The sequence below is a fragment of the Aquarana catesbeiana genome, linkage group LG10, assembly GCF_042186555.1.
Source record: "Aquarana catesbeiana isolate 2022-GZ linkage group LG10, ASM4218655v1, whole genome shotgun sequence".
Classification (NCBI taxonomy): domain Eukaryota; kingdom Metazoa; phylum Chordata; class Amphibia; order Anura; family Ranidae; genus Aquarana; species Aquarana catesbeiana.
Window position 1 is genome coordinate 9,697,218 of NC_133333.1, and position 552,467 is coordinate 10,249,684.

General features: G+C 41.7%; 2 protein-coding genes and 3 long non-coding RNA genes across 5 annotated transcripts; 1 reads left to right on the plus strand and 4 right to left on the minus strand.

The window, feature by feature from the left end:
- Nucleotides 1–73,092: 73,092 nt before the first annotated feature.
- LOC141111478 (uncharacterized) lies at nt 73,093–389,048 on the minus strand. Its single transcript, XM_073603770.1, has 17 exons — nt 388,934–389,048; nt 388,588–388,620; nt 377,639–377,683; nt 376,374–376,409; nt 375,146–375,178; nt 372,525–372,557; nt 370,145–370,189; nt 116,510–116,554; nt 115,246–115,281; nt 114,016–114,048; nt 111,395–111,427; nt 109,093–109,137; nt 104,662–104,706; nt 103,403–103,435; nt 100,212–100,245; nt 92,927–92,960; nt 73,093–73,325 (listed from the first exon to the last, which is right to left on the minus strand). Exons 1-17 carry the CDS (start codon nt 389,046–389,048, stop codon nt 73,224–73,226), a joined length of 780 nt encoding a protein of 259 aa, XP_073459871.1. The 3' UTR covers nt 73,093–73,223.
- On the minus strand, nt 310,140–314,029 carry LOC141109783 (uncharacterized). Its single transcript, XR_012236188.1, has 3 exons — nt 313,963–314,029; nt 311,848–311,906; nt 310,140–310,216 (listed from the first exon to the last, which is right to left on the minus strand). It is a non-coding gene; the product is annotated as an uncharacterized lncRNA (long non-coding RNA).
- LOC141110303 (uncharacterized) lies at nt 360,454–365,158 on the plus strand. Its single transcript, XR_012236265.1, has 2 exons — nt 360,454–361,713; nt 364,787–365,158. It is a non-coding gene; the product is annotated as an uncharacterized lncRNA (long non-coding RNA).
- Nucleotides 389,049–500,261: 111,213 nt separating the features above from the next.
- LOC141110304 (uncharacterized) lies at nt 500,262–513,091 on the minus strand. The gene is made up of 5 exons (XR_012236266.1): nt 512,869–513,091; nt 510,091–510,135; nt 505,516–505,587; nt 502,891–502,929; nt 500,262–500,460 (listed from the first exon to the last, which is right to left on the minus strand). It is a non-coding gene; the product is annotated as an uncharacterized lncRNA (long non-coding RNA).
- An 11,125-nt stretch (nt 513,092–524,216) lies between these two features.
- On the minus strand, nt 524,217–548,025 carry TYROBP (transmembrane immune signaling adaptor TYROBP). Its single transcript, XM_073601599.1, has 5 exons — nt 547,652–548,025; nt 538,037–538,057; nt 533,344–533,475; nt 531,120–531,169; nt 524,217–528,108 (listed from the first exon to the last, which is right to left on the minus strand). Exons 1-5 carry the CDS (start codon nt 547,710–547,712, stop codon nt 528,046–528,048), a joined length of 327 nt encoding a protein of 108 aa, XP_073457700.1. The 5' UTR covers nt 547,713–548,025; the 3' UTR covers nt 524,217–528,045.
- Between the last annotated feature and the right edge of the window lie 4,442 nt (nt 548,026–552,467).

Consider the following 552,467-nt stretch of genomic DNA (forward strand, 5'->3'; position numbering starts at 1 on the left):
AGCGGGAGCCTCCCTCCATGCCAGCATGGGTGCAGAGCAGCCCGGAGAAGAAAATGAAGAAGAGAAGAAGAGAAGAAAAGAAGAAGAGAAGAAGATGAAGAGAAGAGCGGGAGCCTCACCCCATGCCATGGGTGCGGAGCGGCCTGAGGAGAAGAAGATAGAAGATGCCGCGGAGGAGATGCTGGATGAGAACGCCGGAGGAAGAACCAGAAGAGCCAGAAGAACCAGAAGAAGATGAAGGAAGATAGAAGAAAGAAGAAGCATTTAAATAAAGGAATTGTCAAAAACTGTCTCTTGTCATTTTTAACATTTTTGACAGTTTTTTAGTGAAATGGTAGGGATAAGTACCCCCTTACCATTTCACACAGGGGGGGCGGGATCTGGGGGTCCCCTTGTTAAAGGGGGCTTTCAGATTCCGATAAGCCCCCCGCCCGCAGACCCCCACAACCACCGGTCAGGGTTGTGGGGATGAGGCCCTTGTCCTCATCAACATGGGGACAAAGTGTTTTGGGGGGCTACCCCAAAGCACCCTCCCAATGTTGAGGGCATGTGGCCTGGTACGGTTCAGGAGGGGGGGCCGCACTCTCGTCCCCCCCTCTTTTCCTGCGGCCTGCCAGGTTGCGTGCTCGGATAAGGGTCTGGTATGGATTGTTGGGGGGAACCCAGGCCGTTTTTTTTTTTTTTTTTGGTGCGGGGTTCCCCTTAATATCCATACCAGACCTGAAGGGCCTGGTATGGAATTTAGGGGGAACCCCACGTCATTTTTTTTTTTTACATTTTGTCCGGGGTTCCCCTTAATATCCATACCAGACCTGAAGGGCCTGGTATGGAATTTAGGGGGACTCCCAATTTTGGTTCGGGGTTCCCCTGTGGGGAATTCCCATGCCGTTTTTATCAATGAACTTCTATGTGTATTGTCGGCAATGCAATAGCCGCGGGTAGTTTTAAATGGGCTTTTTCCTTCAAAATGTCATTTTGCTGTCAGACTGTTCTAAACACGGGAAACATGCGCCCCTTTACAGGCATACTACAGACACCCCCCAGCTACGAAATTTAAAGGGATATTACACTTTTATTGTTTGACTTTAAGCATGATTAAAATCACTGCTCCTGAAAAAACGGACATTTTTAAAACTTTTTTTGCATTGATCCATGTCCCCTGGGGCAGGACCCAGGTCCCCAAACACTTTTTATGACAATAACTTGCATATAAGCCTTTAAAATTAGCACTTTTGATTATTCATGTTCGTGTCCCATAGACTTTAACGGTGTTCGCGTGTTCAAACAAATTTTTTGCCTGTTCGCAAGTTCTGGTGCGAACTGAACAGGGGGGTGTTCGGCTCATCCCTACTTGTTATTATTTCTTGATATTATTATTATTATTATAATTCTGATTCCTTCTACATCATATTTTACGCTCATGTCCCCACTTTAGGGTGTTTATATACACTATATTGTCAAAAGTATTGGGGCTCCTTCCTTTACACGCACATGAACTTTAATGGCATTCCAGTCTTAGTCCGTAGGGTTTAATATTGAGTTGGCCCTCCCTTTGCAGCTATGACAGCTTCAACTCTTCTGGGAAGGCCGTCCACAAGGTTTAGCAGTGTATCTATGGGAATGTTTGACCATTCTTCCAGAAGCACATTTGTGAGGTCAGGCACTGATGTTGGACAAGAAGGCCCGACTCGCAGTCTCCGCTCTAATTCATCCGAAAGGTGATCTATCGGGTTGAGGTCAGGACTCTGTGCAGGCCAGTCAAGTACCTCCACCCTGAACTCGCTCACCCATGTCTTTATGGACCTTGCTTTGTGCACTGGTGTGCAGTCATGTTGGAACAGGAAGGGCCATCCCCAAACTGTTCCCACAAAGTTTTAATTGATACATGTCCCCCAGGGCAGTACCCAGACCCCCATACCCCTTTTATGGCCAATTACTTGCATTTAAGCCTTCAAAATGGGTACTTTTGATTTTTGCTGTTCGGCTCCCATAGACTTCAATGGGGTTCGCCGTTCGGGTTAGAACATTTCCTCTGTTTGGAAGTTCTGCTGCGAACCGAACAGGTAGCTGTTCGGCCCATCACTAGTTACTATGGAAAATTATTATCAGACTCCTCCTAGTTTGCTTCTATGAAAGGAGCCAAAGGGTTTGTTTTGAAATTCCTCCCTTTCCAAGAAGCAAGCCATTGAAAGAGGTTGATGTAATTTTGTATCCATTCTCCTGTACATGTTGACATTTATTAGTATCTGTTCTCCAGATGCCACATTTTACCAACTTAGTTCCATGATTTACTAAACAAGTAACAAGGCGCAATATGCAGATACCTTACAATATAGTACCTAATAGTCCAGGAATGTGGGTGTACAGATGTGTACACTGGTAATATAAAACCGCAGTCTCAGTCAGGGCAGCCACCAAGAAACCAAAAGCGAGTTCCAATAGCTAAAAAAAGACAAGGAATAGGGGCGCCTCTGAGAAATTATCATAAATCTCAGAGGCGCCCCTATTCTATGTCTAGTTCCATGATTTGCACCTTCAGAGACCTTTAATTTGAGTTATGTACATGGATGAATTGTTGTGTCCTTCTGAGAATTAATATCATATAAATGATTTCTGAAGTGGTCTTGTACCAACATAGTGTAGTACATCAACCAGATTCCTGGTTTTCAGTTGGCCAATTGTTTAGTTCCATAGGTCTTATCTGTGTTACAAGATCTAATAATACAGTATCTCACAAAAGTGAGTACACCCCTCAGTCACATTTTTGTAAATATTTTATTCTATCTTTTCATGTGACAACACTGAAGAAATGACACTTGTCTACAATGTAAAGTAGTGAGTGTACAGCTTGTATAACAGTGTAAATTTGCTGTCCCCTCCAAATAACTCAACACACAGCCATTAATGTCTAAACCGCTGGCAACAAAAGTCAGTACACCCCTAAGTGAAAATGTCCAGATTGGGCCCAATTAGCCATTTTCCCTCCCTGGTGTCATGTGACTCGTTAGTGTTACAAGGTCTCAGGTGTCAATGGGGAGCAGGTTTGTTAAATTTTGTGTTATCGCTCTCACTCTCTCATACTGGTCACTGGAAGTTCAACATGGCACCTAATGGCAAAGAACTCTCTGAGGATCTGAAAAAAAGAATTGTTGCTCTACATAAAGATGGCCTAGGCTATAAGAAGATTGCCAAGACCCTAAAACTGAGCTGCAGCACGGTGGCCAAGACCATACAGTGGTTTAACAGGACAGGCTCCACTCAGAACAGGCCTCACCATGGTCAACCAAAGAAGCTGAGAGTGCGTGCTCAGCGTCATATCCAGAGGTTGTCTTCGGGAAATAGACGTATGAGTGCTGCCAGCATTGCTGCAGACGTTGTAGGGGTAGGGGGTCAGCCTGTCAGTGCTCAGACCATACGCCGCACACTGCATCAAATTGGTCTGCATGGCTGTCATCCCAGAAGGAAGCCTCTTCTAAAGATGATGCACAAGAAAGCCGGCAAACAGTTTGCTGAAGACAAGCAGACTAAGGACATGGATTACTGGAACCATGTCCTGTGGTCTGATGAGACCAAGATAAACTTATTTGGTTCAGATGGTGACAAGCGTGTGTCGCGGCAACCAGGTGAGGAGGACAAAGACAAGTGTGTCTTGTCTACAGTCAAGCATGGTGGTGGGAGTGTTATGGTCTGGGGCTGCATGAGTGCTGCTGGCACTGGGGAGCTACAGGTCATTGAGGGAACCATGAATGCAACATGATAACGACCCCAAACACACCTCCAAGACGATCACTGCCTTGCTAAAGAAGCTGAGGGTAAAGGTGATGGACTGGCCAAGCATGTCTCCAGACCTAAACCCTATTGAGCATCTGTGGGGCATCCTCAAACGAAAGGTGGAGGAGCGCAAGGTCTCTAACATCCACCAGCTTTGTGATGTCATCATGGAGGAGGGGAAGAGGACTCCAGTGGCAACCTGTGAAGCTCTGGTGAACTCCATGCCCAAGAGGGTTAAGGCAGTGCTGAAAAATAATGGTGGCCACACAAAATATTGACACTTTGGGCCCAATTTGGACATTTTCACTTAGGGGTGTACTGACTTTTGTTGCCAGCGGTTTAGACATTAATGGCTGTGTGTTGAGTTATTTTGAGGGGACAACAAATTTACACTGTTATACAAGCTGTACACTCACTACTTTACATTGTAGACAAGTGTCATTTCTTCAGTGTTGTCACATGAAAAGATAGAATAAAATATTTACAAAAATGTGAGGGGTGTACTCACTTTTGTGAGATACTGTATGTGAATCGGAAACGTCAACATCTACCTTTATATGTGAGTAATAAATAAACTTTGTGCCTCATAATTAAAATATGGTAATCTAAATGAAAAAGCTGCTAACCCCATTAAAGTGACAATGTGCTTTAAATCAAGTAATTTATAAAAAAGGGAGCGCTGAGTGCAAATATATTAATAATAAAAGAGATAATATATATGTGACAAATACCGTGCTAAATAATTAATAATAATTAATAGGAAAAAAACATTAACTAACATTAAATTGTATACAAACACATAGTGGGAGATATTCAATGCTCTACTTTCCATTGTGTAGGACATGCACATGTGTCAATCATTCCCTAGGGGGAGGAGGCTGCAGGTACAAAATCAGCATAGCACTTCTGGCAGCACCTCCTGCCTACTGGATTCTTTGGACAAATGCAGCTCAATCACTTTGGGATCACAAATTGATTGAGCTGCATTTGTCCAAAGAATCCAGTAGGCAGGAGGTGCTGCCAGAAGTGCTATGCTGATTTTGTCCCTGCAGCCCCCTCCCCCTAGGGAATGATTGCCACATGTGCATGTCCTACACCAGTGTTTCTCAACTCCAGTCCTCAAGGCGCCCCAACAGGTCATGTTTTCAGGCTTTCCATTACTCTGCACAAGTGATTTGATCAGTTTCACTGCCTTAGTAATTACCACAGCTGTTTAATCTGAGGGAAATCCTGAAAACATGACCTGTTGGGGCGCCTTGAGGACTGGAGTTGAAAAACACTGTCCTACACAATGGAAAGTAGACCACCAGGCTTCATGCTGCATACCATGATTACAGCATTTTAAAGGATTTTTATACAGTTATTAGTGAGATCCACCTCAACCCTTGTCAACAAAGCAAGACAACACCTGCTGTGGAATTCTGGAGACTACTACCCACCTGTGTCTCTAAGGGTTGACCTACCTGTGGTGATTATATTGGATAAATACCGACCTCCGAAGATACCGGTGCCTGCTCCAGTTTCCTTGCTGACCATCCCAGGACACTTCGAGCTGTTTCTATCTATGCCTGTTTGATCTGGTGTCGCTGACATCCAGATCCATTTGTTCCAGTAAGAGTATTTATTTCCTTTTGTGATACCTGCTGCCAACATTATACCTGGTGTCCCTGACTGCCCACATGAAGATGTCCACAATTTTACGGACTCCTTGTTTTCATTACCATCACCCCTATTTGTGATTCACACATCACTTTTTTTTTTTTTTGATTGTCTCATCTGTGATTCATCACTCAACGGGACTTGTTTGTTTGCTGTTCACATTTTATATATGTGCATTCACATGTCTCTCATTTATTATTAACTTTTTGTTCACTTAACTGTTTCACAAAGTCTTCATTAGCGCTACATTTTCACTCACCTCTTGTTTATGAATCTTAGTCACATTTGTATGTAGCTGCTCTAGCTCTTCAGATTTTTTCAAAATAGCGCAATTTTATTTTTGACTACAATATATATGAGGTAGGTGTAGTTTTTTTGGTGTCTAATCCACCTTCTCTGGGAAGTGACATCTACTCCCAGCCCGGACTTTCTTCAGAGACACTGCTGGAAACCAGTTCTACAACACTAAGGAGATCTACAATAAGACATACAGACTGATAGGGTAGATGGAATAGCTATTTATTTATCAAACATTTAGTTATGATTATCAAAACATGTATTCTGATTAAGCAGAGATATTTTACAAATGTTTAGTTACAAGATGTATGAGTTAACAGATGTTTTGGTTGTTATCAAATAGACATGTGCACAGCCAAAAAATGTGTTCATTTTCGTTTTAGTTTCATTAGTTTATTATTTTTTTTCGTTTTTCGGGTCATTCGTTATGATCGCGATTCGTAAATTCGTTCATTCGTAAATTCGTAAATGCGTTCATTCGTACATTCGTAAATTCGAACATTCGTTCATTCGTACATTCGTTCATTCGTGCATTCGTACATTTTTACGTTTGTACATTCGTAAATTCGTAAAATTGTACATTTGTAAATTAGAAAATTCAGAAATTTGTAAATTCGAAGTTTGAAAATCCAAAAACCCGAAAATTCAAAATTCTAAAATAGTAACTAACTATTAAATTATAGGTATTGTAATTTCCTTTCAAATTTGACTGTCAGTGAACGTAACAAATACGAATTTATCCGAAGTTACGAATTATCCAAAATGAATGCTGCATCTAAACAAATGGAACAGAACAAATTATTAATAAATAATCATAATAAAACGTTGTTATTATTATTATTGTTATTTATTATTATTAATTCATTACGTTCCATTCCGTTTTTTCGGATCATTCATAACTTCGGATAAATTTGTATGTGTTACGTTCACTAACAGCCACATTTGAAAGGAAATTACAATACCTATAATTTAAAAGTTACTAGTAATTACTAATAGTTAAGTTATTATTAGTTAACTATTATTTCAGATTTCCAAATTTTCGAATTTACAAATTTACGAATTTACTAATTTATTAATGTACGAATGTACATTCGTAAATTGCGAATGTACGAATGTACGAATGCCTGAATTTACGAATGTCCAATTTTATCGAATTTACGAATATTCGGAAAAAATTTGTTAAACGGGTTTTCGTTAATTCGGATATTCCCGAATGAACAAATTTGTCGAAATTCATTAAAAAACGAATTCGGAACGAAACGAATTGCACATGCCTATTATCAAATGCCATTCACACCTTCAGCTGTTAACAGGTCTACCCCTGGCTTTCCCACAGAACTTGGGAAGTGACGTGTATATGTTAAATGACCATTTGCATATCAATGAATATCACCAAAGAGTTGAATGGTACTTCAAAAGAGTCCCATTCAAGGTGTCACCCCTTGTATACAGTATAAAATGTACTCAGGCCCCCAGCTCCAGTCAGAACAATCATATTGAATGTCACCATGTACTTACTGTATTGTTCTCCCTGCCTATGGCTTAAACCATAGGCTTGAATATTAAGTACATCTTTTTGAATGTGGTTCAGCAGTCAAAATGTTATTGGAAACCCCTAAGTTCTGGGATTTCCCTATCAATTGGTCCTTCGAAGCCGGAAATCGATACTTTGCAGATGCCGCTGAGACATGGAACAGGACAACACAAGCTGGAAACTGGCTAAGGTAAGCTAACTTTCTGCTTACTGTGATTTCCCCCTTGTGCTGTACTGATTTGCGTAAGTTGCAGTGGCGTCTCCAGCTTTCATATTTAAGGGGGGCACATGGGGGGACAGGGACAAAAGTAGGGGGGCAACTATAAAATGCATATATATATCTATAGATAGATAGATATATGTATATCTATAGATATATATATATCTATATATATATCTATATATATAGATATATATATATCTATCTATAGATATATATATATATCTATATAGATATAGATATATATAGATATATATCTATATCTATATAGATATATATCTATATATATCTATATAGATATATAAATATATACTGGGGCCCTTTACTACGACCCCACAACGGCCCTTTCACATGTTCCGCAGTGAGCTCCCTTCCTACTGTATTGGGGTCCCCCAGGGTGGCAGAAAACAAGAGATATATGTCACCAGCATACCAAGAAAATATAAGGATCCAAAGCAGTGGGAGAACTATCAGGTTTGCAAAGGTTGTCTTGCCACCGGGCCCTGGTGTTCTGCCACTGTGGGGTTCCCCAGCCTCCTTTTGCTGTCCTGCCCCTGCTATTGACAGAGCTGGTTTGGCATCTCTTGGAATTTACAGGCTGGTTCTCCTGTCCTAAGGAGGGGAGAAATCAGTCTGTTTTTTCAGTAACTGAGAGTCCTGGTGGAGTCCTTCCTGCAACTCGCTCTTCTAACTGCCAATGAGGATGCAGGGGAAGGAGCAGATCGGGTGGCCGTGGTTGTGTGAGTGCTCGCATTATGCAGTGTCAGCAAGCAGAGGGAGGGGGGAGGAATCACCCGCAGGAGCTGACTGGGGAGTCTCTCCTTCTTAGACATTGATTTTTTGTAAAAAAAAAATAAAAAATTTTATGGGGGAGGGGGCACATGGTGGGGCACAGCATAATGTTGGGGGGGTCAGGGCGCCCTCTGGCCCCCCCTAGGGACGCCATTGGTAAGTTGGTGTCATGTAGAAGTACTCTTTCCAAGAACCTTGACTGTTGAATTTTGTTTTTTTTTTTTTACGTTTCTTTTTTACTTTCCATACTATCTGTACTTATTACTGTCCTTGCAAGTGTGCGTTCTGTGAGAATGGCTTGCCCTATTTCAGGGGCAATGTGTGCGTAGTTAGGATTTTTGCAGTTCCTGAAGTCTGGGGTGACCAGCCAGGTCAAAAATCGGGTCTTCGGACTCAAGGGATCATTCATAGGCTGTGGCTGATAAGGTACTATGTGTGGTGAGGCCCTGGTTTATTGCCAAGGGTGACGGCCTGCTTATAAAAACAGCGCCGCTTGAATCCTTAGTACCAGTTTTGAATGAAATTCTGTTTTCCTTTTCTCGTCTGCGTAGTTCTCCATAAAACTACACCATGAGCAGAAGTACTATCTCCCCTATTCTGCACAGTGCCCTATAAACTGATGTGGAAGACTTTAGGGAAGCAGAACTGTCAGATTCTATACTCTAGAATTTTCTCCTAGTGAGATTTTTGTTACTGTACTGCACAATTTGTTGGAATATGTGATGCTGTGTGTGTCCTGCATGAGTGGCTTGTCTAAGGGAGTGCTTTGTACATTCGTGAACTGTTTTAATCTGTCCGTGTGACCCCATTCAGTTTGTGTAACTGAACCCCTATTCAGTTGTGTGCCTGTCATATGTGCTGCCATGTATCTTGCATATAAGTGGACTGTTTCTCTTTAGAAAGGAGTGTGTTTTTACATCTTAACTCCAGAGTTTCCTTTTTTTTTAGCAGCTTCTGTGACTAAATCCCCCCCCTCCCCCATTTAGTTGTGTGCCTGTCAGTCTGTGTGGCTGATTTGTGACAGTTCCTGCCAGGGGCGTTGCTAGGTCTGCAAAAGATCTGGGGCTAGAGCCCATAGCAGTGATGACCAACCTTTTTGCAGGCCTGCGGGGGGGGGGGGGGCACGCCGGTGCTAAGCCATATTTTGCGGGCAATGGCTGGTGTCGACGCTTCAATCATCATGGCACCATGGTTTATATGGTGTCAGGGTGATTGAAGCGCTGGTTAAGCAAGGACCCTGCGGCAAGAGACTCGGGGCTATGGGCCCCAGATTCGGGGCTGTAGCCCCAATAGCCACCCCCTAGCAATGCCCCTGGTTCCTGCTATTACTTAAATTCACTGTGTCTGTGTGATGTGGGGACCTAGGAAAAGATGAATCCTTGAGGAAGTCTCACCACCGTGTGAGATGGGGAATTGTACCACCGAGTACAACCCCAGATTGGGATCTGTGTGATCCCACCAGGAGCTCCTTTGGGCTGTCTGTGTGACCCCATTCAGTTTGTGTAACTGAACCCCTATTAACAGGACTGGCCGAGTCCCTCAAGGAATGGAACCAAAGCACACAGGGGTTTTGTACCACTAGAAGGCTAAAACAAATGACAAAAATGTTGAAAAAAGGAAATGAAAGAAACTTATTGTCCTGTATATGAATTTGAACCTAATAATAACATTGCTAAAATAACTGCAAGCACATTATACCCTACCACCCAGCACACTTATAATGACCTAAGTAGACATATGGATTAGAGCCCATTATAGATGAGTGAATATATATATAAAAAAAAAAAAGAGAGAGAAGGGAAAGTGCAGTTTTATTAGAGAAATATTTTTGTCTACAGGATGTAGTTGGCTAAGTGTGAGAGTTCTGTTTGTTGTATATATGTGTGTGAGATCCATGGATTGTTATGTCATGTTAGTTGTATTAATATGCCCAAAGTGCTGTATCAGCAAAACAGTTGATCCAAACCACGACTTTACCCACATGGAGTTTGCGTGTTCTCCCTGTGCCTGCCTGGGTTTCCTCCGGTTACTCCTACACTCTGGAGAAATGCTGGGAGGTTAATTGGATCCTGTCTAAATTGTCCCTAGTGTATGTATGAATGTGAGTTAGGGACCTTAGGATTGTAAGCTCCTTGAGGGTAGGGACTGATGAATGTGAAAAAATAGTAACACAGTATGAATATGGGTGGCATGATGATTGTGTTTTGTGTTTGTTATGTATGTTTTAAAGTGATGGGACATTGCCACAGGTAACAAGTCAGTGGAATGCTGGTCATTGCAACCTTTAGAAGCAAGAAAAATATTTTGTCTGTAAAGCGTGACCTTAAAAAGACTAAAAATTTTATTTCTGACTTAAAAGAACAATTTGACCTATATAATTTGGGTCTTAAAAAAAAAAAATTTGTACTTAAAATTGTAAAACCGTGTGCAATGTGTAGTCATTTTGCACTGTGGTCAATTTAATATGAAAAAGAAAACATTAAATATTATATTTGCTTTTTCTAAAAGAAAGGTTAGAAAATCGTGAGCTGAAAATCGTTAATTTAAATACTTGCTGGGGTGGCCGATCATGTGGTCATTGGAGCCACACCCAATACATTTAATAAAATTAAATTAGTAAAAAAAAAAAAACCTTTTTCACTAATGATTAAAGTTTAAAAAAGAGAAATGGTGTTTTATAGTTTAAAGGCGCAACGAGCTCCCCCCCCCCCTTTTTTTCTTTGACACGGTTTAAATTGCATGGCTTGTGTGTGTGTGAACAGCTGTATTGTCATGCAATTATTAAATGAGTAGTAAATCAGCGCGTGTATGCAAAAACAAAAGCAGCTGAACACCAGGGTCAAACAATCAAATCCCTCAAATCAAAATATAAATAAAATAGGTGCAGCGCTAAATAAATAAAACCAAAAAAGCTTCCAGGGATATGAAGAGGATGACAATATAAAAAGTCCTTCATACGATAATAAAAGAGCGATAACAATGTCCAAACATTCCTGTGGAGTTCCACCAGACAAGCGTGATATCATGCCAGTATTGTGTGACTGATAGAAGTGCCCTTCACCAAGAACTGAATGGCCTCTCACCTGATGTCCAGGACCCTTAAATTATAGAGGGTCATAAAAGCATTCCCATCAGGGTCATAAAGAGTGATAGTCCAATCCGGTGATAGGGAGCTCCGCCAGGTACCACGTAGCAGGAGGTCAGGATATATCTCATGAGTCATAAAGATAGAAGAGGGAGAAATATAGTGCTCTCCGTTTGCCAAACTTTTATTAAAAGGATTAAAAAGTACACTTACATGACAGGCACTTCACAAGTACCAGGACGATAACATTGCACAACACAGTGTGTTCATCCCCTGAAGAAGTCACGTGATCGGTGATGTCACGCGTAGGGACGGAATAGGCTGTTTCACATTGCTAGACACAGAACGAGTTCGCTGCTTGTAGGAGAGAGGTTTGCTCTGCATTGTTTTTATGTGAGTACATCTACTTAAAGATTTTTAATAAAGCATTACCTGGTTAATACATACTTCACTATCAAGTACCTTTGTCCTTCATATTCCTGTACATACATACCTGAGATGTGGAGGCTGAGCTAGGATCCGTGCTGGTCCAGGACCCCTGATAGGACCATAGCCACTTGTAATCAGCTGCCATTAGGATAACCCAACACAGGCAAGCGTGGCTATAGGGACGCGATGGAGGCTCGGGAACTGGCGTTTTAGCTACAATTCATGCGGTTGACCTAGCACCGCTAGGTAAGGGGCCACTGCTTACATTAGTGTTTTATGCACGAAGAGGACACTGAGTGAATTGCATCCCAGACACCCCACTGTTGTTTTATTGAATACACCAGAACTTGCTTTTGCACCTTCAATGACTTTTACACTGGCACTTTAAGTTTGCTGCACTTACTGGCATGTCATTGGTCATTTGTTTCGCAGGCCAGCACAATATATTTTATATCACTATTATTGGGACATTTATTTATATTATTTATTATCCATATTGCGTTGGATTGATGTGTTTTATTTGCGATATCTCGATCACCTTTAAGCACTGGCACTTTGTACGTTTTGCACCATTTATAAGGATATGTTTTTGATGGTTATTTCTGATTTATTCTATGTATTTTTATTTAGAATAATTCACATGAAGTAGTGTTTATGTCCCTTTGTGCACCAACACATGATTATCTAGATTTATATGTTTTTAGTGTCAACACTTATTTATGCGATTTAACATGCAATTTTTTTTGTTATTTAGTATATACCAATTGAAAAGGATTTTTTATGCACTTTTTTCACATACACATGATGCTGATTATTAAGGCTTGAATGTTTTTAGTGTCAACACTTATTTATGCGATTTATTATGCGATTTTATGTCATTTTATTAATTGACCACAGACAGAGATTTACAGCTTTCTTCTGGTTAGCGCAGCACCTCCCCCCCATACCTCAGTTTGATTTTGGGCTTGAGTTTTTGTTTTCTTTTCTTTTTCCAATTGGGTAGCGCAGGAATATTCTTATTAAATTGCTGCTCTAGTTTAAACACCTATAAAAAAAAAAAAAAAAAAAAAAAGTAATGAATGTATTACAACATGTATGTCAGTGTTACTACATTAAGCGTTAAGAATTACTTGGGTATTATTAACATTATAAATTAGACCTGTCACAGATCGTCAGCTTTTTCGCAGATCTGTCTCCTCTATTCCCAAAGATCAGCAGGTATGCTGGTATTATTATTGTATTGGTATTGGCATTTAGTTCCAATGCTTTAACTTATAGGGTCTGCGGTTGTATCTTGTCCCACAAAATTTGTTTTTAAGACTAGATTAAACCTCCTGTTGTTAATTTAATTAGCTACATGCCCAGCCAGTACTGCCTTTTCAAGCTGAAGCAGATTGTCTTAGGCTTTGAATAATAATGTCCCAAGCAAGTCTGCCTTTGTGTCTCCAAGTGTATTTGTAAACTAGTTTCCTGTTCGGTGACACCATGCAACTTCACTACTCTTATGCCGCGTACACACGGTCGGACTTTTCGTCTACAAAAGTCCGACAGCCTGTCCGACAGACTTCCGGCGGACTTTCGGCGGACTTGCAGCAGACTTTCTAACGAACGGACTTGCCTACACACGACCACACAAAAGTTCGACGGATTCGTACGTGATGACGTACACCGGACTAAAATAAGGAAGTTCATAGCCAGTAGCCAATAGCTGCCCTAGCATGGGTTTTTGTCTGTCGGACTAGCATACAGACGAGCGGATTTCGGGTCCGTCGTAGTTACGACGTAAAGATTTGAAGCATGTTTCAAATCTAAAGTCCGTCGGATTTGAGGCTGAAAAAGTCTGCTGAAAGTCCGGAGAAGCCCACACACGATCGGATTACCAGCCAGCTTTAGTCCGTCGGCGTCCGTTGGACTTTTGTAGACGAAAAGTCCGACCGTGTGTACGCGGCATTAGAGATTCCTGTGTGACTGTTTGCATGGCTACTCATTTCTAACTGTTTATATGTGTCTTTGTGTATCTGTCCCCAATGTCTGTGTGTGTCCAGGCACACACCTGTTAGCTTGAATTTTACTCCCTACTGTTTAGTGATCCCAGCACCTCAGCGCTGCAAGGGATTCTCATTTGTCCATTGGCCCTTAGTTCTAGGTATCTGCATGCTTGGGTGAGTAAGAGGGCCGCAACCGGGGAACTGTCTGCAGCACAAAACCATCTCTACCATCAAGAGCTCTGGAGAAGACAAGGCAGTTCCTTAGACTCTGCGCCTCGGCCCTTTCAAGGGCACTCACCATTGTTGCATGTGCGGACATGCTGCGTTCTCCCCAGATAGTACCATTAGGTATCCTTCCTGCCTTAGAATCATAGTACACATCAACTGTATCTCCTGTGAACCCTGAACCCCAGTACTGCACTATACTCCTGTCATTCTTGTAAATCCTTGTCTATGTTCCTGTAGGATCAATGGTCCAGGTCATACGTGATAGCCCCCCCCCCCCCCCCTTCTGAGAAGCCTATTGTTCATAATAAATGTTTATATAGTCTAGACAGTTTAGTTTAAATGACAGTTGAATAACATTTTATACTAAATGAGAATGGTTTGTCCTTGTATTAACCTCCCTGGCGGTATGATTATTTCGGATTTTCGGTGCTGAAAGCGGTACAATTATTTTGCATGGAAATTTGGCTTTTTATATTGTAGGTCTGTAAATCTTAACAATAACACACTTAAATCTGTCCAAACCAGAGTCTAGTAGATATCCCGGGTATGATAAAGTTTGAAACACAAAAACATAAATTATAATATAATAAATAAAAATAAATAATTAAAAAAAAAAAAAAAAAAAATAGTAATAAAATACATTTCCCCACAATTCACTATCGCTCAATTCTGCAAGTGTTCTAATTTACTATCGCTGTTTTCTAGCTGGTCTAAAGCCACTTTTGACGTAAAGGGACACTTTTTGGTTGCTATGGACAATCTCCAGTTTCCAGGCAGAAAGAACAGTGTATATCATGTAAAACGGCATGCAGGGCATGGGCCAGAGCACTGGGGACAAAAGGGATGTGAAATCATTTCATACAGTACTGTAATCTGTAAGATTACAGTACTGTATGTATTATGATTTTTACTTTTTTTTTAATTTGCCGCCAGGCTCCGCCCCCGTGCGTCGCGCCGCTCGCAGGGAACGGAGCCTGGCACAGAGAGGCTTCGGAGGAGGACGGAGCCCTCGGACACTGCGGGGGACATCGCAGGATCCCGGGGACAAGGTAAGTAAAGCCGCCCCAGGATCCTGCAATGCGATCCCGAGTGTGGCTCGGGGTTACCGCTAATGGTACTGAATTTTAACCCCGAGCCACACTCGGGAATACCGCCAGGGAGGCTACGACATTTTTCTTTTCTTCTAGGTCTTATTGCTAGAACATAGATTAAAAACTCAACGGCTTTATGGGCATTTTTGTTAATGATCAAATGTTGGACTAACAATCTGAGTGACGCCATCCTCAAAAATATCCTCCCTCATTCCTTGACTTTATGACATCCGCGATAAACAGCATTGATGGAAAGGCGTGCTTTCAGAAGCTTTTTAGATGTCTGAAGAACTTTGATACTTATCATGTCAGCTGTCTAAAAAATCACAGCTTTTTAATTTGAACCAAGAGATGGGATTGATCGGGTAAATGGTATAGCTATTTATTTATCAAACATTTAGTTATGATTAAGAAAACATGGATTCTGATTAAACAGCTATACTGGATACAACTATGTTAGTCATATAATATAACAGCTGTTTTTGGTTGTGGTCAAATGCCATTCACACCTTCAGCTGTGGAAAGGTTTATCTCTGATTTCCCACAGGGATTGGGAAGTGACATCTACCGTATATACTCGAGTATAAGTCGAATTTTTCAGCCTTTTTTTGGGCTGAAAGTGTCCCCTTCGACTTATTCTCGAGTCACCGCCGTCTGTCTGCATGATCAGCGTGTCATGCAGGCAGACGGCGGCCGGCCTGTGATGATAGTGTTCAAAGGCTATTCCAGCTTTCAAAAGCCGCGCCTCCTGCTCGTCTGTGATAGGCTGAACAGCTGTCAGTGTACAGCCTATCACGGACATTCTCTCATCCTCGTCCATGGTATGAGAATGAGAGAATGTCTGTGATAAGCAGTCAGCGGTCAGCCTATCACAGACGAGGAGGAGGCGCGGCTTTTGAACTGTGGAATGGCCGCCGAACAGTATCATCACACGCCGGCCGCCGTCTGAGGATGGAGATCACCACAGGGAGGCTGCACAGGACACAGGTAGGCTGCACATGCACACAGGACACATGCACACAGGACATGTACAGGACACAGGACACAGGGACACAGGAACACAGGACACATGTACAGGACACACATGTACAGGACACATGCACATGTACAGGACACATGTACAGGACACACATGTACAGGACACACATGTACAGGACACACATGTACAGGACACATGTACAGGACACACATGTACAGGACACATGTACAGGACACATGTACAGGACACACATGTACAGGACACATGCACATGTACAGGACACAGGACACATGCACAGGATACAGGTAGGCTGCACAGGACACAGGGAGGCATGCAGCTGCAGATGGGCATTGTTGACCCTCTGCATTTCTCACCCTCATCTTATACTCGGGTCAATACGTTTTTCCCAGTTTTTTGTGGTAAATTAGGGCCTCGACTTATACTCGGAACGACTTATACTCGAGTATATACGGTATATGTGAATTGACCATCTGTTTAGCAATGTAAATGACCAACAATTTAATCAGGACTTCAAAGAGACTTACAAGGCAGCCCCCCGACGCTAGGGCAGCTATTGGCTACTGGCTATCAACTTCCTTATTTTAGTCTGGTGTACGTCATCACGTACGAATCCATCGGACTTTGGTGTGATTGTGTGTAGGCAAGTCCGTTCGTTGGGAAAGTCCGTTGAAAGTCCGTCAAAAGTCCGTCGGACAGTCCGGTCGAAAAGTCCGCTCATGTGTACGCGGCATAAGCCTCTGAAATGTAAAATGAACAAAGCATTTCCTTCTATAGTGTGTTCTTGCCTCAATCCAAAGCACCGAGTGTGATAACCGGCTGCTCTGTCATTCCTCTGCTATCTGCATGAGTCACCTCCGACAGTCTATGCTGACACATAGCAAACCCAGGGGATGCCCTCTCCCCCCCAGCACACAGCAGGTGATTGACAGCCACAGCTTTGCATGTTTCCCTATGAGACTGTGTAGAGGTTAGGGGGTTTAATTTCTCTCCACGCAGGTCTCAGGTCACACTCAGGTCCTTGCTCTATGCTGAATGTGTGCGATGTCAGATCTCCACCTCCTGCTTTTTGAAGCTCAGAAATGCTGTGTAAAATATGTGTTTTAGGGGGCTGTGGAGGATAGAGGGGGCTGCAGACAAACAGGTACAACTTATGCAAGAGGATTTGTTACATCTCTGTGTATCGCATAAGGCCAGTCACTGCACTGGGTATAGGGAAGGATTTTCAACCACCTTAATTTTGTCTAAGGTTTTTGGTTGTTAGTTTTTTTTCCATACACCCCTTCTTAATTACAGGTGATCTGCCAATAGGAAGTCAGTATGACCCGGAAAAATTGAATGCAGAGATATTTATATATGGACAGGTATAAAAGAAAAATAAAAGTAAATATTGTGCTAAAGTATTTGGCTTCTGCAAGAATAAAGGTCATAAAAATCAATGTTATCCATTGGCAGGAGACCCAGGACTTTACATGGTATTTGAAACATTTATCATCGATAACTTCTTTATAACGTCTTTATAATGACAATAAACAATTAAAAGATTACATTGTGACACTAATGGCGTCCTCCCAATAGAGGGAGATTGTATTTTTATAGAAAGTATTTTCCACATTTGTTGGGAAGGTCAGCCAGCCCTGTGTGCGTCCTTAAATGAACTCTTTATTGAAGATTGCGTGAGAAAATGACGGCCCCCTGGGTGATTTAAGTGACCGACGCTTGTTTGGGTGGAGTCAGGGCCGGCGCTACCACTAGGCGGACTAGGCAACCGCCTAGGGCGCACTGCCGCCTAGGGCGCTGCCAGGACCGCTGGTTTCCCTACTGAGCTTGTCAGTGCTTCGCTCTTCATAGTCCAGCATGCGGAGGGCTCGCCCGGTGACAGCACACTACCACGGCCGTCGGCCGGCCGCCTAAGCTTTATTCCCACACACACAGAGAGCGGCATGTTTGTGGGCGGTCCGCTCCGCCCCAGTCTGCCTTCACTTCCCTGGCCGTTTGTCACTGTTTACCGAAGGGAGGAGCGAGAGAAGTGTGGAAATCCCTTCCCAATAAAGGGGAGGCCGTCCCGCCCCGGGGCGGGAACACTTGACAGGTGACCATACGGACGCCATCCTCCTGCCTCTACTCGACGCTTACTTGAGACCTGGGACAGCATAACACACAGGTAGCCATTGGCCACGCCCGCCAGCACACAGAACGCCCACCCCTGCTATCGATTGGCTGTGGCACCACAAGCACACGACTCCATGATTGGCTGCTCTGACGGGCTGTTTATTGCTGACAGGATTCCATGCAAGGTGCCTGCCTCAGGTCACTCCTTCTTGTTTTTAAGGGCAGCCCTGAAAAGCTGGCACTAACGGCCAACACAGTGAGTGAAGTTCTTGCACCTGTCACACGGGCCCCCCACCTGCCACACTGCCCCCCCAACCTGTTACACACTGCCCCCCAACCTGTTACACACTGCCCCCCACCTATCACCCCCCACCTGTCACATTGGCCCCCCCACCTGTCATACTGGGCCCCCCCACCTGTTACACACTGCCTTCACCTATAACTCCCCCACCTGTCATATTGGCCCCCCACCTGCCACACTGCCCCCCCACCTGCCACACTGCCCCCCCACTTGTCACACTGCCCCCCAACCTGTTACACACTGCCCCCCACCTATCACCCCCCCACCTGTTACACACTGTACACACTGCCCCCCAACTATCACCCCCCACCTGTTACACATTGTACACACTGCCCCCCACCTATCACCCCCCCACCTGTTACACACTGTACACACTGCCCCCCACCTATCACATTGCCCCCCCCACTTGTCACACTGCTCCCCCCCACCTGTTACACACTGCACACACTGCCCCCTACCTATCACCCCCCACCTGTCACACTCGCCCTCCCACCTGTTACACACTGCCCCCCACCTATCATGCTCTCCCCCACCTATCACACTGCCCCTTCCCCACCTGCCACACTGCTGAATTTGGATGTCTCTTTACTAGACAGGGCTGTCTCTTTGCTGGATTGGGCTGTTTTCTTTTCTTTTTTTTTTTTTTTTGCTGGATTGGGCTGTTTCTTTGACATCTTGTGGCATGAATTTTTGCAAATGAAAAGAAATTTAGCAGTTTCATATTTAGATGTTTTAATATTTTCTACAGTTTTTAAAATGGTAGTTTTAATAATTTTTTTTTTTTTTTGGAGGGGGGGGTGGAGGCGCAAGTAGCTGGTCTTGCCTAGGGTGCAAAATAATCTAGCACCAGCCCTGGGTGGAGTCATCCTTGAAGTAATTGAACACTGCTAAGATTTCCCACTTCAAGCTGAAATAAACTGTATCCCAGCACTGCAAACTAAAAACGATATTTGATTCCTTTTTAATACATAAAGTGAACTCCTCCAACCATCCATGTCTCCATGCTTTATTTTTTGATGAGGATTCACTTTCACCCCCCACACCCCTCCCTAGCATTTCTGGCTGCAGCCATCTTGAATAAGGACAGGTGATCCTTGTTTGCATTTACTTCCTGGAATTCATCTGCTGTTAGCTCAGGCATGCAGACCGAAGGGTGTGCTTAGCTGAAAAAGCCCCCACCTTCCACCATTCAGATGAAAGAAAAAAATGCACATGAAAACTCTTGGGATGTATGACATCATTTTGGCCTAGGCCAGAAACCAGGAAGCAACAGAGGGGGCATTTTGCCAACCCCCCCCCCCCCCCCAAATGAATTATAATAAATCATTTCTCTATATGATTTCCTCTAGAATGTATATAAGAGAGCTCAAGCGCTGACGTGGTAGCAATTTTAATACTATGAGGACCAAATGGTTAATATGAGATGACCAAATAATATAGCTGCAACTAAGTGTGTGTTAAAATCAGTAAATAGTAAGAATGGTCAGTTGTGCTTGTATTATCCTCATATTCCCATAAAAAATGAAGAGTAAAAATATGCTTCTAGTGGTAACATTAAATTCCCATAAGGGTGGTAAAAATAAGAGTGGTAAAATAAAAGGTAAAATTCCACTTCCAATAATAACAGTGAATATTCATAAATAAATGAAATAAAACTAAACTAATCCCACATAAATGTGCTGATAAAAAAACGTAAGGTGGTAAAATAAGAAATAAGATTCCACTTCTAAAAATAACAGTGAATGTTCATTAATAAATGAAGTTCAACTGAACTAATCCCACATAAGTGTGCTAATGGAAATCACACAGTAATGAACCTTGCTGTGTATGCGCTTTAACACAGCTATAAGCCCCTTATAATAAATATATTAGGTGAAATCTAATTAAGTAAAACAAATGAAATCAGAATATATATGTCATGCTTCCATGAGATTTCTCCAAAATTATAAATACAAATGTGTAGAAAATTGTATAGACAAAAATCCTCCTTTGCCTACAAAACCTTCATGTGAAGTGTGGCTAATCATCAAGTGTTATAACATTAAGCCAAAACAGTGTCAATTAACTCGTGACAATGTTGAAACAAAGAAACAAAGTGATGGTGAAAAAAGAATAAAATGTTACTTGTAACTCCTTGCGCTTTTTCTTCAATATTAATCACTTCTCCTCTCAGATTCCGGACATATAGGGAGAAAAAAATTAACAATCCATTGCGCAGAGATTAATGATTCATTGGATAATAAACTTAAGATAGGGTTTTCTCACTCACAGACTCATTCTGGATGGGATCGCTTTTAGATTGATCAGGCTGCAAACAAGAGCTCAGCGCACAGCTCTCCCTTCACCGCCGCCAATTCACACACTGCAGATGCTGGACGTCACAGGCTCCTCCTACATGTTACGTCACTGCCACGTGACTTTTTCAAGGATGCCTGTCCTTTCCATCTGCCGTGTATTTATAGTGTGTGTGTCCTTGTTGCTATAGCAATCATCATTTCAATGATGCGATCTCCCTTGCTTACTCATGATCATTCACACGATCTCCTATGGCTAATTATAATGTTCCCTACGTTAGTAATATTTAATAAACACTTCTTAAATACAAATTTAATATGATCGGAAGCCATATAATCCTAACAAGTTTAAGATATAGCTTCCTAACTAAAACAATATATACTAATCATTAAAACATATTGTCTTTCTAATAGTATATTCATTATAATGTTCAATACTCCCCCTGCTGCTTTTGACATGGAACTTCACCCTTTAAAAGAATATCTTATAAGATCTTGTCAGTTATCGAATCGCATATCTAATCCATATAAAACTTTTGATTATAATTTATCCCCTACCCAGGAGAGTTTTAAAGTTTAGAATATACTTCCAGAATAATTTAAAAAATTAAAAAAAAATTTATGTTAAAAATTATATATATAAAAAATATATATCTAAAATATATAAAAGCTCACATAAAAAAAATCTAAAAAATCCTAAAATACTTTTATTTAAAAATCTGATATAAACCAATTTAGATCAAAATCTATGTTTAGGCCTAGCGGCGTGAGTGTACGCATATTAAAAATCCATCTTGATTCCTGTTTGCTTAGTTCTTTCACCTTATTACTTCCTCTCCAATGTGCATTACATTTTTCAATGGCCCAAAATTTTAGCAGTGTTGGATTTTTTTGATGGTGTGTGGAGAAATGCCTTGAAACGCTGTGTTTAGGGAATCCTTTTATATTTTTTTGAATGTGTTCCCTAATTCTTTTCCATAATGGTCTTTTCGTTCTTCCAATATATTGTAACGAGCACGGGCACTCCAACACATACACAACCCATTCACTTCTACACGTCAGAAAGTCTTTGATCTCATACTGAATATTAGTACTTGTGGCTCTGAAGTTCATGCATTTTTGTCCATTCAGCTTGGTGTTTGTGCATGCATAGCACCGTTTACATGGATAGAACCCTTTTCTTTGGAAGAAAGACAATTTTTGCGATGTTTTTGGGGGGTCAAGAACGTTTTTTGCAATGATGTCTCTCAGCGTTGGTGCCTTCCTATATACAAATTTAGGTTTATCCGGTAATATTTTCCTTAATTGATGGTCCGCTAATAAAAGTGGCCAGTGCTTTTTAAAAATCGTTTCTATTTTACGGTGTTGAATGTTAAAATCCATAATCATAGGGACATGTTGTGACAATATAGGGGGTTCTTTCATTTTGTTCTGGATTAGTTTGTCTCTGTTGATATTTGCAACCTCCCTTATTTTATCTTCAATAAATAACCTATTATATCCTTTCTGGACAAACTTTTCACCAACATTTCCTGCTTGTTCAAAAAAAGTGCTTTTTTCAGTGCAATTCCAAGAAGCTGCGGAGTGGTTCCTCTTCACCCATCCCTAACATAATGCAATCATCTATAAATCATCTGTACATTATTAATTGTGTGGGGGTGTTACTATATATCGCTTGCTCCTCCCATTCAGACATGAATATGTTTGCAACGCTCCCATCCCTATTCCATTTAATTGCCTGTAGTATTCCGAGTTGAACCAAAAATAATTATGTTGCAATCCAAATGCTAAACATCTTAATATAAATTTCTTTTGTTTTGATACTAAGTTTGTGTATTTATTCATAGCCCATTTTGTTGCTGATATGGCATTCTCGTGTCCTATATTGGTATATAATGATGATACATCCGCTGTGACCAGTATATATTTCTGTCCAGGTTGAATCTCAATCTTATTAAGTTCTTGTATCAGATGTTTACTATCTTTTAAATAAGCTGGTGTTTTGGGTACTAATGGTTGCAAGTAATAGTCCACATATTCTCCAAGTCTGGAATTAATGGATTGGATTCCATTAATAATAGGACGTCCGGGGGGTTTTTCTTGATCCTTATGTATTTTGGGTACTGTGTATATTACTGGGACCCTACATGTCTCCGGTACAAGGTATTTTTCCTCCTTCTTGGTAAAATATCTCTCATACTTCCTTTTTTAATTAGTTCCTGTAGTTCTTTTTTGTACTCTCTTGTGGGATTACCCCTTAGTTTTATGTATGTATTGCTGTCATTGAGCTGTCCTTGAAGTTCCTCATTGTAATATTCTTTGGACAAGATTACAATTGCCCCTCCTTTATCCGCCAGTCTTATTACTATTCTTTTGTTTTCTTCCAATTCTTTTATTCCATTTTTAATCACTGTTGGGTTGTTCATTTTTCTTATTTTCATCTTTTCGATTTCCTGCTTAATCATTTTGTTAAAAACATCAATATGTTGATTATTATGCACTTGAGGGTTAAAAAGAGATTTGTTTATCAGTTGGCTATATAAAACTTTTCCTGAGGTTTCTGTAACGTCCCTGTTATTCCTATCAGTAGCCACTGTTTTATTTAACATATACTTTTTGATGTTTAATTTTCTCGTATATTTTTGTATATCCACATATAGATTGAATTTGTTATGGGTGAAGAGGAACCACTCCGCAGCTTCTTGGAAGAATTAAACAACAATGAAAGAAACATAGAATTGAATTATGAAATTAATACCCAATCTGTACAATTTTTAGATCTGGAGATAAAATTAACCCACAATGGAATCACAACAAAAACATTTTTTAAACCTGTAGAAAGAAATAGTTTTATCCCAGTGGACAGCTGTCATTTTGACCCCTGGCTTATAAATATACCAAAAGGACAATTTATCCGCCTAAGGAGGAATTGCACTGAAAAAAACACTTTTTTTGAACAAGCAGGAAAAGTTGGTGAAAAGTTTGTCCAGAAAGGATATAATAGGTTATTTATTGAAGATAAAATAAGGGAGGTTGCAAATATCAACAGAGACGAATTAATCCAGAACAAAATGAAAGAACCCCCTATATTGTCACAACATGTCCCTATGATTATGGATTTTAACATTCAACACCGTAAAATAGAAAAGATTTTTAAAAAGCACTGGCCACTTTTATTAGCGGACCATCAATTAAGGAAAATATTACCGGATAAACCTAAATTTGTATATAGGAAGGCACCAACGCTGAGAGACATCATTGCAAAAAACGTTCTTGACCCCCCAAAAACATTGCAAAAATTGTCTTTCTTCCAAAGAAAAGGGTTCTATCCATGTAAACGGTGCTATGCATGCACAAACACCAAGCTGAATGGACAAAAATGCATGAACTTCAGAGCCACAAGTACCAATATTCAGTATGAGATCAAAGACTTTCTGACGTGTAGAAGTGAAGGGGTTGTGTATGTGTTGGAGTGCCCGTGCTCGTTACAATATATTGGAAGAATGAAAAGACCATTATGGAAAAGAATTAGGGAACACATTCAAAATATTATAAAAGGATTCCCTAAACACAGCGTTTCAAGGCATTTCTCCACACACCATCAAAAAAATCCAACACTGCTAAAATTTTGGGCCATTGAAAAATATAATGCACATTGGAGAGGGAGTAATAAGGTGAAAGAACTAAGCAAACAGGAATCAAGATGGATTTTTAATATGCGTACACTCACGCCGCTAGGCCTAAACATAGATTTTGATCTAAATTGTTTTATATCAGATTTTTAAATAAAAGTATTTTAGGATTTTTTAGATTTTTTTTATGTGAGCTTTTATATATTTTATATATATATTTTTTATATATATCATTTTTAACATAAATTTTTTCAAAATTTTTTTTAATTATTCTGGAAGTATATTCTAAACTTTAAAACTCTCCTGGGTAGGGGATAAATTATAATCAAAAGTTTTATATGGATTAGATATGCGATTCGATAACTGAAAAGATCTTATAAGATATTCTTTTAAAGGGTGAAGTTCCATGTCAAAAGCAGCAGGGGGAGTATTGAACATTATAATGAATATACTATTAGAAAGACAATATGTTTTAATGATTAGTATATATTGTTTTAGTTAGGAAGCTATATCTTAAATTTGCTAGGATTATATGGCTTCCGATCATATTAAATTTGTATTTAAGAAGTGTTTATAAAAGATTACTAAAGTAGGGAACATTATAATTAGCCATAGGAGATCGTGTGAATGATCATGAGTAAGCAAGGGAGATCGCATCATTAAAATGATGATTGCTATAGCAACAAGGACACACACACTATAAATACACGGCAGATGGAAAGGACAGGCATCATTGAAAAAGTCACGTGGCAGTGACGTAACATGTAGGAGGAGCCTGTGACGTCCAGCATCTGCAGTGTGTGAATTGTCGGCGGTGAAGGGAGAGCTGTGCGCTGAGCTCTTGTTTGCAGCCTGATCAATCTAAAAGCGATCCCATCCAGAATGAGTCTGTGAGTGAGAAAACCCTATCTTAAGTTTATTATCCAATGAATCATTAATCTCTGCGCAATGGATTGTTAATTTTTTCTCCTTATATGTCCGGAATCTGAGAGGAGAAGTGATTAATATTGAAGAAAAAGCGCAAGGAGTTACAAGTAACATTTTATTCTTTTTTCACCATCACTTTGTTTCTTTGTTTCAACATTGTCACGAGTTAATTGACACTGTTTTGGCTTAATGTTATAACACTTGATGATTAGCCACACTTCACATGAAGGTTTTGTAGGCAAAGGAGGATTTTTGTCTATACAATTTTCTACACATTTGTATTTATCATTTTGGAGAAATCTCATAGAAGCATGACATATATATTCTGATTTCATTTGTTTTACTTAATTAGATTTCACCTAATATATTTATTATAAGGGGCTTATAGCTGTGTTAAAGCACATACACAGCAAGGTTCATTACTGTGTGTTTTCCATTAGCACACTTATGTGGGATTAGTTCAGTTGAACTTCATTTATTAATGAACATTCACTGTTATTTTTAGAAGTGGAATCTTATTTCTTATTTTACCACCTTACGTTTTTTATCAGCACATTTATGTGGGATTAGTTTAGTTTTATTTCATTTATTTATGAATATTCACTGTTATTATTGGAAGTGGAATTTTACCTTTTATTTTACCACTCTTATTTTTACCACCCTTATGGGAATTTAATGTTACCACTAGAAGCATATTTTTACTCTTCATTTTTTAAGGGAATATGAGGATAATACAAGCGAAACTGACCATTCTTACTATTTCATCTAGAATAATACACTTGAGAAAGGATGTTCTGGGGGGAAACGGGAAGGCAGCATTATTTACTTAATACTCAGTTTTGGCAGACTCCATTGTCCTCTTCTTCTCGGTCCATCACTCCGGGCTGTGGGCGGTTCCCTTGCCACCATCACATTTTAATGTAGGGCTATCAATCCTGCACTGTACATGGAGGAGGCGAGAGTGCAATCAGAGCTGGAAACCTCTAGAGGGACCATGCTGGAGTGAGGAATAAAGTATTACACTGTGTTGGTCTATCTCTAGCCAAAAATAACCCTTGTGAGTGCCTGGAGGGGGGAGGGGGTACTGCAGGAGTAATTTTTTGCTTGTGCCTGGGGTTGGGCTTTAAATATTGCTGTCAGTTTCTCTGTTTCCAAGCTGCATTTCTATTTTTATGGAATTCATATTACTACTACCATTAAACTGTACATGATAGCTTCCCATTGTCCTTAACAACCAGTGATGTCACTGGCCTACCCCTTACTCATTCTGTGGGGGATTCTTGATATCTTGGGGACACTTATCTCAAAGGGTGTCTCCAGACTCCAATAAGTCCCCTTTCACATGAACAGACCGTCTATCCGTTTTTCTTCCATCCGTCAACGGATGACAACACATTCCTATGGGCAAACGGATGACCATCCGTTACCATCCGTTAACCTCCGCTTCCGATTTTGTCCGTTTTATTTTTTTTTTACATACAAGGCTATGTCGAGATTGTGAAAACGGATATTAATTGACGTTAACGGACAATGTCCATCAACGTCCGATCAGTTCACCACTTCCGGACCGCCACACGCCGATATACGTCCTAAGTTTGAAGAGGAATATCGTTGTTATGGCAGCAGCTAGCTGCCATAACCCCGGCATACTCTTTTTTGGCCGGTGGTCCGCTTTCCAATAAGAGTGGTCTCTGCGGTGGATTCGTCGCGAGATCACTTTTATCAGTGGCAGGAAATGGGCCCCCCCTACTCCCGTCATGCTTACCGGAGTCGTCGGCAGTGGCGGAGGCGATCAGATCTTCAACCTTGCTGGGTATGGAGATGAGCGAGGGGAAGATGGCCCCCACCCGTCTCCATAACATAGCAGGGCGAAAGCGACATCAAAACGTCACTTCCACCCATAGCTCTTAAAGGGCCATTTTTTTTAATTCCTTTTTTTAAATGACAAATGTATTTATTTATTTATTTTATTGCATTTTAGTGTAAATATGAGATATGAGGTCTTTTTGAGGTCCTGTCATGCTTTTTTTCTATTACAAGAGATGTTTACATTCCTTGTAATAGGAATAAAAGTGACACATTTTTTTTTGTAAAAATAAAAAATAAAAGGTAAAATAATTAAGAAAAAATAAAAATGTTTTAAACGCGCCCTGTCCCGCCGAGCTCTCGTGCAGAAGCGAACGCATACGTGAGCAGCGCCCGCATATGAATATGGTGTTCAAACCACACATGTGAGGTATCGCCGCAATCGATCGAGCGAGAGCAATAATTCTAGCCCTAGACCTCCTCTGTAACTGAAAGCATGCAACCTGTAGAATTTTTTTAACCGTCGCCTATGGAGATTTTTTAAGGGTAAAAAAGTTTTTCGCCATTCCATGAGCGGGCGCAATTTTGAAGCGTGACATGTTGGGTATCAATTTACTCGGCGTAACATTATCTTTCACAATATAAAAAAAAAAAATTGGGCTAACTTTACTGCTGTCTTATTTTTTTATTAAAAAAAGTGTATATTTTCCAAAAAAAAGTGCGCTTGTAAGACCGCTGCGAAAATACGGTGTGACAGAAAGTATTGCAACAACCGCTGTTGTATTCTCTAGGGTGTTAGAAAAAAAAATGGATGTAAACTGATAAATTAACAGATGTTAACGGAAGCGAAGACGGATGAAAATGGAGATTAACGGAACAGAAGACGGATGAAGACAGATGAAGCAACGGATAAGAACTGATACGTTTTTAACGTGCCTAAATTGATGGTGCCCGTGTGAATAAGGCTTTGGAATACAAAGAAATACTCTGAGATAATGGGAATTTGAAAAAAAAAAAAAGCGGCGGAGAGAATAAATGAAGGAAGATTATAACACATGTTTAAGGAATGTGGGATGGGGAAGGTGAGGGGAGGGGGGATAGGGGAAAATTTGATTTTTATGCATGAGAATTTTAAACAAAGTATTTTATATTTTGTAAAATGTGAAATTTAATAAAATTTTAAAAATATATATTTAAAATCTAAATTAAACAAAAAGATAAATTACCAACACCAAAAGAAAGCTCTATTTTGTGTGAAAATAATTGATAAAAATTTTATTCAGAGTTGCATGACTGCACAATTGTCATTTAAAGTGTGAGAGTGCTGAAAGATGAAAATTGGCCTGGGCAGGAAGGGGGTAAAAGTGCCCTGGTATTGAAGGGGTTAAAGGCCAGCAAAGAAAAATCAGATCCCCTAGCCTGCCAGACAGGGCTTTCATAACCTGGTATAAAATGATAGCATTGATATTTCTTTTTTTTTTTTTTTTTTTACGTATAATTCTTTATTCAATGATTTTTTTCAAATATAACCAAACATATAAAAAAATTACATATAAAGCAATAGACCTATTACAACCAACTTCGCTAAGCATATTATAACAAATAAGCCAACATTGACACAAATTACATTTATAAACTGAAAATAGGAGGTTAATGCAGATTATAAATTAATACCCCACCCTAGTGCGACTTCATTATCAAATCAAATAATAACCTCCAAATTATGTCTAATATGCGACAATTACTACAATTGTTAACCCATATTACATATACCTTAGCTTAACTTAAGAGACATTGATATTTCTAAGTGTAATGTACTGAGAGCAAATTTAAAACACGTTTTTCATTATATAAATTACTCAAAATTTATGTTTATGCTTGACTATTTTCATTACGGGAATATAGTTATGTTTTGTTTCATATCCGATTATGGTTTTTGACATTTTATTTTAGATGAGCTAGTTATTAAAAATTATTTTCATTGTCAGTTTGTTAATTCCATCCTGATTATCCATTCTGTGTTATCAGGTATTTTCTGTCTGTGTTGTTGTTGTTGTTGTTGTTTTTTATTCGTTTATTAGCTCTTTCCCATAAAAAATATTCACTTTCTTAGATCTCCATTCATCTTGATTCTTAATTCAGTAGTTGGTCTAAAAAGAAAAAAAAAACAATAATTCAAGAATATATAATGTTCTGTTAAAATCTTCTATTAAAATATTACATTGATAAATAGTGACAGGTTATTTAAAAGTCATAATGGAAAACAATATCGAACTGATCAATTACTGATCCAAATCTCTGCAATGTGAACCAGGGCTAAGTTTCACATATATTTAAAAATAGATCAATAAATACAAATACATATACATATATATATATATATATATATATATATATATATATATATATATATACAGTATCTCACAAAAGTAAGTACACCCCTCACATTTTTGTAAATCTTTTCTTCTATCTTTTCATGTGACAACACTGAAGAAATGACACTTGTCTACAATGTAAAGTAGTGAGTGTACAGCTTGTATAACAGTGTAAATTTGCTGTCCCCTCCAAATAACTCAACACACAGCCATTAATGTCTAAACCGCTGGCAACAAAAGTGAGTACACCCCCTAAGTGAAAATGTCCAAATTGGGCACAATTAGCCATTTTTCCTCCCCGGTGTCATGTGACTCATTAGTGTTACAAGGTCTCAGGTGTGAATGGGGAGCAGGTGTGTTAAATTTGGTGTTATCGCTCTCACCCTCTCATACTGGTCACTGGAACCTAAAACCAAAAATGTTATATTTTGCATCATTAGATGCGGTGGTTTTACCTTGTTCTTATAGCAAGAAACAGCTTCTTATGACATCATTACCAGGCCCGTAAAATTCTGGCAGGGGCAATTTGTGGAAGCTCATTTTTAATTGACTTTGGCACGCCCCCAGAACTACATTTACCAAGAGCATTTTCTGTACACAATGTGCCGGCAGGATCTTGGAATTCAAGGCAGCAGCAAGGGGAAAGAAATCAATGTATGCATGTGGAGTGGGACAGTGAGCCCTGGGGGGGGTTTATAGTCCAGGGGGCAGGGCTGATGGCACTGGTTTGAAATCTCATTACATTAAAGTCACTCTGTTGTCAGTATAAACAGAAGGTTAGGAGCTCACTTGATATTTGTCAGATCAACCGGTACCTTTCTGTACTTGCAGCATTCTTTAAAGGGATAAACGATGAGAAAATGTGCATTTGTTGCAAAGCTTTAATAAACATGTTGTTTTGTTTGTTTGTGTTTCCCTGATATATGTTTTAAGAAATTAACACATTTTAAAAGTCTTAAAAGGATACAGTGGTATTCAACTTACTGCAAAATGAGTATGACCTCCACGGGTATACAATCCCTCCTGCCGCTTGACAAGACAAGGCGTAAGACCCGTTTCACACTGGGGCGGTTTGCAGGCGCTATTGCGTTAATAATGGCGCCTGCAAACCGACCCGAAACAGCCGCTGCTTTGTCCCTCCAATGTGAAAGCCCCGAGGGCTTTCACACTGGATCGGTGCGCTAGCAGGATGGGAAAAAAAGTCCTGCTGGCAGCATCTTCGGAGCGGTGAAGGAGCGGTGTATACACCGCTCCTTCACCGCTCCTGCCCATTGAAATCAATGGGACAGCGCGGTTATACCACCGGCAAAGCGCCTCTGCAGAGGCGCTTTGCGGTGGTTTTTAACCCTTTCTCGGCCGCTAGCGGGGGGGGTAAAACCGGCCAAACACCGACGGTAAAGCGCCACTTACAATAGCGGCGCTTTACCGCCGACAACGCCCCCGCCCCAGTGTGAAAGGGGCCTAACTGGCAATGTTCCTGCACAAGACAACTTGTTGCTTCTCGTAGTAGCAAGCATCAAACACGCAGTCTTTAAAGCTATCTTCTGGGTCCACCACAGCATGGCAGGCACGGAAAGGTCCATTCATATCTATTAGGATACCACAACCAGATTTGCTGCTGCAGTACTCTGGTTCCAAAGCTGTTATTTTAGAGCAGTCAGGCGTCTTATCTTCAGTGCACCCAGGTGTGGATCGTACTTTTCTTGAACTTTGATCCCTTTGCTCCTCCCATGACTTCCTATTTAAGCCATGCCTTTGCACTTCCTGTTTGCCAGATTATTGTGCTCTCTTCATCTAATATTTCGATCTTGTCACTTCTGCATCATCTTTACTACCAGTCATTACTGACCTTTTTTGTTCACTACACTTCCACTGGTCTCAACCTGCAACCACTTGTTACTGACCTTTGGCTTGTTTACTGACTATGCTTCTGCTGGATTCCTACCTACTATTTTTGCTACTAGACCCTGGCTTGCTCACTTTCTGCTGGGGAGATCCTGGGGACTGCTGCCCGGTACTAACACACAGTAAAACCAATCTCCGCCATCAGGAGCTCTGGTGAATACTAGTTAGTGCTTGGACTCCACACCTTGGGTGAGCCCATGTCATCCGCCAGGGGTGACCTGCTTTTGTACTTATCCAGCTGGTTGGTGGGAGCCTCTCTACAGCTATAGCTACTGGTCTCTGAGCCTGACCCCTGATCATGACGCTATTAGTTTACTTTTTTACATTTTGGAATGTAGTGCCTCAGGATTGTGCATACTTTTAAAGGGAGCCTTGACTGACAAAAGTTGAGAAACACTGTTCTAATCAATATCCACTGATAATATTCTCCTTAAGAAGTGAACATTGTTCATGAAACACTTGGAGAAAAAATGCTGAGTCTATGGATTATGCGAATTACTGTAAAATATCAACTTGTTAAACATACACTATATTACCAAAAGTATTGGGACGCCTGCCTTTACACGCACATGAACTTTAATTGCTTCCCAGTCTTAGTATATAGGGTTCAATATTGAGTTGGCCCACCCTTTGCAGCTATAACTGCTTCAAGTCTTCTGGAAAGGAGGTCTGCAAGGTTTAGGAGTGTGTCTATGGGAATGTTTGATCATTCTTCCAGAAGCACATTTGTAAAGTCAGGCACTGATGAGGAAGAGAAGGCCTGGCCCACGGTAATTCATCCCAAATGTGTTCTATCGGGTTGAGGTCAGGACTCTGTGCAGGAAAGTCAAGTTCCTCCACCCTAAATTCGCTCATCTATGTATTTATGGACCTTGCTTTGTGCACTGGTCCCAATCATGGTGGAGGGGGGATTATGGTGTGGGAGTTGTTTCTCAGGGATTGGGCTTGACTCCTTAGTTCCAGTGAAGGGAACTCTTAAGGCGTCGGCATACCAAGACATTTTGGACAATTTCATGCTCCCAATATTGTGGGAACAGTTTGGGGATGGCCCCTTCCTGTTCCAACATGACTGCGCACCAGTCACACAGCAAGGTCCTTAAAGACATGGAAGAGCAAGTTTGGGGTGGAGGAACTTAACTGGCCTGCACAGAATCCTGACCTAAATCTGGTAGAACACCTTTGGGATGACTGCGAGCCAGGCCTTCTAGTCACATCAGTGCCTGACCTCACAAATGTGCTTCTGGAGAAATGGTCAAATATTCCCATGGAGACATTCCTAAACCTTGTGGACAGCCTTCCCAGAAGAGTTGAAGATGTTAAGCTAGAGCAGTATAAAGTAGAATACTTTTTTTTTTTTAAGCGTTGCTATGTAATTGAATTACCACCCTAAATTTATGGGTTTTTTTTTTAATATGAATGGTATTATGCAATGTAATGCAGCTTATGTGGACCATGACTTCAATGTACCTGAGAAAGTTCTATTAGTCTTGAATTCTTAGAATATATCACATTTGGGGTTGATGGTACTCGATTTGATGGCACATGATATAATTAAAGGCAAGACATATAAAATAATTCAACTTTTTAACATCACGGGAACATGCATAAGCAATATATTTGGTGTAAAGTGAACCTGTAGCCAGATAATGCACATAAATGTATTTGGAGATTCTGAACAAACCCTTTAAAATAATCCCCCCATTATCTCTGTATCTGTATGCCCCGTACGCACTATCGGATTGCTGGCCAACAAAACCGTGGACTTTTGACTGAAGGGTGTTGACACCAACATAGTTGTATCTTTGATCTCAAAAACTACGGGATAATGGTGTTGTGGTAACTTGCCCCAAAAAATAAAAATAAAGCATAATAATATTATTCTTGATATCACTAGAAAAAAAAGCCTTTGAAACTTTGTTTGCAATAACTCCATCAGTATCACCAGCAAAGCAGCTTCATTATTATCCCATGCATTTGGAGATTTCATAATTTGCAGCGTCACAAATGTTAATTCTCCATTACGATCGCTAGTTTACAAGACCAGCCGCTACTGCTTCTGAGCATGCGTGTTTGTACTTTGGACTTTTGTCGGACGGACTTGTGTGCACACGATAGGACAATCCGACAACAAACATTTGTTGGCGGAAAATTTGAGAACCTGCGATCTAACATTTGTTGGCGGAAAGTCCGACAACAATTGTTAGATGGAGCATACACACGGTTGGACTTTCCACCAACAAGCTCACATCCAACATTTCCTGTCGGAAAGTCCGATCGTGTGTACCGGGCATTAGTGGAGAAACTCATTTTCAATTATCACAACACAGGCTACATATATTTTTTCTATAAGAGCAGATTTTTGTTGCCATCTCTCCAATGTAAACAAATAGCAGATGTTTTGCTAGAAAATGACTGAAACCTGATTTTAGAGTATCTGTTGGGATCTCTGAGGATCTTTGAGAATGAACTGCTTTACATTAAAAGAAGCTAGAGAGATTGGAGATGGCCTGATTTTAGGCTCTTGTTAAGCGTATGTAAATCATTTACTTGTCCATAATCTGAAAACAGGTGCACTTTAAGGGGCTGATTTATTAAAAGGCCAGAGCTTAGTAAATGAGGTAAAGCTTCACTTTACAAAGAACACCCAATCACATGCAAGGGAAAAAAAACAGCATTTTTGCTGGCACATGATTGGATGATGGAAGTCAGCAGAGCTTTCCCCCATTTACTAAGTTCTGCAGAAAATGCATTTGCAAAGTGTTCAGTCTATTTGCCTTTAGTAAGTGTCTGGATTTAGGCGCACTTCAGGGTCCTACCAGAGATTCCTCTTCTTGTACCATTGGCGGAAACGAAGGGAGTGAAGAGAACTTTCAAAAGTAAGGAGATAAAGAGATATAAACTATCTAACAGGTTCTAATTGTTTTCTTGCTTTTTCCTTTGGAACTACCAGCGCCCATCCACTGCAAACAACTAAGTATAATTATAAGAGGGAAACCATGTACTATAAGGATATCGTAAAAAACAAGTGAAGAGAGGGCTGACATCACCTTATTTAACTTCCTCTCTTTTTCTTTCTTGACTAAAGACATTTTCTGTTCCAGTTCCTTCTGTGTACAAAGCCAACTTCATAAAGACATGGTGTGACCAGTTTGGTGTAGAGGAACTCAAGTTTCCCGCACAGAGCTCTGACCTCAACCATATTAAACATCTTTGGAATGCCAGGTCCTCTTATCTAACATCAGTGCCTGGCCTAACAAATGTTCTTTTGGCTGAATGGGCATGAAGTCCCAGAAGAACACTCAAAAATCTTGTGGGGGATGTGGGAAGTCGACTTCATGATAATGTCCATAGTTTTGGAATAGGACGTCCAAGAAGCTCATATACCTTAGTCCCCTAGTCATCTTGGAAAAGCAAAGGGAGTAAACTGTCTACTTATATCTTAATACACATCAATTGTACAATTAAAGGAGTAGCGATGTGGTTAAGCTGTAGACCTAAGTGGGGGAAAGATAATCAAATCCATAAAGAGAAAAACTGAAACATCTTCCTACCCTATCCGTGAAGAAGTTGCAGAGAAAACATAAACTTACTATATAACTCCACATAAAGAATTGTATAAAAGGATTAGTATTTAGCCTATAATTGCACAGGCATATGAACACATCTGAGGTTAACTAACTAGATTCATTCCCTGCAGAACCATATATAGAATTGTCCCATGTTGACCAGGTTTTAGAAAATTTCTGCTCCGTGCCCTCTACCACAGCCGTCAGATGTTCCATTCTGCGTATGTCAGCCACAGTAGTGAGCAGCTGTGGGAGAGTTGGAGGTGAGGTAGATAACCATAGCCTAGGGATGACCCGTTTGGCAGCCAATAAAATATAAGGCAACAATCTGTGCAGAGCCCTAGAGACACCAGGGAAAGGGAGACCTAACAAATAGTGCATGGGCGTTAGAGGAACGGGGCCACCAACCAGTGATTCTAGCAAAGTCTGAGCTCGGAGCCAAAATTGGTGAACAGGGGGACATTCCCAAAAAATATGGTAGTGAGAACCTACAGCATTATTACATCTCCAACATTGTTTTGAGATTGATCGATTGCGGGCGTGCAAAATATTCGGGGTCCTATACCAGTGCATCAGGACTTTGTATGCAGTTTCCTTATGGGTCACACATCAAGAAATCCTGGAAGTGTGCTTCCATATGCTCCCCCAGTCCAACAAGGAGATGTCATGCTGCAAGATATGAGACCATTTCCTCATGTAAAGGTGGTGGTTAACCGTCACAGGAACAACCTCATGCAATATTTTATAGATGGTAGAGATCATTTGGGGCTCATAAGGAACTTTAGCGCATAGGGTCTCAAAGTCTGTTGGCTTCTCCAGAGTCAAAGAAGGGGATCTGGAGAAAAAATGTCTAATCTGTAAGTATGAATGTAAGAGTTTTTTGGGAATCTGATGCGTTCTTTGCAAATCAGGAAAAGTCAATAAATGTTGTGTCGCTGGGTTAACAAAGTGACGTAGTGGGAACATTCCTGCCTGGGTCCATTGTAGCATACGTTTATACGAAAAGCTATCTGGGATGTCTGGGTTGAATAGGATATTCAAGAGTGGTGGGCACGAAGAGGACAGGGAGTAACACTCAGAACATCTTTTCCATATAGACAACGTGAAGAGCATTGGAGCCAAGCATAATTTCCGTAATTGGGGCATATGAAGGACGGAAGAGGGCCAGAGCATATAATAAGGGTGGACCGGGGCAGTGACACTCGTTTCTGTCTCTGCCCACCTATTTGGAGCCTTCCGGGAGGTCCAGGAGGCAAGAGCTCTCAGGTGTGAGGCATAATAGTATTTGATGAAGTCTGGGCCTCCTAATCCCCCCCTACTTTTCCGTGCCAGGACCACCGACCCTGCCAACCTGTGGGAGGCATTATTCCTAATAAAACGGAGGCTCCTCCTTTGAAGGGATTTCAGCTGCGTGTGAACAGCCTATTTACATTTATAAATTCAACCCCTAACACCCAAAAAGTTCAGAAAGTCAAATAAAAGTTTGAAAATATATAAACCTTAAACCAACTTTTTCATTTTATTTATTTAACAGATTAGGCATAAATCAAAATCAAGAAACTGACAGAGGCATTTTATTTATTTATTTATTCTTTTTTTTTTTTCTTTCGTTTTTTGAGTCATTCGTTATTTCGAATAAATTCGTAACTTTGGAAAAATTTTAATTTGTTATGTTCCATTTGTTTTGATGCGGTATCCATTACTTTGATAATTCAGAAAAAATCCGAAATTCAAAAATCTGAAATTTAAAAATCCGAAATTCGAAAATTCGTAAATTCGAAAATCTGAAAACAAGAACGAAAATCCAAAAGTTAGAAAGAACAAAAATCTGAAAATCCAAAAATTCGAAAATCGGAAAATTTGACAATCCGAAATAATAACTAATAATAGCTAACTATTAAATTATATGTATTGAAATTTCCTTTCAAATTTGGCTGTTAGTGAACGTAACGAATACAAATTTATCCAAAGCTACGAATTATCCAAAATAATGAAGGCTGTATCTAAACGAATGGAATGTAACAAACTAATAATAATAAATAATAATAAAAATAATACATTTTTTAATTATTATTATTTATTATTATAAATTTGTTATGTTCCATTCGTTTAGATGCAGATAATCATTATTTTGGATAATTCATAATATTGGATAAATTCATATTTGTTATGTTCAGTAACAGCCAAATTTTAAATGGAAATTCCAATACCTATAATTTATTAGTTAGTAATAGTTAGTTAGTTATTATGTTTGGATTTTCGTTCTTTTGAGTTTTCGTATTTTTTTAAATTTTCGAATTATCGAATTTCTGTATTTTTTTATTTTCGTTTTTGGAAAATTAATTTAACGGGTTTTCCTTAATTAGGATATTTCCCAATTAACGAACTTGTTAAATTTAGTCAAAAAAATAATTTTAATCTAAACAAATTGCACATGTCTATACCCTACAAGCTCATATGGGTGTTATGGTAAAGTGTCACCAAACATTTGCCCATTTTCAATATACAGTAAGAACTAATAATGATTAATAATAATAAAAAGTTTTTATTATTATTTAATATTATTAATTTGTTATGTTCCATTTGTTTAGATGTGGATAATTGTTATTTCAGATAATTCATAACTTCGGATAAATTTGTATTTGTTATGTTCACTAACAGCCACATTTGAAAAGGAAGTTCCAATACCTATAATTTAATAGTTAGTAATAGTTATTATTATTAGTTTATTTATTTAGTTATTATTTCAGATTTTCGTTCTTTTGAATTCTCAATTTTTTTTCAAATTTTCAAATTTTTGAATTTCTGATTTTTTGCATTTTCAAATTTTTGAATTTCCGAATTTTTGAATTTTCGTTTTCGGAAAAATTTGTTTAACGGGTTTTCCTTATTTTGAATATGTCCAACTTAACGAATTTGTCGAGTTTCATCGAAACTCTCGCAGCTTTCTCCCGCCTCATTGGTTCAGACAATCACAGTCAGTGAGCTGGTAGCGGGGGGAAGGGCTGAGCCATGCTCTGTGTGTAAATAGAGGCTCGGGAGCAAGCAAGCGCATGTGCCCCCTTAGCGAGTGGCTTGCTATGAGGGCACTCAACAAGGGGGAGGAGCCAGAAGAGTCGGCGGGGGACCCGGAAAAAGAAGGATTGAGCCTGCTCTGTGAAAAAGCATTACACAGACCAGGTAAGCATGCATTAAAAAGGGGATCAACTCCAGAGATAAAACAATAATTCTCCCGCTCTACAAGACTCTGGTCCGGCCTCACCTGAAGTATGCTGTCCAGTTCTGGGCACCAGTCTTCAGGAAGGATGTACTGGAAATGGAGTGAGTACAAAGAAGGACAACAAAGCTAATAAAGGGTCTGGAGGATATTAGTTATGAGGAAAGGTTGTGAGTGCTGAACTTATTCTCTCTGGAGAAGAGACGCTTGACAGGTGACCCCACAATAGGGATAAAACTTTTCCGTGAAAGAGAATTTAATAAGACACTCACTAAAACTAGAAGAAAAGCGGTTTAACCTTAAACTACGTAGAGGGATCTTTACTGTAAGAGTGGCAAGGATGTGGAATATATATTAGATAATATTAGATAAACCCCAGAACGACCGCAACATACAGGGATATAAAATATAATACTGATATATAATCACACACATAGGTTGGACTTGATTGACTTGTGTCTTTTTGCAACCTCGCCTACTATGTTAACTATGTAAGTATAACATGTTTGTTATTTTAATTTAAAAATCCATGTCTTTATGAACATTGCTTTTGTACACTGGTGCGCAGTCATGTTGGAACAGGAAGGGGCCGTCCCCAAACTGTTCCCACAAAGTTGGGAGCATGAAATTGTTCAAAATGTCTTAGTATGCTGACGTCTTAAGAGTTCCTTTCACTGGAACTAAGGGGCCAAACCCAACCCCTGAAAAACAACCCCACACTATAATCCCCCCTCCACCAAATGATTTGGACCAGTGCACAAAGCAAGGTCCATAAAGACATGGATGAGCAAGTTTGGGATGGAGAAACTTGACTGGCCTGCACAGAGTCCTGATCTCAACCCGATAGAACACCTTTGGGATGAATTAGAGCAGGGGATGCCCAACCAGTGGCCCGGGGGCCATATGTGGCCCACTGAGCCCTCTGATGTGGCTTGCAACCTTCTGCTCAGGAATGGCGAATTGGCAAGCCAAGAACGCGGGCGGTTTCCTGTCCCACCATCCCAGAGCATTAGATTTGTGAATTAAGCCGGTGGTAGAGGAAGCAAGTGGCTGCAGAGCCACATAAGATCCAACTCCTGTCACAGGCAGAGTGATACCAAATGCTCTCTCCCAGGGACAGCAACATCCGGCAATACCTGAATGAAAGATTGTTATTAAAGGTAAGTTTATTACTAAAATGACAGTGTATATATGGTTTTATATGTTCTGCAGTGGTTACTGGGCTGCTTTCAAACTGATCCACAGGTGCAGCGCAGAACACCTGTGGGTTACCTGCCCTGAGCCATAGACTTCTATTATTACCTGCACTGAGCCATAGACTTCTATTATTACCTGCGGGTTACCTGCACTGAGCCATAGACTTCTATTATTACCTACACTGAGCCATAGACTTATATTATTACCTGCGGGTTCAGCCTCCAGCAGCACTGAATGTGCGTTCAGAAAGAACGCTGGATGCAGGACAGGCCAATAGCTCAATTGCATATTGTGCAAGCTCTGGCCAGTGATCCATCCTTAAGACCCAGTAACCCAGTGGATTTTCGGTTGGAAAGGTATCCAAGTCTGATCTTGCCCCTAGGTATTCCTGCACCATGTAAATCAGACGCTGGCGATGGTTGCTGGAACCGATCATACCTTGGGGCTGCGGACTAAAGAATTGTCTGAACGCATCGGTCAGACGGCCACCTTCTCCACCGCTCCTTCTGTGACTGACCGAAGCCTCAGCAACACGTTGTCCAGGAGGACCAGGAAATTGTAACCTCCCAGGCTCTGTAAAGGCATTACACAAACCTTTCTGCAAGGCCTCCCGAAGATGTTTCATCCTCTGCCATGCAGCGAAGGTTTGCTGAGGCATTCGATCCGGAGTCCTCTGGGTCACTAAGGATGACATGATCCACAGCCACCTCCTCCCAGCCAGGTACAAGTCCATGGGTTTCTGGGGACTGAAAATGATCCCTTGAAGACTGCTGCTGATGCTGAGTGCTAGGCTCCACCTCCATGCTGACACAATCCTCATCCTCCTCCTCTTTCTGTGTAATTGGTGGGCCCGCAGGAATACTGTCTGGATAAAGGGGGCCTTGAGAGGTAAGAAAGTCCTCCTCTTCCTCCCTCTGTTCTGCCTCAAGTGCCCTGTCCATTATTCCACGAAGTGTGTGCTCCAACAGGAGGACAAGAGGGACAGTATCACTGATGCATGCACTGTCACTGCTCACCATCCTCATGGCCTCCTCAAATGGTGACAGGACAGTGCATGCATCCTTGATCAGTAGCCACTGGCATGGCGAAAAAAAGCCAAGCTTCCCTGACCCTGTCCTGGTGCCATACTCACACAGGTACTCATTGATTGAAAAAGTACACCAGGAATGGCCTGCAGTCAGATATAGGCTTGGCTAGACTAGAATGCAGTGGATATATATATGCATGAGACTATATATATATTTTATGCACTGCAGATCACTGAATCACCTAACTGCCTGCCTGCCTGAAAGTGTATTTGAAAACAAACACCAGGAATGGCCTGCAGTCAGATATAGGCTTGGCTAGACTACAATGCAGTGGATATATATATGCATGAGACTATATATATATTTAATGCACTGCAGATCACTGAATCACCTGCCTGCCTGCCTGCCTGAAAGTGTATATGAAAACGTACACCAGGAATGGCCTGCAGTCAGATATAGGCTTGGCTAGACTGGAATACAGTGGATATATATATATGTAGGAGACTGTATACATATTTAATGCACTGCAGATAACTGAATCACTTGCCTGCCTGAAAGTGTATTTGAAAACGTACACCAGGAATGGCCTGCAGTCAGATATAGGCTTGGCTAGACTTGAATCCAGTGGATATATATATGTAGGAGACTGTATATATATTTTATGCACTGAAAAATACAAAATAAATAAAGTGCGCTAATTATATGAAAATACACACATAGATGTGAATACATGTGGGTAGTAGTAAAAACCACAATCTACTGAGAGCAAGTAAATGACTCCATGAGTGGTAAAAATATATAAGTGCAAAACATAAAAACTCAAATAAAAAGAAGAAACAAAAAATGTGTACATGTGAAATACAATGATATTAATAGCGTGAAAATCTGAAAATCAAACAAACTCAGTCCATGGGTTCAAATATAAAAAGTTCATCAGTGAAAAAAAATCTTTTCATTACATGGTCCCTGCAGAGGGCAAAAATCTGCATGCCTGATAGACCCTGCCAAGGAGGGGGTCCAACACGGAGGGTAAGAGTCCACCTTTATCACTTTCTCACTTATTGGAGTCACCGCCAGTGGATTTGCACCATCCTGCACATCTCTCTCCTTTGTCAATCCACTCATAGGGGGATTAGTTGCTGCTGAGCTGTATAGTGGATGGAAGCTTTTTTTCACTGATGAACTTTTTATATTTGAACCCATGGACTGAGTTTGTTTGATTTTCAGATTTTCACGCTATTAATATCATTGTATTTCACATGTACACATTTTTTGTTTCTTCTTTTTATTTGAGTTTTTATGTTTAGCACTTATATATTTTTACCACTCATGGAGTCATTTACTTGCTCTCAGTAGATTGTGGTTTTTACTACTACCCACATGTATTCACATCTATGTGTGTATTTTCATATAATTAGCGCACTTTATTTATTTTTTATTTTTCATGGTATACACAGATATTGGTGTATTTTGTGTGCAGCTTTTACCGTTGACCTTTTTTGCTCTGCAGCGCAGTTTTTCTTTTTATTTTTGAATTTTATTTTATGCACTGCAGATCACTGAATCACCTGCCTGCCTACCTGCCTGAAAGTATATTTGAAAAAGTACACCAGGAATGGCCTGCAGTCAGATATAGGCTTGGCTAGACTGGAATGCAGTGGATACATATATATGTAGGAGACCGTATATATATTTAATGTACTGCAGATCACTGAATCACCTGCCTGCCTGCCTGAAAGTGTATTTGAAAACGAACTCCAGGAATGGCCTGCAGTCAGATATAGGCTTGGCTAGACTAGAATGCAGTGGATATATATATAGGAGACTGTATATATATATATATATATATATATATATATATATATATATATATATATATATATATATATATATATATATATATTTAAAGGGGTTGTAAAGGTAAAAGTTTTTTCACCTTAATGCATATAAACAACTTTTGACAATACCGCCGCCCCCAGCCCCCCCGTTTTACTTACCTGACACCTCGAATCTCCGCTGCTCGCTCCCGTCTTCTCTTTTGCAGCTCAGCCTGGTCGCTGATTGGCTACAAGGGATGGATTGAACTAACCACCATGCGAGGCAGCTCGCATTAAGGTGGTTAGTTCTTGTGGGGAGGAGCTGAAACAGCCGCCGAGGGACCCCAGAAGAGCAGGTTCGGGGCCACTCTGTGCAGAACGAGCTGCACAGTGAAGGTAAGTATGACATGTTTGTTATTTAAAAAAAAAAAAAATGTACCTTTACAACCCCTTTAATGCACTGCAGATCACTGAATCACCTGCCTGCCTGCCTGAAAGTGTATACGAAAACGTACACCAGGAATGGCCTGTAGTCAGATATAGGCTTGGCTAGACTGGAATACAGTGGATATATATATGTAGGAGACTGTATACATATTTAATGCACTGCAGATAACTGAATTACTTGCCTGCCTGCCTGCCTGAAAGTGTATTTGAAAACGTACACCAGGAATGGCCTGCAGTCAGATATAGGCTTGGCTAGACTTGAATCCAGTCGATATATATGTAGGAGACTGTATATATATTTTATGCACTGCAGATCACTGAATCACATGCCTGCCTACCTGCCTGAAAGTATATTTGAAAACGTACACCAGGAATGGCCTGCAGTCAGATATAGGCCTGGCTGGACTGGAATGCAGTGGATACATGTATATGTAGGAGACCGTATATATATATATTTAATGTACTGCAGATCACTGAATCACCTGCCTGCCTGTCTGAAAGTGTATTTGAAAACGTACACCAGGAATGGCCTGCAGTCAGATATAGGCTTGGCTAGACTAGAATGCAGAGGATATATATATATGTAGGAGACTATATATATATTTAATGCACTGCAGATCACTGAATCACCTGCCTGCCTGCCTGAAAGTGTATTTGAAAATATACACCAGGAATGGCCTGCAGTCAGATATAGGCTTGGCTAGACTGGAATGCAGTGGATATGTATATGTAGGAGACTGTATATATATTTTATGCCCTGCAGCCCACTGAATCACCTGCCTGCCTGACAATATATTAGAAAAAGTACACCAGGAACAGCCTGCAGTCAGATCTAGCTACACTGGATACAGTGGATGTGTGTATATATATATATATATATATATATATATATATATATATATATATATATATATATATATATATTATATATTGTATATAGAAATATTTCTGGCACCCCCATGTGGGCGTGGTCATCTTACCAACTCCTCCCCTTTACAAATGTTTCTCTGGCAACGACTCAAACACAGAGATGCTCCCCTTAGAAGTCTTCGTTACCTTGGGATCCTCCCATGATCTCTTAACAATAAAGAAAATACAGAAAGAGAGTACACTAATGAGACCTGGAGGGGAGTCTCCTGATACACACACAGAGGGCTGTCTGTTAGAAAGAGCCCCTAGACATAATACGGTCAAAGACTGTAGACATGATACAAGAGATGGTCAGAGACTGCAGACATAATACAGGAGCTGGTCAGAGACTGCAGACATGATACAAGAGACGGTCAGAGACTGCAGACATAATATAGGAGAAGGTCAGAGACTGTAGACATGATACAAGAGACAGTCAGAGACTGTAGACATGATACAGGAGATGGTGAGAGACTGCAGACATAATACAGGAGATGGTCAGAGACTGCAGACATGATACAAGAGACGGTCAGAGACTGCAGACATAATATAGGAGAAGGTCAGAGACCTTAGACATGATACAAGAGACGGTCAGAGACTGCAGACATAATATAGGAGAAGGTCAGAGACTGTAGACATGATACAAGAGACAGTCAGAGACTGTAGACATGATACAGGAGATGGTCAGAGACTGCAGACATGATACAAGAGACGGTCAGAGACTGCAGACATAATATAGGAGAAGGTCAGAGACCTTAGACATGATACAAGAGACAGTCAGAGACTGTAGACATGATACAGGAGATGGTCAGAGACTGCAGACATAATACAGGAGATGGTCAGAGACTGCAGACAAGATACAAGAGATGGTCAGAGACAGCAATCATAGTACAGGAGATGGTCAGAGACTGCAGACATAATACAGGAGATGGTCAGAGACTGCAGAAATGGTACAGGAGATGGTCAGAGACTGCAGACATGGTACAGGAGATGGTCAGATACTGCAGACATAATATAGGAGATGGTCAGAGACTGCAGTTCCTATGGACGTTAGTAGATAATGGCCGATCGGCCCTCTCACCTGACCCAGCGATACAGCAATGGTTCCTCTGATCAGGAGTCAGCTCACTCAGAATTGCCCGTGGCGACTCCGCTGGGTAGCACCCAGATCTGTATTCCTGCAATGACTCCATTCCTTTCTCCGCCAGGGATGATGCTAGGCTGTGTGGCTTTCCCTCTGGTGGCGCAGGGCAGCGGGGTTCTCTCTCTGATGGTGTTCTCTCAGAACTGCCCTCTCCCTCTGGAGTCCTGGGTGTACTTTCCTGGGTGTAGACCCCCAGTACAAACCACCCCCCCTCCATTAGTACAGACCCCCACCAGGACAAACCCCTCTCCATTACTACAGGCCCCCCCGGGACAAACCCTTCTCCATTACTACAAACCCAACGGACAAACCCCCCCTCCATTAGTACAGACCCCCCCTCCATTAGTACAGACCCCCGAGGACAACCCCCCCTCCATTAGTACAGACCCCCCAGGACAACCCCCCTACATTAGTACAGACCCCCCCAGGACAACCCCTCTACATTAGTACAGACCCCCCCAGGACAAAGCCCCCCTCCATTAGTACAGACCCCCAGGACAAACCCCCTCCATTAGTACAGCCCCCCCAGGACTAAGCCCCCCTCCATTAGTACAAACCCCCAGGACAAACCCCCTCCATTAGTACAAACCCCCAGGACAAACCCCCTCCATTAGTACAGACCCCCAGGACAAACCGCCCGCCCTCCATTAGTACAGACCCTCCCAGGACAAACCCCCCTCCATTAGTACAGACCCCCCAGGACAACCCCCCCTTCATTAGTACAGACCCCCAGGACAAACCGCCCCCCTCTCCATTAGTACAGACCCCCCCAGGACAAATCCCCTCCATTAGTACAGACCCCCAGGACAAACTGTCCCCCCCTCTCCATTAGTACAGACCCCCCCAGGACAAACCCCCCCTCCATTAGTAAAGACCCCCCAGGACAACTCCCCTTCATTAGTACAGACCCCCTTAGGACAGACCCCCCCTCCATTAGTACAGGCCCCCCAGGACAAAGCTCCCCTCCATTAGTACAGACCCCCCAGGACAAACCCCCTCTATTAGTACAGACCACCCTAGGACAAACCCCCCTCCATTAGTACAGACCCCCCTCCATTAGTACAGACCCCCCTAGGACAAAGCCCCCCTCCATTAGTAAAGACCCCCCAGGACAACCCCCCTCCATTAGTACAGACCCCCAGGACAAACCGCCCACCCTCCATTAGTACAGACCCCCAGGACAACCCCCCTCCATTAATACAGACCCCCCCAGGGAACCCCCGCTCCATTAGTACAGACCCCCCAGGACAAAGCCTCCCCTCCATTAGTACAAACCCCCCAGGACAAACCCCCTCCATTAGTACAAACCCCCCTCCATTAGTACGGACCCCCAAGACAAACCCCCCTCCATTAGTACAAACCCCCCTCCATTAATACAGACCCCCCCAGGACAACCCCCCTCCATTAGTACAGACCCCCCCAGGACAACCCCCCTCCATTAGTACAGACCCCCCAGGACAAACCCCTCCTCCATTAGTACAGACCCCCCAGGACAACCCCCCCTCCATTAGTACAGACCCCCCAAGACAAACCCTCCCTCCATTAGTACAGACCCCCCCAGGACAACCCCTCCATTAGTACAGACCCCCCAGGACAAACCGCCCCCCCTCCTCTCCATTAGTACACCCCCCAGGAAACCCCCCTCCAATAGTACAGACCCCCTTAGGACAGACCCCACTCTATTAGTAGAGACCCCCCTCCATTAGCGTACATAAAAACACCCGGGTGGCAGCTGGAGAAGAGAGGACAGTGCGCAGCCGCGCCGACCGAGTGGAGAGCAGATGGAGACAGGCTTGGGTGGAACAGAAAGACAGAGGAGGAGAACACGTCAGGCACGGACCACCCCCCAGCGATGTTACACAGAGACCAGCCGCTCCGATCTCCGGCGCTGCTCTCCTTCTCTGACAGGAGGAGGGAGGGGGGAACGGGCTGCCGCTTGAGCCTCGAAAACTACAGCGGCGGCTGTGACCTGCAGAGGGAGCCACCTCTGGACACAGAGAGGAGGAGGAGGAGGAGGGAGGGGAGCACTCTGGCGCTTCGGCGCCCCCACCTCTCTGGCACCCGGGTGCACTGCACCCCGTGCACCCTGTCTGGGATTGGCCCTGCGAGACTGTTTATATATATTAAATGCACTGCAGCTAGCAAAATAACCTGCCTGAAGTATATTAGAAACAGTACAGCAGGAATGGACTGCAGTGAGATCTAGCTAAACTGGATACAGTGGATATATATATATATATACGAGACTGACTGTATATACATATATTAAATACACTGCAGCTAACTGAATCGCCTGCCTGCTCAATCTAAATGAAATGACACTCTGTCTCAGTCAACGCCAGCAACACACTACACAGGGCCGATGTGCAGGCAGCCTTATATAGTGTGGGGCGTGGACTTAATCCCCTGAGCCATAATTGGCCAAAGGCACCCTGCCTTTGGCCAATTATGGCTCTCTTTGCTGACGGTGCTGTGATTGGCCAAAGCATGCTGGTCATAGTGCATGCTTGGCCAATCATCAGACAGCAATGCACTGCGATGTCGCAGTGCATTATGGGGCGTGACGCACCGCTCCAATTTGGCGTGAACGCCCCATAAGGTTCGTATTTCGACGAACGTTACTTCGTATTTTGACCCGAACATAAAGCTCATCCCTAGTCCTGTTCTTACCTGCACTGAGCCATGGACTTCTGGTATTACCTGCGGGCTACATGCACTGAGCCATAGACTCCGGTTAATACCTGCGGGTAACCTGCACTGAGCCAGAGACTTCTGTTATTACCTGCGGGTTACCTGCACTGAGCCATAGACTTCTATTATTACCTGCGGGTTACCTGCACTGAGCCATAGACTTCTGTTCTTAACTGCAGGTTACCTCCACTGAGCCATAGACTTCTATTATTAACTGGGGGTTACCTGCACTGAGCCATAGACTTCTGTTATTACCTGCACTGAGCCATAGACTTCTGTTATTACCTGCACTGAGCCATAGACTTCTGTTAGTACCTACTCTGAGCCGGAGACTTCTGTTATTACCTGCGGGTTTAGTGCCATTTCAAAACATGCACCATACCTGCAGGATATAATAGAAGTCTATGGCTCAGTGCAGGTAACCCGTAGGAAAGCCACAGATGCTCTGAGCTGCACCCTTGGTGTATGTAAACCACAGCGCATCAGTGTGAAAGCAGTCTTAGGCCCCCTTGACACGATCGGCCTGACCCAATCGGATCCCCCCTTCCCCTCTATGGAACCACAGATGTATATGGATTTGTGTCTGTTTACATCCACATACCTCCAATCTGATCTGCTAAAAAAAACAGAAAGGGATCCTTCCCCTCCCATCTAGGCAGATCGGATCGGAGGGCCCACAGGGTAAAGTGGGCTGTGTCCATGTCTGCTCTGCATATGCAAAGCTCCACTAATTGTGGCCCGCAACCGGTTACCAAGTCATTTAATTGGCCCTCACTCTTCAAATGGTTGAGCACCCCTGAATTAGAGTGGAGACTGCAAGCCAGGCCTTCTTCTCCCACCTCAGTGCTTGACCTCACAAATGTGCTTCTGAAAGAATGGTCAAACATTCCCATAGACTAGTGTTTCTCAACTCCAGTCCTCAAGGCGCCCCAACAGTTCATGTTTTCAGGCTTACTATATTTTGCACAGGTGATTTGATCAGTTTCACTGCCTTAGTAATTACCACAGCCATTTTATCTGAGGGTAATCCTGAAAACATGACCTGTTGGGGCGCCTTGAGGACTGGAGTTAAGAAACACTGCCATAGACACTCCTAAACTTGTGGACAGCCTTCCCAGAAGAGTTGAAGCTGTTATAGCTGCAAAGGGTCAGCCAATTCAATATTGAACCCTACGGGCTAAGACTGGGATGCCATTAAAATGTATGTGTGTAAAGGCGGGCGTCCCAATACTTTTGGGAATATAGTGTATGCATTCCATCTGCGTAGTTCACCGTTTGCCCGGAGTTCAATTTTAAATAAAACAAATTCACATCCAAATAGTAAAGCTTAAAATAGTCAAACTTACCATCTGCGCATATACCAACAGATCCATAGGTGATAGTTTCAGTTGTTAAGGCTCCATAAGACAGCAGCAAGAAGGGTGAAGAGGCAGTGAAAAGAGGTTCTTGTTGGATAGGACTCACTTGCTCTGTTGTCCAAGAACAATATGCTTACCCAGGTTACATCTGTAAGTTTGGCATTGTTGAAAAGTATTTGTGGAGCGTCAGGGGTGATTGCAATGAGCCCCGCAAAATTTAGGAAAGCATTACTAGGTGGTTGTCTGTAGGAGTAGCAGTATTTGTTAACTGGTGGAACTGCCAAAAAACATAGCCAACCTCCTTTACCAAGCCTCTTCCATAGAAGAACACTCCTATTCCTGCACTGGCAGTGATATTAATGGGGTTCTGAGGTCCGATGACAATCTTCAAAATTTCTCCAGCAGCAACAGTCAATTGTTTTTTCTTTAATTCAGGTCGGAGTAGTACTGAACGGTTGTTCTCTGCGAAGCTACAACAAAAGCTGCGTCGTACTCAGTTTTTGGAGCAGATGTGACAATAAAGTCTTTATCAACCGCTTGCCGACCGCTGCACACAGATGTACATCGGCAGAATGGCACAGGCAGGCAAATGGGCGTACCCGTACGTCCCTTTAAATTTGCCACCTATCGGGCGCGCACGCACCCGCCACACGCCGTGGGAGCGTGCCCACGGGTCCCGGGAACTCGATGTTCGGCGGTGGCCCGTGATTGCGGTGTGGAGAGGTAGAATGGGGAGATGCCTATGTAGACAAGGCATTTCCCCGTTCTGCCTTGGGAAATTACAGAGATCACCGCTCCCTGTGATCGGGAGCAGTGATCGCTGTCATGTGAGTTGAAGACCACCCCCCTACAGTTAGAATCACTCCCTAGGACACACTTAACCCCTTGATCGCCCCCTAGTGTTTAATCCCTTCCCTGCCAGTGTCATTTACACAGTAATCAGTGCATTTTTTTAGCACTGATTGCTGTATAAATGACAATGGTCCCAAAAAAATCGCAGATCACCGCCATTACTAATAAAAAAAAAAATAATAATAAAATTACCATAAATCTTTCCCCTATTTTGTAGACGCTATAACTTTATAATCAATAATCAATATATAATCAATATACGCTTATTGCAATTTCTTTTACCAAAAATATGTAGAAGAATATGTATCCGGCTAAACTGAGGAAAAAAAATAGTTTTTTTAATATATTTTTGGGGGATATTTATTATAGCAAAAAGTAAAAAATATTGCTTTTTTATCAAAATTGTAGCTCTTTTTTTGTTTAAAGCGCAAAAAAAAAAATTGCAGAGGTGATCGAATACCACCAAAAGTAAGCTCTATTTGTGGGAAAAAAAGGACAACAATTTTGTTTGGGTACAACGTCGCACGACCGTGCAATTGTCAGCTAAAGCGACGCAGTGCCGTATTGCAAAAAATGCTCTGGTCAGGAAGGGAGTAAAATCTTCCAGGGCTGAAATGGCTAGACATGTGCACTGACAAAAAAGTTGTTGGTTTTCATTTCATTCGTTTTTATTGCTTTTTTCGGAAATTCTGAAAATTGAAAATTCAGAAATATGGATTTTAGATTTCCGAATTTGGAATTTTCAGATTTCCGAATTGTCAAATTTTCGAATATCGAATTTCTGAATTTTCAAATTTTCGTATTTCCAAACTTCTGAATTTTCAAATTTCCGAATTTCGAATTACTGTATTTTCAAATTACAGAGTTTTCAAATTTCTGAATTTCAAATTTCCGAATTTTTCAAATTTCCGAATTTTGAATCTCCTAATTTCCAAATTGTGGAATTTTCGAATTTCCAAATTTCCAAATTTCGAATTTCTGAATTTCCGAATCTCTAATTTTCCGAAATTACGAATTTCGAATTTCTGAATTTCCGAATTTCGAATTTCGAATTTCTGAATTTCCAAATTTCGTATTTCAAATTTCCAAATTTGTGAATTTTCTAAATCCGAATTTATGAATTTACGGAATTCGGAAATTCAAAAATTTGAAAATCAAAAGTCTGAAAAAAAGAAAGAAAATCAGTAACTTTCAAAATAATAACTAACTATTAAATTATAGGTATTGGAATTTCCTTTCAAATTTGGCTGTTTGTGAATGTAACTAATTCAAATTTATCCGAAGTTATGAATTATCCAAAATAGCGAATGCTGCGTCTAAACAAATGGAATGGGACAAATTAATAATAAATAATAATAATAAAAAGGTTTTATTATTATTATTGTTATTTATTATTATTAGATCGTTACGTTCCATTCATTTAGATAAGGCATTCGTTATTTCAGATAATTTGTAACTGCAGATGAATTTGTTCTCTTTACATTCACAAACAGACAAATTTGAAAGGAATTTCCAATACCTATAATTTAATATTTATTATTAGTTAGTTATTATTTCAGATTTTCTGGTTTTCGAATTATCAGATTTTCATTCTTTTGAATTATCAGATTTTCATTCTTTTGAATCATCAGATTTTCATTCTTTAGAATTATCAGATTTTCATTCTTATTCTTGGATTTTCAAATTTCCAAATTTTTGAATTTTCAAATTTATGAAATTTAGAATATTGAATTTCCTAATTTCGAATTTTCAAATTTCCGAACTTCTGAATTTTCGAATTTTCGAATTTCTGAAATGTTCCAATTTCCAAAATGTTCCAATTTCTGAAAATTCTAATTTCCGTATTTCCGAAATATCGAATTTTCAAAAATTCGGAAATTTGAAAATTTAGAAATTCGAAATTTGGAAATTTGAAATTTCTGAATTTTAAAATTCCTGAAATTTCAAATTTTCCAATTTCTAAAATTCTGAAATTTCTGAAATTTCCAATTTCTAAAATTATGAAATTTCCAAAATTTTGAATTCTCCAAAATTCGGGAATTTGAAAATTCGGAAATTTGAAATTTCGGAAATTGAAGAATTCAATAATTTGGAAATTTCGGAATTTGTCAAAATTCATTAAAAAACACATACGGAACGAAACGCATTACACATGTCTATTCTTTACCCCAGCTACTAACCGGTCTCAGATGCTCATAGGCAAAGGTACATTTGACCCCTACACATGAGCTACCACTCACCACGGCAACAGGTTTCTGAGATACAATCCTGGTACCTGAGAGATCCTCTGTACTTTGTATTTGGGTAGCAGTGTAAGAGGATAAGGCAACAGTGAGAAACTTTTGTGGCCCATACATCACACCTTTGTAATAGATGGTTTCCTTTAGGTAGATAACCACATTGGTGGACTCCTCTGTACTTATCACTGCAAACACAGATTTTACACCTTCTAATCCTGCCCATCCAGCTATCTCTATACCTAATGCTGATGACCTTGCACCCACCCCTACCCCTTCCCCTATTTTTCCTGAAGGAGTCACTATGTAGTACTCCAAGCCAAGCTCATTCAAAGGATACACAATGCTAGTATCGGCTCTCAGCCCATTTTTTATTATGGACATAACGGAAATATCTTTGTCAGAGTTGATAAGGATCACATTCTTGGAGATACCCACTCCTGACAGCTCCACGTCTGAAGGAAGGGTCATTGTATAGCTGGTTGAATCTTTCTCAGTTTGGACGCTCTGATATAAGACATCGTTTATCGAGACAGACACAGTTGTCGATGGACTGTATGTGTTGATAAAAAGCTCAAAGGATCGCGTGTCTGGTAGGCTAATGTTATCATTCTGCAAGAAAACGGTAACAAAGGTTCTGCCCAAAGAACCAGCACTGCAGCGCCCTAAAATAGAACACAAAATATTATTTTACACATTATGAGACTTAAATGAATAACGCCTAACTTCAGCCCAAATTTGTATTAATTTATTTCAGGTACAGTAAAACCTTGGATTGCGAGTATAATTTGTTCCGGGAAACATGCTTGTAATCCAAAGCACTTGTATATCAAAACAAATTTCCCCATAAGAAATAATGGAAACTCAAATGATTCGTTCCACAACCATTTATTCATAGGTCCTTCAGTTTATAGTCCATATAAAAAGATTATAGCGATGTGACCAGGTAAAATGTCCATCCACAAATGGAAGCCTCCACAAGGGGATTAGAAGCAAAATCCAGCAGAAGCTCCAGAGTATAAAAGAGAAGAGAGGCTCCTCTAAGTGTAGCAATATGATTACATTTAATGAAGGTACAACATTTAGCAACTCACATGGTTGATGATTAACCACTTCAATACCGGGCACTTTCCCCCCTTCCTGCCCAGCTTTCAGCACAGTCGCACTTTGAATGACAATTGCGCGGTCATGCAACACTGTATCCATATGACATTTTTATCATTTTCTTCCCACAAATAGCTGATCGCGTGGTAAGGAGCCTCCATCAGAGGCTTGTTATCCTGAAAGACGTCATATGATGTCCAGTCAGGATAACAGAACCACCGTCCGGCTGTCATTCTGCTATAGGCCGGGCGGGAAGTGTTTAAAAGAGGCACATGGCACAGGCCACCGGGGTAAAGCTGTCCCTGCACCACTCTCACCGCCGTCAGCCTGCAATCGTGACTGGGAAGACTACCCTGCAGTAGAGCGATCTGAAAGTGAGGCTTGAGGAGCTCAGTGTGGAAGGGACGACGTCGATGGCGGTGAGGAGGATGGTCTATGTAGAAAGCTTTAGCATGGATGGCTTCATACTTACATGTGTCTGTTTTCTTCATCAACCATGCGATTTGCTAAATGTTCTACCTTCATTAAGTGTAACCAAATCGCTACACTTAGAGGCGCCTCTCTTCTCTTTTATACTCGGTTGTGACATGACGCTACTTGTATATCAAGACATAATGTATTAAAAAATGTTGCTTGTCTTGCAAAACACTCTGAAACCAAGTTACTCTCAAACCAAGGTTTTACTGTACTTATATAGCATCATCAATTTAATTGTAATTCATTTTTATTAACCCTTTAATGCATGAATTATAAAAATCACAGTCAGCATTTTTTTTTTGCCTTTTTATTACTCCTCGGGCATAAAAAGGAAAAAATTAACTTAATTTTTTTTTGTCAATTTTTTTTCCAAGGTGTTATGCACTTTGGACATTAGGCAATGGTGTGCATAGCCTATTGCATTAAGATGTGCAGCTTAGTGTCAGTTAGACATGTGCAATTTGTTTAGTTACAAATTCATCTTCGGACGAAACTCGGCATATAGACTCTTTTGACGAATGCATGCAAATTTTGAGAAAGAACAAAAATCCGAAAGAACGAAAAACGATTCAACCTACGAGTTTAAGGAATCGATTACATTTGGATAATTTTGTTTTTTGTATTCTCTATTATAATTAAATGATTAACTATTAATATAGTTTTTATTATTATTATTATTAGTATGCATTATTATAAACTATTAAATTATAGGTATTGGAATGTCCTTTTAAATCTGGCTATAGTAACTGTTAGTGAACATAACGAATATGAATGCATCCGAAATAACGAATTATCTGCAGTAACAAATGCATCAAAACGAATGGAACAGAACGAATACAAATGCATCCAAAGTTACAAATAATCCAAAGTAATGAATGCCGATCATAATGAATTATCCGATAAATTAAAATTTTAAAAAATGAATGAAACAAAAATGAAAATAAACTATTTTCTTTCGGTAGTGCACATGTCTAGTATCAGTAGGGCAGTGGACGGTGTCAGTAGTTTTTTTGTTTTTATAATTTTTTTTTATTATTTTTTACATTTTTTTTTTGTAATTATTTTTTACAATATTATTATTTGTTTACAATTTTTTTAGGAGCCCCATTGGTGGGTTTTTGTGAAATATCAAGGGTCTAAACACTTTTGAGACAGAGAAAGGGACTGAGAACAAAGCTTCCCCAGTCTTTTTCTCTGCAGCCTCAGCTACCCTGGGCAGTGAATGAATGGAAGGTGCTCTGTGCTGAGCGGCTTCCTGTTCATTCACAAACTGAAGCATAGTAAACATAGTTTGCTCTGCTTCAGTTAAGACTGAACACAAGAGAGATGGGTACAGATCGCTCACTGCGTTCATTCAGAAAAGGACGGGGCCAGTAAGTTAAATATTTACCACCCCCCCTGCTCTCCATCCTGAAACATCCCCCGCAGCAGCTGGCGGGAGAGGAGGGAAGCTGGCAGCACTGCAGGGGGGAGAGAGGGGGTGTCAGGAAGTAGGGGGAATCTGCACCGTAACGGACTGATTAGGCTGTGCCCAGGCACACCTGGCACACCCTGTGCGCATGCCTATGCTCCTAGGGGCATCTGGCTTTTTTTTTGCTTCTAAACACCCCTGCATGTTATCCTATGTGTCCATGCACACATAAGCACATTTAGAGGAGTTTAGAGGAAAAAAAAAAAAACACTGCCAGCACATCCTGGAGCAGCTGCTTTTTGGCAGAAAAAATAGAGAGAGAGGAACCTCATCAGGCTATGAGGGATAAATGAGAGCAAAGCACACAAAAAAGAGAAGGGATAAGGAAAGAGAAGGAGAGAGAAAGTGTTCCCCGTATTGGCAGAAAAGGTTAGAGGAGTCAAATCATATTTCGCTGTGTGATTTCGGAGGGTACAGGTGAGCTTATCATTAACCATAGTCCAGACAAACTTGCGTTTGACGTATTTGAGCGGCACCACCAGGGTCGTATTTCGGCCTTGGGGGGCCCCTTATACACAGGGTTGGTCTAAATTCTCAATGAGAGTCACGTATTTATAAAATGCATGACACAACGTCATTCTGAGGTCACACATGCACACACACACTGTGATCAAGTCTGTCTGCCGAAACGCGTTAGCTCTTTTTAACTCACTATCATGCAGCAATAAAAATGTTCATATGGATTTTGGAGTTGCCGCCTCTACCTTTGGCTGATGCCCCCACACACAAGCAGTAATATCGCTCTATGTGTAGTTTGCTTAAGCCGTCAAAATTAGTTTTTGAAAAAAGCTACAGTATACCAGTCCAGAGTTTTACAGATGATGGCTGGCAAAATATTGCTTCCCAAGACATATTTAATTAAAAAAGTCATGCCCCGTACACACGGTCGGATTTTCCGACGGAAAAAGTGCGATCGGATTGTGTTGTCGGAAATTCCGACTGTGTGTGGGCTCCATCGGATTTTTTCCATCGAAATTTCCGACACACAAAGTTTGAGAGCAGGCTATAAAATTTTCCGACAACAAAATCCGGTCGGTTAAATTCCAATCATGTGTACACAAATCCGACGCACAAAGTGCCACGCATGCTCAGAATAAATTAAGAGACAAAAGCTATTGGCTACTGCCCCGTTTATGGTCCCGACGTACGTGTTTTACGTCACCGCGTTCAGAACGATCCGATTTTCCGACAACTTTGTGCGACCGTGTGTATGTAAGACAAGTTTGAGCCAACATCCGTCTGAAAAAATCCATAGATTTTGTTGTCGGAATGTCTGATCGTGTGTACAGGGCATACGTTTTTTATTGTACATTTTATATTATTTTTTTTATATATATATATATAATTTTTTAATATTGTTTTATATATATTTTTTGTGTGTAGAGTGGGGCTGGGGCAATTTTCCATTTTGCCCACTTATAAATTTGGCCCTGGGTACCATGGGCTGCTTCCAATATTTTACAATCATTATCCTAGATGGTAAAGTCATATAGAGGGTTAACCATTTATGCCAAGCTGGGGTTTCCAAAATTAGCAAAGTCCTTTCTTGTATAAGAGAGGTATGGACTCCAGAGAGAGAGATATCATCTGTACAAATCATTGGTAAGATCTCATCTGGAATATGCAGTTCAGTTTTGGGCTCCAGTTCTCAAAAAGAATATCAAGGAACTGAGGAAAGTGCAGAGAAAGGAAACCAAACTAATAAGAGGCATGGAGGAGCTCAGCTATGAGGAAATTAGAGGAACTGCATTTATAGGATTGGGTATATGGGATTGTATGATATTTTTTATTTTATTTATTTATTTTTTATGGTTTAACTGGATGGACTTGTGTCTTTTTTCAACCTGACTAACTATGTAACTATGTAGAGGCAAGTTAGTTAGTGACATGCAGGCAGTTTAATATATATATATATATATATATATATATATATATATATATATATATATATATATATGTATATATATATATATATATATATATATGTATATATATATATATATATATATATATATATATATATCCACTTCAATACCGGGCACTTATACACCTTCCTGCCCAGACCAATTTTCAGCTTTCAGCGCTGTCGCCGTTTGAATGACAATTGCGCAGTCATACAACACTGTACCCAAACTAAATTTTTATCATTTTGTTCCCACAAATAGAGCTTTCTTTTGGTGGTATTTGATCACCTCTGCGGTTTTTATTTTTTGCTAAACAAATAAAAAAAGGCCGAAAATTTTGAAAAAAATAACTTTTTTGCTTTTGTTTCTGTTAAATTTTTTTTTTAAAGAAGTAAGTTTTCTCTTTCACTGATGGGCACTGATAAGGCGGCACTGACAGGTACTGATAAGGCGGCACCGATGAGGTGGCACCAATGCACGGGCACTGACGGGCACTGACGATGGGCACTGATATGCAGCACTGTGGGGCACTGGTAGGCGGCACTGATGGCTGGCACTGATATGCAGCACTGATGGGCATTGATAGGTGGCACTGATGGTCACTCATGGGTGGCACTGGGTGGCACTGGTGGCCACTGATGGGCACTGATAGGCGACACTGATGGGCACTGAAAGGCTGCAAAGATGGGTTCTTATGGGTGGCACTGATGGGCACTGATAGGTGGCACTGCTGGGCCCTGAGGGGCACTGATAGGCGGCACTGATGGGCACTGATACGTGGCACTGCTGGGCACTGATATGTGGCACTGATAAGCAGCACTGATAGGCATCCCTGGTGGCACTGGCAGTGGTAGGCATTGTGAGTGGACATTGATTGGCAGCTGCCTGGGCACAGATTGGTATTTCCCTGGGGGTCTAGGGGGCATACCTGGTGGTCCAGTGTGGATGTCTTCCCTGGTGGTCCTGGGCGACTTCCCTGGTGGTCCTGGGCGGCTTCCCTGGTGGTCCTGGGTAGGATCCGAGGGGGGGGCTGTGCTGATAATTAATCAGCACAGACCCCCCTGTCAGGAGAGCAGCTGATCGGCTCTCCTCTACTCGTGTCTGTCAGACGCGAGTGAGGAAAAGCCGATCACCGGCTCTTCCTATTTACATCGTGATCAGCCATGATTGGACACGGCCGATCATGTGGTAAAGAGTGATCAGCCGTGTTTAGAGACTCTTTACCTAGATCGGTGTTGCGGGGTGTCAGACTGAAGCCCTGCAACAACGATTGCCGCGATGCGCACCCCCGGGGGCACGCAGCGGCTCATTATCCTGCGGACGTCATATGACGCCCAGTCAGGATATTGAAACCACTTTGCCGCCGTCATTCTGCTATATGGCGGGCAGCAAGTGGATATATATATATATTCGTGTTCATGTGTTCCTACAAATTTTTTTGCCTGTTCGCAGTGTTCTGGTGCAAACCGAACCGGGGTTGTTCAGCTCATCCCTATTCTCAACCTAACCAAATGTAAGTTATATTTATTTTATCTTTAGGAATAGTCTTTTTTTGCACATGTAGTGCCCTCTATTTGTAAGTAGGTGCTTTATTGTGTTTTTTTTGATAGTGTAGGATATAGAGACAGGTACATTTAGCCAAGCCTGTGTTCTTTACTAGGCCTGGATGTTAATTCAGGGTTGGAAGTGTCAGAATAGAGGGGGGTGTGGCCGCCTACACTTGGGCTCATAGATACCTTCTCTGCTTAACAGTGGATTCTGCTGGAAAGAGAGGATGGGCTGAGACCTGAGTGGCAGGAAACCCATGTGAGAGGACTGACCAATGGTTCATTTCTATGGTCAGGGGGGGTCTCTCATAAAAGGGGGTCACATGCTCTGGGAGCAGATTCAGTTCGGGATTCAGAGTCCATAAGTTAGGTCCAGAGGCCCGGGAGTTCAAAGATCCCGGAGCCTTGGAGCCGGAGGAGATTCCAGGGGGCCAAGAGCCTAGGCCCTGGAGAAGAAGACAGAATGTAGTCGTTGAGGAACTACCAGACGTTCCCATGCGGGGGATGTACCGGTCGGAGCAGGAGGAAGTAGGAGCAAAGCTGCGGAGCAGGAGGAAGTAGGAGCAAAGCGGAGGAAGCTGAACTGGGTGATCGACTTTCTGTGAGTAGAACAAGGATTAGTCAGAGTGATTCTTATCTGTCTAACTTGAGAGTGCTGTATCATATAGAGGAATGTAACCAGGAAAGGATCGCTGTAAGGGGATTGAGTAACAAAGCTACGGCTATAAATTAACGCCCCACAAAGAACAGGGTAAAAGGGGCATCTGATATACCTCACTGAATAGCCCCCACAGATTTATTCGCAAATAAAGAAATATAAATCTGGAATTTTGACTGTTTGGTGTCATGTGATTGCATGGGGGGATCAGCAGCCCCCATGGGGGTACCGCAACACACATAAACACTGTGCAATTACTAAATGTAAGGGTTCTCCCGGTGGATATATTGGAACCTTTTTTCTTTTGCCACAACACTCTAAGGACCACCAACCCACATACATGGTGCCTTTATGAGATGTTCTTTCACTAGCTGTCCCTCATAAAATTCAGTAAAATGTGCTGAGGTCCCATTGGAGAGATTTCCCATCACTTGAGCATGCGTGGCACTTTGTGTGTCGGATTCGTGTACTCACGATCGGAATTTCCGACAACGGATTTTATTGTCGGAAAATTGTATATCCTGCTCTCAAACTTTGTGTGTCGGAAATTCCGATGGAAAATGTGTGATGGAGCCCACACACGGTCGGAGCATTCAGTAAAATTTGTTTATATTGTAATTCGGGTATTCGGATACATCCGAATCTCAGAATAACAAAAAAATTTGTCCAATTCATGGATTCATGGAACACCTGTGAATTCCATTGCCGGGAAACACGGCCCTCACACAGGGCATGTATGCATGCTCCCTAAATGAATTTGGCCTTAAAATCAGGGACTTACAGAGGCTGGAGTCCAGAAGTGCCTTCTCACAGCCGGTTCTTCTTACCGCTGTGGGTCCCCAGCACTGCCATCTTGGATACGGCAGCCTGAAGAACCTCAAGCAGCTCCCCACTGAACATGTGTCAGCTCACACGGTGCTCTTTGAATGGTCCTGCTGTCTTCTGGGATATGTGACATGTACCAAGAGGCTGTGGAAGAGGGTGGGGCAAGGGACATCACCCTTGCCTATACGATGATTGTGGAAGTGGGAGCGGGTATAGATAAACCTTCCCCCCCCCAAAAAAGCCCCTGTAACTCAGTTACAAGTTGAGGAAAGAGAGCGAACCAGCGGGCTTCACGTTTTGAGTGAAGTTCCACTGTCCCAGAGGTCACATGATCGGAAAGCTCCCGATCGCAAGTAGAGATCAGGAGTTTTCCATTAGCCGCCGGCAACTGTGCCAGAAGTGCGCAGGGCGCGTCCTCACAGCACAGCATCCTTTACATTCTGACACACACACAGTATCTCACTAAAGTGAGTACACCCCTCACATTTTTGTAAATATGTTATTCTACCTTTTCATGTGAAAACACTGAAACACTCACTACTTTACATTGTTGCAAAGTGTCATTTCTTCAGTGTTGTCACATGAAAAGATAGAAGAAAAGATTTACAAAAATGTGAGGGGTGTACTTACTTTTGAGAGATACTGGAAATGTGGTCACTCAACATTAGGGATGAGCCGAACACCCCCCGGTTCGGTTCGCAGCAGAATATGCGAACAGGCAAAAAATGTGTGCGAACACGCAAACACCATTAAAGTCTATGTGACAAGAACGTGAGTCAAAAGTGCTCTTTTTAAAAGCTTATATGCAAGTTATTGCCATAAAAAGTATATGGGGACCCGAGTACTGCACCAGGGGACATGTATCAATGCAAAAAAATGTTTTATAAACGTCCGTTTTTTCAGGAGCAGTGATTTTAATAATGCTTAAAGTGAAACAATAACAATTAAATATTCCTTTAAATATTGTGCCTGGGGGGTCTCCTTAGTCTGCCTGTAAAGTAGCGCATCTTTCCCATGTTTATAACTACCGCAGCAAAATTACATTTCTAAAGGAAAAAATGTAATTTAAAACTGCTTGTCGGTGTAATGTAATGTCGGATCCCGGCAATATAGATAAAAGTCATTGAAGAAAATGGCATGAGTCCCCCCCCAGTTCATTACCAGGCTCTTTGGGTCTGGTATAAATTTTAAGGGGAACCCTGCACCAAAATGTAAAAAAAACAGGCGTGGGGGTCCCCTCCAAAATCTATACCAGACCCTTATGTGAGCATGCAGCCTGGCAGGCTGCAGGAAAAGGGGGGGTGAGAGAGTGCCCCCCCTCCTGAACCATACCAGGCCACATGCCCTCAACATGAGGAGGGTGCTTTGGGGACGAGGGCCTCTTCCCCACAACCCTTGCCCGGTGGTTGTGTGGGTCTGCAGGCGGGGGGCATATCGGAATCTGGAAGCTACCTTTAACAAGGGGGCCCCCAGATCCCCCCTATGTGAATGGGTACCCCTTACTCATTAACCAAAAAAAGTGTCAAAAAGTAAAAATGACTGGAGACAGTTTTGGACAATTCCTTTAATAAAAAAAAAAAGTGCCCCGTGATGTTCATTCATCTTCAATCACAGCGCCCGAAGGTCCAGAGAAAGAAAAATGGAAAAACTCCGCCTCCACGGGAGGCGTCACCCCGACTGCCTTGTTTTTTGCTTTGACAGCTGTTATATAGGCAAGGGCGGGGCCCCCCGGTGATGTAAATGGGTGGCCCCGCCCCTTCTGACGTCATGTGATGCCATGTGATGTCAGAGGGGGGTGGGGTCACCCGTTTAAGTCACCGGGTGGCCCCGCCCACAGCTATATAACAGCTGTCATCACGAAAAGGCTGCAGTCGGTAGGGACCGTCTCCGGCGGCTAGTGACAATCTGGAACGAAGCCATAAGCGGCTTCGTTCCATCCTCCTAATTGTAAACACGGAAGCAACGTCATGACGTCACTTCCCGTTTACTCGGCTGCCAATGGCGCCAGTTTAAAAAAAATATACAGTATTCAGAATTGCCGAAAACAGCGATCTGAACACTTTGAAGTGCAAAGGAGGGATCGGGGGTCTATTAGATCTCTCCATAAAGAGGACTTGTCGCCACCTATTACTGTCACAAGGGATGTTTACATTCCTTGTGACAGCAATAAAAGTGATCAATTTTTTTTTTTAATCACAATTTAAAAATCTAAAAATAAATAAAATAAATAAGAAAAAAAAATTTTTTAAAGCGCCCCCGTCCCTGCGAGCTCGCGCAGCAAAGAAAACGCATACGGAAGTCGCTCCCGCATATGTAAACGGTGTTCAAATCATACATGTGAGGTATCGCCGCAATCATCAGAGCGAGAGCAGTAATTCTAGCACTAGACCTCTTCTGTAACTCTAACCTGGTAACCGTAAAAAAATTTAAAGCGTCACCTATGGAGATTTTTAGGTACCGTAGTTTGTCGCCATTCCACGAGTGCGTGCAATTATAAAGCGTGACATGTTTGGTATCTGTTTACTCAGCGTAACATCATCTTTCACATTATACAAAAAATTGGGCTAACTTTACTGTTTGGTTTTTTAAAAATTCATGAAAGTGTCCCATTTATAGAATAGAATAAACAAATAGAGAGAATAGAATACAATAAAAAAAACTATAGAATAGAATAGAACAGAAAGAATATAACCATTTCCCAAAATTCAAATAGAATCAATTTGAATTTGAATAATCAAAGGCTGGACACTGATAAGAACAGATACTAGACTTGATCTTAGGCAGGCCATACAGGTTGAATTTCGAAAAAATTTTCTTTCGAAAATCTTATCTAAGAATTTTCGTTCGTATTTTGCACTATTAGTGGGCTGCAGCAACAGCCGATTTCCGTGCGGCCATCGAATTTGTTAAATAAATTTGCTAGGAGTCTTCATATAAAGAAGTATATGTTGAGTAAACCAGGAGAAAACCCAGTAAGGAACAACATTGTGGAGAGTGAAATTAAACACAGTGATCTGAGGAATAAATCACTATTCAATCCCACGCTTGGAACTGATGGAAATATAGAAGTGTTTCGGAAAATGGTCTTGAAAGACCTGCAGGACTTAAAGATCAGGAGAATCAATGACCCCGTGGATATCAAGAGGGGGTATCCAAAAATTGGAAGAGAGGCGAGAGATTGTAGTGAGACAAGCCGATAAAGGAGGAGCAATAGTGATCCAATCGAAAAAGGACTACCAGGAAGAATTAAAAAGACAATTAAGTGATACTACTACTTACCAAAAATTGCCTGGTAATCCAATAGTACGGTATAAAGATGATTTGGCCTACTTGGTAGAAAGAGGAAAATCAAAAGGCCTACTAAATAAGAAGGAGGCTAAGTATTTATAACTACGTGCATGTCGTACCCCAGTAATATAAACCCTCCCTAAGATTCATAAAAATAAAGATAAACCTCCTGGAAGACCAATAGTAAATGGAATTAATTCGGTAGGAGCAATAATCGGGGAGTATATAGACTGGTTCTTGCAACCACTAGTGAGAAAGACAGAATCCTATCTAAGAGATACAAAACATCTGCTTCAGTTGCTAGATACCGTTACAATTGGAGATATACCAGTATATCTCGCAACTGCGGACGTAGAATCGCTATATACTATAATCAACCATGAAGAGGCAATACAAGCAACCAGATGGGCCCTTAAAAAATTCAGTGGTTTGAAAGCAGTGCAAAGAAAGTTTTTACTGGACTGTCTGAGATATAGCCTGGATCGCAATTACTTCTGGTATGAGAACGACTTCTTTAAAGAGATCTGCGGAATAGTAGGCATGTGCAATTCGTTTCGTTCCGAATTAGTTTTTTAATGAATATCGACAAATTCGTTAATTCGGGAATATCCGAATTAACGAAAACTTGTTTAACTAATTTTTTCCGAATATTCGTAAATTCGATAAAATTGGACATTCGTAAATTCGGGCATTCGTACATTCGTACATTAGTAAATTAGTGAATTCGTAAATTTGTCATTTCGAAAATCTGAAATAATAGTTAACTAATAATAACTTAACTATTAGTAATTACTAGTAACTTTTAAATTATAGGTATTGTAATTTCCTTTAAAATGTGGCTGTTAGTGAACGTAACATACAAATTTATCCAAAGTTATGAATGATCTGAAAAAATGGAATGGAACGTAATGAATTAATAATAATAAATAATAATAATAACAACGTTTTATTATTATTATTTGTTATTAATTTGTTCCGTTCCATTTGTTTAGATGCGGCATTCGTTTTGGATAATTCGTAACTTTGGATAAATTCGTATTTGTTACGTTCACTGACAGTCAAATTTGAAAGGAAATTACAATACCTATAATTTAATAGTTAGTTACTATTTCAGATTTTTGAATTTTCGGGTTTTTGGATTTTCAAACTTCTAATTTACAAATGTACGATTTTACGAATTTACGAATGTACGAATTTACAAATGAACAAATGTAAAAATGTTCGAATTTACGAATGTACGAACGAACGCATTTACGAATTTAAGAATGAACGAATTTACGAATCGCGATCATAACGAATGACCCGAAAAACGAAAAAAAAAAAAAAACGAAATGAAACGAAAACGAAAAAGAAACAAATTTTTTGGCTGTGCACATGTCTACGGAATAGCAATGGGTGCCAAATATGCACCCAGTGTAGCCAATCTCTACATGGCTGAGTGGGAGGAGGAAGCCGTATATAAGAATAAACCTCAGCAACTTCTTTTATTTAAGAGATTTATTGATGACATCATCGTTATCTGGGCTGGTGACAGGGAAAGTTTGATGGACTTTGGTTTTAATTTGAATACAAATAACAAGAATATTAGTTTATCATGGGAGATTAATGATGAAAAAATTCAATTTTTAGATTTAGAAATTTTAAAAGAAGATGGAAGACTTATCACACAAACATTTTTTAAACAAGTAGATAGGAAAGGCTACCTGCCAATAGACAGTTGTCACCATGCCCCCTGGCTGCATAACATACCGAAGGGCCAGTTTAATAGGTTAAAGAGAAACTGCACCAAGCAAGAAGTGTTTTTAAAACAAGCGGAATTTATTGGGCAGAGATTTATCAAGAAGGGATATTGCTCTGATTTTATAAAGGAGAGAATCAAAGATGTAGAAGCCGTGGACAGAAGAAAACTAATAGAGGACTCAAATAGAGATACTGACCCTGCGAACTGTGTTCCATTGGTGATGGACTATAGCATACAACACAAACAAATAGAGAAAATCTTTAGAAAATATTGGAATATTGTGAAAGCAGATAGACAGCTTGGGACGCTACTACCAGAGAAACCAAAATTTACATATCGAAGAGCACCTAGATTAAGGGACCTGGTTGCGAAGAATGTACTAGATCCTCCCCCTCAGAGAGGTTTTTCTTTCTTTGATGGAAAGGGGTTCTATCCCTGTAAGACATGTTATACATGCAGACACACCGACGAGATAAAAAAGAAGTGCAATTTTAAATCGACGGTCACTAAGAAAGAGTATCAGATTAAAGAATTTATATTGTGTCGAACGGAGGGGGTAGTGTACCTTTTGGAATGTCCATGTCAGATCCAGTACGTAGGACGAACAAAAAGGGAACTATGGAAGAGACTCAGAGAACATACTCAAAATATTAAGAATGGTTATCCGAAACATAGTTTGTCTAAACATTATGACCAATACCATAATAGAGGCCCCTCCTCGTTGAAAGTATGGGGAATCGAGAAATACAAACCACACTGGAGGGGTGACAATAAAGTGATTAAATTGAGTCAGTCAGAATCTTGCTGGATTCACGAGCTCTGTACTTTGACGCCTTGGGGTCATAATGTTGAGTTTGACCTTAATTGCTTTATTTCCAATTATTAGACTTGCCTTTACCTTGTTTATTTTGTTTTGTGGGCTAAAGAGCTACCATGAGGCTATGCCAGCAGTATTATTTTGAGGCTTTAATTTTTGTGGATCTTTTTAGTTCCTAATGGACAAATTATTTTAAGAGACCTAAAGGCCATCTTATTTGTTTTTAGTTAATGAGCCATCTAAATATTTGAGAGGTGAATTTTATCCTTATGTAAATACGGTGATGATTCATCAGAAGGTGCCCTATATCCCTTTCTCTTAGTCTCTCCATTTTATATTTAAATTTATATATCTCTCCATTTTACTGTATTTTTAATTTATTATTTTATTTTTATGGGGAAATGATGCAGGTCTCCACGTTTTAGGGGCATGATGTCTGGCTTTTAATTACCTATGTCAGGGATATGCAATTAGCGGACCTCCAGCTGTTGCAGAACTACAAGTCCCATGAGGCATAGTAAAACTCTGACAACCACAAGCATGACACCCAGAGGCAGAGGCATGATGGGACTTGTAGTTTTGCAACAGCTGGAGGTCCGCTAATTGTAGATCCCTGCCTATGTTATGGTCATGACATTATTATGTTTTGATATTTACGTGATTTTTTCACACCTTAAATGAATCGGGATTATGCTTATAATTATTTAGATAATTAAAACATTTTAGTGTTGTTATTTAATGTGATTTACCCTCTACTTGTAGGAGGTTTTATTTTTATGTGTTTTTTTATGCTAGTCTCTGGATTGCAATATTACAATTGCCCAGTAGATGGTGTTTTTATCCCCTTTGTGCTAACCTTTATATTTGTCTATAGATTATATATGCTCTGAAGGTTATTAGCGATATGGAATAATTTTTAATATCTGGAGGCCAGTTATTTGTTATATTTAAATGTATGGGACTCACTATTAAATCCAATGTATAGGAGAGATTCCTTTTTCGTTAACGCTCGTTGGTCGAGGGGTTGCTATGGCTACCCCCCTGCCTTAAGAGCGATCCACCTTCGCCTGTCTCTGTACCCTTTGAGAAAGTGACGTGACAGTCACGCAACGCGTCAGGGAAGAGAGAGGCGGAACATTCGGCTGCAGCTTGTCTCTCCGATCACGGCCGGGATCGGTGAGCTGAGAGCAGCCTGGTTGTTTTCTGTGTTACCTAGTTTTCTATGTAAGTGGATATTATATTTAAATAAACCTTGTAATTATTTGATACACTATGGAGCCCTTTCTTTCCTATTGAGCTGAATCTGAAAATATGACTCTGGAGACCCCTGTTATCAAGGAGATCAGGAAGTCGGTGGTTCATCTGATATTTGCTGATTAGGCTGTAATCGTTCAGCCGGGAGGTGAGAGGCTGGGGGAACCGCTATCCTCACACATTATATATCTACACTAAACACTTTTGGAAGAACTCTGTTTGGCACGTTTTTTCTCAACTATTTCTGTCACAATGGAGATTTTATCTTCTATGGGACTCCTTTGAGACTGCCTTTATGAACAATCTTTCTTCACAGTATCGTTTATTCACACTCTGTGTCATATGTTGCAATATATGGATTAATATTTTTTTCACTTGATACTCTTAGTAATCTAGTAGTTTCCGTATGTTGGTGTCACACTGGTGGCATTATTTCTATTCATTTTCATTTATAGGTCCATTTACATTTCTTGGATTAGTATTATATTAATTTAATTCCTACTGCACTGACTACACTTTGCTAATTCCACTGGTTACCTCTATGTTCATAATACATTCATTAATTTAGTTTAAAAAACAGCAAGAAGCGCCAATCTAAGTGCAGTATCATGAAACTTTAATGAGATAATTATAAACGGACAAACAGCCAAATGGCTACTCACAAAGATGAAATAGGTTAAGGCAAGGACAAGTAATGGGTCCAGGGACGTCCTCCTCAGATGTGGGCAAAGTGCATGGTGCAGGTTCTCCTGGAAGTGCTGTCCACGTTAGGATGTGCAAGTAGTCACCGGGGTCATCGCTGGGTGCTGGGCTGCAAAACGATGGAGGTGTCCGCAAAGACAACCAGCGTCTAAGCGGACATGGAGAGCCAGAGCCGTCGCAGTAGACAGGAACCGGAAGACAAGCGTGGAACGCAAGGCACTTAGTCCAGGAACCAACAAAGCGGAAGTGACGTATGGACGTGTTGGATGACGCGTTTCAATGCTTCCGCATTTTCTTCAGATCCGATAGGCTAATACAACAGGTGTCCTTTTATGGGAGCTATGGAGTCAGTAACTAGGCACCAGCTAAAAACAAAACACGATATACTAAATACAATAACAATGAGATGAAGAAAATGAGTTCAAAAACACCAGAAAAATGTGAAAGTGAGATATAAAAAAAGGGTAGAAAGAAAAGAAAAGAAAAAGAAAAAGAAAAACGGAAAAGGATGAATAAATAAAATAAAATAAGGAAAATTCAAAAATAAATAAAATTCAAAAAAATATATTAAAAATATACAAAAATATATAAAAAAATATATATGAAATAAAATATAAAGTAAAAATAATAAATAATAAATAATGAAAATTTTTTATAATTTTCTTATATATTCATTATTTATTATTTATTATTTTTACTTTATATTTTAGTTCATATATTTTTTTTATATATTTTTGTATATTTTTAATATATTTTTTTGAATTTTATTTATTTTTGAATTTTCCTTATTTTATTTTATTTATTCATCCTTTTCCGTTTTTCTTTTTCTTTTTCTTTTCTTTTCTTTCTACCCTTTTTTTATATCTCACTTTCACATTTTTCTGGTGTTTTTGAACTCATTTTCTTCATCTCATTGTTATTGTATTTAGTATATCGTGTTTTGTTTTTAGCTGGTGCCTAGTTACTGACTCCATAGCTCCCATAAAAGGACACCTGTTGTATTAGCCTATCGGATCTGAAGAAAATGCGGAAGCATTGAAACGCGTCATCCAACACGTCCATACGTCACTTCCGCTTTGTTGGTTCCTGGACTAAGTGCCTTGTGTTCCACGCTTGTCTTCCGGTTCCTGTCTACTGCGACGGCTCTGGCTCTCCATGTCCGCTTAGACGCTGGTTGTCTTTGCGGACACCTCCATTGTTTTGCAGCCCAGCACCCAGCGATGACCCCGGTGACTACTTGCACATCCTAATGTGGACAGCACTTCCAGGAGAACCTGCACCATGCACTTTGCCCACATCTGAGGAGGACGTCCCTGGACCCATTACTTGTCCTTGCCTTAACCTATTTCATCTTTGTGAGTAGCCATTTGGCTGTTTGTCCGTTTATAATTATCTCATTAAAGTTTCATGATACTGCACTTAGATTGGCACTTCTTGCTGTTTTTTACATTGTTTTTTCAGAGTTGCCTGCTTCCACTCTCAAGTGAGCTGCCGCTGGTGCTTTTTATCAGATCTTTAATTTCAGTGACTTTTTTTATATATATATATATATATATACATACAATTTTTCTATATATATATAATTTTATTGACTATCACACCCTGGATGTTTTTTCACATTTACTTTGGACTCTTTATATGCATGTTTGTATGTTCTAGCGCCATTTATCCTTTTTTGTATTAATTTAGTTTATTTGTTTGATTGTTGCACAATTATCATATTTGCTTTCACTCCGTTTTTAGGGAAACGTTTTAATGTGGATTTATTTGAGTGGCGGCTTTTGAAGATCTTCCTAAGCTGTGCATCTATCATTTACCTATTTTTTCAGTGAACCTTTTTCAGGCACATGTTATGGGTTATTAAGAAACTGATACTAATTGTTCACATTTTGTTTAATCACTTAGGATTTGTTTTTGCTTTAGTTATTTCATTTTTTGATGCAATACTGGCTGTCTGTGACCTCCTATTGCACAAAACAGTGGAAGATCAAGTATTTAGATATTATTAATACCGGGGGATCTGGCTTCGCTACCTTTTGGTATGGTTGATGGCTATACATATGCATTATCAGTAGGCACCGCATTTTTTCTTTTATTGGGAACTGATAGCTGCACCCATTGGTATATTTTATTTTGATGCACGTTTTCGCTATTATGATTTAGTTCTAGATTATTATATGTGCTGCACTGTTTGAATCTTTGCACTTGATCTAGTTTTAGCAATTGCTTTTTTTGAATAATTTATTTGTCACATTATCAGTAGAGCTGTTTCAGATTACCTTAATTAGCATATATGTTTTGTTTGTTTTTTTCATCCTTTAGATGTTATTTGACACTTGGGACTTGTGTTTTAGAGTTTTGCTACACTTTTAATTGGTGATTGAATACGTTGCTGAATTTTGCTACATTTGTATCACTTATCTTCACTACTATGTTCCCTTGCCCTTTCCATCATATTGAATAGAAAGGTTCCTCCCTTATCCTTTTTATATATATAGGGGTCTAATGTCCTTTTTAAAAAATCATTTTTGATGCAACATTGTTTTTATGACCTCTGGTTGCACATTTTATTGGAATATTAATTGCCTTATTTTTAACTACATCTAGGGTTAATTTTGGATCTCCCTACTATGGTGGGAGTTGCACTTATATAGCGTTCTAGTGGTTCTACGTCTAGTTCATTTATATTGATTCATTGATGCATCATTGGTCTTGTCTGTGACCTTTGCTTGCACAATATTGGTGGAAGATTAATTGGATAGACTGTGTTTATACCTGGAGCTTCAATTACTGGACCTTCTTGGTAAGGCGAGAGTTGCATATATGTAGCACCTAGTTTAGCGCCACTATTCATTATTTAATCATCCCATCGAATTTGAGTAATGTTGGACACGTTGGAAATTTTTTGAAAAACAAACAATTTTCTAATCAATGATGGGAGAATTGTGTGAGAAATGTAATTGAAAAAAAAATGTGCATGTGCATTCAGCTGTTGCGGCTGTTTTGTTTTTTTTTTTTCTGCTCGTCAGGCGGCGTGAGATGGATCTACATCGCGGGACATTTTAATTTTAATTTTTTTTAATAAAGGACTTGTCCCAAAGTGTCTCTTGTCTTTTTTACAATTTTTGACACTTTTGTGAAATGGTAGGGAAACAATGTACCCGTTACCAATTCACACAGGAGGGGGGCGCTCTCTTGCCCCCCCTCTTTTCCTGCGACCTGCCAAGTTGCGTGCTGGGATAAGGGTCTGGTATGGATTTTGGGGGGGACCCCCTATGCCATTTTTTTTTTAAATTATGGCGCGGGGTTTCCCTTAAAATCCATACCAGACCTGAAGGATCTGGGGTCCCCCTTGTTAAAGGGGGCTTCCAGATTCTGATAAGCCCCCCGCCCGCAGACCCCCACAACCACAGGGCAAGGGTTGTGGGGATGAGGCCCTTGTCCCCGTCAACATGGGGATGAGGTGCTTTGAGGTCAGACTCCAAAGCACCCTCCCCATGTTGAGAGCATGTGGCCTGGTACGGTTTAGTAGGGGGGGCACTCTTTCGTCCCCCCTCTTTTTCTGCGGCCTGCCAGGTTGCGTGCTCAGATAAGGGTCTGGTATCGATTTTGGGGGGATCCCTACGCCATTTTTTTTATTTGGTGCAGGGTTCTCCTTAATATCCATACTAGACCTGAAGGGCCTGGTATGAATTTTGGGGGTGGGACCCCACACCATTTTTTTGTTTAATTTTGACACGGTTCCCCTTAAAATCTATACCAGATCCATACCTGATCTTGGGGGGGACCCACACCGTTTTTTTTTTTTATTTTGGCTCTGGAGTTTCCCTTTAGATGTATGCCAGACCCAAAGGGCCTGGTATGGATTTTGGGAGAGACCCCACGCCATTTTTTTTTCTTAATTTTGTCATAGGGTTCCCCTTAACTACTTCACTACACTGTATTATATATTCTCTACACTACACTTTATTATATACTGTACACTGCACTGTATTTTATATTCTACACACTATAAATTTGAATACATAAGAAAAGAATAGATAAGAAAAGAATAGCATAGACTATAACAGAATAGAATATAAAAGAAGTAAAAAATAAAACACTATAATTGGATAGAATAGAAAGAATATAACCATTTCCCAAAATTCAAATGGAATTAATTTGAATAGAATAGAAAATAATAGATTAGAATGGGAAGGTTATATTTCATTTTATTGTGTTGGTTTTTTTTTCTATAATATTATGTTATTTTCTTTTCTATTTTACTCTATTAATTTCTATTCTATTCAAATTCAAATTAATTCTATTTGAATTTTGGAAAATAGTTATATTAATTCTATTTTATTCTTTTGTTTGTTTCAAATAGAATAAATTTGAATTTGAATAAATAAGAAAAGAATAGAATAGAAAATAGAATAGAATAGACTATAACAGAATAGAATAGAAAAGAAGTAAAAATAGAATAGAATAGAATAGAAAGAATATAACCATTTCCCAAAATTCAAATAGAATCAATTTTAATAGAAAAGAATAGATTGCAATAGGAAGATGGTTATATTCATTCTATTCTATTCTATTCTATTCTGTTGTTTTTTTCTATACTATTATGTTATTTTCTATTCTTTTCTTTTCTATTTTATTCAAATTAGAATTGATTCTATTTGAATTTTGGAAAATGGTTATATTACATCTATTCTATTCTATTCTATTCTATTCTATTCTATTCTATTCTATTCTATTGTTTAATTCTATTCTTTTCTATCTTATTAATTTCAGAAGATGGTTATAATCTTTCTATTTAATTCTATTTTTTTTAAATTATATTCATTTCTATTCTATTCTATTCCATTCCATTCTGTTCTTTAATTTTCTGTCCTATTTTGTTCTGTTTTACTCTATTATATTTTATTCTTTTCCATCCTATTATATATGTTTTTCTATTCGTATCCTTTATTTTCTATCCTATGTTATTCTCTTTGGAAACTTGGAAAACTATTTGAATTAGAAAACTATTTGATTTTGAAAACGATTTGAGTTCAAAAAATTTTTCGAATCGACTTGAATACGAATAAAAGAAATAAATTCCGAAAACGAACTTAACGCATTAAACAAATGTAACTAATAAAATTTATGTAAATAATGGATCGAAAGGAAACAAAACAATTTTTTTTTTCATTCTGCACATTTCTAGGACCGACCTCACTGCTAAAGTCTGCAATAGGATTAAGAAGCCAGGCTGTGACACCGCCTACCATCCCCCGCCTGTAGTTCTACAATGAAATGAGGTTTTCCTGCAGATTTGTGGACATTCCCTGTTATTTTTTAATATGGATGAATGATTATTATAAAAGCTCAAAAACATGTATGATAGTTTACATTTAGACAATGATGATAACACTTTCAGATTCAAGCATTGTGTTTATTTTCATTAGTTAAGTGGTTTGGGTTGTTGAGAAACACATTTGAGAGATAATTCCACCCGTGTGCTTCAGATTTTTCTTGTAGAAATGATGAGAAGTCATCACAAATTTATTCCTTTATATTCCTTGAATTTATTTGCAGCAAAAGTAAAAATCTCTTTAATTTTCCTCTTATATTTCCCTTCAATTTCCATGGACAGAGATCCATTGCCTGTGGTTACGAATTGGACAATACAGTAAATATTATTTTTTTTCTATACAAATCTATATAAATTCATTTTAAAAGTCCCTTTACAGAAATAATTCCTTCAAAAATCATAACATATGGCATAGCATATCGTTACCACACTAACACGCCTTATATGCGAAACAGTCAATCATAGTGATCTCATAGGTTTGTTTGAAGAAAAAAAAAATCAAAAAGCACCCACAGAGGATTCAGCGGTAATGTAATATACAGACTGTAAAAAAAAAAAACTAAATTACTGAAAAACAAATTGTAAGCTGTTAATGCTGAGCTGCAGGCAGATATAAAATACATATATTATTGCAACTCTGTATGCATTACTTTTTTATTTTTTATAAATATATTATATTGTATATTATATAATACTATTATATTATAAAATATTTTAAATCTATTATTATTGTTATTATTATTATTATTAGTTATGGTTTATGTTTTTGGCAAGCAATTTAAGTATATTATATATTATATATATATATATCTGATATTTTTTTTGTACCTCCTATGCATTACTTTTTTATTTTTTAGAAATATTTTATATTGTATACTATATAATATACTTATAGTGAGGATCAGGAATTTACTACATTATAACCACTAGGTGGAGCATATGATTTCAGAAAGCAATCCTTATTTACTGTGATCATCAGCGCCATCTAGTGGTATTTTCATGATTCACTCTATTCTTAAAAACAATCAAGAAAAAAAGTATGCATTACTTTTTTATTTTTTATAAATATTTTATATTGTATATTATATAATACTATTATATTTTAGAATATTTTAAATCTATTATTATTGTTATTATTATTATTATTATTAGTTATGGTTTATGTTTTTGGCAAGCAATTTAAGTATCTGATTTTTTTTTTTTGTACCTCCTATGCATGACTTTTTTATTTTTTAGAAATATTTTATATTGTATATTATATACTATACTCATAGTGAGGATCAGGAATTTACTACATTATAACCACTAGGTGGAGCATATGATATCAGAAAGCAATTCTTATTTACTCTAATCATCAGCGCCATCTAGTGGTATTTTCATGATTCACTCTATTCTTGAAAAACAAACAATATCCATCCTGGGGAGAAATGAGCCTGGTAATATTTGATTTTGCCTACGTTCGCACAGAACAAACGTAGATGCAGCGCCATCTAGTGGCCATGATACAGTATTTACCCGAAATTTCTAAAAAAGTTCACATTATGGCCCCCTAGTTGGAGCTGATGATCATAGGAAATACACATAATAACCTCCCTGGCAGTATGATTATGAGATTTTTGAATGTCAAAGCGGTACAATTGTTTTGCATAGAAATGTGTTTTTTTTATATTGTAGGCCTGTATTTCTTAGGAATAACTCACTTAAAACTGTCCAAACAAGAGTCTAGTAGACGTCCCGGGTATGATAAAGTTTGAAACACAAAATCATAAATTATAAAGTAATAAATAACTATAAATAATTATAAAAAATAATAACATGTCAATTTTAAAATATGTGTGTTTGCAGACTATGGTTGGGTTCCTCCCCTTGCTAAGTGGTGTTCCCTATAATTAAGTGCAATAAATGTAGCGCTAAAACAAAAAATAGTGACAGTGCAAACACAAATGATGAACAATCTAATAGTCATCAAATAAGAAATGAATACTAAAGTCCAACATAGTGAAGTAAATAAATATGAGTTCCCTCAGTCCGATTGTTTGTGACATTAGTAGCGCACCTGAATATAGTTACCAAATAAATATGTGAAACAAAGAATGTTATGTGAGTGTTATGTGAGTTGGAGGCTTGAGTTGGAGGCTTGGTTCGATTCTACCTGTGTTTTTTTCCCATACGTTTTTCCTCGATGTCAGTTAGAGGTTTATATATTAAGAATCCATAGTAAAGCTTGGTTCTGATAAGCTCCTCCCTCAGTTTCGGTTTCCTTCTGTTTTATGACTAATATATGAAGCAAGGTGGCTGTACGTTGGCTCTTTGCACCAAATTACGTCAGTTGTGATGAAACACATAGGGCGGAGCCAATGTATGTGACGTCATCACGCACCAGATTCCTGGAATTGGTTTGTGCCCATCCTGGGCTGTTACTGTGTTTACATATGGACATATGCGGATGTTGTTTGTGAGTATATTGACTTTTACGGATTTACACTATGTGGTCTGCTGGTTCTTTTTCCATCATTATGGCCATGAAAATTACCCTGGAGTGATTAATATTGGAGTGCATAGACCCCCAGGCTGTTGTGGAGCTACATGCCTTTCTGCAATACAGGCGCATTTTGACTTCTTGGAAATTGGAAGTCGATTCCGTCTGGTAAGCGTATTTTGAATGGATGGTGAAGGTGCACAGAAGTGTCCATTCTACTTTTCAATGCGGGCTTATGTGGGTGGATGCTTTACTCTTTTTAGAAGTGCCTCATTTGCACTTACACTATATTACCAAAAGTATTGGGACACCTGCCTTTACACACACATGAACTTTAATGGCATCCCAGTCTTAGTACATAGGGTTCAATATTGAGTTGGCCCACCCTTTGCGGCTATAACAGCTTCAACTCTTCTGGGAAGGCTATCTACAAGGTTTAGGAGTGTGTCTATGGGAATGTTTGACCATTCTTCCAGAAGAGCATTTGTGAGGTCAGGCACTGATGTTGGACGAGAAGACCGGGCTCGCAGTCTCCACCCTAATTCATCCCAAAGGTGTTCTATCGGGTTGAGATAAGGACACTTTGCAAGCCAGTCAAGTTCCTCCACCTCAAATCCGTGCTCATCCATGTCTTTATGGACCTTGCTTTGTGCACTGGTGTGCAGTCATGTTGGAACAGGAAGGGGCCGTCCCAAAACTGTTCCCACAAAATTGGGAGCATGAAATTGTCCAAAATGTCTTGGTATGCTGACACCTTAAGAGCTCCCTTCACTGGAACTAAGGGGCCAAGCCCAACCCCTGAAAGACAACCCCACACCATAATCCCCCCTCCACCAAATGATTTGGACCAGTGCCCAAAGTAAGGTCCATAAAGAGGAGGATGAGCGAGTTTGGGGTGGAGGAACTTGACTGGCCTCAACCCGATAGAACACCTTTGGGATGAACTAGAGGGGAGACAGCTAGCCAGGCCTTCTTGTCTAACATCAGTGCCTGACCTCACAAATGCTCTTCTGGAAGAATGGTCAAACATTCCCATAGGAACACTAAACCTTGTGGACGGCCTTCCCAGAAGAATTGAAGCCGCAAAGGGTGGGCCAACTGTTATAGCTGCAAAGGGTGGGCCAACTCAATATTGAACCCTACGGACTAGGACTGGGATGCCATTAAAGTTCATTTGTGTGTAAAGGGAGGCGTCCCAATACTTCTGGTAATATAGTGTATATCTACTTAGATTGAGCTATTACATTTGGACTCCATCGATTGAACACTTCACAATTTTTTTTCAGTTTTTCGCTTTTATGTGTTTGATTTATGTTTCTCATATTTGGCTATTTAGTGCTGCATTTAGGGGTGTACATACAGTGATCATCATTGTGACCCAGCCCTAGGCTCTAGGAGGCATGTGTGTCCCCCCTGTACTCCTGGATAGGAGAGCGGTGGCATGTAGAGGAACGAATCCCTCCATGCAGCCGCTGAAGGCCACTTCTCCTCCTCTCCCTCCTGCAGACATTCAGCAGCTGCAGGAGGGAAATGGAGGGCATTGGTTCCTCCACTTGCCCCCCCATAGCGCTGCTAGGTTTCCCCTCCTGCTTTCTGCTGGCTGTCAGAATGGAGAATGGGGAAGGGGGCGGTAAATGTGTCATTTGCTGGCCCTTTCCTTGTCTTAATGAATACAGTCAGTAATCGATGCCAATCATTGACTCAGTTTTTTTTTTTCTGTAGCTGAGGCATAGTAAACTATGCTTACTATGCCTCAGTTTATGAATGAATCTGAAGAGCTGTACAGAGCTATTCCTGTTCATTCACTCTGTGCAGCTGAGGCTGCAGAGAAAGGGACAGATGAATCAAAAGTGAGACATCAGGGGTCTGTTTAGACCCCTATATATTTCACCAAACCCCCCCAATCGGGGTCCTAAGAATATACATAAAAAATAACACTGAAAAAAATGAATTGGTAAAAAACAAAATTTAAAAAAAATTTAAAAAATAACATAAATGAAACCAGTGGCGGGACTACCGGGGTTCTCTGACTAAATATCCTGTTTTCCTGATTTATAGTATTTATGCATGCAGTAACCATAACTATCTCCCGAAGAAGCTCACTGTAGCGAAACACGTCGAGTGAATTGAAACAACTACATGCTATCTGATGTTCTTTTATTAAATTGTAGAATCTTAAAATATAAACCAATGCATTTTTATATTTTTATTTAAAAAATTCTTGTGTGTGGTACCTTAAAAATCCCAATTTCTCCTATATTGTTTGTTTATTTTTTTAATTTCAAAGAGGTGTGGTGCCTGTGGCTCCCAGGCACTCAGAATTCTTTTAATATTGCCAGGAAGGTTCTAGTTATGCCTCTGGCTGCACTTTTTTTATATTCCATTTCATCTTGTGTATTAAATTAAAGAAATATAATTTCATAAAAAATGTAAAGGGTCAGGACAAAAAAAGAAAAAAAAAAAAGATTTGCACCTCTAATTGACCTTTTCTTTGTATCAGAATCTGCTGTTTATTCAGTAAAATACATTTAAAACATACTTAAAAAAATAAAAAAAACATAAAAATACATTTAAAAATAAAAATAAAAAAATAATAAAAAATACATAAAAAAATAAATAAAAATAAATAATAAAACATACATGATATAAATTAGAGTTTCTCTTTCATCACTTACCTTAATCCTCCAAGGATTTTTGCTAAATGAAAGAAATAGGAATATGTATAATTTCATTTCATTTTTAAAGGCCAGGAACACATAAAAAGCCAAACAGATTATGGAGGAGGGAGTGATAGGAGGCAGGGAGATCAGATTATAGAGGAGGGAGTGATAGGAGGCAGGGAGATCAGATTGTGGAGGAGGAAGTGATAGGAGGCAGGGAGATCAGATTATGGAGGAGGGAGTGATAGGAGGCAGGGGGATCAGATTTGTTGATAAACTGTGTACTGTATTTTTTCATGTAAATCCAATAGAATTTCTTATGCTCCTGAAGAAGCGTACCTCTGTAAGCGCAACGTGTCGAGCAAATAAAAGAATATTTATACCCGGATTCACACCCTGACCCACAATGCCTGCCTACCTCCATCTCTAACTGGAACATTATTACAGGAATTTCGATTTCCGCCTTTTCAGATACACTACTATATCTATGTATCGTACTAAGTGGTGTCAAAGGTTATGTGTGGGGTATACAATACCAATCTCATGAAAAAATTTTTATATGTATTTATTTGAATTAATTGTCTTTACCTTATGAATTTTGTATCCAATAAACCAATCTTATTATTTTTAGACAGTCTACCTGTGTGCCTTTAAAGTCCACTCTTTTAGTTTTTAGTTTTCATATGCTGGGTAGGAAGGTGTTTAAGTAGCGCAGCACTGAATAGCAAAAAATGGCCTGGTCATGAAGGGAGTAAAACTTTGTGGCTGTCCACGGGCGTCGCCCCCCACCCAGCAGTCACAAAAATAAATAAATTAATAAAAAAACATTTTTTTTTAAAAGGCCCCTTTGAAAAAAAAATTGAAAAAAAATGTTCTTTAAGTGCGCTGTGTTCGGGCGCCGGACACAGTGCACTATGGGAAGCGCCTCATCAATGCAATCACGAGATTGCAGACAAGACGCCTCATTTGCAGGCTTTTGACCTGCTTTGTGGCACATTCCAAAACACCGAACAGCTTTGTTCTTCTAGTTAACTGGTCACTTCCGGTTCCCATATGCTAGTGGTGAACCGGAAGTGACACAGGCAGCTCTGCTCAAGCCGTGCGTTCCACGGAGCTGCCTGTGTCACTTCCGGTTCACCACTAGCATATGGGAACCGGAAGTGACCAGTTAACTAGAAGAACAAAGCTGTAGGTAAGTATGAGACTCAGTGAGGCTGCATTTAATGGGGCACAGTGGCTGCATAAGATGGGCACAGTAGCTGTAATTGATGGGGCACAGTGGCAGAATTTGATGGCACAGTGGGAGCATTTGATATGGCACAGTGGCTACGTTTGATGGGCACAGTGGCTGCGTTTGATGTGCACAGTGGCTGCTTTTGATGGGCACAGTGGCTGCGTTTGATGGCACAGTGGCTGCGTTTGATGGGCACAGTGGCTGCTTTTGATGGGCACAGTGGCTGTGTTTGATGGGCACAGTGGCTGCGTTTGATGGTACAGTGAGGCTGCAATTGATGGGGGGTTTTTTTCAGAGTTTTTCAGTTTGTTTGCGCCCCCCCAAAAAATTTTGAGCACCAGCCGCCACTGGTCAAGTGGATAATACAGGGTGTCATAGATCCATAAACTGTTTTCAATAATACATCATATACTTATACATTATATAAACTAGAGCTTCTCTTTCATCACTTACATAAAGCCTCCTCAATATCATCAAAGACCGACATTAAATGAAAGAAATAGGAATATGTATAATTTCATAACAATCATTGGTAAGGTCCAGGAATTCATAAAAAAACTAAACTAATTACATCTATAACTGACCTTTTCTCGGTATCATTCTCCATTGTTTATTCAGTAGACTATGATGTCATTGATAGCAGAATTGTCTGAATTTGTAAACATTTTGCAATAATGATTTGCCAAAATTTTCAGCCATTTCCACCGTTCTCCCACCATCTCCAACACTGGCGGAGACATTGTCTCAGTTTCACACTCTGAGCTTTTCTCTCTTTTCCCGCAGGTACACCGCCTGTAACATGCAATGCTTTTTGCCTGGCTGCTCTTCCACTCAAAGTGCCAACAACCGTTCCTGGCATGAACACCCCGTGGGAGTGAAGACCTGGATATTTCCACCGTCTGTTGCCCACATCTGAACACCATTTGTGATATCAAGTGATTAAAGGAGAAGTATGGCCAAAGCTATTTTATCTATACTTCTATGGATCATTGGACTGCACTTTGTTCTGCACTCCTGTGACCTGTTTTCTGGTGTCTCTCACCTTCCTCTTGGCAATACCCCACAGATTCTCTATAGGGTTTAGGTCAGGGGAGTTTGCTGGCCAATCGAGCACAGTGATCCCATGATCATGTGACCAGGTATTGGTAGTTTTGGCAGTGTGGGAGGTGCCAAGTCGTGTTTGAAAATTAAATCAGCATCTCCATGAAGCTGGTCAGCAGAGGGAAGAATGAAGAGCTCCAGAATCTTCCGGCAGAGAGCTGCGCTGACTTTGGACTTGATAAAACACAGTGGACCAACACCAGCAGATGACAATTTAGTCAGCAAATCATCGCTGACTGGAATATTTTGCATTTCATTTGGAAATCAGGGTCCCAGAGTCTGGAGGAAGAGTGGAGAGACACAGGATCCAAGTTGCATGAGTTCCTTTGTAAAGTTTCCACAGTCAGTGATGATTTGGGGAGCCGTGTCATCTGCTGGTGTTGGTCCCCACTGTGTATTATCAAGTCCAAAGTCAGCGAAGCCATAATTCATGCAAAATGATGCAATTAACAGTTAAAGTAGCGCAGTGCTGAATAGCAAACAATGGCCTAGTCATGGAGGGGATAAACCTTCCAGAGGTGGATAATACCGGATGTCATAGATCCATAAGCTGTATTCAGTACATGATATACTTATAGATAGATAGATAGATAGATAGATAGATAGATAGATAGATAGATAGATAGATAGATAGATAGATAGATAGATAGATAGATAGATAGATAGATAGATAGATAGATAGATAGATACAGTATCTCACAAAAGTGAGTACACACCTCACATTTTTGTAAATCTTTTCTTCTATCTTTTCATGTGACAACACTGAAGAAATGACACTTGTCTACAATGTAAAGTAGTGAGTGTACAGCTTGTATAACAGTGTGTAATGGAAATTTGTAAGTTCTGTATATAATTGTATTGTATTTTGTATGTATTGCACATTGCCCTCACTGTGCACACGGCACTAATAATGTTTTCAGTAAATGTTTACATTCTTTCAAGTCCTGATTAGAATTGGCCTGCCTATGTAACGCCCCTTGTTACCATAAATGTACAATTGTAATATTAATGTGATACCTACGTAATCATGTGCATAAAAACCTTCAATTGCGTCATAATAAAGCAGAACAGTAATTTGGAAAGATGCTGAGCGTATCTTTTGTGTCTGTTCCCTACTGCAGTAGTTATTATTAATTTGGAACCACTAATCAATATGAGGATAGGAGTTGCCTATCATCAATTTAACCGGGTCAGGATGGCGAGCTTTGCCTTAGGAGGGGATTCCAGGTGACCCTGAGTATCCGAAACGAGGAGCTTGAGACGATCCGGGAATTTCTGATAATCAGCCGGCTGAGGTAAGCCTTTTGCTTACATTTGAGTTATCAGACTTCCTTGATCGGTAAGGCATTTTCAGGACAAAGGGCACCTATTTTACTCCCCTTAATCGAACTGTATTGATTGGTGGTTATATGTTATGTTGTCCCTGTCTATTGTCCATTGGAGTGTTATAGATAAGAAAGGGAAGAATAGTGCTGTTCACAGGTATATGTAGTAAATCTGCTAGATAAAGTAGTTTAGAGGCAAGAGGGTATAGGCACAAGTAGAGAAGAGAGAAGACTGGCCAGTCATTATGGGCATTGAATTAAGTAAGGGAATGAAGGGTAAGAGACCCTCAAAAATGCCCAGCGCAAGAGGAGCGCTATATATGAACCAAAGGTGCGGTTCCGCCTATACTGAGCCCCTAGATTAATGGTTAAAGTGGACAGGGATCCACATTGGGTAACTGGGTTACCAAAGTCCACAGGGACTAAGAATCATGCAGAGTAAACAGCTAGAGAAACAGCTATCTATGTGAGCATGATGGATCAAGGGTGACATTAGAACTAGACAGAAAGGGACATTTTCATGTAAGTTGTGGGATGAATTTGGGGTCAGGCACTACAACTAGTAAAAGTCAGAGACAGAGAAATGAGAGGTAAAACAGAATACTTTATATGTTGTCAGAGAGGGAAGATGGGATGAGCACTGTGGCTCCCCATCTGATCATAGAATCATAGAAGCTAGATATAAAAGTTATTTAAACAAAATAAGGAAAGTAGAATTTAGACAGGAAAATATTAATGAGAGTTTAAAGAAAGTGAGAGAATGATATGCATGTGTTGTGCACAAATGGGAAAAATGTAAGCGATTTTAGAGAGATATTGGTGTGTGTGCGAATGCTGGGACCTTTAGTTCTATTGCTTGTGTGTGTCATGTACGCAGATGTGACCCCCTCCTTTGTGCTCTCCTGAAAGAAATGTGGCTGGGATGAGAGGTTAGTGATAAGCTGGAAGGACATCATGCCAATTCCAGTTTTTTAGACAAAACATTTATAACAAAATGTGCCGGGTTAACGAATCTAATGGTAAACAATGTGATCACAATTATTTTGAATCTGTTTTCCAAACATGGTAAAATGAAGGTTACATTTAACCGTGTATTACACAAACTGAATATCCTTTGATAGTGGAAACAGTGCATTTAAAAAAGGGAAATTAAGTAAAATTAAGTAGTAATGAGTATTAATTTCTAATATGAGTTTAACAATTTTATTAATAATATAGATATATTGAAACTGGTTTAGACAACCTTTGGTTGGAAATGAAATCCAGGTTATTGGGGAAATTTGTAATGAATGAGATTAGTTTAGATTAAGATAACAATTTTGTAATTTTACATTTATACAATAAGCCCTTATTGAGAGAAAAAAAGATTAAGATGAGGTTGTTATTTTGAATAAAGCTGCCATAATATTTAACAAAGCCAAGATGGATGGAATACATAAGAAGTTCTTCTATAAAAATGATATTGTAAGGTTTTTGATAATAACTTGATGTGCGGTCCATGATGTGAGAGTAATATTAAAAAAAATGTAAATATAACAGACCCATCACATCAAGTCCACACACCCTGTTAGGATAGATGCCACCTGCAGCCAGTCTTTTTATAGTTTTTGATGCTTTCTGGTCCATCATACAGATTGTTGGTCCTTTTGTTTTTATTTATTTTTATTTTTGAAATCCAAAGCAGAATGTGTGGATTGTGAAATGATGTGCCCCTTTTTCTTGTAAGTACAGTGGTATAAGCAGAAGAATATTTTGGATTTATGGGCATCTCTCCATGACCGCAGGGTATTGTTATCATTTATTATAATATTGCCAGGAAGAAGTTGTCTTTTGAAACATGAGACTGGAGTTCTTACACAAACAGTGTGATAGAACACAAGACATTGTAATATATTTATGCAAGCTGGACCCAGTAATAAATGGTTCACCCCGATATATCAGAGCTGTAGCTCTTATGCAAAGGTGCTATTAGACAAAGTTAGATATTGTTTTGGTCAATGGTCCGACATTCTGTGCAGCAAATTTACAGCTAACTAAATGTTTGTCTAATGAAAGGTTTAAAATATGAGTTTGTTTATGTACAAATCTAACAATGAAAAATGCGTACATTTATTCAAAAGAAAGGAAAAGACGCATGTGTTAAATTGATGGTGTAGGAATCAGCTGCTGTGAGCCCAGTGCAGGACACACTCCCTGAAGACCCAGATATTACATTTTTTGTAGATTTGAGTATGCAGTTTATCACCCAGAAGGATACTCTGTATTCAAAGTCATTGGATCCTTTTTTCCCCAGCTCAAGAAGCAGAGCTCCATGTTTTAGCAAAGCCTGTGAGCTATAAAAAGAGTGTATATTTATATAGATAGTCGAGATATAGAGAGCTTTTGGTTCCATTTGAAGGGCCAGAAGTTTGTTTTTACTTCGGCAGGTAAACCAACCAAGCATGCCAAGTTAATTTGATCGGCTGTTTTCAGCCTTCCAGCTTCTTGCTGAGGTAGCCATATTAACTTTCACACATGGAAGCAGACCAGGTGACTAAGGATGCTGCATTTACAGCCCCGGACACTTGATGGGTCTGTGCAACTCACAGATTCCACCCTAGTTCTGGCCCAGTATAGCTGGGATTAATAATTCAACTTTAAGGACCCCAGAACGAGAAGAACAAGTGGTCCACAGGGGGCAACTTCTTATGAAACAGGACTTTGGAAAAGGTGATCATTTATGTCTGCCAGCCACCATTTTCCCTCCAGCTTGACACATGGACCGTGTCATCAGTCACAAGACGTTATGGCTGCCTTAGTAAATGAGCATGGGATTGAGCCAGGGTTCACCACAGTTGTTTTTATAACATACAACTTCTTGTTTTACCTGTTACCAAAGGTGTTACCAAATGCTCAACATCCCTTCCAGAGATTACAAAAAAGATATATCCAGATGTCCAAGTTAGGATCTTACAAGTATGCATTTTGTCTGTATGGACATGTTTTTGGATGTCAAGTGGCAAATGCTACTGCAAAGGCCACAGTAAAAAGTGTTATCAGAAGTAGTTTGTAAATATAGAGTGCAGAAACTACAGAGAGTAACAGAGGAAATCATTTTTATAGGAGAGTCCTTAATAGAAGTTTTGAGGTTTTATTTTTACACCCCTTACTGTCTACAATGTAGCGGACAAAGTAAAGTAAGAAACTAGAAAACTTTTGCCTGAATGTTTTCTTAAATTTTATCAGGCCTCTAAGGGGGATATTGGACTCTCTCCCTATGGGATTTGGTTTGGGAGTGTGTTACTCACTTGCTTATATTTTGTCTCAGCAGCTGAAGTCCTCCATTCGGATCTCACGGAGAATGTTGATGATCTTTTAAGGTTTTTTACAAACTCATTTATGTGTTTTCTCCCCAATTCCAGATCCTAAAAGTTTGGAAGGATCTAAAACTAAAGCCAGGTGACTTTTGGATTGTTAAGAGACATTTATATATAAGGAAATGTTTGGAGACTCAATACAGCATCTATTTCATGTACAGTTTTTGCAAAACTTGAAGGAAAAGTCAACTGGATCCACACCAGACACTGCAAAAATGACTAAATTAAAAAAATCTCTGTGTTTGATTTGTTTCCCTCTTGTGATCACAGTCTAGGGTACTTTTTGATTCAATTACTTTAATTGTAAGGGATATATATATTTGAAAAATAGTTTAGCCATGTTGAAGTCATATTTGTCTTTTGTATGTCTTCCATTATATGTAGAATTGTCTGTGTTTACATATGCTGATAAGTCAGCATGTCCACAATTCAGCTAGAAGGCCATTCTGGCCACAGGAGTGTACAGCCAGTACTCTGTAAATAGGGATGAGCCGAACACCCCCCTGTTCGGTTCGCACCAGAACATGCGAACAGGAAAAAAGTTCGTTCGAACATGCGAACACAGTTAAAGTCTATGGGACACGAACATGAATAATCAAAAGTGCTAATTTTAAAGGCTTATATGCAAGTTATTGTCATAAAAAGTGTTTGGGGACCTGGGTCCTGCCCCAGGGGACATGGATCAATGCAAAAAAAAGTTTTAAAAACGGCCGTTTTTTCAGGAGCAGTGATTTTAATAATGCTTAAAGTCAAACAATAAAAGTGTAATATCCCTTTAAATTTCGTACCTGGGGGGTGTCTATAGTATGCCTGTAAAGGGGCGCATGTTTCCTGTGTTTAGAACAGTCTGACAGCAAAATGACATTTTGAAGGAAAAAACTCATTTAAAACTACCCACGGCTATTGCATTGCCGACAATACACATAGAAGTTCATTGATAAAAACGGCATGGGAATTCCCCAAAGGGGAACCCCGAACCAAAATTAAAAAAAAAATATGACGTGGGAGTCCTCCTAAATTCCATACCAGGCCCTTCAGGTCTGGTATGGATATTAAGGGGAACCCAGGCCAAAATTAAAAAAAAAAAATGACGTGGGGTTCCCCCTAAATTCCATACCAGACCCTTCAGGTCTGGTATGGATTTTAAGGGGAACCCCGCGCCAAAAAAAAAAAAAAAAACGTGTGGGGTCCCCCCAAAAATCCATACCAGACCCTTATCCGAGCACGCAACCTGGCAGGCCGCAGGAAAAGAGGGGGGGGTGAGAGTGCGGCCCCCCCTCCCTCCTGAACCGTACCAGGCCACATGCCCTCAACATTGGGAGGGTGCTTTGGGGTAGCCCCCCAAAACACCTTGTCCCCATGTTGATGAGGACAAGGGCCTCATCCCCACAACCCTGGCCGGTGGTTGTGGGGGTCTGCGGGCGGGGGGCTTATCGGAATCTGGAAGCCCCCTTTAACAAGGTGACCCCCAGATCCCGGCCCCCCCCTGTGTGAAATGGTAAGAGGGTACATAAGTACCCCTACCATTTCACAAAAAAAGTGTCAAAAATGTTAAAAATGACAAGAGACAGTTTTTGACAATTCCTTTATTTAAATGCTTCTTCTTTCTTCTATCTTCCTTCATCTTCTGGTTCTTCTGGTTCTTCTGGCTCTTCTGGTTCTTCCTCCGGCGTTCTCGTCCAGCATCTCCTCCGCGGCGTCTTCTATCTTCTTCTCCTCGGGCCGCTCCGCACCCATGGCATGGGGGGAGGCTCCCGCTCTTCTCTTCTTCTTTTCTTCTCTTCTTCTCTTCTTCATTTTCTTCTCCGGGCCGCTCCGCAATCCATGCTGGCATGGAGGGAGGCTCCCGCTGTGTGACGGCGCTCCTCGTCTGACAGTTCTTAAATAACGGGGGGGGGCGGGGCCACCCGGTGACCCCGCCCCCCTCTGACGCACGGTGACTTGACGGGACTTCCCTGTGACGTCACGGGGAATGCCACAGGGAAGTCCCGTCAAGTCACCGTGCGTCAGAGGGGGGCGGGGTCACCGGGTGGCCCCGCCCCCCGTTATTTAAGAACTGTCAGACGAGGAGCGCCGTCACACAGCGGGAGCCTCCCTCCATGCCAGCATGGATTGCGGAGCGGCCCGGAGAAGAAAATGAAGAAGAGAAGAAGAGAAGAAAAGAAGAAGAGAAGAGCGGGAGCCTCCCCCCCATGCCATGGGTGCGGAGCGGCCCGAGGAGAAGAAGATAGAAGACGCCACGGAGGAGATGCTGGACGAGAACGCCGGAGGAAGAACCAGAAGAGCCAGAAGAACCAGAAGATGAAGGAAGATAGAAGAAAGAAGAAGCATTTAAATAAAGGAATTGTCAAAAACTGTCTCTTGTCATTTTTAACATTTTTGACACTTTTTTCGTGAAATGGTACCCTTACCATTTCACACGGGGGGGGGCCGGGATCTGGGGGTCACCTTGTTAAAGGGGGCTTCCAGATTCCGATAAGCCCCCCGCCCGCAGACCCCCACAACCACCGGCCAGGGTTGTGGGGATGAGGCCCTTGTCCTCATCAACATGGGGACAAGGTGTTTTGGGGGGCTACCCCAAAGCACCCTCCCAATGTTGAGGGCATGTGGCCTGGTATGGTTCAGGAGGGAGGGGGGGCCGCACTCTCGTCCCCCCCTCTTTTCCTGCGGCCTGCCAGGTTGCGTGCTCGGATAAGGGTCTGGTATAGATTTTTGGGGGGACCCCACGCCGTTTTTTTTTTTTTTTTTGGCGCGGGGTTCCCCTTAAAATCCATACCAGACCTGAAGGGTCTGGTATGGAATTTAGGGGGAACCCCACGTCATTTTTTTTTTAAAATTTTGGCCGGGGTTCCCCTTAATATCCATATCAGACTGAAGGGCCTGGTATGGAATTTAGGGGGACTCCCACGTCATTTATTTTTTTTAATTTTGGTTCGGGGTTCCCCTTTGGGGAATTCCCATGCCGTTTTTATCAATGAACTTCTATGTGTATTGTCGGCAATGCAATAGCCGCGGGTAGTTTTAAATGAGTTTTTTCCTTCAAAATGTCATTTTGCTGTCAGACTGTTCTAAACACAGGAAACATGCGCCCCTTTACAGGCACACTATAGACACCCCCCAGGTACGAAATTTAAAGGGATATTACACTTTTATTGATTGACTTTAAGCATTATTAAAATCACTGCTCCTGAAAAAACGGCCGTTTTTAAAACTTTTTTTTGCATTGATCCATGTCCCCTGGGGCAGGACCCAGGTCCCCAAACACTTTTTATGACAATAACTTGCATATTAGCCTTTAAAATTAGCACTTTTGATTTCTCCCATAGACTTTTAAAGGGTGTTCCCCGGCATTCGAATTTGCCGCGAACACCCCAAATTGTTCGCTGTTCGGTGAACTTGCATGAGTTCGATTCGAACTCGAAGCTCATCCCTATCTGTAAATATGTCTTATCAATCATTTGTTTTTCACAATAAAAAGTCATTTTGTAATGAAAAAGTTGCTCAGCTATTATTTTCTCCACAATGGAGTTTTTTGCCTCTTTGGCCAGGACTACCTCCACCTAAGCGTGTGGAGGTTCCAGGTTAAAGGTGATAGCAGGTATGGTTAGTGATCAAAATATTGATCAAAAGAGGGGAGACTGTAATGGAAATTTGTAAGTTCTGTATATAATTGTATTGTATTTTGTATGTATTGCACATTGCCCTCACTGTGCACACGGCACTAATAATGTTTTCAGTAAATGTTTACATTCTTTCAAGTCCTGATTAGAATTGGCCTGCCTATGTAACGCCCCTTGTTACCATAAATGTACAATTGTAATATTAATGTGATACCTACGTAATCATGTGCATAAAAACCTTCAATTGCGTCATAATAAAGCAGAACAGTAATTTGGAAAGATGCTGAGCGTATCTTTTGTGTCTGTTCCCTACTGCAGTAGTTATTATTAATTTGGAACCACTAATCAATATGAGGATAGGAGTTGCCTATCATCAATTTAACCGGGTCAAGTGTAAATTTGTTGTCCCCTCAAAATAACTCAACACACAGCCATTAATGTCTAAACCGCTGGCAACAAAAGTGAGTACAACCCTAAGTGAAAATGTCCAAGTTGGGCCCAATTAGCCCTTTTCCCTCCCCGGTGTCATGTGACTCATTAGTGTTACAAGGTCTCAGGTGTGAATGGGGAGCAGGTGTGCTAAATTTGGTGTTATCGCTCTCACTCTCTCATACTGGTCACTGGAAGTTCAACATGGCACCTCAAGAACTCTGAGGATCTGAAATAAAGAATTGTTGCTCTACATAAAGATGTCCTAGGCTATAAGAAGATTGCCAAGACCCTGAAACTGACCTGCAGCACGGTGGCCAAGACCATACAGCGATTTAACAGGACAGGATCCAATCAGAACAGGCCTCGTCATGGTCCACCAAAGAAGTTAAGGTCACATGCTCAGCGTCATATCCAGAGGTTGTCTTTGGGAATTAGACGTATGAGTGCTGCCAGCATTGCTGCAGTGGTTGTAGGGGTGGGGGGGGTCAGCCTGTCAGTGCTCAGACCATACGCCGCACACTGCATCAAATTGGTTTGCATGGCTGTCATCCCAGAAGGAAGCCTCTTCTAAAGACGATACACAAGAAAGTCCACAAACAGTTTGCTGCAGACAAGCAGACTAAGGACATGGATTACTGGAACCATGTCCTGTGGTCTGATGAGACCAAGATAAACTTATTTGGTTCAGATGGTGACAAGCGTGTGTGGCGGCAACCAGGTGAGGAATACAAAGACAAGTGTGTCTTGTCTACAGTCAAGCATGGTGGTGGGAGTGTCATGGTCTGGGGCTGCATGAGTGCTGCCGGCACTGGGAAGCTACGGTTCATTGACGACATCACAGTGGATCACATCACGGTGGATGTTAGAGACCTTGCGCTCCTCCATCTTCTGTTTGAGGATGTCCCACAGATGCTCAATAGGGTTTAGGTCTGGAGACATGCTTGGCCAGTCGATTAACTTTACCCTCAGCTTCTTTAGCAAGGCAGTGGTTGTCTTGGAGGTGTGTTTGGGGTCACATGACCATCCATGTCCTTAGTCTGCTTGTCTTCAGCAAACTGCGGGCTTTCTTGTGCATCATCTTTAGAAGAGGCTTCCTTCTGGGACGACAGCCATGCAGACCAATGTGATTCAGTGTGCGGCGTATGGTCTGAGCACTGACAGGCTGACCCCCCCACCCCTTCAACCTCTGCAGCAATGCTGGCAGCACTCATACGTCTATTTCCAAAAGACAACCTCTGGATATGACGCTGAGCACGTGACCTCAACTTCTTTGGTGGACCATGGTGAGGCCTGTTCTGCGTGGAACCTGTCCTGTTATAACGCTGTATGGTCTTGACCACCGTGCTGCATCTCAGTTAAAGGGTCTTGGCAATCTTATTATAGCCTAGGCCATCTTTATGTAGAGCAACAATTCTTTTTTTCAGATCATCAGAGAGTTCTTTGCCATGAGGTGCCATGTTGAACTTCCAGTGACCAGTATGAGAGAGTGAGAGCGATAACACCAAATTTAACACACCTGCTCCCCATTCACACATGAGACTCTAATGAGTCACATGACCCCAGAGAGGGAAAATGGCTAATTGGGCCCAATGTGGACATTTTTACTCACTTTTGTTGCCAGCGTTTTAGACATTAATGGCTGTGTGTTGAGTTATTTTGAGGGGACAAGCAAATTTACACTGTTATACAAGCTGTACACTCACTACTTTACATTACACTACTATATATATATATATATATATATATATATATCTATACACACAGGTCCAGGGGCGCCACCCCCCCTATCCATGCGTCCAGCCCACTAATCTACATGCAGGGTGCCAGATGCAGGGATTTCCATGGTTTTTTTTAAGCACTATTAGAGCCTAAGGCTCTAATTGGCTTAAAAAAGGGTGTGCTTGGGGCACAGAGCACTGCGCCATGAGCCCACCCAGTTGTGTGACATTAGCGCATTAATATTGGCTTTTGTCTTCCTGATTCTCCTCCTGACCAATCAGGAAGCACTTCCTGAGACCCGATTGGCCAGAGAGTCTTAAAACTCCCAGCCAATCAGGTCTCAGTCAGGACCCACTTCCTGTTCGGCCTGGAGGAGAAGCAATGGCCCCGGAGCGAGGAGCTGCAGCCCAGATCCATGTCTGCCTGATCTGCCTCCTTCCTAAGGTAAGGTGGCCCCTAATTGCTGCCGCATTCATGTCCTGCCCGTCTCCCACATGCAGGGGGGGGATGGCTGCATTCCCGCCTGTCTCTTGGGGGGGGCTGGCATTGGTTTGCCACCCCCCCAAAACATTGAGCTCCAGCCGCCACTGCACAGGTCTGCTGTTAGAAATCACAGGACCCTCTTCAGCACACCTGACAGCCCCTCCCCACCCAAAAAAAAAGCAGAATTATATTTTCGCTAAAAATACTCTAAAGTCATTATTAGAAGACAAATACAACATAACTTACAAAAATTTCTGCTAAATCTAAAAGATAAAACCACATTGACTTAAGCAGTTGCCGGTGGCTCGTAGAAGGGCAATCCCATACCTCTATGTTAGCTAGTTGACATGCGCAGCTCATGCCACCTGGGCATGTAGAGACACATTCCCATCACCTGCTGTGTCCACCAAGTAATCACATGGTGTCTGGCTACCTGTACAATGTGATTAGCTGTAGCCAATCATAGACAGCTAAAACAATCTCCTATATACTGATCTGTACTGTATAAAGCAATAACAGCGTACAAAAAAAAAAATCCCTGATCACCACCCAGAGTAATATAATGTCACTATGGTGACACTGCGCTACTCTGATGTAAAAAAATAAAAAGGAAAAAAATGTTTACAAATTGAATAAAAAAAATATATATTTTATATATATATATATATATATATATATTTTTTTTTTTTACATACTGTCACTAGTTAGTGTCCCTGATCACCGCCTCACCAGGTTTAAGATGAAGCTGTACTGCACTGGTGACAGTATGTAAAAAAAAAAAATAAAATACTGTGATTTTTTTTTTTTTTATTTCATTTCTTAATTTTCAAAAAAAATGTGACAAAAAAAAAAAAATTACAATTTCAAAAAACTTGCCATGCCTCTTATTAAATACCTCAGACTGTCTACTTGACAAAAAGGAGTCATTTGGGGGGTATTTGTACTTTTCTGGCATTTTAGGGCCTCAAAAAAATAATAATAATATCAGCGGTTAATACATCAGGAATGTTCAATTTTAAATATATACACCGTAATTTGTAGAAGCTATCACTTTCACACAAACCAATTATTATACACTTATTGGGATTATTTTTTTTACCAGAGATATGTAGTAGAATACATTGTGGCCTAAATTTATGAAGAACTTTGATTTTATTGGATATGTTTTATAACAGAAAGTAGAAAATATTTTTTTTTTTTCAGAATTATAAAAAATAAAAAAACCCAGAGGTGATCAAATACCACCAGAAGAAAGCTCTATTTGTGTGAAAAAAAAATAATAATATAAATGTCATTTGGGTACAGTGTTGCATGACTGAGCAATTGCCAGTTAAAGTAGCGCAGTGCTGAATAGAAATAAATGGCCTGGTCATAAAAGGGGGTAAAAGCTCCTGAAGCTCAAGGCGGTTCAAGACCCATAAGCTGTATTCAATACATAATATACTCATACGGGATATAAACTAGAGCTCCCTTTTCATCACTTACCTGAAAGCTTGTATATAATAGCGAAGGATTTCGTCTAAATGAAAGAAATAACAATATGTATAACTTAAAAAATCGTGAAAAATATATTTTTTTAAGGTCCAGGAACACATAGAAAGCAAAACTAGTTGCAGCTATAAGTGACCTTTTCTCTGTATCATTCTCCATTGATTATTCAGTAGAATATGACATCATTGGTGGCAGAATTGTCTCAGTTTGCTAAGATTTTGTAATAATGATTTGCCATTATTTTCGGCCATTTCCACCGTTCTCCCACCATCTCTGACACTGGTGGAGACATTGTCTCACTTCCACCCTCTGAGCTTTTCTCTCTTTTTCCTGCAGGTACATGTGGGAGGCTTTTTGCCTGGCTGCTCTTCCACACAAAGTGCCAACAGCCATTCCTGGCATGAACATCCCGTGGGAGTGAAGACCTGGATATTTCCACCATCTGTTGCCCACATCTGAACACCAGCGGCGGTGCGTCCATAGAGGACGCAGGAGCGCCGCCCCCTCTCTCCTGCACCCGTCAATCTTCAATAGATTAGATTCATGCATTGCATGAATCTATCTATTGTCGCCGCTGCCGCCTCCTATTCAGATTGCCTGACCCCTTGTTGGGCTCCGGGCATCTGAATTACAGCGGCGGGGGTGTTTTGGAAGTGCCTGATTAGAGCCGTCGGCTCTAATAGGCTTCCAAATTGGTAAACAGCGGGCTCACTGCTGTGCGTTTGCTGCTTACGTAGTGCTGTGTTAGGGAATCAAATAAACCGCTTCCCTAACACTGACCTGCCTCTCAGCCAATCAGGTGCACCGGGTCTGGTTACCTGTCACCTGATTGGCTGAAGCGGCAGGCGCTGTGATTGGACGCCAATCATAGCAGAAGAGGACGGGAGAAGACATCGAGGACTCGGAGGGAGTGTGGAGGACAGCACTGACCCGAGACAGGTAAGTGCCAGGCAGGGGGGCACACTGGCAGCAATTGATGGGGCAAACTGGTGGCAATTGATGGGGCAAACTGGCAGCAATTGATGGGGCACACTGGCAGCAATTGATAGTTACAGTAGCTGCGTTTGATTGCACAGTGGCAGCAATTTATGGGTGCAGTGGCTGCGTTTGATAGGCACAGTGGCTGCGCTTGATTACACATTGGCAGCGTTTAATAGGCACAGTGGTGGCAATTTATGGGTACAGTGGCTTCGTTTGATGGGCACAGTGAGGATGCAATTGATTTTTTTTTTCAGTTTCTTTGCGCCCCCCTAAAAATTTTGAGCACCAGCCGCCACTGCTGAACACCATTTGTGATATCAAGTGATTAAAGGAGAAGTATGGCCAAAGCTATTTTATCTATACTTCTATGGATCATTGGACTGCACTTTGTTCTGCACTCCTGTGACCTGTTTTCTGGTGTCTCTCACCTTCCTCTTGGCAATACCCCACAGATTCTCATGAAGAGCTCTAGAATTTCCTAGTAGAGGACTGCGCTGACTTTGGACTTAAAAACACAGAGGACCAACACCAGCAGATGACACGGCTCCCCAAATCATCACTGACTGGAATATTTTGCATTTTGTTTGGAAACGAAGGTCCCAGAGTCTGGAGGAAGAGTGGAGAAGCACAGAATCCAAGTTGCATGAGGTCCAGTGTGAAGTTTCAACAGTCAGCGATGATTTGGGGAGTCGTGTCATCTGCTGGTGTTGGTCCTCTGTGTTTTATCAAGTCCAAAGTCAGCGCAGCCCTCTACCAGGAAATTCTAGAGCACCTCATGCTTCCCTCTGCTGACCAGCTTTATGGAGATGCTGATTTCATTTTCCAGCAGGTCTTGGCACCTCCCACACCGCCAAAACTACCAATACCTGGTCACATGATCATAGTATCACTGTGCTCGATTGGTCAGCAAACTCACCTGACCTAAATCCCATAGAGAATCTGTGGGGTATTGTCAAGAGGAAGATGAGAGACACCAGACCCAACAATGCAGACGAGCTGAAGGCCGCTATCAAAGCAACCTGGACTTCCATCACACCACAGCAGTGCCACAGGCTGATCTCCTCCATGCCACACCGCATTGATGCCGTAATTCACGCAAAAGGAGCCCCGACCAAGTATTGAGTGCATCCTATACTGTACATGGACAGACTTCTCACTAATGCCGTGTACACACGAGCGGACTTTTCGACCAGACTGGTCCGACGGACTTTCCGACGGACTTCCGATGGACTTTTGAACAAACGGACTTGCCTATACACGATCACACCAAAGTCTGACGGATTCGTACGTGATGACATACGACCGGACTAAAATAAGGAAGTTGATAGCCAGTAGCCAATAGCTGCCCTAGCATGGGTTTTCATCTGTTGGACTAGCATACAGACGAGCAGAATTTTCGACCGGATTCGAGTCCGTCGGAAAGATTTGTAGCATGTTTCAAATCTAAAGTCCGTCAGATTTTCAACTGGAAAAGTCCGCTGAAGGTCCGATGAAGACCACACACGATCGGATTGTCCGCCGGACTTGGTCCGTCGGACCAGTCCGGTTGAAAAGTCTGTGTACGTGGCATAAGACAACATTTCTGTATTAAAAATCTTTGTTTTTTTTTTTTTTAATTGGTCTTATGTAATATTCTAATTTTCTGAGATAATGAATTTTGGGTTTTGAGATCGGCCGTCAGTACATTAGGACTGATCAATTCTCAAATATATATCCCATAGTTTGTAGACGCTATAACTTTCACACAAACCAATTAATATACACTTATTGGGATTTTATTTTTTTTTAGCAAAGATATGTAGTAGAATACTTTTTGGCCTACATTTATATAAAAAAAAAAAAAAAAAAAAAAAAACTTTGATTTTTTTGGATATGTTTTTATGATAGAAAGTAAAAAATATTATTTTTTTTCAAAATCTTCACATTTTTTGTTTATATAATATATAGATTAAAAAAAATCCCAGGCGTGACCAAATACCACCAAAAAAGCTTTATTTGTGTGTTTTTGTGCTTTTTGCCTGGCTGCTCTTCCACTCAAAGTGCCAACAACCGTTCCTGGCATGAACACCCCGTGGGAGTGAAGACCTGGATATTTCCACCGTCTGTTGCCCACATCTGAACACCGTTTGTGATATCAAGTGATTAAAGGAGAAGTATGGCCAAAGCTATTTTATCTATACTTCTATGGATCATTGGACTGTACTTTGTTCTGCACTCCTGTGACCTGTTTTCTGGTGTCTCTCACCTTCCTCTTGGCAATACCCCACAGATTCTCTATAGGGTTTAGGTCAGGGGAGTTTGCTGGCCAATCGAGCACAGTGATCCCATGATCATGTGACCAGGTATTGGTAGTTTTGGCAGTGTGGGAGCTGCCAAGTCGTGTTTGAAAATTAAATCAGCATCTCCATGAAGCTGGTCAGCAGAGGGAAGCATGAAGAGCTCCAGAATCTTCCGGCAGAGAGCTGCGCTGACTTTGGACTTGATAAAACACAGTGGACCAACACCAGCAGATGACAATTTAGTCAGCAAATCATCGCTGACTGGAATATTTTGCATTTCATTTGGAAATCAGGGTCCTAGAGTCTGGAGGAAGAGTGGAGAGACACAGGATCCAAGTTGCATGAGTTCCTTTGTAAAGTTTCCACAGTCAGTGATGATTTGGGGAGCCATGTCATCTGCTGGTGTTGGTCCCCACTGTGTATTATCAAGTCCAAAGTCAGCGCAGCCATAATTCATGCGAAATGATGCAATTAACAGTTAAAGTAGCGCAGTGCTGAATAGCAAACAATGGCCTAGTCATGGAGGGGATAAACCTTCCAGAGGTGGCTAATACCGGATGTCATAGATCCATAAGCTGTATTCAGTACATGATATACTTATATATATATAGATAGATAGATAGATAGATAGATAGATAGATAGATAGATAGATAGATAGATAGATACAGTATCTCACAAAAGTGAGTACACACCTCACATTTTTGTAAATATTTTCTTCTATCTTTTCATGTGACAACACTGAAGAAATGACACTTGTCTACAATGTAAAGTAGTGAGTGTACAGCTTGTATAACAGTGTAAATTTGCTGTCCCCTCAAAATAACTCAACACACAGCCATTAATGTCTAAACCGCTGGCAACAAAAGTGAGTACAACCCTAAGTGAAAATGTCCAAGTTGGGCCCAATTAGCCCTTTTCCCTCCCCGGTGTCATGTGACTCATTAGTGTTACAAGGTCTCAGGTGTGAATGGGGAGCAGGTGTGTTAAATTTGGTGTTATCGCTCTCACTCTCTCATACTGGTCACTGGAAGTTCAACATGGCACCTCAAGAACTATCTGAGGATCTGAAATAAAGAATTGTTGCTCTACATAAAGATGTCCTAGGCTATAAGAAGATTGCCAAGACCCTGAAACTGACCTGCAGCACGGTGGCCAAGACCATACAGCGATTTAACAGGACAGGATCCAATCAGAACAGGCCTCGTCATGGTCCACCAAAGAAGTTAAGGTCACATGCTCAGCGTCATATCCAGAGGTTGTCTTTGGGAATTAGACGTATGAGTGCTGCCAGCATTGCTGCAGTGGTTGTAGGGGTGGGGGGGGGGTCAGCCTGTCAGTGCTCAGACCATACGCCGCACACTGCATCAAATTGGTCTGCATGGCTGTCGTCCCAGAAGGAAGCCTCTTCTAAAGACGATACACAAGAAAGTCCACAAACAGTTTGCTGCAGACAAGCAGACTAAGGACATGGATTACTGGAACCATGTCCTGTGGTCTGATGAGACCAAGATAAACTTATTTGGTTCAGATGGTGACAAGCGTGTGTGGCGGCAACCAGGTGAGGAATACAAAGACAAGTGTGTCTTGTCTACAGTCAAGCATGGTGGTGGGAGTGTCATGGTCTGGGGCTGCATGAGTGCTGCCGGCACTGGGAAGCTACGGTTCATTGACGACATCACAGTGGATCACATCACGGTGGATGTTAGAGACCTTGCGCTCCTCCATCTTCTGTTTGAGGATGCCCCACAGATGCTCAATAGGGTTTAGGTCTGGAGACATGCTTGGCCAGTCCATTAACTTTACCCTCAGCTTCTTTAGCAAGGCAGTGGTTGTCTTGGAGGTGTGTTTGGGGTCACATGACCATCCATGTCCTTAGTCTGCTTGTCTTCAGCAAACTGCGGGCTTTCTTGTGCATCATCTTTAGAAGAGGCTTCCTTCTGGGACGACAGCCATGCAGACCAATGTGATTCAGTGTGCGGCGTATGGTCTGAGCACTGACAGGCTGACCCCCCCACCCCTTCAACCTCTGCAGCAATGCTGGCAGCACTCATACGTCTATTTCCAAAAGACAATCTCTGGATTTGATGCTGAGCACGTGACCTCAACTTCTTTGGTGGACCATGGTGAGGCCTGTTCTGCGTGGAACCTGTCCTGTTATAACGCTGTATGGTCTTGACCACCGTGCTGCATCTCAGTTAAAGGGTCTTGGCAATCTTATTAGAGCCTAAGGCTCTAATTGGCTTAAAAAAGGGTGTGCTTGGGGCACAGAGCACTGCGCCATGAGCCCACCCAGTTGTGTGACATTAGCGCATTAATATTGGCTTTTGTCTTCCTGATTCTCCTCCTGACCAATCAGGAAGCACTTCCTGAGACCCGATTGGCCAGAGAGTCTTAAAACTCCCAGCCAATCAGGTCTCAGTCAGGACCCACTTCCTGTTCGGCCTGGAGGAGAAGCAATGGCCCCGGAGCGAGGAGCTGCAGCCCAGATCCATGTCTACCTGATCTGCCTCCTTCCTAAGGTAAGGTGGCCCCTAATTGCTGCCGCATTCATGTCCTGCCCGTCTCCCACATGCAGGGGGGGGATGGCTGCATTCCCGCCTGTCTCTTGGGGGGGGCTGGCATTGGTTTGCCACCCCCCCAAAACATTGAGCTCCAGCCGCCACTGCACAGGTCTGCTGTTAGAAATCACAGGACCCTCTTCAGCACACCTGACAGCCCCTCCCCACCCAAAAAAAAAGCAGAATTATATTTTCGCTAAAAATACTCTAAAGTCATTATTAGAAGACAAATACAACATAACTTACAAAAATTTCTGCTAAATCTAAAAGATAAAACCACATTGACTTAAGCAGTTGCCGGTGGCTCGTAGAAGGGCAATCCCATACCTCTATGTTAGCTAGTTGACATGCGCAGCTCATGCCACCTGGGCATGTAGAGACACATTCCCATCACCTGCTGTGTCCACCAAGTAATCACATGGTGTCTGGCTACCTGTACAATGTGATTAGCTGTAGCCAATCATAGACAGCTAAAACAATCTCCTATATACTGATCTGTACTGTATAAAGCAATAACAGCGTACAAAAAAAAAAATCCCTGATCACCACCCAGAGTAATATAATGTCACTATGGTGACACTGCGCTACTCTGATGTAAAAAAATAAAAAGGAAAAAAATGTTTACAAATTGAATAAAAAATATATATATATTTTTTTTTTTTTACATACTGTCACTAGTTAGTGTCCCTGATCACCGCCTCACCAGGTTTAAGATGAAGCTGTACTGCACTGGTGACAGTATGTAAAAAAAAAAAAAAATACTGTGATTTTTTTTTTTTTTTATTTCATTTCTTAATTTTCAAAAAAAATGTGACAAAAAAAAAAAAATTACAATTTCAAAAAACTTGCCATGCCTCTTATTAAATACCTCAGACTGTCTACTTGACAAAAAGGAGTCATTTGGGGGGTATTTGTACTTTTCTGGCATTTTAGGGCCTCAAAAGAATAATAATAATATCAGCGGTTAATACATCAGGAATGTTCAATTTTAAATATATACACCGTAATTTGTAGAAGCTATCACTTTCACACAAACCAATTACTATACACTTATTGGGATTATTTTTTTTACCAGAGATATGTAGTAGAATACATTGTGGCCTAAATTTATGAAGAACTTTGATTTTATTGGATATGTTTTATAACAGAAAGTAGAAAATATTTTTTTTTTTTTTCAGAATTATAAAAAATAAAAAAACCCAGAGGTGATCAAATACCACCAGAAGAAAGCTCTATTTGTGTGAAAAAAAAATAATAATATAAATGTGATTTGGGTACAGTGTTGCATTACTGAGAAATTGCCAGTTAAAGTAGCACAGTGCTGAATAGAAATAAATGGCCTGGTCATAAAAGGGGGTAAAAGCTCCTGGAGCTCAAGGCGGTTCAAGACCCATAAGCTGTATTCAATACATAATATACTCATACGGGATATAAACTAGAGCTCCCTTTTCATCACTTACCTTAAAGCTTGTATATAATTGCGAAAGATTTCGTCTAAATGAAAGAAATAACAATATGTATAACTTAAAAAATCGTGAAAAATATATTTTTTTAAGGACCAGGAACACATAGAAAGCAAAACTAGTTGCAGCTATAAATGACCTTTTCTTGGTATCATCCTCCATTGATTATTCAGTAGAATATGACATCATTGGTGGCAGAATTGTCTCAGTTTGCTAAGATTTTGTAATAATGATTTGCCATTATTTTCAGCCATTTCCACCGTTCTCCCACCATCTCCGACACTGGTGGAGACATTGTCTCAGTTCCACCCTCTGAGCTTTTCTCTCTTTTTCCTGCAGGTACATGCTGGAGGCTTTTTGCCTGGCTGCTCTTCCACACAAAGTGCCAACAGCCATTCCTGGCATGAACACCCCGTGGGAGTGAAGACCTGGATATTTCCACCATCTGTTGCCCACATCTGAACACCAGCGGCGGTGCGTCCATAGAGGACGCAGGAGTGCCGCCCCCCTCTCTCCTGCACCCGTCAATCTTCAATAGATTAGATTCATGCATTGCATGAATCTATCTATTGTCGCCGCTGCCGCCTCCTATTCAGATTGCCTGACCCCTTGTTGGGCTCCGGGCATCTGAATTACAGCGGCGGGGGTGTTTTGGAAGTGCCTGATTAGAGCCGTCGGCTCTAATAGGCTTCCAAATTGGTAAACAGCGGGCTCACTGCTGTGCGTTTGCTGCTTACGTAGTGCTGTGTTAGGGAATCAAATAAACCGCTTCCCTAACACTGACCTGCCTCTCAGCCAATCAGGTGCACCGGGTCTGGTTACCTGTCACCTGACTGGCTGAAGCGACAGGCGCTGTGATTGGACGCCAATCATAGCAGAAGAGGACGGGAGAAGACATCGAGGACTCGGAGGGAGTGTGGAGGACAGCACTGACCCGAGACAGGTAAGTGCCAGGCAGGGGGGCACACTGGCAGCAATTGATGGGGCAAACTGGTGGCAATTGATGGGGCAAACTGGCAGCAATTGATGGGGCAAACTGGCAGCAATTGATGGTTACAGTAGCTGCGTTTGATTGCACAGTGTCTGCGCTTGATAGGCACAGTGGCAGCGTTTAATAGGCACAGTGGTGGCAATTTATGGGTACAGTGGCTTCGTTTGATGGCACAGTGGCGGCAATTGATGGGCACAGTAGCTGCATTTGATGGGCACAGTGAGGATGCAATTGATTTTTTTTTTCAGTTTCTTTGCACCCCCCTAAAAATTTTGAGCACCAGCCACCACTGCTGAACACCATTTATGATATCAAGTGATTAAAGGAGAAGTATGGCCAAAGCTATTTTATCTATACTTCTATGGATCATTGGACTGCACTTTGTTCTGCACTCCTGTGACCTGTTTTCTGGTGTCTCTCACCTTCCTCTTGGCAATACCCCACAGATTCTCATGAAGAGCTCTAGAATTTCCTAGTAGAGGACTGCGCTGACTTTGGACTTAAAAACACAGAGGACCAACACCAGCAGATGACGCGGCTCCCCAAATCATCACTGACTGGAATATTTTGCATTTTGTTTGGAAACGAAGGTCCCAGAGTCTGGAGGAAGAGTGGAGAAGCACAGAATCCAAGTTGGATGAGGTCCAGTGTGAAGTTTCCACAGTCGGTGATGATTTGGGGAGTCGTGTCATCTGCTGGTGTTGGTCCTCTGTGTTTTATCAAGTCCAAAGTCAGCGCAGCCCTCTACCAGGAAATTCTAGAGCACCTCATGCTTCCTTCTGCTGACCAGCTTTATGGAGATGCTGATTTCATTTTCCAGCAGGTCTTGGCACCTCCCACACTGCCAAAACTACCAATACCTGGTCACATGATCATAGTATCACTGTGCTCGATTGGTCAGCAAACTCACCTGACCTAAATCCCATAGAGAATCTGTGAGGTATTGTCAAGAGGAAGATGAGAGACACCAGACCCAACAATGCAGACGAGCTGAAGGCCGCTATCAAAGCAACCTGGACTTCCATCACACCACAGCAGTGCCACAGGCTGATCTCCTCCATGCCACACCGCATTGATGCCGTAATTCACGCAAAAGGAGCCCCGACCAAGTATTGAGTGCATCCTATACTGTACATGGACAGACTTCTCACTAATGCCACGTACACACGAGCGGACTTTTCGACCAGACTGGTCCGACGGACTTTCCGACGGACTTCCGATGGACTTTTGAACAAACGGACTTGCCTATACACGATCACACCAAAGTCTGACGGATTCGTACGTGATGACATACGATTTGACTAAAATAAGGAAGTTGATAGCCAGTAGCCAATAGCTGCCCTAGCATGGGTTTTCGTCTGTTGGACTAGCATACAGACGAGCAGATTTTTCGACCGGATTCGAGTCTGTCGGAAAGATTTGTAGCATGTTTCAAATCTAAAGTCCGTCAGATTTTCAACTGGAAAAGTCCGCTGAAGGTCAGATGAAGACCACACACGATCGGATTGTCCGCCGGACTTGGTCCGTCGGACCAGTCCGGTTGAAAAGTTTGCTCGTGTGTACGTGGCATAAGACAACTTTTCTGTATTAAAAATCTTTGTTTTTTTTTTTTTTTTATTGGTCTTATGTAATATTCAAATTTTCTGAGATAATGAATTTTGGGTTTTGAGATCGGCCGTCAGTACATTAGGACTGATCAATTCTCAAATATATATCCCATAGTTTGTAGACGCTATAACTTTCACACAAACCAATTAATATACACTTATTGGGATTTTATTTTTTTTTACCAAAGATATGTAGTAGAATACTTTTTGGCCTACATTTATAAAAAAAAAAAAAAAACTTTGATTTTTTTGGATATGTTTTTATGATAGAAAGTAAAAAATATTATTTTTTTTCAAAATCTTCAAATTTTTTGTTTATATAATATATAGATTAAAAAAAATCCCAGGGGTGACCAAATACCACCAAAAAAAGCTTTATTTGTGTAAAAAAATCATATAAATTTCATTTGGTTATAGTGTTGCATGCAGTTACCAGTTAAAGTAGTGCAGTGCTGAATAGCAAACAATGGCCTGGTCATGGAGGGGATAAACCTTCCAGAGGTGGATAATACCGGATGTCATAGATCCATACGCTGTATTCAGTACATGATATACTTATACAGGACTAGAGCTTCCCTTTCATCACTTACCTAAAAACTTCGCAGCATTATCAAAGAATGATTCTAAATGAAAGAAATAGGAATATGTATAATTTCATGAAAATCATTTTTAAGGGCCAGGAACACATAAAAAACAAAACTAGTTGCAGCTATAAGTGACCTTTTCTTGGTATCATTCTCCATTGATTATTCAGTAGAATATGACATCATTGGTGGCAGAATTGTCTCAAGTTGCTAAGATTTTGTAATAATGATTTGCAATTATTTTCAGCCATTTCCACTGTTCTCCCACCATCTACGACACTGGTGGAGACATTGTCTCACTTCCACACTCTCTTTCCCCGCAGGTACATCTTCTGCAACATGCAATGCTTTTCTGCCTGGCTGCTCTTCCACTCAAAGTGCCAACAACCGTTCCTGGCATGAACACCCCGTGGGAGTGAAGACCTGGATATTTCCACCGTCTTCTGCCCACATCTGATCACCACTTGTGATGTCGGGTGAATAAAGGAGAAGTACGGGGAAAGCTCCTTTGGCTGCACTTCTCCTATGGATCACAGGAGAGCACTTCGTTCTGCACTTCTGTGACTTGTTTTACCTGACGTCATTCAAAAACCTGGGAGGTCTGAGCTGGCCGGGAATTTAGCACGAAACGCGTCACCTTTTAACGTTCCTGTCAGTTTAATGTCTCAATAAAGATACCAAGGAGTGCAGAAATATTCCAGATATGTGAATGTTACTGAATCTCACAGACGAGCTGTGCAGCCCCCTGGGTTCGGGTCACTCACCTGGAGAGTCATTATTTTGGTCTAATCCTTGTTGTGAATCACTTTAAAGCTACTAATGATAGGAAATGGCTTTTTGGGTATCCCTAACCATCTCTCCCTCAAATGCTCATAAATAAAACCAAAGCAAAAGTAATCTACTTCTAACTACTACAAGCGATGGTCTTATTCTGAGGACAAATATGTCTGGGAGCTTTATTACAGTATAGGGGGTCACATAACCCTAGGGCTATTAGAATCCCATATACAGTATGTGCCCTTTAAAACATTTTTTTTATTTTAAATAATTTAAAAAAATAGATAATCAAAAGCTATCAGCTCTGCTTATCTGGGGGGAGAACAATAAAGATTAACCTACAAAGTGTATGTTCACCTAGGCGGGTATGGGGGTAATATTGACTGGATTCATTGAACAGCCAGATCAGAAACTCTCCCCGTATTTCGTGCCTATCTTAGCAATTAATCACAGTGATTATGCTTTATTTCTTATATTTTCACACTCACCTCTGACTCCTGTTACTGGGCGCCCATTGGCATGGCCTACTGCACCTAAGAAAAAACAGAAACATAGAGCAAATATATATATACTGTGTGTATAAATATAAATATAAATATATATATATATATATATATATATATATATATATATATATATATATATACAGTATCTCACAAAAGTGAGTACACCCCTCACATTTTTGTAAATCTTTTCTTCTATCTTTTCATGTGACAACACTGAAGAAATTACATTTTGCTACAATGTAAAGTAGTGAGTGTACAGCTTGTATAACAGTGTAAATTTGCTGTCCCCTCAAAATAACTCAACACACAGCCATTAATGTCTAAACCGCTGGCAACAAAAGTCAGTACACCCCTAAGTGAAAATGTCCAAGTTGGGCCCAATTAGCCCTTTTCCCTCCCCGGTGTCATGTGACTCGTTAGTGTTACAAGGTCTCAGGTGTGAATGGGGAGCAGCTGTGTTAAATTTGGTGTTATCGCTCTCACTCTCTCATACTGGTCACTGGAGGTTCAACATGGCACCTCAAGAACTCTCTGAGGATCTGAAAAAAAGAATTGTTGCTCTACATAAAGATGGCCTAGGCTATAAGAAGATTGTCAAGACCCTGAAACTGAGCTGCAGCACGGTGGCCAAGACCATACAGCGGTATAACAGGACAGGTTCCATTCAGAACAAGCCTCACCATGGTCCACCAAAGAAGTTGAGGTCACGTGCTCAGCGTCATATCCAGAGGTTGTCTTTGGGAAATAGACATATGAGTGCTGCCAGCATTGCTGCAGAGGTTGAAGGGGTGGGGGGTCAGCCTGTCAGTGCTCAGACCATACGCCGCACACTGCATCAAATTGATCAGCATGGCTGTCGTCCCAGAAGGAAGCCTCTTCTAAAGATGATGCACAAGAAAGCCTGCAAACAGTTTGCTGAAGACAAGCAGACTAAGGACATGGATTACTGGAACCATGTCCTGTGGTCTGATGAGACCAAGATAAACTGATTTGGCTCAGATGGTGACAAGCGTGTGTGGCGGCACCCAGGTGAGGAGGACAAAGACAAGTGTGTCTTGTCTACAGTCAAGCATGGTGGTGGGAGTGTCATGGTCTGGGGCTGCATGGGTGCTGGCGGAACTGGGGAGCTACAGTTCATTGACGACATCATGGAGCTGGTGGATGTTAGAGACCTTGCGCTCCTCCACCTTCTGTTTGAGGATGCCCCACTGATGCTCAATAGGGTTTAGGTCTGGAGACATGCTTGGCCAGTCCATCACCTTTACCTTCAGCTTCTTTAGCAAGGCAGTGGTCATCAAGACCTGCTGCTTTCAAGCTCTCTCATCTCCTCCTCCCATGCTCGTCTCCAGGATTTCTCAAGAGCCTCTCCCATCCTCTGGAACTCGCTACCTCCATCTATCCGGCTATCCCCTACTCTTGCTACCTTCAGGCGATCCCTGAAAACTCATCTCTTCAGGAAATCCTATCACGTCTCCAACTAATCTCCTACCACTTCCAACAGCTCATTCCCCTCAATTACAACCTTTTGTACCACCTGCCCCACCCTATTAGATTGTAAGCTCTTCTGAGCAGGGCCCTCTTAATCCTCTTGTATTTTATTGTATTATAACTGTATTGTCTCCCTTTTATATTGTAAAGCGCTGCGTAAACTGTTGGTGATATATAAATCCTGTATAATAATAATAATAATCTTGGAGGTGTGTTTGGGGTCACATGACCACCCATGTCCTTAGTCTGCTTGTCTAAAGCAAACTGCGCGCTTTCTTGTGCATTTTCTTTAGAAGAGGCTTCCTTTTGGCACGACAGCCATGCAGACCAATTTGATGCAGTGTGTGGCGTATGGTCTGAGTACTGACAGGCTGACCCCCCACCCCTACAACCTCTGCAGCAATGCTGGCAGCACTGATACGTCTATTTCCCAAAGACAACCTCTGGATATGATGCTGAGCACATGCACTCAACTTCTTTGGTGGACCATGGCGAGGCCTGTTCTGAGTGGAACCTGTCCTGTTATACCGCTGTATGGTCTTGGCCAGCGTGCTGCATCTCAGTTTCAGGGTCTTGGCAGTTTTCCTATAGCCTAGGCCATCTTTATGTAGAGCGACAATTTTTTTTTTCAGATCCTCAGAGAGTTCTTTGCCATGAGGTGCCATGTTGAACTTCCAGTGACCAGTATGAGAGAGTGAGAGCGATAACACCAAATTTAACACACCTGCTCCCCATTCGCACCTGAGACACTAATGAGTCACATGACCCCAGAGAGGGAAAATGGCTAATTGGGCCCAATGTGGACATTTTGACTCACTTTTGTTGTCAGCGGTTTAGACATTAATGGCTGTGTGTTGAGTTATTTTGAGGGGACATCAAATTTACACTGTTATACAAGCTGTACACTCACTACTTTACATTACACTACTATATATATATATATATATATATATATATATATATATATTTATATATACACACACACACAGGTCCAGGAGCACCACCCCCCCATCCATGCGTCCAGCCCACTAATCTACATGCAGGGTGCCAGATGCAGGGATTTCCATGGGTTTTTTTTAAGCAATATTAGAGCCTGAGGTTCTAATTGGCTTAAAAAAGGGTGTGCTTGGGGCACAGAGCACTGCACCATGAGCCCACCCAGTTGTGTGACATTAGTGTATTAATATTGGCTATTGTCTTCCTGATTCTCCTCCTGACCAATCAGGAAGCAGTTCCTGAGACCCGATTGGCCAGGGAGTCTTAAAACTCCCGGCCAATCAGGTCTTAGTCAGGACCCACTTCCTGTTCAGCCTGGAGGAGAAGCAATGGCCCCGGAGCGAGGAGCTGCAGCCCGGATCCATGTCTGCCTGATCTGCCTCCTTCCTAAGGTAAGGTGGCCTCTGATCGCTGCCACATTCACATCCTGCCCGTCTCCTGTATTGAGTATTGAGTGCATCCTATACTGTACATGAACAGACTTTTCACTAATGCCACGTACACACGAGCGGACTTTTCGACCAGACTGGTCCGACGGACTTTCCGATGGACTTTCGACAGACTTTTGACGGACTTCCGATGGACTTTTGAACAAACAGACTTGCCTATACACGATCACACCAAAGTCTGATGGATTCGTACGTGATGACATATGACCAGACTAAAATAAGGAAGTTGATAGCCAGTAGCCAATAGCTGCCCTAGCATGGGTTTCATCTGTCGGACTAGCATACAGACAAGCTGATTTTTCGACCGGATTCGAGTCCATTGGAAAGATTTGAAGCATATTTCAAATCTAAACTCCGTCAGATTTTCAACTGGAAAAGTCCGCTGAAGGTCAGATGAAGCCCACACACGATCGGATTGTCCGCCGGACTCGGTCGGTCGGGCCAGTCCGGTCGAAAAGTCCGCTCATGTGTACGCGACATAAGACAACATTTCTGTATTAAAAATCTTTTTTTTTTTTTTTTTAATTGGTCTTATGTAATATTCATATGTAACATACAATGATTTCTGCCTGGCTGCTCTTCCGAATTGCCAACAACAGTTCCTGGCATGAACACCCCGTGGGAGTGAAGACCTGGATATTTCCACCGTCGGCTGCCCACTTCTAATCACCACTTGTGATGTCGGGTGAATAAAGGAGAAGTACGGGGAAAGCTCCTCTGGCTGTACTTCTCCTATGGATCACAGGAGAGCACTTCGTTCAGCACTTCTGTGACTTGTTTTACCTGACGTCATTCAAAAACCTGGGCGGTCTGAGCTGGCCGGGAATTTGGCACGAAACGCGTCACCTTTTAACGTTCCTGTCAGTTTAATGTCTCAATAAAGATACCAAGGAGTGCAGAAATATTCCGGATTTGTGAATGTTACTGAATCTCACAGACGAGCTGTGCAGCCCCCTGGGTTCAGTTCACTCACCTGGAGAGTCATTATTTTGGTCTAATCCTTGTTGTGAACCACTTTAAAGCTACTAATGATAGGAAATGACTTTTTGGGTATCCCTAACCCTCTCTTCCTCAAATGCTCATAAATAAAACAAAAGCAAAAGTAATCTACTTCTAACTACTACAAGCGATGGTCTTATTCTGAGGACAAATATGTCTGGGAGCTTTATTACAGTATAGGGGGGTCACATAACCCTAGGGCTATTAGAATCACATATACAGTATGCGCACTTTAAAAATATTTTTTTCTATATTAAATCATTTTTAAAAAAATTAGATAATGAAAAGCTATCAGCTCTGCTTATCTTGGGGGAGAACAATAAAAATTAACCTACAAAGTGTATGTTCACCTAGGCGGGTATCGGGGTAATATTGACTGAATTCATTGAACAGCCAGATCAGAGACTCTCCTTGTATTTCATGCCTATCTTAGCAATTCATCACAGTGATTATGCTTTATTTATTATATTTTCATACTCACCGATGGCTTCTGTTACTGGGCGCCCATTGGCATGACCTTTTGCACCTAAGAAAAAACAAAAACATAGAGCAAATATATATATATACTGTATACCAATACTAATATATACTATATATATATATATATATATATATATATATATATATATATATATGTATATATATATATATATATATATATATATATATATATATATATACACACACACACAGGTCCAGGGGCACCACCCTCCCTATCCATGCGTCCAGCCCACTAATATACATGCAGGGTGCCAGATGCAGGGATTTCCATGTTTTTTTTTTAAGCACTATTAGAGCCTGAGGCTCGAATTGGCTTAAAAAAGGGTGTGCTTGGGGCACAGAGCACTGCGCCATGTCTTCCTGATTCTCCTCCCGGCCAATCAGGAAGCAATTCCTTAGACCTGATTGGCCAGGGAGTCTTAAAACTCCCGGCCAATCAGGTCTCAGTCAGGACCCACTTCCTGTTGGGCCTGGAGGAGAAGCAATGGCCCCGGAGCGAGGAGCTGCAGCCCGGATCCATGTCTGCCTGATCTGCCTCCTTCCTAAGGTAAGGAGGCCTCTGATCGCTGCCACATTCACATCCTGCCCGTCTCCTGCATGCAGGGGGGGGTCACATTCCCGCCTGTCTCCTGGGGGGGGTTGGCATTGGTTTGCCACCCCCCCAAAATATTGAGCACCAGCCGCCACTGCACAGGTCTGCTGTTAGAAATCACAGGAACCTATTCAGCACACCTGACAGCCCCTCCCCACCCAAAAAAAAAGCAGAATTATATTTTCGCTAAAAATACTCTAAAGTAATTATTAGAAGACAAATACAACATAACTTACAAAAATTTCTGCTAAATCTAAAAGATAAAACCACATTGAATTAACCACTTGCTGGCGGCTCGTAGAAGGGCAATCCCATACCTCTATGTTATCTAGTTGACATGCGCAGCACCTGCCACCTGGGCATGTAGAGACACATTCCCATCACCTGCTGTGTCCACCAAGCAATCACATGGTCTCTGGCTACCTGTACAATGTGATTAGCTGTAGCCAATCATAGACAGCTAAAACAATCTCCTATATCAGTGATTCTCAACCAGGGTTCCTCCAGAGGTTGCCAGGGGTTCCTTCAACATTGGCCAATTTCTGCTTCTCAGATAAGTTCCCACGGATGCTATTGATCTTTTTAACTATCTGTAAAGAGGTAATTCTTCCCAATGAGTGTAAGGACCGTTCTTCCCACTGACCATCACACTAATGTACCATGAGTTGTAGATTTCTAATTTTTAGCAGGGGTTCCCTGAGACCGCAGAACTATTTCAAGGGTTCCTCTGTGTTGAAAAGGTTGAGAAAGGCTGGTCTTTATACTGATCTGCACTGTATAAAGCAATAACAGCGTAAAAAAAATCCCTGATCACCCCCCAGAGTAATATAATGTCACTATGGTGACACTGAGCTGCTCTGATGACAGTATGTAAAAAAAAAAAAAAAAAAATTAAAAAGGAAAAAAATGTTTACAAATTGAATATAAAGTATTTATTTATTTATTTATTTTTTACATACTGTCACTAGTTAGTGTCCCTGATCACCGCCACACTAGGTTTAAGATGAAGCTGTACTGCACTGGTGACAGTATGTAAAAAAAAATATATATACTGTGATTTTTTCTTTTATTTCATTTCTTAATTTTCAAAAAAATTGTGACAAAAAAAAAATTACAATTTCAAAAAACTTGCCATGCCTCTTATTAAATACCTCAGACTGTCTACTTGATAAAAAGGGGTAATTTGGGGGGTATTTGTACTTTCCTGGCATTTTAAGGCCCTCAAAAAAATAAGATCAGCGGTTAATACATGAGGATTGATCAATTTTAAATATATACACCGTAATTTGTAGAAGCTATCACTTTCACACAAACCAATTATTATACACTTATTGGGATTATTTTTTCTTTTTTACCAGAGATATGTAGTAGAATACATTGTGGCCTAAATTTATGAAGAACTTTGATCTTATTGGATATGTTTTATAACAGAAAGTAGAAAATGAGGTGAGGTGATAAAATACCACCAGAAGAAAGCTCTATTTGTGTGAAAAAAAAATAATAATTTAAATGTGATTTGGGTAAGGGGTTGCATGACTGAGCAATTGCCATTCAAAGTAGCGCAGTGCTGAATAGAAATAAATGGGGTAAAAGCTCCTGGAGCTCAAGGCGGTTCAAGACCCATAAGCTGTATTCAATACATAATATGCTCATACAGGATATAAACTAGAGCTCCCTTTTCATCACTTACCTGAAAGCTTGTCAGAATCGCAAATGATTTTGTCTAAATGAAAGAAATAACAATATGTATAACTTAAAAAATTGTGAAAATTATATTTTTTTAAGGGCCAGGAACACATAGAAAGCAAAACTAGTTGCAGCTATAAGTGACCTTTTCTTGGTATCATTCTCCATTGATTATTCAGTAGAATATGACATCATTGGTGGCAGAATTGTCTCAGTTTGCTAAGATTTTGTAATAATGATTTGCCATTATTTTCAAACATTTCCACCGTTCTCCCACCATCTCTGACACTGGTGGAGACATTGTCTCAGTTCCACCCTCTGAGCTTTTCTCTCTTTTTCCCCCAGGTACATGCTGGAGGCTTTTTCCACCATCTGTTGGCCACATCTGATCACCAGTGGCGGTGCGTCCATAGAGGGCGCAGGAGTGCCGCCCCCCTCTCTCCTGCACCCCTCAATCTTCAATTGATGGGCACAGTGGCTGCGTTTGATGGGCACAGTGAGGCTGCAATTGATTTTTTTTTTTTTTTTTTCAGTTTGTTTGCGCCCCCCTAAAAATTTTGAGCACCAGCCGCCACTGCTGAACACCATTTGTGATATCAAGTGATTAAAGGAGAAGTATGGCCAAAGCTATTTTATCTATACTTCTATGGATCATTGGACTGCACTTTGTTCTGCACTCCTGTGACCTGTTTTCTGGTGTCTCTCACCTTCCTCTTGGCAATACCCCACAGATTCTCTATGGGGTTTAGGTCAGGGGAGTTTGCTGGCCAATCGAGCACAGTGATACCATGATCATGTGACTAGGTATTAGTAGTTTTGGTAGTGTGGGAGGTGCCAAGTCCTGCTGGAAAATTAAATCAGCATCTCCATAAAGCTGGTCAGCAGAGGGAAGCGTGAAGAGCTCTAGAATTTCCTAGTAGAGGACTGCGCTGACTTTGGACTTAAGAACACAGAGGACCAACACCAGCAGATGACATGACTCCCCAAATCATCACTGACTAGAATATTTTGCATTTCATTTGGAAACGAAGGTCCCAGAGTCTGGAGGAAGAGTGGAGAAGCACAGAATCCAAGTTGCATGAGGTCCAGTGTGAAGTTTCCACAGTCGGTGATGATTTGGGGAGTCGTGTCATCTGCTGGTGTTGGTCCTCTGTGTTTTATCAAGTCCAAAGTCAGTGCAGCCCTCTACCAGGAGATTCTAGAGCTCTTCATGCTTCCCTCTGCTGACCAGCTTTATGGAGATGCTGATTTCATTTTCCAGTAGGTCTTGGCACCTCCCACACTGCCAAAACTACCCATACCTGGTCACATGATCATGGTATCACTGTGCTCGATTGGTCAGCAAACTCACCTGACCTAAATCCCATAGAGAATCTGTGGGGTATTGTCAAGATGAAGATGAGAGACACCAGACCCAACAATGCAGACGAGCTGAAGGCCGCTATCAAAGCAACCTGGACTTCTATAACACCTCAGCAGTGCCACAGGCTGATCTCCTCCATGCCACGCCGCATTGATGCCGTAATTTATGCAAAAGGAGCCCCGACCAAGTATTGAGTGCATCCTATACTGTACATGGACAGACTTTTCACTAATGCCGCGTACACACGAGCGAACTTTTCGACCAGACTGATCTGACGGACTTTCCGACGGACTTCCGATGGACTTTTGAATAAACGGACTTGCCTGCACATGATCACACCAAAGTCCGATGGATTCGTACGTGATGACATACGACCGGACTAAAATAAGGAAGTTGATAGCCAGTAGCCAATAGCTGCCCTAGCATGGGTTTTCGTCTGTCGGACTAGCATACAGATGAGCGGATTTTTCGACCGGATTCGAGTCCGTCGGAAAGATTTGTAGCATGTTTCAAATCTAAACTCCGTCAGATTTTCAACTGGAAAAGTCCGCTGAAGGTCCGACGAAGACCACACACGATTGGATTGTCCGTCGGACCAGTCCGGTCGAAAAGTCAGCTCGTGTGTACGCGGCATAAGACAACATTTCTGTATTAAAAATCTTTTTTTTTTTTTTTTTAATTGGTCTTATGCAATATTCTAATTTTCTGACATAATGAATTTTGGCTTTTGAGATCGGCCGTCAGTACATTAGGACTGATCAATTCTCAAATATATAGCCCATAGTTTGTAGACGCTATAACTTTCACACAAACCAATTAATATACACTTATTGGGATTTTTTTTTTTACCAAAGACATGTAGTAGAATACTTTTTGCCCTACATTTATAAAAAAAAAAAAAAAAAAAAAACTTTGATTTTTTTTATATGTTTTTATAATAGAAAGTAAAAAATATTATTTTTTTTCAAAATCTTCAAATTTTTTTGTTTATATAATATATAGATTAAAAAAATTCCAGTTATGACCAAATACCACCAAAAAAAAGCTTTATTTGTGTAAAAAAATCATATAAATTTCATTTGGTTATAGTGTTGCATGCAATTACCAGGTAAAGTAGTCCAGTGCTGAATAGCAAACAATGGCCTGGTCATGGAGGGGATAAACCTTCCAGAGGTGGATAATATCGGATGTCATAGATCCATAAGCTGTATTCAGTACATTATATACTTATACAGGACTAGAGCTTCCCTTTCATCACTTACCTGAAATCTCCTCAGCATTATCAAAGATTGATTCTAAATGAAAGAAATAGGAATATGTATAATTTCATGAAAATCATTTTTAAAGGCCAGGAACACATAAAAAACAAAACTAGTTGCAGCTATAAATGACCTTTTCTTGGTATCATTCTCCATTGATTACTCAGTAGAATATTACATCATTGGTGGCAGAATTGTCTCAGTTTGCTAAGATTTTGTAATAATGATTTTCCATCATTTTCAGCCATTTCCACCGTTCTCCCACCATCTCCGACACTGGAGGAGACATTGTCTCAGTTCCACCCTCTGAGCCTTTCTCTCTTTTTCCCCACTGGCACATGCAATGCTTTTTGCCTGGCTGCTCTTCCACACAAAGTGCCAACAGCCATTCCTGGCATGAACACCCCGTGGGAGTGAAGACCTGGATATTTCCACCATCTGTTGCCCACATCTGATTACCACTTCTGATATCAAATGATTAAAGGAGAAGTATGGCCAAAGCTATTTTATCTATACTTCTTCTATGGATCATTGGATTGCACTTTGTTCTGCACTCCTGTGATCTGTTTTCTGGTGTCTCTCACCTTCCTCTTGGCAATACCCCACAGATTCTCTATGGGGTTTAGGTCAGGCGAGTTTGCTGGCCAATGGAGCACAGTGATACCATGATCATGTGACCAGGTATGGGTAGTTTGGCAGTGTGGGAGGTGCCAAGTCCTGCTGGAAAATTAAATCAGCATCTCCATAAAGCTGGTCAGCAGAGGGAAGCATGAAGAGCTCTAGAATCTCCAGGTAGAGGGCTGCGCTGACTTTGGACTTGATAAAACACAGAGGACCAACACCAACAGATGAAACGACTCCCCAAATCATCGCTGGAAAATTTTGCATTTCATTTGGAAACTAATCTGGAGGAGGAGTGGAGAGGCAAAGGATCCAAGTTGCATGAGGTCCAGTGTGAAGTTTCCACAGTCAGTGATGATTTGGGGAGCCGTGTCTTCTGCTGTTGTTGGTCCTCTGTGTATTATCAAGTCCAAAGTCAGCCGCAGCCGGAATTCATGCAAAAGGATGCAATTGCCAATTGAAGTAGCGCAGTGCTGAATAGCAAACAATGGCCTAGTCATGGAGGGGATAAAACCTTCCAGAGGTGGATAATATCTGATGTCATAGATCTATATGCTGTATTCAGTACATGATATACTTATACAGGACTAGAGCTTCCCTTTCATCACTTACCTGATATCTCCGCAGCATCATCATCAAAGATTGATTCTAAATGAAAGAAATAGAAATATGTATAATTGCATGAAAATCATTTTTAAGGGCCAGGAACACATAAAAAACAAAACTAGTTGCAGCTATAAGTGACCTTTTCTTGGTATCATCCTCCATTGATTATTCAGTAGAATATGACATCATTGGTGGCAGAATTGTCTCAGTTTGCTAAGATTTTACAATAATGATTTTCCATCATTTTCAGCATTTCCATCGTTCTCCCACCATCTCCAACACTGGTGGAGACATTGTCTCAGTTCCACCCTCTGAGCTTTTCTCTCTTTTATCGCAGGTACACCGCCTGTAACATACAATGCTTTCTGCCTGGCTGCTCTTCCAAATTGCCAACAACCGTTCCTGACATGAACACCCCATGGGAGTGAAGACCTGGATATTTCCACCGTCTTCTGCCCACATCTGATCACCACTTGTGATGTCGGGTGAATAAAGGAGAAGTACGGGGAAAGCTCCTCTGGCTGTACTTCTCCTATGGATCACAGGAGAGCACTTCGTTCTGCACTTCTGTGACTTGTTTTCAGCTGACGTCATTCAAAAACCTGGGAGGTCTGAGCTGGCTGTGAATTTAGCACGAAACGCGTCATCTTTTAACGTTCCTGTCAGTTTAATGCGTCAATAAAGATCCCAAGGAGTGCAGAAATATTCCGGATTTGTGAATGTTACTGAATCTCACAGACGAGCTGTGCAGCCCCCTGGGTTCGGGTCACTCACCTGGAGCGTCATTATTTTGGTCTAATCCTTGTTGTGAACCACTTTAAAGCTACTGATGATAGGAAATGGCTTTTTGGGTATCCCTAACCCTCTCTCCCTCAAATACTCATAAATAAAACCAAAGTAAAAGTAATCTACTTCTAACTACTACAAGCGATGGTCTTATTCTGAGGACAAATATGTCTGGGAGCTTTATTACAGTATAGGGGGTCACATAACCCTAGGGCTATTAGAATCACATATACAGTATGAGCACTTTAAAAATATTTTGTTTCTATATTAAATAATTTTTTTTAAAAAGTAGATAATCAAAAGCTTATGTGGGGGGAGAACAATAAAGATTAACCTACAAAGTGTATGTTCACCTAGGCGGGTATGGGGGTAATATGGACTGGATTCATTCAACAGCCAGATCAGAGACTCTCCCCGTATTTCATGCCTATCATAGCCATTCATCACAGTGATTATGCTTTATTCCTTATAGTTTCACACTCACCATTGGCTTCTGTTACTGGGCGCCCATTGGCATGACCTTTTGCACCTAAGAAAAAACAAAAACAAAGAGCAAATATATATATATATATATATATATATATATATATATATATATATATATATATATATATATATATATATAAAATGTGTGTATAAATATATAGATATAGATAGATATATCTATATCTATCTATCGATCGATCAATCGATATATATATATATATATATATATATATATATATATATATATATATATACAGTATCTCACACAAGTAAGTACACCCCTCACATTTGTGTAAATCTTTTCTTCTATCTTTTCATGTGACAACACTGAAGAAATGACACTTGTCTACAATGTAAAGTAGTGAGTGTACAGCTTGTATAACAGTGTAAATTTGCTGTCCCCTCAAAATAACTCAACACACAGCCATTAATGTCTAAACCGCTGGCAACAAAAGTCAGTACACCCCTAAGTGAAAATGTCCAAATTGGGCCCAATTAGCCATTTTCCCTCTCCCCGGTGTCATGTGACTCTTTAGTGTTACAAGGTCTCAGGTGTGAATGGGGAGCAGGTGTGTTAAATTTGGTGTTATCGCTCTCACTCTCTCATACTGGTCACTGGAGGTTCAACATGGCACCTCAAGAACTATCTGAGGATCTGAAAAAAAGAATTGTTGCTTTACATAAAGATGGCCTAGGCTATAAGAAGATTACGTATGTATTGGTATTCCGCGCTTAGGACGGGCTTGTAACCGAACTGCAGCCCCCCAGATAAAGAAAGCACCTAGGTGCGATCCAAATGCTATAAACCCTGAGAAAATAGGGGATTGGCGCTGTTCACTGGTGAAAAAAATAAATTAAACTATAAACAGACTCTTAACACAAGGGGAACATTACACCACAATTCTGGGTGAATGAAAAGTGAAACACAGTAAAATAGTATGTGTAAATAAATGTACTTGCTAAAAATACCAAAGTATGTGCAAACTGCCCAAAGTGAAGTTATATAAAATAATGGATAAAGCTCCAAACAATAATATAAGTGAATGATCAATCAGGTGTATAAAAAAATAAAATTTCACAAGATCCAAGGATAATAATCATTGAAAGGTATAAGTGAATTATGCCCCAAAAAAACACAAACACAGTGTTGCCCACTCCAGAGTGGTGTATATACTAGTAAAGTGAGATTGGATGGTGTTCAAAAAATAAAAAATAATAAAACAAAAAAAAAAAAAGGACAATTTACATATGGCGTGCATAAAAGTGTAGTGTTAAGGATAAAAATTAATAAATGAAAAAATATAAAATTAATAAATGAAAAAAATGAAAAAGTCCATGCATGCAAAAAATTCCAGAAAATGCCAAAAAATGCTGTATATACTAAAATGCTATAAATATTTAAAAAAGTCCAGTGTGCATAAAAAGTTCTTGTGCAACAAGCTAGTGTATATCTATTGGGACGGACTTACCTGGAACCATTTGAAGATACACTAGCTTGTTGCACAAGAACTTCACACTGGACCTCATGCAACTTGTATTCTGTGCTTCTCCACTCTTCCTCCACTCTTCCTCCAGACTCTGGGACCTTCGTTTCCAAATGAAATGCAAAATATTCTAGTCAGTGATGATTTGGGGAGCCGTGTCATCTGCTGGTGTTGGTCCTCTGTGTTTTTAAGTCCAAAGTCAGTGCAGTCCTCTACTAGAAAATTCTAGAGCACTTCATGCTTCCCTCTGCTGACCAGCTTTATGGGGATGCTGATTTAATTTTCCAGCAGGACTTGGCACCTCCCACACTACCAATACCTGGTCACATGATCATGGTATCACTGTGCTCCATTGGCCAGCAAACTCGCCTGACCTAATCCCCATAGAGAATCTGTGGGGTATTGCCAAGAGGAAGGTGAGAGACACCAGAAAACAGGTCACAGGAGTGCAGAACAAAGTGCAGTCCAATGATCCATAGAAGTATAGATAAAATAGCTTTGGCCATACTTCTCCTTTAATCACTTGATATCACAAATGGTGTTCAGCAGTGGCGGCTGGTGCTCAAAATTTTTAGGGGGGGCGCAAACAAACTGAAAAAAAAAAACCATCAATTGCAGCCTCACTTTGCCATCAAACGAAGCCACTGTACCCATAAATTGCCACCGCTGTGCCTATTAAACGCTGCCACTGTGTAATCAAGCGCAGCCACTGTGCCATCAAACGCAGCTACTGTAACCATCAATTGCTGCCAGTGTGCCCCATCAATTGCCACCAGTTTGCCCCATCAATTGCTGCCAGTGTGCCTCCCCGCCTGGCACTTACCTGTCTCGGGTCAGCGCTGTCCTCCACGCTAACTCCGAGTCCTCGATGTCTTCTCCCGTCCTCTTCTACTATGATTGGACGCCTGGCATCCAATCACAGCGCCTGTCACTTCAGCCAATCAGGTGACAGGTAACCAGACCCGGTGCACCTGATTGGCTGAGAGGCAGGTCAGTGTTAGGGAATCAAATAAATCGATTCCCTAACACAGCACTACGTAAGCAGCAAACGCACAGCAGTGAGTCCGCTGTTTACCAATTTGGAAGCCTATTAGAGCCGACGGCTCTAGATTAGTGGGCTGGACGCATGGATAGGGGGGGTGGCGCCCCTGGACCTGTGTGTGTGTATATGTATATGTATATATATATATATATATATATATATATATTAGTGTAATGTAAAGTAGTGAGTGTACAGCTTGTATAACAGTGTAAATTTGATGTCCCCTCAAAATAACTCAACACACAGCCATTAATGTCTAAACCGCTGGCAACAAAAGTGAGTAAAAATGTCCACATTGGGCCCAATTAGCCATTTTCCCTCTCTGGGGTCATGTGACTCATTAGTGTCTCAGGTGTGAATGGGGAGCAGGTGTGTTAAATTTGGTATTATCGCTTTCACTCTCTCATACTGGTCACTAGAAGTTCAACATGGCACTTCATGGCAAAGAACTGAAAAAAAGAATTGTTGCTCTACATAAAGATGGCCTAGGCTATAAGAAGATTGTCAAGACCCTGAAACTGAGCTGCAGCACGGTGGCCAAGACCATACAGCGGTATAACAGGACAGGTTCCATTCAGAACAGGCCTCACCATGGTCCACCAAAGAAGTTGAGGTCACGTGCTCAGCGTCATATCCAGAGGTTGTCTTTGGGAAATAGACATATGAGTGCTGCCAGCATTGCTGCAGAGGTTGAAGGGGTGGGGGGTCAGCCTGTCAGTGCTCAGACCATACGCCGCACACTGCATCAAATTGGTCAGCATGGCTGTCGTCCCAGAAGGAAGCCTCTTCTAAAGATGATGCACAAGAAAGCCTGCAAACAGTTTGCTGAAGACAAGAGTGAGAGAGTGAGAGTGAGAGTGAGAGTTCTTTGCCATGAGGTGCCATGTTGAACTTCCAGTGACCAGTATGAGAGAGTGAGAGCGATAACACCAAATTTAACACACCTGCTCCTCATTCGCACCTGAGACACTAATGAGTCACATGACCCCAGAGAGGGAAAATGGCTAATTGGGCCCAATGTGGACATTTTGACTCACTTTTGTTGTCAGCGGTTTAGACATTAATGGCTGTGTGTTGAGTTATTTTGAGGGGACAGCAAATTTACACTGTTATACAAGCTGTACACTCACTACTTTACATTACACTACTATATATATATATATATATATATATATATATATATATATATATATATATATATATATATATATATATATTTATATATACACACACACACAGGTCCAGGAGCGCCACCCCCCCATCCATGCGTCCAGCCCACTAATCTACATGCAGGGTGCCAGATGCAGGGATTTCCATGGGTTTTTTTTAAGCAATATTAGAGCCTGAGGTTCTAATTGGCTTAAAAAAGGGTGTGCTTGGGGCACAGAGCACTGCGCCATGAGCCCACCCAGTTGTGTGACATTAGTGTATTAATATTGGCTATTGTCTTCCTGATTCTCCTCCTGACCAATCAGGAAGCAGTTCCTGAGACCCGATTGGCCAGGTCTTAGTCAGGACCCACTTCCTGTTCAGCCTGGAGGAGAAGCAATGGCCCTGGAGCGAGGAGCTGCAGCCCGGATCCATATCTGCCTGATCTGCCTCCTTCCTAAGGTAAGGAGGCCTCTGATCGCTGCCACATTCACATCCTGCCCGTCTCCTGTATTGAGTATTGAGTGCATCCTATACTGTACATGGACAGACTTTTCACTAATGCCACGTACACACGAGCGGACTTTTCGACCAGACTGGTCCGACGGACTTTCCGATGGACTTTCGACAGACTTTTGACGGACTTCCGATGGACTTTTGAACAAACAGACTTGCCTATACACGATCACACCAAAGTCTGACGGATTCGTACGTGATGACATACGACCAGACTAAAATAAGGAAGTTGATAGCCAGTAGCCAATAGCTGCCCTAGCATGGGTTTTCATCTGTCGGACTAGCATACAGACGAGCTGATTTTTCGACCGGATTCGAGTCCATTGGAAAGATTTGAAGCATATTTCAAATCTAAACTCCGTCAGATTTTCAACTGGAAAAGTCCGCTGAAGGTCAGATGAAGCCCACACACGATCGGATTGTCCGCCGGACTCGGTCGGTCGGACCAGTCCGGTCGAAAAGTCCGCTCGTGTGTACGCGACATAAGACAACATTTCTGTATTAAAAATCTTTTTTTTTTTTTTTTTTTTTTTTTTTTTAATTGGTCTTATGTAATATTCATATGTAACATGCAATGCTTTCTGCCTGGCTGCTCTTCCGAATTGCCAACAACAGTTCCTGGCATGAACACCCCGTGGGAGTGAAGACCTGGATATTTCCACCGTCGGCTGCCCACTTCTAATCACCACTTGTGATGTCGGGTGAATAAAGGAGAAGTACAGGGAAAGCTCCTCTGGCTGTACTTCTATGGATCACAGGAGAGCACTTCGTTCAGCACTTCTGTGACTTGTTTTACCTCACGTCATTCAAAAACCTGGGCGGTCTGAGCTGGCCGGGAATTTGGCACGAAACGCGTTACCTTTTAACGTTCCTGTCAGTTTAATGTCTCAATAAAGATACCAAGGAGTGCAGAAATATTCCGGATTTGTGAATGTTACTGAATCTCACAGACGAGCTGTGCAGCCCCCTGGGTTCAGTTCACTCACCTGGAGCGTCATTATTTTGGTCTAATCCTTGTTACATAGTTACATAGTAGGTGAGGTTGAAAAAAGACACAAGTCCATCAAGTCCAACCTATGTGTGTGATTATGTGTCAGTATTACATTACATATCCCTGTATATTGCGGTCATTCAGGTGATTATCTAATAGTTTCTTGAAGCTATCAATGCTCCCCGCTGAGACCACCGCCTGTGGAAGGGAATTCCACATCCTTACCGCTCTTACAGTAAAGAACCCTCTACGTAGTTTAAGGTTAAACCTCTTTTCTTCTAATTGTAATGAGTGGCCACGAGTCTTATTAAACTCTCTTCTGCGAAAAAGTTTTATCCCTATTGTGGGGTGACCAGTACAGTATTTGTAAATTGAAATCATATCCCCTCTCAAGCGTCTCTTCTCCAGAGAGAATAAGTTCAGTGCTTGCAACCTTTCCTCATAACTAAGATCCTCCAGACCCTTTATTAGCTTTGTTGCCCTTCTTTGTACTCGCTCCATTTCCAGTACGTCCCTCCTGAGGACTGGTGCCCAGAACTGGACAGCATACTCCAGGTGCGGCCGGACCAGAGTCTTGTAGAGCGGGAGAATTATCGTTTTATCTCTGCAGTTGATCCCCCTTTTAATGCCAATATTCTGTTTGCTTTATTAGCAGCAGCTTGGCATTGCATGCTATTGCTGAGCCTATCATCCACTAGGACCCCCAGGTCCTTTTCCATCCTAGATTCCCCCAGAGGTTCCCCCCCCCCAGTGTATAGATCGCTTTCATATTTTTGCCACCCAAATGCATTATTTTACATTTTTCTACATTGAACCTCATTTGCCATGTAGTCGCCCACCCCATTAATTTGTTCAGGTCTTTTTGCAAGATTTCCACATCCTGCAGAGAAGTTATTGCCCTGCTTAGCTTAGTATCGTCTGCAAATACAGAGATTGAACTGTTTATCCCATCCTCCAGATCGTTTATGAACAAATTAAATAGGATTGGTCCCAGAACAGAACCCTGGGGAACCCCACTACCCACCCCTGACCATTCTGAGTACTCCCCATTTATCACCACCCTCTGAACACGCCCTTGTAGCCAGTTTTCAATCCATGTACTCACCCTATGGTCCATGCCAACGCACCTTATTTTGTACAGTAAACGTTTATGGGGAACTGTGTCAAATGCTTTTGCAAAATCCAGATACACCACGTCTACGGGCCTTCCTTTATCTAGATGGCAACTCACCTCCTCATAGAAGGTTAATAGATTGGTTTGGCAAGAACGATTCTTCATGAATCCATGCTGATTACTGCTAATGAAACCGTTCTTATTACTAAAATCTTGTATATAGTCCCTTATCATCCCCTCCAAGAGTTTACATACTATTGATGTTAGGCTAACTGGTCTGTAATTCCCAGGGATGTTTTTTGGGCCCTTTTTAAATATTGGTGCTACATTGGCTTTTCTCCAATCAGCTGGTACCATTCCAGTCAATAGACTGTCTGTAAATATTAGGAACAACGGTCTGGCAATCACCTGACTGAGTTCCCTAAGTACTCTCGGATGCAAGCCATCTGGTCCCGGTGATTTATTAACGTTAAGTTTCTCAAGTCTAATTTTAATTCCGTCCTCTGTTAACCATGTAGGTGCTTCCTGTGATGTGTCATGAGGATAAACACTGCAGTTTTGGTTACTAAAGCCCCCCGATTCACTTGTGAAGACTGAGGAGAAGAATAAATTCAATACCTTTGCCATCTCCCCATCCTTTGTAACCAGATGTCCTTCCTCATTCTTTATGGGGCCAATATGGTCTGTCCTCCCTTTTTTACTGTTTACATACTTAAAGAATTTCTTGGGATTTCTTTTGCTCTCCTCCGCTATGTTTCTTTCATGTTCTATCTTAGCCATCCTAATTGTACCCTTACATTTCTTATTGCATTCTTTATAAATTCTGAATGCTGAGGATGATCCCTCAACCTTGTATTTTTTGAAGGCCTTCTCCTTTGCTTTTATATGCATTTTTACATTGGAGTTAAGCCATCCAGGATGTTTGTTCGCTCTTTTAAATTTATTACCCAATGGGATACATTGGCTAATGCCCTTATTTAATATGCTCTTAAAGCAAACCCATCTCTCCTCCGTATTCTTTGTTCCTAATATTTTATCCCAATTTATGCCTTTTAGCAAGGTTTGTAGTTTAGGGAAGTTGGCTCTTTTGAAATTCAGTGTCTTTGTGTTCCCCTCATGTTTCCTATTTGTGTGATTTATACTGAAACTAATTGACCTGTGATCGCTGTTACCTAAATTGCCCCGTATTACCACATCTGTTATCAGGTCTGTATTTTTGGTAATCAGTAGATCTAGTAATGTTTTGTTTCTAGTTGGTGCGTCTACCATCTGACCCATAAAATTGTCCTGCAAGACACTAAGGAACTGGCGAGCCTTAAATGAATGCGCGGTTCCCTCCGCCCAGTCTATGTCTGGATAATTAAAATCCCCCATTATGATAACACTTCCCATCCTTGCTGCTAATCCAATTTGTGATAGGAGATCCGTCTCCACTTCCTCCCTCAGGTTTGGGGGCCTATAGCATACTCCCAGTATTATTTTCCCCTTAACTTCATCCCTTTGGAGCTCTACCCATAAAGATTCCACCTCCTCCCTAGCCCCCTCAGTGATGTCATTGTTGTGGACCACTTTAAAGCTACTAATGATAGGAAATGGCTTTTTGGGTATCCCTAACCCTCTCTTCCTCAAATGCTCATAAATAAAACCAAAGCAAAAGTAATCTACTTCTAACTACTACAAGCGATGGTCTTATTCTGAGGACAAATATGTCTGGGAGCTTTATTACAGTATAGGGGGTCACATAACCCTAGGGCTATTAGAATCACATATACAGTATGTGCACTTTAAAAATATTTTTTTCTATATTAAATCATTTTTAAAAAAATTAGATAATGAAAAGCTATCAGCTCTGCTTATCTTGGGGGAGAACAATAAAGATTAACCTACAAAGTGTATGTTCACCTAGGCGGGTATCGGGGTAATATTGACTGAATTCATTGAACAGCCAGATCAGACACTCTCCCCGTATTTCATGCCTATCTTAGCAATTCATCACAGTGATTATGCTTTATTTATTATATTTTCATACTCACCGATGGCTTCTGTTACTGGGCGCCCATTGGCATGACCTTTTGCACCTAAGAAAAAACAAAAACATAGAGCAAATATATATATACTGTATACCAATACTAATATATACTATATATATATATATATATATATATATATATATATACACACACACACACACACAGGTCCAGGGGCGCCACCCTCCCTATCCATGCGTCCAGCCCACTAATATACATGCAGGGTGCCAGATGCAGGGATTTCCATGTTTTTTTTTAAGCACTATTAGAGCCTGAGGCTCGAATTGGCTTAAAAAAGGGTGTGCTTGGGGTGCAGAGCACTGCGCCATGAGCCCACCCAGTTGTGTGACATTAGCGTATTAATATTGGCTATTGTCTTCCTGATTCTCCTCCCGGCCAATCAGGAAGCAATTCCTTAGACCTGATTGGTCAGGGAGTCTTAAAACTCCCGGCCAATCAGGTCTCAGTCAGGACCCACTTCCTGTTGGGCCTGGAGGAGAAGCAATGGCCCCGGAGCGAGGAGCTGCAGCCCGGATCCATGTCTGCCTGATCTGCCTCCTTCCTAAGGTAAGGAGGCCTCTGATCGCTGCCACATTCACATCCTGCCCGTCTCCTGCATGCAGGGGGGGTCACATTCCCGCCTGTCTCCTGGGGGGGGGTTGGCATTGGTTTGCCACCCCCCCAAAATATTGAGCACCAGCCGCCACTGCACAGGTCTGCTGTTAGAAATCACAGGAACCTATTCAGCACCTCCCCACCCAAAAAAAAAGCAGAATTATATTTTCGCTAAAAATACTCTAAAGTAATTATTAGAAGACAAATACAACATAACTTACAAAAATTTCTGCTAAATCTAAAAGATAAAACCACATTGAATTAACCACTTGCTGGCGGCTCATAGAAGGGCAATCCCATACCTCTATGTTAGCTAGTTGACATGCGCAGCACGTGCCACCTGGGCATGTAGAGACACACTCCCATGACCTGCTGTGTCCACCAAGCAATCACATGGTCTCTGGCTACCTGTACAATAGGGATGAGCCGAACACCCCCCTGTTCGGTTCGCACCAGAACATGCGAACAGGAAAAAAGTTCGTTCGAACATGCGAACACCGTTAAAGTCTATGGGACACGAACATGAATAATCAAAAGTGCTAATTTTAAAGGCTTATATGAAAGTTATTGTCATAAAAAGTGTTTGGGGACCTGGGTCCTGCCCCAGGGGACATGGATCAATGCAAAAAAAAGTTTTAAAAACGGCCGTTTTTTCAGGAGCAGTGATTTTAATAATGCTTAAAGTCAAACAATAAAAGTGTAATATCCCTTTAAATTTCGTACCTGGGGGGTGTCTATAGTATGCCTGTAAAGGGGCGCATGTTTCCTGTGTTTAGAACAGTCTGACAGCAAAATGACATTTTGAAGGAAAAAACTCATTTAAAACTACCCGCGGCTATTGCATTGCCGACAATACACATAGAAGTTCATTGATAAAAACGGCATGGGAATTCCCCAAAGGGGAACCCCGAACCAAAATTTAAAAAAAAAAATTACGTGGGAGTCCTCCTAAATTCCATACCAGGCCCTTCAGGTCTGGTATGGATTTTAAGGGGAACCCCGCGCCAAAAAAAAAAACGGCGTGGGGTCCCCCCAAAAATCCATACCAGACCCTTATCCGAGCACACAACCTGGCAGGCCGCAGGAAAAGAGGGGGGGACGAGAGTGCGGCCCCCCCTCCCTCCTGAACCGTACCAGGCCACATGCCCTCAACATTGGGAGGGTGCTTTGGGGTAGCCCCCCAAAACACCTTGTCCCCATGTTGATGAGGACAAGGGCCTCATCCCCACAACCCTGGCCGGTGGTTGTGGGGGTCTGCGGGTGGGGGGCTTATCGGAATCTGGAAGCCCCCTTTAACAAGGTGACCCCCAGATCCCGGCCCCCCCCCTGTGTGAAATGGTAAGGGGGTACATAAGTACCCCTACCATTTCACGAAGAAAGTGTCAAAAATGTTAAAAATGACAAGAGACAGTTTTTGACAATTCCTTTATTTAAATGCTTCTTCTTTCTTCTATCTTCCTTCATCTTCTGGTTCTTCTGGTTCTTCTGGCTCTTCTGGTTCTTCCTCCGGCGTTCTCGTCCAGCATCTCCTCCGCGGCGTCTTCTGTCTTCTTCTCCTCGGGCCGCTCCGCACCCATGGCATGGGGGGGAGGCTCCCGCTCTTCTCTTCTTCTTTTCTTCTCTTCTTCTCTTCTTCTCTTCTTCATTTTCTTCTCCGGGCCGCTCCGCAATCCATGCTGGCATGGAGGGAGGCTCCCGCTGTGTGACGGCGCTCCTCGTCTGACAGTTCTTAAATAACGGGGGGGCGGGGCCACCCGGTGACCCCGCCCCCCTCTGACGCACGGTGACTTGACGGGACTTCCCTGTGGCATTCCCCGTGACGTCACAGGGAAGTCCCGTCAAGTCACCGTGCGTCAGAGGGGGGCGGGGTCACCGGGTGGCCCCGCCCCCCGTTATTTAAGAACTGTCAGACGAGGAGTGCCGTCACACAGCGGGAGCCTCCCTCCATGCCAGCATGGATTGCGGAGCGGCCCGGAGAAGAAAAGAAGAAGAGAAGAAGAGAAGAAAAGAAGAAGAGAAGAGCGGGAGCCTCCCCCCCATGCCATGGGTGCGGAGCGGCCCGAGGAGAAGAAGATAGAAGACGCCGCAGAGGAGATGCTGGACGAGAACGCCGGAGGAAGAACCAGAAGAGCCAGAAGAACCAGAAGAACCAGAAGATGAAGGAAGATAGAAGAAAGAAGAAGCATTTAAATAAAGGAATTGTCAAAAACTGTCTCTTGTCATTTTTAACATTTTTGACACTTTTTTCATGAAATGGTAGGGGTACTTATGTACCCCCTTACCATTTCACACAGGGGGGGGGGCCGGGATCTGGGGGTCACCTTGTTAAAGGGGGCTTCCAGATTCCGATAAGCCCCCCGCCCGCAGACCCCCACAACCACCGGCCTGGGTTGTGGGGATGAGGCCCTTGTCCTCATCAACATGGGGACAAGGTGTTTTGGGGGGCTACCCCAAAGCACCCTCCCAATGTTGAGGGCATGTGGCCTGGTACGGTTCAGGAGGGAGGGGGGGCCGCACTCTCATCCCCCCCTCTTTTCCTGCGGCCTGCCAGGTTGCGTGCTCGGATAAGGGTCTGGTATGGATTTTTGGGGGGATCCCACGCCTTTTTTTTTTTTTTTTTGGCGCGGGGTTCCCCTTAAAATCCATACCAGACCTGAAGGGTCTGGTATGGAATTTAGGGGGAACCCCACGTCATTTTTTTTTTTAAATTTTGGCCGGGGTTCCCCTTACTATCCATACCAGACCTGAAGGGCCTGGTATGGAATTTAGGGGGACTCCCACGTCATTTTTTTTTTTAAATTTTGGTTCGGGGTTCCCCTTTGGGGAATTCCCATGCCGTTTTTATCAATGAACTTCTATGTGTATTGTCGGCAATGCAATAGCCGCGGGTAGTTTTTAATGAGCTTTTTCCTTCAAAATGTCATTTTGCTGTCAGACTGTTCTAAACACAGGAAACATGCGCCCCTTTACAGGCACACTATAGACACCCCCCAGGTACGAAATTTAAAGGGATATTACACTTTTATTGATTGACTTTAAGCATTATTAAAATCACTGCTCCTGAAAAAACGGCCGTTTTTAAAACTTTTTTTTGCATTGATCCATGTCCCCTGGGGCAGGACCCAGGTCCCCAAACACTTTTTATGACAATAACTTGCATATTAGCCTTTAAAATTAGCACTTTTGATTTCTCCCATAGACTTTTAAAGGGTGTTCCGCGGCATTCGAATTTGCCGCGAACACCCCAAATTGTTCGCTGTTCGGTGAACTTGCGAACAGCCAATGTTCGAGTCGAACATGAGTTCGACTCGAACTCGAAGCTCATCCCTACTGTACAATGTGATTAGCTGTAGCCAATCATAAACAGCTAAAACTATTGCCTATATCAGTGATTCTCAACCAGGGTTCCTCCAGAGGTTGCCAGGAGTTCCTTCAACATTGGCCAATTTCTGCCTCTCAGATAAGTTCCCACTGACACTATTGATCTTTTTAACTATCTGTAAGGAGGTAATTCTTCCCAGTGAGTGTAAGGACCGTTCTTCCCACTGACCATCACACTAATGTATCATGAGTTGTAGATTTCTAATTTTTAGCAGAGGTTCCCTGAGACCGCAGAACTATTTCAAGGGTTCCTCTGTGTTGAAAAGGTTGAGAAAGGCTGGTCTTTATACTGATCTGCACTGTATAAAGCAATAACAGTGTAAAAAAATCTCTGATCACCCCCCAGAGTAATATAATGTCACTATGGTGCCACTGAGCTACTCTGATGACAGTATGTAAAAAAAAAAAAAAAAGGAAAAAAATTTTTACAAATTGAATATAAAGTATTTATTTATTTATTTATTTTTTACATACTGTCACTAGTTAGTGTCCCTGATCACCGCCACACCAGGTTTAAGATGAAGCTGTACTGCACTGGTGACAGTATGTAAAAAAAAAAAAAAAATACTGTGCATTTTTTTTTATTTAATTTCTTAATTTTCAAAAAAATTGTGACAAAAAAAAATTACAATTTCAAAAAACTTGCCATGCCTCTTATTAAATACCTCAGACTGTCTACTTGACAAAAAGGGGTCATTTGGGGGGTATTTGTACTTTTCTGGCATTTTAAGGCCCTCAAAAAAATAATATCAGCGGTTAATACATCAGAAATGTTCAATTTTAAATATATACACCGTAATTTGTAGAAGCTATCACTTTCACACAAACCAATTATTATACACTTATTGGGATTTTTTTTTTACCAAAAATATGTAGTAAAATACACTGTGGCCTAAATTTATGAAGAACTTTGATTTTATTGGATATGTTTTATAACAGAAAGTAGAAAATATTCGGGTTTTTTTTTCAGAATTATAAAAAATTAAAAACCCAGAGGTGATCAAATACCACCAGAAGAAAGCTCTATTTGTGTGAAAAAAAAAAATAATAATATAAATGTCATTTGGGTACAGTGTTGCATTACTGAGCAATTGCCAGTTAAAGTAACGCAGTGCTGAATAGAAATAAATGGCCTGGTCATAAAAGGGGGTAAAAGCTCCTGGAGCTCAAGGCGGTTCAAGACCCATAAGCTGTATTCAATACATAATATACTCATACAGGATATAAACTAGAGCTCCCTTTTCATCACTTACCTGAAAGCTTGTCAGAATTGCGAATGATTTTGTCTAAATGAAAGAAATAACAATATGTATAACTTAAAAAATCCTGAAAAATATATTTTTTTAAGGGCCAGGAACACATAGAAAGCAAAACTAGTTGCAGCTATAAGTGACCTTTTCTTGGTATCATCCTCCATTGATTATTCAGTAGAATATTACATCATTGGTGGCAGAATTGTCTCAGTTTGCTAAGATTTTGTAATAATGATTTGCCATTATTTTCGGCCTTTTCCACCGTTCTCCCACCATCTCCGACACTGGTGGAGACATTGTCTCAGTTACACCCTCTGAGCTTTTCTCTCTTTTTCCTGCAGGTACATGCTGGAGGCTTTTTGCCTGGCTGCTCTTCCACACAAAGTGCCAACAGCCATTCCTGGCATGAACACCCCGTGGGAGTGAAGACCTGGATATTTCCACCGTCTGTTGGCCACATCTGAACACCAGTGCCGGTGCGTCCATAGAGGGCGCAGGAGCGCCGCCCCCTCTCTCCTGCACCCGTCAATCTTCAATTGATGGGCACAGTGGCTGCGTTTGATGGGCACAGTGAGGCTGCAATTGATGGGTTTTTTTTTGCAGTTTGTTTGCACCCCCTAAAAATTTTGAGCACCAGCCGCCACTGCTGAACACCATTTGTGATATCAAGTGATTAACCACTTGACGACCGCCGCACGACTATCTACGTCCACAGAGCGGCACGGGCAGGCAAAAGGACATACATATACGTCCTTGCCTTCCCGCGGGTGGGGGGTTCGATCGGACCCCCCGGTACCAGCGGCGGTCGCCTTTGGTCTGGCAGCGATCAGAGATGAGGGGGAGGCCATCCGATCGTGGCCCCCCCTCGCGATCGCTCCCAGCCAATGAGATTCTTCCCCTGCCTCTGTGTAGTACACACAGAGGCAGGGGATGTGATGTCATCTCTCCTCGGCTCGACAGTATCCACTCCGGCGCCGAGGAGAGAAGACTGAAATGTGAGTGCACCAAACACACACACAAAGTAGAACATGCCAGGCACACATTACACCCCCAATCACCCCCCGATCACCCCTCCCCCCCCCTGTCACATTGACACCAAGCTGTTTTTTTTTTTTTATTACTGCATGGTGTCAGTTTGTGACAGTTAGTGTGTTAGGGCAGTGAGTGTTAGCCCCCTTTAGGTCTAGGGTACCCCCCTAACCCCCCCTAATAAAGTTTTAACCCCTTGATCACCCCCTGTCGCCAGTGTCACTAAGCGATCATTTTTCTGATCGCTGTATTAGTGTCACTGGTGACGATAGTTAGGGAAGTAAATATTTAGGTTCGCCGTCAGCGTTTTATAGCGACAGGGACCCCCATATACTACCTAATAAATGTTTTAACCCCTTAATTGCCCCCTAGTTAACCCTTTCACCACTGATCACCGTATAACTGTTACGGGTGACGCTGGTTAGTTTGTTTATTCTTTATAGTGTCAGGGCACCCGCCGTTTATTACTGAATAAAGGTTTAGCCCCCTGATCGCCCGGCGGTGATATGCGTCGCCCCAGGCAGCGTCAGATTAGCGCCAGTACCGCTAACACCCACGCACGCAGCATACGCCTCCCTTAGTGGTATAGTATCTGAACTGATCAATATCTGATCCGATCAGATCTATACTAGCGTCCCCAGCAGTTTAGGGTTCCCAAAAACGCAGTGTTAGCGGGATCAGCCCAGATACCTGCTAGCACATGCATTTTGCCCCTCCGCCCGGCCCAGCCCACCCAAGTGCAGTATTGATCGATCACTGTCACTTACAAAACACTAAACACATAACTGCAGCGTTCGCAGAGTCAGGCCTGATCCCTGCGATCGCTAACAGTTTTTTTGGTAGCGTTTTGGTGAACTGGCAAGCACCAGCCCCAGGCAGCGCCAGGTTAGCGCCAGTACCGCTAACACCCACGCACGCAGCATACACCTCCCTTAGTGGTATAGTATCTGCACGGATCAATATCTGATCCAATCAGATCTATACTAGCGTCCCCAGCAGTTTAGGGTTCCCAAAAACGCAGTGTTAGCAGGATCAGCCCAGATACCTGCTAGCACCTGCGTTTTGCCCCTCCGCCCGGCCCAGCCCACCCAAGTGCAGTATCGATCGATCACTGTCACTTACAAAACACTAAACGCATAACTGCAGCGTTCGCAGAGTCAGGCCTGATCCCTGCGATAACAAAACATGTGGATGTGAGCGCTATATTCAATATGGTCAAACAGCAGTGATAGGTCTACTTGTGAACAGTAGATGGGGTGATTGGGTGCTGTATAACTTACAATATGAAATGACAATCTGAAATGGTAAATATAAACGGTGTTTTAAACAACAGCAACTGTAGGATGTTGCAGTCCAATAAAAACTGAATTAAAATCCAATAAAAGCAATTGTAGAAGGCAGCCCTGTTGTTAAAGAAGAAGCAATCCTCTGGGAACTGTAGGAGTAGAAGAACAACAATGGCGCCACTCTAAGTGCAGTATTAAAACAAATTTAATGAGTCATAAAAACAGGTACTCACAAAAGTACAAGTATTCAGGCATGTAAGTGCTGGGCAGGAAATGCCAGGTGTCCCAGGGGTTTGTTCCGGTCACGTCCTCAGATGTTGTTCCGCTCGGAGACGAGATGTGCTGCTGTATGGGCGGCAGATCCGGCTGCTGGAACGCACTGCAGTGACGTGTAGATCTGTGGGAACGAAGGCACTTCCGGGTCTAGGCAGGGGTGACGAATAGGCGACGCGTTTGCGGAGCTGCGCTCCTTCCTCAGGCCTAACGTGACCTGTGATTGGTCAATAGTGTTATAGTCTAACAAGGGCTGGGATTGGAGGAAAGATCTGTCAATCACTGTTAGGCATAGGCTGTGTGCTGGACGCTGTGTGCTGGTATGTCAGCGTCTAAAGCTGTGTCGAATCTTAGTGCAAGACAGCGGTATGTGTTTGCAAGGGAAGAAAAGATGTTGTTATTAATTGAGATCATATAGTCTTTAAGAAAACAAGGGGGAAGAAGAGAGAGGGTTTTTTTAAATTAAACCACAAAGAAGGAAAACGGATGGGCATATGTAGGTAAATAGATGTGTAGCTGGAGTTACTGTTGTTAGATGAACTCCCTATTGTGACAATGTTGTACATTGAGAATTATGCATACCTAATGAAATGGGGAATGGGAAATTTAAAAAGCTCAATAAACTATGGTACACCAGGATAATATTAAAAAATGATTATGGTAATAGAATGATGGTGATGGATTGATAATTAGATAAATTGTAAGAATTGTGTTGTTAAAAAATTATGTTGTTAAAAAATTATATATATGTATATATATGTTGTAAAAAAACCGTAAATAAATAAAAAATTAATAGAAAAATTAAAAAATATGTTGGAGAAATATATATAAGAAAAGGAATATTATATATATATATAAAAAGAATATAATATATATAAAAAAGGAGAAATATTATATATATAAGAAAAAAAAAAAAAAAAAAAAAAAAAAAAAAAAAAAAGGGGGGGGTTAGAGGACAGACTTCATGTTGGGAGTTGGAGCATCCCGGTGGGGCTTGGGGGACTAGGAGAGCAGTCAGATGAGACTGCTTGTCTCTATTTCCTCGTTGAGTCCTCCAGGGGTCAAAGTGTCCAAAGTGAATATCCAGTATGTTTCCCTCTGACAGAGGCGTTTAAAACGCTCTGCCGGTGGGAACGTACTGGGAACTGACTCAATGATCCAAACCTTGAGACCAGATGAAGAATGGTTGTGTTTGCGTAGGAAGTGGAGGGGAACACTGTGATGGTCATCTCCTGCCTCTACTAGGCGGCGGTGCTCACCAAACCTCTTTCTCAGCGTGCGTATAGTGCGGCCTACGTAGTGTAACCCACAAGGACATGTCAAGCAATAGATGACGAATTCTGTGGAACAGTTATAAAAGTTACTGATCTGATAAGTCTGTCCCTTGATGGTGAATTCTTTCTGGCCGTGATGGACATGGCTGCATGTGAGGCATAGTTTTTTACGGCATTGGTACATTCCAATGAGGGGGACGAGACAGAGAGATGTTGTCTTGGGATTTTGTTGACTTTTATATTTGCTGGGTGCTACCAGATTTTTGATGTTTCTGCTCTTTCGATAGGTGAATTTGGGTTTGGGAGTGATGGTGGATTTTAAATGTGGGTCCTGTAAAAGGATCGACCAATGTTTGGTGAGTATGCGTTCCATGGCTTTGTGTTTGGAGTGAAATTGGGTTACAAATCTCACCGGCTGTGTTGCAGATTGGGTGGTTTTGCTGGTGGATGTGGGGGGTTCTGACAGATAAAGATCAAAGGCTTCGTTTATGAGTTTTGGTGGGAAAGCCTTGTCTGAGAATTTTTGTTTTAAGTGGGACCCTTCCGTGATGTAGTCAGATTGTCTGGTACAGTTTCTGCGTAACCTGCAGAACTGGCTCTTGGGAATGTTGGCAATCCATCTTGGGTGGTGGCAACTCTGATGGTGCAAGAAGGAGTTGCCTGCTGTCGGCTTGTTATAGTTTTTGGCCAGAATTTTGCCTTTATCATGAAAAAGTAGGAGGTCTAAATAGACCTCCTACTTTTTCATGATAAAGGCAAAATTCTGGCCAAAAACTATAACAAGCCGACAGCAGGCAACTCCTTCTTGCACCATCAGAGTTGCCACCACCCAAGATGGATTGCCAACATTCCCAAGAGCCAGTTCTGCAGGTTACGCAGAAACTGTACCAGACAATCTGACTACATCACGGAAGGGTCCCACTTAAAACAAAAATTCTCAGACAAGGCTTTCCCACCAAAACTCATAAACGAAGCCTTTGATCTTTATCTGTCAGAACCCCCCACATCCACCAGCAAAACCACCCAATCTGCAACACAGCCGGTGAGATTTGTAACCCAATTTCACTCCAAACACAAAGCCATGGAACGCATACTCACCAAACATTGGTCGATCCTTTTACAGGACCCACATTTAAAATCCACCATCACTCCCAAACCCAAATTCACCTATCGAAAGAGCAGAAACATCAAAAATCTGGTAGCACCCAGCAAATATAAAAGTCAACAAAATCCCAAGACAACATCTCTCTGTCTCGTCCCCCTCATTGGAATGTACCAATGCCGTAAAAAACTATGCCTCACATGCAGCCATGTCCATCACGGCCAGAAAGAATTCACCATCAAGGGACAGACTTATCAGATCAGTAACTTTTATAACTGTTCCACAGAATTCGTCATCTATTGCTTGACATGTCCTTGTGGGTTACACTACGTAGGCCGCACTATACGCACGTTGAGAAAGAGGTTTGGTGAGCACCGCCGCCTAGTAGAGGCAGGAGATGACCATCACAGTGTTCCCCTCCACTTCCTACGCAAACACAACCATTCTTCATCTGGTCTCAAGGTTTGGATCATTGAGTCAGTTCCCAGTACGTTCCCACCGGCAGAGCGTTTTAAACGCCTCTGTCAGAGGGAAACATACTGGATATTCACTTTGGACACTTTGACCCCTGGAGGACTCAACGAGGAAATAGAGACAAGCAGTCTCATCTGACTGCTCTCCTAGTCCCCCAAGCCCCACCGGGATGCTCCAACTCCCAACATGAAGTCTGTCCTCTAACCCCCCCCCTTTTTTTTTTTTTTTTTTTTTTTTTTTTTCTTATATATATAATATTTCTCCTTTTTTATATATATTATATTCTTTTTATATATATATATAATATTCCTTTTCTTATATATATTTCTCCAACATATTTTTTAATTTTTCTATTAATTTTTTATTTATTTACGGTTTTTTTACAACATATATATACATATATATAATTTTTTAACAACATAATTTTTTAACAACACAATTCTTACAATTTATCTAATTATCAATCCATCACCATCATTCTATTACCATAATCATTTTTTAATATTATCCTGGTGTACCATAGTTTATTGAGCTTTTTAAATTTCCCATTCCCCATTTCATTAGGTATGCATAATTCTCAATGTACAACATTGTCACAATAGGGAGTTCATCTAACAACAGTAACTCCAGCTACACATCTATTTACCTACATATGCCCATCCGTTTTCCTTCTTTGTGGTTTAATTTAAAAAAACCCTCTCTCTTCTTCCCCCTTGTTTTCTTAAAGACTATATGATCTCAATTAATAACAACATCTTTTCTTCCCTTGCAAACACATACCGCTGTCTTGCACTAAGATTCGACACAGCTTTAGACGCTGACATACCAGCACACAGCGTCCAGCACACAGCCTATGCCTAACAGTGATTGACAGATCTTTCCTCCAATCCCAGCCCTTGTTAGACTATAACACTATTGACCAATCACAGGTCACGTTAGGCCTGAGGAAGGAGCGCAGCTCCGCAAACGCGTCGCCTATTCGTCACCCCTGCCTAGACCCGGAAGTGCCTTCGTTCCCACAGATCTACACGTCACTGCAGTGCGTTCCAGCAGCCGGATCTGCCGCCCATACAGCAGCACATCTCGTCTCCGAGCGGAACAACATCTGAGGACGTGACCGGAACAAACCCCTGGGACACCTGGCATTTCCTGCCCAGCACTTACATGCCTGAATACTTGTACTTTTGTGAGTACCTGTTTTTATGACTCATTAAATTTGTTTTAATACTGCACTTAGAGTGGCGCCATTGTTGTTCTTCTACTCCTACTGATCCCTGCGATCGCTAACAGTTTTTTTGGTAGTGTTTTGGTGAACTGGCAAGCACCAGCGGCCTAGTACACCCCGGTCGTAGTCAAACCAGCACTGCAGTAACACTTGGTGACTTGGCGAGTCCCATAAGTGCAGTTCAAGCTGGTGAGGTGGCAAGCACAAGTAGTGTCCCGCTGCCACCAAGAAGAAGACAAACAGGCCTGTCGTGCCCATAATGCCCTTCCTGCTGCATTCGCCAATCCTAATTGGGAACCCACCACTTCTGCAGCACCCGTACTTCCCCCATTCACATCCCCAACCAAATTCAGTCGGCTGCATGAGAGGCATTTTCTTTATGTCCTCTCGAGTACCCCTACCCAACGAACCCCCCCAAAAAAGATGTCGTGTCTGCAGCAAGCGCGGATATAGGCGTGACACCCGCTATTATTGTCCCTCCTGTCCTGACAATCCTGGTCTTTGCATTGGTGAATGTTTTGAACGCTACCATTTGAGTATTAGCGTAGGGTACAGCATTGCACAGACTAGGCACACTTTCACAGGGTCTCCCAAGATGCCATCGCATTTTGAGAGACCCGAACCTGGAACCGGTTACCGTTATAAAAGTTACAGCTACAAAAACAGTGTAAAAAAAAAAACACAAAAAAAAATGTAACATAAAAAAAAAATAGTTGTCGTTTTATTGTTCTCTCTCTCTCTATTCTCTCTATTGTTCTGCTCTTTTTTACTGTATTCTATTCTGCAATGTTTTATTGTTATTATGTTTTATCATGTTTGCTTTTCAGGTATGCAATTTTTTATACTTTACTGCTTACTGTGTTTTATTGTGAACCATTTTTTTGTCTTCAGGTACGCCATTCACGAATTTGAGTGGTTATACCAGAATGATGCCTGCAGGTTTAGGTATCATCTTGGTATCATTCTTTTCAGCCAGCGGTCGGCTTTCATGTAAAAGCAATCCTAGTGGCTAATTAGCCTCTAGACTGCTTTTACAAGCAGTGGGAGGGAATGACCCCCCCCCACCGTCTTCGGTGTTTTTCTCTGGCTCTCCTGTCTCAACAGGGAACCTGAGAATGCAGCCGGTGATTCAGCCAGCTGACCATAGAGCTGATCAGAGACCAGAGTGGCTCCAAACATCTCTATGGCCTAAGAAACCGGAAGCTACGAGCATTTTATGACTTAGATTTCGCCGGATGTAAACAGCGCCATTGGGAAATTGGGAAAGCATTTTATCACACCGATCTTGGTGTGGTCAGATGCTTTGAGGGCAGAGGAGAGATCTAAGGTCTAATAGACCCCAATTTTTACAAAAAAGAGTACCTGTCACTACCTATTGCTATCATAGGGGATATTTACATTCCCTGAGATAACAATAAAAATGATTTAAAAAAAATGAAAGGAACAGTTTAAAAATAAGAAAATAAGATAAAAAAAAAAATAATAAAGAAAAAAAAAAAAAAAGCACCCCTGTCCCCCCCTGCTCTCGCGCTAAGACGAACGCAAGCGTCGGTCTGGCGTCAAATGTAAACAGCAATTGCACCATGCATGTGAGGTATCACCGTGAAGGTCAGATCGAGGGCAGTAAGTTTAGCAGTAGACCTCCTCTGTAAATCTAAAGTGGTAACCTGTAAAGGCTTTTAAAGGCTTTTAAAAATGTATTTATTTTGTTGCCACTGCACGTTTGTGCGCAATTTTAAAGCATGTCATGTTTGGTATCCATGTACTCGGCCTAAGATCATCTTTTTTATTTCATCAAACATTTGGGCAATATAGTGTGTTTTAGTGCATTAAAATTGAAAAAAGTGTGTTTTTTCCCCAAATGATGCGTTTGAAAAATCGCTGCGCAAATACTGTGTGAAAAAAAAATGAAACACCCACCATTTTAATCTGTAGGGCATTTGCTTTAAAAAAATATATAATGTTTGGGGGTTCAAAGTAATTTTCTTGCAAAAAAAAATAATTTTTTCATGTAAACAAAAAGTGTCAGAAGGGGCTTTGTCTTCAAGTGGTTAGAAGAGTGGGTGATGTGTGACATAAGCTTCTAAATGTTGTGCATAAAATGCCAGGACAGTTCAAAACCCCCCCAAATGACCCCATTTTGGAAAGTAGACACCTCACGCTATTTGCTGAGAGGCATGTCGAGTCCATGGAATATTTTATATTGTGACACAAGTTGCGGGAAAGAGACAATTTTTATTTTATTTTTTTGCACATAGTTGTCACTAAATGATATATTGCTCAAACATGCCATAGGAATATGTGAAATTACACCCCAAAATGCATTCTGTTGCTTCTCCTGAGTACGGGGATACCACATGTGTGAGACTTTTTGGGAACCTAGCCGCGTACGGGACCCCAAAAACCAAGCACCGCCTTCAGGCTTTCTAAGTGCGTAAATTTTTTATTTAACTCTTCACTGCCTATCACAGTTTCGGAGGCCATGGAATGCCCAGGTGGCATGAACACCCCCCCCCCCAAATGACCCCATTTTGGAAAGTAGACACCCCAAGCTATTTGCTGAGAGGTATAGTGAGTATTTTGCAGACCCCACTTTTTGTCACAAAGTTTTTAAAATTGAAAAAAGAAAAAAAAAAGTTTTTTTCTTGCCTTTCTTCATTTTCAAAAACAAATGAGAGCTGCAAAATACTCACCATGCCTCTCAGCAAATAGCTTGGGGTGTCTACTTTCCAAAATGGGGTCATTTGGGGGGGTTTTGTGCCATCTGGGCATTCCATGGCCTCCGAAACTGTGATAGGCAGTGAAGAGTGAAATCAAAAATTTACACCCTTAGAAATCCTGAAGGCGGTGATTGGTTTTCGGGGCCCCGTACGCGGCTAGGCTCCCAAAAAGTCCCACAAATGTGGTATCCCCGTACTCAGGAGAAGCAGCTAAACGTATTTTGGGGTGCAATTCCACATATGTCCCTGGCCTGTGTGAGCAATATATCATTTAGTGACAACTTTGTGCAAAAAAAAAAAAATTGTCACTTTCCCGCAACTTGTGTCAAAATATAAAATATTCCATGGACTCAACATGCCTCAAAGCAAATAGCTTGGGGTGTCTACTTTCCAAAATGGGGTCATTTGGGGGGGGTTTGTGCCATCTGGGCATTTTATGGCCTTCAAAACTGTAATAGGTAGTGAGGAGTAAAATCAAAAATTTACGCCCTTAGAAATCCTGAAGGCAGTGATTGGTTTTCGGGGCCCCATACGCGGCTAGGCTTCCAAAAAGTCCCACACATGTGCTATCCCCATACTCAGGAGAAGCAGCTGAATATATTTTGGGGTGCAATTCCACATATGCCCATGGCCTGTGTGAGCAATATATCATTTAGTGACAACTTTTTGTATTTTTTTTTTTTTGTCATTATTCAATCACTTGGGACAAAAAAAATTAACATTCAATGGGCTCAACATGCCTCTCAGCAATTTCCTTGGGGTGTCTACTTTCCAAAATTGGGTCATTTGGGAGGGTTTTGTACCGCCCTGCCATTTTAGCACCTCAAGAAATGACATAGGCAGTCATAAACTAAAAGCTGTGTAAATTCCAGAAAATGTACCCTAGTTTGTAGACGCTATAACTTTTGCGCAAACCAATAAATATACGCTTATTGACATTTTTTTTACTAAAGACATGTGGCTGAATACATTTTGGCCTAAATGTATGACTAAAATTGAATTTATTGGATTTTTTTTATAACAAAAAGTAGAAAATATCATTTTTTTTCAAAATTTTCGGTCTTTTTCCGTTTATAGCGCAAAAAATAAAAATGGCAGAGGTGATCAAATACCATAAAAAGAAAGCTCTATTTGTGGGAAGAAAAGGACGCAAATTTCGTTTGGGTACAGCATTGCATGACCGCGCAATTAGCAGTTAAAGCGACGCAGTGCCAAATTGGAAAAAGTCCTCTGGTCCTTATGCAGCATAATGGTCCGGGGCTGAATTGGTTAACTAAACGACTTTATGTAAATAACGAGACGAATCAACAATTTTTTTCATTCTTCACATGTCTAATTCAGGAGATGTCCTGTGTATTATAACATTTCTTTGTTCGGAGTGAGTCTGAATCATCTGAATGCTCATCGATCTCTCTGGTTCTGCTCACAATTTCAACTACTGCAATCACAGCCTATAACAAAGTAACTTTTACCTCCACAATTTTTTTTTCGATCTCATATACTTACGCTTTATAGTGCTGAGTTTTTCCACCAGCCCAGCTAATTTACTGCTCCGGTTATCTTCATGGCAAAGAAAAAGAGAAGTTATTACCCAGAATGTAGAATAAATAGTACATGTATGTAGTAAAATAAAAAATCCAACAATGTGTTCCTACACTTGGATAGGAGAAAGGTTTTGTTGTTACTTGCCGGAGGTAAATCAAACTTACATTTGCCTTCATGATAGAAAGAAAGATCCATCTTCACATAGAATGTAGATTACATCATAAATTGATCTCGCATATCTATAAGTTATATTGGTTGATGAGATGATACTTGAAAGTCCAAATGGAACCAACCCAATGCCGGAGATAATCAGGAACTGGATCACCTGCTGGTGGCACTGTGGACTAGACCCGGACTAGAAGGTTGTAGTTCCAGTGTCCACCAGTGGGTGTCTCTCAGCAGCCAGCAGATTCCAGCAATAAGTCTTCACCTGATGCTGGCTGCTAGGAGGATATTTAGTCCTTCCTCTACTATTCCCTCTTGCTTCAGTGTTCTGCCTGATAGCCAGATAAAATCTTGCTGATTTATCCTATGTCTAGGTCCTGTTCCCGCCCTGTACCCTGCTACCTCATATCTGCACCCCTTGTTCCTGATCCCAGTCCTTGTTTCCCCTTCCTGACTTTCCTTTTTTTCACAATAAAGTTTATTTTATAAAGATGAAAAAGGAATATAGAATACAAAGAAAGTGGGTATTGAAAATACCCAAGGTATAAAATTCTTTAACATGGGATAAAAATGTTTCATCAAGCGTATCAAACTGTCATCAAAAATATGTTACAATTTGCAGATATAAAGGCATAGGATAAGTAAGTAAATAAAATGGCATATGGGAAAAAAAAAAAAAAAGAGGCAATAGAATTTTAGCATTTATGAGGTTCTTTTCTATTATGCCGCGTACACACGACCAGACTTTATGGCATACTTGGTTCGGCGAACCGGAGTCCGTCGGACAGTTTGATGGACCTGGAAATTAAACATGTTTCAAATCTTTTTGACGGGCTCGAGTCTGGTCGAAAAGTTCGCTCATCTGTATGCTAGTCCGACGGACAAAAAACGACGCTAGGGCAGCTATTGGCTACTGGCTATGAACTTCCTTGTTTTAGTCCGGTCGTACCTCATCACGTACGAATCCGTCGGACTTTGGTTGATCGTGTGTAGGCAAATCCGTTCATCCAGAAAGTCCGTCGTAAAGTCTGTTGAAAAGTCCGCAGGACAAAGTATGCCATAAAGTCCGCCCGTGTGTACGCGGCATTACAGATTATTCATCTGAGGATGCGAGTATTTATGTTTATAATACAGGTTACAAAGGTATAAAGTGGTCACAGATGTTCTTATTAAAGATTGCATATATTGGAGCATGAACGAGAGGAGGATTTTAATTGCACAAGGACAAAAGCTCTAAGAAGTATTATCCATTTGTTAATTCTTTAAAGGTCCCTGAAAGGGAAAAAGTAAGCCAGGATCTCCATCTGAGGTGGAACTGGGTTGAATCTTCCCTCTTTATAGCTATTGTTTCTTCCATATCGTGTATTGACTTAACTTTCAGTAGCCATTCCTTGATTGGAATTTTTTTTTTTTTCATAAAGGATTTGTCAAAAACTGTCTCTTGTGTTTTTTTGGGTTTTTTTATTTATACATGTCCCTCAGGGCAGTTCCCAGACCCCCATTCCACTTTTATGGCCAATTACTTCCATATAAGCCTTCAAAATGGGCACTTTTGATTTTTCCTCTTAGGCTCCCATAGACTTCAATGGGGTCCGCTGTTTGGGTTAGAATATGTTCAGGAGTTCTGCTGTGAACCGAACAGGGGGGTGTTCTGTTCATCCCTGGGGGATAACATTGGCTGGGTTCATTTGACAGCCAGATCAGAAACTCTCGCCGTATGTTATGTTTAGCAATGCATAATAGTGATTGTGCTTAATGTAATATATTCCATACTCACTTTTGTCTGCCGTTATTGGGTTCCCATTGGCATGTTGTATTGCGTCTAAGTAAAAAAAAAAGTAAAAAATAAATATACTGTATATTTTGGGGGTCAGTTTTTTATTTTATTTTTTAGATCTGATATTTTGTTTTTGTTTTTAAACTGATGTTTTATATCTTTTTTTTAAAGATTTCTTTTTCTGAAACCTTCAACTAGAGGAGGAGTCATTGATCTGCTCCATTTACTTGACATAGATAGAAGAGTCAGGTATCATTAGTTTGGGGGGGGGCTTTGCCCGTTTTCCTATTTTTTTATTTTTGTTTTGTGGTGTTCTCACATAAGCTGGGTACACACAGACAGTTTTTTTTACCTTCAATGTTTAAGGCATACCCCAAGCATTTTGTTTAACCACTTCAATACCGGGCACTTATACACCTTCCTGCCCGGACCAATTTTCAGCTTTCAGCGCTATCACATTTTGAATGACAAGTCCGCGGTCATGCGATGCTGTACCCAAACAAAATTTGTCATTTTTTTCACAAATTGAGCTTTCTTTTTGTGGTGTTTGATCACCACTGGGGTTTTTATTCTTTGCGGTACAAATAAAAGGGACAGTTTTGTCTCGGTGGCTGTTTTGAAAGTTGTTTCCATCTATGACTAGATCTGAACCGATGGGTTCAAGTTATTTATTCCCCATCTACTCTAATTTATCTACACCATTATATTTTGAGTAGAATCTATCTCTGCCCCAATTACCAGAGAGCAGAACTCGCCAGATCTGGAGGACTCATTTGGGTCTTTGTAAACGTTGACAGTCTGTGGATCTATAGTTTGTCGTAGGAACGTGTTTTTATTCATTATTTTGTCCTGCGTGGTGTAGCAAAAATTTCTGATAGGGTCAATCAGCACCTATCCAATTTTGTCCTGAGGAAGCAATTTAATGTGAAACACGTTGACTATACAAACTTGGAGGAGTTCATGGATCCCATTCCTTTATACACATATATATTTACAATGGATTGCCTTACAACCTACTGACATAATCCATGCCTCCTTGTTTGATATTTGGGTATCTGTTGACCTTGTCCAGTTGAGGGTGCTGTTGTATGTTGTATTTCTGCTTTTGTAATTTTTGCATTTTTGTAATAAAGACATTTATATTTTTTATATCCTTTCTGCCTCATGTTGTGCCCACAAAGTCCCCCTTTTCTTTGAGAAAGTTTTTACTGTCTCAATCCTTCCTATACAATTTTGGATGTTGGCATGGTGAGGGTCCTCCCTTTCGAAGAAATTAATTAGAAATCCTGGTATGAAAATGAAAAAAAACTCTAGTTTTCACTTTGAATCTCAGATTTTCTGAGGTTGGAAACAGTAGATACATGGTTTAGGCATTGACCTGGAAAGTTCCTACTGGACCACTTTGTGAGGATGTGGTGAATGAGTGATGAGGTCAAGTGCAACTTCTCTTGGAAAGTGAACAGCCTATTTTTCTTTAGTCAGTCACCCCCCGGTATTTTCTCCCAGCATTGATCAGACCCCCTCCCAGGGCTCTAGTTTCTTCTGTAGTAATCCAAATCATATTTTTAGATGAATTGTCTCTTATATAATTGGTCATAGAGCAGTCATGGAATGGCAGATTTGGCATTTTTCAGAAGGGTTGGTCTGTCTGAGAGGGCATGTGATCCGTTATGATCACCAATTGGGATGTTTGTTAAATGTTTACATTTTAAAGCCAATGGACATTCTAAGCCTGAACTCCATAGCAATGTATGAGCCGGCATTTGCAAAAAGTAAAAAGTATAACTTGTCAGATTCGCCACTTTGGTCCTACAAGCAGGTTTGTCCCGGCATAATTACCTTTCCCAACCTGCCATTTCCTAGAGTATGACAGCAATTGTAGGACAGACTGTTATATACACAGCCAGCAGAAAATGCTGGAATTTTATAAATGAGTAGCAAAATAAAATTAGTAAAGTAATAAATATATAAAATTAAGATAAATAATGTTACAGTATAACTCACCCCAGAGCAACAGAGAGCACATCAAAAACATAGGATACCAAGTACCGCGCATTGCTGATCAAAAATAACAAAGATAATATTCTGTCACACAAAAAAAAAAGAAATGTATTATTTGTAACCAGGTAAAATCAGAGGTGTTCTCTTAGTTTTATGTTAGGTTATTATATTTTCTCTGGTGTTTGAAAAGAGAAATACAACTCAATCAATTGTCTGTTCTTTTTTACATTTGTATGTGTTCTTTTTGTTTTTTTCTTTTATGAAAAAATAAATCAGCAGAAATAATATAACTTTTACATTAGGTTATTATATTTTCTCTGGTGTTTGAAAAGAGAAATGCGACTTTTAAAAAATTCCTGTTCATTTTTTAAAATATGTATGTGTTCTTTCATTTTTTTTTTTTAATGTATGTTTTTTATATCATAATATCGATAGAAAGATAGACATAGATATAATATTTTTAATCAAACAATCTACAGAAATCATACAAACTTTACATTAGGTTATTATATTTTCTCTGGTGTTTGAAAAGAGAAAAGAGAAATACAACTAATTTCCTAAATGTAAATGCGTTCTTTATTATTTTGTATTTATATTTTTATATCATATATACTTTTACATACATATATATATATATATATATATATATATATATATATATATATATATATATGTGTGTGTTTTCAGATTGTTTTTGTTTTTTTATTAAAAAAGTCAACAGAAATAACATAACTTTCACATTTAGGTTATTACATTTTCTCTGGTGTTTGAAAAGAGATACAGCTTTCAAAATGTCTGTTCTTTTTTCACATGCGTATGTGTTCTTTATTATTATTATTTATTTTTATGTTTAGCTATCAATTTTTTTTTTTTTTCAATTATTTTTATTTGCATTTTTTTTACTTATTTTTTATCAAAAAAAAACCCAAACATAATATTATTTGAAATTATTTCATTCAGTTGTTATCTCAATGTAGGTTGTTTGTATTTATAGACAAATTTGGAGTTTGGAAAAAATGTAGAATTGAATGTTTTAGAACTTAAACATCTTACTGAGAAGGATATCTCAACAAAAATAATATAAACACAAGCCATAATGAATATATACCTGTGTGTGTATATATATAATTTTTTTTTCTTTTAAATCAAATAAATAATAAGAAATAAGAAGGATATTATAAATATTTTGTTACAAACTATCTACCATTGTGTTACGAAAGCATTGTTCAATTTTTCAGTTTGAGTTACAGAGAAATCATTGTTATAAAAGTAGAGAAAAATTCTGAATGAAACATACCTTGTTCTTTATCAGTGATGCCGTCTACTACCTTGTTCTGTATCAGTGATGCCGTCTACCCTTCCACTTGTAATATACAGTTTATATATGAGGTAGGTGTATTTTGTTGGTGTCCAGACCACCTTCTCTGGGAGGTGACATCTACTCCCAGCCTGGACTTTCTTCAGAGACACTGGTGGAAACCAATTCTACGACACCAAGGAGATCTACAATAAGACATACAGACACAAAGTTTTGTGTTAATATATATTGTTGTACTGTCCCTTTAAATCCACATCAATATAAATACAATAATACACGAATACACGAATCACTGAAAATCACCAATTGTGAATATAAAATAAAATTCAGAATAAACAAATCAACAAAAAGTCTTCTCACACCACACGTGAATAATAAAAAGGAGAAAAGTCCATCCAAAAGAATATATTCAAGTTGTGGCCCCCCCCAGTGAGTTCCCCCACCATGCCACATACAGCATCTTACCAAATAATAAGACCCCAAATTATAGGAGGTCTATAAACACTTTGAGGGGCACGGATCTTGTTGCTGTAAATAGGAGCACTATGACAACAGCTGGTAATTCCCGGGAGAAGTGATATCACCCATAGGCTTCTATGGCCAATCCATTGTTGGTGCTCCCTCTTCTCCCCTGCAGCCGCCGCTGAATGACACAGGAGAGCGGGATCACATGAGGTAAGTATACAGATCTTTCTTATAGACGTTAGTCAGCATAGGGGTTAGGATCGGGGGAGGGGACATTTTTAAGAGTAGATTGGTTTTGCCTGAAATTTCACTTTAAGGCTCCACATTCTTAATTTTCTTCCAGCAAAGAAATAACACAATTCTAATGAAATGATTATTATGTTGGAGTCCTTAGAGAAATATTATTTAGAGCTCTCTGATGCCTACAAGAATACAGAGAGTAAAGTTTAGCACTGGCGGTAATCCCGGGTCACTTATTAATTGGAAACATCCATCATAACCATCTGACTTTGTAATGAGATTAAACAAAAGTAAGGGTCATGCACAAATAATGAGAACTTCTCAATGAAGTTAGTGAAATTGGCTTTCTTATCAATAAAATACAATGGTTTAGATTTGCAGCCTATCAGTGCAGCCAATCAGTTACCATCAGTGCAGCCAATCAGTGACCATCAGTGCAGCCAATCAGTGACCATCAGTGCAGACTATCAGTGCCCAACAGTGAGGAAACAAATTACTTATTTGCAAAATTTTATAACAGAAACTAAGAAAATCATTTTTTTTAAATCTTCGATCTTTATCGTTTTTTATCGTTATCGTCTTTATTATTGTGATATATCAATAATGAAGTCAGTATGGCCTAGAAAATTTTATTTTAGAGATATTTAAATGATGGGCGGCTATAAAAGCAAAAGTAAATACCGTGCTAAGTGTTTGGGTTCTGCAAGAATAAAGATCATAAAATGCAATGCTACCCTTTGGCAGGAGACCCAGGACTTTATATGTTCTTTGAAATGTTTATCATCTGTAACTGTCTATATAATGACAATGAACAATTAAAAGATTACATTGTGACACGAATGACATTCTCTCAATAGAGGAAGATTGTTTTTTTATAGGGAGTATTTTGCACATATGTTAGGATGGTCAGTCAGCCTTTTGTATGTCCCTTAATTAACTCTTTATTGAAGAAAATGATGGCCCCTGGGTGATTTAAGTGACCGACGCTTGTTTGGAAGGAGTCATCCTTGAAGTAATTGAACACTGTTGGGATTTCCTACTTTAAGCTGAACTAAACTGTATCTGAGCACCGCAAACTGAAATTATATTTGGTTCATATTTAATATTTAAAGTGAACTTCCCCCTTAATCCATGTCTCCGGGCTTTATTTTGATGAGAAATCACTCTGAAAAGCATCCCCCCTGGCATTTCTAGCAGCGGCCATCTTGAGTAAGGGCAAATAATTCATATAGTATTTACTTCCTGGAATCCATCTGACCTTAGTTAAGGCATGCGGACAGGAGGGCGTGCTTAGCTGAGAAAGACCTTCCCCCCTTCAGATGAAAGGAATAAATGTCCATAAAAACTCTTTGGAGGTATGATATAATGTTGGCCTAGGCCAGAAACCAGGAAACAACAGAAGGGGCATTTTGCATTTTGCCAATTGACCACCCACGCCCCCCCCCCCCCCCAATGAATTACCCCAAACATCAAAGTTATTTCTATATTTCTTCTGAGATAATAAGCTTGAGAAAGGCTGGTCTAGGGGGAAATAGGAAGGCTGCATTACTCACCTTACACTCCGCTCTTCGATGTCCTCCCTTTCTCCAATCATTGCTCTGGACTGCACTGTACATGGAGGAGGCAGGAGTGTGACCACAACTGGAAAATCCTGAAGCGAAGAAAAAGGTAAGTATTACACCTTGTTCATCTACCCCTAGCAAAAAACAAGCATTTAACAAGCATTTTAAAAAATCTGCCCTCGCAGTGAACCCCCACACACCCCCTCACTGCAGGGGCAGCTTTTTTTTTCAAGTATTTTATTAAGATATTACAATCTATAAGTCATATTACACTTAACAGGTATACCTCGTACACACGATCGGATTTTCCGACAACAAATGTTGGATGTGAGCTCGTTGGCGGAAAGTCCGACGGTGTGTATGCTCCATCGAACATTTGTTGGCGGACTTTCTGCCAACACATGTTGGCTAGCATGCTCTCAAATTTTCCTCCAACAAATGTTTGTTGCCGGATTTTCCGATCGTGTGTACACAAGTCCATCGGACAAAAGTCCAAAGTACAAACACACATGCTCGGAATGACGCATCACTATTGAACTTCCTTTTTATCAGCCACCGTACGTCTTGTAAGTCACTGCGTTCGTAATTGTTGGCCAACATTTGTGTGACTGTGTGTATGCAAGACATGTTGGAGCCAACATCCTTAGGACAAAAATCCACAGTTTTGTTGTCGGAAAGTCCGATAGTGTGTACAGGGCATTAGATACAGAAAAACATAACAAAGAGATTGAAAGGAAATGGCAGCAACAAATAGTTTTTATGAAGAGCAATAGCAATGTATTGAACACAATAAGGGGGTGAAGTAATTCGTACAATAAATATCACAGATATGGATTCCCTCTATTTATTGCATATATATATTAACTTGTATATTCCCATAGTTAGCCAGTCTATTAAAACTCTGATGCACAATGATATAAGGTTAGCTATGAAACCAAGCACACTGCTTAATAAAACAACGTCTTATTTATTTCCCAAGAAAATAGGAAAACGCTAACATGAAAATACTAAAGAAAATTATACAGAATATATGACAAAAGAACATCAAAGATATTTATCACAATGCTTTCCTCGAGAAATTGTTTTGTCAGCTGGGCTCGGATGGCAAAAGAGAGCACTGGCAAGAGTTCGTGAGAACCTGCTTTCACCTCCTGCTCCTCAAAATTATGTTCCTCCCAGGCCTGCCTCCCTTCAGCATCATAGGATGTCCACTTGACTCCTATCAGGGCCGCCTCCTTTGTCAGATCATCTGCCTTGTTGTTGCCCACGGTAACCTCCTCTCCACCTCTTTGGTGAGCTTTCACCTTAATGATAGCCACTCTCTGAGGCTCCACACTCGCTCTTTCCCATATATCTCTTAGCACCGCACTATGTACCAAGCCTTTCCCAGAGGCATCACTGAAGCCCCTTGACTGCCACAAAGGCATGTATTCGGTCAAAGACCCTGTTACATAGGTGCTGTTGCTAACCTGAACACCTCCTCCTGTGTTCTGGTCCGATGTACCTCCCCACAGTCATGCTGCTCCCCCTCATACTGCATCAATTGTGGGAGAGTGTAGGTGGCATTGTGGGTCACGGTAAGGTTTCTGAGTGTTAAATCCACTAGCCATCTGGCTACCCTTTGGGAAGATACTCCACTGATGGTACATTCCAAAAGCATTTTAATCTGTGAATGGGGTGTCTGCAGAATGATTTTGCCAAATCCCACAACATGCTCTGTGGCAAGAACCGCCCAGTGCACTGCCAAAAGGTTTCTGACACATTCATCGAATCCCCTCTCTACTGTGCTTAGTACCCTGGACCAGTATCCATTTGCCCTGCCTCTCCTGCAACAACACTGCTGTTATTGCTACCGCAGAGGCATACACTTGTAGTGCAAAGGGCAAATCGGCATTCGGATTGCTCAAGGCCGGGGCCTGCATCAGACTCACCTTTAGCTTGGTGAAAGCTTGCTCATGCTCTCCCAACCAGTCTTAAGGGTCTGTTTTCCTTCTTGTCTCCTTTGAGAAAATCATGCAGGGGTCTTGCCTTTACCGCAAAGCCTTCAATGAAGTCCCTGCAGAAACCAACCGTCCCCAGGAATTGTCTCAGCGCAGTCTTAGTGCTTGGTCTTGGTAATTTCCTGATAGTTTCACATTTGTTTGGGTCTGGAGTCCTTCCCCCCTGTGAAACTATCACACCCAAGAAACATACTGAATCCTTCATCAATTGTGCCTTTTTGGGGTTTAATTTCAGACCTGCCTTCTCAATTAGTGTCAGGAGCTCCTCCAACAGAGCATACTGTAAGGATATTCTTTTGTCTCAGTTTGAAGCAAGATGTCGTCCACATACTGAATGCATACTGTTTCCCCTGAAATGTAAAGGCCAGTTTGTGTTGGCTATCCTCATGCATGGGAATTGAAAAATAGCCATTTGATATGTCAATTGATGAGTACACCTTTGCTGAAGGTTTCAGTGTTTTCATCATGTCTGGCATCTTATCAACTATATTGGTAATAGATGGGGTCCATCTGTTTAGTGCACAGAAATCTACGGTGGTCCTCCATCCCCCCTCCTTCTTTACTGGCCAGGGGGCTGCATTCGTTTTAGATTGGCACTCTTTGATTACATTTTGTGCCAACAAATTCCTCACTGTGCTCTCTATGTATGGGATAGATTTGGGCGGAATTTTGTACTGATGTTGAGGTGGCCGATCAGGGCTCTCAATTTTAACAATCACGTTTGAAACTCTACCACATTGCGCTTTAGACATTGCCCACACTTTGCTATGTTGCCACAAGATTTTAACCAATATTTGGTCCTCTGTTTTCAGCAGTGCCTGTGGGTCAAGGATTCATTTGTTTTAACTGGTGTAACCTCACAGCTGTCCATGACCACGTGTAACTTGCCTTTGTATCTAGACCCTTTCCACAGTACCCAATTACATAGATCAAGAATCAGTCCATGCAGTGGCGGAAGTATAGGGGTCGCTGAGGTCGCCATGGCGACTGGGCCCCATGCTGCAGGGGGCCCTTGAGGGCCCCCCTGTTTATCTGGATAGGAGGAGCGGCTGAGATCGATCTCCCCATTGTTAGCCGACCTGTAATCGGCACTGTGCGGGGAGCTTGTCACACTGTTCTAAAGTGAAAGCAGTGTGTGCTGTGCTCTTTGTCTCCCCCTACAGTGCAGTACCCGGCAGGAAGAGGTAAGGTAAAGCACTGCCGATTTTAAAAAGGCTTTCTGTAAGTGTGTGTTCATGTATGTTCATATGTGTGTTCATGTATGTTTATGTATGTTCATATGTGTGTTCATGTATGTTTATATGTGTGTTCATGTATGTTCATATGTGTGTTCATGTATGTTTATGTATGTTCATATGTGTGTTCATGTATGTTTATATGTGTGTTCATGTATGTGTTTATATGTGTGTTCATGTATGTGTTTATATGTGTGTTCATGTATGTGTTTATATGTGTGTTCATGTATGTGTTTGCATGTGTTTATGTGTGTATTTATATATGTATATGTGTTTGTGTGTGTATATACAGTATATGTGTGTGTATATTATGTGTGTGTTTATCTATGTGTGTGTGTGTTTAGATGCAGTGGCGGCCCGTGCATTAAGGGCGCACGGGCGCCGCCCCCTCTCTCCAGCCGCCCCTCTATCACCAATAGATAGATTCATGCATTGCATGAATCTATCAATGGCCGCCGCTGCCACCCCCTATTCAGGCACCCAGCCCCTTTTTGGGCGCAGGGAATCTGAATTACAGCGGCGGGGGGTGTTTTTGAAGCACCGGATTAGAGCCATAGGCTCTAATAGGCATCAAAAAAGGTGACCTCACAGGCCACTCAGCTGTGTTAGAAAAGCGAATGACTATTCACTTTCCTAACACTAAACTGCCTCTCCACCAATCAGGTGCTCGGGTCTGTTACCTGTCACCTGATTGGCTGAAACGTCAGGCGCCGCTATTGGATGCCTATCAGGAGGAGAGGACAGGAGATGTGGACAGCAGGAGACGCATGGAGGACCTCACTCGTCGCAGTCACCCGCTGCCCCACCAAGAAAGGGTAAGTGCCGATGAGCGGTCGGGGGTCACACTGGGGGCATTCAAGGGCACACTGGCAGCATTTAATGGGCACACTGGCAGCATTTGATGGGCACACTGGCTGCGTTTGATGGGCACACTGGTTGCGTTTGATGGGCACAGTGGCGGCATTTGGCACAGTGGCTGCGTTTGATGGAACACTGGCAGCATTTAATGGGCACAGTGGCAGCGTTTGATGGGCACACTGGCAGCGTTTGATGGGTACACTGGCAGCATTTAATGGGCACAGTGGCAGCGTTTGATGGGCACACTGGCAGCGTTTGATGGGTACACTGGCAGCGTTTGATGGGCATAGTGGCAGCGTTTGGCACAGTGGCTGCGTTTGATGGGCACACTGGCAGCATTTAAGTGGCACAGTGGCAGCATTTTATGGGCACAGTGGCAGCAACTGATGGCACAGTGGCTGCATTTGATGGCACACTGGCAGCATTTTAGTGGCACAGTGGCAGCGTTTGATGGGCACACTGGCAGCGTTTGATGGGCACAGTGGCAGCGTTTGATGGGCACACTGGCAGCGTTTGATGGGCACAGTGGCAGCGTTTGATGGGCACAGTGGCTGCATTTAAGTGGCACAGTGGCAGCATTTGATGGGCACAGTGGCAGCATTTGATGGGCACAGTGGTAGCGTTTGATGGGCACACTGGCAGCGTTTGATGGGCACAGTGGCTGCGTTTGATGGGCACAGTGGCTGTGTTTGTTGGGCACAGTGGCTGCGTTTGATGGGCACAGTGGCTGCGTTTGATGGGCACAGTGGCAGCGTTTGGCACAGTGGCTGCGTTTGATGGCACACTGGCAGCATTTAAGTGGCACAGTGGCTGCAATTGATGGGCACAGTGGCTGCAATTGATAGGCACAGTGGCTGCATTTGATGATTTTTTTTCAAAAAATGTTTGCGCCCCCAAAAAAATTTTGCGCACCAGCCGCCACTGTTTAGATGTATGTATGCACATTTTATGTATGCACGTTTAATCCTGACACCCTATATGTGTACAATCAGGACTGATTTTTTTTTTCTTGCTCGTTCAATGTACCAACAACAAAATGCTATTCCTCTGAAAAGCGATCCATGCTCAGATCACTTTTCAGAGCCATTTGACAGCCGGTAAAGCGCTGTCCAGGGGTCAGGGGGGCCCTTCATGATTTCTTGCATCGGGGCCCTGAAGGTTTTAGTTACGCCACTGAGTCCATGTGTCCCCATGACATCTGAGCCCAAAATAGTGCCCTCGTGTGTTGGGGAAAGAAACAAACTGTGTTCTACACATAACCTCTTTAGTTCTATGGGTACAGGTATTGACTGCTCAGAAGGTACTAGTTGTCCTCCGAATCCTCTAAGGAAAATGTATCTCCCTGTAGGATCCTTTTGAAGTTCAATATTCATTACGCTGACAGCTGCTACCATATACAAAAGTATATTTGTGCGATGGCCCCCTACCGCTCCTTGGATACATGGTCTGCCGCCTTTGTCCCTCTCCAGATGACATACCAGGAACAACACCGGGGCCTGCCACCCCCATTGTTTATAATAAGGCTTGGTTGAGGGTGGGATTTTATATTCCTCCTAATTTTCAATAAATCCTTTTCCTATCCTCTCTAACTCCCTCAAAAGAGGACCATATATTGTAGCATCAGGTGCCTTGCTCGGCTCCGTTGCCACCTTATCTGATCCAGGTTTTTGCTGTTCTTTCTTGCCAAGAAATGAGATGCCAAGGCTTCTTATCACCCGTGCTCCTCCTAGGCAATTTACAGTCCTTCATTAAATGACCTGTATTTCCATATATGTAACACCTGCCTGCAAATCTCACTCTACCTTCGCTTTTAACTATCTCCGAAAATCTTTTTGTGGGGCCTATTGTTTTGATCTGTCTCCCGAACCCATTCCCTTAATGTGTTTATAAAGGTCTGGTATGAGGTGGCATTCTTCAGTGCAATTCTGGTATGGTAATCAATACATGTGTACTTATTAGCCATAGAACACAGAAAGCTACTGTCATCAGGAGACATATCAGAACAATTGTATGTGATTTATAAATGGAGAATATTCACTGCAAAGGAGTATTGGATCTATTCCCCTCTTAAATTTTGTATTCTCTAGGGAGTCTGAACTCCTAGTATCTCTTCCTTTCATTATGCGCTGCATTTCCCTCATTCTATCTGCCGAGTTTCCCCAATTTGAGTTTAACTCGGGAGATAGCCCTCTATGACTCCCGACTGGTGGTTGCAGTTTTTCACACAGTTGCAATGCAACCCATGCATGGAGGAGTGAGCATGCATCCCTATTGTTTACAATGTACTGTGTCACCACAGCTTCCAGCCTGTTCGAGAGACTAATGGGTGAAGAACTTGTGTATAAGGTCCCCAAAATCAGATTTGTGCAATCTTGTATGGAGAGTGTTGTGGATAGGGTGCTACCCTCCTTTTTTATGATTCCTAATGATTGGCCAGCCCTTTCTGACGCAGGAGTAAAGAGAGAAGAACTCTGATTTGGGAATTCTTCAGGATTGTCAGCCGAATATACTGATTGCTGTTCGATCAGCATCCTGTCTCCCTGCTCCTGTGTCACAAAGTAATGTGTATCCTTGTTAGCACAACAATGGCTGTGCACGTTCTCCATTGCCCGTGCTTTCAAATATAGAATGGCTAGATGTTTTTGGGCTAGCTGAGTTTTACATTCTTGTAACTCTCTCTTAAGTATTTCTATCGCAGTTTCATTCCCAGCCTCTCTCTGTCTTAAAGATGCGATACATTGTTCCCTCAACATATATGCTTCCTCCAACTCATCCAATCCCTGCTCCAATGAACCATTCTCAGTCACCAGTTGTTCAATCTCATTCCTCAGTTCATCACACTCATAAACATTTGTATCTGCATTCGTAGCTATAGCTGAAATACCTTTACTCACATCTTCGATCTTTCCTATTAATTCCGTTCTATCTTTATACCACTCTAATTCTTTTTTTTTCAGCAACGTCTTTCATCATCAACAACATGCATACAACGTTGGCCATTCTCTCTTTCCTACCTTTTTTTTAAGACTTTTTATGTTTTGCCCCATCATTATGAATATAACATTGTTTCAAAAGGTCATTGAATTAGTGTGTTAAAGCATTCTCTCTCACAGTATCAAATTTAACACAGGCATGTTTTGTAATAAAATCTTCAATGACTTCCATTGATATGCTAACTAGTCTACACTGAGGGTGCTCAACCAGTCTATACAACAGTTGCTTACACAGACACACCACACAGATATAAGCTGTTTAAAAGCTAACTTTTACCTGTAGTTCTCCAGTCACACAAGGCAGAGCACACTAATCAATGCTCTTCCACACCAGGAGACATGCACACTCTTAATCAATGCCTTACTATCTCCTTATTACCACTGATTTTTAGCCCCCTAAGATCACAGGCCACATTGAACTTCTACTGGAACAGAGAGCACTCTCACGTGTGGAAATTAATAAATAAAAAAAATTATATTCTCCCACTTTCTCCTCAAAGATGTGTGATTTATCCTGTCAATCTGCAGGCTACATCAAATAACCAGGGGTGATAAGCCCCTCCCTCACCAGCCCTTTTGACCAGCTACACAGGCCTAATGCACACTAACAATACAATAAACGTTAACACATATACATATATACCAGCCAAAAATCTCACCAGATTTTGCGCGTCCGCTCACTGATGAAATATTTCATAGAGCTTTCAGGACCACTCACGCAGGGCTTCAGAATTCACAAACCAGCACAAATCTTGTCCACCGTAGAGAAGGATTTCAGTTCTAGGTGTAGTTGATTCCTTAGCTTATAGGGACTCAAGACAAAAATACATTAGGGTTTGGATTCTGTGAATACATAAATTCCAGTCCCATCTGGGGTGCCAAATAAAGTAATGGATACAATAAATATTATTCGAGGGTGGTTACGGATTTCCTCTATTTATTGCATATATGTATTAACTTGTCTATTCCCAAAGTTAGCTAGTCTATTAAAACTCTAATAAGCACAACGATATAAGGTTAGCTATGAAACCAAGCACACTGCTTAATAAAACAACGTCTTATTTATTTCCCAAGAAAATAGTAAAAAGCTAACATGAAAATACTAAAGAAAATTATACAGAGTATATGACAAAAAACATCAAAGATACTTATCACAATACTTTCCTCGAGATATTGTTTCGTCAGGTGGGCTCAGATGGCAAAAGAGAGAGCTCTCTCACTCTTTCAGCCCTTTATACTTCAATCATACACCATCCAGACCCAACCCCATTGCCATCCCATCTAGACTTTTGACAAATCACGGTATTTATGGGGCAGTTCTCCTCAATGTATTATATTACTGTCCATCCTGCTGTATTGGCCTCTAGGGGCAGCATTGTCCATGCCTATGTAACCTGGTCAATCTTCAATGCCTTTGATCTTTTTGATCTTCTGTAGCAGGACATTCATCAATCATCTTGTCAGCTATGGTCCCTTTCAAGTTTGCTTGTATAGCGTTATAACAACAGATGGTCCGGAACCAAGCATTGTTCAGCCTTGATGGAGGCCTGATCTCTTCTTTCCGATATGCTACAAAGATTTGATGTGCAACCTGTTACATTCCAGACCACCCCTAAGAAAGCAAAGGCTTGGTTGTATCAACCAGAAAGAAACTCCAAAAATATGATATTAAATCATGTTGCCTTCCAACAGGGGACCATGCCCCGATCTGCAGGTCTAAGCTGTAAAAGGTTTAGTAGGACAGGCCCCATAATGTGGGGAGGGTAAGTAACAAAGTTGGTATCTTGCAGGGAATACCAACAGATAACTTTGGTAAAAGGATGGCATAGGATGATCTACGAGTATCAGAAGAGGGTGGTGGGTGTAGGGTATGAAAAGCTCCATCAGGGATCCACAGAGGATCTAAGGAGGAGTCTTGAATAGGGGCAGTTTTTTGCTTGTGCCTGATGTTGGGCTTTAAATATTACTGTCACTCGGTTTCAAAGCTACATTTCTATTTTTATTGAATTAGTATTACTGCTAGTATTGTACTGTACATGATTTTTTCCCATTGTCAATAGTTATTAGGGATGCCAGTATGTGCAGACACCTAACCAAACACTGTCCTTACCACAGTCCTTACCAAACAGTAATGTCACTGGCCGATCCCTTATTCATTATTTAGGGATTCTGGATATCTGGGGGACCAATATGTCAAAGGGTATTTCCAGATTCCAATAAGTCCCCCCCCACAACCACTGGGCCAGGGTTATGGAGAAGAGACCCTTGTCCTCATCAATATATGCCCCATGTTGACAACATGAGGGAGGCCTGTTGTGGTTTCCGGAGAAAGTGCTAGGTTGAGTGCTTGGATTAGAGGTGTGGTATGAAGTTGAAGCGCCATGACTTTTTTTTTGCTCAGGGTACCTCCTTATTATTTATGCCAGATTTTAGGGGTCTACTATAGATTTTCGGAGGGACCCCAAGTCATAATTTTTTTTTAATGCAGGGCTTCCCAACCCATATGCGTTCCAAAGGGTCTATTACTGATTTTGGGGGGAACGCTATGTCATTTTCTTTGTAATTTTTTTACATGGTGCCCCCAATATCCATACCATTCCAGATTTGAAAGGTATGGTAATGACTTTGGAGGAAACCCCATGCCTTCTTTTTAAATGCAAAGGCAAAAAGGGACGTTCAAGAAAACAGAGTGTTAATCCTCTTTTCTTTTCAAATCTCCTTTTTTGTAAATTATGCAATGAGACCCCTTTCAAAAAAAAAATATATACATGCCACATCTTGATCCTCTTTGATGATGGTCTGGTATGTATCCATCTAGTTCAACCAATAAAAAAAAATCATACAATCCTATATACACAATCTTATACCCACAGTTGGTTTAGAAGAAAGCAAAAAACCCCAATAAAGCATGAACCAATTTGCTCCAGCAGGGGAAAAATTCCTTCCTGATCCCTCAAGAGGCGATCGGATATTCCCTGATTTAACCTTATCTATAAATGTTAGTATCCAGTTATATTATGTACATTTAGCAAAAAATCCAGGCCTTTTTTAAAGCATCCTACTGAGCTGGCCAGAACCACCTCTGGAGGGAGTCTATTCCACATTTTCACAGCTCTTACTGTGAAGAAACCTTTCCATATTTGGAGATTAAATCTCTTTTTCTTTGAATGTAAAGAGTGCCCCCTTGTCCTCTGTGATGACCTTAAAGTGAATATCTCAACACACCAAGTTCACTATATGGACCCCTTATGTATTCTACATGGAGATCATATCCCCCCTTATGTATTTATACATGGAGATCATATCCCCCCTTATGTATTTCTACATGGTGATCATATCCCTCTTATGTATTCCTACATGGTGATCATATCCCCCCTTATGTATTTCTACATGGTGATCATATCCCCGCTTATGTATTTATACATGGAGATCATATCCCCCCTTATGTATTTATACATGGAGATCATATCCCCCCTTATATATTTATACATGGAGATCATAACCCCCCTTATGTATTTCTACATGGTGATCATATCTCCCTTATGTATTTATACATGGTGATCATATCCTCCTTTTGTATTCTTACATGGAGATCATATCCCCTTTATGTATTTATATATATGGTAATCATATCCTCCTTATGTATTTCTACATGGAGATCATATTCCCCCTTATGTATTTATATATGGTGATCATATCCCTCTTATGTATTTCTACAAGGTGATCATATCCCCCCTTATTTATTTATACATAGAGGTCATATCCCCCCTTATGTATTTATACATGGAGATCATGTAAGACTAGAATGGTACTTTTAATCCCAGACCCAATATCATTTATAAATACATTAAAAGGTAAGGGTTGCTGAAAGTACGGGAAAAAATTCAAGAATTTAGGGTTAAGTCACACTTCTATAAGTGTATAATTTCAGAAGTAGACTTTTAAAACTGGCTTCAGTATTCTTTTGGAAATTTTATAGAAAGGCAACTCCTATTCTCATATTGATCAGTGGTTCCAAATTAAAAACAAACTACTGCAGTATAGAACTAACATTGAATTTTATAGATAGGTCACTCCTATCCTCATATTGATTAGTGGTTCCAAATTAATAATAACTACTGCAGTAGGGAACAGACACAAAAGATACACTCTGCATATTTACAAATAACTGTTCTGTTTTATTATGATGCAATTGAAGGATTTTTATACACATGATTACGTAGGTATCACATTAATATTACAATTGCACTTTTATGGTAACAAGGGGCGTAACATATGTAGGCTAATTCTAATCGGGACTCAAAAGAATGCAAACATGTAATGAAAACATTATTAGCGCCGTGTACACAGTGAGTGCCGTGTGCAATACTTAATGGAATACAATTGTATACATAACTTACAATTTCCTTTACAATCTCTTTTGATCAATATTTTGATCACTAACCATACCTGCTATTACCTTTAACCTGGAACCTCCACACGCTTAAGTGGAGGTAGTCCTGGCCAAAGAGGCAAAACTCCCTTGTGGAGAATATAATAGCTGAGCTGCTTTTTCATTACAAAATGACTTTTTCATTGTGAAAAACAAACGATTGATGAGACGTATTTACAGAGTATTGGCTGTACACTCCTGTGGCAGAATGGCCGTCTAGCTTAAATTGTTGGCATTCTGCCTTTTCGGCATATGTAAACACAGACAATTCTACCTAGAATGGAAGACGTACAAAAGAGAAATATGACTTCAACATGGCTGAACTACTTTTCAAATCACTAAAGCATTTGACTAAATAGTACCCTAAACTATGATTGAGGGAAACAAATCAAACACAGAGATTTCTTTAATTTTTGCAGTGTCTGGTGTGGATCCAGGTGACTTTTCCTTCAAGTTTTGCAAAACTGTACATGAAATAGACTCTGTATTGAGTCTCCAAACATTTCGTATATATATATATATATATATATATATATATATATATATATATATATATATATATATATATATGTATAAATGTCTGTACAAGTCACCTGGCTTTAGTTTTAGATCCTTCCAAACTGTTAGGATCTGGAATTGGGGAGATAACACATACATTTGTTTGTCAATAACCTTAAAAAAATCAGCAACATTCTCTGTGAGATCCGAATGGAGGACTTCAGCTGCTGAGACAAAATATAAGTGAGTAACACACTCTCAAACTAAATCCCATAGGGAGCAAGCCCAAAATCCCCTTAGGGGGTGATAAAATATAAGAAAACATTCAGGCAAAAGTTTTTTAGTTTCTTACTCTACTTTTTACGCTACACTGTAGACAGTAGGGGGTGCAAAAATAAAACCTCCAAACTTCTAGTAAGGACTCCCCTATAAAGATTATTTCCTTTGTTACTCTGTAGATTCTGCACTCTGTACTTACAAACTACTTCTGATAACACTTTTTACTGTGGCTTTTGCAGTAGCATAGGAGCTCTGCTTCTGGGTGATAAACTGCATACTCAGTATGGGTATTGCCATCCTCAGTATAAAACCGGGATCAAATCTACAAAAAATGTAATATCTGGGTCTTCAGGGAGTGTGTCTTGCATTGGGCTCACAACATCTGATTCCTACGTCATCAATGTAACACATGTGGTCTTTCTTTGTCTCTAGCCTCCTCCAGAAGAGGCAATAAGGTGGCTGGACTCCAATGTACGCATTTTTCATTGTTAGATTTGTACATAAACAATAATACAAATTCATATTTTGAACCTTTCATTAGACAAACATTTAGTTAGCTGTATATTTGCTGTGCAAAACGTGGGACCATCAAGAATTAAACATTTGACCAAAATAATGTCTGTAACTTTGTCTAATAGCCCCTTTTCGTAAAGCTACAGCTCTGATATATCGGGGTGAACCCTTCATTACTGGGTCCAGCTTGCATAAATATATTACAATGGCTTGTTTTCTAGACATGGGCATTTTGTTACGTTCCGAATCGAAATTCGGACAAGCTTTTCATTATTTGGAAATTCGTATGCATCTGACAATAGAACAGAATAGAAATATATATATATATATATATATATATATATATATATATATATATATATATATATAATATATACATATATATATATATATATATATATATATATATATATATATATATATATACCTTCTGAAATTTGAATTTGGTATAAGAATAGAAAAGATTACAATAGAATAGATATATATAATATATATATATATATATATATATATATATAAAACATCTTCCGAGATTCGAATATCATATAGAATGAAATCGAATTTGAATAGAAAATAATAGAAAAGAATAGCATAAAAAAACAATAAAACAGAACAGAAAAAAGTATTATATATATATAGATAATGTGATAAAATTCAGCGCTGACTAATATAACAATATAAATGCAAGCAGGCACTAAGGTCAACTCAAAAAATACCTCAAAGACATGTATATAAATAGAAAGTGCTGCGCAAATAAAGTTCATAGACAACTAATAAAATTGTAGTGTGGTAGCAGTATAGAAGAGCAGGAACCACCGGTGACAATAAATATCTGAATGGTGACTTTATCCCTCCACCGCTCTTAGATGGCCCCTCACCTCAGATATTCGACCTGAAACAGGTCACACCGCTTATAGGATTGAATGGATAAATCTGTAAGATACTCCTTCACTTCCTTCAGCTCACAATGCTCAGTCATTAGATGTGGTGGCTGCATTCATTTTTATTTCTTCATTACTTCATTTTCAGGAAGTATAGAAAACACCTGCTGATCCTGCCAATAATGCAGTGTCTTTGTCACTTCCTGTGAGCTGAGTGCCTCGAAAAAATGTCTTCCTCTGAGAGCTCGAATATTCGAATATTCGAATATTCGAAAATTTTTAAATTCGTACATTAATAAATTCATACATTTGCACATTCGTAAATTTGTACATTCGTAAATTCGTACATTCTTAAATTCGCACATTCGTAAATTTGTAAATTCGGAAATTCGTACAGTCGTACATTCGTAAATTTGGAAATTCGGATTTTCGGAAATCTAAAAAAATAATTAACTAAAAATAACTTAACTATTACTAACTATTAAATTATAGGTATTGTAATATCCTTTCAAATTTTGCTGTTAGTGAATGTGACACATACAAATTTATCTGAAGTTCCGAATTATCCGAAATAACGAATGCCGTATCCAAACAAATGGAACGTAATGAATTAATAATAATAAATAACAATAATAATAATAATAAATCTTTTTATTATTATTATTTATTAGCAATTTATTCCGTTCCATTTGTTTAGATGCAGCATTCATTATTTCGGATAATTCAAACCTTCGGATAAATTCGTATTCATTACATTCACTAACAGCCAAATTTGAAAGGAAATTACAATACCTATAATTTAATAGTTATTTACTATTTCAGATTTTCTAATTTTCAGGTTTTTGAATTTCCGAATTTCCAAATTTTCTAATTTACGAATGTACGAATTTACAAATATATGAATTTTCTAATTTACGAATTTACGAATGTACAAATTTACACATTTACGAAAGTACGAATGTGCAAATGTATGAATTTATGAATGTACAAATTTACTAATTGCGATCATAACGAATGGCCCGAAAAACGGAAAAAAAAAACAAATGAAACGAAAACGAACACATTTTTTGGCAGTGCACATGTCTATTTCACAATCCACACATTCTGCTTTAGATTTCAAAAAAAAATTAAATAAAAACAAAAGGACCAACAATCTGTATATGACAGAACAGAAAGCTCTCGGCCAGACCAAAAACTATACAACTGACTGCAGGTGGCATCTATCCTAACAGGGTGTGTGGACTTGATTTGATGGGTCTGTTATATGTACATTTTATTTATTATTACTCTCACATCATGGACCGCACATCAAGTTATTATCAGACCTTTAGATTTCATTTTTGTAGAAAAACTTCTTATGTATCCCATCCATCTTGGCTTTGTTAAATATTATGGCATCTGTATTCCAATTAAAAACTTCATCTTAATCTTTTTTTTTCTCAATAAGGGATTATTGTTAAATGTAAAATTTAAAAAATTGTTATCCTAAGTTAAACTACAAATTTCCCCAATAACCTGGATTTAATTTCCAACCAAAGGTTGTCTAAACCAGCTACAATATATCTGCTAATATCTTGTTCAACTTATTTCAGAAATTAATACTCAAGTGATAATCTCAATATCACATCCTAATTCTAATATGCTGTAAAAAAGTATGTGTCCCCTTTCTGATTTTTTATTTTTTTACATATTTGTCACACTTAAATGACTCAGATCATAACAGTAACAAATTTTATTATTACACAAAGACAACCCCAGTAGATACAAAATGCAGTTTTTAAATGATGGTTTCATTTAATAAGGCAAAAATGCTGTCCAAACCTGCCTGGCTTTATGCGAAAAAATAATTGCCCCTAAACCTAATAACTGGTTGTGCCACCCTTGACAGCAACAACTGCAATCAAGCGTTTGTGATAACTGGCAATGAGTCTTTCACATCGCTGTGGAGCAACCTTGGCCCACTCTTCATTGCAGAATTGTTTTAATTCAGCCACGTTGGAGGGTTTTCCAGCATGAATGGCCTGTGTAAGGTCATAATACGACATCTCAAGTGGATTTAAGTCCGGGCTTTGACTAGGCTACTCCAAAACCTAAATCTTGCTTTGTTTGAACCATTTGGAGGTGGACTTGCTGTTGTGTTTCGGATCATTGTCCTGCTGCATAACCCAAGTGCACTTGAGCTTGACGTCACAAACTGATGGCTGGACAGTCTCCTTTAGGATTTTCTGGTAGAGCTCAGAATTCATGGTTCCATCAATTAGTGTAAGTCCTCCAGGTCCTGAAGCTGCAAAGACCCAAAGACCCAGCCCCAGACCATCATGCTACCACCATCATGTCTTACTGTTGGTATGATGTTCTTGTTATGAAATGCTGTATTCGTTTTATGCCAGATATAATGGGACGCACACCTTCCAAAAAGTTACATTTTTGTCTCATCAGTCCACAGAGTATTTGCCTAACAGTCTTGGAGATAATTAAGATTTTTTCGGTGAATGTGAGATGAGCCTTTGTGTTCTTTTTGGTCAGTAGTGGCTTTGGCCTTGGAACTCCCCATGGATGCCATTTTTGCCCAGTTTCTTTCTTATTGTTGAATCATGAACACTGATCTTACCTGAGCCAAGTGAGGCCTGCAGTTCTTTAGATTTTGTTCTGGGTTCTTTTATGACCTCCTGGATGAGTCGTCGTCATGCTCTTGGAGTAATTTTTGTAGGCCGACCACTCCTGGGAAGGTTCAACACTGTTTCAAGTTTTCTCCATTTGTAGATAATGGCTCTCCCTGTGGTTCACTGGAGTTCCAAAGCCTTAGAAATGGCTCTAAAACCCTTCATAGACCGATACATGTACATTACTTTGTTTCTAGTCTGTTTTTGATTTTTTTTTAGATTGTGGCATGATGTGTGGCTTTTTGTGATCTGTTAGCATGCTTCACTTTATCAGACAGCTTCTATATATGTGATTTCTTGATTCAACAGGTCTGACAGTAATCAGGCCTGGGTGTGGCAAGTGAAATTTAACCACTTGCTGACCACTGCACACCAATATACGTCGGCACAATGGCAGCGGTGGGCAAATGGACGTACCTGTATGTCCCCTGTTACGCCCACCACGTACAACGCGACCGTGCCCACAGCGATCGTGTCACAGAGCCTCAGAACGGGGAAGTGCCTATGTAAACAAGGCATTTCCCCGTTCTGGCTTGTATCATGACAGAGATCACTGTTCCCTGTCATCGGGAGTGGTGATCGCTGTCATGTGAAGCCCCTCCCCCCACAGTTAGAATCACTCCCTAGGACACACTTAACGCCTTCATCGCCCCCTGGTGATGCACGTACAGGCAGATTAACGTACCTGTATGTTGCCCTTTAAGGAGCGGTTTGCGGGCGCGCGCGCCTGCCGTGACCTCTGTAAATGCGATCGCGGGTCCCGTGGACTCGACGTCCGCGGGAATACCCATGATCATCTCACAGAGAGGAAGAACAGGGAAATGCTGATGTAAACAGCATTGTTCCACAAGGTAAACTAGGGACATTAAGCTTGTTTTTTGGGAGCTTAATGTGGCTTAATGTACAATAAAGACCTTAAATGTTAACCAATTTCCCCCAAACTTCACACAATAGAAGACTCTATCCATGCCAACATATTCTGAAAATGTAAGCTCATTTGGTTAATCACACCAAAAGTTATTCACATTAAGCTTTATTTTACAATGTTAAAACATTTAATGTGAAAATGGCTTAAAGTGGAGTTCCACCCATTTTACACACTTCCTCACTCTGTTATCCCCTGTAAAAATCCTTTTCGCAATGGAAATTTTTTTTTAAAGGAAATACCTTAATTATCTTTTTTTCTCCTGCATTTCCGGTAGTCCCCGCCGAGGCAATTATGTCACTAGGCGATTTGCAAGGGCCCCTGGGATAGCCGCGTCATGTATCCCAGGAGTCCTAGTGAATCGCCTAGTGACGAAACCCCACGATGATTGACCTAACGTCTGCCGACGCCGCTATGGCAACATGTCGGGACTCAAGAGGAAGGAGCGCCGTGCGGTGGCATTACTGCACAGGCGCGAGATGTGGAGGTGCATGCTGCACCGATTCCCAGAAATGGATAAAAGAGGGCTTTAGATGCTCATAGTGGAGATGGACACTGCCAGCTTCTGAGATCCAGATCTTTTTATTTATGTTTGAATAGAAAAAAGTGAGTACTAGAATACCTCTAAAGATTGCATATAAAGTGGATCAAGTTGAAGTGGAGTCTTAAAAAAAAAATGAGCTGGGGTCTGGAACTCTGCTTTAATGTAGCTTAATTTAGTTTAACGTGTAATAAAGAGCCTAAACCTCAATCAATTGCCCTGAAACTTTTCACAGAGTAAGATCTCAACTTCCCAAACCTATCCTATAAGTTATATGCGATTCAGTGTTCCACAAGGCAAACTAGGGACATTAAGCTTGTTTTTTGGGGAGCTTAATGTATAAAAAAGACATTAAATATTAACCAATTTCCCCCCAAACTTCATACAATAGAAGAGACTATCCATGCCAACATACTCAGAACATTTAAGCTCATTTGTTAAATCACACCAAAAGTTATTCACATTAAGCTATATTTTACAATCCCAAAACATGTGGCTTAATGTACCATAATGTGCCTAAATTTTCATAAATTGCCTTGAAACTTTGCATAACCATAAAGTCTTCAACTTCCCAAACCTATCCTAGGAGAGTCATGGATTTTGGTCTCCCACAAAGAAAATGAAGGTGTTAAGCTTGTTTTTTTGGGGGGAGCTTAATGGGGCTTAACTTACAATAAAGTGCCTAAACCTTAATCAATTGCCTTGAAACTTTGCACAACCCAAGCCTTCAGCTTCCCCAAACCTATCCTAGATGTTTCATGGATTTTTGTTTTCCACAAAACAAGTGAGTGACATTAAGCTTGTGAAGCCCCTACCACCTTTTGTGTAGTGGCTGCAGCGTGGGACAGCCAATGGGGGATTATTATGCGTGTGTGTGGCTCACCTGCCATTCACTAGGGGTTTCTTGGCCAGTGATGCATGCTGGGGAAGTGCATATATACCTAGGAGAATTGCCATATGCTCAGTCTTCATACAGCCTACATCCAGGCTTGTCCTGGAGATGGGAATACTCAAGTATGGCAAAGGTTTGACTAGGACTCAAGCCTAGAAGAGACCTCGCATGCTGATTGAGGAGGAGAACCAGAGACGCTGGATGGCTACTGGAGGTATCTGTTACTGGAAAGGACCTAAGGAGCAAGTCTGGTGTTCCTCCTACTGAAGATCTTATGTCTTTTCCCTATTCAGCTGTTTCTCTAATACCCAGTGCCAGCCTGTGCTCCTATTGATTCTGCACTGTGGAATACTGAAAGGAACTGGTGAGTCTGGAGTTATGTTCTAATCTAGTTTTGCCATGGATGTTCTCAGCCCTATGCCTTCTGTCAATTATTGAGTTCTCCAATAAAGCATTTAAAAATGTAATTAAAATGACTGGCACCAAACCTTTCTTTGATCGCACAGCCCTTCACTGGTCTAGGATCTGCCCGAGATCAAAATGTCAGTCTTCCCTACCTCTGGGTGTCCATGCTATGCCTCTGGGGGTCAGGGGGTGCTCTACTTTTTTTTTGGATGTTATCCAATTTCACCAAAAAACCCACAATGGAAGACTGTATCTATGTCAGCAAATTCTAAAAATCTCAGATTGTTTGGTAAAACAGACCAAATTTAAAGGTTATTAACTTTTAACAATTTTATTATAGTCCTGAAACATTTAATTGGAATAGCTTAAAGGGTAGGTTCACCTATACAGAAAATCTGTAAGGTAAACTTACACTGGACCCCCTCCTCATCCCCCTCACCCACACGAGTTCCCCCAAGGGAGAGCGGCTCTCCTACGGGTCACTCGAGAAGAGGAGGAGCCAGGAGCAATGCTGAGGGACCCCAGAAGAGGAGGATCGGTGCTACTCTGTGCAAAACCAAGTGCACAGAGGAGGTAAGTATGAAATGTTTGTTTAAAAAAAGAAAATGAAACTTTACATATCCTTTAAGCTAAATGTCACTCATTTCCATTGGAAAACCAAAATCCATATTCAGGATAGGGTTGGGAAGATAAAAACTTTGGTTGTGCAAAGTCTCAATGCTATTGATTAACCACTTCAGCCCCGGAAGTATTTGCCCCCTTAATGAATAATAAATATCCCAAAAAATGTAAAAAAAAAAAAATCTTCATTAGTTTAGGCCAATATATATTCTTCTACATATTTTTGGAAAAAGACAATAGCAATAAGCATATATTGATTGGTTTGTGCAAAAGTTATAGTGTCTACAAAATAGGCAATAGATTTATGGTATTTTTTTTAATTATTATACTGCAGTAATCAGTGCATTTTTATAGCACTGATCACTGTAAAAATGAGAATGGTCCCAAAGATGTGTCAAAAGTGTCTAATGAGTCCACCATAATGTCGCAGTCTGGATAATAATCGCAGATCATCGCCATTACTAGTAAAAAAAAATAATAATCAAAATGCCATAATTCTATCCCCTATTTTGTAGACGCTTTAACTTTTGCGCAAACCAATCAATATACGCTTACTGCGATTTTTTTTTACCAAAAATATGTAGAAGAATACATATTGGCTTAAACTTTGGAAAAAAATAGTTTTTTTTATATATATTTTTGGGGGATATTTATTATACCTAAAAGTAAAAAATATTGCTTTTTTTTCAAAATTGTCGCGCTTTTTTTTGTTTATAGCACAAAAAATAAAAACCGCAGAGGTGATCAAATACCCCCAAAAGAAAGCTCTATTTGTGGGAAAAAAGGATGCAAATTTTGTTTGGGTACAGCGTCGCACGACCACGCAATTGTCAGTTAGTGACGCAGTGCCAAATTGTAAAAAGTGCTCTGGACAGGAAGGGGGTAAAATCTTCTGGGCTTGAAGCGGTTAAAGGGATTTTAAAGTCAAAAGATTTATTTATCTTAATGCATTTTATGCATTAAGATAAAAAAGCCTTTTATGTGCAGCAGCCCCCCTAACACTACCCTGAGTCCCATCTAGATCCAGCGCTGACATTGCAAGACCCTGACAATAGACATGTGCGCCATCAATAAATTTGTTTGGTTTTGTTTCATTCCGTTTTGTATTAGAATTAATTCTTATTTCATAATTTGTGTCCGAAATTCAATTCGGATTCGTACGAAATACGAATTTTCGTTAGGTTCGTTAACTTTACGTAACAATAACGAATGTTCATTATGATAAATATATCATTATGAGGGGCTCCCGCCATCGCTGTGCTGTGCTGACTTCCTGGGTTTTTAACTTTTAGGTTCGTTAACTTTTCATAACAATAACGAATGTTCTTTATTGTTGTAACGGAATTTGGATCTGAAGTTCGTAAACAAAATTTCGTATTTTGTCTGAAATTCGTAAGCATAAAAATTCGTATTTCGGATCCTCACGAATGTATGAATTTTCGGAAATTCTTACGAATTTCCGATTCGTACGAAACTAATTACACATGTCTACCTGACAATCACAGGCATGACTCCTAGAGGCAGAGGCATGATGGGATTTGTAATTTCACCACAGCTGGAGTGCCGAGCTTGCCTAACCCCTGACTTAAGATAACAACATATTACATGCATTTTTTTTTAAGGATAAACAAGGCTTTCTTTTTGTGAATATTGTCCTGCAACAATAATTATTTTTTGCAATCCTTGGACAATTAAATGTAATAAAACTAAACAAAAGGCATTTTTTTCTTTCTTTCAGTATTTATATGTAAAAAGGTGTCAAAAATATTAATAAGCAAAGCAAACAAAAAACAGAAAAAAAAGTTTAACTATTAGTTAATAAAATAAAAAATCACCAGGAAAATTACAATTGAATAGAGAAGGAGAATATAGAGTCAATCAGTGCTGATTAGAGAAAACTAAAGGGTTAATAAGGAGTTCAACAGAGGAACATTTAATTAGAAAAAAAACTTTTTTTTTTTACTTGTCAAGGTTGCTTTAACTCTCTTCACCTGCAAATCGAAGTTCATCCCTTTAATCTGTGAATGCAAAACACAGAAAGTTACAATTGATACAACGTTTCAATGTAACTTTCTGTGATGTGGTTGTTGATAAACCTTGCCAGCCTGCTTCTTTTTTTTTTGACAGCTCCTGCTGAATTGTTGGGTACTGAGACAGAGAAGGGTCCAGCAGCAGAGCATAAGGACTGGTTGTACGAGACATGACCTGTGTACACTGATGACATGTTTTTGGGCGTTTCTAGTGAGCCCAAAATCTGCAACTGGTTAAGGATTGTAAAAAAAATGGTTAAATAACTTTTGGGGTGATTTACCAAACGATCTGGAATTCTTGGATAGGTTTGGGAAGTTGAGAACTTAGGCCGTGCAAAGTTTCAAGAGAATTGATTGAGGTAATGTAAATTATGGTACGTTAAGCTATTGCCATTAAATGTTTTAGCATTGTAAAATATAGCTTATTGTGAATAACTTTTGGTGCGATTTACAAAATGAGATGAAATTTTCAGAATATGTTGACATTGGTAGAGTCTTCTATTGTGTGAAGTTTGGGGGAACATGTGGTTAACATTTAAGGTCTTTTTTGTACGTTAAGCCACATTAAGCTCCCAAAAAACAAGCTTAATGTCCCTAGTTTGCTTTCTGGAACACCGAATCGCATGAAACTTCTTGGATAGGTTTGGGAAGTTGAGATCTTAGGCTGTGCAAAGTTTCAGGGCAATTGATTGAGGTTTAGGCACTTTATTACACGTTAAGCTACATTAAGCCATTTTCACATTAAATGTTTTAGCATTGTATAATATAGCTTAATGTAAATAACTTTTGGTGTGATTTACCAAATGAGCTGAAATTTTCAGAATATGTTGGCATGGATATAGTCTTTTATTGTGTCAAGTTTGGGGGAAAATTGGTTAACTTTTAAGGTCTTTTTTGTACGTTAAGCCACATTAAGCTCTCAAAAAAACAAGATTAATGTCCATAGTTTGCCTTGTGGTACACCGAATCGCATGAAACTTCTTGGATAGGTTTTGGGAAGTTGAGAACTTAGGCTGTGCAAAGTTTCAAGACAAGAGGTTAAGGCACATTATGGTACGTTAAGCTCTTTACATTAAACATTTTAGCATTGTAAAATATAGCTTAATGTGAATAACTTTTGGTGTGATTTACTAAATGATCTGAAATTTTCAGAATATGTTTGCATGGATAGAGTCTTCTATTGTTTGAAGTTTGGGGGAAATTGGTTAACATTTGAGGTCTTTTTTGTATGTTAAGCCACATTAAGCTCCCCAAAAAACAAGTTTAATATCCATAGTTTGCCTTGTGGAACACCAAATTGCATGAAACTTCTTGGATAGGTTTGGGAAGTTGAGACCTTAGGCTGTGCAAAGTTTCAGGGCAATTGATTGAGGCTTAGGCACTTTATTACACGTTTAGCTACATTAAGCCATTTTCACTTTAAATGTTTTGGTAAATCTTGGTCTTGTCCCAATATTCAGAGTTTCTGGCAAAGTGTGGTTGTTGATCTTAATGCATTTTCAGATTTATAAGTCCCTTTGGAGCCTGTCTTTCTCCTGTTGGGTAATAGCCTGGAGGCTTTGTTTCACCAGCAATGCTTTCTCCTCTATGTGGCATTTTGGAAAATTATTCTGGTTAAATGGACCAGGACCAACAGTGGAAAACTACAGTGAACCAAGTGTTTCCATGATACAAACTGACAATTATACTAACTGTCTCAAAGAATTTCAGAAAATCTGGGGTCCTTGGGTGGAAGATAGAGGGCTATCTTTGTGAGTGCCATTTTGGTGCTCTCCTATACACATTGGTTGATGCATGCAATATGAGGACATCTTTATCTGATTTCTGTTTTTCGACTCAGGCCTTTGTCCACAAATGTATGGTTTCCCCTCTTGTTTTCCCTCTCTTACCACCCACTTCCTCTTCTCTGCGTTCTCCTCTTTCCCATCAACCCCCCCTTTTTATTCTCTCCTTTGATTATTCCTCTTCCATGCAGCTCATGGGAACTCTCTAGGAAGTTGCAAATAAAGATAAATAATGGGGTGATGGTGCTCCCTATATGAGGTTATGATGAGCATGAACACATATAATGGGGGAAATGGTGAAGTGGGAAGCCAACCTGCTGACCCACCAGTGGGGATGCCCCACCTAACTAGAGATTATATATATAAAAATCTATATTACTCAAATACAAGTAGGTGTAAAAATTAGAAATAAAAATAAAAAATAAAAAAGTGTAGTGTAAATAGTAAATCCCAAATAAATTAGACTCTGTGTATATTAAATGTACCAATAATGATAGCACATACATGTGACATACAGTACCTCTCTAAAGTGTTGAGTAGGATGTGAAAACCAAAATAGGTTATAGTGATAACCCTAGGTAACCTAGTGGTATAACTTCATATGCCTAGGTAACCCAAAAACGGCAACCAGCAATATTAATAATGCCCATAGATCAACATATATGACAAGCTTAAATGACCCGTTGGTGGACCATAAACTGTGGCTAAGTCAAAGAGTCCATGGACATTATAGGCAAACAAAAAATCATAAAGTGTTCATATAGCAGTTATAGCAGTTATATAGACTGCTATATGAACACTTTATGTTTTTTAGGTTACCTAGGGTTATCACTATAACCTATTTTGGTTTTCACATCCTACTCATCACTTTAGAGAGGTACTGTATGTCACATTTATGTGCTATCATTAATGGTACATTTAATATACACAGAGTCTAATTTATTTGGGATTTACTATTTACACTACACTTTTTTATTTTTTATTTTTATTTTTATTTCTAATTTTTACACCTACTTGTATTGGGGTAATATAGATTTATATATATATATAATCTCTAGTTAGGTGGGGCATCCCCACCGGTGGGTCAGCAGGTTGGCTTCCCACTTCACCATTTCCCCCATTATATGTGCTCATCATAACCTCATATAGGGAGTCTCTTACTACTTACTATAAAAGACTGCCACTCCTCTGAAAAGCTGGCTGCTATATACTATCTGTGGTACTGATCTATATACTATCTGTGGTGCTGATCTATATACTATCTGTGGTGCTGATCTATATACTATCTGTGGTGCTGATCTATATACTATCTATGGTGCTGGGTGCTATATACTATCTGTGGTGCTGGCTACTGTATACTATCTGTGGTGCTGATCTATATACTATCTGTGGTGCTGGCTACTGTATACTATTTGTGGTGCTGATCTATATACTATCTGTGGTGCTGGGTGCTATATACTATCTGTGGTGCTGGGTGCTATATACTATCTGTGGTGCTGGGTGCTATATACTATCTGTGGTGCTGGGTGCTATATGCCCCGTACACACGGTCGGACTTTGTTCGGACATTCCGACAACAAAATCCTAGGATTTTTTCCGATGGATGTTGGCTCAAACTTATCTTGCATACACACGGTCACACAAAGTTGTCGGAAAAATCCGATTGTTCTGAACGCGGTGACGTAAAACATGTACGTCGGGACTATAAACGGGGCAGTGGCCAATAGCTTTCATCTCTTTATTTATTCTGAGCATGCGTGGCACTTTGTGCGTCGGATTTGTATACACACGATCGGAATTTCCGAAAACGGATTTTGTTGTCGGAAAATTTTATATCCTGCTCTCAAACTTTGTGTGTCGGAAAATCAAATGGAAAATGTGTGATGGAGCCTACACATGGTCGGAATTTCCGATAACAAGGTCCTATCACACATTTTCCATCGGAAAATCCGACCGTGTGTACGGGGCATTATACTATCTATTTCAGAGGAAAAAGCCGCGCATCATGAAACCCTTTACAATATGACATCTACTCATATGTATTAAATATTCCTAATGGGTAAGGGATAAATAAACTTCCAATCCATATGTCAATTTGATCACTCACATGATATGGTCAAAAAGAATGTCCCTGAGAGAGTTCATATCAACAAGGATTCACTAAAAAAATATATATTTTAGTGATTCCTTGTTGATATGAACTCTCTCAGGGACATTCTTTTTGATCATACCATATAGATGATTTTATATGCATTTATTTACAATATTCCGATACCTGTGGTTTAGTATTGTTGGAATTAGATCTACTAATTGACATGTGGATTGGAAGTTTATTTGTCCCTTACCCATTAGGGATATTTAATACATATGAGTAGATGTCATATTGTAAAGGGTTTCATGATGCGTGGCTTTTTCCTCTGAATTATATGTATTGTGTGTATCTCACATGTAAGCTGCAGCTGGACCTGTTGGTTTTTATATATATTTTACATTCCAGACAGTGCTGTATTCCCATTTGCAACATTACTATATACTATCTGTGGTGCTGGCTGCTATATACTATCTGTGGTGCTGGCTGCTATATACTATCGGTGGTGTTGGCTGCTATATACTATCTGCGGTGCTGATCTGTATACTATCTGCGATGCTGATCTACATACCGTACAGTATCTGTGATGCTGAGCTCTGTATACTCTGTCCTGTAATTCTGAGCTGTATACTCCTGACTATATGCGTGGAAGCAAGTTCAATGCAGAGGACGGAGTGGGTGGATTATATAAGGGGTGGGGCTTATGAGAAGTGGGAGGGGTCAAAAAGGAAGGGCGGGGTCTGGCGCCCCCCCATCCTAAAACTTCACCAGCCGCCACTGGTACGTTCACACTTGTGAATTTACCCTACCATGAATAATACTCTGAATCTGAGATGCGAGAACTCCAGTGTGTGTTCTGGCAATACGCAGTTGGAGGAACACCCATTGAAAGCAATGGGAGGCTGCCTTCCCCTGCAGCTAATCAAGGCCACTCACATTTGATCACTCATGCAGTGATCACCAGCGAGTGATCGGCCCTGGACATAGACTGCTTCCAGTGGGCCTAACTCCCTCAGCTAATTTCTGGGAACCCCTGTTGAGGTTTTCGCATCTAATCGTAGTACCCTAAGAGTAATTTTACAGAGATTTGAAAGAGTATTCACACCCCTTGAAATTTTCCACATTTTGTCATGTTACAAACAAAAACGTAAATGTATTTTACTGTTATTTTATGTGATAGACCAACACAAAGTGGCACATAATTGTGAAGTGGAAGGAAAATGATAAATGGTTTTCAATTTTTTTTACAAATAAATATATGTGAAAAATGTGGGGGGCATTTGTATTCACTTAGGGGTGTACTCACTTTTGTTGCCAGCGGTTTAGACATTAATGGCTGTGTGTTGAGTTATTTTGAGGGGACAGCAAATTTACACTGTTATACAAGCTGTATACTCACTACTTTACATTGTAGACAAGTGTCATTTCTTCAGTGTTGTCACATGAAAAGATAGAAGAAAATATTTAAAGAAATGTGAGGGGTGTACTCACTTTTGCGAGATACTGCATATATCTCCATCCACAATTATATTCCACTTATTATTAGGGGTTAATTAACCCCTTGAGTTTTACCTAAATGTGTATATATACCGCATGCATAATTTTGTATGTATGTATATTTGTGGTTTTATTCAACAATTCTATGCTGTTTTTTTTTTTGTTTTTTTTTTTACACACTGTTGGGTGTCGTTTTTCTTTGTGATTTTTTTGACTGATTTTATGTCTCTTTTTCATTAAGTTCTTTTGGCTATACTATTTTTATTCTTTTTTCCTTTTTTTGGTAGAGTTAAAAGAGAACTTTTTTTCTTTGTTACCATTTATATGTTTTATATATGTATGTTCCATATATATTTATGTTTTCAGATCAATGTCTATGGGCGGTCCAAGGTTCCATCATGGTCTGTTTTATTGTTAGTTCTCAGCTATACATTTTTTGTTTGGTTCATTTGATGCTATGCTATTGCTTTTTAACATAATCCAAACAACACAGCTGAGACCTAGAAGTGGTTCCGCTGACATTACCTACACCTGTGTTCGCATAGGGAGAGGTCCTGTTTAGGGAAAGTCAGTGGAACATTTCAGGGTAAGTAAGCACAATGTAACTGTGTGAAAAGCGTCTACCTTCCACTTGCTGTTTTGTGGTGTCTGTCTTTTAAATTTTATGAGAAGAACAAAAAAGGACTTTCGGTACTCCGGTGTGCAGCCATTCTTTTTCTTGGACATGTTGCATGGAAGGCGAGCCGAGGCTTGCATCCGTTGGAAGACTCCTTATTACTTCCATTGATCTCACCAGGATCCACTCACCTGGAGCGGAGTCTCTCTTGTCTCTTTCACCTGTACAATGTGATTAGCTGTAGCCAATCACAGATCTCTCACATGGATGCACTAAGCAGGCTAGACACTGAGCCACGAGGAAGTAGAAAAGAACAATCAAAAGTCCTGGGTAACCAGGTAACTTTATAAAGATGGAAAAGGATATAAAAAGATACCCAAAGCCTTGAATATACCCGTCAGTACTGTTTAATCCCTTATTAAGAAATGAAAAATTCGGGGCTCTTTTGATACCAAGCCAAGGTCAGGTAGAACAAGAAAGATTGCAGCCACAACTGGCAGAAGAATTGCTCAGAATACAAAGAAAACCCCACAGGTAACCTCAGGAGAAATACAGGCTGCTCTCCAAAAAGATGTTGTGGTTGTTTTTAAGGAGCACAATTCATCGATAAGTTAATACAAAAAATAGGGGTGAGTGGCGCTACCTTTTTGGGGGTATCTAGTGTAAAAAATAGTGCTAAACGTGTGATTAAGAGCAGAACCACTCTAAAGATGATCCATACTCAAAGAAATAATTTGAAAATACTAAATAAACTATAGAATAAATGTGTCCCCACCTATTTGTGAAAAAGGGGGGATCTGATCTCCAGAACTCCCCTTTAAGAATATATATAGCAAGCCAGTTGGTTGATCATACGTGAACTAATATGAAAAATGTATTTAATACCCTCCATCCATCCAAGGACCTATTAGGTAATCAAGAGAGGAGTATCAAATAGTGAATCAACACACCAAATAAAAAATAATTTGTGATACCATAAAACATAAAAAATCCTTACACACTTAAAAGTCCGATCCCACATGTGAGGGAAAAAATGTATATTATGAATAAATATTCCAGTGAAAAAAACTTTAACAGTCCCAGCGTAACATTAATAAGTGTTCCAGCAGAGAAATGTATCTCTAGTGTATTCCAACAGTGTTCCAACAGTATTCTTTATAATTTGTGACTTTTGTGCAGATGTTCAGCTATCATCCAGTGATTTGCGGTGCTCCCTCTCAAGGATCCCCACTCACCAGCTCCCTATACCCCCGCAGGGGTAATAGGCATGTAGTATTGCACTCTGGTATGGTATCATCCAGTGACTTGCGGTGCTCCCCCTCAAGGATCCCCACTCACCAGCTCCCTATACCCCCGCAGGGGTAATAGGCATGTAGTATTGCACTCTGGTATGGTATATCATCCAGTGACTTGCGGTGCTCCCCCTCAAGGATCCCCACTCACCAGCTCCCTATACCCCCGCAGGGGTAATAGGCATGTAGTATTGCACTCTGGTATGGTATGTCATCCAGTGACTTGAGGTGCTCCCCCTCAAGGATCCCCACTCACCAGCTCCCTATACCCCCGCAGGGGTAATAGGCATGTAGTATTGCACTCTGGTATGGTATATCATCCAGTGACTTGCGGTGCTCCCCCTCAAGGATCCCCACTCACCAGCTCCCTATACCCCCGCAGAGGTAATAGGCATGTAGTATTGCACTCTGGTATGGTATATCATCCAGTGACTTGCGGTGCTCCCCCTCAAGGATCCCCACTCACCAGCTCCCTATACCCCCGCAGAGGTAATAGGCATGTAGTATTGCACTCTGGTATGGTATATCATCCAGTGACTTGCGGTGCTCCCCCTCAAGGATCCCCACTCACCAGCTCCCTATACCCCCGCAGGGGTAATAGGCATGTAGTATTGCACTCTGGTATGGTATATCATCCAGTGACTTGCGGTGCTCCCCCTCAAGGATCCCCACTCACCAGCTCCCTATACCCCCGCAGGGGTAATAGGCATGTAGTATTGCACTCTGGTATGGTATGTCATCCAGTGACTTGAGGTGCTCCCCCTCAAGGATCCCCACTCACCAGCTCCCTATACCCCCGCAGGGGTAATAGGCATGTAGTATTGCACTCTGGTATGGTATATCATCCAGTGACTTGCGGTGCTCCCCCTCAAGGATCCCCACTCACCAGCTCCCTATACCCCCGCAGAGGTAATAGGCATGTAGTATTGCACTCTGGTATGGTATATCATCCAGTGACTTGCGGTGCTCCCCCTCAAGGATCCCCACTCACCAGCTCCCTATACCCCCGCAGAGGTAATAGGCATGTAGTATTGCACTCTGGTATGGTATATCATCCAGTGACTTGCGGTGCTCCCCCTCAAGGATCCCCACTCACCAGCTCCCTATACCCCCGCAGGGGTAATAGGCATGTAGTATTGCACTCTGGTATGGTATAAAAATCATCCAGTGACTTGCGGTGCTCCCCCTCAAGGATCCCCACTCACCAGCTCCCTATACCCCCGCAGGGGTAATAGGCATGTAGTATTGCACTCTGGTATGGTATAAAAATCAAAAATAAAAATCATTCATCGATACTTGAACGAGGCATGTCAAGGTGTTATTGGGCATATTGTAACCCTTTTTTTTGTGGAACTTGTGCAGTAAAGGCTTCTTTCTGGCAACTTGACCATGTAGCTCTTTTTTGTTCAAGTATCATCGTATTGTGCTCCTTAAAAACAACCACACCATCTTTTTCCAGAGCAGCCTTATTTCTCCTGAGGTTACCTGGGGGGTTTTCTTTGTATCCCGAACAGTTCCTGTGGCAGTTGTGGCTGAAATCTTTGTTGATCTACCTGACCTTGGCTTGGTATCAAGAGATCCCCAAATTTTCAAATTCTTGGTAAATGATTGAACAGTACTGACTGGCATATTCAAGGCTTTTGATATCTTTTTATATCCTTTTCCATCTTTGTAAGTTAAATTGATCAAAGAAATCAAAAATAGCAGTGCAAATCTATAGAAATTCCACAATTGCATACGAAATTCTGAAATGTAATGAAGATGGAATCCTTATAATCAGTGCATATACCAACACCTCCCTACAAATACTATACCACTACTTCATATACATATTGAGTCTAAAATGAACACGTGTTCTATATAAAATATAAAGTGCAAATCAAACATATAAATATGTATGTGTCACCACAATTTTCCGTGCAACCGCATTCTAGGTTCCCTTACACAAAAAATGTTATCTTGTAGTAATATCTACATATCATAAATAGGGATGGGCCGAACAGACCCCTGTTCGGTTCGCACCAGAACTTTCGAACACTGCGAAAGTTCAGCCATGAATAACAAACCCCATTAAAGTCAAAAATCAAAAGTGCCCATTTTGAAGGCTTATATGCCATTAATTGGGAATACATTGGTTATAGGGGTCTGGGTCCTGCCCTGGGGGACATGTATTAATTAAAAAAAAGTTTGTGAAAAACGTCATTTTTAAATGAGAAATGATTTTTTGATTTTTAAAGTGAAAGCATAAAAATGAAAAATTCCTTCCAATGTAGTGCCTGGGGGGGTCCCCTTAGTCTACCTGTAAAGTGGCAGATCTGTACCCTGTCTAGAATCTACTGCAGCAAAAATTGCATTTATAAAGCCAACAAAATTACATTTTCCCCACAAGCTGCCTTTATTTTGCTCAGCAACAGCTGAAGAGCCAGTGTGTATGATGAGACCACAATGTAGTGCACTGGGAACAAGATTAGAGATTTTTTGGATACATTCTGGTGTCACTTTGACTTTGGATAGAAGTAACGGGTGCGTAAAAATTGGTCTTTGGGTGTCGGTGACGCCTTCCCACCGTAACCCTATAGAGGTACTCTTGATGAAATCAATAATTGGCCTTGCTGTAAAAAATTGCAATGATTATCACCTGTCAAACAGGTGCAGAAAAATTGGTCTTTGGGTGTTAATTGTGCCCATGAAACCTATACCAAAAACATTCTTCTAGATGAAGTGATTGAACACCCTCAAAGCCAGGCAGCCTCGAAGTCCTGCAGAGATTCCACATCCCAAAAGGACTTAATCAGCTACATCGGCATCAGGGGCTTCATAGCTGGTAATTCAGGACCGATTCATTTTTATAAAAGCCAACTGGTCCACGGAGTCTGTGGACAGACGCGTTCTATGATCAGTAATGAAACTTCTTGCAGCACTGAATGCCGTTCTGAAAGCACGCTGGATGCAGGGCAGCCCAACAACTTAATAGCATACTGGGCAAGTTCTGGCCAGTGTACTATTGTCATGACCCAGTAAGTCAGTGGATCGTCAGCTGAAAGGCTTTCCATCTCTGTTTTGGCCCCAATGTAATCCTCCACCATGTGATGCAGATGCTGCCGATGGGATGTGGAATCTGACAGCCCTGGGCGGTGAAGACTAAAAAAATTCCGAAATGCCTCACTTAGGTGGATGCCTTCTCCAGTGCTCCTCTCCTTTCCAACAGAAGACTCAAAACGATGTTTTCCACCACACTGTAACCTATTGGAGTCAGGAAAAATGTTCAATAAAATCCTCTTTAATGTGTCCTCAAGAGATTTTATCTTCTGCACTCTCTGCAAGGAAGGGATGAGTTCTGAGACCTTCCCCTTACAACGGTGGTCAAGGAGGGTTGCCAACCAGTAATCATCCTTCTCCTTTATGCCACTTATCCTTGGGTCCTTTCACAGGCTTTGAAGCATGAGGTTGCCCATGCACCTCAAATTTGCAGAGGCTTGAGAAGCAGACTCCTCTGGCTCACTCAGGATGACAGCATCTGGAACTTCCTCCTCCCAGCCATGTACTACTCCCAAGGGTCCAGGGGTTGGATACGCATCGCTTACAGATTGACGCATGTCTTCCTCTTCTATGAAGCCTATGAAAGTGCCAGAATCCTCCTCCTCATCCTTCTCCCCTCTCTCCTCCTGTGTGTTCTGTGACAAAGGAATGATGGTGTCTGGATAAAGTGGACCTTGAGAGGAAAGGAAGCCCTCCTCTTCCTCCTGCTGCTCTGCCTCCAGTGCCCTGTCCATAATGCCATGCAGAGTCTGCTCCAGCAGGAACACAACAGGGATTGTGTCACTGATGCATGCACTGTCACTGCTCACCATTTTTGTGGCCTCCTCAAATGGTGACAATACAGTGCATGCATCCTTAATGATCATCCACTGGCGTGGGAAAAAAAGCAGAGGCAGCCTGAGCCTATTGTCGTACCGTACTGGCACAGGTACTTGTTGACGGCCCTCTGCTGCATGTATAGCCGCTGCAGCATTCCCAAAGTCACAAATCAGGCGATTTACAGGCAAGTGGAATTCTCTCTGAATTTCAGCCAACAGAGCACTGGCTGTGTATGACCGCTTGAAAGGGCAATGGACTCTTCTGGCCTGTTTTAGTACATCTTGCAAACCTGGGTACGTACTTAGGAAACGCTGCACCACCAAATTGATGACATGTGCCAGGCATGGCACATGTGCCAACTTTCCCTGTCTAAGGGTAGACAGGAGGTTTGAGCCATTATTGGACACCACCATTCCTGGCTCCAGCTGGCGTGGTGTGAACCACCCCTGGGCCTGTCCCTGCAGAGCTGCAAGAATCTCTGCTCTGGTGTGGTTCCTGTTCCCAAAACACACCAGCTGAAACACTGCATGGCACCTTTTAGACTGACTATGGGAATAGCCCTTTGAATGCTTAGAGGGTACCTGATGTTCATAGGAGAATTCTGCAGAGGAGGGCATGGAGGTGCCAGTGGAGGAGGAGGAGGGGGTAGAGCTCACAGGTCTGGCTTCATCACCACCAGCTGTATGGAGATGTGGGGGCACAACAAGCTGCAGAACCAAGCCCTGTCCTGCATCTTTTTGAGTTGCAAGCAGCGTTATGCAGTTTGCTGTGAACAAAATGAATCGTCCCTGCCCATGCTTGCTCGACCACGTGTCAGCAGTAAGGTGGATTTTACAGCTGACTGCCTTGTCCAACGATGCAGAACATTCCCTTCCACGTGATGGTAGAGAGATGGAATGGCCTTACATGAATAGTAGTAGTGACTTGGAACCTGCCATTGTGGTACAGCACATTGTGCAAATTCACGGAATGGGGCAGAATCCACCGGGCTGAAAGGCAGAAGTTGGTGAGCCAACAGCTTTGACATGCTGGCATTCAGACACTGGGCATGTGGGTGGCAGGGACTGTATTTTTTTCTGCTCCAGCAGATGGGGCAGAGACATTTTCCAGGTACAGTCTACAGCTGGTGGTGTGCTGTTGGCAGATGTGCTGCTAGGGCCTGGGACACCCTGTGCTATACCATCATCCCTGTCAGTGGAGGCTGCTGAAAGGTAATGACTCAGTATCGCAGGGGCAGACTGAAGTGGGTAAGGAGGAGAAGGGACAGATTTGTGCCCCTTTTGTGTGGCTTTTAGGTGCTCTTGCCAACGGGCTGAGTGGTTGGATGTTAAATGCCTTGTTAGGCATGTGGTACCCAAATGGTTGGTGTTTTGCTATGTTTGATGTGCCTGAGACACAGTTTGCAGATAGTAATAGTGCGATCTGCTGCAGATGTGTTGAAAGGCCCAGACAGCTGAGCTTTGCGGAGTGGGTCGGGAGATAACAGCTGCAGAATGTGATGGAATAGGGTGGCTGCTCTCTACTCTTTCTTGATGTCGGCCTCCTTGGGATTGTGCCGCCTCACCTTCAGTTTCCTCCTCTGCTCTATCTGGTACACAAGTCGCATCAGTGACCTCATCATCATCATCTCCATCTCTTCCATCTTCATCATCACCACTGGAGACAACTTGGCAATGCGCTGCCGCTTGGGGAACATGAATGCCAATTTGTCTACCAGTGTTACTCCCTCTCTCTAGGCTCATGTTCCTGTCATCCTCAACCTCAGAACCAACATCTCAATCCAGTAATGGCTGGGCATCGTCAAGGGGCAAGTGGCTGACGCTGTGGTCAAATAACTCAGCTGACTTATCAATGACTGATGTTGGGGCTATGGCAAGGAAGAGATGTGGACAAGGAGGCAGGTTTATCCACTCTGGCAACTGCAGGGGACTGCACACTAGACATGTGCAGGATGAAAAAAATTGTTTAGTATAGTTTTGTTTTGATTCGTTATTTAACTAAAATTGTTTAGTTAAATTCGTTGCATTCATTACATTCATTTTCGGGATTCATTTAGTTTTGTATTCAAATTCGAAAAATTCGACCGAAATTCCGAAATTCGAATTTCATACAGACTGAAATCAAATTTGAATAGAAAAGATTAGAATAGAATAGAAAATAATAGAACAGTATAGCATACAAAAGCAATAGAACAGAATAGAATAAAATATAATATAGTATATAATATATATACTATATTTTATTCTATTATGTTCTATTATTTTTCTAGTCTATTCTTTTCTATTCTTTTCTATTCTAATCTTTTCTATTCAACAATATATTCTATTCTATTCTATTAAACAATATATATATATTCTGTTTTGAATAGAAAAGATTAGAATAGAAAATAATAGAAAAGAATAGAACAGAATAGAATAAAATATAGTATATATATATATATATATATATATATATATATTATATTTTATTCTATTCTGTTCTATTGTTTTTTCTATGCTATTCTTTTCCATTCAATTCTAAACTTTTCTACTCAAATTTGAATTTATTCTATACGAAATTCGAATTTCGGAAGATGGCGTCTGAAATTTGAATTTCGTGTAGAATGAATTCGAATTTGAATAGAAAAGTTTAGAATAGAAAATAATAGAAAAGCATAGACTAGAAAAACAATAGAACAGAATAAAATACAATATATATATTATATTTTATTCTATTCTGTTCTATTGTTTTTCTAGTCTATTCTTTTCTACTCTATTCTAATCTTTTCTATTCAAATTCAAATACATTTTATACAAAATTCGAAAGTTCCAGTTTCGGAATATGGTTATATATGGAATAGAATGAAATAGAACTCTAATAGAAAAGACTCTCTCTCTCTCTCTCTCTCTCTCTCTCTCTCTCTCTCTCTCTCTCTCTATATATATATATATATATATATATATATATATATATATATATATATATATACAGTATAACCATCTTCCGAAACTGGAATTTGGTACAGAATGAATTTGAATAGAAAAGATTAGAATAGAATATATTATATTTTTTCTATTCTGTTCTATTGTTTTTCCATGCTATTCTTGTCTATTATTTTCTATTCTATTCGAATCTTTTCTATTCAAATTCGAATTCATTCTGTACCAAATTTCAATTTCAGAAGATGGTTCCAATACATATATTATATTTTTTCTGTTCTATTTTTTTTTCTATTCTAGTCTTTTCTATTAGAATTCAATTTCATTCTATTTCTATATAACCATTTTCCGAAATTCTAATTTCGTATAGAATGAATTTGCATTCAAATAGAAAAGATTAGAATAAATTAGAAAATAATAGAGAATAATAGCATAGAAAAACAATAGACCAGCATAGAAAACATATATATATATATATATATATATATATATATATATATATATATATATATATATATATATATATATATATATATACAGTATAACCATCTTCCGAAACTGGAATTTGGTACAGAATGAATTTGAATAGAAAAGATTAGAATAGAATATATTATATTTTTTCTATTCTGTTCTATTGTTTTTCCATGCTATTCTTGTCTATTATTTTCTATTCTATTCGAATCTTTTCTATTCAAATTCGAATTCATTCTGTACCAAATTTCAATTTCAGAAGATGGTTCCAATACATATATTATATTTTTTCTGTTCTATTTTTTTTTCTATTCTAGTCTTTTCTATTAGAATTCAATTTCATTCTATTTCTATATAACCATTTTCCGAAATTCTAATTTCGTATAGAATGAATTTGCATTCAAATAGAAAAGATTAGAATAAATTAGAAAATAATAGAGAATAATAGCATAGAAAAACAATAGACCAGCATAGAAAACATATATATATATTTAAATAGAAAAGATTAGAATAGAAAAACAATAGAACAGACAAAATATAATATATATTTACACATCTTCTGAAATTTGAATTTCGTATAAAATGAATTTGAATTTGAATAGAAAATATTAGAACAGTATAGAAAAGAATAGACTAGAAAAACAATAGTACAGAATAGAATAAAATATAGTATATATATTATATTTTATTCTATTCTGTTCTTTTGTTTTTCTAGTCTATTCTTTTCTATTATTTTCTATTCTAATCTTTTCTATTCAAATTCATTCTATGCAAAATTGGAATTTCAGAAGCCATCTTCCGAAATTCGAATTTCGCATAGAATGAATTCAAATTCGTATAAGTTTAGAATAGAAAAGAATAGCATAGAAAAACAATAGAACAAAATAGAAAAATATTTTATTCCCTTCTATTGTTTTTCTAGTCTATTGTTTTCTATTATTTTCTATTCTAATCTTTTCTATTCAAATTTGAATTCATTCTATACGAAATTCGAACTTCAGAAGCCATGTTCCGAAATTCGAATTTCGGATAGAATGAATTTGAATTTGAATAGAAAAGACTTATAGAATAGAAAATAATAGAAAAGAAAAGCATAGAAAAACAATAGAACAGAATAATATAAAATGATAGATAGATAGATAGATAGACCTCCTCTGCATGCTGTGGCTGGATAGCATGGGCAAACTCACTAAAAAGAGGAAATGATGCCCTGCCTGAGGACTGACCACCACGTCCATCTTTGCCTGTGGACACATTTGTTGCTGACCCCCTTACAGTGCAAAGGGAACATCTGCCTATCCTTGTTGTCCTCCCAGACATTATTGTGAGGGAGGGGGTGGTGCTTATAAGCAAATGTAAAGAAGAAGTTGAAATCTGTATGTAGATGCATTTTAATCAATGTAAAGAGGTGTTTGGTCTACTTTAATTTGAGTACTCGCACTACACAGACACACTTCATGGGTTCACTATAATATACTGCAAAAATATGCGCCAAATGTACAGTGATGCACAGAACTATATGGCGTTAAACTGGCAGTAATGCACACAGAAGTAAATGCAGTTAATATGGCAGTAACACACAAAAAGACAGGCTACAGGTTAAACAAATCGTTGGAAAATTCTGGCTTCTCCTATCTGCTGATCCTACAATTAGGAAATATGTAAAAGATTACCCTGAAATTACTTATAGACAAGCACCATCCTTGAAAGATCGCCTTGTCCACTGTCATTTTGATATTTCTATCCCAGTCGAGATTAAAAATTTGGGTACGTTTTCATGTGATATTTGCTCATTTATATTTAATAGCACCGAGTTTATGTTTCCTGATGGTCATACTCACTCTGTTAAATACAGAGTTACTTGTCAAACACCAGGGGTAGTCTACCTGGCCAAATGTTCATGTGGGGGTTTTATATCGAGAAAACAAAACGTCCATTTTTCAAACGTATCAGAGATCATATTGAACCTACCAGTATTTTGAAATCTAAGATGGAAACAGCCATCAGTAGGCATGTAGGAATTTACCATGACTTTAACGCCAATATGATAAAATTCATGGCCTTGGAGCACATTCCATTGCATGTAAGAGGGGACAGTGTAGACAAAACACTGCTGCAACTTGAGGCCCGTTGGATTTATACCTTGAAGGCTACTGAATTCCCTGGCTTCAATGAGAAATTGAGTTTTAAGCCATTTCTATGATGACCTATTTTCTCATCCCTCTCCACTTACCCACATTTGGGGTGCCATAGTCTAGGAAAGGTTTTTTCTTTCCCCTTTCCCCCTCCCCCCTTTTTTTCCCTTTATATCATGTTATTTATATTTTTGTATTATTATTTTTTTCTTAATTCCTAATAATCCGCATTGATATCAAACTATGTGAAGGAGCCGAAAACCTTATTGACAATTGAACATAATATAAAGTTTGTGTTGATTAGAAATCCCAGCAGGCTTCCCGGAGTTCCAATATCAAAGTTCTAAGCCGAATAAATTGGGACGATCAAACACTCAACACCAACCCTCCATGTTAATCAATGGTCCAATGTGAACATATCCTGGAAATGGAGGCGGGGCAGCTGGCTTAGACGCCACACAATCACAAATGCTTTGATTTCCAAAATTTTATCTCTTTGATAATAACACAACATTTTTCTTTATATATGTGATGTTATGTTATTTACTCCTTTTTGTTACCTTTTTTGTTAATATATAATAAATGGTGTCTTTATTGTTATTTTTCTTTATTCCCACTTTTGTTGTATTTTATTTATTATTTTGAATGTATACTCTTTTGCCATGCCTGCTCCTTTATTTGTGGACTATCGATATGTGGTCACCAGCCCAAAATACTTGGCTGGGGTCCCTGCCGTGTCAGGTTTTGTCCCTGTCTAACGGGTGATGTCCTGCCTTCCCTGGGAATTGGGGTGCAGTCATATGGATGCCCAGGGCACTGAGGGGTGATTCCCCAATCGGTGCCCATCTCCCGCCTCTGTCCTGCGCGTATGGTCTCACCCCGTAGAGATTTGCCAAATTGGTATTTTCTCTTCCCTTCACTTCTTTCCAGCTTGGTATTGGGCTTATCTCTCCTCCTCCATCTGCCCCTCTGCCTTGGAGCGTGGCGTTGGCGGTGCTGTCCAACAGGCGTGGTGCCTGTTTGGTTTTCCTTCCTCGCGTCTTTGCCCTTGGTCACGCCCCCTCGCCTTCCGCCACTGGGCATTGTGGTTGCTGTAGTATGGGAGATTAGGAGGGGACTACCGCGCATGTGCATAGGCGCCATCATGTCCGCATCTGGTCAGCGACGTCACACGCCGACCAGATGGTAGGCGCACTTAAGCCGGCTTCTCGGGCCACACCAACACCAGAGACAAAGGGCAACTGTCTCACTGTTTCTCTTTGCTGCAGGTAATACTGCCTTACATACTGTACCTCTACCCTAATGAGTTATTTAGTATTTTCCCATTGATGTGGGGTACTGTTCCTTGGGCAGAGGTTCGTTCTTTGATTGCAAGAAAGCGTAATTGACCACGCTAACATTTGAGGATCTATTTCCTCTGGTAAGGAGATTTGCCTAGATCACAGGGATGTCGTGTGTATCTATTTGTCACACTGATGTGTCCATCTTCTGACATCTTTATTATATGGACTTTTTATTAACTTATTTTTATACAATCAAGTGCTGAATATTATCTGAATATATGTTTTAATTTAAAATCAACAAATTGATGCTGGCTCCTGATTTATCTTTTATATGTGCCCAAGCATGGATATTCTGCTAGTGTAATAACTGCACTATTACCTGCCCAATGGAAACGTCTTTATATGCATGGTTGCTTATTATTAAGGATCAAAAACAAGCATTCCAGCTTACTTATAGACAATGATGATAACAATATTTTAAGCATTGCATTTATTTTCATTAGTTAAGTGGTTCGTGTTGATCAGAAATAAATTTTTTTAGATTAAAATGGTGAACAGAAAGGCTATGGCGGTACCTCATCCTAGATAGAATTTACAAAGACAAAGAACCAACATGACGGATTATCATGGTACCATTGAGGAATTCATACAAATAATACTTTATAATAAATTTATTTTACGAAATTAAATACATAGAAAACATTGTAAAATCAGTAGGATGTTCTCTTGAGGTTCAACATTGGTAGTTACAGTACATGTCAAAAAGATGGTTGACGCGTTTCACAAAATAGCTTCCTCAAAACCAATTACTTATTGACTCGTAACAAGAGAACATGCCATAAACCCAGATTGGTTGAACCTTAAGATCAGAAACGGTGTGCTCCAAAAGAAAATGGGCAGAGTGGATGATGTCCAAAGAATGCAGGATTTGGACCAGTATATACCTATATACAGTATATACCTATGAACTCTTAACCTATATTAACAAAGCAGCGGTCACCTGAGCAGTGTGCTTTCTGGAGTGGGGATATATGAATGTGGTGCTATATATGTGGCTGGACTCTCTTCATCTGCCTTTTTGCAATTTATTTTGAAATATTGACATCTTAGCCCATGAACTTCTAGGTCTCTGTGTAGTAGCCCCCATTTCCTTAATATTGGGTTATTTATGGGCTACTGACAAGTTGCATACAGGTGCCCTTACTGTACTACTAGGAATTGCTACATTATATACAAGAGAATAGTCCATTGCTGACCGCTGCTTTATTAGCATAGGTTAAGAGTTCATAGGTATATACTGTATATAGGTATATACTGGTCCAAATCCTGCATTCTTTGGACATCATCCACTCTGCCCATTTTCTTTTGGAGCACACTGCTTCTGACCTAAAGGTTCAACCAATCTGAGTTCATGCCATGTTCTCTGGTTACGTGTCTAAAGGTAATTGGTTCTGAGGAAGCTATTTTATGAAACGCGTCAGCCATCTTTTTTTGACATGTACTGTAACTACCAATGTTGAACCTCAAGTGAACATCCTACTGATTTTACAATGTTTTCTATGTATTTCATTTTGTAAAATAAATTTATTATAAAGTATTATTTGTATGAATTCCTCAATGGTACCGTGATAATCCGTCATGTTGGTTCTTTGTTTTTCAGAAATACATTTGAGATTCCATCAATGTGATTCCGATGTTTTCAAAGACTAAAAGAAACAATGAGATCTCATCACAGACATAGGCAAAAAACAATCTTGCCCCCCCTCTTTATTTTTTTCCAAGCAATCTGCAGCGGTAGCAAAAATTTCTTTAGCTTCACTTTGGCGCTGGAATTTCCTCGGGCGGAGTTGCACCCGCTGCAATTGAGAAATGTAAAAACAATAACTTTTTACTTTTTGTTTTTGTTTTTTTCTTAAGAACAAGTTTTTCTAAATTAATTTCTAAGCCTATATACACATTATATATATATATATATATATATATATATATATATATATATATATATATATATATATATATATATACACACGCACGCATATTTAAATATTATATACCGTGTGCCATAAAACACATGCCTTATATATCAACTGTTTAATAATACATACATAGTGAAAAAAACTAAATAAATAATAATGGTAATAATAATTATTATTATTATTATTATTTAATCAGAAGTAATAAACAAACTGTAAAATATTGAAAAAAAAATGTAAGTCGAATTCCAGGCAGGTATAAAAGATATACATTACTGCAGCTTTGTATTCATTTATTATTTTTAATTTATATTATATATTATATGAAAACATTATATTGCAATAAATAAAAGTAATAGTTAATGTATTAAATAATATATAAGAGAGAAGGGTCGGCAACTTCAAAGTCCTTATTGCTAAAATTTATTGGCTACATATGAGCATTAAAAAGCAAACAACTGATGCGTTTCGGCATGAGCTATGAGTTGCCGGCTTTTCTCTCTTATATATTGTATTTAGTGTGAGAAGACAGACTGAGCCTTGGCAAATATGCTGCAGACAGCACACTAGGATTGTATTGCTTCTGTTGAGAGCGATGCATCTTTCTTCTTTCCTCACAGATATTAAATAATATTGTTATAAAATAATATAAAATAATAATAAGTAGTAGTAGTAATAGTAGTAGTGTTGTTATTTTATTATTATTGTTATTATTATTATTATTATTATTATTATTATTTCATATTTTTAATGTAAGCAGTTTAAGTATACACATTTTTCTATGTATCAGCCCCTTGCAGGCTCTGTATAGCACAGCACAGCACAGCTTAGTAGAGGTAAAACATAAAAGCAGCACAAGGAGCCAATCATTTCTGCTGTATGCTGATTGGAGGAACAAGCAGAGTGACAAAAAACTCATCAGTCTACTGCTTCTCCTTTAAAACATACTCACAGACATGGATAGTAGTAGCAAATATTACTATCATGCCCTGGGACTGTGACGTCATAAGGGACGGGGTCACCGGGTGAAATCACCCGGTGACCACGCCCCATCCCTATATAAGTCGTTGCGCTAGCGCGCACATGGCATTACAGTGGGAGAGAGCATCGTGTCAACATCGGAAGAAGAGAAGAGGGAAGAAGAGAAGAGGGAAGAAGACGGCGGAGAAGACCGGGCCACCGCTAGCAAAAGAGCAGGCAAAAGAGCAGAAGATAGCGGAGGAGCACGGAGAAGAAGCCGGAGAGCACTGAGAAGAAGGAAGAGACCGCGGAGAAGAAGAAAGAGACCCCTGAAGTCGGAAGAAGACCCCCGGAGCTGCCTAATAAATTGCTTTAAAAACCTGTCTAGTGTGTTTTTGTTTTGACACTTTTTTTCCTAGGTGAATGGGTAGGGGTATGATGTACGCCATACTCGTTCACAAAGGGTGGGGGGCCAGGATCTGGAGGCTTATTGTTATTCCGATAAGCCCCCCGCCCGCAGACCCCGACAACCATTGGCCAGGGTTGTCGGGAAGAGGCCCTTGTCCTCATCAACATGGGGACAAGGTGCTTTGGGGTGGGAGGCGCAGGGCTCTCCCCTGCCCCAAAGCACCCACTCCCCCATGTTGAGGGCATGCGGCCTGGTACGGTTTAGGAGGAGGGGCGCCTGCTCGTCCCCACCCCCTTTCCTGACCGGCCATGCTGCGTGCTCGGATAAGAGTCTGGTATGGATTTGGGGGGCCCCCACGCCGTTTTTTCGGTGTAGGGGGTGCCCCTTAAAATCCATACCAGACCAAAGGGCCTGGTATGCTCTTGGAGGGGAGACCCATGCTGGTTTTTTATTTAAAATTTGGCGTGTAGTTTCCTCTCAAGATTCATACCAAACACAGTGCCTGGTATTGGCGGGGAACCAAGTTGGATCCCCGTTCATTGAAAGTTGGATGTATGTCGGCTTCAAGTCACAGGGCAAAGTCGGATCCAAAGTAGGATGGCTGTCGTGTCGCACCAGTGTGAACCTGGTCTTAAAAGAAACAATGAGATGTCATCACAGATTTAAGCCAAAAACAATCTTGCCCCTCCTCTTTATTTTTCTCTAAGCAATATGCAGCGGCAGCAAAAATTTCTTCAGCTTCACTTTGAAACTGGAATTGAGAAATGTAAAATCAATAACTTCTTACTATTTTTTGTTTTTTTCCTAAGAACAAGTCTTTCTAAATTAATTTCTTGAGTATATATATATATATATACTCAAGAAATTGAGTATATAGTATGAGTATATATATATATATATATATATATATATATATATATGTGAGTATATTTATATATATATATATATATATATATATATGTATTATATATTATATGTATATATATACACACACACACACTTAAAATATTATATACCATGTGCCATAACACATTGCCTTATATATCAACTGTTTAATGATGAATACATAGTGAAAAAACTAAATAAATAATAATGATAATAACAATTATTATTATTATTTAATCATAAGTAATAAACAAATTGTAAAAAGACAGAAATATTGAAAAAAAAAAAACGTAAAAAAAAAAAAATGTAAACTGAATTCTAGGCAGATATAAAAGATATACATTACTGAAGCTTTGTATTGATTTATTATTTTTAATTTATATTATATATTATACAAAAACATTATATTGCAATAAATAAAAGTAATAGTTAATGAATTAAATAATATATAAATAATATAGATATAAAAGATATACATTACTGCAGCTTTGTATTAATTCATTATTTTTATTATTGTATTAGTCTTCATGGTTTATGAGCCACAATCCAAGAGGTAAATCAAAAGGTGTGGCGATTGGTACACACTTCTCCATCCCAGTCTCTGATGTGCAGGAACTGATTGACCCCGAGGGTAGACACTTGTTTGTTAAATGTAACATTTTTGAACAGCTATTTACACTAGCTAATATATATGTGCCAAATCAAGGACAAGCTACTATGTTGACTTTGCTTTTAGGGAAACCTATAGACTTTCAGGAGGGAGTCCTATTATTGGGAGGTGATCTAAATTTAACTTTGGACCTTGCCATGGACACTTCAACGGGTAACCCACATATCGCCTATGTTCGTCTAAATAGGTTGAAGCGGATGCTCCACTCTTCCCAACTAGTAGATGCGTGGAGTATTTTACACCCTCAGGATAAAGACTATACGTGCCACTCTGTGACCCATAATACGTTTAGTAGGATAGATTATTTTTTGGTCTCCCATCGCCTTTTGGACTGGGAACAGCGGTCCAAGATAGGTTTACAAAAGTGGTCAGATCCCTTTCCATTATACTTCTCGGAGAAGGTTCCTAACACTACAAAACCTAAATTTTCATGGAGACTAAACGAGAATCTTTTAAATGACCCTCTGACAGTGGGGGCCACAGTAGAGACAATCTCAACTTTTCTCAATGACAACAGCTCTGCCCATAAAGTGGGAGGCTTTAAAGTGTGTGCTGAGGGGAATATTAATTTCACATGGTACGAGATTGAGGAGAGAAAAGGCATCTACTATGGCTTCCCTGTTGGAAGAGATTCATGAGCTAGAATTGAAGCATAAACAAAATTTAGAGGCCTTTACCTTTCAATCTCTTCAACAGAAGAGATCGGAACTTTACTTATTACTTGATCAAGCCTTCGTGAAACATAAGGAATGCTCTTTACAAATATGGAAATAAGTGTAGTAAAGCTCTTGCACGCTCAATTTCTAAGAAACAGTCCAGATGTTACATGACTACGGTGCGTTGTCCTCAGCGGGGCCTTGTATGTGCTACTGAACAAATAGCTGCTACTTTTCATAACTACTATTCTTCATTATATAATTTAAAGGATTCTAGCGTATCAACATTAAATAGATTTAGTTATCCCCAACTTTGTGAATATATCCAAAGCACCGGCCTACCCAGTGTGTCGGAGGAGAAGGCAAAGAGTCTTCTGACTCCTTTTTCACTGGCAGAATTCATCTAGGCTATCAAATTATTATTATTATTATTTTTATTATTAAACAGGATTTATATAGCGTCAACAGTTTACGCAGCGCTTTACAATATAAAAAGGAGACAATACAGTTATAATACAATAAAATACAAGAGGATTAAGAGGGCCCTGCTCAGAAGAGCTTACAAGCCAATAGGGTGGGGCAGGTGGTACAAAAGGTTGTAACTGTGGGGAAGTCCGGGACCCAGTGGATTTCCAGGTATATTCTATAAGCATTATTTGGAGATAATCTTAATCCAGTACTGTGCAATCTTTATAATGAAATTAAGTCAGATTGTCCATTTACTAAACAGACACAGGAGGCACATATCATGCTTATAGCAAAATTAGAAAAGAATCCTACTCCTATAGGCCCATTTCTTTGATAAATGTGGACCTAAAAATTTATGCTAAACTACTGGATATGCGTCTACAAACTGTGATACCCTCATTAATAGGGCTAGATCAGGTGGGATTTGTACCAAATGTACCAAATAGGGAAGCCTGGGATAATATCCTAAAGACAAGCCTCTTGATGCACTATGCCCGGAGATCAAAGAGTCCGCTCTGTCTGTCTCTCTGTCCGTCTGTCTATCTTTAGATGTGGGAAAAGGTCTTTGATTGCCTAGATTGGAAGTTGATGGTAGCATCATTGGAACAAATAAGTCTTCCAGGAGAATTTATACAGAAAATAATGGCCTTATATACTGCTCCATTAGCAAGAATAAAGGTTATTGGGACATTATCATCGTCTGTTAAAATTTCTAATGGGACATGCCAGGGTTGTCCGCTATCACCATATCTGTATATTCTGGCCATGGAACACCCGGTGGTCACTCTACGGTCAAATCCCTCAATTCAGGGGGTTCAGGTGGGCAATAATTCATATAAACTTAGTATTTTTGCAGATTACTTACTTATAATTGTATCCAATCCAAGAATGGCTTTTCCGAATATTCTCTATGAACTGCAACAATTTGGTTTATATACAGTGCCTTACAAAAATATTCACCCCCTTGGCTTTTTACCTATTTTGTTACATTACAGCCTTTAGTTCAATGTTTTTTTATCTGAATTATATGTTATTGATCAGAACACAATAGTCTAATGCCCCGTACACAAGGTTGGACATTGATCGGACATTTCGACAACAAAATCCATGGATTTTTTCCAAAGGATGTTGGCTCAAACTTGTCTTGCATACACATGGTCACACAAAGTTGTCAGAAAATCCGATCGTTCTGAACGCGGTGATGTAAAACACGTACGTTGGGACTATAAACGGGGCAATAGCCAACAGCTTTCGTCTCTTAATTTATTCTGAGCATGCGTGGCACTTTGTCCGTCGGATTTGTCTACACACAATCGGAATTTAAAGGATCGGATTTTGTTGTGGGAAAATTTTATAGCATGCTCTCAAACTTTGTGTGTCGGAAAATCCGATGGAAAATGTCCGCTGGAGCCCACGCACGGTCGGAATTTCCGACAACAAGCTCAGATCGCACATTTTGCGTCGGATGGTCCGACCATGTGTACGGGGCATTAGTTGGTGAAGTAAAATTAGAAAAATATATACATAAAACAATTTTCAGAACTAAAAAATTGATAATTGGCCCACTAACCAAACACTGCCATGAAGACCAAGGAACTCTCCAAACAAGTAAGGGACAATGTTGTTGAGAAGTACAAGTCAGGGTTAGGTTATAAAAAAATATCCAAATCTTTGATGATCCCTAGGAGCACCATCAAATCTATCATAACCAAATGGAAAGAACATGGCACAACAGCAAACCTGCCAAAAGACGGCCGCACACCAAAACTCACGGACCGGGCAAGGAGGGCAATAATCAGAGAGGCAGCACAGAGACCTAAGGTAACCCCGGAGGAGCTGCAGAGTTCCACAGCAGAGACTGGAGCATCTGTACATAGGACGACAATAAGCCACATGCTCCATAGAGTTGGGCTTTATGGCAGAGTGGCCAGAAGAAAGCCATTACTTTCAGCAAAAAACAAAATGGCACGTTTTGAGATTACGAAAAGGCATGTTGGAGACTCCCAAAATGTATGTACTGTGCACACCACCAGAAGTGTAGTAGCAACTGCACTTTGGCTGCACTGTATTGTGTACTGTGTACAGCACCAGAAAAGTAGTAGCAACTGCACTACGGCTGCACTGTATTGTGTACACCACCAGAAAAGTAGTAGCAACTGCACTATGGCTGCACTGTATTTTGTACTGTGTACACCACCAGAAGTGTAGTAGCAACTGCACTATGGCTGCACAGTATTATGTACTGTGTACACTACCAGAAGTGTAGTAGCAACTCCACAACGGCTGTACTGTATTGTGTACTGTGTACACCACCAGAAGTGTAGTAGCAACTGCACTATGGCTGCACTGTATTGTGTACACTAGGGATGAGCTTTATGTTGGGGTCGAATGTGAGTTCGACTCGAACATTGGCTGTTCGCCCATTCGCCGAATAGCGAACAATTTGTGGTGTTCGCGGCAAATTCGAAAACCACAGAACACCCTTTAAAAATCTATGGGAGAAATAAAAAGTGCTAATTTTAAAGGTTAATATGCATGGTATTGTCATAAATAGTGTTTGGGGACCCGGGTCCTGCCCCAGGGGATATGTATCAATGCAAAAAAAGTTTTAAAAATGGCGGGAGCAGTGATCTTAATAATGCTTAAAGTGAAACAATAAAAGTGAAATATTCCTTTAAATTTCGTACCTGGGGGGGTGTCTATAGTATGCCTGTAAAGTAGCGTATGTTTCCCATGTTTAGAACAGTCCCTGCACAAAATGACATTTCTAAAGGAAAAAAAGTCATTTAAAACTACTCACGGCTATAATGAATTGTCGGGTCTCGTCAATACAGATAAAAGTTATTGAAAAAAAACGGCATGGGATTCCCCCACAGTCCATTACCAGGCCCTTTGGGTCTGGTATGAATATTTAGGGGAACCCCAAACCAAAATTTAAAAAAAAAATTGCGTGGGGGTCCCCCCAAATTCCATACCAGGTCCTTTAGATCTGGTATGGATTTTAAGGGGAACCCCGCGCCAAAATTAACAAAAAAAATGGCGAGGGGGTCCCCCCAAAAATCCATAACAGACCCTTATCTGAGCACGCAACCTGGCAGGCTGCAGGAAAAGAGGGGGGATGAGAGAGCCCCCCTGCCTGAACCGTACTAGGCCACATGCCCTCAACATGGGGAGGGTGCTTTGGGGTAGCCCCCCAAAGCACCTTGTCCCCATGTTGATGGGGACAAGGGCCTCATCCTCACATCCCTTGCCCGGTGGTTGTGGGGGTCTGCAGGCGGGGGCTTATCGGAATCTGGAAGCCCCCTTTAACAAGGGGACCCCCAGATCCCGGCCTCCCCCCTGTGTGAAATGGTAACGGGGTACAAGTGTACCCCTACCATTTCAGAAAAAAAGTGTCAAAATGGTAAAAATGACATGATACGGCTTGGGGGCAAGTCCTTTATTATAAAATTAAAAAAAACTGTCCCACGAAGTCTTCTTCTTCTCTTGCTCCGCTGAAAAAAAAAAAGCCGCACCGACCCGACTCCATGGGAGGCACTCGCCGTATGACGCGTCCTCGCAGGTGACAGTTCTTTTATAACTAAGGGCGGGGCCACAGAGTGACGTCCCCGGGTGACCCCGCCCCCCTCTGACGCACAGGGACATCTCTATGGCTTCCCCGTAGCGTCAGAGGGGGGTGAAATGGGTGGCCCCACCCCCCTCTGACGCTACGGGGAAGCCATAGGGATGTCCCCGTGCGTCAGAGGGGGCGGGGTCACCTGGCGATGTAACCGCCCTCAGTTATAAAAGAGCTGTCACCTAAGAGGACCGTCATTACGGCGGGTGCCTCCCATGTAGGCGGGCCGGTCTCGTTTTTCTTTTTGGTCCGTCAGCAGAGCAAGAGAAGAAGACTACATGGGACAGTTTTATTTTTTTATTTTTTAATAAAGGACTTGTCCCCAAGCCATGTCATGTCATTTTTAACATTTTCACACTTTTTTTCTGAAATGGTAGGGGTACATTTGTACCCCGTTACCATTTCACACAGGGGGGGAGGCCGGGATCTGGGGGTTCTTGTTAAAGGGGCTTCATACATCATACAGTGATCTAGCAGTGCATTATGGGGCAGTCCGCGGTGCTCGAATTTGCCGCGAACGTCCCATAATGTTCGTTCTTCGGCGAACAGGCAAACATGTGATGTTCGAGTCGAACTTATGTTCAACCCGAACATCAAGCTCATCTCTATTCAGGAGACGTCCTGTGTATTATAACATTTCTTTGTTCGGAGTGAGTCTGAATCATCTGAATGCTCATCGATCTCTCTGGTTCTGCTCACAATTTCATCTACTGCAATCACAGCTTATAACAAAGTAACTTTTACATCCACAATTGGGTCATATTTTCAATCACATATACTTACTTTGCTGTTTGAAGACATATGCCAGCAGACTATTTGAGAATCAGACGGGCTGACTTCATGGCAAAGAAAAAGAGAAGTTATTAGTAATTACCCAGAATGCAGAATAAATAGCACTTGTATGTAGTAAAATAACAAATCTAACAATTTGTTCCTACACTTTGTAATGTAAAGGGGTTCAGAGGTGCGGGGGATGTGTAATGTAAAAGGGTCCGGAGGTGCAGGGGCTGTGTACTAGACATGTGCGGTTCATTGTTCTGAAATGAAATTCGGACGGATTTTCGTTTTTCCAAAATTCGGATGTATCCGAATTTCCGAATTACAATAGTACCAAGTTGAAACGAATCCGAAAAAAACGAAAAACAAATTCGGACGAAATTCGAATTTGAATAGTTTTCGAATTCCCAAAGAGAATAAAATAGAATATAAAATAAAGGAAAAAAATAGAAAAATTAGAATAGAAAAAAAAACAATAGAATAGACCATAATAGAATAGAAAAGAAAAGAAAAGAATAATAATAAAAAAACAATAGAATAGAATATAAAGAATATAACAGCTTCCAAAGTTCAAATTTCAAATAGAATAAATTTGAATAGAAAAGAATAGAATAGAATAGAAAATAAAATAACAGAATAGAAAAAGAAAAGAATAGAATACTTAGAAAAGGAATACAGTTAAAAAAAACAATAGAATAGAACATAAAGAATATATCCATTTACCAAAATTCAAATAGAATCAATTTGAATTTGAATAGAATAGAAAATAATAGATTAGAATAGGAAGATGGTTAAATTCATTCTATTCTATTGTGTTTTTTCTATACTATTGTTTTTTTTTCTATTCTATTCTACTATATTCTTTTCTATTCTATTCAAATTCGAATTGATTGTATTAGAATTTTGGAAAATGGTTACATTATTTCCATTCTATTCTATTGTTTTTTTAATTATATTCTTTTCTATTCTATTTGAATTTCAGAAGATAATCTATTTAAATCGATTTTTTTTTATTCTATTCTATTCCTTTCTATTACATTCTATTCTCTTCTTTTCCTATCCTATTTTTTTCTGTTTTACTCTATTATATTATATTCTTTTATTTTCTGTTATATTCTTTTCTATTCTATTCTATTTTTTCTATTCTATTCGTTATTTTCTATTCTGTTTTATTCTCTCATTCGAAAATTTTCATCAATTCCAATATGAATAAACTAAATTATGTCCGAAAACTAATTAAACAAATTTAACTAAACGACTTTATGTAAATAACGAGACGAATCAACAATTTTTTTCATTCTGCACATGTCTAATTCAGCAGATGTCCTTTGTATTATAACATTTCTGTCTGAATCATCTGAATCATCTGAATGCTCATCGATCTCTCTGGTTCTGCTCACAATTTCAACTACTGCAATCACAGCTTATAACAAAGTAACTTTTACCTCCACAATTTTTTTTTTTTCGATCTCATATACTTACGCTTTATAGTGCTGAGTTTTTCCAGCATCCTATCTAATTTACTACTCCGGTTATCTTCATGGCAAAGAAAAAGAGAAGTTATTACCCAGAATGTAGAATAAATAGTACATGTATGTAGTAAAATAACAAATCCAACAATGTGTTCATACACTTGGATAGGAGAAAGGTTTTGTTGTTACTCGCCAGAGATAAATCAAACTTACAATTGCCTTCATGATAGAGAGAAAGATCCATCTTCACATAGAATGTAGATTACATCATAAATTGATCTCGCATATCCATAAGTTATATTGGTTGAGGAGATGATACTCGAAAGTCCAAATGGAACCAACCCAATGCCAGAGATAATCAGGAACTGGATCACCTGCTGGTGGCACCGTGGTTCCCGGACTAGAAGGTTGTAGTTCCAGTGTCCACCAGTGGGTGTCTCTCAGCAGCCAGCAGATTCCAGCAATTAGTCTTCACCTGATGCTGGCTGCTAGGAGGATATTTAGTCCTTCCTCTACTATTCCCTCTTGCTTCAGTGTTCTGCCTGATAGCCTGATAAAATCTTGCTGATTTATCCTATGTCTAGGTCCTGTTCCTGCCCTGTACCCTGCTACCTCATATCTGCACCCCTTGTTCCTGATCCCAGTCCTTGTTTCCCCTTCCTGACTTTCCTTATTTTTTTCACAATAAAGTTTATTGTATAAAGATGAAAAAGGAATATAGAATACAAAGAAAGTGGGTATTGAAAATACCCAAGGTATAAAATTCTTTAACATGGGATAAAAATGTTACATCAAGCGTATCAAACTGTCATCAAATATATGTTACAATTCGCAGAAATAAAGGCATACCTGTAGGATGAATAAGTAAATAAAATGGCATATGGGAAAAAAAAAAAAGAGGCAATAGAATTTTAGCATTTATGAGTTTCTTTTCTGTTATGCCGCGTACACACACGACAGGACTTTATGGCATACTTGGTCCGGGGAACCGGAGTCCGTCGGACAGTTTGATGGACCTAGAAATTAAACATGTTTCAAATCTTTTTGACGGACTCGAGTCTGGTCGAAAAGTCTGCTCGTCTGTATGCTAGTCCGACAGACAAAAACCGATGCTAGGGAAGCTATTGGCTACTGGCTATCAACTTCCTTGTTTTAGTCCGGTCGTACGTCATCACGTACGGATCCGTCAGACTTTGGTTGATCGTGTGTGGGCAAGTCCGTTCATCCGGAAAGTCCGTCGTAAAGTCCGTTGAAAAGTCCGCAGGACAAAGTATGCCGTAAAGTCCGCCCGTGTGTACGCGGCATTACAGATTATTCATCTGAGGATGCGAGCATTTATGTTTATAATACAGGTTACAAAGGTATAAAGTGGTCACAGATGTTCTTATTAAAGATTGCATATTGGAGCATGAACGAGAGGAGGATTTTAATTGCACAAGGACAAAAGCTCTAATGCCGCGTACACACGGTCGGACTTTCCGGCATACTTGGTCCGGCGGACCAGAGTGTGCCGGACAATCCGCCCGTGTGTGGGCGGCGGCGGACTTTTCCGGCGGACTTCTTCCCAAAAGCCCGCCGGACCTAGATTTCAAACATGTTTGAAATCTTTCCGTCGGACTCAGTTTCGGGCGGAAAGTCCGCTCGTGTGTGTGCTGGTCCGACGGAAAGCCCGCTCGTGTGTAGGCTGGTCCGACAGACCAAATACGACACGAGGGGATGGTATTGCATCTCGCGCTCGCTGCAATAGGAAAAACAAATCTTCCTATTGCGGCGAGCGCGGGGCATACCAGGCCCTTAGGTCTGGTATGGATTATAAAGGGGAACCCCGCTACGCCGAAAAAACGGCGTGGGGTCCCCCTAAAATCCATACCAGACCCCGATCCGAGCATGCAGCCTGGCCGGTCAGGAAAGGGGGTGGGGACGAGCGAGCGCCCCCCCCCCTCCTGAACCGTACCAGGCCGCATGCCCTCAACATGGGGGGTGGGTGCTTTGGGGGAGGGGGGCGCCCTGCGCCCCCCCCCCCCAAAGCACCTTGTCCCCATGTTGATGAGGACAAGGGCCTCTTCCCGACAACCCTGGCCGTTGGTTGTCGGGGTCTGCGGGCGGGGGCTTATCGGAATCTGGGAGCCCCCTTTAATAAGGGGGCCCCCAGATCCCGGCCCCCCACCCTATGTAAATGAGTATGGGGTACATGGTACCCCTACCCATTTACCTAGGAAAAAAGTGTAAGTAATAAAACACACTACACAGGTTTTTAAAATATTTTATTAAACAGCTCCGGGGGGGGATCTTCCTCCGGCTTCGGGGGTCTTCTTCCGGCTTCGGGGGTCCCTCCGCTTCATCTTCTCCCGGCGTCCGGTTGGTTCTTCTCCGCTCTCCGGCCTCTTCTCCCGGTGTCGCAGGTCTTCGGCCGGCCCCTCCGCTCTCTTCATGTAGCTCTATTGCGAGCGGAGGTCCGGACTTCTTGGCTTCTTGGCTTCTTGGCTTCTTGGCTTGGCTTCTCTTCTCTTCCCCCAGATGTTGACACGACGCTCTCTCCGGCTGGACTGGTCTCTGAGGGCTGCGTTGTGACTTATATAGGCGGAGACCCCGCCCCCATATGATGTCACAGTCCCTGGGCATGCTGGGACTGTGACGTTTTAGGGGGCGTGGTCGGGGGGCGTGGTCGACCACGCCCCTAAAACGTCACAGTCCCAGCATGCCCAGGGACTGTGACATCATATGGGGGCGGGGTCTCCGCCTATATAAGTCACAACGCAGCCCTCAGAAACCAGTCCAGCCGGAGAGAGCGTCGTGTCAACATCTGGGGGAAGAGAAGAGAAGCCAAGCCAAGAAGCCAAGAAGCCAAGAAGCCAAGAAGTCCGGACCTCCGCTCGCAATAGAGCTACATGAAGAGAGCGGAGGGGCCGGCCGAAGACCTGCGACACCGGGAGAAGAGGCCGGAGAGCGGAGAAGAACCAACCGGACGCCGGGAGAAGATGAAGCGGAGGGACCCCCGAAGCCGGAAGAAGACCCCCGAAGCCGGAGGAAGATCCCCCCCCGGAGCTGTTTAATAAAATATTTTAAAAACCTGTGTAGTGTGTTTTATTACTTACACTTTTTTCCTAGGTAAATGGGTAGGGGTACCATGTACCCCATACTCATTTACATAGGGTGGGGGGCCGGGATCTGGGGGCCCCCTTATTAAAGGGGGCTCCCAGATTCCGATAAGCCCCCGCCCGCAGACCCCGACAACCAACGGCCAGGGTTGTCGGGAAGAGGCCCTTGTCCTCATCAACATGGGGACAAGGTGCTTTGGGGGGGGGGGCGCAGGGCGCCCCCCTCCCCAAAGCACCCACCCCCCATGTTGAGGGCATGCGGCCTGGTACGGTTCAGGAGGGGGGGGGGCGCTCGCTCGTCCCCACCCCCTTTCCTGACCGGCCAGGCTGCGTGCTCGGATCGGGGTCTGGTATGGATTTTAGGGGGACCCCACGCCGTTTTTTCGGCGTAGCGGGGTTCCCCTTTATAATCCATACCAGACCTAAGGGCCTGGTATGCCCCGCGACGGGGCTCGCAAGGTGTCAATCTAGCCGATAAAAGCGGCAAGATTGACATCCTTTTCTAGTCCCGTCGCACCTGAGTCACGTTCAAAATGAACGGACTTGTCCGTGTGTGGGCAAGTCCGTTCATTCTGAAAGTCCGCCGGAACTCCGGCGAAAGTCCGTCGGAAAGACGGGCGGACTTAGCCCGCCGGAAAATCCCGGCGTGTGTGGGCAAGTCCGTTCGTTTTAAAGTCCGGCGCACCTGGCGGACAAAGTCCGTCGGAAAGTGTGCCGGACCAAGTAGGATAGAAAGTCCGCTCGTGTGTACGCGGCATAAGAAGTATTATCCATTTGTTAATTCTTTAAAGGTCTCTGAAAGGGAAAAAGTAAGCCAGGATCTCCATCTGAGGCGGAACTGGGTTGAATCTTCCCTCTTTATAGCTATTGTTTCTTCCATATCGTGTATTGACTTGACTTTCAGTAGCCATTCCTTGATTGAAATTTTTTTATTTTTTTTTTCATAAAGGATTTGTCAAAAACTATCTTTTGTGTTTTTTTGTTTTTTTTAATTTATACATGTCCCCCAGGGCTGTACCCAGACCCCCATTCCACTTTTATGGCCAATTACTTCCATATAAGCCTTCAAAATGGGCACTTTTGATTTTTCCTCTTAGGCTCCTATAGACTTCAATGGGGTCCGCTGTTCGGGTTAGAATATGTTCAGGAGTTCTGCTGCGAACCGAACAGGGGGGTGTTCTGTTCATCCCTGGTGAATAACATTGGCTGGGTTCATTTGACAGCCAGATCAGAATCTCTTGCCGTATGTTATGTTTAGCAATGCATAATATTGATTGTGCTTAATGTAATATATTCCATACTCACTTGTGTCTGCCGTTACTGGGTTCTCATTGGCATGTTGTATTGCGTCTAAGTGAAAAAAAAAGTAAAAAATAAATATACTGTATATTTTGCGGGTCAGTTTTTTATTTTATTTTCTAGATCTGATATTTTGTTTGTTTTTAAACTGATGTTTTATATCTTTTTTTTTTTTTAAAGATTTCTCTTTCTGAAACCTTCAACTATAGGAGGAGTCATTGATCTGCTCCATTTACTTGACATAGATTGAAGAGTCAGGTATCATTAGTTTGGGGGGGGGGGCTTTGCCCTTTTCCTATTTTTTTTATACATTTTTTTGGGTGTTCTCACATAAGCTGGGTACACACAGACAGTTTTTTTTTTACCGTCAATGCTTAAGGCATACCCCAAGCATTTTGTTTAACCACTTCAATACCGGTCACTTATACACCTTCCTGCCCAGACCAATTTTCAGCTTTCAGCGCTATCACATTTTGAATGACAATTCCGCGGTCATGCGACGCTGTAACCAAACAAAATTTTTGTCATTTTTTTCACGAATAGAGCTTTCTTTTTGTGGTGTTTGATCACCACTGGGGTTTTTATTTTTTGCGGTACAAATAAAAGGGACAGTTTTGTCTCAGTGGCTTTTGTGAAAGTTGTTTCCATCTATGACTAGATCTGAACCGATGGGTTCAAGTCATTTATTCCCCATCTACTCTAATTTATCTACACCATTATATTTTGAGTAGAATCTATCTCTGCCCCAGTTACCAGAGAGCAGAACTCGCCAGATCTGGAGGCCCCATTTGGGTCTTTGTAAACGTTGTGGATCTCTAGTTTGTCGTAGGAACGTGTTTTTATTCATTATTTCGTCCTGCATGGTGTAGCAAAAATTTCTGATATTCAGGGTCAATCAACACCTATCCAATTTTGTCCTGAGGAAGCAATTTAATGTGAAACACGTTGACTATACAAGCTTGGAGGAGTTCATGGATCCCATTCCTTTATACATGTATATATTTACAATGGATTGCCTTACAACCTACTGACATAATCCATGCCTCCTTGTTTGATATTTGGGTATCTGTTGACCTTGTCCAGTTGAGGGTGCTGTTGTATGTTGTATTTCTGCTTTTGTAATTTTTGCATTTTTGTAATAAAGACATTTATAATTTTTCTATCCTTTCTGCCTCATGTTGTGCCCACAAAGTCCCCTTTTTCTTTGAGAAAGTTTTTATTGTCTTAATCCTTCCTATACAATTTTGGATGTTGGCATTATGAGGGTCCTCCCTTTCGAAGAAATTAATTAGAAGTCCTGGTATGAAAATGAAAAAAAAACTCTAGTTTTCACTTTGAATCTCAGATTTTCTGAGGTTGGAAACAGCAGAGACATGGTTTAGGCATTGACCTGGAAAGTTCCTACTGGACCTCTTTGTGAGGATGTGGTGAATGAGTGATGAGGTCAAGTGCAACTTCTCTTACAAAGTAAACAGCCTATTTTCCTTTAGTCAGTCACCCCCCCGGGTATTTTCTCCCAGCATTGATCAGACTCCCTCCCAGGGCTCTAGTTTCTTCTGTAATCCAAATCATATTTTTAGATGAATTGTCTCTTATATAATTGGTCATAGAGCAGTCATGGAATGGCAGATTTGGCATTTTCAGAAGGGTTGGTCTGTCTGAGAGGACATGTGATCCGGTATGATCACCAATTGGGATGTTTGTTAAATGTTTACATTTTAAAGCCATTGGACATTCTAAGCCTGAACTCCATAGCAATATATGAGCCGGCATTTGCAAAAAGTAAAAAGTATAACTTGTCAGAATTGCCACTTTGGTCCTACAAGCAGGTTTGTCCCGACATAATTACCTTTCCCAACCTGCTATTTTCTGGAGTATGACAGCTCTTTTAGGAAAGACTCTTATATACACAGCCAGCAGAAAATGCTGGAATTATATAAATCAGTAGTAAAATAAAATTAGTAAAGTAATAAATATATAGAATTAAGATGAATAATGTTACAGTATAACTCACCCCAGAGCAACAGAGAGCACATCAAAAACATAGGATACCAAGTACCGCGCATTGCTGATCAAAAATAACAAAGATAATATTCTGTCACACAAAAAAAAAAGAAATGCATTATGATTATTTGTAACCAGCTAAAATCAGAGGTGTTCTCTTAGTTTTATGTTAGGTTATTATATTTTCTCTGGTGTTTGAAAAGAGAAATACAACTCAATCAATTGTCTGTTCTTTTTTACATGTGTATGTGTTCTTTTTTTTTTTCTTTTATCAAAAAATAAATCAGCAGAAATAATATAACTTTTAAATTAGGATATTACATTTTGAAAAGAGATACAGCTTTTAAAATGTCTGTTCTTTTTTCACATGCGTATGTGTTCTTTATTATGATTATTTATTTTTATGTTTAGCTATCAAATATTTTTTATTTTTTCTTGTACAAAGGTTTTTATTGGACAAATAAGTCAACATATCAGTACAAAGAGACAATGAAAGACACATTTTGTGTACATGTTCCAGAAAATGGTAAGCTGACATTTATAATGATCTAGAAAATTGGAGTCTGTGACAGGACAACAAATTACATTTGGCTGGCCCTCGGGGTACCAGGGTCTGCCACAATACAAATATAATGGTAGCAATAAATGTAATGTATATAATACCAACTGAAAATAAAAAGATGAATGTAGAGAATGACTCAATAATGCGGAAATAAACAAAAAAGTGACAAGTATTCATAAGATAATTCACAATATGTGTCTGAGCCCGGCAGGACAAGGCCTGTGGGCTATAAGGGCTCAAGAAGGAGGGAGTAAAAAGAGAGAAATTACAGAAGATAGAACCCGAGAGAGAACAAAATAAAAGTATAGGATATAGAAAGTGGGGAAGTATCAGAAAAGTGAGAAAGAAAAAGAAAAAGAAAGGAGGGAAACGGGTAGTCCACGGGGTGGGGAGGATGGAGTCATACTAAAGGGAGAGTAAAGTCGAATCAAACCGGGAGGGGTGGGAATATGTTACCCATGGTTGCCAAACTTGAAGAAATTTATCATGAGTGTCTGATGCCACTGCCGTCAGTTTTCCATTAACCATAATGTCATTTATGCGATTTTTAAGTGCCTCGAAGCTGAGAGCCGGGGATTTCCAGGCCTTTGCTATGGTTAATTTAGTTGCAGTAAAAATATGGGATGCCAATTGGCGTTCTGGTCTTAGCAGCTCCATGATCGGTTTCCCCAAGATCGCTTCAAAAGGATCTCTTTTTATATTGGTATGGAAGAGGTTGCGAAGCAATGCATAGACTCTGACCCATAATCTACAGACCCTGGGGCACTGCCACCAAATGTGTGCCATTGTACCCTCCCGGGAACACCCGCAAAAGCATAAGGGGGAGTATGTTGGGATGAAACTGGCCAATCTGGCTGGAGTGTAATACCATCTGTACAGTACCTTGTAAGCATTTTCCAAAAAAGTACGTTTTTGGAACATTTGGACAGTGTGATAGTCATGACCTGCCAGTTCTCTGGGTCCAATCTCTTCCCCAATTCCACCTCCCACTGAAGAGGTGGTAAGGTTGCAGGGGTGGTCTTTTGGAGCGTATTATAGCTGCATATATTAAGGAAATCAAGCCCGAGAACTGGGGTCGTGATCTACAAAGACTTTTGAAGGGAGTTAACATGTAGGGAGTGGATTGAGATTTTATGAGGGTATGGAGGAAATGGGAAATTTGTACATAGCTGTAGTGCTCCCTAAGGGGGATATTGTGGGAGGAGCGCAAGGCTGCAAATGGGATTATCCTAGTAGGAGTAAGCATGGAGTGGACATCAATAAAATCATTCTCAATCCACCACGAAAATTGCAATATATTATCGCGGCCTGGAGGAAATAGTGGACATTGAAAAAGGCGCAACAAGGGAAGGAGTCCCATAAGCGAAGAGAGTGGGCCAGGTATGGGCCGATAGTGGCAATATTTTTTATTTTTTCAATTATTTTTATTTACAATTTAATTTTTTTGACTTATTTTTTTTATCAAACCCCCCCCAAAAAAAACAAACATAATATTATTTAAAAATATTTCATTTAGTTGTTATCTCAATGTAGGTTGTTTGTATTTATAGACAAATTTGGAGTTTGGAAAAAATGTAGAATTGAAAGTTTTAGAAATTAAACATCTTACTGAGAAGGATATCTCAACAAAAATAATATAAACAAGAGCAATAATGAATATATACATGTATATACAGTGGGGACGGAAAGTATTCAGACCCCCTTAAATTTTTCACTCTTTGTTTTATTGCAGCCATTTGCTAAAATCATTTAAGTTAATTTTTTCCTCATTATTGTACACACAGCACCCCATATTGTACACACAGCACCCCATAGTGTACACACAGCACCCCATATTGACAGAAAAACACAGAATTGTTGACATTTTTGTTGACATTATATTTAACTCAGGTGCTGTCCATTTCTTCTGATCATCCTTGAGATGGTTCTACACCTTTATTTGAGTCCAGCTGTGTTTGATTCTACTGATTGGACTTGATTAGGAAAGCCACACACCTGTCTATATAAGACCTTACAGTTCACAGTGCATGACAGAGCAAATGAGAATCATGAGGTCAAAGGAACTGCCTGAAGAGCTCAGAGACAGAATTGTGGCAAGGCACAGATCTGGCCAAGGTTACAAAAAAAAATTTCTGCTGCACTTAAGGTTCCTAAGAGCACAGTGGCCTCCATAGTCCCTAAATTGAAGACGCTTGGGACAACCAGAACTCTTCCTAGAGCTGGCCGTCCGGCCAAACTGAGCTATCGGGGGAGAAGAGCCTTGGTGAGAGAGATAAAGAAGAACCCAAAGATCACTGTGGCTGAGCTCCAGAGATGCAGTTGGGAGATGGGAGAAAGTTGTATAAAGTCAACCATCACTGCAGCCTTCCAACAGTCGGGGCTTTATGGCAGAGTAGGCCGACGGAAGCCTCTCCTCAGTGCAAGACACATGAAAGCCCGCATGGAGTTTGCTAAAAAACACCTGAAGGACTCCAAGATGGTGAGAAATAAGATTCTCTGATCTGATGAGACCAAGATAGAACTTTTTGGCTTTAATTCTAAGCGGTATGTGTGGAGAAAACCAGGCACTGCTCATCACCTGTCCAATACAGTCCCAACAGTGAAGCATGGTGGTGGCAGTATCATGCTGTGGGGGTGTTTTTCAGTTGCAGGGACAGGACGACTGGTTGCAATCGAGGGAAAGATGAATGCGGCCAAGTACAGGGATATCCTGGACAAAAACCTTCTCCAGAGTGCTCAGGACCTCAAACTGGGCTGAAGGTTTACCTTCCAACAAGACAATGACCCTAAGCACACAGCTAAAATAACGAAGGAGTGGCTTCACAACAACTCCGTGACTGTTCTTGAATGGCCCAGCCAGAGCCCTGACTTAAACCCAATTCAGCATCTCTGAAGAGACCTAAAAATGGCCGTCCACCAACGTTTACCATCCAACCCGACAGAACTGGAGAGGATCTGCAAGGAGGAATGGCAGAGGATCCCCAAATCCAGGTGTGAAAAACTTGTTGCATCTTTCCCAAAAAGACTCATGGCTGTATTAGATCAAAAGGAGCTTCTACTAAATACTGAGCAAAGGGTCTGAATACTTAGGACCATGTGATATTTCAGTTTTTCTTTTTTAATAAATCTGCAAAAATGTCAACAATTCTGTGTTTTTCTGTCAATATGGGGTGCTGTGTGTACAATATGGGGGGCTGTGTGTACATTAATGAGGAAAAAAAATGAACTTAAATGATTTTAGAAAATGGCTGCAATATTACAAAGAGTGAAAAATTTAAGGGGTCTGAATACTTTCCGTCCCCACTGTTTATATATATAATTTTATATATATATATATATATATATATATATATATATATATATATATATATATATATATATATATATATATTGGGGGTCAATTTTAATAAAAACATTTTTAATGATTTTAAACTGATATTTTATATCTGCATTTTTACTATACTTACACATTCTTGGTTTTACAAACATGATAAAGGAATCGCACTGTGGGTTTTTATAAAAGCACGCTTTCTTCAGATACTGAAACCTTCAGTATATTGAGGAGGAGTCACTGATCTGTTTCATTTACTTATCATTTCGGATTGACGGGTCTGGTATAAATTTTTGGGAGGACCTCAGGCCAATTTTTTTGTTTGTTTACTATTTTTTTTTTTATGGAGTTCTTGCTTATAATCCATACCAGACTCTCTCTTAGGATAAGGGTCTGGTATAGATAAAAAGAATCTCTGATTCGTTTGATTGCAAATAGAGTAAAGGGGCTGGGAAAAGTCATTTAGCAGCCTGGGACCCTGATGTAAGGGGAGGCTCTTTGGGGACCCTGATGTAAGGGGGAGGCTCTCTGGGGACCTTGATGTAAGAGGAGGCTCTCTAGGGACCGTTATATAAGGGGGTGACTCTGTGGAGACCCTGATGTAAGTGGAGGCTCTCTGGGGACCCTGATGTAAGGGGGAGGCTCTCTGGGGACCCTGATGTAAGGGGGCTCTCTGGGGACCCTGATGTAAGAGGAGTCTCTCTGGGGACCCTGATTTAAGGGTGGCTCTCTGGGGACCCTGAAGTAAGGGAGAGGCTTTCTGGGGAACCTGATGTAAGGGGGGCTCTCTGGGGACCCTGAAGTAGGGGAGAGGCTCTCTGGGGACCCTGATTTAAGTGGGGCTCTCTGGGGACCCTGAAGTAAGGGGGAGGCTCTCTGGGGACCCTGATGTAAGTGGGACTTTCTGGGGACCCTGATGTAAGGGGGGCTCTCTGGGGACCCTGATGTAAGGGGGAGGCTCTCTGGGGACCTTGATGTAAGAGGAGGCTCTTTAGGAACCGTGATGTAAGGGGGGCTCTCTGGGGACCATGATGTAAGAGAAAACTCTCTAGGGATCCTTATGTAAGGGGGTGACTCTGTGAGACCCTGATGTAAGTGGAGGTTCTCTGGGGACCCTGATGTAAGGGGGGAGACTCTCTGGGGACCTTGATTTAAGGGGGCTCTCTGAGGACCCTGATGTAGGAGGAGGCTCTCTTGGGGATTCTGATGTAAGGGGGGGCTCTCTGGGGACCCTGATGTAAGAGGAGGCTCTCTGGGGACCCTGATGTAAGGGGGGCTCTCTGGGGACCCTGATTTAAGAGGGGCTCTCTGGGGACCCTGAAGTAAGGGAGAAGCTCTCTGGGGACCCTGATGTAAGCGGGACTTCTGGGGACCCTGATGTAAGGGGGGCTCTCTGAGGACCCTGATGTAAAGTAGGGAGGCTCTTTGGGAACCCTGATGTAAAGTAGGGGCTCTCTGGGGACCCCGATATAAGGGTGGGCTCTCTGGGGACCCTGATCTAAGGGGGGTTCCCTGGGACCCGATGTAACAGAAGGCTCTCTGGGGACCCTAATGTAAGGGGGGGCTCTCTGGGGTACCCCTATGTATGGGGGGGCTCTCTGGGGACCCTAATGTAAGGGGGGTTCTCTGGGGACCGTGAATTAAGAGGGAGGCTCTCTGGGGACCCTGATGTAAGGGGGAGGCTCTCTGGGGACACTGATGTAAGGGGGGCTCTCTGGGACCCTGATGTGGGGGCGGCTCTCTGGGACCCTGATGTAAGGGAGGCTCTCTGGGCACCCTGATGTAAGGGGGGCTCTCCTGGGGACCCTGATGTAAGGGGGGGTCTCTGGGGACCCTGATGTAAGGGGGAGGCTCTCTCGGGAACCCTGATGTAAGGGGGAAGCTTTCTGGGGACCCCGAGGTAATGAGGTGGGTTCTGGGGACCTAAAGTAAGGGGGTAGCCACGGGTGCTGTTCCTTCCAAGACCCATGCCTTGAACAGCGGCTCCAATGCTTGCGAACCCAGGAAGAAACGCTTGGGAAAATGTCAGCTGTGTCAGCGGTGTGTGGGCTCCCACTGAAACAGCTTCGTTCTAAGGTAAGTATTATATAATGACCTAGTATGTGGTGCATGCTAGCTCATTATGCCTTTGTTTTGCAGGTTTTTTTTTTTCTTTTTTGCAGAGTTTACAACCTCTTTAACCACTTGCCGACCACTGTGGCAGGTTGACTCGGCTGCGCGAATCGCTGTAGGTATACACGGATTTCTGTGCATGCATGTGCACGTGACGATTGGCCAGTGTGAGAGCCAATCAGCGGTTCGGCCGCCTGCGAATGCTCCCCGCAGAGGCAGAACGGTGATCTGCCAAAGTAGACAAGGCAGATCTCTGTTCTGTCAGGGGATGACGGGGGAGGGGATATTTCTGCTATGCAGGAACATGGATCTGTGTTGTCCCAGCAGCCCTTCCCCCCATACAAATAGTAAACACACTGAGGGAACACATTTAACCCTTTGATTGCCCTTGATGTTAACCCCTTCCCTGCCAGTGCCATTAGTACAATGTCAGTGCATATGTTTAGCACTGATCACTGTAATAATGTCACTGGTTCCCAAAAAAGTGTAAAAAATGTCAGTTAGGTGTCTGATCTGCCGCAATGTAGCAGTCCCACTAAAAATCGCAGATCACCGCCATTACTAGTAAAAATAATTAAAAAGCCATGAATCTATCCCCTAGTTTGTAGGCACTATAACTTTTGGGCAAAGCAATCATTATACGCGTATTGTTTTTTTTTTTTTTACCAAAAATATGTAGCAGAATACAAATTGACCTAAAATGATGAAGAAATTAAATCTTTTACATTTTTTTTTTTTATTGGGTATGTCTTATAGCAGAAAATAAAAAATATTTTTTTTTTTTTTTTCAAAATTGTCGGTCTGCTTTTGTTTATAGTGCAAAAAATAAAAACCACAGAGGTGATCAAATACCACCAAAAGAAAGCTCCATTTGTGGGGAAAAAAGGATACCAATTTTATTTGGGTACATCGTCGCACGACCGCGCAATTGTCAGTTCAATTAAAGCAGTGCCGTATTGCAAAAAATGGCCTGGTCATTAAGGGGGTAAATCCTTCCAGGGGGTGAAGTGGTTAAATGGTGTTTTTTTTCTGTTGTATAAATATATTTATTATATGGAAATATCACTTTTGTGAGTGTACATCGAAACATTCGCAGGCAGGCTTAAGCCACACCCCAAGCACGTTATTTGAAGGATTTCTGTGTTTTTATTGTCTTTAAATCATCACTAAAAGAGCTTCTCATCACTGAATGATATTCTGTTATTTATTTTTTTGCATTGGTACATATCCCTCAGGGCAGTACACAGCTCTCCATGACCTTTATTTGATTTTGGGTCGGTTTCCAAGACATTAGAAAAAAGTTGGCGGGGAAATGTTTGCTTTCTTTGTAATTGCTGTAGGGCATTGCATGCTGTACAATCACACCTCTTCACAAGAAGGTTTATGGAACCCCTCAAGCACCTTATTTAAAGGAATTGAACATTTTATAATGTAGGATTGTAGTTCGGTAATTAGCACCCTTAGCTTGCAATGGCTAAAGGGTCTACCATGACCATGTCTGCACTACTTTAGTATGTTCCCCCCCCCCCCCCGTGTTCATGTGGCTAATTCCAGAGGCTCTAATCCCCCCCCCCAACTCAGCCCAAAACATAATTTTAGAATAGTTGGCTTTGGTACAATTGGTCATAGAGTAGTCATTGTCTGGAAGATCTGACATTTTTCAGAAGGGTTGGTCTGTCTGCGAGTGGATGTGATCCCTTATGACAATGGGGTGTCTGTTAAATGTTTAAAACTTTAAAACCATTGGACATTCTAAGCCTGAACTCCATAGCAGTATGAGACGGCATCTGCAAAAAGTAAAAAGTATCATTTGTTCAGAATTGGAACTTGGGTCATATAAGCAGGTTTGTCCCAGTATACTTACCTTTCCCATATAAGCAGGTTTGTCCCGGTATACTTACCTTTCCCATATAAGCAGGTTTGTCCCGGTATACTTACCTTTCTCATATAAGCAGGTTTGTCCCGGTATACTTACCTTTCCCATATAAGCAGGTTTGTCCCGGTATACTTACCTTTCTCATATAAGCAGGTTTGTCCCGGTATACTTACCTTTCCCATATAAGCAGGTTTGTCCCGGTATACTTACCTTTCCCATATAAGCAGGTTTGTCCCGGTATACTTACCTTTCCCATATAAGCAGGTTTGTCCCAGTATACTTACCTTTCCCATATAAGCAGGTTTGTCCCAGTATACTTACCTTTCTCATATAAGCAGGTTTGTCCCGGTATACTTACCTTTCCCATATAAGCAGGTTTGTCCCAGTATACTTACCTTTCCCATATAAGCAGGTTTGTCCCAGTATACTTACCTTTCCCATATAAGCAGGTTTGTCCCGGTATACTTACCTTTCTCATATAAGCAGGTTTGTCCCGGTATACTTACCTTTCCCATATAAGCAGGTTTGTCCCAGTATACTTACCTTTCCCATATAAGCAGGTTTGTCCCAGTATACTTACCTTTCCCATATAAGCAGGTTTGTCCCGGTATACTTACCTTTCTCATATAAGCAGGTTTGTCCCGGTATACTTACCTTTCCCATATAAGCAGGTTTGTCCCGGTATACTTACCTTTCTCATATAAGCAGGTTTGTCCCGGTATACTTACCTTTCCCATATAAGCAGGTTTGTCCCGGTATACTTACCTTTCCCATATAAGCAGGTTTGTCCCGGTATACTTACCTTTCTCATATAAGCAGGTTTGTCCCGGTATACTTACCTTTCTCATATAAGCAGGTTTGTCCTGGTATACTTACCTTTCCCATATAAGCAGGTTTGTCCCGGTATACTTACCTTTCCCATATAAGCAGGTTTGTCCCGGTATACTTACCTTTCCCATATAAGCAGGCTTGTCCCGGTATACTTACCTTTCCCATATAAGCAGGTTTGTCCCAGTATACTTACCTTTCCCATATAAGCAGGTTTGTCCCGGTATACTTACCTTTCCCATATAAGCAGGTTTGTCCCGGTATACTTACCTTTCCCATATAAGCAGGTTTGTCCCGGTATACTTACCTTTCCCATATAAGCAGGTTTGTCCCGGTATACTTACCAATGGACATACAATCAAATAAGCCACTTTCTCAATCACCCTCCCAAGAAAACTGCTTATTCCAGACATCTCACACCCTTTGAAGAAATATGTTCCAGGACGGAACCGCAAAGACACGTAATCTCAGAAATTTACGCACTTCTTTTCTCTGAACACACTCCCAAATCCAATATAGCCACTCGTAGCTGGGAGAGAGACTTAGCATTAGACCTGTCAGACCAGGAATGGGAAAACATATATTCCTTCATTCATAAAGGCTCAATTAACGTGTCAACACAAGAAAACAATTTCAAGATCTTCTCTAAATGGTACAAAACTCCGACGAAACTACATAAAATCTCCCCCTCCATCCCTTCCACTTGCTGGAGATGCTCAGAAGGAGAAGGCTCAATGATCCACATATGGTGGTCTTGTCCACTCATCCAACCGTATTGGAAGGAAGTCCAACGTATTATAACTAAAATTACCACCTACCAGATTGCACTTACTCCTGCCCAAATGCTCCTACACCACTCATCAATCCCAAAAAAAGACTATCACCGTTCTCTTGCCCTACATATGATTAACGCAGCAAAACAGTGCATCCCGACACTCTGGAAATCCTCCAAGCCCCCTACTATAGCTGAATGGTTCAAACGAATCAATAGAATAGCCGAAATGGAGGAACTGATTCACCAAGCCAGGGATACGCCCTCCAAATTCAGGTATGTTTGGTCATGCTGGCAACATTTCCAAACGACAACCGAATATACAGATCTGTTGTCCTGAGATCATACTCAGGCAGCTGACTCCTTTTCGGAGGAGGACTCATTATAGTCCGTCCTACTCTCCTACCCTACTTTTTCCCCTTCCACCTTATATCTCAACTTACCCTACAACCACCACCTTCCTTATTCCGATCCTATATAGTGATAACAATGACTTCTTTATGACCTCATGCCCTAAACATACCATCCCTAGATGTCTACCAACTCCAAACCTTTGATCATCTCCCCCCTTTTTCTCTCCATACAGACAGTCTTTACTTCCTGATTAACTAAGAGTAGGATTGCTAGTGGTCCGATGACCGCAACCCTACCACACACCATCATAACCAGAAACAATATACAATATAAAGTAGAACTACATTTGTAGAGACGTCCAGGACCTCTAACAAATCTGGACATGGGAGTCCTAGTTCGAAGGTTTAGTTCTGATTTATGACCATTTACGGTTATATGTTATCTCTTATTTCATGCCTCTGTTCATTGTTAGACAGGTCAATTACGGCATATAGTGTTGAATAGCTACCCATTGTACTATGTATATTACAACACATTGTTATACGATTTCTTCTGTATTGCCAATAGGCAACGACATTGTAAAATATGACTTTTACTGACAATAAAAATCTATTCTGGAAAAAAAAAAAAAAAAAGAATAGAAAAGAAAAGAAAAGAATAATAATAAAAAAACAATAGAATAGAATATAAAGAATATAACATCTTCCAAAGTTCAAATTTCAAATAGAATAAATTTGAATAGAAAAGAATAGAATAGAATAGAAAATAAAATAAAATAACAGAATAGAAAAAGAAAAGAATAGAATACTTAGAAAAGGAATACAGTTAAAAAAACAATAGAATAGAACATAAAGAATATATCCATTTACCAAAATTCAAATAGAATCAATTTGAATTTGAATAGAATAGAAAATAATAGATTAGAATAGGAAGATGGTTAAATTCATTCTATTCTATTGTGTTTTTTCTATACTATTGTTTTTTTTTCTATTCTATTCTACTATATTCTTTTCTATTCTATTCAAATTCGAATTGATTGTATTAGAATTTTGGAAAATGGTTACATTATTTCCATTCTATTCTATTCTATTGTTTTTTTAATTATATTCTTTTCTATTCTATTTGAATTTCAGAAGATAATCTATTTAAATCGATTTTTTTTATTCTATTCTATTCCTTTCTATTACATTCTATTCTCTTCTTTTCCTATCCTATTTTTTTCTGTTTTACTCTATTATATTATATTCTTTTATTTTCTGTTATATTCTTTTCTATTCTATTCTATTTTTTCTATTCTATTCGTTATTTTCTATTCTGTTTTATTCTCTCATTCGAAAATTTTCATCAATTCCAATATGAATAAACTAAATTATGTCCGAAAACTAATTAAACAAATTTAACTAAACGACTTTATGTAAATAACGAGACGAATCAACAATTTTTTTCATTCTGCACATGTCTAATTCAGCAGATGTCCTTTGTATTATAACATTTCTGTCTGAATCATCTGAATGCTCATCGATCTCTCTGGTTCTGCTCACAATTTCAACTACTGCAATCACAGCTTATAACAAAGTAACTTTTACCTCCACAATTTTTTTTTTTGATCTCATATACTTACGCTTTATAGTGCTGAGTTTTTCCAGCATCCTATCTAATTTACTACTCCGGTTATCTTCATGGCAAAGAAAAAGAGAAGTTATTACCCAGAATGTAGAATAAATAGTACATGTATGTAGTAAAATAACAAATCCAACAATGTGTTCATACACTTGGATAGGAGAAAGGTTTTGTTGTTACTCGCCAGAGATAAATCAAACTTACAATTGCCTTAATGATAGAGAGAAAGATCCATCTTCACATAGAATGTAGATTACATCATAAATTGATCTCGCATATCCATAGGTTATATTGGTTGAGGAGATGATACTTGAAAGTCCAAATGGAACCAACCCAATGCCGGAGATAATCAAGAACTGGATCACCTGCTGGTGGCACCGTGGTTCCCGGACTAGACGGTTGTAGTTCCAGTGTCCACCAGTGGGTGTCTCTCAGCAGCCAGCAGATTCCAGCAATTAGTCTTCACCTGATGCTGGCTGCTAGGAGGATATTTAGTCCTTCCTCTACTATTCCCTCTTGCTTCAGTGTTCTGCCTGATAGCCTGATAAAATCTTGCTGATTTATCCTATGTCTAGGTCCTGTTCCTGCCCTGTACCCTGCTACCTCATATCTGCACCCCTTGTTCCTGATCCCAGTCCTTGTTTCCCCTTCCTGACTTTCCTTATTTTTTTCACAATAAAGTTTATTGTATAAAGATGAAAAAGGAATATAGAATACAAAGAAAGTGGGTATTGAAAATACCCAAGGTATAAAATTCTTTAACATGGGATAAAAATTTTACATCAAGCGTATCAAACTGTCATCAAATATATGTTACAATTCGCAGAAATAAAGGCATACCTGTAGGATGAATAAGTAAATAAAATGGCATATGGGAAAAAAAAAAGAGGCAATAGAATTTTAGCATTTATGAGTTTCTTTTCTGTTATGCCGCGTACACACACGACAGGACTTTATGGCATACTTGGTCCGGGGAACCGGAGTCCGTCGGACATTTTGATGGACCTAGAAATTAAACATGTTTCAAATCTTTTTGACGGACTCGAGTCTGGTCGAAAAGTCCGCTCGTCTGTATGCTAGTCCGACAGACAAAAACCGATGCTAGGGAAGCTATTGGCTACCGGCTATCAACTTCCTTGTTTTAGTCCGGTCGTACGTCATCACGTACGAATCCGTCAGACTTTGGTTGATCGTGTGTGGGCAAGTCCGTTCATCCGGAAAGTCCGTCGTAAAGTCCGTTGAAAAGTCCGCAGGACAAAGTATGCCGTAAAGTCCGCCCGTGTGTACGCGGCATTACAGATTATTCATCTGAGGATGCGAGCATTTATGTTTATAATACAGGTTACAAAGGTATAAAGTGGTCACAGATGTTCTTATTAAAGATTGCATATATTGGAGCATGAACGAGAGGAGGATTTTAATTGCACAAGGACAAAAGCTCTAAGAAGTATTATCCATTTGTTAATTCTTTAAAGGTCTCTGAAAGGGAAAAAGTAAGCCAGGATCTCCATCTGAGGTGGAACTGGGTTGAATCTTCCCTCTTTATAGCTATTGTTTCTTCCATATCGTGTATTGACTTAACTTTCAGTAGCCATTCCTTGATTGAAATTTTTTTATTTTTTTTTTCATAAAGGATTTGTCAAAAACTATCTTTTGTGTTTTTTTGTTTTTTTTAATTTATACATGTCCCCCAGGGCAGTACCCAGACCCCCATTCCACTTTTATGGCCAATTACTTCCATATAAGCTTTCAAAATGGGCACTTTTGATTTTTCCTCTTAGGCTCCTATAGACTTCAATGGGGTCCGCTGTTCGGGTTAGAATATGTTCAGGAGTTCTGCTGCGAACCGAACAGGGGGGTGTTCTGTTCATCCCTGGTGGATAACATTGGCTGGGTTCATTTGACAGCCAGATCAGAATCTCTTGCCGTATGTTATGTTTAGCAATGCATAATATTGATTGTGCTTAATGTAATATATTCCATACTCACTTGTGTCTGCCGTTACTGGGTTCTCATTGGCATGTTGTATTGCGTCTAAGTGAAAAAAAAAGTAAAAAATAAATATACTGTATATTTTGCGGGTCAGTTTTTTATTTTATTTTCTAGATCTGATATTTTGTTTGTTTTTAAACTGATGTTTTATATCTTTTTTTTTTTTTTTTAAAGATTTCTCTTTCTGAAACCTTCAACTATAGGAGGAGTCACTGATCTGCTCCATTTACTTGACATAGATTGAAGAGTCAGGTATCATTAGTTTGGGGGGGGGGGGGGGGGCTTTGCCCTTTTCCTATTTTTTTTATAAATTTTTTTGGGTGTTCTCACATAAGCTGGGTACACACAGACAGTTTTTTTTTACCGTCAATGTTTAAGGCATACCCCAAGCATTTTGTTTAACCACTTCAATACCGGTCACTTATACACCTTCCTGCCCAGACCAATTTTCAGCTTTCAGCGCTATCACATTTTGAATGACAATTCCGCGGTCATGCAACGCTGTAACCAAACAAAATTTTTGTCATTTTTTTTCACGAATAGAGCTTTCTTTTTGTGGTGTTTGATCACCACTGGGGTTTTTAATTTTTGCGGTACAAATAAAAGGGACAGTTTTGTCTCAGTGGCTTTTGTGAAAGTTGTTTCCATCTATGACTAGATCTGAACCGATGGGTTCAAGTCATTTATTCCCCATCTACTCTAATTTATCTACACCATTATATTTTGAGTAGAATCTATCTCTGTCCCAGTTACCAGAGAGCAGAACTCGCCAGATCTGGAGGCCCCATTTGGGTCTTTGTAAACGTTGTGGATCTCTAGTTTGTCGTAGGAACATGTTTTTATTCATTATTTCGTCCTGCGTGGTGTAGCAAAAATTTCTGATATTCAGGGTCAATCAACACCTATCCAATTTTGTCCTGAGGAAGCAATTTAATGTGAAACACGTTGACTATACAAGCTTGGAGGAGTTCATGGATCCCATTCCTTTATACATGTATATATTTACAATGGATTGCCTTACAACCTACTGACATAATCCATGCCTCCTTGTTTGATATTTGGGTATCTGTTGACCTTGTCCAGTTGAGGGTGCTGTTGTATGTTGTATTTCTGCTTTTGTAATTTTTGCATTTTTGTAATAAAGACATTTATAATTTTTCTATCCTTTCTGCCTCATGTTGTGCCCACAAAGTCCCCTTTTTCTTTGAGAAAGTTTTTATTGTCTTAATCCTTCCTATACAATTTTGGATGTTGGCATGGTGAGGGTCCTCCCTTTCGAAGAAATTAATTAGAAGTCCTGGTATGAAAATGAAAAAAAAAACTCTAGTTTTCACTTTGAATCTCAGATTTTCTGAGGTTGGAAACAGCAGAGACATGGTTTAGGCATTGACCTGGAAAGTTCCTACTGGACCTCTTTGTGAGGATGTGGTGAATGAGTGATGAGGTCAAGTGCAACTTCTCTTACAAAGTAAACAGCCTATTTTCCTTTAGTCAGTCACCCCCCCGGGTATTTTCTCCCAGCATTGATCAGACCCCCTCCCAGGGCTCTAGTTTCTTCTGTAATCCAAATCATATTTTTAGATGAATTGTCTCTTATATAATTGGTCATAGAGCAGTCATGGAATGGCAGATTTGGCATTTTTCAGAAGGTTTGGTCTGTCTGAGAGGGCATGTGATCCGGTATGATCACCAATTGAGATGTTTGTTAAATGTTTACATTTTAAAGCCATTGGACATTCTAAGCCTGAACTCCATAGCAATATATGAGCCGGCATTTGCAAAAAGTAAAAAGTATAACTTGTCAGAATTGCCACTTTGGTCCTACAAGCAGGTTTGTCCCGGCATAATTACCTTTCCCAACCTGCTATTTTCTGGAGTATGACAGCTCTTTTAGGAAAGACTCTTATATACACAGCCAGCAGAAAATGCTGGAATTATATAAATCAGTAGTAAAATAAAATTAGTAAAGTAATAAATATATAGAATTAAGATGAATAATGTTACAGTATAACTCACCCCAGAGCAACAGAGAGCACATCAAAAACATAGGATACCAAGTACCGCGCATTGCTGATCAAAAATAACAAAGATAATATTCTGTCACACAAAAAAAAAAGAAATGCATTATGATTATTTGTAATCAGCTAAAATCAGAGGTGTTCTCTTAGTTTTATGTTAGGTTATTATATTTTCTCTGGTGTTTGAAAAGAGAAATACAACTCAATCAATTGTCTGTTCTTTTTTACATGTGTATGTGTTCTTTTTTTTTTTTCTTTTATCAAAAAGTAAATCAGCAGAAATAATATAACTTTTAAATTAGGATATTACATTTTGAAAAGAGATACAGCTTTTAAAATGTCTGTTCTTTTTTCACATGCGTATGTGTTCTTTATTATGATTATTTATTTTTATGTTTAGCTATCAAATATTTTTTATTTTTTCTTGTACAAAGGTTTTTATTGGACAAATAAGTCAACATATCAGTACAAAGAGACAATGAAAGACACATTTTGTGTACATGTTCCAGAAAATGGTAAGCTGACATTTATAATGATCTAGAAAATTGGAGTCTGTGACAGGACATCAAATTACATTTGGCTGGTCCTCGGGGTACCAGGGTCTGCCACAAAACAAATATAATGGTAGCAATAAATGTAATGTATATAATACCAACTGAAAATAAAAAGATGAATGTAGAGAATGACTCAATAATGCGGAAATAAACAAAAAAGTGACAAGTATTCATAAGATAATTCACAATATGTGTCTGAGCCCGGCAGGACAAGGCCTGTGGGCTATAAGGGCTCAAGAAGGAGGGAGTAAAAAGAGAGAAATTACAGAAGATAGAACCCGAGAGAGAACAAAATAAAAGTATAGGATATAGAAAGTGGGGAAGTATCAGAAAAGTGAGAAAGAAAAAGAAAAAGAAAGGGGGGAAACGGGTAGTCCACGGGGTGGGGAGGATGGAGTCATACTAAAGGGAGAGTAAAGTCGAATCAAACCGGGAGGGGTGGGAATATGTTACCCATGGTTGCCAAACTTGAAGAAATTTATCATGATTGTCTGATGCCACTGCCGTCAGTTTTTCTTTAACCATAATGTAATTTATGCGATTTTTAAGTGCCTCGAAGCTGAGAGCCGGGGATTTCCAGGCCTTTGCTATGGTTAATTTAGTTGCAGTAAAAATATGGGATGCCAATTGGCGTTCTGGTCTTAGCAGCTCCATGATCGGTTTCCCCAAGATCGCTTCAAAAGGATCTCTTTTTATATTGGTATGGAAGAGGTTGCGAAGCAATGCATAGACTCTGACCCATAATCTACAGACCCACCAAATGTGTGCCATTGTACCCTCCCGGGAACACCCGCGAAAGCATAAGGGGGAGTATGTTGGGATGAAACTGGCCAATCTGGCTGGAGTGTAATACCATCTGTACAGTACCTTGTAAGCATTTTCCAAAAAAGTACGTTTTTGGAACATTTGGACAGTGTGATAGTCATGACCTGCCAGTCCTCTGGGTCCAATCTCTTTCCCAATTCCACCTCCCACTGAAGGTGGTAAGGTTGCAGGGGTGGTCTTTTGGAGCGTATTATAGCTGCATATATTAAGGAAATCAAGCCCGATCTACAAAGACTTTTGAAGGGAGTTAACATGTAGGGAGTGGATTGAGATTTTATGAGGGTATGGAGGAAATGGGAAATTTGTACATAGCTGTAGTGCTCCCTAAGGGGGATATTGTGGGAGGAGCGCAAGGCTGCAAATGGGATTATCTTAGTAGGAGTAAGCATGGAGTGGACATCAATAAAATCATTCTCAATCCACCACGAAAATTGCAATATATTATCGCGGCCTGGAGGAAATAGTGGACATTAAAAAAGGCGCAACAAGGGAAGGAGTCCCATAAGCGAAGAGAGTGGGCCAGGTATGGGCCGATAGTGGTAATATTTTTTATTTTTTCAATTATTTTTATTTACATTTTAATTTTTTTGACATATTTTTTTTATCAAACCCCCCCCCCTAAAAAAAAAAAACAAACATAATATTATTTAAAAATATTTCATTTAGTTGTTATCTCAATGTAGGTTGTTTGTATTTATAGACAAATTTGGAGTTTGGAAAAAATGTAGAATTGAAAGTTTTAGAAAGTAAACATCTTACTGAGAAGGATATCTCAACAAAAATAATATAAACAAGAGCAATAATGAATATATACATGTATATACAGTGGGGACGGAAAGTATTCAGACCCCCTTAAATTTTTCACTCTTTGTTTTATTGCAGCCATTTGCTAAAATCATTTAAGTTAATTTTTTCCTCATTAATGTACACACAGCACCCCATATTGTACACACAGCACCCCATATTGTACACACAGCCCCCCATATTGTACACACAGCACCCCATATTGACAGAAAAACACAGAATTGTTGACATTTTTGTAGATTTATTAAAAAAGAAAAACTGAAATATCACATGGTCCTAAGTATTCAGACCCTTTGCTGTGACACTCATATATTTAACTCAGATGCTGTCCATTTCTTCTGATCATCCTTGAGATGGTTCTACACCTTCATTTGAGTCCAGCTGTGTTTGATTATACTGATTGGACTTGATTAGGAAAGCCACACACCTGTCTATATAAGACCTTACAGTTCACAGTGCATGACAGAGCAAATGAGAATCATGAGGTCAAATGAACTGCCTGAAGAGCTCAGAGACAAAATTGTGGCAAGGCACAGATCTGGCCAAGGTTACAAAAAAAAAATTCTGCTGCACTTAAGGTTCCTAAGAGCACAGTGGCCTCCATAGTCCCTAAATGGAAGATGCTTGGGACAACCAGAACCCTTCCTAGAGCTGGCCATCCGGCCAAACTGAGCTATCGGGGGAGAAGAGCCTTGGTGAGAGAGGTAAGGAAGAACCCAAAGATCACTGTGGCTGAGCTCCAGAGATGCAGTCGGGAGATGGGAGAAAGTTGTAGAAAGTCAACCATCACTGCAGCCCTCCACCAGTCGGGGCTTTATGGCAGAGTGGCCCGACGGAAGCCTCTCCTCAGTGCAAGAAACATGAAAGCCCGCATGGAGTTTGCTAAAAAACACCTGAAGGACTCCAAGATGGTGAAAAATAAGATTCTCTGATCTGATGAGACCAAGATAGAACTTTTTGGCTTTAATTCTAAGCGGTATGTGTGGAGAAAACCAGGCACTGCTCATCACCTGTCCAATACAGTCCCAACAGTGAAGCATGGTGGTGGCAGCATCATGCTGTGGGGGTGTTTTTCAGTTGCAGGGACAGGACGACTGGTTGCAATCGAGGGAAAGATGAATGCGGCCAAGTACAGGGATATCCCGGATGAAAACCTTCTCCAGAGTGCTCAGGACCTCAGACTGGGCTGAAGGTTTACCTTCCAACAAGACAATGACCCTAAGCACACAGCTAAAATAACGAAGGAGTGGCTTCACAACAACTCCGTGACTGTTCTTGAATGGCCCAGCCAGAGCCCTGACTTAAACCCAATTGAGCATCTCTGGAGAGACTTAAAAATGGCCGTCCACCAACGTTTACCATCCAACCTGACAGAACTGGAGAGGATCTGCAAGGAGGAATGGCAGAGGATCCCCAAATCCAGGTGTGAAAAACTTGTTGCATCTTTCCCAAAAAGACTCATGGCCGTATTAGATCAAAAGGAGCTTCTACTAAATACTGAGCAAAGGGTCTGAATACTTAGGACCATGTGATATTTCAGTTTTTCTTTTTTAATAAATCTGCAAATATGTCAACAATTCTGTGTTTTTCTGTCAATATGGGGTGCTGTGTGTACAATATGGGGTGCTGTGTGTACATTAATGAGAAAAAAAATGAACTTAAATGATTTTAGAAAATGGCTGCAATATTACAAAGAGTGAAAAATTGAAGGGGTCTGAATACTTTCCGTCCCCACTGTTTATATATATATATATATATATATATATATATATATATATATATATATATATATATATATATATATATATATATATATATTGGGGGTCAATTTTAATAAAAACATTTTTAATGATTTTAAACTGATATTTTATATCTGCATTTTTACTATACTTACACATTCTTGGTTTTACAAACATGATAATGGAATCTCAGAGCACTGTGGGTTTTTATAAAAGCACGTTTTCTTCAGATACTGAAACCTTCAGTATATTGAGGAGGAGTCACTGATCTGTTTCATTTACTTATCATTTCGGATTGACGGGTCTGGTATAAATTTTTGGGAGGACCTCAGGCCAATTTTTTTGTTTGTTTACTATTTTTTTTTTATGGAGTTCTTGCTTATAATCCTGTTATATTCTTAATATCTAAATTTTAATTGGCTTTATTGAAAAGAATATGCATTTTCCATATGTGTTTGAATGACAGGACTTTGAACTAGTGATACCCAAATGGCCATTCATTGACTGAAAATGCAGGTCAAGACCCTGTCAGAATTTGATGGATTTTAGTAAATATATGTATGGGTCTTCCTATGTAACCGATACTTTGTTTGATTTATGCGTTTATGTTTTAAGAGGTCTGCTGAAAGCCTCTCACATATATCTGGTTTCATGTTTAAAAGGTTTGGTTCAGTTAAAAACAGATGTTGCTCTTTGCTAGCCCCCGCTCTTAGACGGACAAAAGGGGAGTGTATGGGAGGGATTTGTGTTTGGGCGCGAATTTGAAAGACTGAGTTCATATAGACACAAGGAATCCAGTCTTCGGGCTCACTCTCTACACACACGGCACTCTTTTTACACACATCTTCCTCCCAAGACAAACAGCTTTCTTTCCAAGCTACCTATTCAAGCCAGGACACAAGAGGTTAATCGGCCATTTTTAATAGGCCATGACAAAAGGGAAGCACATGTCTAAAGACTTTCAGATCTTTGAAACAAATGAACTATATTTGAACATTTTTTGCATATATGAAACAACACTAATTCTGAATATGAATGTACTATTTTTGTAAGTATTTTCCAAGTTTATGTGTGTACAATAAAACACACGGTTTTGATTTAAGCTGACTCAAGCAGAAATAATTCCAAAATTCGTCTCACGAGAATCATCATTATTGAAGGCTTTTTATACAATATTAAGCCATATATTTCATTGGCGGACGCCAGCCAGTTTCAATCGTCAGAAGTTTTTTGCCACTTTTCCGTTCTTCAGAGGGGAAAGTGAGGAACAGAGAAAACTTTGCAAATATTGAAAGAACCTAGAATCGCTTGATGTTTTTGATGATTGTGTGAAGACCAGAGGATTTTGGATACAGAAGTCTTGACAGACGGTTTAATTAGAGTCCAGCGGAAAACGGAAAAGTTTTATATTCGGTGAGTACCAAAATATGGAATTTATAAATGTGTTAGCTGAAGAAAGTAAGTTAGAATTTGAAGGTTTAGCCAGCTATATTTCAGACACTAAGTTATGGCAATCAATGTATAATCAACGCCTACAGGCAAATAAAGAAATTGAGAAGAATAGATTTTCATTAGCTAAATCTAAGAAGAAATTAAGCAATGTGTTGAAATTAGTTACAGTCTTCAATGCAATGGTTTTTGATATGCCAGGAAAACAAAGGCAAAGTGTAACAGAAATTGCACAAACACAGGAGAATTTACATATTGAGCAATTAATGATTGAAAAAGATGCATTAGAACATAAAATGAATGCATTATTGGAATCAGTTAAAGAAAAAGAAAGTTGTATTGCTTTTTTAACTCAGAAAGAAATTGAACAAGACAATGTTATAAGTTTGCTTAAAACGCAATTATTGCAAGCTCAGTCTTCTGCACATGCTCAGTGTTTAGCTTATGAACACGTGACAAAGTCAGAGGCGAGGGATAATGATGCTGATTCTGGATTTGACTCAGTGGGGTCATTTGAGGAGGTTAATATTTCCTCAGACAATGAAAGTGTGAAGTCTGTTGATTTGAATATTAGTAATATTCAACAGAAATGTAAATTTTCATCGCCATATACTCAAAGAAAGGTATATGCAAAAAAACCAACTCTTAAATGTTTAGTTTGCAAAAGAGAGGGTCACATAGCTAGGTTTTGTGTGATGGCTAATAATAACGATATACAAAAGAGGTTGTATTATCCGAAAACGATGCCAAGGCGCTATGAAGTGTATTCTGTGCGCTGGTGTAGTAATTTGAGGTATAGAGGCCATAATAATCAAACTAATTTCCCTTTTAAGACCCAAATGCAAAGATTGCAAACTGCAAATAGTCCATTAAGACAGGAAAGGTATCACTATGTATCATATAACACTGTGAAAAACAATGTTAGCAGTCCTTAAATGAACTGCATGGATGGTAAGGATTTTCTGGTTATTGTTTCTTTGCTATGGATAATGAGGTTATGATTTGAGGTTCAGAGATTTGGTTTTTATTTATTATTTTTAGAATTTTCAAGGATAATCCTTTGGATTATTAATTTTTTATTAATTTTTCCCAGTTATGATTATTATGATTTTAATTTTTCATGTTTTGTCCAGATGGAACATTGAGAGGTTTAGTTCATCTGATAATGGGGTAATTAACAGCTTTGTACTCAATTAGCAAAGGATGCAGATTTGTATGGAGAATTAGTGATTTTAACCTGAATATGGTCAAAATTATGTTGTGGAAAAAACAAATATAAGATTTTCCTTCGTTTTCAGAGGTTTAAAAGATTAATCGATTTTTTGAGTCCTCATCGGGTGATATTATATCTATATTTTGTTAATGATAACTGGATCTAATATCATGACTTAGATGGATTTTCTATATTTTAATGTACCACAACACCTACAGGTGGAATTCACTAAATTTAACTATGACAGTTTAGTTCACTTTGGTAAGCAAAAATTGCTTGAAATTCTTAAAGAGAAATTCTATTGGGACAAAATTGAAGAGACAGTAGACAGAGTAATTAAATCTTGTCTAATCTGTGTACTAAGATATTTTAATTACTGACAGGATATGGATTAATCATGTTTTTCTAGTTTGAGGTATACTAGCAAATCTCAGTAATGACAGAGGATTCCATTTTATAGGTAAAATCATGCAGGTAATGTGTAAAATCTTGGGAATAGGACAGAGATTTCATGTATCATATCATTCACAGTTTGCAGGTACAGTTTTTTCAGTTACAGAGTATTCTTCATTTGATTTAATGACAGGAAGAATTATTTTGTCACTTGTGTTTCACAATGAACTATTGTTGGCAGTAGACAGCAAGGATTGTTATTGTGTCTCTGAAGTGTATTATACTGCAATGCTTGTGATTTGAGAAGGGATATTAGGATGTTATTTAAAGGTATTGAATGTCATTCAGAAAAAGATATTTCTTTTTGGTATTTTGTGCTCCTTTTGCACAACAGTGTTTTGGTTATAGATGATACAGGACAATTTGAACAGAATGGTGTTAAATGCAGTTACTTGTATGAAAAATGGTCCTTCCACACATTTTTAAGTTTGAGTTAAAAGATCATAATTTCCTTATTTTACAATATTCCTTGATTAGGAGATTATTAAAAGACAATTTGTATATATACTGATATGTAGTATTTGTTTTAGAAGTTTAAAGAAACTTGTATTGTATAAGTTAAATGGTTACTCACAGAGCACATAGCCCCATCCTTAGGAATTTGAGAGTGAAATGACACCATCCTTTTTAAAAAGGAGGGGGGGACTACTCATTGAGAGTCTGCATCTGTGGGACTACAAGACAAAAAAGAACCTTTCTGAATAAGAAAGGAGGGGGTTTGTTTTTTAGGAGTAGAATGCCAGTAACAGAGTTTTTTGGCAGACATTCACTCCAGTATACACAAGACACATATACAGCATGAAAACTGTTGTTACATTCACACACACACATATCTGATTCTTGTAACATTTTGTTATTTTATTATTAAAACCAAAATTATCTTTTATTCAAGATAAATGGTTTATCAAGATTGATGAATAAGAATGGAAAGATTTATTTAAATCAAAAATTAGATGTTAGCATAAGTTTATACAGAAAGAAAAATGGTGATTAAAGATTTGCCATGTGTAAGGTCACACCCAGAGATGGTGAGATACACGTCACAGGCGGAACTAAAGGTTCAGGAGAAGTGGACCATGGCAAAGTAATTGGGAAGGTCCATTTGACATCTTGGATGTTCAAGGGACAATGGTGTTAGTTCAAGGATTTCTCAATTTAGTGAAAAAGCATGTATAAATAAAAATGTAGGTATAACAAATGTAATATTCTGAGATAAATGATGCTGCTTTTATTTTTCCTAGGAATGAATTATATTTCATTAACCTGGAGGAATCATGGATTCCAAAAAAGGAAGAAAGATGACTGATCAACAAAAGAAAGTGTTAAAGAGGGAAGATTTATCATCATCACAGGATTCATCTTTTCCCTAGTGACAATTTTATCTGTGGTAAAATATATCACAAACTGTTCCAGCTATGCAGAGGTTAACAGGATTGAAGAATTACACAACAAAGTCATTACATTATTCAGAGACAAAAGAGATCTAGACACGGATATCAATATAGATGATAAAAGTGATAAAGACATTGATATCAATATAGAGGACAAGAGTGATAAAGATATTGATCTTAATACAAATAACAGAATATAATTCTAGATATGTTGATATTATTACAGCTGAAGAATTGTATGGATATGTATTTGTAGGACAGGGATATGATTGCTGTATGGAATTATATTTAATTCATAGCAATAATATCGAAGTCAACGTTAAAATAGAATCCAAAACAAATTGTTAAAATGCTGGGATCTTATAGGTTAAACAACAGAACCCGGAATTTTTGAATGTAATATATTGGGAAGGAGTTTTTGGTCAGTATTTGTAAAAGGTAACAATCTTTGAACATTTTTGAAGATAATGATAGTTTGCATTTGATATGTAAAACAAAAATATATGTACCTCAAGAATCATTGGTAACTTGGAAAAGGAACGATGAATTTTTGGGAAGTTTTCTTCACAGTTCTACTATGATAATTCATAAAGGAATTTATGGTAGTGTGAATTGGATCAATAATACATTTGTTTATCAACAAATGAGAGTATCTTTGAATGATACTGGTATATATGAATGTTGCATATCAATAGTAAACTATCCAATGAAATGTGCAAAGGCAAGTGTTGTTGTAAGGTCTCCTAGGAAAATTCCATGTGTTGGTAAGAAAAGTGTCTCAGCAAATCCATTTCAGATTAACCATTTCCAATCCAGAACTCTTTTGAGAGAGGGAAATTTTGTCATTATATTGTGGAACTTTAATGTTTCAGAATGGAAAATTTCTACAAGGTTTCCACAATGTCAAGGACATTTGGTTAATATGGAATTGGGTATTGAAAGATGGTTTGGAATTAATAATATTAATCATAACAGAAATAAGCGTGATATTGTTGAAGGTATTTTAGGAGGGATTGGCACAATTGGGAGTATTACTAATAGTATGGATATTAATACTTTAAAGTCTGATCTTGAGACAGCTGGTTTAGTGGGTAGTAACGGGATTAAAATACAGAGAAATTTAAATGAAATTTTAGAAAATATGGTTATTAAAACAGCTAATATAATGGGTCCATCTATTTTACATCTTCAAAATATTACTCTTGATTTAATGTTAAGTGAACAACATTCTCATATTGCCAGAGCATGTTTAGAAATCCAAACTGAATATTCCACTAATTTTAAAATAATTGCTCAAGCATTTCAGAGTGGAATAACCCCTCTTGGCATTTTACAGAATTTACCCAGAGAATATGTATATGCTATAAATCATACAGATTTATGGGTAAATAAATGGATAGGATGTAAACAGGATGTTTGTTATAGTTCTTCTATGATTCCAATAGCAGGACAAGAACAAATTTTGGTTCCAATCACTGTCCTGGGATTACTCGTCAGCAATACACAATTATTGTATTATAAATTACAGTATACAGATTTTGCATTTAACAATGAAAATTCTGAATTAGAACAATTCGATTTGTCATCATGTTTACAATTTCAGTCTAAAGTTATCTGTTTACCTAATCAAGATAAAAGTATTTTTCATTCTTGTTATCATAATCATACATTATGTTCAGCAAGAATAGAAAAAGTTGAAACAATTTCTGAATTAATTACTCGTGTAGATAAAAAGAAGGTTTGTTTCCAGATCATGTCAGATACAGAAAGGGTTAAAACTTTTTTCTCTTCTTGTACAAATACAGAAAACCTAAATCAAGGCTTGTATTGTATAGAAGGAGACATTGTAGCAATAAGTATTAATGGATTTAGAACAAATTTAACAAATGTGCTTATGAAAAATATAAGTGCTCTTCCCACACAATATAATATATCTCAGATAGATGAATTTCCTTGGGAAGAATGGGCAAATGTAATTCATAAGGATAAAGGTTTATTGATAGCTTTGGCTAAGGAACTTCAGAATGCAGAAATATTATTTAAACATGAACAAGGTAATTTGCAAGAGATATCTCATCAATGGTCAGAATTTTCAGGAAGTAATTGGTGGAAAAAAATTCAGTAATAGTGTATCAATTTGGGGAAAAACTTCAATAACCTCAGCAGCAGGAAATATTTTATCACATCCTATAGTTATTCTTTTTATTATTATTATGTTATTCATTATATTCCAGTTATGTTTGATGTTTAGAATGAAAAAATTATATTATCGAATTAGAAATGAAATCAAGAAAGGAGATGATTTATTGCAAAATAAGCTTAAGAGAAAGATGGGTTTTGGTATTGCAAACTCGGTTGGTGATGGAAATACATTTGGAGTTATTGGATCAAAGTCAGTATGAATGGGACATGGATGCTATGAATGAATTTAAACTTTGGAAATATGATTGTTATTCATATTTCAGAGGGGAATGTTATATTCTTAATATCTAAATTTTAATTGGCTTTATTGAAAAGAATATGCATTTTCCATATGTGTTTGAATGACAGGACTTTGAGCTAGTGATACCCAAATGGCCATTCATTGACTGAAAATGCAGGTCAAGACCCTGTCAGAATTTGATGGATTTTGTAAATATATGTATGGGTCTTCCTATCTAACCGATACTTTGTTTGATTTATGCGTTTATGTTTTAAGAGGTCTGCTGAAAGCCTCTCACATATATCTGGTTTCATGTTTAAAAGGTTTGGTTCAGTTAAAAACAGATGTTGCTCTTTGCTAGCCCCCGCTCTTAGACGGACAAAAGGGGAGTGTATGGGAGGGATTTGTGTTTGGGCGCGAATTTGAAAGACTGAGTTCATATAGACACAAGGAATCCAGTCTTCGGGCTCACTCTCTACACACACGGCACTCTTTTTACACACATCTTCCTCCCAAGACAAACAGCTTTCTTTCCAAGCTACCTATTCAAGCCAGGACACAAGAGGTTAATCGGCCATTTTTAATAGGCCATGACAAAAGGGAAGCACATGTCTAAAGACTTTCAGATCTTTGAAACAAATGAACTATATTTGAACATTTTTTGCATGTATGAAACAACACTAATTCTGAATATGAATGTACTATTTTTGTAAGTATTTTCCAAGTTTATGTGTGTACAATAAAACACACGGTTTTGATTTAAGCTGACTCAAGCAGAAATAATTCCAAAATTCGTCCCACGAGAATCATCATTATTGAAGGCTTTTTATACAATATTAAGCCATATATTTCAAATCCATACCAGACTCTCTCTTAGGATAAGGGTCTAGTATAGATAAAAAGAATCTCTGGGGACCCTGATGTAAAAGGGAGGCTCTCTGGGGACCTTGATGTAAGAGGAGGCTCTCTAGGGACCGTTATGTAAGGGGGTCTCTCTGGGGACCCTGATGTAAGAGAAAGCTCTCTAGGGATCCTTACGTAAGGGGGTGACTCTGTGGAGACCCTGATGTAAGTGGAGGCTCTCTGGGGACCCTGATGTAAGGGGGAGGCTCTCTGGGGACCCTGATGTAAGGGGGCTCTCTGGGGATCCTGATGTAAGAGGAGGCTCTCTGGGGACCCTGATGTAAGGGGGGGCTCTCTGGGGACCCTGATGTAAGAGGAGTCTCTCTGGGGACCCTGATTTAAGGGTGGCTCTCTGGGGACCCTGAAGTAAGGGAGAGGCTCTCTGGGGAACCTGATGTAAGGGGGGCTCTCTGGGGACCCTGAAGTAAGGTAGAGGCTCTCTGGGGACCCTGATTTAAGTGGGGCTCTCTGGGGACCCTGAAGTAAGGGGGAGGCTCTCTGGGGACCCTGATGTAAGCGGGACTTTCTGGGGACCCTGATGTAAGGGGGGCTCTCTGGGGACCCTAAGGGGGAGGCCCTCTGGGGACCTTGATGTAAGAGGAGGCTCTTTAGGAACCGTGATGTAAGGGGGGCTATCTGGGGACCCTGATGTAAGAGAAAACTCTCTAGGGATCCTTATGTAAGGGGGTGACTCTGTGGAGACCCTGATGTAAGTGGAGGTTCTCTGGGGACCCTGATGTAAGGGGGAGACTCTTTGGGGATTCTGATGTAAGGGGGGGGCTCTCTGGGGACCCTGATGTAAGAGGAGGCTCTCTGGGGACCCTGATGTAAGGGGGGCTCTCTGGGGACCCTGATTTAAGAGGGGGCTCTCTGGGGACCCTGAAGTAAGGGAGAAGCTCTCTGGGGACCCTGATGTAAGTGGGACTTTCTGGGGACCTTGATGTAAGGGGGGCTCTCTGAGGACCCTGATGTAAGTAGGGGCTCTCTGGGGACCCCGATATAAGGGTGGGCTCTCTGGGGACCCTGATCTAAGGGGGGTTCCCTGGGACCCGATGTAAGAGAAGGCTCTCTGGGGACCCTAATGTAAGGGGGGCTCTCTGGGGACCCCTATGTATGGGGGGCTCTCTGGGGACCCTGATGTAAGGGGGGTTCTCTGGGGACCGTAAATTAAGAGGGAGGCTCTCTGGGGACCATGATGTAAGGGGGAGGCTCTCTGGGGACACTGATGTAAGGGGGGCTCTCTGGGACCCTGATGTGGGGGGGCTCTCTGGGGACCCTGATGTAAGGGGAGGCTCTCTGGGCACCCTGATGTAAGGGGGGCTCTCTGGGGACCCTGATGTAAGGGGGGCTCTCTGGGGACCCTGATGTAAGGGGGAGGCTCTCTGGGGACCCTGATGTAAGGGGGAAGCTTTCTGGGGACCCTGATGTAATGAGGTGGGCTCTGGGGACCCTAATGTAAGGGGGTAGCCACGGGTGCTGTTCCTTCCAAGACCCATGCCTTGAACAGCGGCTCACATGCTTGCGAACCCGGAAGAAACGCTTGGGAAAATGTCAGCCATGTCAGCGGTGTGTGGGCTCCACTGAAACAGCTTAGGTAAGTATTATATAATGACCTAGTATGTGGTGCATACTAGCTCATTATGCCTTTGTTTTGCAGGGTTTTTTTTTTTCTTTTTTGCAGAGTTTACAACCTCTTTAACCACTTGCCGACCACTGTGGCAGCTTGACTCGGCTGCGCGAATCGCTGTAGGTATACACGGATTTCTGTGCATGCATGTGCATGTGACGATTGGCCAGTGTGAGAGCCAATCAGCGGGTTCGGCCGCCTGCGAATGCTCCCCGCAGAGGCAGAACGGTGATCTGCCAAAGTAGACAAGGCAGATCTCTGTTCTGTCAGGGGATGACGGGGGAGAGGATATTTCTGCTATGCAGGAACATGGATCTGTGTTGTCCCAGGCAGCCCTTCCCCCCATACAGTTAGTAAACACACTGAGGGAACACATTTAACCCTTTGATTGCCCTTGATGTTAACCCCTTCCCTGCCAGTGCCATTAGTACAATGTCAGTGCATATGTTTAGCACTGATCACTGTAATAATGTCACTGGTTCCCAAAAAAGTGTAAAAAATGTCAGTTAGGTGTCCGATCTGCCGCAATGTAGCAGTCCCACTAAAAATCGCAGATCACCGCCATTACTAGTAAAAATAATTAAAAAGCCATGAATCTATTCTCTAGTTTGTAGGCACTATAACTTTTGGGCAAAGCAATCATTATACGCGTATTGGTTTTTTTTTACCAAAAATATGTAGCAGAATACAAATTGACCTAAAATGATGAAGAAATTAAATCTTTTACATTTTTTTTTTTTATTGGGAATGTCTTATAGCAGAAAAATAAAAAATATATATTTTTTTTTTTTTTCAAAATTGTCGGTCTGCAAAAAATAAAAACCACAGAGGTGATCAAATACCACCAAAAGAAAGCTCCATTTGTGGGGAAAAAAGGATACCAATTTTATTTGGGTACATCGTCGCACGACCGCGCAATTGTCAGTTCAATTAAAGCAGTGCCGTATTGCAAAAAATGGCCTGGTCATTAAGGGGGTAAATCCTTCCAGGGGGTGAAGTGGTTAAATGGTGTTTTTTTTCTGTTGTATAAATATATTTATTATATGGAAATATCACTTTTGTGAGTGTACATCGAAACATTCGCAGGCAGGCTTAAGCCACACCCCAAGCACGTTATTTGAAGGATTTCTGTGTTTTTATTGTCTTTAAATCATCACTAAAAGAGCTTCTCATCACTGAATGATATTCTGTTATTTATTTTTTTGCATTGGTACATAATATCCCTCAGGGCAGTACACAGCTCTCCATGACCTTTATTTGATTTTGGGTCGGTCTCCATGACATTAAAAAAAAGTTGGCGGGGAAATGTTTGCTTTCTTTGTAATTGCTGTAGGGCATTGCATGCTGTACAATCACACCTCTTCACAAGAAGGTTTATGGAACCCCTCAAGCACCTTATTTAAAGGAATTGAACATTTTATAATGTAGGATTGTAGTTCGGTAATTAGCACCCTTAGCTTGCAATGGCTAAAGGGTCTATCATGACCATGTCTGCACTGCTTTAGTATGTTCCCCCCCCCCCGTGTTCATGTGGCTAATTCCAGAGGCTCTAATCCCCCCCCCCCCCAACTCAGCCCAAAACATAATTTTAGAATAGTTGGCTTTGGTACAATTGGTCATAGAGTAGTCATTGTCTGGAAGATCTGACATTTTTCAGAAGGGTTGGTCTGTCTGCGAGTGGATGTGATCCGGTATGACAATGGGGTGTCTGTTAAATGTTTAAAACTTTAAAACCATTGGACATTCTAAGCCTGAACTTCATAGCAGTATGAGACGGCATCTGCAAAAAGTAAAAAGTATCATTTGTTCAGAATTGGAACTTGGGTCATATAAGCAGGTTTGTCCCGGTATACTTACCTTTCCCATATAAGCAGGCTTGTCCCGGTATACTTACCTTTCCCATATAAGCAGGCTTGTCCCGGTATACTTACCTTTCCCATATAAGCAGGTTTGTCCCGGTATACTTACCTTTCCCATATAAGCAGGCTTGTCCCAGTATACTTACCTTTCCCATATAAGCAGGTTTGTCCCGGTATACTTACCTTTCCCATATAAGCAGGTTTGTCCCGGTATACTTACCTTTCCCATATAAGCAGGCTTGTCCCAGTATACTTACCTTTCCCATATAAGCAGGTTTGTCCCGGTATACTTACCTTTCCCATATAAGCAGGTTTGTCCCGGTATACTTACCTTTCCCATATAAGCAGGTTTGTCCCGGTATACTTACCTTTCCCATATAAGCAGGTTTGTCCCGGTATACTTACCTTTCCCAACCTGCCATTTCCTAAAGTATGAGAGTTCTTTTAGGACAGACTGTTATATACACAGCTAGCAGAAAATGCTGGAATTTTATAAATGAGTTATAAAATAAAATGACTTAAAGCGTAACTCCACTTTTGTTGAGGAAAAAAACATCTATCTACATTGCAGGGATTATAACAACCTTTGTTGCCCTACCTTTTGTTATTATGAAGAAATCCCTGTTTGTCTGTCTGTGCCTCTGTGCGGAGTGGGTCTAATGGGAGTGGTTTCATAATTATCAGTCAGCTGTGCAGCTGCAGAGCACTAATGAGGAAATCTGCTGGGCTTGCATCCCTTTAGACGTGTTCCTATTGGGAGTATCTCACCAAAAATGACATTACAGGGGATGCCTGAAATCTGACTTGTATCTTAGTGCAGACTTCTGGGAAAATTGATGAGCCAATCGCACAAGCAGGGAGTGGTCAGTACACATTCTGTGTACAGAACAACTCCATATAACCATATTGCATTTTCATAAAATTACAGCGGCTGCAGTTTGAAAAGGAAAGGTCATTTTTAATAACATTCAATTATAATATGATTTGTGTCACAATTTTACGCGCTGTAATATTTTTTCTTTGATTGCTATTTCTTTTTCCCCACGAAAGTGGAGTTACCCTTTAAGTATTACATACAGTGGCGGCTACAGCTATTTCATTTTTTACAGCTATAAGTATAATACTGTACAGTAGTGGAAAGCAGATGGAGAAAATTGGAAGAAAGAAAGTAAATTAAATACAGTGGCGGCTTACCCCATCTAGGTTCGCGGGCAGCGCTTTCTCCGGGCGGCGGCTTCAGCCCGCGTCTCCCCCTCTTCGGCTTCAGTGGCTTCCCCTGCGTCTCCTCCCTCCTCCTCCTTGGTGGCCAGTAGAATCGCTTCTCCTCTCGGCCAATCAGGTGATGGGTCTCAGGACCCGCTTCCTGATTGGCCGGGAGGAGAATAAGGAAGACAATAGCGAATATTAATTTGCCATTGTCCCACAACTGGCCTCAGGCTCTAAATCACATGCTTCTGAAAAAAAATAACACCATTGGAATCCATCCGTCTGGCACCCTGCATGTAGATTAGGGGGCCGGGCGCATGGATTAGGGGGGCGCCGCCCCCTGCACCCCGTATAGACGGGCAGCTACTGATTTATATATAAAAATGAAGATAATTAATGTTGCAGAATAACTCACCCCAGAGCAACAGAGCGCACATCCAAACCACAGGATACCAAGAAGTACCGCGCATTGCTGATCTACAATAACAAAGATAATATTCTGTCACCAAACAAAGGAGCTTATCATGAATATTTGTAACCAGGTGAAATCAGAAGTGTTCTCTAACTTTACATTAGGTTATTATATTTTCTCTGGTGTTTAAAAAGAGAAATACAATTCGGAAACAAATCTCTGTTTTGTTTTTTTAACATGCGTATGTGTTTATATATATACATACACACTATAATGCCAAAAGTATTGGGACGCCTGCCTTTACACACACATGAACTTTAATGACATCTCCCACTTCCGGGCATAGATAGCCGCAGTACCTGCAGATATCTACGCCATGTCCGTCCCCTCCTCCGTCCCCCCCCCCCCCCGCTGTCTTCTGGGAGACACACGGGTCCCGCAAGGCTTCACTTCCTGATTCCCTTGCTGAAGATGGCGGCGCCTCCACCCGGGAGCCGAGGGACAGATCAGCTTCAGGTGCCGACATTGCGGGCGCCCTGGACAGGTGAGTGTCCTTATTTTAAAAGCCAGCAGCTGCAGTATTTGTAGCTGCTGACTTAAAAAAAAATAAAAAAATTGGCGGAACTCCGCTTTAAGTTGTTATTTCGATGCAGCGTGTTTTTATTTCTAAATTTGGAGTTTAAAAGTTTAGAAATTACACATCTTACTGAGAAGGTCAACAAAAATACAAAAGAACAATGATCTATCTACAGTATCTATCTATCTATCTATCTATCTATCTATCTATCTATCTATCTATCTATCTATCTTATTCTATTCTATCTTATTCTATTCTATTTTATTCTATCTTATTCTATTCTATTCTATCCTATTCTATCTTATTCTATTCTATTCTATCTTATTTTATTCTATTCTATCTTATTCTATTCTATTCTTATTCTATTCTATTCTTATTCTATTCTTATTCTATTCTATTCTTATTCTATCTTATTCTATTCTATCTTATTCTATTCTATCTTATTCTATTCTATTCTTATTCTATCTTATTCTATTCTATTCTTATTCTATCTTATTCTATTCTATCCTATTCTTGTGTTACTAATGAATTGTTCAGTTTAAAGCGGGGGTCCACCTATCTATCGTTTTTTTTTTTTGGAGTTCATTCACAAACTTTTCTTCTCATGATTATCTACTCACATGTTCTGTGTAATAAGTCCGCCTGTGTCCGATTTTGTTGTAAAGAATAATTTATAAAATTCACTGAAGGCGGTTTCCATCTTCATTGTGGGCATTTGAAGCCCACAAGCATGTATTTCCTGGATGCGGTGAATGTTGTGCTCCCAGCATTCACCGAGATGTTGTGATGACGCTGTTGCACAATGCATGCTGGGAAGCCTGAGACTAGCTCCCAGGGGACTGTGGGAGGTCTGGGAGAGGCTAGAAACACGCCTACTCCCACGGGAGGAAAACCAGGAAGTGCTAAGAAGATTAGAAAAAAAAAGGTAATTACGGCGATTTAAATTTTTTTACACAGCATGTCAGCATCTAGGCAAGGAAGAGAATGCATAGAGATAATGTTCAAAATTTGGGTGGAACCCCGCTTTAAGTTGTAGAGAGCTTTGTCATGAAAGCAGAGAGAAATGAGAAAAGACTTACCTTGTTCTGTATCAGTGATGCCGTCTACTCTTCCTCTTGTAAATACAGTTTATATATGAGGTAGGTGTATTTTTTTGGTGTCTAATCCACCTTCTCTGGGAGGTGACATCTACTCCCAGCCCGGACTTTCTTCAGAGACACTGGAAACCAATTCTACGACACTAAGGCGCTCCAGAATAAGACTAAGAGATACAGAACTTTTTGAGCTTAGATTTATTGTATGATATAGATTTGCTGTTTATGGAATTACATGTTTTTTAATACTTCTTTTGGTCTCATCGTTGTCAAACATTCATTGAAGAGAAGTGACAAACGATCAGGGCCGTGCACCCCCACACAGGTCCCATTGGGAACAGCGGCTGTGTCCATACATCTGCTGACTCTCAATTGACTTGCATGGGAGAGATTCATGGAGCACCTGTCCCCCCCCCGTGTCGATAAGGCCTTAAAATCAGGGACTTACCAAGGCTGCCTTCCCACAAATGGTTCTTCTTATTTCTGTGGATCTCCAGCACATCCATCTTGGATACAGAAGCCAGGTGTGACTTCCTGAGGAACCTCAACCAGCTCCTCACTGCACATGTGTGAGCTCATGTGGTGCTCTGTGAATGGTCCTGCTACCTTCTGGGACATGTGACGTGTACCAGGAGGCTGTGGAAGGGGGCTGGGCAAGGCACATAATCCTTGTCTATATGATGATTGAGAAAATGGGAGCGGGTATAGACAAAAATCGGTACTCGCTCCCCTCACCCCCAAAAAAACCCCACTGTAATGCCCCATACACACGGTCGGACTTTGTTCGGACATTCCGACAACAAAATCCTAGGATTTTTTCCGACGGATGTTGGCTCAAACTTGTCTTGCATACACACGGTCACACAAAGTTGTCGGAAAATCCGATCGTTTTAAACGCGGTGACGTAAAACACGTACGTGGGGACTATAAACGGGGCAGTGGCCAATAGCTTTCATCTGTTTATTTATTCTGAGCATGCGTGGCACTTTGTCCGTCGGATTTGTGTACACACGATCGGAATTTCCGAGAACGGATTTTGTTGTCGGAAAATTTTATATCCTGCTCTCAAACTTTGTGTGTCGGAAAATCCGATGGAAAGTGTGTGATGGAGCCCACACACGGTCGGAATTTCCGACAACAAGGTCCTATTACACATTTTCCGTCGGAAAATCCGACCGTGTGTACGGGGCATAACTCAGTTACATGCTGGGGAAAAGAGAGTGAACCAGTAGGAGTCACGTTTTGAGTAAAGTTCCACTTTAGCAAAATAAAACTGTATATTTTCATTGAGGTCGTCTGTTCAGGTCATTTGAAGTTTCGCTTATTATTTTCTAAATTGCTTACTATCGTACAAACATCAATACATTGACCGCCGCCGCCTCCCGGCCCTTTAAGAGGTTCCTGATTCCGTGTGCTGGGGCAGGGTTCCTGATCATGTGAACGCCATGATTTGCTGTCACAGCGGTCACATGATCAGAAAGCTCCTGATTGCAGAGGGACGCACAGGAATTGCTCAGGAAAGCGAACCATGTCCCTGTGCGATTCTGGCATGAACCCGTCCACGGGAAAACGTGGGCTCCACTTTTTCATTTTTCTCAGGCAAGGAAATAACCAAAATGTCAATAAATATTATGTAGAGATCTCTGACGTCTACAAGAATACAAAAGGTAAAGTTTAGCACTGGCGGTAATCCAGGGTTACATAATAATTTGAAACATCCGTCATAATTAACTGACTTTGTAATGATAGTAAATAAAAGTAAAAGTTACATGAGTCCTACACAAATAATGACTTCTTTCCAGTTATTCTCTATCCAGTACATAATTACACAGCCGGTAAGACCCCTTTCACACTGGAGCGGTTTTCAGGCGGTATTGCGCTAAAAATACCGTCTGAAAACCGCCCCTAAACAGCCTCCGCTGTTTGTTCAGTGTGAAAGCCCGAGGGCTTTCACACTGAAGCGGTGCGCTCGCAGGACGGTAAAAAAAAACGCTCCTGCCCATTGAAATCAATGGGACAGCGCGGCTATACCGCGGTAATACCGCGGCTATAGCCGCGCTGTACGAGCGGATTTAACCCTTTTTCGGCCCCCAGCGGGGGTTAAAACCGAACCGCTAGCGGCCAAATACCGCTGCAAGAACGACGGTACAGCAGCGCTAAAAATAGCGCTGTTGTACCGCCGACGCCCCCACCGCCCCAGTGTGAAAGGAGTCATCGGTTGAAAAAAGACAATAGTCCATCCAGTTCAACCTGTGTAGGTGCATGTATCAGTGTCTAGAATTATTTCCCATATCCCTGTATGTTGTGTCCTTTAAGATGTACATCTAAGAGTCTTTTAAAAAATATCTCCCCCCAGTCACCACCAGTTGTTGGAGAGAGTTCCACATCCTTATTGCCCTAACAGTGAAGAACCCCCTACGCAGTTTAAGGTTAAACCGCTTCTCCTCCAGTCTCATTGTGTGGCCCCATGTCCTCTTACACTCCCTAGGACTCAGGGCTTTTTTTCAGCTGGAACTTGGTGGAACTGAGTTCCACCACCTCTGGCTCAGACCCTCTGCTCTCTGCTCCCCACCATCACTTGTAAACACAGAAGAAGTTTACAAGTGACAGCTCGTCTCCCAAAGACTCCCACAGATCTGATCTCCTGAGCAGCTCTCACTAAGTGCAGGATGGGGAAAAGGGAGATGCAGGTGTTCAGGGTGAAGTGTGGATGCCAACACCCCCACTGGATGATCTCCCTGCAAGTGAGAAAGACGGGCGAACTACAGTGTGAGCCAGCTGGGTGCTTCAGCTTAACACAGAGCCAGCTGGGTGCTTCAGCTTAACACAGCATCAAAAGTTGGACATGTGGAAGGCGGTGGAGCCTTTAAGGAGAGGGGAGAATAAGGCAGTGTGGGGGGGGGGTTTGGAAGGCAGAGGTTTAGAGCTGAAGAGGGGTGAAAGTGAGATGTGGAGGAGGAATGCAGAGATAAGCAGCTGTGGAAGAAGGCTCAGCTCTGAACCCTTGTTGTAAGTGTAACCTTTATGAGCTTTTTAATAAGTCTATACAGTTTTACACTATGAGACTTTTTCTTTCCTTATCTATATGGTTTCCTGAAATTTGGAGTTCCTTTACATTGTTATGGATATAAAGATCTGGTATCAATACACTTGAGATTTCCAAGCCAGTTAATAAGCTGAACGCCCATGAAAGCAAAACAATTCCTTGGTCTTTGAATCACCTGAGTTCAAGTCTGTAAGTTGCATGAAAGCAAGTGGGTGGTATCCAGACAGGCGAATATACTCCTACAGAGAGTTTGATCTCTGTAATAGGGGTCCACCATTTCTGGTAAGAGGCCACCTTTTACCTTAATGAGACATCATATCTTCAAACATATGTGATTGTTTTCAAGCGGAACATATCAGACATCTTGCAATGCTCAGTGATTGAAAGCATAGGACACATATGCAGGAGATTGCATGCACCCTGTCTCTGCTGAGACACACCCATAAGACTCCTGTAGTCATTGTTAATTGGTTGTTTTTACATCTTTATTTGGACATTTCCTGTGTTGACATTCACTTCCTGTGTTATATCCTTATTTGATCATATCATGTGAGGTCACATCCTGTGCTACATCCTTATTTGGTCATATCCTGTGAGGTCACATCCTGTGCTACATCCTTATTTGGTCATATCCTGTGAGGTCACATCCTGTGCTACATCCTTATTTGATCATATCCTGTGAGGTCACATCCTGTGCTACATCCTTATTTGGTCATATCCTGTGAGGTCACATCCTGTGTAGGAGGCGATGGGCTGTCGGAGCCAGGACCTGCTCTTTGTAATTTCTTTTGTTGTCTTTGAATAAAAGAACCAGTCAACTGCTCGGCGTCAGGGATGCTGATGGAGCTGAGAACGTAAGCTATGGTGATGTATGTTTACTGGGGAACAGGGGAGACATGGGTTATTTAGAGATGCATTATACCATTATTATGGAAGGGCACGTGTTAGCGCAGGTGAGATTGATTATGTATAGCATACAGCCAATCTCTCCATGACAGAGGCAATCTTTTTGGGGTCACTCCCGCTGTGATAATGCACAGCGGGAGCCAATCAGCGGGTACCATGGACTTGATGTCCACCGGCACCCGCTGATCATTTGTTACACAGGGAGAACAGCAGTCTATGTAAACAAGGTAGATCGTCGTTCTGTCAGTAGGGAAGGCATTAACCCTGTGTTCCTGCAAAGCAGGGACAAGGATCCATGTCTTCCCCTAGTAAAAGCACCTCCCCCACAGTAAGAAAACACCATCTAGGCACACATTTAACCCTTTGATTGCCCCTGATGTTAACCCCCTTCCCAGCCAGTGTAATTAGTACAGTGACAGTGCATATTTATTTAGCCATGATCACTGTATTGTTGTCCCTGGTCCCCAAAAATGTGTCAAAAGTGTCAGTTAGTGTCCAATTTGAATGCCACAATATCGCAGTCCTGATCCCCGCTATTACTTGTAAAAAGAAAAATAAATAATAATTCCATAAATATACGCCGTAATTTGTAGGCACTATAACTTTTGTGCAAACCAATCAATTTACGATTATTGGGATTTTTTTTTTTTTTTTTTACCAAAAACATGTAGCAGAATACATATTGGCCTAAATTGATGAAGAAATTAGAATTTTTACGTTTTTTTATTGGATATGTTTTATAGCAGAAAGTAAAAAAGATTGTTGTTTTTTTTTTGTTTGTTTTTTTTTTTTTTTTTTTTTTAATTGTCGGTCGACTTTATTTTGTTTATAGAGCAAAAAATAAAAACTGATAAAAGTTCCACCAAAAGAAAGTTCTATTTTGTGGGGGGGGGGGGACATCAATTTTATTTGTGTACAGCATCGCACGACCGCGCACTTGTCAGTTAAAGTAACGCAGTGCAGTATCGCAAAATATGGCCTGGTCAGGAAGGGGGGGGGGATTTGTGCATTTTCAGCTCTCCATGCCCTTTATATGAGTTTCGGTTAGAGGGCACGTGCGCGCCGCTGGACATGCGTCATCGTGTTCACGAGCGACAGCATGGGGATTTGTGTGCGTGTAAACACACAATTCCCTGTGCTGTCAGAAGAGAGGAGACGTGTCGTTTGTTCCTAGTAAGTAGGAACAGTGATATGTCTCCTCTCCTACTCAGTCCTATCCCCATACAGTTAGAGCACACTGGGGGAACACACATTTAACCCCTTGATCGCCCCCCTAGTGTTAACTCCTTCCCTACCAGTGACATTTACACAGTAATCAGTGTATTTTTATAGCACTGATCACTTTATAAATGCCAATGGTCCCAAAAATGTGTCAAAAGTGTCCGATCTGTCTGCCGCAATGTCGCAATACTGCTAAAAATAGCCTATCACCACCATTACTAGTAACAACAAAAAAATAGTTAGACATCAAAGAAATTCTGGACAGCAGCACTACAAGGAGTGCTTAGTCCTTGTAGTGCGAAACGCGTAAGCTTTGTTCCATTTTGCTGTGACCTGTATTTTGGATGACACCTTGTTGAATAATGGCAAATATTTTTGGAGCGCGGCTGTCCAGAATTTCTTTGATGTCTAATGCCGCGTACACACGAGCGGACTTTCTGGCAGACTTGGTGCGGCGGACCGGACTCCGTCGGACAACTCGACCGTGTGTGGGCTCCAGCGGACTTTTTTTTCCCCAAAAGTCAGACGGACCTAGAAATAAAACGTTTCAAATATGTAGAAGAATATATATGGGCCAAAACCGAGGAAGAAATTTGTTTTTTAAAACCATTTTTGGGGATATTTATTATAGCAAAAAGTAAAAAAAAAATATATATATATTTTATTTATTTTTATTTTTCAAAATTGACGCTCTTTTTTTTGTTTATAGCGCAAAAAATAAAAACCGCAGAGGTGATCAAATACCACCAAAAGAAAGCTCTATTTGTGGGGGGGGGAAAGGATGCAAATTTTGTTTGTGTGCAGCATTACATGACCGCGCAATTACCAGTTAAAGGGATGCAGTGCCAAATTGTGAAAATTCCTCTGGTCAGGAAGGGGGGGTAAAACCTTCCGGGGGCTGAAGTGGTTAAAATAACTGTTCCTCGCCTAACTTTTTTTTTTTTTCATAATGTAGGATTGAAGTTCAGTGGTTAGCACCCTTAGCTTGCAATGGCTAAAGTTCCTACCATGACTATGTTGTCTACACCGCGTTCGTATGTTTGCCCCGTGTTGATGTGGAGCTCTACTGAGACTCTTCTGGTTTCTTCTTGCAATCCAAAACATCATTTTAGAATAATTGGCTCCTGCACAGTTGATCATAACGCAGTCATGTGGTCTGGCAGATCTGGCATTTGCCAGAAGGGTTGGACTGTCTGCGAACAAACAGAGAACGCGTGAACTAGCATGATCACCAATGGCTTGTTTTGTTAACTGTTTGGCTCCGTGCACACTAGCGGTTTTTTATTAGCATTTTTTTTTTCTGCTCCTAGAAGCTAAATAGTGTTATCCTATGTGTCCATGCACACTACTTTAGGCTATTAGCATTTTTTTTGAGCTTCAGCTTTGAGTTTTTTGGAGCGTTTTTTTTCCAGCAGAAAAAAATTCTAAGGCTCGGTTCACAGTGGAACCGGCCGCAGATCGCACAGGAACGTTGCGCGTCCCTGTTCTCCATTTCAGGGCAGAATCAGGGCCGAATCTATGCCTGAATTCGGCCCTGAAACGGAGCCAAAGACGCACACCACTGCGCTCCGCAGCCGCAACAGAGATATGTGAACCGGCTCCATGGTTCCCATGGGAATTGGATGTGGGTTTCTCCTAAAGGCTATTAAAATGCTACTAACAGCTTTTTGTCTGTTTTTTTTTTGTGTGTTGATCCTCCTCTTCTCGGGTCCCTCTTTGCTGCTCCTGTCCTCTCCCTCTTGTCGAGTGCCCCCACAGCAAGCAGCTTGCTATGGGGGACACCAGAGCCGAGCTGCAGCTCCGTGTGTCCATGCAGACACAGTTTCCTTTTGGCCCCGCCCCCTCTCTCTCCTGATTCGGCTAACTGACTTCGATTGACAGCCGCAGGAGCCAATGGCGCCGCTGCTGTGTCTCGGCCAATCAGGAGAAAGAGTCCCAGATGGCCAAGGGACTTGTGGACATCGCTGGACAGATATGGGGCGGACTGACCGTTCGGCCATTCGGACGCCGACCGAGGGCCAGCGGCCAGTAGGGGGCCCTAAGAAGCTCCTAAGAGATGCTCGTCGGATCTAGGGGTATGCTGCTGGCTGTGCTGCGGCGGAGCCTTTCTGCCGCTGTGGGGGGGGCCAAGACACAGCATCTCCCCCTGCACCTCAGGCTTTCAGTTGGGATGCAGTGGGGGGAGTAGAAGGTGGCAATCGGCAGCTCTATGGTGCTTGTGGCATCTACCTGGGGCTTGTATTTCTCCTCCAGAGTGTATACAGTGTAGAGGGGAGGGGCCTCTGACCCGGGCAGCTACAAGTTTCACTCTTCAGTGTACAAGTGAGTTGCTCTGCTTGTACACTGTTGCCCAGGTCAGAGGCCCCTCCCCTCTCCACTGTACAGAATCAGGAAGAGAACTACAAGCCCCAGTGAGATCCCGCGGTCCACAGGCACCATAAAGCTGCCGATCACCACCTCCCCCTGTGCTGGGGGTTGGAGGTGCACAGCCAGGTACAGGGGAACCTCTGGGGGGTTAAGTCTGGGAACCCTGATGTATGGGGGGGCTCTCTGGGGACCCTGATGTATGGGGGGCTCTCTGGGGGCTTTGATGTATGGGGGGCTCTCTGGGGACCCTGATGTATGGGGGGCTCTCTGGGGACCCTGATGTATGGGGGGCTCTCTGGGGACCCTGATGTAATGAGGGGGGCTCTCTGGGGACCCTGATGTGTGTGGGGGGGCTCTCTGGGGACACTGATGTATGGGGGGGCTCTATGGGGACCCAGATCTATGGGGGGCTCTCTGGGACCCTGATGTACGGGGGACTCTCTGGGGATCCTGATGTATGGGGGGCTCTTTGGGACCCTGATGTATGGGGGGGCTCTCTGGGAACCCTGTTGTATGGGGAGGCTCTCTGGGGACCCAGATCTATGGGGGGCTCTCTGGGGACCCTGATGTATGGGGGGCTCTCTGGGGACCCAGATCTATGGGGGGCTTTCTAGGACCCTGATGTATGGGGGGCTCTCTGGGGACCCTGATGTATGGGGGGCTCTCTGGGGACCATGATGTATGGGGGGGCTCTCTGGGGACCTAGATCTATGGGGGGCTCTCTGGGACCCTGATGTATGGGGGGCTCTCTGGGGACCCTGATGTATGGGGGCTCTCTGGAGACCTTGATGTAAAGGGGGCTCTCTGGGGACCCTGATGTAAGGGGGGGCTCTCTGGGGACCCTGATGTAAGAGGAGGTTCTCTGGGGACCCTGATGTAAGGGGAGGCTCTGTGGGGACCCTGATGTAAGGGGAGGCTCCTGGGGACCCTGATGTAAGTGGGGAGGCTCTCTGGGGACTTGTTTACATCAGCAGACCACCGTTCTGCCTCTGTTGGAAATGATCATCGGGGCCCGGCGGACATTGGGTCCTCCGGACCCACTGATTAGAACCCGGCTGACAGCTGATGACTCATTGGTTGTCAAGGACACGGTGGCTGCCCTCTCCTTAACAACCAAGTTACACAACCAGGCTGTTTACTGCTTGCCATTCCTTAAATTATTATTTTACAGAATTTATATAGTGCCAACAGTTTACGCAGCACTTTACAATATAAAAGGGAGACAATACAGTTACAATACAATAAAATGGAAGTGGTAAAAGATTAGTTGGAGGTGTGAAAGGCTTCCCTGAAGAGATGGGTTTTCAAGGACTGCGTGAAAGCAGCTAGAGTAGGAGATAGCTGGACAGGTTGAGGTAGAGAGTTCCAGAGCATGGGAGAGGCTGTGGAGAAATCCTGGAGACGAGCATGGGAGGAGAAGACAAGGGAGATTGAGACTAGGAGGTCTTGAGAGGAGCGGAAAAGATGGTTTGGGTGATATTTGAAGACAAGATTGGTGATGTATCTCAGGGCAGAGTTGTGAATGGCTTTGTATGTTGTGGTTAGTATTTTGAATTTAGTTCGCTGGAGGATCGGGAGCCAGTGTGGAGATTGGCAGAAAGGGGTGGCAGTTACTGAACGGTTGGTAAGGTGGATAAGTCTGGCAGCAGCATTGATGACGTACTGAAATATTGCATTCCGGGATCACTACTGATTTACCGCATGCACTTTTTTTTTTTTCGTGAATTGATTTTCACCCCTGTTTTATGTAGTATTTACTGAGCATTTTTGCTTTATATGGTAAATACCAATGTATACAAATGTCAATTTACATTTTCAGGATCGCATGTGGTATTTGGGAAAAAACTTAAATACCGCATGTGATCTGGTTCTGTGAATGGAGCCCAAAGTACATTGGTCATACACAAGTAATGATAACTTCTCAATGAAGGACGCCTCCATGTCTCTCTGTTTAGGATTGTTTTTAGTGAAATTGGCTTTCTTATCAAGAAAAATATATCATTGTTTAGATTTGCTGTGATCGGGATGATTGGAAATTCTAACCCAAATTCTGTCATCAGAACCAGCTGGCCCATATAATTAATGGCCACTTCAGGAACCAAGAGCCCCAATCATGGCAGGTGAGGTGACAGGCCAGGAATTAAAATCAGGTCTATATCCAAAGTATTCTGAAAGATGAACTCTGTATTAGTCCTTTAAAAAGGTATTCAAACAATTCTCTCCTCCACCTGTCACGTCGCCGCTTTTTTGGGTCACCCAATTTTCATATCTGGGACTCGTTGTAACATCCAATTTTACCCAGTTTTTGGCTAATAAGCTTCAACCAGTATTAACTCAATTTACTCAAAAATGTGGGATTTGGAAAAATCTGTCCTTGGCTCTGGTGGGCTGGGTTAATTTGATAAAGATGACCTTTTTAACTAAATTCCTGTATGTGTTTTGTAATACTCCGGTCTTGATGCCTAAGGTCCCTTGCCCCACTGCTTCTTCTATTTGTCTGGCTTTGATGGGGCCCCAAGTGCACCGGGAGCCCCTGAGCAGTGCTCAGACGGCCCTGGTTATGACATCACATTATTTAACATAGCTTCCTATTAACTTTTGACAACTTGAAGGTGCAATAACACCTCCCTAACCTGATGTTTTTTAGATACCTTCAATTGCAGCACACGGTAGCAGCACATTTTCCTACTGCCTTCACTGTTGCATCTCCCTCTGTTGAGTGCTTCCTTACTTGTAAAAATGTGGATAGGATAATCTCCTCTCTTTACCTGTAGATCTCAGAGAAAGAGACGACCAAAGTCACTCAGTTAAGTCACACGTGGCAGGGCCATCTGCCTGATCTTACCGATGAGGACTAGGGGGAGGATTTGCAACAATACATACCTTTGACGATATTAGCTAGAGATAGGTTTACCCAGTTGAAATTTCTTTGTTGTGTTTATTATACCCCTCAGCGTCTGACTCTCCTCTACCCTGCGGCTGATAAATACAGTCTAAATAAGAAGTGGGCATTTTCCCACACATGGTTTGGTCTTGTCCCAATATTCAGAATTTCTGGCAAGGTGTGGTTATTGATCTTTAGAATTACCAGTCTCTTTGGAGCTTGTTTTTCTCCTGTTTGACGTGGGTGATAGACTGGAAGCTTTGTTTCATCAGCAATGCTTCCTCTATTTGGCATTCTGGAAACCTATTCTGGTTAAATGGAACAGGTCTAATAGTATGGTGATTCAAGTGCTTCCATTATACAAACTGATTATTATACTAACTGTCTCAATAAATTGCAGAAAATCTGGGGTCCTTGGGTGGAAGCTAGAGGGCTATCCTTGTGAGTACCATTTGCATTTGAATGCTCTCCTCTACACATTGGTTGATGCATGCAATATGGGGGAATTTTTATCTGATTTCTATTATTGGACCCAGGCCTTTATCCACAAATGTATGGTTTACCTTCTTGTTTGCTTTTTCCTCCTTACCATCATACCCCTTTTTCTCTCTCCTCTTTATTTCTCTTCCATGCAGCTTATGGGAACTCTCTAGGTAGTTGACATCATGCTGAAGTACACCATATTACCAAAAGTATTGGGGCGCCTGCCTTTACACGCACATGAACTTTAATGGCATTCCAGTCTTAGTCCGTAGGGTTCAATATTGAGTTGGCCCACCCTTTGCAGCTATAACAGCTTTAAAACTTTTGGGAAGGCTGTCTACAAGGTTTAGGAGTGTTTCAGTGGGAATGTTTGACCAGTCTTCCAGAAGCGCATTTGTGAGGTCAGGCACTGATGTGGACCAGAAGGCCTGGCTCACAGTCTCTGCTCTAGTTCTTCCCAAAGGTGTTCTATCAGGTTGAGGTCAGGACTCTGTGAAGGCTAGTCAAGTTCACTTGACTTCCACTTTACACTTCAAACTCGCTCATTCATGTCTTTTATGGACTTTGCCCTGTGCACTGGTCCAAAACATTTGGTGGAGGGGGGATTATGGCATGGAGTTGTTTCAGCATACCAAGACATTTTGAACAATTTCATGCTCCCAACTTTGTGAGAACAGTCTGGGGATCGCCCCTTCCTGACTGCGCACCAGTGCACAAAGCAAGGTCCATAAAGACATGGATGAGCGAGTTTGGGGTGGAGGAACTTGACTGGCCTGCACAGAGTCCTAACCTCAACCTGATAGAACACCTTTGAGATAAATAAGAGTGGAGACTGCGAGCCAGGCCTTCTTGTCCAACATCAGTGTCTGACCTCACAAAGACACTTCTGGAAGAATGGTCAAACATTCCCATAGACACACTCCTTAACCTTGTGGACGGCCTTCCCAGAAGAGTTGAAGCTGTTATAGCTGCAAAGGGTGGGCCAACTCAATATTGAACCCTACAGACTAAGACTGGGATGCCATTAAAGTTCATGTGCTTGTAAAGGTAGGCGTCCCAATGCTTTTGATAATATAGTGTAGTAGAAGTAACCTGCTAGAAGCTGGAGACAGCCGGGCTCTGCTTCATATAAAGATCAACACAATTTAACCCCTTCCCACCGACCGTACGCGGATGTGCATACTCGGCTTTCGGGGGTTATACCGGGATGATGCCCGCAGCTGCAGGCATCATCCCGGTACTGTTGTTTAGAGCCGGCGATTGGCTATCCATATATAACAACCGATGCAGCTAAAAGCCGCTCGGCTGTTATACCGGGGGAGCGGGAGGGGACATCCCCCCCCCGCCGCCTCCCGCCGCTCTTACCGGGCCTCCTGGTCGATCCGGAGGCTCGGTGACCAATCCAATGCCTCTGGCGGCTGGGGGCGGGCTGGAATGAAGCTGTGGGTGGCTTCGTTCCAGCCTTCAAATTGTAAACGCGGAAGCGACGTCATGACGTCACTTCCCGTTTACTCGGCTGCCAATGGCGCCGAATTTAAAAAAATATACAGTATTCAGAATCGCCGTTTTCAGCGATCTGAATACTTTGAAGTGTAAAGGAGGTATGGGGGGTCTTTTAGACCCCCGATCTCTCCATAAAGAGTACCTATTACTGTCACAAGGGATGTTTACATTCCTTGTGACAGCAATAAAAGTCATCAAAACATTTTTTTTTTAAACACAATTTTAAAATAAATAAAATAAATAAGAAAAAAAAAAATTTTAAAGCGCCCCCGTCCCCGCGAGCTCGCGCAGCAAAGAAAACGCATACGGAAGTTGTGCACGCATATGTAAACGGTGTTCAAATCACACATGTGAGGTATCGCCGCGATCGTCAGAGTAAGAGCAATAATTCTAGCACTAGACCTTCTCTGTAACTCTAACCTGATAACCGTAAAAAAAATTTAAAGCATTGCATATGGAAATTCTTAGGTACCGTAGTTTCTCGCCATTCCACGAGTGCGTGCAATTATAAAGCATGACATGTTTGGTATCTATTTACTCGGCGTAACATCATCTTTCACATTATACAAAAAAATTGGGGTAACATTACTGTTTGGATTTTTTAAAATTAATGAAAGTGTCCCTTTTCTAAAAATTTGCGTTTAAAACACTGCTGCACAAAAATACCGTGTGATATAAAATATTGCAACAATCTCCATTTTATTCTCTAGATTCTCTGCTAAAAAAATATACATAATGTTTGGGGGTTCTAAGTAATTTTCTAGCAAAAAATACGGATTTTAACTTGTAAACACCAAATTTCAAAAATAGGCTTAGTCATGAAAGGGTTAATTCTCAAAATTCAAAATGGTAACTGTGTGCAGTGTCACCAGAGACAAGGAAAACTTCTAGAACTTTATTTAGGGTACATTCACACTTGCGAATTTACCCTACCATGAATAATAATCTGAATCTGAGATGCGAGAACTCCGGTGTGTGTTCCGGCAATAAGCAGTTGGAGGAACACCCATTGAAAGCAATCGGAGTCTGCTGTCCCCTGTAGCTAATCAAGGCCACTCACATTTGATCACTCATGCAGAGATCACCAACAAGTGATCGGCCCTGGACATAGACTGCTTCCAGTGGGCCTAACTCCCTCAGCTAATTTCTGGGAACCCCTGTTGAGGTTTTCGCATCTAATCGTAGGACCCTAAGAGTAATTTTACAGAGATTTGAAAGAGTATTCACACCTCTTGAAATTTTCCAAATTGTGTCATGTTACAACCAAAAACGTAAATGTATTTTATTGATATTTTAGGTGATAGACCAACACAAAGTGGCACATAATTGTGAAGTTGAATTAAAATGATAAATGTTTTTTTACAACTAAATATGTGAAAAGTGTGGAGGGCATTTGTATTCAGCCCCCTTTACTCTGATACGCCTAACTAAAATATAGTGGAACCAAATGCCTTCAAAAGTCACCTAATTAGTAAATAGAGTCTTATGCCTTGTACACATGGTCGGATTTTCCGACGGAAAATGTTCGATGGGAGCCTTTTGTCGGAAATTCTGAGCGTGTGTAGGCTCCATCGGACAGTTTCCATCGGAATTTCCGTCGCACAAAATTTGAGATCTGGTTCTCAAATTTTCCGACAACAAACACGTTCGCGTAATTTCCGATCTTGTATAGAAAATTCTGTTTCGCAAAGTGCCACGCATGCTCAGAATAAATTACGAGACAAAAGCGCTCGGTCTGGTAAAACTACCGTTCGTAATGGAGATAGCACATTCGTCAAGCTGCAATTTTTTAAATAGTTTAATGCAGCGCATTCTCTTCTTCTTTATAATGCTAGAAGAATGAAGTTGTTTTGCTGCTCACATTCACAGAGAGTTCTCACAAACTGATTTATTTATTATTTCTCATGATCTCCTGAACATAATTTTTTTGTTTCGTCAGATCTCCAGAATAATTTTTTGTTTTTGTTTTTATAGTGATATTTTATTGGGGGGGGGGGTTAATGAAGATCTCCTGTTTTATTTTTATTTTTTTTTAGTGATCTCCCTAATATTTTTTATCATTTTGTGTGTCAAGTTACCACAACACCATTATTATCTTGTATTTTTTAATCTCAAGGAGGTTGTTTGGTGTTGGTGTCCCTTGTTAATTTGACATTGTACCTACCTACTCACAAATAAACTGTCCTTTTTGAAGTTAAACACATAGGCAAGTATTTCTTAAAAAAAAAAATATCCATTTATTATGGGTCAAAACAAAATAAAAAGAGGAAGGCAACGCTGGAGAAACTGCTGAAATTGGTGAAGCCTTTGCACCCCAGGGCACACATCAATTATTTGCCAGCCAAAATTGGTGGCCTGAGGAGTCCATATATTAGTGAGCACAATCTGGTCCAGGACTACAAGAGATCAGGAACAGCAGCAGATAACATCTATGTCCCCAGGCTGTGGTCATACCACAGCCTGCATCTTTTGCCAGACCAGACTGAACCGAGGCCATCACTTTCTTGTCTTTCTTACACGCTTCCTTCCAGGCTGTGGCTGTGGTGTTGGAGGTGTGGCAGGAAGTGGAGGAGGATGGTCGTTGATTTCCTCACACATGATGCGTTGGCCCTCCTCCATGTCCTGCATTTTGCAGGCTGCCAAAAGGCCTCTTGAGGATTGAGGGGGGTTCTGAGGGGAGCATTAGCCTCCCTAATCAGCCTGAGCGCTGCCTCCTTCACATTACTCCCCTTCCTGGCCCTTCTTTGTGGAAGGCGGAGGGGAGGGACCTGAGATTGTGTCAGGCTACTGGGCCCTGCCACCTCCTGGCTACCACTAACCCCTGCAACCCCCTGGCTGCCACTAACCCCTGCCTCCTCCTCGCTGCCACATTCCGCAGCCTCCTCCTGCCTGTCACATTCCACAGCCTCCTCCTGGCTTTCCTGTGTAACAAAAAGGGACATAGTTTTAGTATTTTGTTCATCAACCACACACAATTTTCAGCTCATAGCTGTTGCAAATTGAATGTTAACAAAAGGCTACCATTCTGAGCCCAGCATTTTTTATTCTTGTCTCAGACCTTTTTTGGCTACTACTGTCTATTGATATGTAAAACACTATTAAATCAGCAATTAGTGATCAATAATAAAACCTATTTCACATCATTTATTTTACGACAAGAAATATGTTGAACAATGCTGTACATGGCTCAAGCTGGGCTCCTCCACTTCGTCCTGGGTGGAAGGCCCAGGGTGGGCGTCGGAAGCCTCAGCTGGGGTGGAAGGAAGCGTGTAAGGCAGAGTGGAAGGAAGGGTTGAGAGGGATTCCCTGACTTCAGTCTGGTCTGCCAGAAAATGAAGTCTGTCATAGTACCACAGCCTGGGGACATAAATGTCATCTGCTGCTGCTCCTGATCTCATGGAATCCTGGACCTTAGTACACTCACGATTATATGTGCTCCTCAGGCCACTAATTTTTTTCTTTTAAATAGTTGATGTCTGCCGTGGGGACCTGCGGCTTCATCAACTCCAGCAGTTTCTCCAGCGCTGCCTGCCTCTTTATTATGTTATTGTAATGCGGGTGTTGGACCTGCCACAGACAGGCCAGCTCCCTATACTTATCTATGAATATTGGGAGGAAGCTGTGGTTTTTGAACCCATCTATTTTCTCTGCAAGACACAACACAAGACAAACCCTAATGTCAGGTGAAACTCTCCTAATCTTGACCCAATATAGGTCTCAATCTAGAAGCAGTATAGGCCACTGATGCACCAAGTTAAAATTGTACCTTCGTTATAACGATCAGCGCTTCCAATACTCTGTCCTCCGCTCACAGATCATACGTAAGACGCACGCGTTATGCTTTATATACACTGCGCATGTGTGAAACTCCTCCCGCCCCTGAGGTTCGTTCTAGTGTATTCCCGCCCCTTCTCTTTTGGCGCAGTGGGTAGAGAACAGCGGAGACACAGAAGGTGCATGCAGAGGAGAGCAGCAATGAGGAAATCCTGGAGCCACAAACGTCCCGATCCCGGAGGAGATTGAAGGCCTCAAATATGGCCTTTGTAGAGATGGTGGAGATGGTGGACATCTTGAAGAGGACCGACTATGATGGGAAGTATGGACCTTACCTAAACCCAAGTGAGAAAGGCCAAAATCATGACTAAAGTTGTGAAAAGTCTGCAGAAGAATTTTGGGGTACGGCGATCCAAGGATCAACTGAGGAAACGATGGTCAGACCTCAAATTGAGGGAGCACGATCAGTACAGAAAGATCCGGAAACTGTTTCTAAAAAGTAAGTATGTGTCATGTGTTTCTATTATTATTATTACTTGCATGCTGCTCCATGTGCTTTTCTTTACTGTTGTACAGTTTAAAATGGCAACTTTCATGTTCATGGGCACAGTAATCGTTCGTAGGAAACATAGTTTGTTCGCCCACTAATACAATGTTTTTGGCAGATGCAGGTTAACTACATTTGGTCATGCCTATTTGTATTCAAAGAAGTTTATGACATTGTTGTCTAGATGGGTTTGTAACTAGAATGAAATGCAAACTTGATTCAGGGTAAGAAGAGGACACTCAGCAGCTGTTTACACATCTGGACGCAGGAGCACTAGTGTGGGACAACAGAAAAAACTTTTTAGGGTGTCCCACACAGGTTCTCCAGTGGATACTAGGGGTGTCTTCATGTGTGAAACTTGTACAAAAAAGTTAAGTACTGCAGCATTAGAAAGGAACTAAAAATTTCTTCAGCTTGGAATTCTGCCAAAACAAGACAATTGTACAACACTTCCAAGCAATGTTTCATATTCCTATTTCTGCTCTCAAATATCTGTGTGCTAAGTATACCTTTTTTTAATTCACATAGGGGAGAAAAGATTCAGGACATCTGAGGGCACCAGGGGCCCCCCACTTCCTAAAGAAGGGGGGGTCACCAAAACACAAGCAGAGGATGAGGAGGGAGATGTTTATGAAGTGGGCGAAATTGTCACCACAATAGGTGAGTGTCTGAGACCACAGCTTTAGGTAATAGATGGATGCCTGCATATTTATAATACATGGTGTGTTTTTTTTCTTTTAGGTGATGTGGATGTTGTGGAAGAAGAATCTCATTTCACAAGTGAAAGTGCCCAGATCCTCATCGGGGAGATAATGGGTGCAATCGTGATTTAGAAAATATAAAGGAAAACATCAATGATGTTCAAAAAAAAAAAAAATGAATAACATCATTGATGTTTTAGACAGAATATAAAAAAACAACAAGCTTGTACCATTTTATTGTGTATTTTTGAATTTTAAAAAAAGTTTTAAAGTATTTTTAAAGTCAAATTTTGAAGATGCACACAGTGTGTGAACATGTGCTATCTGTCATCACGGGATATCAATGTACGCGTTTTGTGGGTGCAACCCCTTCCTCCCAACTCAATTAGGTGAGAGGAAGGTGTTGCACCCACAAAACACGTTTATTGATCCCCCATGATGGGAGCTAGTACAGTTGACATTAGGCATGGGATCAGGAGGGAAATCCCCAATTTGAATCCCAATTTGTGTGCATCTTCAAAATTTGGCTTTTACAGGGGTGACATCACCCCATCTAATGAAGGCAACATCAACACAGTTTTGACATAATAATGTCTCATATTGTCTTCAATTTATCAAAGTTGAACTTTGTAAGTTCCTGAGTTGTGTATGTTATGTTTTGAAACATGCCTGTTTAACCATAAAAAGGCTATTTCTAATGTGACAAAAAATGTTAAACACCAAAGATGTTGGCTTGTTCTAAAACCCTTTTCTAAACGCACATGTGAATGTGCTTTGAGTAAAATGTTTTCTGCTCAACAATGTGTGGTTTCTTCTTTCAATGCTCAATTTTTGGAGTAAGTTGGTATTTACAGTGAAAATGGGGGTTATTTACTAAAGGCAAATCCACTTTGCACTACAAGTGCACTTTCAGTGCAGTTTCAAGTGCACTTTTGCAGTGCACTTGTATTGCAAATTGGATTTTCCTTCAGTAAATAACACCCACAGTGGTTTATAAATTGCCACAATCAGCCCATTTTCGTGAATCCACAAATCTCAGTCATGGTGCTGAAAATGATGAATATTTTTAGCATTAATGCATTACAGACATTGACAACAAAAACAAGGAGTGTGTAGCAGACCCACAACATAATATTTAGCTGAAGAAGAGATTGTCACCTCATGTATCAAATAAATTACGTTTGCACTATTGAAGAAAAAGGCCAAAAAAAAGCCCATTGGATAACCTAGATGACAGCTAAAAGAAACCCTAGCAGTAAATCAAATGAAATGTTATTTCTGTTTCAAAAAGATATTTATTAAAAAAATGTCTCAGACATTTGGTGGCATATCAATGGCCCCCCTACCCACAAAGTACTCTAGATACTTTTGGCGAACTTCACGGCCGCTTTAGGGGGGGGTAAGCCAGGATGGCCAGCTTCAAGAGCCGTCAGTGTTGAATCTGGTAAGAATCCGGCCTCAGGCCCAACTGAAGCCACATAGTTTGCTGCATTTTTGCGCAAAAAGTTATGTAAAATGCAGCAGGCAAGAATTATGTTAAGTTTATATTCTGCCATGTTAATTGCAGTGAGGAATAGGCAGAACCGGTTGGCCATTATCCCACCACTCTTCTGGCTCTGGCCAGCCGGAAATTAAAAACTCTCTGTTCCGGGGTGAGTGTCCTCATCGGGAACGACCGCATCAGGTGTTCACCCAGACCAAATGCTTCATCAGCAACAAGCACAAACGGGAGTCCTTCCATGTTCTCTTCTGGAGGTGGCAATCCCAAGCCACCACTCTGGAGACACCTGTGGAACTCGGTCTGGGCGATGACTCCACCATCCGACATCCAGCCATTCTTCCCCGCAGCCACATAGAGGAACTCATATGTCGCCGACACCACCGCCAATATCACAATACTATTAAACCCCTTATAATTGTAATAGTATGACCCCGAGTTGGGGGGTGGGACTTGTTTCCCATCAATTGCCCCTCCACAGTTGGGAAAGTCCCAACGATCAGCAAAGTGGGATGCCACAGTCTGCCATTCCTGTGGCATTGAAGGAAACTGTGGAGTCAAACCAGAAAAAAAAATGAGTCATTTTGCACATAAACATTGCAAGCAGATTAGACAACAGATATTCTTGGCAAACATCAGTATAACATTTATTTGAAGGAGTATTTAAAGCATGGGTCTCAAACTGGCGGCCCTCCAGCTGTTGTGAAACTACAAGTCCCATGAGACATTGAAAGGCTGACAGTTACAAGCATGACTCCCACAGGAAGAGGCATGATGGGCATGTATGGGTTGGGCAAACTCAGCAGATAGAGTATTGATTTCGGTTGACTTAGCGGTTGGGAGGAGGGAGGGTTCCAAATGATTTTGGGACCTAAATAAAAAGTCTCTGGCTCTCTGCATGAATTTCAGCACACAAATAAAATTTTTACACATTTTAGGGGGTGTTCAGGGTAAAGCACTACTATGGAGATGACAAAATACATTGTTAAGTGACTAGGCTAGGTGTGTATGGGCCCAGGATAGCATGCTGGGGGGGGGGGGGGGGGTTTGTGAAGGCAAATATGCATGAAGGACAAAAAAGGAACATTAAAAACTTCCAGCATGCATGAGGACAAAGAGGACATTCACAGCATATTACAGTCATGGTAATTAGGGAATGATGAAAGAAATACAATACATTAGCAAACATTAAATACATAGAATGTGATGTTAAAGAAGAAATCTTACCCTAATATAGTCCTTCTGCAGGACCTGAATGATGACAGAACAGGTCTCTGGAATAATGATTCCCAGAGCCTAGGGGGAGATGCCTGTCGAGAACTTCAAGTCCTGCAGACTTCTCCCTGCCACCAAGTACCACAACGTGGCGACTAGCCTCTGCTGGGGAGTGATGGCTTGCTGCATGCAGGTGTCCTGTTTCATAATATAAGGGGACAGCAAGGCCAACAAATGGTGAAAAACGGGGTCCATCATCCAGAGATAATTTCTGAAATCATCAGGATTATTCTCCCGGATCTCCCGCAACAAAGGCATATGAGAGAATTGGTCACGCTGGAGCAACCAATTCTTGGTCCATGAACTCCTCCCCACCCTGTTCATGGACTGGGCTTGGGTCAAAGTAAGAACCCCAACACCAAGCCCCTGCACAGCATGAACTCTACGAGGAGTACGTTCCCGCAACATGGCTTCAAAACGGTCGGCTGGTCAGAATGAACTAACAGAAAGCACTGAAAAACAGCAAGGCCTGAGAAGAGCGAGCTGAAAATCAGAAACGAGCGAACAAGAACGCAGTGATAATCAAATGCCTACTATAATAATACGCACTTAACAAACAAATGCAAACTGACTACATGCACTGAAGAACAGATAGGAACCCACAAGCATAAACTGAAGAGCAGTAACGATCGGAAAAGCACAAGTCTGAAAATCACTAATGGTCTCTCACCAAACTTCTACTAACATGAGATAAACACGAGATGAGCAGAAGGAGCCCAAAGGGTGGCGCACTGGCTATTGAACTTCCCTTTTCTAGTCGACTCGTACATCGACGCGTTCTTGACGTTCGGAATTTCCAACCAACTTTGTGTGACCGTGTGTATGTAAGACAAGTTTGAGCCAACATCCGTCGGAAAAAAAACATGGATTTTGTTTTTGGAATGTCCAATCGTGTGTACGAGGCATAAGAGTGTAATTTAATCTCAGTAAAAATTCAGCTGTTCTGTGAAACCCTCAGAGGTTTGTTAGAGAACCTTAGTGAACAAACAACATCATGAAGGCCAAGGAACACATCAGACAGGTCAGGGATAAAGTTGTGAAGAGGTTTAAGGCTGGGTTCACACCGATGCGAATTGGGTGCGGATTTCTCCACATCCAATTCGCATGACAGGAGAATGACAGGAGAATGTGGCCGACTCCCTGTGGAGTGTCTGCAGTGTGAACCCAGCCTTAAACAGGGATAGGTTTAAAAAAAAATTCCAAGCTTTGAAAATCTCAAAGAGCACTGTTCAATCCATCATCTACATGTATTTTTTCTATATGATTCGGGGATGGAGACATACAAACTCTGCAGTAGTTGTTGTCTCAAATAAAGTCCCAAAAATTTTATGTAATGATTAGCATAGCATCAAATGAATCAAACAAACAAAAAAAAGTATAGCTGAGAACTAACAATAAAACAGACCAAGATGGAACCTTGGACCGCCCATAGACATTGAACTGAAAACATAAACATATATTAAATATACATATATAAAACATATTAATGGTAACAAAAAAAAAAAGTTTTCTTTTAACTCTATCCAAAAAAGGAAAAAAGAAAAAAAAAATAGTATAACCAAAAGAACTTCATGAAAAAGAGATAAAATCAGTCAAAAATCACAAAAGGATTGTGATCCTATTGGATGCCTAACGGTTTGGTGGAAGAGGAGACACGGCGGAGGAAGCCTGAGGAGCCGAGCGGACACAGGAGCCGCAGCCGCCACTTCCAGCCACTACAGAAGAGGAGGAGAGCCCCGTCACCCGGTATGTGCCGCCGAACCGGCCACGGAGAGGGGTGTTAGTGAAGTGACAGCCGGGGGATGCGCCTGGCTGCATTTGATGCTGCATATACTGGGCACAAGTGGCTGCATATACTGGGCACAAGTGGCTGCATATACTGGGCACAAGTGGCTGCATATGACAGGCACAAGTGGCTGCATATGATGGGCACAATTGGCTGCATATGATGGGCACAATTGGTTGCATTTGATGGGGAACAAGTGGCTGAATATGATGGGCACAATGGCTGCATAGGATGGGCACAATGGCTGCATAGGATGGGCACAATGGCGGCATTTGATGGGCACAGTGAGGCTGCAATTGATTGGGGGGTTCAGTATTTTTCAGTTTGCGCCCCCCCAAAAAAAATTTAAGCACCAGCCTCCCCTGGATGACACCAAACTGTGCAGTGGAATAAGGTCCTTACAGGATATCTCCAATTTACAAGCCAACCTCAATGCACAGTTTAATTGGACGACTATGTGGCAGATGAGGTTTATTGTTGATAAATGTAAAGTTATGCACTCGAGGGCTATGAATATGCATCATACATACTAGGAGGAGTAAAACTGGGGGAATCAATGGTGGAGAAGGATCTGGGTGGTTTGGTAGATCATAAGCTCAATAATAACATGCCATGCCAAGCTGTGATTTAAAAAGAAAGCAAAGTCCTTTCTTGTATAAGAGAGGTATGGGCTCCAGAGAGAGAGATATCAACTGTACAAATCATTAGTAAGAGCTCATCTGGAATATGGAGTTCAGTTTTGGGCTCCAGTTCTCAAAAAGGATACCAGGGACCTGGAGAAAATGGGCAACCAAACTGAGGCATGGAGGAGCTCAGCTATGAGAAAAGATTGGAGGAACTGATTCTATTCCCTCTTGAGAAGAGGAGATTAAGGGGGGATATGATCAACATGTACAAATACTTAAGGGGGATATGATCATAATTTAGAAATAAATAAGAGGGATATGATCACCATGTATAAATACATAAGGGGGATATGATCACCATGTAGAAGTACATAAGGGGTCCATATAGTGAACTTGGTGTTACTGTAAGCTATTCACTTTAAGGTCATCACAGAGGACAAGGGGGCACTCTTTACATTCAAATGAAAAGAGATTTAATCTCCAAATACGGAAAGGTTTCTTCACAGTAAGAGCTGTGAAAATGTGGAATAGACTCCCTCCAGAGGTGGTTCTGGCCAGCTTAGTAGATTGCTTTAAAAGAGGCCTGGATTGCTAAATGTACATAATATAACTGGATACTAACATTTATAGATAAGGTTAAATCAGGGAATATCCGATTGCCTCTTGGGGGATCAGTAAGGATTTTTTCCCCTGCTGGAGCAAATTGGTTCATGCTTTCTTGGGGTTTTTTTTTTTGCTTTCCTCTGAATCAACTGTGGGTATAGGATTGTGTATATAGGATTGTATGATTTTTTTATTAGTTGAACTAGATGGATAGATACCAGACCTTCATCAAAGAGGATGAAAATGTGGCATGTATATATATATATATTTTTTTTGAAAGGGGTCTCATTGCATAATTTACAAAAAAGGAGACTTGAAAAGAAAAGGGGAATAACACTCTTCTGTTTTCTTCTATGTCCCTTTTTTTTACATTTAAAAAAGATGACATGGGGTTTCCTCCAACGTTATTACCATACCTTTCAGATCTGGAATGGTATGGATATTGGGGGCACCATGTAAAAATGAATACAAAGAAAATGACATAGAGTTCCCCCCAAAAATCAGTAACAGACCCTTTGGAATGCATATGGGTTGGGAAGCCCTGCATTAAAAAAATATATATATATATGACTTGGGGTCCCTCCCAAAATCTTTAGTAGACCCTTAAAATCTGGTATAAATAATAAGGAGGTACCCTGAACAAAAAAAAAAGACATGGCCCTTTCAACTTCATACCAGATCTCTAATCCAAGCACTCAACCTGGCATTTTCTCCGGAAACCACAACAGGCCTCCCTCATGTTGTCAACATGGGGCATATATTGATGAGGACAAGGGTCTCTTCTCCATAACCCTGGCCCAGTGGTTGTGGGGGGGGGACTTATTGGAATCTTGAAATACCCTTTGACATATTGGTCCCCCAGATATCCAGAACCCCCCAAATAATGAATAAGGGATCGGCCAGTGACATCACTGTTTGGTAAGGACTTTGTTAAGGTCAGTGTTTGGTTAGGTGTCTGCACATACTGGCATCCTTAATAACCATTGACAATGGGAAAAAAACTCATGTACAGTACAATACTAGTGGTAATACTAATTCAATAGAAATAGAAATGTAGCTTTGAAACAGAGTGACAGTAATATTTAAAGCCCAACATCAGGCAAAAGCAAAAAAAAACTGCCCCTGTTCAAGATTCCTCCTTAGATCCTCGGTGGATCCCTGATGGAGCTTTTCATACCCTACACCCACCACCCTCTTCTGGTACTCCTAGATCATCCTATGACATCCTTTTACCAAAGTTATCTGTTAGTATTCCCTGCAAGATACCAACTTTGTTACTTACCCTCCCCGCATTGTGGGGGCTGCCCTACTAAACCTTTTACATCTTAAACCTGCAGATCGAGGCATGGTCCCCTTTTGTTTCCAATACATTGGTATTGCTCTTTATAACAAACCATTTGTTGTTGACACTTGCTTTGAATCTCTTTGTTATGTTTTTCTGTATCTACCTGTCAAGTGTAGTATAACTTATACATTGTAATACTTTAATAAAATACTTGGAAAGGGCATTGTGTGTGTGGGGGTTCACTGCAGGGGCAGCTTTTTTTTTATATGCTTGTTAAATGCTTGTGTTTGGCTAGGGGTAGATGAACAAGGTGTAATACTTACCTTTTTCTTCTCTCCAGGATTTTGGAGCTGGTGAGTGGGGACCCAAGAGGGGGAGCCCCAAAAAGTCACCTGGGTTTGTCCTGTGTTTACAGTCACCAAGCACTTAAGAATCACTAAAGACTTGGTTCTGATTGACTTCTTGATGTATTTTCTGGACTTAGCACTTGTGATTTAATTCATTTTTTTGGGCTCGTTTTTTATCATTTATTATTTTCTACACACATTTGGGACTGGCCTTTTCTTATCTTTAATTTTTATTTTTATTCGTATTGTAATACCTTCATCTATGTTATTGGAGTATCACGTTTTCTGAATGGCTTTTTTATTATTATATTTGTATTATTATATCTTTTTATAATACCACGGTCTATATTAACCAGTTATTATAGTGAGGTTTTGCACTATTGGTATATGCACATTTAATATTCACATTGGAGGCACACTTCACCTAACAAGCGATCTGGCTCTGTTGCCTTTCAATATATAGGTAGCGCCATTTTACCCTTATTTTGTACCTATTATCATTCTAGTCCCCTATTGGGGATCTAGCAGGGTAGGCTGCACACCTTTTTTCCTTTGGCCTAAGCGCGGATTCTTTATTTTATCTTCCAGGAAGTAAATGCTACATGAATTATTTGCCCTTACTCAAGATGGCCACTGCTAGAAATGCTGGGGGGGGGGGGTGATTTTCAGAGCTATTTCTCATCAAAATAAAGCCCGGAGACATGGATTGATGTGGGGGGGTTCACTTTAAATATTAAATATGAATCAAATATCATTTCAGATACAGTTTAGTTCAGCTTGAAGTAGGAAATCTCAACAGTCTTCAAATACTTCAAGGCTGACTCCTTCCAAACAAGCGTCTGTCACTTAAATCACCCAGGGGCCATCATTTTCTCACGCAATCTTCAATAAAAGAGTTAATTAAGGGACATACAAAAGGCTGACTGACCATCCTAATGTAGCAATAACTCTCGGTGGAGCTGCTGGTTTAAGCGGGTCTGTTACCTTCACTCTCCTTCCCTCTGTTTCACCAGCACCGGGTCTAGGGGTTCCGTTGAGTTTACCTCTGGACGACACACGCACCAACACTGGAGTACGTTTTCAATGCTTTATTACACACTTGACTTAGGAAATAGCAGGAAAGAGGCGGAAAGGAAACTGCAGAAGAAACTCAAATATCTTCTTGTACGGTTCTTTTAACAAATGTTTGGGTAGAATTCAGATATTGTATGGAATGCGCTCCCCTCGTGGGACCCACTCTTTGCTCGTCTGGATAGTCCTCTCTCACTGGCCTAGCAGCCAGTACGCAGCACGAATCAAAGTTTCTGTCACAGACTTGCTTGGGAACAAAATCCGTACGACCCTCTGCCACAGGATGTATCAGATTTTCTGTAATGAATGTCAGTCACGGTGCCTGAACCTTTAAGCCAACCTGGCAACACTATGCTGTATAGTTACTTTCGGATACGTCCTCCAACCGCGTCACCAGGCCCCTCTGTAGACCAGCATCCCTCCAAGACAGGTCCTCCCCTGGGATCTCCTCGGTTGTCCAGCTTCGTCACACAGGACCGACAGCTCAGGACCATTCCTCGGCCGCGGTGGTAGGCCCCAGACAAGCCTCTGGACCCACCCCTGCGCCGTAGTATCGTGGGCCTCCGGAACGGAGGACCACGAGGTAGCTCCTTAACGCATACCTGTCGGCCAGGAGGGCCAGCAGGTGGCTGTAAAACAAACCCCAAAAAATGGCGTCTGTCCCATAAATACCCTCGCCCAGAATGCAACTCGGAGGACCACCTCCACCGAGTTGTCTCCGGGACAGAAGAGCATCCATACGCTTCAACACGTTGCCTTTCCAACACTAACCAGTGATAACAGCGACACCCACTGGTCAGTATGGAAACACACACAACGTCAGCCAAGCTGGAACAGAGGCAAACTTAACCTTCCTAACGAACAAGTTACTAAATTTACCTAACATGCGGTAGATTGCAAATCTACCAGCGCTACGTTAACATATGTGGAAAATACTCCCTATAAAAATACAATCTTCCTCTATCGAGAGAATGTCATTCGTGTCACAATGTAATCTTTTAATTGCTCATTGTCATTATATAGACAGTTACCGATGATAAAAGTTTCAAAGAACATATAAAGTCCTGGGTCTCCTGCCAATGGGTAGCATTGCATTTTATGATCTTTTTTCTTGCAGAACCCAAACACTTAGCACGGTATTTACTTTTGCTTTTATAGCCGCCCATTTAAATATCTCTAAAATACATTTTTCTGGGCCATACTGACTTCATTATTGATATATCACAATAATAAAGACGATAACGATAAAAACTATAAAGATCGTAAATTTATAAAAAAAAAAACATTTTTCTTAGTTTCTGTTATAAAATGTTGCAAAATAAGTATTTTTTTTCCTCACTGTTGGTCACTGATTGGCTGCACTGATGGTCACTGATTGGCTGCACTGATAGGCTCTTGATAAGAAAGCCAATTTCACTAACTTCATTGAGAAGTTCTCATTACTTGTGCATGACCCTTACTTTTATTTACTCACATTATAAAGTCTGATGAATATGATGGATGTTTTCAATTAATTAGTGACCCGGGATTACCACCAGTGCTAAACTTTACTCTCTGTATTCTTGTAGGCATCAGAGAGCTCTAAATAATATTTATCTAAGGGCTCCAACACAATAATCATTTTATCAGAATTTGATTATTTCTTTGCTGGAAGAAAATTAAGAATGTGGAGCCTTAAATTAAAATTCCAAGCAACACCAATCTATTCTTAAAAATGTCCCCTCCCCCGATCCTAAACCCTATGCTGACTAACCTCTATAAGAAAGATCTGTATACTTACCTCATGTGATCCCGCTCTCCTGTGTCATTCAGTGGCGGCTGCAGCAGGGAAGAGGGAGCGCCAACAATGGATTGACCATAGAAGCCTATGGGTGATATCACTTCTCCCCGGCATTACCAGCTGTTGTCATAGTGCTCCTATTTATAGCAACAAGATTCGTGCCCCTCAAAGTGTTTATAGACCTCCTATAATTAGGGGTCTTATTATTTGGTAAGAGGCTGTATGTGGCATGGTGGGGGAACTCACTGGGGGGGGGGTCTCAAGTTGGATATATTCTTTTGGATGGACTTTTCTCCTTTTTATTATTCACATGTGGTGAAAAAGACTTTATGTTGTTTTGTTTATTCTGAATTTTATTTTATATTCACAATTGGTGATTTTCGGTGATTCGTGTATTCGTGTATTATTGTATTTATATTGATGTGGATTTAAAGGGACAGTGCAACAATATTTATTAACACAAAACCTTGTGCCTGTATGTCTTATTATAGATCTCCTTGGTGTCATAGAACTGGTTCCCAGTGTCTCTGAAGAAAGTCCGGCATGGGAGTAGATGTCACCTCCCAGAGAAGGTGGTCTGGACACCAACAAAATACACCTACCTCATATATAAACTGTATATTACAAGTGGAAGGGTAGACGGCATCACTGATACAGAACAAGGTATGTCTTCATTCAGAATTTTTCTCTATTTTTATAACTATGATTTCTCTGTAATTCAAACTGAAAAACCAAACAATGTTTTTGTAACAGAACGGTAGATAGTTTGTAACAAAATATTTATAATATCATTCTTATTACTTATTTGATTAAAAAAAAAATTACACATATATATATATATATATATATATATATATATATATATATATATATATATATATATATATATATATATATACACACACACACACCCACACAGGTATATATTCATTCTTGCTCTTGTTTATATTATTTTTGTTGAGATATCCTTCTCAGTAAGATGTTTAATTTCTAAAGCTTTCAATTCTTTTTTCCAAACTCCAAATTTGTCTATAATTACAAACAACCTACACTGAGATAACAACTGAATGAAATATTTTTAAATAATATTATGTTTGTTTTTTGTGTTTTTTTTATAAAAAAATAAAAATAAAAAAATGTAAATAAAAGTAATTGAAAAAAAAATGATAGCTAAACATAAAAAAAAAAAAAAAAATAATAATCATAATAAAGAACACATATGCATGTGAAAAAAGAACAGAAATTTTCAAAGCTGTATCTCTCTTCAAACACCAGAGAAAAATGTAATAATCCAATGTAAAAGTTATATTATTTCTGCTGATTTAAAAAAAAAAAAAAAAGAACACATACACATGTAAAAAAGAACAGACAATTGATTGAGTTGTATTTCCCTTTTCAAACACCAGAGAAAATATAATAACCTAACGTAGAACTAAGAGAACAATTTTAGCTGGTTACAAATAATCATAATACATTTCTTTTTTTTTGTGTGACAGAATATTATCTTTGTTATTCTTGATCAGCAATGCGCGGTACTTGGTATCCTATGTTTTTGATGTGCTCTCTGTTGCTCTGGGGTGAGTTATACTGCAACATTATTTATCTTAATTTTAGATATTTATTACTTTACTAATTTTATTTTACTACTCATGTATATAATTCCAGCATTTTCTGCTGGCTGTGTATATAACAGTCTATCCTACAATTGCTGTCATACTCTAAGAAATGGCAGGTTGGGAAAGGTAAGTATGCCAGGGCAAGCCTGCTTGTAGGACCAAAGTGGCAATTCTGACAAGTTATACTTTTTACTTTTTGCAAATGCCGGCTCATACATTGCTATGGAGTTCAGGCTTAGAATGGCCATTGGCTTTAAAATTTAAACATTTAACAAACATCCCAATTGGTGATCATAACGGATCACATGCCTTCTCAGACAGACCAACCCTTCTGAAAAATGCCAAATCTGCCATTCCATGACTGCTCTATGACCAATTATATAAGAGACAATTCATCTAAAAATATGATTTGGATTACAGAAGAAACTAGAGCCCTGGGAGGGGGTCTGATCAATGCTGGGAGAAAATACTGAGGGGTGACTGACTAAAGGAAAATAGGCTGTTCACTTTGCAAGAGAAGGAAAACAAAGGAAAAAAAAAATAAAATAAAAAAAAAGGAAGAGGAAACCAACCAATAAGGAAATCCTGACAGCTTTTAAAACATCCCAATTGTGATTAGAAAAAAAGGAAGGGGGTGTGGGTAAAAGGGTGGGCAGGATATTGGCAATAGAATCATAGAAGATGTATATAAAAATATAATTTTATTGGATAAATGTATACAAAATAGAACAGAATATACAATAAACATCTAAAATCGTGAAATTGAATTGCATGTACAATAGAAATCAGCAGCTAATTGGATGTTGAGAGCACACAACATTACTAGACTGGAAGTCGATTGAATATGGTGGTCACAACAAGTCCCAACATGTTTCGGAAACAGTAAAATAGGTGGGAGGGTGGGAGTGGCTGGGATAAATTCCCTAGAAGGTTAAACCCCTGTTGCAGAAGGCCAGCAAATAAAAAAAAGGGGAGATTTTGGTGAGACACCTCCCAACAAAATAGGAAATATCCCAATGGTTGGTTAGTCTGGTGACATATTAGTCAAGTAGGTAATAAAAGAAGGGAAGCCAAGTATTTTAGATGTATTTCCTACCTTAGACAACTGTTTTATAGCCAAGTGTCTGCAATTGCATGGATACCAAGGCTGTGCAACAGGTAATTGACTGCAACATGCCAGGTATAAATAGGTGGGAGTTTTCTTGTGAAAAAAAAAAAAATAGGTGGGAGGGTGGGAGTGGCTGGGATAAATTCCCTAGAAGGTTAAACACCTGTTGCAGAAGGCTAGCAAAAAAAAAAAAAAAAGGGGAGATTTTGGTGTGAATGGAGACGTCTCCCAACAAAATAGGAAATATCCCAACGGTTGGTTGGTCTGGTTACATATTAGTCAAGTAGGTAATAAAAGAAGGGAAGCCAAATATTTTAGATGTATTTCCTACCTTGGACAGCCATTTAATAGTGTCTGCAATTGCATGGATACCAAGTCTGTGCAGCAAGTGATTGCAACATGCCAGGTGGGGGGGGGGGGGGGAGTGGCACCCCGCAATCAAAACAGCTGCCTTTGTGATCTGCATGCGGGTGCCAATGTATTGTTTATGGCACCCCAAAAGCAGATTGCAAACACAGTGCGTTTGCGGACACCAAGTCGCATGGTACTGCAGCGCCATGTGGTTTGGTGCAGTGCATTTAAAAAAAAAACTTTTTGCACCGTTTAGGGCATTTTTCAGGACAGGAGAAAAGCCAAGTATTTTAGATATATTTCCTACCTTAGACAACCGTTTAATAGCCAAGTGTCTGCAATTGCATGGATACCAAGGCTGTGCAGCAAGTAATTGACTGCAACATGCCAGGTATAAATAGGTAGGAGGGTGGGAGTGGCTGGGATGAATTTCCTATAAGGTTAAATACCTGATGCAGAAGGCCGGCAGATGAACCGAGCGAGCCTGGGAGTAGCGCGCACGGAAAATCCGCCAGCCAATGGTCGAACAACGAGTGTCCGAGGTGGGCAGTCCCTTGGCCAGAGCAGCACCCGGCGTCACCGCGTAGAAAACACGGTGACGCCAGGCGTCGACAAGTCCGTCGGCACAGGAAGAGGGCGGCAACTGCTGCCAAGGTGCGCATATGCAGGGTGCTCCGGCAGATGCGCAAGGCGCTGCAGCCCAATGGGAAACGGCCTCCAGACTGATAAAGCAAAAAGCTGGAGGCCCCCGTGTGCCTGGGTACGCCGATAAGCCACAGACAGCTGGGATGCATCAATATTAAACACAACAGCCAAACCTATGCTAACAATAAACAAATGTGGAAATATGCTTAAGGTAATAATTTATACCAAATGCAGCATCGGTTAAAAAAGTAAGCAATGAAGCTGGAGGCTGAGCATGAGGTTCATCTTTACATCTGAGTAGCGTTCAAGCTGAGAATACTGTAAGAAAAAAAAAAAAAACATTCATAAAGATATGGGTGAATGCAAAGAAACCATAAAAATGCAAATATCAAATAGTACACAGAATAAATTGTAAGCATCATGATATGAAATGCAGGGACCTAAACCGGCCAATCCTGCCATATAAAACATAATAGACACATTTGAACAGGAGCAAGTCAGAAGGAGAATTTATAGCAAAGAGAGGACAGAGGGGGGCATAGATCTAGAGATCTTTATCAAATCCTCCAGTCGCATATCCTGGCCGGAAGGGTGTAAGATTGAAGGCCTCATTCAGGCCAGGTGGTTGGGTGGCATTGAGGTTACATATCCATCTTAGCTCATGCTGCAAAAGATATTTATTGAGGTCTCCCCCTTGGGGGCTAGGGTGCAAACGGTCCAAAACTACAACTGAGATTTTTGGACAGTTGCCATTGTGTGTCTGCGCAACGTGTCTACCTAATGGTGACTCGGGGTTACTGGTTTGCATTGCCTTAATGTGTCGGTACAATCTTTGCTATAGCTTTTGAATAGTTTTCCCTACATAAAAACAGTTGCAACTGCAGAGTATAAGGTAGACTACCCCTGCAGTTTGACCATTTGAGTAATGTTTGGGAAGAAACCACGTACCATTAGGTAAATATGTGATCTTTGCAGGATTCATGTACTTACAATAAGTACAGGATCCACATGGGAAGGTTCCCATTGTTTTACAGGGGTCACCTCGATTGGAGCCTCGAAATTCGCTTCTTATGCCCTGTACACACGGTCGGATTTTCCGACGGAAAAAGTGCGATCGGATTGTGTTGTCGGAAATTCCGATCATGTGTGGGCTCCATCGGACTTTTTCCGCCGGAATTTCCGACACACAAAATTTGAGAGCAGGATATCAAATTTTCCAAAATTTTCCAACAAAATCCGATCGGTTAAATTCCGATCATGTGCACAAAGTGCCACGCATGCTCAGAATAAATTAAGAGACGAAAGCTTTTTGCTACTGCCCCGTTTTATAGTCCCGACGTACGTGTTTTACGTCACCGCGTTCAGAACAATCAGATTTTCCGACAACTTTGTGCGACCGTGTGTATGCAGGACAAGTTTGAGCCAACATCCGTCGGAAAAAATCCTAGGATTTTGTTGTCGGAATGTCCGATCAATGTCCGATCGTGTGTACAGGGCATAACAAGACAGTCACCAATAGGGATGAGCCGAACACCCCCGGTTCAGTTTGCAGCAGAGCTTTCAAACAGGCAAAAAATGTGTGCGAACACGCGAACACCGTTAAAGTCTATGGGACACAAACAAGAATAATCAAAAGTGCTCGTGTTAAAGGCTTATATGCAAGTTATTGTCATAAAAAGTGTTTGGGGACCTGGGTCCTGCCCCAGGGGACATGTATCAATGCAAAAAGAATTTTTAAAAACGTTTTTTCGGGAGCAGTGATTTTAATAATGCTTAAAGTGAAACAATAAAAGTGTAATATTCCTTTAAATTTCGTACCTGGGGGGTGTCTATAGTATGCCTGTAAAGGGGTGCATGTTTCCCATGCTTAGAACAGTCTGACAGCAAAATGACATTTCAAAGGAAAAAAAGTCATTCCCACAGGGGAACCCTGACCCAAAATGAAAAAAAAAAATGCATAGGGGCCCTTCAGGTCTGGTATGGATTTTAAGGGGAATCCCATGCCAAAATTAAAAAAAAATGGTGTGGGGTCCCCTCAAAAATCCGTACCAGACCCTTATCCGAGCACGCAACCTGGCAGGCCGCAGGAAAAGAGGGGGGGACGAGAGAGTGCCCCCCCTCCTGAACCGTACCAGGCCACATGCCCTCAACATTGGGAGGGTGCTTTGAGGTAGCCCCCCCAAAGCACCTTGTCCCCATGTTGATGGGGAGAAGGGCCTCATCCCCACAACCCTTGGCCATTTCACAAAAAAAGTGTCAAAAAGTTTAAAAAACACAAGAGACGGTTTTTGACAAGTCCTTTATTAATTTCTTCTTCTTTTGGCTTCTTCTTCCATCCTCTTTCTTCTTGTGTTCTTTCGATGTTCTTCTTCTTCCTCCATCTTCTTCTTCATCTTCTTCTTCTCCATCTTCTTCTTCTTCCGCTCTTCTCGTCCCGCATCTTCATCCAGGCTTCTTCTCTTCTCCGTCCGCACGATCCGCCTCAGTGGGAGTCTTCAGCTGTGTGACACTTGGCTTCTTCTGACATTTCTTATATAAGGGAGGGTGGGGCCACCCGGTGACCCCCCCTCCTCTGACACACGGGGAATTCACGGGACTTCCCTGTGGCTTCCCCGTGTGACCCCGCCCCCCTCTGACAACAAGAAGAAATTCTCTTGTGTTTTTTAAACTTTTTGACACTTTTTTTGTGAAATGGTAGGGGTACATTTGTACCCCATTACCAATTCACATGGGGGGGCCAGGATCTGGGGGTCCCCTTGTTAAAGGGGGCTTCCAAATTCCGATAAGCCCCCCGCCCGCAGACCCCCACAACCACTGGCCAAGATTTGTGGGGATGAGGCCCTTCTCCCCATCAACATGGGGACAAGGTGTTTTGGGGGGCTGCCTCAAAGCACCCTCCCAATGTTGAGGGCATGTGGCCTGGTACGGTTTAGGAGGGGGGGCGCTCTCTCTCGTCCCCCCTCTTTTACTGTGGCCTGCCAGGTTGCGTGCTCAGATAAGGGTCTATGGATTTTTGGGGGACCCACACCATTTTTTTTTAAATTTTGGTGCGGGTCTGGTATGGATTTTGAGGGGGACCCCCACGCCATTTTCTTTTTAAAGTTTGGCGTGGGGTTCCCCTTAATATCCATATCAGACCTGAAGGGCCTGGTATGGAATTTAGGGGGACCCCCATGCCATTTTTTTTTTTTAATTTTGGTTCGGGGGTTCCCCTGTGGGGAAATCCCATGCCGTTTTTATCAATGAACTTTTATGTGAATTGCCGGACCGACAATTCATTATAGCCGCGAGTAGTTTTAAATGACTTTTTTTCCTTTGAAATGTCATTTTGCTGTCAGACTGTTCTAAACACGGGAAGCATGCACCCCTTTACAGGCATACTATAGAAACCCCCCAGATACGAAATTTAAAGGAATATTACACTTTTAATGTTTCACTTTAGGCATTATTAAAATCACTGCTCCTGAAAAAAACAGCCCTTTTTAAAAATTCTTTTTGCATTGATACATGTCGCCTGGGGCAGGACCCACTTTTTATGACAATAACTTGCATGTAAGCCTTTAAAATAAGCACTTTTGATCTCTCCCATAGACTTTTAAAGGGTGTTCCGCGGCTTTAGAATTTGGCGCGAACACCCCAAATTGTTCACTGTTCGGCAACTGGCGAACAGCCGATGTTCGAGTCGAACTTAAATTCGACTCGAACTCGAAGCTCATCCCTAGTCACCAACCGATTTGGCCTGTCTGTAGGTGATTGTGGGGACTGGGGGTACAAAGGGTCTTACTTTAGGATTTGTTAGAAGATGCCAGTATTTTTTACATATATTTAGTATTTTAACACGATCATTAGAATAAGTAGTAATGATTCTGTGGCCCTCGCTGGAGACCTGTTTTCTCCTAGGGGCCAATAGATCATGTCTAGCTGGCAGCTGTTCAATTAAATGCCTTTTTGAGGCACCTGTGACTGTGCCCCTGTTCAAGTAAGCATCTCTTGTGGTTGTTGGCTTCATGTTTGAAGTCCTCTGGGCTAGAGCAATTCAGTTTGAGCCGTAAGTATTGGCCGTAGGGGATGGAATTAACAAGGGGTCTGAGATGAAAGCTGGATCAATGTAAGATCGTGTTGCCTGAAGTAGACTTCCTAAAAAGTCTACAGGACAACATATTGGTATTATTTTTGAATATCTTGACATCCAGGAAAGTAATCCTTGAAGTGTTGTGGCACATCATGAATTTAAGGTTGAATTCATTCACGTTCAGTGCCAACAAAAATTCGTCCAGCAGATATTGGGGTCCGTCCCAAACGACGAAGATGTCATCTATGTACCTGTGCCACATAATAATGTGGCACAGGTACACAGAGAGACCATCGTCACCGAAGACAGCCCGTTCCCATTCCCCCAGGTACAGGTTAGCATATCCAGGGACACAGCAAGTGCCCACAGCTACTCCCTGTACCTGGAGGAAAAAGTGACCATCAAACAGAAAAATATTGTGGTTTAGTATGAAGTACAATGACATCAATATGAAGTCATTGAATGAGGCTTCAAGATGGCTTGTTTGGAATAGCACCCTGCGGATGCAGGAAAGCACTTTTGAATGTGGGATTGAGCTGTAGATGGCTTCTACATCAATGCTTGCAAGGATGCATGTTTCAGAGACTTGTATACCCTCAATAATTTGGAGAAGATGGACGGTATCACGGATGTATGATGGTATTGTCAAAACAAATGGTCTGATATGTTTGTCTATTAATTGAGAGAGATTTTCGGTGATGGCACAGAGAGTATCAGTCTGCTCGGGGGGTTTGAAGCATTTTTGTGCCCCTTGGGCAGTGCATAGAAGGTTGGTACTCTAGGGTATGGGATTCGAATAAAATCCCAAGTTTTTTTGGAGATAACTTTGTTTTCATACGCAGCATCTACAAATGAGTAAAATTGTTTGTTTAATGCATCCACAATGTGAGACCCAACAGGGCGATACCGCTCTCGGTTGGTTAAGATGTTAGTATACATTTGACTATAGTGCTTGTTGTCCATAAGTCCCCTGTCACTGGACTTAATCGTAATCGCATGGTTGTTGGACAAATTCTGTAAGGCTATCTTTTCATTTTTGGTAAGATTGCCTAAATGTACCGTGTGGGCTCCAAAGATTTAATTTCCTGGCAGGCCATTTTCAAGAAAGTGGCCACACCATGATTCGAGCTGGGAGCAGGATAAAGAGAAGAGGTTTTTTTTAAAGAGGATTTGGTAGATGGTGGCTCCTTAGGGGATTCTCATTGGGGTACAGAAGAGATTCTAAATCGATTGTATCGATTAGGTCTAATGGTTCGTTTTCCTCTAATAGAGAGTTAAGGTTGTCTAAGGCCTGTCGCTCACTGAATGTACGGCAGCCTTCAGTTCCTGAGCTCTCCTTTTCAAACATACTCTTAAGTAGAACTTTTCGTGTAAACAAATGTAAGCCCTTAATGACTGAATTTATCTAATGTGTTGTTAGGACAGAAGAAAAGACCTTTTGAAAGGACTGACGTTTCATCTGGAGTGAGGATATGTGAGGAAAGATTGATAAGGTTAAGTTGTGACAGGGAAGGTTGGGGGGTCAGGATGGTGTTGGTGTCTGAAGGACAGAGGGGTTTCCCTGATTCTTGGGAAAAAATATAAGAGGAATTTTGGGTGTTGTAGAGGTGGACAAAGGAGTGGCCTCGGCCACTGCACCATCAGAGGTTGACGGCATCGCGGTTCCTGGAGCCGCCGTGGGTGGGGAACGTGTTCGACGTTTGTGGGGTCATTGTTTTTTTGGTGGTAGTCATGGAAGGAGAGTCACCCTCATGGTGTCTTTTACTAGTGTGTTTAGGTTGTTTAGAGGAGACATGGGAAGTATTGGATGGCATAGAGGATGTGTCAGAGTAATCTGACTGTTCGGGATAATGTGTGGCATTACGTTGGAAACCTCTACCAGCAGTTTTCTGGGACCACTTGTAAGCTCTTCCCTCTTGAAACGCTTGTCTATCCCTTAAATATTTGTATTTTTTTTTAGCCAAAATAGGCTTATTGAAAAGCTCTATATGGGTTTTGAGTTTGTTGTTTAATTCCTGAAAAGAGTAATGGGTCTGTAGAGGTTTAATTTGTGAGTAAATTGAATCAATATTATTATTTTCTCAATTAGACGTCTCTGATACTCCTCCTTTAGGAGTTTCATCATCCCCTTAGAGCAGGATTTGAGGTTATCCTCCCATGCTGTTTTAATATATATATTTGGACACGAAGTCCTAGAGGATTCAAATCATCCTTCAGATACTCTTCAAATGTTTTGATATGCCAGAAGGCAAGTGATTATTTCTCAATCCATTTGGTAAGGGTTGAGAATAGGAAGCTTAATTCGGAGTCACGGGATTCCTTCTGACCATATTCTTTTTCTTTTTGGAGGTTGGTCATGAATTCATTCCAAGATTGACTTACAATTCCACCATAATGAAAAAGAAAAAAATGCTGCCAATAACTTAAGCTCAAAGGTGGTTTCTCAAAAAGGGGGACTTACAAGGTATCTACTACCCAAAATTAATGGAAAAAAAAAGAGAAGTTGCACTTGACCTCATTACACATTCACCACATCTTCACAAAGAGGTCCAGTAGGAACTTTCCAGGTAAATGCCTAAACCATGTTTCTGCTGTTTCCAACCTCAGAATATCTGAGATTTAAAGTGAAAACTAGAGGTTTTTTTCATTTTCATACCAGGATTTCTAATTAATTTCTTCGAAAGGGAGGACCCTCATCATGCCAACATCCAAAATTGTCTAGGAAGGATTAAGACAGTAAAAACTTTCTCAAAGAAAAAAGGGACTTTTTGGGCACAACATGAGGCAGAACGGATATAAAAAATATAAATGTCTTTGTTACAAAAATACAAAAATTACAAAAGAAGAAATACAACATACAACAGCACCCTCAACTGGACAAGGTCAACAGATACCCAAATATAAAACAAGGAGGCATGGAATATGTCAGTAGGTTGTAAGACAATCCATTGTAAATATATACATGTGTAAAGCAAGGGGATCCATGAACTCCTCCAAGCTTGTATAGTTAACGCGTTTCACATTAAATTGCTTCCTCAGGACAAAATTGGATAGGTGCTGATTGACCCTGAACATCAGATATTGGGCTACACCATGCAGGACGAAAAAATAAATAAAAACATGTTCCACGACAAACTAGAGATCCACAGACTGTCAACGTTTACAAAGACCCAAATGGGTCCTCCAGATCTGGCAAGTTCCTCTCTCTGGTAACTAGGGCAGCGATAGATTCTACTCAAAATATAATGATGTAGATAAATTAGAGTAGAAGGGGAATAAATGACTTGAATCTATCGGTTCAGATCTAGTCATAGATGGAAACAACTTTCAAAAAAGCCACCGAGACAAAACTGTCCCTTTCACACACCCTCTGGATATAGTTTGCTAAATCCCAGATAGAGCCTGGTCTCTATTATGTCTATGAATCCCCCACTTGGAGGCTCATTAGTGGAGCCAACACAACATCCGAGAGGGTGGAGGCACCTCTAGTCCCACTAATACAGGTTTCCCTGTCAGCTGTTGGCCTAAACAGGAAAAGTCGTGTACCGGCTTTTCTTCTACTCGCACTCATAGGTGCAAATAAATGAGAGACAATTGACTGCTCTCTGGGCGGGGGGATCTGCGCTGATAATCAGTACATTTTTTCCCAAATTTTCTGTCTTATTTGTACCGCAAAAAATAAAAACCCCAGTGGTGACCAAACACCGCCAAAAGAAAGCTCTATTTGTGAAAAAAAGATAAAAATTTTGTTTGGATACAGCGTTGCATGACCGCGGAATTGTCATTCAAAATGTGATAGCGCTGAAAGCTGAAAATTGGTCTGGGCAGGAAGGTGTATAAGTGCCCGGTATTGAAGTGGTTAAACAACATGCTTGGGGTATGCCTTAAACACTGAAGGTAAAAAAATTGTCTGTGTGTACCCAGCTTATGTGAGAACACCACAAAAAAATAAATAAAAAAATAGAAAAATGGGCTGAGCCCCCATCCCCCCCCCCAAACAAATTATACCTGACGCTTCAATCTATGTCAAGTAAATGGAACAGATCAATGACTCCTCCTCTAGTTGAAGGTTTCAAAGTGTCAAAAAGAGAAGTCTTTAAAAAATAGATAGAAAACATCAGTTTAAAAACAAAATCTAAAAAATAAAATAAAAAACTGACCCGCAAAAAATACAGTATATTTATTTATTTATTTATTTATTATTACTTAGACGCAATACAACATGCCAATGGGCGCCCAGCAAAGGAAGACAATGGTGAGTATTTAATATATTACATTAAGCACAATCACTATTACGCATTGCTAAAACAGACCTAACATACGACGAGAGTTTCTGATCTGGCTGTCAAATGAACCCAGCTAATGTTATCCACCAGTGATGAACACCCCCTGTTCAGTTCGCAGCAGATCTCCTGAACAGGGGAAATATTACAACCCAAACAGTGAACCCCATTGAAGTCTATGGGAGCCGAAGAGGAAAAATCAAAAGTGCCCATTTTGAAGGCTTATATGCAAGCAATTGGCCATAAAAGGGGCATGGGGGTCTGGGTACTGCCCTGGGGGACATGTACCAATTAAAAAAAAAAAAAACACAAGAGACAGTTTTTGACAAATCCTTTATGAAAAAATAAAAAAATTAAAAAAGTGTCCCTAGATGTAATCCATCGTCAATCATGACGCCCACTGAAACAGAAAAAATAGAGACAAATTGAAAATGCTTCTGCTTCCTGGGAGGCTACATCACTCGGTGACCCCGCCCCCTTCTGACGTCACATGATGTCACGTGATGTCAGAAGGGGGCTGGGCATAATTTTGACTTAACTGGGTGGCCTCGCCCCTTGCCTATATAAGAGCTGTCAAAGCGAAGAGAGCCATACGGAGGGTAGCCTCCCAGGGTCTATCGGGCGGCATGATTGATTACATCAAGGGACACTTTTTTCTTTTTTAATTTTAAAGGATTTGTCAAAAACTGTCTCTTGTGGTTTTTACTCTTTGACAATTTTTTGGTGAATTTTCTGGTGAAAGGGTATGGGTACGATGTACCCATGCCCAATCACATGGGGGGGGATCTGGGGGCTCCCTTGCTAAAGGGTGCTTACAGATCCCGATAAGCCCCCCCACCGGCAGACCCCGACAACCACAGCCCAGGGTTGTCAGGAAGAGGCCCTTGTCCCCATCAACATGGAGACAAGATGCTTAAGGCAGAGCCCCCTGCCCCAAAGCACCCACCCCCCATGCTGAGGGCATGTGGCCTGGTATGGTTAAAGAGGGGGGGCACTCGCTCATCCCCTCCCCTCCCCTTCCCTGACCTGCTGGACTCCATGCCCAGATAAGGGTCTGATATGGATTTTGGGGGGACCCCACGCCGTTTTTTTTTATTTTGGCGTGACATTTTTTTTCTCTTTTTTTTTTTTACTGGCACTTTATTTTTTTTATTCAGCTGTCAGAGGGGAAACCCATTGACAGCTGATGACTCACTGGTTGTTAAGGACGCGGTGGCCGGCTTCCCAGCCCCATTCCTTAATAACCAGCTGACACAACGCCCTGATTGGGCAAAGCTTTGCCCAATCGGGACACAGAATGCACTGTACAGCGCTCAGTGCATTACGGGGTGTTCGTCGGGGCAAACACACTGCAAATTCGGGTGTTGAGTGAACGGCCGAACAGGCAAATGTTCGGCCTGAACTCATGCTCGGGCCAAACCGTTCACCCCATCCCTATTACCTGCATTGCACCTGTGCACCCAGCAGCAGGAATGACCAGATCCATGTAGCTGCACTTAGGAAACTGAAATAAGACTGACTGGACACAGCGAGAGCCAATTAGGGGGTCTGGCAGACCCGATGTCTTTCGGAACCCACCAATCATTCCCGACAGCGGCAGAACGGCGGTCTGCCTATGTAAACAAGGCAGATCACCGTTCTATGACATGGGAAGACAGAGATCCTGTGCATCAGCTAAGCAGAAACACGGATCTGTCTTCCCATAGTAGATCACCCATGATCACCCGTGATGTTAACCCCTTCCCTGCCAGTGTCATTAGTACAGTAACAGTGCACATTTTTTAGCACTGATCACTGTATTGATGTCAGTGGTCCCCAAAAAAATAAAATAAAAAACTGACCCGCAAAATATACAGTATATTTTTTTTTTTGCTCTCTTTTTTTTTTTTTTTTTTTTTTTTTACGTAGACGCAATACAACATGCCAATGGGCGCCCAGCAACGGCAGAAACTGGTGAGTATGGAATATATTACATTAAGCACAATCACTATTATGCATTGCTAAAACAGATATAACATACGGCGAGAGTTTCTGATCTGACTGTCAAATGAACCCAGCCAATGTTATCCACCAGGGATGAACACCCCCCTGTTCGGTTCACAGCAGAACTCCTGAACATATTCTAACCCAAACAGTGAACCCCACTGAAGTCTATTTTGAAGGCTTATATGCAAGTAATTGGCCATAAAAGGGGAATGGGGGTCTGGGTACTGCTCTGGGGGACATATATCAATAAAAATTAAAAATAAAACACAAGAGACAGTTTTTGACAAATTCTTTATGAAAAAAAAAGTGTCCCTTGATGTAATCCATCGTCAATCATGACGCCCACTGAACCCGAAAAATAGAGACAAATTGAAAACGCTTCTGCATCCTGCGAGGCTACGTCACTCGGTGACCCCACCCCCTTTTGACATCACATGATGTCAAGTGATGTCAGAATGGGGCTGGGCATAATTTTTACGTAACTGGGTGGCCCCACCCCTTGCCTATCTAAGAGCTGTCAAAGCGAAGAGAGCGCATACAGAGGGTAGCCTCCCAGGGTCCATCGGGCATCGTGATCGATTACATCAAGGGACACTTTTTTCTTTTTAAATTTTTATTAAAGGATTTGTCAAAAACTAACTCTTGTGGTGTTTACTTTTTGACAATTTTTTGGTGAATTTTCTGGTGAAAGGGTCACATGGGGGGCGGTCTCTGGGGGCTCCCTTGTTAAAGGGGGCTTACAGATGCCGATAAGCCCCACCACCGGCAGACCCCAACAACCACAGCCAGGGTTTTCAGGAAGAGGCCCTTGTCCCCATCAACATGGAAACAAGGTGCTTAAGGGTGGGGGCACAGAGCCACTGATGTTAACCCCTTCCCTTCCAGTGTCATTAGTACAGTAATTCCCTGTACACATGATAGGATTTTCCAACAACAAAATCCATGGATTTTTTCCGACAGATGTTGGCTCAAACTTGTCTTGCATACACACAAATCTAGTCGGAAATTCCAAAGAATCCAAAGAATGCGGTGACGTACAACACGTACGACGAGCCGAGAAAAATTAGGTTTAATAGCCAGTGCGGCTCTTCTGCTTGATCCTGAGCATGCGTGGAACTTACGACAACGGATTTTGCTGTCAGAAAATTTGAGATCCAGATCTCAAATTTTGTGTGATGGAAAATGTCCAATGGAGCCTACACACGGTCGGAATTTACGACAAGCTCCCATCAAACATTTTCCGTCAAAAAATCAGACCGTATGTACGGGGCATAACAGTGCATATTTTTTAGCACTGATCACTGTATTGATGCCACTGGTCCCCAAAAAGTATCACTAAGACCCCTTTCACACTGAGACGCTTTTCGGGTGCATTCACGCTAAAAAGAAGCACCTGAAAATCTCACGCAAACCTATTTTTCTTTAAAAGTTAGAATAGGCAGGGTCCAGAGGAGAGGGTCTTGCGTAGGGGGAGGATTCTACATCATTCCAAGCAGATTAGGAGAAGAGACAACTTCCCACCCTCTCGCCCTGGTGTTAGGAGTTAGCACACTAGACAGGTAGTGGGCGTATTGGTGTCTCTAACGTTGAGTGATTTTGTTTTGTTTTTGATGTTTTGCTTTTTCAAAAAAAAAAGAAAAGAAAAAACACATTGGATATGGGTATAATTTACTGACTGGTGTATATTGCTCAATTTTGTCACAGCAGTCGGAGGTTCAAGGGGTCTTTGGGGGGTCAGTGGGGAATTACATGGTTACACAATTAGTGGGGCCAATCTAAGGTATGGCGCTTACACTTGGTTAGCGGTGGTTCTCCCAGGAGCTAGGTCCCCTGGGGGAGGGGAATATGGAAAAAATAAAATAAAAAACTGACCCGCAAAAAATACAGTATATTTATTTATTTATTTATTTTTTTTTTATTACTTAGACGCAATACAACATGCCAATGGGCGCCCAGCAAAGGAAGACAATGGTGAGTATTTAATATATTACATTAAGCACAATCACTATTACGCATTGCTAAAACAGACCTAACATACGACGAGAGTTTCTGATCTGGCTGTCAAATGAACCCAGCTAATGTTATCCACCAGTAATGAACACCCCCTGTTCAGTTCGCAGCAGATCTCCTGAACAGGGGAAATATTATAACCCGAACAGTGAACCCCATTGAAGTCTATGGGAGCCGAAGAGGAAAAATCAAAAGTGCCCATTTTGAAGGCTTATATGCAAGTAATTGGCCATAAAAGGGGCATGGGGGTCTGGGTACTGCCCTGGGGGACATGTACCAATTGAAAAAAAAAAAAAAAAACACAAGAGACAGTTTTTGACAAATCCTTTATGAAAAAATAAAAAAATTAAAAAAGTGTCCCTAGATGTAATCCATCGTCAATCATGACGCCCACTGAAACAGAAAAATAGAGACAAATTGAAAATGCTTCTGCTTCCTGGGAGGCTACATCACTCGGTGACCCCGCCCCCTTCTGACGTCACATGATGTCACGTGATGTCAGAAGGGGGCTGGGCATAATTTTGACTTAACTGGGTGGCCTCGCCCCTTGCCTATATAAGAGCTGTCAAAGCGAAGAGAGTGCATACGGAGGGTAGCCTCCCAGGGTCTATCGGGCGGCATGATTGATTACATCAAGGGACACTTTTTTCTTTTTTAATTTTAAAGGATTTGTCAAAAACTGTCTCTTGTGGTTTTTACTCTTTGACAATTTTTTGGTGAATTTTCTGGTGAAAGGGTATGGGTACGATGTACCCATGCCCAATCACATGGGGGGGATCTGGGGGCTCCCTTGCTAAAGGGTGCTTACAGATCCTGATAAGCACCCCCACCGGCAGACCCCGACAACCACAGCCCAGGGTTGTCAGGAAGAGGCCCTTGTCCCCATCAACATGGAGACAAGATGCTTAAGGGTAGAGGGGGGCAGAGCCCCCTGCCCCAAAGCACCCACCCCCCATGCTGAGGGCATGTGGCCTGGTATGGTTAAAGAGGGGGGGCACTCGCTCATCCCCTCCCCTCCCCTTCCCTGACCTGCTGGACTCCATGCCCAGATAAGGGTCTGATATGGATTTTGGGGGGACCCCACGCCGGTTTTTTTTATTTTGGCGTGACATTTTTTTTCTCTTTTTTTTTACTGGCACTTTATTTTTTTTATTCAGCTGTCAGAGGGGAAACCCATTGACAGCTGACAGCTGATGACTCATTGGTTGTTAAGGACGCGGTGGCCGGCTTCCCAGCCCCATTCCTTAATAACCAGCTGACACAACGCCCTGATTGGGCAAAGCTTTGCCCAATCGGGACACAGAACGCACTGTACAGCGCTTAGTGCATTACAGGGTGTTCGTCGGGGCGAACACACTGCAAATTCAGGTGTTGGGTGAACGGCCGAACAGGCAAATGTTCGGCCTGAACTCATGCTCGGGCCAAACCGTTCACCCATCCCTATTACCTGCATTGCACCTGTGCACCCAGCAGCAGGAATGACCAGATCCATGTAGCTGCACTTAGGAAACTGAAATAAGACTGACTGGACACAGCGAGAGCCAATTAGGGGGTCTGGCAGACCCGATGTCTTTCGGAACCCACCAATCATTCCCGACAGCGGCAGAACAGCGGTCTGCCTATGTAAACAAGGCAGATCACCATTCTATGACATGGGAAGACAGAGATCCTGTGCATCAGCTAAGCAGAAACACGGATCTGTCTTCCCATAGTAGATCACCCATGATCACCCGTGATGTTAACCCCTTCCCTGCCAGTGTCATTAGTACAGTAACAGTGCACATTTTTTAGCACTGATCACTGTATTGATGTCAGTGGTCCCCAAAAAAATAAAATAAAAAACTGACCCGCAAAATATACAGTATATTTTTTTTTTGCTCTCTTTTTTTTTTTTTTTTTTTTTTTACGTAGACGCAATACAACATGCCAATGGGCGCCCAGCAACGGCAGAAACTAGTGAGTATGGAATATATTACATTAAGCACAATCACTATTATGCATTGCTAAAACAGATATAACATACGGCGAGAGTTTCTGATCTGACTGTCAAATGAACCCAGCCAATGTTATCCACCTGGGATGAACACCCCCCTGTTCGGTTCACAGCAGAACTCCTGAACATATTCTAACCCAAACAGTGAACCCCACTGAAGTCTATTTTGAAGGCTTATATGCAAGTAATTGGCCATAAAAGGGGAATGGGGGTCTGGGTACTGCTCTGGGGGACATATATCAATAAAAATTAAAAATAAAACACAAGAGACAGTTTTTGACAAATTCTTTATGAAAAAAAAAAGTGTCCCTTGATGTAATCCATCATCAATCATGACGCCCACTGAACCCGAAAAATAGAGACAAATTGAAAACGCTTCTGCATCCTGGGAGGCTACGTCACTCGGTGACCCCGCCCCCTTTTGACGTCACATGATGTCAAGTGATGTCAGAATGGGGCTGGGCATAATTTTTACGTAACTGGGTGGCCCCACCCCTTGCCTATCTAAGAGCTGTCAAAGCGAAGAGAGCGCATACAGAGGGTAGCCTCCCAGGGTCCGTCGGGCGTCGTGATTGATTACATCAAGGGACACTTTTTTTCTTTTTAAATTTTTATTAAAGGATTTGTCAAAAACTGTCTCTTGTGGTGTTTACTTTTTGACAATTTTTTGGTGAATTTTCTGGTGAAAGGGTCACATGGGGGGCGGTCTCTGGGGGCTCCCTTGTTAAAGGGGGCTTACAGATGCCGATAAGCCCCCCCACCAGCAGACCCCGACAACCACAGCCGGGGTTTTCAGGAAGAGGCCCTTGTCCCCATCAACATGGACACAAGGTGCTTAAGGGTGGGGGCACAGAGCCACTGATGTTAACCCCTTCCCTTCCAGTGTCATTAGTAAAGTAATTCCCTGTACACACGATAGGATTTTCCAACAACAAAATCCATGGATTTTTTCCGACAGATGTTGGCTCAAACTTGTCTTGCATACACACAAATCTAGTCGGAAATTCCAAAGAATCCAAAGAATGCGGTGACGTACAACACGTACGACGAGCCGAGAAAAATTAGGTTTAATAGCCAGTGCGGCTCTTCTGCTTGATCCTGAGCATGCGTGGAACTTACGACAACGGATTTTGCTGTCAGAAAATTTGAGATCCAGATCTCAAATTTTGTGTGATGGAAATTCCGATGGAAAATGTCCAATGGAGCCTACACATGGTCGGAATTTACGACAAGCTCCCATCAAACATTTTCCGTCAAAAAATCAGACCGTATGTACGGGGCATAACAGTGCATATTTTTTAGCACTGATCACTGTATTGATGCCACTGGTCCCCAAAAAGTATCACTAAGACCCCTTTCACACTGAGACGCTTTTCGGGTGCATTCACGCTAAAAAGAAGCACCTGAAAATCTCACGCAAACCTATTTTTCTTTAAAAGTTAGAATAGGCAGGGTCCAGAGGAGAGGGTCTTGCGTAGGGGGAGGATTCTACATCATTCCAAGAAGATTAGGAGAAGAGACAACTTGCCACCCTCTCGCCCTGGTGTTAAGAGTTAGCACACTAGACAGGTAGTGGGCGTATTGGTGTCTCTAACGTTGAGTGATTTTGTTTTGTTTTTGATGTTTTGCTTTTTCAAAAAAAAAAAGAAAAGAAAAAACACATTGGATATGGGTATAATTTACTGACTGGTGTATATTGCTCAATTTTGTCACAGCAGTCGGAGGTTCAAGGGGTCTTTGGGGGGTCAGTGGGGAATTACATGGTTACAGGATTAGTGGGGCCCATCTAAGGTATGGCGCTTACACTTGGTTAGCGGTGGTTCTCCCAGGAGCTAGGTCCCCTGGGGGAGGGGAATATGGAAGTATGTGTGATGTCAGAGTGTCCTCGAGCCAGTTGGGGCACAGCTGAGGACATAGACCATTCCAGTTATAAATTGTGCCTTAAAAGACACCCAAATACCTCTTGTTGTTGGGCATTACTTTGTTAAAAACTGGCACTTATGGTTGTGTTTTACATGTTTTACGTGATGTTATTTTATTCTTTGGTTAATAAAAATTGGGCTGCTGTGGCCATATAAAACCCATGTCACGCAGTCTGTGTCTTTAATGTAATGTTAAGGACCAAGGTTGACGAATCCTTTAGTCAAGCATATATAAAAAACTGGGTTGTCCTTTTCAAGACAGAAAAGAACCAGAGGACCAAATAAGCGACACAGCATACAATGTGTAGGAAAATAGAAAATTATTTGAATTTATTGAATAAAGATCACTATGAAACTCCTCAATGAGAGATCAAAAATAAAGATACTGAAAAACTTGACAAATAACCAGAGGTGCCAGCATCAAGTCATCTCTGGGTGTGGCTACAGACAGCATGGGACATAGACAAAACACACAACAATGAAAAACAAATGAACATGAAGCCAAGAATCTATATATGGATGTGCATGCCATGACAATACCGTATAAAGTGAAACACAAATATGATCAATAAGGCATGGGCATCCATATAGGGGTCCATGGAAGGCTCGAGCCCACAGTATGAATGGGAAAGGAAGGGAAAAGGGAGGGGAGGGAAAGGAAGGGGAGGGAAAACAATTGACTGTGCCTCGAGAGGAAACTGACTAAGATAAAGGGGAACCCCAATAAAGTCAATATCTGCTGGTGGTGGGGAAAACAACGTGGATGACATCATCAGCGGGACTTGACACCTCCCTTCCATCACGCCCCGGAAGTCAACCCACGGTGAACATCAGCATGAGAGGCTGGGGGAACCCGAACCCGATAACTGCTATTTCATGCGGAGATTGTTCATAACTGGATGAGAAGCACGCACCAGATAAACGCCTGTACCGTACATTACACAGTGATTTCAAGCACAATGGAGGACCATTTTCATATTTGTGTTTCACTTTATATGGTATTGTCGTGGCATGCACATCCATATATAGATTCTTGGCGTATGCTGTGTCGCTTATTTGGTCCTCTGGTTCTTTTCTGTCTTGAAAAGGACAACCCAGTTTTTTTATATACACTCAGAGTCAGGCAGCCGCAGCAGGCTCAGCCTAGGCTCAGGCTCTCAGGCAGCACTCTGATCTGTCAGTGCGGCTCCACGGCCGCAGGCACCCACCCCGCACTGTAGAGGCCAACCCACTAGCCCAGCAGCAAGCAGCAGTGCTTGGCACCGCCAGCCCACCGCTGCTGTGCCTGTGCTGAAGTGAAGAACACTGCCAATTGGCACCCCCTCCCCTCGGCCTGTGCCCCTGGTGGGCGCCGGTCTTGCCAACCGCTTGGTACGTCCCTGGTTACAACATGTCTAACTAGCAACCTAACTAACCAAGTGACAGAAAACCTAACTACCAAACTAACTATAATACAATACATACATACAAAAGGGAAGCATGAATTAATGGGATAAACTAGAAGTGTAAGGAAAGTCAGGAAGGGGAAACAAGGACTGGGATCAGGAACAAGGGGTGCAGATATGAGGTAGCAGGGTACAGGGCAGGAACAGAACCTAGACACATGATAAATCAGCAAGATTTTATCTGGCTAGCAGGCAGAACACTGAAGCAAGAGGGAATAGTAGAGGAGGGACTAAATACCCTCCTAGCAGCCAGCATCAGGTGAAGACTAATTGCTGGGATCTGCTGGCTGCTGAAACTGGTGGACACCGGAACTACAATCTTCTAGTCTGGGAACCGCAGTGCCACCAGCAGGTGATCCAGTTCCTGATTATCTGTCAGGAAAGGCTCCACCTGCTGATGGCACTGTCGGACATCTGGCTTGCAGTACTGATGTCCACCAGCGGGTGTCTCTTGGCATCTGGAACTGTCAGGGGAGCTTTCACCTGCTGGTGGCACTCTGTTCCTTTGGCCGTAGTACTGGCGTCCACCAGCGGGTGGTTCCCAGCAGTGTGGAGCTGACATCATCTCCTGCGATCAGGCGTCCACTGAGCCTGATTGAAGGAGATGTGTATAAATACCCAGCAACACACACACACACAGTGGCCTTGGTATCTTCCTTGCGCCCTGACCTGCATCTCTGAGCCCTCTACCTGATCCTGTCTCTGTACCTGAACCCTGTACAGACATCCCAACCTGCAGAAACTCTAAAAAGACCCCTGACATCTCCCCTTTGAGACAGACAAAGGGACTGAGGACACATTCCCCAGTCCCTTTCTCAGCACTAAAGATGAATGGACAGGAGACAGAGGCTCCTGTTCATTCATAAACTGAGCACACAGTTTACTCTCCTCATTTATCACAGGACACAGGAGACTGTGTCCATTAACTAGTTCCCACCGCAGCCGGCGGGAGAGGAGAGGAGGGGAGCCGGCTGCGGGGCACAAGGGGGGCCAGAGGAGAACAAGGGGATGCGGAGAAGGACATGGAGGGGGCCTGAGGAGAATGGGGGCAGAGAAGGACATGGAAGGGGTCGGAGGAGAACGGGGGCAGAGAAGGACATGGAGGGGGCTGGAGGAGAATGGGGGCAGAGAAGGACATGGAGCGGGCTGGGGGAGGAGCACACAGAGCAGCTGGGGATGATCGGTGCGGCGGGAGGGACAGCTGTGATCACCGATCTCCCTGTATAGCTTTTTAGCTCACAGCCACGGGAGGGATAGGAGAAGCGTCTGTCAGCTAAAAATCTATACAAAGGAGATTGGTGATCACAGCTGATCCCCGCCACACCCGATCATTCCCAGGAGATCAGGAGGTGCTTGCGGGTGTGCAGGAGCAGCCGCAGAGATGTCTACCTGTGCCCTGTACTTGAACCTGTCCCTCCTGTGACCCTGTTACCTTTACCCTTGCCCTGCAGCCTTATCCATCCACCCTCTCCCAGTCCTGTTTGTTCCCTGTCCCCATCTGCTGATCTCCCGTTGATGATCCAGGCCTGGCTACGTTTATGATTCTGGTATTCCCCATTATTATATTTACCTGTCTGATTATTGTTATTTGTGGGTCTCTGTCTATGAACTGATTTATTGTGCACTGTGTGATATTGGAGGTGGTTGTATTTATATCTTTTCACTTATCTTAAATAAATCATAATATTTTCACCTTACATCCGTTTGGTTTCCTCTGTTGCTGTCCACACAGTTCTGGTCACACCTGATTCGTGACAGTATACCAAGGCCTGCCCTGACCAGAAGTGGCTACACAGAGAAACTCAGTTCTGTTTGCTTTGCTGACATGAATTCTGATACAATTGTTTATTACGCTCTGTTGGCATCAGAGAATGGTGAATATTGCCATCAGGCATTGAAAGACTGGACCAGTGACCAGCTGCTAGAGAGTATTCGTTTACTTCAAATGTGTGCTGAGCTGGCCCTGTCCTGTGTTCCAAAGGGGCGTGATGATTTTTCTCCCCCTTTCAGTGTTGATGAGGTGGAGTCTCTAGTGTGGCTTTTAGAGGATGATTCTGCATACTTGTTTAAGCACTATTCAGCTTGTCCTCAACGATTACTAATAGAATGTATGAGCTCAGTACAGACCCTTATTAGACAAGAAGTATGTGAATCGTTTTTTATCCAACCAGTGCTCCAAGCATGGTCCGATATATTGCAATCAGCCTCAGCCAGCTCACAACAAACCATTTCTGCTACCAGACACCTGCCTGCCCAAATGTCTTTTCCCCATCACCCATGGCAACCTCAGTCTCAGCCCAGTACACTTTGCTTCCCACCAAATGCCAATACCCTGCTTGCTTCTACTCCTTGCACCTATCCTGCCTTTAATCCACCTGCCTCTTCTCTGCTGCCCATAACAACCCCACAAAAACTTCCCCTAGCCACTGTTCCCTCTTCCTTGCCATATTCCAGCCGTCCTCTCCAGTCTGCTTCACCCCTTACCTACAGTCCTGCAGTCACCTACAGAACTTCAGTTGCCAAGCCAAAGAAGAAACTGAAGTTTTTTCCAACTCATACAATCCTGCCAGTAACCCAACCTGCCTCCACACCAACCAATATGCTCCATCCTTCCGTCCCAGCCTGATGTTTTGGTGCCTGTGTCCCGGGTTGAAGTCCCGGTGCCCATGTCCTGGCCTGAACTTCCGGTGCCTGTTTCCTGGCCTGAAGTTCTGTTACCAAGTCTGCTGTACCGGTGCTCATTGCTCAGCCTGTGGGGCTGGTGCCCATTGCTCATCCTGTGGGGCCGGGGCCCGCTACCCAGTCTGCTGAACCGGTGTTCGTCACCCGGCCTGTTAAGCCAGTACCAGTCATGTGACTTTCTGAGCCGGCATCCATCACCTAGCTTGCTGAAGCGGTGCCTGTTACCCAGCCTACTGGGCCGGTGCCCGTTACCCAGCTTGTTGGGCCGGTGCCCGTTACCCAGCCTGCTGATATGGTGCTCGCTGCCCAGCCAGATAACCTGGAGCCTGCTACCCAGTCAGACGTCCCAGAACCTGTTGCCCAGTCAGATTACCTGGAGCCCGCTGCCCAGCCAGATGACCTGGAGCCTGCTGCCCAGCCAGATGACTCGGAGCCTGCTGCCCAGCCAGATAACCCAAAGCCTGCTGACCAGCTAGACGAACCGGAGCCTGCTGCCCAGCCTGATGTGCCTCTGTCCGCTGTCCAGCCTGATGTGCCTCTGTCCGCTGTCCAGCCTGATGTGCCTCTGTCCGCTGTCCAGCCTGATGTGCCTCTGTCTGCTGTCCAACCTGGTGTGCCTCTGTCTGCTGCCCAGCCTGATGTGCCTGCTGCTCAGCCTGATGTGCTTACTGCCCAGCTTGATGTGTCTGTGCCTGCTGCCCAGCTTGATGTGCCTGCTGCCCAGCTTGATGTGCCTGCTGCCCAGCTTGATTTGCCCAGCTTTATGTGCCCATGCCTGCTGCCCAGCTTGATGTGCCTGTGCCTGCTACTCAGCTTGATGTTCCTGTGCCCGCTGCCAAGATTGACATGTCTATGCCTGCTGCCCAGCTTGATGTGCCCGCTGCCCAGCCTGATGTGTCTGTGCCCGTTGCCCAGCTCGATGTGCCCGCTGCCCAGCTCGATGTGCCCGCTGCCCAGTTTGATGTGCCACTGCTCACTGCCCAGCCTGATGTGTCTGTGCCCGTTGCCCAGCTCGATGTGCCTCCTGCCCAGCTTGAGGTGCCTCTGCCCATTGCCTGGTTTAAAACCATGGACCTTTTACATGCCCATCTTGGTGTGACTCTGCCCGGATTGATGCTTTGGACTTTTCTCTTGCCCAGTTTAATATGCCTCTGCCCACTGCCTAGCTTGATGCCATGGTCTTGTCCCAGCAGCAGCTAGTTGGAGCGTCTGGAGGCCGCTCCTTGGGGAGGGGGTACTGTCAGGAAAGGCTCCACCTGCTGGTGGCGCTGTCGGACATCTAGCTTGCAGTACTAATGTCCACCAGCGGGTGTCTCCTGGCAGTCTGGAACTGTCAGGGGAGATTTCACCTGCTGATGGCACTATCTGTTCCTCTAGCTGCAGTACTGGTGTCCACCAGCGGGTGGTTCCCGGCAGTGTGGAGCCGACATCATCTCCTGCGATCAGGCGACACCTGAGCCTGATTGCAGGAGATGTGTATAAATACCTGGCAACACACACACACAGTGGCCTTAGTATGTTCCTTGCGCCCTGACCTGTACCTGTAAGCCCTGATCCTGTCTCTGTACCTGAACCTTTCCCTCCTGTGTTCCTGTTACCTTTGCCCTGCAGCCTTATCCATCCATCCTTTCCCTGTCCTGTTTGCTCCCTATCCTCATCTGCTGATCTCCCGTTGATGATCCAGGCCTGGCTACGTTTATGATTCCGGTATTCCCCATTATTATATTTACCTGTCTGATTATTGTTATTTGTGGGTCTCTGTCTGTGAACTGGTTTCTTGTGCACTGTGTGATATTGAAGGTGGTTGCATTTATATATTTTCACTTATCTTAAAAAAAATCATAATATTTTCACCCTACATGGGTTTGGTTTCCTCTGTTGCTGCCCACACAGTTCTGGTCACACCTGATTCGTGACATTATCTCCGGCATTGGGTTGGTTCCATTTTAAGTATCATCTCATCAACCAATATAACTTATGGATATGCGAGATCAATTTTTGATGTAATCTACATTCTATGTAAAGATGGATCTTTCTCTCTATCATGAAGGCAATTGTAAGTTTGATTTACCTCTGGCGAGTAACAACAAAACCTTTCTCCTATCCGCGTGTATGAGCACATTGTTGGATTTGTTATTTTACTACATACATGTACTATTTATTCTACATTCTGGATAATAACTTCTCTTTTTCTTTGCCATGAAGGTAACCGGAGTGATATTATTGCTAAGGTGTTGAAAGAATTCGAATTTTTAAAGGTTAAGTATATGAGATTGGAAAAAAAAAATTGTGGATGTAAAAGTTACTTTGTTATAAGCTGTGATTGCAGTAGTTGAAATTGTGAGCAGAACCAGAGAGATCGATGAGCATTCAGATGATTCAGACTCACTCCCAACAAAGAAATGTTATAATACACAGGACTTCTCCTGAATTAGACATGTGCAGAACGAAAAAAAAAAAAAATTGTTGTTTCGTTTCGTTATTTACATAAAGTCGTTTAGATAAATTTGTTTAATAAGCGTTCGGAATTAGTTTTCGTTTATTCGTATTCGAATCGATTCAAATAGTTTTCCAATTTCCAATGGGAATAAAACAGAATAGAAAATAACGAATATAATAGAAAAAATAGAATAGAATAGAAAAGAATATAACAGAAAATAAAAGAATTTAATACGATAGAGTAAAACAGAACAAAATAGGATAGAAAATAAAAGAAGAGAATAGAATTGAATAGAAAGGAATAGAATAAAAACAGAATAGATTTAAATAGATTATCTTCTGAAATTCAAATAGAATAGAAAAGAATAGAATTTAAAAAAAAACAATAGAATATAATATAATGGAAATAATATAACCATTTTCCAAAATTCAAAACAAATCAATTTGAATTTGAATATAATAGAAAAGAGTACAGTAGAATAGAATAGAAAAAAACACAATAGTATAGAAAAAAATAGAATAGAATGACTATAACCATCTTCCTATTCTAATCTATTATTTTCTATTCTATTCAAATTCAAATTCATTCGTTTTGAATTTTGTGAAATGGTTATATTCTTTCTGTTCTATTCTATTCTATTGTTTTTTTTTTTATTCTTTTTCTATTTGTTTGTTCTATTCTATTCCTTTCTATTCAAATTTATTCTATTTGAAATTCAAATTTTGGAAGATGTTATATTTTTTTCTATTCTATTCAGTTTTTTTCTATACTATTCTGTTATTTTCTATTCTTTTCTAATATATTCTTTCCTATTCTATTCAAATTCGAATTGATTCTATTTGATTTTTGGGAACTGGTTATATTCTTTATATTCTATTCTATTGTTTTTTTTTATTATTCTTTTCTATTCTATTATGGTCTATTCTATTGTTTTTTTTTTTTTTTCTATTCTTGGCTAAGATCAAGTGTAGTATCTGTTCTTATCAGTGTCCAGCTTTTCATTATTTCATTTTTTTAAAATTATTTAATATAAAAAGAAAGTAATAAAAATAAACAGATTTTAAAGTGTACATATATGTGACTCTAATAGCCCTAGGGTTATGTGAGATGACCCCTATTCTAATGACTTTAGTAAAGCTCCCAGGCACATCAATTATCTGAATAAATACTTAGAAGCAGATTTCCTTTTTAATTAGTTGGTTGGAACACACAAGACAATCATAGAAGAAATCCGGTATCTTCATAAAATTAGCATAGAAGTTGAGAAAGGTAAGAAAATAATGAAAAGATAATTCCTGGTGTTATACAATGAACCAGATGTATGGGAGGTATTGAAATTTGGGGATTATTTTGGGGAGACACCTTGCAATGAGTTTCTTTAGAAGTAGGAAGAATGAAGCCAGGTGGTTGAGAACAAACATATAAAGGTAGAAAATTCAGATTTTGAAGTTTCCGATTTGTTGGGGATTCACACATTATTAAATTTTGCAGATAAGACCTATGGAACTAAACAATCGGTCAACTGAAAAAAAGGACATCTGGTAGATGTACTACAATATGTTGGTACAAGCCGGGGCGTACCTAGAGCATGTGGCCTATATCTGGCACCCCCCAAACTTTAAAACGTAAAAGCACTCCACTGTACACCCTGCATACCTCTGAACCCCCAATAAATAATTGTCGCTTCTGTGTACCCCCTCTCCACAACTGCACCTCTGGACCCCTGCACATTACACATCCCCCTCTGCAGCTCTGGACCCCTGCACATTACACAAACCCTGCACCTCTGGACCCCTTTACATTACACAGTCCCCTGCACCTCTGGGTCCCTTTACATTACACAACCCCTTGCACCTCTGGACCCCTTTACATTACACAACCCCCTGCACCTCTGGACCCCTTTATATTGCACAGGCCCCCCCGCATCTCTGGACTACTTTATATTACACAGTCCCCTTTACATTACACAGCCCCCTTTACGTCATACAGTCCCTGCATCTCTGGACCCCTTTACATTACACAGCCCCCTTTACAGTACACAGCCCCCTGCACCTCCAGACCCCTTTACATTACACATGCCCTGCATCGCTGAACCCCTTTACATTACACAGCCCCCCCCCCACAGCTCTGGACCCCTGCACATTACACAGATCCCCTCGCAGCTCTGGATGTCTGCACATTACACAGCCCCCCACAGTTTTGGACACTGCATGTTACATAGCCTCCCACAGCTCTGGACCCCTTCACATTGCACAGCCCCCCCTACATCTCTGGACCCCTTTACATTACACCGCCCCCTTTACAGTACACAGTCCCCGCACCTCTGAACACCTTTACATTACACATCCCCTGCCCCTCTGAACTCCTTTACATTACAAAGTGTATGAACACATTGTTGGATTTGTTATTTTACTAAATACATGTACTCTTTATTCTGCATTCTGGGTAATAACTTCTCTTTTTCTTTGCCATGAAGTTTGCCTGCTTGACTCGGTCTGATGGCAGATGCCTTCATTAAACAGAGTAAGTATATGTGATTGAAAATATGACCCAATTGTGGAGGTAAAAGTTACTTTGTTATAAGCTGTGATTGCAGTAGATGACATTGTGAGCAGAACCAGAGAGATCGATGAGCATTCAGATGATTCAGACTCACTCCCAACAAAGAAATGTTATAATACACAGGACGTCTCCTGAATAGGGATGAGCTTGATGTTCAAATTAGAGCGTCGTGGAATGCCCCATAATGCACTGCGAGAACGCAGTGCATTGCTGTATGATGATTGGCCAAAGCATGTACCTGACCTGCATGCTTTGGCCAATCCCAGCACCCTCTGCTAAGAGAGCTGCAATTGGCCAAAGGCAGGATGCCTTTGGCCAATAATGGCTCAGGGGGACTAAGTCCATGCCCCACACTATATAAGGCTGCCTACACAGCGGCCCTGTGTAGTGTTGTTGGTGTGGATGGAGAGATAGCTTGATTTAGATGAGGGAGTCTCCAAACCCCGGCCCTCGGGTGTGATTTGTCCGGCCCGCAGCTTACCCAGGCTCTGCCAACACATCACTACCAATTTGCTGGCTGTTGCTTTTAAAAGCAGCTGCTGTTATCTTCAGTGTGTCTGGCGGGTCCTGGATAAAAAGCCGCTCCCCCCACACCCTCCCGTGCTGCCAGGGATTGGCTGCTGTGCTGTGCAGTGGATTGACTGCTAGGATGTGACGTCATCAGCGTGGCACCTCCCAACTTCCCACCCGCTGTTTACATTGGAATTCCTTCCACCATACAGTATGAGTGTGAGTTAGGGACCTTAGATTGTAAGCTCCTTGAGGGTACGGACTGATGCGAATGTAAAATGTATATTTAAAGCGCTGTGTAAATTGACAGCGCTATATAAGTATCTGAAATAATAATAATAATACAGCCTGCGTGTGTAGCAGTGGGGCAGGAGTTGGGAGGTGCAGGAGAGCTGAAGTTGGCTCAAACAGTGACAAGAGGCAAATGGGCATAAATCTGCAGACATAAATATACAGGAGACTCTGCTGGGGACACTGATGGGGTAAAACTCTGCTGGGGACACTGATGGGGGGGGGGAACTCTACTGTAGACACTGATGGGGGGGAAACTCTGCTGGGGCCACTGATGGGGAAAACTCTGCTGGGGACACTGATGATGGAAAAAACTGTGCTGAGGACACTGATGGTGGGGAAAAGTCTGGTGGGGACACGGATGATGGGGAAAACTCTGCCGGGAACACTGATAATGGGAATGATGATTCATTCATTTGGACATAACTGATTTTTTTCGGCCCCCGAATACTTGTAAAATCTACAATGTGGCCCTCGCGTTGAAAAGTTTGGCGACCCCTGATTTAGATTAAGCAGGCAGGTTATTAGGTTATTCAGTTAGTGACAGTGTATTTGATATATACAATATATATATATATATCAAATACACTGCCACTAACTGAATAACCTAATAACCTGCCTGCTTAATCTAAATCAGGGGTCGCCAAACTTTTCAACGCGAGAGCCACATTATAGATTTTACAAGTATTCGGAGGCCGAAAAAAATCAGTATATATATAGTCAGTCTAGTGTGTGTGTGTATGTATATGTATATATATATATATATATATATATATATATATATATATATATATATATATATACTCTGCATCCAGTGTACCCTATATCTATATTGCATTCCGTGGTGTACTATTTCTAATATACTTCTGGTGGTGTACACAGTACACAATACAGTGCAGCCATAGTGCAGTTTCTACTACTTTTCTGGTGGTGTACACATTACACAATACAGTGCAGCCGTAGTACAGTTGCTACTACACTTCTGGTGGTGTACACAGTACACAATACAGTGTAGTGTGGTGTTGCAAAACAAACTATACTGTACATCATGTCCAGAAGGCCACCAAGCAGAGGCAGACGCTCACAGGCCACTTAAAGAGGACAAGCAGGCTCTGTGTCTACAGTCAACAGTGCTGGTCATGGACACGGTGCATCCTCTGCAGGAGGCTGTGGGGCACGCTTGTCCTTTTTTTCTGCTGCTGGCCATGTTATTGAGCCAGAATATGCAGAAGAGTTGGTGGAGTGAATAACAAAGCAATCCTCATCCTCCTCATCCTCTTTCACCCAGGCTCAGGGTAGTTTGTCTTCCAATGCAGCTGCCAAAGCGGCCTATTCCACCGGCTCCTTGTCCACAGTCACTCCTTCCGTAGCCCCACCATCATGCACGGAGGAGTCCCCCAAACTATTCGAACACAGTGTTGGGTACATGCTGCTGGAGGATGTGCATCAATCTGAAGGCTCCGATGCTGGTTTCCAGGTTGAGGAAGGGAGTAACGTGAGCCTAGGGAGAGTGGGTGCCCAAGAAGGCCAAGAAACTGGCAGTCATGTTCCTCCAGCTGCAGCATACTGCCAAGAATGCTCCAGTGACAAGGAGGGAGGGGATGATGAGGTCACTGACTCTACTTGGGTGCCTGATAGAAGAGAGGAGGAGGAGGAGGCACAACTCCAATGAGGCAGGATGTCCTATAGGGGGCAGCTTAAGGGCAGCCACCCTATTGCATCAAACCACAGAGCTCCGCAGGTGCAGTGCGCTGCTGACTCGCCGCTGATTTTGAAAAGTTCCTTGGGGTGGGTCTTTTTTGACACATGTGCAGCAGATCGTACCATTGCTGTTTGTCTGAAGCAGATCAAGCGTGGCCAGAACAGCAGCCACTTGGGCACCACATGCATGACCAAACCTCCCATGCAGTCCATTGGCAACAGCACTTGAAATACCCACATCAAAGAAAAAGGTGGACTTCTCCTTGCTCCTTATCTGGGATCTCCAACCCCACTATACCTCCAGTCCTCTCAAAAACTTTCACTGAGAGGAATGAAGGTATAGCAATAGGTGTCCCAAGTACTTGCAGCCAATTTGCTATCAGTACACCACCATCTGATTTTAGCAGGCAAATATCCCTACCCCAGTTGCTAAACTGTAAAAAGAAACTCGGTCCCAGCCATCCACATGCTCAATGTCTGAATGCTAGCTTGGCCAAATTTCTAGCACTGCAACTACTGCCTTTTCAGCTGGTAGACTTTGCCCCCTTTCGTGAATTTGTGGAATGTGCTGTACCTCAGTGGCAGGTTCCAAAATGCCATTTCTTTTCAAGGAAGGCCATTTCATCTCTCTACCGGCATGTGGAAGCCAATGTTTTGGCCTCATTGGACAGGGCGGCCAGCAGTAAGGTATATATTACCGCTGACTCATGGTCTAGCAGGCATGGGCAGGAACGTTACCTTTCCTTTATGGCATACTGGGTAACTCTGTTGGCAGCTAGGAAAGATGCAGAATAGGGTTCAGTATTGTTGGAGCCTGTTCTGCCACCATGTTTCCAAAATGCTAGTGGTGATTCTGCCACAGCTCTCTCCTCCACCCTCTCCTCTTCTTCTCCCTCTATGGCCTCTTCTGCAGATTTGTCCTCTGAACCAGCAGTGCTCCGTAAGCGTTCAAGGGGCTATGCAAGCATTCAGGCAAAAAGATGCCACGTGGTGCTTGAGTTGGTCTGCTTTGGGGACAGGAGCCACACTAGGGCAGAAAATTTTGTCAGCTCTGCAGGGGCAGGCTCAGAGGTGGTTGATACCATGCCAGCTTCAGCCAGGAATGGTTGTATTGCACCAACCTTCTCTCCGCCCTACGACAGGGACACTTGACCCATCTTCCATGTTTGGCACATGTTCTGAATTTGGTGGTGCAGCAGTTCTTGAGCAGGTACCCAACCTGCCCATCAACTGCCTCATTTGTGACATACCCACAAGGTGGAACTCAACATTGACAATGAAGCAGCGGCTGCACACACAGTAGAGGGGCATCAATGAGTACTTGTGTGAGTATGGCACCAGGACAGGGTCAGGGGAGCTTGGCTTCTTTTCACCACACCAGTGGCTACTGATCAAGGATGCATGCACTGTCCTGTCAGCATTTGAGGAGGCCACGAGGATGGTGAGCAGCGATAATGCATGCATCAGTGATACTGTCTCTCTTGTCTTCATGTTGGAGCACACGCTTTGTGGAATAATGGACAGGGCACTTGAGGCAGAACAGCGGGAGGAAGAGGAGGACTTCCTTACCTCTCAAGGCCCCATTTAGCCAAACACACAGGAAGAAGAGGAGGAGGATTGTGTCAGCATGGATGTGGAGGATAACACTCAGCAGCAGTGTTAAAGATATGGTTTTCAGTCCCCAGAAACCCAAGGAGTTGTACGTGGCTGGGAGAAGGTTGTTACAGATCATGTGATCCTTAGTGACCCAGAGGACTCAGAATCAAATGCCTCTGCAAACTTACTCTGCATGGCCTCCCTGATTCTGCAAAGCCTGCGAAAGGACTCTAGGATTCGTGGTATCAAGGAGAGGGATCATTACTGGCTTGCAACCCTTTTTGATCCACGTTACAAGTGTAAGGTTGCAGAACTCATCCTGCCTTCGCAGAGGGAGCATAGGATGAAACATCACACCAACAGGGATGAGCCAAACACCCTCCGGTTCGGTTCGCAGCAGAACATGCGAACATGCAAAAAATTTGGCAGAACACACGAACACCATTAAAGTCTACTGGACACGAACATGAATAATCAAAAGTGCTAATTTTAAAGGCTTATATGCAATTTATTGTCATAAAAAGTGTTTGGGGACCTGGGTCCTTCCCCAGGGGACATGTATCAATGCAAATTTTTTTTTTTAAAACAGCCGTTTTTCGGCAGCAGTGATATTTTTAATGCTTAAAGTGAAACAATAAAAATGAAATATTCCTTTAAATATCATGCCTGGGGGGTGTCTATAGTATGCCTGCAAAGTGACGCATTTTTCCCATGATTAGAACAGTACTGCAGCAAAATGACATTTCTAAAGGAAAAATTGTCATTCAAAACTGATCGCGGCTGCAATGAATTGTTGGATCTCGGCAATATGGATAAAACTCATTGAAAAAAAGAGCATGGGTTCCCCGAACCAAAATTTAAAAAATAAATTGTGTGGGGGTCCCCCTAAAATCCATACCAGGCCCTTCAGGTCTGATATGAAAATTAAGGGGAACCCTGCACCAAAATTTAAAAAAATGGCATGGGGTCCCCCCAAAATCCATACCAGACCCTTACCCAAGCATGCAACCTGGCAGGCTGCAGGAAAAGAGGGGGGCAAGAGAGCGCCCCCCCTCCTGAACCATACCAGTCCACATGCCCTCAACATGGGGAGGGTGCTTTGGGGTCTGACCGAACAGGCAAACAGGTGAACACCCAATGTTCGAGTTGAACTTACGTTTGACTCGAACATTGGGCTCATCCATTTTCAGGAGGCCTTGAAAAAAGGTTTGTGCAATGCATTTCCAGACCCTGGGAGGTTAAAATTTCCTGGTGCTGGACAACGTGTTGCTAAGGTTTCGTTCAGTCAGAGGAAGAGCGGTGGAGAAGGTGGCCGGCTCACCGATGCCTTTAGACAATTTTTCAGCGCCAAGGTCTGAGCGGTTCAAGCAACCATCGCCAGCGTCTGCATTACATGGTGCAAGAATATCTAGGGGCAAGAGCAGACTTGGACACCTTTCCAACTGAGCATCCACTGCGTTAGTGGGTCTTGAGTGGGGATGAGGTTCGAGTTTGAGTCGAACTCATGTTTGACTCAAACATCGGCTGTTCTCCAGTTCAGCGATTTGGGGTGTCTGTTCACCGAATAGCGAACAATTTGGGGTGTTCATGGCAAATTCGAAAGCCACGGAACACCCTTTAAAAGTCTATTGGAGAAATCAAAAGTGCTAATTTTAAAGGCTTATATGCATGGTATTGTCATAAAAAGTGTTTGGGGACCTGGGTCCTGTCCCAGGGGACATGGATCAATGCAAAAAAAGTTTTAAAAACGGACGTTTTTTCAGGAGCAGTGATTTTAATAATGCTTAAAGTGAAACAATAAAAGTGTAATATTCCTTTAAATTTCATACCTGGGGGGTGTCTATAGTATGCCTGTAAAGGTGCGCATGTTTCCTGTGTTTAGAACAGTCTGACAGCAAAATGACATTTCAAAGGAAAAAACGTTATTTAAAACTACTCGTGGCTATTAATGAATTGTCGGTCCGACAATACACATAAGAGTTCATTGATTAAAACGGCATGGGAATTCCCCACAGGGGAACCCCGAACCAAAATTTTTTTTAAAAATGGCGTGGGGGTCCCCTTAAATTCCATACCAGGCCCTTCAGGTCTGGTATGGATATTAAGGGGAACCCTGCACCAAGATTTTTTTAAAAATGGCGTGGGGGCCCCCTAAATTCCATACCAGGCCCTTCAGGTCTGGTATGGATTTTAAGGGGAACCCCGCACCAAAATTTTTTTTAAAAATGGCGTGGGGTCCCCCCAAAAATCCATACCAGACCCTTATCCGAGCACGCATCCTGGCAGGCCCCAGGAAAAGAGGGGGGGATGAGAGAGCGCCCCCCTCCTGAACCGTACCAGGCCACATGCGCTCAACATTGGGAGGGTGCTATGGGGTTGATGGGGACACGGGCCTCATCCCCATGACTCTTGGCCGGTGGTTGTGGGGGTCTGCGGGCGGGGGGGCTTATCGTAATCTGGAAGCCCCCTTTAACAAGGGGACCCCCAGATCCCGGCCCCCCTGTGTGAAATGGTAAGGGGGTACAAAAGTACCCCTACCATTTCACAAAAAAAGTGTCAAAAATGTTAAAAATGACAAGAGACAGTTTTTGACAATTCCTTTATTTAAAGTCTTCTTTTTCCATCTTCTTTTTTCTATCTTCTTTCTTTTAACTTCCTTCGGTTTCTTCCTCCATCTTCTTCTTCCTCTGGTTCTTCCTCTGATCCTCACTTCTTGCTCCGGTGTTCTCATCCGGCATCTTCCTCCGTGGCGTCTTCTTCCCTTCTTCGTTCTCGGGCCGCTCCGCATCCATGATGGGAGGCTCCCGCTGTGTGACGCTTTTCATCTTCTGACACTTCTTAAATAACAGAGACTTGACGGGAACTTCCCTATGGGTTTCGCCGTGACGTCAGAGGGGGCGGGGTCACCCGTTACGTAATCAGCTTCAGGGCGCCACTCTATAGCCTGAATAGCCGCCTTATCTCGCTCATTTTGGCTATTATAGAGTGGCGCCCTGAAGCGCCATGACATTGTGAGTACCCAGTGTGGGTTTTTATTAGGGTTGTCCCGATACTGATACTAGTATACTTGTACTCGCACAAATGCTCCCGATGCCTAAGCCGATACCTTGGGAGAGACGCGGAGTCTGCGGGCGGAGCGGAGGGTGGAGTCAGCGGGCGGAGCGGAGGGCGGAGTCAGCGATCAGAGGGCGGAGCAGAGAGCTGAGCAGAGAGCTGAGCGGAGAGCGAGTCCACCGCGTCCTCAAGCAGAGAGTGCAGGACTCGGCGACTGGAGCCGTCACATCGGTAATGGAAGTGACGCTCCATGCTGCCGCTACAACGTTGTCAGTGCTTAAAAATCCTGACGCCCATCTTGGTACACCCTGCCAGCAGTGGACATCTTGTTACACCCAGCCCATATAGTTCACGCTGAACTATATGGGCTGGGTGTAACAAGATGTCCGCTGCTGCTTTATTGAGGCCGAGTGCAAGGTGTACCAAAATGGGCGTCACAGAGGCAGCATAGAAAAGTAAATCGTCTCATGCCCATAAGTGCCAGCCATCAATCAGTGACATCTGTTAGTGCCCATCCAGCCAGTGCCACTGCCAGCCATCAGTCAGTACCAGCCATCAGTGTGTGCCACCTATCAATGCGTGCCACATATCAGTGCCCATCAGTGCGTGCCACCTATCAGTGCTCATCAGTGCCACCTATTAGTGCTTATCAGTCAGCGTCATCTATCAGTGCCAGCCATCAGTGTGTGCCACCTATCAGTGCCCATTAGTGTGTGCCACCTATCAGTGCCCATTAGTGCGTGCCACCTATCAGTGCGTACCACCTATCAGTGCCCATCAGTCAGTACCACCTTTCAGTGCCACTGCCCAGCCAAGAGTGTGTGCCACCTATCAGTGCTCATCAGTGCTGCATAATCAGTGCCACCTATCAGTGCTTATTGGTGCTGCATAATCAGTGCCACCTATTAGTGCACTGCTTATAAGTGCCATCTATCAGTGCACCTCAGTCAGTGCCATCCATCAATGCGTGCCACATATCAGTGCCCATTAGTGTGTGCCACCTGTCAGTGCCACCTATCAGTACTCATCCATCAGTGTGTGCCACCTATTAGTGCTCATCAGTGCTGCATAATGAGTGCCACCTATCAGTGCTCATCACTCAGTGGTATCTATCAGTGCCACCCATCAGTGCCCATCCATCAGTGCATGCCACCTATCAGTGCCCAGCCATCAGTGTGTGCCACCTATCAGTGCTCATCAGTGCTGCATAATCAGTGCCACCTACCAGTGCATATCACTCAGTGCCATCTATCAGTGCCAGCCAGTCAGTGCCACCCATAAGTGCCCCTCCATCAGTGCATGCCACTTATCAGTGCTGCTTAATCAGTGCTCATCAGTGCTGCATATCAGTGCCACTTAATCCTATCAGTGCCCAACAGTGCTGCACATTAGGGCCGCCTTATCAGTGCAGCCTATCAGTGCCACCTCAGTGCAGCCTATCAGTGCAGCCTCATTAGCACACATCAGTGAAGGAGAAAAAGTACTTATTTACAAAATACAAAAAAAAAACCTGTCACATGACATTAAAAAAAGTATCGGTAATCGGTATCGGCGAGTACTTGAAAAAAAAGTATCGGTACTTGTACTCGGTCCTAAAAAAGTGGTATCAGAACAACCCTAGTTTTTATTGCGGTTTTAATAAATGTTTTTATATACGGCACCATGAAGTCCTTTCTCTGTTAATAAACCGAGGTAAAAGTGGCACCCCTTTGATGTACAGAGGCACAAGAGAAACCAACCCAGGATCCTGATTTACTCTGAACCCTTTTGTGGTTCCAAGGCGTGTTTTGACCAAGCCTAACAGCAAGGTGACACGCCCTAAGGTGAGCAGCTACCACCTAGGGGGGAGCACCTGTGTGTGGTTACAATACTTCACCTTTTGCATTCATTGAATCGCATGGATGATTTTTTGAGCACTTATGGACTTTTCGTTTGAATATCGCACAAAACACTGCAGCACTTAATCGCATGGATGAATTTTTGAACGTTTATTGATTGTTATTTGAATATTGCACTAGCACTTTATTTTTGAGTATTTTTTTATGTCCAGCCATATATACTCACTGTGATGCATATATAATATCGCACAAAACTTTGCAGCACTTAATCGCATGGATGAATTTTTGAACGTATATTGATGTTATTTGAATATTGCACTAGCACATTGTAGCACTTTATCTTTGAGTATACGGTATGTCCAGCTATATATACTCACTGTGATGCATGTATAATATTAATCATACATTGTTGTATAATATATTTTTTTTGGATGCCATATGTAACATTTTAAGTGTATGCACATCATCACTTTATTTGAAATATTGCATGGATTGCACTTTTATGTTATATATCACACACATTTACATTTTTGATAGCGCAGCGTATTTATATATTTTCCTTTGAATCTTGCATGATATATGAGACATGTGTAACAGTAGCAGCTGATTATCAAAAAGAGTATTTGTTTTGAGTTTTTTATTTTGTCTAGAAATCAGTGGAGGCTCATAGGATTACATATTATTATAAATAAAAACGAATTTTAACCACATGCCTACTGAGCACTTTTACCCCCCCTTCCTGCCCTGGCCAATTTTCAGCGTTGAATTACATAATTTTTTCACACAGATGGAGATTTTTTTTAGATTTTTTTTGCTGGTGTTTAATATTTATATCTTGCTGGAATTAAGCTTACATTTTTTTTGTTTTTTAAAGACATGATGTCTTTTTAAAGTTTGTTTATTACTTACGGATTAATAATAATAAAAATAATCATGATTATTATTATACAGGATTTATAAAGCAACAGTTTGTGCAGTGCTTTACAACATGAGGGCAGACAGTATAGTTACAATACAGGAGGAATTAGATAATAATAATTATTATTATTGTTATTATTATTATTGTTAGTAGTAGTAGTAGTAGTCGTATTTACATTATTATTATTATTTAAAATAATAGGATTATTTATTAACTAATTATTACTTTTATTTATTGTAACACAATGGTATTATATAATATAAAAATAATAATTAAAGAATACAAGGCCACGGTAATGTATATCTGCCTGGAATTTAGCTTTCATTGTTATTGTCTTTTTATTTTATTTTTCAATACAATTATCTTTTTAAAGTTTGTTTATTACTTATGGTATAATTAAAATGTATTATTATTATTCTTAATTCATTATGTATTTATCATTAAAGAGTTGTTTCACAAATAAGGCATGTGTGTTTTGCCATATGGCAGTGGCGGCCTGTCCATATGGGGTGCAGGGGCGCGGCCTCCCTAATTCATGCGCCCGGCCCCTAATCTACATGGTTTAATGTTCTTTTTTGGAGCACATGATTAGAGCTGGAGGCTCTAATTGGCTTCAACAAAAGGTGGGCTCCGGGCACAGAGCTCTGTGCCCTGAGCCCATCCAGTTATGTGGCAATAGCAAATTAATATTCGCTAATGTCATCCTGATTCTTCTCCCAGGCCAATCAGGAAAAGGGTCCTGGGAACCGATTGGCCAGGGAGTCTTAGGACTCACTTCCTGTTCGGCTGGGAGGAGAAGCAATGGCCCCGGAGCGAGGAGCAGCAGCCCTACCCCGGATCCTCCTCATCTGCCCCCTAAGGTAAGGATGCCTCTGATCGCCGCCTTCCCGTCTGTCTCCCACAGGGGTGGGGTGGGGTGATCGCCGCCTTCCTATCTGTCTCCTGCAGGGGGGGTAGCATTGTTTTTCTGCCACCCCCCCCCCCCCAAAAAAAAATATTGAGCACCAGCTGCCACTGCCATATCGTATGACTTTGGAATAAATGTATATATATATATATAGGCTTTAAAAATAAAGGGGCTTTAAATATATAAAGGCGTGTTCTTAAGGAAAAAAAAAGCAAAACAAAAAAATACGTTATTAATTTCTCAGCTACAGGATATGAAGGGATCTCTGCCCAAGGAACAAAGTGAGGTTAAAGAGATTTTCGCTGCAAAATACCTAAAGGTGCAAATAAAGGTGGAGGGGCAAGATTATTTTTGGCTTAAATCTGCGGTGACTCCATAGAAGAAATTCGACTTTGAAAACATCGGAAGAACATTGGTGGAATTATCTCTCAAATGTATTTCTGATCAACGCGAACCACTCTACTAATGAAAATAAACGCAATGCTTAAAATCTGAAAATGTTATCATCATTGTCTACAAGTAAACTAAAAAACTTGTTTTTGATCCTTAATAATAAGCATTCATGCATATAGATAGATACATTCAGAAAGTGAGAATGGAGAGATAAATAGATTAGGGCTGTTACTGATTAAAATTTTCGTGTTCGATTAATCAATTTTTTTTTAATGGACTAATTTCGATTAATTATAACGCACATACAGATCCAACTACTTTTAGCTGATGTCATGCGTAGCTCCTCCCCCGTACGCGTTACGTTCAATCAGAACTTCCTCAGAACTTCCTCAGCGGGGCGGGGCTACCTACAGTCTATTTAAATAGCACCGTTGTGCATCAGGGGGGACCGGTGCAGAGCCAGAGACATCCATCACCTGCTGAGACAGAAAAGTGTCAGCTCTTTGGAAAAAAAGTGCCCTCATCATAAATGTTTCTTGATTGCTGGATAACCAATCAATGTCAGTTCAGCGTCAAACTGACTTAAAGCCAGAAAAGCCCTCAGATATGTTGAGTTTCATAGACAAGTCCAGGATTTACATAGATGTTTATCTGAATACTTTGATCAGTGAGATCAATCAAATCGTTAGGATCTGTCTTCCTCAATTTATGATTTCAGGGACATCAACGTCACCAGACTCCTCCCCCCTTCCCTTCGTTAGCAGACAGAGGCACTTGGGGAAGGGGGGAGGCGTCCGGTGACGTCGATGTCCGTGACGTCACCGGATCTCCGACAGAACTCCCTGAAGACCCGGAAATTGGCGAAGAGGTGCGTACTGATCAAAAAAATAACGATTAATCGAGGAATTAATCGTTAATTTCCCCAGCCCTAAAATAGATAGGATAGATAGATAGAATAGAACATTGTATAGGGGAGGAGGGGTGAGAAAGAAGCTTCCGTTGGGCAGGTAATACTACAGTTATCACATCCTGCAATACCACTAGCTGCCACTGTAGGGAGCCTGACTTAGAAATGAGTTGTCTGGAGTAACAAAGCCAGATACGAATCTTGCATACAATCTGGAGACTGGGCCGCAGGGCAGTATTCCAACATGATAACGACCCCAAACACACCTCCAAGACAACCACTGACTTGCTAAAGAAGCTTAGGGTAAAGGTGATGGACTGGCCAAGCATGTCTCCAGATCTATACCCTATTGATCATCTGTGGGGCATCCTCAAATGGAAGGTGGAGGAGCGCAAGGTCTCTAACATCCACCAGCTCCATGATATCATCATGGAGGAGGGGAAGAGGACTCCAGTGACAACCTGTGAAGCTCTGGTGACCTCCATGCCCAAGAGAGTTAAGGCAGTGCTGGAAAATAATGGTGGCCACACAAAATATGGACACTTTGGGCCCAATTTGGACATTTTCACTTAGGGGTGTACTCACTTTTGTTGCCAGCGGTTTAGACATTAATGGCTGTGTGTTGTCACATGAAAAGATAGAATAAAAATATTTACAAAAATGTGAGGGGTGTACTTACTTTTGTGAGATACTGTATTTTCACACTCACCCTTGCCTTCCTTTACTGGGCGTCCATATGCATGGCCCATTGCACCTAAGAAAAAAAGAAAAAAGAGCAGATAAATATATATATATATATATATATATATATATATTACACATTATATTACCAAAAGTATTGGGACACCTGCCTTTACGAGCACATGCACTTTAATGGCATCCCAGTCTTAGTCCGTGGGGTTCAATATTGAGTTGGCCCACCCTTTGCAGCTATAACAGCTTCAACTCTTCTAGGAAGGCTGCCCACAAGGTTTAGGAGGGTGTCCATGGGAATGTTTGACCGTTCTTCCAGAAGCCCATTTGTGAGGTCAGGCACTGATGTTGGACAAGAAGGCCTGGCTCGCAGTCTCCACTCTAATTCATCCTAAAAGTATTCTATCGGGTTGAGGTCAGGACTCTGTGCAGGCCAGTCAAGTTCCTCCACCCCAAACTCGCTCCTCCATGTCTTTATGGACCTTGTTTTGTGCACTGGTCCAAATCATTTGGTGGAGGGGGGATTATGGTGTGGGGGTTATTTTTCATGGGTTGGGCTTGGCCCCATACCAGACCTTCACTTAGGATAAGGGTCTTGTATAAATAAAAGGAATCCGTGATTAGTTTGAATGCAAACAGGACGGGAAAAGTCATTTAGCAGCCAACAGTTTCAATCGTATTTTTTCCTTTGTAAAAAAATCACTTTTGTCAGTGTACATTGAACATGTGCGCCACTTTACAGGCAGGTTTAGGGCGTACCCCAAGCATGTCATTTAAAGAAATTCTGTATTTTTATTGGTGTCCTTAAGTCATCATTAAGAGCTGCTCATCACTGAATGATATTCTGTTATTTTCTTGCATTGGTACATAATATCCCTCAGGGCAGTACACAGCTCTCCGTGCCCTTTGTTTGATTTTGGGTCGGTCTCCATGCCGTCAAAGAAAGTTGGCACGGAAATGTTTGCTTTCTTTGTAATTGCTGTAGTACATTGTATACTGTACATACACACCACTTCTCTGGCAGGTTCAAAGAATCCACAAGCATTTTATTTAACCACTTCCTGCCCAGCCTATAGCAGAATGACGGCCGGGAAGTGGTTCAGTTATCCTGACTGAGCGTCATATGACATCCAGTAGGATAACAAGCCAGCGCAGCGGGGCGATCGGTGGTGTGGTGTGCCAGTCTGACACACCGCAGCTCCGATCTAGGTAAAGAGCCCCTGACGGAGGCTCTTTACCACGTGATCAGCCGTGTCCAATCACATCTGATCACAGTGTAAACAGGAAAAGCCCTCTATCGGCTTTTCCTCTATCGCATCTGACAGACGCAAGTAGAGAAGAGCCGATCGACTGCTCTCCTGACAGGGGGGCATGCGCTGATTGATTATCTGTGCAGCCCCCCCAGGATTCCCACCGAGGACCACCATGAATGCCACCCAGGACCACCAGGGATGCCCATCAATGACCACCAGTGATGTCAATCAATGCCCATATGTCCCGGTATACTTACCTTTCCAAACCTGCCATTTCCTAGAGTATGACAGCTCTGTTAGGGCAGACTGTTATATACACAGCCAGCAGAAAATGCTGGAATTATATAAATGAGTATAAAAAAAAATAGTTAAGTAATAAATATAAAAGAAAATATATTAGGATAAGATATAAGATAATTAATTTTGCAGAATAACTCACCCCAGAGCAACAGAGCGCACATCCAAACCATAGGATACCAAGTACCGCGCATTGCTGATCTACAATAACAAAGATAATATTCTGTCACAAAAAAGAAACTTATTATGAATATTTGTACCAAGTAAGATCAGAGGTGTTCTCTAATATTAACATTATATTCTCTCTGGTGTTTGAAGAGAGAAATACAACTTGGAATCAAATGTCTGTTCTCTTTTTACATGTGTATGTGCTCCTTATTATATATATATATAACCCCCTACCCACCTCCCAGTACCGACCCTTTTAGAGGATACAGAACCAAGTATCATTTTTGGTGCTAAGTAGGTTGTATGCAATTTTTTTTCATGAAATGCGGCAAAATAGGCCTCCTGAAGCCAACAACCAAAGTACCCCCAGCAACAATAGATCCCTCCAAAAAAAAAAAAATAGATCCCCTCCCAGCAAAAATGAATCTCTCTAGCAACAATAGATCCCGCCCAGCAACTATAGTCGCCCCCCCCCCAGGCAACAATGGACACCGGCCAAATAAATGCCCCCCTAGTAACAATAGACCCCCACCAGCAACAATAGATATCTCAGTAGCCAACATCAATAGACTCTCCAGCACACCCCAGCACCCCTTGGCATTTTATACATTCAATGCTGGAGGTGTGTTCCCCCATGTTCCTGCTGAAAAAAACGATATATATATATATATAATTTCTTTTGATTTTTCATTTAATAAAAATAATAATAATAACCCTAACCCTATATATATATATAATTTTTTATTATTACTATTTTTTTTTATCAAACGAAAAATCAACAGAAATAATGACATTTTGCATTTAAAAATATTTCAAAATCTGGGGTTCCTGTATTAAGTACCTCATGAAGCTTCATGAGATACCCAGGACCCATGTCTGCGATGGGATGGATTGCACTTTCACCCTTATGCCCCGTACACACGGTCGGACATTGATCGGACATTCCGACAACAAAATCCATGGATTTTTTCCGACGGATGTTGGCTCAAACTTGTCTTGCATACACACGGTCACACAAAGTTGCCGGAAAATCCGATCGTTCTGAACGCGGTGACGTAAAACACGTACGTCGGGACTATAAACGGGGCAGTGGCCAATAGCTTTCATCTCTTAATTTATTCTGAGCATGCGTGGCACTTTGTGCGTCGGATTTGTGTACACACGATCGGAATTTCCGACAACGGATTTTGTTGTCGGAAAATTTTATAGCCTGCTCTCAAACTTTGTGTGTCGGAAATTCCGATGGAAAATGTGTGATGGAGCCCACACGCGGTCAGAACTTCCGACAACAAGGTCCTATCACACATTTTCCGTCGGAAAATCCGACCGTGTGTACGGGGCATTACTCTTTCTTTCTTAATTACTTACGTTTTTCCCCTATTTCTTCTCTTCTATCAGGTCCTTTGCCCCTTAGGCACGAAAGCACACAGAATATATTATTTATTTATATTCTATGTTATATATATATATGGGAAAGGGGAGCGTTTTAAATCAAAAAAGATATAAACAAGTACATGTACCATCATCCCAAATATCTTATACAAGAGCAGGAGGCATGAGGTAGGGAGAGGTCGCAGGTAGCTGCCACTGTCGGCCAATATCTCAATACCGCATGCACTAAAGGCAATAACCCCTAAAGAGGGGGGGAAAAAACGGGGGGACTATTCCGGTACCAGGTGTAATCAATATTAATAATAAGAGGTAATAGCGACAAAAACAATGATAAAGTATAAAAATTCCATTTTAATAGAAAACATGATTAAAAGATTGTAACAATGTCACATACAGTTGCAATTGGAAACGGGAGCAATAAATACAACCACTTAGATTACAACTTGTAGTGAGGTAGACACAAATAGAGCTTGGATTCTCGACCGGTTTCGCGGTTTTACCGCTTCCTCAGGAGAGCAATATCTGTGGTACAACATACAGCATACAGTACAACATACAGCATGTGGTACAACATACAGTAATTGTAGTAAATATCATACAGAGATTATACAAAAACATAAACATAAAAAGGCAGCAAAAACATTAAATGATACATTGCACAATATATACAATATAGATAGAAAAAGGATGGGCTCACCCGTTCTATGGTTGCCTGTGGGTACGCATGGCCCCAAGTGATTCCCCCCGCGGCGAACACAGGGGATGACTAAACAGACCCTGGATAGATAAATTGTGTAATGAGGTAGAGTAAATCAAAAAAATGAGGGATCAATCAAGGGGAAGAGTAGGGTGGGGGGGTGCCAGTTATATGTCTCTAAAATCAAACAGTGTGCAAGAAAGGAGAAGGCCACGGGGGGTGTGAGGATAGGGAAGTGGGGGGGAGGGAAAGGGGAGAAAGGGGAGGGAAAAAGGGGAAAGGAGGGGAAGGGAGGGAGAAGGGGAAGAGGGGAGAGGGAAGGGGGGGGAGGAAAGAGGGGGGAGGGGAGGGCGGAAAAAGGGGGGGGTTTTTAGGGGAAGGGAAAACCGGGAAAGGGGGAGGAAGAGGGAAAAAGGGGGGGGGAAGGGGGGGGTGGGGGGGGAAAGGGGAGGGGAGGGGAAGAGGGGAAGGAGGGAAGGGGAAGAGGGGGAGGGGAACGGTGAGGTGGGTGAAAGGAAACCCCACTGGTGAAGTGTGTGGGAGGAAGGTAAAGAGGAGTTGCACACATGGATATGAAACTGGCACTCACCCCTAAAGTGCGTAGAAATGCGCATGGACTTGAATGAGGACCAAATGCAGATGATCGTATAGTGGATGAAATGAGGCCACTGGTTGCTGTTGGGCAGTGAGCAGGATCCCCCCCAAGTAAGCTGGAGTGCTTGATATGCACTCAAAGGAGTTGCAATGACAGCTGTAATAGACATGGTAATAAGGTCATGTGGAGATTGACTCACCGGTCAGTGAAGCCAACTAGCTAAAGTTCACGTCACAGATATATAACATAGAATATAAATTAAAAAATTAAACAAAAAAATCAACAGATGATATCATTGAAAAATTTTCATTATGGCGTTCTTCCAATATAGGATGTTTCTATTTCTGAATACATTTAAAGTTTGCCAGAAATTTGTCATTTAAAATTTTAGAATTTACACATCTTACTGAGAGAGTCATCTCAACAAAAATAATAAAAACAAGAACAAAGATCTCTCTTTATATATATATATATTCCAAGAAAAATAGGAATATTTTGTTACAAACTATCTACTCTTGGTGTTATTAATGAATTGTTCAGTTTAAGCTGTAGAGAGCATCGTCATGAAGACAAATTTCAAAAGACCTACCTTGTTCTGTATCAGAGATGCCGTCTACCCTTCCTCTTGTAATATACAGTTTATATATGAGGATATGATGTAGGTGTATTTTTTGGTCTCTAACCCGCCTTCTCTGGGAGGTGACATCTACTCCCAGTCCGGACTTTCTTCAGAGACACTGGAAACCAGTTCTACAATCTTGCCAGTTCTAATATAAGACATACAGGCAGAGAAAGTTTTGGGCTTATATTTATTGTATGATATAGATTTACTGTTTATGGAATTAAATTGTTTAATCCTTCTTTTGGTCCCATCATAGTCATACAATCATTGAAGAGAAGTGACAAATGATCAGGGCTAAGCAAGCGGTGTCCGTACGTCTGCTGACTCCCAATTGACTTGCATGGTACCACCCATACGAGGTAGACATGACGAAAAAAAATTGTTTTGTTTTGTTTTGATTTGTTAGTCTAGTTATTTTGTTTAGTTAAATCCGGTAGATTCTTTCAATTCGTATTCGGAACTCGTATTCAGAATCCATATTTGGAACTTTCAAATTTTCTTTGAATTTACCGATTTTTTTCGTTTCGAAACGTTCAAAGCGAAAAATGTTCAAATCGGTCAAAACGAAAATGTTATATTGTTTTCGATTCATTATCTGGCAAAGTGAACAAACAAAAGAAAAATCTTCATCAAACGATTGCAATGACTCTTTAAATCACCATTGGCTTAACAAAAACAGCATTATTTCGAAATGGTACTCTAATAACACACACAGTCTTTGATTTCGGAAACACGTGCAGTTAGAATTCGACTGGAGTTCAGTGTAAAATTCGATTCAAATTTCAGTACGAATTTCTGAAAATTCGGACGAATTTCGTTACGTTATTCGGAGCATTCAGTAAAATTTGTTTATATTGTAATTCGGGTATTCGGATACATCCGAATCTCAGAATAACTAAAAATATGTCCAATTCATGGATTCATGGAACACCTGTGAATTCCCATGCCGGGAAACACGGCCCTCACACAGGGCATGGATGCATGCTCCCTAAATGAATTTGGCCTTAAAATCAGGGACTTACAGAGGCTGGAGTCCAGAAGTGCCTTCCCACAACCGGTTCTTCTTACCGCTGTGGGTCCCCAGCACTGCCATCTTGGATACGGGAGCCTGATGAACCTCAAGCAGCTCCCCACTGAACATGTGTCAGCTCACACGGTGCTCTCTGAATGGTCCTGCTGTCTTCTGGGACATGTGACGTGTACCAGGAGGCTGTGGAAGAGGGTGGGGCAAGGGACATCACCCTTGCCTATACGATGATTGTGGAAGTGGGAGCAGGTATAGATAAACCCCCCCCCCAAAAAAAACCCTATAACTCAGTTACAAGTTGAGGAAAGAGAGCAAACCAGCGGGCTTCACGTTTTGAGTGAAGTTCCACTGTCCCAGAGGTCACATGATCGGAAAGCTCCCGATCGCAAGTAGAGATCAGGAGTTTTCCATTAGCCGCCGGCAACTGTGCTGGAAGTGCGCAGGGCGCGTCCTCACTGCACAGCATTCTTTACATTCTGACACACAAACAGTATCTCACAAAAGTGAGTACACCCCTCACATTTTTTTTAATATTTTATTCTACCTTTTCATGTGAAAACACTGAAACACTCACTACTTTACATTGTAGCAAAGTGTCATTTCTTCAGTGTTGTCACATGAAAAGATAGAAGAAAAGATTTACAAAAATGTGAGGGGTGTACTCACTTTTGAGAGATACTGGAAATGTGGTCACTCAACATTAGGAATGAGCCGAACACCCCCCCGGTTCGGTTCGCAGCAGAATATGCGAACATATTGATGACGTTTTTTTAGGACGAAACGCGTCGGGCAGGACCCCATTGTCGCCACTTTGTCACAGCGCTGTATTGTTCTTTGGACTTATACGTGAGTGTATTTCCTTAAATCTTTTATTAAATTTTTTTACTCGGATTTACACTATGTGGCCCTTTTTTTCTTTCTTCCCCATTAATATCATTATCTATACCCAATGAATGTTGGTTTGAGGGATCCATCCACGGAACACCTCATCCCCTCCCCCCTGGGATCTACAGAACCATCCATATTCTTGGAACTCCGCACACCTTCCAGGACCCGGACACCAGTTGGAGGAATCCAGCAATCTGCGACACCACAGACATCTACAGCCTCCTACCACCCAAGCCTTATCTGACCCAATTCGGCGTATGCCCTGTCGGGTCCACCACATCTGGTAAGCCTCTCTTTCTCTCTGTGGTAGTGAGCTGATCTGCTGTTTTGGGATACTGGATTTATTCTTTTTTTTTTATCTAAGGACTAAACATTGTTATTTATTGTTTGACCATAAACACCCATAACGGGACTTCCCATCTATGTATGGGTCTTTCTATTGGTGATTCCCTTTACTGTATACCTACCCATCTAGGGTTATGTATGATAAGGTTTAGCGCTACACTTTTTGTTGTCTTTTGCATATACACTTTGTTGGTTGTGTTAGCTGCTTTTTCTCCTTTATGAGCAGCGCAGGATTATTTAGCATATATTGTCTGCAGGCGGGGGGCATATCGGAATCTGGAAGCCACCTTTAACAAGGGGGCCCCCAGATCCCCCCCTATGTGAATGGGTATCGGGTACATTGTACCCCTTACTCATTAACCAAAAAAAGTGTCAAAAAAGTAAAAATGACTGGAGACAGTTTTGGACAATTCCTTTAATAAAAAAAAAGTGCCCCGTGATGTTCATTCATCTTCAATCACAGCGCCCGAAGGTCCAGAGAAAGAAAAATGGAAGAACTCCGCCTCCACGGGAGGCGTCACCGCGACTGCCGTGTTTTTTGCTTTGACAGCTGTTATATAGGCAAGGGCGGGGCCCCCCGGTGATGTAAATGGGTGGCCCCGCCCCTTCTGACGTCATGTGACGTCATGTGATGTCAGAGGGGGTGGGGTCACCCGTTTAAGTCACCGGGTGGCCCCGCCCACAGCTATATAACAGCTGTCATCACGAAAAGGCTGCAGTCGGTGGGGACCATCTCCGGCGGCTAGTGACAGTCTGGAATGAAGCCGTAAGCGGCTTCGTTCCATCCTCCTAATTGTAAACACGGAACGTCATGACGTCACTTCCCGTTTACTCGGCTGCCAATGGCGCCAGTTTAAAAAAAAAATATACAGTATTCAGAATTGCCGAAAACAGCGATCTGAACACTTTGAAGTGCAAAGGAGGGATCGGGGGTCTATTAGATCTCTCCATAAAGAGGACCTGTGGCCACCTATTACTGTCACAAGGGATGTTTACATTCCTTGTGACAGCATTAAAAGTGATCAATTTTTTTTTAATCACAATTTAAAAATCTAAAAATAAACAAAATAAATAAGAAAATTTTTTTTTTTAAAGCGCCCCCGTCCCTGCGAGCTCGCGCAGCAAAGAAAACGCATACGGAAGTCGCTCCCGCATATGTAAACGGTGTTCAAATCATACATGTGAGGTATCGCCGCAATCATCAGAGCAAGAGCAATAATTCTAGCACTAGAACTCTTCTGTAACTCTAACCTGGTAACCGTAAAAAAATTTAAAGCCTCACCTATGGAGATTTTTAGGTACCGTAGTTTGTCGCCATTCCACGAGTACGTGCAATTATAAAGCGTGACATGTTTGGTATCTGTTTACTCAGCGTATCATCATCCTTCACATTATACAAAAAATTGGGCTAACTTTACTGTTTGGAGAATAGAATAAACAAATAGAGAGAATAGAATACAATAAAAAAAACTATAGAATAGAATAGAACAGAAAGAATATAACCATTTCCCAAAATTCAAATAGAATCAATTTGAATTTGAATAATCAAAGGCTGGACACTGATAAGAACAGATACTAGACTTGATCTTAGGCAGGCCATACACAGGTTGAATTTCGAAAAAAATTTCTTTCGAAAATCTTATCTAAGAATTTTCGTTCGTATTTTGCACTATTAGTGGGCTGCAGCAACAGCCGATTTCCGTGCGGCCATCAAATTTGTTAAATAAATTTGCTAGGAGTCTTCATATAAAGAAGTATATGTTGAGTAAACCAGGAGAAAACCCAGTAAGGAACAACATTGTGGAGAGTGAAATTAAACACAGTGATCTGAGGAATAAATCACTATTCAATCCCACGCTTGGAACTGCTGGAAATATAGAAGTGTTTCGGAAAATGGTCTTGAAAGACCTGCAGGACTTAAAGATCAGGAGAATCAATGACCCCGTGGATATCAAGAGGGGTATCCAAAAATTGGAAGAGAGGCGAGAGATTGTAGTGAGACAAGCCGATAAAGGAGGAGCAATAGTGATCCAATCGAAAAAGGACTACCAGGAAGAATTAAAAAGACAATTAAGTGATACTACTACTTACCAAAAATTTGCCTGGTAATCCAATAGTACGGTACAAAGATGATTTGGCCTACTTGGTAGAAAGAGGAAAATCAAAAGGCCTACTAAATAAGAAGGAGGCTAAGTATTTACAACTACGTGCATGCCGTACCACAGCAATATAAACCCTCCCTAAGATTCATAAAAATAAAGATAAACCTCCTGGAAGACCAATAGTAAATGGAATTAATTCGGTAGGAGCAATAATCGGGGAGTATATAGACTGGTTCTTGCAACCACTAGTGAGAAAGACAGAATCCTATCTAAGAGATACAAAACATCTGCTTCAGTTGCTAGATACCGTTACAATTGGAGATATACCAGTATATCTCGCAACTGTGGACGTAGCATCGCTATATACTATAATCAACCATGAAGAGGCAATACAAGCAACCAGATGGGCCCTTAAAAAATTCAGTGGTTTGAAAGCAGTGCAAAGAAAGTTTTTACTGGACTGTCTGAGATATAGCCTGGATCACAATTACTTCTGGTATGAGAACGACTTCTTTAAACAGATCTGCGGAATAGTAGGCATGTGCAATTCGTTTCGTTCCAAATTAGTTTTTTAACGAATATCGTCAAATTCGTTAATTCGGGAATATCCGAATTAACGAAAACTTGTTTAACTAATTTTTTCCGAATATTCGTAAATTCGATAAAATTGGACATTCGTAAATTCGGGCATTCGTACATTCGTACATTAGTAAATTAGTGAATTCGTAAATTTGTAATTTCGAAAATCTGAAATAATAGTTAACTAATAATAACTTAACTATTAGTAATTACTAGTAACTTTTAAATTATAGGTATTGTAATTTCCTTTAAAATTTGGCTGTTAGTGAACCTAACACATACAAATTTATCCAAAGTTATGAATGATCTGAAAAAATGGAATGGAACGTAATGAATTAATAATAATAAATAATAATAATAACAACGTTTTATTATTATTATTTGTTATTAATTTGTTCCGTTCCATTTGTTTAGATGCGGCATTCGTTTTGGATAATTCGTAACTTTGGATAAATTCGTATTTGTTACGTTCACTGACAGTCAAATTTGAAAGGAAATTACAATACCTATAATTTAATAGTTAGTTACTATTTCAGATTTTTGAATTTTCGGGTTTTTGGATTTTCAAACTTCTAATTTACAAATGTACGATTTTACGAATTTACGACTGTAAGAATTTACAAATGAACAAATGTAAAAATGTTCGAATTTACGAATGTACGAACGAACGCATTTACGAATTTAAGAATGAACGAATTTACGAATCGCGATCATAACGAATGACCCGAAAAACGAAAAAAAAAAAAACGAATGAAACGAAAACGAAAAAGAAACAAATTTTTTGGCTGTGCACATGTCTACGGAATAGCAATGGGTGCCAAATATGCACCCAGTGTAGCCAATCTCTACATGGCTGAGTGGGAGGAGGAAGCCGTATATAAGAATAAACCTCAGCAACTTCTTTTATTTAAGAGATTTATTGATGACATCATCGTTATCTGGGCTGGTGACAGGGAAAGTTTGATGGACTTTGGTTTTAATTTGAATACAAATAACAAGAATATTAGTTTATCATGGGAGATTAATGATGAAAAAATTACATTTTTAGATTTAGAAATTTTAAAAGAAGATGGAAGACTTATCACACAAACATTTTTTAAACAAGTAGATAGGAATAGCTACCTGCCAATAGACAGTTGTCACCATGCCCCCTGGCTGCATAACATACCGAAGGGCCAGTTTTATAGGTTAAAGAGAAACTGCACCAAGCAAGAAGTGTTTTTAAAACAAGCGGAATTTATTGGGCAGAGATTTATCAAGAAGGGATATTGCTCTGATTTTATAAAGGAGCGAATCAAAGATGTAGAAGCTGTGGACAGAAGAAAACTAATAGAGGACTCAAATAGAGATACTGACCCTGCGAACTGTGTTCCATTGGTGATGGACTATAGCATACAACACAAACAAATAGAGAAAATCTTTAGAAAATATTGGAATATTGTGAAAGCAGATAGACAGCTTGGGACGCTACTACCAGAGAAACCAAAATTGACATATCGAAGAGCACCTAGATTAAGGGACCTGGTTGCGAAGAATGTACTAGATCCTCCCCCTCAGAGAGGTTTTTCTTTCTTTGATGGAAAGGGGTTCTATCCCTGTAAGACATGTTATACATGCAGACACACCGACGAGATAAAAAAGTGCAAATTTTAAATCGACGGTCACTAAGAAAGAGTATCAGATTAAAGAATTTATATCGTGTCGAACGGAGGGGGTAGTGTACCTTTTGGAATGTCCGTGTCAGATCCAGTACGTAGGACGAACAAAAAGGGAACTATGGAAGAGACTCAGAGAACATACTCAAAATATAAGGAACGGTTATCCGAAACATAGTTTGTCTAAACATTATGACCAATACCATAATAGAGGCCCCTCCTCGTTGAAAGTATGGGGAATCGAGAAATACAAACCACACTGGAGGGGTGACAATAAAGTGATTAAATTGAGTCAGTCAGAATCTCGCTGGATTCACGAGCTCTGTACTTTGACGCCTTGGGGTCATAATGTTGAGTTTGACCTTAATTGCTTTATTTCCAATTATTAGACTTGCCTTTACCTTGTTTATTTTGTTTTGTGGGCTAAAGAGCTACCATGAGGCTATGCCAGCAGTATTATTTTGAGGCTTTAATTTTTGTGGATCTTTTTAGTTCCTAATGGACAAATTATTTTAAGAGACCTAAAGGCCATCTTATTTGTTTTTAGTTAATGAGCCATCTAAATATTTGAGAGGTGAATTTTATCCTTATGTAAATACGGTGATGATTCATCAGAAGGTGCCCTATATCCCTTTCTCTTAGTCTCTCCATTTTATATTTAAATTTATATATCTCTCCATTTTACTGTATTTTTAATTTATTATTTTAATTTTATGGGGAAATGATGCAGGTCTCCACGTTTTAGGGGCATGATGTCTGGCTTTTAATTACCTATGTTATGGTCATGACATTAATATGTTTTGATATTTACGTGATTTTTTCACACCTTAAATGAATCAGGATTATGCTTATAATTATTTAGATAATTAAAAAATTTTAGTGTTGTTATTTAATGTGATTTACCCTCTACTTGTAGGAGGCTTTATTTTTATGTGTTTTTTTATGCTAGTCTCTGGATTGCAATATTATAATTGCCCAGTAGATGGTGTTTTTATCCCCTTTGTGATAACCTTTATATTTGTCTATAGATTATATATGCTCTGAAGGTTATTAGCGATATGGAATAATTTTTAATATCTGGAGGCCAGTTATTTGTTATATTTAAATGTATGGGACTCACTATTAAATCCAATGTATAGGAGAGATTCCTTTTTCGTTAACGCTCGTTGGTCGAGGGGTTGCTATGGCTACCCCCCTGCCTTAAGAGCGATCCACCTTCGCCTGTCTCTGTACCCTTTGAGAAAGTGACGTGACAGTCACGCAACGCGTCAGGGAAGAGAGAGGCGGAACATTCGGCTGCAGCTTGTCTCTCCGATCACGGCCGGGATCGGTGAGCTGAGAGCAGCCTGGTTGTTTTCTGTGTTACCTAGTTTTCTATGTAAGTGGATATTATATTTAACCCTTTCATGACTAAGCCTATTTTTGAAATTTGGTGTTTACAAGTTAAAATCCGTATTTTTTGCTAGAAAATTACTTAGAGCCCCCAAACATTATATATATTTTTTTAGCAGAGAATCTAGAGAATAAAATGGCGATTGTTGCAATATTTTTTATCACACGGTATTTGTGCAGCGGTGTTTTAAACGCAAATTTTTGGAAAAGGGACGCTTTCATGAATTTTAAAAAATCCAAACAGTAAAGTTACCCCAATTTTTTTGTATAATGTGAAAGATGATGTTACGCCGAGTAAATAGATACCAAACATGTCACCCTTTATAATTGCACGCACTCGTGGAATGGCGACAAACTTCGGTACCTATGAATTTCCATAGGCGACGCTTTAAAAATTTTTTACGGTTACCAGGTTTGAGTTACAGAGGAGGTCTAGGGCTAGAATTATTGCTCTCGCTCTGACTATAGTGGCGATACCTCACATGTGTGATTTGAACACTGTTTACATATGCGCGTGCGACTTCCGTATGCGTTTTCTTCGCTGCGCGAGCTCGCGGGGACAGGGGCACTTTAAAAAAAATTTTTTTTTTTTTATTTATTTTATTTATTTTTTTTACTTTATAAATTGTGTTTTAAATTTTTTTTTTTTTTTTTACTTTTATTGCTGTCACAAGGAATGTAAACATCCCTTGTGACAGTAATAGGTGGTGACAGGTACTCTTTATGGAGGGATCGGGGGTCTAAAAGACCCCCGATCCCTCCTTTACACTTCAAAGTATTCAGATCGCCGAAAACGGCGATTCTGAATACTGTTTACTTTTTTAAATTCGGCGCCATTGGCAGCCGAGTAAACGGGAAGTGACGTCATGACGTCGCTTCCGCGTTTACATTGAGAAGGATGGAACGAAGCCGCCCACAGCTTTGTTCCAGCCTGCCCCCAGACGCCGAAGGTACCCGATTGGACACTGGGCCTCCCGATCGCATGGGAGGCCCGGTAACAGCGGTGGGAGGCGGCAGGAGGGGGGGGATGTCCCCTCCCGCTCCTCCGGTATAACAACCGAGCGGCTTTTAGCCACATCGGTTGTTATACACGGGTAGCCGATCGCCCGCTGTAAACAACGGTACCGGGATGATGCCTGCAGCTGCAGGCATCATCCCGGTATAACCCTGGAAAGCCGAGTACGCATATGTGCGTACGGTCGGCGGGAAGGGGTTTTAAATAAACCTTGTAATTATCTGATACACTATGGAGCCCTTTCTTTCCTTTTGAGCTGAACCTGAAAATATGACTCTGGAGACCCCTGTTATCAAGGAGATCGGGAAGTCGGTGGTTCATCTGATATTTGCTGATTAGGCTGTAATCGTTCAGCCGGGAGGTGAGAGGCTGGGGGAACTCTGTTTGGCGTGTTTTTTCTCAACTATTTCTGTCACAATGGAGATTTTATCTTCTGTGGGACTCCTTTGAGACTGCCTTTATGAACAATCTTTCTTCACAGTATCGTTTATTCACACTCTGTGTCATATGTTGCAATATATGGATTAATATTTTTTTCACTTGATACTCTTAGTAATCTAGTAGTTTCCATCTGTGGGTGTCACACTGGTGGCATTATTTCTATTCATTTTCATTTATAGGTCCATTTACATTTCTTGGATTAGTATTATATTAATTTAATTCCTACTGCACTGACTACACTTTGCTAATTCCACTGGTTACCTCTATGTTCATAATACATTCATTAATTTAGTTTATTTGTTTGATTGTTGCACATTTATCATATTTGCTTTCACTACGTTTTTAGGGAAATGTTTTAATGTGGATTTATTTGAGTGGCGGCTTTTGAAGATCTTCCTAAGCTGTGCATCTATCATTTACCTATTTTTTCAGTGAACCTTTTTCAGGCACATGTTATGGGTTATTAAGAAACTGATATTAATTGTTCACATTTTGTTTAATCACTTAGGATTTGTTTTTGCTTTAGTTATTTCATCTTTTGATGCAATACTGGCTGTCTGTGACCTCCTATTGCACAAAACAGTGGAAGATCAAGTATTTAGACATTATTAATACCGGGGGATCTGGCTTCGCTACCTTTTGGTATGGTTGATGGCTATACATATGCATTATCAGTAAGCACCGCATTTTTTCTTTTATTGGGAACTGATAGCTGCACCCATTGGTATATTTTACTTTGATGCACGTTTTCGCTATTATGATTTAGTTCTAGATTATTATATGTGCTGCACTGTTTGAATCTATGCACTTGATCTAGTTTTAGCAATTGCTTTTTTTGAATAATTTATTTGTCACATTATCAGTAGAGCTGTTTCAGATTACCTTAATTAGCATATATGTTTTGTTTGTTTTTTTCATCCTTTAGATGTTATTTGACACTTGGGACTTGTGTTTTAGAGTTTTGCTACACTTTTAATTGGTGATTGAATACGTTGCTGAATTTTGCTACATTTGTATCACTTATCTTCACTACTATGTTCCCTTGCCCTTTCCATCATATTGAATAGAAAGGTTCCTCCCTTATCCTTTTTATATATATAGGGGTCTAATGTCCTTTTTAAAAAAATCATTTTTGATGCAACATTGTTTTTATGACCTCTGGTTGCACATTTTATTGGAATATTAATTGCCTTATTTTTAACTACATCTAGGGTTAATTTTGGATCTCCCTACTATGGTGGGAGTTGCACTTATATAGCGTTCTAGTGGTTCTACGTCTAGTTCATTTATATTGATTCATTGATGCATCATTGGTCTTGTCTGTGACCTTTGCTTGCACAATATTGGTGGAAGATTAATTGAATAGACTGTGTTTATACCTGGAGCTTCAATTACTGGACCTTCTTGGTAAGGCGAGAGTTGCATATATGTAGCACCTAGTTTAGCGCCACTATTCATTATTTAATCATCCCATCGAATTTGAGTAATGTTGGACACGTTGGAAATTTTTTGAAAAACAAACGATTTTCTAATCAACGATGGGAGAATTGTGCGAGAAATGTAATCGAAAAAAAAATGTTCATGTGCATTCAGCTGTTGCGGCTTTTTTTTTTTTTTTCTGCTCGTCAGGCAGTGTGAGATGGATCTACATCGCGGGACATTTTAATTTTAATTTTTTTTAATAAAGGACTTGTCCCAAAGTGTCTCTTGTCTTTTTTACTATTTTTGACACTTTTGTGAAATGGTAGGGAAACAATGTACCCGTTACCAATTCACACAGGAGGGGGGTCGTTCTCTTGCCCCCCCTCTTTTCCTGCGACCTGCCAAGTTGCGTGCTGGGATAAGGGTCTGGTATGGATTTTGGGGGGGACCCCCTATGCCATTTTTTTTTTTTAAATTATGGCGCGGGGTTTCCCTTAAAATCCATACCAGACCTGAAGGATCTGGGGGCCCCCTTGTTAAAGGGGGCTTCCAGATTCTGATAAGCCCCCCGCCCGCAGACCCCCACAACCACAGGGCAAGGGTTGTGGGGATGAGGCCCTTGTCCCCGTCAACATGGGGATGAAGTGTTTTTGGGTCAGAATCCAAAGCACCCTCCCCATGTTGAGAGCATGTGGCCTGGTACGGTTTAGTAGGGGGGGCACTCTTTCGTCCCCCCTCTTTTCCTGTGGCCTGCCAGGTTGCGTGCTCAGATAAGGGTCTGGTATCGATTTTGGGGAGATCCCTATGCCATTTTTTTTTATTTGGTGCAGGGTTCTCCATAATATCCATACTAGACCTGAAAGGCCTGGTATGAATTTTGGGGGTGGGACCCCACGCCATTTTTTTGTTTAATTTTGACATGGTTCCCCTTAAAATCTATACCAGATCCATACCTGATCTTGGGGGGGACCCCACAAAGTTTTTTTTATTTTGGCTCTGGAGTTTCCCTTTAGATGTATGCCAGACCCAAAGGGCCTGGTATGGATTTTGGGAGAGACCCCACGCCATTTTTTTTCTTAATTCTGTCATAGGGTTCCCCTTAACCACTTCAGTACACTGTATTATATATTCTCTACACTACACTGTATTATATACTGTACACTGCACTGTATTTTATATTCTACACACTATAAATTTGAATACATAAGAAAAGAATAGATAAGAAAAGAATAGATAAGAAAAGAATAGCATAGACTATAATAGAATAGAATATAAAAGAAGTAAAAAATAAAACACTATAATTGGATAGAATAGAAAGAATATAACCATTTCCCAAAATTCAAATGAAATTAATTTGAATAGAATAGAAAATAATAGATTAGAATGGGAAGGTTATATTTCATTTTATTGTGTTGTTTTTTTTTCTATAATATTATGTTATTTTATTTTCTATTCTACTCTATTAATTTCTATTCTATTCAAATTCAAATTAATTCTATTTGAATTTTGGAAAATAGTTATATTAATTCTATTTTATTCTTTTGTTTGTTTCAAATAGAATGAATTTGAATAAATAAGAAAAGAATAGTATAGATAAGAATAGAATAGAAAATAGAATAGAATAGACTATAACAGAATAGAATAGAAAAGAAGTAAAAATAGAATAGAATAGAAAGAATATAACCATTTCCCAAAATTCAAATAGAATCAATTTTAATAGAAAAGAATAGATTGCAATAGGAAGATGGTTATATTCATTCTATTCTATTCTGTTGTTTTTTTTCTATACTATTATGTTATTTTCTATTCTTTTCTTTTCTATTTTATTCAAATTAGAATTGATTCTATTTGAATTTTGGAAAATGGTTATATTACATCTATTCTATTCTATTCTATTGTTTGTTTAATTCTATTCTTTTCTATCTTATTAATTTCAGAAGATGGTTATAATCTTTCTATTTAATTCTATTTTTTTTAAATTACATTCATTTCTATTCTATTCTATTCCATTCCATTCTGTTCTTTAATTTTCTGTATTATTTTGTTCTGTTTTACTCTATTATATTTTATTCTTTTATATCCTGTTATATTCTTTTCCATCCTATTATATATGTTTTTCTATTCTTATCCTTTATTTTCTATCCTATTTTATTCTCTTTGGAAACTTGTAAAACTATTTGAATTAGAAAACTATTTGATTTTGAAAACGATTTGAGTTCAAAAACTTTTTCGAATCGACTTGAATACGAATAAATGAAATAAATTCCGAAAACGAACGTAACGGATTAAACAAATGTAACTAATAAAATTTATGTAAATAATGGATCGAAAAGGAAACAAAACAATTTTTTTTTTATTCTGCACCTTTCTAGGACCGACCTCACTGCTAAAGTCTGCAATAGGATTAAGAAGCCAGGCTGTGACACCACCTACCATCCCCCGCCTATAGTTCTACAATGAAATGAGGTTTTCCTGCAGATTCGGGGACATTCCCTGTTATTTTCTAATGTGGATGAATGATTATTATAAAAGCTCAAAAACATGTATGATAGTTTACATTTAGACAATGATGAGGACACTTTCAGATTCAAGCATTGTGTTTATTTTCATTAGTGAAGTGGTTTGGGTTGTTCAGAAAGACATTTGAGAGATAATTCCACCCGTGTGCTTTAGATTTTTCTTGTAGAAATGATGAGAAGTCATCACAGATTTATTCCTTTATATTCCCTGAATTTATTTGCAGCAAAAGTAAAAATCTCTTTAATTTTCCTCTTATATTTCCCTTCGATTTCCATGGACAGAGATCCATTGCCTGTGGTTACGAATTGGACAATACAGTAAATATTATTTTTTTCTATACAAATCTATATAAATTCATTTTAAAAGTCCCTTTACAGAATTAATTCCTTCAAAAGTCACAACATATGGCATAGCATATCGTTACCACACTAACACGCCTTATATGCGAAACAGTCAATCATAGTGATCTCATAGGTTTGTTTGAAGAAAAAAAAAAAATCAAAAAGCACCCACAGAGGATGCAGCGGTAATGTAATATACAGACTGTAAAAAAAACCCCTAAATTTCTGAAAAACAAATTGTAAGCTGTTAATGCTGAGCTGCAGGCAGATATAAAATACATATATTATTGCAATTATGCTCTGTATGCATTACTTTTTTATTTTTTATAAATATTTTATATTGTATATTATATAATACTATTATATTATAAAATATTTTTAATCTCTTATTATTGTTATTATTATTATTATTATTATTATTATTATTATTATTATTATTATTATTATTTTTACTATTATTATTATTATTAGTTATGGTTTATGTTTTTGGCAAGCGATTTAAGTATCTGATTTTTTTTTTGTACCTCCTATGCATTACTTTTTTATTTTTTAGAAATATTTTATATTGTATATTATATAATACTATTATATTATAGAATATTTTAAATCTATTATTATTGTTATTATTATTATTATTATTATTATTATTATTAGTTATGGTTTATGTTTTTGGCAAGCAATTTAAGTATCTGATTTTTTTTTTTGTACCTCCTATGCATTACTTTTTTATTTTTTAGAAATATTTAATATTGTATATTATATAATATACTCATAGTGAGGATCAGGAATTTACTACATTATAACCACTAGGTGGAGCATATGATTCAAGAAAGCAATTCTTATTTACTGTGATCATCAACGCCATCTAGTGGTATGTTTATGATTCACTCTATTCTTAAAAACAATCAATATCCATCCTGGGGAGAAATGAGCCTGGTAATATTTGATTTTGCCGACATTTGCACAGAACAAATGTAGATGCAGCGCCATCTAGTGGTCATGATACAGTATTTACCCAAAATTTCTGAAAAAGATCACATTATGGCCCCCTAGTTGGAGCTGATGATCATAGGAAATAAACATAATAACCTCCCTGGCAGTATGATTATGAGATTTTTGAATGTCAAAGCGGTACAATTGTTTTGCATAGAAATGTGTTGTTTTATATGGTAGGCCTGTATTTCTTAGGAATAACTCACTTAAAACTGTCCAAATAAGAGTCTAGTAGACATCCCGGGTATGATAAAGTTTGAAATACAAAATCATAAATTATAAAGTAATAAATAACTATAAATAATTATAAAAAATAATAACATGTCAATTTTAAAATATGTGTGTTTGCAGACTATGGTTGGGTTCCTCCCCTTGCTAAGTGGTGTTCCCTATAATTAAGTGCAATAAATGTAGCGCTAAAACAAATAAATACAGTGACAGTGCAAACACAAATGATGAACAATCTAATAGTCATTAAATAAGAAATGAATACTAAAGTCCAACATAGTGAAGTAAATAAATATGAGTTCCCTCAGTACGATGGTTTGTGACATTAGTAGCGCACCTGAATATAGTTACCAAATAAATATGTGAAACAAAGAATGTTATGTGAGTGTTATGTGAGTTGGAGGCTTGGTTCGATTCCTCCTGGTTTTTTTCCCATACGTTTTTCCTCGATGTCAGTTAGAGGTTTATACAGAGCTGTGTCTTGGCCTAGGCCGACAAGGCCGAGGCCTAGGGCGGCACTTTGCGGGGGGGCGGCGGCTTCTTGCCACCCCCCGCACGAAACCCCCCCCACCCGTACTCCTCAAGTCCCGCACATATACAGCCTACCGCGGCCGGCTCCCGCACATATACAGCCTACCGCGGCCGGCTCCCGCACATATACAGCCTCCCATCCCGCAGCTTGCCTTGCTATGTCATGTGCAGTTGTGCACTTGCCGGGCGTGTACTTGGCGGGGGGAGGGAGCGACTGCCGCCCCCATACACCGGACCGTGAGTGACCGTCAGTGTCACTGGCTGGCCAATACCTGTGGTGCACAATGCACTGCCACTTACTGGTAGCCTAAATCACAGAGGGCGAGGCGGAGCCTAATGCTCTGCCTTCCCACCTCCGCGCGGCATTACACGTTCTCGGGAGACGGACGGGGCTCTCTGTAACCACTGCCAGAGAGCCCAGAGGAGGAGGAGCGAGAGAGAGGAGGACAGCGGCGGGAACGGCTCAGGTAAGGACGAGTGAATTATCCCCGGCCCAGGTCCTGGATATATATAAAAGAATTGAGTGTGTGTCAGGAGTCAAATTTATCTTGTATACCCAGTCAGCTTTAGTAATGCAGGCAGTCACTATGCCCATCAATTGCCACCATTGTGCCATCAAACGCAGCACTGTGTTCATCAATGGCCACCATTGTGCCATCAAACACAGCACTGTGCCCATCAATTGCCACCACTGTGCTAACAAACGCAGCCACTGTGTGCCTATCAATTGCCACCACTGTGCCATCAAATGCAGCACCGTGCCCATCAATTGCCACCACTGTGCCATCAAACGCAGCACTGTGCCCATCAATTGCCACCACTGTGCCATCAAACGCAGCACTGTGCCCATCAATTGCCACCACTGTGCCATCAAACGCAGCACTGTGCCCATCAATTGCCACCACTGTGCCATCACTGTGCCATCAAACGCAGCACTATGCCCATCAATTGCCACCACTGTGCCATCAAACGCAGCACTGTGCCCATCAATTGCCACCACTGTGCTATCAAATGCAGCACTGTGCTCATCAATTGCCACCACTGTGCCATCAAATGCAGCACTGTGCCCATCAATTGCCACCACTGTACCATCAAATGCAGCACTGTGCCCATCAATTGCCACCACTGTGCCATCAAACGCAGCACTGTGCCCATCAATTGCCACCACTGTGCCATCAAACGCAGCACTGTGCCCATCAATTGCCACCACTGTGCCATCAAACGCAGCACTGTGCCCATCAATTGCCACCACTGTGCCATCACTGTGCCATCAAACGCAGCACTATGCCCATCAATTGCCACCACTGTGCCATCAAACGCAGCACTGTGCCCATCAATTGCCACCACTGTGCTATCAAATGCAGCACTGTGCTCATCAATTGCCACCACTGTGCCATCAAACGCAGCACTGTGCCCATCAATTGCCACCACTGTACCATCAAATGCAGCACTGTGCCCATCAATTGCCACCACTGTGCCATCAAACGCAGCACTGTGCCCATCAATTGCCACCACTGTGCCATCACTGTGCCATCAAACGCAGCACTATGCCCATCAATTGCCACCACTGTGCCATCAAACGCAGCACTGTGCCCATCAATTGCCACCACTGTGCCATCAAATGCAGCACTGTGCCCATCAATTGCCACCACTGTGCCATCAAACGTAGCACTGTGCCCATCAATTGCCACCACTGTGCCATCAAACGCAGCACTGTGCCCATCAATTGCCACCACTGAGCCATCAAACGCAGCACTGTGCCCATCAATTGCCACCACTGTGCCATCAAACACAGCCACTGTGCCTATCAATTGCCACCACTGTGCCATCACTGTGCCATCAAACGCAGCACTATGCCCATCAATTGCCACCACTGTGCCATCAAACGCAGCACTGTGCCCATCAATTGCCACCACTGTGCCATCAAATGCAGCACTGTGCCCATCAATTGCCACCACTGTGCCATCAAACGCCGCACTGTGCCCATCAATTGCCACCACTGTGCCATCAAACGCCGCACTGTGCCCATCAATTGCCACCACTGTGCCATCAAACGCAGCACTGTTCCCATCAATTGCCACCACTGAGCCATCAAACGCAGCACTGTGCCCATCAATTGCCACCACTGTGCCATCAAACGCAGCCACTATGTGCCTATCAATTGCCACCACTGTGCCATCAAACGCAGCCACTGTGCCTATCAATTGCCACCACTGTGCTAACAATATATTGATAGTAGCTATATGGTACCACCCATGTCTGTGTTTCTTTTTATATGTAGATGAGAGCTATGCAGGTATCTTGCCTGGAAAAAAGGAGCGATCCTGTCACCATTAGTGGCTTGCTGTGTAGTTGGGCCTTAACAGCCATGAATGATGGGAGAAAAAGGCTAAGCGGAGCAGAGTACAGAAAAAATGCAAAAATTAGGCGTGACAAACAAACCTAGGAGATTAAACAGACAGGAAAAATTGATCTATTTTTCACAAAACCTGTGACCCCTTCTAGTACTGAGCAGGGTGAGGAGGTGGAGGAAGAGGTAACTGATGATGTAGTAGCTGCATGCAGTTTTGATACTTCAGAAGCAACCAGCAGTATTATCAGTGAAACTGAGGCTTATGAATGTGGTGCAGAACGACCTTCAAGTTCAAAAGAATTTGATGATCCTGTTGTACTATTAGGCGTGAGCTCTGACCCTGCTGAATGGGTTCTAAATGATTCGAGATCATGTGGCTAAACATGGAATAGTACAAAATGAGAATCTGGACTTCACACAGTCTAGAAGGCTCTATGCTGACAAAGCTCGGGTGCTAACTAAACACCTGTTTAAAAAAAAAACAATTTTAATGGAGAGAAACAACAAAGGAGCTATTTGGTTTACTCCCAAAGCAAAGGAGTAGTGTTTTGTGCTCCATGCCGCTTGTTTGGTGGCAAATCTCAGTTGGCAGAGAGTGGTTTCAATGACTGGAAAAATGGCACAGCACGATTAAATGAACATGAGCATTCAGCTGAACACAAATCCTGCGTGCTCGCTTTAAAATCAAGAACATGTATATCGGGGAGAATTGATGAGAGACTTACAAAACAGCTCTCTGATGAAATCCAATATTGGAGAAATGTTTTAAAAAGGGTTGTTGCTGCCGTTAAGGCACTTGGCATTCGAGGGCTTGCTTTCAGAGGCAAAGATGACCGTTTTGGTTCCACACACAGCGGAAACTATATGATGATGTTTGAATTCCTTTCAGAATTCGACCCATTTATAGCCGAACATGTTACCCGTTATGGCAATGCAGGAAAAGGAGTCACATCCTATCTCTCATTTGCTACATGTGAGCAGTTCATTCAGCTAATGGCTGATAATGTTACAAAGCAGATAGTTCAAGAGGCAAAGGCTGCAAAGTATTTTTCTATCAGTATCGATTCAACACCTGATAGCTCCCACACGGATCAGCTGGCCTTCATCTTAAGGTCAGTGGCGTCTCCAGCTTTCAAATTTAGGGGGGGCACATGGGGGGACAGGGACAAAAGTAGGGGGGCAACTATAAAATGCATATATATATATATATATATATATATATATATATATATATATATATATCCGGGGGCCCTTTACTACGACCCCACAACGGGCCCTTTCACATGTTCTGCAGTGAGCTCCCTTCCTACTGTATTGGGGTCCCCCAGGGTGGCAGAAAACAAGAGATATATGTCACCAGCATATCAAGAAAATATAAGGATCCAAAGCAGTGGGAGAACTATCAGGGTTGCAAAGGTTGTCTTGCCTCCGGGCCCTGGTGTTCTGCCACTGTGGGGTTCCCCAGCCCCCTCTTGCTGTCCTGCCCCTGCTATTGACAGCTCTGGTCTGGCATCTCTTGGAATTTACAGGCTGGTCCTCCTGTCCTAAGGACGGGAGAAATCAGTCTGTTTTTTCAGTAACTGAAAGTCCTGGTGGAGTCCTTCCTGCAACTCGCTGGCTCGAGCAGATCAGGCGGCCATGGTTGTGTGAACACTCGCATTATGCAGTGTCAGCGAGCAGGGGAGGGGGGAGGAATCACCCGCAGGAGCTGACTGGGGGCTCTCTCCCTCTTAGACATTGATTTTTTTGTAAAAAAAAAAAAATTTTTTTTTTTTTGGGGGGGGGGGCACATGGTGGGGCACAGCATAATGTTGGGGGGGGCAGGGCCCCCTCTGGCCCCCCCTAGGGTCGACATTGCTTAAGGTATGTCAAGGAAGATGGTTTACCCATTGAGCGCTTTCTACGTTTCATTTCAAATCCTGGACATAAATCGGAACAACTGGCTGACATGGTCCTTGCCACTCTTAAGTCATATGGCCTTGATATTGCCAACTGTCGTGATCAGTCATATGACAACGCAAGCAATATGTCGGGTCATTATACAGGCTTGCAAGCCAGAATTCTTGAAAGAAACCCACTTGCTGTGTACATTCCATGCTCTGCACACTCTTTAAACCTAGTAGGAAAGCATGCTGCTGAAAGTTGCAAAGAAGCCTGTGCATTCTTTTGTCTCCTACAGTACCTTTATACCTTTTTTACTTCTTCTACTCACAGATGGGAGATTTTACAAGAGCACTTGTCATCTGTGCCTAACACTCTAGCTTTAAAGAGACTATCTGACACACGGTGGTCAGCCAGAGAAGATGCCTGTCGGAGCTTAAATCGGAACTGGACTCAAGTAATCCAAGCTTTAACAACAATTAAGGAAAATACAGCAGAGTCACCAGGAACGTGCAAGGAAGCAGAAGGTCTACTGAATAAGCTGCAACGTCTGGAGACTGCACCTATGAGTGGTTTGTGGGGTATGGTTTGGTGCAGTTAGCAAAAAAATCCAAAGTATTGCTATAGATGTTGGAATTGTGGTGGAGCTATATGAGTCACTGATCCAATTTGTTTGAGACACCAGAGAAATATTCCTTACTTACGAAGCTACAGCAATAGAAAAATCAAGTGTGAAGAATTACGAGATTAAAAGGAAAGGTATTCAAGCGAGGAAAAGCTCAGCAACTTCCGGCAAGACGCAAGAAGAGGAAGCTCAAGAAAAGTTCCGGATCAACACCTTTTATGTCATTTGTGACAACTTGGTTGCTGAACTTGAGAGAAGAAAAACTGCATACGACTCTTTCTTTGGAAAGTTTAAATTTATTACGGACCTCACAAAAATTGAGCCATCAGCAATATTAAAAAATGCTACAGAGCTTTGTACTTCCTACAGCAAAGACTTGGAACAGGAGTGCTTTTTTGATGAGTGCCTCCACTTTCGTTCCTATCTCCTAAGTTCTGCTGTAGAACATACCTCTGTTCTAGATATGTCCCAAGTGATAAGAGAGAGAGAATTGCAAAGTATTTATCCAAATGTGGACATTGCTCTCAGAATGTTTTTATGCACAGCAGCAACTAACTGCTCAGCTGAGCGTTCTTTCTCAACTTTGAAACGTGTAAAGAACTACTTGCGATCCAGAATGGGAGAGGAAAGATTGAACTCACTGGCTGTGTTGGCAATTGAGTGAGAACTCACAAAATCTTTGGACTACGATGAGCTTATCAACAGCTTTGCCACACAGAGAGTTCGGCGAAAGCCACTTTAGTTTGATTTTGGCATCCTCTGATTCAACAATTTGCACTTATTTCAGTTTAAAATAGTTCTATATTAGTTTAAAGTTACATAAGTTATTAAAAACATCATCATGCCAGTTTCATGATGGATTGATTGCAATTTGCACTTATTTCAGTTTATATCTATATTTTAGGTTAATTAAAGTTATCTAAGTTATTAAAAACATCATCATCTCAGTTTCATGATGGAGTGATTGATGCAAGTATGGAGTGAATGGTGTGTTTTTTTGTGCTAATACAGAGAGGAAGAGGTGGAGCTCTAAAAAGAAAAGGTGGAGCCTGAAGAGGAAGGGGTGTGGTTTACAGATGGCAGGGCGTGTCTTAAATAGGAAGGGGTGTGGCCTTGACAGGAAGGGTGGGTCGTATTTAAATTAGGGGTGCATGAGTTTAGTCAAGCCTAGGGCAGCACAAAACCTAAATACACCTCTGGGTTCATATATTAAGAATCCATAGTAAAGCTTGGTTCTGATAAGCTCCTCCCTCAGTTCCGGTTTCCTTCTGTTTTATGACTGATATATGAAGCAAGGTGGCTGTACGTTGGCTCTTTGCACAAATTACGTCAGTTGTGATGAAACACATAGGGCGGAGCCAATGTATGTGACGTCATCACGCACCTGATTCCTGGAATTGGTTTGTGCCCATCCTGGGCTGTTACTGTGTTTACATATGGGCATATAAGAAAGTTGTTTGTGAGTGTATTGACTTTTACGGATTTACACTATGTGGTCTCCTGGTTCTTTTTCTATCATTATGGCCATGAAAATGACCCTGGAGTGATTAATATTGGAGTGCATAGACCCCCAGCCTGTTGTGGAGCTACATGCCTTTCTGCGATACAGGTGCATTTTGGAACTTGGAAGTCGATCCCATCTGGTAAGCGTAATTTTGAGTGGATGGTGAAGGTGCACAGAAGTGTCCATTCTACTTTTCAATGCTGGCTTTTGTGGGTGGAGCTTTACACTTTTTAGAAGTGCCTCATTTGCACTTACACTATATTACCAAAAGTATTGGGACACCTGCCTTTACACACATGAACTTTAATGGCATCCCAGTCTTAGTACATAGGGTTCAATATTGTGTTGACCCAACCTTTGCAGCTATAACAGCTTCAACTCTTCTGGGAAGGCTGTCTACAAGGTTTAGGAATGTGTCTATGGGAATGTTTGACCATTCTTCCAGAAGAGCATTTGTGAGGTCAGGCACTGATGTTGGACGAGAAGACCGGGCTCGCAGTCTCCGCCCTAATTCATCCCAAAGGTGTTCTATCGGGTTGAGATAAGGACACTTTGCAAGCCAGTCAAGTTCCTCCACCTCAAACTCGCTCATCCATGTCTTTATGGGCCTTGCTTTGTGCACTGGTGTGCAGTCATGTTGGGACAGGAAGGGGCCGTCCCCAAACTGTTCTCACAAAGTTGGGAGCATGAAATTGTCCAAAATGTCTTGGTATGCTGACGTCTTAAGAGTTCCCTTCATTGGAATTAAGGGGCCAAGCCCAACCCCTGAAAGACAACTCCACACCATAATCCCCCCTCCACCAAATGATTTGGACCAGTGCACAAAGTAAGGTCCATAAAGACGAGGATGAGCGAGTTTGGGGTGGAGGAACTTGACTGGCCTCAACCCAATAGAACACCTTTGGGATGAATTAGAGGGGAGACAGCTAGCCAGGCCTTCTTGTCTAACATCAGTGCCTGACCTCACAAATGCTCTTCTGGAAGAATGGTCAAACATTCCCATAGACACACTCCTAAACCTTGTGGACGGCCTTCCCAGAAGAGTTGAAGCTGTTATAGCTGCAAAGGGTGGGCCAACTCAATATTGAACCCTACGGACTAGGACTGGGATGCCATTAGAGTTCATTTGTGTGTAAAGGGAGGCGTCCCAATACTTCTGGTAATATAGTGTATATCTACTTAGATTGAGCTATTACATTTGGACTCCATCGATTGAACACTTCACAATTTTTTTTCAGTTTTTCGCTTTTATGTGTTTGATTTATGTTTCTCATATTTGGCTATTAGTGCTGCACTCAGGGGTGTACATACAGTGGTCATCATTGTGACCCAGCCCTAGGCTCTAGGAGGCCTGTGTGTACCCCCTGTACTCCTGGATATGAGGCTGGTGGCATGTAGAGGAACGAATCCCTCCATGCAGCCGCTGAAGGCCACTTCTCCTCCTCTCCCTCCTGCAGACATTCAGCAGCTGCAGGAGGGAAATGGAGGGCATTGGTTCCTCCACTTGCCCCCCCCCCCCCCATAGCGCTGCTAGGTTTCCCCTCCTGCTTCCTGCTGGCTGTCAGAATGGAGAATGGGGAAGGGGGCGGTAAATGTGTCATTTGCTGGCCCCTTCCTTGTCTTAATGAATACAGTCAGTGATCGATGCCAATCATTGACTCAGTTTTTTTTTTTCTGTAGCTGAGGCATAGTAAACTATGCTTACTATGCCTCAGTTTATGAATGAATCTGAAGAGCTGTACAGAGCTATTCCTGTTCATTCACTCTGTGCAGCTGAGGCTGAAGAGAAAGGGACAGATGAATCAAAAGTGAGACATCAGGGGTCTGTTTAGACCCCTATATATTTCACCAAAGCCCCCCAATCGGGGTCCTAAAAATATACATAAAAAATAACACTGAAAAAAATGAATTGGTAAAAAAAAAATTAAAAAACAAAACAAAAAAAATAACATAAATGAAACCAGTGGTGGGACTACCGGGGTTCTCTGACTAAATATCCTGTTTTCCTGATTTATAGTATTTATGCATGCAGTAACCATAACTATCTCCCGAAGAAGCTCATTGTAGCGAAACACGTTGAGTGAATTGAAACAACTACATGCTATCTGATGTTCTTTTATTAAATTGTAGAATCTTAAAATATAAACCAATGCATTTTTATATTTTTATTAAAAAAATTCTTGTGTGTGGTACCTTAAAAATCCCAATTTCTCCTATATTGTTTGTTTATTTTTTTAATTTCAAAGAGGAGTGGTGCCTGTGGCTCCCAGGCACTCAGAAATCTTTTAATATTGCCAGGAAGGTTCTAGTTATGCCTCTGGCTGCACTTTTTTTATATTCCATTTCATCTTGTGTATTAAATTAAAGAAATATAATTTCATAAAAAATGTAAAGGGTCAGGACAAAAAAAGAAAAAAAAAAAGATTTGCACCTCTAATTGACCTTTTCTTTGTATCAGAATCTGCTGTTTATTCAGTAAAATACACGACTTACATATAAAACATACTTAAAACAATAAAAAAACATAAAAATACATTTAAAAATAAAAATAAAAAAATAATAAAAAATACATAAAAAAATAAATAAAAATAAATAATAAAACATACATGATATGAATTAGAGCTTCTCTTTCATCACTTACCTAAATCCTACAAGGATTTTTGCTAAATGAAAGAAATAGGAATATGTATAATTTCATTTCATTTTTAAAGGCCAGGAACACATAAAAAGCCAAACAGATTATGGAGGAGGGAGTGATAGGAGGCAAGGAGATCAGATTATAGAGGAGGGAGTGATAGGAGGCAGGGAGATCAGATTATTGAGGAGGGAGTGATAGGAGGCAAGGAGATCAGATTATGGAGGAGGGAGTGATAGGAGGCAGGAAGATCAGATTATTGAGGAGGGAGTGATAGGAGGCAGGGAGTTCAGATTTGTTGATAAACTGTGTACTGTATTTTTTCATGTATATCCAATAGAATTTCTTATGCTCCTGAAGAAGCGTACCTCGCTAAGCGCAACGTGTCGAGCAAATAAAAGAATATTTATACCCGGATTCACATCCTGACCCACAATGCCTGCCTACCTGCATCTCTAGCTGGAACATTATTACAGGAATTTCGATTTCCGCCTTTTCGGATACACTACTATATCTATGTATCGTACTAAGTGGTGTCAAAGGTTATGTGTGGGGTATACAATACCAATCTCATGAAAAAATTTTTATATGTATTTATTTGAATTAATTGTCTTTACCTTATGAATTTTGTATCCAATAAACCAATCTTATTATTTTTAGACAGTCTACCTGTGTGCCTTTAAAGTCCACTCTTTTAGTTTTTAGTTTTCATATGCTGGGTAGGAAGGTGTTTAAGTAGCGCAGCACTGAATAGCAAAAAATGGCCTGGTCATGAAGGGAGTAAAACTTTGTGGCTGTCCACGGGCGTCGCCCCCCACCCAGCAGTCACAAAAATAAATACATTAATAAAAAAACATTTTTTTTTCAAAAGGCCCCTTTGAAAAAAAAATTGAATAAAATGTTCTTTAAGTGCGCTGTGTTCGGGCGCCGGACACAGTGCACTATGGGAAGTGCCTCGTCAATGCAATCACGAGATTGCAGACAAGGCACCTCATTTGCAGGCTTTTGACCTGCTTTGTGGCGCATTCCAAAACGCAGAACAGCTTTGTTCTTCCAGTTAACTGGTCACTTCTGGTTTCCATATGCTAGTGGTGAACCGGAAGTGACACAGGCAGCTCCGTGGAACGCACGGCTTGAGCGGAGCTGCCTGTAAGGTAGGTAAGTATGAGACTCAGTGAGGCTGCATTTGATGTGGCACAGTGGCTGCATAAGATGGGCACAGTAGCTGTAATTGATGGGGCACAGTGGCAGCATTTGATGGCACAGTGGGAGCATTTGATATGGCACAGTGGCTGCTTTTGATGGGCACAGTGGCTGCGTTTGATGGCACAGTGGCGACAATTCATGGGCACAGTGGCTGCTTTGATGGGCACAGCGGCTGCATTTCATGGGCACAGTGGCTGCGTTTGATGGGCACAGTGGCTGCTTTTGATGGCACAGTGGCTGCTTTTGATGGTACAGTGAGGCTGCAATTGATGGGGTTTTTTTTTTCAGAATTTTTCAGTTTGTTTGCGCCCCCCCCAAAAAATTTTGAGCACCAGCTGCCACTGGTCAAGTGGATAATACAGGGTGTCATAGATCCATAAACTGTTTTCAATAATACATCATATACTTATACATTATATAAACTAGAGCTTCTCTTTCATCACTTACATAAAGCCTCCTCAATATCATCAAAGACCGGGGAGGATGGGCGTGAGTGTGTGAGTGAGTGAAGTACTCCTCCCCCCCCTCTCATGTTCCCGGGCTAAGAGCACGAGAAATCATCCGGCTGTCAGATGGAATACAGAGACGCTGAGAGACACTGAGACATAGAGTGAGAGAGAGAGAGAGCCTGTCTGTCTGCATATCTGCTGAAATACTTGGCTTCAGTCAAGCTGAACACTGGGAGGATACACACCACAGCTCTCTGGCAGGCAAACACACACCGGAGCTCTCAGGAGAAACGGACGGGCGGCCAAAAGTGAAAGGAGAGTGAGGTGAGAGGTGATTGGCGGCTCCTCCTGATCCCTTCATGAACATCCCTTCTATCTACACATACCATTTACAAATATCACTCCATCGCTGTGTTACTGGCCGGCTGGGTCACTGTTTCTACACACCACAGCTCCCATTGTGTCACTGTATTAAACCCCTTCAATCTAATTATATTACTCCACCGCTGTGTGACTGGCTGGCTGGATCACTGCCTCATTACAACACAACTCCTACTGTGTCAGAGTACGAAATTATATCAAGTTAAACCATATTATAAACTTTACTATTCCACCGCTGTGTTACTGGCAGGCTGGATCACTGCCTCATTATACCACAGCTCCCACTGTGTCACTGTACGCAACTTTAACTATACCATTAACTATACCATTTCACCGCTGTGTTACTGGCTGGCTGGGTCACTGCCACATTACATCACAGTCCCCACTGTGTCAGTGTATGAAATTATTTTTAATTTAACTACACCATTCCACCACTGTGTTATTGGCTGGCTGGATCACTGCTTCATTACATCACAGTTCCCACGGTGCCACTGTACAAAATCCCTTCTATTTAATTACACCATTCCACTGCTGTGTTACTGGCCAGTCGGGTCACCGCTTTATTATACCACAGCTCCCACTGTGTTATTGTACAAGGATGACAACTCGCAGACAAGTAGCCGCGCAGCCAGCAGCAGGGAGAGGAAGGAAATCAATGGACGGCATTAAGGCTTTCATGTCCCCCCGCAAACCTGAGCCAACTGGACGGCTGGATATTAAAAAACGGAGCCACCATAACTGACGGTGTGGAGAAAACAGAGTGTGAGTCTGGGATAAAGCGGGCGGATGTACAGCCGAAAGGGGACAGTATCGTCGTGAACGGTAAGAGACCTCCTACAGCGGGAAGAGGGAGGAGGACCCCGGAGCAGAGCCCTCCCGGTAGTGGTGGTGGGTGCCCCCAGGTAAAAGGAGCTAAAAATATAGGCCAGCTAGTTCCTGGTAATGGACATTTAGAAACGGCTATACAAAGTATATCAACGGGAAGCCGGGGTACAGTGACACAGGGGGAGGATAATAGACAGACTCAAGAAGAGTCCAAGACCATAGATATGGAGAGGATGAGAGCAAGAGAAGGAGAGGACCCAACCCCCAACATGGACCGAAGTAATAGTCAGGAATACCCAAGTATAAAAGGTGGGGGAGAGGGAAGATGTGGGTCACCGCAGAGACATGTCATGGACTGTGACCAGGAGAGCCTCCAAAACGGTGAAGGGAACCCACAAGGATGGACTGGACAAAGTGTAGACCCAGAAAGGGATATCTGGGGCCTGTTGAAGGCCCTCCCCACTAAAAGTGATATTCAGCAATTAATAAATGCAGTTGAACAATCTTGTATGCAAGCAGTAGCAAGCGTAAAAGAGGACGTCAGGGACCTGGGATACAGAGTAGAGGGGATGGAAAAAGAACAAGAAGTCATTATACAAGCTGTGACCGAAACTCAAGAATCCATGAAAAAATATGAAGAAACTTTAAATGCATACAGGGACCAGCTGGATGAATATGAGAATAGGGATAAACGCCAAAATATACGTATAAAGGGACTGAAAGAGTCAATCACAGCGACAGAACTAGCCCCAGTGGCACAAAAAATGTTTGGACAGATTTTAGGAGATCAAGCCCCTAATGTTATAGAAATAGACCGGATACACCGGGCCTACTCCAAGAGCACAAAAACTGACGTACCCAGAGATGTAATATGTAAAGTGCACAAATATGCAGTGAAGGAGAGTATAATGAAGATGGCACGTGGTAACCCTAGGATTACATTTGAAGGTTCAAACATAGCTCTGTATCCAGATATATCGAAAAGGACTCTCTTTAAACGTGGGGCGGTTCGCCCATTGCTGGAAATTTTACGGAAGGCGGAGATCAAGTATAGGTGGGGGTTCCCTTTCAGTCTAACAGCTTCCAGGAATGGAAGAACCGCAACACTGCGAACGAAGGACGATCTAAAAGTATTTGTGGAAAAATTAGATCTCCCGATGGTGGACTTTGTGGACTGGAGAATAAGTTGTCTAGGGCCCCCCCTACAACGAGCAGAGAAATGGGAAGAAGTACCAGCAAAGGTTAATAGGGGAATAGCCCAGAGAAGGACATAAAGGACATTTTTTTTTTTTTTTTTTGTCCTTCCCACTCAGGAGGGGTTTAATAGAGTAATGCTGGGGAGAGGGGGGGGATTGGAAGGGAAGGTGTAGTGGGGAATGTGTACCTTAGGTAGGTCAATAGGCCAGCCCCAATGGAAGGGGAGAATAATCCTGCGGAAGGCAGGGAAGGGTGGTGGCAGGCGCACAGGAGGTGTGGGTGTGCGCAAGCTAAATACCTGATTTTTAGAAATACCCCTAATGGAAGGTTTGTGGTATGGGAGGACAGGATGTAAGTATGTAAGGTATATATTTATGATATACAAGTGGTATATTTTTTGTATTTTTTGGGTTTTTTGTCTGGAAGTAATGAATGACGGGGAGGGGGGGGGGGTTGGCAGAGGAGAAGATAGAGAACAAGGGCAAGGGGCTGGGTGTTCTAAAAATGAAATAAAATGACAGCCATTTTGAAAATTTTGTCATATAATGTGAGGGGTTTGAATTCACCAATTAAAAGAGGGCGCTTATGGGTTGAGCTGCAACATTGGGGAGCTGATGTTGTTTTCCTGCAGGAGACCCATTTCAAGAGCAGCTCAATTCCAAGCTTACCCCAGAATGTACTGAATCAATGGTATCATGCAGTATCCCCAATAGCGAGGGCAAGAGGGGTCACAATTGCGTTCAAAAAATTGTGCCCATGGACTACGGAGACCCTGCAAAGTGACCCAGAAGGTCAGTACTTGTTTGTAAAGGGTACGCTACAGGGGAGACGATATACCTTTGCTTCAATATATTCGCCCAATGTTGGGACAGCTAACTTTCTGGTTAAAGTATTTAGAAAACTGGAAGAATTTAAGGAAGGGTGTGTAGTGGTAGGAGGAGATTTTAATATGGTGTTAGAGCCGAGTATAGATACCTCTACGGGTAGAACTGCTGTGTCTTTTAAAGCCATAAAGCGGGTTAAACAAATCTTACGCTCTCAACACCTAGTGGATACTTGGAGAGCTTTACATCCAGGTATCAGGGATTATAGCTATTACTCTAAAATACACGATATGTATTCACGGCTAGACCTCTTTTTGGTGGATCAATTCTACTTGGGGAATGTCAGCACAAGTACAATTGAACCAATAACTATGTCTGACCATGCCCCAATGATTTTGACCCTTCAACCAACTCAAATGACTCGGGCGGAACGAACTTGGCGTCTGAACGAGTCATTGTTGGATAAAGAAGACATAGTGGAGAAATTAAGGGTTAGGATAAAGGAGTATTTCGAAATAAATAAAACAGAAGGTGTCTCAGATCAAGTGGTGTGGGAAGCACACAAAGCGGTTGTGAGGGGGGACTTAATTGCCATCGACACATATATGAAAAAGGAAAGCAAAAGGGAAATGGACGAATTATTAGAGAAGATCAGAACCCTAGAGATAAAGCATAAGGAAAATCTCGATCCAGTGGATGGTAGACGTCTGGAGAGTGTACGGGCAGAGCTTGCGCAATATTTAGAATATAAAGCGAAGAACAAAATTAGGTTTTTCGCAAATAGAGCATATGAACAAGGAAATAAATGCGGTAAGCTACTGGCAAAACAACTTAAAAAACAACAGGACTCCAGACACGTGCACAGCTTACTAGTTCAGGGTAGGAAAATAATAGACACAAAGGCGATAGCAAAAGAATTTAGTAAATTTTATGAGGTACTATATAACATCTCCAAAACAGAACCATCTGAAGAAGGGGAAAGCGAGGAACAAAGGAGAGATAAGATCAAGGATTACATTGAGAACGCAGACATGCCCATACTAAATAGAGAAACCTCCGAGATTATGGAACGCCCAATCACGGTGGAAGAGTTGAGCAGAGTGATAGCAGCCCTACCCCCAGGGAAAAGCCCGGGCCCGGATGGGCTGACAAACATATATTACAAGAAATTTCTCCCAATTTTGGTAAGGCCACTTTGTGATTATTTCAACTCTATGGGTGCTGGAAATCCACTCTCCTCAGAAGCATCACTGGCGTACATAACGGTTTTGCCAAAAGAGGGAAAAGATCCCCAGGTATGTGCCAATTACAGGCCAATCTCTCTGCTGAACTCAGACACCAAGATACTGGCAAAAATTCTGGCCCTGAGACTACAGGAAGATGTAGGAGATTTAGTGCACCCAGATCAAGCAGGGTTTGTAAAGGGGCGAGAAGCAAGAGATAACACCACCCGCGCACTCCATATACTGCATTGGATGCAACATGGCCCAGGTGAAGCCCCAGGAATCACTCTGTCGATGGATGCGGAGAAAGCCTTCGACAGAGTGAACTGGGGCTTTATGAGAGAAGTACTGGGGAGGATAGGACTGGGGGAGAGAATGCTGGGATGGATTATGGCACTATACACAAAACCAAGAGCAAGAATTAAGGTAAATGGGACAGTATCTGAATGCTTTAACATACAAAACGGTACCAGGCAGGGGTGCCCACTGTCCCCATTGATATTTGCAATAGTAATGGAACCCTTTTTGCGTAGAATCAGAAAGAATAAGGAGATAGTGGGGACACATATAGGCCATACGGAACATAAAGTAGCAGCATATGCGGACGATTTATTATTTTTTATGTCCACTCCCCAGACATCTATAGCCGATTGATGGTAGAAGTACAGAAATTTGGAAGGGTGTCTGGCTTTAAGATTAATTTCGAGAAATCAGTCATCCTTCCCAGTCATGTCCCAGCGGAGATGGAGAGAACACTGAAGGAGAAATACCCATTTATATGGAACAGGGAGTCGCTGACATACCTGGGGGTACAGATAAGCGCAGACTATGAACTATTGTTGGAGCATAATTATGGCTCATTAGTGAAAGAAATAACAGAAGAATTAAAGAAATGGAAGGGGAAATACTTGACCTGGTTCGGAAGAATCAGTGCCATAAAAATGAGTATACTGCCCAGAATAGTTTATGTGCTGTGTACAGTGCCAATCAGGTTGCCGGCGAGTCTCCTTAAACAAATGCGTCGGCTATTAATAGCCTTTGTATGGAACGATAAAAGGCCTAGATTGGCGTACGACATTTTAAGAAGGAGTAGAGCGGAGGGTGGCCTAGGACTCCCGGATATAACATCCTATTATAAGGCCATGGCGCTAGTTAGAATAATAGACTGGTGCCATGACCTAGATAGAAAACCATGGGTACAGGCAGAAATGATGATGGCGGGGAGAAACCTGGCAGGAGCACCATGGATCCAAGGGTCACTGAGAGGGCTGTCACAATGGACATCACCAATAACCCTGAATACATTAGAAGTATGGGATAGAATGAATAAAGAGGGTAGGTATGCCCCACAGACCTCCCCTCTGACTCCTCTGGAGGGATTTCCGTGGTTCCTCCCGGGGGAGAAGACGGGAAGTCTGGGGGCGTGGGAACAAGATGGGAATATTAGATGCGGTAAGTTTGCCCCAAGTGGAGTTTTAATACCACTGACAGAGATGATCTTGAAATTTGGGGAGACAAGAATGGCAGAATGGAAATACCGTCAAATGACGAGTTTCCTTAAGAAAATAAAACCGTTAAGATCCATAAATACACTTACCGCATTTGAGAGGAAGTGTGCACAGACATCAGAAGATGGGCATACATTATCCTGGACATACAGAATGATCCTAGGAGAACAAGAAAAGAAACCCCCATACTTCATGAAAGAATGGGAGAGGGAGCTAGGCCAAGTGTGGACAGATAAACAAATAAATAAAATGATATCGTTAACATTTATTACCTCCATAAGTACAAAGGTGGAAGAAATGGCATATAAATTCCTAGCGAGATGGTATAGGACACCAGTTAAAATGGCACAAATCTCTTCAGAAGCTAATGACAAATGCTGGAGGGGCTGTGGACAGAGGGGAACTTTTCTTCATCTACGGTGGACATGCCCAATAATTAAGCGTTTTTGGGAATTAGTAGCCCCCTGGATTAAGAAAATGATGACAGACCACATGGAGTTTGGGCCCATACAATATTTATTTCATGGAATGACTGGACCTATCAAAAAATATAGAGAAAGTATAACCCCACATTTGTTAAATGCAGCGAAAAAACTAATTCCGAAGTACTGGAGACAGGACAGGATCCCGTCAGTCATAGAGTGGAGAAACGAGGTTAATATAATAAAGGAAGCAGAGAGATGGGTTCATGTGGTTAAAAACCAAAGAAAGAAATTTGAAACGACATGGGCAAACTGGGAACAATGCGCTGAGGAGATAATAGAAGAGGGAAATACAGATGGGTAGGAGGAAGGAATGGTATAGTCATTTAGAATAGAGACATAAGAAGAATGGCCCTGAAGGGTAGATGTAAATAGTCATATAACTTCTCTAATGCTAATCAAAGAGGGAGGGGGGTAAGATAATGTATGGGTAAAGGTATATGTGGTCTTTGTTTTTTTTTGTTTTTTTTGTTTTTTTACTATTCCCCTCTTGTTCCAGTTTTGACAAACATTGGTGGTGGAGGGGGGAAGGAGATAGGCACACGATTAATAACAAATATGAATTATAGGGAAATTCCTTTTTTTATTTATTTATTTTTTTTTTTTTCACATCTTCATAATTCATAATTTTATTTTTTTTTAACACTTTATAAACATAAGCACGATAAATACGGTGGGGTGGGTACCATTTTATTATTTTTTTTTTTTCCCCTCGCATATGTAAATGTCGGCCGCCGGGACAGGGGGGAAAATGGTGGTAGGTGATGTAGGATGTAATGTGTAGTATGTTTCTATTGTTTGAACAAAGGAGTATAGAATGTTGTATAAATGGTGTATATATAAATGAAATAAACAATAAAAATTTTTGATTATTAATAATATCATCAAAGACCGACACTAAATGAAAGAAATAGGAATATGTATAATTTCATAACAATCATTGGTAAGGTCCAGGAATTCATAAAAAAACTAAACTAATTACATCTATAACTGACCTTTTCTCTGTATCATTCTCCATTGTTTATTCAGTAGACTATGATGTCATTGATAGCAGAATTGTCTGAATTTGTAAACATTTTGCAATAATGATTTGCCAAAATTTTCAGCCATTTCCACCGTTCTCCCACCATCTCCAACACTGGCGGAGACATTGTCTCAGTTTCACACTCTGAGCTTTTCTCTCTTTTCCCCTAGGTACACCGCCTGTAACATGCAATGCTTTTTGCCTGGCTGCTCTTCCACTCAAAGTGCCAACAACCGTTCCTGGCATGAACACCCCGTGGGAGTGAAGACCTTGATATTTCCACCGTCTGTTGCCCACATCTGAACACCGTTTGTGATATCAAGTGATTAAAGGAGAAGTATGGCCAAAGCTATTTTATCTATACTTCTATGGATCATTGGACTGCACTTTGTTCTGCACTCCTGTGACCTGTTTTCTGGTGTCTCTCATCTTCCTCTTGGCAATACCCCACAGATTCTCTATAGGGTTTAGGTCAGGGGAGTTTACTGGCCAATCGATCACAGTGATCCCATGATCATGTGACCAGGTATTGGTAGTTTTGGCAGTGTGGGAGGTGCCAAGTCGTGTTTGAAAATTAAATCAGTATCTCCATGAAGCTGGTCAGCAGAGGGAAGCATGAAGAGCTCCAGAATCTCCCGGCAGAGAGCTGCGCTGACTTTGGACTTGATAAAACACAGAGGACCAACACCAGCAGATGACAATTTAGTCAGCAAATCATCCCTGACTGGAATATTTTGCATTTCATTTGGAAATCAGGGTCCCAAAGTCTGGAGGAAGAGTAGAGAGACACAGGATCCAAGTTGCATGAGTTCCTTTGTAAAGTTTCCGCAGTCAGTGATGATTTGGGGAGTCGTGTCATCTGCTGGTGTTGGTCCTCTGTGTATTATCAAGTCCAAAGTCAGCGCAGCCATAATTCATGCAAAATGATGCAATTAACAGTTAAAGTAGCGCAGTGCTGAATAGCAAACAATGGCCTAGTCATGGAGGGGATAAACCTTCCAGAGGTGAATAATACCGGATGTCATAGATCCATAAGCTGTATTCAGTACATGATATACTTATATATAGATAGATAGATAGATAGATAGATAGATAGATAGATAGATAGATAGATAGATAGATAGATAGATAGATAGATAGATAGATAGATACAGTATCTCACAAAAGTGAGTACACACCTCACATTTTTGTAAATATTTTCTTCTATCTTTTCATGTGACAACACTGAAGAAATGACACTTGTCTACAATGTAAAGTAGTGAGTGTACAGCTTGTATAACAGTGTAAATTTGTTGTCCCCTCAAAATAACTCAACACACAGCCATTAATGTCTAAACCGCTGGCAACAAAAGTGAGTACACCCCTAAGTGAAAATGTCCAAGTTGGGCCCAATTAGCCCTTTTCCCTCCCCGGTGTCATGTGACTCATTAGTGTTACAAGGTCTCAGGTGTGAATGGGGAGCAGGTGTGTTAAATTTGGTGTTATCGCTCTCACTCTCTCATACTGGTCACTGGAAGTTCAACATGGCACCTCAAGAACTATCTGAGGATCTGAAATAAAGAATTGTTGCTCTACATAAAGATGTCCTAGGCTATAAGAAGATTGCCAAGACCCTGAAACTGACCTGCAGCACGGTGGCCAAGACCATACAGCGATTTAACAAGACAGGATCCAATCAGAACAGGCCTCGTCATGGTCCACCAAAGAAGTTAAGGTCACATGCTCAGCGTCATATCCAGAGGTTGTCTTTGGGAATTAGACGTATAAGTGCTGCCAGCATTGCTGCAGAGGTTGTAGGGGTGGGGGGGTCAGCCTGTCAGTGCTCAGACCATACGCCGCACACTGCATCAAATTGGTCTGCATGGCTGTCGTCCCAGAAGGAAGCCTCTTCTAAAGACGATACACAAGAAAGTCCACAAACAGTTTGCTGCAGACAAGCAGACTAAGGACATGGATTACTGGAACCATGTCCTGTGGTCTGATGAGACCAAGATAAACTTATTTGGTTCAGATGGTGACAAGCGTGTGTGGCGGCAACCAGGTGAGGAGTACAAAGACAAGTGTGTCTTGTCTACAGTCAAGCATGGTGGTGGGAGTGTCATGGTCTGGGGCTGCATGAGTGCTGCCGGCACTGGGAAGCTACGGTTCATTGACGACATCACAGTGGATCACATCACGGTGGATGTTAGAGACCTTGCGCTCCACCATCTTCTGTTTGAGGATGCCCCACAGATGCTCAATAGGGTTTAGGTCTGGAGACATGCTTGGCCAGTCCATTAACTTTACCCTCAGCTTCTTTAGCAAGGCAGTGGTTGTCTTGGAGGTGTGTTTGGGGTCACATGACCATCCATGTCCTTAGTCTGCTTGTCTTCAGCAAACTGCGGGCTTTCTTGTGCATCATCTTTAGAAGAGGCTTCCTTCTGGGATGACAGCCATGCAGACCAATGTGATTCAGTGTGCGGTGTATGGTCTGAGCACTGACAGGCTGACCCCCCCACCCCTTCAACCTCTGCAGCAATGCTGGCAGCACTCATACGTCTATTTCCCAAAGACAACCTCTGGATATGACGCTGAGCACATGCACTCAACTTCTTTGGTGGACCATGGTGAGGCCTGTTCTGAGTGGAACCTGTCCTGTTATAACGCTGTATGGTCTTGACTACCGTGCTGCATCTCAGTTAAAGGGTCTTGGCAGTTTTCTTATAGCCTAGGCCATCTTTATGTAGAGCAACAATTCTTTTTTTCAGATCATCAGAGAGTTCTTTGCCATGAGGTACTATGTTGAACTTCCAGTGACCAGTATGAGAGAGTGAGAGCGATAACACCAAATTTAACACACCTGCTCCCCATTCACACATGAGACTCTAATGAGTCACATGACCCCAGAGAGGGAAAATGGCTAATTGGGCCCAATGTGGACATTTTTACTCACTTTTGTTGCCAGTGGTTTAGACATTAATGGCTGTGTGTTGAGTTATTTTGAGGGGACAGCAAATTTACACTGTTATACAAGCTGTACACTCACTACTTTACATTACACTAATATATATATATATATATATATATATATATATATATATATATATATATATATATATATATCTATACACACAGGTCCAGGGGCGCCACCCCCCCATCCATACGTCCAGCCCACTAATCTACATGCAGGGTGCCAGATGCAGGGATTTCCATGGTTTTTTTTTGCACTATTAGAGCCTAAGGCTCTAATTGGCTTAAAAAAGGGTGTGCTTGTGGCACAGAGCACTGCGCCATGAGCCCACCCAGTTGTGTGACATTAGCGCATTAATATTGGCTATTGTCTTCCTGATTCTCCTCCTGACCAATCAGAAAGCACTTCCTGAGACCCGATTGGCCAGGGAGTCTTAAAACTCCCGGCCAATCAGGTCTCAGTCAGGACCCACTTCCTGTTCGGCCTGGAGGAGAAGCAATGGCCCCGGAGCGAGGAGCTGCAGCCGGATCCATGTCTGCCTGATCTGCCTCCTTCCTAAGGTAAGGTGGCCCCTAATTGCTGCCGCATTCATGTCCTGCCCGTCTCTCACATGCGGGGGGGGATGGCTGCATTCCTGCCTGTCTCTTGGGGGGGCTGGCATTGGTTTGCCACTCCCCCAAAACATTGAACTCCAGCCGCCACTGCACAGGTCTGCTGTTAGAAATCACAGGACCCTCTTCAGCACACCTGACAGCCCCTCCCCACCCAAAAAAAAAGCAGAATTATATTTTCGCTAAAAATACTAAAATTAGTCATTATTAGAAGACAAATACAACATAACTTACAAAAATTTCTGCTAAATCTAAAAGATAAAACCACATTGACTTAAGCAGTTGCCGGTGGCTCGTAGAAGGGCAATCCCATACCTCTATGTTAGCTAGTTGACATGCGCAGCACGTGCCACCTGGGCATGTAGAGACACACTCCCATGACCTGCTGTGTCCACCAAGTAATCACATGGTCTCTGGCTACCTGTACAATGTGATTAGCTGTAGCCAATCATAGACAGCTAAAACAATCTCCTATATACTGATCTGTACTGTATAAAGCAATAACAGCGTACAAAAAAAAAAATCCCTGATCACCACCCAGAGTATTATAATATCACTATGGTGACACTGCGCTACTCTGATGTAAAAAAATAAAAAGGAAAAAAATGTTTACAAATTGAATAAAAAATATATATATATTTTTTTTTTTTTTTTTACATACTGTCACTAGTTAGTGTCCCTGATCACCGCCTCACCAGGTTTAAGATGAAGCTGTACTGCACTGGTGACAGTATGTAAAAAAAAAAAAAAATACTGTGATTTTTTTTTTTTTTTTTATTTCATTTCTTAATTTTCAAAAAAAAGTGACAAAAAAAAAAAAATTACAATTTCAAAAAACTTGCCATGCCTCTTATTAAATACCTCAGACTGTCTACTTGACAAAAAGGAGTCATTTGGGGGGTATTTGTACTTTCCTGGCATTTTAGGGCCTCAAAAGAATAATAATAATATCAGCGGTTAATACATCAGGAATGTTCAATTTTAAATATATACACCGTAATTTGTAGAAGCTATCACTTTCACACAAACCAATTATTATACACTTATTGGGATTATTATTTTTACCAGAGATATGTAGTAGAATACATTGTGGCCTAAATTTATGAAGAACTTTGATTTTATTGGATATGTTTTATAACAGAAAGTAGAAAATATTTTTTTTTTTTTCAGAATTATAAAAAATAAAAAAACCCAGAGGTGATCAAATACCACCAGAAGAAAGCTCTATTTGTGTGAAAAAAAAATAATAATATAAATGTGATTTGGGTACAGTGTTGCATTACTGAGAAATTGCCAGTTAAAGTAGCGCAGTGCTGAATAGAAATAAATGGCCTGGTCATAAAAGGGGGTAAAAGCTCCTGGAGCTCAAGGCGGTTCAAGACCCATAAGCTGTATTCAATACATAATATACTCATACAGGATATAAACTAGAGCTCCCTTTTCATCACTTACCTTAAAGCTTGTATATAATTGCGAAAGATTTCGTCTAAATGAAAGAAATAACAATATGTATAACTTAAAAAATCGTGAAAAATATATTTTTTTAAGGTCCAGGAACACATAGAAAACAAAACTAGTTGCAGCTATAAGTGACCTTTTCTTGGTATCATCCTCCATTGATTATTCAGTAGAATATGACATCATTGGTGGCAGAATTGTCTCAGTTTGCTAAGATTTTGTAATAATGATTTGCCATTATTTTCGGCCATTTCCACCGTTCTCCCACCATCTCCGACACTGGTGGAGACATTGTCTCAGTTACACCCTCTGAGCTTTTCTCTCTTTTTCCTGCAGGTACATGCGGGAGGCTTTTTGCCTGGCTGCTCTTCCACACAAAGTGCCAACAGCCATTCCTGGCATGAACACCCCGTGGGAGTGAAGACCTGGATATTTCCACCATCTGTTGCCCACATCTGAACACCAGCGGCGGTGCGTCCATAGAGGACGCAGGAGTGCCGCTCCCCTTTCTCCTGCACCCGTCAATCTTCAATAGATTAGATTCATGCATTGCATGAATCTATCTATTGTCGCCGCTGCCGCCTCCTATTCAGATTGCCTGACCCCTTGTTGGGCTCCGGGCATCTGAATTACAGCGGCGGGGGTGTTTTGGAAGTGCCTGATTAGAGCCGTCGGCTCTAATAGGCTTCCAAATTGGTAAACAGCGGGCTCACTGCTGTGCGTTTGCTGCTTACGTAGTGCTGTGTTAGGGAATCAAATAAACCGCTTCCCTAACACTGACCTGCCTCTCAGCCAATCAGGTGCACCGGGTCTGGTTACCTGTCACCTGATTGGCTGAAGCGGCAGGCGCTGTGATTGGACGCCAATCATAGCAGAAGAGGACGGGAGAAGACATCGAGGACTCGGAGGGAGTGTGGAGGACAGCACTGACCCGAGACAGGTAAGTGCCAGGCAGGGGGGCACACTGGCAGCAATTGATGGGGCAAACTGGTGGCAATTGATGGGGCAAACTGGCAGCAATTGATGGGGCACACTGGCAGCAATTGATAGTTACAGTAGCTGTGTTTGATTGCACAGTGGCAGCAATTTATGGGTGCAGTGGCTGCGTTTGATGGCACAGTGTGTGCGCTTGATAGGCACAGTGGCTGCGCTTGATTACACATTGGCAGCGTTTAATAGGCACAGTGGTGGCAATTTATGGGTACAGTGGCTTCGTTTGATGGCACAGTGGCGGCAATTGATGGGCACAGTAGCTGCATTTGATGGGCACAGTGAGGATGCAATTGATTTTTTTTTTCAGTTTCTTTGCGCCCCCCTAAAAATTTTGAGCACCAGCCGCCGCTGCTGAACACCATTTGTGATATCAAGTGATTAAAGGAGAAGTATGGCCAAAGCTATTTTATCTATACTTCTATGGATCATTGGACTGCACTTTGTTCTGCACTCCTGTGACCTGTTTTCTGGTGTCTCTCACCTTCCTCTTGGCAATACCCCACAGATTCTCATGAAGAGCTCTAGAATTTCCTAGTAGAGGACTGCGCTGACTTTGGACTTAAAAACACAGAGGACCAACACCAGCAGATGACACGGCTCCCCAAATCATCACTGACTGGAATATTTTGCATTTTGTTTGGAAACGAAGGTCCCAGAGTCTGGAGGAAGAGTGGAGAAGCACAGAATCCAAGTTGCATGAGGTCCAGTGTGAAGTTTCCACAGTCAGTGATGATTTGGGGAGTCGTGTCATCTGCTGGTGTTGGTCCTCTGTGTTTTATCAAGTCCAAAGTCAGCGCAGCCCTCAACCAGGAAATTCTAGAGCACCTCATGCTTCCCTCTGCTGACCAGCTTTATGGAGATGCTGATTTCATTTTCCAGCAGGTCTTGGCACCTCCCACACCGCCAAAACTACCAATACCTGGTCACATGATCATAGTATCACTGTGCTCGATTGGTCAGCAAACTCACCTGACCTAAATCCCATAGAGAATCTGTGGGGTATTGTCAAGAGGAAGATGAGAGACACCAGACCCAACAATGCAGACGAGCTGAAGGCCGCTATCAAAGCAACCTGGACTTCCATCACACCACAGCAGTGCCACAGGCTGATCTCCTCCATGCCACACCGCATTGATGCCGTAATTCACGCAAAAGGAGCCCCGACCAAGTATTGAGTGCATCCTATACTGTACATGGACAGACTTCTCACTAATGCCGTGTACACACGAGCGGACTTTTCGACCAGACTGGTCCGACGGACTTTCCGACGGACTTCCGATGGACTTTTGAACAAACGGACTTGCCTATACACGATCACACCAAAGTCTGACGGATTCGTACGTGATGACATACGACCGGACTAAAATAAGGAAGTTGATAGCCAGTAGCCAATAGCTGCCCTAGCGTGGGTTTTCATCTGTTGGACTAGCATACAGACGAGCAGAATTTTCGACCGGATTCGAGTCCGTCGGAAAGATTTGTAGCATGTTTCAAATCTAAAGTCCGTCAGATTTTCAACTGGAAAAGTCCGCTGAAGGTCCGATGAAGACCACACACGATCGGATTGTCCGCCGGACTTGGTCCGTCGGACCAGTCCGGTTGAAAAGTCTGTGTACGTGGCATAAGACAACATTTCTGTATTAAAAATCTTTGTTTTTTTTTTTTTTAATTGGTCTTATGTAATATTCAAATTTTCTGAGATAATGAATTTTGGGTTTTGAGATCGGCCGTCAGTACATTAGGACTGATCAATTCTCAAATATATATCCCATAGTTTGTAGACGCTATAACTTTCACACAAACCAATTAATATACACTTATTGGGATTTTATTTTTTTTTACCAAAGATATGTAGTAGAATACTTTTTGGCCTACATTTATATAAAAAAAAAAAAAAAAAAAAAAAACTTTGATTTTTTTGGATATGTTTTTATGATAGAAAGTAAAAAATATTATTTTTTTTCAAAATCTTCACATTTTTTGTTTATATAATATATAGATTAAAAAAAATCCCAGGCGTGACCAAATACCACCAAAAAAGCTTTATTTGTGTGTTTTTGTGCTTTTTGCCTGGCTGCTCTTCCACTCAAAGTGCCAACAACCGTTCCTGGCATGAACACCCCGTGGGAGTGAAGACCTGGATATTTCCACCCTCTGTTGCCCACATCTGAACACCGTTTGTGATATCAAGTGATTAAAGGAGAAGTATGGCCAAAGCTATTTTATCTATACTTCTATGGATCATTGGACTGCACTTTGTTCTGCACTCCTGTGACCTGTTTTCTGGTGTCTCTCACCTTCCTCTTGGCAATACCCCACAGATTCTCTATAGGGTTTAGGTCAGGGGAGTTTGCTGGCCAATCGAGCACAGTGATCCCATGATCATGTGACCAGGTATTGGTAGTTTTGGCAATGTGGGAGGTGCCAAGTCGTGTTTGAAAATTAAATCAGCATCTCCATGAAGCTGGTCAGCAGAGGGAAGCATGAAGAGCTCCAGAATCTTCCGGCAGAGAGCTGCGCTGACTTTGGACTTGATAAAACACAGTGGACCAACACCAGCAGATGACAATTTAGTCAGCAAATCATCGCTGACTGGAATATTTTGCATTTCATTTGGAAATCAGGGTCCTAGAGTCTGGAGGAAGAGTGGAGAGACACAGGATCCAAGTTGCATGAGTTCCTTTGTAAAGTTTCCACAGTCAGTGATGATTTGGGGAGCCGTGTCATCTGCTGGTGTTGGTCCCCACTGTGTATTATCAAGTCCAAAGTCAGCGCAGCCATAATTCATGCAAAATGATGCAATTAACAGTTAAAGTAGCGCAGTGCTGAATAGCAAACAATGGCCTAGTCATGGAGGGGATAAACCTTCCAGAGGTGGATAATACCGGATGTCATAGATCCATAAGCTGTATTCAGTACATGATATACTTATATATAGATAGATAGATAGATAGATAGATAGATAGATAGATAGATAGATAGATAGATAGATAGATAGATAGATAGATAGATAGATAGATACAGTATCTCACAAAAGTGAGTACACACCTCACATTTTTGTAAATATTTTCTTCTATCTTTTCATGTGACAACACTGAAGAAATGACACTTGTCTACAATGTAAAGTAGTGAGTGTACAGCTTGTATAACAGTGTAAATTTGCTGTCCCCTCAAAATAACTCAACACACAGCCATTAATGTCTAAACCGCTGGCAACAAAAGTGAGTACAACCCTAAGTGAAAATGTCCAAGTTGGGCCCAATTAGCCCTTTTCCCTCCCCGGTGTCATGTGACTCATTAGTGTTACAAGGTCTCAGGTGTGAATGGGGAGCAGGTGTGTTAAATTTGGTGTTATCGCTCTCACTCTCTCATACTGGTCACTGGAAGTTCAACATGGCACCTCAAGAACTATCTGAGGATCTGAAATAAAGAATTGTTGCTCAACATAAAGATGTCCTAGGCTATAAGAAGATTGCCAAGACCCTGAAACTGACCTGCAGCATGGTGGCCAAGACCATACAGCGATTTAACAGGACAGGATCCAATCAGAACAGGCCTCGTCATGGTCCACCAAAGAAGTTAAGGTCACATGCTCAGCGTCATATCCAGAGGTTGTCTTTGGGAATTAGACGTATGAGTGCTGCCAGCATTGCTGCAGTGGTTGTAGGGGTGGGGGGGGGGGTCAGCCTGTCAGTGCTCAGACCATACGCCGCACACTGCATCAAATTGGTCTGCATGGCTGTCGTCCCAGAAGGAAGCCTCTTCTAAAGACGATACACAAGAAAGTCCACAAACAGTTTGCTGCAGACAAGCAGACTAAGGACATGGATTACTGGAACCATGTCCTGTGGTCTGATGAGACCAAGATAAACTTATTTGGTTCAGATGGTGACAAGCGTGTGTGGCGGCAACCAGGTGAGGAATACAAAGACAAGTGTGTCTTGTCTACAGTCAAGCATGGTGGTGGGAGTGTCATGGTCTGGGGCTGCATGAGTGCTGCCGGCACTGGGAAGCTACGGTTCATTGACGACATCACAGTGGATCACATCACGGTGGATGTTAGAGACCTTGCGCTCCTCCATCTTCTGTTTGAGGATGCCCCACAGATGCTCAATAGGGTTTAGGTCTGGAGACATGCTTGGCCAGTCCATTAACTTTACCCTCAGCTTCTTTAGCAAGGCAGTGGTTGTCTTGGAGGTGTGTTTGGGGTCACATGACCATCCATGTCCTTAGTCTGCTTGTCTTCAGCAAACTGCGGGCTTTCTTGTGCATCATCTTTAGAAGAGGCTTCCTTCTGGGACGACAGCCATGCAGACCAATGTGATTCAGTGTGCGGCGTATGGTCTGAGCACTGACAGGCTGACCCCCCCACCCCTTCAACCTCTGCAGCAGTGCTGGCAGCGCTCATACGTCTATTTCCCAAAGACAATCTCTGGATTTGATGCTGAGCATGTGACCTCAACTTCTTTGGTGGACCATGGTGAGGCCTGTTCTGCGTGGAACCTGTCCTGTTATAACGCTGTATGGTCTTGACCACCGTGCTGCATCTCAGTTAAAGGGTCTTGGCAATCTTATTAGAGCCTAAGGCTCTAATTGGCTTAAAAAAGGGTGTGCTTGGGGCACAGAGCACTGCGCCATGAGCCCACCCAGTTGTGTGACATTAGCGCATTAATATTGGCTTTTGTCTTCCTGATTCTCCTCCTGACCAATCAGGAAGCACTTCCTGAGACCCGATTGGCCAGAGAGTCTTAAAACTCCCAGCCAATCAGGTCTCAGTCAGGACCCACTTCCTGTTCGGCCTGGAGGAGAAGCAATGGCCCCGGAGCGAGGAGCTGCAGCCCAGATCCATGTCTGCCTGATCTGCCTCCTTCCTAAGGTAAGGTGGCCCCTAATTGCTGCCGCATTCATGTCCTGCCCGTCTCCCACATGCGGGGGGGGGGGGGTGGCTGCATTCCCGCCTGTCTCTTGGGGGGGCTGGCATTGGTTTGCCACTCCCCCAAAACATTGAGCTCCAGCCGCCACTGCACAGGTCTGCTGTTAGAAATCACAGGACCCTCTTCAGCACACCTGACAGCCCCTCCCCACCCAAAAAAAAAGCAGAATTATATTTTCGCTAAAAATACTCTAAAGTCATTATTAGAAGACAAATACAACATAACTTACAAAAATTTCTGCTAAATCTAAAAGATAAAACCACATTGACTTAAGCAGTTGCCGGTGGCTCGTAGAAGGGCAATCCCATACCTCTATGTTAGCTAGTTGACATGCGCAGCACGTGCCACCTGGGCATGTAGAGACACATTCCCATCACCTGCTGTGTCCACCAAGTAATCACATGGTCTCTGGCTACCTGTACAATGTGATTAGCTGTAGCCAATCATAGACAGCTAAAACAATCTCCTATATACTGATCTGTACTGTATAAAGCAATAACAGCGTACAAAAAAAAAATCCCTGATCACCACCCAGAGTATTATAATATCACTATGGTGACACTGCGCTACTCTGATGTAAAAAAATAAAAAGGAAAAAAATGTTTACAAATTGAATAAAAAATATATATATATTTTATATATATATATATATATATATATATATATATATATATATATATATATATATATATATATATTTTTTTTTTTTTTTTTTTTTACATACTGTCACTAGTTAGTGTCCCTGATCACCGCCTCACCAGGTTTAAGATGAAGCTGTACTGCACTGGTGACAGTATGTAAAAAAAAAAAAAAATACTGTGATTTTTTTTTTTTTTTTTATTTCATTTCTTAATTTTCAAAAAAAATGTGACAAAAAAAAAAAATTACAATTTCAAAAAACTTGCCATGCCTCTTATTAAATACCTCAGACTGTCTACTTGACAAAAAGGAGTCATTTGGGGGGTATTTGTACTTTCCTGGCATTTTAGGGCCTCAAAAGAATAATAATAATATCAGCGGTTAATACATCAGGAATGTTCAATTTTAAATATATACACCGTAATTTGTAGAAGCTATCACTTTCACACAAACCAATTATTATACACTTATTGGGATTATTTTTTTTACCAGAGATATGTAGTAGAATACATTGTGGCCTAAATTTATGAAGAACTTTGATTTTATTGGATATGTTTTATAACAGAAAGTAGAAAATATTTTTTTTTTTTTCAGAATTATAAAAAATAAAAAAACCCAGAGGTGATCAAATACCACCAGAAGAAAGCTCTATTTGTGTGAAAAAAAAATAATAATATAAATGTGATTTGGGTACAGTGTTGCATTACTGAGAAATTGCCAGTTAAAGTAGCGCAGTGCTGAATAGAAATAAATGGCCTGGTCATAAAAGGGGGTAAAAGCTCCTGGAGCTCAAGGCGGTTCAAGACCCATAAGCTGTATTCAATACATAATATACTCATACAGGATATAAACTAGAGCTCCCTTTTCATCACTTACCTTAAAGCTTGTATATAATTGCGAAAGATTTCGTCTAAATGAAAGAAATAACAATATGTATAACTTAAAAAATCGTGAAAAATATATTTTTTTAAGGTCCAGGAACACATAGAAAGCAAAACTAGTTGCAGCTATAAGTGACCTTTTCTTGGTATCATCCTCCATTGATTATTCAGTAGAATATTACATCATTGGTGGCAGCATTGTCTCAGTTTGCTAAGATTTTGTAATAATGATTTGCCATTATTTTCGGCCATTTCCACCGTTCTCCCACCATCTCTGACACTGGAGGAGACATTGTCTCAGTTACACCCTCTGAGCTTTTCTCTCTTTTTCCTGCAGGTACATGCTGGAGGCTTTTTGCCTGGCTGCTCTTCCACACAAAGTGCCAACAGCCATTCCTGGCATGAACACCCCGTGGGAGTGAAGACCTGGATATTTCCACCGTCTGTTGGCCACATCTGAACACCAGTGCCGGTGCGTCCATAGAGGGCGCAGGAGCGCCGCCCCCCTCTCTCCTGCACCCGTCAATCTTCAATAGATTAGATTCATGCATTGCATGAATCTATCTATTGTCGCCGCTGCCGCCTCCTATTCAGATTGCCTGACCCCTTGTTGGGCTCCGGGCATCTGAATTACAGCGGCGGGGGTGTTTTGGAAGTGCCTGATTAGAGCCGTCGGCTCTAATAGGCTTCCAAATTGGTAAACAGCGGGCTCACTGCTGTGCGTTTGCTGCTTACGTAGTGCTGTGTTAGGGAATCAAATAAACCGCTTCCCTAACACTGACCTGCCTCTCAGCCAATCAGGTGCACCAGGTCTGGTTACCTGTCACCTGATTGGCTGAAGCGACAGGCACTGTGATTGGACGCCAATCATAGCAGAAGAGGACGGGAGAAGACATCGAGGACTCGGAGGGAGTGTGGAGGACAGCACTGACCCGAGACAGGTAAGTGACAGGCAGGGGGGCACACTGGCAGCAATTGATGGGGCAAACTGGTGGCAATTGATGGGGCACACTGGCAGCAATTGATGGTTACAGTAGCTGCGTTTGATTGCACAGTGGCAGCAATTTATGGGTGCAGTGGCTGCGTTTGATGGCACAGTGTCTGCGCTTGATAGGCACAGTGGCTGCGCTTGATTACACATTGGCAGCGTTTAATAGGCACAGTGGTGGCAATTTATGGGTACAGTGGCTTCGTTTGATGGCACAGTGGCGGCAATTGATGGGCACAGTAGCTGCATTTGATGGGCACAGTGAGGATGCAATTGATTTTTTTTTTCAGTTTCTTTGCGCCCCCCTAAAAATTTTGAGCACCAGCCGCCGCTGCTGAACACCATTTGTGATATCAAGTGATTAAAGGAGAAGTATGGCCAAAGCTATTTTATCTATACTTCTATGGATCATTGGACTGCACTTTGTTCTGCACTCCTGTGACCTGTTTTCTGGTGTCTCTCATCTTCCTCTTGGCAATACCCCACAGATTCTCATGAAGAGCTCTAGAATTTCCTAGTAGAGGACTGCGCTGACTTTGGACTTAAAAACACAGAGGACCAACACCAGCAGATGACACGGCTCCCCAAATCATCACTGACTGGAATATTTTGCATTTTGTTTGGAAACGAAGGTCCCAGAGTCTGGAGGAAGAGTGGAGAAGCACAGAATCCAAGTTGGATGAGGTCCAGTGTGAAGTTTCCACAGTCGGTGATGATTTGGGGAGTCGTGTCATCTGCTGGTGTTGGTCCTCTGTGTTTTATCAAGTCCAAAGTCAGCGCAGCCCTCTACCAGGAAATTCTAGAGCACCTCATGCTTCCTTCTGCTGACCAGCTTTATGGAGATGCTGATTTCATTTTCCAGCAGGTCTTGGCACCTCCCACACTGCCAAAACTACCAATACCTGGTCACATGATCATAGTATCACTGTGCTCGATTGGTCAGCAAACTCACCTGACCTAAATCCCATAGAGAATCTGTGAGGTATTGTCAAGAGGAAGATGAGAGACACCAGACCCAACAATGCAGACGAGCTGAAGGCCGCTATCAAAGCAACCTGGACTTCCATCACACCACAGCAGTGCCACAGGCTGATCTCCTCCATGCCACACCGCATTGATGCTGTAATTCACGCAAAAGGAGCCCCGACCAAGTATTGAGTGCATCCTATACTGTACATGGACAGACTTCTCACTAATGCCGTGTACACACGAGCGGACTTTTCGACCAGACTGGTCCGACGGACTTTCCGACGGACTTCCGATGGACTTTTGAACAAACGGACTTGCCTATACACGATCACACCAAAGTCTGACGGATTCGTACGTGATGACATACGATTTGACTAAAATAAGGAAGTTGATAGCCAGTAGCCAATAGCTGCCCTAGCGTGGGTTTTCGTCTGTTGGACTAGCATACAGACGAGCAGATTTTTCGACCGGATTCGAGTCTGTCGGAAAGATTTGTAGCATGTTTCAAATCTAAAGTCCGTCAGATTTTCAACTGGAAAAGTCCGCTGAAGGTCCGATGAAGACCACACACGATCGGATTGTCCGCCGGACTTGGTCCGTCGGACCAGTCCGGTTGAAAAGTTTGCTCGTGTGTACGTGGCATAAGACAACTTTTCTGTATTAAAAATCTTTGTTTTTTTTTTTTTTTTATTGGTCTTATGTAATATTCAAATTTTCTGAGATAATGAATTTTGGGTTTTGAGATCGTCCGTCAGTACATTAGGACTGATCAATTCTCAAATATATATCCCATAGTTTGTAGACGCTATAACTTTCACACAAACCAATTAATATACACTTATTGGGATTTTATTTTTTTTTACCAAAGATATGTAGTAGAATACTTTTTGGCCTACATTTATAAAAAAAAAAAAAAAAACTTTGATTTTTTTGGATATGTTTTTATGATAGAAAGTAAAAAATATTATTTTTTTTCAAAATCTTCAAATTTTTTGTTTATATAATATATAGATTAAAAAAAATCCCAGGGGTGACCAAATACCACCAAAAAAAGCTTTATTTGTGTAAAAAAATCATATAAATTTCATTTGGTTATAGTGTTGCATGCAGTTACCAGTTAAAGTAGTGCAGTGCTGAATAGCAAACAATGGCCTGGTCATGGAGGGGATAAACCTTCCAGAGGTGGATAATACCGGATGTCATAGATCCATACGCTGTATTCAGTACATGATATACTTATACAGGACTAGAGCTTCCCTTTCATCACTTACCTAAAAACTTCGCAGCATTATCAAAGAATGATTCTAAATGAAAGAAATAGGAATATGTATAATTTCATGAAAATCATTTTTAAGGGCCAGGAACACATAAAAAACAAAACTAGTTGCAGCTATAAGTGACCTTTTCTTGGTATCATTCTCCATTGATTATTCAGTAGAATATGACATCATTGGTGGCAGAATTGTCTCAAGTTGCTAAGATTTTGTAATAATGATTTGCAATTATTTTCAGCCATTTCCACTGTTCTCCCACCATCTACGACACTGGTGGAGACATTGTCTCACTTCCACACTCTCTTTCCCCGCAGGTACATCTTCTGCAACATGCAATGCTTTTCTGCCTGGCTGCTCTTCCACTCAAAGTGCCAACAACAGTTCCTGGCATGAACACCCCGTGGGAGTGAAGACCTGGATATTTCCACCATCTGTTGCCTACATCTGATCACCACTTGTGATGTCGGGTGAATAAAGGAGAAGTACGGGGAAAGCTCCTTTGGCTGCACTTCTCCTATGGATCACAGGAGAGCACTTCGTTCTGCACTTCTGTGACTTGTTTTACCTGACGTCATTCAAAAACCTGGGAGGTCTGAGCTGGCCGGGAATTTAGCACGAAACGCGTCACCTTTTAACGTTCCTGTCAGTTTAATGTCTCAATAAAGATACCAAGGAGTGCAGAAATATTCCAGATATGTGAATGTTACTGAATCTCACAGACGAGCTGTGCAGCCCCCTGGGTTCGGGTCACTCACCTGGAGAGTCATTATTTTGGTCTAATCTTTGTTGTGAATCACTTTAAAGCTACTAATGATAGGAAATGGCTTTTTGGGTATCCCTAACCATCTCTCCCTCAAATGCTCATAAATAAAACCAAAGCAAAAGTAATCTACTTCTAACTACTACAAGCGATGGTCTTATTCTGAGGACAAATATGTCTGGGAGCTTTATTACAGTATAGGGGGTCACATAACCCTAGGGCTATTAGAATCCCATATACAGTATGTGCACTTTAAAACATTTTTTTTATTTTAAATAATTAAAAAAAAATAGATAATCAAAAGCTATCAGCTCTGCTTATCTGGGGGGAGAACAATAAAGATTAACCTACAAAGTGTATGTTCACCTAGGCGGGTATGGGGGTAATATTGACTGGATTCATTGAACAGCCAGATCAGAAACTCTCCCCGTATTTCATGCCTATCTTAGCAATTAATCACAGTGATTATGCTTTATTTCTTATATTTTCACACTCACCTCTGACTCCTGTTACTGGGCGCCCATTGGCATGGCCTACTGCACCTAAGAAAAAACAGAAACATAGAGCAAATATATATATACTGTGTGTATAAATATAAATATAAATATATATATATATATATATATATATATACAGTATCTCACAAAAGTGAGTACACCCCTCACATTTTTGTAAATCTTTTCTTCTATCTTTTCATGTGACAACACTGAAGAAATTACATTTTGCTACAATGTAAAGTAGTGAGTGTACAGCTTGTATAACAGTGTAAATTTGCTGTCCCCTCAAAATAACTCAACACACAGCCATTAATGTCTAAACCGCTGGCAACAAAAGTCAGTACACCCCTAAGTGAAAATGTCCAAGTTGGGCCCAATTAGCCCTTTTCCCTCCCCGGTGTCATGTGACTCGTTAGTGTTACAAGGTCTCAGGTGTGAATGGGGAGCAGCTGTGTTAAATTTGGTGTTATCGCTCTCACTCTCTCATACTGGTCACTGGAGGTTCAACATGGCACCTCAAGAACTCTCTGAGGATCTGAAAAAAAGAATTGTTGCTCTACATAAAGATGGCCTAGGCTATAAGAAGATTGTCAAGACCCTGAAACTGAGCTGCAGCACGGTGGCCAAGACCATACAGCGGTATAACAGGACAGGTTCCATTCAGAACAGGCCTCACCATGGTCCACCAAAGAAGTTGAGGTCACGTGCTCAGCGTCATATCCAGAGGTTGTCTTTGGGAAATAGACATATGAGTGCTGCCAGCATTGCTGCAGAGGTTGAAGGGGTGGGGGGTCAGCCTGTCAGTGCTCAGACCATACGCCGCACACTGCATCAAATTGATCAGCATGGCTGTCGTCCCAGAAGGAAGCCTCTTCTAAAGATGATGCACAAGAAAGCCTGCAAACAGTTTGCTGAAGACAAGCAGACTAAGGACATGGATTACTGGAACCATGTCCTGTGGTCTGATGAGACCAAGATAAACTGATTTGGCTCAGATGGTGACAAGCGTGTGTGGCGGCACCCAGGTGAGGAGGACAAAGACAAGTGTGTCTTGTCTACAGTCAAGCATGGTGGTGGGAGTGTCATGGTCTGGGGCTGCATGGGTGCTGGCGGAACTGGGGAGCTACAGTTCATTGACGACATCATGGAGCTGGTGGATGTTAGAGACCTTGCGCTCCTCCACCTTCTGTTTGAGGATGCCCCACTGATGCTCAATAGGGTTTAGGTCTGGAGACATGCTTGGCCAGTCCATCACCTTTACCTTCAGCTTCTTTAGCAAGGCAGTGGTCATCAAGACCTGCTGCTTTCAAGCTCTCTCATCTCCTCCTCCCATGCTCGTCTCCAGGATTTCTCAAGAGCCTCTCCCATCCTCTGGAACTCGCTACCTCCATCTATCCGGCTATCCCCTACTCTTGCTACCTTCAGGCGATCCCTGAAAACTCATCTCTTCAGGAAATCCTATCACGTCTCCAACTAATCTCCTACCACTTCCAACAGCTCATTCCCCTCAATTACAACCTTTTGTACCACCTGCCCCACCCTATTAGATTGTAAGCTCTTCTGAGCAGGGCCCTCTTAATCCTCTTGTATTTTATTGTATTATAACTGTATTGTCTCCCTTTTATATTGTAAAGCGCTGCGTAAACTGTTGGTGATATATAAATCCTGTATAATAATAATAATAATCTTGGAGGTGTGTTTGGGGTCACATGACCACCCATGTCCTTAGTCTGCTTGTCTAAAGCAAACTGCGCGCTTTCTTGTGCATTTTCTTTAGAAGAGGCTTCCTTTTGGCACGACAGCCATGCAGACCAATTTGATGCAGTGTGTGGCGTATGGTCTGAGTACTGACAGGCTGACCCCCCACCCCTACAACCTCTGCAGCAATGCTGGCAGCACTGATACGTCTATTTCCCAAAGACAACCTCTGGATATGATGCTGAGCACATGCACTCAACTTCTTTGGTGGACCATGGCGAGGCCTGTTCTGAGTGGAACCTGTCCTGTTATACCGCTGTATGGTCTTGGCCAGCGTGCTGCATCTCAGTTTCAGGGTCTTGGCAGTTTTCCTATAGCCTAGGCCATCTTTATGTAGAGCGACAATTTTTTTTTTCAGATCCTCAGAGAGTTCTTTGCCATGAGGTGCCATGTTGAACTTCCAGTGACCAGTATGAGAGAGTGAGAGCGATAACACCAAATTTAACACACCTGCTCCCCATTCGCACCTGAGACACTAATGAGTCACATGACCCCAGAGAGGGAAAATGGCTAATTGGGCCCAATGTGGACATTTTGACTCACTTTTGTTGTCAGCGGTTTAGACATTAATGGCTGTGTGTTGAGTTATTTTGAGGGGACATCAAATTTACACTGTTATACAAGCTGTACACTCACTACTTTACATTACACTACTATATATATATATATATATATATATATATATATATATATATATATTTATATATACACACACACACAGGTCCAGGAGCGCCACCCCCCCATCCATGCGTCCAGCCCACTAATCTACATGCAGGGTGCCAGATGCAGGGATTTCCATGGGTTTTTTTTAAGCAATATTAGAGCCTGAGGTTCTATTTGGCTTAAAAAAGGGTGTGCTTGGGGCACAGAGCACTGCGCCATGAGCCCACCCAGTTGTGTGACATTAGTGTATTAATATTGGCTATTGTCTTCCTGATTCTCCTCCTGACCAATCAGGAAGCAGTTCCTGAGACCCGATTGGCCAGGGAGTCTTAAAACTCCCGGCCAATCAGGTCTTAGTCAGGACCCACTTCCTGTTCAGCCTGGAGGAGAAGCAATGGCCCCGGAGCGAGGAGCTGCAGCCCGGATCCATGTCTGCCTGATCTGCCTCCTTCCTAAGGTAAGGTGGCCTCTGATCGCTGCCACATTCACATCCTGCCCGTCTCCTGTATTGAGTATTGAGTGCATCCTATACTGTACATGAACAGACTTTTCACTAATGCCGCGTACACACGAGCGGACTTTTCGACCAGACTGGTCCGACGGACTTTCCGATGGACTTTCGACAGACTTTTGACGGACTTCCGATGGACTTTTGAACAAACAGACTTGCCTATACACGATCACACCAAAGTCTGATGGATTCGTACGTGATGACATACGACCAGACTAAAATAAGGAAGTTGATAGCCAGTAGCCAATAGCTGCCCTAGCATGGGTTTCATCTGTCGGACTAGCATACAGACAAGCTGATTTTTCGACCGGATTCGAGTCCATTGGAAAGATTTGAAGCATATTTCAAATCTAAACTCCGTCAGATTTTCAACTGGAAAAGTCCGCTGAAGGTCAGATGAAGCCCACACACGATCGGATTGTCCGCCGGACTCGGTCGGTCGGACCAGTCCGGTCGAAAAGTCCGCTCATGTGTACGCGACATAAGACAACATTTCTGTATTAAAAATCTTTTTTTTTTTTTTTTTAATTGGTCTTATGTAATATTCATATGTAACATACAATGATTTCTGCCTGGCTGCTCTTCCGAATTGCCAACAACAGTTCCTGGCATGAACACCCCGTGGGAGTGAAGACCTGGATATTTCCACCGTCGGCTGCCCACTTCTAATCACCACTTGTGATGTCGGGTGAATAAAGGAGAAGTACGGGGAAAGCTCTTCTGGCTGCACTTCTCCTATGGATCACAGGAGAGCACTTCGTTCAGCACTTCTGTGACTTGTTTTACCTGACGTCATTCAAAAACCTGGGCGGTCTGAGCTGGCCGGGAATTTGGCACGAAACGCGTTACCTTTTAACGTTCCTGTCAGTTTAATGTCTCAATAAAGATACCAAGGAGTGCAGAAATATTCCGGATTTGTGAATGTTACTGAATCTCACAGACGAGCTGTGCAGCCCCCTGGGTTCAGTTCACTCACCTGGAGCGTCATTATTTTGGTCTAATCCTTGTTGTGAACCACTTTAAAGCTACTAATGATAGGAAATGACTTTTTGGGTATCCCTAACCCTCTCTTCCTCAAATGCTCATAAATAAAACAAAAGCAAAAGTAATCTACTTCTAACTACTACAAGCGATGGTCTTATTCTGAGGACAAATATGTCTGGGAGCTTTATTACAGTATAGGGGGGTCACATAACCCTAGGGCTATTAGAATCACATATACAGTATGCGCACTTTAAAAATATTTTTTTCTATATTAAATCATTTTTAAAAAAATTAGATAATGAAAAGCTATCAGCTCTGCTTATCTTGGGGGAGAACAATAAAAATTAACCTACAAAGTGTATGTTCACCTAGGCGGGTATCGGGGTAATATTGACTGAATTCATTGAACAGCCAGATCAGAGACTCTCCTTGTATTTCATGCCTATCTTAGCAATTCATCACAGTGATTATGCTTTATTTATTATATTTTCATACTCACCGATGGCTTCTGTTACTGGGCGCCCATTGGCATGACCTTTTGCACCTAAGAAAAAACAAAAACATAGAGCAAATATATATACTGTATACCAATACTAATATATACTATATATATATATATATATATATATATATATATATATATATATATATATATATATATATATATATATATATATGTATATATATATATATATATATATATATATATGTATATATATATATATATATATGTATATATATATATATATATATATATATATATATATATATATATACACACACACACAGGTCCAGGGGCACCACCCTCCCTATCCATGCGTCCAGCCCACTAATATACATGCAGGGTGCCAGATGCAGGGATTTCCATGTTTTTTTTTTAAGCACTATTAGAGCCTGAGGCTCGAATTGGCTTAAAAAAGGGTGTGCTTGGGGCACAGAGCACTGCGCCATGTCTTCCTGATTCTCCTCCCGGCCAATCAGGAAGCAATTCCTTAGACCTGATTGGCCAGGGAGTCTTAAAACTCCCGGCCAATCAGGTCTCAGTCAGGACCCACTTCCTGTTGGGCCTGGAGGAGAAGCAATGGCCCCGGAGCGAGGAGCTGCAGCCCGGATCCATGTCTGCCTGATCTGCCTCCTTCCTAAGGTAAGGAGGCCTCTGATCGCTGCCACATTCACATCCTGCCCGTCTCCTGCATGCAGGGGGGGGTCACATTCCCGCCTGTCTCCTGGGGGGGGTTGGCATTGGTTTGCCACCCCCCCAAAATATTGAGCACCAGCCGCCACTGCACAGGTCTGCTGTTAGAAATCACAGGACCCTCTTCAGCACACCTGACAGCCCCTCCCCACCCAAAAAAAAAGCAGAATTATATTTTCGCTAAAAATACTCTAAAGTAATTATTAGAAGACAAATACAACATAACTTACAAAAATTTCTGCTAAATCTAAAAGATAAAACCACATTGAATTAACCACTTGCTGGCGGCTCGTAGAAGGGCAATCCCATACGTCTATGTTAGCTAGTTGACATGCGCAGATCGTGCCACCTGGGCATGTAGAGACACACTCCCATCACCTGCTGTGTCCACCAAGCAATCACATGGTCTCTGGCTACCTGTACAATGTGATTAGCTGTAGCCAATCATAGACAGCTAAAACAATCTCCTATATCAGTGATTCTCAACCAGGGTTCCTCCAGAGGTTGCCAGGGGTTCCTTCAACATTGGCCAATTTCTGCTTCTCAGATAAGTTCCCACTGACACTATTGATCTTTTTAACTATCTGTAAAGAGGTAATTCTTCCCAATGAGTGTAAGGACCGTTCTTCCCACTGACCATCACACTAAGGTATCATGAGTTGTAGATTTCTAATTTTTAGCAGGGGTTCCCTGAGACCGCAGAACTATTTCAAGGGTTCCTCTGTGTTGAAAAGGTTGAGAAAGGCTGGTCTTTATACTGATCTGCACTGTATAAAGCAATAACAGCGTAAAAAAAATCCCTGATCACTCCCCAGAGTAATATAATGTCACTATGGTGACACTGAGCTGCTCTGATGACAGTATGTAAAAAAAAAAAAAAAAAAATTAAAAAGGAAAAAAATGTTTACAAATTGAATATAAAGTATTTATTTATTTATTTATTTTTTACATACTGTCACTATTTAGTGTCCCTGATCACCGCCACACCAGGTTTAAGATGAAGCTGTACTGCACTGGTGACAGTATGTAAAAAAAAATATATATACTGTGATTTTTTCTTTTATTTCATTTCTTAATTTTCAAAAAAATTGTGACAAAAAAAAAATTACAATTTCAAAAAACTTGCCATGCCTCTTATTAAATACCTCAGACTGTCTACTTGATAAAAAGGGGTAATTTGGGGGGTATTTGTACTTTCCTGGCATTTTAAGGCCCTCAAAAAAATAAGATCAGCGGTTAATACATGAGGATTGATCAATTTTAAATATATACACCGTAATTTGTAGAAGCTATCACTTTCACACAAACCAATTATTATACACTTATTGGGATTATTTTTTCTTTTTTACCAGAGATATGTAGTAGAATACATTGTGGCCTAAATTTATGAAGAACTTTGATCTTATTGGATATGTTTTATAACAGAAAGTAGAAAATGAGGTGAGGTGATAAAATACCACCAGAAGAAAGCTCTATTTGTGTGAAAAAAAAATAATAATTTAAATGTGATTTGGGTAAGGGGTTGCATGACTGAGCAATTGCCATTCAAAGTAGCGCAGTGCTGAATAGAAATAAATGGGGTAAAAGCTCCTGGAGCTCAAGGCGGTTCAAGACCCATAAGCTGTATTCAATACATAATATGCTCATACAGGATATAAACTAGAGCTCCCTTTTCATCACTTACCTGAAAGCTTGTCAGAATCGCAAATGATTTTGTCTAAATGAAAGAAATAACAATATGTATAACTTAAAAAATTGTGAAAATTATATTTTTTTAAGGGCCAGGAACACATAGAAAGCAAAACTAGTTGCAGCTATAAGTGACCTTTTCTTGGTATCATTCTCCATTGATTATTCAGTAGAATATGACATCATTGGTGGCAGAATTGTCTCAGTTTGCTAAGATTTTGTAATAATGATTTGCCATTATTTTCAAACATTTCCACCGTTCTCCCACCATCTCTGACACTGGTGGAGACATTGTCTCAGTTCCACCCTCTGAGCTTTTCTCTCTTTTTCCCCCAGGTACATGCTGGAGGCTTTTTCCACCATCTGTTGGCCACATCTGATCACCAGTGGCGGTGCGTCCATAGAGGGCGCAGGAGTGCCGCCCCCCTCTCTCCTGCACCCCTCAATCTTCAATTGATGGGCACAGTGGCTGCGTTTGATGGGCACAGTGAGGCTGCAATTGATTTTTTTTTTTTTTTTTTCAGTTTGTTTGCGCCCCCCTAAAAATTTTGAGCACCAGCCGCCACTGCTGAACACCATTTGTGATATCAAGTGATTAAAGGAGAAGTATGGCCAAAGCTATTTTATCTATACTTCTATGGATCATTGGACTGCACTTTGTTCTGCACTCCTGTGACCTGTTTTCTGGTGTCTCTCATCTTCCTCTTGGCAATACCCCACAGATTCTCTATGGGGTTTAGGTCAGGGGAGTTTGCTGGCCAATCGAGCACAGTGATACCATGATCATGTGACTAGGTATTAGTAGTTTTGGTAGTGTGGGAGGTGCCAAGTCCTGCTGGAAAATTAAATCAGCATCTCCATAAAGCTGGTCAGCAGAGGGAAGCGTGAAGAGCTCTAGAATTTCCTAGTAGAGGACTGCGCTGACTTTGGACTTAAGAACACAGAGGACCAACACCAGCAGATGACATGACTCCCCAAATCATCACTGACTAGAATATTTTGCATTTCATTTGGAAACGAAGGTCCCAGAGTCTGGAGGAAGAGTGGAGAAGCACAGAATCCAAGTTGCATGAGGTCCAGTGTGAAGTTTCCACAGTCGGTGATGATTTGGGGAGTCGTGTCATCTGCTGGTGTTGGTCCTCTGTGTTTTATCAAGTCCAAAGTCAGTGCAGCCCTCTACCAGGAGATTCTAGAGCTCTTCATGCTTCCCTCTGCTGACCAGCTTTATGGAGATGCTGATTTCATTTTCCAGTAGGTCTTGGCACCTCCCACACTGCCAAAACTACCCATACCTGGTCACATGATCATGGTATCACTGTGCTCGATTGGTCAGCAAACTCACCTGACCTAAATCCCATAGAGAATCTGTGGGGTATTGTCAAGATGAAGATGAGAGACACCAGACCCAACAATGCAGACGAGCTGAAGGCCGCTATCAAAGCAACCTGGACTTCTATAACACCTCAGCAGTGCCACAGGCTGATCTCCTCCATGCCACGCCGCATTGATGCCGTAATTTATGCAAAAGGAGCCCCGACCAAGTATTGAGTGCATCCTATACTGTACATGGACAGACTTCTCACTAATGCCGCGTACACACGAGCGAACTTTTCGACCAGACTGATCTGACGGACTTTCCGACGGACTTCCGATGGACTTTTGAATAAACGGACTTGCCTGCACATGATCACACCAAAGTCCGATGGATTCGTACGTGATGACGTACGACCGGACTAAAATAAGGAAGTTGATAGCCAGTAGCCAATAGCTGCCCTAGCATGGGTTTTCGTCTGTCGGACTAGCATACAGATGAGCGGATTTTTCGACCGGATTCGAGTCCGTCGGAAAGATTTGTAGCATGTTTCAAATCTAAACTCCGTCAGATTTTCAACTGGAAAAGTCCGCTGAAGGTCCGACGAAGACCACACACGATTGGATTGTCCGTCGGACCAGTCCGGTCGAAAAGTCAGCTCGTGTGTACGCGGCATAAGACAACATTTCTGTATTAAAAATCTTTTTTTTTTTTTTTTTAATTGGTCTTATGCAATATTCTAATTTTCTGACATAATGAATTTTGGCTTTTGAGATCGGCCGTCAGTACATTAGGACTGATCAATTCTCAAATATATAGCCCATAGTTTGTAGACGCTATAACTTTCACACAAACCAATTAATATACACTTATTGGGATTTTTTTTTTTACCAAAGACATGTAGTAGAATACTTTTTGCCCTACATTTATAAAAAAAAAAAAAAAAAAAAAACTTTGATTTTTTTTATATGTTTTTATAATAGAAAGTAAAAAATATTATTTTTTTTCAAAATCTTCAAATTTTTTTGTTTATATAATATATAGATTAAAAAAATTCCAGTTATGACCAAATACCACCAAAAAAAAGCTTTATTTGTGTAAAAAAATCATATAAATTTCATTTGGTTATAGTGTTGCATGCAATTACCAGGTAAAGTAGTCCAGTGCTGAATAGCAAACAATGGCCTGGTCATGGAGGGGATAAACCTTCCAGAGGTGGATAATATCGGATGTCATAGATCCATAAGCTGTATTCAGTACATGATATACTTATACAGGACTAGAGCTTCCCTTTCATCACTTACCTGAAATCTCCTCAGCATTATCAAAGATTGATTCTAAATGAAAGAAATAGGAATATGTATAATTTCATGAAAATCATTTTTAAAGGCCAGGAACACATAAAAAACAAAACTAGTTGCATCTATAAGTGACCTTTTCTTGGTATCATCCTCCATTGATTATTCAGTAGAATATTACATCATTGGTGGCAGAATTGTCTCAGTTTGCTAAGATTTTGTAATAATGATTTTCCATTATTTTCAGCCATTTCCACCGTTCTCCCACCATCTCCGACACTGGAGGAGACATTGTCTCAGTTCCACCCTCTGAGCCTTTCTCTCTTTTTCCCCACTGGCACATGCAATGCTTTTTGCCTGGCTGCTCTTCCACACAAAGTGCCAACAGCCATTCCTGGCATGAACACCCCGTGGGAGTGAAGACCTGGATATTTCCACCATCTGTTGCCCACATCTGATTACCACTTCTGATATCAAATGATTAAAGGAGAAGTATGACCAAAGCTATTTTATCTATACTTCTATGGATCATTGGACTGCACTTTGTTCTGCACTCCTGTGACCTGTTTTCTGGTGTCTCTCACCTTCCTCTTGGCAATACCCCACAGATTCTCTATAGGGTTTAGGTCAGGCGAGTTTGCTGGCCAATGGAGCACAGTGATACCATGATCATGTGACCAGGTATTGGTAGTTTTGGCAGTGTGGGAGGTGCCAAGTCCTGCTGGAAAATTAAATCAGCATCTCCATAAAGCTGGTCAGCAGAGGGAAGCATGAAGAGCTCTAGAATCTCCAGGTAGAGGGCTGCGCTGACTTTGGACTTGATAAAACACAGAGGACCAACACCAACAGATGAAACGACTCCCCAAATCATCGCTGGAAAATTTTGCATTTCATTTGGAAACTAATCTGGAGGAGGAGTGGAGAGGCAAAGGATCCAAGTTGCATGAGGTCCAGTGTGAAGTTTCCACAGTCAGTGATGATTTGGGGAGCCATGTCTTCTGCTGTTGTTGGTCCTCTGTGTATTATCAAGTCCAAAGTCAGCCGCAGCCGGAATTCATGCAAAAGGATGCAATTGCCAATTGAAGTAGCGCAGTGCTGAATAGCAAACAATGGCCTAGTCATGGAGGGGATAAAACCTTCCAGAGGTGGATAATACCGGATGTCATAGATCCATATGCTGTATTCAGTACATGATATACTTATACAGGACTAGAGCTTCCCTTTCATCACTTACCTGATATCTCCGCAGCATCATCATCAAAGATTGATTCTAAATGAAAGAAATAGAAATATGTATAATTGCATGAAAATCATTTTTAAGGGCCAGGAACACATAAAAAACAAAACTAGTTGCAGCTATAAGTGACCTTTTCTTGGTATCATTCTCCATTAATTATTCAGTAGAATATTACATCATTGGTGGCAGAATTGTCTCAGTTTGCTAAGATTTTACAATAATGATTTTCCATCATTTTCAGCCATTTCCACCGTTCTCCCACCATCTCCAACACTGGTGGAGACATTGTCTCAGTTCCACCCTCTGAGCTTTTCTCTCTTTTATCGCAGGTACACCGCCTGTAACATACAATGCTTTCTGCCTGGCTGCTCTTCCAAATTGCCAACAACCGTTCCTGACATGAACACCCCATGGGAGTGAAGACCTGGATATTTCCACCGTCTGTTGCCTACATCTGATCACCACTTGTGATGTCTGGTGAATAAAGGAGAAGTACGGGGAAAGCTCCTCTGGCTGTACTTCTCCTATGGATCACAGGAGAGCACTTCGTTCTGCACTTCTGTGACTTGTTTTCAGCTGACGTCATTCAAAAACCTGGGAGGTCTGAGCTGGCTGTGAATTTAGCACGAAACGCGTCATCTTTTAACGTTCCTGTCAGTTTAATGTGTCAATAAAGATCCCAAGGAGTGCAGAAATATTCCGGATTTGTGAATGTTACTGAATCTCACAGACGAGCTGTGCAGCCCCCTGGGTTCGGGTCACTCACCTGGAGCGTCATTATTTTGGTCTAATCCTTGTTGTGAACCACTTTAAAGCTACTAATGATAGGAAATGGCTTTTTGGGTATCCCTAACCCTCTCTCCCTCAAATACTCATAAATAAAACCAAAGTAAAAGTAATCTACTTCTAACTACTACAAGCGATGGTCTTATTCTGAGGACAAATATGTCTGGGAGCTTTATTACAGTATAGGGGGTCACATAACCCTAGGGCTATTAGAATCCCATATACAGTATGTGCCCTTTAAAAATATTTTGTTTCTATATTAAATAATTTTTTTTAAAAAGTAGATAATCAAAAGCTTATGTGGGGGGAGAACAATAAAGATTAACCTACAAAGTGTATGTTCACCTAGGCGGGTATGGGGGTAATATGGACTGGATTCATTCAACAGCCAGATCAGAGACTCTCCCCGTATTTCATGCCTATCATAGCAATTCATCACAGTGATTATGCTTTATTCCTTATAGTTTCACACTCACCATTGGCTTCTGTTACTGGGCGCCCATTGGCATGACCTTTTGCACCTAAGAAAAAACAAAAACAAAGAGCAAATATATATATATATATATATATATATATATATATATATATATATATATATATATATATATATATATATAAAATGTGTGTATAAATATATAGATATAGATAGATATATCTATATCTATCTATCGATCGATCAATCGATATATATATATATATATATATATATATATACAGTATCTCACACAAGTAAGTACACCCCTCACATTTGTGTAAATCTTTTCTTCTATCTTTTCATGTGACAACACTGAAGAAATGACACTTGTCTACAATGTAAAGTAGTGAGTGTACAGCTTGTATAACAGTGTAAATTTGCTGTCCCCTCAAAATAACTCAACACAGCCATTAATGTCTAAACCGCTGGCAACAAAAGTCAGTACACCCCTAAGTGAAAATGTCCAAATTGGGCCCAATTAGCCATTTTCCCTCTCCCCGGTGTCATGTGACTCTTTAGTGTTACAAGGTCTCAGGTGTGAATAGGAAGCAGGTGTGTTAAATTTGGTGTTATCGCTCTCACTCTCTCATACTGGTCACTGGAGGTTCAACATGGCACCTCAAGAACTATCTGAGGATCTGAAAAAAAGAATTGTTGCTTTACATAAAGATGGCCTAGGCTATAAGAAGATTACGTATGTATTGGTATTCCGCGCTTAGGACGGGCTTGTAACCGAACTGCAGCCCCCCAGATAAAGAAAGCACCTAGGTGCGATCCAAATGCTATAAACCCTGAGAAAATAGGGGATTGGCGCTGTTCACTGGTGAAAAAAATAAATTAAACTATAAACAGACTCTTAACACAAGGGGAACATTACACCACAATTCTGGGTGAATGAAAAGTGAAACACAGTAAAATAGTATGTGTAAATAAATGTACTTGCTAAAAATACCAAAGTATGTGCAAACTGCCCAAAGTGAAGTTATATAAAATAATGGATAAAGCTCCAAACAATAATATAAGTGAATGATCAATCAGGTGTATAAAAAAATAAAATTTCACAAGATCCAAGGATAATAATCATTGAAAGGTATAAGTGAATTATGCCCCAAAAAAACACAAACACAGTGTTGCCCACTCCAGAGTGGTGTATATACTAGTAAAGTGAGATTGGATGGTGTTCAAAATAATAAAACCAAAAAAAAAAAAGGACAATTTACATATGGTGTGCATAAAAGTGTGGTGTTAAGGATAAAAATTAATAAATGAAAAAATATAAAATTAATAAATGAAAAAAATGAAAAAGTCCATGCATGCAAAAAATTCCAGAAAATGCCAAAAAATGCTGTATATATTAAAATGCTATAAATATTAAAAAAAGTCCAGTGTGCATAAAAAGTTCTTGTGCAACAAGCTAGTGTATATCTATTGGGACGGACTTACCTGGAACCATTTGAAGATACACTAGCTTGTTGCACAAGAACTTTTTATGCACACTGGACTTTTTTTAATATTTATAGCATTTTAATATATACAGCATTTTTTGGCATTTTCTGGAATTTTTTGCATGCATGGACTTTTTCATTTTTTTCATTTATTAATTTTATATTTTTTCATTTATTAATTTTTATCCTTAACACCACACTTTTATGCATGCCATATGTAAATTGTCTTTTTTTGTTTTTTTTTGTTTTATTATTTTTTATTTTTTGAACACCATCCAATCTCACTTTACTAGTATATACACCACTCTGGAGTGGGCAACACTGTGTTTGTGTTTTTTTGGGGCATAATTCACTTATACCTTTCAATGATTATTATCCTTGGATCTTGTGAAATTTTATTTTTTTATACACCTGATTGATCATTCACTTATATTATTGTTTGGAGCTTTATCCATTATTTTATATAACTTCACTTTGGCAGTTTGCACATTCTTTGGTATTTTTAGCAAGTACATTTATTTACACATACTATTTTACTGTGTTTCACTTTTCATTCACCCAGAATTGTGGTGTAATGTTCCCCTTGTGTTAAGAGTCTGTTTATAGTTTAATTTATTTTTTTCACCAGTGAACGGCGCCAGTCCCCTATTTTCTCAGGGTTTATAGCTATAAGAAGATTGCCAAGACCCTGAAACTGAGCTGCAGCACGGTGGCCAAGACCATACAGACCATATTAGATTGTAAGCTCTTCTGAGCAGGGCCCTCTTAATCCTCTTGTATTTTATTGTATTATAACTGTATTGTCTCCCTTTTATATTGTAAAGCCCTGCGTAAACTGTTGGTGATATATAAATCCTGTATAATAATAATAATAATCTTGGAGGTGTGTTTGGGGTCACATGACCATCCATGTCCTTAGTCTGCTTGTCTAAAGCAAACTGCGCGCCCTTCTTGTGCATCATCTTTAGAAGAGGCTTCCTTTTGGCACGACAGCCATGGAGGCCAATTTGATGCAGTGTGCGGCGTATGGTCTGAGCACTGACAGGCTGACCCCCCACCCCTACAACCTCTGCAGCAATGCTGGCAGCACTCCTACGTCTATTTCCCAAAGACAACCTCTGGATATGACGCTGAGCACGTGACCTCAACTTCTTTGGTGGACCATGGCGAGGTCTGTTCTGAGTGGAACCTGTCCTGTTATACCACTGTATGGTCTTGGCCACCGTGCTGTAGCTCTGTTTTAGGGTCTTGGCAATCTTCTTATAGCCTAGGCCATCTTTATGTAGAGCAACAATTCTTTTTTTCAGTTCTTTGCCATGAGGTGCCATGTTGAACTTCCAGTGACCAGTATGAGAGAGTGAGAGCGATAACACCAAATTTAACACACCTGCTCCCCATTCGCACCTGAGACACTAATGAGTCACATGACCCCAGAGAAGGAAAATGGCTAATTGGGCCCAATGTGGACATTTTTACTCACTTTTGTTGCCAGCGGTTTAGACATTAATGGCTGTGTGTTGAGTTATTTTGAGGGGACAGCAAATTTACACTGTTATACAAGCTGTGCACTCACTACTTTACATTACACTAATATATGTATATATATATATATATACATACATATACATATACACACACACAGGTCCAGGGGCGCCACCCCCCCTATCCATGCATCCAGCCCACTAATCTAGAGCCGTCGGCTCTAATAGGCTTCCAAATTGGTAAACAGCGGGCTCACTGCTGTGCGTTTGCTGCTTACGTAGTGCTGTGTTAGGGAATCGATTTATTTGATTCCCTAACACTGACCTGCCTCTCAGCCAATCAGGTGCACCGGGTCTGGTTACCTGTCACCTGATTGGCTGAAGCGACAGGCGCTGTGATTGGACGCCAGGCGTCCAATCATAGCAGAAGAGGATGGGAGAAGACATCGAGGACTCGGAGGGAGCGTGGAGGACAGCGCTGACCCGAGACAGGTAAGTGCCACGCGGGGGGGCACACTGGCAGCAATTGATGGTTACAGTAGCTGCATTTGATGGCACAGTGGCTGCGCTTGATTACACAGTGGCAGCGTTTAATAGGCACAGCGGTGGCAATTTATGGGTACAGTGGCTTCGTTTGATGGCAAAGTGGCTGCGTTTGATGGGCACAGTGAGGCTGCAATTGATGGGGTTTTTTTTTCAGTTTGTTTGCGCCCCCCATAAAAATTTTGAGCACCAGCCGCCGCTGCTGAACACCATTTGTGATATCAAGTGATTAAAGGAGAAGTATGGCCAAAGCTATTTTATCTATACTTCTATGGATCATTGGACTGCACTTTGTTCTGCACTCCTGTGACCTGTTTTCTGGTGACTCTCACCTTCCTCTTGGCAATACCCCACAGATTCTCTATGGGGTTTAGGTCAGGTGAGTTTGCTGGCCAATGGAGCACAGTGATACCATGATCATACGACCAGGTATTGGTAGTATTGGTAGTGTGGGAGGTGCCAAGTCCTGCTGGAAAATTAAATCAGCATCCCCATAAAGCTGGTCAGCAGAGGGAAGCATGAAGAGCTCTAGAATTTCCTAGTAGAGGACTGCACTGACTTTGGACTTAAAAACACAGAGGACCAACACCAGCAGATGACACGGCTCCCCAAATCATCACTGACTAGAATATTTTGCATTTCATTTGGAAACGAAGGTCCCAGAGTCTCTAGGAAGAGTGGAGGAAGAGTAGAGAAGCACAGAATACAAGTTGCATGAGGTCCAGTGTGAAGTTTCCACAGTCGGTGATGATTTGGGGAGTCGTGTCATCTGCTGGTGTTGGTCCTCTGTGTTTTATCAAGTCCAAAGTCAGCGCAGTCCTCTACCAGGAAATTCTAGAGCACCTCATGCTTCCCTCTGCTGACCAGCTTTATGGAGATGCTGATTTCATTTTCCAGTAGGTCTTGGCATCTGCCCACACTGCCAAAACTACCAATACCTGGTCACATGATCATAGTATCACTGTGCTCGATTGGTCAGCAAACTCACCTGACCTAAATCCCATAGAGAATCTGTGGGGTATTGTCAAGAGGAAGATGAGAGACACCAGACCCAACAATGCAGACGAGCTGAAGGCCGCTATCAAAGCAACCTGGACTTCTATAACACCTCAGCAGTGCCACAGGCTGATCCCCTCCATGCCACACCGCATTGATGCCGTAATTCATGCAAAAGATGCCCGACCAAATATTGAGTGTATCCTATACTGTACATGGACAGACTTTTCACTAATGCCGCGTACACACGAGCAGACTTTTCGACCAGACTGGTCCGACGGACTTTCCGACGGACTTTCGACAGACTTTTGACAGACTTCCGATGGACTTTTGAACAAACGGACTTGCCTGCACACGATCACACCAAAGTCTGACGGATTCGTACGTGATGACATACGACCGGACTAAAATAAGGAAGTTGATAGCCAGTAGCCAATAGCTGCCCTAGCGTGGGTTTTCGTCCGTTGGAATAGCATACAGAAGAGCGGATTTTTCGACCGGATTCGAGTCCGTCGGAAAGATTTGAAGCATGTTTCAAATGTAAACTCCGTCAGATTTTCAACTGGAAAAGTCCGCTGAAGGTCCAATGAAGACCACACACGATCGGATTGTCCGGTCGAAAAGTCAGCTCGTGTGTACGCGGCATAAGACAACATTTCTGTATTAAAAATCTTTGTTTTTTTTTTTTTTTTTAATTGGTCTTATGTAATATTCTAATTTTCTGACATAATGAATTTTGGGTTTTGAGATCGGCCGTCAGTACGTTAGGACTGATCAATTCTCAAATATATATACCATAATTTGTAGACGCTATAACTTTCACACAAACCAATTAATATACACTTATTGGGATTTTTTTTTTTTTTTACCAGAGATATGTAGTAGAATACTTTTTGGCCTACATTTATAAAAAAAAAAAAACTTAGTTTTTTTTTGGATATGTTTTTATAATAGAAAGTAAAAAATATTATTTTTTTTCAAAATCTTCAAATTTTTTGTTTATATAATATATACATTAAAAAAAAATCCCAGTGGTGACCAAATACCACCAAAACAAAAGCTGTATTTGTGTAAAAAAATCATATAAATTTTATTTGGTTATAGTGTTGCATGCTATTACCAGTTAAAGTAGCGCAGTGCTGAATAGCAAACAATGGCCTGGTCATGGAGGGGATAAACCTTCCAGAGGTGGATAATACCGGATGTCATAGATCCATAAGCTGTATTCAGTACATGATATACTTATACAGGACTAGAGCTTCCCTTTCATCACTTACCTGAAATCTCCTCAGCATTATCAAAGATTGATTCTAAATGAAAGAAATAGGAATATGTATAATTTCATGAAAATCATTTTAAAGGCCAGGAACACATAAAAAACAAAACTAGTTGCATCTATAAGTGACCTTTTCTTGGTATCATTCTCCATTGATTATTCAGTAGAATATTACATCATTGGTGGCAGAATTGTCTCAGTTTGCTAAGATTTTGTAATAATGATTTTCCATCATTTTCAGCCATTTCCACCGTTCTCCCACCATCTCCGACACTGGTGGAGACATTGTCTCAGTTACACCCTATGAGCTTTTCTCTCTTTTTCCCCACTGGTACATGCAATGCTTTTTGCCTGGCTGCTCTTCCACACAAAGTGCCAACATCCATTCCTGGCATGAACACCCCGTGGGAGTGAAGACCTGGATATTTCCACCGTCTGTTGCCCACATCTGAACACCATTTATGATATCAAATGATTAAAGGAGAAGTATGGCCAAAGCTATTTTATCTATACTTCTATGGATCATTGGACTGCACTTTGTTCTGCACTCCTGTGACCTGTTTTCTGGTGTCTCTCATCTTCCTCTTGGCAATACCCCACAGATTCTCTATGGGGTTTAGGTCAGGGGAGTTTGCTGGCCAATTGAGCACAGTGATACCATGATCATGTGACCAGGTATTGGTAGTTTGGCAGTGTGGGAGGTGCCAAGACCTGCTGGAAAATGAAATCAGCATCTCCATAAAGCCGGTCAGCAGAGGGAAGCATGAAGAGCTCTAGAATCTCCAGGTAGAGGGCTGCGCTGACTTTGGACTTGATAAAACACAGAGGACCAACACCAGCAGATGACACGACTCCCCAAATCATCACTGACTTCAATATTTTGCATTTAATTTGGAAATGAAGGTCCCAGAGTCTGGAGGAGGAGTGGAGAGACACAGGATCCAAGTTGCATGAGGTCCAGTGTGAAGTTTACGCAGTCGGTGATGATTTGGGGAGCCGTGTCATCTGCTGTTGTTGGTCCCCACTGTGTATTATCAAGTCCAAAGTCAGCGCAGCCGTAATTCATGCAAAAGGATGCAATTACCAGTTAAAGTAGTGCAGTGGTGAATAGCAAATAATGGCCTGATCATGGAGGGGATAAAACCTTCCAGAGGTGGATAATACCGGATGTCATAGATCCATAAGCTGTATTCAGTACATGATATACTTATACAGGACTAGAGCTTCCCTTTCATCACTTACCTATAACCTCTGCAGCATCACCAAAGAATGTTTCTAAATGAAAGAAATAGGAATATGTATAATTTCATGAAAATCATTTTTAAAGGCCAGGAACACATAAAAAACAAAACTAGTTGTGGCTATAAGTGACCTTTTCTTGGTATCATTCTCCATTGATTATTCAGTAGAATATTACATCATTGGGAGCAGAATTGTCTCAAGTTGCTAAGATTTTGCAATAATGATTTTCCATCATTTTCAGCCATTTCCACCGTTCTCCCACCATCTCCGATACTGGTGGAGACATTGTCTCACTTCCACACTCTCTTTTCCCGCAGGTACATCTTCTGCAACATGCAATGCTTTTTGCCTGGCTGCTCTTCCACACAAAGTGCCAACAGCCGTTCCTGGCATGAACACCCCATGGGAGTGAAGACCTGGATATTTCCACCGTCTTCTGCCCACATCTGATCACCACTTGTGATGTCGGGTGAATAAAGGAGAAGTACGGGGAAAGCTCCTCTGGCTGTACTTCTCCTATGGATCACAGGAGAGCACTTCGTTCTGCACTTCTGTGACTTGTTTTCAGCTGACGTCATTCAAAAACCTGGGAGGTCTGAGCTGGCCGGGAATTTGGCACGAAACGCGTCACCTTTTAACGTTCCTGTCAGTTTAATGTCTCAATAAAGATCCCAAGGAGTGCAGAAATATCCCGGATTTGTGAATGTTACTGAATCTCACAGACGAGCTGTGCAGCCCCCTGGGTTCGGGTCACTCACCTGGAGAGTCATTATTTTAGTCTAATCCTTGTTGTGAACCACTTTAAAGCTACTAATGATAGGAAATGACTTTTTGGGTATCCCTAACCCTCTCTCCCTCAAATGCTCATAAATAAAACCAAAGCAAAAGTAATCTACTTCTAACTACTACAAGCGATGGTCTTATTCTGAGGACAAATATGTCTGGGAGCTTTATTATAGTATAGGGGGGGCACATAACCCTAGGGCTATTAGATTCACATATACAGTATGAGCACTTTAAAAATATTTTTTTTCTATATTAAATAATTTTAAAAAAATTAGATAATCAAAAACTATCAGCTCTGCTTATCTGGGGGGTGAACAATAAAGATTAACCTACAAAGTGTATGTTCACCTAGGCAGATATCAGGGTAATATGGACTGGATTCATTGAACAGCCAGATCAGAGACTCTCCCCGTATTTCATGCCTATCTTAGCAATTCATCACAGTGATTATGCTTTATTTCTTATATTTTCACACTCACCGTTGTCTTCTGTTACTGGGCGCTCAATGGCATGACCTTTTGCACCTAAGAAAAAACAAAAACATAGAGCAAATATATATATATATACTGTATACTAATACTAATATATACTGTATATATATACAGTATATATATATATATATATATATATATATACGGCACAGTGGTGTAGTGGGTAGCACTCTCACCTAGCAGTAAGAAGGGTCACTGGTTCGAATCCCAACCACGACACTACCTGCTTGGAGTTTGCATGTTCTCCCTGTGCCTGCGTGGGTTTCCTCCGGGTACTCCGGTTTCCTCCCACACTCCAAAGACATGCTGGTAGGTTAATTGGATCCTGTCTAAATTGTCCCTAGTATGTATGAATGTGACTTAGGGACCTTAGATTGTAAGCTCCTTGAGGGTAGGGACTGATGTGAATGTACAATGTATATGTAAAGCGCTGCGTGAATTGACGGCGATATATAAGTACCTGAAATAAATAAATATATATATATATACACACACACAGGTCCAGGGACACCACCCCCCCTATCCATGCGTCCAGCCCACTAATCTACATGCAGGGTGCCAGATGCAGGGATTTCCATGTTTTTTTTAAGCACTATTAGAGCCTGAGGCTCTAATTGGCTTAAAAAAGGGTGTGCTTGGGGCGCAGAGCACTGCGCCATGAACCCACCCAGTTGTGTGACATTAGTGTATTAATATTGGCTATTGTCTTCCTGATTCTCCTCCCGGCCAATCAGGAAGCAGTTCCTGAGACCCGATTGGCCAGGGAGTCTTAAAACTCCCGGCCAATCAGGTCTCAGTCAGGACCCACTTCCTGTTCGGCCTGGAGGAGAAGCAATGGCCCCGGAGCGAGGAGCTACAGCCCGGATCCATGTCTGCCTGATCTGCCTCCTTCCTAAGGTAAGGAGGCCTCTGATCGCTGCCACATTCACGTCCTGCCCGTCTCCTGCATGCGGGGGGGGGTGGCCACATTCCCGCCTGTCTCCTGGGGGGGTGTTGGCATTGGTGTGCCACCCCCCCCCCCCAAAATATTGAGCACCAGCCGCCACTGCACAGGTCTGCTGTTAGAAATCACAGGACCCTATTCAGCACACCTGACAGCCCCTCCCCACCCAAAAAAAAGCAGAATTATATCTTCGCTAAAAATACTCTAAATTCATTATTAGAAGACAAATACAACATAACTTATAACATTTCTGCGAAATCAAAAGATAAAACCACATTGACTTAAGCACTTGCCGGCGGCTCGTAGAAGGGCAATCCCATACCTCTATGTTAGCTAGTTGACATGCGCAGCACGTGCCACCTGGGCATGTAGAGACACATTCCCATCACCTGCTGTGTCCACCAAGCAATCACATGGTGTCTGGCTACCTGTACAATGTGATTAGCTGTAGCCAATCATAGACAGCTAAAACTATTGCCTATATCAGTGATTCTCAACCAGGGTTCCTCCAGAGGTTGCCAGGGGTTCCTTCAACATTGGCCAATTTCTGCCTCTCAGATAAGTTCCCGCTGACGCTATTGATCTTTTTAACTATCTGTAAGGAGGTAATTCTTCCCAATGAGTGTAAGGACCGTTCTTCCCACTGACCATCACACTAATGTACCATGAGTTGTAGGTTTCTAATTTTTAGCAGAGGTTCCCTGAGACCGCAGAACTATTTCAAGAGTTCCTCTGTGTTAAAAAGGTTGAGAAAGGCTGGTCTATATACTGATCTGCACTGTATAAAGCAATAACAGCGTAAAAAAAATCCCTGATCACCCCCCAGAATAATATAATGTCACTATGCTGACACTGAGCTGCTCTGATGACAGTATGTAAAAAAAAAAAAATTAAAAAGGAAAAAATATTTACAAATTGAATATAAATTATTTATTTATTTATTTATTTATTTATTTATTTATTTATTTATTTATTTATTACATACTGTCACTATTTCGTGTCCCTGATCACCGCCACACCAGGTTTAAGATGAAGCTGCACTGGTGACAGTATGTAAAAAAAAAAAAAAACTGAAAATGTTTTTTTTATTTCATTTCTTAACTTTCAAAACAATTGTGACAAAAAAAAAATTACAATTTCAAAAAAACTTGCCATGCCTCTTACTAAATACCTCAGACTGTCTACTTGACAAAAAGGGGTCATTTGGGGGGTATTTGTACTTTCCTGGCATTTTAAGGCCCTCAAAAAAATCAGATCAGTGGTTAATACATCAGGAATGTTCAATTTTAAATATATACACCGTAATTTGTAGAAGCTATCACTTTCACACAAACCAATTACTATACACTTATTGGGATTATTTTTTTTTTTTACCAGAGATATGTAGTAGAATACATTGTGGCCTAAATTGATGAAGAACTTTGATTTTTATTGGATATGTTTTATAACAGAAAGTAGGAAATATTTGTTTTTGTTTTTTCAGAATTATAAAAAATAAAAAAACCCAGAGGTGATCAAATACCACCAGAAGAAAGCTCTATTTGTGTGAAAAAAATAATAATATAAATATCATTTGGGTACAGTGTTGCATGACTGAGCAATTGCCAGTTAAAGTAGCGCAGTGCTGAATAGAAATAAATGGGGTAAAAGCTGCTGGAGCTCAAGGCGGTTCAAGACCCATAAGCTGTATTCAATACATAATATACTCATATGGGATATAAACTAGAGCTTCCTTTTCATCACTTACCTGAAAGCTTGTCAGAATCGCGAACAATTTTGTCTAAATGAAAGAAATAACAATATGTATAACTTAAAAAATCGTGAAAAATATATTTTTTTTAAGGGCCAGGAACACATAGAAAGCAAAACTAGTTGCAGCTATAAGTGACCTTTTCTTGGTATCATTCTCCATTGATTATTCAGTAGAATATTACATCATTGGTGGCAGAATTGTCTCAGTTTTCTAAGATTTTGCAATAATGATTTGCCATTATTTTCAGCCATTTCCACCGTTCTCCCACCATCTCCGACACTGGTGGAGACATTGTCTCAGTTCCACCCTCTGAGCTTTTCTCTCTTTTTGGCGCAGGTACATGTGGGAGGCTTTTTGCCTGGCTGCTCTTCCACACAAAGTGCCAACAGCCATTCCTGGCATGAACACCCCGTGGGAGTGAAGACCTGGATATTTCCACCGTCTGCTGCCCACATCTGAACACCATTTGTGATATCAAGTGATTAAAGGAGAAGTATGGCCAAAGCTATTTTATCTATACTTCTCCTATGGATCATTGGACTGCACTTTGTTCTGCACTCCAGTGACCTGTTTTGTGGTGTCTCTCATCTTCCTCTTGGCAATACCCCACAGATTCTCTATGGGGTTTAGGTCAGGGGAGTTTGCTGGCCAATCCAGCACAGTGATACCATGATCATGTGACCAGGTATCGGTAGTTTTGGCATAGTGGGAGGTGCCAAGTCCCACTGGAAAATGAAATCAGCATCTCCATAAAGCTGGTCAGCAGAGGGAAGAATGAAGAGCTCTAGAATCTCCTGGTAGAGCTGCGCTGACTTGACTTGATAAAACACAGAGGACCAACACCAGCAGATGACATGGCTCCCCAAATCATCACCGACTGGAATATTTTGCATTTCGTTTGGAAATGAAAGTCCGGGAGTCTGGAGGAGAAGTGGAGAGGCACAGGATCCAAGTTGCATAAGGGCCAATGTGAAGTTTCCACAGTCAGTGATGATTTGGGGAGTCGTGTCATCTGCTGGTGTTGGTCCTCTGTGTTTTATCAAGTCCAAAGTCAGCGCAGCCCTCTACCAGGAGATTCTAGAGTTCTTCATGCTTCCCTCTGCTGACCCGGTTTATGGAGATGCTGATTTCATTTTCCAGCAGGACTTGGCACCTGTCCACACTGCCAAAACTACCAATACCTGGTCACATGATCATGGTATCACTGCGCTCGATAGATCAGCAAACTCACCTGACCTAAACCCCATAGAGGATTTGTCAAGAGGAAGATGAGAGACACCAGACCCAACAATGCAGAGGAGGTGAAGGCCGCTATCAAAGCAACCTGGGATTCCATCACACCACAGCAGTGCCACAGGCTGATCTCCTCCATGCCACGTCACATTGATGCCATAATTCATGCAAAAGGAGCCCCGACCAAGTATTGAGCGCATACTATACTGTACATGGACAGACTTCTCACTAAGACAACATTTCTGTATTCAAAATCCTTTTTTTTTCTATTGGTCTTATGTAATATTCTAATTTTCTGAGATAATGAATTTTGGGTTTTGAGATCGTCCGTCAGTACGTTAGGACTGATCATTTCTCAAATATATATCCCATAGTTTGTAGACGCTATAACTTCCACACAAACCAATTAATATACACTTATTGGGATTTTTTTTTTTTTTACCAAAGACATGTAGTAGAATACTTTTTGGCCTACATTTATTAAAAAAAAAAGAAAAAAACACGTTGATTTTATTGGATATGTTTTTATAATAGAAAGTAAAACATATTATTTTTTTTCAAAATCTTCAATATAGTATTGCATGCAATTACCAGTTAAAGTAGTCCAGTGCTGAATAGCAAACAATGGCCTGGTCATGGAGAGGATAAAACCGTCCAGAGGTGGATAATACTGGATGTCATAGATCCATAAGCTGTATTCAGTACATGATATACTTATACAGGACTAAGAGCTTCCCTTTCATCACTTACCTAAAAGCTCTGCAGCATTATAAAGGAATGATTCTAAATGAAAGAAATAGGAATATGTATAATTTCATGAAAATCATTTTTAAGGTCCAGGAACACATAAAAAACAAAACTAGTTGCAGCTCTAAGTGACCTTTTCTTGGTATCATTCTCCATTGATTATTCAGTAGAATATGACATCATTGGTGGCAGAATTGTCTCAGTTGTCTCAGTAAGATTTTGTAATGATTTTCCATAATTTTCAGCCATTTCCACCGTTCTCCCACCATCTCCAACACTGGTGGAGACATTGTCTCAGTTCCACCCTCTGAGCTTTTCTCTCTTTTATCGCAGGTACACCGCCTGTAACATACAATGATTTCTGCCTGGCTGCTCTTTTGAATTGCCAACAACAGTTCCTGGCATGAACACCCCGTGGGAGTGAAGACCTGGATATTTCCACCGTCTTCTGCCCACATCTGATCACCACTTGTGATGTCGGGTGAATAAAGGAGAAGTACGAGGAAAGCTCCTTTGGCTGCACTTCTTCTATGGATCACAGGAGAGCACTTCGTTCTGCACTTCTGTGACTTGTTTTCAGCTGACGTCATTCAAAAACCTGGGAGGTCTGAGCTGGCCGGGAATTTAGCACGAAACGCGTCACCTTTTAACGTTCCTGTCAGTTTAATGCGTCAATAAAGATACCAAGGAGTGCAGAAATATCCCGGATTTGTGAATGTTACTGAATCTCACAGACGAGCTGTGCAGCCCCCTGGGTTCGGGTCACTCACCTGGAGAGTCATTATTTTGGTCTAATCCTTGTTGTGAACCACTTTAAAGCTACTGATGATAGGAAATGACTTTTTGGGTATCCCTAACCCTCTCTCCCTCAAATACTCATAAATAAAACCAAATCAAAAGTAATCTACTTCTAACTACTACAAGCGATGGTCTTATTCTGAGGACAAATATTCCTGGGAGCTTTATTATAGTATAGGGGGTCACATAACCCTAGGGCTATTAGATTCACTTATACAGTGTGTGCACTTTCAAAATATTTTTTTCAATATTGCATAACTTTAAAAAAATCAGCTCTGCTTATCTTGCGGGAGAACAATAAAGATTAACCAACAAAGTGTATGTTCACCTAGGCGGGTATGGGGGTAATATTGACTGGATTAATTCAACAGCCAGATCAGAGACTCTCACCATATTTCATGCCTACCTTAGCAATTTATCACAGTGATTATGCTTTATTTCTTAAATTTTCACACTCACCTCTGACTCCTCTTACTGGGCGCCCATTGGCATGGCCTACTGCACCTAAGAAAAAAAAACAAACACAAAGAGCAAATAAATAAATATATATATATATATATATATATAAATATACATATATATATATTTATATATATATATATATATATATATATATATTTTGTGTATATATATATATATACGGTATATATATATATATAATATATATACACATATATATATATATATATATATATATATATATATACATATATTTATATATATTTATTTATATACAGTATCTCACAAAGTGAGTACACCCCTCACACATTTTTGTAAATCTTTTCTTCTATCTTTTCATGTGACAACACTGAAGAAATTACACTTTGCTACAATGTAAAGTAGTGAGTGTACAGCTTGTATAACAGTGTAAATTTGCTGTTCTCTCAAAATAACTCAACACACAGCCATTAATGTCTAAACCGCTGGCAACAAAAGTGAGTACACCCCTAAGTGAAAATGTCCAAATTGGGCCCAATTAGCCATTTTTCCTCCCCGATGTCATGTGACCCGTTAGTGTTAGAAGGTCTCAGGTGTGAGTAGGGAGCAGATGTGTTAAATTTGGTGTATCGCTCTCACTCTCTCATACTGGTCACTGGAAGTTCAACATGGTACCTCATGGCAAAGAACTTTCTGAGGATCTGAAAAAAAGAATTGTTGCTCTACATAAAGATGGCCTAGGCTATAAGAAGATTGCCAAGACCCTGAAACTGATCTGCAGCACAGTGGCCAAGACCATACAGCGGTATAACAGGACAGGTTCCACGCAGAACAGGCCTCACCATGGTCCACCAAAGAAGTTGAGGTCACGTGCTCAGCGTCATATCCAGAGGTTGTCTTTGGGAATTAGACGTATGAGTGCTGCCAGCATTGCTGCAGAGGTTGTAGGGGTGGGGGGGTCAGCCTGTGGTCTGATGAGACCAAGATAAACTTATTTTGTTCAGATGATGACAAGCATGTGTGGGGGCAACCAGGTGAGGAGGACAAAGACAAGTGTGTCTTGCCCACAGTCAAGCATGGTGGTGGGAGTGTCATGGTCTGGGGCTGCATGAGTGCTGCCAGCACTGGGGAGCTACGGTTCATTGACGACATCACAGAGCCGGTGGATGTTAGAGACCTTGCGCTCCTCCATCTTCTGTTTGAGGATGCCCCACAGATGCTCAATAGGGTTTAGGTCTGGAGACATGCTTGGCCAGTCCATCACCTTTACCCTCAGCTTCTTTAGCAAGGCAGTGGTTGTCTTGGAGGTGTGTTTGGGGTCACATGACCAATCTATGTCCTTAGTCTGCTTGTCTTCAGCAAACTGTCTTCACTTCCTTCTGGGACGACAGCCATGCAGACCAATTTGATGCAGTGTGCGGTGTATGGTCTGAGCACTGACAGGCTGACCCCCCCACCCCTACAACCTCTGCAGCAATGCTGGCAGCACCCATATGTCTATTTCCCAAAGACAACCTCTGGATATGACACTGAGCACGTGACCTCAACTTCTTTGGTTGACCATGGCGAGGCCTGTTCTGAGTGGAATCCGTCCTGTTATACCGCTGTATGGTCTTGTCCACCGTGCTGCATCCCAGTTTCAGGGTCTTGGCAATCTTCTTATAGCCTAGGCCATCTTTATGTAGAGCAACAATTCTTTTTTTCAGATCCTCAGAGAGTTCTTTGCCATGAGGTGCCATGTTGAACTTCCAGTGACCAGTATGAGAGAGTGAGAGTGATAACACCAAATTTAACACACCTGCTCCCCATTCACACCTGAGACACCAATGAGTCACCTGACCCCAGAGAGGAAAAATGGCTAATTGGGCCCAATGTGAACATTTTTACTCACTTTTGTTGCCAGCGGTTTAGACATTAATGGCTGTGTGTTGAGTTATTTTGAGGGACAGCAAATTTACACTGTTATACAAGCTGTACACTCACTACTTTACATTACACTACTATATATATATATATATATATATATATATTGTGAGGGGTTAGCTCGGCAGCGGGTGTGTGTGACCCCCTGGATGGGTTCACCACACAAAAACAGGCACAGCAGACAGCTTGGTAGGTGAAACAAAAAACAAAGGTGCGGTTTATTCAGACTAGATGCATTGAAAAAATAACAGAAAAACAAAAAGAAACATGAAAAGAAATCCTGGTCAGCTTGACCGCTTACTACACACGTAGATTCCCTAACTAACAACTGGGTGCAGCCTTGTGCTGCCCCAGACCCTATCTCTCTTTGAGAAGTTTTGCCACACAGGCGTTAACTCACCGCAAAGCTCAGATACCACACTCCCCAGTCTACACAATCACAGAACTGGTTCCAGGATGGAGCATCTCCCTAAGCCTGCTGGGGTGTTTTCTATAGGTCTTAATGAGCCCACTTACTTCAGCTGGGCTCATTAACTCTTCCCCTGCAGGACTCCCAGCACTCCCCCTAGTGGTATAAGTCAGCATAAAGCCTGAATCTAGGGCATACATATTTTCCATCCTGGATGCAACCAGGTGTTTTTACCTGCCTGCTGTCACATACCCCCCCCTCTTGTTTCAACCTTGGGGTTGGAACACACGCAGTCAGGCACGCATGTACTCGAGACAAAGCATCCACATTCCCCATTTTAACGCCAGGGCGATGCTTTACTGTAAAGTTGAATTCCTGTAGGGCCAGGAACCACCTATTTATCCTTCTATTGGTCTCCTTGTTTTGAGCCATCCACTTTAAAGGAGCGTGATCAGTTACCAGGTCAAAGTGCCTACCTAATAGATAGTACCGAAGGGAATCTAGAGCCCACTTCACAGCTAAACACTCCTTCTCAATTGTGGCGTAATTTACCTCATGGGACTTCAATTTCCTGCTGAGGTAAATGACTGGGTGCTCTTCCCCGTTCCAGACCTGGGACAACACTGCTCCCAACCCAACGTCTGATGCATCAGTTTGTACAACAAAGTCCTTAGAGAAGTCTGGGGAGTACAACACTGGCTGGCTACATAAGGCGGTTTTTAATGACTGGAATGCTGCTTCAGCCTCTGGGGACCATTTGACCATGACAGACTCTTTCCCTTTTGTCAGGTTGGTGAGGGGCACAGCCTGAGAAGCAAAATGGGGGATGAATCGCCGATAATAGCCAGCGATTCCCAGAAAGGCTCGTACCTGTTTCTTACTGTTGGGACGTGGCCAACTCTGTATGGCCTCAACTTTATTGACTTGAGGCTTTATCACTCCCCTCCCAATAGTGTACCCCAGATATTTGGCCTCCTCCTGTCCAATGGTGCACTTCTTTGGATTGGCTGTAAACCCAGCTTCCCGTATGGAGTCTAAGACTGCTTGCACTTTTGGCAGATGTGAGACCCAATCTGTGCTATGGATAATCACATCATCCAGGTAAGCTGCAGCATACTTCTGATGGGGCCTCAGAATTTTGTCCATTTTCCGCTGGAATGTTGCAGGTGCATTCTGTAACCCAAACGGCATTCTCTTGTATTGGAACGCCCCATCTGGGGTTACAAACGCCGTTTTCTCCTTGGCCGACTCGGCCAGGGGAATTTGCCAATACCCTTTGGTGAGATCGAGAGTTGTCATGTATCGGGCTGTTCCCAGCCGGTCGATCAACTCATCTATACGCGGCATGGGGTAGGTGTCAAATTTTGTAACTTTATTCAATTGTCGAAAATCGTTACAAAACCGCCAGCTCCCATCTGGTTTGGGCACTAGTACGATAGGACTGGACCAGTCACTCTGGGACTCCTCTATCACACCCAATTCCAGCATCCTTTGAACCTCCCCACGTATTGCCTCCCGTCGGGCTTCTGGTATTCTATAAGGTTTTAGTTTTACCCTTTCTCCTGGCGGGGTAATAATATCATGCTCTACGCCAGAGGTTTCTCCCGGTAGCTCAGAGAAAATCTCTTTGTTGCGAAGTACAAACTCTTTAACCTCCTGTTTTTGGGGTTTCGATAAGGAGACTGCGATTCCAACCTCAGGAACAAAGCAATCAGACTGGACCGGTGACAAAGTCTCTGCGACTAGGGATTCCCTATCCCTCCAGGCTTTCAGCAGATTGACGTGATATACCTGTTCCGGCTTTCGCCTTCCTGGCTGTCTAACCCTATAGTTCACCTCACTCACTTTTTCGAGAACTTCGTATGGACCTTGCCATTTGGCCATGAATTTGCTTTCAACCGTAGGGACTAGCACCAATACCTTATCCCCTGGGGAAAAAGTACGGGTCTTGGCCCCACGGTTGTACACTCTCTGCTGTGCTAACTGCGATTGGGCCAAATGTTCCTTTACGATTGGCATTACCTGTGCAATTCTATCTTGCATCAGGGCGACATGCTCAATCACACTCCTGTGGGGAGAACTCTCATTTTCCCAAGTTTCCTTGGCGATATCCAGCAGTCCTCTTGGGTGTCTCCCATAGAGTAACTCGAAGGGTGAGAAACCCGTAGAGGATTGGGGTACCTCCCTAATGGCAAACATCAAATAGGGTATTAGACAGTCCCAATTCTTTCCATCTCTATCCACCACCTTCTTTAACATTTGTTTTAGGGTTTTGTTGAATCTTTCAACCAACCCATCTGTTTGGGGGTGATACACAGACGTACGTAATTGTGTCACTTTGAACAACTTGCATAGTTCTTTCATAACTCGGGACATAAAAGGTGTACCTTGGTCCGTAAGCAGTTCCTTACAAATACCCACACGGCTAAAAACAAGTGATAGTTCTTTGGCTATGGTTTTGGCCGAGGTATTTCGAAGAGGAATCGCTTCCGGATAACGGGTGGCATAGTCCATTATAACCAAAATGTACTGATGCCCCCTAGCGGACTTCATTATCGGACCTACCAAATCCATTGCGATCCTCTCAAAGGGGATCTCAATGATAGGAAGAGGTACCAGCGGGTTACGGAAATGTGGCATAGGTGCCGATTTCTGACACACAGGGCAGGAGGAACAATAATTTTCGGTTTCCTTCATGACCCCAGGCCAATAGAATCTCTGCAATACTCTCTCTCTGGTTTTCTCTGTCCCCAGATGACCTCCAAGAATGTGCCCATGGGCCAATTCCAACACCAACTTCCTGTAAGGTTTGGGCACCACAAGTTGCTCAACGGTTTCTTCTGCCCTTTGAGCCACTCGATACAGTAGGTCCCTTTCCACAGTGAAGTACGGGTAAGTGCAAGTTTTTTCTGGGTTCACTAACTCGCCATCTATTTTCACCACATTCTCCCGTGCCTTTATTAGGGTGGGGTCTTTTAACTGTTCTGTGGCAAAATTTTCCCTGTGAACCTCAAGATCTGAAAATTCCACAGACGGCATGTTTTCATCTGAGGATGTTGGCTCCTCCCCATTTTCTCGAGTTTCCCCTGCCAATACCGACAAGGGAAATTCTGGAGAGTCCTCACCACTCTCAGAGGAATTCTGGTCATCATCTTTCTGGTCTATAGGGGCACCAGTGGGGGGCTCAGGACAATCCCAGAGTTCCCAGAACACTGGAAAATCCCTTCCCACAATGGCATCATGTGGTAAGTGAGACACTAACCCCACCTGATGAGAGAGGTTACCTTTGTGGGTCTCAAAAAACACTGAAGTTACAGGATACTCTCGGGTGTCCCCATGCACACAAATAACAGCCACCTTGTTATTCCCAGAGACCACTGTAGTAACTAATTCAGCCTTTATCAATGTCACCAGGCTACCTGAATCCAGCAACACATCCACATTTCTACCATTAATACACATTTTACATAAATGTTTCTCAGGTCCCCGAATGGCAGTACAAGCGACTGTCGCAAACATCGACTGACGTCTGTCCCTTATAAAGTCACATTGCATAGGTTCATCCACAACTGGGCAATTAGCTGAAATATGTCCCTCTTGCCGGCAGCGGTAGCAAATAATCTTTTTCGCTGCCTCTTGCGGCCTGGGCTTCCCGGGCTGCTCCCGCCAGACATTAGGTTGAACCCCCACCTTCTCACTCTCTCCACCCTCACCCCTTGGAGTCATCTTACCCGCCACTGGGGATGGTCTGGTCTTAGGGTGGAAAGTCCGTGAGTCCCTGGAAGAGGTGGTCAGGTTCTCTGTAGCCAAGTACCTCTCAACCAGATCCACAAGCTTATCTGCAGTTTCTGGGTCTCCATGGCTTACCCACTTTTGGATGGAAGTAGGAAGAGCTCTCAGAAAACGATCCATAACAACACGTTCCACAATGTTTGGTGCGGTCAAAGTCTCTGGCTGCAGCCACCTCCTGCTCAGGTGAATGAGATCATACATTTGAGACCTGGGGGGTTTTCCAAGCCGGAAAGTCCAGTTATGTACACGCTGAGCCCGGACGGCCAGGGTGACACCCAGCCGTGCCAATATTTCTGTTTTTAGCACCACATAGTCTTTTGCTTGGTCCGGCTCTAGGTCATAATAGGCTTTCTGCGATTCCCCTGTTAACAGAGGGGCCACAAGTCCAGCCCACTGCTCCTTAGGCCACTTTTCCCTTTCAGCAGTCCTTTCAAATGTGGTCAAAAACACCTCCGGATCATCCTCTCCAGTCATTTTTGTCAGTAAACGGCTCACACCAAAGGATGCAGTATTAGTGGAACCACTTGCCTCACTGGTCTGCGGCCGTTGCTGCATTAATGTCTCGATTTGTTGTTGGAGTCTCTGCTCTTGCTTTTGTAACAGCTCTATGAAGCGGGCCTCAGATTGCTGCTGGGCTTGTTGCTGAGCGTCCAGACTCTGCAGTTGAGCTTTCTGCTGAGCTTCCAGACTCTGCTGCAAAGTTGCATTTGTCCGCTGCTGATTTGCATTTGCTAGAGCCAGCTGTCTCAGTATCTCCTCCATGCTGGCCTTAAAAAAAAAAAACTGCCCGCATTCTCCACCAACTGTGAGGGGTTAGCTCGGCAGCGGGTGTGTGTGACCCCCTGGATGGGTTCACCACACAAAAACAGGCACAGCAGACAGCTTGGTAGGTGAAACAAAAAACAAAGGTGCGGTTTATTCAGACTAGATGCATTGAAAAAATAACAGAAAAACAAAAAGAAACATGAAAAGAAATCCTGGTCAGCTTGACCGCTTACTACACACGTAGATTCCCTAACTAACAACTGGGTGCAGCCTTGTGCTGCCCCAGACCCTATCTCTCTTTGAGAAGTTTTGCCACACAGGCGTTAACTCACCGCAAAGCTCAGATACCACACTCCCCAGTCTACACAATCACAGAACTGGTTCCAGGATGGAGCATCTCCCTAAGCCTGCTGGGGTGTTTTCTATAGGTCTTAATGAGCCCACTTACTTCAGCTGGGCTCATTAACTCTTCCCCTGCAGGACTCCCAGCACTCCCCCTAGTGGTATAAGTCAGCATAAAGCCTGAATCTAGGGCATACATATTTTCCATCCTGGATGCAACCAGGTGTTTTTACCTGCCTGCTGTCACAATATATATATATATATATATATATATATATATATATACACACACACACACACAGGTCCAGGGACACCACCCCCCCCTATCCATGCGTCCAGCCCACTAATCTACATGCAGGGTGCCAGATGCAGGCATTTCCATGTTTTTTATGTTTTTTTTTTAAGCACTATTAGAGCCTGAGGTTCTAATTGGCTTAAAAAAGGGTGTGCTTGGGGTGCAGAGCACTGCGCCTTGAGCCCACCCAGTTGTGTGACATTAGCGTATTAATATTGGCTATTGTCTTCCTGATTCTCCTCCCGGCCAATCAGGAAGCAGTTCCTTAGACCCGATTGGCAAGGGAGTCTTAAAACTCCCGGCCAATCAGGTCTCAGTCAGGACCCACTTCCTGTTCGGCCTGGAGGAGAAGCAATGGCCCCGGAGCGAGGAGCTGCAGCCCGGATCCATGTCTGCCTGATTTGCCTCCTTCCTAAGGTAAGGAGGCCTCTGATCGCTGCCACAATCACATCCTGCCCATCTCCTGCATGCAGGGGGGGTCACATTCCCGCCTGTCTCCTGGGGGGGGGGTTGGCATTGGTTTGCCAACCCCCCAAAATATTGAGCACCAGCCGCCACTGCACAGGTCTGCTGTTAGAAATCACAGGACCCTCTTCAGCACACCTGACAGCCCCTCCCCACCCAAAAAAAAAGCAGAATTATATTTTTGCTAAAAATACTCTAAAGTCATTATTAGAAGACAAATACAACATAACTTATAACATTTCTGCTAAATCAAAAGATAAAACCACATTGACTTAAGCACTTGCCGGCGGCTCGTAGAAGGGCAATCCCATACCTCTATGTTAGCTAGTTGACATGCGCAGCACCTGCCACCTGGGCATGTAGAGACACATTCCCATCACCTGCTGTGTCCACCAAGTAATCACATGGTGTCTGGCTACCTGTACAATGTGATTAGCTGTAGCCAATCATAGACAGCTAAAACTATTGCCTATATCAGTGATTCTCAACCAGGGTTCCTCCAGAGGTTGCCAGGGGTTCCTTCAACATTGGCCAATTTCTGCCTCTCAGATAAGTTCCCACTGACGCTATTGATCTTTTTAACTATCTGTAAGGAGGTAATTCTTCCCAATGAGTGTAAGGACCGTTCTTCCCACTGACCATCACACTAATGTACCATGAGTTGTAGGTTTCTAATTTTTAGCAGAGGTTCCCTGAGACCGCAGAACTATTTCAGGGGTTCCTCTGTGTTAAAAAGGTTGAGAAAGGCTGGTCTATATACTGATCTGCACTGTATAAAGCAATAACAGCGTAAAAAAAAATCCCTGATCACCCCCCAGAATAGTATAATGTCATTATGGTGACACTGAGCTACTCTGATGACAGTATGTAAAAAAAAAAATTAAAAAGGAAAAAAATATTTACAAATTGAATATAAAGTATTTATTTATTTATTTATTTATTTATTTTTTACATACTGTCACTAGTTAGTGTCCCTGATCACCGCCACACCAGGTTTAAGATGAAGCTGCACTGGTGACAGTATGTAAAAAAAAAAATGTTTTTTTTATTTCATTTCTTAACTTTCAAAACAATTGTGACAAAAAAAAAATTACAATTTCAAAAAAAATTCCATGCCTCTTACTAAATACCTCAGACTGTCTACTTGACCAAAAGGGGTCATTTGGGGGGTATTTGTACTTTTCTGGCATTTTAAGGCCCTCAAAAAAATAAGATCAGCGGTTAATACATCAGGATTGATCAATTTTAAATATATACACCGTAATTTGTAGAAGCTATCACTTTCACACAAACCAATTACTATACACTTATTGGGATTATTTTTTTTTTTTTTACCAGAGATATGTAGTAGAATACATTGTGGCCTAAATTGATGAAGAACTTTGATTTTTATTGGATATGTTTTATAACAGAAAGTAGAAAATATTTGTTTTTGTTTTTTCAGAATTATAAAAAATAAAAAAACCCAGAGGTGATCAAATACCACCAGAAGAAAGCTCTATTTGTGTGAAAAAAATAATAATATAAATGTCATTTGGGTACAGTGTTGGATGACTGAGCAATTGCCAGTTAAAGTAGCGCAGTGCTGAATAGAAATAAATGGGGTAAAAGCTGCTGGAGCTCAAGGCGGTTCAAGACCCATAAGCTGTATTCAATACATAATATACTCATACGGGATATAAACTAGAGCTTCCTTTTCATCACTTACCTGAAAGCTTGTCAGAATCGCGAACAATTTGGTCTAAATGAAAGAAATAACAAGTGACCTTTTCTTGGTATCATCCTCCATTGATTATTCAGTAGAATATTACATCATTGGTGGCAGAATTGTCTCAGGTTGCTAAGATTTTGTAATAATGATTTGCCATTATTTTCAGCCATTTCCACCGTTCTCCCACCATCTCCGACACTGGTGGAGACATTGTCTCAGTTCCACCCTCTGAGCTTTTCTCTCTTTTTGGCGCAGGTACATGTGGGAGGCTTTTTGCCTGGCTGCTCTTCCACACAAAGTGCCAACAGCCATTCCTGGCATGAACACCCCGTGGGAGTGAAGACCTGGATATTTCCACCGTCTGCTGCCCACATGTGAACACCATTTGTGATATCAAGTGATTAAAGGAGAAGTATGACCAAAGCTATTTTATCTATACTTCTCCTATGGATCACAGGAATGCACTTTGTTCTGCACTCCAGTGACCTGTTTTCTGGTGTCTCTCATCTTCCTCTTGGCAATACACCACAGATCCTCTATGGGGTTTAGGTCAGGGGAGTTTTCTGGTCAATCCAGCACAGTGATACCATGATCAGGTGACCAGGTATTGGTAGTTTTGGCATAGTGGGAGGTGCCAAGTCCCACTGGAAAATGAAATCAACATCTCCATAAAGCTGGTCAGCAGAGGGAAGAATGAAGAGCTCTAGAATCTCCTGGTAGAGCTGCGTTGACTTGACTTGATAAAACACAGAGGACCAACACCAGCAGATGACATGACTCCCCAAATCATCACTGACTGGAATATTTTGCATTTCATTTGGAAATGAAAGTCCCAGAGTCTGGAGGAGAAGTGGAGAGGCACAGGATCCAAGTTGCATAAGGGCAATGTGAAGTTTCCACAGTCAGTGATGATTTGGGGAGCCATGTCATCTGCTGGTGTTGGTCCTCTGTGTTTTATCAAGTCCAAAGTCAGTGCAGCCCTCTACCTGGAGATTCTAGAGCTCTTCATGCTTCCCTCTGCTGACCAGCTTTATGGAGATGCTGATTTCATTTTCCAGCAGGACTTGGCACCTGCCCACACGGCCAAAACTACTAATACCTGGTCACATGATCATGGTATCACTGCGCTCGATAGATCAGCAAACTCACCTGACCTAAACCCCATAGAGGATCTGTCAAGAGGAAGATGAGAGACACCAGACCCAACAATGCAGAGGAGGTGAAGGCCGCTATCAAAGCAACCTGGGATTCCATCACACCACAGCAGTGCCACAGGCTGATCTCCTCCATGCCACGTCACATTGATGCCATAATTCATGCAAAAGGAGCCCCGACCAAGTATTGAGCGCATACTATACTGTACATGGACATACTTTTCATTAAGACAACATTTCTGTATTCAAAATCCTTTTTTTTTCTATTGGTCTTATGTAATATTCTAATTTTCTGAGATAATGAATTTTGGGTTTTGAGATCGTCCGTCAGTACATTAGGACTGGTCAATTCTCAAATATATATCCCATAGTTTGTAGACGCTATAACTTCCACACAAACCAATTAATATACACTTATTGGGATTTTTTTTTTTTTTACCAAAGATATGTAGTAGAATACTTTTTGGCCTACATTTATTAAAAAAAAAAGAAAAAAACACGTTGATTTTATTGGATATGTTTTTATAATAGAAAGTAAAACATATTATTTTTTTTCAAAATCTTCAATATAGTGTTGCATGCAATTACCAGTTAAAGTAGTGCAGTGCTGAATAGCAAACAATGGCCTGGTCATGGAGGGGATAAAACCGTCCAGAGGTGGATAATACCGGATGTCATAGATCCATAAGCTGTATTCAGTACATGATATACTTATACAGGACTAAGAGCTTCCCTTTCATCACTTACCTAAAAGCTCTGCAGCATTATAAAGGAATGATTCTAAATGAAAGAAATAGGAATATGTATAATTTCATGAAAATCATTTTCAAAGGCCAGAAACACATAAAAAACAAAACTAGTTGCAGCTCTAAGTGACCTTTTCTTGGTATCATTCTCCATTGATTATTCAGTAGAATATTACATCATTGGTGGCAGAATTGTCTCAGTTGTCTCAGTAAGATTTTGTAATAATGATTTGCCATAAGTTTCAGCCATTTCCACCGTTCTCCCACCATCTCCAACACTGGTGGAGACATTGTCTCAGTTCCACCCTCTGAGCTTTTCTCTCTTTTTCCCCTAGGTACACCACCTGTAACATGCAATGCTTTTTGCCTGGCTGCTCTTCCACACAAAGTGCCAACAGCCGTTCCTGGCATGAACACCCCGTGGGAGTGAAGACCTGGATATTTCCACCGTCTGCTGCCCACATCTGATCACCACAAGTGATTAAAGGAGACGTATGGCCAAAGCTATTGTATCTATACTTCTATGGAGCATTGGATTGCACTTTGTTCTGCACTCCAGTGACCTGTTTTCTGGTGTCTCTCATCTTCCTCTTGGCAATACCCCACAGATTCTCTATGGGATTTAGGTCAGGGGAGTTTGCTTGCCAATCGAGCACAGTGACGCCATGATCATGTGACCAGGTATTGGTAGTTTTGGCAGTGTGGGAGGTGCCAAGTCATGCTAGAAAATGAAATCAGCATCTCTGTAAAGCTGGTCAGCAGAGGGAAGCATGAAGAGCTCTAGAATCTCCTGGTAGAGGGCTGCACTGACTTTGGACTTGATAAAACACAGAGGACCAACACCAGCAGATGACACGGCTCCCCAAATCATCACTGACTTCAATATTTTGCATTTCATTTGGAAATCAAGGTCCCAGAGTCTGGAGGAGGAGTGGAGAGGCACAGGATCCAAGTTGCATGAGGTCCAGTGTGAAGTTTCCACAGTCAGTGATGATTCGGGGAGTCGTGTCATCTGCTGGTGTTGGTCCTCACTGTGTATTATCAAGTCCAAAGTCAGCCGCAGCCGTAATTCATGCAAAATGATGCAATTACCAGTTAAAGTAGCGCAGTGCTGAATAGCAAACAATGGTCTGGTCATGGAGGGGATAAAACCTTCCAGAGGTGGATAATACCGGATGTCATAGATCCATAAGCTGTATTCAGTACATGATATACTTATACAGGACTAGAGCTTCCCTTTCATCACTTACCTGAAATCTCCGCAGCATAATCAAAGAATGTTTCTAAATGAAAGAAATAAGAATATGTATGATTTCATGAAAATCATATTTAAAGGCCAGGAACACATAAAAAACAAAACTAGTTGCAGCTCTAAGTGACCTTTTCTCTGTATCATTCTCCATTGATTATTCAGTAGAATATTACATCATTGGTGGCAGAATTGTCTCAGTTTGCTAAGATTTTACAATAATGATTTTCCATAATTTTCAACCATTTCCACTGTTCTCCCACCATCTCCAACACTGGCGGAGACATTGTCTCAGTTCCACCCTCTGAGCTTTTCTCTCTTTTATCGCAGGTACACCGCCCGTAACATGCAATGCTTTCTGCCTGGCTGCTCTTTTGAATTGCCAACAACCGTTCCTGGCATGAACACCCCGTGGGAGTGAAGACCTGGATATTTCCACCTTCTGCTGCCCACATCTGATCACCACTTGTGATGTCGGGTGAATAAAGGAGAAGTACGGGGAAAGCTCCTCTGGCTGTACTTCTCCTATGGATCACAGGAGAGCACTTCGTTCTGCACTTCTGTGACTTGTTTTCAGCTGACGTCATTCAAAAACCTGGGAGGTCTGAGCTGGCAGGGAATTTGGCACGAAACGCGTCACCTTTTAACGTTCCTGTCAGTTTAATGTGTCAATGAAGATCCCAAGGAGTGCAGAAATATCCCGGATTTGTGAATGTTACTGAATCTCACAGACGAGCTGTGCAGCCCCCTGGGTTCAGTTCACTCACCTGGAGAGTCATTATTTTGGTCTAATTGTTGTTGTGAATCACTTTAAAACTACTAATGATAGGAAATGACTTTTTGGGTATCCCTAATCCTCTCTCCCTCAAATGATCATAAATAAAATCAAAGCAAAAGTAATCTACTTCTAACTACTACAAGCGATGGTCTTATTCTGAGGACAAATATGTCTGGGAGCTTTATTACAGTATAGGGGGTCACATAACCCTAGGGCTATTAGAATCACATATACAGTATGTGCCCTTTAAAAATATTTTTTTCTATATTAAATAATAAAAAAAAAAAAATAGATAATCAAAAGCTATCAGCTCTGCTTATCTTGGGGGAGAACAATAAAGATTAACCTACAAAGTGTATGTTCACCTAGGCAGGTCTCAGGGTAATATGGACTGGATTCATTCAACGGCCAGATCAGAGACTCTCCCCGTATTTCATGCCGATCTAAGCAATTCATCACAGTGATTATGCTTTATTCCTTATATTTTCACACTCACAATTGTCTTCTGTTACTGGGCGCCCATTGGCATGACCTTTTGCACCTAAGAAAAAGCACTGTGTGTATAAATATATATCTATTAAGATATATAGATAGATAGATAGATAGATAGATAGATAGATAGATAGATAGATAGATAGATAGATAGATAGATAGATAGATAGATAGATAGATAGATAGATAGATAGATAGATAGAGATATATATATATATATACAGTATATATAGTATATACACACCCCTCACATTTTTGTAAATCTTTTCTTCTATCTTTTCATGTGACAACACTGAAGAAATGACACTTTGCTACAATGTAAAGTAGTGAGTGTACAGCTTGTATAACAGTGTAAATTTGCTGTCCCCTCAAAATAACTCAACACACAGCCATTAATGTCTAAACCGCTGGCAACAAAAGTCAGTACACCCCTAAGTGAAAAATGTCCAAATTGGGCCCAATTAGCCATTTTCCCTCCCCGGTGTCATGTGACTCGTTAGTGTTACAAGATCTCAGGTGTGAATGGGGAGCAGGTGTGTTAAATTTGATGTTATCGCTCTCACTCTCTCATACTGGTCACTGGAAGTTCAACGTGGCACCTCATGGCAAAGAACTTTCTGAGCATCTGAAAAAAAAAAATTGTTGCTCTACATAAAGATGGCCTAGACTATAAGAAGTTTGCCAAGACCCTGAAACTGAGCTGCAGCATGGTGGCCAAGACCATACAGCGGTATAACAGGACAGGTTCCACTCAGAACAGGCCTCGCCATGGTCCACCAAAGAAGTTGAGGTCACATGCTCAGCATCATATCCAGAGGTTGTCTTTGGGAAATAGACATATGAGTGCTGCCAGCATTGCTGCAGAGGTTGTAGGGGGGGGGGGGTCAGCCTGTCAGTGCTCAGACCATACGCCGCACACTGCATCAAATTGGTCTGCATGGCTGTCATCCCAGAAGGAAGCCTCTTCTAAAGATGATGCACAAGAAAGCCCAGCAAACAGTTTGGTGAAGACAAGCAGACTAAGGATATGGATTACTGGAACCATGTCCTGTGGTCTGATGAGACCAAGATAAATTTATTTGGTTCAGATGGTGACAAGCGTGTGTCGCGGTAACCAGGTGGGGAGTACAAAGACAAGTGTGTCTTGTCTACAGTTAAGCATGGTGGTGGGAGTGTCATGGTCTGGGGCTGCATGAGTGCTGCTGGCACTGGGGGAGCTACAGATCATTGAGGGAACCATGAATGTCAACATGTACTGTGACATACTGAAGCAGAGCATGATCCCCTCCCTTCAGAGACTGGGCCGCAGGGCAGTATTCCAACATGATAACGACCCCAAACACACCTCCAAGACCACCACTGCCTTGCTAAAGAAGCTAAGGGTAAAGGTGATGAACTGGCTAAGCATGTCTCCAGACCTAAACCATATTGAGCATCTGGGAGGCATCCTCAAATGGAAGGTTTAGGAGCGCAAACTTTTTAACATCCACCAATCCACCAGCTCCGTGATGTCGTCATGGAGGAGGGGAAGAGGACTCCAGTGACAACCTGTGAAGCTCTGGTGAACTCCATGCCCAAGAGGGTTAAGGCAGTGCTGGAAAATAATGGTGGCCACACAAAATATTGACACTTTGGGCCCAATTTGGACATTTTCACTTAGGGGTGTACTCACTTTTGCTGCCAGTGGTTTAGACATTAATGGCTGTGTGTTGAGTTATTTTGAGGGGACAGCAAATTTACACTGTTATACAAGCTGTACACTCACTACTTTACATTGTAGCAAACGGGTTTTTGTTAATTCGGATGTTTCTGAATCAACGAATGTTGTCAAAATTTGTTAAAAAACGAATTTGGAACTAAACGATTTGCATGAGTCTGAATACACATAGCATGTCCCGATGTGTGATAAGGTAATGTGTGCGGTAAGATGCACTTTACAGCTATACAACCATATTAATGGTCTCCTAATTGTAAGATTCGGTCACCATTTTCAATTCAAATGCAATTCAAAATTATTTATAAAAATCAATGTAACAGTAGTCTATCTATAATAAAGGATGTCATAGATCCATGAGATGTATTCTATACATTATACACTAATAAACACTATAAACTAGAGCTTTCCTTTCATCCTATTTATCATTGTTGGAAATGTCTCCTTGAGTATTAAATGAAAGAAATAGAATTTCATAAAAAAATTTAAAGGCCAATAAAACATAAAAAAACAATTTTCTTTGTATTAGTATCTGTTGTTTATTTGGTAAAATACTTATACAAGATATAAACCTATACAGGATATAAACTAGAGCATCACTTACCTAAATGCTTCTCAGCATTGTCAAAGAATAATTCTAAATTAAAGAAATAGGAATATGTATAATTTTAAAAAATTACGGTCTAGGAATACAAAAGAACAAAACTAGTTGCAGCTATAAGTGACCTTTTCTTGGTATCATTCTCCATTGATTATTGGTTGTTTATTCAGTAGAATATGACATCATTGGGAGCAGAATTGTCTCAATTTGCTAAGACTTTGCAATAATGTTTTGCCATTATTTTCAACAAACTGAAAATAAAAGTCATGTGGGTGAAAAATAAGGATCCTTATAATACCAGATTGTGGAGGAGGGGGAGGGAAGGTGTAACGAAATGTCTCACACTCCGCTTGAGTGCTTTCGTCATATACCACTTCCTCCCAGTCTGAATATAGCTATCAGATATTCCAACCGCTCACAAGCACAAAACAAGACAATACTTGTTTAGTTGCTGAACATGGACTGTTTATTAGAACCAAAATAAAAGTCTTATATACAGTGGAAGAGGAGGTCCTGCCTCCTGCTCATATTACTCTAACAATACACCTGTAACCAGAAACAGAATTAACATGAGCTAATTAACTACCGTATATACTCGAGTATAAGTCGAATTTTTCAGCACATTTTTTTTGTGCTGAAAGTGCCCCCCTCGACTTATACTCGAGTCAAGCACTTCTCTGAAGCAAAAAATTTCATTTTCCGAACCAACTTTGGGGCCCCGTGCTAGGAACCCCAAATTTGGTGTGCAAACCCAGTGGAACTGGTACCACAACATATCCAAAGCTGGGGCTCCTAGCACCAAGTGGCCCCGAGATACTGGGCCCCAAAATCGGTTAGGAAAATGTCATTCTCTGCTGCAGAAAAGTGCTTGACATTTTCGGAACCGATATTTAGGGCCCTGTATCTCGGGGCCACGTGGTGCTAGAAACCCCAAATTTGGTGTGCAAACCCAATGGACCTGGTACCATAACATATCTAAAGCTGGAGTTCCTAGCACCAAGTGACCCCGAGATACGGGGCCCCAAAATCGGTTCGGAAAATGTCATTCTCTGCTGCAGAAAAGTGCTTGACATTTTCTGAACCGATTTTTGGGGCCCTGTATCTCGGGGCCACTTGGTGCTAGAAACCCCAGCTTGGATATTTTATGGTGCTAGTTCCACTGGGTTTGCACACCAAATTTGGGGTTCTTAGAACTAAGTGGCCCCAAGATACGGGGCCCCAAAGTCGGTCAACTGTGTCCATCTGCAGCAATATATATGACCAAAAAAACTGCGCTAGCAATAGAAAAAAATAAAATAAAATAAAAACGTGTCAAACCAAATACATTGTAAAAATAGAGTGAATGAAACAAAATGTTATATGAAAGAAAAAGTAGGATAGGATATAAACCTAACACACCACACTATGCGCAAAATAAAGGCGTGCACTAATGCATTGGCAAAATAAATAACTCATAATAGCATATAGAAAGTGCACATAATATACATGTGCAACTGTGAAGTGATAAGGGTGAGCTTATCACTGCACTAAAACCAAAAAATAAATATAAATGTATGTGCTCTCCTAGTTTCACAGACACCAATATGGATAACACTGATGAGGTCTTCTAAGAAAATGCAGCGTGAATTGAAAAACCAAAAAAGTCACCAGTAGCAGAGGTTGCAAACTAAAAGTATTAGGTTGGATGGAAAACTTCCATAGCAGAAACAATTAGCAGACTCCCAGCCAACCAATCCGTGTATTGTACAGGGCAAGCGGTAAGCTGATGTTGGAAACGCCCAGAAGAAACCTTTGGAGGACCACAGAGACTCGCGTTCCGCACAAAAAAGGAAAGAAAGAAAAGGTATATGGTGTAAAACCTTACGGTACCAAGGGTCACCTGCGCATATATGCGCTACTCACGGGACCGCGATGCAAAGCAGGCAATCATATGCTAGGTCGGTTCGCCGCTAGCCAGCGTGCGTTCCACCCGCTCCAGGAAGTGATGTCACTGGTCACTGGTTCCTAGTTTAGCGTAGGCAGGATGTTGCGTCGACGCGTTTCGCCCCTCCCCCAGGGCGTTATCAAAGACTCAACATCCTGCTCATGCAAAAATTATTTATATTGTTACACTCGGTGAGTGACAGTCATTAGCGGCCAATGGGTGAATTAACTCCCATTACTTCCTTTATCATCATATCCTGTTGCAATCAAAACTTTAATCAGCAGTTGGAGACACAAACATTTCAAATGGCAAATGTATATACTTGTGTTTAACAGACTGACAGGTTAAATGCTCATCGTCTTAAACAAAGGCAAAATATGTATTACAACAGGGTTTTTGGACGAATACAAATTCTATACAATGTGTGTTGACTATCTGATTTCCTAGTTATATTTAACAATAAAAATTCATTCTTTAATATAAAAAACATCAGATATATAAAAATAAAAATTGAAAATAAAATAAAATAAAATAAAAATATTAAAAATATAGATGTATGTGAGGGAATCCTACACATACAAATGGATCCATAATTCATCATATATTTTTTTATATTACTTAAAAACATGACACTATACCTTGCTAATTATTGACAATATTGCACCAAAAAGAAAATATTTATATCACGTGATCATGCGTAGTAAGGTATGGAAATAGCCCAACAAATATTAAAAATTGATAACGGTAATGGTGGACAAGAAAGAAACAAGTGGGAAAAAAATAATAAAATATAGTAAAATGTCAAAATCTAATAGGATGACATAAGAAAATATAATTAAAATATAATAAAAATCACCAACTGGAAAGAAAACAATTTAAGTCCAACTCAATGTTCAAACCCAGGGGATTCAACGTACGCAATCTATGTATCCACTGGGTTTCATTTTGTGAAATGTTTTGCCTAAGGTTAGAACCTCGCCAGTGTTCCTCAACCCTATCAATCCCACAAAAAGTGAGTAGACTAGGGTCCTGGTTGTGAAATATCCTGAAATGGTTGGAGAGGCCATGGAACTTATATCCCTTTTTTATCCTATTCACATGTTCTTTGAGTCTTATGCCCAATTGTCTGGTGGTTCTTCCTACGTACTGAAGATTACAAGGACAGGACAAAAATAGGAACAAATCGATTTGGTATATCTTTTTCTGAATCTTTCAGTTATCAACAAATCAATTTTTTAGATTTGACATTATTTGGAGAGGGGAACAAAATATCTACTCGTACCTTCTTTAAAGATGTAGATCGAAATGGCTACATCCCCCTGGCAAGCTGCCATCATCCAAGATGGCTAGGGGGTATTCCAAAAAGTCAGCTACTCAGGATCAGGAGAAACTGTAGCAATTTGAGTGACTACAACTTGCAAGCCAACATCATTCTGAAAAGATTTTCAGAAAAGGGCTATAGTTTGGAGAAATTAGAATAGATAAAACAAATGGTTGGGGAAATGGATAGTAGCGATCTGTTCAAAACAAAAGAGAAAAGGGAACAGGAAAATTTTAGTTTGTCCTTTTCTACAGGCTTCAACAGACAGTATCGTGACCTGGAGAAAATTGTCAGGAGGCATTGGCCCCTTCTGCTTCAGGACAATGACCTCAAGAAGGTGTTACCTAAACAACCCAAATTCATTTACACCAAGCCACCCACTTTAAGACTTCAGCTGGCCCACAATGTCATAGACCCCCCTAGAAAGGTATGTACCTTTCTAGATAGTGTTGGGTTTTATAGCTGTGGCAGGTGTGTAATGTGTAGGACATCTAAATTCCGAAAACGGAAAACCACCCACTTCAGTTCCTTGGCAGACGGTAGATCCTATGAAATTAATAAATTCATAACTTGCAGCACCACACATGTCACCTATCTTTTGTCCTGTCCTTGTAATCTTCAGTACGTAGGAAGAACCACCAGACAATTGGGCATAAGACTCAAAGAACATGTGAATAGGATAAAAAAGGGATATAAGTTCCATGGCCTCTCTAACCATTTCAGGATATTTCACAACCAGGACCCTAGTCTACTCACTTTTTGTGGGATTGATAGGGTTGAGGAACACTGGCGAGGTTCTAACCTTAGGCAAAACATTTCACAAAATGAAACCCAGTGGATACATAGATTGCGTACGTTGAATCCCCTGGGTTTGAACATTGAGTTGGACTTTGATTGTTTTCTTTCCAATTGGTGATTTTTATTATATTTTAATTATATTTTCTTATCTCATCCTATTAGATTTTGACATTTTACTATATTTTATTATTTTTTTCCCACTTGTTTCTTACTTGTCCACCATTACCGTTATCAATTTTTAATATTTGTTGGGCTATTTCCATACCTTACTACCCATGATCACGTGATATAAATATTTTCTTTTTGGTGCAATATTGTCAATAATTAGCAAGGTATAGTGTCATGTTTTTAAGTAATATAAAAAAATATATGATGAATTATGGATCCATTTGTATGTGTAGGATTCCCTCACATACATCTATATTTTTAATATTTTTATTTTATTTTATTTTATTTTCAATTTTTATTTTTATATATCTGATGTTTTTTATATTAAAGAATGAATTTTTATTGTTAAATATAACTAGGAAATCAGATAGTCAACACACATTGTATAGAATTTGTATTCGTCCAAAAACCCTGTTGTAATACATATTTTGCCTTTGTTTAAGACGATGAGCATTTAACCTGTCAGTCTGTTAAACACAAGTATATACATTTGCCATTTGAAATGTTTGTGTCTCCAACTGCTGATTAAAGTTTTGATTGCAACAGGATATGATGATAAAGGAAGTAATGGGAGTTAATTCACCCATTGGCCGCTAATGGCTGTCACTCACCGAGCGTAACAATATAAATAATTTTTGCATGAGCAGGATGTTGAGTCTTTGATAACGCCCTGGGGGAGGGGCGAAACGCGTCGACGCAACATCCTGCCTACGCTAAACTAGGAACCAGTGACCAGTGACATCACTTCCTGGAGCAGGTGGAACGCACGCTGGCTAGCGGCGAACCGACCTAGCATCTGATTGCCTGCTTTGCATCGCGGTCCCGTGAGTAGCGCATATATGCGCAGGTGACCCTTGGTACCGTAAGGTTTTACACCATATACCTTTTCTTTCTTTCCTTTTTTGTGCGGAACGCGAGTCTCTGTGGTCCTCCAAAGGTTTCTTCCGGGCATTTCCAACATCAGCTTACCGCTTGCCCTGTACAATACACGGATTGGTTGGCTGGGAGTCTGCTAATTGTTTCTGCTATGGAAGTTTTCCATCCAACCTAATACTTTTAGTTTGCAACCTCTGCTACTGGTGACTTTTTTGGTTTTTCAATTCACGCAGCATTTTCTTAGAAGACCTCATCAGTGTTATCCATATTGGTGTCTGTGAAACTAGGAGAGCACATACATTTATATTTATTTTTTGGTTTTAGTGCAGTGATAAGCTCACCCTTATCACTTCACAGTTGCACATGTATATTATGTGCACTTTCTATATGCTATTATGAGTTATTTATTTTGCCAATGCATTAGTGCACGCCTTTATTTTGCGCATAGTGTGGTGTGTTAGGTTTATATCCTATCCTACTTTTTCTTTCATATAACATTTTGTTTCATTCACCCTATTTTTACAATGTATTTGGTTTGACATGTTTTTATTTTATTTTATTTTTTTCTATTGCTAGCGCAGTTTTTTTGGTCATATATATCACTAAAAGTCTAGCACTTTTTGTTTCTGCTGCTGCAACAGGCTAGTCCGATCAATACCATATTACTCACTAATTGCGAGCGCTGGTTTTTATGTATATACATCTGCAGCAATGTCATTTCGGGACCCTTTGTGTTCAGAGACCCCAAATTTTGGCAGCAGCTAGGGGGGCATCTAGGAATCCTTAACTACCGAGTTTGAAGTTTGGGGGACCTATGGCTGCAAATGGGCATTGTTGACCCTCTTTTCCACTTACAGTAGCTGTGCATTTCTCACCCTCGTCTTATACTCGGTCACTAAGTTTTTCCCATTTTTTTGTGGTAAATTAGGGCCTCAACTTATACTTGGATCGACTTATACTCCAGTATATACGGTAATCCCTTAAAGCAGCCGATGTGACTCCGTGCCCTCCTAAACATTGTTATGATTAATCAGGATTACACTACAGGTTTCACTACTGGGTAATATTCACTGGATTCATTCAACAGTCGGATCAGAAACTCTCACCATATTTCATGTCTACTTTAGCAATTCATCACAGTGATTGTTCTTTATTTCATATATTTTCACACTCACCTTTGTCTTTTGTTATTGGGTGCCCATATGCATGGGTCATTGCACCTAAGAAAAAAAAAAAGCAAATAAATAAACATATATACACAGTTTCCTCTCTAATTCATCCCACAGGTGTTCTATCGGGTTGAGGTCAGGACTCTGTGCAGGTCCAGTCAAGTTCCTCCACCTCAAACTCACTCATCCATGTCTTTATGGACCTTGCTTTGAGCACTGGTCCAAACCATTTGGTGGAGGGGGGCTTATGATGTGGGGTTGTTTTTCAGGGGTTGGACTTGACCCCTTAGTTCCAGTGAAGGGAACTCTTAAGGCGTCAGCATACCAAGACATTTTGGACAATTTCATGCTCCCAACTTTGTGGGAACAGTTTGGGGATGACCCCTTCCTATTCCAACATGACTGCGCACCAGTGCACAAAGCAAGGTCCATAAAGACATGGATGAGCGAGTTTGGGGTGTTCCTCAACTTGACTGGCCTGCACAGAGTCCTGACCCGATAGAACATTTTTGAGATGAATTAGAGCGGAGACTGCGAGCCAGGCCTTCTAATCCAACATCAGTGCCTGATCTCACAAATGCTCTTCTGGAAGAATGGTCAAACATTCCCATAGACACACTCCTAAACCTTGTGGACGGCCTTCCCAGAAGAGTTGAAGCTGTTATAGCTGCAAAGGGTGGAGCCAACTCAATATTGAACCCTACGGACTAAGACTGGGATGTCATTAAATTTCATGTGCGTGTAAAGGCAGGCGTCCCAATACTTTTGGTAATATAGTGTATATATATATATATATATATATATATATATATATATATATATATATAATTATATACATTTATACAGAAAGATACCATAATATTCTTAAATTGCGGGTGGTCCGCTTAAAGATAAAAGTGGTCTCCACGGTGGATTTTTTTAATTTGTTATTATTATTAATGCATTTAAGTGTAAATGTGCGATCTGAGGTCTTTTTGACCCCCCAGATCTCACATTAACCTCCCCGGCGGTAATCCCGAGTGTGGCTCGGGGTTAAATTTCAGTACCATTAGCGGTAACCCCGAGCCACACTCAGGATCGCATTGCAGGATCCTGGTCCAGGTTACCCCAGGATCCTGCGCTGTCCCCCCCCCCCCCGCTGTGTCTGCGGGGTGGAGCGTCGCGACGGGTCACTTTTATTCCTATTACAAGGAATGTAAACATCCCTTGTAATAGAAAAAAGCATGACAGGTCCTCTTAAATGTGAGATCTGGGGTCAAAAAGTCCTCAGATCTCATATTTGGACTTAGATGAAAAAAAAAAAAAAAAAAAATTTGTCATTTGAAAAAATGACATTGAAAAAATGTGCCTTTAAGAGTTTTGATGTCGCTTCCGCCCTGCAGTGTCATGGAGACGGGTGGGGGCCATCTTCCCCTCACTCATCTCCATGTCAGCCCAGGGGACAGAAGTGATCACCTCTGCCGCTGTCGACGGCTCTGGTAAGTGGTGTAGGGCACCGGATCGCGGCGGGAGGGGGGGGCCTCTCCCGCCACCGATAAAAGTGATCTTGCGGCGAATCCGCCGCAGAGACCACTTTTATCTTGTAGCTAGCTGCTGCCATAACAACGATATCCGTCCCCAAAAAAGGGTCGTATATGTACATGCGGCGGTCGGCAAATGGTTAAGTGCGTTATTCCTAAGAATTACAGGCCTACAATATAAAACGCCAAATTTCTATGCACCGCTTTGAGATGCAAAAATCATACCGCCAGGGTGGCTACAGAGGTCCTGTCATGTTTTTTTTCTATTACAAGGGATGTTTACATTCCTTGTAATAGGAATAAAAGTGATCCAAAATTTTTCTTTTTAAAGGGACAGTGTAAAAATAAAAAATAAAAAAGTAAAATAAATAAGAAAAAAAATATAAAGCTCCGCCCGTCCCGCCGAGCTTGCGCACAGAAGCAAATGCATGCGTAAGTTGTGCCCACATAAGTAAACGGTGTTCAAACCGCACATGTGAGGCATCGCCGCGATCGTTAGAGCGAGAGCAATAATTACAGCACTAGGCCTCCTCTGTAACTCAAAAACGGTAACCTGTAGAAATTTTTAAACGTCGCCTATGGAGATTTTTAAGTGTCATAGTTTGTCGTCATTCCTCGAGTGGGCGCAAATTTTGAAGCATGACATTTTGGGTATCAATTTACTCTGCGTAACATTATCTTTCACAATATAAAAAAAAATTGGGCTAACTTTACTGTTGTCTTGTTTTTTAATTTTAAAAAAAGTGTATTTTTTTCCCCAAAAGTATTGCAACAGCTGCCATTTTATTCTCCAGGGTGTCTGTAAAAAATATATATAATGATTGTGGGTTCTAAGTTATTTTCTAGCAAAATCAAAATGATTTTAACTTGCAAACAACAAGTTTGAAAAATAGGTCTGGTCCTTAAGTGGTTAAAGGAATTGTTTATTTTACTTGGTGTCCTTAAATCACTATTAAGAGCTGCTCATCACTGTTATTCTTTTATTTATTTTTTTGCATTGGTACATATCCCTCAGGGCAGTACCCAGCTCTCCATGCCCTTGTTTGACTTTGGGTAGGTCTCCGTGACATTAAAGAAAGTTGGTGGGGAAATGTTTGCTTTCCTTGTAAATGCTGTAGTACATTGTATATTGTGCAGTCACGCCACTTCTCTGGCAGGTTCAAAGAACCCACAGAAACGTTATGTAAAGTGATTGAACATTTTTTAATGCTTCACTTTATGCCTTTCTTAAAATAACTGCTCCTCGTCAAACTTTTTTCCAGTTTCCAGCTCCCTAATACCCTTTATTTTCCAAATCTCTTGCCCATTAGCCTTAAATATGAAGAATATTGGTTTTCCAGATTATTTTTCTATTGACTTCATAATTTGTAGATTTTCGGGTATGTTCACTGAACCTAGATGGAGGAACACAAAACCCATTCACTGTATTCAATTGCATTCACCGATACAGAACCATCATTTACTCAACTTACGCAGATGAGACTTTGCAACAAGAGAAATAACGGGCTTCAGAGGATCCACCTTAACAGTTTAGTCATATAGAGAAGATTTTGCTCTATAATGTAGGATTCTAGTTCAGTAGTTATCACCCTTAGATTACGATGACTAAAGGGGCTACTATGACCATTTGTCTGCACTGTGTTAGTATTTTCTCCATCTGTTGACTTAGCTCCCCTAAGGCTCTAATCCCCCTCCCCACAGTCCAAAATATAATTTTAGAAGAATTGGCTCTGGTACAGTTGGTCATAGAGCAGTCATGGAATGGCAGATCTGACATTTTTGAGAAGGGTTGGTCTGTCTCATGGAATGGCAGATCTGGCATTTTTGAGAAGGGTTGGTCTGTCTCATGGAATGGCAGATCTGGCAATTTTGAGAAGGGTTGGTCTGTCTCATGGAATGGCAGATCTGGCATTTTTGAGAAGGGTTGGTCTGCCTCATGGAATGGCAGATCTGGCATTTTTGAGAAGGATTGGTCTGTCTCATGGCATGGCAGATCTGGCATTTTTGAGAAGGGTTGGTCTGTCTCATGGAATGGCAGATCTGGCAATTTTGAGAAGGGTTGGTCTGTCTCATGGAATGGCAGATCTGGCAATTTTGAGAAGGGTTGGTTTGTCTCATGGAATGGCAGATCTGGCATTTTTGAGAAGGGTTGGTCTGTCTCATGGCATGGCAGATCTGGCATTTTGGGAAGGGTTGGTCTGTCTCATGGAATGGCAGATCTGGCATTTTTGAGAAGGATTGGTCTGTCTCATGGCATGGCAGATCTGGCATTTTTGAGAAGGGTTGGTCTGTCTCATGGAATGGCAGATCTGGCAATTTTGAGAATGGTTGGTCTGTCTCATGGAATGGCAGATCTGGCATTTTTGAAAAGGGTTGGTCTGTCTCATGGAATGGCAGATCTGGCATTTTTGAGAAGGTTTGGTTTGTCTCGTGGAATGGCAGATCTGGCATTTTTGAGAAGGGTTGGTCTGTCTCATGGCATAGCAGATCTGGCATTTTTGAGAAGGGTTGGTCTGTCTCATGGAATGGCAGATCTGGCATTTTTTAGAAGGATTGGTCTGTCTCATGGAATGGCAGATCTGGCATTTTTAGAAGGGTTAGTCTGTCTCATGGAATGGCAGATCTGGCAATTTTGAGAAGGGTTGGTCTGTCTCATCGAATGGCAGATCTGGCATTTTTGAGAAGGGTTGGTCTGTCTCATGGAATGGCAGATCTGGCATTTTTAAGAAGGGTTGGTCTGTTTCATGGAATGGCAGATCTGGCAATTTTGAGAAGGGTTGGTGTGTCTCATGGAATGGCAGATCTGGCAATTTTGAGAAGGTTTGGTCTGTCTCATGAAATGGCAGATCTGGCATTTTTGAGAAGGGTTGGTCTGTCTCATGGAATGGCAGATCTGGCATTTTTGAGAAGGGTTGGTCTGTCTCGTGGAATGGCAGATCTTGCAATTTTGAGAATGGTTGGTCTGTCTCATGGAATGGCAGATCTGGCATTTTTGAGAAGGGTTGGTCTGTCTCATGGAATGGCAGATCTGGCATTTTTGAGAAGGGTTAGTTTGTCTCATGGAATGGCAGATCTGGCATTTTTGAGAAGGGTTGGTCTGTCTCATAGAATGGCAGATCTGGCATTTTTTAGAAGGATTGGTCTGTCTCATGGAATGGCAGATCTGGCATTTTTAAGAAGGGTTGGTCTGTCTCATGGAATGTGCAGATCTGGCATTTTTGAGAAGCGTTGGTCTGTCTCATGGAATGGCAGATCTGGCATTTTTAAGAAGGGTTGGTCTGTTTCATGGAATGGCAGATCTGGCATTTTTAAGAATGGTTGGTCTGTCTCATGGAATGGCAGATCTGGCATTTTTGAGAAGCGTTGGTCTGTCTCATGGAATGGCAGATCTGGCATTTTTAAGAAGGGTTGGTCTGTTTCATGGAATGGCAGATCTGGCATTTTTAAGAAGGGTTGGTCTGTCTCATGGAATGTGCAGATCTGGCATTTTTGAGAAGCGTTGGTCTGTCTCATGGAATGGCAGATCTGGCATTTTTGAGAAGCGTTGGTCTGTCTCATGGAATGGCAGATCTGGCATTTTTAAGAATGGTTGGTCTGTCTCATGGAATGGCAGATCTAGCATTTTTGAGAAGCGTTGGTCTGTCTCATGGAATGGCAGATCTGGCATTTTTAAGAAGGGTTGGTCTGTTTCATGGAATGGCAGATCTGGCAATTTTGAGAAGGGTTGGTGTGTCTCATGGAATGGCAGATCTGGCAATTTTGAGAAGGTTTGGTCTGTCTCATGAAATGGCAGATCTGGCATTTTTGAGAAGGGTTGGTCTGTCTCATGGAATGTCAGATCTGGCATTTTTGAGAAGGGTTGGTCTGTCTCGTGGAATGGCAGATCTTGCAATTTTGAGAATGGTTGGTCTGTCTCATGGAATGGCAGATCTGGCATTTTTGAGAAGGGTTGGTCTGTCTCATGGAATGGCAGATCTGGCATTTTTGAGAAGGGTTAGTTTGTCTCATGGAATGGCAGATCTGGCATTTTTGAGAAGGGTTGGTCTGTCTCATAGAATGGCAGATCTGGCATTTTTTAGAAGGATTGGTCTGTCTCATGGAATGGCAGATCTGGCATTTTTAAGAAGGGTTGGTCTGTCTCATGGAATGTGCAGATCTGGCATTTTTGAGAAGGGTTGGTCTGTCTCATGGAATGGCAGATCTGGCAATTTTGAGAAGGGTTGGTCTGTCTCATGGAATGGCAGATCTGGCAATTTTGAGAAGGGTTGGTCTGTCTCATGGAATGGCAGATCTGGCAAATTTGAGAAGGGTTGGTCTGTCTCATGGAATGGCAGATCTGGCAATTTTGAGAAGGGTTGGTCTGTCTCATGGAATGGCAGATCTGGCATTTTTGAGAAGGATTAGTTTGTCTCATGGAATGGCAGATCTGGCATTTTTTAGAAGGGTTGGTCTGTCTCATGGCATAGCAGATCTGGCATTTTTGAGAAGGGTTGGTCTGTCTCATAGAATGGCAGATCTGGCATTTTTTAGAAGGATTGGTCTGTCTCATGGAATGGCAGATCTGGCATTTTTAAGAAGGGTTGGTCTGTCTCATGGAATGGCAGATCTGGCATTTTTGAGAAGGGTTGGTCTGTCTCATGGAATGGCAGATCTGGCAATTTTGAGAAGGGTTGGTCTGTCTCATGGAATGGCAGATCTGGCAATTTTGAGAAGGGTTGGTCTGTCTCATGGAATGGCAGATCTGGCAAATTTGAGAAGGGTTGGTCTGTCTCATGGAATGGCAGATCTGGCAATTTTGAGAAGGGTTGGTCTGTCTCATGGCATGGCAGATCTGGCATTTTTGAGAAGGGTTGGTCTGTCTCATGGCATGGCAGATCTGGCATTTTTGAGAAGGGTTGGTCTGTCTCATGGAATGGCAGATCTGGCATTTTTGAGAAGGATTGGTCTGTCTCATGGAATGGCAGATCTGGCATTTTTGAGAAGGATTGGTCTGTCTCATGGAATGGCAGATCTGGCAATTTTGAGAATGGTTGGTCTGTCTCATGGAATGGCAGATCTGGCAATTTTGAGAAGGGTTGGTTTGTCTCATGGAATGGCAGATCTGGCATTTTTGAGAAGGGTTGGTCTGTCTCATGGCATGGCAGATCTGGCATTTTGGGAAGGGTTGGTCTGTCTCATGGAATGGCAGATCTGGCATTTTTGAGAAGGATTGGTCTGTCTCAAGGCATGGCAGATCTGGCATTTTTGAGAAGGGTTGGTCTGTCTCATGGAATGGCAGATCTGGCAATTTTGAGAATGGTTGGTCTGTCTCATGGAATGGCAGATCTGGCATTTTTGAAAAGGGTTGGTCTGTCTCATGGAATGGCAGATCTGGCATTTTTGAGAAGGTTTGGTTTGTCTCGTGGAATGGCAGATCTGGCATTTTTGAGAAGGGTTGGTCTGTCTCATGGCATAGCAGATCTGGCATTTTTGAGAAGGGTTGGTCTGTCTCATGGAATGGCAGATCTGGCATTTTTTAGAAGGATTGGTCTGTCTCATGGAATGGCAGATCTGGCATTTTTAGAAGGGTTAGTCTGTCTCATGGAATGGCAGATCTGGCAATTTTGAGAAGGGTTGGTCTGTCTCATCGAATGGCAGATCTGGCATTTTTGAGAAGGGTTGGTCTGTCTCATGGAATGGCAGATCTGGCATTTTTAAGAAGGGTTGGTCTGTTTCATGGAATGGCAGATCTGGCAATTTTGAGAAGGGTTGGTGTGTCTCATGGAATGGCAGATCTGGCAATTTTGAGAAGGTTTGGTCTGTCTCATGAAATGGCAGATCTGGCATTTTTGAGAAGGGTTGGTCTGTCTCATGGAATGGCAGATCTGGCATTTTTGAGAAGGGTTGGTCTGTCTCGTGGAATGGCAGATCTTGCAATTTTGAGAATGGTTGGTCTGTCTCATGGAATGGCAGATCTGGCATTTTTGAGAAGGGTTGGTCTGTCTCATGGAATGGCAGATCTGGCATTTTTGAGAAGGGTTAGTTTGTCTCATGGAATGGCAGATCTGGCATTTTTGAGAAGGGTTGGTCTGTCTCATAGAATGGCAGATCTGGCATTTTTTAGAAGGATTGGTCTGTCTCATGGAATGGCAGATCTGGCATTTTTAAGAAGGGTTGGTCTGTCTCATGGAATGTGCAGATCTGGCATTTTTGAGAAGCGTTGGTCTGTCTCATGGAATGGCAGATCTGGCATTTTTAAGAAGGGTTGGTCTGTTTCATGGAATGGCAGATCTGGCATTTTTAAGAATGGTTGGTCTGTCTCATGGAATGGCAGATCTGGCATTTTTGAGAAGCGTTGGTCTGTCTCATGGAATGGCAGATCTGGCATTTTTAAGAAGGGTTGGTCTGTTTCATGGAATGGCAGATCTGGCATTTTTAAGAAGGGTTGGTCTGTCTCATGGAATGTGCAGATCTGGCATTTTTGAGAAGCGTTGGTCTGTCTCATGGAATGGCAGATCTGGCATTTTTGAGAAGCGTTGGTCTGTCTCATGGAATGGCAGATCTGGCATTTTTAAGAATGGTTGGTCTGTCTCATGGAATGGCAGATCTAGCATTTTTGAGAAGCGTTGGTCTGTCTCATGGAATGGCAGATCTGGCATTTTTAAGAAGGGTTGGTCTGTTTCATGGAATGGCAGATCTGGCAATTTTGAGAAGGGTTGGTGTGTCTCATGGAATGGCAGATCTGGCAATTTTGAGAAGGTTTGGTCTGTCTCATGAAATGGCAGATCTGGCATTTTTGAGAAGGGTTGGTCTGTCTCATGGAATGGCAGATCTGGCATTTTTGAGAAGGGTTGGTCTGTCTCGTGGAATGGCAGATCTTGCAATTTTGAGAATGGTTGGTCTGTCTCATGGAATGGCAGATCTGGCATTTTTGAGAAGGGTTGGTCTGTCTCATGGAATGGCAGATCTGGCATTTTTGAGAAGGGTTAGTTTGTCTCATGGAATGGCAGATCTGGCATTTTTGAGAAGGGTTGGTCTGTCTCATAGAATGGCAGATCTGGCATTTTTTAGAAGGATTGGTCTGTCTCATGGAATGGCAGATCTGGCATTTTTAAGAAGGGTTGGTCTGTCTCATGGAATGTGCAGATCTGGCATTTTTGAGAAGGGTTGGTCTGTCTCATGGAATGGCAGATCTGGCAATTTTGAGAAGGGTTGGTCTGTCTCATGGAATGGCAGATCTGGCAATTTTGAGAAGGGTTGGTCTGTCTCATGGAATGGCAGATCTGGCAAATTTGAGAAGGGTTGGTCTGTCTCATGGAATGGCAGATCTGGCAATTTTGAGAAGGGTTGGTCTGTCTCATGGAATGGCAGATCTGGCATTTTTGAGAAGGATTAGTTTGTCTCATGGAATGGCAGATCTGGCATTTTTTAGAAGGGTTGGTCTGTCTCATGGCATAGCAGATCTGGCATTTTTGAGAAGGGTTGGTCTGTCTCATAGAATGGCAGATCTGGCATTTTTTAGAAGGATTGGTCTGTCTCATGGAATGGCAGATCTGGCATTTTTAAGAAGGGTTGGTCTGTCTCATGGAATGGCAGATCTGGCATTTTTGAGAAGGGTTGGTCTGTCTCATGGAATGGCAGATCTGGCAATTTTGAGAAGGGTTGGTCTGTCTCATGGAATGGCAGATCTGGCAATTTTGAGAAGGGTTGGTCTGTCTCATGGAATGGCAGATCTGGCAAATTTGAGAAGGGTTGGTCTGTCTCATGGAATGGCAGATCTGGCAATTTTGAGAAGGGTTGGTCTGTCTCATGGCATGGCAGATCTGGCATTTTTGAGAAGGGTTGGTCTGTCTCATGGCATGGCAGATCTGGCATTTTTGAGAAGGGTTGGTCTGTCTCATGGAATGGCAGATCTGGCATTTTTGAGAAGGATTGGTCTGTCTCATGGAATGGCAGATCTGGCATTTTTGAGAAGGATTGGTCTGTCTCATGGAATGGCAGATCTGGCAATTTTGAGAATGGTTGGTCTGTCTCATGGAATGGCAGATCTGGCATTTTTGAGAAGGGTTGGTCTGTCTCATGGAATGGCAGATCTGGCATTTTTGAGAAGGGTTGGTCTGTCTTATGGAATGGCAGATCTGGCATTTTTAGAAGAGTTGGTCTGTCTCATGGAATGGCAGATCTGGCAATTTTGAGAAGGGTTGGTCTGTCTCATCGAATAGCAGATCTGGCATTTTTGAGAAGGGTTGGTCTGTCTCATGGAATGGCAGATCTAGCATTTTTGAGAAGGGTTGGTCTGTCTCATGGAATGGCAGATCTGGCATTTTTAAGAAGGGTTGGTCTGTTTCATGGAATGACAGATCTGGCATTTTTTAGAAGGGTTGGTCTGTCTCATGGAATGGCATATCTTGCATTTTTGAGAAGGGTTGGTCTGTCTCATGGAATGGCAGATCTGGCAATTTTGAGAAGGGTTGGTCTGTCTCATGGAATGGCAGATCTGGCATTTTTGAGAAGGGTTGGTCTGTCTCATGGCATGGCAGATCAGGCATTTTTGAGAAGGGTTGGTCTGTCTCATGGAATGGCAGATCTGGCATTTTTGAAAAGGATTGGTCTGTCTCATGGAATGGCAGATCTGGCATTTTTGGGAAGGGTTGGTCTGTCTCGTGGAATGACAGATCTTGCAATTTTGAGAATGGTTGGTCTGTCTCATGGAATGGCAGATCTGGCATTTTTGAGAAGGGTTGGTCTGTCTCATGGAATGGCAGATCTGGCATTTTTGATAAGGGTTGGTCTGTCTCATGGAATGGCAGATCTGGCAATTTTGAGAGGGGTTGGTCTGTCTCATGGAATGGCAGATCTGGCATTTTTGATAAGGGTTGGTCTGTCTCATGGAATGGCAGATCTGGCAATTTTGAGAATGGTTGGTCTGTCTCATGGAATGGCAAATCTGGCATTTTTGAGAAGGGTTGGTCTGTCTCATGGAATGGCAGATCTGGCATTTTTGAGAAGGGTTGGTTTGTCTCGTGGAATGGCAGATCTGGCATTTTTGAGAAGGGTTGGTCTGTCTCATGGCATAGCAGATCTGGCATTTTTGAGAAGGGTTGGTCTGTCTCATGGAATGGCAGATCTGGCATTTTTTAGAAGGATTGGTCTGTCTCATGGAATGGCAGATCTGGCATTTTTAGAAGGGTTGGTCTGTCTCATGGAATGGCAGATCTGGCAATTTTGAGAAGGGTTGGTCTGTCTCATCGAATGGCAGATCTGGCATTTTTGAGAAGGGTTTGTCTGTCTCATGGAATGGCAGATCTAGCATTTTTGAGAAGGGTTGTTCTGTCTCATGGAATGGCAGATCTGGCATTTTTAAGAAGGGTTGGTCTGTTTCATGGAATGGCAGATCTGGCATTTTTGAGAAGGGTTGGTCTGTCTCATGGAATGGCATATCTGGCATTTTTGAGAAGGGTTGTTCTGTCTCATGCAATGGCAGATCTTGCAATTTTGAGAAGGGTTGGTCTGTCTCATGGAATGGCAGATCTGGCATTTTTGAGAAGGGTTGGTCTGTCTCATGGCATGGCAGATCTGGCATTTTTGAGAAGGGTTGGTCTGTCTCATGGAATGGCAGATCTGGCATTTTTGAGAAGGATTGGTCTGTCTCATGGAATGGCAGATCTGGCATTTTTGAGAAGGGTTGGTCTGTCTCGTGGAATGACAGATCTTGCAATTTTGAGAATGGTTGGTCTGTCTCATGGAATGGCAGATCTGGCATTTTTGAGACGGGTTGGTCTGTCTCATGGAATGGCAGATCTGGCATTTTTGAGAAGGGTTGGTTTGTCTCATGGAATGGCAGATCTGGCATTTTTTAGAAGGGTTGGTCTGTCTCATGGCATAGTAGATCTGGCATTTTTGAGAAGGGTTGGTCTGTCTCATGGAATGGCAGATCTGGCATTTTTTAGAAGGATTGGTCTGTCTCATGGAATGGCAGATCTGGCATTTTTGAGAAGGGTTGGTCTGTCTCATGGAATGGCAGATCTGGCAATTTTGAGAAGGGTTGGTCTGTCTCATGGAATGGCAGATCTGGCAATTTTGAGAAGGGTTGGTCTGTCTCATGGAATGGCAGATCTGGCAATTTTGAGAAGGGTTGGTCTGTCTCATGGAATGGCAGAGAGTGCATGTGATCCCAGAATGATCACCAATGGGTTGTTTAGTTAAATGGTTAGATTTTAAACCCATTGGGCATTCTAAGATTGAACTCCACAGCAATATGAGCCAGTACATAAAAAGTATCTCTTGATCAGAATTGGCATTTTGGTCTTTGAAGCAAGTTTGTCCCGTATACTTACCTTTCCCAACCTGCCATTTCCTAGAGTATAAGAGCTCTGTTGGGACAGTAATATGCACAGCCAACAGAAAATGCTAGAATGATATATTTAAGTATTAAATACAAATGAGTTAAGTAATAAATATAAAAGATAATATATTAGGATAAGATATAAGATAATTACTGTTGCAGTATAACTCACCCCCGAGCAACAGAGCGCACATCCAAACCAAAGGATACCAAGTACCGCGCATTGCTGATCTACAATAACAAAGATATTATTCTGTTACACAAAAAAGAATAAACTTATTATGAATATTTGTACCATGTAAGATCAAAGATGTTCTCTAACTTTCACATTAGGTTATTATATTTTCTCTGGTGTTTGAGCAGAGAAATAAAACTTGGAATTGAATGTCTGTTCTCTTTTTACATGTGTATGTGTTCCTTGTTTTATATATATATATATATATATATATATATATATATATATATATATATATATATATATATATATATATATATATATATAGACCATTGTTCTTGTTTTATTATTTTGGTTGAGATGACCTTCTCAGTAAAGATGTGTAAATTCTAAAATTTTAAATTTCCAAATTTAAAAATTTCTTGTAAACTCCAAATTTATTTAGAAATAGAGCCACCATCCTATATTGAAAGAACACACCATGATTAAATATATATATATGGTTCTTTCAATATAGGATGGCTCTATTTCTAAAGAAATTTGGAAGAAATTTGGAAATTTTAAATTTTAGAATTTACACATCTTTACTGAGAAGGTCATCTCAACCAAAAATAATAAAAACAAGAACAATGATCTATATATATATATTATACATATACAACTTATCTACTCTGGGTGTTATTAATGAATTGTTCAGTTTAAGCTATAGAGAGCATCGTCATGAAGACAAATTTCAAAAGACCTACCTTGTTCTGTATCAATGATGCCGTCTACCCTTCCTCTTGTAATATACAGTTTATATATGAGGTAGGTGTATTTTGTTGGTCTCTAACCCACCTTCTCTGGGAGGTGACATCTACTCCCAGCCCGGACTTTCTTCAGAGACACTGGAAACCAGTTCTACAATCTTGCCAGTTCTAATATAAGACATACAGGCAGAGAAAGTTTTGGGCTTATATTTATTGTATTATATAGATTTGCCGTTTATGGAATTAAATGTTGTTTAATCCTTCTTTTGGTCCCATCATAGTCATACATTCATTGAAGAGAAGTGACAAATGTTCAGGGCGGAGCAACCGGTGTCTGTACATCTGCTGACTCCCAAATGACTTGAATGGGACTACCCATATGAGGATTCATGGAGCACCTGTGAATCCCCGTGCAGGTAAACACGGCCCTCACATGGGGCATGGATGCAGGCTCCTTGAGTGAACGAGGCCTTAATATCAGATACTTACAGAGGCTGGAGTCCAGAACTGCCTTCCTACAGCCGGTTCTTCTTACCGCTGTGGGTCCCCAGCACTGCCATCTTGGATACAGGAGCCCACTGTGGCTTCCCGAGGAACCTCAACCATCTCTCCACTGAACATGTGTGAGCTTAAGTGGTGCTCTGTGAATGGTCCTGCTGCCTTCTGGGACATGTGACATGTACCAGGAGGCTGTGGAAGAGGGCAGGGTGAGGGAAATCATCCTTACCTATACAATGATGTGGAAGGGGGAGTGGGTATAGATAAAAATCGGTACTCGCCCCCCCTCCCCCAAAACAAAACACTGTAACATTTCTCACTATTTTCTGTCTTAATATTTCCCATTACTTTCTGTAATAACATTTTCTATTGTTTCCTGGGCTGACATTTTCCATTACTTCATGTCTTGAATTTTGCAATTACTTCCTGTCCTGACATTTCCCATTATATCCTGTCCTGACATTTCCCACTACTCCCTATCCTGACATTTCCTACTACTTCCTGTCCTGACATTGCCAATTACTTCCTGTCCTGACATTTTCCATTGCTACCTGTATTGACACTTCCCACTACTTCCGGTCTTGAAATTTCCAATCACTTCCTGTCCTGACATTTCCCATTATATCCTGTCCTGACATTTCCCACTACTCCCTATCCTGACATTTCCCCCTATTTCCTGTGATAACATCTCCCACTACTTCCTGCCCTGACATTTCCAATTACTTCCTGTCCTGACATTGTCCATTGCTTCCTGTCCTGATACTTCCTGTCCTGACTTTCCCACTACTCCCTATTTTGATATTTTGTACTACTTCCCGTTCTGACAAGGGAAATGTCCCCTTAGCTCCCCTCATCATCAAACAGCTCTGAAATATACTAAATCCTGGGACCAAATGTACATCTTGGGGTTTGGTTGCATTTGCACAATCAAGATGTCATGTTTACCCAAACCACTCTACCCCTTTTGCAAGCTATCTATCCCAATCCTTTCTTCAGTCCCGCTAAAAAAAGGGCAACTTCCTTATTGTAGACCTCTACGATAACTAATTCCTCCCTATACCATTCCCCCCTATTGCTCCACCAAAAGGTAGGAAGTTAATAGAATCACTTGCCCTAAAGAATGGGACAACGCTTTAGAAATGTACAGGCTTTTGAGAACTCCCATATAAAATTCACCCCAGTGCAGATATTGACATGTATATCTACCTACTCCCTAAGATGCATATGAGGGTGGCCACATGAGGGTTATTTTGACACACATATGATGAGCTTGCTCCAAGTTCTGACATTATTGCATTAGCGCAAGTGTTTCCATACTTTCCAAACAAAGGGCCAGTTTACTGTCCTTCAGACTTTAAGGACCATACTGTTACGAGTGGGAATAGATAACTCCCCAGCATAAGAAGCGTGGACAATGCCTCAGAAAAGGTAGTCAGTTGGAACAAAAACATTACATAGTACCCGTACTCAATATGAGGAGAAATACTGCCCTATTATAGGTATAAGTAGAATGAATGGTGCCCATTGTTGGTTTCAGCAGAAGGAATAGTGCCCCATTGTTGGTGTCAATGGAAGGAGTGGTGTCCCATCAATGGTGTCAGTGGGAGGAATAGTGCCCCATTGTTGGTGGCAGTGGAAGAAATAATGTCTTGTTGCTGGTATTATTGGGAGGAATTAGTGCCTCACTGTTGGTGTCAGTAAAAAGAAACGCTCCTCATGGTTGGTGTCAGTGGGAGAAATGGCGCCTCTTATCAGTGAGAGGAACAGTGTCCCAAGGGATAAAGACAAGAAATGTGTTTGCATCTGGGCCATGAGCCACAGTTTGGAGACCACTAGCGTTTACACCACATAAGTGTCAACCTTCTGAAAAAGCAATGGAAGGCCTCTCCTCAAACCTATCAATGAAATTCCCATCAATAACAGGACACCGATAACCCATGTTTTAATATCTACAAAGAAAACAATTGCCCATGCTTGAAAGTTTTCCGCTTTCAATTTTCTTGAGGTTAAAAGTTGAACACAAGGTATTCTTATTAATGAGTAACTGCAATATTGAACAATAACCATGACAAATTCCTATTAATATGGCAAGCATGATTCAACTACACTCAACCTTTGCAATGCATTATATACCTATTCTGATTATAATCCCAATAATCCCACCGTTCACTTCCTAGGATCCCCCTCCTCTACATCTTCTGCATCTCCTCCTCTCAATGAACCTCCCCTGCTCTTTGGACCTCCTCTTTTTGCCATTCTGTAACTTCTATTGATCCATCTCCATTTTTAATCTCCTATCTGCTTAATTATCTGTATATTGCTATTATTCTCTTTCCGTTACATTTTGCTGATGTTCAGAGTACTGATGTTCATTGCTTCCAAGCATGCGTCGAATTGTTTCCGAGCATGCGTAGCAATTTTGCGCGTCGGATCCGATAGGAACTTTTTCCGTCGGAAAAATGGAGAGCCTGCTCTCAATCTTTTGCTGGCGGAAATTCCGCCATCAAAAGTCCGATGGAGCATACACACGGTCGGAATTTCCGACCAAAAGCTCACATCGGACTTTTGCTGGCGGAATTTCCGATCGTGTGTACGGGACATAACACTTAATAGCTCAATGTTGGACTCCAGAGGCAGGAAGTATGGTAGACGGTCCTCACTGCTAAATTCTGCAATAGGATTAAGAAGCCAGGAGGTGACCGCACCTACCATCCCCCGCCTATAACTGATATCTCTTTTGGGTGAAATGGTCCTTTAAGTTCTACAATGAAATGAGGTTTTCCTGCAGATTCATGGACATCCCCTGTTATTTTTTTAAATATGGATGAATGCTTATTACTAAGGCTCAAAAACAAGTATGATATTTTACATTTAGACCACGATGAGGACACTTTCATATTCAAGCATTGGGTTTATTTTGATTAGTGAAGTGGTTTGGGTTGTTCAGAAATACATTTGACAGATAAATCCACCCGTGTGCTTCAGATGTTTCTTCTAGAAATTATGAGAAGTCACCACAGATTTATTCCTTTATATTCCTTGAATTTATTTGCAGCAAAAGTTAAAAAATTTGTTTTCATTTCCCTCCGATATTTCGCTTCAAATTCCATGGGCAGATATTCATTGCCTGTAGTTGAGAATTGGAAAATACAGTCAATGTAAAAAAATTTTTTTTTCAAAACAAACCTATAAAAAATAATTTTAACAGTCTATATACAGTATATATACCTTCGAAAGTAATATCATATGGCATAGCATAAGGTTTACCACACATGTAATCCCATGAGTTTAAAGGATACAAAATAAGGTAGTACTGAGTATTACCAGGGAGGTGGACTTTTTAGGCTAAGAAACAGTGAAGAAGATATAGCAGTATAAAAACTAATAAATTTATTGAAAAATACAATATCTAAAAAACAATGACAATTGTAACATATAGCATCTATGATTATTGTGCAGAGAACCCTTGCATGTCTACGCGTTTCACCGTTAGGCTTCCTCAGGACACGGCCAAGGTTCACAGATGAGACAGAGAAGGGAATATGTCTCTCTATCTTAAATTGGAATGCAAAATCATGCAAGTCACGGTAGCATGAGAAAGTTCAATCAGCAGTAAGAAAGTATATTAGATATAGCTAAATATCTCAGCAGGGGCATGTAAACAATATTCCTAATTAAGGGAGCAGCCATTAGAGGGAGGAGGGCCAACACCGGATGCACCACTTAGATCCTGGATTTAGTATCAGCAATGCTGAAGGCTCAATACAATCCCATCGCTGCATATTCAGGATACAAATAATCCAGCCTGCCCCTGGGAGACAGCAATACACTGCACACCACATGAGTTTAAAAAATTAAATCAAAAAGCACCCACAGAGGTTTCAGCAGAAAAGTAATATACAGACTGTAAAAAAAAAATACTGAAAAGAAAAGTGTTAGCTTTTAAAGCTGAGCTATAGACATATATAAAAGACATAGATTATTGCAACTCTGTATTCATTACTTTTTTAATTTTTATAAATGTTTTATATTATATAAGACTATTATATAAAAACATTTATAAAAAAAATATATAATTAGTTATTTTTATGTATTTAAGTTTTTTGGCAAGCAGTTTAATATCTCTTTTTTATCTCTTATGTGTAATGTCTTGTTACAAAACTTAAAAAAATTTTTTTTTTTTTTTTTTTAATTACTCGAAATGTATGTTTAGTGTTAGTATTTTTAAAATGGTTGGATTTTGCTTCAAATAAACTCATGTTTGCTGGCGTTTTGAGCTGAGCTAGTTACTAAAAATTGTATTCATTGTCAGATTATTTAATCCATCCTGATTATCCATTCTGCAGGATCAGGTATTCTCAGTCGGGGGGGTTCTTTGTTATTTCTTGTATTTATTTTTTTTTTTTTTCAAAAAGTTTTTATTTGAATTTTCAGAGAATACAAAAAAAAAATATACAGTATAGTGTACAGTATGTAATTGTGACATATACGGAAGTAACAAAATAAAAGGGTTACTTAATTGTAAACTAAATTTTTAAGACGTGGGAGGGTTTCCGGTATATATACCCATGTAGGGTGGCTGCTTGGAGCGTGTGTACCTGTACATAGCATTTCAATGAATGATAACAGTTAGTGGGTACCTGGATACCTGGATGGATCTGTTTGAAAACCCTGAGTACATATTATAATTGAACTTGAAAAATAATAAAGAAAATACGAAAACTGGGGGGGGGGGGGGGGGAGGGGGGGTGGGTTGGTTGGTTGAGTGTGGGGGGGGGGGGAGCCCTGGAAAGAGTAAGAGAGTTGTTATGGTAAGTTGTAAGGCCATGCAGAATTATCCAGTAATCCCATTTACATTTGCATTGGCAAAGGGTCGGTTGGTGCCAGGGATAGGAGTGTGGCATCGGTTGTGGTCTTGAGATGGCAGCGGATGGGAGGGATCGTAGTAGGAAAAGGAGGACGAGGAGATGTTTGCTATTTCCGCTTGTGAGAGAGATGATCGCATGAAGGCGAGCCATTTGAAGTAGAAATGTTCTGAAGATTTTTTGTGCTTGAAGTCCGTGTTTAGGCGGTCCTTGTATAGAAGATGCATGAGGTCCCGTTTGACTTGAGAGATATTGGGGCTTATTGGTGTAATCCAGTTTTTCAAAATGGTTCTCCTTGCGATTAATAGGCAAGTCAAGGACCACCCTTTATGTGATGTGATTTCTTTCGGGTTTTTTGGGGAGCCGTCCCTGGTGGTGGCGGTTTTGGACCAGGGTAGTAGAATTGGGTCCCAGTGGCCGAAGATAAGAAGCAAAGGATCCTTGGGTAGTTTGATTAGGGTCACTTCAAATATGTAGGCAAGAACTTGGTCCCAGAAGGCGGAAATGTAGGAGCAGTGCCAGAAACGATGAGCTAGGGATGGTTTCTGATGGTTGCAATGTGGGCAAAGAGCTTTGTTTTTGACAGTTTTCGAGGTTGAGAAAGGCATGTATGCTCTGTGGGCTATTTTCAGTTGTGTTTCTCTCCATATTTCATTGGGTGTTAGCTTTTGTACAGCGTTGAGCCCTTGGATGATTTTTTCTACTAGGTTTGGATCGGGGAAGTCTTTGTTCCAGTTTTTGATTGAGGATGAAGAGAGAGGTGGAGAGGACTTGTTGAGGAGTGGTTTGTATATGTCTGAGATTTTGTAAGCATTGCTCATTATCATTAGATCCGTGACGTTTGGTTGGAACCTTTTTTCGTTGTGATTGCACGCCTCCTTTAGGAAGCTGATACATTGCCCATAGTGGAAGATATGTGTGGAGGGTAGAGTGAAGGATTCAGCGATATCAGCAAAGGGTAATGGTTGACCCGTCTGGGTGTTGCAGAGGAGGGAGAATTTCGTTAAACCTTTTTGTTCCCATGTTTTGAAAGATTTATGTTCTAAGCTCGGCGGGAATGCTGGATTTCCTTGGATCGGGAGGTGAATTGACACAAAAGGGGATAGCTTGAGGATCTTTCGTGTTTCTCTCCAGGCTATTGCTGTATCTCTTAATAGGAGATTATGTTGGTGGGGATGGGGGACCGACTTCCATCTGCAGTGTAGGAGGGCTACTAGTGAGTAGGGATGGGCCATGGCAGATTCCAGAGAGAAGTTTGAGTAACGAGAGGACTGGGTTATCCAGTCTAGACTTGTTCTTAGCAAACATGCAAGGTTATACATTCTAACATGAGGGAGACTAATGCCCCCTTCGCGTCTGGGAAGATAAAATTTTTTAAGAGCAATGCGTGGTCTTTTGTTTTGCCATAGAAATTTAGATATAGCGTTGTTAAGGGAGGTCACATCTTTATGGTGGAGGAGTAATGGGATGGTTTGCATTGGGTAGAGTAATCTTGCAAAACTGACCATTTTCACTAAATGACATCTTCCCAAAAGCGAAAGGGGCAGATCCATCCAGGTATTTAGTTCCTGAGTTATTTTTGACAATAAAGGAGGGTAATTGAGGTGGTATAGTGAAGAAGGGAGTTTTCCTATTTTTATTCCTAAGTAGGTGATGTGAGATTTAGCAACAGGGAAGATTGATTGCTGGGTCCATTTTGGTGTGGAGTGAGTGCCGATGGGAAGAATTTCGCTTTTGCTGTAATTGATACGGAGGCCCGAGCATAAGCGAAATTCATCGAATACGTTTTTTATGGTTAGCATATCTGATGTAGGGTTGGCTGAAAATATAAGGACGTCATCTGCAAAAAGTGAGGTGTGTAGGTTATGTGGGCCTATCTTTAAGCCATGTAGTGGGGCTACTGTCGTAAGATATCTGGAGAGTGGTTCTAGTGCTATATTGAAGAGGAGTGGCGATAGGGGGCAGCCCTGGCGAGTGCCCTTATGGAGGTGAATTTCTTCTGATAGCAGGCCTGCTGCCACTAACCTTGCTGTCGGAGCTGTGTACATGGCAGTAATTAGATGTTTGAAGGGGCCAGTGAATCCTATTGCCGTCATTGTCATGGATAACCAATCGAAACTGACGTTATCGAAAGCTTTTTCCGCGTCTAGCGTGATAATGGCATGATCGGTGTTCGGGTAATGCATTGCATGTTCTAGGGCCAGCATGACTTTGCGGATGTTAAGGGTGGCCGTACGTCCTTTAATAAAACCTGACTGGGCGGGGTGGATAAGGGAGGGCATAATATCTGCTAGTCTAGTGGCAACGATTTTTGAGAGGATTTTCACATCTAGGTTAAGAAGTGATATGGGTCTGTATGAACCCGGTTCTAGGGGGTCTTTACCCTTTTTTGCCAGTAGTTTTATGATGGCTTGGTTCCCCGAATGTAGGTATGCACCCCCTGCCCATATATGTTGATATACTTGGAGGAGAGTAGGTTCTAGTAGGGGTTGTAGGGTTTTGAAGAATTCGCTGGTGAATCCATCTGGGCCTGGGGCTTTGGACATGGTTAAGTTGCGAATGGTTGTCGATATTTCAGGGATGGTGATAGGTGCGTTTAAGGTTTCTAATTGTGTTGGGGATAGTTTGGGTAAGGTTATTTTATCTAGAAAAGCGTGCGCAGTAGGTTTGTCTATGGGGTCTGGGGCATAAAGAGTGGAGTAGAATTTTTGCATGACTTTGTTAATCGAAAGTGGAGTGGCGTGTAGGGCGCCTGATTTGTCACGTAGGGACGTGATGTGAGTGGGGCGATATGGACCTTTGCATAATCTAGATAGGAGTTTTCCTGCTTTGTTTCCAAATTTATGGAATGTGGCATCTAAATGGGCCTTCTTGGTGTTTTCTAAGGTGTTTACCCAAGTGTCAAAATCCCTCTTCGCTGTCTGCCATTCAGAGCGTGTTGTTGGGGAGTCATTAATGTACATTTCTCGTTGTGCTTGGTGTAAGCGTGAGCTGGCCTCTTTGTATTTAGTTAGGGTGTTACGTTTAAAAGAGGTTGCATACGATATGATACGGCCCCTTAAGAAAGCTTTACCAGCGTCCCAGAATAGGTTGGGGTTGTGTATGTGTGGGGCGTTATTGGAGGAATATTCAGCCCATGCGTCAGAGATGTAGTTTTGGAAGTCAGTGTTGTTGTGTAGATAAGATGGGAACCGCCATAAGTTGGGGTGTGAGGGTAGGTCTAGATTGTCCAGTGTCACCTCAATAGGGGCATGGTCTGAGATAGTTATGTCGTGGATGGTGGAGTTCTGGAGGTAGGGGAGAATGTTGTCAGAGCCAAAGAGGTAGTCTATCCTGGTGAATGTTTTGTGAGGGTTGGAGTAGAAAGTGAACTCCCTGTCAGTTGGGTGGGAAAGGCGCCAAAGATCTTGGAAATGTGTGGATTCCATGGTGCTGGCCAGGAGGGAAGGGGGTGGTGGGTTAGTGCCCTGTTTTGGACGTTTTTGTGAAGATCTGTCGTCTATCTGATGGATGATGTCATTGAAGTCTCCTCCGATTAGATGAGGGAGATGTGGGTTATTTAGTATCCAACTGGATAATTCAGTGTAAAATTGTCTGCCTGGGTTGTTGGGTGCATATACATTAGTTATGAGTAGTTCTTTGGAGCCTATTTTGATGTGGACCGTGATCAGACGCCCCTGAGCGTCGTTTTTCACAGACAGGACTGTGCACGGGAGGTTCTTGTGTATGAGCAGGAGAACGCCAGCTTTGCGTCCTGCTGCCTCTGAGCCTAGCACAGTGCCTACCCATAGTTTCTGCATGCGATGAAAATCTGAAGCTGGTAGGTGGGATTCTTGTATTAGTGCTATATCAGTTTTGAGACGTTTGAGATGCCTTAGGATTTTCATTCTCTTTTGGGGGGATCTTAGACCCTTTACATTCCATGAAGTTATTTTCATATCAGGGGGGTCGAAAGGGGGTATGTGCTGTTAAGTATGGTTTACTATTGTGAGGTAGGTATGATAGAATGCCAGTTGTGTCCAGGGGCTTGATGTTGTTGTATGGGAGGGATAGAAAAAAGGAGGTGGATTTGAGTTGGCTAGGGCCGTGTGGGAGAGAGGGGAGATGGGGAGAGGGGTTAATCTGTAGGAGAGTCAACATAGGGGAGAGTATCACCAATAAAACAAATGAACATGGAAACTTCGCTTTTTTCCGCATGGAGTCACTGTGAGGGTCAACTCCCATTTCGGGACGGTAATGATAAAGCCCCAGAGAGCCCTTGGCCGTGAGATAGATGTTTATGTGGACACCAAGGGGTCGCATACATGGGGGAGGGGGAGAGGGGAGTGGTTGTCCGCACACAGTGAAGCCAGGAGGATGTAGAGAAAAACACTTAAAAATTGTAACTTGCTAGGATGAATCCTAAAAGGAGAAAAACATTTAAAATGGAAGAACAAACATATGTCTAAGAGACATTATACATTACGTGTTGGTGAGGAACAAAGGATATGTGGAACCTGTGGGGGGACAGAAAATTTACTGTCCAAAAAAGAAGATGGTGGAAACCAGGTGAAGGTAGGTTTCTGGTTTCTGTTCAGCGGTGGGTGTAGCGGTGCTGGTCCGGAACCGAGGGTCTGAATCGCTTGGGGGAGTCTTTGCGCGGGCTGCGTTGATCCAGGGAGCGGTTGATTGAAGTGCCTTTCGACGGGGTGTGTTGTTGGGCGTTGGGGAGCAAAGACCGCATGTAGGCTTCTGCTTCTGAGGGTTCCTGGAAAGATAGCTGGTCCCCGTTGGGTGTCTTGAGGCGTAGGATAGCCGGGAATGCCAGAGTAAATTTGATCTGTTGTTTAAAGAGTTCAGAGCATATCTGTTGGAAGGCCTTGCGCTTTTTTGAGACTTCGATGGAGTAGTCAGCAAAAATCAGGACCCTCACCCCGTCGATTTGAAGCGAGCGGGATTGTCGGAATTTTTGAAGAATTAGAGCCTTGTCAGAGTAGTTCAGATATTTGGCTATGATGGGCCGGGGGTTCTTGCGTTCTTCACTATATGACCCCATCCTGTGGGCGCGTTCCACCGTGCAAGGGCCTGTTAGGCCTAGCGCCTCAGGTATGCGTTGGGAGCAAAAGTCTATTAGGGCAGATGCTTGGAGAGATTCGGGAATCCCCACGAATCGCAGGTTGCTCCTTCTGGACCTATTCTCCAAATCGTCGAGTTTTTGGATAATGTATTGGTTGGTTTTGTCTTGTGCTTGTTCCGTGGCTTGAGCTTGATACAACTCTTCCTCTATGCTTGATTGGCGATGTTCTAGCTCGTTTAGCCTTGTGTTGTGTTCTCCTAGCTGGGCCTTTATCTGTTTCATCCCCGCATTAACAGCCTTTTCTACCGAGGCAGATATCATAGGGGACAGAAGTGCTGCCACTGCCTGTGCAATGCGTTCAGTTTTGTGGTCCCCGGCGAGCTGTGGGGATGTAGCTGGCATGGAGAAGGCTTGTGGAGAGGGTACTTGAGGAGAGGAGGCCTGAGAATGTGGCTGGGCAGGGGATGCCTGTAGGGATGTGTGTGGAGCTGTGCTTCCACTTACTTCCATCTCCGCCGTGTGCTGATGCTGCTGCTGCGCGCCTGTGTAGACTTCCGTGCAGGCCGAAGCCGGGGCCTCGATTTGCGGCAGGGCCGGCGGCGCCGTCAGGGCCGTGTTGGAGCGGGAGCCGCGGACCTCCACGAATCGGTCCATAGAGCGGGTACAGGTGCCCGAGGTGGTTGAGGGGGGTTTCTGGCTTCTGGGCCGGTTTTGTAGGCTGGTTTGGGCGTCCTCAGAGCGGGAGCTGATAAAGGGTGCAGCTACTCCATGCGGCGCCGGAACCGGAAGTGATTTCTTGTATTTAGTTCATCAGCTTCCACAGAAAACGTACTCAATTTCTCCGTTGTGCATCCATCTTTTTTCTAAATTCTATTCTAAAAACAGAAAAAGAAAAGAAAAATATTTTTTTTTTGTCAAAATGCTAAGATGATAAATATCAGTATTATAAAACAAAAAAAAAAAAAAGAATAAATATCAGCAGGTTATTTGAAAGTCGAAATAGAAAAAAAATGAAAACTGAACCTTTAACTGAGCAATTATTCATAAAAAACATTCTATTATACATTCATATTCCGATGTAATAATAAACGATCGGTCCTTCTGATTTGGTCACTGGAGGAGATTGATAAGCCCTTATTCTTTTGTCTGAAGCTGTCCTTAAAGTGATTGTAAACCTCAGACATAAAATATAAACAAAGCGTATCCTTCTATAGTGTATACTTGTCTCAATCCAGAGCACTAAGTGCCATTCCTGTGCTGCCTCCTTCCTCTGATATCAGCGGGAGCCACTTCTGACAAAGTTTCCTGACACCAAGAGATAAATGGTGACAGGGGAGGGCGCTCCAACTGATTGACAGCCTCGGCTATTTTCCTGTGTGCTGTGTCAAGGGGGGTGGGGGGGTTTCCTTTTCCTCCAATCAACTCTCAGAGCTCTCCTCACTGAGTGCAGAGTGTTACTCCAGCTCTACATCTTCTTTTTTTTCTAAATTCTCAGACAAGCTTTAAAAACTTTGCAATTTGAAGGGATGTCGAGGAGAGAAGAATGCAGATAAACAGGTAAAACTTATGTAGGAGGTTTTGTTTCTTCTCTGTGTATCATCTGTGTATGTCCGGTCACTCCACTTGGGATATGGAAGGGTTTGCAACCACCTTAAAGCCTACTAGACATGTGCAATTTGTTTAGTTCTGAATTCTTTTTTTAACAAATTTTCGACAAATTCGTTAATTCCGAAATGTCCAGGTTTTCGAATTTTCGAATTTCTGAATTTCTGAAATTTTCGAAATTTCAGAGATTCGAAATTCAGGAATTAGAAATTAAGAACGAAAATTCAAAAGAACGGAAACCCAAACATTCCAAAACCAGAAAATCTGAAATAATAACTGACTAATAATAACTTAACTATTACTAACTATTAAATTATAGGTATTGGAATTTCCTTTCCGCTTTGGCTGTTAGTTTACGTAAAGAATACAAATTTATCCAAAGTTACGAATCATGCAAAATAACGAATGCCGCATCTAAGCGAATGAAACGTAACAAATGAATAATAATAAATAATAATAATAATAAAAACTTTTTTTAATTATTATTATTTATTATTAATTTGTTCCATTCCATTTGTTTAAATGAGGCATTCGTTATTTTGGATAATTCGTAACTTCAGATACATTTGTATTCGTTATGCTCACTAATTCACTTATTTCGGGTTTTAGGGTTAGGGTTAGGGGTTAGGGTCAGGGTTAGAGTACACAGAATTCCCCCACCTCCTAGCATTTTCCAATACACAGAGCTCCCTCCAACGCCGAGCCGCCAATACACAACCTCTCCCCACATCCTAGTCCCCCAATACACAGAGCCCCCCAACCTCCTAGCACTCCCCAATACATAGTGCTCCCCCCACCTCCTAGCACCACCAATACATAGTGCTCACCTCATCTCCTAGCACCCCCCCAATACACAGTGCTAACCCACCTCCTAGCACCCCCCAATACACAGTGCTAACCCACCTCCTAGCACCCCCCAATGCACAGTGCTCCCCCCACCTCCAAGCCCCCAATTACACAGACCTCCTTCCTCCTCCAGTGGCTGCCCAGTACAGAACTACTGCAGAGTGTTCCATGCCTTGCCTCCTGGCAGCTGCTCCTCTTGAACTGAGGGGGCGCTGTCACTTGATGCTCGCTGTGTCATATGTAGACACAGAATTGGCTCAAGTGACAGCGGCCAGTGGGGAGCATTCGTTATGATCGCAATTCGTAAATTCGAAAATTCATAATTTCATAAATTCGTAAATTCGAAAATTTAGAAAAATCGTAAATTTGTCAATTCGAAAATAGGAAAGAAAATCAGAGAATTCAAAAGAACGAAAATCCAAAAATTTGAAAGAATACAGTAACTAACTATTAAATTAAAGGTATTGGTATTTTTTTTTTTTTTTTTGGGGGGGGGGGGGTTAAGATAAAGATATATTGACACTTTGTGATAAATATAAATATGTTATGAAGGCTGTTTTAATGGATATGTCAGTTTAATAAAAAATGTAATAATAAAAAAAAAAAATTAAAGGTATTGGAATTTCCTTTCAAATCTGTCTGTTACTGAACGTAACAAACACAAAGTTATCCGAAGTTATGAATTATCCGAAATAAAGAATGCCGCATCTAAACAAATGAAACAGAACAAATTAATAATAAATAATAATAATAATTTGTATTATTATTATTGTTATTTATTATTATTAATTCATTACGTTCCATTCGTTTAGAAACGGCGTTCGTTATTTCGGATAATTCGTAACTTTGGATAAATTTGTATTCGTTGCGCCCTCTAACAATCAAATTTGAAAGGATATTCCAATAACTATAATTAAATAGTTAGTTATTATTTCAGATTTTCTAATTTTCGGGTTTTCAAATTTCAAATTTCTGAATTCTCGAATTTACGAATGTACGAATTTTTTAATTTACGAATTTTCGAATATTCGAATTTACGGATATTCAGGAAAATTCGTTAAACGGGTTTTCGTTAATTCGGATGTTTCCGAATCAACAAATTTGTCAAAAATGTGTTAAAAAACGAATTCATAACGAAACGAATTTCACGTGTCCTAAATGCACATAGCATGTCCTAATGTGTGATAAGGTAATGTGTGCGGTAACATGCACTTTACAGCTATACAACCATATTAATGGGCTCCAACTTGTAAGATTCGGTCACCATTTTCAATTCAAATGCAATTCAAAATTATTTATTAAAAAAAAAAAAAGGTAACAGTCCATCTATAATTTTTTTTTTTTACAAGAAATATAGTAGTCCATCTATAATACAGGAGGTCATAGATCCATAAGCTGTATTCTATACATTATATACTAATAAACACTATAAACTAGATCTTCCCTTTCGTCTCTTACTTTCATCCTACTTACCATTGTTGGAAATGTCTCCTGGAGTATTAAATGAAAGAAATAGAATTTCATTCAAAAATGTAAAGGCCAAGAAAACATAAAAAACAAGTTTCTTTGTATTAGTATCTGTTGTTTATTTGGTAAAATACTTATACAGAATATAATCTAGAGCTTCCCTTTCATCACTTACCTAAACGCTTCTCAGCATTGTCAAAGAATAATTCTAAATGAAAGAAATTGAAATATGTAAAATTGCAAAAAAAATTAATAATTTTTACGGTCTAGGAAAACATAAAAACAAAACTAGTTGCAGCTATAAGTGACCTTTTCTTGGTATCATCCTCCATTGTTTATTCAGTAGAGTATGACATCATTGAGAGCAGAATTGCTCAATTTGCCAAGACTTTGCAATAATGATTTGCCATTATTTTCAACAAAGGGGGGGGGGGGGTACGTTATTCTGTTGTAATATTATCTTGTTTTGACTTTATACATCGAATCATATTCAGGAGACGTCCTGTGTATTATAACATTTCTTTGTTCGGAGAGAGTCTGAATCACCTGAATGCTCATCGATCTCCCTGGTTCTGGTCACAATTTCATCTAACGCAATCACAGAGAAGCCGTATCGCAAAAAATGGCCTGGCCATTAAGGGGGTAAATACTTCCAGGGGGTGAAGTGTTAAATGGAATTTTTTTCTGTTGTAAATATCACTTTTGTGAGTGTACATCGAACATTCACAGGCAGGTTTAAGCCACACCCCAAGGTTATTTAAAGGATTTCTGTATTTTTATTGGTGCCCTTAAATCATTACTAAAAGAGCTGCTCATCACTGAATGATATTCTGTTATTTATTTATTTTTTCTGCATTGGTACATAATATCCCCCAGGGCAGTACCCAGCTCTCCATGACCTTTATTTGATTTTGGGTCGGTCTCCATGACATTAAAAAAAGGTTGGCGGGGAAACGTTTGCTTTCTTTGTAATTGCTGTAGGGCATTGCATGCTGTACAATCACACCTCTTCACAAGAAGGTTTATGGAACCCCCTCAAGTATGGTATTTAAAGGAACTGAACATTTTATAATGTAGGATTGTAGTTCGGTAATTAGCACCCTTAGCTTGCACTGGCTAAAGGGTCTACCATGACCATGTCTGCACTGCTTTAGTATGTTCCCCCCCCGTGTTCATGTGGCTAATTCCAGAGGCTCTAATCCCCTCCCCCCCCCCAACTCAGCCCAAAACATAATTTTAGAATAGTTGGCTTTGGTACAATTGGTCATAGAGTAGTCATTTGTCTGGAAGATCTGTCATTTTTCAGAAGGGTTGGTCTGTCTGAGAGTGGATGTGATCCGTTATGATCACCAATGGGTTGTCTGTTAAATGTTTAAACTTTAAATCATTGGACATTCTAAGCCTGAACTCCATAGCAATATGAGCCGACATCTGCAAAAAAGTAAAAAGTATCATTTGTTCAGAATTGGGACTTGGGCCATATAAGCAGGTTTGTCCCGGTATACTTACCTTTCCCATATAAGCAGGTTTGTCCCGGTATACTTACCTTTCCCATATAAGCAGGTTTGTCCCGGTATACTTACCTTTCCCATATAAGCAGGCTTGTCCCGGTATACTTAACTTTCCCATATAAGCAGGTTTGTCCCAGTATACTTACCTTTCCCATATAAGCAGGTTTGTCCCGGTATACTTACCTTTCCCATATAAGCAGGCTTGTCCTAGTATACTTACCTTTCCCATATAAGCAGGCTTGTCCCGGTATACTTACCTTTCCCATATAAGCAGGCTTGTCCTAGTATACTTACCTTTCCCATATAAGCAGGCTTGTCCCGGTATACTTACCTTTCCCATATAAGCAGGCTTGTCCTAGTATACTTACCTTTCCCATATAAGCAGGCTTGTCCCGGTATACTTACCTTTCCCATATAAGCAGGCTTGTCCCGGTATACTTACCTTTCCCATATAAGCAGGCTTGTCCCGGTATACTTACCTTTCCCATATAAGCAGGCTTGTCCCGGTATACTTACCTTTCCCATATAAGCAGGCTTGTCCCGGTATACTTACCTTTCCCATATAAGCAGGCTTGTCCCGGTATACTTACCTTTCCCATATAAGCAGGCTTGTCCCGGTATACTTACCTTTCCCATATAAGCAGGTTTGTCCTTATCCCTTTCATGACTAAGCCTATTTCTGACATTTGGTGTTTACAAGTTAAAATCCTTATTTTTTGATAGAAAATTACTTAGAGCCCCCAAACATTATATATATATTTTTTAGCAGAGAATCTAGAAAATAAAATGGCGATTGTTACAATATTTTATATCACGCGGTATTTGTGCAGCGGTGTATTTTAAAAGCAACTTTTCGGGAAAAGGGACACTTTCATGAATTTAAAAAAAAACAAACAGTAAAGGTAGCCCAATTTTTTTGTATAATGTGAAAGATGATGTTATGCCGAGTAAATTGATACCAAATATGTCACGCTTTATAATTGCACGCACTCGTGGAATGGCGACAAACTACGGTACCTAAAAATCTCCTTTAATATTTTTTTTACGGTTACCAGGTTAGAGTTACAGAAGAGATCTAGTGCTAGAATTATTGCTCTCGCTCTGACGATCGCGGCGATACCTCACATGTGTGATTTGAACATCGTTTACATATGCGAGCGTGACTTCCGTATGCGTTTTCTTTGCTGCGCGAGCTCGCGGGGACGGGGGCACTTTAATTTTTTTTTTCTCTTATTTATTTAATTTATTTTTATATTAATAAATTGTGTTTTTTTTTTTAAGTGTTTTTGATCATTTTTATTGCTGTCACAAGGAATGCAAACATCCCTTGTGACAGTAATAGGTGGTGACAGGTACTCTTTATGGAGGGATCGGGGGTCTAAAAGACCCCCGAACCCACATTTGCACTTCAAAGTATTCAGATCGCCGTTTTCGGCGATTCTGAATACTGTATATTTTTTTTAAACTGACGCCATTGGCAGCCTAGTAAACGGGAGGTGACGTTGTGACTTGCTTCCGTGTTTACAATTAAGAGGCTGGAACGAAGCCGTGAGCCGCCGGAGGCGACAGATTGGTGATTGGGCCTCCCAATGGAAAGGGAAAGAGCAGCTTTTAGCCGCATCGGTTGTTATACCTGGAAAGCCGATCGCCGGCTCTAAAAAACTGTACCGGGATGATGCCTGCAGCCGCGGGCATCTTCCCGGTATAACCCCCGAAAGCCGAGTACGCACATCTGCGTACGCTCGGTGGGAAGCGGTTAAACTTACCTTTCCCATATAAGCAGCCTTGTCCCAGTATACTTACCTTTCCCAACCAATTCAAGCTAATGGGGTGTGCAGATCCGCATTTGGACAGGGTTGTGGGGGGCGCCGGGGACAATCGGACCGGTTCGGAGCCGTTTGGAAATACTGGGAAGCACACGGAAATACTCAAATCCAGAGTGTTTCTGAGCCTTTCCGAGGGTTTCCGAGTTCAGCCGAGCTGTCCCCGAGTATTTCCAAGGCCCTCCGGCGCCCTCCCCCCACCCCTGGCCACATGCAGTATTGCATGCAAAAGAAGTCAATGCGGAACAAATTATCTTTGTTTCCGTTGACTTCTATGGGGAAACTCGCTTTGATATGCGAGTGCTTTGGATTGCAAGCATTCTCCTGGAACAGATTATGCTCGTAATCCAAGGTTCCACTGTATATCTTTTATAACAGAAAGTAGAACATATAAAAAATACAAACCCCAGTAGTGATCAAATACCACCAAAAGAAAGTTCTGTTTGTGTGAAAAAAAAAGTTAGATCAATTTAATTTGGGTACAGCGTTGGGTACAGCGTTGGGTACAGCGTTGCATTATCGTGCAATTGCCAGTTAAAGTAGCGCAGTGCTGAATAACAAAAAATTTTCTGGTCATGAAGGGGGGGGGTAAAACCTTCCGGAGGTCAAGTGGATAATACAGAGTGTCATAGAATACAAGTTTACCCGAAGTTACCAATTATCCGAAATAACGAATGCCGCATCTAAAAAAAATTGGACGTAACAAATTACTAGTAAATAATATTAAAAACTTTTTATTATTATTATTATTTATTATTAATTTGCTCCATTCCATTTATTTAGATGCAGCATTCGTTATTTCAGATAATTTGTCAGTTAATTTAATAGTTAGATATTATTAGTTAGTTATTCTTTCAAATTTTTGGATTTTATTTTCGAATTTTCAAATTTTCAAATTTTCAAATTTACGAATTTATGAATTGTGATCATAACGAATGACCTGAAAAAAAACAATAATAATAATAAAAACTTTTTATTATTATTGTTATTATTATTTATATTTAATTTGTTCCATTCCATTCATTTAGATGTGGCATTCGTTCGGATAATTTGATAGTTAATTTAATAGTTAGTTATGATTAGTTAGTTAGTTATTCTTTCAAATTTTTGGATTTTATTTCTTATTTTCAGATTTTTGAATTTTCGAATTTTCGAATTTACGAATTCACGAATTTACGAATTTACGAATTGCGATTTTGTTTTCGAATTTTCGATTTTTCAAATTCTCAAATTGTCAAATTTACGAATTTACGAGTGTACCAATTTATGAATTGTGATCATAACGAATGACCTGAAAAAAACCAATAATAATAATAAAAACTTTTTATTATTATTATTATTATTTATTATTAATTTGTTCCGTTCCATTCATTTAGATGTGGCATTCGTTATTTCGGATAATTTGATAGTTAATTTAATAGTTAGTTATGATTAGTTAGTTAGTTAGTTATTCTTTCAAATTTTTGGATTTTATTTTTTATTTTCAGATTTTCAAATTTTCGAATTTTCAAATTTACGAATTTATGAATTTACGAATTCACGAATTTACGAATTTACGAATTGCGATCATAATGAATGACCCGAAAAAATAAAACAAATAAAACTAAAACGAACACATTTTTCGGCATTGCACATGTCTATTATGTACACTTTTAAAATATTTTTTTCTTATATTGCAAAATTAAAAAAAAATAATCAGATAATCAAAAGCTATCAGCTCTGCTTATCTTAGGAGAGAACAATAAAGATTAGCCCACAAAGTGTATGTTCACCTAGGCCGGTATCAGGGTAACATTGACTGGATTCATTCAACAGTCAGATCAGATGTCCCCTCCCGTATTTCAGGTCTACCTTAGCATCACAGTGATTGTTTTTTATTTAAAGTATAACTAAAGGCAAAGTGTTTTTCAAGTTTTGAATAGAGTGGAGAAGGATCAGAACCCCTGTCAGGTTTTTATTGCTGTCTGTGCCCCCCCATTAGAGGGACTCACCCTCTCTATTTGTCCTGTTTACCATTATCATTGAAAGTGAACTTAAAATAAAATCCCAAATTTTGGATTGTCCCCAGAAAAGTAATAGAGGGAAAATCTTCCAATGGGGACACTAGTTCTGGTGACCTGGGGGTTTCCCAAGAAACTCCCTTAATTTGCACAGACTTCCTCTCACTTCCTGTTTGGCTATGGGACAGGAAGTGAAGGGAAAACTCTGCAACGGGACACAGATAGCGGGAAAATAAACCTGAGTTTTGCCTATAGTTCTACTTTAACAACTTGCCGACCGGCTCAGGCCTATATATGTCGGCAGAATGGCTCTACTGGGCGAGACCCCGTATGGGTACGTTGTACCCTTTAAGAGCCACCAGGGGGTGCACGGTGGGAGACCCGATGCGCGTTACCAGTGGGCGCAATTGCTGCTGCCTACCGGCAAAAGCAGGCATGAGCGCCAGCATGGTTATTTGTGTGTGTAAACACACAAATCCCTGTTCTGTCAGGGGAGAGAAGACATATTACTAAGTAGGAACAGCGATATGTCTCCTCCCCCTAGTCAGTCACATCCCCATACAGTTAGAAACACTAACTAGGGAACACAGTTAACCCCTTCATCGCCCCCTAGTGTTAACCCCTTCCCTGCCAGTGACATTTACACAGTAATCAGTGTATTTTTACCCCATTCCTGCTCTGGTCAGGAAGGGGGTAAAATCTTCCGGGGCTGAAGCGGTTAATATACAATATTTTCACACTCACTGTTGACTTCTCTTACTGGGCTTCCATTGGCATGGCCTATTGCACCTAAGAAAAAAAAAAAATGAAGAGCAAATAAATATATATATCTATCTATTGGGGGTCAATTTTTATTTTTATAAAAGCGCTTTTCTTTTAGATACTGAAACCTTCAGTATATTGAGGAGGAGTCACTGATCTGTTTCATTTACATATCGTTTCGGATTGACGGGTCTCATATAAATTTTTGGGAGGACCTCAGGCCAATTTTTTTGTTTCTTTACTATTTTTTTTATGGAGTCCTTGCTTACAATCCATACCAGACCCTCTCTTAGGATAAGGGTCTGGTATAGATAAAAGGAATCCCTGATTAGTTTGATTGCAAATAGAGTAATGGGGCCTGGAAAAGTCATTTAGCAGCCTGCAGTTTAAAGAGGAAATAACCTTCCTCTGCTGACATGTACCTATAGATAACCCCAGTGGCGTTGCTAGAGGGTGGTTTCTGGGGATATAGCCCCAAATCTGGGGTCCATAGCCCCGAGTATCTGCAGGGGTCACCAACCATCAGGCCGTGGCCTCTCTACAGCTGGGCTGCGAGTGCGGCGGGCCGCATGACAGAGCCGGAGAGCGGGCGGACCGCATGACAGAGCCAGAGTGTAGAACAGGAGAGCCGGAGAGTGGGCTGGCCGCATGACAGAGCCGGAGTGCAGAACGGGAGAGCCAGGGAGCCAGCTGGCGGGAAGAACGGGAGATCTAGCCAGCCGGCAGGCAAGAGAGTAGACTGATGACATCATCTCTCACCGCCCACCCTGCATCACTACTGTTTCGCCCTCACTGTTCAGCTGCAGCAGGAGCAGAGAGATTACAGCATCTCTCACTGCCCGTCCTCTCTCTGGGGACCCTGATGTAATGAGGGGGGCTCTCAGAGGGCCCTGATGTAAGTAGGGAGGCTCTCTGGGGACCCTGATGTAAGGGGGGCTCTCTGGGGACCCTGATTTAAGGGGGGCTCTCTGGGGACCCTGATTTAAGGGGGGCTCTCTGGGGACCCTGAAGTAAGGGTGAGGCTCTCTGTGGACCCTGATGTAAGGGGGGCTCTCTGGGGACCCCGATGTAAGGGGGGAATCTCTTGGGACCCTGAGTAAAGGGGGCTCTCTGGGGATCCTGATGTAAGATGGGGCTCTCTGGGGACCCCGATGTAAGTAGGGAGGAACTTTGGGGTCCCTGATGTAAGTAGAGGCTCTCTGGGGACCCTGATGTAAGGGGGGCTCTCTGGGGACCCTGATTTAAGAGGAGATTCTCTGGGGACCCTGATGTAAGGGGGTCTCTCTGGGGACCCTGATTTAAAAAGGAGGCTCTCTGGGAACCTTGATGTAAGAGGAGGCTTTTTGGAGACCCTGCTGTAAGAGGGGGCTCTCTGGGGACCCTGCTGTAAGGGGGTCTCTCTGGGGACCCTGATGTAAGGGGGAGGCTCTCTGGGGACCCTGATATAAGAGGAAGGCTCTCTGGGGACCCTGATGTAAGGGGGGCTCTCTGGGGACCCTGATTTAAGAGGAGATTCTCTGGGGACCCTGATGTAAGGGGGTCTCTCTGGGGACCCTGATTTAAAAAGGAGGCTCTCTGGGAACCTTGATGTAAGAGGAGGCTTTTTGGGGACCCTGCTGTAAGAGGGGGCTCTCTGGGGACTCTGCTGTAAGGGGGTCTCTCTGGGGACCCTGATGTAAGGGGGAGGCTCTCTGGGGACCCTGATATAAGAGGAAGGCTCTCTGGGGACCCTGATGTAAGGGGGGCTCTCTGGGGACCCTGATTTAAGAGGAGATTCTCTGGGGACCCTGATGTAAGGGGGTCTCTCTGGGGACCCTGATTTAAAAAGGAGGCTCTCTGGGAACCTTGATGTAAGAGGAGGCTTTTTGGGGACCCTGCTGTAAGAGGGGGCTCTCTGGGGACCCTGCTGTAAGGGGGTCTCTCTGGGGACCCTGATGTAAGGGGGAGGCTCTCTGGGGACCCTGATATAAGAGGAAGGCTCTCTGGGGACCCTGATGTAAGGGGGCTCTCTGGGGACCCTGATATAAGAGGAAGGCTCTCTGGGGACCCTGATGTAAGGGGGAGGCTCTCTGGGGACCCTGATGTAAGTGGGGAGCTCTCTTGGGACCCTGATGTAAGTAGGGAGGCTCTTTGGGGACCCTGATGTAAGTAGGGAGGCTCTCTGGGGACCCTGATGTAGGAGGGGCTCTCTGGGGACCCTGATGTAAGGGGGAAGCTATCTGGGGACCCTGATGTATGGGGGGCTCTCTGGGGACCCTGATGTAAGGGGGAGGCTCTCTTGGGACCCTGATGTAAGGGGGAGGCTCTCTGGGGACCCTGATGTAAAGAGGTGGGCTCTGGGCACCCTGATGTAAGGAGGGCAGCAAAGGGTGCTGTTCCTTCCAAGTCTGATGCCGTGAGCGGCAGCTCCCATGCGCATGCTCCTGCGAACCCGGAAGAAACGCTCAGGAAAATGTCAGCCATGTCAGCGGTGTGTGGGCTCCGCTGGAACAGCTTCATTATAAGGTAAGTATTATATAATGAGCTAGTATGTGATGCATGCTAGCTCATTATGCCTTTGTCTTTCAGGGTTTTATTTTTCTTTTTTGCAGAGTTTACAACCTCTTTAACCATTTGCTGACCAGCCGCCACTGTCATACTGTGGTAGGTTGGCTCGGCTGCGCGAATCGCCGTAGGTGTATGTCGGCTCGTACACGGCTTTCTGTGGCATGCATGCCCACGTGACGATTGGCCAGCAGGGGAGCCAATCAATGGGTCCAGGCGGACTCGATGTCCACCGGCTGCCTGCGATCGTTCCCCGTAGAGACAGAATGGGAATCTTCCAAAATAGACAAGGCAGATCTCCGTTCTGTCAGGGGATGACACAGAGATCCTGACTTTCTGCAATGCAGGAACATGGATCTGTGTTGTCCCAGGCAGCCCTTCCCCCATACAGTTAGTAAGCACACTGAGGGAACACATTTAACCCTTTGATCGCCCTTGATGTTAATCCCTTCTCTGCCATTAGTACAATGCCAGTGCATATTTTTAGCACTGATCACTGTAATAATGTCACTGGTTCCCAAAAAAGTGTCAAAAATGTCAGTTAGGTGTCCGATCTGTCCGCCCGAATGTTGCAGACCTGCTAAAAATTGCAGATCGCCACCATTTCTAGTAAAGAAAATTAAAAAGCCATGAATCTATCCTCCCCTAGTTTGTAGGCGCTATAAATTTTTTGCAAACCAACCAATATATCAAATATAATCAATATACGCTTATTGGGCTTTGTTTTTTCTTAGCAGAATACAAATTGACCTAAAATGATGAAGAAATTAGATTTTTTAAATTTTTTTTTATTGGGTATGTCTTATAGAAGAAAATAAAAAATATTCAAATTTTTTTGTTTCAAAGTTGTCGATCTTCTTTTGTTTATAGCGCAAAAAATAAAAACCGCAGAGGTGATCAAATACCACCAGAAGAAAACTCTATTTGTGAGAAAAAGAGGACAATAATCTTATTTGGGTACATCGAAGCACGACCGCGCAATTGTCAGTTAAAGTAAAGCAGTGCCGTATCGCAAAAAAAGGCCTGGTCGGTGGTTAAATGGGATTTTTTTCTGTTGTAAATATCACTTTTGTTAGTTTACATCGAACATGTGCGCCACTTCACAGGCAGGTTTAAGCCACACCCCAAGCACCTTATTTAAAGGATTTCTGTATTTTTATTGGTGTCTTTAAATCATCACTAAAAGAGCTGCTCATCACTGAATGATATTCTGTTATTTATTTTTGCATTGGTACATAATATCCCTCAGGGCAGTACCCAGCTCTCCATGCCCTTTATTTGATTTTGGGTCGGTCTCCATGACATTAAAAGAAGTTGGCGGGGAAATGTTTGCTTTCTTTGTAATTGCTGTAGGGCATTGCATGCTGTACAAATCACGCCTCTTCACAAGAAGGTTTATGGAACCCCCTCAAGCACGTTATTTAACCACCTCAATACCGGGCATTTTCACCCCCTTCCTGCCCAGGCCATTTTTCAGCTTTCAGCATTGCCACACTTTGAATAACAATTAAACGGTCATACAACACTGCACTCAGATGAAATTGTTATCATTTTTTCCCCACAAATAGAGCTTTCTTTTGGTGGTATCTGATCGCCTCTGCGGTTTTTATTTTTTGCGCTATAAACAAAAGAAGAGGGACAAGTTTGAAAAAAAAAAATACAATATTTTTTACTTTTTGCTATAATAAATATCCAATTTTTTTTTCTTTAAAACTAATTTTTTCCTCAGTTTAGGCTGATGTGTGTTCTTCTACATATTTTTGATAAAAAAAAATCGCAATAAGCATATATTGATTGACTTGCGCAAAAGTTATAGCATCTACAAAATAGGGGATAGATTTATAGCATTTTTATTTATTTATTTTTTTTTTACTATGGCGGCGATCTGCAATTTTTATCGTGACTGCGATAATGCGGCGGACATATCGGACACTTTTGACACATTTTTGGGGCCATTGACAATTATGCAGCGATCCATGCTATAAAAATGCATTGATTACTGTATATATGTGACTGGCAGGGAAGGGGTTAACACTAAGGGGTGATCAAGGGGTTAATTATGTTCCTAGGGAGTGTTTCTAACTGTAGGGGGAGGGGACTCACAAGGGGAGGAGACCGATCGGTATTCCTCTGTACTGGGAACACACCATCGGTCTCCTCTCACCTGACAGGACGTGGATCTGTGTGTTTACACACGCAGGTCCACGGTCCTGCTGTGTTACCGGGCAATCGCAGGTGCCTGGCGGACATTGCGGCGGCCGGGCATGTGCACCGGGTGCCTAGTGACACATCGGGTGCGCGCGATTGCCGTCGGCTTTGCTTTCCAGGCCCCCGGTGGGCCGGGAAAGCGAGGGCATCATATGAGAAAAAAAATATTGAGAAAAAAAAAAATATTGAGGAAAAAAAAAACATTCCCCTCTGGGTGATCTATGTACATTGCAGGGATTATAACAACCTTTGTTGCCCTACCTTTTGTTATTATGTAGAAATCCCTGTTTGTCTGTCTGTGCCTCTGTGCTGAGTGGTTCTAATGGGAGGGGTTTCATAATTATCAGTCAGCTGTGCAGCTGCAGAGCACTAATGAGGAAATCTGCTGGGCTTGCATCCCTTTAGACGTGTTCCTATTGGGAGTATCTCACCAAAAATGACATTGCAGGGGATGCCTGAAATCTGACTTGTATCTTAGTGCAGACTTCTGGGAAAATTGATAAGCCAATCGCACAAGTAGGGAGTAGTCAGTACACATTCTGTGTACAGAACACCTCCATGTAGCCATATTGCATTTTCATAAAATTACAGCGGCTGCAGTTTGAAAAGGAAAGGTCATTTTTAATAACATTCAATTATAATATGATTTGTGTCACAATTGTACGCGCTGTAATATTTTTTCTCTGTTTGCTATTTCTTTTCCCCATGAAAGTGGAGTTACTCTTTAAGTATTAGATACGGTGGCGGCTTACCCCATCTAGGTCGCGGGTAAGCGGCTTCAGCCTGCATCTCCCCCTCTGCGGCTTCAGCGGCTTCCCCTGCGTCTCCTCCTTCTTCCTCCTTGGCGGCCAGTAGAATAGCTTCTCCTCTTGGCCAATCAGGTGACGGGTCTCAGGACCCGCTTCCTGATTGGCCGGGAGGAGACTCAGGAAGACAATAGCGAATATTAAGGATGAGCCGAACACCCCCCAGTGTTTTGACACTTTTTTTGTGAAATGTACCCCGTTACCAATTCACATAGGGGGGGCCAGGATCTGGAGGTCCCCTTGTTAAAGGGGGCTTCCAGATTCCGATAAGCCCTCCGCCTGCATACCCCCACAACCACCGAGCAAGGGTAGTGGTGATGAGGCCCTAGTCCCCATCAACATGGGGACAAGGTGCTTTGGGGTCAGACCCCAAAGCACCCTCACCATGTTGAGGGCATGGGGCCTGGTACGGTTCAGGAGGGGGGGCGCTCTCTCGTCACCCCTCTTTTTCTGTGGCCTGCCAGGTTGCTGCTCGGATAAGGGTTTGGTATGGATTTTGGGGGGGACCCCTACACCATTTTTTTTATTTGGCGCAGGGCTCCCCTTAATTTCCATACCAGACCTGAAGGGCCTAGTATTGATGTTGGGGGGACTCCCACGCAATTTCTTTTTACATTTTTGGTTCGGGGGGGACCCATGCCCCTTTTTTCAATGAGTTTTATCCATATTGCCGAGACCCGACAATTCATTACAGCCAAGATCAGTTTTAAATGACAATTATTCCTTTAGAAATGTCATTTTGCTGTGGTATTGTTCTAAACACGGGAAACATGCGCCACTTTACAGGCATATTAAGGAGACCCCCCAGGCATGATATTTAAAGGAATATTTCATTTTTATTGTTTCACTTTAGGCATTAAAAAAATCACTGCTCCCGAAAAAACGGCCGTTTAAAAAAAAAAAAAATTCCATTGATCCATGTCCCCTGGGGCAGGACCCGGGTCCCCAAACACTTTTTTATGACAATAACTTGCATATAAGCCTTTTAAAATGAGCACTTTTGATTTTTCATGTTAGTGTCCCATAGACTTTAGCGGGGTTCCGGCGGCTTTTGAATTTGCCCCGTGCACTGCATATTGTTTGGTGTTCGCCGAACATCTGAACAACCAAAGTTCGGCCCGAACTTATGCTCGGGGCGAACCGTTCGCCCATCTCTAGCGAATATTAATTCGCCACTGTCCCACAACTGGGTGGGCTGCACCCCGAGCCCATGAAAGACAAAGACAGAACATTCCATAGCTCAACTCACCAACCAGTCTACCAACCGACCAAATTATGAAGCCCACCCTTTTATGAAGCCAATTAGAGCCTGGATTAGGGGGGCGCCGCCACTGCACCCCGTATGGGCGGGCCGCCACTGATTTATATATAAAAATAAAGATAATTAATGTTGCAGAATAACTCACCCCAGAGCAACAGAGCGCACATCCAAAACATAGGATACCAAGTAATGTGCATTGCTGATCTACAATAACAAAGATAATATTCTGTCACCAAACAAAGGAGCTTATCATGAATATTTGTAACCAGGTAAAATCAGAAGTGTTCTCTAACTTTACATTAGGTTATTATATTTTCTCTGGTGTTTGAAAAGAGAAATACAATTCGGAAACAAATCTTTGTTTTGATTTTTTTAACATGCGTATGTTTTTATATATACAGGGGGTCCCCGAGTTACAAACAAGTTAGGGACTGTAGGTTTGTTCTTAAGTTGAATCTGTTTGTAAGTCGGAACAGGTACATTTTTTAAGTGTAGCTCCAGCCAAAAAAAATATTTTGAAACTTTTTGGATAGCATAGGGAAGGGTTATCACTCCTGTAACATTTGTTTTGCTGTGTGTGCCCCTGTTCAGAAGATTTCACCTCACTTTCTGTCCCAATGACAATTGGATTTTGAAAAATTTGGGTTGTTGTGGAAACAAGCCTTGGGGATAAAGCATCAGTGGAGGTACATTTTCCCCATAATAGCTCTTACAGGAGTCAATTTCCCTTCCTAGGGGTAGATTTCCTCTCACTTCCTGTTGTCTCCCTCTGTTTGTAAGTAGGAGTCGTTTGTAAGTCGGATGTTTGTAACTAGGGGACCCCCTGTACTGTATACACACACACACTATATTGGCAAAAGTATTGGGACGCCTGCCTTTACACGTACCTGCACTTTAATGGCATCCCAGTCTAAAGCCTCGTACACACGGCACAATTGTTGGCCAACCGAGCGTCTGATTTTTGTCAAAAGGGTGTGTGCCGGGATCTTGTCTTGCATGCTAACGGTACACAATTGTCATGCAACAAACACAAACTTAGTGACGTGCTACGAGGAATTTCAGCTCTTGAGCGCTACCCTTTGGGCCCCTTCTGGTAATGTCGTGTTTGGTGAGCAATGATTCTGAGCATGCGTTTGTACTTTCGACTTTTGTGTGACAGATTTGTGTGCTGACCATATGAAAATCTGACGTCAAACCATTGTCCGCCGAAAATTCACTAGCCTGCCATTCAACATTTGTTGGCCGAAAGTTGGACATCAATTGTCAAAAGGGGCCTACGAACGGTAAGATTTTAGGACAACAGTCTGCCAACAGACAATCCCCTGCCAACAATCGTACTGTGTGTATGAGGCTTTAGTCCGTAGGGTTGAATATTGAGTTGGCCCACCCTTTGCAACTATAACAGCTTCAACTCTTCTGGGAAGGCCGTCCACAAGGTTTAGGAGGGTGTCTATGGGAATGTTTGACCATTCTTCCAGGATGGCGCATTTGTGAGGTCAGGCAATGATGTTGGATGAGAAGGCCTGGCTCTGGGAAGGCTTTACACTCACTACTTTACATTGTAGCAAAGTGTCATTTCTTCAGTGTTGTCACATGAAAAGATAGAAGAAAATATGTACAAAAATGTGAGGGGTGTACTTACTTTTGTGAGATACTGGATATATATATATATATATATATATATATATATATATATCCTATATTTACGCCCTTTTGAGAAAAATTAGACGCTCGGTTGGCCAACAATCATGCCGTGTGTACGGGGCTTTGGATTGGGATGCCATTAAAGTTCAGGTGCGTGTAAGGGCAGGCATGCCAATACTTTTGGCAATATAGTGTGTGTGTGTGCGTATATACAGTATATATAAACAAATACGCATGTTAAAAAAAACAAAACAGAGATTTGTTTCTGAATTGTAGTTCTTTTTTCAAACACCAGAGAAAATATAATTTTGCATTTAAAACTGTTTAAAATTCTGGGATCCCTGGATTAAATACCACACGAAGCCTCATAAGATACCCAGGACTCATGTCTGGGATAGGATGGGTTGCCCATTCACCCTAATGCCCCGTACACACAGTTGGATTTTCCGACGGAAAATATGTGATAGGACCTTGTTGTCGGAAATTTCGACCGTGTGTGGGCTCCATTACACATTTTCCATCGGATTTTCCGACACACAAAGTTTGAGAGCAGGATATAAAATTTTCCGACAACAAAATCCGTTGTCGGAAATTCCGATCGTGTGTACACAAATCCGACGCACAAAGTGCCACGCATGCTCAGAATAAATTAAGAGGCGAAAGCTATTGGCCACTGCCCCGTTTATAGTCCTGATGTACGTGTTTTACGTCATCGCGTTCAGAACGATCGGATTTTCCGACAACTTTGTGTGACCGTGTGTATGCAAGACAAGTTTGAGCCAACATCCGTCGGAAAAAATCCGATGGATTTTGTTGTCGGAATGTCCGATCCATGTCCGATCGTGAGTACGGGGCATTACTCTTTCTTTCCTAATTTCTTATTTTTCCCCTTTTCTTCTCCTCAGGCCCTCTGCCCCTTAGGTATGATAGCACACAGAATATATTTATTTATAACTCTCTATCATATATATTTTTATATATGTATGTATTTATTTAGTCTTATTTATTTATATTTTTAGTCAAACAAAATAATCAAAAGAAATAATATCATTTAAAAATATTTCATTAAAGTGGTGTTCTGGCCGAAATTATACTTTTTAAATAAAAATACCCCTATAATACACAAGCTTAATGTATTCTAGTAAAGTTAATCTGTAAACTAAGGTCTGTTTTGTTAGTTTATAGCAATACTTTGTTATTTTATAAACTTACAGCAGGCCGTGGCCATCTTAAGTGTGGGCATCTGAAGCCAGACTGTATTCCTTCCTGGATCTCATCCTTGCAGATCTTGCACATGCTCAGTGCAGCACAAGCAGTGTAATAGGATTCAGGTCAGGTTTCCATAGCAACGGCAGTGTCAGAGGAAGTTGCCGCCCCTTCCCAGAAGGCATTGCAAACAGGAAATGATGCGATGGGCCGGGGCCAGGGAGGAGGAAATGACAAATGAATACAGCAGATATACAGTAAGTGCTGAGAAAAAAAATAAAAATATATCAAATTCGTTTACAGTGCACAGTTTAGTGAGGGATGCTGAAGAGTTGTGAAAGTGGGTGGAACTCCACTTTAAGTTGTTATTTCCATGCAGGATGTTTGTATTTCTAAATTTGGAATTTAAAAGTTTAGAAATTACACATCTTACTGAGACGGTCATCTCAATAAAAATACTTAAAATAAGAACAATGATATCTATCTATCTATCTATCTATCTATCTATCTATCTATCTATCTATCTATCTATCTATCTATCTATCTATCTATCTATCTATCTATCTATCTATCTATCTATCTATCTATCTATCTATCCTATTCTATCCTATTCTATCTTATTCTGTTGTATTCTTATGTTACTAATGAATTGTTCAGTGTAAGTTGTAGAGAGCATTGTCATGAAAGTAGAGAGAAATGAGAAAATTTGTCATGAAGACAAATTTCAAAAGACCTACCTTGTTCTGTATCAGTGATGCCGTCTACCCTTCCTCTTATGAGTTTATATATGAGATAGGTGTATTTTGTTGGATGTCTAACCCGCCTTCTCTAGGAGGTGACATCTACTCCCAGCCTGGACTTTCTTCAGAGACACTGGAAACCAGTTCTACGACACTAATGCCGCGTACACACGATCGGAATTCTCATCGGAAAAAGATATGACGGCGTTTCCGACGGGATTCCGCTCAAGCTTGGCCTTGCATACACACGGTCACACAAAAGTTCGCTGAACTTTCGACCGTCCGATTGTGTGTACGCGGCATAAGGAGCTCCAGAATAAGAGATACAGAACTTTTTTGAGCTTAGATTTATTGTATGATATAGATTTGCTGTTTATGGAATTACATGTTTTTAATACTTCTTTTGGTCTCATCGTTGTCAAACATTCATTGAAGAGAAGTGACAAACGATCAGGGCCGTGCACCCCCACACAGGTCCCATTGGGAACAGCGGCTGTTTCCATACATCTCCTGACTCCCAATTGACTTGCATGGGAGGGATTCATGGAGCACCTGTCCTCCTCCCGTGCCGGTAAACATGGCTCTCACACGGGGCATGGATGCATGTTACCTGAGTGAAGGAGGCCTTAAAATCAGGGACTTACTGAGGCTGCCTTCCCATAAATGGTTCTTCTTACTTCTGTGGATCTCCAGCACCGCCATCTTGGATACAGAAGCCAGGTGTGGCTTCCTGAGGAACCTCAACCAGCTCCTCACTGCACATGTGTGAGCTCATGTAGTGCTCTGTGAATGGTCCTGCTACCTTCTGGGACATGTGACGTGTACCAGGAGGCTGCGGAAGGGGGCTGGGCAAGGCACATCATCCTTGCCTATATGATGATTGAGAAAGTGGGATCGGGTATAGACAAAAATCGGTACTCGCTCCCCCCTCCAAAAAAACCCCACTGTAACTCAGATACAGGCTGGAGAAAGAGAGTGAACCAGGCATCACGTTTTGAGTGAAGTTCCACTTTAGCAAAATAAAACTCTATATTTTCATTGAGGTCGTCTATTCAGGTCATGCGAAGCTTTGCTTATTATTTTCTAAATTGCCTACTATTATACAAACATCAATACATTGACCCCTTAACGCCTCCCGGCCCTTTAATAGGTTCCCGATTCTGGGAGGTGGGGCAGGGTTCCTGATCATGTGAACGTCACGATTGGCTGTCACAGCGGTCACATGATCAGAAAGCTCCCGATTGCAGAGGGAGGCACAGGAATTGCTCAGGAAAGCGAACCATGTTCCTGTGCGATTCTGGCGGGAACCCGTCCTAAGGCTCCACTTTTTCCTTTTCTTCAGGCAAAGGAATAACCAAAATCTGAAATAATTATTATGTTAGCAAATTTCAATAAACATTATGTAGAGATCTCTGATGTCTTCAAGAATACGGAGAGTAAAAAGTAGCACTGGAGGTAATCCCGGGTCACATAATAATTGGAAGCATCCACCATAATTAACTGACTTTGTAGTGAGAGTAAATAAAAGTAAAGGTTACATGAGTCCTACACAAATCATGACTTCTTCCCAGTGAAGCTTCCATGTCTGTCTGTTAGGACTGTTTTTAGTGAGATTGACATTCCTATCAGGAACAACCGTATTGTTATTATTCTCTTTCCCTTACATACAGGGGCGGACTGACAACTCATGGGGCCCCCGGGCAATAGGCACGACTGCGCAAATGTCAGTTAAAATAACGCAGTTCCGTATTGCAAAAAAAATGGCCTGGTCATAAAGGGGGTTAACCACTTCAATACCGGGCACTTAGACACCTTCCTGCCCAGGCCAATTTTCAGCTTTCAGCACTGTCGCAATTTGAATGACAATTGCGCGGTCATACAACACTGTACCCAAACTAATTTTTTATCATTTTGTTCCCAAAAATAGAGCTTTCTTTTTATATTTGATCACCTCTGCGGTTTTTCTTTTTGCGCAACAAATAAAAAAAGACCGAAACTTTTGAATAAAAACAAGTTTTTCTTTGTTTCTGGTAAAATTTTTTGTAAATAAGTACGTTTTCTTCTTCAATGACGGGCACTGATATGGCTGCACCAATGGGCACTGATAAGGCGGCACTGATAGGCACCGATGAGGTGGCACCAATGAGGTGGCACTGATGGGCACTGATGATGGGCACTGATAGGTGGCACTAATGAGCACTGATAGGTGGCACTGATGGGCACTTATAGGTGGCAGTGGTATGCAGTGCTGATGGGCACTCATAGGTGAGAGCCCCCCATTCATTAGGGTCCCCAGAGAGCCCCCCCATACATCATGGTCCCCAGAGAGCCCCCCCATACATCAGGGTCCCCAGAGAGCCCCCGACCCCCCCTTACATCAGGGTCCCCAGAGAGCCCCCCATACATCAGGGTCCCCAGAGATCCCCCCATACATCAGGGTCCCCAGAGAGCACCCCCATACAGCAGGGTCCCCAGAGGGCCCCCCTTACATCAGGGTCCCAAGAGAGCCTCCCCTTACATCAGGGTCCCCAGAGAGCCCCCCCATACATCAGGGTTCCCGGAGAGCCCCCCATACATAAGGGTCCCCATAAGTACGTTTTCTTCTTCAATGACGGGCACTGATATGGCTGCACCAATGGGCACTGATAAGGCGGCACTGATAGGCACCGATGAGGTGGCACCAATGAGTTGGCACTGATAGGTGGCACTGATGGGCACTGATGATGGGCACTGATAGGCGGCACTAATGAGCACTGATAGGTGGCACTGATGGGCACTTATAGGTGGCAGTGGTATGCAGTGCTGATGGGCACTCATAGGTGAGAGCCCCCCATTCATTAGGGTCCCCAGAGAGCCCCCCCATACATCATGGTCCCCGGAGAGCCCCCCATACATAAGGGTCCCCAGAGAGCCCCCCATACATCAGGGTCCCCAGAGAACCCCCCATAAATCAGGGTCCCAGAGAGCCCCCCCATAGATCTGGGTCCCCAGAGAGCCCCCCATTCATTAGGGTCCCCAGAGGGCCCCCCCATACATCAGAGTCCCCAGAGAGCCCCCCATACATCAGGGTCCCCAGAGAGCCCCCCCATACATCAGGGTTCCCAGACTTAAACCCCCCCAACTTGTAGCTGCCCGGGTCAGAGGCCCCTCCCCTCTCCACTGTATACACTCTGGAGGAGAAATACAAGCCCCAGGGAGATACCGCGAGCACCATAGAGCTGCTGATCACCGCCTCCCCCCACTGCATCCAAAACTGAAAGCCAGAGGTGCAGGGGGAGATGCTGTGTCTTGGCCCCCCTCCCACAGTGGTAGAACGGTAGGGCCCAGTCGCAAGTGTGACTGCAGCGACCCTGAAAGTTCCACCGCAGCTTGACTGCCAGCAGCATACCCCAAGATCCGACGAGCACCTCTTAGGAGCTTCTCACGGGCCCCCTACTGTACGCGGGCCCTCAGTCGGCGTCCGAATGCCCGAATGGTCAGACTGCCCCTGGTTACATAGTTACATAGTCAATAAGGCCGAAAAAAAACATTAGTCCATCCAGTTCAACCTGTGTAGGTGCATGTATCAGTGTTTATATTTATTTCCCATATCCCTGTATGCTGTATCCTTTAAGATGTACAACTTAAGCCTCGTACACATGATCAGACTTTCCACAGACAAAACCTCTGACTTTTGTCCAAAGGCATGTGCCTGGATTTTGTCTTGCATACAAGTGGCAAGGAATTGTCGGCCAACAAACACGAACGTAGTGACGTACTACGTGGTTTTTCAGCTCTTTAGCGCCAGCCTTTGGGCTCCTTCTGCTAATTTCATCTTAGTAGAAGTTTGGTGAGTGTTGATTCGCGCTTTTCATTTCGTGCTTTTCAGCTCGTTTCTGAACGGCCGTTCGTCAACCAGACATGTTGCGGAATCGGAGGAGATAACCTGTTATTTATTATTGGCCTTAGAGTTATTGCTTTGTCCCAAGTCCCAGGAACAGGAGAAGGGGAGTTCTTGGACCAAAAATTGGATTTCTTTGTTAATTGTGACCAATAGGGATGAGCTTCGTGTTCGAGTCGAACCCATGTTCGACTCGAACATCGGCTGTTCGATCGTTCGCCGAATTGCGAACGTTATGGGCCGTTCGCGCTAAATTCGTGTGGCGCGTCACGGCCCATAATTCACTGCGGCATCGCAGTGCATTGCTGGCTGATGATTGGCCAAGCATGCACTATGACCCGCATGCTTGGCCAATCACAGCGCCGTCAGTAGAGAGAGCTGTAATTGGCCAAAGCCAGGGTGGCTTTGGCCAATTATGGCTCAGGGGATTTAGTACACACCCCACACTATATAAGGCCGCCTGCACGGCGGCCCTGTGTAGTGTGTGTTCCGGTGTGCTGAGAGATAGAGAGAGAGAGAGACAGTGTCATTTGATTTGAGTTAGATAGATTAGGCAGAACAGTCAGTCAGTTAGCTGCACTTACAGTGTATTGTGTATATATATGCATCCCAGGTGTTGCATATATATATATACACTGTATTCAGTTTAGCTAGATCCGTTCCTGTTATCTTCTATCTAGACTATTTACATTTAATGCAGTGCGTCCTGCTCACAGTGTTCAGCTAGATCCGTTCCTGCTATTTACATTTAGTGCAGTCAGTGCGTCCTGCTCACAGTGTTCAGCTAGATCCGTTCCTGTTATCTTCTAGACTATTTACATTTAGTGCAGTGCGTCCTGCTCACAGTGTTCAGCTAGATCCGTTCCTGTTATCTTCCTACTGACAGGCAGGCTTGTCTGGTTACAGTATATAAAGCTACCTGAAGAAAATTACATGCTTTCCAATCCTTGTTCCACAAAAAAACCCAAATTTTCAAAAAACATTTTTCATTGGGACAAAAAAGTGAGGTGAAATCTTCTGAAGAGGAGGAAAGACAGCAAAACAAATGTCACAGGGGTGATAACCCTTCCCTATGTTTTCCAAAAAGCTTAGAAAAGATTTTTTGGCTGGAGCTAAACACGTTAAAAATGTTCAAAATTACAAACAGATTCTACTTAACAACAAACCTACAGTCCCTGTCTTGTTTGCACCGCCTGTATACTGCTGTTCAGAGTATATAGGGCCTGGTGGCCCCACACCTTTCCTTATTTTAATTTGGGTGCGGGGTTCCCCTTAATATCCATACAAGACCCAAAGGGCCTGGTAATGGACTGGGGGGTACCCATGCCGTTTGTCTCACTGATTTTCGTCCATATTGCCATGACCCGACATGACATTAAACCCGCAAGCAGTTTTAAATGAGATTTTTTCCTTTAAAAATGACATTTGGTGCAGGGACTGTTCTAAACACGGGAAACACGCGTCACTTTACAGGCATACTATAGACACCCCCCAGGTACGATATTTAAAGGAATATTTCACTTTTTTTTTTTTACTTTAAGCATCATTAAAATCACTGCTCCCGAAAAAACGGCCGTTTTTAAAAGTTTTTTTTGCATTGATACATGTCCCCTGGGGTAGGACCCGGGTCCCCAAACCCTTTTTAGGACAATACCATGCAAATTAGCCTTTAAAATGAGCACTTTTGATTTCGAACGTTCGAGTCCCATAGACGTCAATGGGGTTCTAACGTTCGTGCGAACTTTCGGTCCGTTCGCGGGTTCTGGTGCGAACCGAACCGGGGGGTGTTCGGCTCATCCCTAGTGACCAATTAGGTCATATGCCTTTGCTGCGGGAGCTCCAGCAGAATAATCCGGATGATTTTCGGAATTATCTCTGGATGACGGACCCCTGCTTTCACCAACTCTTGGCATTGCTGACCCCCTATATTAAGAAGCATGGCACATGCATGAGGCTTTTATTTTATTTTTTGGTTGAATAATAATGATTTCATTTGTTATATTTTCTACATTTTTGGATGCATAGAATGCGCTTTTTGGTTAAGTTCTATTGGCAGATAGTCAAAAGGAAATCAAGGACACAAAAATTCAAAACAAACAACAGATTGCAAAAGATAGTAGGATAAACCCCCAAAAATTCCTCAAATATATTAATAGTAAAAGAGTCAGGTCTGAGCATGTAGGCCATTTACAAAATAATCTAGAGTGGGTGACTGGGGACAAAGAGAAGGCAAACTTATTAAATACTTTCTTCAGCTCTGTGTATACAAAGGAGCATGGGGGAGCTCATGTCCATAATGGGGGTGGTAGTGACAAAGCCCCAAATGATCCACAATGACTCAAAAGGGATTTTTGGGGACTCGTTAATGAAGGGAATGGTACCACTGGATTGGCGTAGGGCCAACGTGGTGACCATATTTAAAAAGGGATCAAAGTCTTTACCAAGAAATTATAGACCTGTTAGTTTAACTTCTATAGTCAGGAAGATACTGGAGAGTTTAATAAAAGACCACATAGACGAGTTCTTGTTGGAAAAAAATATTTTAAACAACAGACAACATGGATTCATGAAAGAGAGAAGTTGCCAAACAAACCTGATTTCTTTTTATGAGGAGGTAAGTAAAACCTTGGACAGAGGGGTGGCTGTGGACGTGGTGTACTTGGACAGAAGGGTGGCTGTAGACGTGGTGTACTTGGACAGAGGGGTGGCGGTGGATGTGGTATACTTGGACTTTGCAAAAGCATTTGACATAGTTCCCCACACACGGCTCATGCGTAAGGTAAAGTCTACAGGCTTGGAAAGATCAATTTATAAATGGATAGAAAATTGGCTAAAAGACCGAATTCAGAGAGTAGTAGTTAATGATTCTTACTCTGAATGGTCTAAGGTTATCAGTGGTGTACCCCAAGGTTCAGTGCTGGGACCCCTACTTTTGAATATCTTTATAAATGATATTGGGTCTGGGATTAAAAGTAAAATTTCTGTCTTTGCAGATGACACCCAGCTATGCAGTGGAATAACAAGCCAACCTCAATGCACTAATGGCAACTGGGCAACTAAGTGGCAAATGAGGTTTAATATTGATAAATTTAAAGTTATGCACTATGGGGCTATGAATATGCATCATACATACTAGGGGGAGTACAACTGGGGGAATCCATAGTGGAGAAGGATCTGGGGGTTTTGGTAGATCATAAGATCAATAATAGCATGCAATGCCAAGCTGCGGTTTCCAAAGCGAGCAAAGTCCTTTCTTGTATTAAGAGAGGTATGGACTCCAGAGAGAGAGATATCATTTTGCCCCCCTATACAAATCATTAGTAAGACCTCATCTGGAATATGCAGTTCAGTTTTGGGCACTAGTTCTCAAAAAGGATTTGGTCAGAACTTGGTGCAGGACAGTAAAGTTCCTCCACCCCAAACCTCGCTTATCCATGTCTTTATGGACCTTGCTTTGTGCACTGGTGCGCAGTCATGTTGGAACAGGAAGGGGCCATCCCCAAACTGGGGCCATGTCCAAAATGTCTTGGTATGCTGATGCCTTAAGAATTCCCTTCACTGGAACTAAGGGGCCAAGCCCAACCCCTGAAAATAACCCCCACACCATAATCCACCCTCCACCAAATGATTTGAACCAGTGCACAAAGCAAGGTCCATAAAGACATGGATGAGCGAGTTTGGGGTGGAGGAACTTGACTGGTCTGCACAGAGTCTTGACCTCAACTCGATAGAACACCTTTGGGATGAATTATAGTGGAGACTGTGAGCCAGGCCTTCTTGTCCAACATCAGTGCCTGACCTCACAAATGCGCTTCTGGAACAATGGTCAAACATTCCCATAGACACACTCCTAAACCTTGTGGATGGCCTTCCCAGAAGAGTTGAAGCAGTTATAGCTGCAAAGGGTGGGCCAACTCAATATTGAACCCTACGGACTAAGACTGGGATGCAATTGAAGTTCATGTGCGTGTAAAGGCAAACGTCCCAATACTTTTGACAATATAGTGTTTTTCCTTCTTGGATTTTCACTCCACCAATTATTTTTTTCTGCCACATATTAAATCAAATATTCTAAAAAAAAAGTGGAAGGAAGGAGGGCAGTTCAATGTTCTTCCAGGATCAAAGACAGTCATTGTAAATAAACACCTTCTGTTAATCCATTAACTCTTGTTCTGTGAGCGGTAGAAGATCGATACCGGAGTGAGCTCCATGATAACCATGTCATTCCATTGTCTGCTAAAAACCTGGGATTCCCAACCTGTGGGTCACCTGAAACAAAAGAAGAATAGTCAGCTTCTGCAAAGAAATGATATACCCTCTATCATCCTTCAAAGTCATAATTCTTTAGTGTTTGGCATCAGGGTACACACAACCACAATTTCAAATATAAAGTTGATTTCCGATAATCTAAAATATTTTTACAGCCAAGTCCAACCTTGCCTAGCAGCACTCCCTGAGGCAAATTCAGATTATCTAGCCAGTCAGGATTACTTTGCACAGAGTTGTTCAGCCTTCCATTGAATACACTCACAGGGGAGCAGAGTAAGTGGATGACATCATCAAAATGCCGCTGCTCATTCATTATCCATCCACAGGCTGAGAGAGGAGGCAACTAAGGAATTTATTTTGGCATAGTCATGTAACAGAAAGTAATGTTACTGGCTGCAGAACTCTTTTTCTTTCACAAGATGGCACTAGCAAGTGTTCTTTATTTTACTTGAGACTTAGTTTAGGCTGCGGCACTCTGGGCGATGTAGTTTGGAGAAGAGTCTGAGCCACGGTCAACACTGGGAAACCAACTACAATACCCAATGATACCTAGGAGCAGGAGGAGTCTGATAAAAGGGAAAGCCCTGGAAAGAGCAGAGCCAGTCGGGGAACGCTTCAACCGAAGAGGGGATGAGAGAAGTGCTGTGCTGTACTGTGCCGAACTGTACTTTGCTGGATGCTGCTGTATCCTGAACCAGGTGGTTGGACTTAACTGGGCTTGCTGTGCTACATAGTTAGTCAGGTTGAAAAAAGACACAAGTCCATCTATTTCAACCAATAAAAGGGGAAAAAAATAAAACAATCCCATATACACAACCCTTCACCCACAGCTGATCCAGAGGAAGGTGAAAAACCCCATCAAAGCACAATCCAATTTGCTCCAGCAGGGGAAAAAAAATCCTTCCTGATCCCCTAAGAGCCAATCGGATATTCCCTAGATTGACTATCAGCGATTGGCTGCTCCGGTGTGTCCACTCTGAAACTCCAGCCTGTGATCCAGACTACCACTGCCTTGGTCAGCAGGGGAATTACAGGAGTGAACCGCCAAGGTACTCACCATCTTACGTGCCATCATTAATGGTCAACTACAAGAAAGGGTGCCCCCCATCAGTTCATTCAACCAACTGCCACAGGAGAATTACAGGAAGATAGAGAGTAATGAGCAGGTCATAGACCCACTGCTAAGCTGAATCATTGTTGACACTGTCAGTTCTCATTTTCAAGACGATAACTTCCACTCCAAGACTCCATCAGTGGTAATCACATAATATTGTGGTTACAACTTCAGTCAAAAGATTCTTGTATTTGTTTTGGATAGCTTGAGAAAGAGTTAGAACGTCTTTATTATTATTATTATTGGGTTGTTTTTTTTTTGATTGTGCTAAGGACAATCCCCCCTTCCTTTCTCAACAATCACACAGAAGTGAGGAAAAACAAGAGTAAAAAAGTGAAGGGAGGCTCTAACCCTTCGCACAATTTTGTGCAGAAAACTGCATTTTTACATCCATGGTTGTCTTGTATGTTCCAAATGGTTATGTCCTTTCTGTTTCCCTAATGAATCCTAACACATCCTTTAAAAGTGCACAAACAGCAAGGATTGTATTGCAGCAGAGACATACTATGGGGTAGATTTACTAAAATTTTGCGAGTGCGAAATTTTGTGCAGCTGTGCATAGAAACCAATTAGCTTTCAGGTTTTATTGTCAAAGCTTAATTGAACAAGCTCAAGTTAGAAGCCGATTGGCTCCCATGCACAGTTTTACCAGATTCTGAGTGCTCCAGGTTAGGTAAGTCTCCTCCTATGCATCCTCTGAAATAAAGGCTTTTTAACTTCCTCATATCCTGGTGATGACCATGTGGTGGAAATGCTTTGGGCGGAGGCTAGGCTTGTGTTGTCATTTTGGTTTCTTCATACTGTGATTTTCCCATTTTCCTCAAGTGAGTGGATTACTGCAATCATTTTTTTATGATTTTAAAATGTGCTACTCTATAAGTTTGTCCTATTTTCTGTCCTTACCTCATATGAATAGAGCCATAGCAGACCTGAGTGTCTGTTGGAGATATTATGGCTGGCTCACCATGATGCACATTTAATCTATATAAATTGCCGTCTTTCCATCTGTCTGGAGCCATATCAAACCAGAATTGCCATTGGGGATATTGTGGCCATATCACAGCAAAGCACAACTGATCTCTGTTTATTGAGATCTCTCTATTAGAGATGGGCCGAACACCCCACGGTTCGGTTCGCCCCAGAACTCTCGAACATCGCAAAAGTTTGAACCCGAACCGCAAACCCTATTAACCACTTTTACCCCCTTCCTGACCAGAGCACTTTTTACAATTCGGCACTACGTCGCTTTAACTGCTAAATCATGCAATGCCCAAACTAAATTTGCGTCCTTTTTTTCCCACAAAAAGAGCTTTCTTTTGATGGTATTTGATTGCCTCTGCGATTTTTATTTCTTGCGATATAAACGGAAAAAGACCGAAAATTTTGAAAAAAAATTATATTTTCTACTTTTTGTTATAAGAAAAATCCAATAAACTCAATTTTAGTCATACATTTAGGCCAAAATGTATTCAGCCACATGTCTTTGGTTAAAAAAAAAATGTCAATAAGCGTATATTTATTGGTTTGCGCAAAAGTTATAGTGTCTACAAACTAGGGTACATTTTCTGGAATTTACACAGCTTTTAGTTTATGACTGCCTATGTCATTTCTTGAGGTGCTTAAAATGGCAGGGCAGTACAAAACCCCCCCAAATGACCCAATTTTGGAAAGTAGACATGAGACATGAGAGGCATGTTGAGCCCATTGAATATTTAATTTTTTCGTCCCAAGTGATTAAATAATGACAAAAAAAAATTTACAAAAAGTTGTCACTAAATGATATATTGCTCACACATACCATGGTTATATGTGGAATTGCACCCCAAAATACATTTAGCTGCTTCTCCTGACTACGGGAATACCACACATGTGGGACTTTTTGGGAGCCTAGCCGCGTACGGGGCCCCTAAAACCAATCACCGTCTTCAGGATTTCTAAGGGCGTAAATTTTTGATTTCACTCCTCACTACCTATCACAGTTTTGAAGGCCATAAAATGCAAATATGGCACAAACCCCCCCCCAAATGACCCCATTTTGGAAAGTAGACACTCAAAGCTATTTGCTGAGAGGCATGTTGAGTCCATGGAATATTTTATATTTTGCCACAAGTTGTGGGAAAATTACAAACTTTTTTTTTTTTTTGTACAAAGTTGTCACTAAATGATATATTGCTCAAACATGCCATGGGCATATGTGGAATTACACCTCAAAATACATCCTACTGCTTTTTCTGAGTACGGGGATACCACATGTGTGGGACTTTTTGGGAGCCTAGCCGCGTACGGGACCCCGAAACCAAGCACCGCCTTCAGGATTTCTAAGGGCGTAAATTTTTGATTTCACATCTCACTACCTATCACAGTTTTGAAGGCCATAAAATGCCCAGATGGCACAACCCCCCCCAAATGACCCCATTTTGGAAAGTAGACACCCCAAGCTATTTGCTGAGAGGCATGTTGAATCCATGGAATATTTTATATTTTGCCACAAGTTGCAGGAAAATGACAAATTTTTTTTTTTTTTTTTGCACAAAGTTGGCACTAAATGATATATTGATCACACATGCCATGGGCATATGTGGAATTACACCTCAAAATACATCCTACTGCTTTTTTTGAGTACGGGGATACCACATGTGTGGGACTTTTTGGGAGCCTAGCCGCGTACGGGACCCCGAAACCAAGCACCGCCTTCAGGATTTCTAAGGGCGTAAATTTTTGATTTCACATCTCACTACCTATCACAGTTTTGAAGGCCATAAAATGCCCAGATGGCACAACCCCCCCCCCAAATGACCCCATTTTGGAAAGTAGACACCCCAAGCTATTTGCTGAGAGGCATGTTGAATCCATGGAATATTTTATATTTTGCCACAAGTTGCAGGAAAATGACAAATTTTTTTTTTTTTTTTTTGCACAAAGTTGGCACTAAATGATATATTGATCACACATGCCATGGGCATATGTGGAATTGCACCCCAAAATACATTCTGCTGATTCTCTTGAGTAAGGGAATCCCACATGATAATACAGGGTGTCATAGATCCATAAGCTGTATTCTATACATGATATACTTATACATGCTACAAAGTTTCCCTTTCATCATTTACATATAATATCCGCAGCATCGACAAAGGCTGATTCTAAATAAAAGAAATAAAATAATTTTTAAGGGCCAGGAACACAAAAAATAAAACTAGTTGCAGCTATAAGTGACCTTTTCTTGGTATCATTCTCCATTGATTATTCAGTAGAATATTACATCATTGGTGGCAGAATTGTCTCAAGTTGCTATGATTTTGCAATAATGATTTGCCATTATTTTCAGCCATTTCCACCGTTCTCCCACCATCTCCGACACTGGTGGAGACATTGTCTCACTTCCACACTCTCTTTTCCCGCAGGTACATCTTCTGTAACATGCAATGCTTTTTGCCTGGCTGCTCTTCCACACAAAGTGCCAACAACCGTTCCTGGCATGAACACCCCGTGGGTGTGAAGACCTGGAAATTTCCACTGTCTGCTGCCCACATCTGAACACCTCTTGTGATTAAAGGAGAAGTATGGCCAAAGCTATTTTGTCTGTACTTCTCTTATGGATCAAAGGACTGCACTTTGTTCTGCACACAAATTAACGAAAACTCGTTTAACAATTTTTTTCTGAATATTCGTATATGCGAATATTCGGAAAATTCAAAAAATTTGTAAAATCATAAATTTCGAAAATTCGGAAACCGGAAAATTCGGAAATTCAGAAATTTAAAAAAATTTGAAAATCCTAAATCCCGAAAATTTGAATATCTGAAATAATAACTAACTAATAATAACTTAACTATTACTAACTAAATTTACTACTACTATATTAAATTATAAGTATTGGAGCCAGGTATTTGGCTGTTAGTGAACGTAATGAATACGAATTTATCCGAAGTTAAGAGTTATCCGAAATAACGAGTGCCGTATCTAAACAAATGGAACGTAACAAATTACTAGCAATAAATATCAATAATAATAATAAAAACGTTGTATTATTATTTATTACTCATTTTTTCCGTTCTATTCACTTAGATGCAGCATTCGTTATTTTCAGATAATTTGTTAGTTAATTTAACAGTTAGTTATTATTAGTTAGTTAGTTAGTCTTTCAAATTGTTGGATTTTCTTTCTTATTTTTTAGGTTTTCGAATTTTCGAATTCACAAATTTATGAATTGCGATCATAACGAATGACCCCAAAAAATAAAAACAAATTCAACTACAACAAACACATTTTTCGGCAGTACACATGTCTATTATGTACACTTTTATTTTTTTCTTATATTACATAATTAAAAAAAAATAATCAGATAATCAAAAGCTATCAGCCTTGCTTATCTTGGGAGAGAACAATAAAGATGAACCCACAAAGATTATGTTCACCTAGGCCGGTATCAGGGTAACAAAAAACACAGTCACTTCCAGCGCTAATAGGTCTTCCAAGGTGTGCAGTAACAGGTGTCAGATAAAATGGTGGTGTGAAAGGTATACATGGTATCCAGCCTAGCTCTGAGGAAGGAGGTGCGCCCCCGAAACGCGTTAGCTGTACCCCGTGTTCTGTGCACGTTCATGCATTGTTTTTATGGCTTTTTGTCAGTTGCATTTTGTGAGTACCCACTTTTATATAAAACATTTTTATTATTCAATTATCTTTGGTAATGCACTAAGTGTGTGCGCCTTCCATTTCTGTTTTTCTTGCGGGATCAGGGTAACATTGACTGGATTCATTCAACAGCCAGATCAGATCTCCTCCCATATTTCAGGGCTACCTTAGCATAACTAAACTTTTTTTTGAAGTTTTGGATAAACTGGATAAGGATTATAACCCCTGTCAGGTTTTTATTACTGTCTGTGCCCCCCATTAGAGGGACTCACCCTCTCTATTTGTCCTGTTTACCATTATCATTGAAAGTGAAGATAAAAGAAAATCCCAAATTTTGAGTTGTCCCCAGAAAAGTAATAGAGGGGAAATCTTCCAATGGGGACACTAGTTCTGGTGACCTGGGGGTTTCCCAAGAAACTCCCTTAATTTGCACAGACTTAGTCTCACTTCCTGTTTGGCTATGGGACAGGAAATGAAGGAAAAACTCTGCAATGGGACACAGATAGCAAAAAAAAAAAAAAAAATCTGACTGGGGTTCTAACCCTCCCTTGCTCTATCCAAAATGAAAAAAAAAGTTTTGCCTATCTACTTTAATATACTGTATTTGCACACTCACCTCTGTCTTCTCTTACTGGGCGTCCATTGGCATGGCCTATTGCACCTAAGAAAAAAAAAAAAAAAAAACGAAGAGCAAATATATATATATATATATATATATATATATATATATATATATTTATATATACAGGTAGCGGAAAATAAAAATATTCTTTTGTTTAAAGCGCAAAAGTTAAAAACCGCAGAGGTAATCAAATACAAAAGTGCAAAAAAGTATCATTTGTTCAGAATTGGAACTTGGGTCATATAAGCAGGTTTGTCCCGGTATACTTACCTTTCCCATATAAGCAGGTTTGTCCCGGTATACTTACCTTTCCCAACCTGCCATTTCCTAGGGTATGAGAGTTCTTTTAGGACAGACTGTTATATACACAGCTAGCAGAAAATGCTGGAATTTTATAAATGAGTTGTAAAATAAAATGACTTAAAGCGTAACTCCACTTTTGTTGAGAAAAAAAAACATCTATCTACATTGTAGGGATTATAACAACCTTTGTTGCCCTACCATTTGTTATTATGAAGAAATCTGTCAGAGAACTTACACAGCAAGCACCCGTCTCCGTGCAGCAGCTGCCAATCCTCATGCTGCTAATACCAATGTGCATGCACGGAACCGTAGCCAGAGACAAATGAGATCCAGGGTGGGCATGCACAATGGCACCTCTATGCGCACGCGCTAACGCGCACCCGCGAGTGCCAAAACGCTAATGTGCTAACGCGCATGCGCCAATGTGCTAAGGTGCTAATGTGCTAATGCGCATGCGCGCACGCACGTACGCTGGCGCGAATCCTGGCACACAGCACCCTATATAAACAGAGAGTCTGCCTAGCATCAGTGCTGGATCGTCTTCAGCTTGTTCCTGTGTTCCTGTTGTTACTCTGCCTGATTGACCTTGTTCCTGAAAACCCGGCTATCTTCTGACCATTCTCTTGGATCTCCCCTGCCTGCTGAACCTGCCTCTACCTGCAATACCGACCTTGGCTTGAACGTATGATTACGGCTCTGCCTCTTGATTCTGTACCCCGCTGCCCGTCTGTTGCCAACCTCTACCTGTATCTGACTACGGTTTTGCTTTCTGATTTGGTACCCCGCTGCCAGCCTGTTGCCGACTCCTGCCTGTTCCTGATTCTGCAGTTGATCCTGATCTGGCTCCCGCTGAACAAGTCTGGTGATCAGTTTCCACATCTCCTTAGCAGAGGTTCCTGTATTTCCAAGTTCCAGCCTCCTGCCTGCAGGCACCTGCACCCTTTCGTTGCCCTCGCACTCTCTGTACCCACCACCAGAGGTGCTTGGACCGGAACCGTGCAAGAGGCCACCCTCATCATTTCGGGCTCTGCTGTAAGGTACGTGACAAAATCCCTGTTTGTCTGTCTGTGCCTCTGTGCTCAGTGGGTCTAATGGGAGTGGTTTCATAATTATCAGTCAGCTGTGCAGCTGCAGAGCACTAATGAGGAAATCTGCTGGGCTTGCATCCCTTTAGACGTGTTCCTATTGGGAGCTTCTCACCAAAAATGACATTGCAGGGGATGCCTGAAATCTGACTTGTATCTTAGTGCAGACTTCTGGGAAAAATGATAAGCCAATCGCACAAGCAGGGAGTGGTCAGTACACATTCTGTGTACAGAACACCTCCATATAACCATATTGCATTTTCATAAAATTACAGCGGCTGCAGTTTGAAAAGGAAAGGTCATTTTTAATAACATTCAATTATAATATGATTTGTGTCACAATTGTACGCGCTGTAATATTTTTTCTTTGTTTGCTATTTCTTTTCCCCACGAAAGTGGAGTTACCCTTTAAGTATTACATACAGTGGCGGCTACAGCTATTTCGTTTTTTACAGCTATAAGTATAATACTGTAAAGTAGTGGAAAGCAGATGGAGAAAATTGGAAGAAAGAAAGTAAATTAAATACAGTGGCGGCTTACCCCATCTAGGTTCGCGGGCAGCGCTTTCTCCAGGCAGCGTCTTCAGCCTGCGTCTCCCCCTCTTGGGCTTCAGTGGCTTCCCCTGCGTCTCCTCCCTCCTCCTCCTTGGTGGCCAGTAGAATCGCTTCTCTTCTCGGCCAATCAGGTGATGGGTCTCAGGACCCGCTTCCTGATTGGCCGGGAGGAGAATAAGGAAGACAATAGCGAATATTAATTTGCCATTGTCCCACAACTGGCTCAGGCACTAAATCACATGCTTCTGAAAAAAAATAACACCATTGGAATCCATCCGTCTGGCACCCTGCATGTAGATTAGGGGGCCGGGCACATGGATTAGGGGGGCGGTGCCCCTGCACCCCGTATGGACGGGCAGCCACTGATTTATATATAAAAATTAAGATAATTAATGTTGCAGAATAACTCACCCCAAAGCAACAGAGCGCACATCCAGACCACAGGATACCAAGAAGTACCGCACATTGCTGATCTACAATAACAAAGATAATATTCTGTCACCAAACAAAGGAGCTTATCATGAATATTTGTAACCAGGTAAAATCAGAAGTGTTCTCTAACTTTAACATTAGGTTATTATATTTTCTCTGGTGTTTAAAAAGAGAAATACAATTGGGAAAACAAATTTCTGTTTTGTTTTTTTAACATGCGTATGTGTTTATATATACAGTGGGGACAGAAAAAAATTTTTCACTCTTTGTTATATTGCAACCATTTGCTAAAATCATTTAAGTTCATTTTGTTCCTCATTAATGTACACACAGCACCCCATATTGTACACACAGCACCTCATATTGTACACACAACCCCCCATATTGTACACACAGCACCTCATATTGTACACACAGCCCCCCATATTGTACACACAGCTCCCCATATTGTACACACAGCCCCCCACATTGTACACACAGCCCCCCATATTGTACACACAGCACCCCATATTGTACACACAGCACCCCATATTGTACACACAGCACCCCATATTGTACACACAGCACCTCATATTGTACACACAGCCCCCCATATTGTACACACAGCACCTCATATTGTACACACAGCCCCCCATATTGTACACACAGCACCCCACATTGTACACACAGCCCCCCATATTGTACACACAGCACCCCATATTGTACACACAGCACCCCATATTGTACACACAGCACCCCATATTGTACACACAGCCCCCCATATTGTACACACAGCACCCCATATTGACAGAAAAACACAGAATTGTTGACATTTTTGCAGATTTATTAAAAAAGAAAAACTGAAATATCACATGGTCCTAAGTATTCAGACCCTTTGCTCAGTATTTAGTAGAAGCCCCTTTTGATCTAATACAGCCATGAGTCTTTTTGGGAAAGATGCAACAAGTTTTTCACACCTGGATTTGGGGATCCTCTGCCATTCCTCCTTGCAGATCCTCTCCAGTTCTGTCAGGGGGGATGGTAAACGTTGGTGGACGGCCATTTTTAGGTCTCTCCAGAGATGCTCAATTGGGTTTAAGTCGGGGCTCTGGCTGGGCCATTCAAGAACAGTCACGGAAGTTGTTGTGAAGCCACTCCTTCGTTATTTTAGCTGTGTGCTTAGGGACATTGTCTTGTTGGAAGGTAAGCCTTCGGCCCAGTCTGAGGTCCTGAGCACTCTGGAGAAGGTTTTTGTCCAGGATATCCCTGTACTTGGCCGCATTCATTTTTCCCTCGATTGCAACCAGTCGTCCTGTCCCTGCAGCTGAAAAACACCCCCACAGCATGATGCTGCCACCACCATGCTTCACTGTTGGGACTGTATTGGACAGGTGATGAGCAGTGCCTGGTTTTCTCCACACATACCGCTTAGAATTAAGGCCAAAAAGTATTATAAAGTATTGGCAAACAAAAAATCTACAGAAATAATGACCTTTTGCATTTAAAACTGTTTCAAATTCTGAGATCCCTGGATTCAATACCACATGAAGCCTCATAAGATACCCGGGACTCATGTCTGGGATAGGATGGGTTGCACTTTTACCCTTATGCCGCGTACACACGGTTGGACTTTTTGACCGGACTCGTCCGACTGACGCCGACGGACCAAATCCGGCGGACAATCCGATCGTGTGTGGGCTTCACCGGACCTTCAGCGGACTTTTCAAGTCGCAAATCTGACGGACTTTACATTTGGAACATGCTTCAAATCTTTACATCGTAACTCCGCCAGACCCAGAAATCCGCTCGTCTGTATGCTAGTCCGACGGACAAAAACCGACGCTGGGGCAGCTATTGGCTACTGGCTATCAACTTCCTTATTTTAGTCCGGTGTACATCATCACGTACAAATCCGTCTGACTTTTGTGTGATCGTGCGTAGGCAAGTCCGGCCGTTAGAAAGTCTGTTGAAAGTCCGCCAAGAGTCTGTCGAAAGTCTGTCCGTCGGGCTGTCGGACTTTTGTAGCTGAAAAGTCCGACCGTGTGTACGCGGCATTACTCTGTCTTTCTTAAATACTTATTTTTTCCCCTTTTCTTCTCTACTATCAGGCCCTCTGCCCCCTAGGTATGATAGCACACAGAATGTATTTATTTATAATTCTCTATCATATATATTTTTATATATGTATGTATTTATTTAGTTGTATTTATTTATATTTTTAGTCAAACAAAATAATCAAAAGAAATAATAATATATAATAATATATAATATTTCATCATTTAGCGGAGTTCCACCCAAAAATGGAACATCCGCTTTTCGGAATCCCCCCCCCCTCCGGAGTCACATTTGGCACCTTTCAGGGGGGAGGGGGGAGCAGATACCTGTCTAATCCAGGTATTTTCTCCCACTTCCGGGCATAGAGAGACGCAGTATCCGCAGATATCTACGCCATGTCCATCCCCTCCTCCGTCCCCCACCCCCTGCTGTCCTCTGGGAGACACACGGGTCCCGCAAGGCTTCACTTCCTGATTCCCTTACCGAAGATGGCGACGCCTCCACCCGGGAGCCAAAGGACAGATCAGCTTCGGGTGCCGACATCGAGTGCGCCCTGGACAGGTAAGTGTCCTTATTTTAAAAGTCAGCAGCTGCAGTATTTGTAGCTGCTGACTTAAAAAAATAAAAAATTTGGCGGAACTCCGCTTTAAGTTGTTATTTCGATGCAGCATGTTTGTATTTCTACATTTGGAGTTTAAAAGTTTAGAAATTACACATCTTACTGAGAAGGTCATCTCAACTAAAATACAAAAAAAAACAATGATCTATCTATCTATCTATCTATCTATCTATCTATCTATCTATCTATCTATCTATCTATCTATCTATCTATCTATCTATCTCTATATCTTATTCTTATCCTATTCTATTTTATCTTATCTTATCCTATTCTATTTTATCTTATCTTATTCTATTTTATTCTATTTTATCGTATCTTATTCTATTTTATTCTATTTTATCTTATCTTATTCTATTTTATTCTATTTTATTCTTGTGTTACTAATGAATTGTTCAGTTTAAGTTGTAGAGAGCATTGTCATGAAAGTAGAGAGAAATGAGAAAAGACCTACCTTGTTCTGTATCAGTGATGCCGTCTACCCTTCCTCTTGTAATATACAGTTTATATATGAGGTAGGTGTATTTTTTTGGTGTCTAAACCGCCTTCTCTGGGAGGTGACATCTACTCCCAGCCTGGATTTTTTTCAGAGACACTGGAAACCAGTTCTACGACACTAAGGAGCTCCAGAATAAGACAAAGAGATACATAACTTTTTTGAGCTTAGATTTATTGTATGATATAGATTTGCTGTTTATGGAATTACATGTCTTTTAATACTTCTTTTGGTCTCATCGTTGTCAAACATTCATTGAAAAGAAGTGACAAACGATCAGGGCCGTGCACCCCCACACAGGTTTATTGGGAACAGCGGCTGTGTTCATGCATCTCCTGACTCCCAATTGACTTGCATGGGAGGGATTCGTGGAGCACCTGTGCACCACCACGCCGGAAAACATGGGCATGGATGCATGTTACCTGAGTGAAGGAGGCCTTAAAATCAGGGACTTACTGAGGCTGCCTTTCCACAAACAGTTCTTCTTACTGCTGTGGATCTCCAGCACCGCCATCTTGGATACAGAAGTCAGGTGTGGCTTCTTGAGGAACCTCAACCAGCTCCTCACTGCACATGTGTGAGCTCATTTGGTGCTCTGTGAATGGTCCTGCTACCTTCTGGGACATGTGACGTGTACCAGGAGGCTGTGGAAGGGGGCTGGGCAAGCCCCATCATCCTTGCCTATATGATGATTGAGAAAGTGGGAGAGGGTATAGACAAAAATCGGTACTCGCTCCCCTCCCCCCCAAAAAAACCCTGTAACTCAGTTACATGCTGGGGAAAAGAGAGTGAACCAGCAGGCGTCACGTTTTGAGTGAAGTTCCACTTTAGCAAAATAAAACTCTATATTTTCATTGAGGTCATCTATTCAGGTCATTTGAAGTTTTGCTTATTATTTTCTAAATTGCTTACTATCTTACAAACATTGATACATTGACCCCTTAACGCCGGCGCCTCCCGGCCCTTTAAGAGGTTACTGATTTTGGGAGGTGGGGCAGGGTTCCTGATCATGTGAATGCCATGATTGGCTGTCACAGTGGTCACATGATCAGGAAGCTCCCGATTGCAGAGGGACGCGCAGGAATTGCTCAGGAAAGCGAACCACGTTCCTGTGCGATTCTGGCGGGAACCCGTCCTAAGACTCCACTTTTTCCTTTTCTTCAGGCAAAGAAATAACCAAAATGTCAATAAATATTATGTAGAGATCTCTGATGTCTACAAAAATACAAAGAGTAAAGTTTAGCACTGGCGGTAATCCCGGGTTACATAATAATTTGAAACATTCATCATAATTAACTGACTTTGTAATGAGAGTAAATAAAAGTAAAAGTTACATGAGTCCTACACAAATAATGACTTCTTCCCAGTTATTCTCTATTCATTACATAGTTACATAGCCGGTAAGGCCGAAAAAAGACAATAGTCCATCCAGTTCAACCTGTGTAGGTGCATCTATCAGTGTCTAGAATTATTTCCCATATCCCTGTATGTTGTGTCCTTTAAGATGTACATCTAAGAGTCTTTTAAAAAAATATCCATACTCCCCCCAGTCACCACCAGTTGTGGGAGAGAGTTCCACATCCTCATTGCCCTAACAGTGAAGAACCCTGTACGCAGTTTAAGGTTAAACCGCTTCTCCTCCAGTCTCATTGTGTGGCCCCGTGTCCTCTTACACTCCGTAGGACTGAATAGTGTATTTCCTATGCTGGGATCCCCATTGAGATATTTGTAGATGGCTATCATGTCCCCTCTCAAGCGTCTCATCTCCAGCGAGAATACATTTAGTGTTTGCAGCCGTTCCTCGTAATTGAGGTCCTCCAGTCCCCTTATTAGTTTTGTTGCCCTTCTTTGAACTTTCTCCAGCTCCAGCACATCCCTTCGGAGGACTGGTGACCAGAACTGGACGGAAAACTCCAGATGAGGCCTAATCATAGTTTTATAAAGTGGCAGAATTATAGTTTTGTCCCTACAGTATATCCCTTTTTTTATGCATGCGAATATTCTGCTGGCTTTGGTAGCTGCAGCTTGGCCCTTCATGCTGTTGCTCAATCTGTCATCTATTAGCACCCCTAGATCCTTCTCCATCCTTAATTCTTCCAGTTGTTCTCCACCTAGTGAATATTTTTCATTTATGTTTTTTTGATCCAAAGTTACATCACGTTGATGTTCACAGCACTGATTATCGCAAGCCTGTGAGGTCACATCCTGTGCTACATCCTTATTTGATCATATCCTGTGAGGTCACATCCTGTGCTACATCCTTATTTGATCATATCCTGTGAGGTCACATCCTGTGCTACATCTTTATTTGGTCATATCCTGTGAGGTCACATTCTGTGCTACATCCTTATTTGGTCATATCCTGTGAGGTCACATCCTGTGCTACATCTTTATTTGGTCATATCCTGTGAGGTCACATCCTGTGCTACATCCTTATTTGCTCATATCCTGTGAGGTCACACCCTGTGCTACATCCTTATTTGGTCATATCCTGTGAGGTCACACCCTGTACTACATCCTTATTTGGTCACATCCTGTGAGGTCACACCCTGTGCCAAATCCTTATTTGATCATATCCTGTGAGGTCACATCCTGTGCTACATCCTTATTAGGTCATATCCTGTGAGGTCACATCCTGTGCTACATCCTTATTTGGTCATGTCCTCTGAGGTCACATCCTGTGCTACATCCTTATTTGGTCATGTCCTGTGAGGTCACCTCCTGTGCTACATCCTTATTTGGTCATGTCCTGCGAGGTCACATCCTGTGCTACATCCTTATTTGGTCATATCCTGTGAGGTCACATCCTGTGTTACATTCTTATTTCGTCATATCCTGTGAGGTCACATTCTGTGCTCCACCCTTATTTGGTCATATCCTGTGAGGTCACAACCTGTGCTACATCCTTATTTGGTCATATCCTGTGAGGTCACACCCTGTGCTACATCCTTATTTGGTCACATCCTGTGAGGTCACACCCTGTGCTACATCCTTATTTGATCATATCCTGTGAGGTCACATCCTGTGCTACATCCTTATTTGGTCATATCCTGTGAGGTCACATCCTCTGCTACATCCTTATTTGGTCATGTCCTGTGAGGTCACATCCTGTGCTACATCCTTATTTGGTCATATCCTGTGAGGTCACATCCTGCGCTACATCCTTATTTGGTCATATCCTGTGAGGTCACGTCCTGTGCTACATCCTTATTTGGTCATATCATGTGAGGTCACATCCTGTGCTACATCCTTATTTGGTCATGTCCTGTGAGGTCACCTCCTGTGCTACATCCTTATTTGGTCATGTCCTGCGAGGTCACATCCTGTGCTACATCCTTATTTGGTCATATCCTGTAAGGTCACATCCTGTGTTACATTCTTATTTCGTCATATCCTGTGAGGTCACATTCTGTGCTCCACCCTTATTTGGTCATATCCTGTGAGGTCACAACCTGTGCTACATCCTTATTTGGTCATATCCTGTGAGGTCACACCCTGTGCTACATCCTTATTTGGTCACATCCTGTGAGGTCACACCCTGTGCTACATCCTTATTTGATCATATCCTGTGAGGTCTCATCCTGTGCTACATCCTTGTCATGGGCATGGCCAGAGCGGAGGCTGTTGGAGAGGACGGTGTGCAAGCCTGTTGCCCACCGATTATGGGCCCTAGCATTTGAGGTGAATGAGAAATCCAGTCTGAACTGTATTAATCGGACTCAGTCATGTATATATTGTATGGGGACTCCTTACTGTATATTTGTGTCCCTGAAGAGGGAGGGGGGATTCCTCCAGCAGCCCCCTGCTGATAAGACTGATTCATTCTGCTGGGACACATCCTGTGAGGAGATGCTGGTGTTATCAACATGTGTTTATGTTAATTGAGAGAGCTGATCACATTAGCCACCAGCCCTGGCTAATAGACGAATGGTCTAGGCTGAGGAGGGGGGAGATTGTTGTTTGTATTGTTAATTGTATTAATGTGTGAAGCTCGGTGCCCACAAGACTGTCATCTGGTCTGGGTACATTTTGTAGTAAATTAGGTCATGTTAATTAGGTTAGCTTTGAGTCATCCCTGCTGTATAAAGGTCTGTGAGATCTCAAAATAAAGGTAGTTCTGATGTACTCCAAGACTGGTGTTGTCTAGTTCTTGGGGTTCCTATGGCCAGATCCATTGGACTCGTGTTCCAGAATTTAGGAAGCGGTATATGACGGAAGCACTCAAGCGGAGTGTGGGGCGTTCCGTGACAATCCTTATTTGGTCATATCCTGTGAGGTCACATCCTGTGCTACATCCTTATTTGGTCATGTCCTGTGAGGTCACATCCTGTGCTACATCATTATTTGGTCATATCCTGTGAGGTCACATCCTGCGCTACATCCTTATTTGGTCATATCCTGTGAGGTCACGTCCTGTGCTACATCCTTATTTGGTCATATCATGTGAGGTCACATCCTGTGCTACATCCTTATTTGGTCATATCCTGTGAGGTCACATCCTGTGCTACATCTTTATTTGGTCATATCCTGTGAGGTCACATTCTGTGCTACATCCTTATTTGGTCATATCCTGTGAGGTCACATCCTGTGCTACATCTTTATTTGGTCATATCCTGTGAGGTCACATCCTGTGCTACATCCTTATTTCGTCATATCCTGTGAGGTCACATCCTGTGCTACATCTTTATTTGATCATATCCTGTGAGGTCACACCCTGTGCTACGTCCTTATACATCTTTATTTGGTCATATCCTGTGAGGTCACATCCTGTGCTACATCCTTATTTGGTCATATCCTGTGAGGTCACATCCTGTGCTACATCCTTATTTGGTCATATCCTGTGAGGTCACATCCTGTGTAGGAGGCGATGGGCTGTCGAAGCCAGGACCTGCTCTTTGTAATTTCTTTTGTTGTCTTTGAATAAAAGAACCAGTCAACTGCTCGGGGGCAGGGATGCTGATGGAGCTGAGAACGTAAGCTATGGTGATGTATGTTTACTGGGAAACAGGGGAGACATGGGTTATTTAGAGATGCATTATACCATTATTATGGAAGGGCACGTGTTAGCGCAGGTGAGATTGATTATGTAAAGCATACAGCCAATCTCTCTATGACAGAGGCAATCTTTTTGGGGTCACTCCCGCTGTGATAATGCACAGCGGGAGCCAATCAGCGGGTACCATGGACTTGATGTCCACCAGCATCCGCTGATCATTTGTTACACAGGAAGAACAGCAGTCTATGTAAACAAGGTAGATCGTCGTTCTGTCAGTAGGGAAGGCATTAACCCTGTGTTCCTGCAAAGCAGGGACAAGGATCCATGTCTTCCCCTAGTAAAAGCACCTCCCCCACAGCAAGAAAACACCATCTAGGCACACATTTAACCCTTTGATCGCCCCTGATGTTAACCCCTTCCCAGCCAGTGTCATTAGTACAGTGACAGTGCTTTTTTTTTTTAGCACTGATCACTGTATTGTTGTCACTGGTCCCCAAAAATGTGTCAAAAGTGTCAGTTAGTGTCCAATTTGAACGCCACAATATCGCAGTCCTGATCCCCGCCATTACTTGTAAAAAGAAAAATAAATAAAAATTCCATAAATATACGCCGTAATTTGTAGGCGCTATAACTTTTGTGCAAACCAATCAATTTATGCTTATTGGGATTTTTTTTTTTTTTTTTTTTTTTACCAAAAACATGTAGCAGAATACATATTGGCCTAAATTGATGAAGAAATTCGATTTTTTAAATTTTTTTTATTAGGTATGTTTTATAGCAGAAAGTAAAGAAGATTGTTGTTGTTTTTTTGTTTTGTTTTTTTAAAGTAACGCAGTGCCGTATTGCAAAATATGGCCTGGTCAGGAAGGGGGGGGGGATTTGTGCATTTTTAATGTTGCCATTAAATCATCACTAAAAGAGCTGCCCATCACTGGATGATATATTTTTTTTTTTATTGGTACATATCCCTCAGGGCAGAACCCAGCTCTCCGTGCCCTTTATATGAGTTTCGGTTAGGTCTTTGTACCATTAAGGAAAGTTGGCAGGGAAATGTTTGCTTTCTTTGTAAATGACGTAGTACATTGTGTACTGTCTGTACAGTCACGCCACTTCACAAGCGGGTTTAAGGACTCTCCCAAGCATGGTAGTTAAAGGAATTTAACATTTTTAATGTTTCACTTTAAGCCTTGTTAACCGGTTCCCAACCGGCTCACGTCTATTTACGGGGGGGCAGAATGGTACCCCTGCGGGAAACCCTGTACCCGTACGGGGGTTTCCATTAAGAGCCACCAGAGGGCACGTGCGCACCACCAGCCACACGCCATCGCGTTCACGAGCGCCAGCATGGGGATTTGTGTGTGTGTGTAAACACACAATTCCCTGTGCTGTCAGAAGAGAGGAGACGTGTCGTTTGTTCCTAGTAAGTAGGAACAGTGATATGTCTCTTCTCCTACTCAGTCCTATACCCATACAGTTAGAGCACACTGAGGGAATACACATTTAACCCCTTGATCGCCCCCCTAGTGTTAACTCCTTCCCTACCAGTGACATTTACACATTTACACAGTAATCAGTGTATTTTTATAGCACTGATCCCTTTATAAATGCTCATGTGTCAAAAGTGTCCGATCTGTCCGCCGCAATGTCGCAATACTGCTAAAAATCACATATCACCACCATTACTAGTAACAAAAAAAAAATAGTTAGACATCAAAGAAATTCCGGACAGCCGCACTACAAGGAGTGCTTAGTCCTTGTAGTGCAAAACGCGTAAGCTTTGTTCCATTTTGCTGTGACCTGTATTTTGGATGACACCTTGTTGAATAAAGGCAAAAAGTTTTGGAGTGCGGCTGTCCAGAATTTCTTTGATGTCTAACTGCCATAGCATTGCCAGCACCTGGACTTCTAGACTGGAGGAGATGCCTTTTACCTTGATCTGACCCTCCTGGAGCGGTGATACTCTCTCCCTATTTGGATTCCTGGACTTAACCAAAAAAAAAAATAATAATAATAATAATGCTATAAAAATGACATAAATCTTTCCCATGGTTTGTAAATGCTATAACTTTTGCATAAAACCAATCAATATACCTTACACACACGGCTCATGTGTAAGGTAAAGTCTACAGGCTTGGAAATATCAGTTTGTAAATGGATAGAAAACTGGCTAAAAGACAGAATTCAGAGAGTAGTAGTTAATGATTCTTACTCTGAATGGTCTAAGGTTATCAGTGGTGTACCCCAAGGTTCAGTGCTAGGACCCTTACTTTTTAATATCCTTATAAATGATATTGGGTCTGGGATTTCAGTCTTTGCAGATGACACCAAGCTATGCAGTGGAATAACGTCCTTACAGGATGTCTCCAATTTACAAGCTGCCCTCAATGCTCTGTCTAATTGGGCGTCTATGTGACAGATGAGGTTTAATGTTGAGAAATGTAAAGTTATGCACTTGGGGGCTAAGAATATACATGCATCATTCATACTAGGGGGAGTACAACTGGGGGAATCTATCGTGGAGAAGGATCTGGGGGTTTTGGTAGATCATAAGCTCAATAATAGCATGCAATGGCAAGCTGCGGTTTCCAAAGCAAGCAAAGTCCTTTCTTGTATTAGGAAAGGTATGGACTCCAGAGAGAGATATCATTTTGCCCCTGTTCAAATCATTGGTAAGACCTCATCTGGAATATGAAGTTCAGTTTTGGGCTCCAGTTCTCAAAAAGGATATCGGGAAACTGGAGAAAGTGCAGAGAAGGGCAACCAAACTGATAAGAGGCATGGAGGAGCTCAGCTATGAGGAAAGATTAGAGGAAATTAGAGGAACTGCATTTATTCTCCCTTGAGAAGAGGAGATTAAGGGGGGATATGATCAACATGTTCAAATATATAAGGGGTCCATATAGTGAACTTAGTGTTGAGTTATTCTCTTTACGGTCAACCCAGAGGACACAGGGGGCACCCTTTACGTCTAGAGGAAAAGAGATTTCATCTCCAAATACGCAAGGGTTTCTTCGCAGTAAGAGCTGTGAAAATGTGGAATAGACTCCCTCCAGAGGTGGTTCTGGCCAGCTCAGTAGATTGCTTTAAGAAAGGCCTGGATACTTTCCTAAATGTACATAATATAACTGGGTACTGACATTTATAGGTAAAGTTGGTCCAGGGAAAATCCGATTGCCTCTCTGGGATCAGGAAGGAATTTTTTCCCCTGCTGTAGCAAATTGGAGCATGCTCTGCTGGGGTTTTTTGCCTTCCTCTGGATCAACTGAGGGTATAAAATTGGGTATATTGGATTGTACGATATTTTTTATTTTAATTATTGTTTTTAAGGTTAAACTGGATGGACTTGTGTCTTTTTTCAACCTGACTAACTATGTATCATTATGTATCACTATGTAACATACACTTATTGTGATATTTTTTTTTTTTAATTACCAAAAATATGTAGAAGAATATATATCGGCCTAAACTGAGGAAGAAATTTGTTTTTTAAAACCATTTTTGGGGGTATTTATTATAGCAAAAATAAAAAAAACAATTTTATATATTTTTTTCTTTTTTCAAAATTGACGCTCTTTTTTTGTTTATAAAAAATAAATAAATAAATAAATGCAAAAAAACCGCAGAGGTGATCAAATACCACCAAAAGAAAGCTCTATTTGTGGGTGGGAAAAGGACGCAAATTTTGTTTGTGTACAGCACTGCATGACCGCGCAATTACCAGTTAAAGCGACGCAGTGCCAAATTGTGAAAATTCCTCTGGTCAGGAGGGGGGGGGGGGGGGGTAAAACCTTCTGGGGGCTGAAGTGGTTAAAATAACTGCTCCTCGCCTAACTTTATTATTTTTTTATTTTTTTGCTTTATAATGTAGGATTGAAGTTCAGTGGTTAGCACCCTTAGCTTGCAATGGCTAAAGTTCCTACCATGACTATGTTGTCTACACCGCGTTCGTATGTTTGCCCCGTGTTGATGTGGAGCTCTACTGAGACTCTTCTGGTTTCTTCTTGCAATCCAAAACATCATTTTAGAATAATTGGCTCTTGCACAGTTGATCATAACGCAGTCATGTGGTCTGGCAGATCTGCCATTTGCCAGAAGGGTTGGACTGTCTGCGAACAAACAGAGAGCGTGTGAACTGGCATGATCACCAATGGATTGTTTTGTTAACTGTTTGGCTCCGTGCACACTAGCGGTTTTTTATTAGCATTTTTTTTTCTGCTCCTAGAAGCTAAATAGTGTTATCCTATGTGTCCATGCACACTACTTTAGGCTATTAGCATTTTTTTTGAGCTTCAGCTTTGAGTTTTTTGGAGCATTTTTTTCCAGCAGAAAAAAATTCTAAGGCTCGGTTCACAGTGGAACCGGCCGCAGATCGCACAGGAACGCTGCGCGTCCCTGTTCTCCATTTTAGGGACGAATCGGGGCCGAATCTATGCCTGAATTCGGCCCTGAAATGGAGCCAAAGACGCGCACCACTGCGCTCCGCAGCCACAACGGAGATATGTGAACCGGCTCCATGGAGAGTCACATTCTCCTGCAAAAAAAGAACAAAAAAAGCTGTTATTAGCATTTTAGTAGCCTTTAGGAAAATATAGGCTGGGTTCACACTTTTGGGAATTGGATGTGGATTTCTCCGCATCCAATTCGCATAGGTGTGAACCCAGCCTATATTTTCCTAAAGGCTACTAAAATGCTAATAACAGCTTTTTGTCTGTTTTTTTTTGTGTGTTGATCCTTCTCTTCTCGGGTCCCTCTTTGCTGCTCCTGTCGAGTGCCCCCACAGCAAGCAGCTTGTTATGGGGGCACCCGAGCCAAGCTGCAGCTCCGTGTGTCCATTCAGACACAGAGTTTCCTTTTGGCCCCGCCCCCTTTCTCTCCTGATCGGCTAACTGACTTCGATTGACAGCCGCGGGAGCCAATGGCCCCTCTGCTGTGTCTCAGCCAATCAGGAGGAAGAGTCCCGGATGGCCAAGGGACTTGTGGACATTGCTGGACAGAGATGGGGCTTGGGTAAGGAGGGGCGGACTGGCCATTCGGGCATTTGGACGCCGACTGAGGGCCCACGGCCAGTAGGGGGCCCTGAGAAGCTCCTAAGTGATGCTCGTCGGATCTAGGGGTATGCTGCTGGCTGTGCTACGGCGGAGCCTTTCTGCTGCTGTGGGGGGCCCAAGACACAGCATCTCCCCCTGCACCTCTGGCTTTCAGTTTGGGATGCAGTGGGGGGGGTGGGAGGCGGCGATCGGAAGCTCTGTGGTGCTCACGGGATCTCCCTGGGGCTAGTATTTCTCCTCCAGAGTGTATACAGTGGAGAGGGGAGGGGACTCTGACCCGGGCAGCTACAAGTTTCACTCAAGTGAGTTGCTCTGCTTGTACACTGTTGCCGACTGCTGCCCGGGTCAGAGGCCCCTCCCCTCTCCACTGTACAGAATCAGGAAGAGAACTACAAGTGAGATCCACAGGCATCATAGAGCTGCCGATCACCGCCTCCCACCTCCCCCTGTGCTGGAGGTTGGAGGTGCACCGCCAGGTACAGGGGAACCTCTGGGGGGTTAAGTCTGGGAACCCTGATATATGCGGGGAGGCTCTCTGGGAACCCTGATGTATGAGGGGAGGCTCTCTGGGGACCCTGATGTATGGGGGGCTCTCTGGGGACCCTGATGTATGGGGGGGCTCTCTGGGGACCCTGATGTATGGGGGCTCTCTGGGGACCCTGATGTATAGGGGGCTCTCTGGGGACCCTGACGTATGGGGGGGCTCTCTGGGGACCCTGATGTATGGGGGGCTCTCTGGGGACCCTGATGTATGGGGGCTCTCTGGGGACCCTGATGTGTGGGGGGGCTCTTTGGGGACCCTGATGTATGGGGGGCTCTATGGGGACCCAGATCTATGGGGGGCTCTCTGGGACCCTGATGTATGGGGGGCGCTCTGGGGACCCTGATGTATGGGGGGGCCCTCTCTGGGACCCTGTTGTATGGGGGCTCTCTGGGGACCCTGATGTATGGGGGGCTCTCTGGGAACCCTGATGTATGGGGGGCTCTCTGGGGACCCAGATCTATGGGGGGGTCTCTGGGACCCTGATGTATGGGGGGCTCTCTGGGGACCCTGATGTATGGGGGGCTCTCTGGGGATCCTGATGTATGGGGGAGGGGCTCTCTGGGGACCCTGATGTATGGGGGGCTCTCTGGGGACCCTGATGTATGGGGGGCTCTCTGGGGACCCTGATGTAAGGGGGGGCTCTCTGGGGACCCTGATGTAAGGGGAGGCTCTCTGGGGACCCTGATGTAAGCGGGGGCTCTCTGGGGACCCTGATGTAAGGGGGGTTGGGGGCTCTCTGGGGACCCTGATGTAAGGAGGGGGATCTCTGGGGACCCTGATGTAAGGGGAGGCTCTCTGGGGACCCTGACGTAAGGGGGCTCTCTGGGGACCCTGATGTAAGGGGGGGTCGGGGGCTCTCTGGGGACCCTGATGTAAGGGGTGCTCTCTGAGGACCCTGATGTAAGGGGGGCTCTCTGGGGGACCCTGATGTAAGGAGGGGGCTCTCTGGGGACCCTGATGTAAGGAGTGGGCTCTCTGGGGACTCTGATGTAAGGGGAGGCTCTCTGGGGACCCTGATGTAAGTGGGGGAGGCTCTCTGAGGACTTGTTTACATCGGCAGACCACCATTCTGCCTCTGTTGGAAATGATCGTCGGGGCCCAGCGGACATCGGGCCTTCTGGACCAACTGATTAGATCTCGGTGTGTCCAATCACAGCGGCAGCAGGTCAAACGGCACGCAGACCCGCAAGTGCAGAATCAAGTACCTGTACGTGATTCTGCTCACAGGAGACGCAGCCCCGCAGTAAATGTATGTGGTTAATGTGAGTTTATTTTTCTTTATTTTCTTAACTCTTTAAACATTTATTTTGAACATACAGTAGAGAAATTCTGTGACCAATGCATGTAATGTAGCAGTGCAATATATACGTGGGGCTTTGTGAGGGTGTGGCTTGTGTGTGGGTGGGTGGGGCCCCATGAGTTGTCAGTCCACCCCTGCAGGTATTATGGGGTGCTGGGGAGGCTGCTGCACACAGAAGGCTTTTTATCTTAATGCATAGAATGCACCTTCTGCCTTTACAACCATTTTAAAGCCATTGGACATTATAAGCTTGAACTCCATAGCAATATGAGCCGGCATTTGCAAAAAGTATTAGAATTGGCACTTTGGTGATATAAGCAGGTTTACCCCGGCATACTTACCTTTCCCAACCTGCCATTTCCTAGAGTATGAGAGTTCTTTTAGGACAGACTGTTACATACACAGCCATGAGCACAGCCGTATACATATCTATCTATCTATCTATCTATCTATCTATCTATCTATCTATCTATATATATATATATATATATATATATATATATATATACATATACAGTTGTGCTCATAAGTTTACATACCCTGACAGAATTTATGATTTCTTGGCCATTTTTCAGAGAATATGAATACCACAAAAACATTTCTTTCACTCATGGTTAGTCTTTGGCTGAAGCCATTTATTATCAACCAACTGTGTTTACTCTTTTTAAATCATAATGGCAACAGAAACGACTCAAATTACCCTGATCAAAAGTTTACATACCCCAGTTCTTAATACCGTGTATTGCCCCCTTTAACATCAATGACAGCTTGAAGTCTTTTATGGTACTTGTGGATGAGGCTCTTTATCTTCTCAGATTCTCAGATGGTAAATTCCTCTTGGCAAAAAGTTCCTGTAAATTCTTGGGCTGTCTTGCATGAACGGCACGTTATGAGATCTCCCCAGAGTGGCTCAATGATATTGAGGTCAGGAGACTGAGATGGCCACTCCAGAACCTTCGCTTTATTCTGCTGTAGCCAATGACAGGTCGACTTGGCCTTGTGTTTTGGATCATTGTCATGTTGGAATGTCCAAGTACGTCCCATGCGCAGTTTCCTGGCTGATGAATGCAAATGTTCCTCCAGTATTTTTTGATAACATACTGCATTCATCTTGCCAACAAATTTGACCAAATTTCCTGTGTCTTTGTAGCTCACACATCTCCAAAACATCAGCGATCCACATCCGTGTTTCACAGCAGGAATGGTGTACCTTTCATCATAGGCCTTGTTGACTCCTCTCCAAATGTAGTGTTTATGGTTGTGGCCAAAAAGCTAAGTTTTGGACTCATCACTCCAAATGACTTTGTTCCAGAAGGTTTGAGGCTTGTCTCTGTGCTGTTTGGCGTATTGTAAGTGGGATACTTTGTGGCATTTGCATAGTAATGGCTTCCTTCTGGAGACTCGACCATGCAGCCCATCTTTCTTCAAGTGCCTCCTTATTGGGCATCTTGAAACAGCCACACCACATGTTTTCATAGAGTCCTGTATTTCACCTGAAGTTATTTGTGGGTTTTTCTTTGCATTCTGAACAATTTTTTCTGGCAGTTGTGGCTGAAATTTTAGTTGGTCTACCTGACCGTAGTTTGATTTCAACAGAACCCCTCATTTTCCATTTCTTGATTAGAGTTTGAACACTGCTGATTGGCATTCTCAATTCCTTGGATATCTTTTTATATCCCTTTCCTGTTTTGTACAGTTCTACTATCTTTTCCCGCAGATCCTTTGACAATTCTTTTGGCCAAGCTATAGAGAGAGGATTGTCATGAATGTAGAAGAAAATTCTGAATAAAGACTTGTTCTGTATCAGTGATGCCGTCTACCCTTCCTCTAGTAATATACAGTGTATATATGTAAGTGTATTTTGTTGGTGTCTAACCCACCTTCTCTGGGAGGTGACATCTACTCCCAGCCTGGACTTTCTTCAGAAACGCTGTAAACCAGTTATACAAATTTGCCAGGTCTAGAATAAGATGTATGAGCTTAGATTTATTGTAGTATATCCTTTTGCTGTTTAGGAAATTACATGTTTTTGATCATTAAAATTGATCCTTCTTTTGGTCCCATCATAGTCAAACATTCTTTGAAGAATGGGACTACCTTCATAGGGGTTCATTGAACACCTGTGCATCTCCGCGCCGGTAAACATGACCCTCACACGACCCTGGATGCATGCTCCCTTAAATTCAAGTACTTACGCAGGCTGGCATCCAGGACTGCCTTCCCTCAGCCTATTCTTCTTTCCTATCTTAGCTATCCTGGATACGGAAGCCAGATGGGGCTTCCTGAAGAACCAAAACCAAGCTCCTCCCTACACCATGTGTGAGCTCAAATGGTGCTCTGTTAATGGTCCTGCAGCTTTCAGGGACAGTGCACTTGGGGTCTGTAGAAGGGGCGAACAAGAGATAACATCCTTGCCTAGATGAGGATTGCAGAAGGGGGGAGGGGGTACCAATAAAAATCAGAAAAAAAAAACATAACTCAGTTACAGGCTGGGGGAGGGAGCAAATCAGGAGGCTTCACTTTTTGATTTCCACTTTAACTAATTAACTATATATTTCCATTGAGGTTGCCTGTTCAGGTCATTTGAGGGCTTGCGTATTATTTTCTACATTACTAACGATCATACAAACATCAATACATTAAAGTAGAATTTTGGGCAAAAACCTAAGTGCTCTTAAAAGTGCCCCTCCCCCTTCCTAAAACCTATGCTAACTAACCTGTGTAATAAGGATGTGTATATTTGTGGGCAAAAATTGGATGCCCCCATTACGCTTGATGAGGTTAAAAGAGCTCCCTCTGCAGGCTGGGAAAACTCCTGAGATAGATGGCTTACCTGCAGAGTTTTTGTAAGGCCCATGCTGATCTACTTCTACCATACTTCTATGAGACCCTTTAAAGAGGAAGTAAAGCCTCTTTAAAAAAAAACACACCCTGCAAGGCAAAGACATAATGAGCTAGTATGCTCCTTTCACCGCATGATTCTCTCTCATTTGCTCTGACATGCACTGTGAGCTGTAAAGTCTTATATAGACAGGTGTATGGCTTTCCTAATCAAGTCCAATCAGTATAATCAAATGCAGCTGGACTCAAATGAAGGTGTAGAACCATCTCAAGGATGATCAGAAGAAATGGACAGCACCTGAGTTATATATATGAGTGTCACAGCAAAGGGCCTGAATACTTAGGACCATGTGATATTTCAGTTTTACTTTTTGAATAAATCTGCAAAAATGTCAACAATTCTGTGTTTTTCTGTCAATATGGGGGGCTGTGTGTACAATATGGGGTGCTGTGTGTACAATATGAGGTGCTGTGTGTACAATATGGGGTGCTGTGTGTACAATATGAGGTGCTGTGTGTACAATATGGAGTGCTGTGTGTACAATATGGGGGGCTGTGTGTACAATATGGGGTGCTGTGTGTACAATATGGGGTGCTGTGTGTACATTAATGAGGAAAAAAATGAACTTAAATGATTTTAGCAAATGGCTGCAATATAACAAAGAGTGAAAAATTTAAGGGGGTCTGAATACTTTCCGTCCCCACTGTAAGTGCAAAATAAGTGCCTCTTTAGATTTTAACCACTTGAGCCCCGGACCATTATGCTGCCTAAGGACCAGAGGTCTTTTTCCAATTTGGCACTGCGTCGCTTTAACTGCTAATTGCGCGGTCATGCAATGCTGTACCCAAACGAAATTTGCGTCCTTTTCTTCCCACAAATAGAGCTTTCTTTTGATGGTATTTGATCACCTCTGCGGTTTTTATTTTTTGCGCTATAAACGGAAAAAGACCGAAAATTTTGAAAAAAAATGATATTTTCTACTTTTTGTTATAAAAAAAATCCAATAAACTAAATTTTAGTCATACATTTAGGCCAAAATGTATTCGGCCACATGTCTTTGGTAAAAAAAATGTCAATAAGCGTATATTTATTGGTTTGCGCAAAAGTTATAGCGTCTACAAACTAGGGTACATTTTCTGGAATTTACACAGCTTTTAGTTTATGACTGCCTATGTCATTTCTTGAGGTGCTAAAATGGCAGGGCAGTACAAAACCCCCCCAAATGACCCCATTTTGGAAAGTAGACACCCCAAGGAAATTGCTGAGAGGCATGTTGAACCCATTGAATATTTATTTTTTTTGTCCCAAGTGATTGAAAAATGACAAAAAAAAAAAAAAAAAAAAATATTTACAAAAAGTCGTCACTAAATGATATATTGCTCACACAGGCCATGGGCCTATGTGGAATTGCACCCCAAAATACATTTAGCTGCTTCTCCTGAGTATGGGGATACCACATGTGTGGGACTTTTTGGGAGCCTAGCCGCGTACGGGGCCCCGAAAACCAATCACCGCCTTCAGGATTTCTAAGGGTGTAAATTTTTGCTTTCACTCTTCACTGCCTATCACAGTTTCGGAGGCCATGGAATGCCCAGGTGGCACAAAACCCCCCAAAATGACCCCATTTTGGAAAGTAGACACCCCAAGCTATTTGCTGAGAGGCATATTGAGTCCATGGAATATTTTATATTTTGACACAAGTTGCGGGAAAGTGACACTTTTTTTTTTTTTTTTTTTTTTTTTTCATAAAGTTGTCACTAAATGATATATTGCTCACACAGGCCATGGGCATATGTGGAATTGCACCCCAAAATACATTCAGCTGCTTCTCCTGAGTATGGGGATACCACATGTGTGGGACTTTTTGGGAGCCTAGCCGCGTACTGGACCCCGAAAACCAATCACTGCCTTCAGGATTTCTAAGGGTGAAAATTTTTGATTTCACTCTTTACTGCCTATCACAGTTTCGGAGGCCATGGAATGCCCAGGTGGCACAAAACCCCCCCAAATGACCCCATTTTGGAAAGTAGACACCCCAAGCTATTTGCTGAAAGGCATGGTGAGTATTTTGCAGCTCTCATTTGTTTTTGAAAATGAAGAAAGACAAGAAAAAACATTTTTTTTTTTTCTTTTTTCAATTTTCAAAACTTTGTGACAAAAAGTGAGGTCTGCAAAATACTCACTATACCTCTCAGCAAATAGCTTGGGGTGTCTACTTTCCAAAATGGGGTCATTTGGGGGGGTTTTGTGCCACCTGGGCATTCCATGGCCTCCGAAACTGTGATAGGCAGTGAAGAGTGAAATCAAAAATTCACGCCCTTAGAAAGCCTGAAGGCGGTGGTTGGTTTTCGGGGCCCCGTACGCGGCTAGGCTCCCAAAAAGTCTCACACATGTGGTATCCCCGTACTCAGGAGAAGCAGCAGAATGTATTTTGGGGTGTAATTTCACATATTTCCATGGCATGTTTGAGCAATATATCATTTAGTGACAACTTTGTGCAAAAAAAAAAAAAAAAAAAAAAAATTTGTCTCTTTCCCGCAACTTGTGTCGCAATATAAAATATTCCATGGACTCGACATGCCTCTCAGCAAATAGCTTGGGGTGTCTACTTTCCAAAATGGGGTCATTTTGGGGGGTTTTGAACTGTCCTGGCATTTTATGCACAACATTTAGAAGCTTATGTCACACATCACCCACTCTTCTAACCACTTGAAGACAAAGCCCTTTCTGACACTTATTGTTTACATGAAAAAGTTTTTTTTTTTTGCAAAAAAATTACTTTGAACCCCCAAACATTATATATTTTTTTAAAGCAAATGCCCTACAGATTAAAATGGTGGGTGTTTCATTTTTTTTTTTCACACAGTAATTGCGCAGCGATTTTTCAAACGCATTTTTTGGGGAAAAAACACACTTTTTTAAATTTTAATGCACTAAAACACGCTATATTGCCCAAATGTTTGATGAAATAAAAAAGATGATCTTAGGCCGAGTACATGGATACCAAACATGACATGCTTTAAAATTGCGCACAAACGTGCAGTGGCAACAAAATAAATACATGTTTAAAAGCCTTCAAAAGCCTTTACAGGTTACCACTTTAGATTTACAGAGGAGGTCTACTGGAAAAATTACTGCACTCGATCTGGCCTTCGCGGTGATACCTCACATGCATGGTGCAATTGCTGTTTATGTTTGACGACAGACCGCCGCTTGCGTTCGCCTTAGCGCGAGAGCAGGGGGCGACAGGGGTGTTTTTTTTTATTTTTTTTTTTTTCTTTATTATTTTTTTGCTTTTTTAATCTTACTTTTAAACTGTTCCTTTCATATTTTTTTTTTAATCATTTTTATTGTTATCTCGGGGAATGTAAATATCCCCTATGATAGCAATAGGTAGTGACAGGTACTCTTTTTTGAAAAAATTGGGGTCTATTAGACCCTAGATCTCTCCTCTGCCCTCAAAGCATCTGACCACACCAAGATCGGTGTGATAAAATGCTTCCCCAATTTCCCAATGGCGCTATTTACATCCGGCGAAATCTAAGTCATGAAATACTCGTAGCTTCCGGTTTCTTAGGCCATAGAGATGTTTGGAGCCACTCTGGTCTCTGATCAGCTCTATGGTCAGCTGGCTGAATCACCGGCTGCATTCTCAGGTTCCCTGTTGAGACAGGAGAGCCAGAGAAAAACACGGAAGACGGTGGGGGGGGGGGGGGCATTCCCTCCCACGGCTTGTAAAAGCAGTCTAGAGGCTAATTAGCCGCTAGGATTGCTTTTACATGAAAGCCGACCGCTGGCTGAAAAGAATGATACCAAGATGATACCTAAACCTGCAGGCATCATTCTGGAATAACCACTCAAAGTCGTGAATGGCGTACCTGAAGACAAAAAAATGGTTAACAATGGTTAACAATAAAGCACAGTAAAGTGTAAATAATTACACACCTGAAAAACAAACATGATAAAACATAATAACAATAACAATAACAATAACAATAAAACATTGCAGAATAGAATACAGTAAAAAAGAGCAGAATAGAGAGAGAGAATAGAGAGAGAGAGAACAATAAAACAACAACTATTTTTTTTTATTTCATATTTTTTTTTTTTTTTACACTTTTTTTGTAACTAACTTTTATAACGGTAACCGGTTCCAGGTTCGGGTCTCTCAAAATGCGATGGCATCTTGGGAGACCCTGTGAAAGTGTGCCTAGTCTGTGCAATGCTGTACCCTACGCTAATACTCAACTAGTGAATGGTAGCGTTCAAAACATTCACCAATGCAAAGACCAGGATTGTCAGGACAGGAGGGACAATAATAGCGGGTGTCACGCCTATATCCGCGCTTGCTGCAGACACAACATCTTTTTTGGGGGGGTTCGTTGGGTAGGGGTACTCGGGAGGACATAAAAATGCCTCTCATGCAGCCGACTGCATTTGGTTGGGGATGTGAATGGGGGAAGTACGGGCGCTGCAGAAGTGGTGGGTTCCCAATTAGGATTGGCGAATGCAGCAGGAAGGGCACTATGGGCACGACGGGCCTGTGTTTGTCTTCTTGGTGGCAGCGGGACACTACTTGTGCTTGCCACCTCACCAGCTTGAACTGCACTTATGGGACTCGCCACGTCACCAAGTGTTACTGCAGTGCTGGTTTGACTACGACCGGGGTGTACTAGGCCGCTGGCGCTTGCCAGTTCACCAAAACGCTACCAAAAAACGTTAGCGATCGCAGGGATCAGGCCTGACTCTGCGAACGCTGCAGTTATGCGTTTAGTGTTTTGTAAGTGTCAGTGATCGATCGATACTGCACTTGGGTGGGCTGGGCCGGGCCGGGCGGAGGGGCAAAACGCAGGTGCTAGCAGGTATCTGGGCTGATCCCGCTAACACTGCGTTTTTGGGAACCCTAAACTGCTGGTGACGCTAGTATAGATCTGATCGGATCAGATATTGATGCGATCAGATACTATACCACTAAGGGAGGTGTACGGTGCGTGCGTGGGTGTTAGCGGTACTGGCGCTAATCTGACGCTGCCTGGGGCTGGTGCTTGCCAGTTCACCAAAACGCTACAAAAAAAACTGTTAGCGATCGCAGGGATCAGGCCTGACTCTGCGAACGCTGCAGTTATGCGTTTAGTGTTTTGTAAGTGTCAGTGATCGATCGATACTGCACTTGGGTGGGCTGGGCTGGGCCGGGCGGAGGGGCAAAACGCAGGTGCTAGCAGGTATCTGGGCTGATTCCGCTAACACTGCGTTTTTGGGAACCCTAAACTGCTGGGGACGCTAGTATAGATCTGATCGGATCAGATATTGATCCGTTCAGATACTATACCACTAAGGGAGGCGTATGCTGCATGCGTGGGTGTTAGCGGTACTGGCACTAATCTGACGCTGCCTGGGGCGACGCATATCACCGCCGGGCGATCAGGGGGCTAAACCTTTATTTGGTAATAAACGGCGGGTGCCCTGACACTATAAAAAATAAACGAAATAACCAGCGTCATCCGTAACGGTTATACGGTGATCAGTGGTGAAAGGGTTAACTAGGGGGCAATCAAGGGGTTAAAACATTTATTCGGTAGTATATGGGGGTCCCTGTCTCTATAAAACGCTGACGGCGAACCTAAATATTTACCTCACTAACTAGCGTCACCAGCGACACTAATACAGCGATCAGAAAAATGATCGCTTAGCAACACTGGTGACAGGGGGTGATCAAGGGGTTAAAACTTTATTAGGGGGGGTTAGGGGGTACCCTAGACCTAAAGGGGGGTAATACTAACTGTCCCAACACTGTAACTGTCACAAACTGACACTATGCAGTAATCAGAAAAAAAAAAAAAAAAAAAACTGCTGGTGTCAGTTTGTGACAGGGGGGGGGAGGTGATTGGGGGGGGATCGGGGGGCGATCGGGGGGGGGATCGGAGTGTTTTGTGTGCCTGGCATGTTCTACTGTGTGTGTGTGTGTTGTGCACTCACATAGATGTCTTCTCTCCTCGGGCCGGAACGGAAAATACCGACCCGAGGGGAGATGACATCACTTCCTTTGCTGCTGTTTAGCATACAGCAGCAAAGGAGTGTTTTCATTGGCCGGCGGCGATCGCGAGGGGGGGGCCACGAACGGATGGTCTCCCCCTCATCACGGATCGCCGCTGGACAAAAGACGACCGCCTCGGGCACCGGGGGGGGGTCCGATCGGACCCCCCACCCGCGGAAGGCAAATCACGTACCCTGTACGTGATTTTGCCTGTCCGTGCCACTTTGCCGACGTACATCGGCGTGAGGCGGTCGTCAAGTGGTTAATGAGAAAAATATAAAGAGGCCAAGCAGAGGATTGATTGTAATCTGAAGGCGTAGCTATTAAGCTTATAAGGTGAGGGCACAACTGTTGACGGTGACATGAGGATATATATATATATATATATATGCACAGAGGTGGATTAGAGTGAAGATATTTACCTTCATTCATCTAGTGATTTCACAGTTCACCAAATGGACTGTTTGTTTTTTGCACGATCGTTCTCTTTTGTTGTTTTTTGCCCGATCATTCTCTTTTGCACGATTGATTGGAATTAAAAGGACAGTGTGCAATAAGGAGTACATTGCACTTTATTGCTAGTGTTAACGTATATAATTATTTCTTTTGTATAGTATCAGGAAATTTACAGCATAGTGTTATATATATATATATATAAGTAATTTTTGTATATGCACATTGGATATAATTCTGTATATGTACATTTGATTTTCAATTTTTGGTATAGCGCTGCACTTATTTTGTATCAGTTCTATACATGGTACAGATGCACCACTTTACATGTAGACTAAGGGGACCCCCCAGGCACTATATTTAAAGGATTTTTTTTATTTTTATTGTTTCATTTTAAGCATTTTAACACACTGCTCCTTTAAAAAAAATCTTAAAAAAATTGCATTGATACATGTCCCCCAGGGCAGTACTGGACCCCCATACCCTTTTTTGGCCAATAACTTGCATATAAGCCTTCAGAATGGGCACTTTTGATTTTTCAAGTTCAGGTCCCATAGACTTTAATAGGGTTTGTGGTTCGGGTCCAAACTTTTGCGGGGGTGTTCGGCCAAACTCTACTCCAGAGGCAGGAAGTATGGTAGACGGACCTCATTGCTAAATTCTGCAATAGGATTAAGAAGCCAGTAGGTGGCAGCACCTACCATCCCCCGCCTCTAACTGAAATATCACTTTTGGGTGAAATGGCCCTTTAAGTTCTACAATGAAATGAGGTTTTCCTGCAGATTCATAGACATTCCCTGTTATTTTTTAACATGGATGTATGATTATTATAAAAGCTCAAAAACAAGTATGTTAGTTTACATTTAGACAACGATGATAACACTTTCAGATTCAAGCATTGGGTTTATTTTGATTAGTTAGGTGATTTGCGTTGTTCGGAAACATATTTGACAGGTAAATCCACCCAAATGTTCAGATGTTTCAGATTTATTCCTTTATATTCCATGAAATTATTTGAAACAAAAGTAAAAATCTCTTTCATTTCCCTCTGATATTCAGCTTCAAATTCCTTGGGCAGAGTTTCCTTGCCTGTAGTTGAGAATTGGAAAAAACAGTCAATAATAGGTTTTTTTTTTTTTTTCAGAACAAATCTATATAAATTAATTTAAAAAGTCCATATACAGAATATATTCCTTCAAAAGTCACAACATATGGCATAGCATATGGTTACCACAATAACACGCCTTACTGTATATGTGTGTCCATCATAGTAATAACATTGGTTTGTTTAAAGAAAAAATTAAATTTAAAAAAAAGCACCCACAGAGGTTGCATTGGTAAAGTAATGTACAGACTGTAAAAAAAATAATGAAAAAAATAGTGTCAGCTGTCAAAGCTAAGCTGCAGGCAGATAAGACATGCATTATTGCAGTGCTCTGTTATCATTACTTTTTACATTTAAATTATTATTTTTATTATTATTATACAGGATTTAAATAGCTCCAACAGGTTGCGCAGCGCTTTACAATATAAAAGGGAGACAGTACAGTTATAATACAATAAAATACAAGAGGGTTAAGAGGGCCCTGCTTATAAGAGTTTACAATCTAATAGGGTGGGGCAGGTGGTACAAAAGTTTGTAACTGGTGGGGATGAGCTGATGGAACTGATAAAAGATTGGTTGGAGGCGAGATAGGCTTCCCCGAAGAGATGAGTTTTTGGGGATCGCCTAAAGGCAGCCAGAGTAGGAGCTAGCCGGAGAGGTTGAGGTAGCGAGTTCCAGAGGATGGGAGAGGCTCTGGAGAAGTCCTGGAGACGAGCATGGGAGGAGGTGACAAGGCAGCTTGAGAGTAGGAGGTCTTGAGGGGAGCGGAGAGGATGGTTTGGGTGATATTTGGAGACAAGATTGGTGATGTAGCTCGGGGCAGAGTTGTGAATGGCTTTGCATGTTGTGGTTAGTATTTTGAATGTAATTTGCTGGGCAATCGGAAGCTATTGTAGGGATTGTCGGAGAAGAGTTGCAGACACTGATAGGTTGGTAAGGTAGATCAGTCTGGCAGCAGCATTCATAATAGACTGAAGAGGGGATAGCATATGGAAAGGTAGGCCAATTAGAAGGGAGTTGCAATAGACAGGGTGAGAGATAACAAGGGAGTTAATGAGTAGCTTGGTGGTTTCATTGGTTAAAAAGGGGCAAATGTTAGAGGTGTTACGGAGCTGAGGTCTACAAGCTTTTGACAACGATTGGATTTGGGGCTGAAAGGACGGGTCAGAGTCCAGGATTACACCCAGTACCCTGGCATGAGGGGAGGAATTTATGGTTGCATTACTGACCTTGATGGAAATGTGATGGAGGGGAGCACGGGGGGAATATTACCAGCTCGGTTTTAGAGAGATTTCATTTAAGGAAGTGGTGCGACATCCATGCTGATACAGTTAGTCAGTTAGTAATGCCAGAGGAGACTGAAGTGAGGTGAGGAGTAGACAGGCAGATTTGAGTGTCATCAGCATAGAGATGGTATTGGAAGCTGTGGGAGGTTATCAAGAGATCCAAGGGAGGAAGTGTAAATAGAGGAGAGAAGGGGGTCCAAAAACAGAGCCTTGGGGGACCCCTATAGAACGTGGAAGTGAAGAGGAAGAGACAGAGTTGTAGGTAACACCGAAGCCGTGCCTTAACAGGTAGGAGGAGAACCAGGATGGAGCAGAATCCTGGAGGCCAAGGGAACAGAGATTATTGAGAAGCAGCGGGGGGTCAACGGTATAGAAGGTCACAGAGAGGTCAAATAGTAGGCGTATGGAGTAGTGGCCCTTGGTTTTAGCAGTTATTAAATTATTAGTGAGTTTTAGTAAGACAGTTTCTGTGGAGTGCTGCGAGCGAAAGCCAGACTGTAAGGGGTAGGTTGTTTTCAATGAGGTAGGAGCTCATAAGATTGTAAACTAAGCGTTGTGAAAGTTCAGAGGTGAATGGGAGCAATGAGATGGGTCTTAAGTTGCTAAGGTTGGTGGGGCCCAATGAGGGCTTTTTTAAGTATGGGAGTAATCTGTGCATGCTTTAAAGGGGAGAAGTTGCCAGTAGAATAGGAGAGATTAAAGATGTGAGGGAGCATAGAACAGATTAAGAGTGTGATGGTAGTCATAAAATGTTTTATATTATAAAATATTAATATAATAATATCATTCAAATTGATTAATATTATTATTTATGTATTCATGATTATTATTATTTTTTTGCAAGCAGTTAAAGCATCTGGTTTTGTTCTCCTATGTGTAATGTACTGAGACAAAACTTTAAAAAAAGTATTTAGGTTTAGTATTTTTTTTATATATAGGAATATGGTTATATTTTGCTTCAAATAAACTCATGTTTGTTGAGTTGAGCTAGTTACTAAAAATTATTTTCATTGTCAGATTATTTAATCCATCCTGATCATCCATTCTGCAGGATCAGGTATTCTCAGTCGGGGGTTCTTTGTTATTTCTTTTATTTAGTTCAGCAGCTTCCACAGAAAACATACTCACTTTCTCTGATGTTCATTGATCATCTTTCTAGATTAAATTCTAACAAAACAAAAAAAAAAAAAAAAAAAGTATATATTCTTTTGTCAAAGTGCTAAAATTATAAATATATCAGCACATTATTTGAAAGTCGAAATTGAACAAAATCCAAAACCAAACCTTTAATGGGGCAATTATTCATAACCAATTGTATTCTATATGCGATTTTCTCTTTAAGATAAAAGTGGCCGTCATCTCCGCAGCTTACCGGAGCCTTCCCCCGCGTCCTTCCCCCTCTGAACCTGGATGCAGAGTGAGGGAATGATGGCCCCCCGCTCGGCTCCATAACATTCAAACGTCACTTCCGCCCAAGCTCTTAAAGGGGAATCTTTTTATTTATTTTTTCTAAATGACATTTAATTTTTTTTTTTTTTTTTTTTTTGTATTTAAGTGTAAATGTTAAATCTGAGGACTTTTTGACCCCAGATCTCACATTTAAGAGGACCTGTCATGCTTTTTTCTATTACAAGGGATGTTTACATTCCTTGTAATAGGAATAAAAGTGACCCATTTTTTTTTTTAAATCACAGTGTAAAAATAAAAATTAAAAAGCAAAATAAATAAGAATTTTTTTTTTAAAGCGCCCTGTCCTGCCAAGCTTGCATGCAGAAGCGAACGCGTACGTCAGTTGCGCCCACATATGAACACGGTGTTCAAACCACACATGTGAGGTTTCGCCATGATCGCCATGATCGTTAGAGCAAGAACAATAATTTTAGCCTTAGACCTCCTCTGTAACTCAAAACTGGTAACCTGTAGAAATTTTTAAACGTCACCAATGGAGATTTTTTAAGGACCAAAGTTTGTCGTCATTACACGAGCAGGCGCAATTGTGGAGCGTGACATGTTGGGTATCAATTTACTCGGCGTAACATTATCTTTCATGATATAGAAAAAAATTGGGATAACTTTACTGCTAAAATAACAGAAAAACACTGCGCTAAGCTAGTACATAGAGCAGCTACATACAATGTGACAAACAACAATGAAAATATAAGTATAAATGTAGCGCTTTTTTACCTTCTCTCAGGTTGCCCCAATATTTTTTATTTAGTGATCACTTTGTTTTTATGTATCTTGTTTTATTACAATAAAAAGATACCACCGTTTTTTATCTGCACTATGGAGAAGCTCTTCCTTTCTTTCCACATATGATCGGGAGAGGAGTAATATAGCTCATCTCTGCTATATACTCATAGGCGTGCGCACAGGGTGTGCCAGGTGTGCCCAGGCACACCCTAATCACCCTGTAATGCACAGATTCTCTCTACTGCCCTGGGCTCCCCCTTCTCCCCGCAGTGCTGCCGGCTTCCCTCCTCTCCCACCGGCTGCTGCTACGGGCACACACAGGTGGATGTTTTAGGATGAGTGGGGAAGGGGCCGGTAAATAAATGATTTACTGGCCCCTTCCCTTTCTGAGTGAACACAGTGAGTGATCGGTAGCGTGTGTTTGAGCTTTGGGGTGCACACCCTAATCCAATAGACTGCGCACACCTATGTATATACTACATTCCTCAGTCGCCAGAACTCTGTTCGTGTCCACTATAAGGATTCGTTTGATGACCTGGGGAATCGACATTTATGACCCTTGAGGACCAGGATATCGATCTACAGGCCTGGAGTGGCGAAATGCTCACATGACTCCATGTCATATGACAGGGGAGTCCACAGGATCCGGTAAGAGTCCAAGCTTACTATTGTTTCATTGTGTTGAAGTCCCACAGGGAAGCTGCATCCATGTGTTGACCCACCCAGTTTTCAGTTCTTATTACGAACACTTTTACAGCCAGCTATTTTCTTTGTACACGTTTGTTTAGAGACATTTTTTGTGTTCCTAGTTCGTTCACATGGACTTTGGTATTCATCTCATTTGGTTTTCACCATTGAGGTGTCCTGTGGAGTACACATACCATGTTTATGCGCTACATTTATACTTGTATAACTTTACTGCTGCCTTATTTTTTAACTCAAAAAAGTGTATTTTTTCCCAAAAAAATTGCGCTTGTAAGACTGCTGCACAAATATGGTGTGACATAAAGTATTAAAATGACGGACATTTTATTCTCTAGGGTATCTGGAAAAAATATATATAGTGTTTGGGGGTTCTAAGTAATTTTCTAGCAAAAAAGAACTGATTTTAACTTGTAAACAACAAATCTCAAAAGGAGGCTCGGGGCTGAAGTGGTTAATAATAGTATGTATACTCACATGCATAACCAGATGCAATAACTTCTATTCCTATACCTAGAATGACGCCTGTAGTATATATAAATAAAAGTGAAAATATAAATGTGAACATGTATAAAGGAGTCTATGAGAAGTTTCTATGCAAAACGGGGGAGGGGGGAATTGTTATTCTGTTGTAATATTATCTTGTTTTGGCTTTATACATCAAATCATATTCAGGAGGAGATGTCCTGTGTATTATAACATTTCTTTGTTCGGAGTGAATCTGAATCATCTGAATGTTTATCGATCTCTCTGGTTCCGGTCACAATTTCAACTCCCACACAGCTTCTACATCCCTGACAATAATAAAGTAACTTTTTGCTCTACAATAAGTTCATATGTTCAATCACACATACTTACGCACAAAGTCACACTTGGCTAAAGGAGAAAGGTCGATAATAGTCTCCGGATTTAAATAAATGGTACAATTGCCTTCATGTTGGAAAGAAAGATATGTCTTTATATAGAATGTCGATGACATCATACAGTTATTATTAAATATTAAATACAACAAGTTAAAGCCTCTCCACATATTTGGAACCCCAAGAATAATAATGGTTATAAATTTTAATTAGAAAAAAAGAAAAAAAGAAAGAAAAAGAAAGAAAGTTTCCTTACAAACAGGGTCCCATAGACCCATAAGTTATATTGGTTGAGTAGATGATACTTAAAAGTACAAATGGAGCCAATGCAATAAGGTATATTCTGTCTAGGAGTATCTACAACATAATTTAAGGGGATAACTCAGTGGTAATCACCTAATATTGTAGTTACAATGGAAACTTATTATCAGACTCATCCCGACTTGTCTGCTTCTATGAAAGGAGCCAAAAGGTTTGCTCTGAAATTCCTCCCTTTCCATGGTTTAAGGTTGATGTCAATTTGTATCTGTTCTCCTGTACATGTTGACATTGTTGAATCAGTATCTATTCTCCAGACGCCAATTGCTTTTGCCCACTTAGATCCTCAAAGCGTGGGAGCGTAAAGCAGCACGAGTAGCCCCCCGTTGCCCGTACGGACACAGAGGACACAGCACATGCTGCAGCCAACATGGCACCCGCTCCTCCGGTCAAGCCCTCTGCTGCAGAAGCTCCTGTGCTATCTCCAGCACCCTCTGCGCTTCCACAAATGGACCCTGCCTCTCCAGCCAGTATTGCACAGGTGGTGGTGACAATCCTGATTCCCATGGTAGCTGATGCTGTGGACCGAGTGGTCCTTAAAGGGCTAGAACTCCTCCACAAACAGCTCTAGCTTCAGACCCAGAGAATTAACCAGACAGAGGAGCGTATCTCCTCTATAGAAGTTGGTGCTGCTGCAGTGTCCGTTGTCATTAGCAGGCTCCCCACAGGGCAAAAGGAGCTAGAGGAAAAATTGGACGACTTGGAGAATCGTTCCAGATGCAACAACTTGCGTATAATAGGACTACCAGAATCTTACTCCTCTTCCACCCTTGCCACCATCTGCACCATTATTCTGGAACAGCTAGGGCTACACACACAGCCTACCTAGTGGAACGGGCCGATCATATCAGTCAACTATCTGAATCCCGATCCAAGCCCTGGCATGTGATTGTCAGATAGCCTAATTGCTCAGACAGGCATGCCATACTTCAAAACGTTTGCCGAGTCCGCACTCTGACCATCGATAATCATCCACTGCTCCTCTTCCCAGATTACTCCATTGAAGTTATGCGCAAGCGCAAGGCCTTCTCCACGGTCTGTTCCTCACTTTACAACAGTCTCATTTTTATCACACTGGCATAACCAGAGATCCTGTACATACAACCTGCCACGGGTGAGTGGGTCTCTTTCACTTCAACATCCGAAGCAGAGCACTACCTTAACACTGCACACCCTTCAGCTATGGAACAGGAAGATCCTTCTCCCTCCACCGAGCCTTCCTCCCCTAGAAGATCTGCTCTGTCATCCAGAAACCAGCAAAATCCTCAGAAAACTTCCTACAAGAGGGTGCGCTTCGGCCTCCCAGAAGATCGTTTTGCATACCTCTGATTACCCGTTCCTGATAATCTGTGTGGTTTGCGCCTGTTGTTTCTTCTATATTGCTGCTTCCCCTGTGTACTCACATATCTATTGGGCACCAACCACCTTGAACCTTCTGAACAGGAATGACCTCCTCTCTATGATATGTCCTCACCCTCCGTTCTTACTCTGCCTCGTCTAGTGGACCTTAATGGCTGCCACCCACAGCCTACTTTGATTTACTGTTGTCCCCACTTGCTTGTCGGATCCTCCCCTTTCCTTCCCTCCCTTCCTTCCTTCCCTCTCCTCCTACCCCCTCCTCCCCCACCTTTTCCCCTCATCCCTAGACCTCCCCTCCTCGTAGCTGTTTCAAATACACAAATGCAGAGGAAGTTCTTGATGGGGGTATCTTGGGAGTGTGCTCCATGGGGAGAAAAGTGACGTCCCTGGTCTGTTTTTGGAGGTTTACCCTCCTGTTTTTTGTTGTTCGCTATTTGTGTTTTATTGTGCTATCTTTTCTCTTTTTATCTCTAGGATTCTACCAAAGGTTGAGTGATGCCGGATCCGACGGGGCTATGTCTGGGGTGATATCACCCCTGTTCAGGCTTCCTCACATCTATCTATCACAACAGTCATGTCTCCTTCAGATGTTAAGGATCACCTAAAGATAATCTCATGGAATGTCAAAGGGTTACACTCCCCTCATAAGCATATACAAATTTTGAGACACCTTAAGCGCCTGTGGGCGGATGTTGCTTTCCTACTAGAGACTCACCTGACCGCAGATGATCTCTCTCCTCTCTGGTAATTGTGGATAGGTAAAGTTTTTGGCTCCCCAGCTGTGGGACGCAAAGCCGGGGGTTGTTATTCATAAGAACCTCCACCACACAATCCGCTCCATTGAGACAGACTCGGTTGGTCACAGACTTACCCTTCGCCTAACTATTGCCACTCGTGACATTGCTATTTCTAATGTCTATGCCCCTAAATCCCTGGGACAGTCCTTTTTTCAAGACTTAACCTTCTGGGTCCTGCAGGTTCCTGAACACCTCCATATTATTGGTGGGGACTTTAATTCAATCATGCACTTATCTGAGGATCGCTCCCCCGGGGCCTACAAGGTGAATCCCCTCGGCTGACGCACCCGCTATGCTAGCTCAATCGATCTCTTCACACCACCTTAAGGATATCTGGCGTACTTCCCACCCCACTGATCGAGAATACACCTTTTCTCCCCTTCCCTTAATTCATTCTCTCGTATCAACTATTTTTTTTTGGTCGCCAGGCACACTCCCTTTGGTGACCTTGTCGACTATCGAGGACATGGTCATTTCGGATCACTGCCCCATTAATGTACAGTTTTGTGGTATTGCATTTCCTTGCTGCTGGGGGAACTTGACATGTCCCCTCCTATCTGGCTAACAACTGTGATTTTAAACATGCCCTTCACTCTGCTTGGCAGAATTTGCTGAAACCAATGGGGCTCATTTGTCCACCTCTTATTTTGTTCTGGTTAGGCCGATAAGTATTCTTCTACATATTTTTGGTAAAAAAATCACAATAAGCATATATTGATTGGTTTGCGCAAAAGTTACCGCATCTACAAAATAGGGGATAGATTTATAGATTTATATATATATATTTCAAATTCTGTGTGAAGAAATAGCTGGTTGTTAAGCAGCGGGCCGGGAAGCCGGCTGCCCGCATCCTTAACAACCATGAGTCATCATCTGTCAGCGGGCTTCCCCACTGATAGATAAATGTATAGAAAAGAATGCCGACAATTTTGCAATAGAAAAATGTTTAAAAAAATGGGGTGGGGACGGGGTGGGGTCCATACCAGGCCCAACCAGGCCCTTTGGGTCTGGGATGGATTTTAAGGGGAACCCCACACCCAATTTTTTTTTAAACAGCGTTGCCACCCCCAAATCCATACCAGACCCTTATCCGAGTATGCAGCCTGGCAGGATAGGAGGGGGGGACGAGTGAGCATCCCCTCCTGAACCATACCAGGCCACATGCCCTCAACATGGGGGGGTGGCTGCTTTGCGGCAGGAAGGGCTCTGCCCCCTCCCATCCCAAAGCACCTTGTCCCCATGTTGATGGGGACAAGGGCCTCTTCCCGACAAACCTGGTCTGTGGTTGTCGGGGTCTGCGAGCGGGGGGCTTATCAGAATCTGGAAGCCCCCTTTAACTGGAGGGCCCCCAGATCCCAGCTCCCCTCTATATGAATGGGTATCAGGTACATAGTACCCCTACCCATTCACCAAAAAAGTGTCAAAAAATAATAAAAACACAGAGTTTTTGACAAATCCTTTATTAAAAAGTAAAAAACAGTGTCCCCTGATGTAGATTTATCATTCACATAGGGGGGGGCAGGATTCTGGGGGCCCCCTTGTTAAAGGGGCTTCCAGATTCCGATAAGCCCCCCGCCCACAGACCCCCAACAACCACAGCCCAGGGTTGTCAGGAAGAGGCCCTTGTCCCCCATCAACATGGACCAACAAGTACCCTCCCATGTTGAGGGCATGTGTCCTGGTATGGTTCAGGAGGGGGGGTGGTCACTCACCCCCCCACCCCCTTCCTGACCTGCCGGGCTGCATGCTTGGATAAAGGCCTGGTATGGATTTTGGGGGGGACCTTTTTTTTTTACATTTGTCTAAAAAATTTTAGCATTTTTCTATTGCTCACTTTTTTCCGTTCTGCACAGGTCTATTATTTATGATAAAATGAAACAAAATGAAAATTTTAAATTTAAAAATCAAAAGCTGTCAGTTCTGCCTATCTTGGGGGAGGACAATAATAATTAACCTAAAATGTTTATGTTCACCTAGGCAGGTAACAAGGTAAGATTGACTGGGTTCATTTGACATCCAAATCAGAAACTCTCCCTGTATTACATGTCTACTTTAGTAATGCAGCACAGTGATTGTACTTTAATATATTCCATACTCACTGCCGATTTGTGTTACTGGACGCCCATTTGCATGTTGTATTCCACCTAAGAACAGAAAAAACAAAAACCAATAAATATATATATATCTATATCTATATAGATGTAGATATATATCTATATCTATATAGATATAGATATATATCTATAGATATAGATATATATCTATATCTATAGATATATATCTATAGATATAGATATATATCTATATCTATAGATATATATCTATATATATATATATATATGTATATATCTACATATATATAGATATATACATATATATCTATATATCTATATATATCTATATATTCATATATAGATATATATAGATATATCTATATATCTATATATATAGATATATCTATAGATATCTATATAGATATAGATAGAGAGATAGATAGATAGATAGATAGATAGATAGATAGATAGATAGATAGATAGATAGATAGATAGATAGATAGATAGAGAGAGAGAGAGATATAGATATATATATAGATATACATTGTTGGGTCAATTTTATTTATTTTTAAAAATGCTTTCAAACTAATATTTTATATCTACATTTTTTATTATTTATTATTTTTATTATACTTGTACATTTTACAAATATGTATTTCAAATATGATAAAGGAATCTCAGAGCACTATGCTTTTTTATAAAGCATTCAGACACTGAAACCTTCTACTAGACGAGAAGTCACTGTTCTGTTTTTATTCACTTGTCATACCAGTTCGAAGGGTCTGGTCTCCCTTATGTTGGGTACATTTTTTTTTTTTGTTTAACCAGTCGGTTGAATGAAAAAAAAAAAAACAAAAGATCCCTGCATCAACACAGCTGAGACATTGGGGGGTTATTTGCCAAAAGAAAATCCACTTTGCACTGCAAGTGCACTTGGAAGTGTAGTCTCTGTAGATCTGAGGGGGACATGCAAGGAAAATAAAAAACAGCATTTTAGCTTGCACATGATCGGATGATAAAATCAGCAGAGCTTCCCCTCTTTTCAGATCTACCCCTCAGATTTAGAGCGACTGACCTTCCAAGTACACTTTCAGTGCAATTTCAAGGGCACTTGCAGTGCAAAGTGGATTTACCTTTCGTAAATAACCCGCATTGTATTCTGAAAATGTCCCCATATAATTGGCCATACCATTCCAACCTGCCATTTCCTAAAGTATGAGCGTTCTTTTAGGACAGACTGTTATACGCACAGCCAGCAGAAAAATGCTGGAATTATATAAATGAGTAGGAAAATTAAATTAACTAAAACAGTGTTAAACACAAAAACAAACAAGTATTACATCGCAGCTTACCAATTTTTAGATATGGCGGCTACATTCGTTCTTTTTTAGGCTTTCTTTCCTCTATTGACATCTGGAAATCCAGCCAGTAAGTCTGTTGTTTTTTAAAAGAAAAGCCCTCGTGCAGTTACATAGATGGGGACAAACCATGTAATACTGCCAGGGGTGCTAACAAAAAAAATAAAAATAAAAAATTAAGATAAAATTCATGTAAAACCTTCATCCCAAAAGGGGAGAAGGGCTGCTGTAAATGATGATAAAGTATCAGCTGGAGTTTGGCTTCAATGCGTTTAACCACTTCAGCCCTGGAAGGGTTTGCCCCCTTCCTGACCAGGCCATTTTTTGCGATTCGGCACTGCGTCGCCTTAACTGACAATTGCGCGGTTGTGCGACGTTGCACCCAAACAAAATTGAGGTCCTTTTTTCCCCACAAATAGAGCTTTCTTCTGGTGGTAATTGATCACCTCTGTGCTTTTTTTTTTTTTTGCGCTATAAACAAAAAAAGAGCGACAATTTTGAAAAAAAAAAACATAATATTTTGTACCATTTGCTATAATAAATATCCAAATAAATAATAAAAAAAAAAAAAATTTCTTCATCAGTTTTGTATTCTTCTACATATTTTTGGTAAAAAAAAAAATCACAATAAGCGTATATTGATTGGTTTGCGCAAAAATTATAGCATCCGCAAAATAGGGGATAGTTTTATGGCATTTTTATTATTATTATTTTTTGTGTTTTTACTAGTAATGGCGATTTTTATCAGGACTGCAACATTGCGGCAGACAGATCGGACACTTTTGACACTTTTTTGGGACCATTGACATTTATACAGCGATCAGAGCTAAAAATAGCCACTGATTTGCCACAGGGGTTACCTGTGTACCCTATGTGTGTTTCTGACTGTGGAGGGAATGTGGCTGACTAGAGGAGGAGACTGATCGGTATTCCTACTTAGTAGAAACACACGATGTGTCTCCTCTCCCCTGACAGAACCGGTATTTGTGTGTCTACACACACAGATCCCGGTTCTCGCTCTGTCACGAGCGATCGCGGGTGCCCGGCGGTCATCGCGCCCGCCGGACACGTGCATCGGCTCCGGGGACACGCTGCTACAGCAACTTAAAGATCCGACGTACAGCTACGACGGCTCGCGCAGCTGTGCCAACCTGCCACAGTATAACTGCGGCGGCAGGTCGGGAAGTGGTTAAATCTGTTAGTACTTCTCCCCCCCCCAGACTGACAATGCTGCTGTCCAAAGGTGTCCCCTGTGCTCCTTCATCCAGAGTGGTGTCTGTATAATACAGAAGTTGTGTTACTGGCCAGATCACGAGGGGGAAAAGCCTTAAAAAAGAAAACAAATGCAGCCGCCACGTCTAATGGTCAGTAGGCTGCGATATAAGGCATTTTTGGGGTTGGGTATAACACTGCTTTAGGTGATGAATATTAAAATGAAGATAATTAATGTTGCAGAATAACTCACCCCAGAGCAACAGAGCGCACATCCAGACCACAGGATACCAAGTACCGCTCATTGCTGATCTATAATAACAAAGATAATATTCTGTCACATAAAACTAAACTTATTATTAATATTTGTAACCAGGTAAAATCAGAGGTGTTCTCTCACTTTTATATTAGGTTATTATCCTCTGTGTTTAAAAAGAGAAATACAACTTGAAATCAAACGTCTGTTCTTTTTTTACATGTGTATGTGTTCTTTATTATTTATTCATATGTATGTATATATATATATTATTATATTATTATATATAAATAGTAGATATAGATATATATATATATATATATATATATATATATATATATATATATATATATATATATATATATATATATATATATATATGTGTAGATAGATAGATAGATAGATAGATAGATAGATAGATAGATAGATAGATAGATAGATAGATAGATAGATAGATAGATAGATAGATAGATAATACAAATACATTTTTTTTTCTTATTAAACAAAAAATCTACAGAAATGATAGTATTGGAATATATTTTAAAATCTGGGATCCCTGCAATAAATTATATAGTTGCATGATATACAAAAGACAGCATATGTCTGGGATAGGATGGGTTGCACTTTCTTCCTTACTCTTTCTTTCTTAATTAAGCCCCAAGTACCATTGCTGATCTTATACAACAAGGAAACTATTCTGTCACTAAAAAAAAGAAACTTATTATGACTATTTGTAACCAGGTAAAATCAGAGACGTTCTCTAACTTTAACATTAGGTTATTATATTTTCTCTGGTGTTTAAAAGAAAAGAAGAAAGACATAGAACTTTGAATTAAATGTCTAATTTTTTTTTTTTTTTTTATACATGTGTATGTGTGCGCCATTATTTTTATTTATTTATTTATTTTTCTATCATATATAAAGTTTTATGTATTTATTTTCTATTTACATTTTTAGTCAAGCAAAAAGCTCAACAAAAGTAATATAATTTGAAAATATTTCATTCAGTTGTTTTTTTCATTCAGATGCTTTTTTTTTTTTTTTTTTTCAGTTGTTTTTTTTTTTTTTTTAATATAAGATGTTTGTATTTCTAAACAAATTTGGAGTTTATTAGAAATTTGTAATTTAAAAGTTTAGAAATGAGACATCTAACATTTTAACAAAAAAAATACAAACAAGAACAACGATCAATACACTGTGTATATATGAACAAAGAAGAAACAAAGTTTCAAACTATCTACTCTTCTCAGTCTCTAGTTGCAGAGAGTGCATTGTTATGAAAGTAGAGAAAAAATTGCAATGAAGACCTACCTTGTTCTGTATCAGAGATGCCGTCTACCCTTCCTCTTGTAATATACAGTTTATATATGAGGTAGGTGTATTTTTTGGTGTCTAATCCACCTGCTCTGGGAGGTGACATCTACTCCCAGGCCGGACTTTCTTCAGAGACACTGGAAACCAGTTCTACGACACTAAGGAGCTCCAGAATAAGAGATACAGAACTTTTTTTGAGCTTAGATTTATTGTATGATATAGATTTGATGTTTATGGAATTACATGTTTTTTAATATTTCTTTTGGTCTCATCGTTGTCAAACATTCATTGAAGAGAAGTGACAAACGATCAGGGCCGTGCACCCCCACACAGGTCCCATTGGGAACAGTGGCTGTGTCCATACATCTCCTGACTCCCAAATGTCTTGCATGGGAGGGATTCATGGAGCACCTGTCCTCCCTCCATGCCGGTAAACGTGGCTCTCACATGGATGCATGTTACCTGAGTGAAGGAGGCCTTAAAATCAGAGACTTACCGAGGCTGCCTTTCCACAAACAGTTCTTCTTACTGCTGTGGATCCCCAGCACGGCCTTCTTGGATACAGAAGCCAGGTGTGGCTTCCTGAGGAACCTCAACCAGCTCCTCACTGCACACGTGTGAGCTCATGTGGTGCTCTGTGAATGGTCCTGCTACCTTCTGGGACATGTGACGTGTACCAGGAGGCTGTGGAAGGGGGCTGGGCAAGGCACATCATGTGAGTTTGGTGACCTTGGATTGTGGGCTCCTTGAGGGTAGGGATCGTGAGTGTGCGATGTATGTGTGGAGCGATGCGTAAATTGATGGCGCTATATGGGTACCTTAAATAAATAGGGATAATTGTAGACACGCACACTTACTCAGGTTGAACTGGATGAACTGGTGTCTTTATTCAACCTTACTAACTATGTAACTATGTAACTATGATTGAGAAAGTGGGAGCGTTTATAGACAAAAATCGGTACTCGCTCCCCTCCTCCAAAAAACCCGACTGTAACTCAGTTACAGGCTGGGGAAAGAAAGTGAGCCAGCAGGCATCGCGTTTTGAGTGAAGTTCCACTTTTCATTGAGGTCGTCTGTTCAGGTCATTTGAAGTTTTGCTTATTATTTTCTAAATTGCTTACTATCGTACAAACATCGATACACATTGACCCCTTAACGCCGGCGCCTCCCGGCCCTTTAAAAGGTTCCTGATTCCGGGAGGTGGGGCAGGGTTTCTGATCATGTGAACGCCATGATTGGCTGTCACAGCGGTCACATGATCAGAAAGCCCCCCGATTGCAGAGGAACTCACAGGAATTGCTCAGGAAAGCGAACCATGTCCCTGTGCGATTCTGGCGGGAACCCGTCCTAAGGCTCCACTTTTTCATTTTCTTCAGGCAAAGAAATAATCAAAATCCGAAATAATTATTATGTTAGCAAATTTCAATAAACATTATGTAGAGATCTCTGATGTCTACAAGAATACGGAGAGTAAAAAGTAGCACTGGAGGTAATCCCGGGTCACATAATAATTGGAAGCATCCATCATAATTAACTGACTTTGTAGTGAGAGTAAATAATAGTAAAGGTTACATGAGTCCTACACAAATAATGACATCTTCCCAGTGAAGCTTCCATGTCTGTCTGTTAGGACTGTTTTTAGTGAGATTGACATTCCTATCAGGAAAAACTGTATTGTTGTTATTCTCTTTTCATTACATAGTTACTTGATGTGATTGTACCCGTATTAGTGCAATTGAGACAGAGAAAATTGAGTATCGTCCTTGATACTTTTTTTTATTTGCACTAACATACAATTTTTCAGGACAAGCTTTCGGGGTGTGTCCCCTTCTTCAAGGTCCAAGTAGTACTGATTCACAAATTTTTTAGAGTGTTAAAAAAAAAAAAAACTACACCTACATTCAGAAATCATCAATGCAATTCCGGATAATCCAGAAATTGGAGACTTCTACATGCTGCCCAAGATTTACAAGCCAGGAAATCCAGGCAGACCTATTATAACAGGCTTGGAATACACTTACCGAACATATCTCAGGCCTTGTAGAAAACATGTTAAAACCTTTAGTCACGAACACTACTAGTTTCCTGCAAGACACCACTGATTTTCTGAACAAGCTTAACAATATACAACTATTACCCCCAAATACACTTCTAGTCATTATGGATGTAGAATCTCTGTACAGTAACATCCCTCACAAGGATGGGTTGGCGGCATGTCACAGATTCTTATCATCCTCACCAAACCACAAATACACTGCTGAGGATGTGACACGGCTCATCAAATTCATTCGTACAAACTACTTCACTTTCAATAATGACATCTATCTCCAGTGTATGGGCACTGCTATGGGAAGCAAAAATATGCAAACTTGTTTATGGCTGACCTGGAGGACAAATTTCTGAACAGCATACAACAAAAGCCATACAGATATTATCGCTATATTGATGATATCTTCATGCTATGGACTGAAGGTGAAGAAAATCTAAACCAATTCTTCTCATTGATCAACACTTTTCACCCATCTATCAAACTAAAAATGGACTATTCGAACACACATGTCAACTTCCTGGACACTACAGTATACATCAGGGATGACAAGCTTCACACGTCGATATACATAAAACCGACTGACCGATGCTGCTATCTTCATAGTTTCAGTTTTCACCCCCAACACACTTAACGGGCCATCATACACAGCCAGGCCATCAGATACCACCAAATTTGTTCAGACCCAGAAGACAGAGATAAACATCTCAGAACACCGGCAGGCTCCTTCCATAAGAAAGGTTACAAAGACAAAACCATCAACAACAGCATAAACACAGCCTTGAAAACCCGAAGAGAAAATCTCCTCCAATACACAGAGAAAAAAAACAAATAACCGAGTACCTCTAGTAACCACATACAACCCAGCACTTGAAGGGATCAAAAAGATAATCAAAGATTTACAACCCATTATAACAGAGGATGAAACTCTGAAAGGAATATTCCAACAACCCCCATTATTGGCTTTCAGACAACCACCCAACCTCAGACACAAAAATAAACGGCAGGAAACTTCACTCTGATTATGAAGTCACAAATAATGGAAGCAAACCCTGCAATAAAAAACGCCGCAAACTGTGCAACCTGATCAACCTATCCAAAAGTGTTACACACCCAAATGAGACCTTCAATATCATGGGATCTTACAACTGTACCTCCAGTAATGTGGTGTACCTCATCCAATGCAAAAGGTGCAGCAAAGGATCTTATGTTGGTGAAACAGGACAGAAGTTGCAAGCGAGGATGAATTTGCACAGACATACCATCAAAGAACATAAAGAAGACAGTTTATGCACACCTGTGGGACATCATTTCTCACAACCGGACCACACTATAGAAGACCTCAATGTCTTAGTTCTTAAAGGGAATTTCAGAACTATACAGGAAAGGAAAACGTTTGAACTAAGAACGATAATTCTTTTTGATACAAAAAATAATGGCTTGAATTTAGATATTGGTTTCCTTACCCATTATACTAAAGTTTTACAAACCCCTCTGTGACTAGCATCCCCCCCCCCCAGTCTATAGCTCTCCCTCTGTCTTATCTCACTAATGCCCTGTACACACGGTCGGATTTTCTGACGGAAAATGTGTGATAGAACCTTGTTGTCGGAAATTCCGACCCTGTGTGGGCTCCATCACACATTTTCCATCGGATTTTCCGACACACAAAGTTTGAGAGCAGGATAAAAAAATTTTCCGACAACAAAATCCATTGTCGGAAACTCCGATCGTGTGTACACAAATCCGACGGACAAAGTGCCACGCATGCTTAGAATAAATAAAGAGATGAAAGCTATTGGCCACTGCCCCGTTTATAGTCCTGACGTACGTGTTTTACGTCACCGCGTTTAGAACGATTGGATTTTCTGACAACTTTGTGTGACCGTGTGTATGCAAGACAAGTTTGAGCCAACATCCGTCGGAAAAAATCCATGGATTTTGTTGTCGGAATGTCCGAACAAAGTCTGACCGTGTGTACGGGGCATAACTCTGCTGCTATCTTTATTACCATTGATTTGTATGTGTTTGTTTTTCTCTTTATTTTTTCTCTCTCCTTTCCCTCAGAGATGTGTTTTTTTTTTGTTTGTTTTGTTTTTTTAACATTCTGCTTAAAAATTTGTGAATCAGTACTGCTTGGACCTTGAAAAAGGGGACACACCCCAAAAGCTTGTCCTGAAAAATTGTATGTTAGTGCAAATAAAAAAAGTATCACGGACAGAACTCATTACATAGTTACATAGTCGGTAAGGCCGAAAAAAGACAATAGTCCATCCAGTTCAACCTGTGTAGGTGCATGTATCAGTGTCTAGAATTATTTCCCATATCCCTGTATGTTGTATCCTTTAAGATGTACATCTAAAGCCTCGTACACAAGATCGGACTTTCCGACAACAAAACCGTGGAATTTTGTCCGAAGGATGTTGGCTCCAACTTGTCTTGCATACACACGGTCACACAAATGTTGGCCAACAATTACCAACGTAGTGACGTACAAGACGTACTACGTTGTTTTTTCAGCTCTTTAGCGCCAACCTTTGGGCTCCTTCTGCTAATTTTGTGTTGGTAGAAGTTTGGTGAGTGTTGATTCACGCTTTTCTTTTTGCGTTTTTCGTTTGGCGCTTTTCAGTTCGTGCTTTGCAGTTCGTTTCTGAACGGCCGTCCGTCAACCAAACATGTTGCGGAATCAGAGGAGATAACGTGTTATTTATGATTGGCCTTGGAGTTATTGCTTTGACGTTATTTTTTTGGTTGAATAATAATGATTTGATTTGGTAAATTTTCTATATTTTTGGATGCATAGAATGCACTTTTTGGTTAAGTTCTATTGGCAGATAGCATGTCTAATTTTATTTATGTATTTTTTTAATGCGCAATAAAAAATATTGTGTAGAATAATACTTGGCTGTGTGTTTTACTTCAAATGACAGTTGGGGAGTCGGCAGTTACATTTAAAAAAAATACAATGTAAAATTAACAAGAGACACCAACATAGTTGTATCTTTGATCTTTTAAACTATGGGATAATGGTGTTGTGGTAACTTGCCCAAATAAAAAAAAAAGCATAATAATATTATTCTTGATATCACTAAAAAAAAAAAAGCCTTTGAAACGTCGTTTGCAATAACTCCATCAGTATCACCAGCAAAGCAGCTTCATTATTATCCCATTAAATAAGAAGAGAATTGTGCGCTGCATTTCCAAATTTCGTAATTTGCCGCGTCGCGAATGTTAATTCTCCATTACGAATGCTAGTTTACAAGACCGACCGCTTCCAGCTCGTCCTTGCTTCCGAGCATGCGTGTTTGTACTTTGGACTTTTGTCCCATGAACTTGTGTACACACGCTCTGAAAATCTGTCAACACACATATGTCCGCAGAAAATTTGAGAACCTGCCGTCCAACATTAGCGGAAAGTCTGCCAACAAAAGTCCGATGGAGCGTACACATGGTCTGACTTACCGCCAACAAGCTCACATCCAACATTTCCAGTCGGAAAATCCGATCGTGTGTGTGTGTGTGCGGCAAAAGAGTCACAGGGGGCGCCTGTGATCGCTGCACTGCTCCCTCACACCCCCACTATCATTTGTCTATATGGCAGGTGGGAGGTAGTTAAACAGCAACTGCTTTATTTATTTTTTATTTATTACAGGTATTTGTAGAGCACCATCATTTTACGCAACACTTTACATATATATATATATGTATATATTAGGGCTGGGAAGGTTAAAGATTAATTCCTCGATTTAATCGTTAATTGTTTTGAACGATCAAAATTCTTTTGATCTTTCCTCACCTCTCCGCTGGCTTCCAGGTCTTCAGGGAGTTCCGTCGGAGATCCGGTGACGCCACGGACATCGACGTCACCGGACTCCTCCCCCTTCCCCAAGTGCCTCCATCTGCTAACGAAGGAGGAGTCCGGTGATGTCTGTGAAATCATGAATTGAGGAAGACAGATCCTAACGATTTGATTGATCTCACTGGTCAAAGTATTCAGATTCAGATTCATGTAAATCCTGGACTTGGCTATGAAAATCAACATCTCTGAGGGCTTTCCTGGCTGTAAGTCAGTTTGACGATAAGTCAATGTGAGGAGTGTTATTCCTGCGCTACCAATCAGTGCTGGTGTAGGTGGTTTAGAATTGGGAGAAGCAGCTTGCACCGAGTGGGGTTCAGCCTTAAACCCTGGTGAGATAGCAATTTGAAATAGTTAGCACCAACTCCCACTATTTCCAGTTTGACGATAAACTGACATTGATTGGTTATCCAGCAATCAAGAAACATTTATGATGAGGGCACTTTTTTTCCAAAGAGCTGACACTTTCTGTCTCAGCAGGTGATGAATGTCTCTGGCTCTCCATCGGTCCCCCTCATGCACAACGGTGCTATTTAAATAGACTGTAGGGTGACACCGTAGCCCCGCCCCACTGAGGAAGTTCTGAGGAAGTTCTGATTGAAAGTTACGTGTACGGGGGAGGAGCTACACATGACGTCAGCTAAAAGTAGTTGGATCTGTATGTGCCTTATGATTAATCGAAATTAGTCGATTAATCGATTTTAAAAAAATGATTAATCGAACACGAAAATTTTAATCAGTAACAGCCCTAATATATATATATATATATTGTACATTGATACCAGTCCCTGCTCTCAAGGAGCTTACAATCTAAGGTCCCTAACTCACATTCATACATACACAGACTATGGCCAATTTAGACAGGAGCCAATTAACCTACAATCATGTCTATGGAGTGCTACCTGGGAAGAAAAGTATATCAGGTCAGGTTGTAGGATTGAGCAAGGCCAGGTGGTTGACACCCAAGAGGGAAGGCACCACACACACAGAGTCCGAGGTCTCAAGGAAATTTATTGTCAAGAACGTTCCAACCATACCATGTATCAGAGTCCATGCAGAGGCTTCAACTTGCAGGAACACTCACAGATGATTCTGCAGTACTTGCGGAGAGCGACGCTCAGAGACTGACAGCACCTGGCACAGGAGCATGCTGTGCAGTGTGTGACATCCAATCCCCACCCCCTGCCTGCTGGAGCTGAGAAAAAGCCTTTGATCTGTGTGTTTTACAAGGCTGTAAAGGAGAGAGAGAGGGCTACAGGTAAACAGGTACAACTTATGTAGGAGGATTTATTACATCTTTTGTCACCTGAAGCCAGTCACTTCATTAAAGGGGTTGTAAAGGTATTTTTTTTTTTTTTTTTTAAATAACAAACATGTTATACTTACCTTCATTGTGCAGCTCGTTCTGCACAGAGTGGCCCCGAACCTGGTCTTCTGGGGTCCCTCGGCGGCTGTTTCAGCTCCTCCCCGCAAGCATTTACCACCTTAATGCGAGCTCCCTCGCATGGTGGTGAGTGCTTGCAGGCGCGCTCCCGTGATACAGCCGGCGGCTATAGCCGCTCGCTGTATCACTCGGCCCCGCCCCCTGGCGCGCCGCGTCATCGGATGTGATTGACAGCAGCGCGAGCCAATGGCTGCGCTGCTTTCAATCCATCCACTGCAGCCAATCAGCGACCAGGCTGAGCTGCAATGAAGATGACGAGGACGAGCAGCGAAGATTCGAGGCGTCAGGTAAGTAAAACGGGGGGGCTGGGGGGCGGCGGTACTGTCAAAAGTTTTTTCACCTTAATGCATAGAATGCATTAAGGTGAAAAAATGTTTACCTTTACAACCCCTTTAAGTATATGTATAAGTTTACTACCACTTTACGTGGAACTTGTCCAATGTGTCAGAGTAATAAATCTAAGTCTTTATTACCTCTTACAGAAATCACAGCACTCAACCTGAAAAATTCCTTCATCTGCTTTTCTCTCTTCTTTCAAAGGGATGGCGCCATCTTTGTTGAGCCATCATCCGGTGCATCCTGAAGTGGGATTCTGGCTCATCCCGGACTGGGTTCATGCTCAGAGATAACACAATCATGTAAATCCAGGTGTCTGCGCAGACGCAAAATTACAATGTTGCAGTCTAAATGATCACTGCGAGACAGGAGACTCAGGAAAGGCCTTCTCTTTCCCTGCAGCAGACTGCAGACAGTGAGCCGAAGCAACATAATTGGACTGGAGCTCAAAAATTTCATTTTGGATAGAGCAGGGGAGGGTTAAAGCCTCTGCCAGGTATTTATTGCCGTCTGTGCTCCTACTGGGATGATTTCTTCTCACTTCCCGTAGAGGGGAGGAGCCGAGGAGGAGGTGAGGGGGTGATGGGAAATCAAGATGGGTACAAAAAAACAGCAGAGGTTCCAATCCTTCCCTGCTCTATCTATCTGTAGCAAAGACAGAAATAAAAATCTCACAGAGGTTCTAGCTACTCTACTAATAAACAGCATTTAATACACTTTTTAACCACTTAAGGACCTGGCCTATTTTTCTCACGTGTTGTTTACAAGTGAACCACTTATGGACCGAGCCTCCTTTTGGTGCTTACAAGTTAAAAACATTTTTTTTTTGCTAGAAAATTACTTAGAACCCCCAAACATTATATTTCTTTTTTCTAACACCCTAGAAAATAAAATGGCGGTCATTGCAATTCACTGTTGTAACACCTGGGTGGGCTCGTGGCGCAATGCCCTGCGCTCCGAGCCCTCCTATTTTGAAGCCTATTAGAGCCTATGGCTAAAATCAGGTGCTTTAAAAAAAAAAACCTGCTGGTGTAATTCAGGTGCCCGGCATCCTGAAAGGGGCCAGACACCTGAATTGGGGGTGGCAGCAGCGGCCGTGGATAGATTCATGCTATGCTATGCATGAATCTATCCATTATTTATATAGGGGGTGGCGTGGAGAGAGGGGGTGATGCCTGGACAACCCTAATGGACGGGCTGCCACAAGATGCAATTCATTTATATAAAAACAGGTTTGGGTCCTAAACACATAGCTTACTGAGTCTAATGCCAGATCCAGCCCTTCTGCAGATCTCAGACAAGTAAAAAGTGATACAAAGTAACACTGGAATGAAAACAACTGGCAGCAATGGAAACAAATAATGAGAACATTGAATTCTGTACGATGAACTGGAAGGAGAGAAGAGAGTGCGAGAACCTTTTCATGAACTTGCGATTTAATAAAAAGATTGCCCCATAAAAAGGCAGATAAAGATAAATCACTCACAGAGTTTGCCAAGGATCTAAAGAAAAAACACCCGACCGCCTCCTGTGAAGTTCAGTTTCAGTTGCTGTGAGATGCTGCAAAGAGGAAACTCGTATCTTCAAGACGGAGAGAAGTGTGGGCAGAGAAGATATAATCAGATTCTCTAGAACACAAGAAAACCCAAATCTGCGCGTGGATTATTTTTTTTACACATAGGCCTATCCAGAAACATAAAAATCACATTGTTCTGAGTACTTTCTGTGCTCCGTTTCTTTATATTTCCATTAAGGTGGAAATAAAGATCGAAGATTGAATTTGCAGATAGCTTTCAGCAGCTTATTAAAATTTCTCTTTTTTCCGCTTTTGTTGGGAATTTTCTGCACTCTAAATTTGGTGTTAGAGGTGTCTTGTTATTTTTAGTTTTTATTTCACCAATAAAATGGAACGCCAGACAAATAGCATAAAAAACAAGTGAAAATGTCAGGAACTGGATTACCTGTTCATAGCACTGTGGCTCCCAGACCTTTAGGTTGTAGTTCTGGTGTCCACCAGCGGGTGTCTCTCAGCAGCCAGCAGTTCCTAACAATTAGTTATAACCTGATGCTGACTGCTGGGAGGGTATTTAGTCCCTCCTCTGCTACTCCATCTTGCCTTGGTGTTCTGCCTGTGTGCCCTTGATCCATGTGCCTTGTGACCTGTTACTCTGCTCCTGATCCTTTGCCTGCCTGCTTGAACCTGCTCCTGTGTACCCTCTCCCTGTCCTCCCTGTACATCTGCTATGGGGCGGTCAGGGAATGGTTAAAGACAGTTCCATATCCATCTGATAAACCAAGAAAATGTTTTTATGCTCTGCTTCTGTTTCACATCAAGTAACACTTGGCTATAAAGTTTAGGACATAGATTTATTGTACAGGACACAACATGGGTAGAGGCAAAATATTTCCTAGCTTAAAAAAGTTTTACATAAAATGACATCCATAAATGCACTGAAACAAGACAGCAGCTTGATATTTTCTAAACTTTATAAAATGGAGGGCAGATCAAAGACAGCCTCAGTTCTGTTATCCACACTGCGCCACTGAAGTGAATAGGAATCCAGTGGCATCACTAAGGTTGGTGTCACCTGGTGCGGTAAAACATGGTGTCACTCCCCAATAAGGGTGAGAGAGAGGGGGTGAGAGAGAGAGCTGGTGAGGGGGGCGAAAGAGGGGGGTGAGAGAGAGAGGGGGTGACAGAAAGGTGGTGGGGGGTGAGAGAGGAGGAATGAGAGAGAGAGGGGGTGACAGAAAGGTGGTGGGGGGTGAGAGAGGAGGAATGAGAGAGAGAGGGGGTGACAGAAAAAAGGGGTTGAGAGAGAAAGAGGAGGTGAAAGAGAGAGGGGGTGAGACAGTGCTGGTACAGGGGGTGAGAAAGGGGGTGACAGAGAGATGGTGGGGGGGTGTGAGGGGAGGAATAAGAGAGAGAGAGAGGGGGTGAGAGAGAAAGAGGGGGTGAAAGAGAGAGGGATGAGAAAGAGCTGGTACAGGGGCTGAGAGAGAGGGGGTGACAGAGAGGGGGTGACAGAGAGGGGGTGACAGAGAGGTGGTGGGGGGTGAGAGAGGAGGAATGAGCGAAAGAGAGAGGGGTGAGAGAGAAAGAGGAGGTGAAAGAGAGAGGGGGTGAGAGAGATAGAGGGTGAGAGAGAAAGGGGGTTGAGAGAGAAAGAGGAGGTGAAATAAAGAGGTGGGTGAGACAGAGCTGGTACAGGGGGTGAGATAGAGGGTGAGAAAGGGGGGGGTGACAGAGAGGTGGTGGGGGTGTGAGAGAGGAGGAATGAGAGAGAGAGAAAGGGGGTGAGAGAGAAAGAGGAGGTGAAAGAGAGAGGGGGGTGAGAGAGATAGGTGAGAGAGAGGGGGTGGAGAGAGAGACTCTCACAAACTGTGATCATTCTCTATAAATGCATACTGTCCAGTATAGGGAGATCTGCAGCATCCCCAGTCTGGTCAGTCCACCCCTGGTGTCACCTCTCTAGCGGGTGTCACCTGGATGCAGTCTGCACCCCTGCACGCCCATAATGATGACACTGTGGAAATCTACTGACCTGCATTTCCATTGATCATTAACTGCAGGAAAACCTCAAACATGTACACAAACCTAAGCTTCATAATACAAGCAGGATACCTCTATACAACAGATAACCCCCATCCTCCTTTCCAGGATAAATGATTCTTGTGCATTTTTTTTTTAATGATTTTGAAGTTATACTGTACTTACCAGCCTTTCAACACCTTCTTACTCCAAAGTAACCCTTGGAACCCCTGCTAAAACCCATCAGTGGGAAAAATGTCCCATACATTGGTAGTAAGTAAGAAGAATGCCCCTCTATACAGGGCTGTTCAGAATATCTGGGTATTTGGATTTGCCAAGTGGTGTTGTCCTTGCAATTATGCAGGCACCATCAATTCGGTAGTCAATATGCCACAACTCAAGGAACCTCCAGCTACCTATGGAGGAACATTAGGGTTCAATAGGACCCTGGTTGATGATGGCTGTTTTATGGCAAATGTTGCAACATTAACTTTAATATGTGCTTACTGAAAATAAACTATACTTTCCCCTTAAGACTTTCCCAACACTGAGTGACCGGCACCCAACAGTTGGAGTAACTCCATTTTACAGAGTAGAACTTTCACGATTCAAATTTAGCCAATCCTTCTTTTCCTAATACTGCCAGGATCCAGGACTCTTGGCCTTTTGGGAAATGGAGAATATCAAACCTGATTAGATCTGGATTACAGCATTCTAAGACCAGAAGATGAACCTTTAAAGTGATTCTGAAGGTTTGCAGTTTTTTTATACATGTTATACTTACCTGCTCTGTGTAATGGCTTTGCACAGTTCAGCGCCAATCCTCTTATTTTGGGGTCCCGGGCCGGGAGTCCTGGCTCCTCCCCCCTGCCGAGTGTCCCCAATAACAAGCCCCTTGCTATGGGGGCACTCGAGCAGGCTTGTTCCCCGAGTTGTGCTCCTGTGAATAGACATTGTCCATTCACACACAGAGTGTGGCTCGGCACTCTCCTCATTGGCTCACTGGCTGTGATTGACAGCAACAGGAGCCAATGCCTCCTGCTGCTGTGTGAGACAATGAGGAAAGAGAAACCCGGGAGAGCCGCTGCTCTCATGCACATTGCTGGACGGAGATGGAGCTCAGGTAAGTATTAGGGGTGCTGGGGGGGGGGGGAGCTGAACCCAGAAGGATTTTTTACCTTAATGAATAGTATGCAGTGGCGGTCTGTCCATTAGGGGCACGCGGGCGCCGCCCCCTCTAGCCATGCGTCCGGCCCCTTGATCTACATGCAGGGTGTCGGACGCATGGATTCCAGTACGGGGGGGTGCTTTTTTTTAAAGCATGTGCTTAGAGCCAGAGGCTTTAATAGGCTTCAAAAAAGGGTGGGCTCGGGGTGCAGAGCACCGCACTCTGAGCCCACCCAGTTGTGTGAAAATAACAAATCAATACTCGCTATTGTAACACTGATTCTCCTCCTGGCCAAATAGGAAGTGGGTCGTGAGACCCATCACCAGACTGGCTGAAAGAAGATACAACCAGGTTAGCCACCAGGAGAAGGAAATGCAGCCCCGAGAGAACAACCTGGAGAGAACCTGATGTCACCCACCACCCAGGGTGCTGCCCACAAGATGGGGTAAGTGCGGGACCCTGACCTACTGACCGACCGGGCCAGGGGGGTGCCGCCCATGACCCCCGTGACCCAGCCAGCCGGCCGTCCGACCAGGGTGGGTGGTGGATGCCATCCATGACCCAATCTGGCCGACCGGGGGGTTGGTTGAATAGTTTGCCACCCCCCCAAAGAAAAAACACCACTGATAGAATGTATTAAGTTAGAAAATAAAACTTCTACTTTTAGAGCCACTTTAAAGATGACTTGAGGTTAAACTGGAAAACAAAGCTTGTAATTCTGCAAGTACAGAAAAAAAATCCAATGATCCTTCTAGAAATCCATTGTCCTTGTAACTTCGGTACACTGAACTTGTATCTCAATGTTGTCAATTTTCCAAGCTATCTTCTGCGAACTACAGGACATCTCTATGAAGAGAGGGGGAGGTGTGCATAATCCAAATCTGAAAGAGAAGCCGGGGTGACAATGTTGCTTCTCCATAGATCTACTAGGAATGAGCGTTGTCACTCTCGATCAGGGAGTGTGCTACTGGCTGGATCTCCAGGTCAATACACAGGGGAAAAAAGCATGAAAAAAGGAAGCCCCCAATATCTAAGTACCAGTAATCTGCACAATATGATTTTTTTGCTTTTGGGTTTAGATACATTTTAAGTTAAGTTATAGTTTTAAGTTAAATTATAACTTTATAAGCAATATATGGACACAAACATGGAACACTTGGAGATCACATCTCAAAATCTTTCTGTACTTCCACCCCAGTAATCATCTTTTTCTTTTTGACTATTGCGAAGAACAGGTAAAGGGAGACATGGATTGGTTACAAAGTCTTCAGACACAAAGCATTTTGAGTACCAGGAATGGGCAATATTATATAGCGGTCTGTAACGACCTTCTGAACTTTCTTAGATACTTCATCTCTGATTTTTCAGTAGCAGATCATGTCCATCAACATTAAAAGGTGCTTTCAAAGTCTTTCAAATGAAATTGCAGATAGGAGACGACGAGGTGTTGATGATTGAAGAACGATGACAGTTGTGGTTATTTGTGATTTTTTATTGTGTTTATGTCATTATAGACATCCATCTGCTGTCCACGCAAGTGCTGGGAGATGAAACAAACAAAAAAAAATCACTTCATACAATGTATTATACAGTAGATGCACAACAGAAAAAATTTGTTTTGCTTTGGATTTGTCTGTTAACCACTTTAGCTCCGGAAGGTTCACCCCCCTTCATGACCAGTCCATTTTTTGCACTACAGCCAGTGGAGGCCCGTCCATTAGGGGTGCCCAGGCTCCACCCTCTCTCTCCATGCAATCCCCCTATATGCAATGAATAGATTCATACATAGCATGAATCTATCCACGGCCGCCGCGGCCACCCCTTATTCATGAGTCTGGCCCCTTTCAGGGCACTGGGCGCATGAATTACAGCGGTGGGGGTGTTTTTTTAAGCACCTGATTAGAGTCAGGGGCTCTAATAGGCTTCAAAATAGGGTGGGATCGGGTCCCAGAGAATGCGCTCCAATCCCACCCAGATGTCTTAAGTTACATCAGCAAATAAATATTCGCTGTTAAAACACTGATCCTCATTCCAGTCAATCAGAAGCGGGTGTGCGATTGGCCGAAAAGAGAAGACTCCCGATTGACCGCCGAGGAGGAGGGCGGAAATGGAAGCCGCCACCATGACGACCCGTTTAGAGCATTTTTTGTACTATTTGCTATAATAAATATCCCCATTAAAAAAAAAAAAAAAAATTCTTTCCTCAGTTTAGGCCGATATGTATTTTCATTTGCATATTTTTGATAATAAAAATTGCAATAAGCGTATATTCAAAGTGATAGCGTCTACAAAATAGGGGATAGATTTATGGCATTTTTATTATTTTATTTGTTTTTATGTAGTAATAGCGGCGATCTGCGATTTTTATTGGGACTGCGATATTGCGGCGGACAAACTGGACACTTTTGACACATTTTTGGGACCATTGACAATTATAAAGCTATAAAAATGCACTGATTACTGTATAAAGATCAGTGGCAGGGAAGGGGTTAACATTATGGGGACGATCAAGGAGTTAACTGTGTTCCCTAGTGTGTGTTTTAATTGTGGGGAGAGGGACTGTCTAGAAGGAGAGAGAGATCAGTGTTCATACTTAGTATGAACACACGATCTGTCTCTACTTCCCTGAAAGAACCAGGATTTGTGTGTTTACACACACAAAGATCCCGGTTCTCGCTCTGTCACAAGCGATCGCGGGTGTTCGGCGGTCATTGCGCCCGCCGGGCACTTGCATCGGCTCCGGGCACATGCTGTACGCGCTCGCCCCTAGTGGCCAAAAGGCGAAGCGGCAAAAGGTAACATCGTTTCACCCAGCCGTGCCATTCTGCCGCAGTAAAACTGTGGTGGCTGGTCGGCCGGCAAGCAGTTAATTGAGAAGTGAAGTGAACCCAGTGTTTTTCTGCGTCAATCTGCGCTTCAGGATTGGCAGCCAGTGTCCCGCGCCACCATCTTGGTCCTCTTTATTCAGCTGCCTCCCCTGGGTTTAGACAGTCTAGCACTGATGATGCGTGTGGCTCCACCCCCCAGCTGCTCTGTGGTCGGGCTTCCGCAACCTCCTGCGATATGTGATGAGATATCCAGGGGGCTGGTGGAGCATGACACTTCATTCTGGGCTATTCCAGAATGAAGGTGGGTTCAGGGCAGTCTGGAAAAAAAATGGAAATCTCCCCCCCAAAAAAATAACACCATGAGGCAGAGCCATGGTCCTCAAGCCAATTTGCCAAGTAAAGTTCCGCTTTGAGCCCTGATAAAGGGGGAGTGTGTTGGACCCTGAAATCCATTGGCTGTCCCATGTGATCATATTACAAACCATTGAAGTGACTTGAACCGTCTCATTATTTGGTTTGGTGCTCCTTTGGCATTATTATGTGCTGGGTCACATTCTTGGTTTTTAGTTCTATCTCTATGACATTCCTCATTGACCACCAACTTTTTCAAGGAAGAGAAGGTAAATTTCCCTAGTAGAGACAGAGGCAATGAAAATACAACAGAGGGTCTCACCCAGGGCCAGAGGAAGGGGTGGGCGAGAAGGACACCTGCCCTGGGTGCAATGGTTTACTGTAGGGATGGGGACCTTTCTTCTGTTCCAAGACTGACAGGAGTAGTGACAGTGGAAGTGGTTTTCACAATAGCTGGGCATAGGATTCCCTAAGGTTGCACCTCATGAACTGGGGGGGGGGGGCGCAGTTTGGCATCTTTGCCCTGGGTACTGGATGACTTTGTCATGGCACTGGTTTCACCCTACCCCATGGTAATCAATAGACATGTGCACACTAAAATATTTTGTTTCGGAATATAGTTTTTGTCCCTAAAATAAAATTATTTAGTTACTTCCGAAATTTGTTTTTATTTTTTTTAGTTTCGTTAAAAAATGCATTCATCAGAAAATCTGAATTAATTAAGGTTGAATCTGTCATTGAAGGCTTATGGTGTCTGTCTAAAGTTCTAAGAAGATTCGACAGAGCAGCTAAACTGTACGACGCCGCAATCGTACATTTCCGGTTGAATGCTCCACCCAAGCCATTGTAGAATTCTAATGTTGTATGGCACTAGTAATAATTATATTTATTAATTATTATTACTAGTCAACCAACATTAGAATTCTTCGATAGCCTATGGACGGAGCATTTGACCATAAATGTCCGCTTGCGGTGATCGTATGTTTTTAGCTGCTTCGTCGAATCTTCATGTCGAATCTTTTCTCTCTATGTCGAATAATCTTGGACTAATAGAGTTAGGTTAGGCACATTCCACCGCAGGTTCGATAGACACAGATCGCTATTGTCACCGTCATGTCCAATCTTCTATCTATATCGAACTGTTGTCGCAACTAAACGAAAATAAAGCATTTTTTATGTTGGATCTTTCGGATTTCGGATTCTGCACGTTCGTTATCGTTTGTTAAAATGAACGCAAAAATCCCCAAAATTCGGACGAAACGAATGTACATGTCTAGTAGTCAAAACATTAAAAGTTTTTTCTGGAGTTCCACTGCAATCGTTCTATATTCACACCGTATACCTTGAACCTTCCAAGAAATGAAATACTTACTTCGTAGGTGTGGTCAGTGGACTCTGTTGCGTTTTTCTCCTGCATTTGAGCTGAAGAAGAAAGAAGGTATATGAGGAAAAACACATATTCACTTACATAATTTTTTTCTTTTTTAAGACTGGATTTATATTTCAGAAAAAAATAACGAATGCAGTGCACACACGGGCGGACTTTCCGACTGGACTGGTCCAACGGACCGAATCCGGCGGACAATCCGACCGTTTGTGGGCTGCATCGGACTTCCGATGAACCGTTTCTGTCGGAAGTCCGACGGACTTTAGATTTGAAACCTGCTTCAAATCTTTACGTCGTAACTCCGCCAGACTCAGTTCCTAACGGAAAGCCTGCTCATCTGTATGCTGGTCCGACGGACCAGATACGACGCAAGGGCAGGGTTCTATATCTTGCGCTCGCTGCAATAGGAAAAACAAATTTTCCTATTGCAGAGAGCACGAGGGGGAGGCAACAATGTCCTTTAGGTCTGGTGTGGATTTAAAGGGGAACCCCCTACGCCGAAAAAATGGCTTGGGGACCCCACAAAATCCATACCAGACCCCTATCCGAGCACGCAACCCGGCCGGTCAGGAAAGGGGGTGGGCATGAGCGAGCGGCCCCCCTCCTGAACCGTACCAGGCCACATGCCCTCAACATGGGGGGTGATTGCTTTGGGGGAGGGGGGCGCCCTGCGGGCCCACCCACCCCAAAGTGCCTTGTCCCCATTTTGATGAGGACAAGGGCCTCTTCCCGACAACCCTGGCCGGGTGATGTTGACCACGCCCCCTTATGACATCACAGTCCCAGCATGCCCCGTCATAAGGGGGCGGGGTCACCGCCTATATAAGTAATTGCGGAGCGCTCACAAACCATTACAGCAGAAGAGAGCATCGTTTCAACATCGGAAGAAGAGAAGAGGGAAGAAGACGATGCAGAAGTCCGGGCCACCGCTAGCAAAAGAGCGGCAGAAGATAGCGGAGGAGCCGGCAGAAGAACCGGACACCGGGAGAAGAGGTCGAACACCGGGAGAAGAGGCCGGAGAGTGGGAGAAGAACTGGACACCGGGAGAAGAGGCCGGAGACAGCAGCGAAGTCGGAAGAAGACCCCCGAAGTCGGAAGAAGACCCCCGGAGCTGTCTAATAAATTACTTACAAAACCTGTGTAGTGTGTTTTTTTATTGACACTTTTTTCCCTAGGTGAATGGGTAGGGGTACCCCATACTCATTCACATAGGGTGGGGGGCCGGGATCTGGGGGCCCCCTTATTAAAGGGGGCTCCCAGATTCTGATAAGCCCCCCGCCCGCAGACCCTGACAACCAACGGCCAAGGTTGTCGGGAATAGGCCCTGGTCCTCATCAACATGGGGACAGGTGCTTTGGGGTGGGCGCCCTCCTCCCCCAAAGCACCCACCCCCTATGTTGAGGGCATGTGGCCTGGTACGGTTCAGGGGGGGCGCTCGCTCATCCCCACCCCCTTTCCTGTCGGGCTGGGCTGCGTGCTCGGATAGGGGTCTGGTATTGATTTTGGGGGGACCCCCACGCCGTCTTTTCAGCATAGGGGGTTCCCCTTAAAATCCATACCAGACCTAAGGGCCTGGTATGCCCCGCGACGGGGCTCGCAAGGCGTCAATCTCACCGATAAAAGCAGCGAGATTGACTTCCTTTTTTAGTCCCGTCGTACCCGAGTCACGCTCAAAATGAACGGACTTGTTCGTGTGGGGGCAAGTCCGTTCATTTGGAAAGTCCGCCATAACTCCGTCTGGAACTAGGTCCACCGGAAAGTCCAGTCATGTGTGTGGGCAAGTCCGTCCGTAGTCTGGTCGTGTGTAGGCAAGTCCGTTCATAAAAAAAGTCAGTCAGAAGTCTGTCAAAAGTCCGTTGGAAAGTCCGTCGGACCAGTCCGGTCGGAAAGTCCGCCTGTGTGTACGCTGCATAACACTTCTAAACCACGGCAGCTTCCTCTCTAATCTTTCTCACAATCCCCTGTTATGGTAGACATGCTGTGCTGTCCCTTGACTTCCCTTACAGAATAATGGCATTGAACTAATATGGCAGGTGCCTTTACCTTCTCCGTTATCGCCTGTTATTGGGAACACTGGAATGTTTGTGGTTTATTCCAGCCAATTGATACAAATCGGTTGAACTAGATGGACTTGTGTCTTTTTTCAACCAGACTAACAATGTAACTATGTAAATGCCCCCAGGCCATCGGGGTAAATTCTATGACTTACCATCATACCTCTTCTTCTGTACCTTGCTGGATACCCAGAAGGCCATGCCAGCGATCAGCACAGTGATGATGACATCACAGGTGACAATGCCGACCACGGTCCCAGAATTAAGATGCAGGCAATTTCCACAATCTACAGAGACAACACAGGGATATAAAACAGATGAGTTACTATGAGTGAGATGCTGAAGGGAAGAACATGGAAGGATAGAGATGGAGAGAGGGGAAGGGAAGGATAGAGAAGGGGGGAGGAAAGGGAAGGAGAGAGGGGAAGGGAAGAAAAGAATAGAGAAGGAGAGAGGAGAAGGGAAGGACAGAGAAGGGGGGAAGGGAAGGAAAGGGAAGGGGAGGAGAAAAGGAAAAGGGACTGAAAGAATAGAGAAGGAGAGAGGGAAAGGGAAGGGCAGGAGAGAGGAGAAGGGAAGAAAAGGGAAGGTAAAGACAGAGAAGGAGAGAGGGGAAGGGAAGAGAAGGATAAAGAAGGAGAGAGGGGAAGGGAAGGAAATGACAGAGAAGGGGAGAGGGGAAGGGAAGGATAAAGAAGGAGAGAGGGGAAGGGAAGAAAAGGAAAGGAAAAGAAAGAGAAGGAGAGAGGGGAAGGGAAGGATAAAGAAGGAGAGAGGTGCTGTGGGGGCACTGAACAGAAGGGAGGGGCCAGGAGAGCTGAAGAGGGACCCGAGAAGAGGCGGATCCGAGCTGCTCTGTGCAAATCCACTGTATTGGGCAGGTAAGTATAACATGCTTGGTATTATTAAATAGAATAATCACTTTAAGTGTCACTGAGTCCAAAACATTTGTAAAATCAGAAGTTCTGAGCTTCTTCTGAATTGGCTAGCTGCATGCCTGCTCTGGGTCAAAGACTTTGCAAGTACTGAGGATGAAGATGAGGAAAAGAAACATTTTCAGAAGTTGGTCAGCAATCGCTGCCCCAAAGTCTTCTTAGTATTGGTCTACTTTAGACTTTTTGGGGGACAATATTTATTCAGAGATATTTTTTTATTTTTAATAATATGAAATGTAGGTGTTAGATATGATTTTATGCGTGTTAATGTGTGTGCATTTACTAATTTTTAAAACACATGGTAAAGGGTCAAACCGAACAAAAAGTACACTCAATAATCACCTCACTTAACACGATTTACAAAATGATACCATATGTGATTAAATAAAGTTTAACAACAAATAACATTTAATAAACCAAAAAAATATGGTATTTAATCAAATAGCATTTAATAAAATGAAAACAAAGCGTATTAACAAAATTATACCATATGTGATCAAATTACATTTTCTACAATTGTTGTAACCATGAAATAAATATACAGTATACTGGTAACTGTGTATAGTCTTCTCATTTTCCAACCTTTCAACAATGAAGTCTCTTCAACCCACAAATGAAAATGTATCAATGTTGAAAATTTTCTTTTGACAAACCAGTCATGTTGCAACAATGTATCCAGTTTATTTTCTTCAACACTTCCATGAAATAAAAACACTACAAACTGTGCTTTTCCCTCATCTCAATGAACAAACTCATCAGAGGTAATGGACCTTACTAAAATGTTCAGGCTGAATGTGCTTTCAGTGATATATTTTTGCATTCGCTTGTTATCCATCCTTTCCATTCCACTGCTGCCTCAGGCAATGCAAAAATAAATAGAGCTCCGCATAGCATAGTTCTGTTAAAAAACATTACATTTTATTGAAATAAAAAAATGATAATGCACCAGTGTTGCCAACCTACCAGATTGAAATTTACTGACACAACACCCAATATTTACTGGCACAGTCAAGTTTTTACTGGCATTTCCAAAAGTTACAGTTTTAAGTGCAAATTAGAGTATTTAGGCTACAAACAAGTACAACATGCAATGTGATTTAAGGTAGATAATAAGGCAAAAAACATATTTCTGATTTTATTTTTCATATAGTAAGTTAGTAGCTCAGGGACCGGCATTGGGAGGGCAAGAAATTAGAATGGGTGCACTCACACATAAAATTGACTCTCACAGTGACACAGCAATGTGCAGCAGCACAGATGATGATGACACCTCACTGACACAACACGTCCCCTCCTGAGTCACAGTGACAGTCTCTCTCCAAGGCAAGTGGTCCCTCCAGTCCAAACAGCACTGACGGTCCCGATCCCAGCCTGCCCTGCTCCCATACCGCAAAGCCGCACACGAGGCTCTGGACGCTCTGCTTGGCTCCATTGCACCATGACATCACACGACATGCTCAGGCACCGCCTCCGCCAGAGCTGCCAGATCACACTGTAGCAAGCACTCAGATGGTCCCAGCCGGCTCCGGACCAAGCCGAGCGTCACAGCCATATTTTTTACTGCCCACCTATTACTTTTACTGGCATTTACTGGCAGGAGCAAATTGCCTGTTTTTTACTGGCTGCCAGTAAAAATACCAACGGTTGGCAACACTGGAATGCACTCAATTCAGCTAGGGCTATCACCTGCGCCAGTCTGTATAAGAATGTGCAGATCAAGCTGGACACACACCTGCAGAATTTTGTTCAATCTTTCATTTAGAAAATTCAGAAAAATTGCTCGAAAGAGCATTTCATTTTGCCATCGTTGAGTCAACTAATTTTATTTGAAAGCCCTTAAAATTTATTTAAGCCCTTCTACTTGAATGGAATCCCAGAAGTATTAAATGTGTTTCTCTTTTTGGAAAGGGGGAGGTAAAAAAAAAAAAAAAAACAATAATCATAATAATAGAGGTGCCTTGAGTTTTTTGACCTCCCCCTATCCAACAAGTATTTCACTTGCTTGCCTAACAGCCTCTCAGAGGATCCAGGATCGGGACCTCTCAGGCATGGAGAGTGATCAGCTTTACCCTGCGTAGAGGTAGAGGTTTTCTCCACCTGCACCAATGGAAGGTTTGCGTGTCTCCACTAGCAGGGTGGGTAACCACAACCTCACCAAATGTATAATATACCACAAACACACACTACACTATAAGGCAGTGGTCATCAACCCTCTCCTCAGGGCCCACTAACAGGCCAGGTTTACAAGACAACTGAAATACATCACAGGTGATATCATTTGCTGCTCAGTGATTGCAGTATTCTAGTCTGCATCTCCCCCAAGGTAATACATAAAACCTGGCCTGTTAGTGGGCCTCCTGAGGACAGGGTTGATAACCACTGCTATAAGGGCTTTCCTGCCTCTTCTCGAAGGGGCACTTCAAGCCATCCTTTAGGTCTTCATTTTGGTTTTTCACCCTTCCCCCCCAGTCCCTTAAAGACCACAACTGATCAAATCCCAGGTTTCTCTTGTGCATAGCGTTTGTGCAATATTTATGATTTTGCCAGATGCAAAGCACATCCATGGTTAGAAAATACTGATTGTTCAGATAGAAAAATGTGAGAAACTTTCCACCCTTCTCCTCCTGATCAAAAACAATCATTGATTTGACTCCACTAACATTACAGTGGTTCTAAAACCTAAACATGTTTTTCCTTAATGCATTCCTTTCATTAAGGTAAAAAATGTTTAAGCATCAGAATCCCCCCCCCCCCCCGTTTACATACCTGAGCCCTCATTCGATCAAGTGGTGTGCACATCTGCATCTCCTCTCTCCAGTCCCTGGCTTTGCTGGGACACCGGGAGCCATTGGCTCCCAGTGCTTTCAATCAAAGCCAGTGAAGAGGGAGTCCCGCTGGCTGTATCAATAGATGCAGCAGTGGGGCTCAGGCGCGAGCCCCCATGGGAATCGCCACTGGACAGTGAGGAGGGGCCAGGAGAGCCGTCGGGGGACCCAAGAAAAGGAGGTTCGTGGCCACACTGTGCAATGGAATTGCACAGAGCAGGTACATATAGAGATGTTTGTTATTATTTTTTTTTTAAATGTTCTTTACTATGGCTTTAAGAAAGTTAAAAAAAAAAAGTTCTGAACAATGGCTTTACCTAGTGGTGTTCGCTCTGGAACTATGCTGGCACCCAGGGGCGGACTGACAACTCATGGGGCCCCCAGGCAATAGGAGATGATTATGGGGCCCCCAGGCAATAGGAGATCATGGGACCCCCAGGCAATAGATTATGGGGCCACGCAGTATACACACACAGACACACAATATACACACACAGTATACACACACAGAATACACATACACACACTGAAAAGGTACTGGAGAGGCGGGGCAGCTATAATCTTGGGATTTTTTTAAAAACACAGATTTTTACATACTATCCCTGGTTTTATTGAGGCTGGCAACCCTGATGGGGCCCCTTAGTGGCATGGCCCCTCGGGCAGAGCCCGTGTGCCCGAATGGTCAGTCCGCCCCTGCTGGCACCATAAAATGGAACATGAATCAGCCACAGCTTAAGGAACCCCTAACAACCTCTGAAGGAACCTTAAAGTTCCATGGAACCCTGGCTGAGAATATCTAGATTAGAGACTATACAGAGTTATATTTTTATTTCATGGTTGTAATTTCAATCAAAATCATTTTAAAAATGTATTTTTGTAATTTTGTAAATCACATTTGGTGAGGTGATTAGTAAGTGTGCTTTTTACTTAATTCGATTTTTTATAAAAAAAAATAATTATTTTGATTTTTTAATTACATTTTTGTATTGCATATAGGTTTTTCAGATCGGCATTCATGTTACTATCACTGTGGCAAAACATAATTAATAGTGCAGATTTTTGATTATACACAATAAAAGGGACCTTACCATTCTGTCCAACAGCAAAACCTGTGAATGAAAGAAAACATAAAAGTAAACAAATTGGAAAAATAAATATGCATACAGATGTTTTTTTTTTTCTGATGTAATCTTTGATTTGACATATTATAGGGTCAATCCACCAAAAAAGTGATGTTTTAGTTATATTTGGAGCCTGGTGTGCTCCTTGGACTCTTACATGTCTTGGATACTCCAACAGTGAGATCTTTATGCTGTAATTTCCAACTCTGTTCCCTGTCCACCTCTGAATTTTGGGTGTTCCTGCCAACCTTTGTGTGTCCAAGCTCCTCCTATTAAAGCCTCTATTATGTAAAAAAGAATTAAAAAGCTAGCAGGGATGGTGGGGGCCATCATAATGAGCCCAGTAGGAGTGCAGATGCAGGAACTCAGCACATAAATGGTGGGAAACCTACAAAGTGGGCTTGCCAAGTGTATAGACCCAAGAATTCAGCACAGGGATGATGGGAATCCCTCATAATGGGCACAGGAGGTCTTTAGACCCAGGAACTCAGGCCAGGGGTAGTGGGAACCCCTCTTAATGGGCACAGCAGGTGTACAGACCAGGGAACTCAGGGCAGGGATGGTGGGAACCCCTCATAATGGGCACAGAAGGTGTACAGACCAGGGAACTCAGCACAGGGATGGTGGGAACCCCTCATAATGGGCGCAGAAGGTGTACAGACCAGGGAACTCAGCACAGGGATGGTGGGAACCCCTCATAATGGGCACAGAAGGTGTACAGACCCGGGAACTCAGCACAGGGATGGTGGGAACCCCTCATAATGGGCACAGCAGATGTACACATCAGGAAACTCAGCACAGAGATGGTGGGAACCCCTCAGAATAGGCACAGCGGGTGTACAGACCAGGGAACTCAGCACATGAATGGTAGCAACCCCTCATAATGGGAAAAGCAGGTGTACAGAGCAAGAAAATTCACCAAAATATAGTCTCTAAAAAATATAAGAAATGTGCAAGGCATAAACTGTTATCTTTCATGAGTGTTTTGAATGTTCCCTGCATTAACATCCACCACTGTGCAGGGAAGCTTGACTGAGATAAGAGGCCAGACAGGAAATTTACCAATGTAGAGCTCAGTTTCATGTGTTTAATGTCCGGAACTTTGTGGTCATCTAAGCTAGAAACTGTTTTTGAGAGTATTAGCGGTTTATGTGTGACCCTGGTGAAGTGCAGCTTCTATGAGCACACATATAAAGCTACGATTGTAACATTAAGAAGAGAATTGTTTTCCAAGTATTGCTCTGGAGCAACAGTAACATTATAACATTAACCTGATCCACCCAGACCATGATTCTCAGCAAGGAAAGTACAATTTGGGGAATATTTTGCAATCTACCCACCCAGCTGAGTAGCTCATCATTGACTCAGAAATCAATCTTTAAGACTCTTTATTAGACTAATAAACTGATCACATTTCTGAGGGACTTCTCAGCTCTCATCTCCCATGCTATTCATATTGAATGGAAAACTTAATGCACCAAGGAATCACAGCTTAGGTTGCATTTCAGTGAATGCCTCAAATTACTTAGCAGAGTTCCAACCAAAAGGCCAACTTCTGCTTATTCGTCTCCTCCCCTCTTCTGGTGCCACATTTGGCACCTTCCCGCGGGGAGGGGGGAACGGGAACCTGCTTTTGACAGGTCCTCTTCCCCACTTCAGGAGACTGTGCCGCGACGAAGCACAGCCCCCCCGTCCTTCCTCCGTCACCGGGCCAATTAGAAAGCGCAGTGCGCTTCACGCATTGGCAGTAGGGAAACAGCTGTAAAGCCGAAAGGCTTCACTGCATGGTTCCCTTACCGGCAATGGCGGCGGCTGCACCCGACAGCCTATCCGAAGATCGGCTAGGGTGCCGTCATCGCGGGCTCCCTGGACAGGTAAGTGTCCATATAACAAAAGTCAGCAGCTGCAGTATTTGTAGCTGCTGACTTTTAATTTTTTGTGGGGTGGGCGGACCTCCGCTTTAAGCCCCATTGTTACAGTTGGTAAAACATTTTAGTCTGGTGTTTTAGTCTGGTGATTTCATAAATGGTTAATAGCTATAACAAGCCTCCAGGCTCTTAATGAATGTTGTAATTACTCTTGCAGAGCAGTTTAAGCAATTCACATCCGAGTTTGGCTCTACTTAACCTAAAATTACCTTTTTCATACAACCCAGCTCTAAAAATCTATTCAAATTCTATAAATCTTGATAGGATAAAATTACAGTCATAACTACCCCTAAGGTATGATGTCTATCAAATCGTTATTTAATTCTATGCAATAGTGTGTTGGTTGTCAGACTCTAAAACATGGTATTTTAAAAATATTTATATAATAGAAAGAGTCGACTAAACCTTTTTCTGGTCTTGGGCTGTTGCCTCTCTGATAGGCCCAAAGAAAGAAATACAATAGGTGAATAAGTGTAAAGCTTTGGGGTGATTGTTGAGGAATGCCCAGTAAAAAAGTTCATGACACTTCAGGAATTTTAGTCCAAATTTTTATTGATATAGACTATCAAGAAAATGCCTCCCCCTTCTTCAGGGCTAAAGCCATGGATACGATTGGACTAGCAGCGAGGTTGAGTTTAAAAATCTGAAATTAGATTTGATGTGAGCTGTTTGCAAGATAACTGATCCAGCTCAGATCAAACCTCATTTTTAGGTATCTCAGTAAAACCTCACCTTTTGTCAGGACCTGGATCTGAACATGCAACCTTTGCCGTGCCTTGGTAATATTTCTGCTTGCTGAGCCACATGAGATTTTGGAAGGCTCCCTGCCTGATTCCTTAGACAGCCTTGCCTTGTGTCTTGTTTCTCTTGTACCTTGAACCCTTTGCTTCTCCCATGAACTTCCTATTTAAGCCATACGTTTGCACTTCCTGATAGCCAGATTAATGGCTTCACTCCATCCAATATCTTGCACTTGTGGTTCCTGCTGCCCTCCGTGTCTCCACCACCACACCTTTACCGACCTTTGGCTTGTTCCTCGACTACGCTTTTGCTTGATCCCTATCTGCAACCACTCATTACCAACTTTTGGTTTGTTTACTGATTACACTTCTGCTTGTTCCCTACCCTTTATAGCTGCTACTTGGCCCCGGCTTGATCATTTCCTGGCTGGCCGATCCTGAGGACCATGACCTGGTACTACCACACAGCAGAACCCATCTCCGCCATCAGGAGCTCTGGTGAACGTTGGTTAGCGCTCAGACCCCACACCTTGGCTGAGCCCACATTATCTGCCAGGGTGACCTGCTTGTATACTTATTCTGCTGGTTGGTGGAAGCTTCTCTACTGCTATAGCTACTGTTCTCTGAGCCTGAGCCTTGACCATGACATCTTTAGTTCAAATGTAGCCAGGGCTTCCGCCCTGATGAAGGAGGAAGCATTTTCCCCGAAACATGGTGGTTTTTTTTGATACTCTATATCAATAAAAGCTTGGACTAAGATTCCTTGAGAGTCATGAACTTTTCTTCCAGGTGCTCCTCAACATTCACTCCGAACCTTTACAAAAAAAGATTTTCTATGGTATACTCAGTGTGACGGGGATGAGGTGCCTGGATAAATCCCCAGCTCCCCACTTGTTATGGGAGGAACCAATAAAAATCTTTTCCAATATATTTAATGCACACAGGCTCACTCCATGAGCAGGATTCAAAAGGAGAACACACTCGCAATGACTCATTACAGAAAACTACAACAAAGGAAGTAACGACGGATATGGTAAAAAAATGAAATAAAAAAGAGGATTCTGGCAGCTTTGCCACTTTGCAAAAAGCAGAATCATTCTCTGGGAACTCATCTTCCTGACGTCTGTGATGTTTATTTTATGCATTGCAAAACCAATCAGAAGCTTCCTCTTTTAGCAAAAAGCTAAAACTTCCTGAAAAAACACAGTTAAGTGTAATATTTTTCTTGACATACAGTCTCTTTATAATACTGAGATGCAGCCTCTCACCTTGTGACCTGCTACAAAGTTACAATGTTGCAGGTGGGGGGGCGGGGACTGGGAAAATGCTTCTTCCCGCCTGCAGCAGACTGGTGACATAATTGTCAAAGTATTTATATTTTCAGCGTTCTATGCTGGTAACTGTTCCTGTTTCAAATATTTGTAATAACGCAGTCAGGCACATGGTAATGCACAGGAAACATTACAAAGAAAACAAAATGTGAATGACACAGAGCAAAGGGCTCAATTCACCAAGTTTTACACAAGCATAAGGATCTTTATTTTCTATCTTGTGCCTCTAATTTTAAAATGAGTCAACACATTGTATCATTGTACTTACTATATTTTATACTTAGATCAAGTGTGGACATTGACCTGCATATGACACCAGTGAAAGAAACAATTAAAAAATGTTTTTAAATAAAATGTACTAACCCTTAGTTAACCCTAATCAGCCCTAATTTACTAATTCCTCTTCTTTTTCTCTTAGATTTTTTTTTTTTTTCATTTTTCTCTTGTTGTTTTATTTTATTGTTACAGAAAAAGAAAATGTGCAAAATAAGCATTTTTTTTCATTTGCAAATAATTTACCTTGCTTTGCACCAGAAACTACACTTATGCCCCGTACACACGGTCGGACATTGATCGGACATTGATCGGACATTCCGACAACAAAATCCTAGGATTTTTTCTAACGGATGTTGGCTCAAACTTGTCTTGCATACACACGGTCACACAAAGTTATCGGAAAATCCGATCGTTCTGAACGCGGCGAGTTAAAACACGTACGTCCGGACTATAAAGGAGGCAGTAGCCAATAGCTTTCGCTTCCTAATTTATTCTGAGCATGCGTGGCACTTTGTGCGTCGGATTTGTGTACACACGATCGGAATTTCCGACAACGGATTTTGTTGTCGTAAAATTTTGTAGCAAGCTCTCAAACTTTGTGTGTCGGAAATTCTTATGGAAAATGTGTGATGGAGCCTACACACGGTCAGAATTTCCGACAACAAGGTCCTATCACACATTTTCCGTCGGAAAATCCGACCGTGTAATTTAGTGTAATTTAATTTTCTTACAGTAAAACTACTTTATTTTAAAACTAACTCTGGCCAAGATAGAAAAAAAAGTTTTGTAATTTTGTTTGTAGATTGCATAGAAAATAAAATACTTTTTTTTTTTTTTTTTTTTGCAAGAAAATTGCAAAAAGAAAGCCTACAGTCTATATATAGGGCTTACTTCACAAAGTTTTACACAAGGATAAGGATCTTTATTTCTTATCTTGTGACTGTAATTTCAAAATGAGTCAACACATTGTATCATTGTATTTACTATATTTTATACGTAGATCAAGTGTGTGGACATTGACCTGCACCAGTGAAAGAAAAAGTAAATTTTAAAAAAAAATAAAATGTATTACTAGTAACCCTTAGTTAACCCTAATCAACCCTAATTAACTAATTCATCTTCTTTTCCCCTTAGGTAATTTTATTTATTTATTTTTATTTCTTTTGTTTGTTTTTTTTATTGTCGTAGAAAAAGAAAATGCCCAAATAAGCTTTTTTTTTTCACTTGCACATAATTTTGCCTTCCTCTGCACCAGAAACATACCTTAGTGTCATTTTATTTTATTTATTTATTTATTTTACAGTAAAACTGCTATTTTTAAAAAATAACTACGGTGAAGTTATAAAAATACGTTGTTTTTTTTTTTGTCTGTAGATTACAAAGAAAATAAAATACTTTATTTTGCAAGAAAATTGCAAAAAGAAAGCCTAAAAAAAAATACACGCATTACTTTGTTATACTAATTTATGAATAAGTTATTGCTGAAAAAAGGGCCATAGTAATAATTGCTCTGGTCAATAAAGGTAGCTCTGAAGTGAGCTAACTGGTTAACTTATATCTATATATATAGAGAGAGATAGATAGATAGATAGATAGATAGATAGATAGATAGATAGATAGATAGATAGATAGATAGATAGATAGATAGATAGATAGATAGATATAGATATAGATATAGATATAGATATAGATATAGATATAGATATAGATGTAGATATAGATATAGATATAGATATATGGCTAGAGAGAGAGAGAGAGAGAGAGAGAGAGAGAGAGAGAGAGAGAGAGAGAGAGAGAGAGAGAGAGAGAGAGAGAGAGATCCATATCTCTCCCTCTATATAGATATAGATATATATATATATATATATAGATATAGATATAGATATATAGATAAATATATCTATATATCTATAGATAGATAGATAGATAGATAGATAGATAGATAGATAGATAGATAGATAGATAGATAGATAGATAGATAGATAGATAGATAGATATAGATATAGATATAGATATAGATATAGATATAGATATAGATAGATATAGATATTGATCTTGTGTATACATACTGCACACCCATAAATACAGTCACCCATTGATGATTGTGGTTGGGATCTTCCAGTACAAACATCCATCTTTCTTGGTGATTTTTTTTAAACATTTATTGATTAAAAAAAAAATTAACAATCAGTAAATATTTTAAAGAAATGATTAAGCAAGATGAGGGTTTGTACTAAGTGCTCCTAACACACCCATGAATTATTATTATTAAAATTATTATTAGAATGAGGCCCGGTTCGCTCTAGTACAATTTCAGATTCAACTTGAGTCGCACAGCATCGCATGGCAATGGAAATCATATTGTTTTCAGTGGTCTCCTTCAACCTCAATACAACTCAGCAGGAAGCAATTTTTGGGAAAGGTTTCTGTACTACTTTGGTGCAATTCCAGTGCAATTTTGATGCCATAGACTTCAATAGAAACACACAGAAATCATATGTACATGCGATTCAGATGCAATTTTCAAAGCAATTTCATTACTTAACCCTCAACTAGTTTCCCAGCTACTGTAGTAGTAGTATAGTAGTAGTAGTCAGCAGTAAGCAGCATGCAGCACCCAAGGCATAAAATCGCATCAAATAAGGCACAGCAGTAAAATTGCGTCAAAATCACAAACAACACACGCAACATAATTGCACCTGAAATTGCATCAAAATCGTATGACCTTAGTGTGAACTGGGCCAAAATGAGTAGAATATGGGCCTCTAGTAAGTAAGATATAGAGAGGTACCATCATCCTTGTAATGACAAAAATAGAAAACTGGAGGCAATCCCCACCATGTTCCCAGCAATTAGGAAAATGGATCTCGGTAGCCAAGCATTTGTAAGTTTCATAATGAAAAAAAAAAAATTGATACAAAATATTAAAACAGCACTAGATACAGGCATAAAAACATTGACATATTCAAATCATACAGTGCCTTGAAAAAGTATTCATACCCCTTGAAATTGTCCACATTTTAACATGTTACAACCAAAAAAATTAAATGTATTTTATTGTGATAGACCAACACAAAGTGGCTCATAATTGTGAAGTGGAAGGGAAATGATAAATGTTTTTCAATACTTTTTACAAATAAATATGTGAAAAGTGGGGGGGGGGCAGCATTTGTATTCAGCCCCCTTTACTCTGATACCTCTAACTAAAATCTAGTGGAAAATAAAAATAAATAAAGAAATAAATAAATGAAAATAAATAAATAGAGTCCACCTGTGTGTAATTTAATCTCAGTATAAATACAGCGGTTCTGTGAAGTCCTCAGAGGTTTGTTAGAGAACCTTGGTAAACAAACAGCATCATGAAGGCCAAGGAACACACCAGACAGGTCAGGGATAAAGTTGTGGAGAAGTATAAAGCAGGGTTAGGTTATAAAAAAATCTCCCAAGCTTTGAACATCTCACGGAGCTCTGTTCAATCCATCACCGGAAAATGGAGAGTATGGCACAACTGCAAACCTATCAAGACATGGCCGTCCACCTAAACTGACCGGCTGGGCAAGGAGAACATTCATCAGAGAAGAGCCAAGAGGTCCATGGTAACTCTGCAGAGATCCACAGCTCAGGTGGGAGAATCTGTCCACAGGACAACTATTAGTCGTGTTCTCCACAAATCTGCCCTTTATGGAAGAGTGACAAGAAGAAAGACATTGGAGAAAGAAAGTCATAAGAAGTCCTGTTTGTAGTTTGTGAGAAGCCATGTGGGGGACACAGCAAACATGTGGAAGAAGGTGCTCTGGTCAGGTGAGACCAAAAATTTTACTTTTTGGAATAAAAGCAAAGGGCTATGTGTGGCAGAAAACTAATACTGCACATCACCCTGGTCATGTGGTGGGGATGATTTTGTTCAGCAGGGACAGGGAAGCTGGTCAGAGTTGATGGGAAGATGGATGGAGCCAAATACAGGACAATCTTATAAGAGAACATATTATGCCATGTACACACGACCGGACTTTTCCACAGCAAAGGTCCGAAGGAACGAATCCGCCGGACAATCCAATCGTGTGTGGGCTTCATCGGACCTTTGCTGTAAAAAAATCAGACGGACTTTAGATTTGGAACATATTTCAAATCTTTCCATCGGACTCGAGTCCGGTCGAAAAATCCCTTCGTCTGTATGCTAGTCCTACAGACTAAAACCGACGCTAGGACAGCTATTGGCTACCGCTATGAACTTCTTTAATTTAGTCCGGTAGTACGTCATCACGTTCGAAACTATCAGACTTTGGTGTGATCGCGTGTAGGCAAATCTGATTCATTGAAACTCCGTCAAAAAGTCCTTCGGAGTTCCGTCTGACCAAAATAATAATACAATTATTATTATTATTGTTATTATTATTATTATGTTAGTAATAATAATAATAATTATTATTATTATTATTATTGTTGTAGTAATAATGATAATATTATAAGAAGAAGAACAACAATAATAATAATATTATTAATAATAATAAAATGATTATTATTATTTATAATAAAATAATAATACTAATAATAATGATTCAAAGGCTCAATTCCCACCAAGACAAGCCCTGATCGTTGTGTAGGCAGACCATTCATTTCAATAGGCTGCTCTACTCACAGACTTGTGCTTAAAGAGCTCCTGGCCTTTTTTTAAAGCCACATGGAGCTTCAGCACCATGCATTTTGGCATGTGCAAAAACTCAGCACACTTGCCAACACGTGTGGGTGCCATTCACAAATAATGGCACCCCCCCCGAGCGTCTGCAAAAGTGCAGTGCATTTTCTCTGCAGGTCGGGAACGGGTGCAATTTCCACACTCACATAGGTGATCCTAGCCTGAGTCGCTGCATAAAAAGCCCCCCCCGGTGGATGGGGGATTATGGTGTGGGGGTTGTTTTTCAGGGGTTGGGCTTGGACCCTTAGTTCCAGTGATGGGAATTCCTAAGGCATCGGCATGCTCCCAACTTTGTGGGAACAGTTTGAGATGAATTAAGGACTGGGGTGCTATTATAAGTTGTGTGTAAAGGCAGGTGTCACAATACTTTTGGCAATATAATGTATGCAATACTTTAGAGGACTGTCAGAGACCTAATAGAGGAGATGAGGGTCAGAGAGTGAGGATGGGATACATTGTTGGATGGGGAGATGCTGCAGAAGCCAATACGGAGCTGGGACCATGTTAAATGAGGCTAGTAGAGATCAATGCTATTCCCCTAATCAATGTTCCCAATGTGCGTTCGACCAATGGTTTGCAGGTTGGGCATGAGGGACGTAGAGTCAACTTACCCAACATTGCCAGAAGCAGTACGGTGCTGGGTATGCTGGTGATGGATATACTGCGAGGCATTTCTACCAGGATGGAGGTCAACCTTCTACGGGCAGTTAATAGACTTTTGTTGGGTCTTCTCTTCCAGGAAATCTCTCTCCCTTTAGGATCTCATGGCTGGAAAATCTCCCCTTTCACAAGGGCAATAAACACATAGCCGCCCAGACCAGCTCTGTCTTTCGATTCTCGTCCTCGTCTGAAGAGGAAGTCTATGTAGTTTGTGACACAGCGTAGTGGTCACAGGACCCTCTGCCCAGCTCAAAAAGAGGAAAGGCTTGCGAAACCGCATTGTGAGGTTTGCTCAACCCGGGCCATGAACAGTTCTGCAAGCACAAAGTCATCTCCTATGCAGCGGATGGAAATACTATTTATAAGACAAGCTTGCTTCTCTGTGTTAATTGCCCCTGTGTTCGCTTAATCTACTTCTGTTTTGTCTTCCCCGGTCTCCCACATTCTTCCATCAACATGCTAATTTTTATTACATGCTTAATTTTAGACTTAGTGATGCCATCACTGGGTTTTTGTGCTTCTTTATGCAATGCAGGCAGATCGTGGCTGGTGGGTGGGGCCGTCAGGGTGCTGTACATAGCTTCCATAGACTTGATGGACTTGTGTCTTTTTTCAACCTCACCTACTATGTAAGAGCCCTCAGCCCTGAGGCAAGCAGTGGGCAGTCTCTTGAGAGGAGTTATGCAAATATCAAATTCACCCCGCCTCAATAATCCTCTTCTAGAGCCCTCAGTTCTGATGCAAGCAGTGGGCGGTCCCTTTGGGAGGAATTATGCAAATATCAAAATTACCCCGCCTCAATACTCCTCTTCAAGTGCCCTCAGCCCTGATGCAAGCAGTGGGCAGGGGTTATACAAATATCAAAACGTACCCAATCTGGGTGGCGGGGACGGGCGGGGACGGGCATCCATGCGGCGGTGCCAGGGCCCACGCGGCTCTTCTCCTCGCTTCCGCTGTGTGTCTCCTCCCCTCCTCCTAGGCATCCAGTTGAATCGCCTGTCCTTTAAGCCAATCGGGTGACGGGTATCAGTTCCGCTTTCCGGTTGGCCCGGGAGAAGGATCAGTGTTGCAACAGTGAATATTCATTCACTCTTGCCAAACACCTGGGTGGGCTTCAGATGCATCCTTAGTGTCCCAAGTCCACCCATCCATTTTGAAGCCTATTAGAGTCTATAGCTCTAATCAGGTGCTTAAAAAAAACTGGCTGCTGTAATTCATGCGCCCGGTGATCCGAAAAGGGGCTGGACGCATGAATAGGGGGGTGGCCGTGGCGGCCATGGATAGATTCACGCTATTCATAAATCTATCCATTTCCATATGGGGGGTGGCGAGGAAAGAGGGGGTGGTGCCCGGATGCCCCTAATGGACGGGCTGCCCCGTTCCTAATCAGGAAGCTGATCCTGAGACCCGTCACCTGATTGGCCGAGAGGAGAAGCAAATCTATCGGTCTAGAGGAGAAGGAGGGAGAAAATGGAGGGGAAGCCGCCGTGAAGCACCTGGATTAGGAGATGCCACCTGAAGGAAGCGATGCCCGCTACCTAGATGGGGTAAGTGTGGAGCTGGTAATTGACCGACCAGGGGGGGTGGCTTAAGGTGGTTTGTTTGCTGCCCCCCCCAAAAAAAATATACCACCAATTGCCACTGTTGCCAACCAATCACACAGCATTTCAATTCCCATAAGATATATAAAAAAAATGTCCGTGTGGCTTTAACGATCATACACATGTGGATGGGTTAAGGTTGCATTTACACTTGGTGATTTGGAATCATCAGCAAACGATTCTGCCCCGATTCCAAATCGCTGCACAATGCGCATTTGGTTGCCATTACTCTTTGATGGCACCCCAAACACAGTGCGATTCTGCCCCGTTTGTCACGCAACAGAATCACGCGGCAAAACACGCAGTTAGAAATTGCGCTAAGCTTGTCGTCCCAAAAAAGGAGCAGGAACTTCTTTTAGGGAATGCTGAAAAATGTAGCACTAAATGTTAAACATGTATGACAATATACACATAATAATTGGGTGGTAAGAAATCAATAATACCAAAAATTGAAAAGGGATAAAAATGTGAGTGAAGAAAGTCCAATATGTAAAAAAGGTCCTGGAAAGGACCGGTGTAAGTCCACCACTGGATGGTGGCTAATCAGAGATGGAATGCACTGGCACTGTCCGGCATGTAGAGCATCAAGGATGGTACATCTTCAACCAAAGGAGAAGTATATCTACTCTTACTGGAAAAGGTGAACTCGAACGTCAGTGACAACGAGTCAGTCAAGCGGGGGTGCCAAGATCAGCAAATCGACAAATCTCCAAGGAACCCAAGACCTCCGAACATGACTCCAAGGGGTGTGCAGGTAACCGCCAAACCAGGAACTCGGATGTGGGGGACACCAAGGCTGAAACTCAAGCCTTGAAGGCCAGGCTGGACCGCCAAAGAACTCTTGTCCGGGAGGTTATGGAAAGAAAAAATGCCTCCATATGGTGTAGGTCAAAAAGTTAGTTTTTTATTATAAAAAACAACATACATACAAGAATAAAACCTGTGATCACAGAATAAAAAGGAGGGGCAATTTGGGAAGCAGAAAGCCAAGTCCGCCGCGTTTCATCCCAATGGACTTCAACTGGGGCATACGGTATGCCAGCCTTGGTGTCCCCCACATCCGAGTTGCGGTTTGGCGGTTACCTGCACACCCCTTGGAGTCATGTTCGGAGGTCTTGGGTTCCTTGGAGATTCGTTGATTTACCAATCTTGACACCCCCGCTTGACTGAATCGTTGTCGCTGACATTCGACCCCACCTTTTCCGGTAAGAGTAGATATACTTCTCCTTTGGTTGAACATGTACCATCCTTGATGCTCTACATGCCGGACAGTGCCATTTTTATCCCTTTTCAATTTTTTGTATTATTAATTTCTTATCATCCAGTTATTATGTGTATATTGTCATACAAGTTTAACATTTAGCGCTACATTTTTCATTATTCACCATGTAGTATCTTTGTCACATTATTATGTAGCAGCTTTTCACTTTTCATTTTTTGAGTTAGCGCAGTAATATTTCCCATTTATACTTTGCCGCTTCTTTTGAGAGACAAGCGCATGTAGGGCAGCCCATTGAAGTAAATTTGCTGCCCTATGTGGGACACGCATTTCCGCGTGCTAAGTGTGCATTAATAATCGAGGTCTGATTGGGGCCTTATAATATTAAGGAGTTGCGTGTGGTCACCCCTCCCTCGCTGCATGCCATCGCTAAGCACATCGGAATAGGAACGGTTAAAAATTCTGCTCCCACAAACCAGCAGAAGTTCCCCTTTCTCTGTCTCCTATGTAAATGGATTCTACTCATTTGGTATATTAACCCCAAGGACAACTTTCTGGCCACTGAGGTTTTCCAAAAGTATTTTGAAGATATGGAAGTCAAACTTTCTTATTGTTGACTTCTCAGTCTGCATGAACACATTTCCGTCTATATATATCTATATATCTATATCTAGATATCTATATACATATACTCTATATTACCAAAAGTATTGGGATGCCTGCCCTAACACGCACATGAACTTCAATGGCATCCCAGTCTTAGTCCGTAGGGTTCAAGATTGAGTTAGCCCCACCCTTTGCAGCTATAACAGCTTCAACTCTTCTGGGAAGGCCGTCCACAAGGTTTAGGAGTGTGTCTGTGGGAAAGGCACTGCCCCCCTAATCCATGCGTCCGGTCCCTAATCTACATGCAGGGTGGCGGACGCATGGATTTCTATGGGTTTTTTTTTTTCTTTTAAGCACATGATTAGAGCCTGAGGCTCTAATTGGCTTCAAAAAAGGGTGGGATCGGGGCGCATAGCACTGCACCCTGAGCCCACGCAGTTCTGTGACGATAGCAAAATATTATTCCCTATTGTCTTCCTGCTTCTCCTCCTGGCCAATCAGGAAGCGGGTCCTGAGACCCAATTGGGCGAGAGGTGAAGCAACCGTATTGGTTGGTACCGGGGGGAGAATGTACGTGGTGATCTGGGAGACTCAGAGGAGGCTGAGAGATCTCGCTCTGAACACCGGAGCCCGGTTGTATGAGTACCACCCACGGGGGGGGGGTGATTTGCTTTGCCGCTCTCTCCCCCCGGCTGGTGTCTATGGGAATGTTTGACCATTCTTCCAGAAGTGCATTTGTGAGGTCAAGCACTGATGTTGGACGAGAAGGCCTGGCTCGCAGTCTAATTCATCCCAAATATGTTCTATTGGGTTGAGGTCAGGAATCTGTGCAGACCAGTCAAGTTCTTCCATCCCAAACTCAATCATCCATGTCTTCGTGGACCTTTCTTTGTGCACTGGTCCAAATAATTTGGTGGAGAGGGGATTTTGGTGTGGGGTTGTTTTTCAAGGGTTGGACTTGGCCCCTTAGTGAAGAGAACTCTTAAGACATTATCAGACCAAGACATTTTGGACAAACTCATGCTCCCAACTTTACGGGAACAGTTTGGGGACGGCCCCTTCCTGTTCCAACATGACTGCGCACCAGTGCGCAAAGCAAGGTCCATAAAGACATGGATGAGCGAGTTTGGGGTGGAGGAAATTGACTGGCCTGACTGGGTGGGGCATCAGGGGGTGTGGCCGGACCAGCACTGACTGAGGCCACATAGCATGCAAGCACCGGGTTGGTCTTATGCACGATTCTTTGATACTTCAAGATTAGAGAACCAGGCGTCTGCTCCCATCTTCTCCCATCGGGTACCAGCGGAGAGACACTTGAGCCTCGGCTGTGAGCAGCGATAC

Excerpts from the sequence above, each read along its gene's own strand:
- TYROBP (XM_073601599.1), bottom strand. The coding sequence starts at position 547,712 with ATGCCTCGCAGTATATCCATCACCAGCATACCCAGCACCGTACTGCTT. Across the intron at positions 533,476-538,036 it reads TTTTGCTGTTGGACAGAATG|ATTGTGGAAATTGCCTGCAT; the intron begins GTAAGGTCCCTT and ends TTGTCTCTGTAG. Across the intron at positions 531,170-533,343 it reads ACAGAAGAAGAGGTATGATG|CTCAAATGCAGGAGAAAAAC; the intron begins GTAAGTCATAGA and ends TTTCTTCTTCAG.
- LOC141111478 (XM_073603770.1), bottom strand. The coding sequence starts at position 389,048 with ATGTGGGCAGCAGACGGTGGAAATATCCAGGTCTTCACTCCCACGGGG. Across the intron at positions 116,555-370,144 it reads CCCAGTAACAGAAGCCATCG|GTGCAAAAGGTCATGCCAAT; the intron begins GTGAGTATGAAA and ends GTTTTTTCTTAG. Across the intron at positions 114,049-115,245 it reads TGATGCTGCGGAGATATCAG|AATCAATCTTTGATAATGCT; the intron begins GTAAGTGATGAA and ends TCTTTCATTTAG.